At 35.3% G+C, this 576716-nt stretch overlaps 1 protein-coding gene, 1 non-coding gene and 2 pseudogenes across 2 annotated transcripts; all 4 read right to left on the bottom strand.

Moving 5' to 3' along the window:
• Window positions 1–91977: 91977 nt before the first annotated feature.
• LOC118840300 lies at window positions 91978–92373 on the bottom strand (annotated as a pseudogene).
• Window positions 92374–131613: 39240 nt separating this feature from the next.
• On the bottom strand, window positions 131614–565636 carry ZNF804A (zinc finger protein 804A). Its single transcript, XM_036745327.1, has 5 exons — window positions 565526–565636; window positions 208404–208547; window positions 136000–136130; window positions 132500–134905; window positions 131614–132457 (listed from the first exon to the last, which is right to left on the bottom strand). Exons 1-5 carry the CDS (start codon window positions 565634–565636, stop codon window positions 131614–131616), a joined length of 3636 nt encoding a protein of 1211 aa, XP_036601222.1.
• Window positions 396343–396802, bottom strand: LOC118840045 (annotated as a pseudogene).
• On the bottom strand, window positions 550069–550171 carry LOC118840529. The gene has a single exon (XR_005009714.1). It is a non-coding gene; the product is annotated as a U6 spliceosomal RNA (small nuclear RNA).
• Window positions 565637–576716: the final 11080 nt, after the last annotated feature.

The raw sequence follows: 576716 nt of genomic DNA, 5'->3' as shown, positions 1-576716 counted from the left end.
ATAAAAAGAGTGAAGAAGGATGGTGGGGAGGAAAATGATGGTTCACATCATAGAATATGAAATAGAATTCACATTGCTAAATGGACTTTTTATCCCATGCTCAGATCCTAGAGTTGTCATATCTTCCAATGTACACATTCATGAAGCAGAAGGGAAGGCAGAAATTTTCTTCCTGATCATAATATACTGACAATTCCATCAGGGGTGGCAGATAGCACAATAGGAATGCTGAGGATGCATGCCAGAAGTTCAAAACTTTATACAAACTCACAAGGAAAGCAAATAGCATATTATAAGAGTTAGAGCTATAACTAGGAAGAAGCAATCAGAATATTGCCCACAAATGATGAAACATAGATGTTGACAGCTAAAGGAAAATATGGAGTAGGAGGATCAGGCATCACACAAAATGTAGTCTTATCTGAATTGGATAAAGGGGCAAAGGAGGGGGGAGCAAACACAGTTTGGTGTAGAAATACATTAAATTTGACAGGGAAATCATCAGGGACAGTGAGAGAGGAAAAGTAAAGAGAGAATATGGAGTGTAGCAGTTTGTGGAGAATAGTTACAAATAAAACTTCAGTTTTGGAGTATGGATAATAAAGGAATGTTTAAAATGAGAGAAAGTATATGAACAAGTGACAATGAAATCTGGGACTGGTGAAGAGAAGAGTGTTAGAGGAGAATCACAATACTTCAAAGATGGATAGTTTTAATCACATTTCTTGTTTGTGGGGAGGGGTACTGGTATGTTTAACAATACCTTTTTGATGGGGAAAAAGTATGTGAAGCACGTATTTTTGAGTTTAATTGCCATTATTATCATTCTCTTTATCACTTTGTTAATCCAGGAATCAAGAAAAAAAAATAAAACAGGTGGGAGAGTTGGAATAACTTTGCTTCCTGTTACCTCTTCCAGGTTCTCCTCCTACTTCCATTACTCAAAAGGCCTTTCATCCTTCGAGGTTCAAGAGAAAGTGAGGCTGGTGACTTCACACAGCCCTCCCTTACGCAAATCAAATTCAATTGCAAGTCATGTCATCATCTCCCTGATATCAGGGTACTCTTCAAGAATGATGGACAAACCACACACGCACACACACACACACACACACACACACACACACAGTATTTATAACTACCTCCCAAATAAATTTCCTTCCTCAATAAATTCGGTAAATCGTTTATAATTTCTCTCTCCTCTCCAATTCCTGCCAACTTCAACATGCATACTAATTCTTCTTTATAAACCCTAATCCATTAGTTACTTAACCAATTCACTTCCTATGAGTTACTCCTCCACTCCATCTCAGCCACATATAAAAATGGCTATAACCTTGATCTTGCCTTCACCCACAAAAATGCACTTCCTCTGTATTGAAGAATTCCAAAATCCCCATATCAGACAATAATCAATTGATTTTTTTATAAAATTCTTCCTCTACTTTCCTTTAGAAAATCCTGCTCCATCCATACCATGACCTTGTGGACACGAGCTCTGTAATGCCTATACTTCCTGATTAAATATGCTAGCGCTTCCGTTTTTCACTGGGGAATGAGACGATGCAGTAGCCCAACAACTAGCCAATGAAGACGACATGCCAGTGATTCTTTGCAAGTAAATATTAGCTGAACACAGAGATACCTGCAACTAGTCTTTACCAGTTCAGGCAAGGCAACAGATACCTTGGTTTCTAGCTTATCTAAAAAGCAGCAGACATCTTGGTTTCTGACTAATCTAAAGAGCAGTAAATATCCTGCTTTCTGATTTGTTGTGTTCGCAGATGCTGTCTTCCTTTTCTGACTCTACTTTGAGCAGCTTAGAACATTATTTCCCTGCTACAGCTTGCAAGCTTCTTTTTCTTAGGCAACTAATGCAGTTATGATCTTTGTAAACCGTGTCAGACTCTGGCTCATTCCAGATGCCCACTCTTTGGACCTGGGGTTTCTTCCAGTTTAGCAGTTCAAAGGGATTTTTAACAACCTTCAATCCCTTGATGCCTCAGTTCTCTCCCAGGATATCTCCCTTGCACTAACCTCTCTGTTTCATCTTTTCCCCATCTTGATTTCTTGGGGAACCAATTCAACTCTACATTGTCTATATCAATAGGCATAGAATAAAACTTTTGAGAAAATACGGCACTGAATGTTTTTTAGTTAAAAGCAAAGGAATAAATAAGACTTTTCCTGACTATGGTAAAAGATATCTATCTAAAACTAAGAGCTAACCATATTTATAATGGAGAAGTGACAGAAAACATTCTCATAAGATCAGGGGTGTGGCTCAATCAATCAATCAATTAACAACATTAAATCTTTTCTATGTGCAAGATACTATGTTAAGTACTGGAATGCTGATTATCCACATGATTAATTGTTATTGTTTTAGCCAAACTAGCTATAGCAATAAACCAGAAAAAGATGAGGTAAAACTCATACACAAATGAGATACAAAACGATTGCTCTTTACAGCTGATTGATCTATTGGTTTACCTAGTAATCCTGAGTTAACTTTTATCATCAGTTTTGTCAATACTACTAACAGAATATAGTAGCAAGACATGGAAAAATTAATTTCATTCACAACAACTGCAGAATATATAAAATATTTGGGACCCTACCTAACCCAATAAACAGGAATTATATAAGTACAACTACAAAACAATTTTTACAGAAACAAGAAAAGAAATAACTCAAGCTATTATTAGCTGTTTATGGATCTGTTATATTAACATATCAAAAATGTCAATATTACCTACATTAAGAGATAAATAGATAAGCAGAAAGATTGAATAATTTAATGTCACATCAATCAAAGTACAAAAGGATAACTTTATATAATTAGATTTATCTGGTGGAACAAAAGGTCTATAATCTCAAGGGAAATGATGAAAAAAATTAGAAGGAAATAGGCCTAGAAGTACCAGATCTCAAACTACACTCCATAGTAGTAATCATAAACTATTTGATATGTGTTAAAATAGATATAGATAGATAGATAGATAGATAGATAGATAGATAGATAGATAGACAGACTGATAGTTGATTGGTGGACCAGATTAGATGAGAAAAAATAAAACATCAGAAAAAAAATAGGATATAATGCTCACTAAATTTGAGACTACAAACTACTCAGGTACAGATTCACTATTTGACCAAAATTTTCACAACTGGTGAGACAATTGAAAGTGGTCCAGAGGAAATTAGATTTAGACCAATATCTCATATTATAGACCACAAAAAGCTCCACATATACCTCAGTATAAAAGGTCACATTATAAATGAATCTTAAGAAAAGGTTATGGGATGCCTTTCACAACTGTGTCTAAGAGAGATTTTTTTCTAAAGAGACAGAGATGATAATAAATACCATAAAGTAGATTTGATTACATAAAATTAAAACATCTTTGCAGAAACAAATTCTGTATAGTTAGAAGGAAAACAGTTACTACAAGAAAATATTTGCAGCAAATTACTTTGATAAAGTTCTCCTGACTATGATAATATAGAGTACTGATTCAAATACATAAGAATATTCCTTCCACAATTGGTCAGTTGTTGATGGACAAAAAGGCAGTTTTTAAAAGAAGATATGCAAGCTATTGAAAATATTAAAACAATCCAAATCATTAATAATAAGAGAAAAGTAAATTCATGTGATGTAAGGTTCTACCTCAGACCCATCAGAGTATCATATATGCTAAACACACACACACACACACACATGCACACACGCATACACACACACACAACTCATCAGTGTTGGATGGGCTGTGGGTGGAAAGGGACACTAATTTACTATCTTTGTATAGCAATTTACAAATATGGTCATACTGTGAATTGATCCAACTATTCTGGAAGGCAATTTAACTCTAACCAAATTAATATTAATAGTGGTAGTATTTATTCAGTGTTTTAATATTTGTAAATTGCTATACAAATGTCATTTCATTTTATTCTAACAAACACCTTGGGGAGTAGGTACTGTTATTATCTTCATTCATACAGATGAGGAAACTGAGGAAGGCAGATATTAAGTAACTTTCCCAAGGTCCTGCAGCTAGTTAGTATCTAAGACTGGATTTAAAGTCAGATCTTTCTGACTCCAGTTTCTTTAGTCTGTCCTCTATGCAACCTAGCTTCCTATATATCATCTAACTGTATAAATCTTTGACTTAGTATTTTCTCTTTTTAATATGTTTTATTTATTTCACTAAATATTTTCCAATTAAGTGTAAAAAAATAACAATCCATTTCAAAAATTTTGAATTTCAAATTCATTCCCTCCCTCCTGCATCTACCCCTTCTTTGAAAAGGCAAACAATTTGACATCAAATACACGTGTGAAGTTATGCAAAATATATTTCCATATTGGACATATTATAAAAGAAAACATAGACAAAAAAGAAAAACAAAGTTTAAACAAAAGCAGGCTTCAGTTTACACTCAGAGTTCATGAGTTCTCTTTCTGGAGGAGGATTGCATTTTTCAACATACATCTTTCAGAAATGTCTTGCTCACAGTTGACCATCCTTAAAATATTGCTGCTTCCCTCCCATCCTATTTTCTTCTGTTTATCCTTCCATCTCCCATTTTATCCTCTCTCTCCTCTCAAGTGTGTTTTGTTTCTGACTGCTTTCTTTTATCAGCACTCCCTTTTCACTCCCCCTTCTCCTCCTACTTTCTTGTTGGGTAAAACAGATGTCTATTACTAATTGAGTGTGTGTGTGTGTGTATAATATATATATATATATATATATATATATATATATATATATATATATATATATATATATATATATATATATATAATATGTATAATATATATATATAATATGTATAATATATATATTATATATATATATATAGGAATATACATATATCTCCCTCCTGGAACCAATTTAGATCTGCGTGAGGTTCAGGTGTTGTCTACCTTCTCTCTATTCCATAATTAAGCCATCCATTGTAAAATCTCTTCCTTAGTCTCATCCTAAGGAGCCAAAGATAATTTCTTCCATTTTTCCTCTCCCTTCCCCCTTCTTCCAGGGCATCCCTCTTTCTTACCTACTCATTTTTTACATCATCCAAACATAATAGATTCACTCCTGAATTCTCTTCATATGTAGAATATTTCTAACTGCTCTAATAATAATCAAGTTCTTACAAGTTAAATGTATCACCTCATACAGAAAGCTTAACAGTTTACCCTTATTGAGTCTCTTATGATAGATCTTTCTTATTTACATTTTTATGTTTTTCTTCTACCTCATATTTGAAAGCCAAATTTGCTCTTTAGCTCTAGGAATACTTGAATGCTCGAAACACACTTATTTCATTAAATATCCATTTTTTTCTCCTTGAAGGATTATACTGTTTTGCTGGGTAAGTTATCCTTGGTTGTGATTCTATTTCTTTTGTGTTCCCAGTTAACATATTCCAAGCCCTCCAGTTTAACGTGGTAGCTGCTAAATCTTCTATGATCCTATGACTCCATGGTATTTGAATGAATTTTTTTTCTGACTGCTTGTAGTGTTTTCTCTTTGACCTGTGAGTTCTGGAACTTGGCTATAACATTCCTGGGGATTTTCATTTTGTGATCTCTTTCAGGTGGTAATCAGTGGATTCTTTCAACTTCTATTTTACCCTCTGATTCTAGGATATCAAAGCAACTTTCCTTGATAATTTCTTGAAATATAATATCTAGGCCCTTTCTTATATCTTGTCTTTTAGGCTGTCCAATAATTCTTAAATTATCTCTCCACAATCTGTTTTCCAAGTTAGTTGTTTTTCCAATATGGCATTTCATATAAAGTCATTTCACATGAAAGTCCCTTTTACTTAGTATTACCACTACTAGACATATACCCAAGAACTCAAACACAAATGGAAAGGCTCATATATACAAAAAGATATGTGGCAGCATTTTTGTTATAGCAGAAGAGTGGAAACTAAGTGGGTGCCCATCACCTGGGTAAGGGCTGAACAAATTGTGGCATATGAATTATATAGAATATTATTGTAATATAAGAAATGATGAAAGGGATGAATTCAGAGAAATCTGAGATGACTTATATGAATTGATACAAAGTGAAATGAACAGAATGGAAAACAATATATGCAAAACCTGTCACAAAGACAAGAAAGGGAGTGTTGGTATATCATAAAATTTAACATGTAATTAAAAAAAATAAATTATGCATAATAGAAGTCCTTGGTTGCATGTACAATCCTTCTATCCCCCATGTTCCTTATATAGGGAAATGTTCATAATTATTGAATTAATAAATACTCAAATGTTATAATACCCTGATAATGAGATATATTGACATTGAAGACTTATCCTCGACTAAATTCTAAAGTAGCGATTCTCTAAGGGTCTAGAGAGAGGAAGACAGACATAGTGACTACAGATTTTTAATGCATTTATTAAATGGCTGCTCCGTCTTGGGAGCTATGCTAAGTGTTTTAGATATATTTCATTTGATATACTACAAATGTAGAATAGTTGAAAAAATTACTTGATTTGGAATCAGGTAACTGGTTTACTTACCATATCTGTGAACTTGGGTGAGTTATTTAACCTTTCTAGGAATTTGATTCCTTCTCTTTAAATTTAAGCTAAGCTCAAACACTCTTAAAGTTTCCTTCTAGCCTTAAATCAAGGACCTTGTTTTTGTTTTGTTTTGTTACTTTTTTATCCCTTCCATAACTGTTTCAGCACTCTGTTCCTTTCCTCCTGACTCTCTCTTCTCCCATTCACAGCAACAGTTGCCCAAGATCACTCAGCCTGACATGTGACCCTGAGATTACTTCATACTATGCATGCACTGTTTCTTCCACCCCCTCAACCCTTCAAAATTAATTGTCCTGTGTTCTTCTCCTTGGAGACCTGATTTCTGCTAGCTAATCTGCTAAACTAATTAGCACTAAGGTTCAAATGGCCTAATTTGTTACTTTCTCAAGGTTATACATTTTAATTATAACCTGGACCTTCAGTGACTTCACCAAAAAAACTGACTAGTGCTTGGGTTATCATATAAAGCAGTTAGAGATAAACATTTGGTTAAGTATGCTTTATACATTGCCCAAACCGTGTCAAACACCCAGTCTACCTCTTATCAACTATGTGAACTTGGATAAGTTTCTCATCCTTTCTGATTTCTAGGGTCACTTCTTTATCTAAATCGTATATCCATCTAGGCAGTGACACACTTTACCTATATGCTAGGGACCAAGTTGAAAGTCCTTTAATGCCTAACGTTCTTCCACAGTCAGTAATTTAGGCTACTCGGGAATTTGTCTTCATTCACCAAAAAAATGATGAAGTAAAAGTTAAGGGGAAAAATATGACATTAGGCCTTGGGCTCCTCTATTTATCTTTATTTAGGTTAGGATATGGGATAAAATCAAGATAGGAAAAATCATTTAGCATTTAATAAGTACCTTCTTAGAAAGGAAAACTTCTGAACGTTTTGGGTTTTATCTGAAATCTCTGGAGCAATACATGCTGTTTGGCTAATAAAACTCACAATAACTATTACAAATTAAAAGGAACGTAATAAAATTTAGGTAGAAAACACAATATTATAAATGGTTCTTTCATAGGCTCACTAGGAGAGTGGAATAATCATTAAAAAGCATTTTGTTTTCTGGCCCCATTATTTTTTGAAGACTCCTCTAGCAACAGCCTCATAAAGTGGTAAAAGAAGATGATTAACCAAAATCCCCCAGGCTCTGATCTTAGCTAACCACTCAATCAGGAATCCACAAGATGACTGCTCCCCTCCTAATGGCCCTGGCCTGTTTTCCGTCTTCCAGGTGTCTGTCTCAGAATTTTATTGTGCTATAGTACACAAGCACACTCCAGACCACAAGTGTTTGGCTCTTGAAAGTTTAAGAGCACAATTACCGTGACAAATGAAGAAACGAAGATAAACAGTTATTTCATTAAAGTGGTAAGTACTACATAATTATCATCAATAGCATGAGTTTCTCAAACTGTATATAATTTATATAGATTCTTATATTAATTCTTCCTTAATTGTCATGGTTGCCTTGAAAAGACACTTACAGACATTTAAAAGGCATTTATAAGACAAAAACAAAACAAAACAAAAAACCCAAACAAAGATGAAATAGCCTCTGTACTCAGAGGAAGTACTTAATCAGAGTTCCTAATTAATTCAAGAAAAAAGAAACAAACAAAAAACCAGCCACTTCTATTGACAGTTCGTAGACTGCTGCCTTTGGTACCCTAATGCTACCTGGTGTCAGAAATCATGTAATATTAATTATCTGGCTTCCACATATTACATTTCTACCCTTCACCCGGGTTCTCCAGTATCTTTAAGGGGCTGTTGAGGTATCAGTCTCTGCCAATGACTGAAGCTTCCATCAGTTGTGTTCCCTCAATTTTCAAGGGTTCACTGAACTCTAGTTCCATTTTACCATTTAATAGGAAGAATAGTTTTTACAAAGAAACATTTACTTCAATAGCAAGAACAAGTATACAAATATTCCTTCTATCCTCAACACCTGATAGAGGACAGATAATCTCCCATTAAGCCAATGCATTCTTAGGAGTGAAAGAGGATTAGGTTAGCCTTTTTAATTTATTTTTCATAAAGCATTCCACCTGGGTGTCTTTCTCCGGGCTTCCCTACTGAGCTAACTATAATACCTGGCCTGGAATCCAAGGCTATCCAAGGAATTCCAAGCTATCCATGGCTTCATTTCCAGCGTGTGGGATTCCACCCCTCACACTTAGAACTGAACAGAGCAAAGGAAACAGACCAAAACCTGAGTCTCTGAGTCACAGGCCCTAAGGGCAGAGGGGGAAGGTTGTTGCCTCTCTCCTTCTCAGCTAGCTGAAGGCTTGGGGTGAACTGGGCCTGCACTCCCACAAGCAGCTGGAAAGAGAGATGGTGACTGCCCCAGTCTGGTAATTTTAAAAACAGCCTGTTCCAGCTCTATAGAGAATGGTAATAGGCTCCTCTCATTCATGTAGTAGAACCCAGAGTGTCTTCTCCCAGAAGCAGGTCCCTGCTGCCTCCCTTATGGGTACCTTTATCTTAGGTTAACTAGGCAGTATAGTGGATAGCAGATTGTGCCTGGAGTAAGGAAGACCCAACTTCATAATGTGGCCTCAGACATCTACTAGTGGTATGACTCTAAGCAAATCACTAAACTGCCTGCCTCAGTTTATTCATTTGTAAAATGAGTTTGATAACAGCACTTACCTCACAGGTGTATGAGGATGGATCAAATGAGATAATATCTGTAAAGCACAATGCCTATCACACAGTAAGTAAACAACAGATAAGTGTTTATGTTTTGATTGTTTCCATTCTCACTTCAGTGATCTGGGCTTGTGAAAAGCCCTATAAAACAGTTAGATTATCCCACTTAGGAAAATAATTTTGAGTGTTTTTGAAATTGTTATTCTTTCTCCCCAAAATAGCAAACATATTGGTATATGTGATCTAGAACATTAAAAGTAAAAAAGTAAAAAACTTATCCTGCAATTTCTACTTTGAGCCTCAGGATCATATATTTAACGTTGAAAGAGACCTCTAACTCCATCTGGTCCAATGTTCTTATTTTTGTTGCTATTGTTCAGTCATATCCAACTCTTCATGACCCTATTTAAAGTTTTCTTGGCAAAGATACCGTAGAGGTTTGCCACTTCCTTCTTCACCTCATTTTACATATGAGGAAACTGAGGGAAACACGATTAAGTGACTTGCCCAGGGTCACACAGCTAGTAAATGTGTGAGGTCAGATTTGAACTCAAGTTTTCCTGACTCCAGGCCTAGTGCTCTATTCATTAAGTCACCTAGCTGCCTCTTATTTTACAGTTGAATAAACTGAGGCCCAGAAAAGTCAAGTGACTTGGGCAAAATTACTTAATTAATAAGTGTCTGGGGAAGAATTTAAACTGAGGTCTTCCAGACTTTAGGTCCAATGCCTTATTTGTTGTATCATGTCACCTGTAATGAGCTTTAATTTTCAGGCAAACATTTAAAAAATATATTTTATTTTTAATTTAAGGAATAAAAGAAACGTTTCCATAACATAGTATAACTTTGAAAAAAAAAGATGATTACACATGAAACTGCAAACTTACCATGGATAACTTGCTATTGCTTATAAATATAAAACAGTTAACATGTAAATTTCTTTTTTCTTTATTTTCTTCCCTCTCCCCTCCCAAGATGGCCACTATAAGACACAAATAGGTACACACACACATACACACACATATATGTGTGTGTGTGTGTGTGTATGTGTGTGTGTGTATATACATATGTATATAAACATATATATATATATACACATAATTTTATACATCTATTTATCAATTCTTTTTTCTGGATACAGATAGCATTTCTCTTCATGTGGCCCTAACAATTGCTAAGTAGAGTATTTATAGTAATCAAAATAACTTGTTCAGTCAAGCTTTTAAGTTATATTAAGCCTATTTTTAAAGTATATGTTTCATTTAATCCTGTTTTAAACTATCTATCACAAATAAAATGTCAGTAACCAATTTTCAGTCATGGTAGATTTTAAAATATTTTTGTTCAAGTGGGACCTCATAGAACTTAAAAAAAAAGGTTTCTCTGTGTTTTATGTGGTACTGCCAGAATCAGATTATATTTCTGCTGATACAGGCAAAGTATTCTAGAATTTAAGTCTATGGCAGTCAATTTAATTCAATTTAGTAAGAATTTGTTTGGTGACTATTTTGTGCAAGGCCCCATATTAGGCCTTGGGACACAAATGCTTACAGAAAAACAGTCTCTGCCCTCAAGAGGTTTATATTCTGGTAGGAGTTGTACAGTGGAATCATTAGTTTTTCAAACATGAAAAACATTTAGACTCAGAATTTCAAAAGCAATGCCAAGCAGACACAACCTAATTGGGAGACTAGGCTGGCAATAGTAGATGGAGGTTGGCCCAAATGAAAGTTGTTGCTTTGGAGTAGATGGAAGACACCCAGCCCAAGTCACCTGCAATCTTCCTCTAGGGTACATGCTCTGCTCAGCAGGAGAAAGAAGATATAAAGTGTTTGCATGGTCTGAGGAGCTATGGCTCCTTTGTTTCCCTGAGCAAGAAGTAGTAGACTCTCTGTGCAAAAGGAAGTCCTTTTAGGCTGATAAGACACCTACTCTGGTTCCTTGCAACCTTAAATTTGGATACAAAATGTACCCATGCAATAGCAATTTAGATTTGAAAATCTTTCCCACCCATTAATAGGCCATGTGACCTGCTTACATCACAGGAAGCCTAAGTCACATGTGGTGGAGGAGCTTGCTGAGAGGAAAAGGAAAACGTGTCACAGGAAATGCTGAGAGAGCAGTTAGAACTGAGGGAAAGAGCAGACCTGATTGCTTGTTCTGTGATTGTGATTGTTGTGGCAAGGCCCCAGCAGGAGGGCAGAAGGTTTTGGGATGGCAAGGCTCCATGCTGTGATATTGTTCTTTAAGTTCCCTATTGTTATGATAAAGTAGGCTTACTGGTTGTGGGAGCTGGTTGCTTGGTTATGTGATTTGGTTCTCTAGTGTCTGAATATATGTTTTATTTCTTCTACCTTCTATATGGAGAGTTTCTCATATTTCGCGTTACAGAATTACGTAGACATATTCACAATTATCATTGATGTTGTTTCTATTGCCTTGCTAATACAACCCAAGAGGAGATAAAAGGCACAGGACATTGGGTGGTCTGAAGTTTTCTTGCTGGAGATACATCTCATGAGCAAATTTAAGAGTTTTAATGGCCTCAATTTTGTATTTATATGTTTAGCACTTATAATAATGCCTAGCACATAATGATTTTTTATTTTTATTTTTACATCTCTCTTATTTTATGGGACTTCACAACCTAGCCTCCTTTTACCTTTCTAGTCTTCTTATACCTTACACCCCTCCATGTACTCTTCCATCCAGTGACATTGGCCTGCAGGTTGTTCCAGGAAGAAAGTACTATATCTCTTGGCTCCAAACATTTTCTCTGGCTATCTCTCATGTCTGGATACAACAAAAATTTTCATTAACACCTTCCTTTAAGTTTATTGCCAAGTTCATATTCTTCATGCCCATAGTTTCTTCTATTTGGGTTATAATTGAGATTGGTGCAATATAGTTGAAGAAGGAACTCACATCAATGTTTTCATTGGTCTTTAACTGTATTTTTTAAAAGTAGTGGATTTACCAGATACAAATATTACATTTTACAAATTAAATTGAGACCACATTTCTCTTCTTTTAGAAAAATGTGATTCAAATTTACATTTGAATAGGCTAACACAACATTTATATGTAGCAATTTTTTTTGTTTGGGAAACATTATTTAACAGCTCTATAATTCACTGGTTATTTGATAAAACAAAGCATCTTCTGTAAGAAATATAACAATTAGTGCCAGATGAGCTTAAGCATGAAATTAGTTGGCTGGAAAAAATCCCCCAAATTCGTTTCTTGGATCTTATGAAAATAGTGTTGGTCTAATGATGTTATTACATTGTACTATCAAATTAATTTATGATCCATACACATTTGAACTTCAAAAAGAAATTGATGAATAACTGATTTACATGGCAGGTAAGCAGATGTCTTGTTTATATGCAAATTTTTTTCATAAACCAGATGGTTTTATTTTGGTTGACATGCCTTTAGGAATTTGAAATGTACCTGAACAACCCTGATAGTTCCCCAGAGTAAGAAGAGTTACTTTGAGAAACAGAAACTGTGAATGAAAGCATACAGAATTTAAGAAGATAATGGCTCTAATACCTGTAAGGAAAGCAGTTAACATCTTGTTAAATTTGACATTTAAAATTTCTGTTCAAAATATTCTTCTTTTAAGCAAAGGATATAGTCCTATAAACTTGGGCAGTTTGTAATTGAAGCTGTTACTAATAGCAACTGGCTTGTAGATAAGTATTAAAAGAGAAAAACTCCCCTCAAAATAAAATTTATGGGAGGGAGACAAGTGAGAAGAATGAATGGGGGGAAAATAGCACTTTCTTTTTCAGAAAAAAAAGACATCCCACATAGTTTTACTTGTCTTTAGACTCCTTCTCTGCTTTGCATGAGGGAAGAGACTAACAATCTGAGAGACACACTGTAAGCAGACCTTAAACTGTAAAATTTAACTAATTATGTACAGAAAATGTTATAGAATTAAACCAAGGGGAGGAAGGAATAGGAGATTCAGAAGCAGGGGTGAAAAGAAAGCAGAGTGTATCTATCAGTGAAAAGGGCAAAGTTTTCTTTGAAAAGAAACCTGAAAACATATGGAAAAAAAGGTTAGTATTAGGTCACATATCCACATGGTTTCCCTTCAAACTATGTTTGCTTTAGTGCTGGGGTGAAAGACATTTTGAGAATTGATAAATGCAGAGAGTCTTGGGGCTGTCATTTGGTATCATAACCCATTAAGGTACCATCGTACGCCCATGTAAACAAAATACTTACTGAGAGTTTTTTTTTTAAAAAAGGAGGAATAAAACCATACTTTGCTAGTGCCTTTGTAAAACTGCCACACTTCCAGTGTCCTAAAGTATACTTATTTGGTGAGATAATATATGGCAAACCTGAAGATAATATAGAAATGTTAGCTATTATTTTTTTAAATAGAGGAGGCATTTTAAATAAGATAGTGTCATTCCCCCAAAGTATTTTTTTTTCTTTTAAACTTCCAATTTGGTAGACCAGTTATTAATACATTAATTTAATTTAACCTCAACTTACACATGTTTTAACCAGTTTTAGTTTCATGTTTATATTACTTAGAGAATACTTTCTAATACAAAACATCATGTATTTCCTTTTCCTATTTTTCTAACTATTAAAAAAAGAATTTGGAGATAAACATGGCTGTAAATTTGACCTATTGCTACAAAATGCTGAAGAGTACTCATATGGTATTCTATAGAATATAATTCTTCTAAATGACAAAACAAACCTAGAGAGCTACATACAATGCAAATCTATTATCCAGTTGCAAAAGAAAGAATCTCATTTGGTTGAATCATAGTCTCTTATTTCAAGAGATCTAAATTAATTTATTTCCTTCTCAAAACAAGTCTCCAGAACCAGAGAGAGCTTTATGAAACTCACTTATTCCTTAAGTAGACTCTTCTGTGGTGAAATCCAAACCAATAGATTTGCAAATGATGACATTCTGGAAATATCGTGTGACTACCTATATTGGCTCTTGAATAGTATAAAGTTGTAGATTGTATCTGAAAAAAATTTCAAAGTTCTAAGTAATATGCTGGGTATTAAAAAATATATATCTCAAATTGACCACAGCCTTAATGATAAATACATTAGATTTCAATTATTTGTAAAGGAAGAGGCTATATTTATATAATGTTACTATGAAACCTTGGAGCAGCAAGGTAACACAGTGGATAAGGTGCCAGGCCTGTAGTCAGGAAGACTTATCTTCCTGAGTTCAAATGTGGCCTCAGACATTTACTAGCTATGTGACTTTGGACAAATCACTTAACCTTTTTTGCCTCAATTTCCTCATTTGTAAAATGAGCTGGAGAAGGAAATGACAAATCACTCCAGTATCTTTGCCAAGAAAACCCAAAATGGAGTCATGAAGTGTCAAACACAATTGAACAACAACTATGAAACATTATACAAAAGAAGGTAAGATTCTATCATATTGAATATTATAAAAATAGATTCTGATAAACATGTGGAAGTAGTTCCAAACTGAAAATTCTACTTTACTATTTAAAAATATTTTTGTTAATATTCTTCCTTCCTTCTAGAAAGGACCAATGGCATCATGGGTGATGGTTCGACTTGCGATTGAATTGGATTTAAATGAGGCAGAAGCAGCCTCGCTGTCTCTTCCTGAGGGATCAGTGACAGATGAGTGACTAGCAATGCCCCAGGATACTGTGGATAATCTTAAAGGATATTTGTAATTTAAAGAAAATTCCTCTTTCACTGCCACAGTGAGGGATCCATCCATGAAGGGGAAAAACATTCTTCTGTTGCAGAGGATGAAGAAAGAAAAAAAAAATTCCACAAAAATCTTGTCAAAATCTGCCAAATGGAGTTAACGTTGTTTTCTGTTTGTTTTGTTTTGTTTCATTTTGTTTTCTTTTACTCAGTAATTTTAAAGCAAAGGTAAGGACAATGTAATCTGATGAAAAATATCTTGTAAAGTATAGTTCAGGAATGAGAAAGTAAAGAAGCCAAAATGTGTGCACTTATGTAGCTCCATGCCTATGTAATCATAAATACTTCAAGAAGAGCCAAAAGGCAATGGATATGTTGAACACTGAACAACATTCCATTAAAAAAAATGAACTTGACTATATCTTTCTGGTGAGGAAACAATTGATAAATTAGGTGCAAGTCATTAGACAATCAGTTATCAATATACAGTCAGATAATTCAAACCAAGCAAATGCAACAAATATATGTTAATGCCTACATAGTGCAAGACTTTATACATGGTGTGCATACAGAAAATAAAACAAAATAAGACTAAGGAGGCAAAAGCTTAAAATATAACATTTAAACAGGTAAGAAAATATAAGGTAGTTTGAGGGAAGTAATTTCAGAGATCTTTGACAACTGAGAGATTATTGACTGTTTAGAACAAAGGTCAAAATCAATATCAAATTAGGAGAAAGGAGAGAGAAGACATTGCATGTAATTACACCAGCTTTAAACCAGTCTATTGAAACAAGCAGTCAACTCTTAAAAATAGGAAATATATAAAAGAGAAGGGTGACTCTAATAACCACCATATCTGGAAGATATTTAACTGATGTACAACAATCATCCAAAAAAAGGCTGAAAATTCCCAGAAACTACCTTAGTCAGCAAATACTTCATGCCCTTGCAAAGGTGAGAGAAAAATCAGTCTAAGGCACAACCGTTTTGCATATAAGCTCTTTTGCAAAACATTAAGGAAGAAGATGATGGAAGATCATGAGTATTACTTATTAACTTAGTAATAAAGAGCAGTGGAAAGGAAAACAAGCTTAGATAAAATTTTCTGTATGACTCAACTGAGCCAGATCATCTCAAGAACATTTATAAATGAAACTGGAAAGATATTAGAGAAGTGTCAGGTTTGTATAATAATCTATCATCACTGACAAGATTGGAACAACTACATCCCATAGGATCAAAGATATAGAACTAAAAGAGGCTTAGAAGTTATCTAGTCCAAACTTCTTGTTTTACAGATTAACCTCAGAGAGGTTAATTGACTTGTCCAAAGTCATACATGTGATAAATAGCACAGGCAGGCTTTGAACCCAAATTCTCTGACTCCAGAGCCATTGTTCTTTCCATTGGGCTACATAGTACTCATTTGAACTTAGTGTCACAGTGATTGGCATGGTATATAAGAAATGTAGAAGGACAATAATAAAAGTGCCAATGCCATCAAGGGACTTATGACCATTATAAATGTCATGGAGGGATCTCTTACTGGGACAGTGAAAGACAGATTTCCTTTAAATGACATTATCTTGATTGTTTGAATCCTAGAACATTGTAAGTCTTCCTTAATGGGATCCATGGTCACTTAAAAAGATTTGCCTAGGCATTCAAACTGGACAGACAGAGTGGATAAAGAATGCATCTTGCCTAGATTTTGGTATGTCGTTGGATGAGGAACCAATTGAGTTAATTCATTAGTATACATATGTCGAACAGCCACTACGTAGATGGGCAATAAGCTTATCCTAGAATTGAATAGGAGATAATAGAGAAAGCTGAATTTCATTCAAGAAATTATTTATCATATTCCAAGACCTCATTCTGCTCCTTCTGCCAAAGCCAAACTTTTAACATTGAAACCCTCTTGGTAACATTCTATAGATGTGAATGTTGGAACACTACAGTCTTTGAAGAATCAAAATTCCAAGTGACCCAAAAGATAATAGAAAGGCACATGAACATGGCAGCTGCAAGGAGGCTATAGAATATTACTAAAAGTCACTTTTATAGAAAAAATGCTGTCTTAAAATGGATTATCAGGGATATCCATGGCTGGAAAAGAAGGTGGGGATGATCATGTATTATGAGTGAAGGATAACAGACAGATAGCCTAAATCTTGCCCTGTCTATGAAATATTAAAAGACGTAGGAGAGTTCCAGCATATTGTATAGCTTTTCAGTGGCTCACCATCACAAATCTCCAAGGATGAGAAGGCATGGATGAATTCTGTCCATGTACTCCCTTAGAAGGAATACCTACAACTGTGAAATCCAAGATCTCTTGAAGCATCAAAGTCTAAGAATAAACTGACAAGTTTTCTAAAGAAGAATCAGATACATAATCTCATTTGATTCTTAAAACAACCCTATGAATGGATAGGAAAGGTAAAGTTAAGTTACATTTAGAAAAGTTGAGAAATAGAAAACTGAACCAGTCCAGTTTTGTAACAATCAGTTATTGCTATAGCCAGGAGCAAAACTCCAAGGCTCTGAATCCTAGGCAGGTATGTTTCTACCAAACCACGTAGTGTCCCATAAAAAATAGGTTCATACATGCATCTCTTATTATCATAGGTTTCCCAATTATCAAAAACAAACATGACCACCCAGGAAATTTCCCAAAAGTGTACTCCTATTCATGTGACCCGTTGAAAACATGAAAATATAGATTTTCCTAAAAATTGAACAGATGAAAATTGGTATTATACAACTGAGAAAGAACATGGCATACAATTTCCTCCCATGAGGAATTTTTAAAATCTTTATTAAAAATGTCTATAAGATAACTTCATGTCCTCTAAGATCTTTCCTCCCAAAACTAAGCTCTTCGTGTCTTGGCCATAAATAGCTCTTCACAGCTGCTTCCAATCGCATCACTTGAAGTTATATGAAACTATTGACCAAAATGCCAGGGAACAAGCATTTTAAGAAGATTGATGAATGCACTAATTTTAACCTAAGGGAAAGGAAAAAAAACACATCAGAACATCTGCGCTTGCAAAACAGCTATGAAATATTATCAAGTAAACATATGTACACAAAGACAGCCACACAGGCAGAAGGACACAGACTCCAAGTCAGGCTGAGAAGAACAGGGTGACCTTTATTATTATTATCATCTTGGCCTCATGAATTCTTAACAAGATATTTCAGGATGGAGGGAGGAACAGTGGTCAAGAACTGTAGTTTCATTGGTGCAATATCCAATAATAAAGTAGATCTGTGACTTATGTGTTATTTATAGTCTTTGATAAGACTTTGAGACTTTAAGTGACTTGTCCAGGGTCGTGGTGAATATAGGCCAGAAATAAGAATTGAATATGGAGGTCTTCCTGACTCCAAGACAGGCCCTCTGCTATACCATACAATCTTGCCTCACTGGTCAGGCTTAAAACAGACAAAATATAGGATTTTAGGGGATTTAGGAAGAAGGCAGAAAGTGTGCCCCAATCTCATGCTTGACAGAAAGCTTCTATTATGATAATGTGCTATCCATTCATGAAAATAAAAAATGCTCTTCACCTACTCTAAGTGATGAAAGTGCTTTCAATTCAATCTAGTAGTGGGCATGGATTTGTGCTGAATTCTCTACTCTCTAATTGTTTTTTGGTGTAATCAGAGAGAGTAATTTCTGAGAGAATTGACCAGAATTAAAAGCATGGCTTATATCCAGAAGGGGAAAAAAGGAAGCTAGCTGCTTATGTTGAAAGTATGATCTGGCTGTCACCGGTAGTGTATTCTTATCAATGACATCAAATAATCTCAAATAAAAATAGTATTTTATGTTAAATTTTTTTTTTTGGCTACTAGGAATTTATTTTCTCTCCCTTTTATTGCCCATTCCACAGTTGGGGGGAAAAAGAAAAACAAAATCCTCAAAACAAATATACATTAGTGAAGCAAAATATATTCATTCATTTGCAGTGTCCAAATGCATAAGGCATATACATGTATGTGTGTATGTATGTATGTATATACATATGGACACATGTATGAGAGAGCATGTGTATGCATATAAAATACAAATGTATATATGTAAACGTGTCATATTTTGCTCTCTGAGTCTACCATCTCTTTGTGAGGAGGCATATAGAGATCACTTACAGTTGTACATAGCTAGTCCCCTGATGCCAAATCTTTCTGGTGATTGTTGTTTAAAACACTTTAATGATCTCTGATTTCATTCATTGATAAGAATTGCCAGGCTCCTCCACCAATGCAGAATATAATCTTCTGTAACCTTGCAGAAGTTACAGAATAGTGCTTTCTCCTCAAAACAGTGATAAGCCTCAATAAGCTAGGCTAGCATGAAGCCTTATCAGTTTCGTAGGATCTATCATAATTTGTGCTCTCTTGGCTTTCCAAATAAATCTAGGTTATCGCCAAGTCATGAGGGAGTACCAGAGGAGTACTTCAATGGATGATTAATTGAAAAAGACTTGAAGAGTACATAACGAATAAATAATATAAAACCTGGGCAAAGTGTTACTCCTTTGATAAACTCTCTAAAAAACTTCTTCTAGAACACCTTGGATATAGTATCAGTGCTGGAGCTCTAGGCCACAAAGGGCTGTGATTACAGGGTGAGGACAACCAGAAAACCTCTGGCAAAGCTGTGAAGGGAGAAGAGGGGATAATCATGGAACAACTGAGACAGGGAATGCTACTACAGGTAGCTATAGAACTTTTCCTCCATTGGACTTCCAGATTATGATTAACATTCTTATTCTACTCCAGATAATCATAGTGAATAAAATCTGGGAAGACATCACACAATCATTGTTTTTGATTCAATGGCCTTACTTTCTTGTGCTTCTTGTATGGACCCACCAATCAATGACTCTGGCAAGTGATTCCATCCCACCTACATTGAACCCCTGCTACCTACCCATTTATTCTTGTCTGTGCTAAATTGCTGGAGACTGACACCAGGACGGTGTACTTGGACCTTACTGCCCTGACATAGGTCAAGCAGTGGCTGTCTAGGTCGATGGGGAGTTCAGTAGGTGAAGTAGTTGGGCAAATTAAAGTTGAGTAGTTATTGGAGAGGGTAATAGTAAGACTGTCAAAGACCCAGACAAGGAAAGATTGTTGGTGAGACTGATGGTAACAGATCTTAGAAAGACTAATAAATAAAGCAGGTTCTAGGCTGTAAATAGAGGTTGAGGCAAAAATCAGCACATCAGTCAGATTTTAGAATTGGTCAGTGTGAATTCCAAGACATAAAGTCAGGGGCCAGTTTTAATGTTTGTTGCTTTGGAGCAAATGCTATCATTTTATTTTAGACATCCCAAATCTCTTCCAGTCAGCCCAATTCTTGTCAAACTTCTTCCAAAACCTTAAAGGACTTGCCTTTTTTCTTAAAGGCAGTTACTAATTCTAAGACCTTGGCCATCTAAGAGCTGCGGTGTCCATGCAGTCCAACTGCATTAAATCCTGTGGACATATATCTGGCCTAGTTGGGAGAATTTCTGTACTCTCTGGTATTTATGAGGGCTAATTAATAGGAATTCCCAGGCTCTACAGCATTAGAGTAATTGTTTCTTTGTCACTGGACAGAGTTACAGGGTCAGAGCCAAATTTTCTTCACTAAGGCTGCAATACCTATTATCTATAAGGGGCAGCATGACATACTAGATAGAATACTGACCTGGGAATCAGGAAAATTTGGGTTAAAATCCTGCCTCTGAAATGTATTAACTCTGTAACTATGGGAATAAAATTTAATCTCTCTGACCTCACTTTCCTCATCTATGTGGTAGAGGATAAAAAACAAATCTGAAACATCTAGTAAACAGTTGTCATGAAGCTGAAATGAGATAATATATACAAATTAATATATAGTTGTTTATTATTATTATTGTTATGTTCCTTTGTTTCTTTCAATGATGAATTCCTAGATGTTGAAAGCTAGCCAGACTACATAGAATATATTACCTGCCTAGCTTAGCTATCTTGGATGAGATAGAAATTTCTCTGGATGTCATAGATAGTATTGTCAGTGGTACTTGAAGGACTAATGTCCTCTTCAGTCTCTCTAGCTCTGACAATTCATTTTGTGGCCACTTTTGCAAAATTCAGCTCAACTCCTACGTATTTCATGCGGCTTTCCCTCCTTCAGAGTGTGCTGGTATGCTCATTCTCTGACTTCCTGTGTCACTTTTTTATCCTTTTTCACTACTTTTAACCCATTCATACTACCTCCCAATGTTACTCCTACCATTTTACGTATGCATATCTCATCTTCCTAACAGAAGTCCAGTGAGCTCTAAAAAGCAGCAACTGTGTGGATTTTCCATTTCTTTCCTTTTCTACTTCCATTTCTTTTCCATTCCATTTCCATTCCTCCTCCTCCCTCTCCTCCCAATGCCCAGGCCCTAGCCTACTAGGAGATCCGATAATATTTGTTAATGAATGACTTCCTACCTTAGCATGATATTCTTAATCTTGAAAAATACCCTAAATGAATTTATTTCACCACTATTCCAGTACTGTAAGTATAAACACCAGAGCTGATTTAGTTAACTAGGGGGCACAATGGATAGAATACTTGTCCTGGAATCAGGAAGAACATATTTCAAGTTTGTCTGAAACTTACTAGCTGTGTGACTCTGGGCAAGTCACTTAACCTCCGTATGCCTCAGTTTCCTCATTCTTAAAATGATTGAGAATTATAGTACCTATCTAACAGGATTGTTTTGAGGATAAAATGATATCGTGTTTGTAAAGCACATTGTAAATTTAAAGCGCTATATAAATACTAGTTAGCAATTATTATTATTGGGAGATTGATATAACACATAGTTTAGGCATGAGCTAGCTGAAACTAGATTCTAAAAGAAGACAAGTTCAACAGATAAATATATTCTGTATCTAGCCTTACTCTTTCATAGATTTGAATCCATATTAACAGGGGTTAAGTAAGTTGATTACGTCTTTCTCAAGACTCTTTCCTGGTGGGAAACTAGAGTCCTCTAAAGTTAACTGAGGTCTGCATTTTCACAAGATCATAAGAATATTGTATTTAAAGCTGAAAATGACTTTAAAGGTCATTGAGTCTAACCCTGAATTTTGCAGATAAGGAAACTAAAGCTGGGAGAATTTAAATGACTTGTACAAGATCAAAAGATAGTAAATGAACAAGTTTTGAATTCAGATGTTCCTGACCCCCAGCTTCCACTGTGCCACTTACACCACCTCATACTTATTATTGTGGTAATGAAACCTAGAGAAACAATAGCACCATTTGATTGAAATACAGAAGGAAATAAAAAAAGAAGAAAAAAAACTTTAGTTGTAAACAGTCTCAGCAACAATTCCCATGTGCCCCAAAAGGGGATTCCCACTCTTCCCATTCCTATCATAATTTATAGAGGAGGCTCCTCCCAGTAGATTACTATCTGCAAGTTATAAAAAACAGTACAAAGTCTGGGCATCTGTGAAACCCACCACTTGTGGCTCTCATTTGCTACTCAGCCTCCTGGCTACAACTCAGTATGAACCATTAGAATTTCCCAGCAGACTCTGCAGCTTGGCTGCCACTACTGCTAGCCGACTGGCAGCCTGCCCAGAAGTCAATCTGTGCCTCTGCTCCAGTTCAGTTCCCTGCCCTCGGCAGCACAGGACTTCCCACATTGCATCTAGGCTTCTTCTCCACATGACTTTTCCTGAGCTCTCTCTTGCTTTTTCTTCTCACCAACATTTATGTTTCTGATTGATGACAGCATATTCCATATGCCCAGTTTCCTGTTAAAACTAGTCATACTGATTTGTGTCTGTTACACATCACATAGTAGTAACCTTGATATTAAACCCTTCCTCCCATTACACAATCATAAGAAAATGTCACTTCATTACCCCACCTGACTTCTGTAAAACAAAATAAATGATCATCTCCTTAAAGAATCAAAGATAAGATTTTTAAGCATCTACCTGTCCATTTGTGTATTCTATTTTGATATGTCTTAAGAAATGGCAAATATATGCTTACAAAAGGTAACAAATAATAAATATGATATTTTGTATATAATAAATAACTATATTAACCATGTATGGTATTTCCATCATTCTCTTTATCAGAGATTAATTTATCAGATAGCTAATTGTATCCTTAAAAGAGTCACCCACCAGACCTGTGTTCGAGGAAGAGGCAATAGACCATCAGTATGTCGCTTAGACTACCTATGTTAACATCACTTAGACTTATTTTTCTGTTACGCATATTTGTTTGCATTATATAGATGCATATGTACTTCTGAGGCATATAACACAACCTGCCTGAAATTCAGAAGTGCAGCCACTGTACTTTGAGAGCCTAAAAGAACCAAAAAGTCCTTGGTTCAAATCTTATTTCAGACCTTTACTAGCTGTATGACTCTGAGGAAGTCACTTAACTTGTCTTGGCTTCAATTTATTCATGTTGAATGAGGGTGAGAGACTTAATGACCTTAAAGTTATCTTCCAAGTCTAAATCTATGATGCGATGGTCAGTAATTTTCACTTTGAGGGAACATGGTAATTAAAAGTTGTGAAAAGTAGAGAACAGCATAAAAAGCATGGCATCCCTAAGGATAGTTTTATGGGCCTAAAGCATTTTTGGGAAAGTCTTTGAGGCAGGAAAGGGAACCAAGATGGGAATGGTCACAGGAAGAGTTAAATATCAACTGTCTACTTCACAATTTCGTCCAGGATAAATGGGGATACATAATAATACAGTCCATTTATGGAATTGTCTTTAAATCATTTATGCATAACATTAGGAAGATGACTTTGCTAGGAATGTTATGGTATAAACATTTAAAAGCTTACTTATCTATATCCCGCAATAAAATTTCAGAACAGATGAAGTACTTCTCTGTATCTTCATATATTTCACATTCAGGAGACTGATTGTAGGAGGTTAAGATAGACTATAAAATGAAGTAGATAATTTTATTAAATGGTATTTCAAAGTACACAGTGTGTTGAAATCTTTTACTTGAGTAGAAAATAAAGGTTTATTGAAGATTTCCCAAAATCAAATGAGATTGAGGTCCAGCCTGGACTCTTACTCTTTCCTGACAATTTATATCCCCTCATAGACTTCAAAAAAAGAAATACAAGTGGTATTTCATTCCACTCTACCTATTCCTCCAAGCCTCAGAGGTCAGGGACAGTACAAAGATATATCAACCTCTGAGGGGAACTGTCCATGGCCTGAAATGTCATTCCTGATATAGGTAATTCTAATGCTAAAATGAGGTGAATATTGTGTATATCTCTGTGTGGTGTGTATATGTGTGTATGTATATATGTATGTATGTATACCTAGCAAATTTACGTTATACCAGGTGTATCAAGGAAAGGGGCCACTGTAGTGACAAGCCTAAACATAATCTCATGCTAGGCCTCAGAAAAGTTTAAGTATGTCAACATAAAATCTAAAGAGATATAACTTTCTATTTAATGGTTATAAATAAAAATACCCTCAGGGATTGTATTCCGGTTGTTTTATATGATTTTTCAGTATATACTGGAAATAAAATGGAGTCTCGTAATATTTTAATGTTAAGGTTCTCTTGTTGTATGGAGCAGGCAAAGGCAAGCAAGTCTTCGATTTGACTGAGTTGTATTGTGGAACCTGCTCTGAGTCAAAATTGGCCCTAGAAAGCAATGCAGTATAATAAACGTAGAGAAGCCTCACGAGCTTATATAGCTGTGCCAACTTCATGATCAGATTCAGAACAGATGAAGGACTGTTCTGACTTCAGAATTCTATTTCTGTAAGAAGTCACCTTTCTTGCAATCTCACTTATATAAAACCTGCTTTTCCTCACTGTAACCTCCAGGGCCTCAATACCACTCCTATTCTAATCCCAGTTTATCTCCCCCATTCTTCGTGCTTTTTATTTGAATTCTATATAGAGATTCAGTAGTCAGCTACTTAGAAGTCTTCACCATCTTCTCTTTCCTAGGACCTTCTGCTTTTCTTAACCTGCTAATCCTCAACCTCCATACCCTCACCATCTACCACCCAGCACCTGTTTTTTATCTTTCATTCCTATTCTTGCGATTTACTTGTGTTGAACAAAACACTAAAAGAAACTCAAACAAAGCAAAAATAAACTTGGTGCATCTTAGAATTTCCTGGATAATGTCGTATCCCTCTCCATTAGCATGCTTTTTAACCAGCAAGGGAATAACATTTTAACAACAATGCTTTTGTTATATCAGTGGTCATAAAGGTATTAGTTCATTCAAATTCAGCAATTGTGATGGTCAGAGAATAATTTTTATTGTCTTCTTTTTGCTCTTCTGAATCTTCCAGAAAGAGCAGATCTGTCCCCAGTTTCTTCTGTTTTCCCTCTCTACTACTTCACTTGATGATCTAATCAGCTCCCTTCAATTAAATTATCATCTACATGTAATTGATTTTCAAATCTATTGAGCCCTTCATAACCTATCATTTGATTTCTTGAGTTTCTTTTTGGGACATTTCCTCCATTCTCAACCAAAAATAGGTCATCTTGGAACAAGCATAATTTGATTATTTGAAGGGGGGGTGTCAGGGAAGTGACCCAACTTAATTTGGATGATAAAGTGGCAGAAGGCCTGGCTTCTAGTAAAGTATGTTGTCATAATCATTGAGCAAAGGATTCCAGAACAACATGCATAGTGAGAGATACATTTAAAAATACAGGGTCAGCCTTAGCAGTGGCCCACAGGAATTTTAGGATTCATCTATACCGCCCTAGATAGAGTTGTAGAATTTCTTATCTTGTCAAATTGACATTATTCTATTTTGTAGATTAAGTTGTTCTTGAGTAGTAATGGCTTTTTTTTGTGGGGGGGGTGGGCAGTGTTAAATAAAGCTCCATCATTTAAGATAAAGCCTTAGTGGTTGTATTAATATATATATATATATATATATATATATATATATATATATATATATATATATATATATATATGTGGTTACATAGCACAGACTCAGAATTCAATAACTCTGTTTGACGTTCCAGAAAGTATCATCATGCTGGTGAATCCAATTCCATAGAATTGAATTAATATCAATATGTCTTCATTATATTCAGGCAATTGAACAAGTTCTTACAAATCGCTCTGTGCCAGTTACTTCCAAAGCATTGAGGATACAAAGACAAAAACAAAGCCACCCCCAAAACTCAGGTTCCTGCCCACAGGGGGCTTGCATTCTACCGGGGGTAACTGTCATGTATACCAATGACTATATACAAGAGACAAACAGCTAGAGAAATCAGGAAAGGCCTCCTTTAGAAGGAGGTAATTGAACTAGATCTTGAGGTAGCTAAGGATTCCAAGAGGTATCTTTAAGAAGAGAAGGCATTCTTGGCATGAGGAACAGCCTAGAGCCAGGAGCTAGAATATATCATCTGGAAAGTGGCCATTAGGATGGTTTGGATGACACATTGAGTATAGGAAGTGAGAAAATGTGAAGTCTGCCCAGAAAGAGGGATTGGACTGATTGTTAGGACATTAAATGCCAAACAGAAGAAGTTGTGTTTTATCTTGGTGGCATGTCTTCTCCTAGGTAGAAGCAATGGAGCAAAATGACCAGACATACATTTTAGGAATATCAAATTGGCAGTTCTGTGGAGGATACCACATAATTTATGTGTCACTAAAATGCACTCAGGTTCTAGGATGAAGGTTCTGTTGAGTTGATTCCTACTCATTTTTTATTAGTGGGTTTATAGCAGCTATGGCTGCCTTTCTTTAACAAAGAATTATCTAAAAAGTTTCAGTAAACAGGTGAGAGAAGGGCATTGCGGCTTCAACATAACTGACATTTGATGATACAACAATGCTGCTGGGCAAAACCCTATCCTAAAAATCATAGTAAATGCATCACCCCAAGGACTCAAAAAGAACAAACCAAAAAACCCAACAAACCCCAAAACATTAAAGAGTTGAGGGAGAAAACATATCTAACATTGCACCACAGTGCCCCCTGGTGTAAACTGGCACTGTTTTGTTTTGGGGGGATGTGAGAATGGGGATTACCAAATCATTGGGTTTCATCAATATCTGGGAACTCCTGTTAGGGAGATTTCCTTCATCAACGTAGATCAGCATTTCATAATTTTAGAGAATTGACTGGGGCTATGTGGGGTCAAGGGACTTGTTCGTAATCAGACAAGAAATTATGTGTTAGAGACAGAGTCTTTCTGATTCCAAGACCTATAGAATGTTCTGACTTTCAAAACACCCCCCACCCCCCACACACCCATACTGAAGATTATTTCTGCCTAAGAGCTTCAAACAGCTTTAAAAACTCTGACTGGTATGTATTCATTCCTCAGTTCTATTTATTCAGATTTGTGCTAGGCATAGGCATTATAAAATAATTTACTTTTATTACATTTTTTGAGGCTCCTATAAATCACTATTTTCATTTATAAAGCATTATTACAAGAGTGATTTAACTAGGGGGATTTTTCCTTGTGGCCTGCAGGAGTGAAAGGTTAATAGCCTAATGAATTCCTATAAAACAAACAGTAGACTTTTACCATCCTTCAGTCAGTAGGTGGTAAATTAGTAGGTAATAACATGTGCAGGTAGTCTGCATTCTCAGGCCAATAAATAATATTTGGACATTCATTTTACTTGAAAGAGTTGACAGTATATATTATTTGGATTGTAGTACTTCAGTGTATTAAAGAGAGGAGCAGAGTAAACACATCCGAGTTGATATTTCAGAAGCATGACTTTGAACACCAAAATATGTTAGATGAAGGGGCTGTATGGCTTAATTATCACAGTGCTGGGCTTGGAGCTGGGCACCAGGGTTCAAATCCCACTCTTCAACACTGACACATACTTACCATGAGTAAGTCATTTAATCCCTTTGTGCCTCAGGCAGCTCCCTAAACACTGGTTCTCTCTTAGTCATGTTTGACATACTATTAGGTAAAATGATCTGGAATATGATAGCAATATCCATAATTTCAAGTGGTGTTAGAATAATTTCTTCATGTGGAAAATTTATATTCTTACTGTATCCTGACTTTGTGGCATTTCTTCTGCTAACCTGTTAGCATTGTCTGATTTAGTGTTGGGTAATGGAGTGGTTGAAAAATGTTAATATGCAACAGTACTCCAAAAGGTTTGGAAAAATACTAAAATAATAGGCTGCTGCTTGCTGTGAAAGTTAAACATATCATCAAGATATTTTTACAAGCAGAGGTGTTAATTATCCATTGAATCTGTAAGAGCCACACAATTGCAAAATGTGTTGATTCTCTCCAGTGATATGAAATAATGCTGCATTTCAGTATAATTAAATCAAAATACGGTTAGAAAAAAAAACTTTTAATTATCATTCTCTTTATACATTGCTTGGGAAGAAAAACTATTCAAATTCCTAATATGAGTATTCATAGGATCATAGACTTTATAAACTTAGAATTCTCTGTAAATATGAACTATAATTATTTAGCCCAAACTTCCCATTCAGTCCCTTCTTTGATATCACTGATATGCGATCATGGAGTCTCTGCTCAGACACATCTAGTGACAAGGAGTTTCTTCCATTGTTGGGAATCTCTAATTGATTCATGATTTTTTTTTCTTTCATAAAGCAAAAATCATCCTTGTAATTGTCAACAGCAGGTCTTAGGCCTTTTCTTTGGGAGCTCTGCAGAATGTCTAATTTCTTCTAGATAATTCAAATCAAAATTGTAGTTCCAATCCACAGTACAAGCAAAGGGATGATCCTTGTTTTCTTGCATAGTAGAAGAACAGAGAAAGCCTTGGGGGAATTCCTGTCTGTTGCTTGCCTATCTGTTGACACAAACTGCTTTAAAGAAATTGTGCTAAGAACATGGTTAAGGATCAAAATAGTAAATGCTGCTGCTAGAAAAATGACTAGTATACAAATAATGCCAAATAAAGGCTGGAAGTAGCTGAGGAATACAAACTGAAAAGAATCATTGTAACTAAAGAAAACTCTGTTGTTCAGAGGGATTTTAGACATAAACAAAAACAACCACAACAAAAATCTTAACTCTACTGGGGAGAAGAGAAAGGGGTGGGAAGACAAGTTTACAGAAATGCAAACAAAAATTTCCAAGATGAAAATAAAACAAAAATAAACTACAAAGGAACTTAGGGGACTTTTTGCCTACACTATACACATGTATACCTACACTGATCAAAGGCAGTGGGCAATTGCTCAACTGCATTTTTCTTTTCTTTGTATGGGCAGAACCATAGATGAATTCCTAATACCAGTATTCAAAAATTATTAGAATGGGTATTCCTTTCTAAACTGCAAATCTTATATAAAAATGACTTCATGATCTAGTCCAGGGGTGGGGAACTGGCAGCCTTGAGGCCACATGTGGCCCTCTTAAGTCCTCAAGTGCAGCCCTTTGACCGAATCCAAACTTCACAGAACAACTCCCCTTAATAAAAAGAATTTGTTCTGTAAAACTTGGACTCAGTCAAAAGGCTACATGCAAGGACCTAGAAGGCCACATGTGGCCTTGAGGCCTCAGGTTCCTTACCCCTCTCTTTCTACCTAATCTACCTCTTCTAGAATATACCAGATAAAAGATCATCTGTCCTCTACCTGAATATTTCCAGTGACAGGGAGATATTTGGGGCAACCTATAATTTTCCATACTGTTTTCCTTATGTGTAGCTAAAATTCTTCCTCCCTGTAACAGACAACTGATGGTGTGAGTCCCTCTTTAAAGAGCTATGCAGACTGAATCTCATCCTTTTGGAATGATTCAAATCAAAATCTTCTATATGATTCTACTAAAAAGTATAAATAAAAGAAGAAATTAGCTTTCTTTTACCATAGAGGAGGAGAGAAGGCATTTTGTGAAATGCTACTGTTTGAGTTCAAAGATACTTTGGTTAGAGATTAGAAAGATAATGCATTTTATTCTCATCCATGGTTTAAAATACATGTAATAAACATAAAAGCTTCGGTTCCATTGATATAGTTTTACTTCTGCTGAATGGCTTGTGTATTTCTTGCAGTTGCATGGTCTGTTGTGGTGGAACCGTCTCAAAGAATTCAGAATCAGACTACCTCTAATCCAAGTACAGGCATTTACTGAGATTGATGCCTCTCATGAAGCAGGCTCAGTTCCAAGAGGAACCAACAACTTCAGAGAAAGCAAGAGGGATTTTTATAAAGTAAAGATGCAATTGCATGACAGAAATTATGACTATGAAAAAGGCAGGAGGAGTTTGTTAAGGGATTAGGTACTAGAGGAGAGGTCCCAACCACAGTGGAACTGTGCATGCCATTACCCACAATGCATACAGAAAAACCCACTTAAGGGCGTATGTATGTGTGATAATGATATTATAATAAACCTCTCTACATCATAAGTTCACTCCATTTTTTTTTCTTTTGGAGGGGGTATGGCAGGGCAATTGGGGGTAAGTGACTTGCCCAAGGTCACACAGCTAGTGTGTCAAGTATTTGAGGCCCCATTTGAACTCAGGTCCTCATGACTCCAGGCTGGTGCTCTACTCACTGTGCCACCTAGCTGCCCCATAAGTTCACTCTAGATCAGTTCTTTACTATTACCACTCAGGCGCCTACTCCCTTCTATTGTTTTGGGGTCCACACTCTGCTTTGGCATCCTGGTGGTGCTACTTTCTAATTGGCTGAGTAATGTGGTCCTGTCTGAGACTAGATGGATGTGATTGTGGTTGAATGTATGAACACACCTGCTGTTTCTGTGGGAAACATTAGAAATGGCTCTGGGGACAGTGGCTAGCTAGAGGCAGTGGTTGGGATCCTGTCACATGGATATGCCTGCTGTTCTGTGGGAAATATGAGTTCATGGACACACCTGTTGTTCTAGTGAGCAGTGAGGCATATATAAAGAGGTTAGGACATTGGGTATGTGTTGCAGGGGGCAGGCCTATAAGCAAGTTAGAGTATTGGAGCTGGGGCAGCTTTATTAGGATTCCATCATATCATTACTGTAATTCTGGAATATGCTACACAATCAGAAAACTACAGAACAGAAAAGAAGTTATCTTGGACCCCACTACCAACATTCTCATGGAGGAAACTTTCTGGGAGCTATTAAACCAAGAAAGCATCTTAACTGTGATAGATATTCTTCTAAGAAAGAAATGTTGGCATCCTAGGTTCTCTGTTCCATTTCATCCCAACCTTAGAATACACAAATGTTCATTAAGAACATTTCTAAATGTCAAACACTATGTTAAATGCTGGGAATATAAACATAAGCAAGTAATTGAATCCTCAGAGAGCTTACATTCTAATAGATGAAGGTCATACATATGGGGAAGTCAAGGAACAGTGGTTTGGTGGTGTCAATTTGAGTCTTGTTCTCAGAAGCAAAGAGATTAAGAACAGGTTGTATTTAACATAGCCAGTTTCAAAAGGGCAAAAGCCTCTGAGAAATAAAGCTGTTATCCTATTGGCACAAAATAAAATGATGTGTTCTCTGCTTTTTCCCCTTCCTAAGATTAAGTATATTAAAGAGCCCTTTTTAAATGCTCCTGCTATTTGCTAGATGTTGTATATGGATTGAAACTACTTGGAATAATGAACATACTTATTAGATTTCAGTAAATTTCTATTCCATCACTAACAGTCTTCTCTCCCTCTCTCTTTCTCTCCCTCTCTCTCGCGCTCTCTCTCGCTCTCTCTCTCTCTCTCTCTCTCTCTCTCTCTCTCTCTCTCTCTTTCTCTGTCTCTCTCTCTCTCTCTCTTGCCCTTGCTCTCACTCTTCCTCCTTTAGAAAGAAACAAAATGATAGTTGCTAAAGGAATTTTGAAAACCTATTTTAAAAGATAATTTTAGGCTAAACTTGCCAACAAAATTTTTCGTCCTTACTATTTTGATGGGGAATGGAGTCCTTCATTCATGAGAGTTTCCATGGTATCCACCTAATAATATGGGGTATCTATCTAGCTCCATATTAACATTATTGTGCCTTTCAAATGATATGCTGGAACTCAAGACAGAAAGCAATTTCAGCATTCCTGGCCTGAAATACTATCTAAGACAGACACACTTGATGCTCATACATGGTCTCTTGGATGCCTACACTCAACTGCCCATCTGTTAAACTGGTATAGTGCCAAATTAATGATCATGCCAAGCAAAATGAGTTTCGATGGGCAGTCTGTACAACATTGGGAATACCATTTTTGTTATAGACACTCTGTCCTTTGTGACAATTTGTAACACAGAAGCCAAATGTCTCTTTATACTTGATCACATCTGTCAATCCTTGTGTGCCAAGAAAGGAGGACTTGTCTATTGGGGAAAAAGAAAAACACATGATTCCTAGGAATTCCTCATTGCCAAATAGCAGGTTATACTCACACATAAACCCATTACTATTACATGAGATGTCAAACTATATAGTATATCACATAAAAGAATAACCCAGGTTACAGCCTTTGACTTGAAATACATAATAAAATAAAAAGAAACCAGGAGCAATCAGTTTAAATGAAAGCATATTTTAATGATTGAGTAGTCTTAACTTTGTAGGATGCTAGAAGTCTAGCATTATACTCTAGGACTAACTGTCTTCCATAAGTTTGATGAGGGCAGGGAACGTAATGTATCTCTCCCTCACCTGCCCTCCAGTTCCTGGCCTTCTGTGTACAAAAAACACTCCATGAATGTAGGCTGAGTGAATGAGGGTGGGCAGGCAGGTGGTTCAACTGCTAGAGTTCTGGGTTTCTAGTCAGGAGAGAACTGAGTTCAAATCTCCCCAAAGATGCTTAATAGCTGGACGACACTGGAAAAGTCACTGGATGAATGATTGCCTCAGTTTCCTTAACTATAAGATAAGGATAATAATAGCACCTATTTCCCAGGGTTTTTGTGAGGATCGAATGAGATAATATTCATAAAGCCTTGTAATGTATAAAAATTCATATTAAAATCACTTTCATAGTAATCTAGAATTTTTTCAAAAAATCTGATCTACAGAACATCACTCAAACTTTTTCCACCAAAGCAAGATCAGCAATCTGTCCAAAACTTGTAGTTCTAGAGAGCGGCCCAGGCCATTAAGAGGCTAAGTACCTTGTTCATGGTCATGTAGTTAGTTCATGTCAGAGGTAGGGCTTGAATATAGGTCTTTTGGACTCTATTTCAGGCAATCAATAATACCACACCACCATTCTAACAACATTGCTATCATCACATTAAGACTTACATAGAATTTTAAGGTTCATGCAGTACCTATCTCATACAATATTGTGAAGAATGGAAGGCCAGGATCATCATGTTCCTTTTTGAGGTAAGGAACTTGAGAGTTAGAAAGGTAAAGTCACTTGTTGATAGGCACAAAGCTAAAGTTTTCTAACACATTTGTCAGTGGTCATATGTGGTGAATCGATACTTGAGAGGGGTAGCCAGAAAATGTTGTGGGTCATTATGTGATGTTACTACACATACATGAAGTCAACATGCTGTTGCAATCAAGTACATAAAATAATGGTCCTGGTGAGATGATAGTTCCAAGGTTGGTAAGCAAAAAATATTAGTGTATTAGTCTGACACTTGTAATAGGTAGCAACCATATTGATATCTTGGTTTCTTGTACATGCAATTAAGTAAAGAGTTAACATTTCCTCTTGAGTTGACCACTATGGGTTATAAGTATTCAATTGCCTCTATTTGGGTGATCTCAGTTTTCCAGCTATGATTGTTCATGGTCAGGCTGCAATCATAAAATTTGTAATTACCCCTCTTTTTAAAATAACATTTCATATATCCCTTAAAAACTTTACCCCGGGGGTGGGGCAGAGACAAGATGACTGCTGGAAAGCAGGAACTTGTGTGAGCTCCCCCCCAGGTCCCTCCAAAAACCTATAAAATGTCTCTGAACAAATTCTAGAAATGCAGAACTTACAAAATAGCAGAGGGGGAAGCAGGACTCCAGCCCCGAACAGCTGGGATGGTTGCTCGGTAAGGTCTATCACACGGAACTGGTAATGGAGTGGAACAAAGCCCAGCATGAGTCGGGCCTGGACCAAACAGACTGGGAGCTGGGTGCAATAAGCCCTAGCGTCCTGAATCAGTGAGCTATGGCAGTTATCAGACTTCTCAACCCACAAACATCAAAGACAACAGAGAAGAACTGCAGAACCCACAAAACAGCAGAGGGAAGCAGGGCTCCAGCCCAGGATGGTCTGGATGGACACTGGGTAAGGTTTATCGTGCATGGAGCTGGGAGCACAGCAGAGCAGAGCCCAGTGGAGGCAGCAGCATGACCAACCAGACCAGGAGCCGGATGGAACAGGCCCTAGCACCCTGAATCAATGAGCTGTGGCAGTTAACAGACTTCTGAAATCACAAACACCAAAGACAACAGAGAAGGTTAGTGGGAAAAGATGTGGGGGACAGTGAAAGGAGTTTGCGGTTTGCCCACCATCCCAGGGGCAGTGGAGGTGGTGCAGCTCTGAGGACAGAACTACAGCTGCAGTTGCCTCTGGCACCAGGCCCACCTGGTGGGAGGAATTAAGTGCGGATCAGAGCGGGAGTGCAGAGCCTGCTGTAGATCTGAGTTCAGTCCGAGTTGGAGGTTCTTGGGGGAGGAGGAGCGCTGATGTGGCAGAGCTGGCTGTATAGAAACAGCTCTGAAAACAACAGTGCATCCCCTCAAGCTTGGAACAGAGTACTCTTTACTCTACAAGCATCATACCCCCACAAAAAACTCAAGGGTCAACTAAGTTGGATGGGAACATGGCCAGGCAGTAAAAATGGACTCAGATTCAGACTCAGACTTTGGAATCTTTCTTTGGTCACAAAGAAGACCAAAACATACAGCCAGAAGAAGTCAACAAAGTCAAAGAGCCAACATCAAAGCCCTCCAAGAAAAACATGAATTGGTCTCAGGCCATGGAAGAGCTCAAAAAGAATTGGGAAAGCAAGTTAGAGAAGTAGAGGAAAAATTGGGAAGAGAAGTGAGAATGATGCGAGAAAATGACTAAAAACAAGTCAATGACTTGCTAAAGGAGACCCAAAAAGATACTGAAGAACACAACACCTTGAAAAATAGACTAACTCAAATAGTAAAAGAGCTCCAAAAAGCCAATGAGGAGAAGAATGCCTTGAAAGGCAGAATTAGCCAAATGGAAAAGGAGGTTCAAAACACCACTGGAAAAAATAGTACCTTAAAAATTAGACTGGAGCAAGTGGAAGCTAGTGACTTTATGAGAAATCAAGATATTGTAAAACAGAACCAAAGAAATGAAAAAATGGAAGAAAATGTGAAATACCTCATTGGAAAAATCACTCACCTGGAAAATAGATCCAGAAGAGAGAATTTAAAAATGATTGGACTACCTGAAAGCCATGATCAAAAAAAAAGAGCCTAGATATCATATTTCAAGAAATTATTGAGGAAAATTGCCCTGATATTCTAGAGCCATAGGGTTAAACAGAAATGGAAGGAATCCACCAACAGCCTATAGAAAAAGATCCCAAAAAGAAAACTCCTAGGAATATTGTCACCAAATTCCAGAATTCCCAGGTCAAGGAGAAAATACTACAAGCAGCCAGAAAGAAACAATTTGAGTACTGTGGAAACACAATCAGGATAATACAAGATCTAGCAGCTTCTACATTAAGGGATCAAAGGGCTTTCAATATGATATTCCGGAGGTCAGTGCAGCTAGGATTAAAACCAAGAATCACCTACCCAGCAAAACTGAGTATCATGCTCCAAGGCAAAATACAGATTTTCAATAAAATACAGGACTTTCAAGCTTTCTCAGTGAAAAGACCAGAGCTGAATAGAAAATTTGACTTTCAAACACAAGAATCAAGAGAAGCATGAAAAGGTAAACAAGAAAGAGAAATCACAAGAGACTTACTAAAGTTGAACTCTTTCATTTATATTCCTACATGGGAAGATGATGCATATGATTCATGAGACCTCAGTACTAGGGTAGCTTAAGGGAATATACATATATATATATATATATATACACACACAGAGCGGGGGCACAGGGTGAGTTGATTATGAAGGGATATCTAAAAAAATAAAATCAAATTAAGGGATGAGAGAGGAATATATTGAGATAGGGAGAAAGGGAGAGATAGAATTGGGTACTCGCATTAAAGTGGAAAGAAAAAACAGTTCTGTAGGTAGGGAAGAGGGGGCAGGTGAGGGGGAATGAGTGAATCTTGCTCTCCTTGGATTTGACCTGAGGAGGGAATAACATACACACTCATTTGGGTATCTTACCTCACAGGAAAGAAGGAGGAAAAGATAAAAAAGGGGGGATGATAGAAGGGAGGGCAGATGGGGGAGGAGGTAATCAAAAACAAACACTTTCAAAAAGAGACAGGGTCAAGGGAGAAAATTGAATAAAGGGGGATAGATTAGGAAGGAGTAAAATAGTCTTTCACAACATGAGTATTGTGGAAGGGTTTTACATAATGATACACATGTGGCCTATGTTGAATTGCTTGCCTTCTTAGGGAGGGTGGTTGGGGAGGGAAGAGGCGAGAGAATTTGCAACTCAAAGTTTTAAAAATAGATGTTCAAAAAAAAGTTTTTGCACACAACTAGGAAATAAGATACACAGGTGATGGGGCATAGAAATTTATCTTGCCCTACAAGAAAGTAAGGGAGAAGGGGATGGGAGAGGAGTGGGGTGACAGAGGGAGGGCTGACTGGGGAACAGGGCAACCAGAATATATGCCATCTTGGAGTGGGCGGGAGGGTTGAAATTGGGAGAAAATTTGTAATTCAAACTCTTGTGAAAATCAAGGCTGAAAACTAAATATATTAAATAAATTAAATAAATATTTTTTTAAAAAAGAACAAAAAACAAACAAAAAAAAACTTTACCCCAGGCATTCTGTCGCCTGAGACCTGACCTCCTTGAATAATCTCCTAAGAGCCTGTAGGTGAAAAGGCTCATTCATTCATTAATTTATACTTAAAATGGACTGCATTAGCCTGCTGTTTAACATAGCTCACCAAGGATTTTAGTGGTAGCTTGGCAGTACAGTGTATAAAATGCTAAATTTGGAGTCAGGAAGCCTTGAGTTCAAATTCTTCATCAGACCCTTATGAGCTATGTGATGCTAGGCAAATCATAGAACATCTCTGTGTCTCAGTTTCTTCCTCTGTAAAATGGGGATAATGAAATCACTTACCTCAACTGCTCTTTTTGTGATGATGACTATGACGGTGATGATAATGATCGTGATGGTGATGATGATGATGATGGTGATGCCTTCAGTAAATATGCTAGGAGAGAATAATGCTCCAGGGTACATACGTCTATGACAGTTTTCAAATTTGGGGATCCATCCTATGCTAATGGGTTGGTGGGGGAGTTTTAAGTATAAAATTCCTCTTTCTGGACCATCTAAATTATCTCAACTTTAAGGATGTGGGGAGATTGATTCTATGACTACAAATGGTTATAATTCCAGTATTTTTTTTCTATTACTGCAGTATTTCTTAATTTTTTCTGAATTTACTCTTACCAGCATATTTCAGTCCTTATGAGAATTTATATACCTGCTTTTTCCATCCAAACAGAATTCTTTCTCACTCCTTTCATTCCTGGCAGGATTATGTAGATCACGATCACAAAGTTTAGAAAAATCAGAGGTTCCAACTTCTGCCCTACTCTCTTGTATGAGCTCTGGAAACCTTTCCACACACCCTGATTTTAAATAGGCCACTGAACAGATGCATCTGAGACAATTTGTTTCAGGTACATCCAGCAAATTGAGCGCTCCAGCATCACTCATCTGCCCTCATTTCCCATTCCACACATTCTATCATCAGGAAATGTGCCTTTGTTGTTGTTCTCCAAACTAGCCCAACTAGTTCATTTCACACCTGGCAACACAGAAAATGCTGAAGTAATAGAGGGGAACTTCTTTGGCAAGAAGTTCGACAACTGTAACTACACTGGTGATGGGTGTTCTTTTCCTCAGACAGAAGGAAGTGGTGCATAAATTTGTATGGGAGCTCCAAGCCAGTTGTTCCTTGCTTAAAATACTATTGTATGCTTGGTTGCCATCCAGTAATGTGATAACGACCTTCACAGGTGCATTGCAGGGTGCAGATTGGCCATAGGCTAAAGTGCTATGATTAATTGAAGACTATCACTGAGATTTCAATAAAGTGGATCCTGTCTTTCCAATTGTCATGTTAGTCAAAGGAAAACACGTGAGATAGATATATTCCTGGAAAATTAATGCAATATTGAATTCTATTTTTTTTCTTGTGCTAAAGAAAATCTCAGATCTCTCAGTATTATTCGAAAAAAAATCAATTTGCATCCATTCTAGTTCTGAGAGCAATAATATTGTCCCATACATATATTCACTGGCATTCAACCACCAAGCATCAGGATAGTGACAGAAAGGCCACACATGATTTCACTTGTTGCCTTCAGTGCCAAGATCAGGGCCCAGAAACAATGATGTCACTCTACATTCACGACCTGTATCAGTGCCACTGCTACTCATTATTAACACTGTCTCCTCAAGCTTTATCTAGGTAGCCTTATGTAGAGGGCTGCTAGTCTTTAGATATTCAGACTTTGGATAGAAAACCCACCACAGTTGTTTGCTTTATTATATACTACTATATGCTAAGTTCTAAGCTAATAATGTAGTAGTTGATTTCATGCCTACATAATGGGGTAGAAATTAGCAATGGTCTAAAATAATATTTTTTAGTTAATACCTTTCCTACCTATTGTCTGACACCTAAATGTCCTTTAACGGAGTAGTGTCTTATTTCATAGGGGTTAAAATGCAGTGAAATATTTTTTTAGAGTAATTAATTTAATTTATTTTAACAGCTTGCAAATTCGATATCAGACTCTTTCCTGCATAACATGTGAAATGCTATTTTTGTTGTTGTTGCAATAGGCCCACTGTCCCAACCCTAAAGTCAAATGAATGATTATTCTTAATGATCCAAGGAAAGAAGGGCACTGAAGTGAGGGAAGCAGAAGAAAGTACCATAGATTCAGGAAGAGGGCAAAGAATGGAGTCATCAAGCCTAGTTTTGAATCCTAGTTATGCTTTTTGACTTCCAATTAAACTCTCTGGAAGTCATCAATAAACTAAAGGAGTTATACTGGTCTCCTAGAGCTAAGGGCAGCTAGGTGGCACAGTGAATAGAGTGCTGGATAGTGTCAGGAAGACTCACCTTTGTCAGTTCAAAACTGGCCACAAACACTAACTACCTTTGTGACCCTTGGCAAGTCACTTAATCCTGATTGCCCCAATTTCCTCATCTGTAAAATGTACTGGAGAAGGAGATAGCAAACAACTCCAATACCTTCATTAAGAAAACATGGGGTTGTGAAGAGTTGGACATGATTGGAAAATGACTGAACAACAGCAAACCCAGAGCTAAATATATGAAATAGGAATTGAAAGGCACCAACAGGGGCAGCTGGGTGGCATAGTGAGTAGAGCACTGGCCCTGGAGTCAAGAGGACTTGAGTTCAAATTTGGGCTTGGGCAAGTCACTTAACCCCAATTGCCCTGCCTTCCCCCCTCCAAAAAAAGGGAAAAAAAAGAAAAAAACAATAAGGTACCACCAATAAGCTTAGGCTACTTGAGTCCAGCCTGGATTGCACTAATTACTATTTGTACCTCCTATAAAGCCTTATCAGGCCAGCCTGGGTTAGAGGTGGGTATGGTTTTGGTGCCAGGGTTTAGGGAAGGAAGAAGGAAATGCCTCAGGAAAAGAAACCACTTTCCTAATCTACACTCCGTAGTATTACTTTTTATTGTCTTCCTAAGGGAATATCTATGTCCAGCCATTAATTAATCATCTTTAATCCAATTTAGGTTTTTAAATGTTTATCACTTCCTTTCTATTCCTAGCTGTTCAAATTTCTCCACATCTACCAGTCTTGAACTATAGAGCTCCTTCAGGTTATCTGTGATAACTTGAGCACTCCCTGTTTTCATACAGTTTATCTGAAGGAAGTCTCTTCCTAATGTTGTAGTCATTCAGTTGTTTCAGTTTTGTTCCACTCATCATGTTCCCATTTGGGGTTTTCTTGCCAGAGATACTGGAGTGATTTACTATTTCCTTCTCCAGTTCATTTTACAGAAGAGGAAACTGAGGTTAAGTAGGTTAACACAGCTAATTAGTATCTGAGGCTAGATTTGAACTCAAGTCTTTCTTACTCCAGGCCAGACACTCAATCTACTTCACCACCTAGCTTCCCCATAGTCCGATCCTACTGAATTATCTGGAAGAAATCACAGCACAAAATCTCACTAGCAACACAAATTACACATGCTTTGATAAATGGAACATGTTTGTTTCTCCCCAAATTTTTCCTATGCAGACATTAATACTATGATTCTCTGAATACATGAGTGCCCCCAAAAGAACTGCCAAATTTCTCATCAGTGGTAATAGTGGTAATCCAAAATTCAAGGAAGACTCAATGGAGATTCACTTTTTGAGAGGATGTAAAACGATGAAAGGGAGGTTTTCATTTGTTGTTGTTATCGTGGTTGTTGTTGTTTTGCTCCTGGTATAATCTTATAGTAGTCTGCTTATGTAATCAAAATTAATACATCAATTTGTTCCTTGTTCAGTTGGAGGAATTCTTGGCATATGGAGTCAAAACCCCAAGGGAAAACGATTCTAGTCACCTGGAGAGCAATATGTGTGTTAATAGTGTAATCTGTTAATTAAAAAATTCTAAAATGTCCATTGAAGCTGCTTAGACATGAATTGCTAGCTTCTACATTTGAACAAAATTATGAATACAATGCAATTAGTAACTCCTCTTTCCTCTGTCTCCTTATTTCTTAGCACAATCAATTTGACAAGTATCCCTGGAGTCACCACAGCAGCAGATGGTCCATAGACTGTCCCAATCAGAAGTCCAGAGGCTGGCAGAAACGAAGATAAAACAATTTCATGCTCATTCTTGAGACAGTAAGATGCAGTGCTATATTGAATCATTTTCAAATTTAGATTATTATTTCTGGAAAGCAAGCAAACATTTAAAAAAATTGATGTTGAGAGATACAAAACTGTAATTTCTTCCTGGCAGAAAACTCCCTGGGATGCAGACAAGCAATATTTTCTATTATTTATTGTTATAGAGACTTGGTCAGGACAGTAAGAGGTTGAGTGACTTGCCCATGGTCATATACCTAATATGTGTCAGAGGCAGGACTCAAACCTAGGTTTCCCTAATTTCCAGGCCATCGTTGGATTCTGCTCTGATTTTCAGAGGACTGCTGCCAGGGTTCAAATTTTCAAGGATGTGGGAAGAATTTCCTAGACCTTTCAAGCCTAAAAATAGTTAAAATCAAACCAAACAAACAAAAACCCCCAAAACCCAACTTTGTGAAAATCTGTCATGGGTTTTAATTGTATCCTTTCTGTAACTTTGCCATTCACTTTACTTTGGGATTTAAAGACAAAAAATAAAAAGTTGTTGAATACATAGGATTGCACTAAATAATTCTTTTTCTTTCTGAAAGACAAACTATTAATCAATAACTTCTTAAGGGAAATGATGACAATGAATATATTTTTGTTTCAAGTACCCTAAAAAATCTTAAGCTAGCAGCACCAAAGGACCTCTTAAATCGTAGTCCCCAACTGTCAGATCTTTACCCCCTCCAAAGTAGTTCTGCCCCACCCACACCCTCACACCCCAGTTGTCACATGATAATCACACCTACAACCTGACATCAGGCTTCATCCAAAAAGAACCTACAAGCAGAGATGATGACTATGTATGAACAGTTTACACTAAATCCTTATCACTTTTTCTTAACTCCCTTCCTCTAACCCCTCCAAGTAGCTCCTTAGATGTCTCAACTCATTTAGACCTTGGAGTGGGGGAAGGGGGAACACTGAATCATCGTATGTTTTCTGCAATCCCATTCACAAACCATTCATCTGACTTCTGGAAGAAAAGAGGAGGGTCTTTTTTTCTTTTTACTACATAGATAGATAATAAAATCATTTTTTGACCAAAATATGTTAAGCTGTTCCACAGAGAAACATGAATTCACTTGCCTTTCAAAAGGAATGAATGTTATGTACAATTTTGGGTCTAGACTATTAACAATTAAGTGACAAACTGAAGCATTAAAGGAGGTACATTTCCTATTAGTTGTATAACAGTTGGTAATATACATTGACAGAGGGAATTCCTTTTCAGGGATTTCCCTACAGCAGTGATGTCAATATCCAGAGACACACATTTAAGTATGTATTTATGTGTATATATCTATGGATTCTATTTGGTATATGTATGTATATGTGTATTATTGGGTGTAGGTGTATATACTGTATACTGTAAGCAGGTATATATGATATGTGTGTATATACATATATATATATATGTATGTATGTGAAATTACCTATGAAGAGATAGTGACTGTACCAATGGTTTTATTGTTATAGAAAACACTTGAGGAAGTGAGGAAACTCTCCCTTCCAATGAAGGCTGACATCTTCTCTGAACTTAAAGTCTTAAAAAGTTGGCTAGAGCACAGAGAGTGACTTGCCCGCAGCCACATAGAAAGTGTATGTCAGTATCTAAATCTAGCCTTTGAAGCCAGCTCTATCCAATAGACCATATGCTTGTCTCATCTTATAGTAAGGCATAAACATATATACATACACATATTTACAGGCTTTCCCAAAAGTCTTGGTGCAGTTTAAGCTTTAATAACATGTATATGTATGTGTGTGTGGGTATCAATAAGATATCAGATTTGACTTTTGCATTTTCATGGATTTGCCTGATAAAGTGATATAAAAATCATACTAGTTAATATGTTAACAAAACCTGTAGTTCTCCTCAATCTTCTTTGACACTATCACTTGTCAAATTTAAATTGCTAAAATTTTTTCTAAGACTTTTCAAGTACCATACAGACATATGTATATCTATGCATGTATAGACATATACACACATGTGTGTATACAGGGTCAACATCCAACATCTCCAATTTCATTCCCTTACTGCAACCAAAGTAGCCCACTTAACAGATCCCTGATCTCTTCTGATTCCACTGGCATACCCAAGGCTGCTTTAGCAGAAAGAAGCTTAAGGTAAAAAATACCTCATTTTAAAATTCTGTTTCTTGCCAATGCCTTGCACCCATGTCTAACTCTTTACTTTGTTTCTGATCCACTGTCCTGTCTTTCCTTCTTGTGTATTCATATTATCTAGTTCCCTGCTTTTGAACTTTCCCTAGCTTTTTAGTGCCTGCATATTCTACTATTCTTCCAGTCTCCAATAGTTTCTCAATGTGCCTCAAAGATCCACTACCATTTAACAGTCCTGGTATGACAAAAGACTTGGAAGTCAGACTTCTTAATCCTTCCTAGTCATAGGACTTAAAAGTACTAGAAAAGGCTCTAGAGGTGTAATGTAATCCTGTCATTTTACAGAGAAGGAAACAGAGACTAACAGAGGTTAAGAGATTTACTCCAAATCATACCAGTAAATCGTTGATGAAGACTGTAGTGTTTTCATTTCAAATTCAATCTCTTATCACTCTGCCATGCCCAGTAGCTCTATTTAATTCACACTCATCCCATCATCATCCCTCTCTTAGTCACTATACTTATCATAAGATTTATTTACATTATTTTAGGTACCAAATAATACTATTTAAAGTCCTCAAAATATTCAAGTATCTGTAACAACTCCAAAAGGCTTTAAATGTAGGGGAGGAAGTGTATATTAATGATTTGGAGGACAAAAGCTTTCATTTGCTTTTAACTGAATCTATTTAACACATTACTAAGACTGGAGGATTTAGCCAGTATTGTTAAAGACAAGAAAATTTAGCCTACAGATAGCTTTGATTGACAGAAATGGGAATACAGATGCAAACACTTGGTGAAATCAATTAGGCAACTAATTTTGAGCACAATGAATATGTAAGGGATTCTATGAGCACAGTGTCTGGAGTCAGAAGATCTACCTTTGAATCTCAGCCCTTCTATTTCTGCCTCCATGTGTGACCTTGGCCAAGTCACTTTCTTTCTTCTGGTCTCAGTCCCTACAGTAAACTGACAGGGTTGGACTAGGTAGCTCCCAGAGTTATTTATCCAGCCCTAAACTCTTTCCTGAGCTCCAATCTGACACCATCAACTGCCTTTTGGATATGTAAAATTAAGGTCTCTCCTATGAACTATGATCTATTGTACAGTTATTGTATTTATGTATTAAATAATTCATCATGAGGTTGCATGAGACTCAGCTACAAATTATACACAAATTATATGCAATATTTATTCCGGCATGGCAGGTATTCAATATATTTATCTGAAAAATAATATAATTGATTTTCATTTTTATTGATTTGACTGAAACAGTCACACTATTTATGTGAATAGGCATTATAAATACAGCTCTAAGTTCTCCAAATATTCTTCCATGCTCTATAATTTGCTCCAAATTTAGAACAGGAAAATAGAATCAATTAACAATAATTATAGATGCAGAAAGTTTCACAAATACATTGATTAAATGTGAACATTATATGCTGCATAGAAGCCTGTGGAAATATGTTTTTGACCAAAACGTGATATAATGGCTGCCATTATATCTAGACACTATGCTCCTCCATATATTGTTTTCTTGTTCTAAAATATATCTTTAATCAGGGCTTCAGTAAGCCACATAGCATAGAACTGTTCATGCTGAGTAATATCAAAAAAGTACCAGGGGGAAGATGGTGGCAGGTAAGCAGGGACTAGCGTGAGCTCCGTACCGAGTCCCTCCAAAAACCTATAAAAAATGGCTCTGAACCAATTCTAGAATGGCAGAACCCACAAAACAGCAAAGGGAAGCAGGGCTCCAGCCCAGGAGAGCCTGGATGGTCTCTGGGTGAGGTCTATCCCACACGGAGCTGGGAGCTGGGAGGTGGGAGCTGGGAACGGAGTGGAGCAGAGCCCCGCCTGAGCGGCGTGGACCAAAGAGACCAGGAGCTGGGCGGAGGGGGCCCTAGCACCCTGAATCAGTGAGCTGAGGCAGTTACCAGGCTTCTCAACCCACAAACACCAAAGACTGCCGAGGTTAGTGGGAAAAGCTGCGGGAGTAGAAGGAGTTCGTGGTTTGGCTTCCAGCCACCGGGGCAGTGCAGGTGGGGCAGCTACGGCTGTTGTTGCTTCCGGCCCCAGGCCCACCTGGTGGGAGGGATTAAGTGGCTGATCAGAGCAGGAGTGCACAGCCTGCTAAAGATCTAATCCCAGTCTGGGTTGGGGGTTCTTGGAGAAGGAGCAGTACTGGTGTGGCAGAGCTGGCACCTCCCCCACAAACATGGAACATAGAACTCTCTAGTCTACAGGCAGTCATACCCCACTGAAAAACTCAAGGGTCAAGTTGGTTGACTGGGAATATGGCCAGGCAGCGAAAACACACCCAGATTCACTCTCAGACTTTGGATTCTTTCTTTGCTGACAAAGAAGACCAAAACATACAGCCTAAAGAGGACAACAAAGTCATAGAGCCTACAACAAAAGCCTCCAAGAAAAACATGAACTGGTCCCAGGCCATGGAAGAGCTCAAAAAGAATTTGGAAAAGAAAGTTAGAGAAGTAGAGGAAAAATTGGGAAGAGAAATGAGAAGGATGCAAGAAAACCATGAAAAACAAGTCAATTACTTGCTAAAGGAGACCCAGAAAAATACTGAAAAATACACTGAAGAAAACAACACCTTAAAAAACAGACTAACTCAAATGGCAAAAGAGCTCCAAAAAGCCAATGAGGAGAAGAATGCCTTGAAAGGCAGAATTAGCCAAATGGAAAAGGAGGTCCAAAAGACCACTGAAAAAAATACTACTTTAAAAATTAGATTGGAGCAAGTGGAAGCTAGTGACTTTAGGAGAAACCAAGATATTATAAAACAGACACCAAATGAATGAAAAAATGGAAGACAATGTGAAATATCTCATTGGAAAAACCACTGACCTGGAAAATAGATCCAGGAGAGATAATTTAAAAATTATTGGACTACCTGAAAGCCATGATCAAAAAAAGAGCCTAGATATCATCTTTCAAGAAATTATCAAGGAGAACTGCCCTGATATTCTAGAGCCACAGGGCAAAATAGAAATTGAAAGAATCCATGGATCACCTCCTCAAATAGAACCCAAAAAGAAATCTCCCAGGAATATTGTCGCCAAATTCCAGAGCTCCCAGATCAAGGAGAAAATACTGCAAGCAGCCATTTGAGTATTGTGGAAACCCAATCAGAATAACCCAAGATCTGGCAGCTTCCACATTAAGAGATCGAAGGGCTTGGAATACGATATTCTGGAGGTCAATGGAGCTAGGATTAAAACCTAGAATCACCTACCCAGCAAAACTGAGTATCATGCTGCAAGGCAAAATATGGATTTTCAATAAAATAGAGGACTTTCAAGCTTTCTCAGTGAAAAGACCAGAACTGAATAGAAAATTTGACTTTCAAACACAAGAATCAAGAGAAGCATGAAAAGGTAATCAAGAAAAAGAACAAGAAAATAAATTGCAAGGGACTTACTAAAGGTGAACTGTTTTGTTGACATTCCTACATTGAAAGATGATGTGTAAGATTCATGAGACCTCAGGATTAGGGTAGCTGAAGGGAATATGCATACATATATGTTTATGTATATATATGGGTGAATGTGTATGTATGTATATATCTATGTGTGTGTGTATATATATATATATATATATATATATATGTATATACATGGAGAGAGAGAGAGAGAGAGAGAGAGAGAGAGAGAGAGAGAGAGAGAGAGAGAGAGAGGGAAGGAGAGAGAGAGAGACACAGGGTGAGTTGAAGATGAAGGGAAGATATCTAAAAGAAATAAAATCAAATTAAGGGATGAGAGAGGAACATACTGAGAGAGGGAGATAAAGAGAGATAGAATAGGGTTGATTATCTCGCATAAAGGTGGCAAGAGGAAGCAGTTCTGTGGGAGGAGGGGAGAGGGCAGGTGAGGGGGGAATGAGTGAACCTTGCTCTTGTCAGATTTGGCCTAAGGAGGGAATACCATACATACCCAGTTGGGAGTCTTACCCCACAGGAAAGAAGAGGGAAGAAGATAAAAAAAAAGTGGGGGATGATGGAGGGGAGGGCTGATGGGGGTGGAGGTAGTCAAAAACAAATACTTTTGAAAGGGGACAGGGTGAAGGGAGAAAATTCAATAAAGGGAGATGGGTTGGGAAGGAGCAAAATATAGTTAGTCTTTCACAACAGTATTGTGGAAGAGTTATACATAATGGTACACATGTGGCCTATGTTGAATTGCTTGACTTCTTAGACAGGGTGGGTGGGAAGGGAAGAGGGGAGAGAATTTGGAACTCAAAGTTTTAAAAACAGATGCTCAAAAACAAAAAAAAAAGTTTTTGCATGCAACTAGAAAATAAGATACACAGGCAATTGGGTGTAGAAATTTATCTTGCCATATAAGAAAGGAAGGGAAAAGGGGATGGGAGGGGAGTGGGGTGACAGAGGTGAGGGCTGACTGGGGAACAGGGCAACCAGAATATATGCCATCTTGGAGTGGGGGGGAGGGTAGAAATGGGGAAAAAATTTGTAATTCAAACTCTGGTGAAAATCAATGCTGAAAACTAAATATGTTAAATAAATTAATTAATTTAAAAAAAGTACCAGGGGTTAGATATGGTCATGAATGCTTCCAATTCCTGCTTATAGTGAAGGTTCAGGATTTCTGAACTTCAGTATGACTAGATGTGTGTCCATACTATGTCTGACACCAATGTGGTAAGCCTAGAGGCTCCTGAAGGAGGGATGAACTAGCCCAGCTTGGAAATGGGGCAGAGTATCAGCAGTTGGATTAGGGCTTTGAGTGGCCACTGTGTTTCCAACCTAAGGTGAGGAGACAGTCTCAAAAACTAAGCCAAATCAAACCAAAACAAAACTACCAGAGAAAGGCAGTAAGTATAGCAAATTTAAATATATTTTTGAAATGTTCTAAAGTTACAAAACCTCTCTCTAAAACTCTTTATTATGGGGGGTGGAGCCAAGATGGCTGTATGAAAACAGGGACTCCTTGAGCTCTCCCCCAAATCCCTCCAGACACCTGTAAAAATGGCTTTAAACAAATTCTAGAGCTACAGAACCCAAAAAATGACAGAGTGAAACAAGTCTCCAGCTCAAGACAGCCTGGATGCTCACTGGGAAGGCTCTATTGCATGATTCTTTGAGCAGAGCACCGCCCAACCTGGGCTGTGCCAGGACAGACCAGGCCAGAGCAGACTGGGTGGAAAAGGCCTCAAGGCCCTGAATCACTGAGCTGTGGCAGTTTCCAGACTTCTCCACCCAGAAACAACAAAGACAAAGTAGCAAGTCAGTGGGAAAACTGTTGGACTTGGGTGAGAGAAGTCCAGCCCCAGCCCCGGGGCAACAGAGGTGGTGACAGAAGCAGCTGCCTCCAGAGCTCCAGGCCCATAGATGGTTGGGGGAATCAAGTGGCTGATCAGAGCAGGAGGGCAGGGAACTCTTGCTTTGCCCTGCTTGGATCTTGGTTGAAGTCCTGGTTGGCACTCCTTGGGAGAGGAGGAGCACTGTGTTGCAGAGATTGTGGTGGCTGTGGAGAGGGAGTCCTCCTGGCAGTTACATGGCAGAAAGGAGTGCTTGCACTCACAAACCAGAACACAGACCAGGAGAAGAGTATTATACCACTACAGAGTAGAAGTAGCTCTGAAAACAACAGCAAAAAATCCCTGAACCTTGGGACAGTGCATTGTCCATTCTGGAAGCAGTCATACCCTGAGAAAGACCTCAAAAGTCAAGTAATTGACAGGGAAAATGAGCAGATAGCATAAAAGGACTCAGACTGTAGAATCTTATTTTGGTGACAAGATCAAAACATGCAGCCAGAAGAAGTTGCAAAGTCAAAGATCCTATATCCAAAGCCTCTAATATATACATATATATATATACATATACATATACATATACATATATATATATATATATATATATATATATATATATATATATATGAATTGATTTCAGGTCATGGAAGAACTCAAAAAGAATTTGGAAAATCAAGTAAGAGAAGTAGAGGAAAAACTGGGAAGAGAAATGAAAGTGATGCAAGAAAATCACGAAAAAATAGTCAACGGCTTGCTGAAGGAGAACCAAAAATACACTGAAGAAAATAACATCTTAAAAATAGACTAACCTGGACAGGATTCTGGGAAGATGGCAGAGTAGGTCAGAAAATTCCAAGCTCTCAAGATTTTCCCCCACAAAAGAGTTAAAATAGCACCTTAGGGCAAACAAAGTGTGTGTGGAGACAAAGAAGAATAGGGGCACAACCAGGATCTTCCTGGGACAGTTTGAGAAGATCTGAAGAAAAATCCAAGGACCAGGTTTGGTAGAGGAATAAACATCTCCAGGCTAGGTTCCATTTTAACCACAAGCAGGCAAGCAATTTAAACAACTAGTGGCAAGCCCTGAGGTTAGTTGGTTTGACAGGCTGCCTCAGACCCAGCCACAGGAACTTTTCAGTTTAGGATAGTGAGGGGAGTCATGCATTTCAGCCCAGAAAGATTGAGGGAACCTCTGCTCATGAGGAGCACCAGACCCAGCTATGCTGTGAAGAGCTGTGGGGGCAAGGAGGAACAAATACATGGCTGATGAGTGCAGAAACAATGAGGCAGAAAGCCCCTGGCTGTGGGCACTTACAGGAGGTTGGAGGTTTGGCTTTGGTTCCAGGCCAGAGGGGAGAACTGAAGATCTGGGGCAAGAGGTACCATTTCGGAGTGATTACAAAAATCAAGTTATTACCACAAAAAATGCACAGGCAAAGCAGAAAGAATCTAACCATAGAAACCTATTACAGGAATAGAGATGACAGGAGTTCATCTTCACAGGAGGATATTGAAGTAAAGAAACTCCCAAAGAGTAACATCAAATGGTTACTTGCCCAAAAAGTATTTATAGAACATCTTTAAAAATATTTTTAAAATCAAATGACAGAGATGGAGGAAAAACTAAAAAAAAAAAATAGAAATAATCCAAAAAAACAAGAAGGTTATGAAAGGAAAGTCAACCAATTAGAAAAGGAGATCCAGAAAATCAAGGAGAAAGATGACACTTTGAAAATTCAAATTGGGCAAAGTGAAGCCAGTGAAATTATAAGAAATCAAGAAATAATTAACCAAAACATGAATAATGAAAAATAGATGAGAAAGTGAAACATCTTATAAGAAAAACAACAGATTTGAAGACTAGATCAAGAAGAGAAAATATAAAAATAATCAGAGTAACTGAAAGTTATGATCAAAAAAAGAATCTTGATACAATAATACAAGAAATAATTAAAGAAAATTGTCCTGAAGCATTAGAACAAGGCAGGGAAGTAGAAATAGAAAAAAAATCCATTGAGCACCACTTAAAAGAGATCTTATGAGGAAAATTCAAATGAATACAATAGTCAAATTCTGAAACCTCCAGCTCAAGGATAAAATGTTAAAAGCATCAAGATTAAAACAATTTAAATATGATGGTGCCACAATTAGAATTACACAAACCTAGCATCAGAGACATTAAAGTCCTGTGGGTCTTGGAACACAATATATCAAAGAACAAAAGACCTGGGGCTCCAGATGAAAATATCATAACCTTCAAATTTAAGCATTATCTTGAATTAAAAAACTGGACATTTGACAAACCCTCAGACTTTCAAGACTTTATTTTAAAAAATCCTCAACTCAATAGAAGATTTGGCATTACAAGAACCAAGAGAAGCATAAGGTACATACCAAAGATTGACTCTAAGGGATTTATAAGAACAGAAATGTTCGCCTTTTATGTAACATAAAATGTAAAATGTATGTCTAAGATTCTTGTTAATAATTGAGCACATAAGAAAGAGGGGGATAAACCTGACTATGACATGAATTTAAAAAGTAAAACCATTTAGAAACAGCTAAAAAGTAACTATTGTATACAAAAGAGGTGCAAGAGGAAGGAAGGATACAGAGGATTTAGATGGGGGAGGAGGGCTGGTAGTTCTGGTAAACTACTTTCTTTTTTTTTCTTTCTTTTATGGGAGAATTTTATTTTTGGGAATGGGTTTAAGAGAGAACTATATATATACACATACATACATTTAGAAGAGTATAAAAAGTCTTTTAAATTTCAAAGAAATGAAATGGTAGGGATAGAGGGGGGAGGAGGAAGAGGACAAGGAGGGATTTTTAGAGGGGAGGATGAGGGAATAGGTAAAAGTGGGGCATAGAAGAGTGTTTAGATTTATGGGAATGGGAAGACAGGGGAAGGATCCCTGGAGGTGGGGTAGGCAAGTAATAGGAGGGCAAGGCAGTCAGTGAAGTAAAATGGAGGAATCAGGAGGGATGGGAAACAAGAGATATGCACAAATATAAAAACAAAGATTAGGAGTAGAGTATATTTGGGAAAGTATGTGTCTATATATGCATATGTGTATGTATATATCTATAGCTATAGAGAAACATATCTAAACTTTATTGTAGCCTTGGGGGGGAGGTGCAGTGGGGGGAGGGGAAAAAAGAACAAAGTAAAAAAGTACACAGTGGAGAACAAAAGAAAACATGAGGAAGCAAAGAAAAGATGGACAATTCTCAAAACAACATGTATTATTTATTGTATAGGCTTTCTTGAAATGAAAATCTGTTGTTATATATTTTGAATTCTCTCTTATGTTCTGCCATGCACACATTTTTTTTTCTTTGTGTTTAAGTTTATGATATGTTTTGTTTCTTTTCTCTATTCTGTATTTGTGTTCTGGCCCTTGAGTCTAAAATAAAATAAAATTAAAAAAAAACAGACTAACCCAAATGGCAAAAGAGGCCCAAAAAGCCAATGAGGAGAAGAATGCCTTAAAAGGCAGAATTAGCCAAAAGGAAAAGGAGGTCCAAAAAATCGATGAAGAAAATAATACCTTAAAAATTAGAGGGGGCTCAGACACTTGACACACTTACTAGCTGTGGGACATTGGGCAAATCACCTAATACCAATTGCCATGCCTTCCTCCTTGCAAAAAAAAAAAAAATAGAATGAAGCAAGTGGAAGGCAGTGATTTTATGAGAAATCAAGAAATTATAAAACAAAACCAAAGGAATGAAAAAATGGAAGACAATGTGAAATATCTCAATGGAAAAACCACTGACCTGGAGAATAGATCCAGGAGAGATAATTTAAAAATTTTTGAACTACCTGAAAGCCATGATCAAAAAAAAGAGCCTAGACATCATCTTTCAAGAAATTATCAAGGAAAATTGCCCTGATATTCTAGGACCAGAGGGTAAAATAGAAAGTGTAAGAATCCACCAATTACCTTTTGAAAAAGATCCTAAAAAGAAAAGTCCTATGAATATTGTAGCCAAATTACCGAGTTCTTAGGTCAAGGAGAAAATATTGCAAGAAGCCAGAAAGAAGCAATTGAAGTATTGTGGAAACACTATCAGGATAACAAAAGATTTAGCAGCTTCTACATTAAAGGATCGAAGAGCTAGGAATATGATATTCTGGAGGTCAAAGGAGCTATGATTAAAACCCAGAATCAGCTACCCAGCAAAACTGAGTATAATACTTCTGGGCAAAAGAGGACTCTCAAGCATTCTTGATGAAAAGACCAGAGCTGAATAGAAAATTTGACTTTCAAATATGAGAATCAAGAGAAGCATGAAAAGGTAAACAGGAGAGAGAAATCATAAGGAACTAAAGTTGAACTGTTTACATTCCTACATGGAAAGATGATTTTGGTAACTGATGACACCTTTCTCAGTATTAGGGCAATTGAAAGGAATATGTGTATATGTATACACACACACACACACACACACACACACACACACACACACACATATATATATATATATATATATATATATATATATATATATATATATATATATATATATATGTAGATAGACAGATAGATAGATAGATATAGCTAGAGGGCACAGGGTGAGTTGAATATGAAGGGATGATATCTAAAAAATAAGATTAAGGGGTGAGAGGAATATATTGGGAGAAGGAGAAAAAGAAGAGACAAACTGGGGTAAATTATCTCACATAAAAGTGGCAAGGTAAAGCTGTTATAATGGAAGGGAAGAGGGCATAGGTGAAAGGGAATGAGTGAACTTTGCTTTCATCAGAATTGCCTTAAAGAGGGAATAACATACACACTCATTTGCGTATTTTACCCTACAGGAAAGTAGGGGGGAAGGGAATAAGAGGGGAGGATGATAGAAGACAGGGTAGATTGGGGGAGCAGGTAGGCAAAAGCAAACACTTTTGAAAAGGGACAGGGTCAAAGGAGAAAATTGAATAAAAGGGGACAGGATAGTATGGAGGGAAATATAGTTAGTCTTTTACAACATAACTATTATGGAAGTGTTTTGCGTAATGATACATGTATAACCTATATTGAATTGTTTGCCTTCCCAAGGAGGGTGGGTGAGGACAGAAGAAGGGAGAGAATTTGGAACAAATAATAAAAAAAAAAAACTTTTTTTTACATACAACTGGGAAATAAATATACAGGCAATGGGGCATAGAAATTTATCTTGCCCTACAAGAAAGTAAGTGGAAAAGGGATGGGGAGGGGGAATGGGGTGATAGAAGGGAGGGCAGACTAGGGAAAGGGACAATCAGAATACATGCCATAGGGTGGGGGGAGGGTAGAGATGGGGAGAAAATTTGTAACTCAAAATCTTGTGGAAATGAATGTTGAAAACTAAAAATAAATCAAAAATTTTAAAAAAATAAAACTATTATGTTGGTCTTATTTTTTTAACATTTGATCACTGATAGAATTTCCAATTCCCACCATTGATGTTTACTGAAAAAAAAAACAAAAAAAACCAAACAGAATATATATGAATAAGTATGGATTCATTTTAGGAATATGAACACAGAAATACTGTCTATGTTGTAGAACGTGTAACTATTATATGTTAGACATAGCAATGAGAACCTGAGTGGCTTACATGGAGTAGTGGATAAAGGGCTGGCTTGGGAGCCAGGGATATTTGGGTTCTAGTCCTGTTACTGAAATATGATTGTATGACTGCGGTCAATGACCTAGGCAACTCTAAGACTATAACTGACAGAGAAGTTGCCAATCTACACTGGTAGAGTGAGTTTCCTCACTTGGAAGTTCACTATACCAGTGATACCACAATCCTACTCTATATCCTCATGCTAATATGGTAGGAATATGGTAATAGAATATAAGAGCCATCAAAAAATACTAATTCACCGCTATCAGATGCCTCTCCCCCTACTATTTGTAAATACCATTTTGAATCTAAAAAAATACTATGTTGAAAAGTTGGTAGAGTAGATAGGAAGTCAGATACAGAAGTAAGAGGACCTTGGTGAAAGATATTTTCTGCTTGTGCAATCAACATAAATCAATGAATATCTATGAAACCCAGGCAACTATCTAGGACTACAAGCTGCAGAATAATTATTGATCTGCATTGGTAGAGGCAGTTTCCTTACTGGGAGTTCCTTGCACCAAAGAAGTATTAGGTCTGTCATTCCTACTCCTTTCTTTCCCTCTACCCCAACTTCCTAAGCCCCCAATAAACACATTGATCACGAACACAAACAAAAAAATTCAGACCTTTGAACTCTAATATATTCAGCAAGACAGATGGCTGTACATTTCTATGAAACTTGGTGGCAGTCAATAAATACTTTTAACTTCATACTCAGTGTCTATAAACAACTTCTGATTGAATTTTCAGTCTGAGCAGTTCTGCTGTTCTGTTGAAGAAATCCAGATCCTTCCTTACTTTTTAAAAACAACACTAGCTGGCATGTATATAGTGATTTAAGTTTTGCAAAATGCTTTACATAGAAATATCTAATTTGAGTCTCACAATGACACTGAGGAAAAGGCTTTATATATTATCATCCATATTTTATAGATAAACAACTGACATTGACAAAGGCTAAGAGCCTTGTCCTGAGACAAACAACATCAGATGTGGACTTTGTCTTGATTGGAAATCATGAATTGACCAGGTTGTATAATTGGAAATATAATAAACTTCTGAGTTTATAAATCTTCTCAAGTATTTTATTGATAGGCTCTAATCAAGTAGCCTCTCCCTTAGCCTCTCAAAGGACTTCATTAGTGTCCTGTCTCAGTACTCCTCAAGTCCCTGGGAAGTAAAATTTAGTGTTAGCCAGGGAGATACTGGAACCAAGCTCTAACGTTATTGGCATTCCTCAAATGCTTACAACATTTCCAAGAAGAAAAGTGACTAAATTGTTCATACTCTTTGACTCAGTGGCCACATTACTGGATATAACCTATGCCAGTCATAAAGTCAAAGACATAAACAAAAGTCCAATATGTACTAAAATAGCAGCTCTTTTTGTACTATCAAGGAACTAAAAATAAAGTGGATGACTATCATCTGGGGAATGACTGGGAAAAAATACTATGGCATAAGACTATAACAAGAAGAGGAAAAGAAAGGGAATAAGCTGTTATATAGCAGCACCTGTTACATGCCAAGCACTGTGGTAAACACTTCTTACATATATTATTTCTTTTAATCCTTACAGCATCCCTGCAAGACAAGCAATATTATCAACTCCTCTTTAGTGTTGAGGAAACTGAGGCAAAAAGAGGTAAAATAACTTCCCCAGCATCATAGAGCTAGAAAATATCTGAGGACCAGATTAGATCTCTGGTCTCCCTAATTCTAGGCCCAGTTCTTGATAAACTGTGCCACCAGCTTGTATTGGCAACCAAAAATGGGCTCCTTAGCACTTAGTCAACAAGTGCCCTTGACTAGTTTGGCTTTTTCCCCTGAACTGAATGCTGTTTGTATCTTGGACTGGAGTAAGCTTGTCGGCCCCTTCACCTTGCTTCCCTTGCTTAAGCTGATGGAAAAAACCTGTGCTTTTCTGGTCAACCCCTTCACCTTGCTTAAGCAGATTGAAAGAACCTGTGCTTTCCCCGGCGTACCTTACACCCCCGCAGAAGCTGGATGGTTAAAAGCAGCTCCCGTTGGAGCCAGAGGCTGCTACAGCTACAGTTACAGCTACAGTTACAGCTACAGTTACAGCTACAGTTACAGCTACAGTTACAATTACAGTTACAGCTACAGTTGCAGTCACAGCCACAGCCACAGACACAGCTGAAGCAGGAGCTGCCAGTAGCAGAGCTGACCTACGGGAGGAAGCTGAACAAAGACTTCAGGCCAGTGGGTAATCTTATTACCATAGAGGGGGAAGCATGATTTTGCTTTACGCAATCATGCTTCTCTGTAGCCTCCTGGTTACTCTTTCAAGGCGTACTTATTGGGCCTGGAAGCCTTTGATCAATATATCAAAATGGGGTTGCTGGTTCATGGGTTGGTTACTGTGGAGCCTAAATATATGTTTTGATTCTTTTGCCTTCTACTTTGAGAGTTTCTTATATCCGGCGGTTCCGAACGTTTCAGACATGTTTATGATCCTCTTTGAGATTATAAACTCTGCCCTCCTAATACACAGCTTCCTCAAAATAGTAGCATAAGAAAAATATCAATAATTCAGAGAAATATGGGAGGATTTAGCTAAATAAACAGAATCATAAGGGCAATATACACAGCAATGTAAATGAAAAGATCACTAACATAAAAAAGATCACTAACAAACTCAAACTAGATAACTAAAAATCCATCGAAAGACCACATAATGAAGTTTGTTTTCATCTGATGGCAGAGAAGTGACATATCAGGATTACAAAATGATCCATGCATTGTCATATGTATTCTTTATATCCAATGCTTTTGTTTTATCATTTTTTCTTTATCAGAAGAGAGGTCAGTAGAATAGGAGAGAGGTAGAGAATAAACATGATTGAGATGTAAAGATAAAAGGAATTCAAAAATTTCTTCTTACCTTTTTTTTTTATCCAAACAATCACTATCATGATTAATAGTGTTAGTTTTCTAGTAAACACACATATGTTAATCACTTACCATATGCCAGGAACTCTACTAAGTGCACGTATACAGAGAAAAGCAAAGCGAACAAAGTCTCTCTCTTCAAGAAGCTCACACACAAAATGGAGATGGCCTGCAAGTAACATGCGCATAAAGGAAATATATAGTGGAAATGGAAGGTAAACTGAGAGGGAGGGTGCTAGTGAGAAGGAAGGACCAGAAAAGGCTTGATTTGAACTGTCTTGAAGAATTCCTATCAGTTATGAAGTTTGAAATGTCCAAAAGGCAGTTAGTGATGAGAGAGAAGCTAAGTAGAAAAGTTAGGCCTGGATATATAGTTAAGGGAATCATCTGCATAGAAAACCCATTGAAGCTAATGTGATCACCAAGAGAGAAATAATGAGTATGGCCTTGATGAAGATCCATAAAAGCAGAAGCCACCTAACTGCCTGAATTATTAAGTGATGATGAATTAGCATCTTAAAGTACATTTAAAGGTTTTTTTTTTGTTTGTTTTAGTTGAGCACTATAGATCAGTTTGTTCCCTTTGTCTACAGAAGACCAACTAAAATGAAAATGCACTGAAGTTAAAGCAGGAAAAATGTAGGTTAAAAATAAAGAGGAATATCACTGTTGGGTAGCAGACTTAATTTGCATTGAAATCCTATATCTTGAATAGGTATTGATAGAAGTGAGTGCAAACCTCTTGACCTTAGATAGAAGAAGACGAACAAAACTGACAATTTGCCATTCAGAGGAAGGTTAAGGATCATGTGAGATCATGCCATACTGATTTCCTCAATAATGAATACTGTGGAATGAAGAGCATTATTAGATAGAAGTATCCATATCATCCTTGGTCTAGGAGACAGTACAGTCCTGTGCCTATTGCAATATAGCATCACCGCTCTTATGCCCAGATCAATGATGAACGCAGTCTCCAATCTCTGCTTTTCTTGTGAGTGCATAAACCTCTTTATTTAGTTCAGTAGACGGCATCAGTGATGGGAACTAAACTTTTTCCAAACAATTGGATGCTTCCAGAAGAATTGGCCAATTTCTTCAACTAATCTTGACCCCAAAGTGAAAAAAAAACCTTTAATTTTCAATTTTGTTCTCCCCAGGCCCAAGACCACTTAGCCAAGCCCATAGCCACCACCCAGGAATCAGTATACTGAGGTTTTTTCTATGTTATGCCATAAGGAGGACATCAGTTTGTAACCCAGGTCACAGGGAAGACTTGCCAGGACCCCATCCCTTAGGGTGTCCCCAGTAACTTAATGACTGTTGCATATATCTTTTGTATAGTGGACAAAACCATAAGTAAATCACATGAAACAACTTAGAAAAGTGTATTCCTCAGAGTTAGGAATCCTTTGGGCTACTTTAATAGAGGGAATAAAACATTGGGGCCAGGATTGGAGGTCTCAATCTTCACCAATGTCGTGATATTTTTTTATTTAGAACACTAGGACCCAAGGGTCCTAGGCAAGCATGTATTATTTCCATTCAACAATGGGGATCTCTTGTGCCCTACCCCACTTGTTAGAAAGGACTGATCTTAAATTATGTAGTTCTGGATAAATGTCATTCATGTGACTCTTCTTCCTCATTTCAATAACAACCAGGCCCAATAACATGAAAGCAATCATCTGCTTCAGGGAGTTTGTAGATAAGGAAGCCTGGTGGTTATTTAATGTGGTACCTTTTGGTGCCTATAAAGACTCACTGGGACTCACCCTTATGAATGGAGACTCAAACAACATAAACTCCACAGTATCAGAAGAGTTCAAGTGGAGAGACTACTGGATAGCCCCCTTTAAATCTTTTGTAGCATGCTCCAGTTTCTATCCAAAAGAGGCAGACTAATGAGTAATTCAATAAATAGGAGTCATTAAATCAGCTAGATGTTGAATCTCAATCAAGTTCCAAAGAGTCTGATAACTTTTCAAATATTTTCAGTAGTCTAAGGGGCAATATGACAATGAGGTGTCCAGTCTTTGCTTGAAGACCTCAAAGGAGAGAGAACCTATTAATTCTTGAGCAGCCCATTCCACATTGGGACAGTTCTAATTGTTAAAAAGTTTCTGGGGAAGGGCCAAGATGGCAGAGTAAAGGCAAGGACTGACCCCCCCAAGCCCCTCCAAATACCTTTTAATTTTAAAAGGGTCAATTTTGACTCTAAATAAATTCTAGAGCAGCAGAACCAACAAAAAGGCAGAGTGAAACTAATTTTCAGTCTAAGACAACTTGGAAGGTAAGCAAGAAAGGTCTCTCTCATCTGGGTGAGAGTGGAGCACAGTCCAGCGTGGGCTGCACCAGCACCAGCACAGACCCAGCCCTGGCAAACCAGGATCAGTCTTTGGGAGCCACTGAATCAGCAGTGGTAGTGGTAGCAGCAGCTGCTGCTTCTGGAGCTCTCAGCGAACAGATGGTAAGTGAGTCAAATAACTAGTCAGAAGGAGATTACAGGGGTCTCTTTGCCAGCACTGAGGCAGGACTCAGTTGTTTTGCCCATACTCAGATCACAGTCTCAGTCCTGGGTGACAGTCCTAGGGTGAGGAGGAGCAGTAGGACACCATAGCTTGGAGCCAAAGTAGACCAGGGTTCTTCCTCACAGTTCCAGGGCAGAAAAGAGTGCCTATGATCACTCACATACTAGATCGAGGCCAGGAGAGTAGTATACACCTCTCCTCAGATCATATTGCTTTTGGAAGAACAGAAAACTTTCAGGTCCCTAGAAGTATCTTAGAAAACAGCTGCACAAAATCCTTGAAGCTTGGGATAGTGCACCCTTCACCCTGGAAGCAGAGCACTACCTTAACAAAGAGTTAAAAAGACAAGTAATAGTCTGGGAAAATAAGCAAACAACAGAAAAAAAATCTCTGACTATAGAAAGTTACTATGGTGACAAGGAAGATCAAAACACACACTCAGAAAAAGACAACAAAATCAAAGCTCCAACATCCAAATCTTCTAAGAAAAATATGGATTGGAGTCAGGCCATGGAAGAACTCAAAAAGGATTTTGAAAATCAAGTAAGAGAAGTAGAGGAAAAATTGGAAAGAAAATTAGAGTGATTCAAAAAAATCATGAAAAATGAGTCAACAACTGGGTAAAGGAGACACACGCAAAAAAAAAAAAAATGAAAATAACATGTTAAAAAAACAGACTAGGCCAAGTGATAAAAGAGGTCCAAAAATCCAACAAGGAGGAGAATGCCTTAAAAAGTACGCTTGGCCAAATGGAAAAGAAGTTACAAAAGGTCACTGAAGAAAATAATTCCTTAAAAATTAAAATGGAGCAAATGGAAGTTAATGCCTTTATTAAAAATCAAGAAACAATAAAACAAAACCAAAAGAATGAAAAAATAGAGGACAATGTGAAATATCTCATTGGAAAAACAATTGCCCTGGAAAATAAATCCAAGAGAGATAAATTATTGGACTACCTGAAGCCATGATCAAAAAAAGAGCCTAGACATTATCTTTCAAGATAATGCCCTGATAGTCTAGAAGCAGGGGTAAAATAGAAATTGAAAGAATCCACCAATCACCTCCTGAAAGAGATCCCAAAAGGAAACTGCCAGGAATATTATAGCCAAATTCCAGAGTTCCCAGGTCAAGGAGAAAATACTGCAAACAGGCAGAAAGAAACAATTTACATATTGTGGAGCCACAGTTAGGCTAGCACAAAATTTAGCAGCTTCTACATTAAAAGATAAGAGGGCTTATAATATGGTATTTTGGAGGGCAGAGGAGCTAGGATTACGACTAAGAATTACCTACCCAGTAAAACTGAGTATAATCCTTGAGGAGAAAAATGAATATTCAATAAAATAGATGACTTTCAAGCATTCTTGAGAAAAGGTCAGAGCTGAATAAAAAATTTGACAGATAGAGAACTGAGTCAAATTTAGAAAAATAAGAGCCATTCTCCAATTGATAAGTGATCAAAAGACATGAACAGTTTTCAGATGAAGTAATCAAATCTATCTATAACCATGTGAAAAATGCTTTAACTTACTATTAATTAGAGAAATGCAAGTTAAAACAATCCTGAGGTATGTATCATACCTATTAGATTGGCTAATAGGAAAGAAAAGGAAAATGAGAAATGTTGGAGGGGATGTGGGAAAAATGAGACATTAATGCATTATTGATGGAGTTGTGAACTGATTTAGCCATTCTGCAGAGCAATTTAAAACTTGACTTGGCAATACTACTATTAGGTCTGTATCCCAAAGAGATTTAAAAAAAAGAAAAATACATATATTTACAAAAATATTGATAGAAGCTCTCTTCTGGGGTCAAGGAAATAGAAATTGAGGGAAAGTCCATCAATTGGGAAATGGCTGAACAAGCTGTGGTATATGATTATGATGGAATACTATTGTACTATAAGAAATGATAAGCAGGATGCTCTCAGAAAAACCTGCAATGGGCTGATGCAAAGTGAAATGTACTGCGTACAAAGTAACAGCAATATTGTAAGAGTCTTAGTTGTGAATGACTTAGCTATTCTCAGCAATACCATGATCCAAGATAACTGTGAAGGACATATGATGAAAAATGCTATGCATTTCCAGAAAAGTAGCTGATGTTATCTGAATACTGACTGAAGCATAGTTTATACATTATTTTAATTTATTTTATTTACTTTTTATTTACTTTATTTTTCCTGATTTTTTTTCTTTCACAATACGACTATTATGAAAATGTTTTGCATGGCTCAACATGTATAATCTGTATTGAATTGCTTACCTTCTCAATGGGTATGAGGGGAGTGGTGGAGAGGGAGGGAGAAAATTTGGAACTCAAAGTTTTAAAAATGAATGTTGAAATTGTTTTTACATATAACTGGGAAACATAAAATACTAAATATTTTTTTTTAAAAAAGAAATAGTTAAAAACAACAATAAAATTTTTCCCCTACATTCAGCCCAAATTTGACCTTTCATAAATTCTACTCATTGGTTCACAATGAGCTTCTTAACTAACTTATGTTATAAAAGCTGTACCTAAAGCTCATTTTGGGAAAGAGTATAATGACTCTCTGTCTACTGTACCTGATAATGAACATCATATTTATTCCTGTTATTTCCAGAAGGCTTATGCTCTCAGACAGCCATGTTTTTCTGAAGGGCTGCTAGGACTACCCCAGTCTCTCCTTTCAACTTCACCAATTGTTCCATGAAGGCTTATTTGGCAGTCTGACAATAAAGACCTGTAAGTGAGGTGAATTTTAGTGTAGGTAAGGTGGATTTTAGTGTGTGTAAAGTGGATTTTGTTATTATTTCATAGAGTTCAGTTTCCCGGGATCTGTGGCCATAACAATCTGTTTCCCAGGTATTAGATATGAGTTCCCAGGCTCATGGTTCAAAACATCTCCACCATGCTTGTGCAGCATTATATAAGGATAAATAATATAAACATGTGTGCTGAAATTGTAAACATCCACTGCGACTGCACAGTGAAATATAGGGGTGTGGTAATGTAAACTTGTGAGGCTATTGCTGGCAACATGACTTCGTTGTCTGATACCCTATAAAATAGGTGGTCAGTGGTCAGTGAGTTGGGAACCTTTACGGTTGAATGCACACAAGCTGGGATGCTGTGTGCCTTGATCGGCCCCCATCAGGGATCAGGAGGGGGGAATCTGTGTTTGCCTCAACCAGCCCCCATTGAGGCTTAAGGGGATTTAGGGGAACTCTTTAGGATTGAATGCACAAGTTGTACCTGTCTCAGTTGGCCCCATTGAGACATAGGGGTAGTTGCCACCCCCCTCCTCCCTGGCCCCTGCAAGAAGGGTGATTAGGGAATATTGTAGGAGATTGTAGTGCTTCTGTTATCATCTATACTCTTAGAGAAAACTAGACTATAATAAAGCTTATTATTAACCCCTTTGAAACTGTCTTTCCTGTCTGACCAAATCAAGAGTGAACCTGTTAGAGGCTGGAGTCCAAACTTCCAGTGCCTCCTGTGAATTACATGTCTAACAAGACCCATAGCTTGGGCTTAATACCATTTGAGGTATAAGTTTCACCCAAAAGTTATTATCTAATAAATAGTAGATGAAACAGGTTGATCATAAAAAATAGAGCAATATCCAATATATCCAATATAGTGTGTGTATGTATATGCATATATGTACACACATACACATATATACATATATGTGTATATAGACAAATGTATATATGTATGCATGTATGTATGCATATATATATATATATATAAATATGTAAATACATTACCCTCTGCCTTGCTAATCTCCATGGTAGAACTACCACTAGAAGGAATTCCTCTTATGTGGTTAAATGTAAAGGACTCTATACTTTATACACCTGAAAAGAAGTAAAGAAAAGATTATCCCCACCTGGGATCTTCAATTGATTCAGCTGATTTTGCAAGAGCAAAAAATCTATAATCACTTCCTGTCATTAGAATTCTAGACCTAACCTATACTCTAAAATTGACCTCATTAGACCATAACCTCATTGGCCATTATTCTAATGTTTCATCAATGTGTTGTTTAAATTTTTCTTGTAGCTGCCCAAGTTCTATTATTCTAAAAGATCGAACACCCTCTGACTCCCTTCAACTGGAAGACACTCCTTAGTATCCCTGGAGGTTGCAATAGGATAAGCTTGAGGCTCTTTTTGCAAAATGTTCTAATTTCTAATTATTATTACCCCTATTATCTTGTTTTATAGCCCTCAATTCCATAGGGTCTAAGGCATTCTCCAGTGAAACTTCCAGATATTCCACCAATAGCTAATTAGTTCTTGCCTCCAGTAACACTGACCTCTTTACTGGCGTAATCAACAAATCCATTAGGGGGCCCTCTAATTTAGATGTATATTTTTTTTTTTTTGGACAATTCAAAACTCATTTACCTCTGCCTCTAACTGCCTATTCTTTAAATATGACTTGTATTCTTTCCCCCCCACTTCGGCAATACAATCTTTCCTTAGATTAGCAAGAGCTAAATGGAGTGTCCTGCATTTCTGGCCCTACATCCTTCTACTATGTACCTTAGAATTTCCACTGCATCATTGGAATTTTCTCTTTATTATGAGACAGGGAGGGAGAGAGACAGACAGACAAAGAGACGAGTGACAGAGAAAGACAGAGATAGACACAGAGACAGACACAGAGAGAGAAACAGAGAGAGAGAGAGACAGAGACAGAGAGAGAGAGAGAGAGAGACAGAGAGAGAGAGAGAGACAGAGAGAGAGAGAGACAGAGAGAGAGAGAGAGAGAGAGAGAGAGAGAGACAGAGGGAGAGAGACAGAGAGAGAGAGAGAGCGAGAGAGAGAGAGAGAGAGAGAGAGAGAGAGAGAGAGGAGAGAGAACAATGTATTTCTAACCAGCCCATCACCCTACACTTTCTTTGCTCCACACCTTTCCCCATTTAAAAAATGAACATAAACAAGGCCGTTGAAAAATCAAAATGAATAGCAGAAGCAAGAAACATACTCTTCTCACAACAAACTTAGTGAACTAAGCCTAAAGTTGACTTAATCTAGCAGGTTCAAAGTTTGTTTGTTTGTCTAAAATTCAGTAGGCATTTGAGAACCATAAAAATCCAATAAAAGCTATTTTACTAATTAAAATTTAAAAACAATACAAGAATAAAATATATGTGTAGGATAGCTCCCCTTCTGCAGTCAGAAAATAAAGGAAACAACCAGCAGAAAGTACCCATGGCAATCTTGTACCTAATTGAATTCAGTTAAAATTTAAACCACTAGGCCTACAAGCACTGGATGGAGTGAAGGGGTGGGGTAGAAGTAGAGCTGAGGTTCCTATAACTGCAACGACTCCAGGAGCTAGAACAGTCTCTGAACTACTTGGTTGTTTTCTGATTTCAGATATTCTCTATAGTCTTTACATCTTCAGTAATATATGTGTGTGTATAGTCTTTACATCTTCAGTAATTGTATAGATTTTATACACACATATATTAAAAATGTGTATGCTTATATATGTATATATGTATATACATGTGTGTATATATATATATGTCTCCCTTCCCCTTTCCCCCTCCACCAGGGTATCATTTATATATAAATACCAATTTTCTAGAAATGGAAGTGGTTATAAAAGAAAAAAAATGCTTCTTCTTCCTATCAGCCTTCTATGACCTGCTCTTTTCCAACTTTCAGCCCCTATGAACTGGTTCCAGCTCTGTTCCATTCCTACAGTTTGTATATTTTAACCTAAAAAATATACTTTTCTCTAGTGAGCCCATTATTTTCTATAATGAATGCATTAATGACCCATTTGGAAAAAAAAAAGAGATAAAGAGATTTTGTCAGGGAGTGTTAACACACTTTCAATACCCACTACTAGGATTATTGAGGCTGATAGATCTCCTAAATTTAGAATTCTGAGCTTTCAATAAGGCTAAAGCTGATCAAGTATCCTCACTAAATTCAGCACCAAAATGATACTCCCTAAGAAGCAAGGCAGCTAGGTACCATGGTGGATAGAGACAAGAGCCTGAAGTCAGCAATACTTCAATTCAAACCTCGCCTTGGATATTTACTAGCTGTGTTAATTTTGGTAAGTCACTTAATCTTGTTAGCCTCAGTTTTCTCATCTGTAAAAAGAGCTGGAGAAGGAAATGGCAAACCATTCCAGTATCTTTGCCAAGAAAACAACAAATGAGATCACGAAGAATCCAACATGACTGAACAACAACAAGGAGCAGAGGACCATCAGGCTACTGAAGGAAAGGTGAACAGGCTAGGGTGAACATTCCCAGACATTACATAGAATAGGTCAAATCTTCTCTTCAAATCAAATGAGTCCATGGGTGGCCACTGTACTTCTAGCCAGAGCAAGATTAGGAGACCTACTAAAAAAAAAAAGAAGCAAAAAAGAGAGAAAAGATGAGACGCTTCTGTATGTTAATAATTTTCAAAACAATTGCTTTGCCAATACTTTCTCTAGTGACAGGATTGGAATGAAATATCTTTTGTGAACAAATGCAGATATAATAAGAAGAGAAATAATCAAATGGGAAAATATTTTAATTAAATATCACTGATAAAAATACAGGGAATTGACAAAAAATATGTCAAAGAACTCTTCCCCACTTTACAGAATCAGAAGTTATGAATGATATTTAAAAAAATAAGAACTGAAAGCTATAAATGACCACAAAAACATGTGTAAGATGCATGCATTTTGTTTTTCTAAATTATTAATAAAACATAAAATACATAATAGGTCCTAAGGTTTATTTTTACCATCCAATTTATATATAGCATATCTAATTTAGGATTTTATAGCATCATAGTTTTAGAGATAGAAAAGACCTTAAAGGTTATCTATTCTATCTAATTTTATAGGCAAAACCACCCAAAAAACAACCCTGAGGCTTAAAGAGTCAAAGCAATATGTCCAAGTTCATAAAGGTAATAAGTGGCAGAGCTGAGATTCTAATGCAAGTCCTCTGACTCCAAAGTCAGCACTCCTTCAAGTATAACTCACTGAGAATGGGGCATTGCTTTTATACTAGTTTGGCTTTAGACTCCCATCCTGCATATGTGTTCCTATTTGTAACTTTCTTGTTCATGCCACAAATCTTACTTCCCAGCTTTTCCTATTCCTGTTCATTCTAAATGAGGAAAACAGGAAGGAGTGACCACTGTAGGATTAGGTAAATATAGACTGGGACTTTTGAGCTGTATGATGAACATGAGAACAGACAAATGGAAGCTAGGAGTGGAGTGCTTGGTTTATCATTATCTCATCCATGTGTTCTCTGTATATCACCCTCTTCCCATTTCTATGCTTGCCTTCTTTATACTATTAATCTACTTTTTTTTTTTTACCAATTCTTGTTACTGAGTTCCCTAAGCGTGTAAGAATAATGAAATAGAAACAGATTGTCATCATTTTATTTTATAGTAGCCAAAAGCTACATGCAAGGTTAAATGGAAATAAATGATCTCACCATTCCTTTTTTTTTAAAAAAAATTAACCTTTCTTCATTTCTTATATGCTCTTTTTCCCATTTTCTCATCCCTCTATTCATCTTATATCTTAAACCCCTCCCCCTCATTTTTCTCATTCTCTGGCACATTATCTTGCTGCTTTCCATTTTTATTACTTTGTTTCGGTATCTCTATTTCCCTACTTTATCATTTCCTCATCCATTCTCTTCTTGTTTTACAGTTTTCTCATACCTTAGTTGCCCCTGTATTATTTTCTAGTGGTTCATTCAACACTTCCATTTTCCAATTTTCTCATTCTCCCATTCACTTTATGAATAAGGGAATGAGACAATTACTTTGGGAGGCATGAATGGATGTGGAGGACCAAAAAAAGGGGGGGGGGGGAGGAATGCCACTATGGAAATAAGTAAGTGGAAAACAGAGAGAGGGTTATTGGTCTCTTTCACTCAAAATTCTTTATCTTATGTAATCTTTCTTTCATTTTCTCATTCTCCTTTTAGCAACAACTTTAACCAAGGCTGGTTCTATTCAGTATCCTGGTTCCTCTGAAGAATCTGAGAGATAATATTAAATAAATCATATACTTAAGCTTAATTTATCTGGCAATTTAGTGAAAACCAAATGCTTTTCTATCTCTATAGCCTATTGACTGAAATTTAAGTTATGACATTAACATTTTCTATAGTATAATTTCAACAGTTGATTTGTCATTTCTTGAATTAGATATGAGGATAAGTTGGGGATGAGGATGTTCGTAGAAAAGTGTTATCATTTCACCATGAGTTGAGTCTCAAAAAGAGGACAATTTGCTATCCTCTGGAGAAGCTGCTAAAAAGGTTACTTTATGTGCCTCTCAGAGCTGTCATTCTGGTTTCAAAAAAAAGACAAATTCTTTTATTTTTCTTCTGCTTACATACAAATGTTTCCCCTTTGTACCACTGAATTGTGGAACAAAAGTTCTCAGCAAATTTCTTCCCACACATTTCCCTCCTAAGTTAAATGTCCTACTTTGGATTTAGGATCTGACAAGTTTAAAAAAAATAAAGAACAAACCTGTTTTCTGAACTTGTGAACAAAATCACTTCTGAAATATTATATAATATAACAAAGCCCCCTGAATAAATTGTTTCTGTGGAAAGGTAAGTTCTCAGAAGAACCTAAATCAAATGGACATGCATAAAAAGACTGCCAAGTAAAGAAATTCATAAAGCAAGATAAATTATAAGGATACTCTATATTAAATGAGACTTGGTTGATTAAATGATCCTCTTTATAGAGTTATTCCATCTATTAACAGATAAGTCTTCCATTAATGCAACCCCCACTGAGATTTTTTTAAAGTCTCATTCGTTTTTTCTTCTATTCTTTAAGTGACTTTACATATTCCTTTGTCCAAAGATTGACTTATTCATTATGATTTTCAGTTCTGCTCTTATAAACTAAAAGATAAAATTTGCATTGATGATATTGTTAAAGTTGGCACACACAGATGGCATAAATCATGCTGAATGAAGAAGTGGAGTAAGAACAAAACATATGATGGCATCCTAGCACAATTTAGTCCTACTTTGATAGATCTGTGATTTATTTAGTCAATGTGGGTATGAACTAATGAAGAGTATATTTTTTCTACATTTTCCCATCCTATATGATTTTTTTCTATTTCCCCACACCCCACGATATTTGGACTTCCTGTTATATGTTGAAAAAAACCAAAAACTTGTGATACCAGCATTTTATCTTCTTTCATATTGCAGCTTAAGTTTAAGTTCCCCCAGGAAGTATTTTTAAAAGCCCCTTATAACCTGTGGCCTAGAAAGCTAAGCTGTCTGGGTTTATATGGACCTAGTTCATAACTTATCTATTTGATATCTCTCCTCATTAGCCTCCTATACCAGTTATCATATATAACCTTAATAATGCCTTTTTATTCCACTCCTGACTTATAAATCATCTTTGGTGATGTGGCCTACTTGCCAGTAAATAGTCTTTCCATTGCCCACAGGGTTGCTTATACTTTTTATTATTCTGAGATCATGACAATATATTATTTGTAGATATATAACACCACTAGGAGCACAATTGTGTAAGAGGTGGGTATTTGTGGCATTAAGAATGTTGCAAATCCTTGAAAGAACTATACGGCAATATTGGAACACTGTAAAATTTCTTAAATGCACTCACCCTTTTCAAATCCTACATTAAAGTCTGTGTTTAGCTCATTATTTGCCCAAACAGACAAGATATAGGCATTGACACATTCACCAAATGGGCTGCCTATCCAGCTATATTTCATAGTCTGAGTAATATGTGCTTTTCCTCAACTTTGTCTTTACTCTTCAGATGGTGACATGGGCCTCTTTACGGCTGTGGTCTTCAGTGAAGAGACTGTAGTATTCCCAGGTTGCATGAGACTAATAAGATAATAGGAGACTGGAGAATATCACCAGTAAAGAAATCTGTGGTTTGTTTGGACTCTGCGCTGGTCATTTCATATAATACTTGCAAAATTGTTAGATAAGCAAATATGTTTCCTTCTTTTATACCTTGCTTAATACCAATACTCTATAGAATATATCAACTTCTTATATATCAACAGAAGTATCAACTTCTTAGTAACATCCATCAGAGTCATATACAAGTATAACATAAATCTGGGAGTTACTTTGAATATTTAAGGCCATTTTTTGTTCTGCCTTGTCAACTGTTTTAAAAAATCAACAAACAATAGACACAAGGGAACGTTTGAGTTCCTCAGTCAATTGTGTTATTATAAATATATGGTCTTCTGTAGAAAATCATCTCTGGTAAAACCTGCTCATTTCTTTCTCAATTTTCTTCAAGGATAATCCTTGATGCATATATCATTTCTATTAAGATTTTATAAAGAAAATAAAGTATGCATATGGTAGTAAAAGACACAGTACTAAAGTGTTAATAATACTAATAAGTAGGCAGTTAATAATCTCTTAGACATATAGATATAGACACTATTAGAACTGGAAAGAAACTTCATCTAATTCATTCATTTTATTTCTTGTAAATTCTACCACCCGAAAGACCTTTCACATTCATTCCTCTGTTGCACTTACATGGCTTTTACCCTATCTCAGGTCCTCATCACATCTAAGCAGGAATAGCCTAATAGCCTTCTAATTTGTCTCCCTGCTTCTAGTTTCTTACTCTATGAAGTCCATCTACTACATGGCTGCTAAAATAATCTCTGTAAGGTTTGGATCTTACCCTGGCAATCCTCTGATCAAAAATCTTCAATGATTCCCTATTTCTTAGAGTTTAAAATATGACACAAACTCCCACTTGGCTTCTAAAATTCACTATGAATTGATTCTAATCTTTCAGTGGATAAGATACTAGGCCTGGAGTCAGGAAGTTGTTATTCAGTCATTCAGTTGTATATAACTTTTCATGACCCCATATGGATTTTTCTTGCCAAAGATAATGGAGTGGTTTGTCATGTCCTTCTCCTGGAGATTAGATAAACAGAAGTTTAATTACTTGCTCAGGGTCACACAGCTAGTGAGTGTCTGAGGCTGGATTAGAACTCAGATTCTCCTGACTCCAAGCTCTGTTCTCTATTCACTCCAGCTGCCTTTAGGAGTCAGGAAGACCTCAGCTCAAATTTGACCTCAGATGCTAATTATCTGTGTGACTCTGGGCAAATCACTTAGCCTCTGCTTCAGTTTCCTCAGTTGTAAAATGAGGATAACAATAGCATCTACCCCCTAGGGTTGTTGCGAAAATCAAATGAAATATTTGTAAACCAGCACTTAGCACCATGGTTGGCACATGCAGGTGCTATGTAAATGGTTGCTCCCTTTCCTTCTCCTTCCCTTCCAGTCTTATTAATATTATATTAATTATATTAATATTAATAGAAGGCTTCAGATTCCATCCAAACAAATCTATTAGCTGTTCCTCAAGCTTGGAATTTAATCTGGAATGAACTCCCTCCTCACTTTATAGAATCTTTATCTCTTTCTGTAAGGCTCAGCTTAAGTACCACCTGGTCTAAGAAGCATTTCTCAGCACTTTTGTCACCTGTGTCCCAGATATCTAAGCTTTCTGGGTTTATGTGGACCAAGCTGCATCAGTAAGGCCATAATAACAATGTAGATGATAATTGTCAAAATGCCGATGTGGTTCTGTATCACAAAGTATATGAGACTCTCCACATAGAAGGTAGAAAAAGTATGCCATTTATTCAGACACCAGAGAACCATATCCCACAAGCCATTTATCCAGTCTATCAGAGCAGTAAAACATTCAACACACAATATCACAGCCTGGAGCCTCGCCATTCCAAAACCTCTCCAACCCTCTGCTGTGGTCTTCCCCAAAACAAACTCACAGTACAGCTAAGTCAGCCTGCTCAATTCTAACTATCACGACAGCGGCCATTAGTAGCCATTAGCAGCCGTAACTGCTCTCACTCTCTCTCTCTCTCTCTCTCTCTCTCTCTCTCTCTCTCTCTCTCTCTCTTTTCCTGTCAGGAAGCTCCTCCCACCACATGTAACTTAGGCTTCCTGTGACATTCATGTCACATGGCCTATTAATGGGTAGGAAAGATCTTTAAATCTAAATTGCTGTTACACAAGTACAGTCTCAATGCAATTCTAAAAGCATTACCTTTGGCTTCTATGCTACCTCAACAAGACCAAATTTCCCCTGGAAATATCAGATTATAATTCATATCTAAGTCTGTAGAGCTATGGTAAAAAGGTATGTCAGTTATCATGCAAGTATCCAGATAACAATATATTGCTGGTACAGAATTTCCTTTATTTTATGCCATTGAAAATACATAGCAAAGTAAAGGACTCACAGCTTCTGAAAAGATTCAAGATATTCCCTCAATCCCTTCCTGGCATGTCCCACTTTCCCCTCAGATGAAGCTATAAAATGCTCCATATATACAGAAGCAATACACAATTAGATTCTTCTGGAAGGGAAATTAATTGGGAATTAGTAGAGGTCAACCACTCATATTCTCTTCAGCTACCCTCCATCTTCCTTAGAGAATTAAGGGGCCTCTAAAGTACTGACCGAAGGGATTGAACTCCCCTAAAAGCATTTCGGTCACCCTTCTTATCTTTTTCATGGTCTGACTGTTGTTTACTCCAGGGGTAGGGAAACTGTGGCCTCAAGGCCTCATGTGGCCCTTTGGGTCCTCAGGTCCTCAAGTGGGCCCATTTGTTCTCTAAAACGTAAGACTCAGTCAAAAGGTAATCTCTTAGAAGGTCACATGTGCCCTCAATGCTGCAGGTTCCCCACACCTGCTTTAGTTGTTCAGTAATGTCCGATTTTTCACGACATCATTTCAGGTTTTCTAAGCAAAGATACTGAAGTGGTTTGTCATTTCCTTCTCCAGCTCATTTTGCATATGAAGAAACTGAGGCAAATACGTTTAAGAGACTTGCTCAGGGTTATACAGCAAGTAAGTGTCTAAGGCCAGATTTGAACTCAAGAAGGTGAGTCTTCCTGACTTCAGTTCTAGCCTTCCAGCCACTGAGCCATCTACCTGCCCCATGGTCTTACTAGCTCAAGGTAATAGAGGAAGGATATGTTTGTTCTTCAAATTGGAAATCAGTCCACTGCTGCTCCAGTGTCCACTTGCTTGTTCATCTTCTTTCTAGAATGGCTCAATTAGTCAATCAACAAGAACTTATTATCTGCTGTATAATAGGCAAATTGTTAAGCATTATGGATAAAAAGAAAAAAAAATAGCAAAACAGACCCAGACTGCAAAGAACATGCATGCTAATAGGGTATATGGCATACCCTGCCCCCACATACACACCAATGCACACACACACACACACACACACACACACACACACACACACATACAAAGTTAGCCTTGGAAAGGAAATCCAGGGGTGCAAGATAAAGTTAACAACAACAATAAGAGCAATAATCATAACCACCAACATTTACATAGTGCTTACTATGTGCCAGGTGTCGTGCTGAGCACTTTACAATAATTATCTCATTTGATAGAAAAGACAGGGCTCCTATATAAGGTAGCACTTGAGCTGAGTTATGGAGGAAACTAGGGAATCCAAATGGTGATGGGGGGGGTAGGGGGAGGAGAGAAAGAGAGAGAGAGAGAGAGGGGTGGTGGGAGCGGGAGGGAAGGAGGGGCAGAGGAAGAGAGAGAGAGAGAGAGAGAGAGAGAGAGAGAGAGAGAGCGCATTTCAGGCAGGAGGGACAACCTGTAAAAACACACAGATATAGGAGCTGGAGCATCATGTGAGGAAAAGCAGGTAAACTAGTATGACTGGACTAAATATTTCATGAAGGAGAATGCCATATAAGAAAACTGAAGAGCTTTAAATGCCAAACAGGAGAGTTTATATGTCATCCATAATAGGGAGCCACTGGTTTTTTGACTAGGGGGTGAACATGGCCAGACCTATGCTTTAGAAAAATCACTTTGGCAGCTGTGTGGAGGATGGACTGGTGTGGCGAGAGGCTTGAGGCAAGGAGGCCAATTAGAAGATTATTGCCATAGGTCAGAAGTGATGAGGGCCTGAAGTAGGGTGGTAGCTGTGTTAATGGAAAGAAGGAAAGAAATATTATGAAGGTAGAAATGACAATGTCTGGCAACTGAGCAAATAGATTGAGTAAGACAGAAGAGTAGGTGATTACACCTAGGTTTTCAATCTTGATGAATATAAGGATGGTCTTCCCCCAGGCAATAACAAGTAATTTCAGAAGAAGGATAGGTTTTGGAGAAAAGATGCTGATTTTAGTTTTTGACACATTGAGTTTGAGATGATTATGAGATATAAAGTTTCAGATGTCTGGTAGGGAGTTGGGTACTAATTCTTCTTTACATTATTTGATAGAATTTTCATGTGAATTCATCAGGACTGGGATTTATTTACTTGTTTTTTTTTTCTTTAGTAGTTTCTTTATAGGTGCACTTATTTCTTTTCTTGATATTGAATTAAATCTCTATCTGGTCTTCTAATAATTTGGGTATTTATATTTTTTAATGTATTATGTTCTCAGTTTTATTAGTGTATATAGGTGCCAAATATTCAGATTATTTTTCTTATTTCTTCTGATTTTGCTGTGATTTCCCCTCGCTCATTTCTTATTTTATTGAATCAATTTCCTATTCTTTTCTTTTTGATCAGGTTGAAGGTTTATAAATATTATTAGATTTTTCAAATAACCAGCTTTGAATTTTATATGTTATTTCTATCTTTTTGTTTCAAATTTATCTATTTCTCTTCTAATTTTTAATATCTCTTCTTTGATGCTTCTTTTAGTTTTTTTTTTTATTTATTGGCTTTCCTATTTTTAAAGGAACATATTTAGTTAATTGATCGTCCTTTTTTCTATTTTCTTAATTTATGTTTATAAGGAAATTATTCACACACCCCCCACCCCGAGAACTGCTTTAGCTATGTTCTAGAAATTCTAGTGCATTGTTTCATCATTGTCATTTTCTTTTCTGTAGTTGTTTCTATGATTTTTTTTTTCCTTCTTGGGATTTAATTGTCATTTCTATTTGGAACTTTATCGTTTGTTTGTGGTCCATGAACCAATTTTTATTTTTATTGTGTGTCTGTAAAGAATGTATTAACTATTTCTACCTTTTTTTTTACATGTGTTTGCAGTATCTCTCTGCTCTAGTACAGTTTTAGCTGTATCTAAGAAATTCTAGTATGTTGTTTCATCATTGTTATTTACTTTTGCGTAGCTGTTGTTTCTATGATATTTTTTCCTTCAACCAATTTATTATTTAGAATTTAATTGTTGTCTTTATCTTGTTTATTGTCCCTTAACAAATTTTTATTTTTATTGTGTGTCTGCCTCTTTATATTTGTTCTCAATACCTCTCAGCCCCACTACAAAGTCAATTCTTTTTAAAAATTCCATATGTTGGGGGGTGGAGCCAAGATGACTGAGTAAAATCAGGAACTTGGTTGAGCTGTTACCCAAAGCCCTCCAAACACCTGTAGAAATGACTCTAAAAATGACTGTAAACAGAACCCACAAAATGACAGAGTGAACCAAATTTCCAGCCCAAAACAACCGGGAAGGTTGACAGGAAGGATCTGTTGCAGCAGTCTAAGAGAGGAGTGTAATCCAGTGCAAAATGTGCCAGCACAGACAGGGGCCCCCAGTAAACCTGAAGCAGGCCTCAGGAGACTGAATCACTGGCAGCTATGACAGTTTCCAGAGTTCTCAACCCATATGGGAATGTGAGGAATGTACTGGGAGAAAGAGAAAGGCAGAGGTAGAATGGGGTAAATTATCTCACATGAAAGCAGCAAGAAAAGCTTTTACAGTGGAGAGGAAAGGGAAGGAGAGGTGAAAGGGAATGAGTGAATCTTACTCCTATTGGATTTGGCTTAAAGAGGGAATAATAAACACACTCAATTGGGTAGGAAAATCAATCTTATCCTAAAGGAAAGTAGGGGGGAAGGGTATAAAAGAAGGAGGGAATGATAGGAGGCAGAGCATATTGGGGGAGGAGGTAATCAGAAGCAAACACTTTTGAGAAGGGACCAGGTCAAATGAGAGAATAGAATAAATGGGGGGTGGGATAGGATAGAGGGAAATGTAGTTATTCTTTAACAACATGACTATTATAAAAGTGTTTTGCATGACTATACATGTATAACCTATGTTGAATTGCTTGTCTTCTCAATGAGTGTAGGGGGGGAGGGAAGAAGGGATATAATTTGGAGCTCAAAGTTTTAAGAATGTTAAGAATTGTTTTTACATGCAACTGGGAAACAAGATGTACAGGTAATGGGGTATAGAAATCTATCTTGCCCTACAGGAAAATAAAAAGGGAAGGGGATAAGATAAGGGGGGGAGTGCTTGATAGAAGAGAGGGTAGGTTGGGGAAGGGGTAATCAGAATACATGCTGTCTTGGAGTGGGGAGAGGGGAGAGATGGGGAGAAAATTTGGAACTCAAAATCTTGTGGAAGAGAATGTTGAAAACTAAAATTAATTAAAAAAAAACATTCCATATGTTGTATATTCTTTTGTGGTCTCAATTAGAAGACAACATAAATCTTTCATCCTAGTTTCCCCAGATATTTTTCTGTTACATATTTTCTCTTTTGTTTATCTTTACTTTAGACTTATCAAAAACTGAGAGAGATTGAAGTTTCCTGTTGCTCTATTCTTACTGCATTCACTGAGGCCATACTCTGGTAAAACAACAGTAGACAGGCTAAACCAAGTTGAGGGTAATTGGACCCCAAAACTGTTGGTAAGTTAGGGGCTGTCTTCCCCAAGCAGGTGAAGAATTCCCTTGGTGAAATGGATGGATGGGAACAATTTGTTCCAATGGCCATAAAGGTGGATGAAGCAGGCACTACGGAATGCTTAGAGCTTGATGACAGAGAAGATTCCAAGATCATCCACTGCATCCTGGGCAATTGCCAGTCATCTTGACTTTTGTCTTGCCACTGGAATTTGTTGAGTCTGGAAGAGAAAGTGAAGCTAATGACTTGTGCAACTCTGCCTCACTTAAATCCAATTCATACATGAGTCTAGACATCACCGATAATTACATTGATTCTCAAAAATGAAGTACAAACAGCAACAACAACAACAACTATCTATGTCTTCTTGTAGCTCAGATAATTTTTTATTTATGAATTTGTATTCTAAGGCATTTAAAGTATATAAGTATGTTATTGATATTGGTTTGGTATTTACAGTTCATTTCAGCACAATATAGTTTCCTTGTTTTTCTCTTTTTACTTTTGGAATATTTGTTTTTTCTTCATCAGACAACATGATTGTAATTCCTACATTTTTGGAATTTGATTTTCTTTCTAAAACCTGATTCATAGTACGTTTTTTCCATCTCTTCAGTTTAATTTCCTTTAGGTCTTGGTTTTTTAAATGTGTTTTATATAAGTAACAGAATGTAGTTGATATATTTTCTTATCCAGTCTTTCACTCTTTTTCATTATTTGCATGTTTAATCCATTCACATTTAAAGTTATGGGAGTCAAGTTTATATTTTCCTCCATATCTAATATATATTTTTTTTCATATTATGATTTTTCCCTCTTCTATTAAAAACAGTAATGAAGGTCATTCAGTGTGTTCTTTTAGTTATTTTACCTTAATCTTTTTACCATAATCTTTTTTAAGGTTACCCTGTTCTCACTGGCCCTCTTCCCCTCCTCCTACATCTCCTCCTCTCATTTGTTACCCCTTTCCCTTTGAGGTTTTGCTTATTAATTTCCTTTTCTCTCCTGCTTTTATATGATTACAAAATTCTCTCCTCTCCCATTTTCTTCCTCTCAGTCAAAATTTCATTTAATTTCATTTTTATGCTCCTCTCCAAAGCAAATTTTTGTTGCTATCTTCATTATCAAGCCTCTGTCTGTCTACTGTAGACCTTCATTCTCTGAGAGAATTTGCCCATAGATTCCCTTTTCCCATTGTGCCTCACTCCCAGAAGAAGGACCATTATTGCAGGTATGAGAGTGGACATGGTAGTCTCCCTCCTCTCCACATTTCTCATTATGCAGCATACTACTCATTTATATCCTCCCCACCTCCATTACTCTTTTCCCCAAGTTTGCCTCAAAACTTTCTTTCATCCCTCTTCTCCCATTTCTGTAGGTGCCAATTGCCCCCAGGAAACTCCCTACATCTTGTGGTAGCATAAGTAGATTTGTCAAGTACCATATCTGACAGGTCAAATCCAGTACAAGGTCCCCAGACCCTTTCAAAGACTATCTCTCTTCACTCATAGGAGTATTTGTCAGTGGAAACCCCCTTTCACCACCAAAACAATGTTTTCTTAATTTCCCCTTTCCTTCCTTCACCCTCTCCTCTTGACCCACTGCCCTGTGGGTTCTTCTCTTCTGAGAACACAGGAGTCAGCTTCCCCCCATTGCTAATCTTTGATTTGACCTTAGCACATCACATATTCCTCTCTTTCCTTCTGCTCTCCTCCCCTCTTTCATACATCCTCCCATATTTTAGTGTATTCTCAATCTCTCTCTCTCTCCCTCTCTCTCTCTCTCTCTCTCTCTCTCTCTCTCTCTCTCTCTCTCTCTCCCCCTCTCCGTGTCTCTCTCTGTCTCTCTGTCTCTCTCTCTCTCTCTCTCTCTCTCTCTCTCTCTCTCTCTCTCACACACACACACACACACACACACACACACACACACACACACACAAAACAACCCAGGACATTGATTTACCTATAAGAAGTGTGTCACCAGATTCAGTCTATAATGCCCCCAAGCCCTCCTTTCTACCAGACTTTCACGTTTGTCCTTGTTTTTGTGTACATTTAGGAAAAAAGTTTCTTGCTGGTCTCTTTGTTGTCACTTGGTTGCTATTGTCCTTGCCTGATGCATGTATTCACTCCTCCTACATTTCTGTTGTTTAGGTTATTCAAGAAACAAATAACCTTGTCCTTCTGATTTTCTTTCTAAATATATTTCAAATGCCTCTTTGTTATTGCCTCTTTTTTTTTTCATTTCTGATTAAAATCAGATTTGCAGGGTAAGTTACCCTGTGGTTTCTCTTGAGTTTCAGTGTTTTTTTGAACCACATTATTCCTTACTCTGTTACATTTTATGGTACATAGAGAATAGTCTTGTGTTATTCAAATTTCTTTACCTTTGTTTTTGAAGCTCATTCTCACTTGCAGAACTTACTGTTTCTGAATGGAATTGTTAAATTTATCCACAGTGTGTCTTTAAGTTTGCACCCTTCCCCTTCCCTTCCTGCCCTGTCCCAGTTCTTCACTGAAAGTGATATGTGAATTCTTTCAATGTGAATTGCATTTTTATGTTCAGAATTTCTGGACAGCTCTAGTCTATTATGTGCTTAATTAAGGTGTCTACATAGGTTATCATTATCTTTCTCACCTGAAAAGGAATGTGAATTTTGATCACTGAAATTGTAAGTTTACAGGCTAGATTATTTTTAAGGACCATGCCTTAAACCCAAATCACTCTGGCTCCCATTCATTGCCCAACAATAAGTCCTAGGCCTGGCCCCACTTGGTCATTGTCTGGGCCCTGATTGGCTCAGAGTGAATATAAATAGTAATTGTTTCTGTTTTGTCCAGAAACTCTGAGGGTGTTCCCCTTCTAGATCTATTTTTTTTAACTAGATAAAAGAAGCCTTTCTCTACTTCATATGTTACCTAGCCTTAATCATTGAAAGGGTGTTGCCTCAGTCAAACTGAGATCTGTTAAAGACCTTATCTTAAAGAAGCCAATGTCTCCAACTGTATCCAGGGCCATCTCAGATTGTCCTAATCTATATTTTGCCACTGGACCCAGATGATTCTGGAGGAAAAAGGTGAGGCTGGTGACTTTGTACAGCCCTCCCTCACTTAAATCCAATCCACTTGGATGTCATGGTTTCACCTCCCTGATGTGGTAGTCTTTGAGAATGAAGGACAAACAATATTAAGTTGTTAATGGTTTTTGTTCTGTTCTGTTCTTTTGGGAGACCTATGATCCTTAGGTTGTCTGTACACATCTGGTCAATATCAGTATGTTTTGCTTGCATAGTGAGTATAGTTTTTTCAATGTTATGTTTTTTTCTTCTCCTAGACTGTCCTTCACTTCTGTGTATTTGCATTCCTAATTTACTATTCTGTCTTTTGTTTCTTTGGTGAGACTTGCCCTTGCAGATTCCAGTTTTTCTGTTCTGCTCATTATTTTTGCTGTGCATGAATTTTGCTCTCATAATTCTCATTTCTCTTTTGAACCACTCAGGAACAGTGCATTGCAGTTCCATGTTCTTCTCACATTCCAGGAGTTGCTCTGTCTAATCAATGTTGGATTATTTTCCCTTGTTTTTGTATTTATTCACACATACCTGAATTTGACTAGATCTGGAGGCTATGTTTCCTTCTGTTTTACTGCTTTTCCTGTTGATTTATTGCTTTTGTTTAAGGTTTTTGATTTTCTTCTTCCTTAAGACCTTTGGTAATTTCAGTTTATTTTTTTTTTCTCCCATGATTTTTCTACATTCACTTTTTAATTCTGTTGCCTCAATGGTAGTTTCCCTGGGAGCTACATCTCAAAGCATCTCAGGCCTCCTCCTACACTGGGTAGTTCACAGTTCACCAGCCTAAGTCTCTATTCTAAGTAACATTTGGGTAAGCAAAACTGGCCCCTTCCTTCAGGTTTAGGGGAGTGCTGAGCAAACTGTCTCCATATACAAACATGGTCTCCAGTCCGTCCAGTTGTCCTGTCCCACTCCTGCTGTCCCTTAGTTCTTTGTTCCCGTATAGACAGTACTGCCATGCTAATGCTTCAGGATTGTCCACCCTGGCACTAGCAGCTCAAAGTTTTGCCATACTGGTGCTGTTACAGTGTGATAGCCCTGACAGGCTTTTGAACCTGAAGGGCTTTGGACATGCTGGTTGTCTGTCACAACTTGGTAAAATTTTTTGCAGCCAGGAGCTGGGGTCTCCATTGCACTGGAAAGAAGGAGGGGGGATCACAGTGTGGCAGTGGGTTTTGTTGTAAGCTTGTGTCTTTTGGGTCGCTGGGTCTGCCTGTACAACCTTGCTGCTGGTAATGTGGGAAGTGGAGAAGGAATACTAAGTGAATTTAGTGTCAGTTAGTGACAAGTCATTTTTTAAAACTTTCTTTTGGATTCTGGGTATCCTAGACTATGGAAACAGTTGAAGTTGTTTCATCTTTGATGCATCATTTCTATTTCTAGAGAGTTTTAAGAGGCCTTGGGGACCAGAAAAAATATCTAGCTAGCGATCTTTTTACTCTCACAACCCAAAAGTTCCCAATAAATGCTTATCTACTAATTGGATTGTTGATCGATTGGCTAATGAAAGAGAATAATGACTGACATTTATATAGTGCCTAATATATGCCAGGCACTGGGCTAAGACATTTTCAAATATTATCTCCTTTGATCCTGGCAACAACAATGGAAGGTAGGTACTATGATTAATCTGTATTTTACAGATGAGGAAACTGAGGCACACAGAGGTTATATGACTTGCTCAAGGCCACACATTTAGTAAGTATCTGAGGCTAGATTTGAACTTAGGACTTCTCAAATCGCTATACCACCTCACTAAATGACAACTGATTTTTTTTTCTGTAAAGTATGAAACAGGGTCTTTAGCAGAAAAGGAGGAGGGAGATTGCTATAGAGAGCTAGAGGAAAAAAGAGAGCATTTGAAACAACTGCTATGAAACATGGGACAGAAAATTGATTAGGGAGGAATGACTTCTAGCTCTCTTTATTATCATATAGGTAGCAATTAAAGAGGTAGATTGTGAGAATAATCCAAGGTTTAGATTTGGCAAAGTGTGAGCAACAATAGTGCTCGTCAAGGGCACTAAGAGAAGGATAACTAACCATCAAACACATGGAAGGCGATTAGAAGTTGGATAACCAGCATTTCCCACATTCCCAAAAGCTAGGACAAGAAAAAGAAGTTGAGAATTCGGAAATGAAATACTCATTCCTCATTCTTTAATCAATGAAGACTTCTCATCTTACCATTCCTGCTTGAAATTTAAACCAGCTTGACAGGGGTATGGGCAAGTAGTGGTGGCCTTATGCCTACTATCCTCAGAGATTCGCTGCCTCATGAATTTGGAAGTACCTTTCAAATATAGTGATTATGGAGTTGGGAGAGATAGATGTAACACTTGGAGACACCAAGGAAGAGATGTGCACTGTTGCATTAATGAATAAATAAGCTCTAAATATAGTCCTTTCAAATTTGCTGAAAATTAATTCTCTATTTTTTAAACCATGTCTCCATTATATAAAACTATCTATATGATGTTGACTTCCTGTAAAGTTTTCACCTCTCAATGTTTTGTTGTTGTGCTAGCTAGTTAATGAAGCAGTTTTAATAAAGCAGCTAGTAGACCTCTCAATACATCAAATAGCACAGGTATCTTGTGAAAGATGAATTTCTTGAAAATTACAACACCATACAAAATAATGGTGCAGCTCTGAAGTGTCAAATTAAAGGCCTGTGGGTCACAGGCAGCCCTCAGAACTCCCACATGACCTGAATCAGATTAAAAAAATAAAACAAAAATATAATACAATGTAGAGGAGGTTAATTGGTAGTTTTCTAAATCAATATATGCCACTCAGCATCTATTTCTATTTGATACCACTGGTATCTATTTTCCACACAATGGGGATTCAAATAAAAAAGTGAGATATGCTCTGCCCTCAAGGAATTTATTTTTCAGTGTTTTATTTTCTCCAATTACTTGTAAAGACAAATTTTAACATTGATTTTTAAAAATTTTGAATTCCAAATTTTCTCCCTCCCTACCCCACCTCTTCCCTCCCTAAGATGGTAAGCAATTTGATGTAGGTTATATATGAGCAATCATGTAAAACATTTTCATAAAACTCATGTTGTAAAAGAAGAAATAGACTAAAAGAAAAAAGAAATACACACACACACACACATACAAATAAAGAAGGTGGAAAGAGTATGCTTTGATGTTCATTCAGACTCCATCAGTTCTTTCTCTGCATGTGAATAGCATTTTTCATCCTGAGTCCTTTGGGATTGTCTTGGATCTTTGTATTGCTGAGAATAGCTAAGTCATTCACGGTTGATCATTCTACAATGTTGTTTCTGTGTACAATTTTCTCCTGGTTATATCCTCTTCACTTTGCATCACTTCATGTAAGTCTTTCCTGGTTTTTTTTCTGAAATCCATTAGTATTCCATTACATTTATATACCACAGCTTGTTCAACCATTCCCCATTTAATGGGCATCCCCTCAATCTCCAATGCTTTGCCATCACAAAAAGAATTGCTATAAATGTTTTTTGTACACATAGGTCCTCTTCCCCCCCCTCCCTTTTGATCTCTTTGCGATACAGACCCAATACAGCAATACGGTATTGCTGTACAAAGCACATGCACAGTTTGATTGGCCTTTGGGCATAGTTTCAAATTCCTCTCAATAATGGTTGGATCAGATCCTCAGGGAGTTTATGACTGAAACTGTGTGGGGTGAGACCATCTGCCAGCAATTAATTTAAAAAGTCAGAGGTCCCTCAGATTTAGAAACAGAAAAGTTCTTTATTATGATCTCTCGAGAAAGGGCAGTCTCTGAACCCTGATAGACAAGATAGACAATCGGTGGGGAGAGGGGGCCACCAGAGAGCAGAGCTTAGCTTTATACCTTAAGGCAAACAACCCCACCCCACCAGTGACCTTTTACTCTCATTGATGGAGTCCAGGTTCACAATCTAACCCAGGTACGAGTGACAAGGAAACGCTAATTGAGCCAATAACAATTCTTAAGAACACTTTTATCCTTATTTGGTGAGTACATAGTTCAGGTTATTTTAGTAACTTGAAACTTAGGCCTAGCTGTCAATCAGAAGCCCTGAGCCATGCCAAAAGGTCCCTACCCACATTCATCCCACTTAACTCACAGAAAGGCCGAGATCCAGATTCCATGAGAGTGCTTAACCACCCCACTCAGAATGTTGTCCAGTCACTTCAGTAGTGTCTGACTCTTTGTGACCCTATTTGGGGTTTTCTTTGCAAGATACAGGAGTGTTTTGCCATTTCCTTCTCCAGTTCATTTTACAAATGAGGAAACCGAGGCAAACAGGGTTAAGTGACTTGCCCAGGATCCCACAACTAGCAAGTGCCTAAAGCCAGATTTGAACTCAGGTATTTCTGACTCCTGGCCCAGAGCTCTATCCACTGTGCCACCTAGCTGCCCCCATAATTGAGTAGGGGGAGTTAAGACATAAAGGGAAGCAGTGGCCTGAGAAAGGAAAACTGTTATGGGTTCACCAAGCTGCACTCCTTCAGGCTTTTGAATATCTCCTCCAAGCTACCAGTAATCTCTTCATCCTTGAAGATCCTCAACCCTGGAATTCACATCTCAGAATTACCTATCCCCCCTAACATTTCTCCCTCTGACTCTATTACTCTTCCCACAACCACTAGGCTGTACACTTCCAGACTTTTCATCATGGCCCCAGGGACAGGATATCTTTCTGCACCACCTACACCATTTCAAAGTCCTTTTATGTGTGGTCTTACCCATTAGAATGTAAGCTCTTAAGGGAAGAAACCTTCTTTTTCATTGTATTTGCATCTTCAGTGTTAGCACAGAGCCTAGTGTAATTTGATAAATGCTTGTACACTGACTCAACTGGGATTTACAAAGATTATGAATGGATCTCTAAAATAGATGGAAACAGGTCACAAAGAGTAGCAGGGCAGATAAAAACACATCTAAGGTGGATGGATTAATGAAGATATTCTATTTCTACTTGGTATTACTTACTTGTGGTTATAAACCTGTTCAGTTATTAAGATAATCTAGGTCATCTTAATCTTAACAAAATCTTAATCTTAACTTTATGAGAGAGAGAATGAGAGAGAGAGAGAGATAAAGAGAGAGAGAGTGTGTGTAGAACATTTAAAGGAAAATTTTCCCTTCTTAACATAAGAAAACTTTCTAGAGAAAATTCTTTGATTCTTAACTAGTGACTGATCATTGAACCTATTAGCCTCTATACAACATTCACAAGGATTTCCCAACTGTCAAATGAATTTCAAAGTAGAAGTAAAATAGCTTCTAGAAAATAGGGTGCAGGTGAAAAAATATAAGACATATTTCTTATTGTCACTATAACTTCCAAAGGGTATTTTTTTTAATGTGAAAAGATTATTGGATGTATTTTGTTCAATTGCATTGTTTGAGGTTACATTGTTGATACAGTTCAATTTGTCAATTTAATTTAAAAAATCATTTTGTGAGCAACTGTTATATGGGCCACATTATGTTGGACTTTTTTAGGGATACAAAAACTGTTTCTGTTTTCAATCTTTTAGGAGCAAAATTAAACAAATCAATAGAACTATATATAACTATAAATAGAAATAATATTACTGAGTTAGATAAAACAAATAAAAATTAACCCTCTTCCTAACTTCCTTATTTATATTAAGAGCATTGCCATTAACACCCTCCAAGTCATTGGGGGTCACAAGCTCTGAGTCATTCTTTATTCCTTACTATCCTTCACCCTTATATTCAACTGTCAATTCTACATCCATAGTAGTTCATGTACAGAACCACCATTGTAGTCTAGTTACTCATCACCTCTTTTCTGGAGTATGATAAATTTCCCCTGATTTCCCTGCCTGCAACCTATCCCTTCTCCAGGCCACCTCACAAAAGACTGAAAAATTGGCTGTCAGAAGTCTAGTAATTTCACTTCCCTACTCCAGAAGTTTCAATGACTCCCTAATGTTGTATTTCGGCGCAATCAGACTCTTTGTGACCAGGTGGATCACACTGTCTAAGGGTTTTTTAAGCAAAGATAACTGAGTGATTTACCATTTTCTTTGCTAGTAGATTAAGGCAGATAGAGGTTAAGTGACTTGATTTCATTGATTGTCCAACAGGAGGTCCCAGGTCAAGCCCTGCTTGGTTATTGTTTGGGCCCTGATTGGCTCAAAATAACTTTAAATAAGGATTGGTTCTGTTTTGCCCAGAAACCCTGAGGGTCTTCCCCTCCTAGATCTATTTTTTCTTTAAAGAGACCATTCTCTACCTCATTTGTTATTAAGCTTTAGTCACTGAATGGTTATTGCAATGAAACGGAGACCTGTTAAAGACCTTACCTTGAAAAGGTCAAGGTCCCCCCCTTCATCCTGGACCATCTCCAGTCATCCTGATCTGTATTTGTCCACTGGACCCAGATGACTCCTGAAGAGAAAGTGAGGCTGATGACTTTGCACAGCCCTCTCTCACTTAAATCCCATTTACTCTCATGTCATGGCATTGGGTCCCTGATGTCATGGTCCTCTTCCAGAAGGAAGGACAAAAAGCAACAGCTAGTACATGTCTGAGACCAAATTTGAATTCGAGTCTTCCTGACCCCAGGTCCAATACTCTATCCACTGAGTTAGAGGATAGCTGCCTCAATTCCCTATTATCTCTCTAGGCATATATAGAGAGATTTATATATGCCTCTAAAATATAAACTCTGGCATGTAAAGCCTTTTATAACCTGGCTTATTTACTGGCTTATTACTTATTCCCCACCCCCACCAAGCCTAGAAGCACTGTATGTTCCAGCCAAATCATTCTATACTGCTTGCTGTTCTCTGTAATTCTCTCTGAGCTTTTGTTCAGTCTTATTTCTGTGCCCTGTACATACTTTTTATGTATATCCTTTTTGAACCCCAGCTGCTTTTGAGGATCAGCTCAAATGTTAGCTCCTCCAACTGATTCTCTGACTTGTTTGTTGAATTGCATCAGATGGCATGTGCTGTGAGCATTTAGAGGAGGAAGAGCTCATCTCTGGCTTATATGATCAGGGAAGGCTTTATAGAAAATAGGACTTTTAAATTGGAACTTAAAATATGCCTAGAATTCACACAGATGGATACTGAAGAGGCTAGTTGAGGGGGTGTTATATTAAAGACAGAAAGAATTTCAGGAGCAAAGACATAAAGGAATAAAATTACAGAATTTACTAAGGGAGTGATAAATAGATTACATTGACTAAAATGTAGGGTGTGTCTATAGGATTATTGGGGTGACTGGGAGAAAATGTAATATAGGACATTTATAGAATCTTTACTGTTAATTGAATTTAGGGAATGGGGAATCATAGGAAACCCCCCCCACATGCAGAGAGTTAATAGGCTGTCTCCCTGAAAAAGGTATAGAACATTATTATCTTTCCTGGACAATTAATTGTTAATGATGTTTGGCTTCTTATTAGTTAAAATTGAAAAAAATAGTGGACATGTATTATTTATGAAATATTAAATACTGAAAGAAAATTAGTATCTCAGAGCAGTCAATTTTATTTTGAATCTATGATTTAAAAAAAATCCACACTTCATTACTGAGGCATTTCATGACTACTTCATACCTTTCATCATATATGATTTTTAATCCTTTCATAGAATTTTCTCATCCATAAAGTATAGGTGAATATGCCAATACAAAAACAAATAACTAGGTTGAAAATAATGTAACCTCTGTTGATACAAATGAAACACCGAGACTGTCGATTTATTATTCCTCACTCTGGCTCTGTGTCTGGCCATTTTCTTTTAGGTTATGCATGCCTATAAATTTCTTTCATGCCACCTTTCACCTAGAGAATGATGTTGCCAATATTCTATAGCTTATATATACCTAACATGGAACTTTGCATCAGGTCACCTGAAATTTTTATTCTTAGAGATAGAAAAAAAAACAAACAGAGAATGAAAAATTCAGATACCAGATTGAATAAAGGCTATAAAAAGTAGTAGTGTTGCATACAATTCCTTTAGAAATTATATAAATGTCTTATTTGGTGAATGACTAAACAAATTGTGATATATAGATGTAATAGAATATTTTGAGCTATAAGAAATGATGAAATGAAAATTTCAGAAGAAACTGGGATGACCTTTATTAACTGAGCAAGAGTGAAGTGAGCAGAACTAGGAGATCAATTTATACAATAACATTTTAGGGAGAAAAAAACTTTGAAAGACATTGACCTCTAATCAACACAATGAGAAACCATGAGCCCCCTCAAAATTAACATGAAATATGCTACTCACCTCTTTATAGGGAGGTGATAAACTTAAAATGTAGAAAGGCATACATTTTCAGATGTAGCTAATATGGGAATTTGTTTTGTCTGATTGTGTCTTGAGGAATTTTTTTCTAGTTATTTTTTTAAAATATATTTTCCCAGTGGGGGATAGTAAGAGACATCCACTTTAAATACATGTAACTAAAAAGAAATTGTATAAATGTTCAAAGGTTAAAAAAGTATGAGATTGTTTCATTGCTGAATTGAACTGGTTATTAGTCTTATTGGGTAAACTGCTGATCTGTAAAAATGGAGTCAGGAGATGTCATGGTTTCATTTTGTTTTTTACCTTTCTTTGGTTAAAATGTTTTAGGTACTCTGAGTAACATTAGAATTCACAGATACACTTAAAAGGAACAGAAGATATGAGTATTTAGATTAAAATCAAATCTACCTTCAGTCTGAAAGATAAACTATGCATTTTTATGTGGCCACTTGTAGTGAGACTGTATGTCAAGGACAAACCAATCAATAAAATAATATAATGGGAATATTAGAACTACTTGAACCTCTAGCCATTGAACCAAGGTCTGCAGCTGCCCCACCACTAATTACTGATCTGTACTTCTTATTGTTTGGAAGCATAACAGAGCTTGGAAAATCTGTGACCCATTCTATTTAATAATGTAATTGGAGCTTAATTCTAAAATAGTAAAAATAACAATGTCCTTGATATCTACTAGTGGAAAACTTGCATTCAAAGAAGTAAATGAATATATGGCATATTTATGATTTTTTTTCGAAAACCTTGTAGAAACCATTAGAGATCGTAAAATGCCAGACCACCATGAATAAAATGTTGACAAAATCCATCAGTGCCATATGATTCAGTTCTATTTAACAAATATTTAGTAAGTGCCAATTGTTTGCAAAGCACTCTGCCAGATGTTGAGGACTACTAAGGCAAAAGGAAAACAGTCCCTGCCCTTAAGGAGTTTACATTCTACCTAAATTTCCTATACCATATGGGGTCTCGACCCACAGTTTAAGAAGCGCTGATGGGGTCAGAGCAGAAAAAAATTTAAGAAGCCCTGAAAAAGACATGAAATATACTGAAATAGGTGAATGCAAAGTAATTGCAAGGGAATGCAAGCTAGCTTCAAGAGGAAGGAGTGTTAATAACTGGAGGGGGTGTGGAATGGAGCAGAAAGTCTCTTAATCTGTGCTATAGATCCTAGAAAAAGGAGGCTAGTGGTTCTTTAAGGCCAAGTTGAGCAGGAAGGGCATTTCATACTTGGGGTCCAGAGAAGCTGCTAGAAGTTCATTGGATGAGAGTCCAATCCTTCTGTCTTATGAAGAGCTATTCAGCTCATTATTCTCCAATACCATCCAAAGTCTAAGAAAAAGAAAACCTGGAGGCGTGGGCATGGCTGGAGGGACTGCCTATCTTACCCTCTTTGGTTTAAAAGGGAGAAAAAAAGGACAGACAGGTTTTGCTTCTGAAGGACTGTGCCTTGTGAGAAAGGACTTGGAGTTGATTGAGCAAAGAATAATCCCTGCTATTTGCAGATCAGCAAAGCTTGGTTTAAGTGAAAATTTTGTCACTGAAAGAGTGTAACATTATTCTCTGTGCACAGATGAAGGTAATTATGAGCCAACGGAGCTTGTAACTTCTTAAGAGCAGAACAACTCTGCCCAACTGGAGAAGGTGAGAAGGAATAGCTAGTGAATAAGTAGCATTGTGTATTGTCAATGAATTCTAAGGGAGCAAATACCTCAAAGCCTGCTAAGTTGTGGGTTGCTCTGGACATATAGGTTTCCCTATGTGCCTCCTTCTTATATTTCAATATGTGAGTTTTCTTATCCTCCACAAACACTATATATGCATATACATACATACATGTATGCATATTTGTATGTATATTTATATATCAATGAACAAGAGTAACCCAAATGCATAGGATGGATTATGATATTTGATTATTCTTGCTTTTGCCTTCCCATCAGTAAATATTATGATTATGATTATTACTTTTTTTTTTTGCTTTTCCTTACTCATTAGGTAAACGTTTTATAGGTGATGGTAATATAGCCTAGACTTATAGCCACTCCTAACATGGAGATGGCCCTGAGAGGCTTCTGAACATACCCAGTTTGATTAGCATGGAAACCCCCTCCATCTGGTACCATGTGTGTGTAGTAGCCTCCTTAGATTGGCCGTCTGTGTCTGCCTCTTTTTAGATTGTCTGCTTTCTGAAGTAAATTTTCATTTGTAAAAAGTCCTTTATTATAGTAATAATAATAGCTAGCATTTCTGTAGCCCTTTTAGGTTTTCATAGCACTTAAATATCTCATTTTACCCTCATAGTCTAGGATATAGGCACTATTATTATCCTCCTCTTACATGTAAGTATATGTATAAATGTATATACGTACACACACATATACACACACTGTTATATGTACACTTATGTGTATTTGCACATGCGTAAAATACAAATATCATATCTGTAATATATGTGGGTATATATACAATACTGATAGGTATTGTAGTGTAGTGGATGGAGAGCTGGCCTCAGAGATGTGAAGTCCTGGTTTTAAATCCAGCCTTTGACTCATACTGGCTGTAGGACCTAGATGTGTCATTTAAGCTCCCAATTCTCTGGTCAAATGATTTGTTCTGTGAAGTTTGGATTCAGTCAAAGGGCTGCACTTGAGGACCTAGAGGATCACGTGTGGCCTCAAGGCTACAGGTTCTGCATCCCTGCATCTAGGTGATAGTATAAAACTATAATTTGCAGAGAAGAGGCTATCTTATATTGGGTGAGGGAATTTATTTACCTGAGAGTTCTGTATCCAAGGCTTCTTAAACTTTTTCCACTTAGGACCCCTTCCATGCTTTTTAAACACCTTATGGGGTTGCAACCCACAGTTTAAGAAGTACTGTAAAATCACAAGACTAGTCCCTTCTCCATTTATCTCTATCTCTACTTATTTATTCTACTTATGTATCTTTCTATGTATCCATCTGTGTATTTATCAATTTATCTAGCTATGTCTCCATAAATGTAGTCATATTTGTTCATATCTATTCTGGTATTTTGTACAGGCAAGAAATGTGGACTTAGGTCTCTTGGGAAAGTAACTAACATTCTTTGCAATGAATGAATTAATTTTATTAGTTGGTGCTGTCCGTTTGGATCTGACCAAAGTAAGACTAGGTTTCCTCAGCATAGAGCATATAGCACCAGAACTTAAGGTCTGGGAGCCTCTACAGTAAGCTCATAAGCCTGACCAGAAGGGCTAGTGGGCCTGGATCCACTGGCAGATTTTCACCTGATTCTGTATATATCTTTCAATAAAATCATCTCACCTTATAACTGTATTTATTGTGTAACTTTTTCCAGAATCTTCAAATTCATACGTGAGTACTGATCAGCTTGTCTGTCAGGCTAATTCATAATGATGTTAAAACCATCAAACATTATCATATAAGTTGTGCTGATAATTCTAAGACTACATGAAAAAGTCATGTTCACCAAGATTTTTGTTAGTGCTTACATATATGGTCAGCCCCAAGTAACCTTATTTTGACTTGCAGATTTATATTCACAGTATAATGATTGCCTTGTAAGGTTTAAAATCAATTTTGGTGAGTGATAGTATTTTAAATCAGAGATATCAAACTTGGATTGTAAAACTCTCACGGTGCTGTCCAAACCAAACTCAAGTATAATTGGGAAATGTTCAACAAAATAAGTAAGAATACAATAAAATAGAGATAATGTTAATTGATAGTTTTCTAAGTGAGTATGTGGGCCACAGAGATCCCTTTGTTCTTTTTTGAATCTGACACTGCTAATTTTCATGATCTTACATTCATTTTTTTCGGAGGAGGAAAGGCAAGGCAATTAAGTGACTTACCCAAGATCACACAGCTAGTAAGTATAAAGTGTTTGAGGTAATATTTGACTCAGGTCCTCCTGACTCCAGGGCCAGTAGTCTCTTTACTGTGCCACCTAGCTGCCCCTTTATGTTCATTTTATTACAAAGAACAAGTCTATAAGAATATGAAGTGAACAGTATGGTGTTAAATTAGTTTAGTCTATTTAGTCTGTAAATACTTACAAATAATAACAGCTCACAATTATCTAATAGTATAATACATGTGACTTCAGTTTAAATGACCCCCCTCACAGAGACTATGGATATTATCGATGTGTTTTTAAGTAAGATTGACTAGAGCCTTGGAAAATAACTGTTAATTGTTATCTTTAAGGAAGTCTTTGTGAGGTGCTGACAGATACTCAGATAACTATTTACCCCCCTAAGGACACAGAGTTAATTGTCATAGAAAAATAACTATAAAAGATTTAGTGAATTATCCATTATCTTTGAGGGGTCTGAAGAAACATTTTGAGAAAAATGAATTCTGAAAAGAATACATACTTAAGGGAATCCTTTTTTTTCAGACCAAAGCTTTTATTTATTCATTTCTTTCATTTAAAATGTTCTTCGTTCATATCTTTGGCCTGAGATTCCTTGCCATAGTCCTTAACAACAATGCAACTGCAGCCAATCACTTTACCGGGGGCTTTCCCTCTCTGTCGATTTTACAGAGGCCTACCCATTCTCCCAGCTTCTTATTGTCATCAATCCTTGATCAAGAAGATTTGATGCTCAGCAGAAAGTGCCTCAACCAACTTTACATACATAGTTTCATCACAGTTGGAAGCAAGAACACAAAGATGAACTTGGAGTTTGTCCAAGACTTTGGTGGCTTCATGAATTCTACGAGCTAGGCCGTAGTGGATGAGTGTGATCTTCAGCAGTTCTTGTAGAGCAGTGTCCATTATACCTCCAGCCTCAATGCCTTCCTCCGCCATAGGCAGTGAAGCTAAATCTTGAAAACACCTGGGAGCCTCCACCCCCTGCTCAACTCAGCAGTAACAGGAAGAGAGTATGCAAAAGAATTCTTGAGAATCTTTAGTAGCCATTCTGAGAGAGTTCTGGGCCACAAGAACTATAAGATAAAGGAGATGTTTTCTCCGACCTTCACAAGCTCTCAAACCTCTAAAAAATGAGAATTAAGCACAAGAGGTACTGCATCTCTTTCCATGATCTGATACCAAGAACTCTAACAGTGTTAACCACCTGATGATCTAGCAGATAAAGAAGCCAACCTCTAATTCCTTACTCTGTCATTCAGCATTTTTCCTTCCAGCCCCTATACTTGGGCGGGGCTGCATATTGTTACACATGGGCTCCTGCTCTGGGATTTACTCAACAATTTCCTTGTTGTTGCAGGCTACTTTAAAATTGCTTTCCAGACTGGTTGAACCAAGTTGTATCTCCATCAATAGTGCATTAAGGTACCCATCTTTCCACTCCAGTTTTCATCCCTCCAAAATTTATCATCCCTATCTTTCTTTCTAAATGATTATTTTTAATAGTCTTTTATTGGTATCTCTTAATGTTACATCAACTAGATTCCTTATATACCCTCCCCAAGTACCTTAACCCCCTCCCAGAGAGACATCCCTTATATCAAATATACATTTTTAAAGAAAAAAGGGAAAACTTATTAATATGTCAAAATATTTGTATGTTATGTTCTGTATATGTGGACCACCATCTCCTCAGCAGAAGACTGAAGAATGGATAGATTATTTGTTGAGAATAGTGCAAAATAGATTCTTATCTTATTGTGCTTTAGACTACATGTCTGCTAAGGTGCTTTCTAGTTCTCAGCATCTGTGATTCCCGTTACATATTATCTTCCAGTGGAATGTAAACTCTTAGAAGGTAGGATTTTTTTTGCCTTTATGCCCTCAACATCTTATAGCACTTTGTGCATAGTAGGTGCTTAGTAAATATTAGTTGATTGTTCTTTTCCTAGAAGCTCTCACCCCCTCAACTAAAGACCAGAAGGGGCTGAAGCTTTGAAGTAGGAAATTGACATTAGGTAAATCATTTTGTTTCTCTAGGATGTGTTTCCTAATGTCTAACCTGAAGGAGTCAGAGTAAGTAATGGGATGCTACTTCCAGCTGTAAATCAATAATCCAATAAAGCAGTGGAAGAAATGAGAGATGAAATTCAACATCTCTCTCTCCAAGGCATTAAGGTAATTCGACATGTGACAAAGTCCGTCCGCAGTGTCAGTGTAACAACAATGCTACTAGCCGCTATGGTGGAGGTGTAAGACCAACAACACCAGCACACATGAGGGCTGCTAGCACAGGTTCTTTGATCTGCTTTTGTAAGGAAAGCAACTTTAAGGGGTTTACAATCTCACTTTAATTAAACATACATATATCATTCACTTAGTTCAGAGGAAAAAGTCAGCATCCTGAACTTCAGAGGAAACACAAACAGAAATTGCAAACAGAAATTATATAAACAGAGCAAGTAACACAAATCAGCAGACAGGCTTCTAACTGTCTGTCCATAGCAATACATACATAGTTACCAGAGAGAGAGAAGCACCAAAATCTGGGTTTTCAAAGCCAGGGGGCTCCTTAACAGCTACCCAGAGTCTTGTCTGCTGAAATCACAAGAATGCTCTACCAATGAGTGAGCCCCCAAAGCAATATGCTAACCTCAGAGTATATAACATATACTTCTTCAGGGTCAGAGGGCATCACAACCATGTGACTGAAACTCTTGTGACTTAGCCTTTCTTGTGACTTAAGCAGGTCATCAAAGACTCTTGATTGAAACAAAGGCAAGACTCAATCAAAGGCACTTGATTGCCTTAGTGTTGAGAAGAACTAGAACTCCAAAAGAAAAAAGAGTAAAACAAAAAGTCCCACTTTGCTTGCCATTACAGTCAGGCAACAGTTAGTCTAGAAAATTATTTTAGTTTCTCTGGATAGATGAGGAATTGCTTTTTATAGGATTCCTCTGTTCTATCATCCAATTCTTAATCCTGTAAGTTCATTTGCTTTTACATTCTTTTGCTAGTAAATTGTCCTTTGAAAAACCTCAATATCTTTCCTTTTAAGTGAAGGAAAAAATGAAATGTCCTTATATTTGCTCATTGTTAACTGTTGTTGCAACATGAGGAAAATAATAATAATAACCTAGCCCTAAGCTGTGATTAGTGAAATTTTGCTATTTGAGGTAAAACCTTATAAGCCTGTAATTTTATATTGTTGAGCTTTGATTTCAGGTCTGATTGTCTGAATTATCAATAAGTCAATGATATACCATTCAAGGGTAATGATATGTAAGGAGTACATAGTGCAGTATGAGTGCAGTGTTACTATAGGTGAATGTTTGTGTCTGTAAAAGTTGAAGGATGACCTTGTGTAGACAGAGATAGAATCCTCTTGATTCAGTTTTTCCAGTATTTTTTTTTTCTTTCTGAACAGGAAATTTTCCCACCTTGTTAATTCTGAACCTGGCTTTTGACACCCTGTGAATAATGTGGAACTGTGCAACATTATTAGCTACCAAATATTACTCATGTCTGGAATAAAACAGCTAAGGAAGTTTTTTCCTCTTATGGTTTATGGCAGGTCAGTCTGTGCCTTGAAGGACAGTTTTGATATTGTTATCACTATAGCCCTCCTTTTTTTTCCTTCCACAGCAAATTTCTATGATCAAGACAGGTGAACAGTAGAAGTTTTGATGTTTCAGTACTCAATCTTTCACTTAATAGGTTAATACTGAAACATCTGAGTTACTACAGACACAATTAGAAAGAAATTACTATTTTAATCTAAAGTTGTGATTGTAGAAATGGAATGAATAATGAGTTTATCAATCAGCTTGATTTACTTGAGCAAATTATTATCCAGGAGAGGCTGTAATAACCTGGGAATCAAAATCAGTCAATCAGGTGGTGGAATGAATATTGCTTGATTTTGACATACCAGTGATCCTTTGCAATATCCTCTGGGTGAACCCAGAACACCTCTGCTGTGCCAGAAACCACAGGGCCAGATCAGACTGGCCCCAAATGAACAGAGCTTCCACAAATGTCTTGGTTCTGGGTACTCTGTATTCTTCCTGTTTTCCTGCCTGCCATTATTATAAAACCATAGAAGCTACTCTCTAAGCCCCTAATCTATAGAACATTAGACTAGGTTCTGCTGTTCTCCACATGGGCATGGGTTGTACGTATGTATGTATGTATGTATGTACATAAGCTTCTAAATGCTTCTAATGTGATAATCAGGCCTTGAGTATGTTTTAGCAATAAATCCTCAAAATTGGATTAAGGACTTTACATATAAAACTGCGTGAATAATAGTAAGAAAGTAAGATCATTTTCCTATATTGAAGTCTTAGTCTGGTAATATTAAGAGACAGAAGTGCTCATTTTCCAAGTCAGGCCTTCATGGATTTTTTAAAAAATGATTTTTTTTTTCCTTTAGCCTATTGGTGGCAGTGTACATATCAGGTAAAGGGTTTAGGTAAAGATAGACACATCAAGCGGTATGTACAAACTAAAATCCTCTGAAGTTTCAGGGAATTATGGGTTCCTAATTGATATTCTTCTTATAACTCTGTTGTTAATAGGATCATAACCATAAGATCTGAGCTGGTTTTTACCACATGAGCTAGTTACTGGAAAACAAAATTTAGAAGGTTGTACTAAATTATACTGAGTCTTGTTAGTAGCAGATTTTAGCAGAATTACCTAGGAGTCTGGGCAAGTGACTTGGAACCAGAGAAGCAGATCTACTAGGAGAAGCCCTTTTCAGATCTGCCCTGAAGACAAGGCTGATTATAGAATGTCTGAGGGAGGATGTTTCTAGGGACCACATGACTACATGGGAGATCTGGGACTCGAGATGAAATGTGCTGTTAAATGGACATTAAGAATAGGTTACTAAGTCACAAGGAAATGATGTTATTTAATATTGTCGAATCATTATTATATTACTTCAACTTTTGTTTCATGATATTTATATTTGCTGGGTTTTCTTTGTTACCTTGATGACATGTGATTTTCCCCTTTCAAATTAATCAATGGAGAAGTACTTTGATGTGTAATTGGACTTAGTTTACCTAAAGAGTCTATTTAACAAGGTTTATCTTTTTAGGGGATACGTGTGAATCTGCTCATACTCAGTGATTCTTCTATGTACATAACTTGTTGTTTATGCCTAGCAACCAGATGCTCCTTTCACACCACATTTTTGATGTCTTTCAAGGTAGAATATCATTCTGTCCAGAAATCCCTAGTATAGCAGAAAACCTCCTTAGTTTACAATCAGAAGATTTGGTTTTGAATTCCAGATCTGATACTGATTGGCAATATGACTTGGGAGCAAATCATGAATGTTCTTTGAACCTTAATTTCTTGATTTATAAAACCAATATAATTAAGTGTGTGCTGGAGCTAGCTTGTAACATCTTCTTTAAAGTATAAACACTTACACCTAGGAATCTGCAGACACTATAAATCAGGGTTGGTTTTGTTGATTTGTTTTGTTGATTATCTAGACAAAAGAAAGTGATGGAGAAAGTGTTAATAATGTAGATTAAACTTAAATGTATGGCAGTTTGTATGCCTGCAGATAATAATACTTGTATTATTTGACAGGGTTACTATGGGAAAAGTGCTAAACAGATGCCAAATATTATCATCATAATCAGAATATCTGAAGAGGAATATGATTCAAATATAACTTTAGAAGCAAAGTTTTAAAGCTCCAATAGATCTTAAAGAGCACACAGTCAAATTCATGCATTGTATAGATTAGGAAGTCAAAGTTCAAAAACATAAAATGATTTGTAATATTTACTCTTGTTTCATCTGCTCCTGATTTTGTGCCCTTGACTAGATTGTAAAGCTCTTGAGGATAGTTTCTTCTATTTTTACTCATGTGCAGCAGTATTCATGGGGCCTATTTATGGGCTCAATTTATGTTTATTTGTTGACTGAATGCATGATAGTGAGTCATACAACAATCAATTTAACATTGAATTGCTCATTCTTAAAAAGCCTTAATAGAAGTTGATGTAAATTAGAAAAAGTTTCTTTTTGCTTGTCTTCTATAGAAGAGAGAGCCATAGATAAATACATTGCCTACTTGTCCAGAAGCAAAAATTGAAAAGGGCTACTAAAGATTTTTATATTTTAGAAGTTTACATTTGAAAGTCAATCTTACTAAGTCTGGAAAAGAATATCAGACATATATCTTTAGCAAAGCTTTCCCTTAATTTTGTATAAAAAAATCAGTTTGGTAATAGAAATAACCCATGTCCTTTCCTTAGAGATACTAATAATTCTGGGAAAAGAGAAACTATAGCTATATCATTCCTTAAATCCTCCCTCCCCTTCTTCACACTGGTAACCCAAATGAGTATAATTATATTGTCCAAGTATTTAATTGGTATGGTGATAAGCACATTATAAATAGATCTTTGATTAAGAATTTCAAAATGATCCTGCTTGCTTATAATATGGTCTATATGTAGACTGAAATTAAAGTCATAACATCTGCAAGCATGATGGCTCTAGTGAGCCTCAAAATCATTACTATATCTGCACAGAAAAGAATTAATCATGCAATAAAATGGCTCTGTTTTCATTCCTTTGTAATAATTTTTTTTAAAACTTGAAAAATACAGACTATACAAAAATACAGCCTGGTATTTGACTGCCAAAAAAACTATATTTTTCTTAGGTTCTGGAAGAATTCACACACACACACACACACACACACACACACACACACACATTTGTAACTATTGTACTTTTGAGCATTTGCTAAATCCTTTATGATATTGTTTTCTTTTGTTTTTTTTTTCTTTCTTTTTCAATCAAATAATAAGTTATCATTTCATGCTGAATAGTAGCCCAGCAACTGCTAATTTCTGGGTTGGGGTAGGGAAGCTAAATACAAAAATAACCCTAGGTTCACTAGAAATCTTCCAAATATAGCCATTGCTAGAAGGGTTAATACTTTGACATTCATTAGACAAAGCCAGTTTTATGCAAGGTCACTAATTACCTCATCAGTAATCCCAAATCCCTATTTCTCCCCATACCCACCCACTTGACATACAGACCTTTTTATATCTATGTCAGTATAAGCTCATTGTTTGTTCACCTGATTCTATGTCCCACTGTATCAGTAAGGCAAGATTCATGATATTGATGGTGACCATGAATATGCCTGTATAGTTCAGAATTGCAAAGTATAAGAGATTCTCTGTATAGAAGACAGAAGTAAAACATTTATTCAGACACCAGAGGATTAAATCTTGGAAGCAAGAACCCCAATTTGACATAGCAGTAATTGTATTCCAAAACCAGTAAGTCCACCTCAATGTAACAGCAAGGAGATTACAACACAGTATCACAGCAAAGAGCCAAACTATCCTGTAATTTTCCCTTCTGCTAAGGCCTTGCCATAAACACTCACTCAGGAATCTTGTCTGCTTGTTTGTGTCCTCCCCTCTCCCAGTTCTGAAAGCCCTTGTGGTTCTTAGAGCCCTTCCAGTTCTCTCTCTGTCTCAGCATCTCTTCCAGTTCTCTATCTCACTCACACTCTCTTCTTCTAGCAGTTCTGTCTTCTTCTTGTAGCTCTCTAGTCTGAGCTTAATGGCTAAGTACAGGGTATTTATACCCTGGGTAGGCTTGGGGCTTAGTCTCTAGTAGCAAAAGGGTGTGGGCCTGCCTACAAGCAAGCTTCTTCTAATCAAGCTTTGCTTAACTAGTTCCATCTGAGGCCTACTGAATGGGTGGGGAAGATCTTTGATCGCATTAGCACCACACCCACTGAAGCAAAGGACCTGCTGTGGTCCTTTCCAATGAAACAAGAAGTCAAAATTTGGGAGACCTTTGAAATTTTTAGCCAAACAACTCAGGCAAGATCAGAATATATTCGCACAAAGTAGTCTGAAGGTCTATGCTATTTAATCCATGGGACACGGTAAAGATTCCATGTGACGTAGAGATTCCAATTCACTGTTGCTTTATGATTGCTCATCTTATTTGGACATGAATCCATAATAAATGAATATCATCACATGGGCTATCCAAATTTTGTGGAATTTCAGATTATCATCTCTTCATTTTTTTAAATGGTTTTCTCAATCATTAGCCCCATATCTCAACCTCCTGATTTCCATTTCCACTGAGCTATTAATAGGAAGTTCACTCCTTCACTGTTTTGCCCATCTCTTGATTCCCCTCTCCTACTTCAGAAATATTCTTATCTTTCATCTCCCTGCCACCCAAGGATTGCTATATTTTTCCTTCCTCTTGGATGACCTCTTCCATCTAATCAAAGCCTCTCATACATTTGCACCAACTTTAATCTTTTCTGCTGCTTGATAACTGCACCCTAGTTAAAGTGTGCATAAACCCTTCCTGCCATTAACATGCCAAACAAGCAGCTGCTTCTTTAACCCAAAGCCTCTTGTCTTTCTATATTGGATTTTCAATCTCTGTCTTCCATCTCCTCTAAATTCTGTTGGGTTTTAATGAAGCTGCCCCAGAGAAATCCACCCTTCTTATTAGCCAATCAGGTTCTCACATTAATTAGGCTAATGGACAGCAGATTTAACACATTTCTTAATTATGACTGCGAACATTTTGTTACAATAAACAAATTCCCTAACCCTTCCACAATGCTTAAATTGGAAAAATAAAAGTGCTTATAAGACATCTCCTCCCTGGACAATGTCTGCCTGAAGGCAAATATTACTCTCCTTTCCCAGCATGGCTCACCTAAAGTCCAATATTCTTGTTCCTTACTTGGAAACAAAAAGGCAAATAACTTTATCTTTTGTTATTAAAATAGATTATAATTTTTTAAATGCAACTAACTATGTTTCTAACTTTATTCTTTCTACATTGTACTTTTTTTCATTCCCCTCTCCTCTTTTTCTGAATAGAGTATTGCCCAAATGAAAATTATACTTAGAATCCCATGTTGTCAAATGTGAAAGCATATAGAATATGATATGTGCTACATATGCAACTTCATAAAGGAGCCATGATTTCATCAGTATAGCCAACTCATATCATGAGATCTCATAACAAAGCAGATCATATCCTTTCTATAACTTACTATGAAGTGTCTTGAGCCATATAGAGATTAAGTGCCAAGTGTCACACAGTGTCAGGAGGGATTTGAACCTAGGCCTCTGAGACTCCAAGTCCAGTTTCATTACTCTATCTTTTAGCCTACTGTTGCCACCATCAGAGACAGACTTTCAGGAACATCATTTTAGCAGCTATGTGGAAGAATTGGAGAGGGAAGTGATCTGAGAAATGTAGGTCATTTAGGTGGTTATTACAACAATCAGGTAATGAACACCTGAACAAGGGAGTAGGGAGAGAAAGGGAACAACGCGAAATATTTTATTGAGATGGGGCAACATACTGACTGGCTAAATGGGTTGAGGGAGAGTGAGGAATCATTAATGACACTGAAGTAATGACTTGGGGAGGAGGAATGGAAGGATGGTGGTGTTCTGAACAGTGATAGGAGAGTTTGGAAGAAGGGTAGGTCTGAGGGGACAGATAATGTAAAAAGATCTGCATTGCAGATCACAACCTACATTTGCCTGTACATCAAGTGTGACTCACATCACGAATGAACCAGGGTGGAGGTTGTGGGTGGGGCTTTTATTCACCATTCCTCCTCTGGTACTTATATATATTTTTTATAATGCCTTATATAAATAGAAGACAGCATGCTAGAGTGGGAGGAACACTTGCTCTGGCATCAGAAGACCTGGTTTCAAAGTCTGTCTCTGAAACTTACTCCTTGTTTGACCTTGGATGAGTCTTACCCTTTCTAGGCCATAGTTCTTTCATCTCGAATATGAGGGAGTTGGACTAGATGGCCACAGAAATCTCTTCCAACTCCAGAGCTATGATATTTTGAAGATGTTATTCCCATTTCACAAACGAGGCCTAAGAAATTGCCATAATCTTCTTGACCTGGCCAAGAGCAGAGACGTGAATAAGTGGACTCTCAACTACTCATCTGGATTATACATATAATATGAAAAACATAAGGCACATAACTTGGGAAGGGAAAGACAAAAGAAGGAAAGGAATAAACATTTATGTTACCCCTACTATGTGCCAGATACTCTAAGTACTTTTTTACAAATATTTTCTTATTTGATTCTTACAAAAACCCTGCAAAGAGTTGCTATTAAGGAAAGGAGGTTTAACTTCTAGGTCCCTTCCCATTCTAAGCTTCTAGAATTCTATGAATGAAACAGAAGTATTGCGTAATTAGAAAATCATTAGCCTGGGATAGTAGACATTCAGGATTCAATAGCAGCTTTGTCCCTAATTAGATATGTGACCTTAGGCAAGTCACCTTGTCTTTGAAGAAACTCTGCTTCTTCATTTATAAAATGGGGTGTGGAAGAGATTGTACAATGCTCTCTCTAAGCTTTCTTATGCCTAAAAAGTTCTGTGAATGTATAAATTTCCAGTCGAGGTAAGATTTATATACTCATCTGGATTATGCATATAATATGAAAAACATAAGGCATATAACCTAAGGTGGCACTACATGGATAGAGTGCTAAACCTGGGAGTCAGGAATATCTGAGTTCAAATCTTGCCTCAAACACTTAGCTCCATGACCTTGGGAAAGTCACTTAACCTCCATTTGCCTCAGTTTCTTCATTTGTAAAATTAAGATAATAATAACACCAACCTAATAGTTGTAATGAGCTTAATACAGTACCTGGCATACAGTAAGATCCATTAGCTTTTACCATTCTTGCTGTTATTATCTGTAAAATGAGGATAATAAAAACACCTGCTTCATAGGATTTTTGTGATGATCCAATAAGTTAACATGTGAAAAGCACTTTGCAAATTTTGAAGTGTGATATTAATGCTATTATTTTTGTTGTTCATCATCATCATCATCATCATTTATTACCTAATTAATCTGTGTAATCTTGCTCTAATATGGACCCCTGGAATGTGCTGGGGAAAAGCAAATTTGGGACCTTATTCATCTCTTTCATTTTTATAGTCGAGAAAACCTAAGACCTGAGAAATACAGTAATTCATTTGCACAAGATTTTATGACAAAGTCAAGTTTTGAACACATATCTTCGGACTCGATTTCCAGTGTTCCCTTCACTAAATCAAGCATCCTCTCCTTTAGTAGTTTCTTAGCCCCTACATTCTTCAGGCAAGTTTGCTTGTTCTTTTTAGAATATCTTAAGCACTACAAAGTCTCTTTCCCTAAGATTCATCCACCCTTGTTTTTAGATGAACCCTAAATGGGAAAGCACTAAGCTGGGGTGTGGGGAGGGAGAGCTTTCCCTAAACACCCTTCTTAAGACCTATTATCCATAAATTTATCTAAACCTCCTGAGAAATTTGAGGATTGTCAATTAATAAGTACTCATTTATTAAGTACTTAATATGTGCCAAGCATTGTGCTGAGCTTTGGGAATACTAATACAAGTAAAAAGAACAGCCCTTACTCTCAAGAACTCTACATTCCAATGGGGAAAATAAATAAAAGGAACCTATAATGTGTGTGTGTGGGTGGTGGTGGTGGTGGTGGAGTGGGGAGGTGAACAAAAGGTGTGCTCCAAAGTGAATTTGGGGACACAGATGGTGAAAAGGACCAATTATTCCTTTCCTTATCATAAAAAACTTCAAATAAATTCAACCTAATTTCTTTGTTAGTCCTTTAGATAGAAGACATCAGGCATTGATTATAGTAACTTCACAAAGACACACACACATACACCCACCCCACCCCACCCCACACACATACTACCACACTACTAATGGAATATTTCAAAACCTGTAATTATTTTAAAAAAATTCTGCTGAGGTTTCAGTTGTGTAGTTAACAACTGTATCCTCATACAGTTTTCATTTTGCGTAGGTCAGTCTTGAAGACAGAAGCAGGCTTTTTCAAGACATGCAGTTTTAAATGTGGAAAGCATTCTGAGGTGCGGACAGAATAATAGTATTGGCAAGTCATGTCTTTCTGTTTCTACAGAACCAACAGTTGTCCTGTGTGAGCAGACATATGAATGGGCATCTTGAGTACAATAAGCTTACTTCGCTTTTGCACTGATGAGTGCAATTAATAAGTAATCATTTTTCCAGGTTTTCAGAGCCCTCCAAATGTGCTTGAAGGCATCTGGGGGTTGGGGAAGGGAACAATGAAAAAAACCCACAACATATTATTGTTGGACAAATGTACCTGGAGAACTAAGCATGTGAATGCATAACTGAGATAATCATATGCCATCACCATTGTTAGGGAATTCCTCAACCTAGAAGTCCTAGAATCCTGCTTGAGGTAATTCCTCCCAGTAGGGTCCATTTGATAGGATGTCAATAAATCAAGATTCACAGGTAGAAAGTAAACTTTTAATTAGCACTAGCTAATAGGTAATTGTCATGTGACTCGCAACTCCTCGGAACAAAGAGAGATACATAACATGTGTATATGTGTGTATACATTATGACGGATGATTAACTAGACCCATGTGATAAATGATTAATTAGACCCCTATTTTATTGGACCTTGATTTTATTCCAGTCAGTATTCATCAATTTGATATGATTCCACAGAGGTAGTGATTATAAGTTCTGATATTAGGCCACAGAGCTGTGAACTGCAGGTTTTAAGTTCATTTTCTTAATCAGAGGAAGCTAGGTACAGGAACTCCAGCCTTGTTTTTCCTTGTTATGGTGACCAAGCACAACATGGCAGAGGTGACTCAATTACAAGGAAAGTCCTCCAGCTATTTTTGTTGCCCCTCTATTGCCCAACATGGGGAGATGACCATGAGCATTTGACCAACAAGTGACCCTGTTTGCCAGCCCATAGCCTTCCTGTCTACTACACATGTAGATGTCTTAAGACGTGTTTATCCACCCAGGCCATGGGTCTGCTCATCAGCTTGGTAGGACCTCCTGAAAGGTCAAGATAGGTCTGTCAAAGTCTGTTCATTAGCCTGTTTCTGGACCAATGGGATTCTGTATTTTGTGTATTTAAGCCACTTTCCTTATTTGGTAGGTTTAGTAATAAGGACTACATGTCCGGTGACTGTCTTAACCTTACTTAGTGTAGTAACTTGTTAACCTTGTCTCAGGAATCACCAAAGATCTGGTCTCTACTGGTGTTTCCCTATAATTACAATCATCAGATCATTTTGATAGGATTGGTGACCTCTTAGTTAACCCCATCAGAATATCCTGTGGTGTTGGAGGTCTTTTAGATATTGGAGGCACCCCTTCAAAATAGTGGGCTTATTCTGTTGAGTTTAACTGGAAACTCGAGTTTGTAAAGGAAAATAATGTGTTATAAGCCTGGAAAGGTAAATTGAAGCCAGATTAGGAATAGCTATAAATACCTAACAGAGAACTTTGTATTCTCTACAAAAGGGTATAGCAAGCTGCCAGACCTTTTTGACCAGGACAAAGATATATGCTTTAGGAAAAGCAATTTGAAAGCTGTGTGAGTCAGAGGGAGAAGAGGTAGATTACATCTATTTCTTCAGAGTTTTAGTATCTGGACAAAGATAAAGGAGGCTCTGAAAGAAATTACCATTGACACATTTTGTAAATTGTTTCTTATTCAAATACATTAAGGTGGCTTTCCCCCCATCTCTCAAAACAGCAGTGGTGAGAAAATATGTGTGATTTTCAAGTGTCTCCACTGATATAGATCCCTGTGATCTATCACCTCTATTCCACCAGCCTTGGTAGGCCCAGAATGTAACAGGAAAATGCAAAGGGATTTAAATTAGGGTCCTGGATATGGTCAGTCACAGTGTGGTAGAAGGATGAAGAGCCATTTAAATTTCAAATAACCAGACTCTAGACCACAAAAAACAAAACAATATACCAAAAAACAACAACAACAAACTTCTGCATGGTTTACAAGAGGCTTGCTCTCTGTGAAAAAAATGCTGTAGGTGTTTGCTACTTCTCTCCTTTCAGGTAATGAGTCCCTATGGTGCCTATGCATCCTGGGCCCCTGTTGCTATTGCTAATGCAGTGCTACAAGTGTTAGGAATTCCCATCCCCCTGCATCAAGGAGTTTACCCGGAATGTAACTCAGGATGAGAGGCAAAGGTACAGGGAGGTGCTGAATATGTTTAACTTAGTTATCTTTGCTCCCTCTCCTCTCCCTACCCGCAGGCCCTGTGTGCTAGAAAAGAACTGTAATAAGATCTCAGGGATTGTCAGTGGGGTTTTCTCTGAAGACACATAGTTCAGAAAGAGGGAACAAGGAAAGAAACGGAAGAAAAAAGGTTTACACAGGAAGCCCAGTTTCAGCCCAATGCTACATTGGAAAATGGCCTCAAATGTCCCATCATTTCATCTCTAATTTTCACATTTATGGCTGAAGATTCTTAATTAGAAAACAGCTCCTTTTAATATAAAGAAAATGATTTTGATTCAAGGAGACTATGGTTTAGAGTTTCTCTCTATATCTCAATGTGTTTTATTTTTTCCCACAACTATATTATCCTCAGCTATATTATACCCCATGGGTGGAGCCCCACAGCTTGAGGTATTGTGTTGTGAAGTAAATATCTTCTTCTTAATTTAAAGAAAATCCATTTGAAGAGGTGAATATTTTTTTTAATTACCAAACTTGTAATTTCAAATCTCTTTAAATTCATTTCATGTCTGCCCCTCTCTCATGTTATCTCAAATGAACCATAGAAAGAGGCTAAGAAAACATAATGAGTACCACTGGTTATTTTTTTTTTCTTAAAAGCTGAAAAATCCTTTCAATGAAGTTAAATGGAGGAGGAATATGCAACCATTTTTTTTTTAGAGAAGAGGTCACACATTTTTTAGAATGCCCTGAAAATATCAAGGAAGCAAAGCTTCTTCCGACAAAATAGATATCTATTATTGATGGGCTGGATAGGCTCTATAAAACCTGACTTTCTTACATTTAAGACCCAGAAAGAAGTCCTCATGCAAAAGAATGTAGATATGGTGGCAGAGCTTGAGGGTAAAAGAGAGAAACAGACAATGGTATCCCTCTGAGATGTGACAGAAAGTCAAGCCACAAGTAAGCTCTGTTTTGCTATGTGACCCTTTTTTTCTAGTTAGGACCAAGATATATACATATATACATATATATATATATATATATATATATGTATACACACACACACACACGCATATATATATATATATATATATATATATACCATATATATATATATCTTCCGAATTTCAATGAAAACAAAAACAGGGGTAGATATTCTTTACCATTAGATCTTGTGCCCTTTTTAAAATGTCCAACCATGAATATGTATGTGTGTGTGTCTGTGTGTGTGGTGTGTGTGTCTTTGTGTGTGGGTGGGTGTTGGTGTGTGTGTGTGTGTGTGTGTGTGTGTGAGAGAGAGAGAGAGAGAGAGAGAGAGAGAGAGGGAGAAGAGTGGGGAGGGAAGGGGAGAGAGAGAGAAACAGACAGAGAGAGACAGAGACAGAGAGACAGAAAGACAGAGAGACAGAGACAGAGACAGAATGACAGTTCTGAAGAAGGAAGATCCTCAGCCAAATTGAAAAAAAAACAAGCCAATTAATAAACAAACAAACAAATAGTGAAATCATTCTATCAGTCTTTGGTTTTTCCTAGGTTCATTTTGTTGTTTTATTTCCTTCCCTCCTCAGTATTATCCCTTTCCCACACACTCCTTACCCCGCTGCTCAGATGTCCAGTGTCCTAACTCTTCCTCACAATAACCAGCTCTTAGAAAAGAATATGATCTCATTAACATTAAGCTATAAATGACTTACAAGAGGACTTAGGTTTAGCACCGTGCTTTGCACAAATTAATTCCATTTGGGATGTTCTTGGTAAAGATACTGGAATGGTTTTCCATTTGCTTCTCCAGCTCATTTTACAGATGAGAAAACTAAGGCAAACAGAGTTAAGTGACTTGCCAAGGGTCACACTGCTAATAAATGTCTGAGGCCAGATTTGAATTCACGAAGAAGAGTCTCACTGAATCCAGGCCAGATGATCTATGCAGTGTACTACCTAGCTGCCTACTTTGAAGGAAACAGGGATGCTATAAGGCAGAGGTGAAGAAGGAGTCCATTCCAGGCATGAGGGAGGAACTCTGTAGAGGTAGGAGGCAGGAAGTGGAATATCATGTAAATGAATGAAAGGCTTTAATGAGCTATCTTCCCTGAGGTATTTGCATTTTAAAGTAGGAAAAGACCACTTAAAGCCAAAGGAGTGGCATTTTAATGGGGACAGTTCAGGCATCATTAAGCCAGTGGAGGAAGTTTTTAGACTGTACCATATAATCTAACACTTTAGACTCAAAGAATGGGAGAAGTGGTTGGGACACTTGAGAGATCATCTAGGCCAATACCCTCATTTTACAGATGAGGTACCTGAGGTCCAGAAAAGTGAACTGAATTACTTACTAAAAGTTACAAGCACCTAGGACATCATCAAGCAGATAGTAGTTAATTTAATGTCAACATGTTACAGTGACTTTATAAGGAAGTGTTGCATCTTTATCCTTATCCTCCTTTTCCCCCCTTTCCTCTCCCATCTCTTCAGAAAGGTATTTTTGGATTGAAAAATCTTAATGGATGACAATTAAGTAAGTCGAGTGAAAAAAAAAATTAAGGCAGCAATAGGATCAAGAAGATTGGTTTTAAATAAAAATCAAAAAAAGAAATCATTTTTAAATGGTACCCTTTAAAAACAGACAACTCTCTATAAGCAGACAAAGCCAGATGCCTTAAGTCTCTCCCCACTCCAATCTATCCTTCCTTCAGCTGCTAAAAGTGATTTTCCTAAAGTGCAGGGCTGATTGTTTCATGCCTCCACCCCAACTCCTACTCAATAAACTCTCTGTGGCCTCTAGAATCCAATACAAAAACCTCTGCTTGGAATTCAAAGCGCTTCATAATCTTTCCTCCTCCTACCTTTCCAGTCTTCTTACACTTTACAACACATACTCTTCGATTCGGTAACACTGGCTTTCTGGTTGTTTCGTGGACAAGATAATCCATATCTCTGCTGCAAGCATTCTCTCTGGCTATCTCCCATGTCTAGAACACTCTTCTTCCTTTGCTTTGACTACTGACCTCCATGACTTCCCTTAAGTCCTAAACTAAAATCTTTTACTGGAAGCCTTCCTCAACCCTTTTTAATTCTAGCATCTTCCCTCTGTTAATTATTTCCTATTTATTCTGAACATAGCTTGCTTTGTATTTACTTCTTTGTATGCTGTCTCCCCTATTAGATTTTAAACTTCTTGAGGGCTAGCTAGAACTGTCTTTTGCCTCTTTTTTTGTACCCTCAGTACTTAGCAGAATATCTGGCATTATATGTGCTTTATAAATGTTTATTAATTGCTTGATTGACAGATCAAGAATTATCATTATTAAGGAATCATTCCTTAAAATAGAGAGATCATAGTGATAAGTGGATAATTGAATCAGTTTTGACCAGAAGTGGGAAAAATTGATGAGTCCACCAACTGAGAGACCTACATAAACATTTGAAGTACAGATATAAAAAGAAAAAAATTCTATATATTTAAAGAAATCACCATTCTCTAAGGCTGTTGTGATTTTCTCTACACATCTTTATGTGACCTAATCTACATCTGCTTATTCTTTCTTCTATCTCTCACTCTCATTTCCCTAAACAATGACTTCATAGGCAATTCACATTTGACTCTCCTATGCAAAGTTACTAGCGCTTCTAATCCTAGTTTCCATGGCTCTACCTTTTTGCCTTCAAGGAAAGTACGGTGTTTTTGTTCACACTGAGCTGTCCTCGATTTTCTGTCCTATTACATGTTTTAGAATCACTGTTGGAGATCCCAGAGATTTACAGCAAGGACAAAATGTCATCAAATCTATTCTAGTCCTCTCAGAAACTGCTTTGTGAGCCTAAAGGTGAAATTACAACAGGCATTGCCTTTTCTGTGGCAACATTTCTTCTCCCCAAATGTCAGTGCTACATCCTGCTCTGTTGAGCCAGACCACATAATCAGTATTTATCTGAGATGATAGAGTCCAATGGTGGAAGTAGCTCCAAGATGGGCCAATGGCCAGGCAGTCTGGAAAGTTTGCATTTTCATTGATGAATAAATAGAAATGAAGTTCTGTCTAAACTGTATTTTTTTCCTCATGATTTTTAAAAAGGAGGTAGTGTGGTATAGTGGTTGCACAACTGGTTTTGGCATCTGGAGGACTTGGGTTCAAGTTATACTTCTGACCCATACTACTTATGCAACAATGGACAGGTTAATTAATTTCTCAGTGTATGAGAGAGGCAACTCTCTCATGCTATGAGGAGAAAAGTTGCCAATTTGCAACAGTGCAGGGAGTTTCCATGCCAGGAGTTCCCCATACTGGTTAAATTATAAATCCACATCAAAAAAAAATCAATAAAAATAAATATTTATTGTATTTCTATTATGCTCACATAATCTTTAAAATAATATAGACTCTCAACTAGTTGGAAGCAGGAGTTTGCCAGAAAGTATTATGTATGATGCACTAATTAGCATCCCAGGTACATGATTTAATTGAGAAGTTATCCTATTAATCTATTCTAAAAGTTCTGCAGTTTGACAATGAAATGTTTTATTTCACTACTTCAGGATATTTCAACCTTTTATTTTTACATGAGAGTTATTTTTAAACTTGTCATAATACTTTATTAAGTACCTCGGTGCTAAAGTGTACAGTAATAAATAGGTATATAGTTTGAGGTGAAGAAGGCTATTTCTTCCCTGAAATGATGATTCATAGACTCATAGAATGTTTGAGCTGAAAAGACCTTAGAGATTCCATAGTCCAACACCCTACTTTTATGGGTGATAAAACTGAGGCGTAGAGGGGTTAAATATTTTGCTTAGGGTCACATAGCTAGTAACAGCATCAGGATAGCAACTCACAACTCTGGACTCTGACCCCAGTGGTTCTTTTGCTATAGGATATAATTTCTAAAAGGCAAAAGAAAAAAAAATTAGATTTTTTTTGTCATTAATCACTGATGGTAGATTTCAAACTGCCAACACTGACTCATCAACTGGTAGTGAATTAGGGCTCTCAGACTCTTCCCTCTCTCTTTTGTCCTGTAAATATTCAACCAATGGGCAAGACCTATTGATTCTACCTATCTAACATTTCTCACATTCATTCTACTTTCTCCTCACACAATCTCCACTGTAGTTCCAGCTCTCATCACCTCTCATCTAGAATATTGCAATACTGTCCTAATTGCCACCCCCCAGCTCCCAGTCCCTCACTTTTCTAATTCATTATTCAAAAGCCTGTCAAAATCAGCTTTCTAAGCATAGGTCTGATCATGTTTCTTCCTAATCTTCAATGACTTTAGGAAAAATACATTCTGCAGTTTGTCATTTTCAGTCTGTCTGTAGGTCCCCACCTCTCCTCCTCACCAATTTGTCTCCATCCAACCATTCTAAACTTATTTCACATTACTCTCTTTCATGCACAGCCATAGCTAGCAAATATGATATCTAGGGTAAGCAACACAAAATGTACCCATGAAAAGCAGCAGAGAAGGAGGCTTCACATTGTCCTTGAAAGAGATATTCAGATGAGCATATATCTATGCCTGTGTGTGTGTGTGTGTGTATGTGTGTGTGTGTGTGTACATAGAGGTAGGGAGAACTCAGAGAGAGATCTAAGACCTCCATTTATAAGGATGTATTATGCAGGACAGAGACCTTGTCATATCATAAGCTCACTGCTAGAGAAACTACTGTGAGAAGGGGGTTTAGGTTAGGGCCAGGACAGGAAGGGACTCCTTTCTGGTGCCATGACACTGAATGCCACCTGTTAAAAGGAAATTAAAAGGAAGTTTTAACTAATAGGGCATGCTTATTATTTGCTAAACTTGGATTCTAATCTGCTCAAGAAGTACAAGATCTTGTTTCAACAATCGGGCTGGCAGCTGTTGTGAGGGTGAAAGACCAATGCAAGCCCAACAGCAAGAATGCTGTCAAAGCGCTTCAAAAGTCCAGGTTCTTTTGATCTGCTTTAGTAAGGAAAGCAATGTTAAGGGGTTGACAAGCTTACTTCAATTCAGCATACAAATACCATTCACTTAGTTTAGGGGAAAAATCCAGCACCCTGAACTTCGGGGCAAAATACAAACAAAGTACAAACATCGACAGAAAGACGTCGTCTCATTCAAATCCCAATACGTAGTTACCAGAGTTTAACAAAGTCCCAACATCCGGGTTACGAGCTGGAGGGCTCTTAGCTGCAGCTGCCCAGAGTCTCCGCATCAGCACACCACCACGAGTGAGAGCCCTGCGCAAATAGCTCTGTCTTCTCTTCTTATACCGTTTCAGATGTCATCAAACGTCATCTGAATGACCAGAACTTAGGCTCCTATGATTGGCTTTTGAGTTAGCACCTCCGCTTAGTACCCTGGGAGCTTCACACCCACATAGGTTTAGCACCTAATAGGGTTTTGGGCCTGGGGCTTAGCACCTAGTAAGACTCAATGAAATACACTGAATTAGTCAAAAGAAACAAAAGCCAAACTCTTCAAGGGCACTTGGTCAAACTGAGTGCTAAGAGCCCATTTTGCTTACCATCACAGATCTGTCTAGGAGGCAGCTAGGTGGCTCAGTGGATAGAGTGTTGGAGCTAGAGTCAGGAAGACATTAATTCAAACTGGACCTCAGACACTTAACAGCTGTGTGATACTGAGTAAGTCACTTCAGCATTGTCTTCCTTAGATATCTCATCTGTAAAGTGAGGATAACACTAGCCTCTACCTCCCAGGATTGTTGTAAGGACAAAATGAGACATTTGTAAAGCATTTTACAAACTTTAAAGAGCTATATAAATGCTAAATAATTATCATCATCATCAGTGCTCTGTAAATTCCAGCATCCTAGAGCAAAGCCCCAAACACCCTATCTTATTTGGAACTCTGCCTTCTACAATCCAGATAGACTGTAACACCGACCAAACTTCACATATTCACCAATTCCTAACATTCGTTCAATATGTCCCTCGCACTGGAATGTGCCTCTGTCTCTAAGAATTTTTACGACCTTCAAAGCTTATCATAGGTATGATGTTCTCTTGGAAATTTCTTGTTTCCCCTCATTCACTTTACAGATGACAAAATTGAGGGACAGAGGATTATGTAACATAAAGGTAATCAGTAACAAGGACAAGATGTATTCTAACTCCAAAACTAGATCTTTTTCCATTGCATCATGCTGCCTCTCAAATCTATCCATGAGGTGATTCATTCAAAGTCAGCAAAATAATTATAACATATTAATTTGGGGAGGAAGGAGCAAGGAAAGGCATAACACTTTTATTTTTATCTCGTTCCTGTTTTGCCAGAGCTCCTCAATCTAGATACAGACTCGACTTAGTGGGCGAGTCCTAGATTGATAACATAGCTTCTACAATCATTCCTGTTGTACCCCAAAGGTTGTCACTAAAACCACCATTTACCCTATTACTTCTGAGGCTAGAATAAGTCATGATAGATGACATAAGTATCAATGTGTCATGCTAAATGACAGAAGTAACAAAATGATACAAAGTGAGGGGTAGAGCAGAGATGGGGGAGCAGAGATGGTAGAGATAAGCCAGGTTCCCTTAGAAACATTGTTAAATCAAGCCTCTAAAAGAAGTCTGTAATGACAGAATCCACAAAAACAGAGGGTGAAACAATTTTCCAGCCCAAGAAAACTTAGAAGGACTTCAGGAAAGGTCTGTCTCACTTGGGCAAAAGAAGAGTAGAGCCCAGTGCAGGTGGTGTCTGGGCAAGCCAGCACAGCATAGATCAGCAACTGAGGCCCCTTGCTCCTGGCTCAGCAGGCCAGCCACGACTCCTCCAGGCCCAGCACAAGCAAATCACCAGCCTGGAATCCAGGCAACAGCAGGTGTGACTAGGTGCTGGCAATTTGCCTACCTCAGGCCCTAGAGGAGTAAACCAGTGACCCCTGGCCCCCAGCCCAAGAAGCTTAGGACAGTGTCCTCTGTGTCCCAGGAGTAGAGCTCAAATTTTAAAAATATTAAAAAAAAGTCAGGAAAGAGACAGGTAAGACCCAAATACAAACTCGGAAGAGGACAACAATCTCAAAATGACTACATGTGAAATGACAAAGGGGAATATGAATTGGTCTCAAGCCCAAAAAGCCTTGTTGGAAGAGCTCTAAAAGGATTTTAAAGATCAAATAACAGAGGTAGAAGAAAAATTGGGAAAAGAAACAGGAGATATACAGGAGAGTCAACAGCTTGGAAAAGGAAGGACAAAAGTTGACTGAAGAAAACAACTCCTTTAAAGGTATAATGGGTCAAATGGAAAAGCTAATTGAAGAAAATAATTCCTTAAAAAGTAGAATTGGGCAAGTGGAGGCTAATGACCCTATGAGACATAAACAATCAGTCAAACAAAATCAAAAGAATAAAAAAAAATAGAAGAAAATGGAAAAAAAAAAAAACAACTTACTTGGAAAATAAGCCCAGGAGAGATAATTTAAGAATTGTTGGACTACTTGAAAGCCATGATCAAAAAAAGATCCTGGACAACATCTTTCAAGAAATCATCAAGAAAAACTGCCCTCATATTCTAGAACAGAGGGTAAAATATAGAATGAACTGATCACCTCCTGAAAGGGATCCCAAAATGAAAACTCCTAGGAATATTGTCGCCAACTTCCAGAATTATCAGGTTAAGGAGAAAATACTGCAAGCAGTGAGAAGGAAACAATTCAAATAGCAAGGAGTCACAGTCAGGATTACACAGGACTTAGCAGCTTCTACATTAAAGGATCAGAGGGCTTAGAATATGATATTCTGGAAGGCAAAGGAGCTTGGATTACAATGAAGGATCAATTTTGCAGGAAAACTGAGCATAACCTTTCACAGAAATGATGGGAATTCAATAAAAGAGGGGACTTTCAGACTTTGCTAATGAGAAGACTAGAGCTGAATAGAAAATTCCATCTTCAAATACAAGACTCAATTGAAGCATGGCATGATCTGTAATGGGGAAAACCTAGAAGCTTTCCCAATAAGATCAGGGGTGAAACAAGGATGCCCATTATCACCACTATTATTCAATATTATACTAGCTGTAGCAAGAAGAGAAGAAAAATAAATTGAAGGAATTAGAATAGGCAATGAGGAAACAAAACTATCACTCTTTGCAGATGATATGATGGCATACTAAAAAAAAACTACTTGAAATAATTAACCACATACATCATCAGCATTTCTATATATTACCAACAAAGCCCAGCAGCTAGAGATAGAAAGAGAAATTCCATTTAAAATAACTGTAGACAATGTGAAATATTTGGGAGTCTCCTGCCAAGACAAACCCAAGAACTATATGAACACAATTACAGAAAGTTTTTCAACCAAATAAAATCTGATCTAAACAACTGAAAAAAATATCAATTGTTCATGGCTAGGCTGAGTTAATATAATAAAGTGAAAAATTTACCACAATTAATTTATTTATTCAGTGCCATAGCAATCAAACTACCAAAAATTATTTCACAGAACTAGAAAAAATAATAACAAAATTCATTTGGAAGAACAAAAGGTCAAGAATACTGAGGGAATTAATGAAAAAAAAGTGAGAGGAAGTTGGATTAGCCATAGCAGATCTCAAATTATAGTATATAATCAAAACTATTTGGTACTGACTAAGAAATAGAGTGATGGATCAGTGCAATAGGTTAGGTACACAAAACATAGTAGTAAATGACTATAGTAATCTACTGTTTGATAAATCAAAGAACTTAGCTCCTGGGATAAGACCTCACTATCTGATAAAAACTGGTGGCAAAACTGGAAAATAGTATGGCAGAAACTAGGCATAGACCAATATCTTATATCATATACCAAGATATGCTCAATATGGGTACATAATTTGACATAAAGGGCAATATCATAAGCAAATTAGGAAAGTAAGGACTAGTTTACCTGTCAGATCTAAGGAGAATGGAAGAATTCATCACCAAACAAGAGTTAGAGAATATTATGAAATGGAAAATGGATAATTTTGAATACTTAAATTAAAAAGGCTTTACACAAATAAAGCCAATGTAACCAAGATTAGAAGAAAAACAAAAAGCTGTGAAACAATTTTTATAGCCAGTGTTTCTGATAAAGGCCTCATTTCTCAAAATAGATAGAGAACTGAATCAAATTTATAAGAATACATGTCATTCCCCAATCAATCAATGGTCAAAGTATATGAACAGGCAGTTTTCAGGTGAAAATGCAGATGAAGCTACCTATAGTCATATAAAAAATGCTCTTAGTCACTGTTAATTAGAGAAATGCACATTAAAAAAACTCTGAGATACCACCTCATACCTATCACATTGGCTAATATGACAGAAAAGGAAAATTATAAATATTGGAGAAGATGTGGGGAAATTGGAACACTGATACATTGTTGGTGGAGTTGTGAACTGATCTAACCATTCTGGACAACAATTTGGAACTGTTCCCAAAGGACTATAAAACTGTGCATACCCTTTGATCCAGCAACACTACTACTAGATCTGTATCCCAGAGGAATCACAAAAAGGGAAAAGGATCCACATGTACAAAAATATAGCAACTCTTTTTGTGGTGGCAAAGAAGTAGAAATTGAGGGGATGCTCATTAATTGAGGATGGCTGAACAAGTTGTGGCACATGAATGTAATGGAATACAATTGTGCTATAAGAAATAATGAGCAAGCAGATTTCAGAAAAAAACCTAGAAAGATTTAAAAGAATTGATGGTGAGTGAAGTGAGCAGAACCAAGTGATCATTGTACATAGTAACAGTAACATTGTATGATGATCAACTATGATAGATTTAGCCTTTCAGCAATATGATGATCCAAGACAATTCCAAAAGACTCATGATGGAAAATGCTAGCCTCACCCAGAGAAAGAACCCCAGCGTCTGAATGGAGATTGAAGCATACTCTTTTAACTTTTTGTTTGATTTTTTTTTCTTTCTTGTGGTTTTTCCCATTTTTTCTGATTCTTCTTTCAAAACAGGATTAATGTGGAAATATGATTAATATGATTGCACATATATAACCCATATCAGTTTGCTGTCTTTGGAGATGGAGCAGAGAGAGGAAGGGAGAAAAAAATTGATACCCAAAATCTTGTAAAAGTGAATGCTGAAAACTATCTTTACATGTAATTGGGAAAAATATAGAATACTATTAAGTGGGAAAAAAAAAATGACCCAAAGCACAGGTTGGTTAATGTTGTTTCTTTACTCTGAAAGGAATCCAGGGTTTCCTTATGAACTTTAAGGGTCAGTCACTGGAAAGTAATGTCCATGTATCTAGCCAGTAAACTCCCACAGTTAAGGAGGAAGCCTTCAGCCATTGAAATGTACCTTCCTTTGGGCAGAGCACAAAGAGGGAGCGGGAGAAGGGGAGGGAGAGGGAGAGGGACAGGTAGGGGGAAGGGTACAAGGAGGGGGAGGAGGAGGGAAAGTCTGAGGCTACTCAGAGGTTCTATTTGTTCTTAGTTCTCGAAGAGGACCATGACATCAGGGAAACGATGACTTGACTTTCAGTCGACTTTGATTTGAGTGAGGGAGGACTGTGCAAGATCACCAGCCTCACAGAGCCATCTGGGTCCAGTGGCGTGACATTCACCAGGCTAACTGGAGATGGCCCAAGATGGATTGGGAGACCCTGGTCCTTTCAGGCTAAGGTTTTTGCAGGTTCTCACAGGGATTAACCAAATTCATTCTGGAGCTCTTAGATTGGTCCCTGCCCTCCCACAGAGTGAATGTAAATACTAAATAGTAACTTTCTCTTTTGGCCAGGAACCCTGAGGGTCTTCCCCTCCCAGCTGATTTTTTTTCTTGAGTTTTGATTAAAGGGGCCATCCCTTAATCAACTTCTTAAAGAGGCCTTTGCATTGAATGGGTTTTACCTCACTGAAAGTGAGAACCTGAAAAGACCTTAGCCTAAAAGGGCCAGGTCTCCCAATACATCCTGGGCTATCTCCAGTCATCTTAGTGAATATCAGGCCACTGGACCCAGATGGCTCTGGAGAAGAAAGTGAGGCTGGTGACCTTGCACAATCCTACCTCACTCAAATCAAAGTCAACTGCAAGCCAAGTCATCATTTGCTTGATGTTATGGCCCTCTTAGAGAAGGAAGGACAAACATACAACACAATGTCCATGGAAATACAGTTAATCTCTCAGTCATATGTGTGGCTATGGGGTTGTTGGTGCTGACAAACCTAGAGATCTTCTAAAGTCCTGAGTCCTCTGAAGTCAAAGACCATTATGGAGGGAGACAATTTTAAATTTCTTTGGGGAAAATTTTGGAAGCTTTGAAAGGCCACCTTTGCTAAGCAGATCATACTTCTAGTGTTTCCGAGTAATAACTCATATTTCTGAATATCTAAGATAAAATAAGAATATTCCATTAATTAATCTTTCAATCCAAGTTGGAACCTACGGGGATTTTGAGGCTTTCTAGTGTTATCTTAGCATCTGGACACATAAGCTGGAGTTTCTCACAATGTGTCTCTGATGTACTGCATTTATTAAGGGTAATAAATATTGGGCTGTTATGGTCACTCTGATAATGTCACCATTATGTAAAGTGATGGGCATTTGGGAGTACACTAGAGTCAAATGATTTCATTCCCTTTTGTGGCAAGAAAGGGGGGCATTCAGTTTAACAGGTATCATTATTTTTGAAACAACTAAATTAAATGGCTTTCAATAGTGTTTCCTAAATAAGAATATTCTTCATCAAAATGATGACAAAGGTTAGTAGAAGACTAAAAATTAAATCTTCTAATTTGACAGCTCACTTGTAAAATTTACATATTCCTAGAAACATTTATTTGGCAATAAAGAGTGATGCAAATCAGAATAGAACTCCACAAGGCATAAAACAAAGCTATCAAATTAAAGGTCATTTTTTATAGTGACAAATGATCCATAAACTGATGTTTCATAACCTGGATATTTTCTTCAAAATTGGGACTATATTAGAAAGAATACAAAACCTAACATTATGTTATCCTGTCAAAATGCATGGTGTCCTTGATATGCCATGGTGACACTAATGGAATAATCTCAGGAGGCCGTGGGATTTGAATATGTTCTGAGTGAGGATGAGTTTGCACTGATTCACAGAATTATGGAATCTGAATAGAAATATACCTCAGAGATTCCCTAGTCTTATTAAAAAGAATCCCTTTACAGTATTCACCACAACAGAACATACAGACTCCAGTGAAGAGAACCTCTGAAGATGAGAAACCAACTACTTAAAGCAGCCCATTCCACTTTCTGGATAGAAATTATTGTGACTATGGTTTTCTCCTTTTATGGGCCCAAATCTGTTTCTCTGAAAGTTTTTTTTTCCTATTCTTTTCTAATTATGTCCTAACCACAACAAGTTTAATAACCCCTCTTCTGCATTGCAGCCCTTCTTATAAGTGGAGATCCTATCCTCACTTAACTTTTTATTCTCTAGGTAAACATTCTCAATTTCTTTAATGGCATCCATGTATGTCATGGTTTCAAGTCTTCTCATCAGTCTGGTTCATCTGATTATAGATAATATATTAAGATTTGGAAGGGATCTTAACAGTCCCTATTTTACTGATTAGGAAACTGAGGCCAAGAGCAATTAAATGATTTGCCCAAGATCTCATACCTTTTAAGAAGTAGAGCCAGGATTTGAACCTAAGTCTTTTGAGTACAACTCCAGCATTCTTTCCTTTTTACCACTGTCCTCTGAATGAGATTCAGCTGTATTAATATGGTTTTTATTCTGGATATAGTCTGACAGCAGAAATGTGATCTCATTCACTCTGGACACTATGCTTCCACTAATTAGCATTCATTCAAGGACTGTCCATTGGAATTATGGTACACATTTATAGGACAATCATCCAATAGGGACCATGAAACAAAGGTTTTCTCTGAATAGTTGTGTTTTATGAAATTGTATACCACAATCCCTCATCTCCCTAGTACTATGAATTGACCAACTTAACTAGTTGGCTTTGATAAGAACTGTAATAATCTTTTTTTCTACAGTAAAATGTTGTGATAATCCCAAAATATGCACATTGATCCTTGTCACAGAAAAGCACAATTATTTGTATTCCAAGTATTTATTCTTCTACTCTACTTCCTTTTTAAAAAGTGTTTTTTTCAAATAAGTCCCTTTGTTATTATATCATGGTTATTTCTAGATATATTCTTTCTCTCTTTCCCTCATCCTTCTCCTTACCACTAACTCCCCCAAACCATGTGTTTTTCTTTGTAACAAATGACAAATTTTCAGCAAGACAGTGACTGCATTGGTAATGGATGAAAAATTTGATAGGCCACCTGTGCTTACCCCATCTCTGCAGTAGGTACATCTTCTTATCTCTTCTATGGGAAGTAGATTGGTCATGCCTATTATGGGATTTTGTTTCATTTACATTATCATAATTATTTTCTGTACATTTCCTGATTTTGCTTACATATATTGCATCATTTTCATATATCTTCAGTGGGGTAGGGAAGAAAAAGAACCTTCTGCAATAGTTAATCTGGTGGAGTAGACTAAAAGGCAGTAGATTGGTGTCTATTTCTGACTCTGCCCCTTTCTAGGAAGACTTTTAACTACCTTTTATTGCTTCAGTTTCCTAGTCTATCAAATAAAATACTTGTACCAGATGATTTCTAAGGAACCCCACCCACTTAAAAAGTCCAAAATTCTTTTGATAATGATTAAAATTTGTATTACTATAGAAATTTATTTTTCTATTTGATTAGTTCAGAAAAAAGTATGTGTATGTGTCAGATGTACATAAAAAGATATATAATGTAAACTATGGTAGGTTGTTGAGCAAGGCTTTTACTGATACTGAATAGCATACCACTGTCAAAACCCATTTCTTTAGTGATATTTCCTAGTCATGTGATATGGCTATGAATCATAGAACAACCAAATATCAGAAGAACTAAAAAACTATAAATAATGCAAGGACAATGGGAAGATCAATGGTGGGATTGATCGGATCAATCAAGAAATATTTATTGAGCACCTACTATGGCTTACACAATGTAATAGGTGCTGGGGATACAAGTGCAAAAGTAATGCAGTTCCTCCTCTCAAGGAGCTTATATACGAATATATATTAGAGAGAAACAACACACGGAGGGAAAGACATTTTGTTCTAGGAAATCAAAAGAGTTTTGAGTGGACTTATAGGGCAGTAGATTGCCAAGCCATCTATTGTACCAATGGTAATTTTAACCTGATTATTGTTCCCAAGAGGAAGAAGTGGAATTAAGAAGAGAGAGCATAGAATAAGATGTACAGGCTGAGTAGAGCTTGTGTTCCAGTGTTCTGCAGGATAACTAGAGGGGATAATGATCACGACTAAGGGCATGCTAGATATTGTGGGTTGAGTTTTCTTTCAGCAATCATTATGGATAACTCTTCACCAGAGATACATTCAAAGGTATATGAAGAGGGCATGGTTAATGACAGAGATAATTGTAAAATAAGACGTTGGCTAATTCTGTAGTGAGAGAGATAGACAACTCTAGAGGTATATGAGTTTTGGTGAGATATTAAAAGAACAAAGGAAGGAAGGCTCCTAGTATGTTAGAGCCTAAATTTAGTATTCATGAAGAAACATGGACGAGAGTTTCACAAGATAAAAAGATGTGCAAGAGTTGCATTTTCTTTTTTTAGTGCTACCACAATAGCAGTGGAAAGATGGAACCATCAAATATCAGTATAGCACCAGGGAGTAAACTCCACAAAATACATAAAAAGATTAGAGATGAAAGGAGCTTAGATATCATTTAACAATCTGTTCATTTTATAGAGGAGGAAACTGAGTTATAGATGGTTGAATCAAGGTTACAAAGCTCATTAATCAATTGAAAATAATCATAATGGTCTTTGAGATATCACAATTTCCAAGAATTATTTCACTGATGAAATCAAAATGCACAAAGCTAAAAGACTAACTTTAAATGGATAAAAATATCTAGCCTCTTTGATTAATCTATAACTCTTAACCAAAAGAGGTATTAGGATTGATCCAAAGTTAACCAGAAGTGACAAAATGAGATCAATGGGCATTAAGGACTCAAATCCACCTAGTGATGCAAATATTCTTCTCTCTGACCTCAGACACTAGCTATGTGACCCCACACAAGTCACTTATCCTCTGTCTGCCTCAGTTTCCTCATCTATAAAATGGGAATAATAATCACATCTACCTTCCAGGGTTATTGTGAGGATCAAATGACATAATGATAATTGTAAAGAGTTTAGCATAGTGCTTGGTACATAGTAAGCTCTATATAAATGTTAGCTATTATAAATATATTCACCCAACAATTTTGAGTCCTAAAAGCAGGCCATCAGCAAAGTTATACATGGAATACTTGTAGTTGATAATAAGAGGTAATATTGGCAGAAGGTACACAAAGGAATTATAATGGAACAGTACGGTATTGGATACAATGAGAGGACTAAAAAAGGGTCATGATTTGGATCTCAGGGATAAAGTGATGAATACATGTATATATATATGTATGTATGTATGTATGTATATACACACACATACATATATACACCTATATATTATGTCTATGTATACTTACATAGATATACACATGTGTGTACATACATATATACACACCTACATACATATCCTTACCTGTTTGCCCGTGTTAGTTAACCTTCATCAAATTAAAATTGTTAAGCCTACAATTGTACATGTAGACAGTCTATAATCCTGCAATTTTATAACCTACCTTAGCTCTAACTGGAGTATTTAGAATTCATAGTATTTAGTACTGAAAAGGTCTTGAATTGGCCATCATCTTCATTTCACAGATGAAGGAGCTGAGGCACAGAGACAGCCAAACTCTTGACCTAGGCCATATAGCTAGTACTAGCAATGTAGTGATTTTTAAGTTAAATCCTTTAATTTCAAATCCAGTGCTTTCACCACTGCAAGAAAAAAATATGTCAGTGAGTGAACATTGCCTAACCCATTAGTCCACAACATTTTTCCATATGGAATCCTTTCAGGCATACATAATCAATAGAATGTATGCAGTTATACAAAATCTACAAATGCGTTCTTCAGCTCAGAGAAACAAAGAAAGCCTCCGTTAACCCACCCCCAGTTCCCCCACCCCCACTTTAAGCAGTAGGCTTAATGTTTTAATAGTGTTATGCAACTGTATTCTGAGAGGTAAGTACAGAATTAGTCCAAAATGCCTAAGATAATGTGAGATGATTAGAATTCTTAATGTCTGCAATAGCCTATTTAGAACATTAGTTTATGGTTCATCTACCTGAGAAATAAATGCCTCTAAGAAGGTCATAGTCTGGACAGTTTACTGTTTTCCAAGGACAGAAAAAAACACATTCCTTGTCTTAGTGGAACATTTTAACTTTTCAATCATTTCCCTCTTATATAGCTTTTCTGGAAATGGGAAGTCATTTAACAAGAAATCTATAAGCTAATTTAGAATTATCATTGCAATCTAAAGACCAGTTCCAAAAACTCAGGTAAGTTAGATGAATAGTCACTTTTAATAGTTATTTAGGTAGAAAATAGTTCAATATGTTAGCCATATTGGTTATAACTGAAATCATTAATGTGAAGGTTGGGTGCCAGGTGAACATTAATAAATTTCATAAAATTGAGCAAGCTGTGATTCTTGGACTACTTAACCATTTACTCCACATTGGATGCCATCAAGTAAAAATTCTATAAGCTCATAAGAGAAAATGAAATAGAAAGAGGAAAAGGTATCTTAGCTAAACTACTATTTGTATTATGTTTGAGAATTAGCAGTAATGCTGTAGACTTTAAAAATAAACTGATTCTTAGTTTTTACTTCACTCATTTTAATTTTCTAGATACATAATGCTTTGAAAATTTAATTACATTGTAATTTTAATTAATTTATAATGGTTAACTGAAATAGAAATACTTGAATCAAAAAAAAATAAAAAAAGAGTATATTAGTGGCCCCAGTGCTCACCTTACAGATCTGCAGGGTGGAATAACATACTCTATCAAGGTGCAAAGGAAAGAAACATGTCCTCTTTCTCTTCAGATTTAATCTAAACTGCTTTCCAAAGTTAACACTTTCCACTGTGCTCTTGAATGTATCTCCCTGCTTCTCCTCCAAACCCCTCTTTGCTCTTATCCCCTCTCCTCCATCCTTCTCTCCTCCTCTCTTTTCCCTTTCAGTCTTCTTTCTTCTCTTCCCTGGCTTGAAATCCTACCTTAGACACTAACTGTATGATTCTGATCTCTCTGAGTTAGTTTCCTTACCTATAAAATGAGGAAGTTGGCATTGATGGTTTCTAAGGTCCTTTTCAGATCTAAATCTATGATCTTTCTATCTCTCAATTTCCTCCCTTTCTTTCTCTTTTTCTCACACACATTCTACTGTGTTTGTCTAAGCACATATTAAGGTTTAAGCTTTATCATTGAAGTAAAAAAAAAAAAACACCTTTGTTTATATCCTGTAATTGCCTTAATGAGTGTCCATATCTCTCTACCCTTTCTTTGCTAACCTTTTAGAAAGAAAAATCTACATTTGACACCACAGAATCTGAGTAGAAACAGGCATTAGAAGTCATTTAGTTCAATTCATACTTGAATAAAATTCTCTTCCTCAACATACGTAATGATATCCATTTTTCTGTTGCTTGAATACCACTAAAAGAAGGGCAGGAAGGTGGTAGAGTGGAGAGAACAGTGTGCCACCTGAAGTCAAGAAGACCCCAGTTCTAATATTGCCTTAGATACTTACTAGCTGTGTGAACCTGAGCAAGTCATTTAACCTGTTTGCCTCAATTTCCTCATCTGTAAAATGCATATGATAATAGAACTTACTTCCCAGGATCCTTGTGAAGATTAAATGAGATAATAATTGTTAACCTTCAGCACAGTTCTTTGCTCATAGTAAGAACTATATCACCTTTTATTGCTACTACCAAACACTCTAATTTTTAGGAAAGTTTACTCCTCCCCGTTTATGTTAAACCTAAAGGTGACTATTTGTAACTTCTATTATTGCTCTTGCTCTTACAATCTGAGGACAAACAGACCAAGCTTAGTTCCTCTTCTACATGACAGACTTTAAAATACTAAAAAAAAGTGTGTGCTGGAGCCACCTGGAACCTACGAGCAGGTTGTTAAATTTCCAGTGTGAACGTTTATGCCTTGGAAATTGGGAACTCTATAAATTAGAGCTTGATTTATTGTTTTGTTGATTACTTAAACATAAGGGAGTGATGGAGGAAAATGTTAATAATGCAAGTTAAATTAAAACATTTTAATTGTACATTCCCTCCTGAAGCTGTTAGCAGAATAGCATTGCTCTGTCTTTGTTTCTCCAGGCTTAATACTCTCTATTTGTGCAATCAATCCTCATACAGTAAGATCTCAAAAATCTTCACAAGAATCTACCCCTCTCTGGATTATCAATGTCCTTCCCAAGCTGCTTTTTTTTTCCCAGAACTGAATACTACACTTCAGATGTCATCTGACACAGGATGCATACAGAAATACCATCCTCCCATACATCCTAGACGTTGTGCCTTTCTTTTCATATACTCTAAGATTACATTAGCCTTCCTTGATATCATCAAAATCAATCAAACATTTTTGGGCAGGGTACTGTGCTAAGCTCTGGAGATACAAAGAATATTGAATTTCTTCCCCCATCCCCAATCCCCAGACCTTTTTCATATAAATTATTATCTGGTCATGTCTCTTCCATCTTGGATTAACCAATCAATTAACCATCAACAAACATGTAAAAGGTACTTGCTATATGATAGTAACTGTGCTTGTGAAGCTGATTTTTGGAACCCCAATAGAAGATTTCGTACCAATTTATTTATTTTTTTATATTCCATTCAGTATACTAGCATGTCAAGATCTTTTTTAGGATCCTGATTCAATTTTCTTAGTTATCCCTCTGAGCTTTGTGTCATAGGCAAATTTAATCAAAATATCATATATGCCTTTATCCAAGTCATGGGTAAAAATTTTAAATAGCAAAAAGCCAAACACAGACCCCTGAAGCATTCCATTGGATTCCTCCTTATAAATTGACAACAAGCCATTAATAATTGGTGTCCAGACATTCAAGGAGTTCAAAATTGGACTAACAGTACTAGGCTCATAGTTCAATTTTTTTTTTCCATCTTGTCCTTAAAAAAAGAGAGAAAATCTCTCAAATACTTTGATAAAATCTAGGCCAAAGACATCTATAGAATTCCCCTGGTTGTTATAACTAGTAATCCTATTCAGAAGGAAAAGGATAGTCTGGCCTGACTTGAGCCTGACCTATTTGATGACTTTTTTTTGTTCCTCAGTTTCCTTGATCTTTCTGTAGCATTTCATACTATTAATACCTCTTATTCTCCAAAACTTTTGGGCATTTTCTCTTTTCTTGGGTTTACTGAGATTACTCTTGCTTGATTCTTATCTTACCTGACTAGCCTTCACTTTGTCTCCATAGCATCTACCCTCTGCCAGGCTTTGAGTATCGGTGTTCCCAAAGGCTCTGTCCTTTTCTCTACATATACTTCCTGTCTTGGTAATCATATTTCCAACTTTGGCTTCAATTTTCACCTATTTGCTGATGATTTCTGAATCTATATATTTACTGTATTATAGTATATATTATATTATATCATATAATATATATATAGTATAACATTTGTATAATTTATATATTTATATTTAAATATATAATTTATATATTTATAATTATAATATATTATATATTACTTATATTTATTTATATATAAATAATATATTTATATTTATAAGTTATAGTATAACATAGTATAACAACAAGTTGTAGTACAACATTTCCAATGCTTATTGGATATCTTCATATCTATGTGATTATAATTTCTCAAAGTTAACCTGTTTCAAAGGAAAGCCAACCAAATCTGTCCTTCTTCTCAACTTGTCCATTTATGTTAACTGTAATTTTTTTGAGGGGTGGGGGTAGGGCATGGTCTTTCTTTGCATCTCTAGTGCATAGCAAAGTACCGAGAACATAATAATTACTTGATAAATGTTTTTCAACTTGACTTGTTGAATCTCTAATCACTCAGGCCCTCAGATTTGACATCTGGACTGTTACAATAGCATTCTATCTGCCCTTCCTACTTCCAGTCTTTTCCCCTTTCCAATTCAGCCTTCATATAGGTGCCAAGTTAATCTTCCTACTGCCTTGACTGGTCATGTCTCTTCTTTGCTCAGAAAAGATCAATGGCTGCATAGGATCAAATACAAATTTATCTGTTACTTAGATCCTTCCACAAACTGGCTTTAAACTACCTTTCTAATCTTATTCTATGATGCTTCCTTTTATACATTCTCTGTGCCAGCCAAATTTGATGACTACCAGTTCCTTAGTCTTCTCCTATCCTTATTTATGTTCCTGCTCTGTGGAGATTGTGAGGAAATATCTTTTTCCTAGAAGGCACTCCCACATGGGTTGTCTGTTTAAATCTTCCTCTTTGACACCTTACTCAGGCCTAATTTCCTTTACATGAGGAGTTTTCTTTTATCCCCACTACCATCTGAAACTCCTCAAATTTTTTTCCAAGTATGTTTATATTTGTCCTCATTTGCCAGATCCACATTTTGTCCAGAGTCATATTTTTTTTTTGCTCATACATTATTCCACCTCCTGTTAAGCCTCCTGAGGCCTTTTACATTTTTTTTTGTTGTTGTTTTCCATTTTTGATATCTTCAGTGCCTTATACAGGGTCATGGGCTCTATAAATGTCTAATGAATACTTTTCAAATTAAGTGGAAGAGGAAAAGGAAACATAGGAATTAGAAGCTGGATTTAGCTGAGAAAGCAATGGAGAAAAGAGAAAAGGGCAAGAAAACAGAAGGAAGGGGAAGAATTGGGAAAAGTAAGAAAAGGATGAAGAAAATGAGGAAGGATAAAGAATTTTATGAGAATGAGGAAAAAGAGGACAAAAGAAAGGAGAGTGATAAACATGAACAGCAGGAAGAAGTAGATAGTGATATGTTTATTTTGAGTAAATTACTGAATTTTATCATCAGAAGCAATAATATTGCTTTGTAGCTTAAAAATTGTCATCATTACCCAACAGAAATCCTCACTTCTTCCTGGAGGATATTCTCCAGTGTTTGGCCTTGGGGAAAAAATACTATGTCCCAGTTTGGGGGCCCATGATAAATATAGAATATCACCAACATTCAAAATAGCATTACTTAACTTTGTGGTTTTATCTCTCTATTTGACATATTTGTAAGGATATATTCAGCATTTCTCAACCATTCCACTAAACTCACAATTAAATCACTAACTGTTGTGATAAGGAATCAGACACAATTGCAATTCAGTTATTTTTTCTCTTCCATATTTAAAATAGAAACAAATAACATTTTTCTCCCTTATTTTTTTTTTTGTAATCCTCTTTCAGTGATGATTGATATTGACCTCAGTTCCTATTGGAGCTATAAGAAGCAAGCACATGTCAAAATAGTCACTGAAAGACCTTCTCATTTAGAATATGATAATGTATTAGGTACATTAACTATAATCAGTGGAGGCCAGAAAATCACAATTTTCTCTCCTTTTAATAGCAAGCATGTATATAGCACTTTACAGTTAGCAAAGTGCTTTACAAATCTTATCTCATTTTATCCTAACAACAAACCTATCACTCCCTATTTCACAGATGAGGATATTGAGGCAGGCAGAAGTTAAATGACTTACCCAGCCAGGGTCACACATCTAGTAAGTGCCTGAAGCTGGATTTGAAATCAGGAATTCCTGCCTCCAAGTCCCATGATTTAGCCAGTGCATCACCTAGCAGCACTGAGGTAGATTATATTAAAATGGCTACTCAAATGTTGAGTGGGGGAGTACATATGCATCCTGGAAAATTATACTCAGAGTAGTTTTTCCTCTGTCCTCAATTCTATTCTATGTAAATACTGGCTCCAGGTAGGACTGGGCTTACCAAAAACCAATGTTTTGATTTGATCCGATGACAGATCACACTCTCCAGAAAAGTTCTATTAATTACTTATCCAAAGTACCTGGAATTTGTCCTTTAGGTATTCATTACAAAACAACCAAACAAACAAAGCTTAAGGCATTATTTTAATAGCTTTCAAATTCAATAGAGAGATTGACTCATACTATGTGAGTATAAATGGGCTTTTAGAGGTCATTTGGTCCAATTACAACTCATCCAATGAAGGAATTATTTTCTTACCAAATATGACAAGTTGTTTTTACTTGTTGATTACTTTACTCAATAGTCCCTTGTATCAATAGACACTTTTAATGGTTTGAAAATTCTTACTATGGAGTATAAATCTGCATTTCATATCCACTCATTGGTCTCAGTTCTTTCCTGTAGAGCTACATTGCACAATACCCTAATTTGAATACCAATCCAGAATAGAGCCCTTAACAAAAGTGAAGATAAATAAAATGTCTTTACTCATTTGTCAATTTTCCAAGGTAAATATTTCTTTAACCGCTTTCTTAAATGACATGATTTCTATACACTTCATGGTTCTGGCCATTCTTCTTTGGACATTAGAGTTTTTAATACACCCTTAAAATGTGGCCAGAATTGAACCTGTTATGTCAGGTTGACCTATTATGTATAGTTAACCAGTTTGGAACACAGTGGGAGCTGTTTCCAATAGACCTGGACAGAAAAAAAATTGCTCTGATTTTTCCTGCATTTATCCTTTGTGGGCTTCTTTTCCTCATTCAAACTTTTAATGATAAATATTACTTAATGTGGTGTGTTATCTCTCTTCTCTCTTTATATTAAGGCTCCTTGGTTGATATCATCATCTTTATTACAATGATATAGATAAATCATATGTATATATTATATATGTATATTGTAATACAAGGAAAATTAGGAACCCCTGAGAAACCCCTAGCTACTGACAAGCACCCCCAGAAAGAATGGACTCAGATATCTTTGGCATTTAGCAAACCCCCTGGGACTCCATGACTCCACCAAGGAATGTCAGTAGATAGGACCATCCCACTGAGAGATAACTTGACAGACCCTTCCTGGGAGATATCCCTGGGACTCCTTGACTCCACCAAGGAATGTAAATGAGATTATCCCAGTAGTACGATAACCTGACTGAATCTTTTGATCAGCCAAGACCTTTGTTCCTTTTCCCCCCAACTCTGTACCCCCATATCCTATATAAGCCAAGCCATCACCCCAACACATTTGCCATTGATTTGTGGTGCTGTACCCCGATGGCCACCAGCTAATAAATTCTCCACTTAAAACTTATACTCTGTGGTGTTTCTCGCTCACTTCTGGTACAACAATATGTATACATATGTGTACAGATATGTATACAATTCATACATGTATACACACATATGCTTAAATCTGTCCTTTCTTTCTCCTGATTTCCAATTTACTGTGAGACATCTCCGTTAAATTTCCCTATAGGAAATTTAATTCCAACATTTCCAAAAGGGTACCTATTTATTCCTCACTCACCATACTTCAAATACCATATACTCTTCTTCCTGACTTCTGGGGGTTGCAAGGGGCTGACACTATCATATTATAGCTCCTACTTCTCCCTTTACCCCCCTTCCATCCACCAGTATCTGAATCTTCTGACTTCACTTTCTATAGTATCTTTTGAATTTAAGGTTTTATCAGATATCACCGTAGGCAGTTGCAGCACCAAAAAGCTCCACTGGTTATGATTTTTCTAATATTCCTATTTGTTAGTGTTCTCTCCCTCCCCAGATTAGTTTTTATTTACTTACTCATTCACAAATTACCAGAAGGTAAGCTTCATGAGGGCTGGGAAAATTGTTTTTAAAAACCTTAACTCATCGCAAATGCTTAATAAATATTTGTTGCATTAAATTGCAGAACAGTGAACCTGACAATTGTCACATACAGTATTAAATTGATATAATCTCACCTTCTACAGAAAAGCTTTCCCAATTCCTTTTAATTCTAGCAACTTCCCACTTCAATTATCTCTGATTTATCCTGTTAGTACTTGTTTGTATATGATTATTTTCATGTTATATTCCCCATTAAACTGTGAGCTCCTAGGGAGAAGAGATTGTCTTTTGCCTTTCTCTGTATCCACAGCACACAGCTTGGCACATAGTAACTGTTTAACAAATACTTATTAACTGACTAACTGATTAAAATAAGTATAGGGTGAGCTATGAATTTTTTGTTTACTACTATTTTTATTACCTGTAGTACTATTTTATGAACCCAGTAACAGTATACCCTTAATAATCTCGTTCTAATTTTCCCAAACAGTTAATAATATATTTTAACTTAATTTGGGGGCATTTCACCTACAAAATGCAGTCCAAACATTAAGAAATTTGAATTAATCTTAAAAGTAGGTACTACCAGACCTAATGAAACTGATGCAAACAAATATATTATCTTCCATTCCTCATTCCAAAAGTGAGTTTCCCATTTGGGGCATTCAAAGAAATGTAAAAGAATTTCTTTTACAGTTTCTGAGATCTAATAATGCCAAGAAAAGATGAAAACCTAATTTTCCAAACATGAAAGGCAAGTGAAGCAGGTGTAATTCAAATGGTGAAAACCAACTTACAACAAATGATTCCTGATGTAATTAAATAGTTAACAAAAATTTATTGCAAGAGATATTTCATCACTGGATTTACAGTTTCAAGGAACATAGTACAAAACATAGTGCATCCGCTTTCTAAACATTAAATAGGTGCAAGTACACAAAGATTAAAAAACAAAAGGGAGTACTTTACAACATAAATTACAGTACTATAAATATATTTTATGTACATTATACATCATCTAAGACAGTTTAATATACAGTATATAGTTCATATTAGTTTGCGACTATTCAGTGCTTTAATTATATCATGGGTAAGAATGTTAAGGATACATTTGCATCATTACACTTAGAGTAAATGATTTCTAATTAATGAGGCCTTATTTAGGCCTGTTGATTTCCACCATTTACAGAGCCGGTTTTCATATGAAATGAACACTTACAGACATAGGAGTAGCTTTCACTCGGATATTCCCTTTCCCCCCTCTGGTGACTAAAAGAGAGGTTGGAGAGGAATGACAGTGGGGTGGGGTGAAAGCAGAGAAGGGAAAAGTGCATGGGGTAGAGGGGGGAAAGCCAGGTGGCTGGGATGAAGAACTGATGATGGAATGATAGGCAACTGAGGAGGTGTAACAAAAGTCGTGTGACCCGCGGGGCAAAGTCTGGGTCCTACTGAAATCTGAGGTAAAGGTGTTCTGGTGAGAGTGGGAACTTGGGAGAGGAACTGTTGGTGGGGCTGGAGCACTTTGAAGGTTCCTGCAGCGGCAGCGGCGGCAGCTGCAGCTGCAGCAGCAGCAGCATGTTGCTGCAGAACTGTGTGGTGGATCGTGGTTACCGAGGTAGAACATAGGGGCTGCTGCAAAGGCAGAGGCTGCAGAGGAGGGCTGGCTGGCTGCAGGGTGGGTGGAGCAAAGGTCAACTTGACCTTGGTAGGCAACAGGCTTGGGGGCATGATGTGCTGGTAGGCCTCACATGGCAGATCTTTGAATTTTTCATGGTTTTCTAGAGGGAACAGTAATGTTTGATCTGGCAAAGCTAATGGGGCAAGGATCTGCTCTGTAGTTAAAAAGGTGTGACCATTTATATGTGCTTCTTTGAATGGTAATGGTGGTTGGCTGTTAAGGATTCCTGAATTATATCTAAGCCATTCACTTGCTGCTTCATTCATCTTCTCTTGGGGTAGGGCCTCAGCAAGTTCATAATGGCAAAGAAAGGATTTGGGCGGAGGTGGACCAAAACTCCTTTCAATGTTAGGCAGCTTCAAAGGAGGAAGCTTTTCATTTTCATGTTTTTCTTTTTGCTCCATCATGTTCTCAGTTGGTACCTTTGACAGGGCTCTAGGTTCAAACACAGAGTTTGGAGAATGTTTGAGTTCAAACATAGAGTCAGGAGAATGTTTGAAAGCTTCCGGAAGTTTACCTGGAATATTCTCCATTTGCATATACTCGATATCTCTGTTAGTTTCTGGGTGAATGAGACCAGAGGAATTGAAAGTTAACTTGTTCTCCTCTGCCTCTGTTTGCTCTGTACTTCTTGCAAAATCAATGATGGGCTGTGGTTTTGCTTCTTTTGTTTCATCCTGAGTCATTAACTCACCCAGGTTGCTTGACAGAGATTTTTCTTTCAAACAGCTATAACTTAATTTCCTTCTTAGCTCCTGGTCTCTAAATCCAGAATGAAGTCTAGTTCTTTTTCTCCTTCGTTTTTTCTTAGGTTTATAGGATTTAGCCAAAGTCCTTGTTGGTCTCAAATGCTGTTCAGCTAAACAATTCTGTCTGTATAAGCTTTCATCTGATGAGCAAGAGTTTGTGTACTGTCTCTTTTTTCGATAGGATCTTTCAGGTTCTTTAATAAGTGAATTGTATCCTCTCTTGATGGATGGGTTCTGACCCAGGCATTTCACCTCATTTTGGTGTACTAAACAAGTATGGTCTGGGCTACAGCTAGATGTTCTGACTTTCCAACTAGAAAATGTTCTGGAGTATGTTAAATTATGTTTTCCAGAATTGAATAACATTTGTTTTGTTGGACCATGTAAAATAGTTTTGCTCTTTCTATGGAAATTTTTAGAACTGACAGCTTCACCATTGTTCTGCTTTGTATTCCAGATCTTACAGGTTCCTTTTTTCTTGTGTAGATAGATGGACATTGATTTAGGCCTTTTATCTTGTAATTCATGTGGTTCTTGTAAGTGCTCTTTAGTTAGCCAGGTATTCTTACATTCATCACTACCTTGTTCTGAAGTTGCTTCCAACTCATGGTTCTTTGCTTCATCAACATGATTAGTCTCTGGCTCCATTCTGAAAGAAGCATCTGACTCTTCTTTGGTTACTTCCCCATAATGATGGTGACATAACTTTCTTCTTCTTTTCTTTTTTCTATTTCTGTGAAACCAGTTTTCATGAGTTTCCTTTAACCATGTTTTGTTGTGTTTCTCATCCATAGTATCTTGCCGTACTTGTTTTCTGGTGAAGATGAATTTATCTGGTTTTCCAATCCTATATGTATCATCTTCAAGCTTTGTATCTATATCCTCCTTGCTCTTTCCAAAATCACAGCCTTTGGTAAAATTATCATCAGTTATATGTGACATGGCATGGTTATACTCATTTTTGCTACTTTCAATTTCATAATCATTGGCCTCTGCAATGGAATCATCCTTGCGGTCTATATCTGGACTCCTGCAAAAATCAGTCATATGCTGAGAATGAAGAACATTTAAATTAAGCTTATTTTTCTCAAGACTGTTTCTTGATCGAGTAGACTTAAAGTCAAAGCATAGAGGATTACAACTATAAGAAATTGATGGTTCAGTACTTGTATAAACCAACATTTCAGATGGCCATTGAAGAACTGTTGATCCATACTTGCTAAGCACAGGCACAAAAGGCTCCTCTGGTCTTCTACATATGTTCTCTCTATTTTGCAAAGTTTTACTGTCCCCTTCAATTTCTGGCGGGACTAAAATTTCAGGCTCCAGTGTTTTACCTTCAGGTTCATTAAGGGATGAATCATTACAAAGATTTTTAGGACTTTCTTCTTGGATAGTGGGTGAAGACAAACAATCGTTACCAATGGAAATAGATGCTGATTTATTTCCTAATATTTCAGATCCATTAGATTCTATAGATATGTCTTGATTAATAACGACATCTTTGGGTTTTATCTGATCTGGTAATACAGTTGGATTTACATAGCCCCCAGAATCAGCTGACACTGGTAGTTTTGGCTGGCAAAAAGGGAGCACTAATAAAGCATCATCTTTATTCACAGGTTCTTTTGTCTCTGTAGTTTGAGGAGTTTCTTCTTTTTCAGAGTACATCTCCCCAAGTGGATGAAATGAATTTGGCTTTTCTTCAGGATTCAAAACTACTTCTGTTGGTAAAGACAATAGATGGTGGGAAACTCCAGGGACAAATCTACTTTTTCTGTTAAAACCATTTTCTGCAGAAGCATCATCATTGAATTCAGAGAAAGCTGCTGCTGAAGATTCCAGCTTCACTGATGCTTTCTTTGGAAAGGCAAAAGAAAAGCCAACCTTCTGCCCATGTACTCCTGGTGCTTGGTCTCCAAGATTGTTGGGTTTTGCCTTATGATTATTTGAACTTTCTGGAGCTGAAGCAACAACCTCAGAATCTTTAGCATTCTGATAACTGTGAATCAAGGTATCCTTGAATTCTTCCTCTTTATTTACTGAATCTACCATATCTCTTTGTGAAATTTCATTAAAATTCTCTCTTACTGTAACAGTTGTTGACTTGAACATAGGACCACTTCCAGGAGCACTGGAAAACAAAACAAAACAAAATGTATTATATATAAGAATGATGATTAAGAAAACAAACATTTAAGCTTATTATATGTTAATATATTATCAAATTATTCTACTCAGGGAAAGATATTCTTTTAGATATGAATCAGTATTAAATAAAGTGGACATTTCCCTAGTGTATGAATAACAATTAATTTGGCACAAAGTAACAGTAGGTACATCTATTCTAACTTCATAATCACATTTGCAAATGAGTTCTAATATTTACTTTCATGCTGTATACTTTTGAAAATGATTATTAAAGGCACTGATATACATATTCAAATGGTTTTGTATCTCATGTTTTAGGTGCCTCTAGTTTTGGCATCAGCAAAGCATTGCTGGAATCTGCCATCCAATTCACTATAAAACAGAACAGGGAATAAGGTGTTTCTATTCATAATTCTTCTATAAAATGGTTAAGTTGCTAATGTCTAAAATGATCTCATTTGATATGGTTTCATGGTATGAACCTGAAGGATAGCAATGCTTGCATCTTCTATGTGGCTTTCTACCAAGACCAGATCAAAAAAGGACCAGTTATGATGAATGCTTTAAATATAGCTCAACTTTATTTATTGTAGAAAGTGATTTCAGTCTCATTGGTTAAACAAGGATACTTTTTTTGTGTGAAGATATTCTCAAATACATTTGCAATTTTTTTTCATTCTGAAAATACATTCTTGGAACAAATCACTAGTGAGCAATTTAAAAGCAAAGGTCAAGGGATGATGAAGTAATATCTTCAATCAAGTATCTTCAAGTTTCCACTAAGAGATCCAGTCAACCAATGCTTTCAAACACTATAGTTTAAATAGAAATAGAACATACAGGTTTTTTTTAATAAACTAAAAATATGTGTCATTTTAGCCTCTTCTGAAATGTGCATTTAAACAGGTTTCTGCATAAAATTCCAATTCAAATTACTGCTTACAGCCCACAGAAAGCCATGAAAATGTATGTGCCTTATTCTGGGAGTGGATATAAATAGAAATATGCCCTTCATTTCCACCTCCAATTTTCTTTTGTAATATTAAAAAAAAGTTTAACATTTTATTCCATTCTCACCACGTGGCTTTTTTCCGTAGCTCTGCCAGCTTGTGTAGTCGTTGAAGAGCCTTTTCCTGTTTTCTTTCATCTTTCCTGGATTTAGATGCTACATTTCTTGCAAATTCTCTTTGTTTTAAATCTTTGAGCCTCTGTTAGGAAAAGAAATGCGGAAAGGAAAAAGGAATTAATAGTTTGTGGCACCATGGAAATCGTGATTAATTTTTTAAATTACATTTTCCAAACTTTTAACATTTATATTTTGATGTCTAATAATGCTATAAAACCATGATAAGGCATTCCTGACAATTTGTGCTCCACAAATGTGTATATGGTCTCGGCTGATTTAAATGGGCTCCAGAGTTCAATTCCCCTCCCTCATGGTCCAGAAAGGAGGCTGGATGGTGATCTGGTATTGTGGTAGGGTAACTTTTAAGAGTTTGAATAGATGAGAGGTCAGTTGTATTGTGTGATTCCACAAGAATAAACATTGTAGAGTTCAAGAGAATGTAGGCATAGAGAATGATTGAGTGAAGTGTCTAAGGTGAGTGATGGGAGGCAACAGAGGTGTGAGTCATAATCTGGCTAGGGAATGCATCCAAATTGGTGAAATAGGGGGACGTGGCTTAGAAGCAGAAAGTAGTGCTGATATATTTCTTATCCAATCCATGGTGAACTACCAAGAGTTAGTCCATACAAAACCTAAAGGAGAAAAGATTGAAGCAAGAGCATCAACTAATTAAGGTGGAATAGTGAGGAACTAGGAAATATGTCGGAAATCAAAGGAACCAGACTAGATTCCATGTAATGGACAAGTAGTAGAAAGCTCTCTCTTTGCTTAAGGACTCCCATTAGTCCTTTGCATTTTGAAAATAATTAACCTACGCAGAACTGAAGAATAACAGGTGATATTAAGACTATCTCTCCTTGAAGGACTCCCTGGGTCTTGGTGACCAGGATTGGGTTGTGTTATTGTTCAGTAATTTTCAGGGGTCAATTTTTCATGGCCCCATCCTTTTCCAGCTCATTTTACAGATGAGGAAACTGAGACAAACAGGGTTAAATAACTTTCCCAAGGTCACACAGCTAGTACCTGAGGCCAGATTTAAACTCAGGAAGATAAATCTTCCTGATTCCAGACCCAGCACTCCCCCTTAGCTACCCAGGTTTGGGTAGGTAGAACCAACTCTAGAGATTAGATGTTCTAAACAAAATCTTTTGTGCATTTTTCATACAGATATCCTTCCCAATATACCAGAAACTAATGGTATCAATAATCTAGTAGATTTTAGTCCAAAAATTCTATCTAGTCAGAAGGAGTATTCCCTACATTCTAGGTTCCTAATATCAGCTTGAGTACTCAGTTCCAGAAACAGACTTCGAAGAGTTCAGGAAATATCAAGTCTAGGAGAGAGAGCAAATAGATATAATTCTTAAAACTGAGGAAGGCTGAGGCTGGTGAACCTATTGATTTTTGGGATTCTGAGTTACAGAACAGCTAAAGGCAATTATCAGGCATGCACAATAATTCTAGTGCCAGTATGGTAAGCCTCCATATGGAGTAGAGGGCCACCAGGCTTCCCAAAGAGGGGTGAACCAGACCAGCTCAGAAAAACAGAACAAGTTAAAGATATAGACTGAACAGCACTGGGATCAGGCCAGTGAGTGGCCACTGTACTTCCAGCCTAGGTAAGATAGAGAAACCCAATCTAAATAAAATTTTAAAGATATCTAAGTTATATAAGTGGTACAAGACTAAATCTACTGAACACACTTTTCATCATCCATGTTGATATATATAACCACATGGTGGGGATACTAGAATTATCTGGCTGTCTCTGTCTGCCTCTCTGTCTCAGTCAATGTGTTTGTCTGCCTGTCTCCCTCTGTCCCATACTACTATTGAATCTTTTCAACTCATGCGCTATCTACATAATCTTTCCCAGATGAATATTGACTTATTTAACATATCACTTAGCATAAATGCTTCCTCAAGTACCTAGTCTCTACCTTGCTATAACACTAGATGTCTATCTATGATCCTTTCTTCACTATACTAATACAATTTTTTTAAAGATGAAGATGTCTAAAAGCAATGAGTCTTATTTCTTATACCTTTAAATCATCCCATGCCACCAGGGACTGTACTATACTTGTCTTAGATACATAGGTGACATTGTCTATTTCTGAAAGCCATCTATTAACACTGGGGATACTCTGGCCTAGTTGGATACACCTTGTGGTCCCCATGGACTTTCTGAGAGTTTTGTTTCAAGAAGGTGTTTTGTTTAGAATTCTCTGAGGTTAATTAGCTGAACTTTTGAGAGGGTTCTCATAATTCTCCCTATCTACTAATTTCTGAAAAGGAAGTCTAGATTAGACATTATATATTCACAATCCAAACTTAATCTTCCTTTTGGCAAGATCACTAAATGCCTGATGTTCAACCTGCAGTCTGGCATACTATATGTTCCACCAACAAGACACCCCATCTCTTAGCTCCAGGCATTCAGGCATTTTTTCTGGCTGTCCCTCATGCTGGAACATTCTTCTTCCTCAATTCTAGCTATTGTCTTCCCTGACTTCTTTTAAGTTCCAACTAATATTCCACCATCTACAGGAAGCCTTAATTTCAGTGTCTTCCCTCTTTTAATTATTTCCCATCTTTTCTTGTATATAGCTCACTTTGCATGTATTTATTTGCATGTTGACTTCCCCAATAGATTGCGAGTTCCTTGAAGGCAGGGACTATCTTTTATCTCTTTTTGTATTCCTAACTCTTAGCATAGTGCCTAGCACATAATAGATACTTAGTAAATGCTTATTGACTGGTCAATTGCTTTTAGGCTGCCCGGATGGATTTCCACCGGGAAAAAAAAAGTTATTTATAAATGCATGAGTGAATAGTTTTTCCAAGTATAAGTTTGCTATGGACAGTGAAAGATGTGATTGGTAATTGGTAATTACCAATGAATTATTGGTAATTGAATAAATTAAATCTAACCCTCTACATCTTGCTAAACCAAGACCCCAGACCGTGCTTTATTTTCATATCACATCCAGTCATCTACCCAGGCTATCTTGTCAACTGATCTGCCTTCCATCTGCACATTATCATTGCCTTCTCCTTTCCATTTCTTACTCTAGTCACAGTAATCAATCAATAATATCATTGCTCACTTTTTTATGGTGACAAAAATGGAAATTGGGGGGATGTCTCAATTAGGGAATGGCTAAACAAGCTGTAGTATATGAATGTAATTGAATATTACTTTGCATAAGAAATGATGAGTTGAATGATGTGGATTTTAGCAAAACCTGGAAAGATTTTTATATGAACTGATGCAAAGTGAAATGAGCAGAATCAGAACATTCTATATAGTAACAGCAACACCGTGTGATTATCAACTATGAGTGACTTAGCTCTCCTTAGCAATATAATGATTCAAGACGATTACAAAGTACTCATGATAGAAAATACTATCCACATTTCCCCCATATGTACCATGCTTTCCCACTAAAGTGTAAGCTCCCTGAAGGCAGTAACTTTTTCTTCTTTCTATTTATATTATTATCACTTTGCACTAGCACACAGTAAGCAATTAATAAGTGCTTTGTCTATATATCTTTCATATAGCATAAAATAAATCAGTTCTTTTCCAAAGAAAATTAGGCATGAAGCCTAAAATACACTGTATTTTAATATTTGCTGAGGCATTTTTCTGAGTTGATCCCCTTAACCTCATGGAGTAGTTGCTATTATTATTTCCATTTTAACAGATGAGGAAACTGAGGCTGGGGGGGTTTGGCTGCTTGCCTAGGATTCAAACTAAAGTATTCCTGATTTCATGTTTAGCACTCTCTACACTATACTGTACCTAGCTGCCTCAAAGAAGAAAAAAAGGTACGGAAGTTACAATTTCAATATATGTTCTACACAAAATCAGGGCTTGGGGTTGATTCAGGCTGAATGTTGAGCAATCACACAGATTACTAATGAGCAAACACCATTAACTTTCAGTAATAGACCAATCACTGAATATTCAACTATTTAAACAGCTGAACGATATTGCATTAAGCAAAGAATCATTTGGATCATCAGATAAAACAACATTCTAGTACTTTATTTCTGCATAGTTCAGATTTATTTTTTGGCCATATTTAGAAATATCATGTTTTTCTTTTAGTAATCTGATATGTGTAACACTCAAAACTTCAAATTGATTCTGAAATTGATTATTATGGGGAAGTATTTCATGAAAATTAATTTGTAAACACACATATTACTCTAATAAGTTTTTCTCCTTGTACTGTGAATGTCTGCCACTGCTCATAGGAATTAGTAGGAAGCAAATTATCTCTACCAATTAAAAAGATAAAGCTATTTATAAGTAAGAGCAAAAATCTTTGGAGATTAGCATTCTCATTAGTATTGGACAAATGTGGTTTGGGCTTCATTAAAGAGTCTTGACCTTTGGATTTTTTTTTAAAATTTTTTGTATATGAAGATATAGTTGTTTCTTGTCTGCCAACTCTCACTTCTTTCAAAGCTATCCAGGTCACACCACTGGTTCCTTTCCTCTCTTGCAAATAAATAAAAGCAAATCATTACTATAAGGATGCTCTTGGTCTCTCCTGGGTCCCCCTATTACATGGATTGTTCCTATAGCCTTTTTTCATTGTGGGATGTAAGGTTTTTTTGAGGGATGTAAGAGAAATAGTTTGATATCATCGAAAGAAATTTTCCACAAGGTCAAGAAACTTAGATTCCATCACTAAGTTTACAAGGATCCCTGAGAGAAAACTTGTGGGGAAAAAATGAACAATTGTTTTTGAACCATGAGCTTTCTTCTGATATTTTTACCATGAAAAAAATATTTTCTGAAATGCCTTTTGTCTTTACATAATAGTCATTTCTCATCTTGTCTCCCTTGACTGAATCTTTGTGACCAAGGGAAAAAATTAAGTAAAGACATCATATGATGACTTTGTCTAATAATATGTGCAACATTCAGTCCCTACTATTTCTCCTAACTCTGACATGAGAATGGAGATATGGCTTATTATTCCTCTTGACCTCTCTGTAGCATTTGATGGTGCTTATCCCTCTGGATACTCTTTTCTATGAGTTTCTGAGACACTGTTTTCTCTAATTTTGAAAAACTATCCCAGTGATATATTGATTGACAAAGCATGAAGTCTATATATCACACTAGGTATTATTATCACTTTTAGTACATTGGCTTGGTCAATGTTCATTGGAATGAACAGTAAATATTTCAAATTATTTTTCCCTTTATTCCAGGAAAATGTTTATAGATATATTTATGTAAACCTTTTGTTCATTGGTATATTCATTCCCAGAAATTTAATGAATTTTCTAGTTATTTTATGGACTTTCCCTTATTTCTTATTTTTGTTATTTTTAATACTTAACACCTCTTGCATAAAAATGATTACAACTTTTGTAGATTTATTTTGCATCATATAACATCATTAAAGATCAAAAAGCCTCAATTGGTTCCTTTCATGATTCCAGATGTTTTCTAAGTATACCATCTTACTATCTATAAATGGAGATAATTTTATCTCCTCTTTGCCAATATGTATACATTTGATTTTCTTCTCATCTTATTGCCTATAACTACATAATAGCATGCAGAGGGGAAATTAACTTCTCCTTTGTTTGAGTATTATAATTCTATTTGCATTATAAAAATGAATTCCTTAAAACCATCTTTCTCTATTTATGAGACTTTTTTTGTTTTCAAAGGTAGTAATCCTTTTTAAATATTTAATAAAATTTACCAGTAAATCCATCAGCTCCATTAATGACTCAATCAATTTCACTTTCTGGGACTGAATTATTTATAACCCCATAGGATCATCACAGAAAAATGCTGAGGGGTTACTTGACCAATTTCACACAGTTAATTAAAAGTGGATCAAGGATTTCTCTTATTACAGTGGGTATTTTGGATTCTGGAAGAAATTAATCAATATCCTTTAAATTCTCACTTTTCTGTCATAAAGTTATATATAGGAGTTTCTGACAAATTGCTTGCTGTCTTCTTTGTTATAGATTCATCCTGTTCATTTTTTATTTTGACAATATGATTTTCTTAATGGCTTGTCAATTTTGTCTGTCTATAAAGACTTTCCAATTTTTAGTTTATTTCTATCTCAATCTTTATGTTTTAATGTGCCGTTGTGTTTCTTTTATGATTACTAATTTGTTTATTTTCTAGTCTTTTTAGTACCATTCAGTTAATTTGATTCCTTGTTTCTTTATTTTCAATAATTTCTACTCAGCACTACTTCAGTTGTATTACAAAGTTTGCCATATTTTTTTCATAGTGATAATTATCTTTAAATTAGATATTCATAGTTTCTATGATTTCCCTTTTTATCTGTTCATTATTCTATATGCCATTACTTACATTTCATTTAGATCTATGCCCTTGGCTGATATTTCCTCTATTAATGAATGTATTATGTTATGATCTATAGGAGATGGATTATTATATCTACCTTTGTATCTTTGTTTAGAATTCCTTTGGGAAATAACATATTATCAATTTTTATAAAAAGAGCCCATGTCTTAAATCCAAGTACTCATTTTTAAATTGTCACAGTCCAGTCAAATCTAGTTCATGCAACAATTTGTCCATCTCTGTATTTTCCTACTTGTTTCTCTCTATGTTGGGACATTAAAGTTTCCTGCTATTATCATGTTTCTTCTTTTCCTTCTCAAACTCCTCTCCCATTTCCTTCCTTCTCCTATCTGTTCTTTTCTTTCTCCTTCTCTTTTTTCTTCCTCCTTTGGTCTGGATCTTTAATTTCAGTGCTATAGGGATGGTGAAGAAATTCTCTTTACCAACATAGACAATGACCTATTCTTCAAGTCATAGTCTTTGAGAGTGCCTTGAGAAATCAATCATACTGCCAGAATTTATCAGAGATAGGACTGGTAGGTCCTTCTCCAAGGACAATTCTGTACATACACACACACACACACACACACACACACACACACACCCTTTTTAGACTAATTAGACATTCAAGACTCATAGTTCTAAAAATATAAATACAAATGTTTAGGGGAAAAAAATTTCATATTGTCATATACGAGGAAAACACAAAATTCACAACTATAACCCTACATATGAATGGATTATATTCTCTAATACAAAGAAAAATAAATAGAAGAAATAGACTAGCTAAGAAATAAAACCCAATTTTCCCCTTTACACATAAAGAATATTTAAAGCATGGACATTTATGCAATGAAAATGAAATGAATATTGCCTATAGAACAAAATCTAGCATGTATAGTCTTTTTATAGAAATAAATATAATGTGTATCAAGAGAATATTAAAAAAATAAATTATAAACAGAATATCAGATAAGGTAATAACAAAAATTGAGATAGCCAATGAAGAAAAGAAGGAAATTACATTATACCTGAGGCCATTATAGAAAAGGAGAAAAATAATAGCATTAAATGTTAATGCAGCAAATGATATAATGGTTATTTCTTGACAGAAAAAGCTAGTGAATGGGAAAAGAGTAACAGAGTAATAGCAGGAGACTTTAATATTCCTCTCTCAGAGGTAATAAACAGAAAATATAAAAAATAAGGAGAAAATAAATAAGTGATTTTATACTACACACATGTAAGAAGTGAGGAAGACAGTGAAATTCTGTCATAAGATCATGGATTTAGAATTAGAAAGGATGAAGGAGATAATCTAATCTAATCCCCTAAGGAAACTGAGGCCAAGAATGTTTAATTAACTTTATGTTACTACCAGGTAGTAACTACAGAAGCTAAATCTGAAGCCAGGGTTTATGACTCCAAATCTAGCAATCTTTTCTCCTTGATTCACATCCCATTTAGTCCTTGCCTCCAGGCAATCATTTCATGTGCCCTACTGCTGAACTTGTTTTCCCCATCAATGGGACACCCTGTAGCAGACCCTCAGACACCATGCCCGCAGCTCATGGTGGGGGGGGTTAATTCATTCTGCTTTGGAGCTCCTCAATCATTTCGGTCATGTCCAATTCTTCATGATCCTATTTTGGAGTTTTCTTGGCAAAGATACTGGAGCGGTTTACCATTTCTTTCTCTAGTTCATTTTACAGATGAGGAAATTGAGACCAACAGGATTAAGTGACAGGGTCACACCATTAGTAAGTGACTGGGGTCAGATTCAAACTCATGAAAATGAGTCTTCCTGACTCCATGCCCAGTGCTCTATCTACTGAGCTATCTACCCTAATGCTAGTCTGTCTTGAATGGTGAATACAAACTCATTTCACACAAAATTTCTGGCAAGACTGTGAACCAAATGTTTCACATGCCATCCATTTATCCATTCATTTAACTTTCCATTTGTCCAGCTGATATGTGTTTCCTTACCCCCTTTCTATCACTTGTTCTGGGCAGGGGATTAAATTCTACCATTCCTTCTTGAAAAGGTATGTCAATAATCTGCCCTGTGGATTAATTTGCATCCTGATGCCCCCACCCCCATCCCATACTAAATCTCTATTCTCTCAACATCACTACTCAATAGGTGTTCCTTTACCTTATTCAAATTGGGAGACTCTCATTTTTTTCATAATTAATTGTCAACTTATTTTCAAATTGCTACTTCTCCACTGCCTTTAAGCATGCACAGGTCTTTTCTATCCTAAAACAACAACAGAAACTTTTAGTAGGCCTCACTTTGCCCTGTTCTTTTTCCCCCAAACTCCTTAAAAAGGCAGGGTATACTTGCTCCCTCTACTTCCTCCTTTTGATTCATTCAGTGTTTGGCAGTCTTGTTTTTGACCTCATCACTCAAACTGTTTTTCTCAAAGATACCAAAGATCTCTTAGCTGGCAGATTTGATGGTCCTTCCATCTCAATCCTTCTTATCCTTTCTGTTGAGTATGACAATTGACTACTCTCTCATCTTTGATATTGTTACCTCTGAGTTTCTGTGATACTACTTTCAACTATTAGTCTCTTTTGCTGGGCTCATTATCCATAAGATACCCTCTAAATGTTGGTATTCCTCAAGGCTCTGTCCTGGTCTCCTTTTCTCTCTAGTCTGTGCCCTCTTTGTTGGCAATCTTTATCAGTGCCCATAAGTTTAACTAGGATCTCTGATAAAATGACTTCCAGATCTACATACCCAGTCCTAATCTCTCACCTGAACTTAGTCCCTCATCACCAAATGCCAAATGAATATTTCAAGGTAAATGTCCCAGGGAGATCTTAAAACTCAGCATATCTAAAACAAAACCAATCCTTCCCCTTCCCCAAACTTCTTTATTTCTATTTAAGGAAACCCTTGCCATCCTTTCAGTGTCTCAAGTTCAAAATCTTTACATTACTTTCAACTCCTTACCAACCCTTATTCACGTATCCAGTCAGGTGCCAAATCTTTATATTTCTACCTTTACAACATTGCTTTGCCTCTGAGTCCTCTCCATTCACACAGCTATAACATTAGTTCAGACTCCCATAATCTCTCACCTAGATTACTATAACAGTCTCCTAACTGGTCTCTCTACCTCAAATTTCTCCCCATTCAAGACTACTTTATATAGCACTGACAAAGTACTTTTTTTAAAGCTGATTTGATCTCGTGGCTTATCTGTGAAACAAAAATAAGTTGGAAAATTCCTCTGTTTATTTTTTAAATGTCTGTTCAACCTTTCATGTACCTCCCTTCCAACATTCATTTTATCGTACTTCCCTTCTATCCAAATTGGCCTTCTCAGGGGCAGAGCCAAGATGGCGGCTGGAAAGCAGGGACTTGCTCAAGCTCCCCCCCCCCCCAGGTCCCTCCAAACACCTATAGAAAATGGCTCTGAACAAATTGTAGAGTTGCAGAACCCAGGAAATAGCAAAGGGAAGCAGGGCTCCAGCCCAGAACAGCCTGGATGTTCACTAAAAAGGGTATATCGCATGGAGCAGGGTGTGGAGCAGAGCAGAGCCCAGTGTGGGCTGTGCCAGGATCAACCAGACTGAGTCCTCGGGCAGAACAGGTGAAGTGCCCTGAATCAGTGAGCTGTGGAAGTTACCAGACGTCTCAACCCACAAACAAAGACAACAGAGAAGGTTAGTGGGAAAAACTTCAGGGACAGAGTGAAAGGAGATCATGGTCAGTCACTGCCCCAGGGGCAGCATAAAAGGTGAAGCTACAGAACTACAGCTTCAGTTGCTTCCAACCCCAGGCCCACCTGGTGGGAGGAATTAAGTGGTGGATCTGAGCAGGAGTGCAGAGCCTGCTTAGATCTGAGTCCTGGTCCAGGTTGGTGGTTCTTGTGGGAGGAGAAGCACTGGTGTGGCAGAGTTTGCTGTGCAGAAATAGCTCCAAAAGCACAGCCCCTCAAGCTTGGAACAAAGTACTCTCTCTCTCTACGCTACAAGCAGTTATACCCCAACGAAATACTCAAGGATCAAGTAGCTGGCTGGGAACATGGCCAGGCAATGAAAATGGACTCAGATTCAGACTCAGACTTTGGAATCTTTCTTTGGTGACAAAGAAGACCAAAACATACAGCCAGAAGAAATCAACAAAGTCAAAGAGCCTACATCAAAAGCCTCCAAGAAAAACACGAAGTGGTCTCAGGCCATGGAAGAGCTCAAAAAGGATATGGAAAAGCAAGTTAGAGAAGTAGAGGAAAAATTGAGAAGAGAAATGGGAATGATGCAACAAAACCATGAAAAACAAGTCAATGACTTGCTAAAGGAGACTCAAAAAATACTGAAGAAATTAACACCTTAAAAATAGACTAACTCAAATAGCAAAAGAGCTCCAAAAACCCAATGAGGAGAAGAATGCCTTGAAAGGCAGAATTAGCCAAATGGAAAAGGAGGTCCAAAAGACCACTGAAGAAAATACTACCTTAGAAATTAGATTGGAGCAAGTGGAAGCTAGTGACTTCATGAGAAATCAAGGTATTATAAAACAGAACCAAAGGAATGAAAAAATGGAAGACAATGTGAACTATCTCATTGGAAAAACCACTAACCTGGAGAATAGATCCAGGAGAGATAATTTAAAAACAACTCTGTAGGAAGGGAGGAGGGGGCAGGTGAGGGGGAATGAGTGAATCTTGCTCTCATCGGATTTGACTTGTGGAGGGAATAACATACACATTCAGTTGGGTATCCCATCCCACAGGAAAGAAGGAGGAAGGGGATAAAAAAAGGTGGATGATAGAAGGGAGGTAAGATAGGGGGAGGAGGTAATCAAAAGCAAACACTTTCGAAAAGGGACAGGGTCAAGGAAGAAAACTGAACAAATGGGGACAGAATAGGAGGGAGCAAAATATAGTTAGTCTTTTACAACATGAGTATTGCGGAAGGGTTTTACATAATGATACACATGTGACCTATGTTCAATTGCTTGCCTTCTTAGGGAGGGTGGATGGGGAGGGAAGAGGAGAGAGAACTTGGAACTCAAAGTTTTAAAAGCAGATGTTCAAAAAAAAAGTTGTTTTTGCACACAACTGGGAAATAAGATATACAGGCCATGGGCATAGAAATCTATCTTTCCCTACAAGAAAGTAAAGGAAAAGGGGATGGAGGGAGAGTGGAGTGACAGAAGGGAGGGCTGATGGGGGAATGGGGCAATCTGAATATATGTCATCTTGGAGTGTGTGGGGAGGGTAGAAATGGGAAGAAAATTTTTAATTCAAACTCTTGTGGAAATCAATGCTGAAAACTGAAGTATTAAATAAATAATAAAAACCCCCAAAAACCCAAAACAAACCAAATGGCCCTTCTCTTTGTTCCTCACTCCCACCATTCCATCTCCTGTCTTCATTGTTTTGCACTGACTACAACACATGCCTGCAATAACTCTTTCCTTACCTGTGCCTCAGAGGCCCTTTCTTCCTTTAAGATATTCATGAGGTATCATCTTTTGCATAAAGGCTTTCTTTATTGCTTTGCACTGCTAGTGCCCTTCCTCCCAGGCCACCTTATATAGAACTATTTTTGTGATATATATATATATATATATATATATATATATATATATATATATACACACACACATACACATATATATGTGTGTGTGTGTATATACGTATGTATGTATATATGAATATATACACACATATATATGTATGTATATATGTGTATATATATATATTTGTGTATGTGTATGTGAATGAAATTTATATATGTACATATTCACATGTTTAGGCACAGACTTTGTATTTAAACTACATACATTTTTAGATGTACTTTTGTCTTCCCCACTAAAACATAAGCTCCTTAAAAGTAGGAACCATTTCATATATTTCATATTTTGTACTTGGATCTCAGGGCCTAGCACTGAGTAGGTACTCAATAAATACTTAATGATTCATAGCATATAGTGTCTGGGAATTAGGAAGCACTTAATAGGTCATTTTTCATTCATTCATTCATTCAAACTGCCATCCCCTAACTTGACAACAATTAAGGAATATTTTTTTTTTGAGAGTAGAGTTGTGTTTTTTTTTCAGGTGCCAGGATCATCATTTATGCTTCTAAATTAGTGTGGCCTAATGTCCACATAGTCCTTAGAATTTCATTCACCTAGCGTAGTAGGCAATTATCATACTATCACAAGTGAAAGGAAGAATCAGTCTTTGAATGTGAATTAATAATTATAAAAAGCTTCTACCCATAACTAGTTATCACATATATGTATATATATGTGTATATATATATATGTGTGTGTGTGTGCGTATATATATATATGTATATATATATATATATATATATATATATAAACTTACATAGTTGTTAATATTTTGATTACAAAAAAAGTCACTTAAAATAATTTTCACTCGTTTCCTTACTTAGGAATTTTTTAGTAGGATATGTATACTGAAAACTATTTTTATATTACCCTCTGGTGATTTTTCTCTCCAAGTAATGTCATCTTTAATATAGAGGTAGTTCATTTTAGGACAACGATATACTTAGAAAGATAACAAGAAATGTCTCTGAACATGTTTTTTTGCTACCAGGAAATCTGTTACTACCTCAAAATGATCCAACATTTCTGATCCTAGTTTCCTGTCTTTCTGCAAGTTAAAAATTCATCCTACTATGAAGTTTCCCAGTTTATTTGAATCTTAAATAGTGATTTATATTTTGGAATCTTTAAAAGGCCCACTAGAAAGAAAAGTATACTTTTATCTGATTCTGAGGTCGTATTCTCAAAGAATTACATCTCAATCACCATCTTTATTTCCTGAATCAATTGTGGTACTTTGGAGCAAGAGCATATATGTCTCAAACTCAATCATTGAAGCACTTTTCAAACATTAAAACACTATATAAATGCTAGCTGTTGTTGTTATTGATGATTATGTTAACAACAACAACAACAATCATTGGTGCTAGGTTTTTTATTTTTATTTCTTTGAGAACTAGTCAACATATTTCTTTAAAATAGGGTTTAAGATATGCCAGTGAATGGTATTAACTTTCAGTATGTAATTTCCTCTTATACATTTTGTAATGAATGACATACTGAAGGGATTTTAATTCTCTTTTCACTACCAATCACATACACACACATATATAATTTGAACCCCAATTTGACAGTTTTAGAAACATTGAATCCTATAAATGAAATTTCTAATCATAAGAATATCTTTTATCAAGCTTGTTCATTCTCTAAATTCAATGAAGTCAATTCCTTTCTTTCAATACTGCCAAGATCTGTTGTTTTGTCAGGGAAATGCCTCTCTCCATTGACACAGATCACACAGAGCAAGGCTCAGTGGAAAGAATGATGGATTTGGAGCAAGAAAGCCTGGCTTTAAATCTCATCTCTGCTATTTTCAATGTCTCAGATCCTCAACAAGTCACTTAACCTTTCTAGTCCTCAGGTTCTTCATTAGAAAAATGAGAGTAGTGAAGCAGCTGACATCTTGAAGTGTCTTTCAGTTCTAAATTTCTTTGTTCATGACCTTTGAGACACAGAATGTCCTCATGAGTTGTTATGGTTAAAAAAAAGCACTACAGCTGCTTTGCAATTAGCTAGGCTAGTTCTCAGGTAATAGAAATATAGTCCCTTGCTTGCCCTATATTCAAAGCATTTTCAGTTTTGTAGGCCCCAACCAAGTTTATTTTCCACACTCATAGCCTTCCATAACATAACCACCTCCATTTCATGATGAAACAGTATTGTTATTGTTATTATTATCATTGTTATTATCATAATCATCAATCACAATAATCGCTAGCATTTATATAGTGTCTTAAGGTTTGCAAAGGGCTTTACACATATTATCTTATTTTATCCTCAGGACAACACTGGGAGGTGGATGTTATTATCATTCCCATTTTACAGATGTGGAAACTGAAACAGACAAAGATTAAGTGACTTGCCCAGGATCAGAGCTAGTAATTGCCTGAAGCAGGATTTCAATTCAGGCCTTCCTGTCTCTAAGTTCAGTGCTCTCTCAATTCCACTGTGTAATTGTCATAGAATATAATTCTCACTTTGAAAAATATTAATGGTTGTACTGTCAAACAAGCAAAAAAAACCCTCTTTCTAATCTTTATGCACTGCATCTAGACCTTCTATGAAAAATACTTCTAAGTTCATTTTCAGTTTGCTGTGGCACTTCAGAAAATGGAATCATAAAATTAGATGGAATTTAGTGGTCATCTAGTGAGGTCATCTTTCCATGGAATTCAGGAATCTCCTTAAGCTATATCTAATAGTTGATTTATGACTTGAACACTTATAGCAATGAGAAATTCACTACCTTATAGGTTAGCTTATTTAAAAATACTTCCTTAGAGTGAACAGAAATTTACATTTCTAAACTTGGAGATAGAACTAGAAATTCTGGTGGCCGATGTATAAGAAGCACAAAATATTCCAGGGGTAAGCAGCATGAAAAGGTGCCTTTGAGTCAATTTTTAAATATAAATTTAGCTGTGAAGCCTCAGATATTATGATCAAAAGTCTGTATCATGAATTCCTGTGGGAAAAGATGTTAAGACACCTCCAGGTAGCTGTTAGAATAGTTTGCTACTAGCAGAAAAAAGGAGGAGCAACAGGACAGGCTTCGGTTAGGAGGAGTTCTCCTGTAGTGCAACAATGGGAGTAGGAATAAACTCAAATATGGCATTTTTCTCTTTTATCTAATTATTTTTCCTAGCTAAAGGCTAAGCTCAGTTATTTCTCTGTACTAAAGAAGCTCAGTCACTGTCAGTGTACACTAAGTCCCAGTGTCCTGTTATAAGGACTCAGTTTCCTTGCCTTAGTTATGCCTTTGAGGTAATATCTTAGATTCTCCTTTCTACATTCTCACAGAAAGTCTAATCTTTCTCCCATCCAAATCACTAGAGCCAGAGAGATCATATAAAACATTTTTTGTCTAAACTCTAGCTGAAGAAAGGATCCTTTCTGCAACTGTATTTGAGAAATAAAGATAAAACAATATAATGATCCAACTTGCACATAGGATATATGATATTAAACATGTCTTAGGAGGAAATGCTCATTCAGCCAAACCCTATAAGTACAGTGATCAAATAAGAGGTCAAGTCCCACCCTTTCTGTTACATTTATTTATAGCTGAGAAGTTTGACCTCAAACAACAGTAATTTCTTGAGGCAAATAACGAAATGTTTATGAAGTTTGAACTTCTTTGTTTTCATAGAAAAATTTTCTTTAGAAAAAATAAGGAAGCCACATTTACTGTTGGTGGTAGTAGTGGTGGTGATGGTGGTGGTGGTGATAATGGTAGTAGTAGCAGCAGTGGTAGTAGTAGTAATAGTAGTAGTAGAAGTAGTAGCAACAGCAATATAGCGTTCATCATAATTTTCATAATCCTTCTTTGGACAGGTGGGAGACTAAAAGTGTTTTTGGTACATATACTGTCAGCTGCAAAAAATATGTAGGTTGGTTTTACTTAGCTCCCCCCTCCCTCCAACTTTTTTTAAAAGACAGGTTCATTGGAGAAGAAGTGGGGACATATTTTGAAGTCACTCTAATTTATAAACAAAAAAGCATCAAGAAGGATTTTCTTTAAAAGAAGTCAGGCATAGTGTGTGGTGTAACAATTGTTAGTGTGAGCCTACAGTAGTAGTCTTGCATTTTAAAAAATCCTCTACTAGAATCTTACTGTAATATCTCATCATGGTTTGGAAGTGATCTTGAGTTCATGAAGGCTGTATCATAGGAGAACAATTTCTAGAAGATTCTATCATGATGGCAAGATTTCAAACATGAGTCCAAACAGGGACTATCTGCTGTGAAAAGTCTATCTGGATCACCTTGAGAGGCTTATCCCTAGGATGCCTTGGGGTGGGGTGCTGGGGTATTGGTGGTGAAATTATGTTTTTTTTCAGCTTCAGGGACCCTAGAAGACCACCTAAGTCATGGAGGGGTTTGCTATTTGTAGCTAAAGAAAGATTACTCACACCAACAAAATAACTCTTTGAAGTACTGAAATAAATATATTATTAAAATGCATATGTAACATTACATCAGGTCTCATTTGAAAATAATATTTCCTTACCTACCACAGAGATGAAAGTATGTTTTTCTATTTGTGCTTTACAAATACATTTCTACACTTGGCAGAAACATGAGATTTCACACTGTGCACTACATGTTTTGGATGATCAGCAAAACATTTAATTTGTGTTAATTAGACAAAGATGAGAGGGGTCAAATGAATTTGACACATTAATTTGGTATTTTGCAAAATTTTCTGACTTCATAAATTGAAGGAAATTAGTACACTCAAAATTTGCTTAATCCTCAATAACTAATAATTGCTTATATCTTTTACAAACCAAGCTTTAGGAATGCCATCTGATCATGATTTGTGCAAAACATGATACTTCCCAGCTGGAATTAATTTAATAAGTACTTAAGTGAGTATGTGCAAATAAAATCATTTGATTGATTTTTTCTGTACCCTATATTAATTTCCATGAAATGGCAACTGTGGTAAAATCATTATAAATAATTGCTTTATTTCTATCCATAATTTAATGTTATATATAGTTGAAGGGATGTAGGTCCTAAAGAAAATGCTTCTGAGTTCTCTCACAAAGACCATTTTGATCTAAGCAAAACTATATGTTATAATTACTATTAAGAAAGACACTGCACCTTAATTTTAGAATTTACATATTTTATCCAAGAAAAGCTAAAAAAAAACAAGGAGGAAAAATGCTTGTTTCACTTCTTCTCCCTACTTCCCTTTCCCCACCCCACCCCACCCCACAAAAAACTAGCCAGAAAATTGTGATAAGGAAATATTGGTATTTTTTTTAATCTTAATCCTTTACAAATTTCTGTTCTGACATTTTATCATTGCAAGAGAGGCAATCCTGAATTCTCAGAATATGCCAACAGAATGCAAGTTTTGAAAGATTCTATCATGCCTGGCAAGCTTGAACTCTGATTCTAGGTATAGATTTGATCAATCTTCTGACATCCAGACTTGTTAGATACAGTGACTCATCACCAGAATTCTCACTACTTAGAGATGTGTGTTTTGGCCAAGGCAATTCCTGGAACAAAGAAAAAGATAATATCCTTAGTCCTTGAAAACATCTTTCTAAGGTAGAGCCAAGATGGTGGAGTAAAGGCAGGAGCTCGTCTGAGCTTTCCCCCAAACCCTTCCAAATACATTTAAATAATGACTCTAAACAAATTCTAGAGCAGCTGAATCCACAAAAAGATGGAGTGAAACAATTTTCCAGCCCTAGACAACTTATATGGTCAGCAGGAAACATCTGTTGCACCAGGGTGAGAGAGGAGCACAGTGCAGCACAGGCAGTGCCAGTGCAGACCAGGCCTCAGCAAAGCAGGAACAGACTTTGGGACAACTGAATCAGCAGCAGCAGTGGTGGTTTCCAGACCTTTCAGCCCATGGATGAGTTAAGGGGATCAGACAACAGGTCAGAGGGAAATTTACAGGGGTCCCTTTGCTGGCACCAGCAATAGGATTCTGTCAGATTGCCTATACATGGATCTGGGTCAAAGTACAGGGTCTTAGTCCCAGTATGAGAAGGAGAGCTAGCACAGCAAAGCTTGTGGAAGCAGAGGAGCAGGGACCCTGGTCACAGTGTGTGTTTTCTTTCACAGTATAACTTACATGGAATTGTTTTTTGCATGAGTACACCTGTGTAACCTATTCCAAATTGCTCGCCTTCTCAATAAGGGGAGAGGCGGAGAGGGAGGGAGAGAATGTGAAACTCAAAATAAAAAAAAAGAATGTTAAAATTGTTTTTACATGTAATTGGTTAAAAATAAAATATTAAAGAAGATTAAAAAAGAAAACATCTTTGTACTGCTTCAGTAATGGTTGCAATATATTGGGGTTGGAGAGGGGAGCCAAGAATGCTAAGAATCACATAGTTTTTATAAATGCACAAAAGTCACACAGGATGAAGAAAGAAAGGATAGATACTACTCCGGTGTTGGAGTCCTGATACTGCCATTTATAAGCTGTTTGACCTCGATCAAGTCATTCCATTCTTTTGCCTCAATTTCTTCATTTGTTAGACCCTACATGATCTTCAAGGTTTCTGTCATGTCTGACATTATACATAATTCTTTGTGATGCTGTTTCTGAGTAATGCCACCAATCTATATTGTCTCCTTGATCTTCTGTCACATGGCAAAGGAAGAAAAAAAACAGAAGAAAAGGTCAAAGAAAGTGAAATGATGAATATTAGTCCTTTCTCTGATTGGTTGGGAGCATATTCTCTTTAGAGGGGAAAGTCATCAATATATGAAAAACAGTACTGGCAAGGAATTAATAAACCAAGGTACTTTCATACTTCTAAGTCCTAGAATTGGGAACATAATCTAGACAATTCTCCAAGTCTTAGTCCACCAATGGCTGACCTGGAATCCACTAGGTATGAGCTGGTAACAAATTGGTTTGACTTTTAGAGGCTTTAAAGTCCCTATGCCTTCTATTCATCAGGTTTCTATCAGCTAAAAGGCTATTGTGTTCTAACATATACTTCATCAAAGAGAATTGAAAACAATTATTAAAACTGCTCTCTTTTTTTAATCATATAAAAAATTTCCATATTAGTCATTTAGTACAAAAAGACTCAAATAAAAGAAGAAGAATGAATGAAAGAACATAAAAAAATATCATTCTTCAGTCTATTCAAAAAATAGCATTTCTTTCTCTGGCTGCAGACAGTATGCTTCATCATTAGTCCTTTGGGATATTCTAGAATTACTGTATGGCTGAGAATAACTAAGTCATTCACAGTTCTTCATCATAAAATATTGCTGTTACTGCATACAATGTTCTCCTGGTTCTTAAGTTTTTTTTTTTTTTTTTTTTTTTTCTGAAATCAGCCTGCTTGTCATTTCTTATAGCACAATCATATTCCATAACAATCACATATCACAGCCTATTTAACCATTCCTCAATTGATGGGCATCCTTTTTATTTCAAAATTTTAGACACTATAAAAACAGCTGCTGTAAATATTTTTGTACAAAAAGGTCCTTTTCCCTTTTTATTAGATGTCTTTGAAATATAAGCTTAAGCTAACTCTTCAGGAGTTGTCTTCAATTTATCTTACAAAAAGATTCAAATCTCATTAGTATTTGACCTAGACTCCCCACCGCCAACTTGTTGCTTTGTCTAGCTTTAAGGTGGTAACTTCTCATATTGTTGCCTTGTTCAAACCCAGAACTAATTTCACAAAATAGAATATCTTATTAATATAGACCTAACAAATCTGTTTTGCATGTGGGAAATATGGATCATCTTTTAAAATTTATATATACTGGAAAAGGTAACATATCAAGTCCTACACTATTTAGAATGAATCTAAAGCTTTTCCTGGGCTGGTACGAGAGTACTGAATATCTGCTAAAAAGTATGGAAAAGAAAGGATGTAGCTCTCAGATAATAAAAGTTTCAGGAAAGGGAGGCAGAAGATGTCAAGGAGAATCATTGCTTGTTACATACCTTGGTCTGACCTTTCAGATTACAGAACAAATACTTTGAGTTCCTATCTCTATATCTATTCATGCCCTTTGAAAACCAGCATAAAATACACATTCTTTTATATGTAATACTAGTATACATGATATCGTGAGGCATTTGTCCAATTTCTGATTTTCATTGAAATATGATATTGATTCATTGATAAATTAATCTTTTCCTGGATCTACCAGAGTAGTGAAAAGAGCTCAAAGTGAATTTAGTTTAAATACATATATTTATATGGAGTATTAAAAAGAATGTAAAATAATTCTAACATGAAAAATAAAAAAAAAACTACTACTGTTATCCCTATTCAGTGTCTAGAATGTAGTCCAGCACATAACACAATGTCTGGCACACACTAGGCATTTAATAAATTGTTATTATTGATAGTCAAGTATTTTACATGAACAGAGTTTTAATAAGTTAGAGGTATCAGGTGTCACTGATACGACTGAAAACTCAGTGACCCTATTTAAAAACATTGGTACTGATGGATGAGACAGCTAGGTGGTGAAGTGTAGAGTGCTGGACCTGGAGTCTGGAAGACTCCTCTTCCTGATGTTAAATCTGGCCTTAAACAATTACTAGTTATATGACCCTGGGAAAGTCACTTAACCCTCTGTAAAATGAGCTGGAGAAGGAAATGGCAAACCCTAAATGGGATCATGAAGAGTTCTAAGTGACTGAACAACAACACTGATGAATAAAGTACTGTGGTACTCACTCTAATATTTATAGAGAAATTACATAAAATTATCTATAAACAACCCCTTCTCCTCCATCCTCACACAACAAAAATATTGTTTTGTCCCTGCGCCCATGGCATAATGCCAAGAATTCAGTTGGAGTGCATTAAACTCTTGCCATCCTTTTGTTCAATAGGCATCCAGTACAGTGAAGTACATGTGTAGCTTTTCAAAGGCTGACAAAGCCTGGACTCATTCACGTTAAAAAAATTAGTAAAATGCTTTATCAACATAGAAGCCTATATGCATACATATGTAGATGTATCCATATCCATATCTATATCTGTATCTGTCTAACTGGCAGCTAGGTAATACACTTGTTTTGGAGTCAGAAAGATCTGAGTTCAAATCAAGCCTCAGACACTTACAAGTTGTATTGGCCCTGAGCAACTCAACCCCTTTCTGCCTCATTTTCTTTGTCTATAAATTAAAAATAATAATAGCTCTTGCCTTCCAGGTCTGTTGTGAGGAAAAAGCAAGTTAATACTTTTAAAGCATTTACAAACCTCATAGCTATTACTGTTATCGTTACTGCTACTATTTATTTTTATTACCTAAACAAATATATAATCTCATTGATGTCTGTACATTTCAACAATGCAGATTCAAATTAAATTTATCATGCGTTTTGAAGCACATATTATGTTCAAGGAACATTGCTGAATGATGGGAATAAAAAGACAAATTTGAACAGTTTCCAACCTCAACCAACCAATCAACCAGCAAATATTAATTTAGCACCTAGGAAGTGCCAGGCTTGGTGCCAAGTGCTATGGATACAAATAGTCAGAATGAACTAACCAAAGAGTTTACATCAAGAGAGGAAGCAAGAGGTACATACATAAGTATGATTGGAACAAACATCAAGAGAAAAACTGGAAATAAACACTAAGAACATAAATAAAAGGTAGGGAGGAAGGGAACTAGGAAGTGGGGACAGAGAGGACTGGGGAAGGCTTTAAGGCTATGTTTAAGGTACATCTTGAAGGCAGCCAGCAATGAGGAAGAAGAGTATTCCAGGAATTGAAAGCTGCTGATACCAAGGAATAGAGATGGATTATTTGTGAAAGAAACACAGAAGAGGCCAAGATTGTAGAGTGCAGGAATGGTGTTCATGTTTAACAAAACTGAAAGAATATGCTGTGACCTCATTGTGAAGAGGTTTTATAAACTAAACAGAGGTGTTATATTTTATTCTAGAGGAAATGGGGGTGGTAGTGACATAGACAGACTCTATTGGATAAGATGGAAAGGGTGGACCTTGGCAAGGAGAGGGCCTGTCACCTAAAACTGGAGGAAAAAAGAACAGAGTTGGGAGATGTCAAAGGATTTTAAAATAAAGAAAAGACAAAAATCACAATAAGTTCATGATAAATGACTTCAAATTCTCCTATTCAGGTAAGAAGAAAGGTTTTTAACTGCCTGAGGAAAACAATGTGTACATTAAAAAAATAAATTTAAATATATACAAAATAATTTTAGAGTGGAAAAGCACTTTCAGCTGGAGACATCAGTCAAGTTTCTACGTAGGAGCTGGTATTCAGTTAAGATATAAATGGAGCTAGGGATCCTGAGAAATAAGCAGTAGGGGAGACAACTTCTACACATGGTGTATTATCTTTGCAAAGGCACTGAGAGAGGAGGTGGAATGGCATATGAAAGTAGGCTAATTTGGCTGGAATATTAAATGTGCCTAGTAAAGTAGGGTGGAGTCAAATTGTTAAGAGCTCTAAAAGCCAAATAAAGTATATTTTATCCTAGAGGCAAGAGTTAGCTACTGGAGATTCTTGAATACAGAAATCACATGACTTAGAGAAAAGAGAGACTGGAGGCCAGGAGGACAAACTAGGAGGCCATTGCCTTGATGTAAGAAGTGATGAGGGTCTGTATAAGGGTGGTGGTTTTATGAGTGGAGAAAAAGTGACAGACGTGAGATATATTGTCAAGGTAAAATTGACAAGACATTGCAACTGGTTTAAAATTGACGTGCAAGTAAGAGAAAAAAGTTGAGTGTAATGCCTGATGCTGAAGGGATAGGGGGTGTCAACACTTACTTTAGGGTCTCATATTTTTCATACAATTGCTCACTTTTTGGGTTGGCTTGTTTTATTCAACTATTCTCACACTGGCAAATCTAAGTTCCATAGAAGAAGACCATAACACAGTTATATTCAAATTCTTTCAGGGAACTTGGAGTAATCCAATTGAAGGGGAATATACATAACCTAATCATGACTTTTACCTCTTGAATCCTTGTCAATATGTTTCCATTTACACAATCCAGTTACTCATAATGAGGACATTTTTAGACCATAAACATAGCTATTTACTTAGCAATAAAGCAAAGGAATAATGTCAAATGAACTCATTTAGTAAAGCAAATGATTTAATAATAAAATACAAGTCACACATAAACTTGGGTCATACTCTTCCAATAATGTATTCAATAGCTACATAGGAGAAAATGTATTTGCACCTAGAGGAACCTGGAAGTGAATCACATGAGAGACACAAACCCATGAGCTCAGAGTGACTCAAAATTCTGGACTATAGACTTTGATGTCATTTGCGTATTCAAGAAGATCTGTACCACATGAAGCCCCCCTTTTTTTTGCTAATTGCTTATCTTCTGGTCTACACCACCCACCAACTGGGTACCTCTCCTCTTTTATTTCCAAACTGAATTAGCATTTGCAAGTTCTTTAAACTTTTAAATATCCTTGAAAAGGCTTGAGATGTAGTATGTATTAATTAGGACAAGAGTTGTCTTTATGTCAGACAACTGTACAGCTCATCAAGATGATTATGTCTGAACAACGCAGAACAAACCCAGCCATCTATTCCCTCACCAGAATGTTGTGTTATTCAGTCAAACTATGGCTAGCCAAGTTCACAACAAAATAGCTCAACTAGACTCCTGGAGTAAGAAACTTAGTCTGCTCTTTACTTGTCAGTATATGATAGCATCCCACTTAACCGTAGCATCCTTTCCTATAGAATAGTTGGAAAACCTGCCTTTCTTATTTCTGCTTTGGACTCTCAGATCAGAAGGGGTGGAGGAAAACAAAAGGCAACAGGTAATTCTGAGAGGCATCACCTCCCTTTAAATTCCTGAGAGTAATAGCTGAAGATATGGTCTGAGATTAAAGCTTTTGTCCAACGAAGTTGACCTTTTCTGATGCTGTAGCTGAAGCTTTTCGTCAGTTGTCTTCTTTAGCTCCTGCATCTTCACACAGAACTAGACCAGAGCTGGTTCTTCAATTTGCACTTGCTGAGTTCTTCATCCTTCATTTTCAGCCTCAGCTTTCTATGTCCTATACCTTTCAATGGTTTAAATCAAAGCATTCTGGCATTCAATGACACATTTCATTTAAAAGGAAACATTTTGTCAAATTTCCCCATAAAGTGGGCCTTTTAAAATAATATCTTTGTCTCCAAATAGCTATAGGAATTATCTTTTTCTTTTAGATTTACCCTCTTAAATCTAAAAATGGTTATATGCAAATGATCTGAGATCACACTGCCTTGCAGCTCTGTCATCAATGTGGTCCAACAATTCCGTTTCCTTATACTCATGGTCTTCTAATTTTTAATAAACTGAAATTCTTTCTCTGCTTCTTTAAGCCATGATAAAACATATATTATCTTTACAGTTTTTTGTTTGTTTATTTTTCAGATAATACACAGTTTGCTTTCTAGTACAGCCCCTGTTTGCATTAGGGATCAAATACACCATTATGGGGAAAAGATGAAAACAAAGCTTGCAGACAGAAAAGAAGGAAATTAGATTAAAAATCAGTATCATCATACAGTATTAAGAAAATGCCAGAATTTTTTTACAAATGCATACATAAATAAACCTCATACCTAACTTTAAGAATAACTAATTGGGGCCTGATCCATGTGACCTAGTATGTTTACAATGAACTCTAAGATTCCCTCTGATACAAATTTGAAAAATCCTGTCCCAGATTTTCTCTGGAGAGGAAGAAATTTGCTTTTTTCATTTACAGGAAAGACCATAATGTCAAGCATGGACAGTGACAGAGCTGCCAACTTTGGATAATGCCTAATGATAGTGATAGTAATGAAAATGATGTTGATAGCATTTATATAGTGCTTTGTATGTGCCAGGGATTGTGCTAAGTGCTTTACAATTATTATCCCATTTGATCCTCACAAAAAAACAAAAACAAAAACAAAAATGAACAAACCCAAGAGGTAGGTCTTTATTTTCACCATTTTACAATTCAGGAAAAATAGTTCACTGAACTACACTCAAAATGGAATTCCCTAATGATTTCCTTAGGAGTTCTATGCATTTTGAGACCTGGCAAGATATTTCCTTGGGCCAGGAAGGAAAGGGAGGGAAAAAAAAAAAGTTTAATCATGTTTTCATTTATTTTTTTGCTCAAATACAGTTGTGAATGTATAAAATACAAATGAACATATTTCTGCTTACTTTGTAAAAATTCATTTTAGGTTATCCCATAAGTAGTACCATGTTGTACTACACTTGAAATGTTATTAACTAAAATATGAGCAGATTTAATGGGAAGAATACTAAAGATTATTTATTACTCTTATAATGCTTAATTTGAATTTTTCTCATATTTTAAACTTTATTCTAAAAATCAAGGAATAATCAAATGATAAAAGCATGCTACATTTATAAACACTGAATGGTATCAATTGCATGATGAAATTTGAAATAGAAAGATAATGTTGTAAGGCTGAGAAGATTTAGGTCTTGACTTTGAGAAATTGTTTGAACAACTCTCTCAAGATGTATATATTTGGTATTTTTTGTTGTTTTTACCAATAACACTTTCTTTTTAATATTTATTATTGTATATTATATAGTATAAGGGGATTAAGGAAGCTGTTTATGTTTTGTTGCTTTTTGTAACACATTGTCTTCTATTAAATACAGTTCAAACTCTTTTCATTGTTTGTTTTTAGTCTAGTCTAGTCATTTTCTTCTTTTCATCATTCTCTAGAATTAGTGTGTTTACAAATACCTCTCCACACCATTAATAAGGACATGATTTTAGAAAACAAGTGATATAAATTCATTCCCATACTGACTACCTATAGATTCTGCATGTATTCTTTTATCAAAGATTTTTCCTGGAGGAATCATAAATATGCTTTTATGTTTCTTGACAAGGCAAGACCCCCCCACCCCCCAACCAAGTTCATTTAAAGGTCTTTGTGTAAATACCACCATGTCTACAATTGCCAAAGCAATTTGATTTCCTTTAGAAGTATAGCAGTTTTATCAGAAATAACCGACTCTCCCCAATGACTTCACTTTTCTTACATAGCTCTTTTTTTATATGTGGTGTGCATGTGTGTGTGCATGTGTGTGTGTGTGTGTGTGTGTGTGTGTGTGTGTGTATGTGTAGCGGTAGAGAGGGGGCTGATTATGCAAGTGTCCAAGCACTATTGCCAAAGTATCTTGAGTTAAAGAATGCAAAATTATTAGCAGAATTTGAACATGGGCTTAAACACCAACTTAGGTAAATTGCCTTAAACTATTCCCAGTGTAATTAGCTATTGTCATGTTTATACCTCAGTTGCTGTTTATTACCCTTTATTTGAAATATGTTTTTCTTGGCTTCCCTCTTTTACCTTCTTATTCAAGTATTCTCCATTCTTCAGGTCACAGGGTAAATAGATAGTGTCTTTTCTCATACTGCTGCAATGCCTCAATCTCAGCAGAACTACCCTCTCTCTATCATTGTGTTGGTAACCAAAAATGGGCTCCTTAGCACTTAGTCAACAAGTGCTCTTGAATAGTTTGGCTTTTTCCCCTGAACTAACTGAATGCTGTTTGTATGTTGGATTGGAGTAAGCTTGTCGGCCCCTTCACCTTGCTTCCCTTGCTTAAGCTGATCGAAAGAACCTGTGCTTTCCCAGTCAACCCCTTCATCTTGCTTAAGCAGATCAAAAGAACCTGTGCTTTCCCCAGCGTACCTTACACCCCCGCAGAAGCCGGATGGTTAAAAACAGCTTCTGTTGGAGCCAGAGGCTGCGATAGCTATAGCCACAGCCAAAGCTGAAGCAGGAGCTGCCGGTTGCAGAGCTGACCTACGGGAGGAAGCTGAACAAGGAGTTGAGGCCAGTGGGTAATATTTTTACCATAGAGGGGAAGCATGTATATGATTTTGCTGTACACCATCATGCTTCGCTGTGGCCTCCTGGTTACTCTTGTGAGGTGTACTTATTGGGCCTGGAAGCTTTTGATCAATATATCAAAATGGGGATGCTGGTTCATGGGTTGGTTACTGTGGAACCTAAATATATGCTTTGATTCTTCTGCCTCCTACTTTGAGAGTTTCTTATATCTGGCAGTTCCGAACCTTTCAGACATATATATGATCCTCTTTGAAATTATAAACTCTGCCCTCCTAATACAATCATAGACCTACACAACTTGGCAGTAGGTAGAGGCCAAAATTAAAATAGGCTAAACTTTTCTGGGCTGCAGATAGGTTAGACTAAAGACAGACTGACTATGGCTGTTTGCCTCAGGTAAAAATCCTTTGGTGGGCTGGCCATATGTTTGCAGCCTGCCCTATGAGCTTTTTTTTTTCTTTCTAGATACACTTATCAAGAGATGTCACTAAGATGTGTAGAAGAATTACATGTTCTTGCATAACCTAGCAGGAAAGGGATTATTCACTGCTTTTGCATAAACTATTATTAAGGTATAGAGTTGAACTTAATGATAATATTGGTAACATATCAATAAAATAAGAGTTATAAATGGAACTCAATATAATAATTACTCCTTGTGAACAAGCATGCTCATCTAAAAATATTGCATAATCTAGACCATAAACATTCCTTATACACTTGGTTTTTCATTTGTGAGTAAGGTCTAATTCATTTGTGTGAGTGGAGATCTCATCCAGGAAGCTCTGCAGAGTTCCAGGGCATGATACAACTAGTATGATGTCACATACAAATTAGAAAATCCAGAAGATCTTACCAACCAAAAAAAGTCCATATTTCTTTGGATCATGCTGAATCTACTCCATGACACTGGTTAATTTCTTCAGTTGCATATGTTACCCTATTTCATGCCTTGCCTGATAGTTGTGATCAAGGAATCGTTAAATATGATTATTGCTGTTAGTTTTTCAAGGAATCTTGCATAATTTCATGTATGGATGGGAGATACATTGTCAGAACAATGACTTTAAAGTGTCAATTTGCACTACTAAAATGACTGTTTTTGCAAATTATATGGATCCTCAGAATATAACACATATGTCTTCAGATGTCATTAAAATATTGAAAGTCAAAATATATGATTTCTGAATTATCTAGTCTTTTGGATTATTCATACCATATTAATGTTGATTGGCATTGTTAACCAAATGTTAAATATAATTTTAATGAACTTACAATAAAAGACTAAAAAAATTTGCTAGTTAAAAAGCACCTAAGTAACTATTGGCTATAGTGATAATACAATGCCAACATTAATGGGCTTATGTCAATTTGCAAAGATGTATCTAGGAGACAGCTACAAGGACCTGTCTTTGGCCCTAAGCTGTTCAACATTTTTGTCAGAGACTTAGATTAGGGCATAGCTATCATACTTAATATATTTGCAGATGGCTCGTAGCTGGGAATTACTAGGTAACACACTGGATTTAAAAAGCTTGACAGGCTACCATATTGAGCCAAATTGAATGAGATGAAGTGATTGACTCATTGTATATTGTCCTAGACCACATCTGAAGTACTACGTTCAATTCTGAGTTCTATATTAGAGAAAAGAATTTGCTAAGCTAGAGAATATCAAGAAGAGTTTTATAAAGATGGGAAAGGCCCCAGAGGTCATGACATAGTAAAAGACATATGTTGTCCATTTAAGATATGTCTGTCCAGATGGGTTGTCTCACTGTGGCTCAAAGGGAAGCATTAATAGAGATCTCTATAATTTTGTTCACTTCTTTTCCAGGGAGACTTTGATTCTTTCTTTAAAAGGAAGAGGAGGACAGTTCCCAAGAATAGATTTCCTGTTTTCTGAGAAAGAAAACTACAACAGAATTGTACCTATCTGCCTTCCTAAATATTGCTGGTTTAGAAGTGTAATTTTTATATTTAAGTTACTTTCCACAGCTCCTGAATGCAGGAAAGATAGCCTTTTTAAGACCTTAGGGTCTTTGTCAGATCTCAGTTTGTGTAAGGCAGTGCCCACCACTATATTTTAAAGGTGAAAGGCAGCTCAAGCTTACACACATAGGATGAGCTTCTTCCCACCAAACACTAGTTACATAAAAGACCATCATAAAACAGGCATAGTAAATAAACCCATTTATTTTTGCAGAAAGCAAATAGAAATCAGAATTATATAGATTTGAATAAATCAGAATATACACGAAAGTGAATGAACTCTTTAGATGAAAAGAAACTGAATTCTCATGCAACAGAGAGAGTGGTGCCAATTTTACCTAAGAGGTAATGTTCTAAATTCCCTAGACAGGCAAACTGGAAGTCAAATACAGGTTGAAGAGGTAATTTCCTTTCATGTATGCCTTCTAAAATCTGTTTCTCTTTACAAATATGAAATTGGTATCCCAAAGAGTCTGGAATCATACATGTTGTCTATTATAGAAGGAACGAAGGATTTTTCTCTTCTAAAAGGCTTTTGTTCTAACCCTGCCCCTCATATAGGAATGAAACATGGTATTAAGATTCTATCTACCATTTGGAAACATTTTATGAAAACTTTCAAGTCTTAAAACCTAGGTTACATTCAAATTCATTGAAAGACTATGGAGTGATTAGCCTAGAGAGGGAAAGACAGGAGAATGATAGCTAACTTTAAGAATATGGATTCTTTTTGGTCACAGAAGGTAAGAATTGGAAACCTGAGTGAAAGTAACAAAGAGACAAAATTAGGCTTGATTTAAGGAAAAATTTATTGAAAATTAGAACCTTGCAAAAGTGGAATAGGTTATGTGAGGAAGTAATGGGTAACCCCTTACTTGAAAACTTTAAGAAAAACAAAATGAAACAATGATCATTTCTCACATGAGTAGTAGAAGATGATTTATTCAGATATTTTCATTCACATTTGTTTTTTGTAACAATCATGTGTTTATTTAAATTTTATGCTACTATCTTATATGATCATTTGTGTATTGTTTCTTTTTTTGGATATATAGGTAAGAATTCCTACATTTTGAACTCCCAAATGGGGAGTATGTATTATATTTTGTTGCATGCCTCACAGTGGAGGCCATTGACTTTATTTGATTAAATAAAAATATCATATGCATTATAAAGCTCAGTTTAGAATCATTAACTTACTTTCCCTCTGATGGTACTAAAACAAAAATTGTGTTAGAGTAAACTGCCTCCAGAGAAATGAAAACCAAAGAAATATCTACTACAAAATTATCTTTAAAATTAAGGCAGAAATCATATCCCCTTTTTATGTAAAGTAGAGTTGATTAAATAATTTAAGTTTCCTACCTTCCTCCTTTTTTCTGTCTTCTACCAATGATAAATAAGCATTTATTGAGACTCTATTACATTCTAAGCACTGTGTAAAATACCAAGGTATATTCAAACATGAAAATCACATATTCCCTGGTCAGAAGGATTTTGTTGAAGAGCTTTCCTCTAGGACTTGTTTTGGTTGGCATGCATTTTAGAAGGTATTATTCAGAACAAAAATATGGAGAGAAACTCCTTATATATTCAACACAATATTATTAGTCTGATTGCCTTCCACATGCTTTTGAAATTTTATAATTTTTTCATAAGTTACATGCTTCTTTGTCTTTTCATAATCCTATTGGATTATAGACTCTTTAAGGATTATTTTAAGCACCTCCTATATACCTTATTTTCTCTGAAGAAATCCGTTATTTTTTGTCAGCTAGCTGAAAGAAGAAATTTAAGGAGACAGGAGATGTGATTTTTGCCAGAACAGAGTGAAATGGGCAATCCAAGAAACATATTCTCCTTATAAGATTACTTCTTTTATTCCATCCCCTTTACCTTTCCACCTAATATCCTAAGCAGGAAGATTTTATTTGCTTTAAATAAGGACAGGGCACTCAAGTGGATTCTTAAAAATCAGAAAAAGAAGAGTAAAAGTGATGGGCTACTGAGACAATTTCTTTTGATTTAATAGTGAAGGTTTCTTATTTCTGAGATTATAGGTTTCTTCTAGCTTGCTCCCCCACCCCACCCCAAGGTTCTATAAAACTCAAAGGGATATTGAGAAAATTTTGAAAGAAACATTGGGATATAATGACTAAAAGCACTCATATGGGGGGAGGGGAAGGATAGGCATTAAAATGACTTTATATAATAGCTGAATGTTCAGTTAGGCAAGCATCTGCATCTGATCCTAACTTAAAAAGTATAGCATTGTTGAAAGTATTTTAACTCACCTTGTGTTACCTAAATTGCCTTGAATACATTCATGAGACAGGGTTAATGGAGCTGCGATTGTGATCTCATTTAAAAAAAGAAGTAAAGCAAAGAATGACAATTTCTTCTTAAGAATAAATTTAAAATGAAGTCCTTAAAAAGAAAGCAAAATAAAAGATATACATACTGTTGATGCCTTTCATTGTGTGTAGTAGAGTCACTTGGTTTTGAAAAGATGCATTTTAAAAATTGTACAATCAGCAGATGAAGCTACAAATCTCAAGGTAAATGATGATGATCATTACATATATGCTCATATGTATATATTAATTTTTGCCTGTATGTCAGGCAAAAATTCTTTTTTAGCAAGGAATAACTATAAAAAGGACTGTTTTCTGCCTTACTTTGATGAATTGAGAGTAAACATAATCCCTTGAGAATAACTACATCTTATCTGTTTATTTCTGTCCTTATTGAAATGAGTGCTTAGATGTAGGCTTAGGGATTTTATATTTCTCGTTTTATTTTTTGTGGTTTTTTTTTTTAAATGAAACCTTACTTTTCATCAGTGCTTTGCTATTCCTTTGAAAACTGTTATTATTTCAGAACTAGAGAGGGTTTTTTTTTTTTCCCTTGGCAATCTCTTCTGGCTTCAATTATCTACTCCATGCAGATGATTTCTAAATCCATATTTCCAGCCCCAATATTTTCCCTGGGCTCCAGTCCCACATATTGAATTACCTGGTAGACATCATCAGGGTATCCCACTGGATGGCAATATTTCCCAAACTGAAAAAATCATCTTCCTTCCCTTCTTTCCTTTCCCTGCTTCAAAGTTCTCTATTTATGTAATCAACTTTCCAATGATCTACTTTCAAAATTGGATTTAATTTTTGATTCCCCTCCCCTGCTGTACTCCCAAACAGTTCACTAGCAAGTCCTATGAGTTTATTTTAAATTATTGCTATATTTCTTTTACATCAACTACATTTCCTCATTTTCCTCTCTACTTTCCCCTCCCAGAAAGCTATCTTTTATAATAAGGAGTAAAAAGTGAAAAGAAAAATTAGAAAAAGTAATCAACCAAGATTACTCAATTTATGGGAAATTTTCTCTGCTTTATTTTACATTTCTTAGATACCATTGTAGCACTCCAGCTGCCCTAGTTTCTTTTGCGTGATCAGTCTACCTCCTTTTCCAGTTATACAAGGCCTTAATATCTTTTAGGGTGGTTCTTTCAAACAAATCATTGTTAATCATATACTACAGCCTATCCATTCCCTCTGTGTGTCTTGTGTTGATTATTGCCCTTTGAATTGAGTGCAATTTTGATGTTTTCAAGATGGTGGCATTCTCTGACTTGCAGTCACATGGAAACCCTGGGAAAATGTTTGTCCAGTTGAATTTGTTGGGGAAGAAGAATGAATTCATTGAAAGTGATTCCTATTCCTATTTTTTTCCCTAAATGCTCTCCACATTCTTTATTCAGTTCTATATACAGTTTGTATTACTTTTAGCTTTATAGAATAGCTATTTGTATAAATATTTTTATCTTTTGTATTAAAATATACTAAAGTAAACCCCAAACACAACTCTTCCTTCATTAATATTTGTATCCTCCACAGCACCTAGCACAGAGGTTTGCAAATAATAGCTGATAATGAAGTCATCATAGATGAATGAATGAATGTTATTTTTTTCCTGTGGTTTTAAAGGGCTAAGGTTAAGGAGTGGATCTGATTTCATTAGCAAAAGAAACTCTAGGATGAGGAAATTCTCTCTTCCCAGTACAGGTCAGCACCTTCTCTGAAAATTGTAGTCTTAGAATTGTCTAGACAAAACAAGATTATTTTTAAAATTCAGATTTATTATTTTCAAATAAGTAGTTGTTAATGAATTAATATCAAATACCTCCATTAGGTCACCTTGTGATGATAACAATGATGATTAAGTTATACTTTGCACATTACCAGTTACAGAGTGATTCAAATACATTTCATAATTCTTTATAACAATCCACTGAGGGAGATATCATAAGGATTACTTCTCCAATATTTCTGATAAAGAAACTAAGACTAAAGAGGTCAAATATTGTATTTGGGATTCATGATTTGGGAAGTACTTGAACTACATAATCTTTCAGTTCCAGCTCTAAAATTCTCTTATTTGTTAAAGATCAAATAGCTAGGAAGTGGAAAAACTGGGAAATGAACAAGGACCTTTTGAATTTCAGTTCAAGGGTCTTTCTGCTAAGCCATGATGCCTCTTAACTTTTATCATAAGTACATATTTTAGATTAAACAAATGGTACTAATTATATAAAAAAAAAACTACTTGAACTCTCCAGCTTATCTGTATATTCGTATACTATTAATTTATTCATTAATTTATTTGCCATTAATGGTGAGTACATGATTTCTCACTGGCCAGGTAGCAGCAGTTGGAGGGAACTGGTGACCAAGAAAAAGAGAGAGACTATAGAGGAAAACATTTCTTTTGTTATTTGGGCTCTGTTCAGTGAAGGTGAGGGAATTAACTAGCAGCCTTCCAAAAACTGTTTATGTCCCACAGAGATTTGGATATTAGCCTCCCTACTAACTGTGTTAGGAGCAATAAATCAGTAATTCTGCAATACATTTTATAATTCCTTTAGGATTAGCAATGCCTTTTCTGTATGGGAATAGACTTGTTCATATCTGATTCAGTTTTGCATATTTGGTACTTTTTAAAATTCCCCACTTTCCCCCCCAAAGTAGCCAAAAATACTAAACTAGAACCAAATATAAAACCATTCTTGGAGTACCCAGGGTAGAGATAAAGAGAAATTAATGAGAATTGTGGATCCTACATTCTTGTCAACAAGTTTCCCTTTACATAAATGAACCTGATAATACGATTTCCTGACTGAGAACAAGGCAGGAAGAGAAAGGTACTTTGATCCCATCTGAGTCCCCATAGTGGCTGCCCTTAATGTTTATGATAGACATACAAAAATCCTGTTGTTGTTTTTTTTTTTTGATAATGCAACATTCAACTTGAACAAATTCTTAGCAACCATTTTAATAGAGAAAATGCCAAATTAACATTTAAATATACATTAATGTTGACTTCTCTCCAAGTAATAAAACACCTGTGTTTTAAGTAAAATGAATCTAAATTAAAAATACCTTGTAGTTGTAAAAGAAATAGATACATTAAATACTTACCTCTAAAAAGTTATGATTATATTGTACTGATTATGTTTCCAATAAAACATAGATAACATTGCATTTTAAATTAAGTCTATATGTCACCTGCAAAAATTTTAATGTACTGGACTGGGTCACCTCTGAGGTCCTAACTACTTCCAGATCCATTATCCTTTGATGATACTCAATAGTCAATAAACATTTATGAAGCACCTGCTATGTTCCAGACACTGTGCTAAGCACTGGGGATAGTCAGTATGAATTCTCTGCCACAATTATGCCATCCCAGCATTTCCCACATTCACTCTCCACTACATGTCTTTCTTTATTTGTGCTTCTCCCCTTCCATGGATGCTGTAGTCCTTCCTCTCCTACCTATCATTTGAGGTCCAGTCTCAATTGCTTTTATGAAGCAATTTTTATCTGACTGCTGTTGCATTGCTCAGGACACAGGAGGTAATAAATAAGCAAATAGGCGTCATGCTTTAAAGATGCAAAGGATTTTGCACATTTCCTCATTTGATCCTCACAATAACTCTGCAGAGTAAGTACTTTTATTACTCCTATTTTACATACAGAAGAGCCAACTGAGGACTACAACGATTAAGTGGCTTTCCTGAATCATAAAGCTAGTAGGTGGGTGAGATAGCATTTAAGCTCAGGTCTTTTTAACCACAAATCTATCTATCCATTAGCCTTGCTATCTGTCTCTATGCTTAGCATAAGCAAAAGATAAGAAGGAAAGAGCACATCACACTGACCAAATCCCCATATACCTAATTATTTATAAGCACTATTTTCACATCTATGTAAGTGCCATGAAATTAGGATTTTTTTATATGTGCAACATCTGGTATTGGAAGGCAAAGACCAAACTTATGGTGGAATGGAGTTTTCCTAATATTCACCTTTCTACTGACAGCCCTTTTATGGGTAACATTTCTATGAGTAATATATTTTATTGAAAATAAATTTTAATAATACAAAAATGTCTCTTCCCAGCATAAATCCCTTTCCTAACTACTCATGTGCAATGTGCTAGATTAAATGTGAGGTAGATGTCATTCCACATCAGGCTATACTGATGTTTAAAAATTCCTAGGTATATAAATTCATTTCCCTTGCAGGTCACGTTATCCAAAGTTGACTAAATGGCCCTACTTTTCAGGGGTTTTTAAGGCTATAAAATTGCTGAGTTCAGCAAACTGGGAATTTCACCATGATCACAAGCATGAAGCCATCTGTACAAAAGCAATCTGGCCAGCCTGCAAACTTTAACATATTTTTGTGGGTTTCAGCAAAAGTCTACAGAGTACTTCATAAATAATGAATTCAGTTAAACAGGAAAAAAGAACATAATTAGCACCCTGTTTATACTATTAATTTTACTTGCTGTAGGGAGAATGTACAAAGAGGTAGTAAGTTTTCCCTTCTTTAGAGCAAGGATGGGGGTTGGGAATGAGTATATATTCAAGAGTTAAACTGCTGGAATAGAAGAGGTACCTTGTGGGTGGGGACAGAATAGACAGGCTGTGAATTAGTGCTAAGTAGAGTGGAAGGCCACCAGGGACTAAGAAGAACCAGTCTTCGAGAGATGCCACAAGTACTACAGAGAGTTCAAGGTCATATTCTTGCTATCCAGGCTAAAGGAGCCAGCACTAAAGAGGCATATATCTTGGAGAGGCAGACAGCACCCAATGAGGCTCTTTAACTGGCTGCAGAGAGCTCTGCAGTGGCATAGTTAAGAGAAAGACTGAGGTAGGAGAGAATCAGGGACTGGAGCAAGGGTAAGTAATAAGGCCTGGAACAAGGAAACACAGAAGCAAACTCAGATTTTTGCCTTTGCAGGTGCTATGAATTATGTGGATTGATTAAGAGGGGAGGAGAAGTATGAAGATAGGTCAACTTCATACAACTGTCTACTAGTCCCCCAAACTATAGAGGGAAGTATTATGAATTGAGAGTTCCTTGTAGGAAGTTTTTCTAGGATATATAATTTAATTTGAATTATGATTGGATTATGCATCCTACAACATTGTGAGGGAGAGCAAGCCCCAGTGTCCGGGGAAGCTCAATGAGGTAAGCTGAGTCATTCAAAGAAAACAAAGTCCATTCTGGTTACAGAAGTAGGAGTATATTTTTCTTTGGGATAGACTGTGGGAGAAGGAAAAGATAAGTATGATGGGGAGAAAACCTGGGTTCCACTAAGAATGGTGGTGCCTTCAATGGAAGTGTGGAGATGTTTTGAGATGAGGGACTGGGATCTGGAGGGGCAGGATAGTAGTTGTTTCGGGTATATGAAGTTTGAGATGGTCTACTTTTTGCAGGCAGTTGTGTATGCAAGGTAGTTCAGGCAACAGAATAAAGTTGGCTATTTACATTTGGGGGTCACAAATTAATTTTTTAAAAATCTTGTTAGCCTGAAGGCCCTTTTCGGAGGAATATAACAAGTCATCTGGCTTGTTATTCAAGTGACTTGTGTTTCTCTCAGTTTGGGGCACAAACTAGAAAGATTGTCTGAGGCATCCTCAAAGTTGTACTCAAATACTCTTAGGAAGTTTTCAAGTCAAGTGAACTTACATTTAAGTCCTTACTATGTGCCAGGTACTGTGGTAGTCACTGGGGATTTAATAGCAAAGAAAAAAAAAAAGAAGCTTGTGGTTTCAAAGAGTTTACAGCCAAACAGGAGAGACAAAATGCAAACAGCTATGTACATTTACAGGATAAATTGGAGATGTCAGAGAAAAAGCACTAATATTCAGGAGGACTGAGAAGGTTTCTTGAAGAACATAGGCTTTCATGGGAATGTGAAACTAGTCAGGAAAGCCATGAGATAGACATAAGAGAGGAGGAAAATTCCCTCATGGGATACCCTTATTGCATGTGGGATAGCCAGTGCAAATGCTCAGAATGTTGTGTTTAAAGAACAGCATGGATGCCAATACATAATAGTACAAAAGTACATACTAGGGAAATGAATAAAAATTTACTACTCACCTACTATGTTCCAAGGTTGTAAATGTGCCAGTCAATAGGATAAGTACTTTAAACATATTATTTCATTTGATTCTCACAGCAACCCTATGTGCTATCATTATTCTCATCTTACAGAAGAGGAAACTGAGGCAGACAGAGCATTGAACTAATATCTTTCTTATGCCAGGACCAGTGCTTTGTTCATTGTGCTACTTCTGGCACAAGTAGGCATATAATAAAATTAATTAAATTCTGCATTGAAATGTAAGTTTAGTTAATAGTGAGATGCTAGATTCACTAAGTACAGCATACTTTAAAGTATATTTACATATTTTATCTATAAACATTATTTAATTATATGTTATTACATTATATACATTATTTTATATATATTTATTTATATACATTTATTTTTATCCTCGCAATAACCTAAAGAGGCAGAATAGGGTTGTTGGGGTTTTTTAGCCCTATTTTAAAGATGAGTAAACTGAGTTTCAGAGAGGTTAATTGATTTACTTTTCGTACCACAGGCCTCTTGCCACTATAACACTGTAATTATAGATCATAGATTTAGAGTTAGAGGAACACTTATTCGTCATCTCTAGACCACGCCTCTAATTTTTCAGGAAAGGAAATGCAGACCTGGAAAGGGGAAGTGACTTTCACAAAGTCATATAATACTAAGCTGAAGAGCCAATATTTTAACCCAGATCTTCTGACATCGAATCAAGTGGTTTTAATACATTACCAACACTGCCTCAATAAAGCCTGGGTTATACAAAGAAAGGCAAAAGGCAGTCCCTGTCCTCGAGGAGCTCACAATCTACTGAGAGAGACAACATTCAAAAAAAATCTGTATAAACAAGCTGTATCCAGGATAAATAGGAAATAATCAATAGGAGAAGATACTAGAATGAAAAGGAGTTAAGTAAGTCTTTTTGTAGAAAGTCAGATTTTAGCTTTTATTTGACAGAAACAAGGTAAGTCCAGAGGTGGAAATGAGGACATTGTCACTGTATCAAAAACAAGGAGGTGAGGGGACTATAAAGTGTAAGAAGGCTGGAGAGGCATGGAAGGTTGGTTATAAAGGGCTTTGAGGCTTTGAATGCCAAAAAGAGTATTTTGTTTTTCATTCTGGAGGTAGGGAGCCACTGTTGTTTATTAAATAGGGGAGTGATATGGTAGGATTTGTGCTTAAAGAAAATCACTTTGGCAGCTGAAAGGAGGATGGATGAGAGTAGAGAGAGAGACTTGTGGCAGCAAGACCAATTAATAGGTTATTATAATAGTTCAAGACTGGGGAGACAAGGAAGATATTGCACCAATGGGGTGGCAATAACAGAGGAGAGAAGGGGGTATGTCCCAGAAATGTTGCAAAGGTGAAATCAACATACCTAGCAAATAGATTGGATATGGAGGGGTGAGAGATAATGAAGGAATTAAGGATGACTTGTAGATTTAGAGCCCGAGAGACTGGGGGGATGATTGTTCTCTCTACAGTAACAGAGATATTTGGAAGGGGGTGAACTTTAGGGAGAAAGATAGTGGTTTCAGTTTTGGACATGTTTAGTTTAAGATGTCTACTGCATCCAGTATGAGATGCATGAAAAGCAATTAGAAATGTGAGACTGGATGTCAGCAGAGAGGATAGGGTTGGGGAAGTAGATTTGAAAATCATCAGCACAGAGATGATAATTAAATCCCATCAGTAGCCGTATTTTTTAAATGCTCAAAATCACCAACAATTAGATAAATGTAAATTAAGCATATCTGAGGTTCCACTTTAAACCCATTGGATTGGCAAGTTGACAAAAATGGAAAATGAGAAACAGTACATTGGATGTGGGAAAACAGGTATCATATGTACTTTTGGCAGAGATGTGAACTTGTCTAGTCCTTCTGGGAAGCAATTTGGAACTATACCCCAAAAGTAATTAAACTGTGCATACCCAGTCATACCACTAACAAGTAAATACCCAAAAGAAATAGAAGAAAATTGTGCTATAAGAAATGATGAGCAGGATGCTCTCAGAAAAACCTGGAAAGACCTACATGAGCTGATGCAAGGTAAAATGCACTGTGTAGAAAGTAACAGCAATATTGTAAGATAACCAGCTGTGAATTACTTGGCTATTCTCAGCAATACAATGATCCAAGACAACTCTGAAGGACTTAGGATGAAAAATGCTATCTATCCCCAGACAAAGAACTGATGGTGTCTGAATATAGATTGAAGCAGATGTTTTTTCTTTAGTTTTTCTTGAGGGGTTTTTTGGGTCTGTTTTCTGTCCCTACATGGCTATTATGGAAATGCTTTTTGGATGACTACGCATGAATAACCTATACTGAATTGCTTGCCTTCTCAATGGGGAGGAGTTGGGGAGGGAGTAAGGAAGACAATTTGGAATTCAATTTTTTTAAAGCTAATGTTAAAAATTGTTTTTATGTGTAACTGGGGAAAATAAAATGCTAAATAAAAAACCAGAAAAAAACAAAAGATTCACAAGTATCAAAATATTATTAGCAGGGTTTGGGGGAGTTTTTTTTTGTTTTCCTACAGAGAACTGGAAACCAAGGGTGAAGGTACCTATCAATTGAGAAGTGGCTAACCTTATTACCGTATATAAATGTACTTGAAGACTGTCATGATATAAAAAATGAAAGGAATAGTTTCAGAGAAATTTAGGAAGATTTATATGAGCTGGTGCATAATGAAGTGAGCAAAACCAAGAGAACATTTTATATAACAACAAAATTATAAAGATAACTTAATAATTATGATGATGATGATGATGATATCTACTGTTTATGTAGTGCTTACTATGTGCTAGGCACTGTGCTAAGTGCTTTACTCTTACTATCTCATTTGATCCTCACAAAACCCTAGGAGGAAAGTGCTGTTAGTATCCTCATTTTATAGATAAGAAAACCAAGGCAAAAGTTAAATGACTTTCCTAGGGTAACAAGGCTAGAAAGTGTCTATCCATTATTTTCTGTAGCACCTACATGTCCTTAAAGACTCAAGAATTCTGATAAAAACAAGGACTAATCATGATTCCAGGGAACTCCTGATGAAACATACCACCCATCTCCTGACAGAAGATAGATTCGAGGCATGGGTTTTATTTATTTTTTAATATGAGGAAGAGGATTGCTAGGGAAAGAAGGTAGACTTTTTTAAAGAATTAATAAAAGAAAGAATGAATTAAAAATGTTTATTTAGCACTTGCTATGTACTAAGTAGTATGTTAAGTGTTGAAGATCAATATACAAAAGCAAAGACAATCTCTGCCCCCAAGGAACTTATAATCTATTGGGGAAACAACACACTTATGGGCAGTGGAGTCCCAGAAGGGCACTTTGGTTAGAAAGATACAATTATAGTGAATGGGGCTATAGGGAATTAGACAGATACTCCAAATCCAGCAACTATGATGGAGTTGATTTAATCATGGTTCATAGTTCTAGAAATGGAATCTGGGCAAAGGGAAATTGAGAGTTAAGAACACAGTGGGAAGGTGTTGATGTAATTGTTGCGCAGCAGGTGGCCAAAGAGGAGTAAGTGCTTCCTAAAATAGTGTTCTGGGAGGGAAAGTCATCAATCAAGAGGGCTAGGCACCAGACTGGAAGATCCTTTAGACTATGGTTATTGGTTGGGGTAGAGAAAAATTCGTAGGGATTGAACCAGATCTAGTCTGCTGACACTGAGTAAATGACCCTGGGGAAAGTCATTTAATTTCTCAATGCTAATTTCACAGCAAGTGTTAACCTGCTTTAGAGGAGGGAATTTCTTCATCTGCTAATTCCCTATTAAAGTGAAATCACCTTTCAGGTCTCTGTTACTGTTTGCCTTATATCTTTGAAAATTAAATATCTCAATGTATAAATTAAGTGAGTAATATAAAATATACAATGAAGCTGTGTCTACAAGGAATTGCATATTTTGGTTCAAATCATTTAAATACACATTTGTATATATATGCATATATATGATATATATGTATTTTATTTATCTGCATTGTACACATAGAGATTCAAACTCTTAGCAAGGGTGAACGAATGATTTTTGTCTGTGACTTTTTTATCTGGGTATAAGCAACTATCTGAGAGAGTGAGAAAAATACCTTGTACAAATTATTTTTTTTATATTTATAGAACTTTCTCTTGGCAACAATTTCATTCATTGATTTTGTCCAAAATGAATTTAGTTTCTCATCTCCTCCCTTTCACCCCACCCTTTATGTCTGTATGGGATGAAAATGGTGGTATCAGTAATATAAATAGAGAAATTGAGAGGCAAGATGAGAAGCTCAATTTTGGATATATTGAGTTTGACATACAAATGATCTACAAGGGAATGCCCAGTGGAGAGGGGATCTGGGGCAAGATCTTTGGCAACAGATCAGACTTCTACATGAAGTATTTATTTTGTAATTTCCACAGGAATTAATGGCCTTTCTCTCTAAAATACCTTGTTCAGTATGTATTTTGTATTTATTCTGTAAATAAATGTATGGATGTGATGTCCTTTGAAATATAAACTCCTCAAGTAAAGGGACTATTTTTTTTATCCTAGTGCCTAGAACATAGCAGGTGTTTAATAAATGTTGCTGATTGAGGGATCTCCCATTGTTATCCATCATTTTAAGATTCTCCAAACAAATCATCATGAACCAACACTCCCTCCACTTTAGCCTTGTCTGGTAGCCTTTTCAAGTTGAGGAATTTACCATCTGTGCTGTAGGGGACCTTGATGCCATATTAGTCCTCATCAAAGGCATTTAACAACATGGCTGAAAACATCATGCTAAAAAGCATGGAAGCTAGCAGACAGCCTTATTTCACTCCATTGGTTACTGGGAAAACACAAGAGTATTGTCCAGAACCTGGGCAAGCATGTCATTGTGAAATTGACACACGATACTGATGAATTTTTCTGGGCAACAAAATTTTGATGTAATTTTCCATAACCCCTCATGACTGACAGTATCAAAGGCCTTGGTCAGATTTACAAACACTGTGTATAGACCTCTGTTCTGTTCCTGGCATTTCTCCTAGAGTTGTTGGACAGCAAACACCACACTGAATGTTCCTCAGCCTTTTCTGAAACCGTGCTAGCTCTTACATAGATGATCATCCTCCAGGTGAAGGATCGGTCTATTAAGGAGGACTCTGGCAAGAATCTTTCCAGCAATAATTAAGGGAGAAAAACCCCTGTGAATTTTGCAGGACAACATATTTCCTTTACATTTATATACTACTCTACTAGAAATTACCCAAATTACTACTTCCAACTGAGAGGCTTCATTTGCAGAAAGAGCTGAACAAGGCTTTAGTGAGCATCTCACTGAGTTTCAGCCTCCTATAATATGAGGTCAAACTAGATGATATCTGAGTTTCCTTCTAGTTCAAAATCAATATCAAGATCTAGTTCAACCCTCTCATTCTAGACTTAGGAAAAGATGTCACAGAAAGAAGAAGAGACAAGCCCCTTGTGTAAATATAGCAAGTGATTATTTTACCATGTCTATCCCTCAGGTTCTTCGTAATCAATTTAGAGTGTTTTCAGTTGTATGGGATGTCCTTCGGGTTTTTTTTTACTCAAATACAATTTAAGATCTCTGCATTTTTATGAAATGAATACTGAGGAAATTTAAAGAACTCTGTTTTCAAAAAAAAGTATTGTTTCTCAGAAAAAAGAGCTAAACTGAAACTCTCAGGAATGATGGAGTATTCTTTTTAAAAGTCGTTGCTTTTAACAACCACTTGGGATCTGATCTTAGGCTGAGGTAAAAGGAAGTCAGGAGGTCAACACATATGTTTTTCATCACCCTGAGTATCAGAGCACCATCGATTTGATGGATGCATTCATTAATTTCTTATTTCGGCTCAGGGACTGACCAGGCAACTTTCAAAACAGCTCTTCCTTAGGCTAACCCCAGAGGGGGAGAAAATGATGCAGAGATTTGATTAAGGGCTCTAAAAATGCAGAGTGAGCAGTTACGTGTGTACACACAAACACACACAGAGGTAGCATTTTAAAATTAAATGCTTATATTTTTATTCTATGTATGGAGAAAACATTCATGTTCTTTGTCTTTTGGTATGCCACTCTATTAGAAAACCAGGAAAAACTGGAAAACCCATTCATTTTTGAATTAAAAAGAAATTTATTATGTGAATTTGCTTAACCAGTTTAGATGAAAGAAATCAAGCCTTTAAATTTAACACAAAAAAGTGGAAAGGTCAAATATTAAAGATATTCAGAAATAATGATTATTTGATGCCAGGGACGTATGAAGAAAAAATAAATTACATAAATCTTTTAATTTCTTATAATAATAGAACTATGAAGAATAAAAGGGAATAAAGTGAGCAAAAATTATAACATTCCCTTGAATACAAATAAAAATTTTGGGCATCAAAATTTGTTTAAGTAGTCAAATGATATTCTTATTGTTTTCCTTTGTCTCTACATACATAAAAAGCATTTCCTGTTTTAAAGGAGTTATTCCTCTGGCTTATTTTCTAGATCAGTTAATTTTTTTTTTCTAATTGATGATTCAAGGTGCAGAAGCAAGAAGAGTTTGGAGGTCTACTTAGTTGGTGAGGCATATGTATTTTTTATCTTCCCTCCCCCAATATTTGAAGAAAAATATAAGCATTTTCTTGTGAAATTATACAATTTTTTTCTCTACTGACGATGGCTTAAAAACAATAACATTTAAATTATTGTTATTACCCCTTATCTTCTATTATATTTATAATCTGAAATGTTATAGAACATTCTATCTTTTTTAGTTAAACAATAAACATTTTTATTTGTAGTGAGATTTTCCATATTATTTTTAGACATTCCATGACAATGCGTGGAATAATTGAGGATAGTATAATTAATAAATGTAAAGCCATATTCTTGCCTTAAGTTTTCATGAATGACTTCATAATGATTGTTCTTCAGATTTAATATTGACATAATTACATTGAATTCAGAAAAAAATGTAATAGTTATAAAGGTTAATCATTTATACTATTATGTTTTATTTTTTTTCAGATTAAGACATATTTCCAATCAAATAAAACCCTTTCATACAAAAATTTATATATGATGAATTAGATTATATTAAGTGTAACAAGGAAATTACATTCTGGAAATATGGACTAAGAATTAAAATATGAACAGTTTTGAAAATTATTTAGTCATATCTCTTCATTTTTTTTCATGTGATAAAACTGAAGCCTAGAGAGTTGACAAGAATTTCCCAAGGTCAGTCAGCTACTGAAGTTAGTGCCTGAGCTTAGACTAAAACTTGACTTTCCAGATTGCCAGTAGAATGTTTCCATGGAGAGATTAAATGATTGAATGAGCCAAGACTTGTGGAAAATAAGGACAATACTGTTTTTAAAACCCTCAGTGAAAAGAACATGAAAGAAGTTGTTCTGCTGTTTTGGGATGGATAAAGACAATATTAATAGATAGCAAAGAAAAAGTTGCATTTATTAAACACCTTTTGAGTGTAAGGCACTCGGCTCTATTACTTTCATCTGCTTTGACAAGAATATTTTCAGACAGGAAAGATAAGAACTAACATGATTAGTAGAGATTTGAACCTCAAAACAGGTAAGAAGATAGTAAGAAAGAACCTAACAAATCTAAGTGAGCTCAGACTTCTTAGACTAGACAAATTACACTTCAGGGAATCAAAAGAAAGTAGAGATGTAATTGCTGACTCTCTGTCAGTGACCTCTGATGAACTGTGGAGAACAGCAGACATGTCATAAGATTTGATGTGGATAAATGCCCTATTTTTCCCAAAGAAGATGGTTCCTCAAAGTATATACTAGTGAATTTTATTTCAGTTCCTGGCAAAATTCTGAAACAGATTATTCCCAAAATCTTAGTAGTCATTCTTTATTTCTAGGAGACAACATGAGCTAATTAATAAGAAATGATGCCAAATTAAACCCATCTCTTTGACCGTCAGTCATTAGATGGGGCCTGGAGCTCTGAAATAAGAGGGGATTCAGATGGACTATTTTGGGGAAAAATATGTGAAGCTGTGAGTGATCCCAAATGCCCAGCTAGAAACAAAAATATTTTCTTTTAAAAAAAATGAGCTGAAAAGCGTGATGGGATAATGAATAGAATTCTGGACTTGGAATTAAGATGATCTAGATTCAAAACTCTCCTTTAACACTTAACTAGCTGTATTATCAAGGACAACTCAATGGCTTTAATTTCCTATCTGAAAAGTGGGGCAATACAATATATAGTTACTTTTGCAGGTTTAAGAAATAACATTAGATCAGTTGAATACATTTTGTAGATGGGTGAAAGGCCTTGTCCTTTGGTCCTGTCATATTTGATATTTTACCGGTAACTTATTTTGATGACTTAGAAAGCATGCTAATTAATCTTGAAGTAACAAAAAATAGGGAGGTATCGATAACATGAGGGATGATAGAAATACAAAATAGAAAAAATTCTAGAATCATAGGACAGATTTAATTAGGCAATATAATATGGATGAATGTAAAGTCCTTGTATTTGGGCTCAAAAATCAACTGTACAAGTTCAGGATCAGATAGAAATGATGAGTTAGCAGCTCATGTGTGAAAGATTTGAAGTTTTGGAGTCTAAGAGTGATGTGAGTCAGTAACATGTGGTCATTTAATTGTCAAAAATACAATTGGGTTATTGAATTATTGCCTAGATGGCTTAGTTTTATTCTAGAAGGTACAAAGGATAACTGAGCAGAAGTTTCAAATATGTAGATTTTTAGTTTGACAGAAGGACTAACTTCCTAGAAATTGGCTTTACATTGTAACAAGGGGCTCTGTAAATGCTCAAGCAAAGTCAAGTGAGTCCTTGTTCCATTATGTAGGGTAGATATGGGAATCAGACAGGGAATTTCACTCAATGGCCTCACAGCTCTCTACTGAATTTTAAAATTAAAGTATTCTTTTCCCTACATTGTGAATCTTCCTTGAGCAGGATATGCCTTTATCTACATGGTGAATTAAGAACCTAAAAAATAGTCCCCATATTTTTTAACATATTATCTGAGATCAAATTTATAACTTGAATGCTATTCTTCACTAGCATTATTATGCAGGTCTACTATAGTTAAAGCTAAAATTTCCATATCTGTATTTCTATAGAGATATAGCCTCTATACCCATATCTATATCATCTATCTGTAGCTACATCTATATTCACATCTACTGATATATCATTTATCCACCTATATCTACATCTACCAATATAGTGAATATCTTACATGTATCTCTATGTCTATCACCTTTTTCACTCTCTCAATACATACATAGGTCTCCCTCTGTCTCTGTCTCTTTCTCTTTCTGTGCATGTACAGGTATGTGTGTGTGTGCATGTGTGTGTGTATGAAATTATGTGTATATTTGTATACATATATATTCTATAGAAGCTTAGAACCGCACTAAGAATTTTTTCAGACAGTGTGTATGTGTAACTGTTATACAGATATAAATAGAGATCTATATCTGTTTCTAGAAATATCTAGGTGTAGATGCAGGTGATATAGATATAGGTACAGATATCTCAGCTTTAAGTACATTAGAGCCATAATAATGCTAGTAAAGAGTAGACCTCATGTTATAAACTTGATGTTATATGTTTATTTTTTAAATTTTGAACTATAGCATATACAGCATAGGTTCACACATCACCATATGTGTAAGGGCATTTCTTGTTCTAGGAAGTCATTATAAAGTCACACACATATATCTCTTTCCTACATATATAAACTTACATATATAAATATAAATCATTAATTTTTTAAAGATAGTATTTGAAAATAAGGGCAGCTCGACGGTACCATGGATGGAGTACCAGGCCTGGAATCAGGAAGACTTGAGTTCAACTCTGAACTCAGACACTAACTGTCTGTATGACTTTAGATAAGTCATTTAACCCTGTTTTCATCTGTTTATTCATCTGTAAAATGAGCAAGAGAAAGAAATGGCAAACCACTCTGGTATCTTTACTACAAAAACCCAAAATGGGGTCAAGAAGAGTCAGACATGATTAAAATGACTTAACAATAACAACTGAAAATAAAATAAAGTGATTATGTTTTTTAGTTATGTGTTACATTTTTTATTATAGTTCTTTAAATTGAATTATATTATCAATGGTAATATTTTTAAAAAGGTTATGGGTAACCTGTTAGGATAGAAAACGAAGGTGGAGGGGGGCAGAGCCAAGATGGCGGCTGGAAAGCAGGGATGAGCACGAGCTCCCTGCCAAGTACCTCCAAAAACTTATAAAATGGCTCTGATCCAGTTCTAGAACTGCAGGACCCACAGAACAGCAGAGGGAAGCAGGCCTTCAGCCCAGGACCGCCCAGATGGTTGCTGGGTGAGGTCTTTACCCACGGAGCTGGGAGCGGAGCAAAGCCCAGTGTGGGCCACATGGACCAACCAGACCAGGAACCAGTCAGAGCAGACCCTAGCACCCTGAATCAGTGAGCTGTGGCAGTTACCAGACTGCTCAATCCACAAACACCAAAGACAACAGAGAAGAACTGCAGAACCCACAAAATAGTGGAGGGAATCAGGGCTGTAGCCCAGGACAGCCTGGATGGTCTCTGGGTAAGGTCTATCCTGCATGGAGCTGGGAGTGGAGCGGAGCAGAGCCCAGCATGGGTGGGGCAAACCAACCAGACCAGGAGCCTGGCAGAGCGTGCCCTAGCACCCTGAATCAGTGAGCTGCAGCAGTTACCAAACTTCTCAACTCACAAACACCAAAGACAACAGAGAAGATTAGTGGGAAAAGCTGCTGGGGACAGAGTGAAAGAAGGAGTTCCCAGTTCAGCCACCACCCTGGGGGGTAGCAGAGGTGGGGCAACCACAGAACTACAGCTACAGTTGCTTCTAGCTCCAGGCCCACCTGGTGGGAGGAATTAAGTGGCAGATCAGAGCAGGAGTGAAGAGCCTGCTGAAGATCTAAGTCCAGTTCAGGTTGGGGGTTCTTGGGGAAGGAGGAGTGCTGTTGTGGCAGAGCTGGCACATCCCCCCAAACTTGGAACATAGTACTCTTTACTCTACAAGCAGTCATACCCTGCTGAAAAACTCAAGGGTCAAGTAGGTTGGCTGGGAACATGGAGAGGCAATGAAAATGCACCCATATTCAGTCTCAGACTTTGGAATCTTTCTTTGGTGACAAAGAAGACCAAAACATACAGCCAGAAGAAGTCAACAAAGTCAAAGAGCCTACATCAAAAGCCTCCAAGAAAAACATGAACTGGTCTCAGGCTATGGAAGAGCTCAAAAAGGATTTGGAAAAACAAGTTAGAGAAATAGAGGAAAAATTAGGAAGTGAAATGAGTAGGATGTGAGAAAACCATGAAAAACAAGTCAATGACTTGCTAAAGGAGACCCAGAAAAATACTGAAAAATATACTGAAGAAAACAACTCCTTAAAAAAAAAGATTAACTCAAATGGCAAAAGAGCTCCAAAAAGCCAATGAGGAGAAAAATGCCTTGAAAAGCAGAATTAGCCAAATGGAAAAGGAGGTCCAAAAGACCACTGAAGAAAATGCTACCTTAAAAATTAGAATGGAGCAAGGGGAAGCCAGTGACTTTATGAAAAATCAACAACAGAACCAAACAGAACCAAAGCAATGAAAAAAATGGAAGACAATGTAAATTATCTCATTCAAAAAACCACTGACCAGGAAAATAGAACCAGGAGAGATAATTTAAAAATTATTGGACTACCTGAAAGCCATGATCAAAAAAAGAGCCTAGATATCATCTTTCAAGTAATTATGAAGGAGAACTGCCCTGATATTCTAGAGCAAGAGGGTAAAATAGAAATTGAAAGAATTCACTGATTGCCTCCATTTGATGACATGTTCTTCCAAAAGATCACAGATATGTTAAACAAGCAGAGATGTTTATTTCAGGCACAGAATTTCCCTTTCTTTGGCAGATTTTATAAATCAGGCCTAGTTGTGTGGAAACATCAGGTTTTTGATCAGAACTTTCTCTTATGTTTCTTGTGGGAATATAATTACATATATGTATACATGTATATATATATATATATATATATATATATATATATATATATGTATGTATGTGTGTGTGTGTATACACACACTTACACACCCACACATAGATACACATGCACATACACAAATCCCCCTCTGCAAAACATATGGTGATCTTGACTATATCAATTGCTGTACTGTACTAAATATATTCTCAGTTTTACTTAAGTTACTAAAGTTCTCCAGGGTAAACAATTTTCTAAATCCTCTCTCTTTAATTATGAAAAATCATCCCAGGGTATTTAAAAAAATGAACATGAAATATTTAAAATTTCAGATCTCAAATTCCTATGGCTATGATTTCACTTAATGTCATGTTAAATTAATATATATCTTCTTGGTAAGAACATAAACTACTTTTTGGTAGGGATGGCTTCATTTTAAAATGTCTCCTCAGGGCCCAGCATGTAGTATGTGATTAATAATGACTTGTTGATTGATAGATTAACACATCTTTAACATGTGGGCACTACCAAGGGAAGCATAAGGAAAATTTGTAAATGAAAGTCAATTTTCAAATACTATTTGCTTTATATTTATTACATTTTACACCAACTCATAATATATAGAAAAAATAAATTCCTGTTTGTAATAAAAAAAATTGTGAAAGAGAATTTCGATAGGTGCCTATTTTCAGAGTGCCATTTTTGTGAAGTTTAAGTAATACCTGTTATACTCATTTTCATCTTTTATTCACACTTTAAGTTAATAATATATTCACATTTTAATATCTCTAGGACCAAAATACAGGAATGAGACCAAGTAAATATAAAAGCACAAGAGCATACCTTTAGAAGCCACAAAAAAGACAATGGCAGTAATGGACATAACCTTTGGCTATTTCTGATGATATAATTAATAAAAAATGGCCCGTTAGAGTTAAGAACTGACTTAATTTGCCCTCTTCTCCCATTTTCATTCTCTAGGTTTCATATCTTACCCCTTCCCTTTTCTTATTCTGTTGCCAAATCTAGGAAGTAAGCAGTCATTCAGTTCCTCTATTGGATGTTGAAGTTAGATCCCAGATAGCTTTTTGTAAGTATCTGTGGCTGCTGTGAAGAGACTTCTTGACTTAAGAATTCTGGCATTATTGTGTTTAAATTTTGAAGATTTGCTGCTCAGCTTTACCTTCAGTTCTTCAAAATTTAAAGACCTCCGTTCTGGAGCATCATAGTTCAGAATGGAAATCTTTTCAAAGTTACCTCTCAATAGTGTTTCCTTCTCAATTTCTGTGCTTAAAATACCTGTGTCTGGATGCCTTTCCTGGCTTGAATATGGTAACAACCAAGAATATTTGAGTACTGGTTTAAAGAAATTCTCATGACAGGTTGATTTCTTTTTTTTTTAATTTATTTTTTTTATTAATTTTTTTATTTTTAGTTTACAACACACGGTTCTACATAATTTTGAGATCCAGATTTTCTCCCCTCCCTCCCCACTCCCTCCCCAAGACGGCATGGAATCTCATATAACTACCATGTATAATTTCACATTGAATTAATTTATACACTAGTCAAGTTGTGGAGAAGAATTATGACCACTGGAATGAATCATGAGAAAGAAGAGACAGAACCAAAAAAAAAACCCAAAAACAAAAAGAAAAGAGAAGAAAAAAGGCGAGCATGAAGTGTACCTCAATCTGCATTCAAACTTCACAGTTCTTTCTCTGGATGAAGATAGCATTCTCCATCGTGAGTCCCCTGGAGTTGTCCTTGCACCTTAGGTTGCTGAGAAGAGCGAAGTATGTCAGGGTTGGTCCTCACAGAATCCATATATATGTGGTTGTATACAATGTTCTCCTGGCTCTACTCCGCTCACTCAGCATTATGTCGTGTAGGTTTTTCCAGATTGTTACAAAGTCCGTATCATCCCATTTCTTATGGCACAATAGTATTCCATTACTTTCATATACCACAGCTTGTTCAGCCATTCCCCAATTGATGGGCATCCCTTTGATTTCCATTTCTTGGCTACCACAAAAAGAGCTGCTATAAATATCCTTGTACATATGGGTCCTTTTCCCACTTGTGTGATTTCTTTGGGATACGACCCTAGAAGTTGTATTGCTGGGTCAAAGGGTATGAACATTTTTATAGCCCTTTGGGCATAGTTCCAAATTGCTCTCCAAAATGGCTGGATCAGCTCACAACTCCACCAGCAATGTAGCAATGTTCCAATTTTCCCACATCCTCTCCAGCATTTGTCATCCTCTTCTTTTGGTATTTTAGCCAATCTGACAGGAGAGATGTGGTATCTAAGAGTTGTTTTGATTTGCATTTCTCTAATCAGTAGTGATCCAGAGCATTTTTTCATATGACTATAGATAGCTTTAATTTCTTCCTCTGAAAACTGCCTCTTCATATCCTTTGACCATTTCTCAATTGGGGGATGGCTTGTATTCCTATATATTTGGCTCAGTTCCCTGTATATTTTAGAAATGAGGCCTTTATCAGAGAAACTAGTTGCAAAGATTTTCTCCCAATTTTCTGCTTCCCTCCTAATTCTTGTTGCTTTGGCTTTTTTTTGTACAAAAACCTTTCAATTTAACATAATCAAAATTATCCATTTTGCATTTTGTAATGCTCTCTATCTCTTGTTGGGTCATGAATTCTTTACTTTTCCATAAATCTGATAAGTAAACTATTCCTTGCTTTCCCAAATTACTTATAGTATCAGATTTTACTCCTAAATCATGAACCCATTTTGACTTTATTTTGGTGTATGGTGTGAGATATTGGTCTATGCCCAGTTTCTGCCCTACCATTTTCCAATTTTCCCAACAGTTTTTGTGAAATAGTGAATTATTAGCCCAGAAGCTGGCCTCTTTGGGTTTATCAAAGAGTAGATTGCTAAACTTGTTGATTTCTCCTACTTGTGTGCCTATCCTATTCCACTGATCCACACCCCTATTTCTTAACTAGTACCAGGCAGTTTTGATGACTGCTGCTCTGTAGTACAGTTTAATATCTGGTATGGCAAGGCCACCTTGTCTAGCATTTCTTTTCATTAATACTCTAGATATTCTAGACCTCTTGTTTTTCCAGATGAATTTTGTTATTATTTTGTCCAGCTCAGTAAAATAATTTTTTGGTAGTTCGATTGGTATGGCACTGAATAGATAGATTAATTTAGGTAAAATTGTCATTTTTATTATATTAGCTCGGCCTAACCATGAGCAACTGATATTTTTCCATTTATTTAGATCTGATTTTACTTGTGTGAAAAGTGTGTCATAGTTATGCTCATATAGGCCCTGGGTTTGTCTTGGCAAATAGACTCCCAAATATTTTATAGTGTCTATAGTAATTTTGAATGGAATTTCTCTTTCTATCTCTTGCTGTTGGGATTTGTCAGTAATGTATATGAATGCTGAGGATTTATGTGGGTTCATTTTATATCCTGCAACTTTGCTAAAGTTGTTTATTATTTCAAGTAGTTTTTTACTTGATTCTCTAGGATTCCCTAAATAAATCATCATATCATCTGCAAAAAGTGATAATTTAGTTTCTTCTTTTCCTATTCTAATTCCTTCAATTTCCTTTTCTCCTCTTATTGCTACAGCTAAAGTTTCTAGTACCAAATTGAATAATAGGGGTGATAATGGACATCCTTGTTTCACCCCTGATCTTATTGGGAATGCATCTAGCTTATCCCTGTTACAGATAATGCTTGTCGATGGTTTTAGGTAGATGCTATTTATAATTTTAAGAAAGGTTCCACTTATTTCTATGCTTTCTAGTGTTTTTAATAGGAATGGGTGTTGTACTTTGTCAAAGGCTTTTTCTGCATCTATTGAGATGATCATATGGTTTCTGCTAGTTTTGTTGTTGATATGGTCAATTATGCTAATAGTTTTCCTAATAATGAACCAGCCTTGCATTCCTGGAATAAATCCTACCTGGTCATAGTGTATTATTCTCGTGATGAGTTGCTGCAATCTTTTTGCTAATATTTTATTTAAAATTTTTGCATCAATATTCATTAGAGAAATTGGTCTATAATTTTCTTTCTCTGTTTTGACTCTACCTGGTTTGGGTATTAGTACCATATTTGTGTCATAAAAAGAATTTGGTAGGACTCCTTCTTCACCTATTTTCCCAAATAGTCTACAAAGTATAGGAATTAGTTGTTCTTTAAATGTTTGATAGAATTCACATGTAAAACCATCTGGCCCTGGAGATTTTTTTCCTACGGAGTTCATAGATGGCATGCTCAATTTCTTTTTCTGAGATGGGGTTATTAAGAAATTTTACTTCCTTTTCTCTTAACCTGGTCAGTTTATCTTTTTGTAGATATTCATCCATATCTCTAAGGTTGTCAAATTTATGGGCATACAGTTGGGCAAAATAATTCCTAATTGTTGTTTTGATTTCCTCTTCATTAGAGGTGACCTCACCCTTTTCATTTTTGATACTAGTAATTTGATTTTCTTCTATCTTTTTTTTAATCAAATTGGCCAAATGTTTATCAATTTTATTGATTTTTTCATAAAACCAGCTCTTTGTTTTATTAATTAATTCAATAGTTTTCTTGGTTTCAATTTTATTAATCTCTCCTTTGATTTTCAGTATTTCTAATTTGGTATTTAATTGGAGGTTTTCAATTTGCTCTTTTTCTAGCTTTTTCAGCTGTATGCCAAGATCATTGATCTCTTTTTTTCCCTATTTTATTCATGTAGGCATTTAGGGATATAAAACTTCCCCTAAGAGGGACAGGGTCAAGGGAGAAAATTCAATAAAGCAGGATGGGTTGGGAAGGAGCAAAATGTAGTTAGCCTTTCACAACATGAGTATTGTGGAAGGGTTATACATAATGATACATATGTGGCCTAGGTTGAATTGCTCGACTTCTAAGGGAGGGTGGGTGGGAAGGGAAGAGGGGAGAGAATTTGGAACTCAAAGTTTGAAAATCAGATGTTCAAAAACAAAAAAAAAATTGGATGCAACTAAAAAATAAGACACACAGGTAATGGGGCGTAGAAATTTATCTTGCCCTACAAGAAAGGAAGGGAAAAGGGGATGAGAGGGGAGGGGGGTGATAGAGGGGAGGGCTGACTAGGGAACAGGGCAACCAGAATATCAGCCATCTTGGAGTGGGGGGGAGGGTAGAAATGGGGAGAAAATTTGTAATTCAAACTGTTGTGAAAATCAATGGGGAAAATCAAATATGTTAAATAAATGAATTTAATTAAAAAAATATACAAAGGTAAAAAAAAAAAAACAAACTTCCCCTAAGAACTGCTTTTGCTGCATCCCATAAGTTTTGGTATGTTGTTTCATTATTGTCATTCTCTTGAATGAAGTTATTAATTGTTTCTCTGATTTGTTCTTTGGCCCACTCATTCTTTAGAATTAAATTATTTACTTACCAATTAGTTTTTAGCTTATTTTTCCATGGTACTTTATTAAAAATGATTCTGATTGCATCATACCTGAAAAGGATGCTTCGACTACTTCTGCTTTTCTGCACTGGATTATGAGGTTTTTATGCCCTAATACATGGTCAATTTTTGAGTATGTGCCATGTACTTTTGAGAAGAAAGTATATTCCTTTTTATCCCCATTCAGTTTTCTCCAGAGGTCTATCATATGTGCCTTTTCTAAAATTCTGTTTACCTCCTTAACATTTTTCTTATTTATTTTGAGGTTAGATTTATCAAGTTCAGAAAGGGGGAGGTTGAGGTCTCCCAATATTATAGTTTTGCTGTCTATTTGTTCCTGCAACTCCCTTAACCTCTCCTCTAAGAATTTGTATGCCTTACCACTTGGTGCATATATGTTAAGCAATGATATTGCTTCATTATTTATGGTGCCTCTTAGGAGGATGTAATGTCCTTCCTTATCTCTTTTAATTAAATCTATCTTTACTTTTGCTTTGTCTGAGATTAGGATTGCTACACCTGCTTTTTTTACTTTGGCTGAGGCACAATATATTTTACTCCAGCCTTTTACCTTTACCCTATGTGTATCCCCCCATTTCAAATGCGTTTCTTGTAAACAGCATAATGTAGGATTATGGTTTTTAATCCATTCTGCTATCTGCTTCTGTTTAATGAGAGTGTTCATCCCCTGCATGTTCAGAGTTATGATTCCTACCTGTGTCTTTTTCTCCATCCTATTTCCCCCTGGTTATGCTTTTATTTTTCCCTTTCCCCTTCTCCTCCTCAACAAAGTTTTGCCTTTGACCGCCGCCTTCCTCAGTTTACCCTCCCTCTTTATTCCCCTCCCTTATCTTACCATTTCCCACTTGCTACTTCTCCTCTCCCTTCTGACCACCCCCCTCCCTTTTTCCCCCCTTCCCCTCCTACTTCCCATAGGAGAGTTAGATTTCTAAACTTATCAGGGTATGTTATTCCCTTCTTGAACTAGATCAGATGACAGTAAAACACAAATACTGCTCTTCTCCCTCCCTTCTTTCCCTCTACTATAATATGTTTTTGTGCCACTTCATTTGGTGTAATTTACCCTTTTCTACTACCACCTTACTGCTCCTCTCATAGCCCTCCCTTTATATCTCTTACTTATATTTTATATCTTTACATCTGTTAATTTATACAGGCATTCACAACCTATGTATATCCCTTTCAATTGTCAAAATAGCTGTACCATTCTCAAGACTGACTTATATATGTGTGTGTGTGTGTATATATATATATATATATATATATATATATATATATATATATATATATATATATATATGAAAACATACATAAGATGATATAATCCCACATAAAGACGTAAACAACCTGCCTTATTGGTTAATAAGGTTTGTGGGGATTTTCCCCAAGGTTACCTTTTTATGTCTCTCTTGAGTTTTGTATTTGGAGATCAAATTTTCCATTGAGTTCTGGCCTTTTCATCAGGAAGATCTGGAATTCCCTTATTTCATTGAATATCCATCGCCTTGCCTGAAAAATTATGCTCAGTTTTGCTGGGTAGTTGATCCTTGGTTGTAGTCCCAGCTCCTTTGCCCTTCAGAATATCATATTCCAATTTCTCCTCTCTTTTAATGTAGAAGCTGAGGGATCCTGCATGATCCTGACTGTAGTTCCACGATATTTGAATTTCTTCTTTTTGGCTGCTTGCAGTATTTTCTCCTTTAGTTTATAGTTCTGAAATTTGGCTATAATATTTCTTGGTGTTTTCAGTTTGGGATCTCTTTCAGGGGGTGATCGGTGAATTCTTTCAATGACTATTTTGCCCTCTGATTCTAGGACCTCTGGGCACTTGTCTTTTATAATTTCTTCGAAGATACTGTCAAGGCTCCTTTTTTTATCGTGGATTTCCGGTAGACCAATAACTCTTAAATTGTCTCTCCTGGATCTATTTTCCAGGTCAGTTGTTTTGCCAATCAGATATTTCACATTATTTTCTATTTTTTCATTCTTTACATTTTGTTTTACTACTTCCTGGTGCCACATAGATTCATTAGCTTCCACTTGCTTAACTCTAATTTTTAATGAGTTAGTGTTTTCATTTTTTTTTGAGTCTCCTTTTCCATTTGGTTGATTTTATCCCTCCGGGTGTCATTTTCTCTCTTTAGATTCTGTATCTCCGTAGCCATTTCACCAATCTTATTCTTTAGGGACTTGATTTCATCTTCTTTTAGCTCCCTAATTTGCTTTTTAAAATCCTCCTTTAGCTCTTCCAGCCATGCTTTTTGGGCTGGAGACCAGTTCATATTACTTTTTGAGGTATCAGATACATCTATAGTGTCATTGCCATCCACTTCCATATTGATATTTTGATCCTGCCTGTCTCCATAAAAAGAATCTATTGTCCTCAGTTTTTTTGTATTCTTCTTCATGTTTGTTGTTTTCCCTTTTCCTGGTGTTACAACGAATTTCTATCTTTGGGCTCTCTGTCCCAGCTTTCTTATTCTGGGGGTTGTGAGTCTAGAATTATAACCTTCAGTTTCCTGAGGTGTGGGGGAGGGGTCTGGCTCCCTGGTGTCTCACTCCCTATGGGTGCTCTCCAGCATTTGCTTTTTAGCAATGGTCTCAGCTGTTTGTTGTTTGATCTGATAACTGGCGCTTCCCCGGGGGGAGCAAGATTACGTCTGGGCTCCCAGTGTTGACCCCTGCTGATTCTGCCCCTCTGGGACTAATGAGCTTCTAGTATTTGTCCTGTGAGGCCCCACTACTCTCTCCTCTGTTTCAGTTCTCTTTTTTTTTCCAAAGGAATTCTCTGGGTGAGGGGGGGAGGGATTAGAGCCTTTTACCTGGCCATTGAGTCTTCCGGAAGTTCAAGAAGCCGAGTTCCTGGGTTTTCAAGCGTCAGGAGCGGGTGTTTTCACGGCCGGTGGAGTTGCGCTGCCTCTCGTCGCTCCCACAGACTGCTGTCCTGTGTTGGGAGTCCTGGGGATCTCCGCTGGTTTCGGGTGCCCAGGTTTCTCCCAGCCTGTCTCTCACGTGGATTTCCCGGCCAGCCGCTTCTGCTTTGGTCTGGAGCAGCTCCACAGCCGAGCACTCTCCAAGCCTACAGGATCGTGTCTTCAGCCTTTCAGACTCTCCCGGCTCAGAAATTGGCCCCAAGCAGACTGCTCGCGGTTTCTGACTCTCTCAAATCTGCTCAAATTCACTTTTTTATAGGAATCTGAAAGACCTTGTGAGAGAGCTCTGGTAAGACGCTGCCTTCATGCGGCCATCTTGGCTCCCCCTCCAACAGGTTGATTTCTTAATTGTGGACTACTCCTAGATTGGGATCTTATTGGATGATGGATAGGTGAAAAGGACTGGAAGCCATAATTAGTTTTCCCATCACATACATGGTAGCAGAAGGAAGAGTATCAGGAGAGGAGGTTTGTAGGAAAAATGATTTCTTGTCTCATATAGTAGTATAAAACTTGAATATGTGGATGTGTATATGCAAGCCATCATTCTGAAAAAATGTATATTACTTGAACATTACATATTTATAAAGTCTGCAGTATAGCCTATTTCTTATGGTTTTCAAAATTTGGAAAGGGCAACCATGAACCTTAGTGAAGAATAATCCTATCCCATCTCCATTTTAGCTTTTTAAATTATTTAGGCTAATACCATTTGTAAGGCCAATCAGTAAGTGAAAGATTTTTCCAACCCATTGAATAGGACTCAGGTGGGCCAACAAAGGAAGGCCTGATTAGAGGCAGGCTCACACCCTTTCACAAACTAAATGTAACCAAAGAATGTACCTACGTAACCAAAGATATAAAAATGCTGCTAGCTGAAATAATAAACAGAGTCACTCACCACTTTCGGCTCCTGCCCCATTCATCGTCCACGAGATCAGGCCATTAGCTAGGCAAAGGCCTGGGTGTGGGGGGCTAACGGACCCACAGGATTTGGTTGTTGAGGCAGAGGACCTCGAAACACAAACCCTTTTGCTAGTTAAGTGCATGTGGGTGTGAAGCCCTCAGGGCCCAAAGGTGAGTTGCTAAGACCAGAGCCACTGGTATGTGCATTGAGTTCTAGTCAATCAGATGATGGCTAGGACTGCATAAAAGAGGGCCCAGAACTGAGAGCAGCAGAACTAAGAGCAATACAGCAGTGTAACTGAGAGCAGCAGGATTCAGAAGCAGATATCAAGTGGACATTGAAATACCAAAGTCTACAGGAATCAGAACTCAGCCCAAGGAGAAGGAACAGGAACTCAGAATCTACAGAATTGCAGAAGAGAGGGCTGAGCAGAGTGTTAGGATTCATGAGTGATTGTTTACAGGGAGGTCCTAGCAGGGGTATAAGGTTACAGGATGACTTGGCTCCTTGCTATAATACTGTGTTATAATTTCCTTGTTACTACATTGAGGTGGGTTTACTGGCTTTGAATATTATTGCTACTAATTGTAATTGAAATTTCTGGTTCTAGGTTTGAATTCTCTTGTGTCTAAATAAATGTTATACTTTCTCTGCCTTCTACCTAGAGAATTACTTATACTTCACAATCCTGAACAATTCAGGCATGTCCATGGTCATCCTCAAGGTCATGAATCTTGCCTTACTGATATACCATTATACTTATTGAATTAAATTAAAATATTCACCATTAAATAAATCTTTTTTAAAGAATTTAACATCAATTTGGGCTAAATGACTTAGTTCCATATATTTAAATAAAAACATGATTTCAGTGACAGGCTCATGTGCATATATACATGGCAATTGAGCATAGTAGAAAGGAGACCAGTTAGAAAAAGTCCAAAGATTGGGGTTTTGGGCTGAAATAAATTCCTTGTTTTCCTTGGGTAAATAAGCTATGAAACCTCTCTTCAGGAAGCTAGGTGTCACAGTGGATAGAGTGGTCTGGAACCAGGAAGACTCATCTTTCTGAGTTCAAATCTGGCTTCAGACATCTGTGATGACACTGGGCAAGTCACTTTACTATGTTTGCCTCAGTTTTCTTATCTGTAAAAAGAGTTGGAGAAGGAAATGGAAAAAAAAAAACACTCCAATATCTTTGCCAAGAAAACCCCAAAAGGGGTCACAGAGTTGGACATGAGTGAAAAATGATTGAACAAGAATGTCTCTTTCCTCTTTTTTGTTTTTTTTTTTTTCTAACGGGTAGAATATTAGCATTCCTTACCTTATGTTGTTGTTATGAAGTTCAAATGAGACAATTATATGTAAAGCACTTGGAAAATAAACTGCCATACAAATCTGAAATATTATTAGTTAGTGGTATTATATTAGTACTAAATCTTTCTATATGAATAATTCTAAGGTTCAAAGTAGGGGGCAAAAGAAAATTTGGCTCTTTTCTCCTGGAGTCAATACCACCAATTTCTCAAAGCATTCCTATTTATGAAATGATAATGCTTATTCAATTCTTCATTAAAAAAATCAATTGGTCAGTAAGTTATAAATTTTTTTTGACCATAGGAAATCCATGAAGACTACCTACTATAACTATAAATTGAGGAAAAAATATTCTAATCAAATTGGATATTTTAGAAATTATGAATTAAATATTAATAACTATAATCTTTGATTTGAGAATTTTCTCTGTGGTTGTTCCATAAAATACCAGGCAGAAAATAAACCCAGTTGAAAAATCTGCTCATCAGAGACTCAGAACCCAGTGGGGGTAGCATGATATGTGAAATGAAGAAAAAGGACACTGAACTCTTCAGTTCCTAACGTGTGAGTCATCTTGATCACCAATGGGTCATTGAGGATATGAACAATTTCTATTTTTTCTATGATTTACTTCTTTCAATTTTGGTATTCACTAAGCTGCTTGAAAAGAGCACTCTTCCCCTAAAGATGATTTTCTGCTCTTTGTGATTAAATACCAGCTTTTACAATACTTTCTCTTCATTATATATACTAACATGACTTTACCTTGTTTACTTATTATACTCAGCATTGTTCAGGTTCTTTCTTCTAGTGTCACTTAAAAATGTATTAATTATTGTTTTCTAAAATCAGAATAGGGTTTCTCAACAACTGGATAAACCTTCCTCTGGGAGTTATGCATCTCTTCAATAATATCAAGAATAACAGTACACATTAACAGTGGTTACCAAAACTTAATCAGTGAAAATATTTGGATGAAATGCTAAATCAACAACAATTGTAATTTTGTAATTATCAAAATTAGCCAAGGACACTTTCTGGAAGAAGTACCACTTTAATTGTTGATTAAGAAAATAAAATGTGCCTTTAAATTAGATAAAAGTTTTCCACAAATATTGTATATTCTGCCTTAAGGTTTAGATGTGGGAATAATACTCTCAAAGCTGGTAAGTCGGAGGATGAGTAAATAAATGTGTCTACATCTTTAAAATACATATACAGATTCAATGAACATTTTTGATGTTAAAATTGCTTTGTAAGAAATTATTTTGATGGGTGTTCTGTCTTTTTGGGTCATATAATATTGGGGTGAGTAAATTAGAGGGCAATAAGACTTACACATAAAGGAAAGAAATGTTGTCTCTCTAGACCCAGGGAAGTGTCACAAAGCTCAATGATAATATAAGCTAACTTGCCCATTCAGATAATGAATGATCACCCTGTGGTCCTAATCCCTTGATTAGAAAAGGTGTGAAATTGTGAGTGACTTATTCACATCTTAAAAAGGAAGTCTAAGACATTTTTTATACTTTGTTCTTTTAGGACATGTGAACAAATCCTGCATCAAACATGATGGAATTTTAGCTAGACATTGGCTAGCTAAGGATTGGTCCTGCCCCAGGTGACCTTTTCTAGGTAATCCTTCAATGGGTCAAAAAAGGAGGTACTATCCTTGACCATCTGGAGTTTATCAATGCAGATTGGCATATTCTCTTCAACTAACAGACTTAGAGAGTTGTCTAGAGTACATAGATGTTAGGTCACTTGCTCAAGGTCATTTGACTAGTATTTGTCCAAACCAAGACTTGAGGTCAACTCTTTATCACTATGCTACACTGCCTTTTCTGATGGTAGATAGAATATGTATTATTGTCCTAATTTTGTACATAAGGAAGCTGAGGCTTTGAAAGGTGAAGTGATTATCCATCCAAAGGTCACAGAGCTAGTAAACATCAGAACTGGATTTGAACCTGATATTCCCCTGACTCCAAAGCTGCAACTATATACTCTATGATGCTACTTCATAGTGGGCCCTGTTTAATAGAGGAGCATCCTGGTTTTGGATTGTATTTTGCAGATATTTTACCATGGCACTAACTTTATTCTTAACAAGAAAAGGAATGAAAGTCAACCAGCGTCTCTCTTCAGCTAGGGAGTTTGTCCATAGCACTAAAGTAATTCTTCTCCCTAATCTCTTTTGATCTTCTCCTGTTTTTAATTCCATACTGTTTAAAATATTACTGTCATAGTGTAAAATTTTGGTCTTATCAGGATTCAAGTTCACATTTGTTCAACTAAACAATATGAAGTTAAGCAGATTAGTTGTCAATACCCAGCATAATGTAATAAACAAAAGCCATCATGGGGGTCTAATAGAATTCAGTTTTTAAAACTTCTTTAGAGGTTAGAATTCTTTAGAGATTACAATATTTTGTATTGGTTTAAATTAGTGAAAATTATAGCTATTAGGATATTAGTCATTCCTACATTCAAATGTAAAAAAAATCATATTCTCTTTAAGGTTCACATAAGATTTCTTTCTGTGTCCTTTTCTTAGTCTGAAAGTTAAATCATCATCTGGGATTTATTCATGCCAACAACTGTAGTAGGATATCTCTGGGCACATACAAAGAGTATTGGCTTTATAGTTTAAAAGTTTAGATCCTAGGCTTGACATTTATTAACTCTGACCAAATCACTTCTCATCTTTTGGTATTTGGCTCTCAGTTTCCACATCTGTGGGAATTGGTGTCTTACCTCTATGGCTTAATGATAGCTCTTTTGCCCCAGAGGGGTAGAGAAGACAATAAAACAAATACTTTGACATTTTTATAAACAACATGATTCCATTTTAAATAGACAAGTGACAGTGATTAGAATGCAGGAAACTATTGAGGTTCAGGTAATTTGACTATTTCAGAGTTGGAAGAAGCACTTGAACCAGACAGCAATTCTTTACCCTAACAACTGTGTTGCTACTGTCATTGACGCCTTCAATTAGTCAGAGTGGCAGAACTGAAAAATATCAAATAGTGTGTCAGCATCTGGCTCAGAAAGGCTACGTAATATATAGAAAAACAGTGATAATTGGAGCTCTAGGAAGTTGAGATCTAGCTAATAATTTTGTATTATTTAAACAGAAAGGATTCAAGTAAGTGATGTCTTGCTTAGCTATAACAATCTGTAACCCCAGTTCTTCAAAGATACATGATTCTAGCAATTATAGAATCATGCTGTGCTCTAGATTCATCATGGAAAGAAAACCCAGCGCTTAAAATTTAAGTTAAAAGTCAGTACAAAGGTTTTAATTTGTTTAAGGCTACACATCATGGCACAGATGAGCTCAGTTGTCCCCTAAAGAAGAGAAATCTCTGAGGAAAGACAGCTTCAGAATGCAAGTAGTACCTCATAGAAATTTATGGTACATAGAAAACACATGGCCATGGTAGGTTCACAACCAGTTAGTTACTAATGTTAGCTAGGGATGTGTGTGTGTGTGTGTGTGTGTGTATTCTAGGAGAAGAGGACCAAGATTTACTAATTTGCTATTCTTTCCTTGACTTAAAGAGTCAGCAAAAGAAATGACACTGTTTGTCTTTTGGTTGGCATTGCCCAGTATCTGAGGTAAAAGAAGGCAAAAACATAAACATAAGTGAATGTCTACTTCAACCAGAATGGAAGTCTACTAAAAATGACATTATTTAAGCCAAGAAAGGGAAAATATGATTACCTTTGTCAATACTCAAACCTCTATTCACCTCAGATAACAAAATTTTCGTTGTGGAAACCTTGCTATTTCAGCTTATTATCTCTATTTTTCACTCTGAATGGCTTTCTCCAGACAAACATAAGTACCAACAATCTTCTGTATGCAGTTTTATCCATTTGTTTTTAAATCATCTTTGCCTGCATGGTCTAGAATGAGATTCCTGAGGCAACTTTTTTTTTCTTTTTTAAGGGGATATCTAGAATGGTAGATCCTTGTTTTCTTCCCAATTCAGAATTCACCAAAACTCCAAAGAAAAAGGACATAGTGAATCATAATACTGACTCGTGATTGACAAAATCAAAGACTTTTGGCACTTCTTGGTAACATGTGAAGTATATTGCAGATAATAGCAAAAATGAGCATTAAACTAGGCAACCTTCATAAATAATTTCTTCATTTTTTTTCTCTTTCTTCTTAATAGTCTAAACTTACTAGAGTAGAATATTTTATAGCTCATTTGTCCAGTTTTTAGTTGCTACCTTTATGTTTTAATCCTTTCTGAGGGAAGGGAAAGAAGCCAGTAGATATTAAAGGTCATGTCTATTAGTCTTTTGAACTCGTGGTATTTCTCCACTTTCTCCTCCTCCATTGCTAATCCAAAAACAATAGAAAAAGCCAATGTGACTTCTCACAAAAATTTTATGAGGGCCAAAATTTAAAAATATTTGCTTTTAAAAGCTTTGTCATAGTAGTGAATGCATACAAAAAAGCAATTTTCAAAAGAGGAAATCTATATTGTCAATAAATCCTACAAATTATTAATAAAAAGAGGAATATAAATTAGAGAAACTGAAGTTTTACCTCAGAACTGTAAGATTGACAAAAATGGCCAAAAAAATGGAAAATTTCAAGGCTGGAGGAGCTGTAGAAAAACAGGTACATTAATGACCTGTGACCTGGTCAAGCCATTCTGAACTGAAAGAATTTAGAACTGTTATCAGTGCAATGACCAACCATAATTCCAGAGGATTGTTGATTAAAATTTGATACCACCCAACCAGAAAGAAAGCTAAAAAAGTAAGATAGTTCTGAAAACTACAAATAGATCTCATTAAAGGAAAAACAAAGTAGTCATAAAACACCTGTAGTTTCATAAATAAGCCCCTCCTTTCTAGCATGTACATGCATATGACAATTCTATTTGCTGTTTAACATCAGAATTAAAATAAAAATTAATATAATATAAAAAAAAATATACAATCTTCATCTCACACTGGTGTTTGATCTATGATAATACTAAGAAAGATCACATGATTTCCTAAGGGCTCATAACGAATTCATGTCTATAAAGCCACAATAATTATTAGAAAACACTTGCTGTTATGCCAACTATTGCATGAAAGGCTTCCCTTATGCCAGGTGTACAGAAATCATTATAAAGTGAAGAACTGATAATTATGGTGAATTTGGAATATAAAAATCCATTTGGCCTCAGTTATCTGAATTGACCATCTGCACAACCCCAATTTATTTAACAATTGCTTAATTCTGACTAGATAGGACTATACATAGATCCTACAATTATGTTGTGAATTTCAGACCACCAAATTGGGAGTTGATCTAAATTATAAAAGAAAGATTACTTGTTCTAAAAATGCTGAGAGAGAGAGAAAGAGAGAGAGAGACAGAGAGAGAGAGACAGAGACAGAGAGAGAGACAGAGACAGAAGGAAAAAGAGAGACAGATAAAGAGATAGAGAAAAATGGAGAGAGATGGGGAGAGAGAGACAGACAGAGAGAGCTGGAGGTGGTAAGGAGGCTGTGTGGAGAGTAGGCAGAGGAAAGACTCAGTGCTAGTTATCACCTGGGAGCTAGTGTTTGGAATTGCTCCAACACTGCTCCAGATTTCACAGACATAATAAGAATTGGCCTTTGGGTGAAGAACAAAATTTAATCCTTTCAAAATCAACGGTTTTATGCAAATAAAATGTAAGCTGTAAAATGCCAGAGATAATTTAGTTCCCTGCAGTTCTCTGAAGAGGTATAAATTGTTCTTTAAAGCCCTAAACAGAGATGAGAAGAGTCTACTAGATTATAAAGTCTCCTGGAAATTTTAAATTTTATATCTGAGTTACATAAAACATGACTACAACTGCTTTGAAGTTCTTGTCCATCTGGATATTTCTTGATATGACAGTTCTACTCCACCAAACAATGTCCCTAGCTCTAATATAAGTTAAATTCACTTTGAAATACTACTTCCTTTTTTGCAATGACTGAAACATATGTGTTTCTGAGCAATGGTATTCTGGGAGGACAAAAATTTATGCCAGAATTCTTTTACATTTTTTTCCCTAGACTTCTTCAAATTCTGTAAAAGAAACATTTATTAACATTTTAGACTTGGATTTTTTTTTATTTTGGTCCAGACTGATGATTTCATTGGTTGATGAAGCTCCTGAAAACTGTTTTGTACCAGGTAAGCTGTACTGTACCTTACAATCATATTCTGTACCTTAAAGTCATGAGTTGCCTGGGACATGGAGAGGTTAAGTGGCTTTTCCAGAGTCACATGCCCTGTATGTTTAAGAAGCATGATTTAAAAACAAGTCTTCCTAACTTTAAAGCTGGTTCTCCTTAAATTATCCCACAATACCTCCCAAAATAGATTCAGAAACATAAAGATATGGTGAGGAAAAATATGATAAGGGACATGTCATATTCTTATTTATATCCTCCATAGCACTTAACAAAATGCAATTAAATAAGCATCTCTTAAGGGCCTATTTCATGTCAGACACTGTACTAATTACAGAGAATTAAAAGAAAAAAACACATTTCAGTCACATCAAAGCTTTTTGAAGAGTAAAAGTCAACAGTAAGTACTCAAATATTTGTGGAATGAATTAATGATTAAATTATATTTCTGATTGCCAAGCCAAAGAATAAACATTTTTCATTGGTGTTATAAGATAGCTGCTTATAATGTTTTGATAATCATATAGATATATAACATCAATTATAATAATAAATGGCATTTGTATATATGCTAAGTCTAATAAAGCACTTTATATTATTTTATTTAAAATTTTCATTCACCCTATGAGATGTTACCTAGTTTATCCTTATTTTCCATATAAAAAACAAACAAATCAAAAACCAGAAAACTGAGGTTGAGGGAGGCAGAGACTTGCCCAGGGTCATGCATGTGATATGGGATTCAACCCAAATCTTTCTGATTCAAGGTCCAGAAATTCATTCATTGTACCACACTGCCTCTCAAATATTCTTTCATTTAAGTAATCCTATAGTCAGGTGGCATGATCTTTAAAGGAAAATAGATTTTTGAAATATGATGATAATTAAGTCTGGAAGGGGAAGTTGACCAATTTGCTTGTCTTATTTAGACAAAAAATGAGCCTAATTAAAATAGAGGGAAATTAAGTTGGAGATCTGCACCCTGGGATAATATCTAGTTTAATAACTGTTACTTTCTTTCATTTTCATCCTGATTTAAACAGAAAAGTCTTTTCCCAACCTCCATTTCCCTCCATTCCATTTAAATAATTAAATAGTGTTTCTATGTTGAAGACACTGTGCTAGATTCTGGGAAGTAAAAGATTGATATGACAGACAGAATTTTCTAGGCATTTGCCTGGCATATAGGAGATGCTTAATAAATGTTTGTTGAATTGAACAATTGAATTGAAAATAGGGGAGGAAATGTGCACACATAACTGACGTAGTATGTTAGAAAAACCCTGGCTCTAGAGTCACAAGCTCTGGGATTAAATTCTACCTCAGATGCTTACTGCCTATTTGACTTTGGGCAAATTTCTTAAAATTCGTGGGCCTCATTTTCATCAATTTTAAAATGAGGGGTTTGGATTGGATGTCTGCAGCATTTCTTTTTATGTATGAGTTGTAAGTATAGAAGAATTTGCTCAGGTAAAATGCAATAAGTAATTTGTGGAAGGAAAAAGCCCTCTCTTTGGACTTACAAGGAAATATGGAAAGGATTTGTTCCTACATAAAACATGAGGTGGAAAGTACTTTAGCAGGAAGAAGTTAGGTACTGTTTCCAATTCCGCTGGCTTTTTTAATAGAGTTTTTGAGAGTGCCTCATTTTATTTTGAAGTGTTATCAAAATCTGAACTATTAGATTCATTTATATGTCATTTTAAATTCTAGAAAACAAAATGTACATCATGCACCATTTATTGGTTGATTTGGCTATTCTATTTTTTTCCTTTGTCAATAAAGATAATAAAGTAGTATTTTCTGTCTTTGAATTCATTGATCTTTTTGAATAGTTGTTCAGAAGGATTTGAGGACTTGTTATGGATGTTAAAAGAACATTCACAAGATAATAAAATCTATATCCTCATCCTCCTGACTTGTTTCTTTATGTGTAAAATGGAAAAAAAATCTTTATACTATCTATTTAACAAGATTATTCAGAAGATTCTAAGGAACTTACTTTAAAAAAGGAAAGCTTTATGCAAATGTCAACTCCTTCTTCCTTCCATAAGATCCTCAGGCTATTACCCTTTAGTGATTTCTTTTCCCCTGGGAAGCTTAGATACCTTTAATATTCATCATAATCTAATTTCACCCATATGAAACTGTGTTTGTTATGTGAAAGATATCACAGTGTTTTCCCTCCCTTTTAAATAAAAGCACTTTCAGTGTTATTATATCTTAGAATCTCACAACAACTTTTTGTGGGAGGTGCTATATGTGTCATCTTCATTGACAGAGTAGAGTTTAATTCATGTCCTCCTGACTACAACTCCATGCATAAATACAGGTAGAACATATAGACACGCATACACACGCACACACACCCATACGCACACACACACACACACACAATGTATCTATATCTACATATGTGTATATAGAGTTTATACATATTTACACACATGCATACAAATATATACATACACGCAGAGGAGAGAGAGAGAGAGTAAGAGAGAGAGAGAGAGAGAGAGCATACACTTAGGGATGTCCCTGAAAGCTCTATCTCTAAATTTACTTTATATTGAATGGTAGTGACAAACAAAATTGAACAAATGTTTTCACTAAGGAAGTTATAAATCAATGGATTCCCAAGTTCTCAAATACCCTTTGTATTCTACTTGAATCAGTGACTTATTTAGTTAATTAAAAAAAAAAACATGGCATTGGCCATATTACACCCCCAACCAAGTTCTAAAAACATCATTAAAAATAACTAAGTCACTGGTTTATGAGAAATGTATCAACTCATTCACCAAACAATTTACAAAGAATTAAGAACTAATATCCAGTGAAAAATATCTCATTGCCATTGCCTAGAAGAATATGTATAGCTAGAAATAACAACATATCATAAAAAGAGCCCTTGTCTTGTAGAAACCTGCTTTTATTTTTTTTATACGATTCTCTTATTTTAATATTTGGATGAAAATTTCTGGGGAAAATAGAAACCTAAATGTCAAAATCTGATCAATTTATTTAGATTACTAAACACTTTTCTGTAAAATCACTCCATTTCTGTACGTAAGTCCCCAAAGATATGCTGAAGAACTCTGAAGGAAAAAAAAGACTGGATCTTGACTTTCTCCTTGGTAGAACAAAACAGGGCAATGCACTGAATCTTGAACTTCTGGACAAAGGTCACTTAATGCCCTGTGGGAGGCATTTCAGTCACATCAAAGCTTTTTGAAGAGAAAAAGTCAAGAATTTTGTCAAGCAGCTGCAGTAAGGCAATCTTTCCCTTTTCCATTTTCTCACATGTCCAAATATTGCAAGATACCATCAGTGTGGCAAATTTCTTGCAGTGAAAATAACTTTGAATTGCCTATAAGTTGCCAGGTGAATGGATTCATTGATGCTTTACTTCAGAGGAAAGTGAATCAGTTTGAAAGTAGTTGAAGGTAAACTTTTTTTTTTCCTTGTGAAGTACTCACTACCTGTTTGCAAGGGGTAGTATTTTATGATAGACTTAGGGCTGAATTTCAATGATATATCCATGTCAGAGAAACACTTAAGTAATTTATAATCATTTGAATTTTGAATTTCCCTATTCAATACTGTTGATAAGATAAAATATGGTGAATTAGTAATGAAACATAATGGCTTAGCAGCAATGTGTAATATGTATGATTTCTCTGAAAAGAAGAAGATGTATTATTGAAAAATTGTTAAATCTATCATCTATACGATATTCAAAACAGACGCTGTTTACTATTCTTTAAGAATATTGAAAGATAATGAAGTACAATGAAAATGTAGTTTTACTTTAAATTCATCTTTCCCCTTCCTAATAAATATACCTCATTTACAACTCTTTCTTGTACATTATTTCCTAAAGGCATTTTTATCACAAATTAAGTACTAGGGTACGTGCAGTTTAAAAAATAGTCTGCAAAGAAAGTGTAATTTATTTGTCTCTAATAGGATGTTTTTGTGAATAAGATGCTATCTCTCTGTAGGCCTTTAAATAAACTATAATTATAATCCATTTAAGGGTTGATAGAATAATTTGTGCACTTTATGCTCATTAAAAACATGCTATTATTTGGAGTAAATAGACCTAGACATGGAGATGGGACACAAAGTGAGTGAGGAGTGTGCAATATCATAGACTTTTAAAAATAACAATTAATAACAAACTGAATTTTTTAAAAGAAGATTCTAGTGATGCTCCTGAAACATAAGGAAATGATGTAATTTTTTTTGTAATCAAGAAAGAAAAATCTTAACAAAGTGTACTTTTCTCTGTTGGAGCTCAGGAAGTTCTCACAGGAGTATCTCAAATGGCATACAAACTCCATAAATGTTTATTGTCCAAAAGAAGGAATAAGGAGATATCTGGTGAGCCTACAAGAGGTCTCATCCTCCCTCGGTCTTTAATTTTCTATATAACCTTAAGTCAGAAGAAACCACAGCAATGCTAGAATAATAGTTCCCAAATCATCTGGGGTATAATTTTTGACTAACTAATCATTCCCATTTGTTTTGGAATAACTATTCTTACTGTATTACCAGGTATAAGTATCCTGGTTAGTTGGCTCAAATATATATTATATTTAGAATGTTTAAACTATAATTAAACAGCTATACATGTAAAAGCATAAATGAAGAAAAATCCTTCATGCTATAAACAAAGGATTTTGTTGACCTAGAAACCATGGACCTAGCTGATTGTAATATAGCTTTAAAGGAGACATGTTCCTTAGAGGAAATATTCTTCTCCTTGATGACTGTTAGCTTTTGGTGACATGATTATTTTGGAGTTGACTAAGTCAGTTAGGAGGAGCAGTGCATAGAGCACTGGGCTGGAAATTAGGAAGACATCTTCATGAGTTCAAATCTGATCGCAAACACCACCTATAAGACTCTGGGAAAATCACCTAACCCTGTTTGCCTCAGTTTCCTCATATGTAAAATGAGCTGGAGAACAAACTGGCAAACCATTCCAATATCTTTGCCAAGAAAATCTCAAATGGGGTCACAAAGAGTTGGAAATGACTGAAAAATGACTGAGCAACAAAAAATAAAGCTAGAGCCAGGTTGTGAAGCACTTTAAATGAAAAAAGTTTTCAGACAATGCTAGAGATGAGAAGAAGGCACTGAAGTTTATTGAGTAGAAAAAAGACATGGTCTGGATCTATGCTTTAGAATTATTACTTTTTACAGTTCTAGGGAGGGCTAGATTGGAGCTGAGCAAGATTGAAGGCAAGGAGACTTATTATGAGGCTAGTGTAATAGTCCAGGTAATGAGCGCTTGAGGTAATATGGTGGCCAGGTATATGGAGAGAAGGTGATGGATTTTTGAAAGATTTTGGAGTTGTAATCTATAGGACTTGACAACTGATTGAATACTTTTGGGAAGTAAGAATAAGGAGTCACACATAAGCAAGGAGAACCATAATTTCAAAGCATATAAGCATAAAATGAATTTGTGTTGGATTCAACTAAGTGACTGCAGGTGTAATAATACATCCGTTATTCAGTTTTCACCAATCACAAAAACACGATTTAGGATTAGCATTGGAACTAAACTCAATATGTTGGTTTACAAATGATAGGGAAGATGAAATTGATATTAAAATGTCCTGAATGTTTTTTTATAGTTAGATATCATAAACCTAAAGAATTTTGGATGATATTTAGAATTCTAAGGTATTTTTTCTTTTATTTTACAATAGTAATGCTAGTATGTCATTTTCAATAAAAGCCATAATCAAAAACTGTTTTCATTTGATAAATATAATTGATTCAATATTTCTAAAAATTATTAGATTTATGGAAATGTACCATCTTCACCTCTCATGATAAATTATGTTCAGAATACCTTTGCTCATGAGATGTATCTGCATTCCAGAAACATGGTATTCTTTTTTTCCTTGGTTATCCTTTTAGCCATTCCCTTCCATTTCTTCTTAAATGACTATTGCTAAAAATCATCAAAACATCATCCTAGATTGAAATTTTCTTTGTTTCAAAACATTTCTCAAGATTTACTATCAACTATATATATATACATATATATATATATATATATGTGTGTGTGTGTGTGTGTGTGTGTGTGTGTGTGCGTGTGTGTGTGTATGTATATGAGTAGGTATATGTGTGTTTATACATACAACAACCTAGAAGTTCAGCCAAAAAGAACAAGTTATTACTAAAGTTTTGAAATGTGAAACATTTTTAGAATATTTATTTTAGTCTCTTACATCTATTACTTACCTGCTTGTGAGCATGGTCATATGAATTAATATGATTGTCAAACTCCTGATGTTTGTAATACTGTTTGTCACAGAGTTCACAGTAGAAATTGGCCTTTAGGTCTTCTAGAGCCTTTGCTATTGTGTTCTCCTTCTCAGCATAATCCTGGAGAAAAAGATCCCACAAAGGAGAAAATACTTTAGATCTCCTTCTGATTTTAGTTGGATTCAAATGGACATCGAGTATAGTATTTTAATCACATATAATGGAAAAAAAAATAAAAGTAAAGCACTAAAATGAGGCCATACCTAATTTCCTCTTTTCATAATAAGTGCTAATAAATGCTTGTTGCTTTTCTGGATAAAGAAGGCTTAAGGTCAACATGAAAACAATAGAAGAATAGAAAGATGAAAATAATATTGAAAGATGGAAAGGAATAGAAATACTGAATTGAGACAACTGTCCTTTAAAGAAGCAGAGAGGGCAATGTAAGGACTGCTGAGCCCATTCAGCTGTGAACATTTTTGTCTTCACTAGTCAAAAGTTTCCACTTTCAAATCCTAACAACTTAAATGTTCCCTAGAGTTCTTTGAATAGATCTATATTGGTATAATAAAGAATAGAATTTTCTTGTAGCCTAAGTATTTTAAATCCTGAATCATTCAAGAAAGATCTCAATTGTGCTTCACTTGGGCAAAGGCATTCATTTAAACTCAAATCTATTTATGATGCCTTTAAAAAAATCAATTGTTCTAGAATCTGCTGAAAAATGAGCATATAGTCTATTTTGTCACCTCTCTCAACTGAAAAGTAAAAAAAAAAAACAAGCAAAAAAACCCCACCAAAATGAGAGGTAACTAATACCGTGTTAGAATCTTGCTGTGCCAAATACTTGCAATAATGAGCAATCTATTTGCTTATATACAGCTTTGTTTTACCTGATGCTAAATGACTAATAACAGAATAATGATGAAGAAAAAAAAGCTAAACTTGTTCTTTTGGCTTTGTGAAGAGACAGTTGGAAATAAAAAAGAAAACATAGAGGAAGCTACATAGGTTGAAAAGTAATTAGGCCAATTCTTTCACTCTAGAATAAACTCTAGGTACCCTATATTGAACTCATCTAGGAAGAAAATATAGTTTTCCTTAGATATTTTTGTCCTATAAATTTCTTCTACTTTACCTTCTCCAGAAATGGTGTAGTAGCCCTAGATACCATTCAGACACGTCATTTATCCTTCTTAATATATTTTACATCTTCCTTCAAGACCACATTTTAATACTCTCCCCCTCCATGCCCAATTCCCCACAAATAATTGCATAGTCACTGATGAGAGGTGATATTCTGAAAAGTGCAGTAACTTTTAAAAAGTTAGAATAGCATCTCATAATAGTGGTTGACCCTTTATGTCACTTAATGAGTGACTGAGACTTTTAACCAGCTTCAATAAACTTATTAATTATTCACACATATTCAAACTCTAATTAACTCTATGCTAATTGGGTGCCCCAAAAGTCATTTAATCTATGGAAATGTTATTCATTATGGTTCACTTCTTTTTGAATCTATGATTTCTATAATATATCTTTCTGCTACTTTTACAAGCTATTTGGTAGAAACTAGTAAATAACAAAAAAAAAAAAAATATTCCAAATGAGATTCTGTAGCTATTATGCATTAAATCAATATACTTAATCAGATTAATGTTCATTTCCTTATTGTTCTTCATCCTTTAAAAAATGTCCAAAGCAAATTTGTTGAAAGGATAAAAATGATAGATAATGCCATGTGATCAATAATTACTAAAATTGCTTTAAATGAACGTATTCTAGAAAACTTTTAATGGGAAAATGCAGTGCCATGATTTCATGCCTCAAGTGTGTGTAGTAATGATAAAACCCCATTCAATTTTTAAGGCATGAGTACTAAATGGTTTCATGTTCAGAGGCTAAACCTGCTGTTCAACCAATTCTCTGCCAATATTACTCCCTCTCTCCCCAATCCAGTTTATTTTCTCCAATAATCAATCACCTCCTCCTCTCCTCAAATATCTAGATGCTTAAATTTATTGCAGATTTGTTTTTGTTTGGTAAGGCTGGATCTTTCTCAAAGAAAATATTGTTTGGTTCTTCCTGGCAGAAATACCCACAAGCTTTGCTTAGACTATGCCTGTATAGCATTATGGTAGCTCAAAACAAACAAACAAAAAGTTGGGGAGGGGAGAATCAAAAGCAATCTAGTTAATTTCTAGGTCTTATAGTATCAAGAAACCCAATATTTAATTCTTAATTGGATTATTATTTAGAAATATTGAACTCAATTCAATAATTTTTTCAGGGTTGCGGGTAAGGCACTGAACGTATTTGCTTGTCTTTGAGTGGACAAAAGATGAGTGATTGAATTTTTCCCTTTTCTGGATATTAATTTTGTTGTCCATGGTCTGGGTTGAATCTCTCCAGACTGAGAAAGAGGGGAGGAATGGATCTTTTGAGCAGAATTTATAAGCAAAACTAGGCAATTCATGTGGTAACATTGTTTTCTCTTGGAATATTTTATCCCTTATCTGTCCTTATAGATGTAGAGTATTCTACTACATCAGGTTTTCATCTCTCAACTAAGATAACTAAATAGAATATGTTCCTCTTTAACTCATTTCTCTGAAAGAGTATCAGGGTTTTAAGCCTTCATTGTTTACAACTACTACTCCTTAATCTTGGAGGTTTGTGATGGTAGAATGGAGAAGAAAGACTTTTATTGGACTGATTCCAAGGCTACAGGAATGATTTAGAGGGTAAGAGAGAAATCTTCAATTAGAAGTAAAATGTGCAGTGACTTTTCACAGCATTTTATTTTTATAAGATAAAATAAATCATTTGGATTAAATTCTAGAATAATGGTATGTTTTCATTTAAATATGACTCAAAGGTCTGAGATGTTGAGTAACTGTCATGAGTAATTACTAAATAACAGATATGGATATTTCTCCTATGCCTGCTGCAATAATTTGAAGATGGTTATTAGATTGGAAAATAAAGAATAGAATTATTTGTCAAATTAAAACAGAATGAAATTCCTTCTAAAGAAAGATGATGAAGGGGAGATAACTACATGCATTGCATAGATATACTGATGCAAAATTAGAAAAAAAATAGTACAATTCCCTCCTTTTCCAGATAAGAAGACTGAGGCATATAGAATTGACTTTGCCAAGGTAGAAGAGTTAGTGCTATTAGTGACAGACTTAGGAGTGTATCTCAAATGTCTGTATTTCTATGTCATTAGTCTTTAAACTATATCCAACTTTCCAAGACTCTTCACTCATCATTGTGAAATGAAGATTCACGCTCTTTTGACTCCTAAGCCCATCCTCCCTCATCTTGATTTGTTAACACCAAATAAAATTCTCTAAATTATAGTGCAGTGGCTGACTTTATCCTTGCTCCTTAAGTTGTATTCTTTTTGAATTTGTACTGAGCCCAGGAGCCCTACAAAAAGAATAATATGACTCTTTAATTCTTATACAAGCCTACTGTACTGTTTTCAGTAGGAAATTGTTTTTCAGATAAAAGACTTCCTTCACTCTGTGATGTTTGGTGGCCCATCCTTACATTTCTTTGGTTGAACTAGTATTACTCACTCTACCTAGGGCCAATCAATATTAGACACCTCCTGTTACTCTCAGATACTTAGTTCGTTCATATCACTACTATCTGCATTCTTCATTTATCTCATGTTAATCTTTCTTTTGAAATGAGCAGTTCACTAAATGTTTAAACCACTGCATACAAGAGGAGCCAAAGACACATTAAATGATCTACAAAGAACACAAAGAATAGAAAACTATACCACACATAAGGGGAATATTTCAAAGACTCCAAATGATGGGGTATAGGCCTCAGCTGAGACCTTTTTTCCCTTACCCCAAAAGAATTTGGGTTCTATTTGTCAACAGGACCTGGAAAAACTCCACCTTGAACTCTCCTTAAATTTTCCCACTTGATGAAGTCTCTGGCATTCACTTGAGGCCGTAATCTTCTCAACTGGCCTTTCATTATCTTCTATGCCCAATTCTCTGTTGCCCTTAACCTAGTCCAGCCCTTCATTGTCTGTTACTCTGGATCTAGGGGGAGCCCCACCCCCCACCATTTCCCACCCCCCACCATTTCCCACCCTTGATACTATCTAGACGCCAGACTTTCTTTGTACAGGTGGCAGACCTCCAGTCACTCCAGCCTACTGGCCACTCCCATCAAAATCCTTCCTAGATCCCTCCTCTGGTCACCCCAGATTACTTGGCCACTCCTAGATCCTTCCCACAGTCTTTCTCTAGACAAGATCCATCTTGTTTCCATTAAAGTGCTCAGATTGAATCTAGCCCACTTGCATTAGAGATATAAATTCTCAGATTCCCTAAGATTCTGGTGAATCCTTAATAAATCTTGTTTTTCTTAGGCTAAAAGAAGGCTGGGGTCAAATTCATTTAGGCAGGACACACATGTCACTATTTTGGGGTCCCAGCACCCCTAAACCTCAATGTAATAAGAGGATTTTCAAGTGCTTTTACTTCTTTGTCATAAATGTTCTCCAAATTTTAGTCCAGTTTCATCTATTTTCTATATGGGAGTGTGTCATCGATCTTAAGGGTTAGGGCTCTTTAATGCCAACTATTCTTACTCTCCTATCTCATATTTCTTTCTACTATACATATTTATTTAAAAAAATTGAGTTGACTGACTAATTGGTATCACTGACTGCAATTAGGTAGAAGCATAACAGTTGAGGCCTGAACTACAGTATTAGAAACACAACCCTTAAACCCTTTAAGGTTAACTATAGAACCCTGAGGGGATACACCAGCATTTCTCTGAGCATTTTATCTTCTAGTATATGTGGGGATTTGAAGAATTAATCCAGAAATGGTGTGGGCTACTCTATTCTAGTTTCATTTACCATCTTTCAATTTGTAACTTTAAATATATATGCTCAACTGGTTTCCTTTTGAGTGGAATGGTGAAGCCCTCTCATGGAATCTGGATCTTGGCCTTTCTGTGAGTTAAGTGGGATGAATGGGAGTGGGGAACTTTTGGCATGGCTGAGGGCTTCTATTTGACAGCTAGGCCTAAGTTTCAACTTATTAAAATCACCTGAACTGTGTTCTTGCCAAATAAGGATAAAAGTGTTCTTAAGAATTTTTATTGGCTCAATTAGCCTTTCCTTGTGCCTTGTACCTGGATTAGATTTCTCTGAAATTGTGAGCCTGGACTCCACCAATGAGAGTAAAAGGCCAGTGGTGGTGGGGTGGGTGTTGTTTATGATAGAGTATAAAGCTAAGTTCTGCCCTCTGGGCCCTGCCTCTCCCCACCAATTGTCTGTAGCTTCAGAGTTGCCCTTTCTTTTATTTGGGGGGGGAGGCAGAGAGAAGATGGCAGCTGGAAAGCAGGGACTAGTGTGAGCTCCCTGCCAAGTCCCCCCAAAAACCTATAAAAATGGCTCTGAACCAATTCTAGAACTGCAGAACCCACAAAACAGCACAGGGAAGCAGGGCTCCAGCCCAGGACAGCCTGGATGGTCTCTGGGTGAGGTCTTTCCCAAACGGAGCTGGGAGCTGGGAGCTGGGAGCAGAGCAGAGCAGAGGCCAGCATGAGCGGCTTGGACCAACCAGACCAGGAGCCAGTCGGAGCAGGCCCTAGCACCCTGATTCAGTGAGCTTCGGCAGTTACCATACTTCTCAACCCACAAACACCAAAGACAACAGAGACGGTTAGTGGGAAAAGCTGCTGGAGTGGAAGGAGTTTGAGGTTCGGCCACCACACCCGGGGCAGTGGAGGAGGGGCAGCTACAGCTGCTGTTGCTTCCAGCCCCAGGCCCCCCACCTGGTGGGAGTAATTAAGTGGTAGGTCAGAGCAGGAGTGCACAGCCTGCTGAAGATCTAAGCCCAGTCCGGGTTGGGGATTCTTGGGGAAGGAGGAGTGCTGGTGTGGCAGAGCTGGCACATCCCCCCCAAACGTGGAACATAGAACTCTTTAGTCTACAAGCAGTCATACCTCACTGAAAAACTCAAGGGTCAAGTTAGTTGGTTGGGAATATGGCCAGGCAGCAAAAACACACCCAGATTCAGTCTCAGACTTTGGATTCTTTCTTTGGTGACAAAGAAGACCAAAACATACAGCCTAAAGAAGTCAACAAAGTGCAAGAGCCTACACCAAAAGCCTCCAAGAAAAACATGAACTGGTCCCAGGCCATGGAAGAGCTCAAAAAGGATTTCGAAAAGCAAGTTAGAGAAGTAGAAGAAAAATCGGGAAGAGAAATGAGAAGGATGTGAGAAAACCATGAAAAACAAGTCAATGACTTGCTAAAGGAGACCCAAAAAAATACTGAAAAATATACTGAAGAAAACAACACCTTAAAAAGTAGATTAACTCAAATGGCAAAAGAGCTCCAAAAAGCCAATGAAAAGAAGAATGCCTTGAAAGGCAGAATTAGCCAAATGGAAAAGGAGGTCCAAAAGACAACTGAAGAAAATACTACTTTAAAAATTAGATTGGAGCAAGTGGAAGCTAGTGACTTTATGAGAAATCAAGATATTTTAAAACAAAACCAAAGGACTGAAAAAATGGAAGACAATGTGAAATATCTCACTGGAAAAACTACTGACCTGGAAAATAGATCCATGAGAGATAATTTAAAAATTATTGGACTACCTGAAAGCCATGATCAAAACAAGAGCCTAGATGTCATCTTTCAACAAATTATCAAGGAGAACTGCCCTGATATTCTAGAGCCACAGGGCAAAATAAAAATTGAAAGAATCCATCGATCACCTCCTCAAATAGATCCCAAAAAGAAATCTCCTAGGAATATTGTTGCCAAATTCCAGAGCTCCCAGATCAAGGAGAAAATACTGTAAGAAGCCAGAAAGAAACAATTTGAGTATTGTGGAAACCCAATCAGAGTAACGCAAGATCTGGAGGTTCCACATTAAGAGATCGAAGGGCTTGGAATACAATATTCTGGAGGTCAATGTAGCTTGGATTAAAACCTAGAATCACCTACCCAGCAAAATGGAATATCATGCTCCAAGGCAAAATATGGATTTTCAATAAAACAGAAGACTTTCAAGTTTTCTCAGTGAAAAGACCAGAGCTGAATAGAAAATTTGACTTTCAAACACAAGAATCAAGAAAAGCATGAAAATGTAAACAAGAAAGAAATCATAAGGGACTTACTAAAGGTGAACTGTTTTGTTTACATTCCTACATAGAAAGATGATGTGTATGATTCATGAGACCTCAATATCATAATAACTGAAAGGAATATGCATAGATATATATGTATATTATGTATATATATATACGTGAATGTGCATGTATATATATGTGTATATATACGTATATATATGTATATATATACATATATATACATATGTGTATATATATATATACATATATATATATATATATATGGAGAGAGAGAGAGAGGACACAGGGTGAGTTGAAGATGAAGGGAATATATCTAAAAGAAATAAAATCAAATTAAGGGATGAGAGAGGAATATATTGAGAGAGGGAGATAGGTAGAGATAGAATGGGGTGGATTATCTCGCATAAAGGTGGCAAGAGGAAGCAGTTCTGTGGGAGGAGAGGAGAGGGCAGGTGAGGGGGGGAATGAGGAAAATTTGGCCTGAGGAGGGAATACCATACATACTCAGTTGGGTATCTTACCCCACAGGAAAGAAGAGGGAAGAAGATAAAAAAAGGGGAGGATGATGGAGGGGAGGGCAGATGGGGGTGGAGGTAATCAAAAACAAACACTTGGGACAGGGGACATGGTCAAGGGAGAAAATTCAATAAAGGGGGATGGGTTGGGAAGGAGCAAAATATAGTTAGTCTTCCACAACATGAGTATTGTGAAGGGTTATACACAATGATACACATGTGGCCTATGTTGAATTGCTTGACTTCTTAGGGAGGGTGGGTGGGAAGGGAAGAGGGGAGAGAATTTGGAACTCAAAGTTTTAAAAACAGATGTTCAAAAACAAAAAAAAAAAGTTTTTGCATGCAACTAGAAAACAAGATACACAGGCAATGGGGCATAGAAATTTATCTTGCCCTAAAAGAAAGGAAGGGAAAAGGGTATGTGAGGGAAGTGGGGTGACAGAAGGGAGGGCTGAATGGGAAACAGGGCAATCAGAATATATATCATCTTGGAGTGGGGGGGAGGGTAGAAATGGGGAGAAAATTTGTAATTCAAACTCTCGTGAAAATGAATGCTGAAAACTAAATATGTTAAAATAAATAAATTAAAAATAATAATAATAATAAAAAAGAGATTGCCCTTTCTCAAGGGATGTAATAAGAAATTTTTCTGTTTCTAAATTTGAGAGACCTCTGACTTTTTTTTTAATTAATTGCTGCCAGGTGGTCTCACCCCACACACCTTCAAGGATAAAGCAAACAGTTAAAAAAAGAGGAAATTTGTTTTTTAATGATAATTGCTTTCCCCATTGGGAAGTTAGTGTTGCTAACTTATACCAGTTTTGGTATTGCCAGGATAGTGTGATGAATAGAGAACCAGACCTTACATCAGGATGACTTGGTGTAACTCTATGATACACGATGTCCGAGGAAAAACAAAAACATCATTTATTTCATCTCCTTAATTTTACTCTGAAATTAGGCCCAGAGAGTAAAGTACCTTGTGTACATATTATTGGCTAGTGTTACATTCAAATCTCATTCTTTTCTTTTTAAGCCTGGAGTTGTTTCCGCTATATTAGGCAGCCTCCTAACTTTCTTTGCTGAAAAATGAGGAATAATGTGCTCCATACAGTGGTATGATGAGTAAACAAAGAAAACTCTTAGAAAATACAAAGCCTTAGATAAACACTATTTTAAAACAATTAATCCCTCCCATGTATTTGTTTTGTCTTATTTGTTTAGTCTTGTCTAGTCTTTTGGGTAAGCACCTTGAGGGCTGGTACTGTGTAATTTTGTAGTACTAAATGCACTGCACACATTATCAATACTAATGCCACATTCAGCTGTTTCTGATATAAATAATCCAGTAAAGGATATGGAGCTCAATAAACAGATGGGACTCTAAATAATCTAATTGTTCCAAATGACCCCCAAAATATTTTTAGACTTAAAAAATTCCTTATCTTAAACCTTTCTTCCAGAACAGTCATTTATTATTGTTTCTCTGTCATTGCAAGAATTAAAAAGCCCTGGAAATATACAGCAGGCAAAGATTTGTACCCTTACTTGAAATTTAGATAATCATTTTGCCTTAAACTCAATTCCAAGTTAAAAAAAAAACATAATTGAGAAAAAAATCCAGGACTCTCTCCCCCATAAACATAAACAGTACTTTCAAAACTCTGTTGACTTTTGTAATGAGACCTTAAAACTGAAACTTAAATCTCATTTCCTCAAAAAAGACATAAGATCTTCTTAAAGCAAAATTTATAGAAAGTAGGGATCAGAAGCATAGCATGTAAGGAGGTAGGGAGTTTCAGAGCTGATTTTTAACTTGTAGAAAATAAGATGTACAATCACTGTTTATTTCCATTTATCACATCACAACCTAGATATCTATAGTAATTCTCAATTCAAATGTGAGCTGCAGCAAGTCCCTCCCCAGCACACAGTTAGCTGACTTCATCTTTCAGTATACACTGGGTCATTCTATGTACTCTGACTAGATAAATGGTTACTAACCACTTCATACAAACATCATTGTTTTGATGCCATCTCTCTATTCGAAGTTCTTTTCTCTATCTTCAAATGCTACTAAATAAGTCAACATTTATTGGGTATTTGCTGTATGCAAGGAACTGTACAAGTGATGATCTTTGTAAAGATTTCCTAGAAAAATACCATTTGAATTTGGCTTGGTCTGAACAAATGCAGATTTTCAGATCCATTCTAGAACAGGGTTATCTAATAATTACTGAAATTTATATAGCACCAATTATGTCTGTTCAATGACTTGCCCAGTATCACTTAATTAAACATCAGAAGTTGAATCTGAACTCAGGCTTTCATGTCTCCAGGTGCAGTGCTCCATCCATTGAACTACCTACCTGCTATCTCACAATTAAATGAGTTCCTCTTCATTATCTGGTCACCTCCTATCCCTAGCATTTGGAATCTTGTTGCTGGAAACTTCTAGCTTCCTAGCTTTAAATTATAGAGTAGCCTGTCAACCAGCAAATGAAGGAACCTGGGGGAAACTCCCCAAACCTAAGCAATAATGGTCCCAAACCCCCTTTCCCCAGGAATGCAAAGTTTGAATATCAACTAGCCTCCAATTCCTCAGGAGTTTTCTCTCTCCTCATTAGACTAAATCAGCAGTATTCCCAGGTATAGCCAACTTCCTCCTTTTCCCCAATGCCTAGTCCTGTTAGAACTAGATAAGAGCCCTATTAAAAACTCACTAGACTTTCCTAGTTTGGAGAGAGGATGTCTCCCATTTCCTCCAGGGGCCACAGTGAGGAACTGTTTCCATCATTTTCCATGATTCTCTTGTGTACTGTCATTACTACTCCACAATAAAGCTGCTTTTGCTTTACTGCCGCATGGTCTTGATGTGAGCTCTTTGTTTCTTTATTCTGGGCCCTGGTGCCTGAAACTTAAGTCTAATAAAGACATCAACTAATGGTTGCCTACCTGTTAATGACTTTAAACATGGGAAATCAAGCATTTCCATGTAATTAAATTCCTGTACCCCCTATAAAATACCCAGTTCTTTTTTCAAGGACATATCTACTTGTATGGGACTGACTCTAGCACCCTAATGGGGAAAAAATAATGAAAACCTTAATGAGTTTGAGTACCAAGTGGGGGATTTCACTTACAAGATTCACAATCCTGTTCTTATTCCAACACTGATTTAAAAGTCTTCTCACTTAAGGCCTGGATTACCCACTTGAAAGTATCCTGTCTCTCTAGAGATTCAGGTGTGTCCTTTTCTCTCTCAGTGACTGAAATTCATAAATATCCTTCCCCCTTTCCCTTCCTTCTTCAGGTTCTGGGAGGTGGTGGTTTAGCATTAAGCAACTTTAATTGTGAGAGATAACATACACCCACAATAAAAAAGATGCAGCATTTTTAGTATCACTAACTTGTTTTTGTCTTCTGTGAAAGCTCAGAATTTTTAAAAAAAATAAACTTTCAATGGGCTGGGGCATTTGATCATAATAATCATTTCAGGAAACTTATACTATTTATTAGGTGGCATAGTAAATAACGTGCTGGGTCTGGAGTCAGGAAGAATAATCATTCTTAGTTCAAATCTGGCCTCAGACACTTAATAGCTATGTATCTTGGGCAAGTCATTTAACCTTATTTTTCTCAGTTTCCTCATCTTTAAAATGAGCTACAGAAGGAAATGGCAAACCCTAAATGGGGTCACGAAGAGGCAGACAGGACCGAAAACAATGTCAGTAGAATTCAATAGTAAATTCAATTAAATTCAGAACACCTGTATGGTTTATAATATGTCAGGTTTACTGTGCGAGCCAGGAGAAAGATATAATGTCTGTGTTGTGTTATATGTTCAAATGTACTTTTCCTATATTGGCCTTGATCAATATATTTCTCCAATGCTTCATTTGTGGTATGGAGTAGATCATAAGTTTTTCAAGACCATTCCCTAGAGTATGAACCTATAGAACTTATGATACTGGAAATAATTCTAACATGTTCTAAAGACTGTGCATCTCATCTACAGAAACCAGCTTTACTAAGTTCAGAGAGGCTGATCTAAATGCTGATGACAAACTGTTAATTTTACAGCCACAGTAGTTTTGAAAGGCCATTCACTAAATTGTAAAAGTACTGTCATTTATATTTGTGGATGGGGATGAACTGAACCCATCAATCTTGGAAGTGTTAGAGTTTGTCTTATTTTCCCCCAGAAATCTGTGAATTGCTTGAGGACAAGAACATTGTCTATAGTTGCTATCTTATCATTTCAAAATTGTGATGCTTGAATGAATTTGACTGATATTACTGTTGTATATCACTATAACCAACTGTGTAAAATTTTAAAATTAAGACAATATAATACTATTTGTTGCATTCAATGCCTCATTTCTGCAGGCCTGTTTTTGAGTCTTTTTTTATCTTAGTGGCCTTTTTTCTGGTGTGTAAATGATACTTCCTTTGAAATAACACAAGTACTACATCTCAAGATTACAAAGTCTGATTTCTAAGCAAGTTCAATGTATTTTGCAATCATTTTTCTCAGAGAGATTTTTGCAAGTACAAGGCAAAAAGGCACCACCATCAGCTAGATAGCCTGTTTTGATTTACAGATCAGAGAAATTTGATATCTACACATTAGTTTGCTCTGGTAACACAGAGAAGGCCAGCTTGATAACACCCTGATGTTGTAATCACATTGATGATTTATTTTTTTTTCTTTTTGAATTCCAACACATCTTCACTTCTCTATGTTGAGTGACCTAAGGTCTTCTTCACTATTTTATTCCTTACAGATCCTAGATAATCAGAGTGAATGGTCTCTTGTTTTTCTTTCCCTCAGTCTTCTTGTAAAATTCGAGTCACTTTTATTGTATTTAAATATGCTATATTGATTATATATTTTACTTATACTTAGATACATATGCATACACACACATTTCATTTAGTGTTTTATATCAGCTTTTCATTTTTATAAGTTTTATAACTACAAAGGTGGGGTTAAAACCACCTTACCCCATATCAGCTCAAATATCTTAACTAGCTGGGAGCATGTCTCTCAATGAATCTATCAAAAGACCTTAGCCTAAGTGTGAAAAGTCTTTGAAAGCCATTATATTAACTGAAATGAGGCCAAAAGTGGCATCTCTTCCAACAGTCTTTGAAATTTAGTCATACCTGCCTGAATATTCTATATATTATAAAGCAAGTTGACAAGAGAGAGGCATTTTAATAGAAGTTGTAGCATGTATCTTTGTACTAAGGAGGAGAAACCTCAGCTTTGCCCAAATCTCTTTCCCCTCATATTTCACCAGAAAAGGATTTTGCCAGCTCCAAAGGATGCTAAGCCTCCTCATCTTTATATCACTGTCCTGGTATTGTACCCCTAGGAGAACAATTATGGTTTCTATCTTCCCAATGGGTGTTCTAAATAGTGTCCCTGAAACAGTGTTTACAGTAATGGAAGCCAAGTATATATGGGACTCATGGCTCTACAAGAAGCTCATTAAGATACTACACTATGACAAATGAGAACTTCATGAGCACTCCACATACAAGAGAAAAGAATTTCTAGCATCCAGGGCCTGTGAGCTTTTTCTTTGCCACTGCTACTCTCTGAACTTGAGCCCACTTTTTTATCTGGACAAAATAGGTACTTGTGGAAACAAATGTCACAGATGCTTGGGAGTGAGTGATGATGTATGCCAATTGTTGTTATAAATACTACCTTATTAAATATGCATTGCTAAAGGCTACTTAATAACTGCTAACTAAATTGATTCTCAACTGGTAATCTTGGAGAGAATATAGCGGTGGGGGTTTGAGCCAAAGGCACTAATGATTCATTCTTGACCCTACAGGAATTCTTCTAGAGCACTGAGGGGAAGAGGTTATTATTCAAATTCTGGGGACTCAGATTATTGGTGCTAGTGGGAGCTGGGAGGAAGATGCCCCAGAACATTATAGGCTGCATGGACCACTTAAAACTTGCTTTGAAATGACTAAATGTTCAAATACAAGAATCTAATCAAATTTCAGGAAAGAATAAGGGCAATATCCCTACTTATAAAGTAACTTGATACATAGTAATACAAAAGTATGCAAATTCATTTTACTCTTCTGACTATTCAGATTTTATTTCTTGCTGGCAAGATGTCCAAATTCCATAGAATCAGGACTGAAACACACCCTGAATACATTTCAAAATGCCTTCAATTTGATCCTACCTCATAACACATAAGAAATCTTTGGTATAGGAAGGATTTGTTTTCTGAAGGATGGTTGAGATAGGGTAGAGTATCAATATCTAGAAATGACTCTAATGTAAAAATTTTAAAAATCAATAACACACTTAAAGAACTCTTTAGTGTCAATTTGTGATGTTATAAACATTTTTAAAGCAAAGAAATCCCTTTATTTAAGTTGATAGAAAAACAGAAATCAGAGAAAGTATACATATGAGACTATATATCATGCAATAAAAATTAAAGGAACTTTCCCATCAGCAGTGAGTTAGCTCAATTTAAAGATAGTTTAAGATCTCAATCAAGGAGAAATTCCTCAAAGTCTCTAATGTAGTAACCTGGGAATAGAGACATGATCATAGTTCTACATGTCAGCTTCTTCCCAGAATTTTATAAGCTCTTTCAATTTGGAAGAGCTCCTCATATTGTATTTGAATCACATTTTAAAGATCATATTTGAAGATTTCCATGTTAGTTAAATCTCAAAACTATGGACTAGGGATATAAGGGATATTTGACAAAACACCTTGGTATTCATGGTGTCTATGGCTACATCCACCACACTTTATATTACAATGAAATTAAACCATGAAGTATCTCTTCCATGATGTCATTTTTCCCTTTCTCATATTGACACAATTGTTTTGCCTGTCTCAAATTCCAGAAATCAATGCCCTCTACTTTTCTGTCTGTTGAAATCCATTTTTTCCTTTCATGAACCACTTTAAATTTAAATTTCTATGAATCCTACATTCATTTTCCAGGTAAAATTAATTTCTCCCAATCTAACATCACATTCAGTAGTGTTTGACCTATTTATCTCAACTCAACAAATAGCTATATGATTACTATGTATATAACATTGTGCTAGAAAATAATAATAGGTAACATGATAGGTGCTATTATTATCCTCATTTTACAGTTTAGAAAACTGAGGTACCCAGAGGTTGAGTGACTTATTCAAGGACACACAGCTAGTAAGCTGTCTGAGGCTGGATTTGAACTCCAGTTTCTAACACCAGAATAACTCCTCTATTCACTAAGCCATAGTTGGCAGATGGCATGCAGAGCTAAAAGCCAGTGATCCATAAAGAGCTTAAATTTTACTTATATTTTAGTTCACAGTACAACTTGAATAATATTTATATGCGTACATGACGTACTCCCACCTCTCTCCTTTGGACTGTATAAGCTTTGAGGGCAAGTGCTATTCTACTTTTCTCTTTCATACACCGAGCACCAAACACAATGCACTATACATAGTAGTCACTTTATACATGGTCATTGAATTTTTGAAGCATATTATTGATTACAGCTTTTGTGAATTATAATTTTGTAGAGTAAAAATTGAGTAGATAGATTTCACAAATTATAGTCGCCCTACTTTCTGAGTTTATGAATTTCCCATTTTTGATATGAAATGAAACTGTCTTGCTGAGAGCAAAATAAGGTAAAGTAATAGACTTCAAACTTTTTAGCTTTTGCACTTCTTTTTAAAAAAGCATTTTCTCAAAAAAGCAAGCAAAGCTCTGTAGGTACCATGTTGTGTAGCTTCACCTTGTGTCTAGTTAAAAAGATCATGATGCATCCATAGCTTCTATCCTATAAAATGTAATTCCTGGTGATTTGCAGTAATTGCCATTAGTTGCAGCAGAATATACCCCCTGCGGTTTATTCTGCTCCTTCTTGAACTCTGATGCAAGATGTACTCGGTGTACTTGATACATTGCTAACACAGCAGGGAAGACAAATTTCTAACTAGCCCTACATTTCAATTCCCTGGAAGAATATAGGTATTCTCTAAAGAGAAGAACTTTAATGTAGGGAAGCTACAACTTCAATTTTGATGGGGATGAATATTTGGAACTATAATTTATTAGCAGCCTTTTCTAATCACCTGAAAGAATTAATATGGTAATAACTTGGAAATGAGCATCAGAAACAGTTCCTGAAAGAAATTAGAACTGATGCAAAAGAAATTATGGTTTGGGAAAAGGTAAATGTAACTCACAATTGCTCAGGAACAAATTCTATCTTAGACATTGACTTTCTGTGTGACCCTGGCAAAATCATTTAACTTCTTTGTGCTACAGATTCCATATCTGTAAAATGAAGAGCTTGGACATGGTGGCCTTTAAGGTCCTTTGCAGTTCTAAATCTATGATCCTATGACCTCCACTGTATTTCCACCGGTCAATGTTTACTTATAATGATTTTATCTGATAATAAGTTTTAAAACAGAAATATTTTAATGTGCCTATGATGCCCATTTATACAAGTTCCTTACACTCAAGGAGAAGACAGATCATTCATACAGTCTGATCTTGTCATTGTTTGATAGTGTTTGACATTGGTCAGAGAATATTGTAAAAGGATGAATTATTCCTTTTCATTTGGGCTAGATTACCTTGAAATCTTTTCTAAATTCCTATACCAAATATTTGAACTTTTGAAAATTCATTGGCAAACACAAACTTTCTTAGCTTATACTGGTATTATTGTTAGGATGGAAATACTGTATGAATTTTATTATGTATTCAAAATCAATACAATGCGATGCTAAGCAAAAACTTTCAGGCTATGGGTATGTTTCCAACCTAGAGTGGATGAAGAAAATTGTACCTAGAAATTCATTAAAAACTGTAATTTTATTGGAATCATTTAGTGTGTGTGAAAACTATTAGTAAGAGGTAAGCAAAACTACCAGTATCATAGTTGAAGGCTGCAATCACTGACAAAACTATGTTCTGGGTTTACCAGGGTGATGAGTGCGGGGCTGTTACCTCTCTGGCACCTTCAGACTCTGACAGTCAACTACAGAATTTTAGTATATGCTCAAATTCAAACTCCCTTGTTAGCTCATGAGTTGTTTGTTTGAAAGAGACTCCAAATGGAACTATGTATTATGTTATTGAATTCAGTTGAGATAAGTATCATTATTTATTGTGTTTAATATTTTTAATGGTACTAGATCTTACCAGGCCCTCTTAATGAGGCCAAAGGTTCATAACTCAGGAAATGAAAATGGCCCTAGCAGTTATTAAATCCCACCCCTTCCTTCTACAAATGACAAATCAGAGACAAAAAATGACAAGTGACTTTTCCAGGGTCATATGTCTGAAATAGGAACAGAACTCCAGTCATTCTGACTCCAAATTCACCAAACCTTACTGATTATGTATGTAAAGTGATTTGTAAACCATATGGCACTACATAATTTTTTGATTGTTTTCGTCCTTCTCTGTGATTTCATCATTTTAGAGAATGCTTTAGCAAGCCTTCTTCCACTGATGAAAGTTGTTGCTTTGTCTGTACTTCATATTCATAGATTATCACCTAGGTGTGGAGAGATTAAGTGACTTATCCAGAGTCATACAGCCAGTACATGCTGAAAGAAGGAATTAAAACTAGATTTTTCTTAATTCAAAACCGTACTTCTACATGCTGTGCCATGCTTCCTCTCAAATGTCAGCTGTTGTCAGTGTTATTACATTGTTATTATTATATAATTTAACTTTGAATATATTATATCTTGTCATCCACTCTAAAATTTATAGATACCATGATTGTGTCTTCCAAAAATTAGGGCATTCTAATATCCTTTGAGCCATGTGGGGATAGATGTAACTATTTTACTTGCCACAAGATGGGAGTTTCTTTTAAAAAATTATCACAAAGATTTAAGTGTATAAATGGTATTTCGGATTCATGGGCATATTATTTAATTCAAAAGTAAATTGTCTTGGTAAAATAGTTCATGAAAATTTAGTTTCATTTTTAGTTAAAAAAGCCCCTAAAAATATTCTGCAAGAAAAACCTGGGAAGACCTATATGAACTCATGAAAAGTGAAGTGAGCAGAATCTGGAGGACACTGTACACAGTAACAACAATATTGTAAAGATGATCAACTGTGAAAGATTTAGCTACTCTGATCAAAAAAGTGATGCAATACAATTCCAGTATCCACCTCCAGAGAGAGAACTGATGAGTTCTGAATGCTGATTGAATCATGCTTTTTACTTTCTTTATTGGTTTTGTGTGTGTGTTTTCTTCTGCAACATGGAAAATATGGAAACATGATTCACATGACTTCACATGTGTATAACTGTTATCAAATTGCTTGTCTTCTCAAGGGTAGAGAGGCAGAAGCAGGGAGAGAGAGAATTTGGAAATCAAAATTTAAAAAAAATAAAATATTTTACACGGAATTGAGAAATATTTAATGAAATAAATGAAAATCTATTAAATATTATGTGATACAGTAAAAAAGCAGGATGTTAATTATTTATATACTAGATAATATATAGAATAAGGCTAGGAAGTGGCCATACCACCAAAGAATTGTCAATCATATACTTGAAAAAAAGTTTGATTTAGATTTTTTTTTCTGCTAAATACTTGAAGGCAATGTCTTATGAATATACACTTTCTAGGAATCCTAGTGAATCCATTATCAGAAAGAAATGATGAATTATGTAATTTGCATAGTTGTTCAATGCAAAAAGTTATTCCATACAGGATGCTGTTTATAAGAATATTAATAAATATTTAAATATAGTATAAGATTATAGACAAAGTATGTACCCAACAGATTAAAATCCTTAGTTGCATTTAAAATACTTAAATATTTTAGATACGTAAAAGTAATGAAATTTTTCATACTATGGATTATATAACTATTGCACCTACTCCTATGAAATTATAATTATGATGCTTATGGACTATTAGGGTTATACAAAATAAACTTCAACTAAGTAAGCCATCTCATTAGTAGTCCCTGAGAATGAAGGAGTACAGAGTATACTCCTTAAAATAATTAGTTTGTTTTGGAACCATAATGAACGTCAATGACCTTTTTTATTTTTCATATAAATTCTGTAGTTATTTGGCCTTCTGGGTAGAGACCTTCAGTAGAATCAATCCACAGATTTCTAAGGCAGTTCTCTAGGGTAAAAGGTTACAAATATTATCCCCCAAAACAATAAATTTAATGATGCCTGCATCAGTCTTCTTAATATTTACAGTACATTGTTCTTATCTTTGTAACCCTCCAATTTCAGGAATATGATAACTATAGGTGTAATTTTAATAACAAAACAATAACTATTGGCCAATAACAAAAAAATATTTGTACATTAGCCTCTTGGCATATCTATAAACACACAGATTTCTATTTTCCATGCTTTATTTTTGTTAGTAGGAATTTTTAAAAGCTAAGTCATTTCACTTCAGACTATTTTTCTTTAAAATAAATAATTCTGTGGCCCTGGTGCTTCAATTCCACAAGAAAATGTGAAAATCATGGAGTGCAAAATTCTTAGAAATATGCTATTTTTAATATTGGCAGAAATATCCACTGAGGGTTAGCAGTCAACCTATTTCTTGTAAGAGAATAAAATTGTTCTTAAATAAAGTTACATGTGTGCAAGTAAATATAAGATGAAGTCCCATAGAAGACTTAGTAATTTTTCTTAGACCCCCTTTTCCCCATCATTTACTTTATGGCTTCCTGGATCTTTTTCAGGGAGATTTATTAACTATTTGCTTTATCCTTTATACCTTGAGGGACTGATCTATGCCAGGTTTATTTTTATTATCATGACATTAAAAGCTATACATGTTTTCCTTTCAGGTGATAGCATCATAAATATATTTAAAAATCAAGAAAGTATCAAAATTATATTGATATATATATATATATATATATATGATGCCCACTCAATTGTAAAAATATCTACACACATAAAAATGCATGTAGAAACACATATAATCCATTTATACACTTACATATTGCTGTACTTATGTGTATTACACAAAAGCACAGTATATTGAGCAGGCATAACAACAATTTAAATGCTATATACTGCATATACATTCACATATATGTACATATATATATATATACATACATATTCATGTTTGTGTGCACACATAGAAACATGTGCATATTATAAACTCACATGCATACCACATTCACTGTTATGTATTTGCATTTTTGCATATATATGTGTTTTCAAATGTGCATGTATAAATATATATGTACACATATATACATGCACACATGCTATTGTTATTACTGCTTAATTGTAAAGTATCTTTATAATACTGTCACATGAAAGAAAAACCTGTAACTCAAAATTTTTTGATAAAAACAAATAAATCTAGTACTAATCTTTCTCTCAAGGTATAAAGCAGTGAGTAAACTGTTAATAAATCTCACAAAAAACTTTAATGATCCAGAAATTCGTACAACAAATGATAGGAAAAAAAGGTCTAAGAAGAATTTCCAAGTCATCCATGGACTTTCACCTAGTATTTACTGGCAAACACACAACTTTCTTTCAAAGAAATTTTATTTCCTCATGAGAAATAGGTTAACTATGAACACTCAGTGAATATTTCCCCAATATGTAAAATAAAATATTTCTAAGAATTCTGCAGTATTCCACATTCTTGATTATGTACCTTTCTCAAGGTTCTATGCAGAATAAGCATAGGATCTGAAATTTGAACATAGATTTAACTCCCTACCCAGTGCTTTTACTATGGCATCATGCTACCTTCTAGTACTCAATCAACTCTTTTAAAATACGTCAACTAGAATCTGGGGACAAATCAGGTGTTAGTTAATGGGAAGATAGAGAGATAGATTAGATTTGAAATAGTTACAATAGTGGGTGGAGATGACTGTCCAGATAGATTGTGAAATGTCAATTATTAAATAATTTTATATTTCATTATTTTATGCAAAATGATATTCTAATGCACCATATATGGAGTAGATATGAGTTCCTGAAAGCTATGCCACTGAAGTATATGCTCTGGCATTTTCTACCCTGTGGAACAAAATTTGAGAATGTTCTTGCCAATATAGAATGACTGATCTCTGATGGCCAACCTAGCTAAATATAAAGAGGCTTACCACTGAAAGATTGGCCTTTTGATGATTGATTCTTTAGTTGTGGCAACCCTATAAAATAAGATGAAATATGAAATGGCTCTAACTCTTATGTGTCACCTCTTTTGCTATCAAGGTGGCAAAATAATGGGAAGGAGAATAGAAGATATTAAGAATCAACAAACCATTTGTTTTTTAGTCATTTTCAGCCATGTCTGTCTTTTTGTGGCCTACTTGGAGTTTTCTTGGCAAAGACACTGGAGTGGTTTGTCATTTCCTTCTCCATCTCATTTTATAAATGTGGAAACTGAGGCAAGCAGGGTTAAGTGACTTGCCCATGGTCACACAGTTAGTAAATTTCTGATTTTGTATTTGAACTCAGGAAGACAATTCTTCCTGACTCTGAGCCTGGCACTCCATCCATTGTGCCACCTAACTGCCCCAATACACTATTTAACTAATGGTAACCTATGCATGAGATCCTTGAACAGCAACTAAGTGTAATGCCATTAGAGGATATGATATATAAATCTTGATATTTTTGCTATAAATCAAACCAAAAGACAAATAGAAAAGTATAATTACATGAAAAGGTAACTTGTGTTTTCAGAAAGAATTGGTTTTATCTTGCATCCAAGAATATGAAGAAATATATTTTTATGGAAATACTTATCACTTCACCTCATAGAGCTCATGATGGCATTGATAGAACACCACCATAAAAATAAATTGCAAATTCTGTGGGAACATCTTTTGCAGTGGATAAAGTAGATAAACTCTATGAAAACAAAAGTAAAAGATGAAATTCCTCAAATTAAATCCACGTATCCTTTAATTCTCAGATGACTTCAATGCAAATGTTGGCATAAGAGATGGCAATAAAAAAAGTTCGTTGTAAAATGTGATTAAGGAGTATGGCATGACACACACCAAATAATTGCATAACATAGAGAAACAAAGCAATGTTTATGCTACTGAGGTTATTCTAAAGAAATTAAGAAAAAAAACACTGCTGAACTCCTTTTATGAGACAGGATAAAGCAAACAAAAAGAACTATACTTGAATATGGGTATTGATTCAAGAATTTTAAACAAAATTCTAGCAAAAAATAAAATAACACCAAGATATTTTTAAAAAAATATTCACTATGATTAATTGGGAAGACTTGCTGCCTTACAATTAATATTGCCATGGTTGTGGACAAACTCCTTCAAAAGAGAAATATGCAAAAAGGACTGTTGCTCTAATCCACAGCCAGATTAAGTCTTTGTGATTTGGATAATTAAAAAAGGAATGTGGATCACAGTGAGATATATATAAAAGTACTACTTTTGATTCTGATTCCTTATATGCTTAAGGAGATAAGGAATTTAAAAATGTAAATTATTTTATAATATATTTGTTTATAATTTGGAGTATATTATAAAACAACTCTTTGTGTTAAAACTGTACTATCTAATTCGCAAAAGATTTTATGCTTGAAAATTGTTTCTGGAATATCTGGAATTCTTAACAAGGAGCCACGGCTAATTGGGTAGAGGAGAGATTTGCCCTCTATTTTACATATTTGCATATAGTGGTCAATTCTTCTTGTTATTTTAAATAGAATTCCAAATTCTGCCAATTACATATCTGTACTTCTAAAATGCTAATATTTTTGTTAACATACTATATATATATATATATATATATATATATATATATATATATATGTATTATAATACTATATGTGTGTAACATATAAACATATGGGACCTAACATATCTTTGTATTTACACATAAACATCTCTATCTATCTATCTATCTGTCTATCAGGCCTATGATTTCATCTTTGGGCTGTCCATTGAGGAGTTCTCTCTAAAAATGTAGATCAGTGTCTGTTAATGTAATTTATAGCTTAAAGAATTTCTTGGGGCCCTGAATGATCAAATGACTTGCTAATTTGCTCAATGTCACACAACCATACTTGAACACAGACCTTCCAAACTTGTAGAACAGATTCCCATTCACTATTCTATATTATTTCTCATGCATATGCATTCCTACAGATTAGTGTATGTTTTGCACATTTACATATATATGACTACATATGCATGTAATGCTGCAATTATCACTGATTTACTTAGTTTTATGCTTGCTTTTTGTATATGATATCTTAAACCAAATATATATTTTACAACATTTTTTATGATCAAAGTGCCTCTCAAACTTGTGAAATATATTGGTGTTTTGTGTCAGTATTTTCTTGGTGATTATAAAATATGCTCTGCCTGTACAGCTTTATTACTGCAGAATAACTGTGTTTTGCTCCTTTATCCCTCTAGCTTACTTCTACAAATTGATCCCACAGTTAAATAGAATTTATATTTTACTGTGGTTGTGGAGTCTATTCAGGGTATCCAGTAAAAATTATAGGCATTTGTCCACCCAACCTGGCTTCCATCATCTAGTAAAATGCTTTATTCTGATGGAAATCTTTCCTCAGCTGTAGACAGCCAATTTACTTTTAAAGGAGAGGATAGAAGGTGACTCACCAGAAAATATTGATATTAAAGTTCTGTTGACTAGTTGCTTTGGGATGGTCCCAAAAGAGTACTTAGAGTTTCTCTATTTAATCTACTACATTGCTTATGTACTTCCAAAGGTTTTAGAGCTTAGGGCCCTATTACTTCACTAGGAGCTCTATATTAGTGTTTCTAGGATCATGCTGCACACTAGCTTCTTATTTTAATTACAACTACTGACTGAAAGAACCCTCCCAAATGACATCATTTTGAGGTAAACATCAATTTCATTACTTCTATCCTTAATCCTAGGAACTATTTAAAACTTTGAACAGACACCACTGCAGAGGAAAAATCCCAGGACTTACTTGATGAAGGAAAGCTCTGACTACTTTATTAAACCAGTGAGATACAAACTAACCAATCAGATCACATGTTTGCACTTTAAGTCAGCAATTGTTTTATAGCCTTTTTAATTTCTTTCAGGGTAAATGCTCTTTTAGACATAACTAGAATTCAAAGGTCAGCCAGAAGAAGAGCAGCAAATCAAGGCTGGCATCTTTTGTCACAGAAAAAATTTTTTTATTATCTTTCCTCAGTTGCCAATTTTCTCCTCCACTGTTTACAATCATGTTTTATACAATACCAGGATTTATAAAGAGAATCTCCAAAGATACTCTGCATAGACTATGCTTAGTTGCTTAGACTGAATTATGGCTACAAAGGAATAAAAATAATTATTGGCTTCTTGAAAATTTAAGGAGGACCAATTTGTCAATAGTCTTTCTAATCACTCTTTGGAGGAAATAAATGATTTGTTGCTTAGATTTAAAATACAAATAGTTCACAGATCACAGATCAGGTTTTTGAGGAACATATGATACTGGACCTTGAGCCAGGAGACTAATTTTCAGTCTAGAACCTAACACTAAGTCACTGTGTAACCTTGGACAAATCTATAAGATGAGGGAATTGAATTACATGATCTCTAAGACTCTTTAAAAGTCTAAGATTTTAAAATGACAGAAAAACCTGGAATGTAAATTTTGATAAAACTACCAAGCTTGTTGACAAAATGCTCCTTGGTACCATTGTTAGTGACCAAAAACTGAACTAAAGGGATGCTTTAAACATACTCTTTTGATGCTGGATGAGTCATTTAATATGTCTGGGCCTCAGTTTCCTCAACTGTAAAATAAATTATTTGGATTCTATAACCTCTAAAATCCTTTCTCTCTTTAAATACATGATCCTATGATCCAATGCATCATTCATCTGTCACAAAATGATATTTGTCATGTCCCTGTCTTTGTAAGGTACAATGAATAAGTCAGATACAGGTCTCAAAATGTTTGTAAGGTTACTACCCTAGAATTACATTAAGATTTCTTATTTCTTGAGTCTGTAAGTTCAGAATATTTTTTAAACCATTCAAATACTGTTTTCAAAAATTTGATCTTTTTCCCCATAGTAGTTATGTTCTTAAAGTATAAGGCATATTTATACATAATAGTATGAGTCTAGAATTAATCAGTCAGATTTTCATCCTCTGTGTTCCAAACTCAGACCTTCCTTTGCCAAGGACATTCACAAGATATAGATATAGTGATAACTATATTCACAATTTGAAGCCCTTGATAACTAGGATTTAAATTATTTTTAAGTTACCAGGCAGACATTTCAAAAGAAAGGATTTTAATAAAATAGTTACTATGAGAATTGGAGTATTATTTGGATATTATTCTGCAATGTCATATGCTCTGAGAGTGATTTTCCCACCAATAATGTATTTGTAACTTGAAGTTATACAAGTCACTAGGAAGGAAAGAAAGGTGTTTCATGTAGTTCTAGATAGAGTAGGATATTTAACCAGGGGTTCTTAACAGTTTCCTATGCAAAACATCATAAACTCTTAAATGATTTTGTGAGATGACTTGTGAATTAAAACAAGTTTGAAAAAAAGGAAATAATGCCACCATTAGTATACCATGTTCAAAATTTGTGTCTCCAAAATTATCATCACCTTGCATGAGGTAAATCATCAAATGTCACACACATACACACACACACACATATGTGGGCATATATCTGTACACACACACATATTCAGATATATGCCCGTATGCGCGTGTATGTGAAAATAATTAGGCCCTAAGTCTATATCTGAAAACTTTTCAGGTTGGTAAGACTTTCTAGAGTGGATGCTCTGCTAGAATAATCTTTTTAGACCACAGATTCACCTCTATATCAAAATAAAGTTACTGGAGTAGAATATAGTTGCAAAAAGATCTTGAGAGTAAAGCATTGCATAATCTAAGATGAAATTTAACAGTTACAAATATTATTTTTCTCACTGTCCCACAATGTCCCCTCATGAAGGAAGCATAACCAGGTAGAGGTTTAACTGAAAAAAAAGCAGAGGGTTTTATTGGGCTGCAATTTCACTGTGTCGACAATATGATATGGTAGTTAGCTATCAATATACAGTCAGACCACAGATTTCACAAGAGAAAGATCAGAATGAATAAAAAGCAGGAAGGGAGAATAATGATGAGGCAAATAATAGCTGAATTGATTGATAATTGAAACAACTGATTTCTGACCTTTTAAATAATTAACAATAAAATGGGAGAAATTTCATTAACACTGTCCATAGTATTATTAAGAAATTTGTTCTATATAAATGTAGTACCACAAGACAAAATAATCATATACCATACTTGCCAAGTGGAGAGAAATGAAGTCAAGGAAGAAAATGAAAAGAGGGCTAGAAAAGGAAGACAAATGGAAAAGATCCTTGAAGATTTTTATGGGAAGCAGCTTTCATCAACCACAAGAGTGGAACTACCACATTTGGACCTTTGTATTACAGTTGAAGACACGTTTATGTAGGAAGTAGAAATGGTCCTAAAGATCTGTAACCACTCTAACAATTTGACCTGACTATCAATGTAGAAAAGATCAAGTGGATGAAGAATGTCTATTGCCCAGATTATAAAAGATATTAATATGACTATAATCCCAGAGAACCTATCAATATCTATACTTATGACAGACGGTACAGATGTTTTGTAAGCAGGGTTTCAAATTGAATAGGGGGAGGAGAGCAGTGTGGATTGCTTTTGAGAATTGCAAAATTCATTTAATTTTTCCATGGAAACAAGGGTCTGATTTTTTAATACCAACAGTATATTGGTGTCACAATATGGTAGTAAAATTGAATAAAATAGTATCAAAAGATGTTATCAGAGAAATATATATGATTGGGAATGAGGATGATCTAGTTACTTGTTCAAAATGAAGGAAACAGGTATAAAGCTGTGTGCTCCATTGGAAACTTACAGATGGCAGAAGAATTTAAGGAAAAAGCCTAGCAAGTTGAAATAACCTGTGGCAAAGTTATGGGAGAACATTAATCAAAGTCCCGCAGGATAGTCAGGCGTGAATGGGCTGTGATCTATATAGTTGGAGGAAACCACCTAAATTGACAGATAAGATTACAGATTCATTTGAATAATTCACGTTTATATAACACTTAGCTCAGAATAACCAAATGAAGAATGTAATCAAGTATTATTATACCCATTTACAAATAAGAATTCTGATGCTCAAATAGAAAAATTGACTTTGCCTGAGGTACAAGAAAATGAATGTAAGCACCTAGATTTGAGTTCAGGTATTCTGGCTCCCAGCTCTTGGACTATTGCCTTCTCATGGAAGGACTTACATAACTCAATTAAACTATGACCATTACAGTGCTGGGTTACCCAAGATGGACAGCTTATAGTGGAAAGCAAACAAAAGGTCTACCAGAAAAGGAAATGGCAAAATACTCCAGAATCTTTCCCCAGAAAACCCCATGCACAGTATTAAAATGATAGCAAACAGTCCTTTTCAGTGACCCAAAATGCAACTCTCTACACATGGACATCACTAGAGAGTCAATGTTGAAATCAGTTTAATTATATAATTTGCAGCCAAAGAAGAAGCTCTATAGAGTCGTTTAAAACAAGAACTGGAGCTGAACTGCGGCTCAGATGATGAGCTTTTTATTGTAAATTTTAGACTTGAAGAAAGGGAAAACCACCAGACTGTATAGGTATGACTTAAATAATTTCCCTTTTGAATATGAAGTGGACGTGCTTAATAGATTGAAGGCATTAAACTCAGTAGCTAGATTGCCTGAAGCATAGGTATAAAATATTGTACAGGAAGCAACAATAACCTTCCAAATAAAAAGAAGAGCAAGAAAGCAAAATGACTGTCTGATGAGCCTTTGCAAATAGCTAAGGAAAGAAGGAAAGTGAAAGGTAAAGGAAAAAACAAAAGCTATACTCAATTGAGTGCAGAATTCCAGAAAATGACAAGGAGAGGTCAGAACATTTTCTTAGTTGAGCAATGCAAAGAAATAGATAACAATAGAACAGTAAAGTCAAGCAATATCTTCAAGAAAATTAAGATATCAAGGAGAAGTTTCATGGAAAAATAGGCATGATAAAATAGAAACATGGTAGGGACTTTACAGAAGTACAAGAGATGAAGAGGGAACCAAGAAAGACCTTAACATCACTTATAACCACAATGGTGTGGTTACTGACCAAATGAAGTCAAGTGGGCCTTAGAAAGCATTGCTAACAATAAGACTCATGAAGATGAGAAAATTCCAGCTGAGCTATTTAAAATCCTACAAATTATACTGTTGAAGTGTTGAACTCAATATGCTAGAAAATGGGGAAAACACAACAGTGGCCAATGGATTGGATTAGAAAAAATCAGTTTACCTACCAATTCTAAAGAAAAAAAAAACAATGTCAAAGAATGTTCAAATTACTAAAAAATCACATTCAGTTTACATGCCAGCAAGATTATGCTTAAGATTACACACACACACACACACAAAAAAGATTATACAGGCGACGTTTCAATATGTGAACCAAGAATTACCAAAAGTACAGGCTGTTTCTCAAAGAGGCAAAGGAATTAAAAACCAAATTGCCAACATTTGCTGGAATATGGAGAAGGCAAGAGTGTTTCAGAAAAAAAATCTACTTCTTTATTAACTACACTAAAGCCTTTAACTATGTAGATCACAGCAAAACGTGGTAAGTCCTCAAAGAGGTAGGAGTATGAAATCATCTTATTTGTCTCTGAGGAACCTGTATGTGTGTCAATAACCAACAATTAGAACCAAACATGAAACAACTGATAAGCTTAATATTGGGAAAGTAATATGATGAGAATGTATATTGTCACCTTATTTAATTTATATACAGAGCACATGATATGAAATGCCAGGCTGGATGAATCAATAGCTGGAATTAAGGTTGCCAGGAGAAATATCAACAATCTTAGATGTGCAGAAGATGCCACTTGATAGCAGAAAATGAAGAGGAATTAAGAAGTTTCTTACTGAGGGTGACAGAGGAAAGTGTAACAGCTGGCTTGAAGCTAAAAACAACAACAAAACTAAGATCTTGCAACTGGTCCCATCATTTCCTGTCAAATAGAGGTAAAAAAAAATGGAAGCAGTGTCAGATTTTATATTCTTGGGCTCAAAGATCACTGCAGATGGCTACTCCAGCCATGAAATTAACAAAACTAAACTATACTAAACAAACAAAAAAAATAATTGCTCTTTGGCAAATATGGAGAACTTATTAAAAAGCAGAGACATCAGTGTGCTGACAAAGCTCTGTAGTGTCAAAGCTATTGTTTTTCCAGTAGTAATGTATGGCTGTGAGAGTTGGACTATTAAGGATAGCTGAGCACAGCAGAATTGACACTTTTGAATTGTAGTGCTGGAGAAGACTTGAGATTCCCTTGTATAGCAAGGAGATCAAATCAGTCAATACTAAAAGAAATTAGTTCACACTATTCATTGGAAGGACAAATTCTGAAGTTGAAACTTAAAATACTTTAGACACATAATGAGAAGATAGGACTCACTGAAAAAGACCATAATGTTGGGAAAGATTGAAGGCAAAGGAAGAATGGGATGGCAGAGGATGAGATGGATAGACAGTGTCATGGAAGGAATGAACATGAGCTTGGGCAGTCTTTGGGAAATAGTGAAGGACAGAAGGGCCTGTTGTGCTATGGTCCATGAGTTCATGCAGTCAGACACAAATGAATGATTGAACAACAGTTATGACTTCGAGTCTGTTTTTTGGTCTAATACTGCAATTTGACTTTTGCATAAATAAGTGAAAACCATATAAATTAAAATATTTTCCCCAACATCCTATAGAAAAGACTATCTTGTTTCTTTGGCTGTGTCATTTATCATATTTCAACAGATTCAGTATTACTACTGTTTGCATGAAGAAATGTGGATTCAGTGTGAGAAAAGACAAGAGTAAACAAGCACAGCTGGGCTTTTATAATGTAGTTTTTCCTACATTTTCTTCTGAACCTCTAGCTCACAAGATAAGCTCCAAACAGTCAGTCAGGGTTCCAAGGTTCTGCTATAAATGCCAAGATGAAAACTGCTACTCTGTGGGATGTGATTTAATGAAAAGCCTTTGCACCCTTGTCAGTATATAGCAGTGGTGTGATGAAAAAACAACAAACAAAAAAACACAAAATGATACCATATGCCATGCTCATTCAATAACTGAATCAGTTTAAAATATTGCCTAAAGAAAAGCAATGAAATTAATATTTAGGATAATATTGAGTTTAGGAAATTTGCTAAATACCTGTAGAATAAGTATAATTTAGGAGTGACCTCGTATCACATTTCTTCCAAACACTATTTCTCATTAAAAGATTAACAGGCATATTAATATCATATTGTTTAATATCATTTTTGAAATATATACATAATCTCAAGTTTTTAGAAATGTTTTCAAGTAATTTTTTATTACTTGAGTTCCTTAATGAGTATGCCTTTTGTCTCTTGTTCTTTCATTTTCCTCAGGTAGGATAATGAAATAACACATACAGGTAGTGATTGAAGGGAGCATTGAGGGAAACAAGGAATTTTTAAGAGGTGGAGATGAGTAGGGAGTATATTCCAGGCATGGGAGAAAATCATTCAGAAAAGGTTCAGAAATGGTAGGTGAATGTCATGGGTAAGAAACAATGAATATGCCAGTTATATAACAGGGTATAAGAAAAAAAAATCATATGTAACAATTCAGGAAAAGTAAATTGGAACTATATTTTGAAAATCTTTAAATACACAACATTGAAGTTGATATTTTAATCTAGAGGACACTCAGTGCCACTGGGGCTTTTTTGAACTGGGGATAATGACATCACCAGACCTACACTTTTGTTCTAAGGAAAGTGGTATGGCCAAATAATTCACTATGGTATGGTCAACCTTGTATAACATTATACATTGTGCATCCCTGGGGCCACATGTGAAGCCATTCCATCTTAGCAAGAGTGATTAGAGCTTATGTTCTATTTGCACAGAATTTGAGAATATAAGTTCACCTCTATATAATGATGCAGCAACAGAGAAGTATTTGAATGAAGAGATAAAAGGCTGGCAGAGTGATACTTAACAAAGCATTGTCACATTTCTAGTTTTAAATTACCTAGAATGATTCTTCACATTATTCAAATGTTCACCATATTCTGGTTGCACAAGTAGCCTGTTGATATAATTGTTATTAAGATATGCATCATATTTGGTCACAACTTTCTTTGTCTTCTATAATTTTCCAACTTTCTTCTTGTTTGGTTGTTTTTCATGATTGTGAGGAAAGAGTTGCTTTGAGGCTTGTATTTTTCCATGCCAAAACATTTGTAAATTATCAGATGCAAAAGTGTGGGTTGCTATATATGATTCCATGAGACCAAGGATTGTACCCCTGGCTTCTACTACTACAAGATAAATATTCAATGCAAGGCTTTTTTTTTTTTTTGCTTTGTCTTTTATAGACATTAAGAGAGAGAATTTAAAGCATGGTAACTATTAAGGTGTAACTAAGACTTAAATCTGATTATAAAATATCCTTTAAACACATATGAAAATATTTGGAAGGATATTTTTATGGTTGAGCTACACTGAAATAATATAAATGATGATGCTACCTAAATTAATTTTCAAATTTATTTCTTCTCTAATCAAACTACTTATGGGGCACATGATAGAGCAATATAAAATAATAAGGAAAATAATTTGGGAAAACATATGGTGAAAGTCTCAAGAGAAATGGTAAAAGTAATAATTAATGGAAATAAAACTTAACAGACCTCAAATTATATCACAAAGCCGTAAGTATCAAGTAAATCATGTGACAGACTAGATAAATAAAAGTTAATAAACAAACTTAATAATCCAGTTTTCAGAATGGTGAAGAACATAAATTACTTGTAGTAAGAAATTATTGAATGATGAAAAGTGCTCAAAAACTGGAAAGCCTTTGACAGAAATCAGATAGACCAACCTTGTCTCATACACTGCAATAAACTCAAAATAACACTATTTTAAAAATAGAAGAAAATAAGATCAGATAACTTTAATAAATTTGGCTGGGGAAAAAGCTCTTAACAATAAAAGCATAGAGTTAATCACAAAAGATAAAATAGATGATTTCAAGTCCATGAAATAAAAAAGCTTTTGAAACAAAATCAATGCAGCTAGGTTATGAAGGGAAATAGTAAATTGAGTAAAATCCTTGCACCAAGTATTTCTAATAAGAAAATGATATTAATGATTAAGACAAACAAAAGGCCAACAAGCATATCCCAAAGTCTAGTCAAAGAATATGAACAAAGAATGTGACTATATCAAAAAGAATAAAAAATTAACAACAATACAAAAGAGCTAGCACATTTGCAAAAATTCCAAAAGGTAAAAATAGGCAATGATGAAGTATCTATGGAAAGACTGCTACACCAACATGTTGTTGGAACTGTAAATTTTCATAACTATTCTTGAGGTCAGTTCTGAATTTTGGTAAAATTTAACTAAAACTTACATATTCTCTGACCAAGAAATCTCACTTTCAAGAAACTACTCCAAAGGGATCAAATATAGAAGGAAAAGTGCCAAATAATCCAAAATCTTCATTGTAACATTTTATGTGGATAACAAAGAACTCCCAACAAAACAGATACCCATTGCATATGGAATGACAAAATAAATTGTGTTACATTATTTTAATATGATTTTACTGTACCTAAAAAAAGTTAATAAAAATGATTCCAAAAAGCCAGGGAAAACTTAGATGAATTGATATAAAGTAAACAAGATTTGTAAAACATGACGAAAACAATGTAAATAGAAAGAACCATACCCACACTTCCTCTCCCTGCCCCCATGAAAAAATGAACACTATATAATTATAATGACCCAGTTTGTGTCTGAAAAAGAATTTGGAAAACATATCTCTGTTTTTGTTGTTTTTTTGTTTGTTTTTGGTCTGCTTTATCTTATATTAGAGATAAAGGTCTGTGGGTATTTAACATTGAATGTAATCTTAGGGTGGTTTAGCAGCACTTAAGCTCTCTGGGCTTCAATTTCCTAATCTATAAAATGAAGAGTTTGTTCTTTATGATTACTAAGGCTGTCACTAGTTTTAAATCATATAAAGTCAATTAACCTCTTCAAGGCTCAATTTCTTCAGCTGTAAATGGACATAATAATTACATTATCTGCTTTTTGCTATAAAGAAAATGCTTCATAAATCATCAAAGTATTTCATGAATGATTTGTTATCTTAATGTAGCATTACTTTTTTAAAAATCTATATACAAGTCTTCCCTTAAAAGGTCTTGCTGTTGTTCTGTCCTTTTTCAGTCATGTCCAACTCTTCATAATACCATTTGGGGTTTTCCTTGCAGAGATATTGAAGTGGTTTGCCATTTCTTTCTCCAGCTCATTTTACAGATGAGGAAACTGAGACAAACAGGGTTAAGTGACTTGTCCAGTGTGGCATAGTGTAGTAGCAATTAGATTTGAAGATCTTTCCCACCCGTTAATAGGCCATGTGACCTGCTTACATCACAGGAAGCCTAAGTTACATGTGGTGGGAGGACCTTCCTGACAGGAAAAGGAAGTTATGTCTCAGAAAATGCTGACAGAGAGAGAGAGAGAAAGAGAGAGAGAGAGAGAGAGAGAGAGAGAGAGAGAGAGAGAGAGAGAGAGAGAGAGAGAGAGAGAGAGATGTTATGGCTTCTGGTGGCTGCTAATGGCCACCTTCATGATTGTTAGAACTGAACAGGCTGACTTAGCTGTACTGTGAGTTTGTTTTGGGGAAGACCCCAGCAGGGGATCAGAGAGGTTTTGTGGTGGAAAGTCTCCACTCTGTTATATGGTGTTTTAAGTTCCTTGCTGTTATGATAAAGTGGTCTGTCTGGTTGTGGGAGCTGAACATTTGGTTATGGGATATGGTTTTCTGCTGTCTGAATAAATGTTATACTTATTTTACCTTCTTTATGGAGCATCTCTCATACCTTGCAATACAGAACTACATAGGCATATTCATGATTATCATTGTTGTTTTGTTTATTGCCCTACTCTTTCACACAGCTAGTGTCTGAGGCTGGATTTGAACTTGGGAGGAGGAGACTTCTTGATGTTAGGCCTGGCACTCTACCCAGTGTGCCATCTAGCTGCTTCATAAAAGTCCATATTTTGCTGATATTGTGATTTAGAGTTCTTTTTTTTCTAATGAATAAGCTATTATTCCATAAAATCTTCAAATGGTTTTGTAAATAAAAATGTAAGTATCCACAAAGCAATACCAGTGTTTACGAAGAAGAATGGCTTTTATGATGCTATTTGCTACATTTAGTTGATCAAATGTCACTTTTATTAGAATCTATTTGTATTGTCACTCTGCATCAAACCAGCCTTTTTTTTTACCTATATCTGCTATTTTGAGATGTAGACTGATGCAAAGAAAAAAAAAGATTGCAATCATAAAGCGGAGGAGGTTCTTAGAATGTTCATGCTGGGAAAACATGCCCAGTGTGTCTGTCACTCTTTGTGAAACTTTAAAGCAAATCCATTCCATATTGTGGCAGTGGGTGTTGAGGATGGGAGTAGGGTTGGATGTGTAAGTAGTATTCTATTAAGGAGAACATATCTGCTACTACTTTATGATTATACTTTTGGCCTTATACATGTATAAAGTGATTTGACAGGTCTTTGGTATTTTTAATATCTTTTTTCAAGGATATTATGTTAATAATTCTAAAACCCTTTGCAGTACTGCAAATAATAAAACTGAGCAGCAAGAACGAACGTGTGATGCAGCTCAAAATTAATATATTAGAGTTGGTTTGCATATGAAATTAATATCAGATGTAATGTTTTTGTAGCCAAATAAATCATCCTAAATTTTGATTTTTTTGTTAGGTGAAATGAACCAAGAGATGATACATAAAGGCCAGCTTTGAATTCAGGAAGATCTGGATTTAATTCCTGATATGTAACATTGGTCATGTTTCAACCTCTGGGTCTATTTACTCTTCTGTAAAATAAGGAGGTGGCTCTGTCATCCCTTTTACATTTATTTAATTCTATGATCTCACGCTCATATCTTTAAGTTCCTTATGAATTGGCAATCTACATTGTTGAAAAGACCATCCACACCTGAAAGTTCACCATGTTGAAAAATTCACAATTCTCAACATCATCTTAAATAGCTCTAACTTGTACAATTATATGCTTAGGTGTAAGTATATGCTATGGGTTTCATTCTTACTAAGCTTTCTTAGTTCCTGGATTTCTAATTATAAATGCTAGAAATTCATAAAAATAATCAAATCTAACCAAGAAAAGAAATTCCTTGAGTCTTACTTTTAAAAGGTTTTATCTTATGAGAGACATCCACAACAGAAGTTACTTCTTCCACTTCTAATACACCACCAACAGTGAGTACAGAAATAGATACATTCCTGAGTACCAAGAAAATAAAACACCAGAAGGCCAACTCAGCATGTTTTTTTTTTTTCACTTTCTAAACCTGTTTAACCAATATATTTTAAGGATAACACATTTGATAAACTGAACACAAATATAAAAGTTATGTAAACCAAGCACACGATAATGTGTGACATGAATATAATTTTGATTACTACCAGCTACTAAGAATTTACAGTAAATTGCCTTATCTAGGAGTTCCCTATACCAGTGAAATTAGAGGTCTATGCCCTATCCCAGTACCTATTGGTCTTCTCATAATAAACTATAGACTATCCAATTCACATTCTTTCAGGAGATCAAGAAGCTAAATCAATTGATAGTATTATGTACTTCCCATAGTTTTCATAATATTTTCTTGTGTTTGGCTTTTTAGTGATTTGTTGCAGACAATCTAGGGTCCTGGTTTTGGCGTTTACAATTTTAGAGACTATTCAGCCCTGCCTTCTTGATATTCAAAGGATACTTGTTGAATTCAGATACTGTTCTTTCCAGTGCCATTCTCTAGGAATTCTTGGTTTAGTGTTATACTCACTGGGCAGGGCCTAGCATTGCTGCCCTAAATACCAGATAAGACATTGCCAAACAGCAATTTTATCCCAGGGATTAAATCCCATGGAATATACACTTAGTTGCTCTGCCCACTTTTGGGAAACATTGTTTGTGAAAGACTTGTCACTTTGGGAAGATGAAGCAAATCTTAGATGATAACTTGTTGTCTTATCTTGGGACTATTAAAGGGAAAGAGTATGCATCAAAGCTTTGTCAGATAGGAGTGGCTATTCAATCAGAAGATTGAAATTGACTTATATTTCCTTTTTTTATTATTTCCTTTGGCAAGCAGTTCTCTCTCATCAGACCTCTTGTAAGAAGGTAAGAGATGGATAGTGATCTTTCTACCTCCTAAGGAGCATGGTGGAGATTAAATCAAGAGGCTTTGCTAGGCAAGCAGAGTCTGTGTCTTGGGCTTCTATCTCCCTTTGGTATTTTTTAGCCTGATCATTTGTTGTTGTTGTTGTTCAGTTGTTTCAGTCATGTTTGATTCTTTATGACTGGATTTGGGGTTTTCTTGGCAGAGTTGGTGGAATGGTTTGCTATTTCCTTCTCTAGTGCATTTTTACAGATAAGGAAACTGAAACCAAATAGAGTTAAATGACTAGCCCAGGATTGAACAGTGAACTATTATCTAGAGATGAAAATCTCCAGCCTTGCTAACACATTTGTGAGTTTAAGATATGTGGTAATCCTGGTTTGTATCTGTACACAAAAAGGGCATTCTTTTCAACAACTATGAAGCCCCTTTGAGGAGGAGAGGACAATCCCAGTTTAGCTTATCAAAAGACATGAATCTGGAGGGAACTGTTTGGACAGTGAAGAGCCACAGTAAAACGTTCAATGAATATTCAGCAGTCTAACAAGCTGTTTTAAGTTTTAAGTCTCAATTTCCTGGTATAATTTCAGTTTGCGAGATCCAACGTAATTTTCCTCATTTGTTAAATGAGGGTTGTAACATACATATGCAGTGGGACAGTCAATACATTTTTGCAAACATTAAGGTGTTATGTGAATGTCAACTACTTTTATAATAATAATGATTATTGTAATTATTATTATTTTCCATATTTTACTACCGTGTTCTTAAAAAGCATTTCAAAATATTTTAAAAAATCAATGTTATATCAATTGAAACCTTGGCTATATTGTTTCCCTTACCCCCCAGAAGGAAAAGCTATTGCTAAATCATGATGATTTTGCACAGTGAATGTTGAAATTCTGGAAAGACTATAGATATTTATACTCAAAAATATAACAGTTATGGTTAGAGTAAAAAAAAGTTCTCTTATGTAGTAGTTTCTACTCTAGCTACCAGATAGCACAAAAAATTATAACTGGCTTAGTTGATAGTATGAATAATATAGTCCCTTTATTGAGAATTCAATAATAGAAACAATATAGCAAATGATTTTCACTAAGACATAAGCATCCACATATATTGTGACTAAAAAAATTAATTAAGAAATTATCTCTACCATGAAACAAAGTTTTAAATAAACTATATAAGGTAGTAATTGACATTTTCATTATTGTTTTTCATTGTTAACTTGCATATGAAATTCTAAATACTCATATTATATGTTTCATTTATAGTACATTAAATAGTTCTGAATCAATAATAAAGATTTGAGACTTTCCATTGACTTTAGCTTCCAGTGAACTGAATGAATCCCACTTTAATCTTCTGGCTTTACAAAGGTTATTTTTTTAAATGTCTATTCTCTGGGATTAAACTTAGTAGTAACACCATTAAAACAAAATCAGTTGCTAAAATTCTTTGCTATCAGAGAAAGTAAAATTTAATTTCAATTCAATTTAAGTAATCAGAGATCCTGAAAATTTTTGATTGATCTCATTAAGTCAAGTTGGTAACTTTTCCCACTTAGTCTTCTACAATTTTATTTTAACATGAGAAAAATCACAGCTATCACAAAATCATAAATTTTCCACCTTGATCATTTTCAACATGGTAAAGAAAACATAGTAATCTTTACTGTGGAAATAAACATAATTTTAATTTTTAATTTATATTTCAAAATAGTTTCATTTTTAATAAGAGGAGACTATAGCAAAATCTATTAAAAGGATAAAGTAAGTGCTATTTAAATAAAATGATATTAACAAAATTCTGAGTTTGCAATAAAAGAAATAACAAGTGTTCCTTTCACTGTACCTAAATGGTATCTTATCTATTTTTTTATGGCTGCCTATTTGTAGGTCTGAAATACAAATATTGTTACATCATTGAATTACATATTTGTTTACCAAATTGTTTATGAATTAGCCTAACCAAAACCAAACTCTTTTTGGTACAGTTATTGATAGAGGCCAATAGTGGCAGATCTGGAATCAAGAAGTATAAAATTAAAATCCTACCTTTAAAAGTTATTGGTTGTGTGACCATGAGAAAGTCATTTAATATCTATGTCTCAGTTTCCTCATCTACAAGAAAATGATAATAATATATGAAGTATCTAGTTGAATTGATGCAAGGTTCAAATGGGATAATAGAGGTAAAACACTTTTGCCAATATTAGCATGACATGTAAATTTTATTTATTATTTATACTACCATATAGTCTGCATTTGTATGTCTTCAACTAGCTTGTTTTTGGAAAATAAAGAAGAAAACAATGGAAAAATCATCTACCAAAAACTAAATGGCTCCTCACTAAATATATTAATGATGAGGGCACAGTCTCTGGGAACCCCCTTGAATCTGGAATACAGTCTCTGGGAGCCCCCTTGAATTGTCCTTGAATCTTCCAACTAGATCTGGTCTTCCCCTAAGGCCACAAGCCTCACATTATCATTAGGCCCAAATCTCTCCCTCTATTGTTACTTTAGATATGCATGCCTTCAGTTACTTCCCAACCTTTGATATTCCTTCAGGAACTTCCTGCCCTTAACCCCATTCTCTTGGTTCCTGGACTCTGACCTCACCTGGTCCTCCTTAGACTTCCCTTCAAGACCCTCCCTAAACCCCTCCTCTAGTCACCCCAGACCACCTCTCAATCCTCCTACAATCTTTGTGTATATAATCTCCATCTTGCCTCCATGAAGGTGCTCAGATTCAATCTAACTCAGTAGTTGAATCTGGCCCGCTTGTGGAAACAGACATCAAAAAGGGGGAGATTTCTTAAGACAGCCCATTATGGTGAATTCCTAATAAACTTTGTCTTTTCCCTTGGCTGAGAAGGCTTGAGTCGAATTCTTTCAGCAGGACCCAGCATGTAGGTATTTTGGGGCCTCGGCGGTCACCCCTAGAAACATATGGTTCCCCTACAGCCATCATCATTTACAAAAACCTCTTCATTTTGAGGTATATTTATTTTCAGCAGATACCTCTCCTTCCTCATACATTCAAGAAAACATTATCTAGATCTTTCTTTAGTCGAAAACACATTGAAATTGTTATTATATTTATGTATGAATATTTTATTTATATTTTTTCCTTGGCACCTAGCAAAGTTCATTGTAAGTATTAAATGTTCAATAAATACTCAGAGAAGCAAATCAAAGATTTGACAAGTAGATCACTAGATGTCATTGATGGAGAAATTTCTTTCCTTCACCTGTTCTATGTTTAATTCCTTTTTATATATAACACTTAATATTAGTCCATGGATCAGCAGGCCTAGAGTTAAGTATAGGCTGAGTATAAGTAAGTTCAGGACAAAGCTTGCTGTGTCAACCAACCAATTAATCAAATAAGTGTTGAATTAAATGTTGATTCTCTGTCCAGCTGAGATTCTGACTCTGGACTTTGTCATCATGACTCAGCTGCTTTCTCACTCTGAAACACTTACCTCAATACCTAGACCCTCCTTACCCTGGAATATCCGTCCTCTATACCCACCATGGCAGCTCCCTTCACCAATAAAATAATTTCTTTTGGGTCTCTATTTTGGGGATGAGCCCAGGCCAGCCATGCTATATTTGCCCCTATACCGAACCTCTGAGTTTCTGGACTTCGCTGCTAGAACCCACTGGGGATACTTTTTATGTTTTGTCTTTTCCCTTTCAGATGTTAGAAGTGGAAGATTTTTTTGCTTTTGTTTGCATTTCAAGTATTTAGCATAATTTAGCATAGGGTAAACACTTGATAAATACTTTTTGCATACCTGATATTCAAAAAACTTATTAGACATGTGGGGTAAACGACAGTGAAGAATCCTAGTTAATGCCAAGGTACCAAATCCACCTGAGAGACTGAAAGAATGGTTGTAGCAATAGATTGAATATAATATTTACAGCTGAGGAGAACAGAGTTTTAATCCCACCTCAGATACTTAGTACTTGTATGCCTCTGGGCAACTCATTTCACTTTACTGAGACTTAGTTTGCTCATCCATAAAAGGAGGCTATTGAATCTAGTGACCTCTGAGGTTCTTCTGTCTCTAAATATACGATCTCATTACCTTCATACTTGTTTATATGTAAAGTAGAAGCCAAGAAACCAGAGGCAATAACTATTAGGATTTCTTCTTTGATCTTGAAAAGAATATGAGGGAAAAAGATAATACAAGATGGAGTATGTTTGCCTATCCTCAGAGGATTCAGTGCCAAATGCAGGCCCTAGGCAGGTAATAGAGACTGACAAACTTACTTTTTCTTTTCTTTTTGAAAGGCAATGTGTTGCTAAAAGAGCCATCAGAGTAAGCACTGGGTGAATTGAGGTACTGTTTTTGCCTTGTGACCCAGGGAATCGCCGCAAGGACCCATCTGGGGATAATTGCTATGTGCTTTGTTTAAGCTAATAAAGTTGTGGTCTAATGGTTCCTTCCATCAGGAATTCTCCTGAGTCTTTTACTGCCTGAGGTGACAATAGCAGCTATGAGGAAAATGGGACTGTGAAAGATGCTATGGTGCTGGTTCTATGTTCACAATGCTTTTTTCAAATGGCAGTTTATGAACAGTACCTGAGAATGTTAAAATGATCATTGTGAAATTTAAGGTGCTTTGTGTTTTTATGTAGCAAAACAGGGGTAAAAAGAATGACAAAGTCCTGTGAACCAGGAGACCTAGAGAGGAGAAATGACTTGTCATAGGTAGTAAGCACCAGGTCCAAGATTTGAATTAAGGTACTGTGACTACAAATTCAATCAATCAACAATCATTTAGTAAATATTTACTGTTATATGCCATGTACTATAATAAGCACCATAGGAAAAAAGAAAGACCAAAACATGATTGCTGACATCAATGAGCTCAAGTTGTTATCTCAGAGACAATATTAAAATATATGTATGTATGCACATACACAAAATGTATACAGTAGGAGTGTGTCTCTATGCACACACACATATACATATATACATATACACACAGTGGAAATGGAAAATAATCACAGATGAAAGTGGGGGCAGGTGGGGGTAACAGACATCAGGAAAGGTCTCTTGTAGAAAGTGGGATTTAATGCTGAGTCTTCAAAGAAGTCAGACAGTGGAGGCAAGATGGGACACATTCTAGCAGTAGCAGAAAGCCATTGAAAAGCCATGGATTTGAGAGGGGTATGATTTCATTGGCCACAAAGGTGTTCTTTTGGAATGAATTTGATAGACATGGATACTAGGATACTAAATGCCTATAGTGATTAGGATACCAATATCACTGATTACCATATCATACTTGATACTGATCCCATTGGATTTTGTAAATTTTTTGAGATGTATTTATGATTCCTGGGAATGATGATCTGTGAAGTGGAGGACTATATTTGATCATATGACAGAACTTTCTCCCACTGCGGCTGCACAGCCCTCTTTGTGCCAACCCAGCTTGTACCACCCTACTGTGTTAATTTTGTTATTAAGACCCTATAGATTCTATTTTAATATAATTAAGTTGATTTAATATTTTTGTGTATGTTGAATGTCTCTGTGATTTCATGACAAAGGCAATTATATCAATTATCAGTAGATACACTATACACATACGTCTCTCTTACAGATAGTAACAATTAAATAAATGCTTGTTTTAATTTGCTGAATTACATTTTATATCATTTTCAGGTCTAGAACTAGGAAAGAACAACCAGAGTTTTGCCCAAGGGTGCCAAAATTTGGAAGACACTTGTAATCTAGCAGCATTGAAAAAAAAAAAAAACAGATCTTAACATCTAAATAGAAAATATTATTAGTCTAAATAAGAAACTAGTAGATAACTTTATTAATGCCAGTCACAGCAAGGAGGCCACAGGATTGGAATGCTCTAAGTGGTGGTGGTAGTGATAGTTTCTCCTGATGAATATGGTTAAGTAAATCAATAAGGATTGCTCCTATCAATCAATCTCTCCTCAGAGAATTGTATTTTGGGAAGGGATTAAGTTTAGAGATTATCTACTTCAATTCCCTCATTTGAAAGATGAAGAAACTTGGTCTAGGGACATTGCATAACTTATTCAAGGTCACAAAAAATTTTCTGGTGAAGTCACAGCTTATAGTGTTGTAACAATGCCACTGAGGCCAAGGGATACTTCAAAATATTAAGATATATTGCAAGCTCATGCATCAACCTAACTAAAAGATTCTGGCACAGCTGCAACTACAATGCAGATGTCCTAATTCCTAGACCATAATTGTTTTCTGCCTTACCACACTAGTTTTATGCATTGCCAATGGAAAAACAGGCATGTAAATACTTGTTTATTTAAAAAGAAATGTACCCCAGAAACTGTTTGATATGTTTTGCAGTCTGCATTAGACTGAGAAAGGTTCATTTCTTTTTCCTTCCTATTTTACTCCCTAAGCTTTTAAATTTGTGTCAAGGTAAATGAGATATACTACTATCAGTCCCAGACCCATACTTGAAGACTTTCCTTGACTCTTGAGCCCCATTAGGTGATATATATTGGGGACATTAAGCACTCCAGTGACATAAAGAGAAACAAAAAATCTTCTACTTGGAAGTAATAGTAGAAATGGCAAAAGGGAGGAATGGGAGGTAAACTAGTTGGTATTTCACTTTTACTCTCTCTATTCTTCTTTAAAACTTTCCTATTCTCCTTTCATCACTCCTAATAATAGAATTGATCTAATACTGTCCCAAATTAGGATACATACATATACACATATATATGTATGTATATAAATATGTGTATGTGCATACACACACTTATCTACATCTATATTGTTTCTAAAAAATTGCATATAAGATTTGTATTAGACCTGTTTTGAAAATGTTCTACAATCACAAAACAGAAGATAATAAGAAATAAATGCACTTCTTTATGCAGAGCTTCTAAGATATAGGAAACAACACTGATGTCCAGTGTTTTCTTCAGAGATTTGATTCATTTGCAGGTCTTCTTGGGAAATGAAGTGATGTAGTGCAGTTGAGAGAGTGTTGAAATTGAGGTTAAAATGACATGAGTTTAAATCTTGTGTCAGACGTTTACTAGCCATGATTCTGCGCAAGGGCAAGCCTTTCTCAGCCTCAGTTTCTTTACTTATAAAATGAGAATACTAAGACAACCTACCATTCAAGATTTAGGAGGATAAAGTGAGATAGCATACATAAAGCATTTTGCATACCTTAAATCACTATTTAAATACTAGCTATATGTGACACAAAATAAAATTGAAAATCCATTTGATTTCTTCTAAAGACTTCATTAAATCTATCAAATAAGTTAACTCTAGCATTGAGTATATTTCAAGTAGCTTCAAACTCTAAGATAGTTACAAGTAGATTATTTTCACTGAATTTTTAACCTCTAAAAATCACTTTAATCCTGGAATATTTCCATAGGTTTTCTTATTAGTAAATACAGAAACTTTTCCTCTCTGCCTCCCAAAGTGATTGCACACAATGAGATTAATTGTCTTCCTTGAAGGAGAACAAAGGACTGGAAACGATTAATTCATTTTATGACCCTTGGGCCTAGTGACATTTGGCACCACCTATCTACTTTTGTTTGAGATGAAGGATGGAAATGAATTCAGGAATGCTAAAGGGATTACAGAAAATAGTTTGATGTGTAATAGTCAATAAAGTCAACTTGGAAAAATCAGGTTATGAATGAAGACTAGTTTGACAGGCAGAAATTGGTCAAGAGGTGGCAGGATATGGTGCATCAGAGAGGATGAAATAAAGGCAAAGAAATAGAAAAGTTGGGCTATCACCCTACTTTGTGCCGTTATCATCTTCACTATTGCTGTATCTTATTAGTTGATCTTTATTTTAGTTTCTTTCTTTCCCACCCTCATACTACTACCACATTTATTTTCTTAAAATATTACTTTCATCATGTCACTATTCTCAAAAATGTCCAATTCTTTAATATTTCCCTTAGGAAAAGCTGGAATCCCTTAGACTGGTCTCACCTGGTTATTCTTTTTATGGAAACCCTTGACTGTAGCCAAACTGTTTTCCTAAAATATGGCTTCTATGGTGACTTTCATGACTACCTTCTCCCTTCTGTAACCCATTTAGCATTTATTGCTCAATACATTATACCTACAGGCTCCCTAAATGCATATCATTTCTAACATAGTCCTCAGATGAAAGGGTCCCTGAATAGATTTTAGATCAGTCTTCTTATACAATTGTGACAGTATTTGTAGGAAGGCCAAGTGACAACTAACTTTACTTACAGTAAGTAATTAGCAATGTGTTCTCCACTAATGATAGTTTGTAGGAGTAAGGATGCTTGGCCTCCCTGACCCCAAGAAAGGCTGAAAATTAAAGGTCTTTTGTAAAGAGAGAATTAGACTGATGCTATGAATAAGCAAAAAAATAGAACATTGAACAATACTATGGATACCTGGTATCCAAACTAATTACAACTCTCGAGGTGTGGGTGTATGTCTTGGGGGTAGTATACAAAATATAAAATATGTACATTTTCATTTTCTCTGGGACAATGTGAAATTACTTTGCAAATCTAGAATTTTGCTGTGTGTTAAATATTTAGATTTTGGGATGGGCGGTTGGAGAGGGAGGATGAAATTGTTAGAATAGAATACCAAGAATTTTATAAAATTACAATGTATCAAATAAGATAGAAGTCTAAATGGTATAGATTGTATCATATTGAATTACGATACTCAGCATTCTAAACAATATTATTACTCTGCTATGTTCAGAGGGTGGGGGGGGGGAGTCAGCAATGAAGAAGTAGTAGGAACATGATTTCAGTCTTCTGGTGTTGCCTCATGAGACATATTTGAATTGGATTATAGAAAGTGTGATTTTTCCTTTTCTGTTAGGTATTGTGGTTAATAAATGGACCTAGACAGCTGATTTTATCAAGGAACAACACAGAAAAATAAATTATCACTGAGCTATGCCTTTATAAAGCAATAATGATAATATCATTGGGAGCTCCCACAGTTGGTAGTTACCTCCTATTTGCTTATCAACAATCAAAGTTCAATAGACTGATTGATATTATATCCAGGCATATCAACATGAACATTATTTACCACTTTCATAGTTCAACGATGTGACATGATAATGCATAAGCAGATTCATAACTATAAATATGTAATATCTCAATGCCTATGAACAAGAAATTAACCCATAGGTTAAGTATTTCACAAGTCTTTGATAATTTTTTTTTTCTGAAAGAATGCAGGTAGATACCAACCTTTCAAAAAATTTTAATATATTTTTTCAAATTATATATAAAATAATTTTTAAAATTTTTTTTAAAAAAATGAGTTATAAATTCTCTTCCTCCTTTTAAACCACCCTCTCTATCTGAGACAGCAAGCAAATAGATATAGATTTTACATGTGTAGTCATTCAAATTATATTTCCATATTAGCCATGTTCAAGAGAAAACACAGCCTCCCCCCCAACATAAAAAAGAACATAAAAAGAGTGTGTCAGTCTATATTCAGACTCCCTCAGTTGTTTCTCTGGATGTAGATAGCATTTTCCATGATGAGTCTTTTGGAATTGGCTGGGATCATTATATTGCTGATAAGAGCTAAGTGATTCAAAGTTAATCATTATACAATAAATATTGTTCTTACTATGTAAAATATTCTCCTGATTCTGCTCTCTTCACTATGCATGAGTGCATGTAAGTCTTTCCAGGCTTTTATGAAAGCATCTTGCTTGTCATTCTAATAGCAAAATAGTATTCCATCACAATCATATACCACAATGTATTCAATCATTCCCTAATTGATGGGCATCCTCTTAATTTCCAATTCTTTGATACCACAAGAAGAACTGCCATAAATATTTTTGAACAAATTGGTCCTTTTCTTTTCTCTGATCTCTTTAGGGTACAGATGTAGTAGTGGTATTGCTAGGTCAAAGGGTATGCACAGTTTTATAGCCCTTTGGTCATAGCTCCAAACTGCCCTCCAGAAGAGCTGGAGTAGATGGCAACAACATCAAAAGTGCATTAGTGTCCCAATTTTTCCACATTCCCTCCAAAATTTATCATTTTCCTTTTCTGTCATATTAGCCAAGCTAACAGATATAAGATGTTACCATGGAATTGTTTTAATTCACATTTCTCTAATCAATAATGATTTGAAGGTTGTTTTTTAAAATAAATATGTATATATATATACACATATATATTTATATATACATATATATGACTATAGAAAGTTTTGATTTATTCTTCTGTAAACTTTCTGTTCTTGTCCTTTGGCATTTACCATTTAGGGAATGACTCATATTCTTATAACTCAATTCTTTATGTATTTCAGAAGTGAGGCCTTTATCAGAGAAACTTGCAAAAATTTTTTCCAGTTTTCTAAGTTTCTTCTAATCTTGGTTTCATTGGTTTTGTTTGTGCAAAATCTTTTTTTTTTAACTTAATGTAATCAAAATCATCATTTTTACATCTCTTAATGTTCTCTATCTTCGAAGAAATTATCGGATAACTTCTCAGAGGTCCTAGAAGAGGGTGGATATTAGTCATCAAAAGAATCCACTGATCACCCCTCTGGAAGAGAGCCCAAATTGAAAACTCCAAGAATGTTATGGCTAAATTTCAGAATTATCAAGTCAAAGAGAAAATACAGCAAGCAGCCAAAAAGAAACAGTTCAAATATCATTGGACTACAGTCAAGAGCATGCAGGATCTTTCAGTTTCTACATTAAATGACAGAAGAAATTAGAATATGATATTTCAAAGGGCAAAGGAGCTTGGACTATAAACAAGGATCAACTACCCAGCAAAACTAAGCATAATTTTTCAGGCAAGGAGATGGACATTCAATGAAAGAAGGGAATTCCAGACCTTCCTGATGAAAAGGCCAGAACTCAATTGAAAATTTGATCTCCAAATACAAAACTCAAGAGACACTTAAAAAGGTAAACAAGGAGGAAAAACCCCACAAACCTTGTTAATCATATGGGCAAATTATATTAAATTAATTATACAGGATTATATTGTTTTATATGTTATTTATATATATATATATATATATATATGTCAATCTTGAGAATAGTACAGTTATTATGACAATTGAAAGTGATAAACACAGACTGTGTGTGTCAGTGTAAAATAACTGATATAATAAAAAAAAATAAGAAATGTAAAGGGAGGATTCTGGGAGAAAATAAGGAGGTAATAGAAAAGGGTAAATTACATCATATGAAGAAGCACAGAAATATTATAGTGGAGGGAAAGAAGGTGGGGAGAAGAGTAGTATATGAGCTTTACTCTCATTGGATTTGGTTCAAGAAGAGAATAGCATACTCTGATAAGTACAGAAATCAAACTTATTCTATAAGCAGTAGGAGGGGAAAGGGAAAAGGAAAGGGGGGGGTGGTCAGAAGGGATGGAAGAAGTAGCAAGCGGGAAAGGGTAAGATAAGGGAGAGAAATCAAGAGGGAGGATAAACTGAGGAAGGCGGTGGTCAAAAGCAAAACTGTTTTGAGGAGTGGAAGGGAGGAGGGAGAAATGAAAGCATAAAAAAGGGGGAGGGAAAGAGGATGGAGAAAAAGACACAGCTTGTAATCATAACTGTGAATGTGAATGGGATGAACTCTCCCACGAAGCAGAGGCAGATAGCAGAATGGATTAAAAACCATAATCCTAAAATATGTTGATTACAAGAAACACATTTGAAATAGGGGAATACGCACAGGGTAAAGGTAAAAGAATGGAGTGAATATATTGTGCTTCAGCTAAAGTGAAAGAAGCAGAAGTAGCAATTCTAATCTCAGACAAAGCAAAAGCAAAGTTAGATCTAGTTTAAAGAGATAAGGAAGGACACTATATCCTGCTAAGAGGCACCATAGACAATGATGCAATATCATTATTTAACATATATGCACCAAGTTGTATAGCATGCAGATTCTTAGAGGAGAAGTTAAGGGAGTTACAGGAAGAAATAGACAGAAAAAACATACTAGTGGGGGACCTCAACCTTCCCCTCTCTGAACTTGATAAATCTAACCTCAAAATAAACAAGAAAGAAGTTAAGGAGGTGAATAGAATTTTAGAAAAGGCAGACATGACAGACCTCTGGAGAAAACTGAATGGAGAGAAAAAGGATTTTACTTTTTTCTCAGTGGTACATGGGACATACTCAAAAATTGGCCATGTACTAAGGCATGAAAACCTCACAATCCAGTGCAGAAAGGCAGAAATAGTCAATGCATCCTTCTCAGATCATGATGCAACAAAAATTATTTGTAATAAATGACCATGGAAAGATAAACTATAAATTCATTGGAAACTAAATAATCTAATCCTAAAGAATGATTGGGTCAAAGAATAAATCATACAAACAATTAATAACTTCATTCAAGAGAATGACGATAATGAGACAACATACCAGAACTTATGGGATGCAGCAAAAGCAGTTCTTAGGGTATATCTCTAAATGCTTACATGAATAAAATGGATAAAAAGAAGATCAATGAATTGGGCATGCAACTGAAAAAGCTAGAAAAAGAACAAATTGAAAATCTCCAATTAGATACCAAATTAGAAATACTCAAAATCAAGGGAGACATTAATAAAATTGAAATCAAGGAAACTATTCAATTAATAAATAAAACTAAGAGCTGGTTTTATGCAAAAACCAAGAAAATTGATAACCCGTTGGTCAATTTGATTAAAAAAAAGAAAGAACAAAACCAAATTACCAGTATCAAAAATGAAAGGGGTGAATTCACCTCCAATGAAGAAGAAATTAAAACAATGATTAGGAATTATTTTGCCCAATTACGTGCCCATAAAATTGATAACCTTAGGGAAATGGATGAATATTTACAAAAATACAAATTACCCAGATTAACAGAAGAGGAAGTAAATTACCTAAGTAAGCCCATCTCAGAAAGAGAAATTGAGCAAGACATCAATGAACTCCCTAGGAAAAAATCTCCAGGGCCAGATGGTTTTACAGGTGAATTCTATAAAACATTTGAAGAACAATTAATTCCCATACTTTATAGACTATTTGGGAAAATAGGTGAAGAAGGAGTCCTACCAAATTCTTTTTATAACACAAATATGGTACTAATACCTAAATCAGGAAGAGTCAAAACAGAAAAAGAAAATTATAGACCAATTTCCCTAATGAATACTGATGCAAACATTTTAAATAAAATATTAGCAAAAAGAATGCAAAAACTTATCAGGAGAATAATACATTATGACCAGGTAGCATTTATTCCAGAAATGCAAGGCTGGTTCAATATTAGGAAAACTATCAGCATAATTGAACATATCAACAACAAAACTAGCAGAAATCATATGATCATCTTGATAGAGGCAGAAAAAGCTTTTGAAAAAATACAACACCCATTCCTATTAAAAACACTAGAAAGCATAGGAATAAATGGAGTTTTCCTTAAAATTATGAATAGCATCTACCTAAAACCATCAGCAAGCATTATGTAATGGGGATAAGTTAGATGCAATCCCAATAAGAACTGGGGTGAAACAAGAACGTCCATTATCACCCTATTATTCAATTTGGTGCTAGAAATGTTAGCTTTAGCATTAAGAGAAGAAAAAGAAATTGAAGGAATTAGAATAGGCAAAGAAGAAACTAAATTATCACTTTCTGCAGATGATATGATGATTTACTTAGAGAATCCTAGAGATTCAAGTAAAAAACTACTTGAAATAATAAACAACTTTAGCAAAGTTGCAGGATATAAAATAAAACCACATATATCCTCGGCATTCTTATACATTACTAACAAAGCCCAACAGCAAGAGATAAAAAGAGAAATTCCATTCAAAGTTACTGTAGACACTGTAAAATATTTGGGAGTCTATCTGCCAAGACAAACCCAGGGCCTATATGAACACAATTACAAAACACTTCTCACTCAAATAAAGTCAGATCTAAATAAATGGAAAAAAAATCAGTTGCTCATGGTTGGGCTGAATTAATATAATAAAAATTACAATTTTACCTAAATTAATTGACTTATTCAGTGCCATACCAATAAACTACCAAAAATTATTTTACTGAGCTGGATAAAATAATAACAAAATTCATCTGGAAGAACAAAAGGTCCAGAATATCAAGAGAATTAATGAAAAGTAATGCTAGGGAAGGTGGCCTAGCTATACCAGATATCAAACTGTACTATAAAGCAGCAGTCATCAAAACTACCTGGTAATGGCTAAGAAACAGAGTGGTTGATCAGTGGAATAGGTTAGGTACGCAAGATGCAGAAGTCAATGACTACAGCAATCCACTATTTGGTAAACCCAAAGAATCTAGCTTCTGGGCTAAGAATTCACTATTCTACAAAAACTGTTAGGAAAATTGGAATATTGTATGACAGAAACTGGACATAGACCAATATCTTATACCATATACTAAAATAAAGTGAAAATGGGTTCATGATTTAGGAATAAAGGCTGATACCATAAACAATTTGGGAGAGCAGGGAATAGTTTACCTATGAGATCTATGGGAAAAGGAAGAATCCATGACCCAATAAGAAATAGGGAGCATTACAAAATGCAAAATGGATAATTTTGATTATTTCGAACTGAAAAGTTTTTGTATAAACAAAGCCAATGCAACAGAGATTAGGAGGGAAGCAGAAAATTTGGAGAAAATCTTTACAACCAATGTCTCTGATAAAGGCCTCATCTCTAAAATATATAGGGAACTGAGACAAATTTATAGGAATACAAGCCATTCCTCATATGAGATATGAAGGATATGAACAGGCAGTTTTCAGAGTAAGAAATTAAAGATACCTATATGCATATGAAAAAATGCTCTAAATCACTATTGATTCAAGAAATGCAAGACAAAACAACTCTCAGGTACCACATGTTTCCTGTCAGATTGGCTAACATGGCAAAACAAGAAAATGATAATTACTGGAGAAGATGTGGGAAAATTTGAACTTTAATACATTGTTGGTGGAGTTGTGAACAGATCCAGCTATTTTGGAGAGCAATTTGGAATTATGCCCAAAGGGCTACAAAAATGTCCATACCCTTTGACCCAGCAATACCACTTCTAGGGCTATATCCCAAAGAGATCACACAAGTAGGAAAGGGACCTGTATGTACAAAAATATTTATAGCAGCTTTTTGTGGTAGCAAAGAATTGGAAATCAAGGGGATGCCCATCAATTGGGGAATGGCTGAACAAGTTGTAGTATATGAATGTAACGGCGTACTATTGTGCTATAAGAAATGGGGAAGATACAGACTTCTTAATACCCTGGAAAGCCCTACATGATATGACACTGAGTGAGAGGAGCAGAACCAGAAGAACACTGTACACAACCACAGACATACTGATTCTGTGATGACTAACTTTGATAGACTTGGCTCTCCTCAGCAATACAAGGCTCAAACACAGCTCTAAAGGTCTCATGATAGAGGGTGCTGGCTACATCCAGAGAAGGAACTGTGGAGTCTGAATGCAGACTCAGGCAAACAATTTGCTCTCTCTTTTTTTCTCTCTTCTTTTTTGTTTTTGTTTCTTCTCTCTCATGGCTCTTTCCACTGGTCATAATTCTTCTTTGCAAGTTGACTATGGGGTAAGTAAGTTTAATGTAAAGGTTTATGTAGAATCTATAGTGGACTGCATGCTGTTTTGGAGGGAAGGGAGGAAGGAGGGAAGGGAAAAAATTGAAACTCAATAACATGTAGAACTAAGTGTTGTAAACTAAAATAAAAAAATCTAATTAAAAAAAGAAAAAATGTTCTCTAACTCTTGTTTGGTCACAAATTTTTCCATTATCCACAACTCTGGCAGGTAATATATCACGTGGTACTCTAATTTGCTTATGATAACACACCTTATGTCTAAATCATGCACACAAAAGAAACTCATCTTGGTGTACATTTTGAGATGTTGATCTATACCTACTTTCTGCCAAACTGCTTTCCAGATTTTTTTTTTTAACTTTGTGGGTTTTTATTTTTTACTTTACAACACTCAGTTCCACAAGTTTTTAAGTTCCAAATTTTCTCCCCCCCTCTCCTCTCCCCTGCTCCCCAAGACAGCATGTGGTCTGATATAGGTTCTACATATACCTTCGCCTTAAACTTATTTTCCCAAAAATCAAGTTGTAACGAAGAATTATAACCAATGAAATGAACCATGAGAAAGATGAAAATAAAACAAAAAATCATATCAAATTAAATTAAATTTATAAAAGAGAGAACAAATAGTTTGCTTCAGTCTGCATTCAGACTCCACAATTCTTTCTTTGGATGTGGATAGCCTTTTCCATCATGCCTCTTTTGGAGCTGTCTTAGAATGCTGCATTGCTGAGAAGAGCCAACTCCATCAAAGTTAGTAATCACAGAAGCAGTGTGTCTGTGGTTGTATACAATGTTCTCCTGGTTCTGCTCCCTTCACTCATCATCAGATCATATATGTTTCTTCAGGTTTTTATGAAGTCTGTCTGCTTCTCATTTCTTATAGCAGAATATTATTCCATTATATTTATATACCACAATTTGTTTAGACATTCCCCAATTGATGCGTATCCCCTTGATTTCCAATTCTTTGCCACCACAAAAAGAGCTGCCATAAATATTTTTGTACATATGGGTCCTTTTCCCCCTTGTATGATCTCTTTGGGATGCAGACCTAGAAGTGGTATTGGTGGGTCAAAGGGTATGCACATTTTTATACCCCAGAATTTTTTTTGTCAGATAGTGACCTCTTGTCCTAAAAGCTTGGATCTTCATGGTTATCAAATATTAGATTACTACCATGATTTCCAACTGCACAATGTGTATCTAACCTATTCTACTGTTCCACCACCATATTTCTTAGCCAGTGCTAGAGTTTTTTTAAATGATTACCACTTTATAATATAGTTTGAAATGTGGCACTGCTAGGCCATCTTCTTTCACATGATTCCCTTGATAGTCTTGATCTTTTGTTCTTCCAGTTAATTTTTATTGTTATTTTTTAGCTCTATAAAATAATTTTTGTTAGTATGATTGTTATGGCACTATGAATAAGTAAATTAATTTGTGTAGAATTGCCATTTTTATTATATTGTCTTGGCCTACCCTTGAATAATTAGTATGTTTCCAATTGTTTAGATCTGATTTTATTTATGTGAAAAGTGTTTTGTAATTTGTTGGATGTTAGACTCCTAAGTATTTTATATTATCTGCAGTTATTTTAAATAAAAGTTCTCTTTCTTTTGGTACTGGATTTTGTTAGCAATATGTAAAATGCTGAAGATTTATGTGGGTTTATTTTCTATCCTTCAACTTGCTGAAGTTGTTAATTATTTCAGCTAGGGTTTTTTTGTTCGTTTTTGATTCTCTAGGATTCTCTAATTATATCATATGCAAAAATTTATAATTTGTATCCTCATGGCCTTATTCTAATTTCTTCATTTTCTTATTCTTCTTTTATTGCTATACCCAGCATTTCTAGTACAATATTGAATAATATAGGTAATAATTGGGATCCTATTTTCACCCTTGATTTTGTCGGGAAGGTTTCTAGTTTCTAGATAATGCTTGCAAATGGTTTTAGACAGATATTAGTTAACATTTCAAAAAAAAAGCTTCATATGTTCCTGTGTTTTCTAGTGTTTTTTATCGGGAATGAATGTATTTTGTCAAAACTTTTTTCTGAATTTATTCAAATGGTCATATGAATTTTGTTGGTTTTGTTTTTGATATAGTCAAATATTGAACCAGACCTGCTTTCCTGGTATAAATCTCACTTGGTCATAGTGTAAGATCTTTGTGATACAGTGCTGTATACTTCTCAATAGTATCTTATTCCAAGTTTTCATATTGATATTCATTCTCTGTTTTTGCTCTTCCAGTTTTAGCTATCAGCACCATATTTGTGTCATAAAAGGAATTTGGAAGGACTCCCACTTCATCTATTTTCCCAAATACTCTATATAGTATTAGAATTAATTGTTCTTTAAATGTTTGGTAGAATTCACTTATGAATCCTTTAGAGGATCCTTTAGATTTTTTCTTAAGGAGCTCATTGATGGCTTGTTCAATTTATATTTTTCTAAGATTTGGCTATTTTAGTATCCTATTTCCTCTTCTTTTTATCTGGGTAATTTATATTTTTCTAAATATTTGTCCATTTGACTCAGATTGTTAGGTTTATTTTGCACATAATGGGGCAAAATTGCTCCAAATAATTGCTTTAATTTCATCTTCATTGCTGATGAATTTGTCCTTTTAATTTTTGATGCAAGTAACTTGTTTTTCTTCCTTCTTTTTAATTAATCAAATTAACCAATGGTTTTTCTATTTTATTTGTGTGTGTGTTTTCCATAATACCAGCTCCTAGTTTTATTCATTGGTTATATGGGTTTCTTACTTTTCATTTCGTTAATCTCACCTTTGATTTTCAGAATTTCCAATTTGATATTTAATTCAGGATTTTTAATTTGTCCTTTTAAAGTTTATTTTAGTTGCATACACAATTCATTGATCTGTTATTTCTCTATTTTACTGATGTAAGTGTTTATAGATATAATTTCTCCCTAAATACTTTGACTGTATCCTATAAATTTTGATATACTGTGTAATTGTTGTCACTCTTTTTAATGAAATTATTTATTGTTTCTATGATTTGTTCTTTGATCCACTTATTTTTTCAGGATTAGAATACTTTGTTTCCAAATAAATTTTTGTCTTTTGTTTTTATTTTATTATTTATTTAATATTTTTCATTTTCAACATTGAGATTTTGAGTTACAAATTTTCCTCCCATTTCTACCTTCCCCCCACTCCAAGATGGCATATATTCTGATTGCCCCATTTCCCAGTCTGCCCTCCCTTTTGTCACCCCACTCCTCCTCCCCCTTATGCAATTTCCCCTTACTTTCTTGTAGGACAAGATAGATATCCATACCCCATTGCCTGTATATCTTATTTCCCACTTGCATGTAAAAACATCTTCCTTTGAGGAATTGTTTTTAGAACTCTGAGTAAAGCAGATCAAAAGGACCTGGGCATTTGCAGTGTTCTGTGTGCTGCTTGTTGTTGGTTTTACAAGCCCAGAGAAGCTGCAAGACAAATTGTTGAAACAGTCAGTAGCATCCATTTGCTCCAATCTAATTTTTAAGGTGCTATTTTCTTCAATGGTTTTTGGACCTCTTTTTCCATTTGGCTAATTCTGCCTTTTAAGGCATTCTTCTCCTCATTGGCTTTTTGGAGCTCTTTTCCCATTTGCATTAGTCTATTTCTTAAGATATTATTTTCTTCAGTATTTTTGAGGGAGTCTCTTTTAGCAAGCTGTTGAATTGTTTTTCATGATTTTCTTGCATCACTCTTATTTGTCTTCCCAATTTTTCTTCTTCTTCTCTTACTTGATTTTCCAAATCATTTTTGAGCTCTTCCATGGCCTGAGACCAATTCATATTTTTCTTGGAGGCTTTTGATGTAGGCTCTTTGACTTTGTTGACTTCTGGCTGTATGTTTTCATCTTCTTTGTCACCAAAAAACAAAAAAGATTCTATAGTCTGAGTCTGAGTCCCTTTTCACTGTCTGGTCATTTTCCCAGGCAACTACTTGACCCTTGAGCTTTTTGTCAGGGTATGACTGCTTGTAGAGTAGAGAGTACTCTATCCCAAGCTTTAGGGGCCTCTGCTGTTTTCAGAGCTCCTTCTACACGGCAAGCTCTGCTACACCAGCTCACCTCCTCCCCCAAGAATCACAAATCAGGACTGCAACCCAGATCCAAGCAGGGCAAAGCAAGAGAACTCTGCCTCTGTACCAGCAAAGCAATCCCTGCACTCCTGCTCTGATCTGCCACTTGATACCTCCTGCCATGTTGGCTTCTGTTGTAGTGCCACCTCCACTGCCCCCAGGGCTGGGCCTGGACCGCTCACTTCTCTCACCCTAGTCCTTCAGTTTTCCCACTAACCTGCTCCTTTGTCTTTACTTTTTGTGGGTTGAGAAGTCTGGTAACTGCCATAGCTCAGTGATTCAGGGCCCTAGGGCCTGCTCTGCCCAATGTATTCCTGGCCTGGTCATTCTTGATGCAACCCCATGCTGGGCTGCGCTCCACTCCCAGTTCAGTGTGATAGACCCTTCCCAGTGACCATACAGGCCATCTTGGCTTGGAGATTTTTTTCCCTCTGTTATTTTGTGGGTTCTGTAGCTCTGGAATTTGTTCAGAGCCATTTTTACAGGTGTTTGGAGGTATTTGTGAGACAGCTTAAGTGAGTCCCTGTTTTCCAGCCACCATCTTGACTGGAAATTAATTTTTAATCTATCTTTCCATGGCCCTTTGTTGAATGTAATTTTTATTACATCATGATCTGAAAAAGATGCATTTAACATTTCTGCTTTTCAACATTAGAATGTGATGTAATACTTCTCTCTCTCTTTTTTCACCCTGTCTCTCCTCAAAACTGTTTTTTTCTTCTGTTTACCACCTCCCACATTGACCTTCCCTTCTATCACTTCCCCTTCTGCTGTCTCACTCCTCTCCTTCTTCTTTGCAGGGCAAGATAGATTCCCATATCCAGGTGAATGTGGATGTTATTCTTTCTTTGTGCTAATTACAATGAAAATAAAGTTCAACCATTGTCTGCCATCCTTTCCCATCTTCTTTTCTTCTGTAAAATCCCTTCCTTTTGCACTTCATTTATGTGAGATAATTTAACTCATTCTATCTCTCCCTTCTCCAAGTGGATCCCTCTTTCTCAACATTTGTTTTTTTTTAAATCATCCTGTTACAGCCAACTCATCTGTGCCCCTAGTATGTATATATTCCTTCTAACTGTCCTAATAATTATAATCATCTTAGGAGTTAAAATTAATGTTTTCCCATGTAGGAATGTAAACAATTTATCATTTTTGAATCTGTCGTGACTTTTCTTTCATGTTTGCCTTTTTTTGTTTTTTGTTTTTTTTTTTTAATTTAAATTTATTTATTTAACATATTTGGTTTTCAGCATTGATTTTCACAACAGTTTGAATTACAAATTTTCTCCCCATTTCTACCCACCCCCCCACTCCAAAATGGCATATATTCTGGTTGCCCTGTTCCCCAGTCAGCCCTCCCCTCTATCACCCCCCTCCCCTCTCATCCCCTTTTCCCTTCCTTTTTTGTAAGGCAAGATAAATTTCTATGCCCCATTGCCTGTGTGTCTTGTTTTTTAGTTGCATGCAAAAACTTTTTTTTTTGTTTTTGAACATCTGTTTTTAAAACTTTGAGTTTCAAAGTCTCTCCCTTCTTCCCTTCCCACCCACCCTCCCTAAGAAGTTGAGCACTTCATCCTAGGCCACGCATGTATCATTATGTATAACTCTTCCACAATACTCATGTTGTGAAAGGCTAACTACATTTTGCTCCTTCCCAACCCATCCCGCTTTATTGAATTTTCTCCCTTGACCCTGTTCCCTTTCCAAAGTGTTTGTTTTGATTACCTCCACCCCCATCTGCCCTCCCCTCCATCATCCCCCCCTTTTATTTTTTTTTATCTTCCTCGCTCTTCTTTCCTGTGGGGTAAGATACCCAACTGAGTATGTATGGTATTCCCTCCTCAGGCCAAATCTGATGAGAGCAAGGTTCACTCATTCCCCACTCACCTGCCCTCTCCCCTCCTCCCACAGAACTGCTTCCTCTTGCCACCTTTATGCCAGATAATCCACCCCATTCTATCTCTCCCTATCTCCCTCTCTCAGTATGTTGCTCTCTAGTCCCTTAATTTCATTTTATTTCTTTTAGATATCTTCCCTTCATCTTCAACTCACCCTGTATCTGCTCTCTCTCTTTTACATATATATATATATATATATATATGTATATATATATATGTATATATATATAAAAACACACACACACACACATATATATATACATACATACACATGCATACATATACACATAGATACATACATACATACACATTCACTTATATATATACATATACATATACATGTATATATATATATATATATATATATGCATATTCCCTTCAACTAAACTAATACTGAGGTCTCATGAATCATACGCATCATCTTTCCATGTAGGAATGTAAACAAAACAGTTCAACTTTAGGAAGTCCCTTGCAATTTCCGTTTCTTGATTACCTTTTCATGCTTCTCTTGATTCTTGTGTTTGAAAGTCAAATTTTCTATTCAGTTCTGGTCTTTTCACTGAGAAAGCTTGAAAGTCCTCTACTTTATTGAAAATCCATATTTTGCCTTGGAACATGATACTCAGTTTTGCTGGGTAGGTGATTCTAGGTTTTAATCCTAGCTCCATTGACCTCCGGAATATTGCATTCCAAGCCCTTCGATCTCTTAATGTAGAAGCTGCCAGATCTTGGGTTGTTCTGATTGGGTTTCCACAATACTCAAATTGTTTCTTTCTGGCTGCTTGCAGTATTTTCTCCTTGATCTGGGAGCTCTGGAATTTGGTGACAATATTCCTAGGAGATTTCTTTTTGGGATCTATTTGAGGAGGTGATCGATGGATTCTTTCAATTTCTATTTTGCCCTGTGGCTCTAGAATATCAGGGCAGTTCTCCTTGATAATTTCTTGAAAGATGGTATCTAGGCTCTTTTTTTGATCATGGCTTTCAGCTAGTCCAATAATTTTTAAATTATCTCTCCTGGATCTATTTTCCAGGTCAGTGGTTTTTCCAATGAGATATTTCACATTGTCTTCCATTTTTTCATTCCTTTGGTTCTGTTTTATAATATCCTGATTTCTCATAAAGTCACTAGCTTCCACTTGCTCCAATCTAATTTTTAAAGTAGTATTTTCTTCAGTTGTCTTTTGGACCTCCTTTTCCATTTGGCTAATTCTGCCTTTCAAGGCATTCTTCTCATTGGCTTTTTGGAGCTCTTTTGCCATTTGAGTTAGTCTGTTTTTTAAGGTGTTGTTTTTTTCAGTGTATTTTTCAGTATTTTTTTGGGTCTCCTTTAACAAGTCATTGACTTGTTTTTCATGGTTTTCTCGCATCCTTCTCATTTCCCTTCCCAATTTTTCCTCTACTTCTCTAACTTGCTTTTCCAACTCCTTTTTGAGCTCTTCCATGGCCTGGGACCAGTTCCTGTTTTTCTTGGAGGTTTCTGTTGTAGGCTCTTTGATTTTAGTAATTTCTTCTGTCTGTATGTTTTTGTCTTCTTTGTCAGCAAAGAAAGAATGCAAAGTCTGATACTGAATCTGGGTGCGTTTTCGCTGCCTAGCCATATTCCCAGCTAACTAGCTTGACCCTTGAGTTTTTCAATGGGGTATGACTGCTTGTAGATTACAGAGTTCTATGTTCCACGTTTGGGGGGGAGGTGCCTGCTCTGCTGCACCAGCACTGCTCCTTCACCAAGGACCCCCAACTCGAACTGGGCTTAGATCTTCGGCAGGCTGTGCACCCCTGCTCTGATCCGCCACTTAATTCCTCCCACCAGGTGGACCTGGAGCCGGAAGTTACAACAGCTGCAGCTGCCCCACCTCCGCTGCCCCCAGGGCTGGAAGCCGAACCGGGAACTCCTTCCACTCCGGCAGCTTTTCCCACTAACCTTCTCCACAGTCTTTGGTGTTTGTGGGTTGAGAAGTCTCGTAACTGCCACAGCTCACTGAATCAGGGCGCTAGGGCCCCCTGCGCCCGGCTTCTGGTCTGGATGGTCCACGCCATTCAGGCTGGGCTCTGCTCCACTCCGTTTCCAGCTCCCAGCTCCCAGCTCCGAGCTCCGTGTGGGATAGACCTCACCCAGAGACTATCCAGGCTGTCCTGGGCTGGAGCCCTGCTTCCCTCTGCTGTTTTGTGGGTTCTGCCATTCTAGAATTGGTTCAGAGCCATTTTTTATAAGTTTTTGGAGGGTCTCAGTAGGGAGCTCAGACTATTCCCTGCTTACCAGCCGCCATCTTGGCTCCACCCCCCCATGTTTGCCTTTTTATATTTCTCTTGAGTCTTGTATTGTAAAGTCAAGTTTGTCTATGCTGTTTTCTTTAGGAATGCTTGAAAGTCCTCTGTTTCTTTAAATACCAATTTTCCCCTGAAGGATCATTACTGAGTTTTGCTACTTTGGTTATTCTTGGTTGTAATGTGAGATTGTTTGCCTTCTGTAATTACATTTCAAACATTCTGATTCTTTAATGTAGGAACTGCTGAATCTTGAATTATTCTGATTGTGATTCCATGATATTTGCTTTTTTTCTTGCTGCTTGCAATATTTTCTTCTTTACATGGGAGCTCTGGAATTTGGCTATAATATTCCTGGGAGTTTTCATTTTGGGGTCTCTTTCAGTAGCTGATTGGTAGATTCTTTAATTTCTATTTTGCCTCTGATTCTAGGATATCAGGACAGTTTTCTCTGACAATTTCTTAAAATATAACATCTCTTTTTTTTCTTTTTTTATTGTGGCTTTCAGGTAGTTCAAAAGTTCTTATATTATCTCTCCTGTATCTATTTTTCTAAGCCAGTCATTTTTCCAATGAGATATTTCATATTTTCTTCTATTTTTCACCCTTTTGATTTTGTTTTATTGTGTTTCTTGATGTCTCACAGAGTCATTAGTTTCCATTTTCCCAGTTCTGACATTTAAGGAATTATTTTCTTTAGTAAATTTTTGTACCTCCTTTTATATTTAGCCAATTGTACTTTTTAAGGAATTATTTTCTTCAGTGAATTTTTGTACCTCTTTTTCTATTAGCCCAATTCTATTTTAATGTGATATTTTATTTATAAGTTTATTTATATTTTATTTAGCTGTAAGTGGTAGTGATCTAGTACTCCTCCTTACACTGAGACTGGACCAGAACAATGTGTAGGCAATGCAACAGAGTCCTGCACCCAGTGCCAGAAAAGGGTCCCCTACAATTTCCTTCTTACCAGTTGCCTGACCCCCTTATCATCTGTGGGATGAGATCTCCTGATGCACACACCCTCATCCCCACCAAGGTCTGCTACCTATACTGCACTGTACTCTACTTTCACCACAGTGAGACAGACCTTTCCTGCTAACCTTCTAAGTTGTCTTGGACTCAAAAATTATTTCACCTCCAAATTTTATTGGTTCTGCCACTTCAGAAATTGTTTTGATGGGGCAGCTAGGTGGCACAGTGAGTAGAGCACTGGTCTTGGAGTCAGAAGGATCTGAGTTCAAATCCAGCCTCAGACACTTGACACACTTAGTAGCTGTGTGACCTTGAGCAAGTCACTTAACCCAAATTGCCTTGCCTTCCCCCCTCAAAAAACAAACAAACAAACAAAAAGAAATTGTTTTGATGCCTTACTTTAAAGATGTTAGGGAGGGGAATTTGGGATAGTTCAAGCAAGTCCCTTGTTTTGCTTTGCTCTCTTGACTGTGTCCATTATATTTCAAAATTTATGGTACCTCAGAGGCCTTCTAGTACAACCTGTACATTTAAATGGATCCCCTCTATGTAACTGATAAGTAGTCATTAGTCTTTGCTTAAAAAACTCAACTGAATCATTGAGTTACTGCTTGTTAAGGCATTCCATTTCACATTTTGATAGCTCTACTCAATAGAATAAATTGTTCTTACACCAAAAAATTTTATTTACTTCTAACTTATACCTGTTTCCCCTTGTTCTGCTTTCTAGTTGTAGGATTAAACAGAAGAGATATAATCCTTCTACATGACAGTCTTTCAAATACTTAAGAGAGCTCTCCATATCCAAAAACTGTTTCTTTTACAGACTAAACATCCTCGGTCCTTTAAACCAATCTTCATGTAATCCTTCTTCCCTATTTTGAACCTTTTTTCAATCTGGCAAAACTTATAAACCCTGTCTCAGAACAATGTTTTTAAATGCATAAGTTAATATAAATAAGGTTACAAAGGAAATCAAAGGTTAGTCTGAAAAAAATATATTTTTTTTCTGATTCAAGTTTACAAATCACTTGAAATCTATATACAGTTTATAGTTCCTAGAATAAGAATGCTTGCTCTAGATTTTATCCAAGTTTTCAACGTTTCCTAAATTCAGCTGCTGAGAATTGAACCCAGTATCCCAGACATAATCTGATGAGGGCAGCAGATATTTGAATTTCACCTCCTATTCAGACTAAATAGGAAATAGTATTATCTTTTATTAATAAATGAAAGTTTTCTTTAAATATTACACTATCTCTATAAGGTCTTTTAAATCAAATAATTTTCTTATTCAGGTGCAAACTCTCAAAGTATCACACTGTGTGCTAGAACATTGGTTTTGTATTTACACTAACATAACTTATATTATGGCAGGAAGAACAGCAGTAAGTATTCATCTAGAACAGTAATAGCAAATACCTACCTAGTACTTTAAGGCATTTGAAATGTTTTGCATGAATTATCTCTTTGCTTCTCACAAGAAAACTATAAAATAAGTGTCATAAGTATATTGTCCTCATTTTACATTTGAGACTCAGAGAGGTAATGTGACTGAATATTGATAATTCCAATAGTTCATTTCTGAAATAGGATTGAAAATTATGTTGCTGCTAAATCTAAGTCCAGCCTTCTTACCACTACACCAAGCTATCCCAAAGTAAGGAGAAGGAATATGAAGAGTAAAAAGAAGATGCTGTACTACTTCAGGGCTTGATAAAACCAGCATAGTGTTATCCACAAAAAGGGTACAGCTTGAGGACCTCATTATCTATAAGTGACATTCATCCTCAGCTAGGAGTCTAGACCGGATACCCTGAAATGCTAATTGCCTTTGGCAACACCAAAATTTCAGTTTTTCCCTGGTATCCAACATCTGAAGGCTATGATCTGACCATCATCAAGTAAGGCTACTCTATAAGATATATGCAGACTGAATTGCCTTCGGAAATTGGCAGAGCTCTTTTAATTATGTCAATCATTGCCCAAGAACAAAGTTGTTGTATGTCTATGCTTCACAGAACACAACAGACTCCAAAGAATTCAAAACAAGAATCACACAGAGAGCATTAGAAAGGTGAATGATAGGTATGAATGTATTGCCATGTATATGAGTTCAAAGAATAATTGGACTAAATGTTACCAGGGAAATGTATAATCAGAAGAGAAAATAGGCTGGACACATGGCAAAACTCAGAGATGACAAGGCACAGCTCAAAATTACACTGGTATATTCACAGCTTCAGCAGAAATCAAAGAAGGCTACCAACCCATTGGTTGGAGCACCTGCAAGAAATTGGTTAGGAGGACATGAATAATTGCTACACAGGACAGAAATGTATAGTTGTGTTGCAATCCATGCACATCACTAAAGGGAACAACCAAACTGATGAGAAAATACTTGAGTATATGAAATATAATATGTATTTTCAAGTTATCTAAAAGAAAGAATTTTTAAAACACTTGGAAAATTATTTGGATTCTGTTATCATCCCCAAAAAAGTGACATAGAATCTAAATTAAAGCTCATATGCCTATTGCCCCATCTCTACAAAATTTTTTACAAGAATAAACTACAGAGAGCCAAGAAGGAGGCTGGAAAGCAGGGACTTGTCCAGGGCTCTCCTCCAGGACCCTCTAAACACCACTAAAAATGGCTCTGAACAAATTCTAGAGTTGCAGAACCCACAAAATAGCAGAGGGAAGCAGGGCTCCAGCCCACAATAGCTTGGATGGTCACTGGGTAGGGTCTATCACATGGAGCTGGGAGCAGAGGGGAGCAGATCCCAGCATGGGCTGTGCCTGGACGAACCAGACCAGGAGCTGGCCATAACAGGCCCTAGAGCCCTGAATCAGTGAGCTGTGGCAGTTACCAGACTTCTCAACCCACAAACACCAAAGACAACAGAGAAGGTTAGTGGGAAAACCTGCAGGGGACAGAGTGAAAGGAGTTCGAGGTTTGGCCACTGCCCCAGGGGCAGTAGAGGAGGTGCAGCTACAGAACTACAGCTTCAGTTTCTACCAACCCCAGGCCCACCTGGTGGGAGGAATAAAGTGGTAGATCTGAACAAGAGTGCAGAGCCTGCTTAGATCTGAGTCCTGGTCTGGGTTGGTGGTTCTTGTGGGAGGAGGAGCACTGGTGTGGCAGCAATAGCTCTGAAAACAACAGCACAGACCCTCAAGCTTGGAACAAAGTACTCTCTACTCTACAAGCAGTTATAACCCGACGAAATACTCAAGGGTCAAGTAATTGGCTGGGAAAATGGCCAGGCAGCAAAAATGGACTCAGATTCAGACTCAGACTTTGGAATCTTTCTTTGGTGACAAAGAAGACCAAAACATAAAGCCAGAAGAAGTCAACAAAGTCAAAGAGCCTACATCAAAAACCTCCAAGAAAAACATGAACTGGTCTCAGGCCATGGAAGAGCTCAAAAAGGATTTGGAAAAGCAATTTAGAGAAGTAGAGGAAAAATCGGGAAGAGAAATGAGAATGATGCAAGAAAACCATGAAAAACAAGTCAATGACTTGCTAAAGGAGACCCAAAAAAATACTGAAGAAATTAACACTTTAAAAAATAGACTAACTCAAATGGGAAAAGAGCTCCAAAAAGCCAATGAGGAGAAGAATGCCTTGAAAGGCAGAATTAGCCAAATAGAAAAGAAGGTCAAAAAGACCACTGAAGAAAATACTACCTTAAAAGTTAGATTGGAGGAAGTGGAAGGTAGTGGCTTTGTGAGAAATCAAGATATTATGAAACAGAACAAAAGGAATGAAAAAATGAAAGATAATGTGAAATATCTCATTGGAAAACCCACTAACCTGGAGAATAGATCCAAGAGAGATAATTTAAAAATTATTGGACTAGCTGAAAGCCATGATCAAAAAAAGAGCCTAGATACCATCTTTCAAGAAATTATCAAGGAGAACTGCCCTGATATTCTAGAGCCAGAGGGTAAAACAGAAATTGAAAGAATCCACTGATTGCCTCATGAAAAAGATCTCAGAAAGAAAACTCCTAGGAATATTGTTGCCAAATTACAGATTCCCCAGGTCAAGGAGAAAATACAGTAACAGCCAGAAAGAAACAATTACGTATTGTGGAAACACAATAAGAATAATACAAGATCTAGCAGCTTCTACATTAAGGGATCGAAGGCTATGGAATATGATATTCTGTAGGTCAAAGGAGTTAGGATTTAAACAAAGAATCACCTACCCAGCAAAACTGAGTATCATTCTCCAAGGCAAAATATGGATTTTCAAGAAAATAGAGGACTTTCAAGCTTTCTCAGTGAAAAGACCAAGGCTGAATAAAAAATATGACTTTCAAACACAAGAATCAAGAGAAGCATGAAAAGGTAAACAAGAAAGAGAAATCATAAGGGACTTACTAAAGTTGTACTGTTTTGTTTACATTCCTACTTGGAAATATGATGTGCATAATTCATGAAACCTCAGTATTAGGGTAGCTGCCGGGAATGTACATGTATACAGACAGAGGGAACAGGGTGCGTTGAATATGAAGGGATGATATGTAAAAAAAATAAAATCAAATTAAGGGATGAGAGAGGAATATATTTAGAGAGGGAGAAAGAGAGAGATAGAATGGGTTAAATTGCCTCACATAAAAGTGGCAAGAAAAAGCAGTTCTGTGGAAATGGAATAGGGGGCAGGTGAGGGGGAATGACTGAATCTTGCTCTCATCAGATTTGACCTGAGGAGGGAATAACATACACACTCAATTGGGTATCTTACCCCACAGGAAAGAAGGAGGAAGGAGATAAAAAAGGAGGGGTGATAGAAGGGAGGTCAGATAGGGGGAGGAGGTAATCAAAAGCAAACACTTTTGAAAAGGGACAGAGTCAATGGAGAAAATTGAATAAAGGGGGAAAGGATAGGAGGGAGCAAAATATAGTTAGGCTTTCACAACATGAGTGTTGTGGAAGGGTTTTGCAGAATGATACACATGTGAGCTGTGTTGAATTGCTTGCCTTCTTAGGGAGGGTGGGTGGGGAGGGAAGAGGGGAGAGAATTTGGAACTCAAAGTTTTAAAAGCAGATGTTCAAAAAAAAAGTTTTTGTTTGCAAGTGGGAAATCAGATATACAGGCAATGAGGCATAGAAATCTATCTTGCCATGCTGGAAAGTAAGGGAAAAGGGGATGAGGGGCAGTGGGGTGACAGAAGAGAAGGCTGACTGGGGAGTGGGGCAATCAGAATATATGCCATCTTGGAGTGGGGGGATGGTAGAAATAGGGAGAAAATTTCTAATTTAAACACTTGTGAAAATCAATGCTGAAAACTAAAAATTAAATAAATAAATAATATCAAAATAAAAGAAAAAGAAATAGAAAAAAAAAGAATAAACCAGAAAATGTCAAGTGTATCCTTGGTAAGAGTATAAGAAAAGTATGGGTATGCTTTCAAAAATATAGTCTGTGCTCTATTGCATAACAGCTCTCTGTAATCACACAACTCAAAGGAAAAATGAAGCTTTAAAGGTGCCCCTCCTCCCAAAATAGAGTCTCCTTTTTATTTTCTGTTTAAACCTGGGATTTCATAAATGTAGGGATTTTCTATTGATAAAGAAAATCCCTATAATAATGTAGATTTGCTACTTTTCTGTAATTCATAATCTCCACAAAGTGTCTAGGGGCAGTGTGAGGTCACATAGCCTGTATCTTTCAGAGTCATGATTTAATATGTCTTTCTGATGCTGAGGCCTGCTCTCCAAAAAAAATGATCATACTTCCTACTGTATTTATATGTCAAAATATTTAAAATTCCTTAAAGAAGTCACAACAGAGATAACTTATTCACTGCCATCGTGGGTGTCTAGCGCAGAATCTCAATCAAGGAGGATTCCTTATAAATGATAAATTCCTGCCAATATTCTCCTTAGAGGGGAAATTGTGGTAATTTTATAAATGACCAGAAAACTGCAGGGTGATTACAAGATTCATAATCATTCAATAAAATTTAGCCTAGTTATTTTTTTAATTGGATGAAAAATGCCTATCCAAAACACTGCACATACTTAGATAGCCAATGGAGTTGGACTATTTGTACATATTCTTGGAGGCACTATTTTGGGAGGAGGGGCAACTTTAAAGCTTCATTTTTTCTTTGAGTTGTGTGATTACAGAGAGGTGTTATGCAGTAGAGTATAGACTATATTTTGTAAAAGTCAAAAAATATCAGGGAGATGAATACTTTCTGAAGGTGTTCTTCACTGTCATGAGGGATGTCTTTCACAATGTCCAAAATGTAAGAAGGAATTCAGAACTATGAAGAAGTCCTCCAAATTTACCCTTTTGTGGATGTTATTATGTTCCAACACTAAGATTTAGAATGTCATATGGTTTCCTCGCTAAGATTGATGATATTTCAAAATAAACCACATTTACAGTTAACATATAATTAACTAAAATGTTGACAAATGCCTATTGTCCAGACTATGATATGGTATTTTATAGCCACCCTATTGAGATGGTAAATCATATACATATCTAAGATGAGTGCCCTCACCGAACAATGAACTGGGTGCATAATTAAAAATGAAGGAAAGAGCAGGGTAGATTGTATTTAGGGAAATATGCAATGCTTAGAAAAATAGCAACAGGATTTTATTACCAACTATTTAGAACTAAAAAGAACCTTTAGAACCTTAAGGAAGCTGGGGCTGAGAAATGTTAAGTGACTTGTGCACTTAGTTTGAACATAGGTCTTATTGACTTTAAGTATAGTGTTTATTCCTCTATACCAAGCTGTGTCCCTAAATACTTTCTAATGTGCTCCTTGGCACACACTCACATATGCATCCACCTATAGTTATTTAACACACACGCACAGACACACGCACACACACTCCTTTTTATAAAGTAAATATTTCCATAGAGATGCTGTGTTTGAGAATATCAGAACAATACGATATGTGAAGAATTGCACTTAATATCTCTTTATATATGAACTCATTCAATGCTTTTATATATATATATACATATATATATATACATATATATGTATATATATATATATATATATATATATATATAGTCTGCCCTATCCTTTAAAAGCTTTCACTTTACCTTGTCATCCCAATGAGCTAACATCTAATATACTTCCTCTCCGTGGTTAAACTCCCTAATGAAGTTGTCTACACTCTCTCTCTGCTTCCACTTTATCTCATTTCACCCTTTTCTAAACGCTCCACAATTTTTCTTCAAACCTTATCATTCAACCGACATGGCTCTCTCCAAAGTTACTAATGATTTGTTAATCACCAAATCTAATTGTGATAATTGTAATCGTTCTTGATCACTTCAAAGCATTTGAAATTACAGAGATCATTTTCTCTTGTTGAGTAGTCTGTCCTCTCTTAGATTTCTGTGACACTGCTCTTTACTGTTTCTCTCATCTGTCTGACCACTTCTTCCTAGCCACCTTTGCTCATTCTTTATTCATATCATACCCACTCCTCTCTATGCTATCTCACCTTGTGATTTCATCAACTCCTATGGATTCAATTATGATCTCTATACCTATGATTCCCAGATCTACTTATATAGCTCTAGTATGTGAACTAAAGTTATATCTCCCACTACTACTTGGGTATTTTGAGCTGGATGTCTGTAGACATGTCAAACTTAACATGTCCAAAATACAGCTCATTTCACCCCTTAAACCTTTCTCTCTAAAAAAAATAAAAAAAAACCTTTCCCTCCTTCTGAACACCCTTATTCTTGCTCAGGGTATAACTATATGCCTGGTCACCGAGGCTTGCAACTTTGTTATTATCTTTGATTTTTCACTCTCATTCTCTCCACATATCCAAAGTACTGCCAAATCCTATCATTTCTACCTTTATAACATCTTTCTTATATGTCCACTTCTCACCATTCACTTAGTTAAGCCATCATTCCCTCTTTATAAGACAACTGAAATCACAAACTTTCTCTCTTGTTCTAACCTATCTTCCCCTCAACTGCAAAGGTGATATTCCTAACATGCAGATGTGACTACCTCAGCCTCCAGCTCAGTGACCTCTAGTGACTCCCTATTATCTTCAGGACCAAATATAAACTCCTTTGTTTGGCATTTAAAGTTCTTTATAACCTGACTTTCACACTCTACAGAAGGCTTGCACCACATACAGCCTGCAGGCCGCAAGAGGCCCAAGAGCTATGTGTGGAGCAGGCCTGCTCTACAGTCTAGCACTACTCTGATCCACTTGCTGCACTTGGAACATTACACTGTCTCCAGGCCTTTGCAGTGTCGATATCTCATGCTTGGACTTCTCCATTTATTTCTGACTTTCAGTTTTCCTGGCTTCTTTCAAGACTCAGCTAACAGCCTACATTTTGTGGGAGGCTGTTACCAGCCCCTCCCAACCTTATTTGCCTCTTCTTTCAAATTACTTTCCATCCTCTCTTGTATGTAATGTATTATATATGATCCTCCCCCCACATACACTAAAAATAACAACCAAATTTTTTTTTGCTTTCTTTTTGTCCCTGGGACTTGGCACAGTGCCTAGCACAGTGCAAGTACTTGGTATACTTTGTAAATGATTATTTTTTTTAAAAAGGCAAAGAAAAAGAAATTTGGAGGTGACCCAATGGGTGAAAAGACACTTACTATTGTGAAAAATGTTTTTTTTTTCTATTTCAATCTTATTTTCCCATTCCCATTTTATTTCAATATCCCGTATCACCTGCTAGAGCTGTATAAGCAGTCATTTATCTGGAGTGTGATATGATTTATGCCAGAAAAAGTAGTGAAAGATAATGATTTTGTCTGTGTAGAAAGATTTTTTAAAATATTTGTATATAATCAAATATGGTCCTATCTTGTGCCTTTAACAATCTGCCATTGTTCATCCAATACACTCTCTCACCCCTATCAAATCCCTTCCCTAATGTGATTTCCCCAGAACATTGTCTGCAGACCTTTTATTCACAGATGTCTTATTTGATTCTATGATTTTGATCTACAAAGCCCACTTAGATTAGTGCTCTTACTACCTGGAGACTGCCTCTTAGCTTATAAAACAAACAAAAAAAAAACAGCTAAGGCAATTGTGTTTAACAACCTAGAAAATCAAACTCTGGGAGACCATAGCAAACTTTCAGTAAAAGACAAATTTCTGATATTGCCTACTATGAAGAACTGAAAATACAGGCTTTGCAAAAATCCAAGGAACGTTATGATGAGAACTTCCTAGATTTATTTAAATGCAGAGTTCACAATTGCTACCCTGATATTAACATTCTGATCACTGTACATATATATACCTACTATACATTACCAAAATATTCAAAATTGTAAACATTATGTAAATTTATTTTAAGTGGTATGTTTCATTATCTCATTAGCTATTTGATTTTTATATTATAAGATATGTTTTACTTTTCTGTGTGCCTATGAATCCAGTGTGAAGATTATTTAGATCTTCAAATTTTAGTGGTTTAAGGACAGTTCTGTTAAAGATATGGAACAGTACACAAATTAATCCAAACTCCTTACAAATAAAAAATTTACAGAGAAAATAAACCCAGTTCAGCAATGAAGGTACAATTAAACTTTCCTATCTTTAATGGAAGGAGAATTTAATTATATCCATTCTAGGTTTATAAGACTAGAATATTTGTAGTACTGAAATGAATGAAGGAAATAAAAGATATTTTCAAATTAAGGTATCATGCAACCAACAAATGCACAAAATGACCATAAGGGAACTTTTCTGGAATCTGGATATGTATATGTTTTCCTCCATTAGCCTATGAGCTTTTAAAAAGCAAGGCAATTTTTTGTTTATTTTCCTAGTATCCCCAGCTCTTAGCACAGTGTTTTGCACATAGTACACACTTAGTAAATGCTTGTTTACTTGATGAATTATATTTTACAATAAATAAATGCTAATTATCAATAAATAAAAAACAGAAAAATAAACATATATTTCAGAAATCTAGATACCCAATTTTATGCCTATATTATTCTAAATATAAACATACATATTGGATTCAGAATATTTTCTTGACTTTACTCATTAAACCACATTGATCTTTGGACAAATATATAAGTCCCAATATTTAACTGGGAAACTGACAGATTTTAAAAGGGTGTTCTCTTGACTATCTTGCTTATTATTTGCAAGTTAATTACAAATACTGTATTTCAACCTCAGTAATGAAAATACAATTGAATATTAGAAGGATTCAATGAGACATTCTGTTTAATTTCTGAGAGTAAAACTATTCATACAAAAATTGCAATGTCATGTCTATTGTACTTTTTAATAGGGCGTTGTCTGATAATCTATATTTTTTGAAGTTCTATAGACAAGCATTATTTTTACTTATTTTTCAGACACATCTAAATTGAACAAGTATGTCTTAATATTCTGCAGTCAAGCTGAGAATTATTTTTAATTGTCTTTTGATGGGAAAAAGGTCTTTGAGTGTGTCTCGCTAACATGCAGTTTCATATACTCCTTTCTCCCTTCTTTCTCTTTCACTCACTGTAAAGCAATGAGCAATTAAACCAGGTTGCTATATTTGGTGTATCTAAACTTCACAAGTTGATAGAATAATGATTTTAATAACTACTTTAAAAGTAACATGGTGACAAGTTGACACTTAAGGTTTGTGTCCTGCAATTTTATTATTTTTTTAGAATTCTATTGTTACACTAGACTAGAGGAAAAGTAATATGATTATACATTAATTTTAATGTGCTTTCTTCTCCCCTGTTTTACCTGATATATTTTAATATAAGGTTTACAGATATTCATCACACAAATTTTCCTATTTGGGAGTAGGGAGCAAGATGGGAGTTGAGAAAAAAATGTTTTCCACTACAAATTGTATTATATTTTATAGTGGTTGAGTTCTGTCCTTCATTCTCAAAGAGGATCAAATTGACATCACTATGTTAGAGTCAAGTTACAGTGTGTCCCAATGTTGTTGATCAGACCAATATGAACTTGGAGTGCTATACCACAGGTTGGGCACAAATAGTCCATGCAAACATTTGGGGTAAATTCTCTAAATTTGGGCATCTCATGTTTCTTTTTAGCTACTTCAATTTTGCCTTGCTTATAGAGTACAGCACCTTCTCTGATGAGGGCACACTATGTTGGGTGGTCCTGTGCCAATGTCTTCTATGTCACAATGAATTGCTAAGTTCTTAAGAGAGACCATGACAGTGTCCTTGTATCATTTTTTCTGAACACCACATGAGGGCTTTCCCTGTGTGAGTTCTCTATGAAATAGTCTTTTTGGCAAGCATATGTTTGGCATTCAAACAATGTCTCCAGCCCATAATTTAAATACTTGGCAGTTTAGTTTGAGAAATGATCTCAGAGTCTCATATCTTATCTTGCCAGGTGATCTTCAGAATCTCATTAAGACAATTCACATGGAAGCAATTCAGTTTCCCGGCATGGCACTGATAGACTCTCCAGGTTTCACAGGCATACAACAATGAGGTTAGGACAATGGCTCTGTAGACCTTCAGTTTGGTAGTCAGTCTAATACCTCTTCTCTTCCACACTTTCCTTCAGAGCCTCTCATGAACTGAGCTAGCTCTGGCAATCTGTGTATCAACCTTGTCAGTGTGTACATCTCTGGCATGTATGCTGCCAAGGTAAGTGAACTTAGAAGGATCCTATGCTTAGAAATCTGGAAAACCAGGTTCTAAGCCATAAACAATACAGCCTTCACAACATTGCCTGATTTATTTTCCTAGCTAATACTTGTGACATCACTTCTCCAACCCAATAGCTTTCCTTGGCTTCTCATTGCTTATCAAATAAAATGTAAACTTCTGATTATGATATTATTGGTTCTGCACCAACTGTCTCCAACCTTCCTTTCCAACTTTTTCCATTACAAATTGTTTTGATGTATTCTATTTTCAGAGAAACCGAACTTCTCTCTATTCTTTTCCTGCTCTCTATTACCACTGGTATCTTTCATAGTTATCTGTATATCTTTTCTTGACATCATTTATGTTTCCCTCTATATCCCCTCATATGAAAACCATCCTTTATAACAAAGAAGAGGAAAAAAAAGTTCAGCAAAACCAACCATTGCCACAATCTGTCCAATATCATATACAGTGCTTCATATACATAGTTCCCCTGATTTGTAAAAAGGGAGGAGAGTATATTTTCTTGTCTTTTATTTGGTGTGAAGCTTGGTCATTGCAACTAGACAACATTGTTTCATTTTTTCATTGTGTTGTTGTTGCTTCATTTTGGTTGTAGTCATTACGTATGTCATTTTTTAGTTATGCTTACTTCATTCTGTCTCTACTAATCCATGTCTTTGTCTGCCTTGCTGAATTCTTTACATTCATTTCTTCTCATAGATCAGTACTATTCTATTACATTCATTTTGGTCATTCCCTAGTTAATGGATACCTACTTTGTTTCCAGTTCTTTGCTCCTACAAAAAAGAGCTGCTTTAAATATTTTGGAATATCCACAACATATATATGACCTTCGTTGGACTATATGCCTAATTTTAATTTTTTTCCATAGCACTTTACCTGGGCATCTCATGTGTTTGTCTCTCTCATCTATAATAGTTTCTTATGTGCCTGTCTTTCCCCCTCTTAGATTTGTTTACTCCTTAAAAACAGGAACTGCATCACACTTATATTTGTATCCCTGATATTGAATGTCAATAAATCAATAAACATTTCTTAAGTGCCTACTATTTGGCAGGCACTATGCTAAGCTCTGGAGATACTAAAAGAGGCAAAAGACAGTCCCTGCCCTTGGGAGCCTACAATCTAACAAAGAAGTATGCAAAGAAATATATGCAGAGCAAGTTATATATAGGATAAGAAGGTACTAATTAATAAAGAGAAGGCACTAGAAAGAATTAAGAGGGATTTTGGAAGATTTTCTGTAGAAAATAAGGTTTTAGTGGGGAATTTTATCTTTCATATGAAAGGTAAATAAGAATTGATTACTAAACATTATTGAAAAGCTTTGGAAATTATCAAATATTCCAGCAGCTTATAGTATTTCTATTAAAATACCATGTCATTTTCTATAACCAGAATTTCTACTAATAGTACAGGCAGGAGCAATTTTATTTTTGTCTTTTTTTTAACAAATATTTGTTGAACTAAATTACTAGAGTAATGCTATGCTCTCTTTTTTGTTATAACATTAGCTATCTGAAAATATGATTACACTTCACTAGCTGTGCATCAGCAGAACATCTGATTATAGCAGGATGAGAGTCTATCTATATATGGTCTAGTAAAATGACAGTTTAATGAAGTAAGGAGCAAGCGACATCACTTCATTTCCCCAAGGTCCAGTCCAAACTAAACAAAACAAAACAAAAACATGTAATTCTATGCCAACCATAATGTTCTTACTAAGTCCAGCCAGAAATCCATAGGTTGTATTGTGTAGCTACTGTGGACTTTAGTTTTTCATTTAAAATGGAAAATATATGTCTAAAAGGAAAAAAAAAATCCATTTCTACATTAAAAACTGTGACAAAGTATTTATCATAATGACTTCTGTAATAGTCCCTTGAGAATCTAGAGGGTGACTAAAAATATGGTTCTTAATAGATGAAAAGTTATAAGTGCTCAAGGCACAAATTAAAGTATCCAAAAACAATGTGGCTAAAATTCAAAGCAATTAGTTAAATTAATTCTACTTAAAAGCACTTAAATTAATTGCCAAGTGCTCAGAATTACATGAATTGATTTCTATAATAAATGCCACTTAAAATTTAGACAAGAATGTTGCTCCAATTATATCTAGAAATGGAGAGAGAGGAAGGGAGACAGAAAGGGAGGGAGAGGAGTGAGAGCATGCACATCAGCAGAATGAAAAGGGAATCATGATATTTTACAGGCTACTGAGAAGCAAGTCTCCATTAATTTTTAAGTATACCACAATTGCTTTCTAACCTAGAAAGTAACCACAGATCAGTGTTTTCTAGAAAATTTTAAAAAAACCTACTTCTACAGAACAGAGAGCAACTACTCTAGTGAAACTTGCCATTTTGTTACGGCAAGAAGAATAAATGCAGAGATATTCAGGGGTATGTTGGAGCCAGGTCAAACCAGCTCACAAGAACTGGTAATTAATTTTTTGCAAGTATTTACACTTCAGAAATCAGCGAACACTAGAAATCAGGGCTTGATTTAATATTTTGTTGATTTTCTAAACTTAAGAAAGCATTTATAATGAAAATTAAACTTACAAGTGTGCCATGATTTTTTTTGATAGTTAAATATTTACCAGCACATCTGTGGATATACTTTTAGTTTGGAAGTTACCTTGGATGTTACTGCACTGGTATATGAAGAAGTAGACCTCTTCACCCTCCTGACCTTACAAATTAACAAATGTCACAGCATGGAATAGCCAATAAGAATTTGTAAAGGTCCAAACCAATCTCATGTTTTGCTGACCCATCATCACTGAACCAATGTTTTGTGATAAGCCAAAAGTTTAATCAAAGAGGGAGAGACTTAACTATGCATCTAGGATAGAAAAGAAATGAGAAAGCCCAGAAGAATCTAAGGTTTGGAATAATTGAATGGGATGGAAAGATGAAAAAAAAATTAGCTGTAAAATACAGTGGGACTGGAGTTAAGCCTAGGATCATGTTATGATGGAGAAAAGAGGAAGTTTGGACTAGATAGAATGTCAAGGCATGTATACTCACATATTTTAAAAAAATACCTTTGCTTAAATTTATGAGTCGAAGGAGAAATGCCTCAGTTGGTGTGGTTAATTAAATAGAGAAGGTACCCTTTATGTGAAAGATGAATTGAGAAGGGTTTGCATTAGTAAGCATACTTTAATGAATTGGTTAGTTATTTTTCAATGCTGAAAAAATTGCAAGGGTAAGTATTTTGCCTGAAGCAGAATCATTATATTGTACCTAATCAGATATTGATTTTAGTGACATGATTGTTGATATTAACTATTTTTATCCAGAAATAAGATATGTATTTATTATATTCATAATATTATTTGAGCATATACCCCCCTTGGAGTTAATTGTTTTCCTCCATAGGAAGGTAATACATACTTGATGAAAAGTACCATACTATGTACCCAGGGGGTGCTAGTATGGTAACAAAAAGCAAGAACTTCATCAGGAAAGACAAACTCTTGGGTCATTTTTCTTGGGCTCTAACATGGACTTCTGAATCATGTCACAATACAGTGTGGTCTGGTGCATTTTTAAAACAAAGTAAGAATGTGATTTGGGCCTTACACATGATTGAAAGTAGACTTCATAGGGTAATATTCTGGACTTGGGTAAGTGAGGACTATGAAAGAGTCAGGGATGGTCTTATATTTTGGAGTTTGGAGGAAGCCCCAAAGTCCTTACCCTTGACCTGCTACCCCTAAATAATCATCATTCAGTTATTATAGTTTAGGGCATTGATTCCTAGTAAAATGTCAATAGTCCTTAGAGAGGTGAGACTAAATTATTGTATATTATTTATGTTGCTGTTCAATTGTTTTTTATTCACATTTACTCTTTGTGACAACATTTGGGGTTTCTTGGCAAAGATGCAGAAGTGGTTTGCCTTTTCCAGCTCACCTTATACAGGAGGAAACAGGTAAACAAGATTAAATGACTTGCCCAGGTTCACACAGCTAAAAAACATCTGAGTCCATTATGGAACTGAGTACTATGAGTCTTGCTGACACCAGGCCTTGTGCTCTATCCACTGCACCACCTAGCTGCTCTATATTATTTAGCTTCATGTAAATTCTTAACCTCTTTTTAGCTTCTTAACCCCTTTGTGTGTAATGGCAGTCTGGTGAAGTCTGTAGATCCCTTCTTGGAATGTTTTTAAATGCAAAAAATAAGAAACATAGGATTATAAAGAAAATCAATCATATTAAAAAAGTATTATTAAGATATTTTAAACACTCACTAATTGATAGAAATAAAAATGAATAAAGATGGGTAGAAAAATATTGTACATTTTTTCTGTTCTATTGGATATGATTTAAAAAATCTTTTTTTTGCGGGGGGAGGATGACAGGAATTTAGCATATCTTTGGAGCTACAAGGCCGTTAGATAAATACATGTAACTAGAAAATCACAGTGTGTAAAATAGGTAGCCAAGCCTAGCTCCATGCTTGAAGGGGCAGATTAGAGAACTGGGAGGGAAGAGTGATCAGAGTGATTTTTTCTCTTAAAGAGCTATGATTAGGAGAAGACAGAAGTGAATTTATGGCTCCCAGGGCATATCTCTCATTGGGGAGAGGACAGTATAGGATGGATTATGGAAAAGCAGAGCTAGAGAAATACTACACAGAGATAGAATCTTGCTGACTTAAAGGGAATATCAAAGAAGCAGTTGTCTTGACCACCGCATGTCCATCTAAATGAAGGTTGAAATCTGGGCCATAGAAATTTTTCACCCATTTGTTTTTTTTTTTTTATTTGTGGAGGGATAGGCCAAACTCCATTGAATGATTCTAAGTCTTTCCCAAAAGACTTTCCTGGGATGTGCTGCAATCCACACAATGTCATTTAGGAGCATATGGAGGACCTCACCATCTACAGATAATTCCTCTTTAACCTAGACTCTGAGTTAGATCACTTCTATCACAATGACAAATGTATTGGTGAGTATGCATCCCCTTGTCTTATGTCTTGCTTATTATCAGAGGATTATTAAGTTGACTTTGTCTTTTGTTACATCTTGCAAGTATCTTGATATATGTATGAGAGACCCTTTGCAGTAACGGAGCTTATAAGGCACTATCTTTGTCTTGAATCAAACTACATTTTTCTCCATCTATGAACAATAAATACAATGGGATTTTGTATTTTCCATATCTTTCTCTTAATTCTAAGATGGTAAAATGTGGTTCATTGTTGATATAGCTTTTGAAGTTCTGCTTGTTCTCTACTAATGCCTTCTTTGAAGATGGCTTCAATTTCTATATAGCTTTTTTATGGTTGGCAGTGTAGGCACATAAGTTAGCAGTTATTAATATCTTCTCAGTCACTATGTTTTGGTATTAATAATGCCTGAAACATTATTTTCTTTCTTTCAGTATCTTCCCCATGATAACAGAGTAAATACATGTAATTTAGTCTTTGTTTAAAGACCCCCAGTGAAGGAAGAACACTTAGAAACAAGAACCTTCCCTATATACCTAACAATATATGAAAAAATAGTCTTTTAGGTAAATGTACATTTGGCATTTGGACTACATGCCAACTCATCTGAGTAGGATTCTTTAGGGAAGAGTTTGAATGTCTTGCAGTTTAGTTTGAAAGAGGAACTCAGTGTCTGGTACCTTATCTTGCCAGGTGATCTTCAGAATCTTCCTAAAACAACTGAAATGGAAGCAGTTCAATTTTCTGGCATGGCATTGATAGATTATACAGGTTTCACAGGTCTACGACAATGAAGTCAACTCAACAACTTATAGAATTTCAGTTTGGTAGCCAGGCTAATACCTCTTCTTTCTCAGACTTTTGTTCAGAGCATTGCAAATGCTGAGCTAGCTCTGGTAGACATATACTTACCTGAAAGAATATTTTATGGCAAACCAGCACAAGCCAAGCACTCACATGGAGGTCAGAAGAAGTGGCATACTGTGGTACAAATGGTAGAAGAAGGACATTGTTAGGGTCTCCCTGAAGAGCTTTAGCATTGATTTTGACACATTGGCGATGCTATCACAGGATGTCCAGCATGGTCTGCCCCCATGCAAGGAGGCACTATGCAAAGCAGAATCATAGTAGCACAAAGGATACTTAAGATGTGCAGATTTAGCAACATCTCCAACTTAAAAGCTCAGATGGACTATTTGTGCCCAACCTAGGGTACAGTTTCAGTGCTAGTGTTGGACTGATCAGCCACAATCAGCCATATTGTACCTTGACTCCAATATCATGATGTCATTGTATGAAGTATGAAGGACCAACAATGATGGCAACAACATTATCAACAGCAGCAATATACGAATAGAAAAGCCACAGCATAGAGCCATTCAGGATCTATATTATAAAATTCTGCCTCCCCCCCACTTTTGTTTTCTTTTTGCAACAATACTTTATCAATCCCCAATTACATGTGAAAACAATTTTTAACATTTTTTGGGTTTTTTTTGGTAAGTTTTGAGTTCTAAATTCTACCCATTCCTCTGTTCCCTCCCCCATCTCTGAAATAGTAAGCAATCTGATATAGGTTATACATGTGCAATCATGTTAAATATTACCATATTAGTCATTTTGTACTCAAAAATAAGAAGAAAAAAAGAAAGAAAAAAGGAAGGAAGAATGAAAGACAGGGAAAAACAATATACTTCAATCTGTGTTCAGATGGCAGCAGTTCTTTCTCTGTATTTTTCAACATGAATCCTATGGAATTTTCTTGGATCATTGGATTGCTGAGGACAGCAAGTCATTCACAGCTGTTCATCATACAATATTTTTGTTACAATGTACAATGTTTTCCTGGTTCTGCTCACTTCACTTTGTATCAATTCATGTAAGTCCAGGTTCTTCTGAAATCATACTGCTTGTCATTTCTAATATCTGCTTTATCTTTTGAATGCTATAATTGAAATGGACCTCAAATATATGCTCTAGAACAATGGTGTCAAACTTGCAGACCTTGGCATGCTCTCAAGTGCTACCTGAAAGATTAAAATGTAACTGGGAAATATTTAACAAAAAAAATAAAATTAAACAAAGGAAATATTACATTTTAAAACTACATCAATATGCAGGCCACAGAGATCCTTACATATGGATTAGTAGACCCCCTTTCTATTGAATTTGACACCACAGATGTAGAGCTTGTAAATAAAAATACAGCCCCTTTAGGAAGGAGGCTTAAAAGGAGCTGGGCACCCTCTGAGGTAGTTAATAGACAATCTTAAGCAATTCAATATAAATTAAATTTAATGCTTGCTCTAGCCCTCAAAGGCTAAGGAGGTAATAAGAGTTATCAAATAAGGAAAGAATTTTTCTCCAGATTGGAAAATGACAGTAGCCTGGACAATAACAGTGTCACTGAAGTCCTAATTAAATGTATTAATATATTCCTATAATCTATCTTATTCCTATTTTGATTATTAAAAGCAAAAGATGTGCTTCTTATGCTACTATAACATTAAAAAAGTAAATGATACAAAGTCCCAAAGCCTTTCTTGATGTTAACTGAATATAGTCATAGAGTGAGTGGGTAACAATAGAAAGAATTCTGGATTTAGAGCGAGGAAAACTGTGTTTAATTGTTTCACTTTTCTGAACCTCAGTTTCATTATCTATAAAATGGGAGTAAAAATAGTACTTACATTATCTTTTGTTCTACAGGTTTGCTGTAAAGAAAACATTTGGTGAACCTTCATCATGCTATAGAGAAGTGAGTTATTATTATTATGTTTTTTTTTTTTGCTAGGGCAATGTGAACCAGCAACAGAGAAAAACTTCAAAGAAGATTTTAACTTCAAGTAACTGAGGAGCTGTGAATAAGCCGTAGGCTTTCAGATACCCAAAGAGAAAAAAGAAGTTAAAAGTTTCTCTTTAAAGCAGAATAAGGAAGATCAAGGTTAGATTAAGTAGACTGGGAAGGGGATGATCCAAGCTTCCTTCATTGGAAGATCAAAACCTAACAGGTTCAATCTAGTTAAAGTCTAAAAAAGCCAACAGTCAGGGTTGAGATTGTATGGGAAAGACCTGAGCTGCCCAAGATAAAAAGGTAGCAGTCACTCCATGTTCACTTAGGAGCAAAAAGCTCTTTTTGGAAATTATCTCCATGCCTTGCACAAAGTCCTTAGTCTGGAAAACCATTTATTTCCTATACCAGCTATGAGTTTCACTGAATAAAGAATCTTCAGACCTGCCATATGTACTGACCCCTACTTTCCTCTCTTATCCAGCCATCTGCTGATCCTATCTTTGTCTCACCTCGAACAAAGCCTACATTTTTCAAAGCAACATAGCACAATGAAAACCATTTTGAACTCAATGTCATAAGAATCAGGTTCTACATACCTCTTTAATTTAAAGCCTGTGACTATGGATAAGTCTCATATACTCTCCGAACTCTAGTTTGCTCATGAATTAATCAGTGAGCATTTTCCAAGTCATAATTATGCTTCAGGTAGGCTTGTTGTTTTTAGTCATTTTCAGTCATGTCTAACCCTTCGCGACCCCATTTGGGATTTTCTTGACAAAAACACAGGAGTGTCCTGTAATTTCCTTCTCCAGCTCATTTTATAGAGGAGAAAACTGTGGCAAATAGGTTTTAGTAACTTGTCCAGGATCACACAGTTAGTAAGTGTGTAAGGGTGGATTTGAACTCAGGTCTTCCTGACTCCAGGTCTGGTGCTACATCCACTATGCCACCTAGCTGAACCAGGTATAGTGCTAGGCACTATAGAATAAGATAGACACAGACACAGATACAGACACACACACACACACACACACACACACACACACACACACACACACAAACATTCCCTGCCCTCAGAGCTTATATTTTATAAAGAAAGATATTTACATTAAAATACATACAAGCGTATGCATATGTATATGTAGGTACAAATAGATAGATATAGATACAAATACAAAATGTTTTTTTTTAAGAGAGGAAAGCACTAGCAGGTAGGATGATCAGAATAGGTCTCATAGAGAAGACTTCAGCTGAGCATTGTAGGAAACTAGGAATTCTAACAGGTGGCAATGGGGAAGTAGTGCCTGCTACGCCTGTGCAAAGGTGCAGGAATTGGAAATGGAGTCTCATGTGTGACGGTCAGCGAGGACATTCCATTTGGCTTACCTACAGAGTATGTGAAGGGCAGTAATATACATACAAAGGTTGGAAAGACAGGTTGAATCCAAGAAGTGAAGGGCTTTAAATGCAAAACTGAGTAAATCATATCTGATTTTAAAATTGGGAAAGTGTTGGTAGAGCTTTTTGAACAAGAGACAAAGACAAGCCTCCATTATCTTGTATAGAGTTTAATACCTAGAAATATCAGACCCCAATATGTAACCGTTATGAAAATGTTGTATAGCTAAAATAAAGAATTAGTTATTACTACTAGATTATAATATTATTTTAAATATTACTGTCATTTCAAGTTGGCCCATTTTAGGAAAATTAGGAGGCCCTGCTGGGGAATTTTTTTTAATATGGCCTCAAATCATAGCTTCCCAAAATTGGTAAGCAGCCTATTTTTAAAAGTTATTCTCAAATTGCTCTATTTTCAAAAGATCATGTGCATTCCCAATAATCTCTAAGTACATTTTTTTAAAATTCTAAATACATATTTACAGCTCGTAAGAGCTGCAAAAGAGCTGTTAGGGACTGTTGAGTAAATTACAGCCATCAAAATGCCTCTAATTATATATTTATACAATTCTTTGTAGCAGATAGGAAAGAACCATTAGAGAATGCTGATTTAAATAGCAATGAAAATTTTATCATCACACATTTTTAAAAGTAACTTGAAAATGAATACCTAGTATTTTAAATACATGTGCACATATATGTATATATTTAATCAAACTCATATACTAGTAAATTAAATTTGCCATAAAATAAATAGATAAGAAATTCATCTCCTGTTAAAATTTGTATTTTTTTTAAACATATATGTCATGGCTAAGGCCCTCTTGTTTGGCATGCTGAAATCTCAAAGATAAGCCTTATTGCTTCATCTTCACTGTTTTCTTATCTTATCTAATCATCCCCATACCAATTCACATGTTTCTCTCTTTTTTCATCCTCAGATTTAGCAAATCACTAAATGATAAATTTACAGAATTCTGAATACCTTGAATATTTAGTAGTCCCCTTGAGTGGGTTTTTATAAAAAAACCAGTATTTGTGTTTTTTAGTTTATAAAATAGAACTTTCTTAAGTGATTACTAACACTAACAACTAAAGGGATATTGTTGGTATAGATGTTAGTGTTAAGGCTAAGGATTGGTAACAAGGGAGAACCAGAAATTCCCAGAGCTAATAGAACTTAAAATGAATAGAAACTTTTTTTTTTCCTTCATAAATCCACCCAAACCAAATCTGGGAACATCCTCATTCACAGCTCTCCCCATTTACACTTATTACCTTTTAGACTTCCACATGTAACCTCATTATTAATCTCCACTAAGTAGAAAAATGAATTTTAAAAGGATTAGAAGCTGACAACTTTCAGTTAGTAACAGTTGAAATTCATAGATAAGAATCAATTAAAAAATTAAGCTTTCCAACAAAATAAGATCCAATTCAACAATACCTTTTTGTTACCTTTTTTGAGTTTTCATATGCAGATATAAAGAAATGCCCTATGGGATATTTGAGTCAGCTTAAAAAACTTTGAATTTAGGCTATATTACATTTTAGTCAGTAAGCTTACAATCATGAAAAATTAATTATGTAAAGACATTATGGTTCTATAATTTCACTGGCATGGGGCTTTCCCCAAAAGTTTTGTATTCCTGAATATTGGTAATAAACCCCTCCTTTTAGCTAAGCTATTCCTCAGAAAATAGACATACATTCCATAACTAGATCTAGAAATTAAACTTCACTAACTTGGTGGACACTGCCATTATTTGGACTTTGACGTAATAACTCGTAAGAATATGGAATTATTGATGCATCTATTCCAGAGGGCACTTCGGAACTATGTCAAAAGGACAATCAAAGTGTGCATACCTTTTGATCCTGCAATGCCACTACTAGGTCTGCATCCCAAAGAGATGACAAAAAAGGGAAAAGGAACTACACATACAAAAATATTTGTAGCAGATCTTTTTGTGGTGGCAAAGAACTAGAAATTGAGGGCACACCCATCAATTGGGGAATGGCTGAGAAAGTTGTGGTATATGAATGTAATGCAGCACTATTGTGTTATAAGATATGACAAGAAGGCAGATTTCAGGAAAACCTGGAAAGACTTACATGAACTGATGCAAAGTGAAGTGAGCAGAACCAGGAAAACATTATACACAGTAACATTATGTGATAACCAACTATGAGTGACTTAGCTCTTCTCAGCAATACAATGATCTGTGACAGTTCCAAAAAACTCATGATGGAAAATACTATCCACATCCAGTGAAAGAATTGATGGAGTCTGAATGCATCTCAGTTCATACTATTTCATGTTTTTTTTTTCTTTTTGTTCTGTTTCTTCTTTCATGACATGACTAATATGGAAATACATTTTATGTGCTTGCATACATGCAACCTATATGAAATTACTATTAGGGGTGTGGGGAGAAAAGGAGGGAGAAAATTTGGAACCCAAAGCTTTAGAGAAAATGACTAACAAAAATTATTTTTACATGTAATTGGAAAAATAAAATACTATCAAAAATAACACGGAGTGATTAGGATGCTTTAGACATTAATATATGGCTTTAGTGGAGTCCTAAAAAAGTCATTGCATTAAAAATTTGATCAGCAGAAAACTGGTTGGCTAATAGGATTGCTATTCTCCTGATATCTGCAAGCTTTTGAAGGTTTGATTTGCAGTACATTCAGTACTATGACTTCCAAGTACAAACCAATCCTGTCCCCTTTAGAAAAGGGGCTTGTGATTAAAAAGAACTGGGATGTCAAGAAAGAGAGAGGGCCTTAAGAGGAGATCACAATCATTGGTCTTACTTACTTGGCTTCTCAGGTGTCCCACTTATAAGGCCCTTTAACAAAGTGGTGTTTTAGTATGTGTATGTGTGAGGGGGGTGTGCTTAGGAACATGCTAGATTAACCCAGTCTAGTCCAGTAGATCAAATTCTTCTCTATATCTTTGTGGACATGGCTAAATTGGAGCTAACACATTTTTTAAATCAATATTTGTGAATTTTCCAAGGCACTTTTGGAATCCTACAGAGAAGTAGACTGTTCTTTTGATGCACAATTACAGGAAGACATGTATTTATATGGACTATCTGCTTCTCTAACCTTGCTTCTTTCCATTTCACTAGATTGGCCCATAGAGCCTCCCCTCTACCTACAACTCCTACACCTATTTATGTGTATACATGGCCTATACGGTTAGCTGACTCAGCTTTCTAGTGTTCCAACTTTTAATTGAACCACTGTGTCTCATCCCCAGAATTCAATCACCATGTTTCCAAACTAACCTGCCTGTTAATATTGAAAATATTACTGATTTTTCTTCATGGAAAAAAGTTGTATTACTGAGTGGTTAAATCATGGTTGTTTGTTTTGGTCATAAAAGGCAGGTTTGAAAAAGTTCTAACAGATTTTGGTTTCTTATTAAATGTAACAACTGAGAACAAGGAAAGTCATTCTAGGATCTTAGTTAAATTGTAGGAGCCAAGAGGTTATGATATTTTAAGATAAATTACTCTTTTGCACCTATATTCTTAGGCTTTAAAAAGGAAAGTAGAAGGCCTGAATAGGAGTCAAATCACTGAGAGAACTTTGGGATACCTTATATTTGTCATGTGTGCCCCATTTTCCTGATTAACCAAAAAAAGAAATAATGACATAAGTGATTAGGCACAGGAGAGTTGTTCCCTTCTTAAATTCAGTTAGAGTAAGTCTTATGGAAGATTAAAATCAACATGCCTAGAAATCCCAATGTGTAAGTAGCCACAAACCTAATTCTAAAGGTAACTTTGATTAGAAAGAAAAGGTTTAACTTGAGACTTAGCTTTCAAGTATCAGAAAGACAAAAATTAGGAACTATGCCCAGGCTCAGAGATCACTGGACTGAAAGCTCCCTGGATTCTTAGGAAGAAGCGATGCAGCAGTAGTGCAAACCACAGGCATAACTGAATGAAATCAAAGTATGTATTTGTGGAGTGTGTTAGAAACTGAAGTTCTCCAGTTTTTAAGTAAAGGCTTTCAGGTTTGTTGAACAAACATGCTTTGTGAGACAATTCCATTTCTGTTAGTTATTAAGACCTGCTTCTATTATGTCTTGCCAACAAAGAGTTAATTTGCTTAAGATAGCAGTTGAATTCCATTCATCAGAAGAGAAGTAAGCAGACTCTAAATGGCCAGGAACATGAAACTACTACCTAGCAGTTACTTGAGTCCTTTAAGCACACACACACACACACAAACACATACACACACACACAGAGATCACAAAGTATCCTGCAGAAATATGGGATAAATAGTGGCAAGAATTGTTATACTTCCATGTTTAAATGATTTATGAAATGACCACTCAACTGTGATTTGCCCAGATACAGTTGTTTCAATATGGCAGTCTCCAGATTCTTTCTCTGATAGTTTCTTATCTTTAGAATTTCTTCTAAGAGAGAATAATTATTCCACAGGGTCAATGACATGCATCTACCAGATGTATATTAGAGATTTGTCTGGTGGGTCTGTTTATAACTTGCATTTCCACCCCTCCCCCCACCTTCCACCTCATGCCACATTTGGTGACATGTAAGCTGTAGTGCTCTAACTGCTAAGGAAAACATTCTGATCTTGAATTCCTTCCTGACCACCTTTTGGAGGCAATCTGTCCCTGCTTTATTTGCTTTCCAACTTTCAACTATTACGTCGTAAAAATGGAGTGAAAGAAAGAAGTTCTACACGACTTTAGCAAATATTAAATTACCTCAGGGTAGTTCATAATTAAACATCCTTTCACCATACAAGGTAAACTGACAAAGTAAGCATATATAAGTAAATGTTTATTTAAGCATTTCTATGTGACAACATATACAAAAGAAACCCTATTTCTTTTTAATGGGGAACTAACATCTGGGCTGGAGCAGAAGGGGAAAGTTTTTATATAAGGGTTGTGTTTGAACCATGCTTTGAAGAAAACTAGAGATTCTAAGAGGCAGAAATGAGATGGGAATGCATTCTTGGAATGGGGCATGGCTTTTTTTTTGATGGCCTCCAGATCACAAATACCAAATGAATTGCTAGTAATAGTTCAATTTGGTTGTAAAATAGACTACATAAATAGGAGTTATTCTTCAATTGTTTCTGATTCTCCCTGACCCCATTTGAGGTTTTCTTGTCAGAGATACTGGAGTTGTTTGCCATTTCATTCTCTAGTATATTTTACATAAAAGGAACTGGGGTAAACAGTGTAAAGTGATTTGCCCAGGGTCTCATAGCTAGTAAGTATCTGAGACAGATTTGAACTCAGAAAGATTGGTCTTCCTGAGTCAAGGCCCGGCACTCTATCCATTGTGCCACCTAACTGCCCCATACAAATAGACATAGATTGAAATAAAACTGAAAATGTATGTTAAAATCAGATTTTGGAGTGTTTTAAAAGCCAGATGTTGGAATTTGTCTTTTATCCAATAGATAGTAGGGAGTCGCTAAGAAACCAGAGCAGTGACAGTCTACTAGGAATATATGTCATATCTTTTGAGTCTTTAAAAAACAAAGATGATAACCATTTTATGGTAATGTAATTATTAATAAAAAGGGAAAAAAAGAATGAAAGAAGAAATGGAAAAAGAAAACATTTCAACACAAACAACTGAGTCTGATAATATACATGTTTCACACCCACAGTCATCTATCTCTGCAGAGAAGAGAAAGAGTTGCACTTTCTCATTTCTTCTGGTCTTTCAATGCTTTCAATACTGTGAGGGTGATAATTACTGCTTTTTAATGGATGAGGCTCAATGAAATTAAACATCACACATCTAATATAATGCAAAGCCTGGGTTAGAAAACAAGTCTTCCAACTTCTAGTCCATTGCCTGCTAGAAGGCACTACACTGGCAACATTTGATTTTACTGTCATTGCTGGATTGAGAATAACTCACATTTCTAAACTATTTTAAGGTTTACTATTAGCTTTCCCCATACCAGATTTGTAAGGTAGGGAATGCATTTGCCATTATTCTCATTTATTGGTTGAGGAATCTGTGTCTCCTAGACTTGGGACAGAGCAAGGACTCACACTCAGCTCCACAGACTACAGATCTAGTATTCTTTTCTCAATACCGCCATAGTGCCTTATTAATCTTTGCATTTTAATTTTTAAAATTCTAATACAAAAAGCAAAGGCACATTATTGAAAATTATTATGGAAGAAGTGGTGTTACATGTTCTAATTCCTTCTTTCTTTCCTCCTTTCCTTCCCCTGTAGAGGCAGCTAGATGGTAAATAGAGCATTAGATTTGAGTCAGCAAAATCTGACTTCAAATCTGCCTTCAAATTGTAGCTATACGAGTCTGAGCAAGTCTGTTTTCTCATCTATGTAACAGTGATAACAGCACCTACCTTTCAGGTTGTGAGGATAAATTAAGTAATATTTGTAAAGCACTTTGGAAACTTTAAAGTGTCATATAAACACTAGCTAAAATTACTTTATTAGGAAGCTAACACCACATAAAATGAGTATAACAATATATATATATATATGTATATATATATATATGTATATGTATATGTATATATATAGTAGAATAGAAAGTCTTGTGCATGAATCTAACACCTCTAGTTTGCTTTTCTTGTTAAATATATAGTAAATTCAACAGCTACTTCTTCTTCTATCTCATTTTTACCATATTTAAATGAAAATAACTTTTTAATGTCACTTTTAAAGCACAGAAACAACTTTGACCCAAACTTGACTATTTTATTTCTCTCTGTGAACCAATGCCATTAGTTTCTCAAATAGTGAATTCAATGTAAACTATTCAGTGAGCTTGACACATCTCTGAGAGATTGCTTTGAGCAATGTCCCATTTCTATTCTCTACTGCCTCCATATTATTAATATCTTTAAAAAATATTTTGATTATGAAAAAGTGAGGTTTCACTAGCCTCTGGGCTTATTTTTGTCTTAGATAGAGTTAGCAGAATTGTCCTTAAGACATTCTAATTCTACATCCTAATTCTCATCTTAAGTAAGGCCTAGTATTTACTCTAGTGTATTTCAGGTCTTTTGAGTTGGATGCAATCAGAATACATATTATATTAAACACTCCTATATCATATCTAGATAGAAATGCATGTTTCCAGACTCATATTCTTGAGACCTGTCTTTAAACATTCATTTGTGTTAACATCCATTGTCTAATAAGTTAAAATTCAATTCCAACTTTTTTCACTTATGTCTTAAAATTTGAGTACTAGTTAAATCCTCTCTCAAATGCAATAAACATACAACATGTGAGGTTGTTGCTCCTGTTTTCATGAATTTTTAGGACTGCTCTCTTCATGAAGTCTTTGCCCTACAAGCTACAATGGCAAAATTTCTCTACTGTGTAGATCTACTGATAATGAGTGAGATGAGATTTCTGATCACACCTTTTGTTCAAACCCACAAGATGCTTAATTTTTGTACATAAATATGCATAACTAATGATTGAGTCAGCTGAAAAACAGCCAACATCATGAGTTTATTATTCAACTGAGTATTTTCTAAAGTAACTTCAGTGTTTATGTTGAAATTCTTATAATCCTAAACATTCTTAGAGGAAAACTAAGTACTGCATTAACATACTGCTAAAGAATTAGCAGGATTCCATGGCAGGAAGAGGAAACAATGAGTATAATTCATTTCCATTTACTCAGCCAAAAAAGTAATTCATATAACATTGAAAAGGAATGGAACTATGGTATCAGTTAATAATAGTTTTCTATTTCTTCTCAAGTTCTTCTTACATTTATATCTGATCTTTATCCTTTGTTCTTTTGAATGTGTGTATGTGTGCAAGAGCTGAGATTATAGACACAATTGGCTTTATCATGCAAGATTCTAATTATAGGATTTGTATTGCCACTATCTTCAGAGCCCTATTTCTACAGTCTTTGTTAAGAAACCTATGTTTAAATTTCTCATCATGCACACATTCTTAAGATTAAATAATGAAATACTAGAAGCTCTTTTTTTTCACCTTATAACATCTTCAACTTCAAAAGAGCTATCTTGGGTCACACAGTTTTCTTCTTTTACCAGCCATTCATTATATGAGAATCAGAGGAAGTTAAATATAGCTAATGCCAAGAAGAGGAGATCCTTCAGCTGAATGTAATTTAATTTCCATAGCACTTGAGTCAAGAAGACTCTGTCACCTCAATAGGCATTATAACTACCAAGCATGTTTTCATGACAAGTTAATTAGTTTCCAAGTACTTGAATAAATGCTAAGTGCACACTTTAAGTGTGTCATCAACAGTGAAGATGGGTTTCACCTCTTTCAGGACATCCCATAAAATCTGCATCCATCTAAATAAAATATCATGGCATTAAAAAATCAGAGAGGAATCTTTCATCTCCATTTCTTGTTAGCTCTGTGATTAGTCACAGAGTCACAGAGGTATCATTCCTATGGATGGCAGAGTAGTTATTTTTTAAAAAAAGAATACATTGGAGTATTTCATTCATAACCTAACAGGGTTCAGAATATTCAAAATATTATGTTTCACTTTTCTAGAGGATGAATTGATGTTAAAAATATTGAATAAATTGCTATTCTTCTCAAGTATTATCAATGTATCATAGAGGCAGTCTGACATGGTGGAAAGAAAGTTGGAATTGGAACAAGGAAACCTGTGCTTGAATCTCACCTCAGACCCATTGACTGTGTTGAACATGAGTAAGTCACTTAACTTCTTAGGGCTTCAGTTTTCTCATCTGAAATGAAGGGACATGGAGAGGTTTCCTGTCATAGTAAATACTAGGCTTGGAATAAGAAAGATCTTTATTAAAATATTATCTTTAACATAAGCTGCAGTAAATATTTGTAATTGGGATGCATATTAATTAGCAATGTAATTCCATCCCATTGGGATGAACATATACATGTCTATATATTTTAAGAATTATTAATAAGAATAGTGGTATCAATTTATACAAATTATTTTTGATGAATTTGTGGGATGCTGAGAAAGCAATTTAACCTTTAATGCCTTAGAAATACTCTAGGAGTTATCTGTGAAGCTATGCTATAGATGGATCATCAAATTCCTTAACTGTGGATGTTCCCCACAGATGAAACCGCAGGTCCTGTGTCTATTTCACTAATGTAAGTTTAACAATATTTGCACTACTAACCTCTCAGGGTTGATGTAATCAAAGAAAATGGCAAATATAAAAATCCCATATAAATTATTATAATTAAATAGTGTTGATATATTCACTGATATGGGTTTCCAGATAAAACCTATATGGCAACAGGCATATCAGCATTGCCAATGTTTACTGGGGGTGGGGATGAAAGGCTGGCTTTAATTTTTAAAAAAGTAAATTAAATTTTGAAGTAAAATGAAGCATGATTTCCTGCTTAATTCAAAGACATGTCGATATTTATTTCTGCTACACAGATTTTCGTTATTTCAGTCAAGTGACCTAGGTAAGATAGGGAAGGGGATTTTTCAAGCCATGTTGAACAGAAATGTGCCTTAGATATGCAAAATTGCTTGAAATTAGTGAGTTCACAAAGATATCTAGTTCCTTTTTACTGTGGGAAAATATGTTTGGAGTTTCCTTAATGATCCAAAAAGGAGACAGGACTTAGGAAATTGACTTTTGTTTCAGTTTCATCCCTTAATGATTGCTGTACTTCTCACTCAGCAACAGCCTCCAATTTCTGCATCCATGTGTGTGAGACCAAAGCACCTACTGACATTCCCGTGACATAACAGAGGCCATTAGCTTGTTCACAATTTTTTCATGATTCTACGCATAATACACAGAGAAATAAATTATACAATGGATATATATTTTAAGAAAACAATCACTTTAAAATATAACACCCCCTACCCTACCCTACACACACACACACACACACACACACACACACACACACACACAAGGTTAGTCCCACTTATAAACCGGTACTTGAAAATTCTCTTCCAAATGTTATTTGTATACATATTTTATTTAAAGTCAGGAAAGTCCTGATCAGCAGGTAAACAAGAAGCTTTAGTAAATAATTTACTCTTCTAATTGTTTTTTTTTATTTGAATCAGATGAATTTAAAAAGGGGTAAAGATCCTCAAAAGTTCTTGGTGATAGAAACATTGGATAAAAACAGAATATATATATATATATATATATATATATATATGTATATATATATATATATATATATATATAAATTTCTTATTCCTATCTCTATCCCAAATGATGGGTTAAATCTGCCATAATGTTGACCATCATCCAAAAACACAGAACAATTGCAAGCTGATGATTTGGCAGAATGGAGGGTGGTTTGGTTGGAATTCTCTCTGGAGGCCTTGAAAATACTGCTAAGAGAGGTAACACACCTGTGACTGTCAATGGAAATTGTACTTTGGCATAGCTGTGTCTATAGAGTTTTAGCTGTGGCTGCTGATCTTGTCTAAAAGTTATGTTTTTTCACCCTTATAAATAAAGCAGCTAGATTAATCCACTTATTAAACAGATAATTATTGGGCACCTATTCTGTGCTATACACTGTGCTAGGTGATTTGGATGATAAAGACACTGAAGACAAGTTTCCTGCCCAGCTATTTGTTTAATCTTCTACATGATGGTTGTTGTACTTTTTTATTGTTGCCTTTATTTTTCTGGAGTATATATAATAATTAGAAATGCTATATATATATATAAAAACTACATGATATTTTGGTATAGTTATACCCCTTTGTAGCAAAATAACTGTGGCTGTGCACTTGGCAACTCTGGAAGCTCTACATCAATGCAAGTAGTGATTGTTGCTCTTGTTTTATAGCTGCCCAGGTACCATACTATGGACTGTGGACTGGGCTGCTTCAATATTTGGGATGCTAAAACTGAAGAAGAAAATGACCAAACAATGTTATGATTATTAATACTTTCCAAGTACCGGGCCTTTCCCACTCTCTACTGAGGCCTTTCTGAGGTGCATATTGCCTGAGGGATTGACTCTCTAAGGCTGAGAAGCAGTGGCAGAGAGGAATGGATATAGTGGTTGAAGACCTCTGGCTCAAATTTTAAATTTAGACATTAAAAATGGAGATTGTATTAAGAGATTGAACTTCTTAAAATACAACTTCTTATGAAAGAGTGATAAGAGACATGAAATCTGCCAACTTCAAACAATATTTTTCAGTACTCACTTGTATTTAAATTTAAATAAAATTATATCCAGTTTGAAAAACAAAACAACAACCTAGAATCATAAATTTTTTAAGGTGAAAAACAAAAAAAAATCTTATGCCACCTGTTTACCTAGTTCAAGTGACCACCAGGTGGCACTGCTAGTCACTAAGTTGATCCTATTCTGTAGCAAGACTAGGTCAGTCTCACAACTAACCCTAAATCTTTTTCATTCCACCCAACTAAGAGAGTGCTGGGGGAAGTGCCAGTCATTGTAGGATTCCCAGAGAGAGGATTACCATCTATCTCAGGTCTGCCTCTATCTAGGTGACCATGATGATTTAACTAAGTTTGAGGAGGGTATGATTAGTATGGATTTACCCATTCAGAAACATCACCAAAGCCTTTTCCTACAGCAAGCTCTTCCTTCTCTATGGATTTATTGTATTTCACTGAGCTTCAGTCATGTGACTTTAGTTTAATGAACTACTCCCACAGGAGAACTGGTATAATGGGCTTAATTAAATACATTGTTTAACTTGATACAGCATCAATAAAGTTGATGAAAAGATACAAATAAAACATATAGGGCTCAAATGTATGGGCAGCTGAGTGGTGTAGTGAATAGAGTACTAGGCCTGAAATTGGGAAGACTCATCTTCCTGAGTTCAAATCTGGCCTCAGATACTTACTAGCTGTGTGACCCTGGGTTAAATTGCACTATCCCATTTCCCTCAGCTTCTTTATATGTAAATGAGCTGAAGAAAGAAATGGCAAAGATATGGAGTGGAGAAAACCCCAAAAAGGGGTCACAAAGTTTCAGACATGACTGAAAACAACCTAACAATGACTACTCAGCTATGCCCTTGCAACCTCTTCCAGACTTTATTCAATTTCTAGATAGTATATGAGGAACGGAACAAGCATTTATTCTTCATCTAGTATGCTATGAGCTGGATTTAAACTTAGGTCCTGACTCCAGGCCCTAATCTTTAGCGACTGTGTCATTTAACTGTCTCTACACAAATTACTAGAAAAATACACTTTTTTTTGCTCAAATCCCTAAGGCTGCCTCTACTATTACTACATCAAGGAGTATAAATAATATAAAATAGTCTGTTAATAAATGTTTAATTCAAGTATCCTACACTTGTGTGGTTTTCTGTTCTACATTAAAATGGTGCATTGACTCTGGGTCTAATATATGCCTCTTTGTTTTTTATTCTGCCACTAGCAGGGATCTCTATTTGTCCTCATGACTATATCTCCTCCCCATGGATTAAAGTGAGTTGACTCAATGGCAAATGATGGCAAGTCCTGGCAAGGGGGACCTGGCCACTTGGTGTGATATCTTTTTGTTATCTCTCTGCCTTTGTAGTATCTCTCTTCTCCTGAGAAATTCAATTCCTATTACCCTTGGTCAGATTGTATATTCTGTCACTTCTGCCTGAGTAAAATCCCACTTGTTCTTCTATCTCAGCACTTCCACTCTCTCACTTTCAAACAGGAGCCAAAGACCAATAAAGTAGGGTAAGAAAGGGGAGAATGGCACTACATATGAATCCTATGTACTAATCCCAGGCACAAAGTAGTATCTTTAGTAGTAAGGACTAAAGGTCACTGCCTCATCAGGAAGCCATTTCCATTATTGGACAGATCTTGATTTTAAGAATGATCTTACACTGAATCAAAATGTAACTTCCATGTAACTTGATGAGACCTCTATATGTTGATGTCAATTCTTTGTCCTGGAAGATAACCATTTGATTTTTCAATAGACATGACTTCAAATATTTGAAACTAGTAGATGTTTCCCATTAGCCTTAATCTTCCCAGGACAAATATACCTAGTAAATTCAATGGGAAAATCAACATGCTTAGTGTCTTCAAGACAAAATATAGATAGTACCTTCAGTGGAGATACTATGGTATAGGGGACAGAGAACATAATTCAGTGCAAAGAGACCTGGGTTTGAATTCTGCATCTGTGACTAATCATATGACCCTTGGTAATTTACTTAACATCTCTGAGCCTCCTTTTCCTCATTTGTAAAATGAAGATAATAATACATTAAATATCTCATCTTGCTCCTAGGTGGATCAGATGAGATATGGGGAAGAATTTTGTAGATTCAAAGTTACTTAAAGTTACTTAAAGGTCAACTCTGATGATTCAACCATTCTTTTCAAGATAAGACTCCCAATGTTGTCACCATCCCTCCTTGAGGCATTTAACAATTTGTGAGTGTCTCTTTTAAAGTGCATCATCCATATTAAGATGATCTCAGAATGTTTCAAATGATTCATTTTCATTCACTTTCAGTTACTATCTTACCAAAGATGAGTGAAATTTTTAGTTCACAAATCCTTGAAATGTGTCTTTCACACAATGCAAGACTAACACCAATATTATGCAGAAGCCCATACGAAAAATATCAGTAATGGGTACACTGCATGATTAAGAAATTGGTGTGAAGAGGAAGCATTTATGAACTATTTCCACATCAAATAAATTAATATATGGTGTAATTTGTGAAGCCTAATTGTCCCTCTTATTCTGGCACTTTTCAGCAGGGTCAGACCCAGGCAAAAGTGTCTATTAGGAAAAGTTTGCCTTTGATGACACTATCTCATCTTTCAGCAATTTTTTTTCCTGCCCCTATATCACCACAACAAGATAGTGTCATATTAACACTACCCTCTAGGTCCATGCTGCAGACCTCCCCATCCCCCCCTCTCCCCATTCATTTTTCCCTTAACAATGAATCATGAAATTCTTATTGTAAGAAGTTTAAGTCAAAATGGGCTAAGGCATTCCCCTTCCTAGGTAGCGCATCATTTTAAAACTGGATAACTTCAAACAATACAGTAATATTTTTGGTCTGGAGTCCATTCGGTGCCATTTGAATCAGACCACACATGCATATCTGCATATTCACCTAGAAATAGGAGTGAGTTTTTCTTTTTATGTATTTCAGTCTTCAATTCAAAGACCTCAGAAGTTTCCCTCTCCCCTCCCCATATAAAGTCTTTTAAAAGCAACTTTTTATCCAGATTATTTTTCAGATTGGTAGTGAATTTATTTCCTTGTTCATTCTTGTAAATTCACTAGAATACTTCCTTTTCTTTTGCTCCATCTATCAGGGATAACATATGCAAATGCCTTGAAAAAGAAATCGGTTTTCAAATGTGCAAGCTCATAATTTGAGCCCAGTCTGACTGAATACAATTTGGTTTACAAATGTAGGCTAACATTCGAAGAAAGAAATGGCAAAACTGGGAGAAATGCATTTCTATTTTTACAAAACCACAATACTTCTTATTACTGCAACTTCTGCTAATGTGCATAATGTCCTTTATGCTGTCCTCATATTGGGTAAAGTAATAAAGCAGGTTTTAACCATAGACTTTCACACTCTCAAAACCTGATATACAATCAATTCTTCTAAGAAGAAGCAGTCTAAAGCCATTTCTTAGCTAAAGCCTTTCCAGTGAAAACTAAAAAAAGTAGTAAAGAAGATACATTAAACAGTTGAATTTTAATACATTTGTCTAAGAAAGTTTGTCTTACTGGGATGAAATAAAAACAGAACTAAAGGACAAAATAAAGATGAGAAAGATAGAAAAAAATTAAGGCACAAAATAAAAATTAAGGTTAAAATAGAAAAAAACTTTTGAGATTATCTAGTCCAACCCCCTAATTTTACAGATGAACTTATTTGTTTCAATCATTAAGCTGTCATATTTTATCTCAAAGATGGTCTCACTGATGAATAAAACACATCTAAGTTGGACTCATGGAATCTAGTGCATTATTTTTTGTGAGAAAGGTAGAAAAATGCACACTTAAGTACTAAATGGGAATAAGAATCTAGTACTTTTAGAAAACATTTTTAAATGGTACCAGGATGAGGAACCTGTGGCCTCCAGGCTGCCCTGGAATTGTACAGTACACCTGGTTAACAAGGATTTATTAATTGTTTTCTAAGTGCCTTGCATTGTCGTAGGAGCTAGGGATACAAATACAAAAGTGAGACAGTCACTACCCTCAAAAAGGTTTTATACTCTACAATACCTAGAATAATGATTTGTCACACCTTTGTTGAATTAAAAAATGTTGAAAGATCACAGACTTATCTGGAAGTGATCTTAGGTATCATGAAATACAACCTCCTCATTTACAAAGGAGGAGAATTAGGCTTAGTGACATTAAATGACTTGTTCATTTCACATGAGTAGTGAACAGTAGAGCTGCTATTTGATCCAAGATCTTCTTTGATCCCAAATCTCCCATGTGGAGCCACTTTTAGAAATTATTTTTTTTTAACAAAATGAAAATTATATCTTTTTGAAACTATTAATAAATTACAAACAAGCACCTTGATTGACTGAAGAAAAAACCCAACAGCTGCATGGCATGTTTGATTTGCTAAAATTAAAATAATTTCAACTTTTTCTTTTGATATGACTTTCAAAGCAATTCATTTTAGAATCTTGGGATCAATGTTTCTCTCCAATCCTTATTTCATGATGTTACTAGATAAATTTCCCTAAAGCAAGTCATGATTCTCCTTCTCCCCTGATAAAAAACTAGGCTTCACAATGCCTATTGAATGTAATCTAAACTCCTTAACTTGGCATTCCAGGCCATTCATAATTTGGCCCCAAACTGCCTTCTAGTCTTCAAACCAATAAATACTATATAAATGTGAGTTATTATTACCAATATTTTTATAACTTCATTTATTTCTACCCCTTGCTATTCCTGAACTTTTTTTCTTCTTTCTGTTTTTTGCCATACTATTACATCTTCTCTTATTCCTTTGCAAACTTTACTTCTAGAAATGCAACCAATATTTTAAGCCTACATTATCACTTCCTTCATGCCTTCTTGGACCATTCCCCTTAAAAATGATCACTCCCTTTCCTGAAGTGCTTTAGCATATTAAGGTGATCTTCATAATGTAATATTTTGTATTATACATACACACCTCATTTAAACCATTAAATTGCAAACTGCAAGTATTGCAGTACTTTGTATCAGGCAAATAACACTGTTTTGGACACAATAAACACTTAACAAGTATTGGTTGAATGAATACAGAATCACAGAAATGAAGGGAAACAAATAGAAAAGCTAGATATGGTACTAAGTCATCTCAGAAAGGAAGTCATATGAGATCACACTGTAACTCCTGGGTCACATCCTGTGAGCAAAATACCATTCCCAACAAATATTGTCAAAAGTAGCTGTAGGAAGTCATCAACTAATCTCAGAATATACTTTTAAAAATATTTATTTTTTAGCATTCTTTTCTTTTTAAATTTTGAATTCTAGATTTTTCTACTTCCTTGCCAACTCTCCCCCATTCATCAATATAATATCAGTAATATGAGTTCATATACAACATATTTCCATATTAGACATATCACAAAAAACAAAATAAAGAGAGAGAAAATTATACTTCAATTTGCACTCAGAGTTCATCAGTTCTCTGTATGGGAGTGGATAGAATTTTTTTTTTATCCTGAGTCTTTGGTAATTGTCTTGGGTCACTATTGATCATATTAGCTGTGTCTTTCTTATTTGATCATCAAATTTTTGTTGCTGTTTACAATGATCTCATGTTTCTTTTCAGTTCTCTTTGCACCAGTTCTTATAGGTCTTGCAAGGTTTTTCTGAAACCATCCCTCTCATCATTTTTTTATAACACAATAGTACTACATTGCAATCATATGTCATAACTTGTTGAGCTGTTCCCCAACTGAAGACTATCCCTTCAATTTCCAATTCTTTGCCACTAAAAATAGAGCTGCTACAAAGTGATTTGTACATATAATTCTTTTTGTTTTTTCTTTGACCTCTGTGGAGTATAAACCTAGTAGTTGTATTGCTGGGTAAAAAGGTTGTGTACAGCTTTTTTAGCCCTTTGGACCTAGTTACAGATTGTTCTCTAGAATAATTTGACCATTTCAATACTCCACCAACACTTTATTAATATCTATTTTCCTTCATTCCTTCCAGCCTTTATTATTCTGATAAAAGTGATGACATAATTCTGAGTTTTTTTTTAATTTACCTTTCTCTAATCCATGATGATTTACAACATTTTTCCTTAGATCAGAGATAGTTCTGATTTGTTCTGCCTGTTCATATCCTCTGACCATTTATCAGTTGGGAAATGGCTCCTATTTTAATAAATTTGATTCAGTTCAAATTTTTCATATTTGAGAAATGAAACCTTCATCAGACAAACTCTAAATTTCTTGATATTTTTTCATTGTCTATGATAACTTTTAGCAACATGTAGTTTCCTGATTATCTGTTTTAATTAGATCTATTTCTGTTTTTACTTTGTTTGAGATCATGATTACCATCCTTGCATTCTTCACTTCAGCTGAAACATATTAGACTCTGCTCCAGCCCTTCATTTCAACTTTGCATATCTCTAAGCGTTTACAACACATTGTTGCATTCTGGTTTCCAATCTATTATGCTAGCTGATTCCATTCTATGGTTTGACTCATCCCCTTTATATTCACAATTATAATCACTACCTGTGAATTTTCCTCTGTCCTATTTTCCTCTGTTTATTCTTCTCCCATTCTTTTTATCCTGTCTCTCTTCAAAAGGTTGTTTTACTTCTGACCATTGCTTTTCCCAATTTATTCTCCCCCTCACAATCTTCCATTATCTCTTACTCCCTCCCTCTCCTATTTCTGTATTCAGGGAAGATAGATTTCTATACCCAACTGACTGACTCTGTGTCTGTATCTGTCTGTCACTATCTCTGTCTCTGTCTGTATGTCTGTCTGTCTCTCTCTCTCTACATATATAAATGTATGTGCGTGTACATATACATATATGTGTATACACATATATTTCCTTTTTGAATGAATTCTGATGAGAGTGAAGTTTAAGATTTTCCTGTGACCCTACCATTTACCCATCCATTATAACAGCTCTTACTTGCACACCTCCTTTATGTGGGAAAATTTGCCCCATTCTACCTTTCCTAACACCTTTTTTCATTGCATCCCTCTTTCTCACCGCTACATTCTTTCTTTGGAGATCATCTCAACATAATTGACTCAATCTGTCCCCTCTGTCTATGCAGACTCCTTCTGACTGCCCTAATAATAATAAAGTTCTTAGGAGTTATAGGTATCATCTTCTCATATAGGAATGTAAACAGTCTAACTCATTGAATCCTTTATGATTATGCTTTCATATTCAATTTTTATGCTTCTCTTGAGTCTTCCCTTTGTTAGATTTTTCTATTCATCTTTGGTCTTTTCATCAGGAATGCTTGGAAGTTCTCTACTTCATTAGATATCCATTTTTTGTCTCCTTGAAGTATGTTTTGCTTGGTAAATTATTCATGTTTATTATCCTAAATACTTTTTCTTTTGCAATATCATATTCCAAGCCCTTCACTCCATTAATGTAGAAGCTGCTAAATCTTTTGTGATTCTGAATGCGGCTCAATGATATTTGAATTGTTTCTTCCTAGTATTTGCAATATTTTCTCCTTTGCCTGGTAGCTCTGGAATGTGGTTCTCGTATTCCTGGGAGTTTTCATTTGGAGATCTTTTTTGGGAGCAATTAGTGGATTCTTACAATTTCTATTTTGAACTCTGGATCTAAGAGATTGAAGCAGTTTTCCTTGATAGTTTCTTGAAATATGATGTCAGTTCTTTTTTTTTAGTCCAAGCTTTCAGGTAGTCCAATAATTTTAAAATTATTTCTCCTAGATCTATTTTCCAGGTTAGGTATTTTTTTTTTACAATAAGCTATTTCATATTTTCTTCTATTATGTTATTTTTTTGACTTTATTTTATGGTTTCTTGAATTTTCATGGAGCCATTAATTTCCACTTCCCCAATTCTAACTTTTAGGGAATTCCTTTCTTCAGCGAATTTTTGTGCTTCTTTTACCATTAGGCCAATTCTTTTAATTTAACATTTTCTTCAGTATTTTTATTTCTCTTTTACCAAGTTGTTAATTCTCCTTTCTTAATTTTCTTGCACCATTCGCATTTTTTCTCCAAATTTTTCTTCTCCATACTTATCTCTTTAACTATTCCAAGTATTTTTTCTGGTCTTAGGTCTAATTAGCATTTTTCTTTGAGACTTTACTTATAGCTCTTTTCACACTAAATTTGCACATTGTTCTTCCCTGCCACCATAGTATCTTTTACTAGTCACTTTTTTGGTTATTTTGTTGTTTGCTCATATTTCCATCCCATTTCTTCGCTTTGAACTTTATGTTTAAGTTTGCTTCTGGTTGGTTGGTCATTGTCCTTCATTCTTAAAGAGGATCAAAATGGCATCACTATGCTTGAGTCAAGATTCAGTGTGTCTGACTGTGGCTGATCAGGCCAATACAAACTGAGAATGCCCTACCACAGGACAGGCACAAATAGTCCATGGGAACATTTGGGGTGGATACTTTAAACTTTTGTATCCTGCATTTCCTTTGAGCTTTTTCAATTTTACTTTACTTTTAGAGCACAGCACCTTCTCTGGTGTGGGAATACCATGCTGAGTGGTACTGTGCCAAGGTCTTCCATGTCACATAGTCAATTCCAAAGTTCTTGAGAGAGACATTGAGATTATCCTTGTATCTCTTTTTCTGACCACCATGTGAATGCTTGCCCTGTGTGAGTTCTCCATAAAATGGTCTTTTTGGCAAGGGTACATATTGCATTCAAACAACGTGGCCAGCCCATTGGAGTTGTGTTCCATGAAGCAGAGTTTTAATGCTTGGCAGTTTAGTTTGAGTAAGGACCTCAGTGTCTGGTACCTTATCCTGTCAGGTGATCTTCAGAATCTTCCTAAGGCAATTCATCTGGGAGTGGAGAAGCACTGTGCAAAGCTTTAGGTTTTTTGGTGATGCTGTTTTCAGAGCTAGTTCTAGGATTCTGCAAGTTATTGGTGCTTCTATGGGGTATTATCCCAGGCAAGTTGTGGTCACTGTTCCCCTGGTGTGTCTCTGGACTTTACCCAGCCAGAGCCCCTGTTCCCCTGCAGTCGCAAGTGCTAGTGCTCCTCTTGGCCTTAGTACTGTGGTCAGGGCTCCCAATCCTTTGCCACTAATCATAAATGTCCCTCTCTATCCTGAAAATGTGACCTAGAACTGCTCATGGACTCTAATTTCTGTTGCATAAATTTATTAATCAATAAAAGAAGAGGAAGCAACACAGTAGGGGGAAATATCAAAAAGTTTTCAAGTTCCTCTAACCTTCTCAGGAGAATTAGGATAACTTCAACACAGAGGAAAGTTGGGACATGCATTTTCTGCTTTTACTTAAGAGACAACAATGAGAAATACATTCTGCTTGGATTTGGACTTTTTTTCTTATTCCTTCCCTCTTCCCTTTCCCCACCAAAAAAAAAATCTAACAATGCTCAGTGCATATCCATGTATAAAGTGATAAAGAGGAAATTCTTTGGAGAGTATATAGAGTACACTGACATTTTTCAATAAAGATTCAAGTTAATTTCACAGCAGGGTTAATTTTTAAGCTTAATGCTCTGCCCTGTAAATAAAGGAAAGCTTCCTAGTGGGATAATAACTTTTAGCAATCAATTGATTGCAGGTAGTTGCAGGATTTTCCCCAGGTACATGCTCTTTTGGAGAGACCGAAAGAGGGAAAATAATGAACCTCAAATGTACAGATTATCTGAGTGTTCAAGAAAATACTCATGTTAAAATTGCTGGCTGCCTTGTTTATTTCTTAACAGTTGGACAAGTCAGTCAAATTGAGATCTTTTTTTATTTTTATTTTTTTAAATGAGTTTGTCTATGCTGCTGAAACAATCAGTAAATTCAAGACAAGACCCTCAAATGAGTGGTTAGTAGCAAACAGCAGAAACCACCAAATGCTTGATTGAAGTTTCCACTATTTAAAAAAAAAATGATGTTTCACCCCAGTTACATTCAATAGATTTTCATTAACCCATTTCACCATAATTATGAATATAGTATATTTCACACTTTCATTAGTATTTAAAGCCCTTCACATTCTGGCTCTAGCCTTTCTTTCCAGACTCATTCTACATGTGACTTGCTAACATATTCTACATTCCAGTTAAACTGGCTCAAAGTCTCAGAGGCTCAAAGCATGTGACTCAAAGTCACATTCAATCTCCTGTCCCTAACCTTTATATAAATTGTCCTCCATTCTTGACATATTCTCCTTCCTCACCAATACTTCTTAAAACTTACTAGCTTACTTCAAGTTCAGTGGGAGTTATACACACTGTCACAGGCTTTTGCTGTTAGTTGTTAGTGATCCATTCACACCCCTACCTAAATTATCTGTTTTCGATCTCACATACACACACACACACACACACACACACACACACACTCACATATCTGGATGTTCCTAGAAACTCTTCATGGTAATAAGATCACATTACTAGAACTAAAATGTAATGGTCTAGCTGTACAACTTCACCTTTTGATTGATGTTTTCTCATTTACCTATTGAGATTGGACTAAGTGATCTGATCATGAAATTCTGACCTAATTAACCATTTTAAGTTATTATATTCTATAAAACTGCCTTTGTCTCTTTCTCTGGGAAGATCTGGAAAAGGGGTGGCACACAAATATATGTATGTATATACATACATACATACATACATACATACCTATATGAGTGTATGCATTTATAATATATAATTATTACTGGCTAACATTCCTAGTACTGTATGGCATTCTTTTCTTTACTAAAGTACTAATAAAATTTCAGTTATAAATAAAATTTCAAAATTCATGATGCTGAAAAGTCTGATATGGAAATTAAATTCGCTAGAAATTACATTTGTATGCCCCTTTTTTCTGTGTATTGCCTTGGAAATGATGAGTCGTGGGATTAGTTTATAATAAAAATATCCCCTTATGATGAGCATGGCCTTTATACTTTTCAAAGAACTTTTGCAAATCTCATTTGATAATTACTGCAACCCCATACCAAAGAGTCTGGTGCCATTATTCCTGTTTTACACATGAAAATACTTAAATACAATGAGATGAAGAGGCTTGCCCATAGTCATAGGTATTCATCGATAGAGTTAGTTCTGAGTTCCCTTCATTCTAAGTTCAAATCACTTTCTACAACACACTTCTACTGTCATTATGAGTTTTTCAACAGAAATTATATTAATTTAGTTGGAGCAATCTGGAGTTTGAAATTAATAAAAAAAATCAAAAGGCACAATTACATTTTATAAATATAAGCAATATTGAATTCCATGTCTACTATTCCTCAGTTTCAACCTCTCCTATTTCCAATAATCATCACTCTAGTGAAGCCTCTCCTTACCATCTATCTGAACAATTCTAATAGCCTCCTTCCCCACTCTAGTTCATCTTTTATACCACTTCCAAAATAATGTACCTGATTTTGTACATAGAAGCAGGTATGTCATTAATCTACTGTGATCTTCTGTGCCAACTGAATTAAAGTTAAAGAGCTCCTGATATTCAATTTATACCCTCCACAATTAGCTGCTACCTTCACTTTCCAGCCTTATCAAATTTGCAGCATTTTCATTAGCAGGTAACTCTTTACACATATTATGCTCTATCACCAAAATGGACTCTTCTCTGTCCCTTAAACATAGCAAGGATTTTCCCCCTGTCACACCTTTGGTCAGGCCAATCTTTGTGCTTTTCCTTCTCCCACTAAGTTCCTACCAATCTTTTAAAACTCATTTCATATGATTTCTCTTCAATGAAAATATCCTTCCTCAGTGCTCGGGTAGCATAGTACTTTGTATTTTGCTAAAGGATTTGTGCTGTATTATTTTTGTTAGATTATATAGTATTACAGGATAATCAAATTAGACTTAGAAAGAAGCTATACTGTCCAACCTGTTTTAAAAAATTAGAATATTCTTTGAAATAATAAATGACTTATGCAAGGTCATATAGGTAATAAGAGATAGAGGCAGAATGTGTAGTCTCACAGTGTTATTTCAAGTGTTATTTCATCTTTATAATGGTACCTCACATTACGTTAGGCTATAAGTTCTAGAAGGAATTTCTCAATTAATTATCTTTTCCAACCCTATGCCTAACAGCAGTACGCTTCACAAGTAGGCCTTTAGTAAACATTTATTAAATTAAATTGAATAAAATCATACTTATCCTAAATTGTTTCTATAATAGAAAAAATAGTGCATCTAGAGGCAGAAGATCTAAAGCAGAGTAGTGGTTCCACCAATGACCAGATGTATGGCCTTGGATAAGTCATTTAAGGTCTTTAAATCTCAATTTCCTGCCCTGTAAATTGGGTGAAATAATACTTCTATCTGATTAATAAGACAGTAGTAGTAGTTCAGTTCAAATTTGTGGTGATTAAATGATAATATCATAGATTTGGAATTTGCAGGTACTTTAAAGTTCATATAGTGTGAACCTGTCATGTTACTGATGATGGTCAGAGAATTGAAGTTACTTATCCTAGGTTAAATGTTTAATATGTAGAAAAACTATAATCAAAGAATGGAGATTTCAGCCCAGGGTATCTGACTAGAGCCAGCGGTCTATCATTGGACCAAGTGTTCTATCATTGCACCAAAATTCCTCTTGAAAAACACAAAATAATTGTCACTTAAGTGGAATAACAATTGTGTTCCCTTCAGTATATTCTTCAACATGGAGACATAGTTTTCTAGACCTTTGGGTTTAGGAAATATGTACCAGTGTATGAATCTGTTCTATCATTAATAGAAGCAAAAGTATGTGTCTTAAATGCATTTGAAGTAAACTGATGAATAATATTGTTTCTTTTTTTAAATGGTATCCATAGGAAGGAAACAACATGCCATGGATGATGCTAATGGCTTTTAAAGCATTTTCTTATTTGATCCTCATAAAAATCCTGCAAGGTATATTATCACCATTTGCCAGCTGAGCAAACTGAAGCAGACATAGGTTAAAGCTCTATCTACTGAACCATTAAGCTGCCAAAGTGCTGTCTGTATTAACCTTCATTAGTATAGATGCTTAATCTAGAAAACATGAATGTTCATATAATTCTATTCTGGAACTCAGCAGATATTTTTTCCCCTTTGACTTTATGCCATATTATATTAAGATGCATATTTTAAGTATTTCTATAATACTACAAATTTCTACAGATAATAGAAAACAAACTTTTTATTTAAGTAAAGGAGAATAAAATTATTTTAAGATGTCCATAAAATCTACTTTTTCCCAACAAAAATATTATTAAAAGAAGTACTTCTGTATATACTAGTCTTAAAAGATGATGAATGGTTCTCAAGAGAGCCACATTCAATAATACATAAAATATGTACATATTAAATGTTTGTGTATATACAATGAAATATTCATAATGTGATATATGTTATATTGTCCTTTTATTTTCTGAAAAAAGCTTCCAAAAGGTCTAGAACAAATGATTCCTGAAAATTATAGCTTTTTGATATGCTTAAACCTTTGAAATTCAATGTATAGAATGTTTTGTACTTAAAGTGCAAAAGCCAAGGGCTTTATCCCTACATACACACACATACACACTCAGAGTTATTCTTAATTGGACACATCAATACAGTAAATTAGAAAAAAATCTCAAAAAACAAGCAAACTTGTCTTTGAGGACCTAGATCTGAAAGTGAAAGCTAATGATATTCTTTTTTTAATTACATTCTACATACTCATTTCATTAAAATTGTAGTAACTCTAACAAATCTTTCATCACATAATAAATATGCTGCCTTACTAGGATCGTTTAAAATTGGACTTAAAAACACCTTTAGTTTTCTGTGTCTGTGGCCAAAGGTTCAACATCTAAAGTACTTCCCAGAATCTACACTCAAATTATGTTTAAAAATTATGAATATTCTCATCTAAATGTAACCTCCAAAAGAACTAATATTGTCTGAATACAAATTGAAGCATACTATTTTTCTTTTTCTATTTCTTTCTCTTTTTTCTCCCTCCTTCCCTCCTCCCCTCCCTCCTTCCCTTCCTTCCTTTTTAAATCTTTCTTCCTTTCCAAGTCTTCTTGCACAAAATGATTTATGTAGAGGTGTTTTATATGATTGCACCTGTATAACCTATATCAGATTGCTTAATGTATCAATTAGGGGGGAGGAATCAAATTAGGAACTTAAAACTTTAAAAAAATCCCAAATATTAGAAATTGTTTTTACATGTAATTGGGGAAAAGTAAAATATCATTAAAATAAATTTACTCAAATGAAAACATTTAAGGACAGCAATAAATTTTGTTGCTGGGTCAAGCAAATAATAGTAAATATTTTATAAACCACGTTTTTGTATAAGACAATTTAAACTTATTACATATTAGTTGTAAATCTATATTTTTTGAGTAAAGCAAAACTTCCAAATTTAGTATTTTAGTTAGTTCTGTAAAAAATTAAATAATCAAATTCACATTTGAAGGGACAAAAAAAATCTTCATGTCCCATTTTTCTGGATATATAAGAAAAAATGTTCATTTTATATAAATTTTTCCCATTCATGTATATAAGCTTATGACAATACCTGAAAATTGAAGTTTTGCTATAAAATGTGCATTTTGTAAGCATTTCTCACAAATGTATTGAAATTTACCAATGTGTCTAACCTTGGTGCTCTAAAAATCCTCACTGAATCTCTAATTATCATCTAATAAGTAAAAATATTAAACTGCTTTCTATTAATAATAATTATTAAATTATTTGATTTAAGAAGAAAGAAAATCTCTCATGCTTGTATACCACCTTTTGTAAGTCTCATCAAGAGGATGAAGTGATATTGTTATTAATGAAGATCAATATAGATGACATGCACTCTAGTTAGAAACTTCCTTATTGCAGGTAGATATTCATATAGGAGGCATTGGTTTATATTCTACAATATCAAAAAAGAAGCAAACCACAGAATAAAGATGTAATTAGTGGTGAGTGAAATGTTAAACGTGCTGAAAATTTAAATACACTAGGTATCTATACTCTCTGGGGATACAGGGAGATGTTTAAAATAGGACAGGAGAAGACTCTAAAGGCAGAGGGTCTGTCCATATCTGTTGAAGACCAAGGTGAACCAATGTCCTAGAAGACATGATCTCTTTTGCCCACAGCAGCTTTGAAAACAGCCCCAAGCTTATCTTTCTTGGCAGAATAGATTGCCATCTTGGAGTGAGGTGTGAAGAAATATCCCCTTTCGCTTAGTTTTCAGTGAGAAGCACAATGTCAGGGCACACGGTACTATATACGTATTGGGCACTTCATTAACAATTGTTAAATGAACACATGGGAGAAAAATTCCTGTCCACAAGGAGTTTATAGTTTAATAAGGGTGATGTATATAAATGTATATGTATATAATCTACAATATAATATATAGCGACCAATATTTGCAACTCTACTAATAACTATATATATAAATATATATATATAATATATAATGTGCATAATATATAAAAATATAATATAATAATATGCATTTTGTATATAAATAGCCATAATAAAAATAGAAGTGACACTGTTATACTTTAAAGTTTGGTTATAAATTCAATAAAAGGGAAGAAGATTAAGTTACTAGTACACTTCCTTTCCCCCCAAAATTACCTTTTCTTTTGTATAGATTTATATCTGTGCATATTGTTTACTTACATAGAATGTTAACCCCTTGAGGACAGAAAGGGAATTTTAAAAAAATGTGCTTTGTCTCCTCAGGATCTAAGTAACTGGCACAATAATAAAGTGCTTGATGAGTACTTGTTGATTAATTAATCTATTGGTAGAAAATAGCATATGCTAAGGTGCATGTGGAAGAAAGTACTATGCATGTTCAGGGGTTAACAGTTATTTTAGTTTAACTCTAACTCAATTTGGGAATAGGAGATGCATATTATTCCTCCAATTAGATTGAAATGAACAAACATTCTAAATTATTTAATCAAAACTAATGTTAAAAAATTCCATCTCTTTAGTCCCTGGCATAGTGCTCTACAAATACCAGATGCTTTATCAATACCTCCTAACTTGATGCAAAATATTATACTCAATTCTATAGATTGTCCATAAATCATATTCTGATGCACCAGTTCACTTCCCCTCCCAAACCTCAAAAACTTTCACAGTCTCACAGAATGAAAGACACAGTTTATAGTGAATAGAAATACATTTGTGATTATTGTTGCCATTATAAAACTTTGCAAATTGATCTGGAAATGACTTAGAAGTATCACTCTCCTTAAATTATCAACTTTCAGAAATATTTTTAAAAGAGCCACTTAAGAATATGGAAAATGTGTCTTAGCTCAATACTAAATATGCAAGATTCTGATACAAGTGATATTTTGAAAGTGTTCTCTAACATCAGTGGACACTATAAACTGGCAGAAATGTCATGCTCCCATAAATAAAAGAATGCATTTCTTTTCTCACAAAAGGTGGCTTGCTTATTCCAAAGGTTATTAATGAATCATTAAAACTTTGACCTATGTCTGGCTTCCACACCACTGAACCACACAGATAAATACCAAAAAGCTCTCAATAACAGGGAAGAAATTTCCTTATAGGGTAACTACCAAATAATCCAATGTAGCAAATTATCTTGACCTAGAAAACATTATCTATAGGAGTTACAAAGAAATTAAAACATGAGGTTTTGGTTCTAGAGACCTTGAATGGAGGTAATAAATAGATTATGTTTTTATATATTGAACCATGGGGTTTTGTACAAACATCATTAGGATCATTGGTTCATGGATTTAAAACTGGAGCTGACCTTAGAACTCACCTCATCAAGCCCATTCATTTTATAGTTGAGATGTAATTAAAATAAGAAATTATTATATTCAATTTCATTTCCTCTATATTATAAAACTATGATATTAAATATTAAACTAAGATTCATATTGTATAATAATTATATATGCATATATATATGAATGGGGAATTAATTTTATTTCACTTTTTTCTATTTTCACAATTCATTTTCAGTACTCTTCCATTTCAAAAGCCTTTGGAGAATGTGTCTGTGTGTCTGTGTGTGTCTGTGTGTGTATACATATATATATATATATATATATATATATATATATATATATATATATATATATACTTTATTAAAGTTTTCTCAGACTCGTTAAGACAGTAGAGAAAATTTTTTAAAATGTATGTCACAAAAGACCAACTAATTTTATTAACTCTCTATTCAATTCCACATTCTTTTTTTCAATGTCTATTACATACCACATACTGTTCTAGATGATGGATATAGAAAGACAAAAAAACATTAGTCTGTGCTTACAAGGCACATATGGTAGAGTGAATAGAATGCTGAGTGTGAAGTCAGGAAATTCTGAGCTCAAATTCTACCTCTGACACTTGCTAATTGTGTGAACCTAAGTCACTTAACCTCTGTCTCCCTCAATTTCCTCAACTGTAAAATGGGATAATAATAGTACCTCTCAACCAGAGTTATTATAAAGTTCGGTGTCTAGCACATAGTAGGCATTTAACAAATTTCTTTCCTCAAGGAGCTAGTATTTTACTGCGATAATATAACATACATGAATAATTAAGTACAAGGAAAATTGAGGAAGAAGAGGAAATTAACAACTGTGAAGATTAAAAAAAAGACTTTGAGGCAGCATCTGGGTAGAGGCTGAAGGAAGGATGAAGTTCTCAAGGATCAAAATGTGGGGCAACACAGTTCATTCCAAGGTGTTCTCTTTTGGGGTGGGGGGCTGGGGGACAAACGAAGGAGTTTGGAGTGGCTGCAAATGCCCAAAGGTAGGAGATAATTCACTGTCTCTGGGTTAAATTAAAAAGATGAACTAGTGAACTAAAAAACAACAAAAGCATACAACTATCAAAACACACAGAAAGCCTAAGAAAGTTTAAAAAAATATTCCCGTGTGATTACCAGATAGAGTTTTGGATTTATTTGGATAAGCTTTGAGTAAGAAAGTAATCCTTTGTTAGCTCCTCTGAAATTAACTTGAGAATTTTTTTGTGCTGATATGAAAAATATATCCTTTTTTGATGTATTATCTTCACTGAAAGTATTGAACCACAGAAGCACAAGAGCTAAACTTTTACTTAATAATGCCATTGTTTTTACTCTTTGTGTTGGTGAAAGGAACTAACAAATCTATTGAGAATGCTTTATATATCTCTGAAAAATTGTATAGCACACAGATGGATTTACTTTTATTGTCATAGCTCCTTAATACTATGCTTGCCATAATCCATCAAAACCTCCCATCACTCTATTACTCATCCCAAAACTAAATAAATGGAAAACCCAGGAGTTTTAATCTGTATTGTATACATGTTGTGTAAAGATGGAATGGTTAGCCACTGTTCACAGTAGGAAATAATTAGAAAACTCATGGATCTGTATTCAGTTCATAGTTTCATTATCATTTGATGGTTTAAGTTAGATGGAGGGCTTGATTGCAATTGTCTACATATGTGTTTAAATTGAAACTCACTGATGTGAAATACAGGATGGTGATATTTAAATATGCTTATATTATTAACAAAGTACACCCCCTTACTTAAAGCAATGTATTAAATTGGACAAAAAAGCATAAAAAGTACCTTGATTAATATTTACAGCTAAGGATCATAGTGTCTGTCACAAAATTAACAACTATTAGAGTTGGAAAGGAGAGGTCATTTTATTTAATATATTCCCAATAAAGAAATCTTTTTTTTTTACAACATCCTTGACCAATGGTCATTAACCTCTATTGTGGTACAGATTTGCTTAAGAAAAATCTTCCTTTTATTCAGTTAAAAGTGTCTCAGAAAAACCTCCAGTTTTTGTTCCTGGTTTTATCTTCTAGACCAAAGCAGAAAATATTTCTTTTTACATATCAACAATTAAAATATCTGGAGAAAGCTATATCAACTTGAGATTTTTTTATTTCCTCCAGATAAAGTATCATTCCTTATTCCTTGCACTGTTCTTCATTTGACACTGTTTTCAGACCCTTCATCATCCCAGTGATCCTGGAGACCTGTCAATTAAATTGTTCCTAACAATGTACAGGCCAGAATTTGATCTAATACTCCAAATGTGCAACTAATATTAGTGCTTTTTTGTTACTAGAAATATAATTGTAGTTGATGTAGGCAGCTCACAGTAAGGAAATTTCTCTACCAATGCCAATGAAAAACCTCTCTGAAAATGACCTAGTTAGATGAGGTACACAGAGTTTAAGTGATTGCCCAGGTCACAGAGACAATATAATTCAGACCTGAACCCAGGTATTCTAGAATTTGAGGTAATATCATAACTCTTATGACTCTATTAGTTATCTCTATTAGAATGTTATTAGTTATATTGAAATATTTAAATGATACAAGAAGTTCCTGGGATGTCATGACAATCCCATGTCTGGGATGGCATATCTTCAAATATACTAAGTATTCCAGGTTCATAGGCATTCCTCTCTATGGATAAACAAAACACAACACAAAAAGATGAAGAGTGAGGAGATGACCTAGACTGGTTATCTGATAAAACATCTACAGTTAAGAAAGCTGAAACTTGAATGTGCTCAAGGAAGGCATTTAAAAAAATCATTCTTGGCAGGAAAATTATCTGTATCTATCTATCTATCTGTCTATCTATCTATAATGTTTGTATACATACAAACATACATCTTAAAAATAAATGGCTTAACTATAGTAGTAAAAATAAACAAAATTCTTTCCATTGCACCACACTGAATTAATATTGTTGAATGCTTCTACCTGATCAGATGCCTAACCCAAGAGGCACTGTTTGCCAAAGCAACAGAAAATTAATTCAAGAAGCTCTCAATTTCCTTTGAGAATTTGGCAGATTAAGTATAAAATATAGAGGGCTTACCCTAATGCTCTACAAGTGGTATTAAACTTAAATAGAAATGGATTCCTGCAGCCTCATATTGAATTAAAGAATTAAAAATTAACATTACCTATGTTGTAATGTATTTTTATTTATTTTGTTAAACATTTTCCAATTACCTTTTGATATGATACCATGGAGTTTTGAGCATTTGGTAACCATCAGGATCAATTGAAGTGTCACTCAAGGACACATGGCACTACCAAAGATCTCTTAAACTCATTCATAAATAAAAAATAAGGTCTCTATAACATGACAATGATGTGATAAAACAAAACCAGTATGTTTGTACTGATGTAATGTTCATTATAACTCCATAGAGAAGGGAAGGATGGATAGCTGAATAGCTATATCATCAGGATACTATAGATGTAGAGTCACAAATAGAGAACTTGCAAGACTTCATAGGCCATCTAGTTCAACCAATCTCATTTTACAGATGAAGAAACCAAGTCTGAAAGAAGGTTAGGTGACCTATCCAAGATACATAGATAGTGCTAGAGGTAAGTTTTGAAGTTAGATCTTCTGACTCTAGAGACAGCATTCTATCCAGTATACTATACTGCATATGGAGTAACTGTAGGAAGAAAGATGAGGAGAGAATACACATACACACAGTATGAAAATATATATATTTACATATGCATTTATACATGTATATGTATACATACATACATATATGTTTCTACATATACATGTATATACATGCTTATATACATGCCTGTATATGTGTGCATATGTGCCTGTATTTATGTGTATGTGAATGTGTGTGTTTTCACATGTATTCCCAAGCACATATCTACAGATATATACATACATACATATACATTTGTGTGTGTATATGCACACACAAACACACAGAGCTTTTTCTGGCCTTCCTTCCTGTACTTGTTCCATGTTAGTAGGCAGAATGCTAAACTAAAAGAAGTATTGACTCCAGAATCAGAAGACCTAGCTTCAAAACCAACCTCTAATACTATCGCTATAATCTTAGGTAAGCAATTTAACCTCCTTGGGTTAGTGAATGCTAAAAATGTGTCAATAAGAGGAAAGAAATTACTTATAGGGTAACTACTGAATAAGCCAAAGTAGCAAAATTACCTTGACATAGAAAAAATGTCATCTGTAATAATTTAAAAGAAATTAAAATAAGAGAAATTTAATTGGGTTCTAGAGACATGAAAAAGATAATAAATACATGAAATACATTTATATGAAATATGTTTCTTCATATATATAAAGGCAAACATACATTAATATCATTCCTCAAGATTCTGAGGCATTACAATATTGAACCTTAAGGAAGCCATATGGGTTAAGATAGGGATTAGTGGAACAGACACTAAAGATGGTATAACTTACTGTTAGGCATATGGAAACAGCCTCAGGCTTTCCAACCTGGTATTGTAAAGGATAATCTTTATGTATGCATTGTGGTAAAGACTGAAAATCTATGCCACATTGTTTGAAAAGGCTACTGAAGTAAATTCTGTTATCCACAGTGACATGAGACTGGCAATTACAGCAAAAATGACTCATGTCCTTTCCTGTCCTGTCCAGTGCTCTCCTCCACACTACCCCCTTCTCTTTGTCTCTCTCTGTCTCTCCATCTCTCTCATGCTCTATCTCTTACAACACACACACAGTGACACATGCAAATCCAAAGAATACTTAAAAGACAAATATTAAGACCTAAGAACTGGTACAGACAGAATTTTAAGCTACTGCCTCCTGGTCCAAGTCCAAGAGTCTATCTATAGCTATCTAAACACATATATTTATGTATATTTGCATATTTATATATATATATATTTACATATTTATATGTAAATCTATGTGCATATGCATATATACATACACATGAAGTTATTTGTATTCATATAGAATAGAAAACTATAGACATCTATAGACATTGACTTCTCATCTACATGTGTCTATTTACATATACACACATACATGTATATTTTAAAATTCTATCTTCATAAGATCTTTAATTAAGTTCTACAGAAAGAGCAGAAATATATCATTATACCATAATCTTAGCATGTGATAGGTTTTCACCAAATTTGTTCTAGCTTTTTTAAGCATTCCTCTATTTTTTTTTTTTGCTTTTCATATACCTACCTAATACATTCAAAGGCAGCTGTCAAGTATGTTAGACTGAATGCTAAATTAAATTGCACACAAGAAGGAGATTGTATTACTTTTGAGTTTTTGAAGCCATAAAAGAATTCAGAATTATGGTAATTGAAACACTTGCACTGGTTTAACAATGCAGAATAAGAAATAGAACAGCTTTTATCTCTTTAAGCTTATTATCATAACAATTGAAATAAATGTGCACAAATAATTTAGTCTGTGGAGTTACACACCATATTTTAAGAATAAATGATTAAAAAAGAAAAGTTATTTCAAAATCATACGTAAATTATTACTTTGCATTTTTACCATTAGTGCTACTTAAAACTATACTCACACATATGCACACACATGCACACATACACATAACACAACACACATATACACATATAGCTTTATTTTTGAAAACTATTTAAAATAAGCAATAAGAATGTTCAGTATTTTATTAAAAGCATTGAAAAGTTCATTTATAAGAATTACCAATTAACAAATAACATGCTTTTATTGTTCTGAAGAAAATTATTATAACAAAAATGTTTAAAAGTTAAAAAATAATTTAAATTCTATTCTGTACTCAACAAGTAGGAGAGATAGAAGCATTAAATCTGAGAGCTAGATATGCAGCCATTGTCAAGTCACTTAAACTTTCTGAGCTTCTAATTCTTTATCTGCTAAATGAGTCAATATTCATTCCTATCTTATAGGATTATTGTGATTATTTAGCAACATAATAATTGGAAAATCTTTTTTTAAAGGGTTAAACCTTAAGATGCTTGCTGTGACTATTTCTCTTCTTTCAAAAGATCATAAACACATAAAGTTTACACCAAATTATTTATTAACCATTTAAAGTTCTTCTAAAGAATGAAGAATTGCAATTATTACTTATTGTTCTGAGTAGATGCTGCTCAAATAGCAAATCCTGAATAAACAATGAATGAATGAATGAATGAAAGAATGAATGAATCTTAGTACCAAGTATTTAATTTTCTTCAAGGAAATGAGATATTGATCCAAGCAATTGGAAACAATATCACCTACTCTGCTCTAATATGCTCATTGTATTCTTGAAGAGGTTTGTCATCCAAACACTAAGTATCAGCACTTCAATAGTAATGGCTCTGATAGACAGATCTGAAAATGAAAAAAAAGGAATGTGTAGCCTCCAAAAAAGCAAAGACCATGATCAATGACTAATGATAATCAGCAATAATGAAATTCAAGGATACTTGCAGCTGGAATTTTCTAACCTAAATTCATTAATTTCACTTCACTCTGCAAATCCACAAGATTCTTGTGGAAGGACCAAGTAAACATAAAGATGTTGCCTCAGGAACCAGCACTGTAAAAATCCATTTCTAACAATCAAATTTTCACTGATTTTTTTTTTCAGGCAGATAATAAATCTGATCCATATACAGCTCAGGAGAGGGTCCCCTTCCTGCTTTTCTGATAAAGGAATGAATGTCTGACCCAACTCTTTACAGAGTTTCTGCAAGTGATATAATCTTCCTCCAAGGAGATATTCCTGGGTTACTTTATTATACCACAGGGAGGCATAGGAATTGTGTATTTTTTTTGATTGTTGTTCTTGTTCACAGCTGGGGTTGCCAGGGGGTGGGGAGGTGAATTTTTTTAAAGATTTTTAATCCAGCTTCCACTCATCTAAGCTATATACTCCAGGTTTGAGAAATAAAATAATGGCTAACTAAGATAATCCATTTATTGAGTCCAGTTCTTCAGAGCTATTAGACAGTCAGGGAGCAGTCTTTGGAAAGCATGTTGTAAACATATTATATAAGTGCCATCAAGACCAGGGCACTAGCACTTAATAACTTTGCTCCACAACTCCCTTGTCTCCCTTGTTTGTGGAGACCTCATGTATCAACTGAGCAATTCTAAGAAACCCTTACCTGGAGTTCATGATACTTGGTATCACTAAGAAAATGCACGAGAGTGCTATTCCAGAAGAAGGCAGTCAAGGGAGCCTTACAAATATATAATAAACATAAAATCTTCACTTATAGTTTTCTGAGGCTTACTAATCACAGCACTAATGAAGGGTAGTTTAAGACTATGGGTCCCCTGAAAACTGGTCAATGAACTATTCTTGAATGAATGCCAGTGTTCATTTCCCATGCCATGAACACAATTATTACAGATCATTGGCTAAAATAAAGAAGAAAATTAAATGGTGAATCAGGTCTGACAAGTGTTTTGCTTTTCATTTACTATTTCATTTGTTTTAGCAGCTGAGATGAAAGTCTTTTTTTTTAACAAGAATCTTTCTTTTCAGTCTGACTCCATATTTCTCTTAGGTTCTCAAACTCTCCAACTTTGTTGACAGTAGAGGGAATTTTTTCAGGTGGAGGAAGAAACAGCAAGTGTAGGAGGCAGTATCCATGTCAGATAGGTAAGTGAAAAAGCAAAATACCTGCCTCTGCTTTAATGGCCAGGATATTTTTTCAGGTGTAGGTGCTAATGCCAGGAGTTGGAATGAAAGTGAAAGGAGTGAAGATATATTCTGAAAACCATGGAACAAACTAGATGGGAGGAGACAGGCACAGTGTGGCTGATTGAGTACTGGATCAGGAGTTAGCTGACCCAAGCACTAATTCTACCTCTGTGACCTACTCGCCTGGATATGTGACCTTGCTATAGGGCTCTGAGTGAATACTTTCAGTTCTCTTGGTCCTAGTTTCCTCAGGGGGTTGTATTAGACTATCTCTATAGTCCCTTTAAGCTCCAAATCCTATAGATCTGTTGCACAGGAGGCTTCCCTTGCAGAACAGTTCTTGTTGAAACAGTGTGGTTGGAGTAAAGCATGACATATACACCCCATCTCTAATAATCTCAGTGTGTGAAGATCAAATTGGTTCACCACCCTCATATGATTGATGTGGACCTTGTAGTTTGGAAGAATAGGGAGTTTACATCTGGGTCAGCAGGGGTATGCGGCCATCTCCAGTCTTTCTGATCTATATCTCACCACTGAACTCAGACAGATATGGAGGAGAAAGTGAGGTTGGTGACTTTACACAGTCTTCCCTCTTCTAAATCCAACTTAGTTGCAAGCCATGCATGGCATTGGCTTCCTGATGCCATGCTCTTCTTTAAGAATGAAGGGCAAATAAAAATGACATCAAAAAGTAAATGTATGGAGATATGGGTGGGTAGAGGAGGAAAAATGTTCCTGTCCATGTAGCTGTCTACGTAGTTAACTGGAGAATTTTAGCAAACATTGAAACCTAGAGAATACAGTGAAGCGATTTCATTTGGACAGTAATGATTAGTGGTCCCTGAATTTTCTTGACTCTTTCTGTTGCTTGTGTCCTGAGATGTCTGGCCACTCCTCAGTCTCCTTGGCTGGATGTTACTCTGTGCTACACTCACTAAATGTGAGTATCCTCTATGGCTCTGTCCTGGCCCACTTCTCTTTTCTCTCAACATTCTTATTTTTTTTTTTATCTCAACAACTCCAATGGGTTTAATTTTCATCTCTACACAAATGATTTCCACTACAATATATCTAGCTGCCTTCTCTCTCCTCGATTTCCTTCCTGAATCACCAATATCTACTAGATATTTTTGAACAGGGAGATTTATATAAATATCAAAGTCACCAGTGTCAAAAACAGAACACATTCAAACACATCCTACTTCTGAATTTCATATTATCATGGAGAACATATTCCAACTTCCACATTCACAAAATTGGTGTCATGCTAAACTTTTCATTCTGACTCACAACGTATATCAAATTTGTTGCCAAATTTTGTCATTTCTATCTTTACAGCATGGATTATATTCATTTCTTTTCTCCATTCACAGAGACCACTGTAATCAAGGCCCTTAGTATTTCATGCTTATACTGCTGCAATACATTTTACTCCCCTGCATCAAGCCTCTCTCCACTCCAATCCATCCTCCACACAGTTGCCGAAATGATTTTCCTAAAGAATAGATCTAACCAAGTCACTCACATACTCAATAAATTCCTAAGCTCCCTATTACCTCCAGGATTAAAAAAAAAAGACCTCTCTTTGGCATTTGTAATTCTTCCATTCAAAATGTTATGATAGCATATCGGTTTTCTTACACTTTGCTCAACCCCATGCATTCTGTGATACAGTCATATTTGCTCCTTCATAAACATGATGAGCCATTTGAAGTCTATAAATGCCTTCAGTAGAATTAAAGACTAAAACCTATACATATATATATGTGTGTGTGTGTGTGCATATATGCATGTACACATAAGTAATATGTACATGTGTGTATTCAATTACTCTGGGTACAGTTAAATGCCCTGGGCTATGAATTAATACATAAAAGAGAAATAAATCTATTTCACTTTAGCTTCTTTTAAGACTAATTACATATTGACAAAGGTCTTATTATGCCTTTTTGTATTGCGGGGAAGAGTTGACTGAATATGAGTTCTTATATTTTATATACTATTAAAATTAAAGCAGATAAAATTTCAAAAACATAATGCAATTCCTGGAATATAGTAGGTGCTTGATATTTATTTCTTTGATTAATGAATCAAGAAGGCCCTTCGCTAAACAATAAAAATCACCTTTACCACAATAGAATAAGTTCTTTGCTTTGACACTATCCTCTTTGCTATTCCTCACAAAACATACCCCATCTTCAGAGTAGATTTTCACAGGCTCTAGCCAAAGCATGTATTTCTCTCTTTCCTCCTCTTTCTCAGGTCATATTTTACCTTTCATGTCCCTCTTAATGTTAGTGCCTTCTCTCTGATATGATTTCCAATTTGTCCCATATGTATCTTGTTTACACATAATGTCTGTACGCTGTCCCTCCTGTCAGACCTGGGAGTTCCTTGAGGGCTTGGGCAATTTGTTTTTCTTTGCATTCCCATTGCTTAATATTAGCACCATTACTGGAATATAATAGACACTAAAGAAATGCTTATTGTTATAACTTGCTTTTCTTCACTGTGAACCTTAACCTAGTTATATCATGTATGTATACATTTATGTATGTACATATATATGTATATATACATACATTTATGCATAAATGTATGTATATATATACATACACACATCTCTGTCTATCTTATCTATGTGTAAATCATCTATCTATCTATTTATGGAGAGACAGGGAGAGACTAAGACAACAGAGGAGAGATACAAAGAGAAAGACGAGCAGAGAAACAGAGATAGAGAGACAGAAAATAGCTTCTGTCTGCAGGAGTAGCATTGTTAGAAATTGAACACCAGAAATAAAATGTAAATAAATAAGTATGGCCTCCTTAAGAGTTTTTCATGGTAAAATAACCAATGCATATCTATTGCTTTTCAACACAAGGGTTACTCGTGCATCATTTATACCTTTGGAAAGGCTGAAAAGATTTGATAGGAATTTTCTCTTTTCTCTCTATTGCCTTTTGTCCTTTTCTCATACTGGCCAAAGTCATATGAATAATTAAATCATCAATGAGGAAAAAAAAGTCATTAGCCAGTTAATTCTAAAAGATTATCATGCTCATAGGGAGGGGAAACTCTAAAACAAGTCAGCATCTAATTATATAATCCTGATAAGGATGAAGAGAAAAAGAAAGCCATGAAGTTATTTCATAATTCCTCTGATGAACTCAAATTAAAGAGGAAAAAGAAAGCTTGTACAAGAATGAAACAGACATAACCAATAATGAAAAACAAAGACTGACAAGAGGCTAGTAAAATAGTGTCAAGAGGACTAAAACAAAGAGTAGGTTAAAGGTTGATCCATGCCCTCTTCCATTCCCTGCTCCCTCAGAAAAAGATAAACACAACAAAATACATTTTAAAAACTTTCATTCTTTCATCTTTATGTTTCTTATAGCAAGGAGAGCAAAACACTGGAAAAACTTAAAGAAACACAAATTTATCATCAAGAACTTTTAAATAAGGTTGAATTTTTAGTCCTGAGCTAGTGAAATTTTATGACACTAAAATTACTTCCTCATGATCATGGGAATACTCTAAGTAATTTCTGAGAAAGCATAAACAACAGGTGAGATTATAGGACACTGGAGATAGGTAATTTATTTATTTTCAAGTATGTGTATATGTGTGAACATGTATTTGTCTGAGAGATGAGAGAGCTAGAAAAAGAGAGAGTTGTGTCATTTTACCACAGTTTTTTAGATGAAGGATCTTGAAACAGGATTGTTGAGCCATAATATAGGATGATTGGATGGTAATGATCAAAGTGGGTCTTGGACCAAAGAAACCAATAGGGTGGTTGATGGTGGTTATGTGGGTGGTAAAAAAGTGAAGGGCTGACAATACAACAGTTACCAAAAGTCAGAATAAGCTAAGAATGGAGAAAGCAGACCATTCAGAGGATGAGAATTTCCTATTCTCCTTAGTGAGAATGACTTCAGTGGTCTAGAAACCAGGAAGGCTATAGATTTGGAAAGGAGCAAGAATGTTTCAGAGGAGAAAGGAAGCAATTGTCCAGAAAGCAACAAAAGACAGAATCATCAACAGTCAGAACACAGAAATGATAAAATTATGGCACAACTTTTTTTTTCCTTTTCTCCCAGAAGGTTCTTTAATACTAAGAAGCATCATGCTGTAATACAATATCTGAGAACTGCTTTTGGAGCCAAGAAGTCCTATCTTTGACATGTATTAGATGAGTGAACCTAAACAAGCCATTCAAATTCTCAGTCCTCTAGATAGCTTTCCAATATGACAAATTTCAGAGAAGGTACCTATATAAACAAAGGGAGTTCCTCACTGGTGATTCTTACCAACAAAATTATAGATCCAGTTTCTGTTATTAGTAGTAACTAGAAAAAAGCTCCAGGCTCTCAGGCTGACAGAGTATAATGATAATAGTGAGTTAGAAAATAACAGAACTTGGAGTGTGTCCTAATCTAAATTAGGACTGAGGTCATAAATAAAGATTATTGCAATGCCCTCAAGTAGCATGGATTTCTGCATTAAGTATATTGGTCCACCATCTGTAATCAAATATTCTTATTAGTTACACATGAATTTAATAAGATAATCTAATTAAAGCATAGTTAGAAATGGAATATAGTTTAACTGGATATTTTACATTGTATAAAATGTCAAATAAATTCTATAGTCTATAAATCTTTCTTATCTACTTATTCAACTCTGCAAATATTTTTGGTTATTCTCTATGAGCAAGACACTACACTAGGCATTGAGAAAAGATATAAATGTAAATAAAATACCCTTACTTCGAGCAGTTTATGATCTATTGGGAAAATAAAGCATTCACACAAATAACTAATATAAAGTGTAGTTTTTTTGTGTGTGTGTCAGAGGTAACTATAGCTAATGGACAAAGAGCTGGCCCATGGAAAACTGGGGTCAAACTCCAGATTAAAACAGTACGCTTAAATAGTTTGCACCCAAAGCCACTCATTAAAACTCTCAGATACAGAGAAGGTGCTACTTTGTACCCATGGAGGAAGTTAGCACACTGAGATTTTGCTGTTGTTACCGCTCTTCAGTTATTTCTGTCTCTTTATGACCCCCTGAACCATAGCACACCAAGCCCTTCTATCTTCCTCTAACTCCCAAAGGCAATCCCAGGTCATATTCATTTCCATGACACTATCTACCCAACTTATCCTCTGCTGTCCTCTTTTCCTTTTGCCTTCAATCTTTTCCAACATCTGGTCTTTTCCAATGAGTCCTGTCTTCTCATTAGGTGGCTAAAGTATTTAAGCTACAGCTTCAGTATTTGATCTTCCAGTGAAAAGCCTGAACTGATTTAAATTTTGACTGAGTTTATCTCCTTGTTACCTAAGGGACTCTCAAAAGTCTTCTCTATCACCACAATGGAAAAGGGTCAATTATGCCTCAACTTTCCTTATAGTCAAACTTATAGCCATAAATTACTACTAGAAAATCCATAGCTTGTACTATCTGGATCTTCACTGGCAAGGTAATGTCTCTGGTTTTTCTTTTATCCAGATTTGCCATAGCTTTCCTTCCAAGGAGAAAGTGTCTTTTAATTTCATGTTTGCAGTTGCTGTCTTCAATGATCTTGGAGCTGAAGAACATAAAATCTGACTGTGCTTCCATTTCTTCTCCCTCTATTTGCCAAGAAGTGAGAATACTTACACGAATAAAATTACAGAATGAAAAAAAATGCACATAAGATTTTATTACTGGGTAATATAAGAATAATATGAAATATAATTATTTGTGAATAATTAAAATTAGTCCACTTCATTGCAGAGTCTATGCAAGCTGGTTCTCATGGGAAATGATGGAGAGGTGAACATTTAGGAAAGAAATAGAAAGGTGTCAAAATCCTCCAAGAAAAACATGAATTGGTCTCAGGCCATGGAAGAGCTCAAAAAGGATTTGAAAAAGCAAGTAAGAGAAGTAGAGGAAAAATTGGGAAGAGAAATGAGAGGAGTGTGAGAAAAGCATGAAAAACAAGTCAATGACTTGCTAAAGGAGACCCCAAAAAATACTGAACAAAATAACATCTTAAAAAATAGACTAACTCAAATGGCAAAAGAGCTCCAAAAAGCCAATGAGGAGAAGAATGCTTTGAAAGGCAGAATTAGCCAAATGAAAAAGGAGGTCCAAAAGACTTGTGAGGAAAATACTACCTTAAAAATTAGATTGGAGCAAGTAGAAGCCAGTGAATTTATGAGAAATCAAGACATTGTAAAACAGAAACAAAGGAATGAAAAAAATGGAAGACAATGTGAAATATCTCATTGGAAAAACCACTGACCTGGAGAATATTCCCAGGACAGATAATTTAAAAATGATTGGACTACCTTAAAGCCATGATCAAAAAAGAGCCTAGATATCATCTTTCAAGAAATTATCAAGGAAAACTGCCCTGATATTCCAGAACCAGAGGGTAAAATAGAAATTGAAAGAATACACAGATCGCCTCTTGAAAAAGATCCCCAAAATGAAGACTCCTAGGAATATTGTCACCGAATTCCAGAGCTCCCAGATCAAGGAGAATATGGCAACAGCCAGAAAGAAACAATTTGAGTATTGTGGAAACACAATCAGGATAACACAAGATCTAGCAGCTTCTACATTAAGGGATTGAAGGGCTTGGAATTTGATATTCTGGAGGTCAACGGAGCTATGAGTAAAACCAAGAATCACCTACCAGCAAAACTGAGTATAATGCTCCAAGGTAAAATATGGATTTTCAATATAATAGAGGACTTTCAAGCTTTCTCAGTGAAAAGACCAGAACTGAATAGAAAATTTGACTTTCAAACACAAGAATCAAGAGAAGCATGAAAAGGTAAACAAGAAAGAGAAATCATAAGGGACTTACTAAAGATGAAGTATTTTGTTTACATTCCTACATGGAAAATGATGTGTGCAATTCATGAGACCTCAGTATTAGGGTAGATGAAGGGAATATACATATATATTTTATATAGACAGAGGGCACAGGGTGAATTGAATATGAAGGGATTATATCCAAAAAAATAGAATCAAATTAAGGGATGAGAGAGGAATATATTGAGAGAGGGAAAAAGGGAGAGATAGAATGGACACAAACGCGGAAAGAAAAAGCAGTTTGTTGGAAGGGAAGAAAGGGCAGGTGAGGGGGAATGAGTGAATCTTGCTGTCAGATTTGACCTGAGGAGGGAATAACATACACACTCAATTGGATATCTTACCCCACAGGAAAAAAGGAGGAAGGGGATAAAAAAAAAGGGGATGATAGAAGGGAGGGCAGATGGGGGAGGAGATAATCAAAAGCAAACACTTTCGAAAAAGAACAAGTTCAAGGGTAAAAATTGAATAAAGGGGGACAGGATAGGAGGAGGGAGCAAAATATAATTAGTCTTTTACAACATAAGTATTGTGGAAGGCTTTTGCATAATGATACACATGTGGCCTTTGTTGAATTGCTTGCCTTCTTAGGGAGGGTGGGTGGGGAGGGAAGAGGGGAGAGAATTTGGAACTCAAAGTTTTAAAAGCAGATGTTCAAAAAAAAATTGTTTCTGCATGCCACTGGGAAATAAGATATGCAGGCAATGGGGCATAGAAATCTATCTTGCCCTACAAGAAAGTAAGGGAAAAGGGACATGGGGGAAGTTGGGTGACAGACGGTAGGGCTGACTTGGGAATGGGGCAATCAGAATATATGCCATCTTGGAGTGGGGCCGGGTAGAAATGAGGAGAAAATTTGTAATTAAATATCTTGTGTAAATCAATGCTGAAAACTAAAAATATTAAATAAATAATAAAATTAATTTATATTAATCAAATATCTACAAATATATTAACGTTCTTTTGTTTTTTATGAACATCTCAGTGAATGAATAAATGAACAAAGCTTTCATTGCCACCTTTCATCTTCTGTGAATGGTAGGAAAATCCATACAGTCCTGTTTTTGTGGAATTATACTGTTTTGAATAGTTCATGCTTAAAAATCATGTTTTCATACCTTATTATGATAGCAACTTGACCCCGAATTCTCAAAGTCTATCCCAGGAGAGCCAAAACTCTGGTATGTTCTTTCAAACTGGAAAACCTTTGACTAATTAAAACTGCTGTTTAGGAATAGCCAGAATAAGCAAGGGAAAGCTAATAATGAGTAAATAGAGCAGGAGATGTTAACTTTTTGCAAGTTGTCTCCTCATTAGAATACAAACCCTTTGTTTGAACCATATTTTTGCCTTCCTTTGCATACCCAATGCTCAGCATAACCATTTGAAACGTAGGAAGCATTTGATATATACTTGTTGACTGACTGGTTTTTTGTGGCCATTTATGAAACAAAAAACACACAACGTAGATCAGTCCTAAATACCTTATGCTTTTGCACTGATAATCAGATTGGCAAAAAGCAGTGCAGTGGATGTCAAAAATCTTAGTCTGTATACAAACTCTAATTTAGCTCATGAGTCTCTAAATATGCAATCCTTTTTTAGTGTATACACCAAGTAGATGTACTTCTGGATGAATTGCTTAGCATAAACATTGTCGTAAGTATAAATGAAACCAAATGATATAAGGGAATTGTGGCTAAGTGGAAGGATGACTCAAAGGTTCTCCATGAAGAAGCAAATAAAACAAAGAGGTGACAGAATTAGTGTATGAGCTGAAGATAATTGCAGCTATTGAAGAGAATGAAAGGGGTAGATATCTTCCATGAAAAAATTAACATCATCCTCCAACCTGAGTCAATACATACCATAATACTCAGTTGGCTCTGTGAAGAATGCTGAAAAACATATTGGGAGAAAATGATTCAAAATCAATAAATCAAAGAAGTCAAAGGGGAAGGGAATAATTATACTGTGCCTACCTTATGTCAGGCACTGTGCTATGAAGCACTTTATGCATTTATTTCATTAACTTTACATATTTATGTCGTTAACAAGAAGTCCATGAGATATGTGTTGCTACTATCCCATTTAACATTGAAGAAACTGAGGTAAATAGATATTAAGTGACTTGGCCAGGGTCACACAGCCAGTAAGTATCTTGAGGCTTCATTTGAACTCAGGTCTTCCTGACTCCAGACCCAGAAAGATATCTAGCTACCAGAAACCTCATACCAGGTATCATAATGCTTTTTTTTTTTTGAAACTAAAAGACTTCAACATATAAAGCACCAAGCAATATTGTTATAATGAAATTTTTTTAATATCTTAGAAGACACTGATTATTTATCAGTGTCAGACTCATTTATAAATCAACTACCTGTATGTCACTCACTTATTGGCTCAAAGCTCATAATCAAGAATAAATTAGAAAAAAAGAATAAATTTTAAACAATTATAATAGTTTCAATTTCAAATATCTTTATAAAAGCTATTGGTAGAAGAAATGAGAATAGATAAAATAGAGAATATAGGTAAATAGATAAATATAAATATTTATAATATTAATCAATAAATAAATTAATAAAATTGATGAATGCAATATTAATAAAATAATAAATTAATTAATATAGAAGAAAAGATAAAATAGATAAAAGAACAGCATAGACTTTTCCATGAATTTTCCATGAACATTTAAACATGTAGAGTAATTGGCATTAGGTGTAAATCAAATAAACCCTAGTCTCCACTTCAGCCAATACACTTTTGACCTTCTTGGCCAGCAGAGAGAAGTAGGGGCCAATAGAATCATATCTTCAGAATAGGAAGTAATTCATAAAACTTTGCAGAGGAAGATGGTGGAATTTTTGTAAGTCTTGTTGTCTCATAAAACAGCAAAGCACAGTGAAGGGGGAAAAACAAGCCTTTTGAAAGTTTGCTTTGACACCTATCAAATCAAATAATCAGAATTATAGAATTGGTACAGACCTCAGTATTTATGTAGTCTAAGCCATACCTGATAAAAAAAAAAGAAAAAAAATCACTTACAACATACTCAAAAAGAGTACCAGTCCTTTGGACTTTACTTGAAGCCAAAAAGTCAGCATAGATGGAAGAGTCTCTGGTTGAAGATTCAAAGTGAATGGGGAACTCATTTGTATAAAGGCAACATTCTACTGTTGAAAAGCTCTAGTTATGTTTCCTCACACACACACACTCCAAATGCTAAAATGTCTTTCTGATCTCAGGCATATGGCTATACCCTCCATCAATACCAGGGCATCCAGAATCAGACTAGTCTTCCAGAAGTTCACCAAAGGATATAGTCCCAATATGCTTGTGGGTTTTCATCAATTTCATCTATTACTCTAATGCTACTAATTAAATTCCTAATTTCTCATTAGTTTTCCAGTATAAAACTTTTAAAACACTGAGATAGGAAAAAAAACGAGTCATTTCAAAGAAAGCTTGGTGAGAAATCAGTAAGTAAAGCACAGCCTTGGACTCATTCTTCAATTGTTAATTCCTTCCTGGAGACTGGGCTAGTGGTCTTCCACCTTAAGCTATTTGGTACTTCAGATTTACTGTTAGAAGGAGGGAGGTATCCTTGTTAACATCTACTTTAAACCTTTGGGTGATGAATTTAAGGAAAATGTGTTCTCCCCAGATAAATAAATCAGAGATAAGTGGGGTCGAGTGGTTGATTGATTGATGCACTCAATTGCCCTCTATCCTTACATAATGATAGTAAACAAGAGCAGGTTAGAAAGAAACTAGGAAAGTAATAAAGAGACAATGAATGTAAAAATGTGCAAACCTTTTTGTAGCAAATATTTTCCACCATCATGTTGGAGTGAGAATATTCACAAACAAAACAAAATCCAATTTTGGAGGGTTGAACAAAATGGGTGTTTAAAAAGAAAGTAAGAAATTTAAGAACCAGGTAATTGTTTTTAGATTTGACAATGAGAGATAGGACAGAGGAGGAATAGATGGCATCAATTAGAGATGACTGGTGTTTACCAGATTCTTTTTCTATCTCCCCACCTCTGTAAAGAGGAGGTTGGGATGCAAAGAAGAAAAAAATGTAAGAGAATTTCATAGAGGAAAATACAAAATATAAAATCATAAAAATGAAAGTAATGCAATGCACTCAACTATAAAAAGGAGGTTTGGCAGAATAGATAAGAAAATAGAATCTAACAATATACTGTTTACAAGAAAAACATTTGAAACATAGTCACACAGAATTAAAAGATTAGACAGAGCAGAATTTATTATGCTTCAGAAATATCCCAAAACAAATGATGCTTTTGGCCTAGTTATGGGAATTTTGCTGTTTATTTAGTGCAACTCTTTTCCTTTCCTGAGGTGTTTCCTCTTTGCCTGAACTTGTGCCCACTTCCTTGGTGAGGACAATCTATTCTCCTTTCCTGGCTTTTGGTTGTCTTTTTGTGCAGTTGTGGACTAGAAGGTGAAACTTTTGCTCTTTTTCATATTTCATTATAATTTACCTCCCTAAATTCCCTTTCTGATAGTTGCTTTAGTTTACATGTAAGTGCTGGACTTCTCTATGACTTTCATGCTTCTGTCTTATCAGGAATTCTATTGCTATTAAATTTCATGCTTTTTGGTTTTATATCCTATTTAGTCAAAAATCTCCTTATATCTTGACTCCATTATCCAACATATTGTCTATCTCTTCCAGTTTAAGGATTTACTATGTTCCAGGAACTGTCTTAAGTGCTAAGGATACAAAGAAAAGTACAAACCAACTCTAAAGTAAGCATCCTTCTCCTGATGTTACTGTTTCCAAATGATATTATGGAGATTGAACCAATCCCTGGAATATTATAGACAATGCTAGGCATCTAGTGAAAAGATTTTGATTTAAAATTCATGAAAAAATAAAAATAGAGAAAGAATACCATTGTTTGACTACCTACAATGTTATAGACATTGTGCTAGTTACATCAGAAAATGTTTTTGTCTATATTTTCTTGACCAGGTTTTTCTATTTTTTTCTACCAATCACCACACTAATTTAAAGAATAATACCAAAACAAAAACTGTGAGTTGTAATTGGAATTTGAAAACTAATTTTGTAGGTCTTAGTTTTCTACTTTCTATTGTGATTGATGATTAATTGGGCTCCTATTTTATTGGATATCTATTTTATTCCAATTGGTATTAATCATTTAGATATGATTCCATAAAGGTGGTGATCATAAGTTCTGGTAGTCGGCCTCAGAGGTGTGTACTACAGATTATAAGTTCATTTGTATAATCATAGGAAGCTAACTAGAGGACCTCCACCCTTATTTAATCTTGGTATGGTAAACAAGCTCAGCATGGCAGAGGTGACTCAATCATATGGAAAACCCCCCAGCTATTTTTGTTACCCCTCTGTCCTTTGTCATCCCTTTATTGCCCAACATGCTGAGATAACCATGAACACTTGGCCAATGAGTGATCTTGGATGCCCTCCCTAATGGCCCATAGGCCCATGTAGATATTTTGACCTCTGTTTATCAGCCCAGCCCATGGGTATGCTCATTGGCTTGTTAGGACCTCCTGAAAGTTCAACATAGGTCTGTCAAGTTCTGCTTATCAACCCATTGGCCAACCAATGGGTTTCTGTATTTTGTGTAGACCTTAATGGAGGGTCAAGGGAAAGGTCTATGAACCAATGAGATTCTGTATATTTAGTTTGCTTCATCTGTATTATCTGGGGTCAAGCACTATAAAACTAAGGAAGAAAAGGAAGGGGTCATCTCAGATCAGGAGGAAGATCTGAGGTCTACTTCATTAGAGGGAGCCATAGACCCTTTAATAAAGTGATATTGGCTCACAGCTCTGCCTCAGTGGTTTTTCTTTTAGATTGGACAATTTTGGAATCCCCACACTATTCCCCATACATTTACATTTAATATCTGTGTAATTTTATAGAGTCTATTTCCTACTCTTGAAATGCTCATCCTCCTCATTGTCACCTAGCTTATTATACCTAGCTCCCTTCAAAGTACTGCTCAAGTGCTATCTCCTACATCAGACTTTTCCTCAGTTGTTAGTACTCCCATCCAAATTGTTTTGTATCTACTTTGAATATATTCCCTATTTACCTCTCTGTGCCCATGCTGAATATATGGTACTTGAGTGAATGGGCTTTATTGTTTTGGTCTTTATGACTCTAGTGCCTAACACAATGATGTCGCTTATTGAACTAAACTGATTTGAATTAGTTTCCCTCTAGAATTTCTTTAAAATAATTCAGAAATACAACCTACATCTTTTCCAGGCTCTCCACTCCCCTCATCCATCCCCCCCAAAATTATGTGACACTGGTTAGTGCTATTGTTACTCTGAAAACAGTTCCTTTCACAGTATATTACACACAAGCAATAATTTGAAACATTTAAAATTATCTGGCATTTGTGATATTTTTCAGTGATGTAAATGCTACTTTCATTATCATAGTCATTATGTAAAGTGGGATTATAAAATTTGTTACACAACTTATGAGTTTGAATGATGCTAACAACACAGACTTTGAAGAAGGCCGATTTAGTATTCAAAGTATATCATTCACAAGTACTTGGACCAGATTCACTTCCATAAGTTAGTACACAACCATGATGAGGCACAATAAAAGTTCAATCAAGTGCTTTAAGTTGTAATCTATTTCATTCCTGAAGGAAAAGTCTAAGGATGTTTAATGACTGTGATATGTCTAGCAATATATTAACACCTTTGACTTTAATTGCCTTGATTAAATTTTACTGCTCAGACGATTCTTTCATATTGCATCCACTATTTACTTAATGAATAATACATTCTCTTGCAAAAAATATATCTTCTGTGTCATCTCTAGGTCTGTTAGAAAGGTTAATGCAGCATTTTATGAAACTCAAATGATGTGAGGATGTGAAAATGCTATTCAGACACACACAAATGTCAGGGCATCTTTAACAGGACCCTAAATAGAATGTTACCAAATACTCAGGATTTAGGGGAAAAAAAAGTTTTGTTAAGTTAATGGGAAGGTAAGTTCTGTATTCATGACATAGTCATACAGTAATGGGTGACATTTTATGAAATGAAAATTTTTATGTTGTCTTTATGGATAGATTAAAAAACTAAATAAGTAGATAGCTAGATAGATATTCCCCATAGTTGCAATTATATGTACATGTGTATATTCATGATGATTTTCATTCAGAGGCATACTAAAACAATTATAGGGGAAACAACAACTTATGATATACTGCTTGAAAATCACTCTTTAAAAATACTATCAAGAAGGTAAAATAATGTAGTCATGTATCCATTAATATTTTCTCCTGGAAAGAAGTAATTGCATATGTGGAATGGGAGTATTGTCTTAGACTTAGACTCTCAGTACTCAGAACCTCACTTTCTTCATCTTCAGAATGAGGAGATGGACTAGGGGATCTCTAAGGCATCTACCACATCCGTAACAATCTACGGTTCTGCAAATTTAATCTTTTATTTTAATGTTGGTATCAAAAGGCACAGAGAACACTCGTATTATGTTAGTCATTATATTCCAGGATTTTTCCCTAAGTTATTATATTTCAGTGAATATGCTATATTTGAATCTAAATAATAAGGAGCCACACTGTACCAGATTAAAAAAAGGACCTGCTATTATAATGAATACGTTGTCTAATACAGACACTGGTAGCTAACATCAAAAAATGATTCAATCACTAGGAAAATGTCAACCTAACATTCAGTTAACATTGTGGTTTTCTTTGAGAAAACTGGAAAGCCCTCTGAGTAAAAAATATTATGACAATCCCATGGGAACTGAAAATAGGAGAGCAAAAGATATGAAATTTTTTTGGTTCCCTGCAGTTAGGACCATATCTCTTTAGCTAAATTGCTACAGAAACTCAAAGTTGGACACTGAACAATTTGATGATGATGAAGATAGCACAATATAGAAATTTTCCACATGAAATGGCATATCTTCAAACTCAGAAGTCATTAATTTCCCATTTAAAGATATACCTAAAGTAATGGTACCAATTCTGGGTTAATAGAAGCTGAAGAAAAGAAATCTATGGTATTTCATTTTTATCTAACCTTAAATGAATAACTGAAATATTAAAGAAATTCAATAAAGGTAAGATAATTGATTTCAAACCAAAAAAGTCTTCTAGGATATTTATTCTAATCTCTTCATTATAGATTAGGAAATGGACCCAGAGAGTTTCAGTAATGTGCTAAATGTCATAAGATCATCAAAACAGGCCTGGGATGTGCCTCAGCCATCATTTAACCTTTCAGTTTTAGAGTCATACAGCTAGGATATGACAGAGGCAGGTCTAGAATATAAGGTCATTTTTCTATTCATTACACCATGTTTCTTTTTATATTAAATAAAATTTATATACATATGTCTTCCCAAAAGTGTCATTTTAAGCTAATGAGAGAGAGAGAGAGAGAGAGAGAGAGAGAGAGAGAGAGAGAGAGAGGGAGGGAGAGAAAGAGAGAGAGAGAGAAATAGATAGATTCTAAACACTTTACAACTATTATTTCATTTGATTCTTAAAACAACCCTGGGAGGTAAATGTTATTGTTGTCCCCATTTAATAAATGAGCTAAACATGTCTTTAAGTGAATTGCCGGGGTCACACACCTAAGTAAGCATCTGAGGCCAGATTTTGAACTCAGGTTTTTCTAACTTGAGGGCACAGGACTTTATCCACCTCACCACCAAGCTGCTCCTAGAAATTGATGTGTCTAGCAAGAAATATCTATTGATACATACATACATATATACATATATATATATATATGTATATATATGCATATATATATATATATACATATGTAGCAAAATACCTGTATGTATAGGTATACGTATGGATATTTTTATCAATATCTATATATCAATAAACACATGTAAGCACATAAAGACCTCTATAAACACTTCCTAAACACTAAATATATACAGAAGATAATGAAATTACCAAGAAAATCATCCTATTCTCACCAGAAGCAGCAAGTGAAATGATCAATTCACATTTTTACATTAAAAAATTAATATACTAAATTATGTTTTACATTGACTATTCATTTAGCAGAGTAGACCAAGAATAAAGCATTCGTTGTTAATTCTCTGTAGTGCTTATGAGATCGGAAGGGAGAAACAGAAATGGCACTTCCCTGTCACTCTCTGAATTTGTCATAAAATATAATTAGTACTGGTTTAATTTGCTCAATACAGTTTTAATGCCATTTAACATTTAATGTGCCCATTGGTGATGCTATTTTAGGGAAACAGCTCACCACTATTTGAGGGCAAAAGATTTAACCTGCATGTGCCCAGAAAATTATTACAGTAGATACTTCAAGCCACACTAAAGGAGTTGTTTCTTAATTATAGCAGTAAATTTTATTCCTGGTAACAAACATCACATAGACAAAACAAAGAAATAAATGGCTACTGTCAAAGTTCCCTTGTATAACACGAAATTGTACTGATACTGTAGGTACTACCAATTGAGGTAAAACATGAAAAATGTCTGTATAAATGGTTACTCAACTTGGGAGTCAGTAGACCAGTATCCTTTGCTTACATATCAAGTAAAGTCAACCAGCATTTTTAAGCACCTACTGTATGTCAGCACTATGTTACTTGCTGCATTTTCCATTTATTGGCTGGGGCACAGAGGACAAATCTATTTCTTCTTCTTTAAATGGAGGAGAGGGGGTATGAAATAATGATCTATTATACCATCTTTTACAATTTTTAAATTTCATTATTTTATGGGGATTTATGGGAATAGAAATTCAATTCAAATTCATCGTTTTAATATCCACTTATGAAGCACTGATTTAAACTAAAAACCTAATGACAGTATTATGGCATACATAAAATAAAAAAGGTAAGGAAATACTTGAACAACAAAACTGGCATTGACAATCTGTATTTTTTGGCTTATTTCTTGCAGAACAAAAAAAAATAGTAAAAAAAAATGTTCACTATTTCTTGGCTAAAACAGAATGTGACCAAAGGAAATAAATTTAGCAGAAGATGAGAAAAATGATCTCTCTACTTTATTTCTGAAAATACAGTAACATAAAATGACTTCTTAAAAGAATATATTAGGGATGTCTGGGGCTAGATCCAAAATGGTAACATAGAGAAAGCATTCAGCTGAGTGCTCCCAACATTCCCCTCCAAATAGCCTTAACATAACATGTCAAATTTTATTTTGGAGTGGCAGAACCAACAAAAGGTCAGAAAGTGAGATATTCTTACATTCCAAGACAACATAGAAGGTCAAGAGGAGACATCAATAACATGAGGGAAGGGGACTTGCCCAGAGCCCACCTGGATAAAAAACAATGTTAGAACTAGGTGGTGGAGACAGAGCATCAGCAGCTTTAGGAGCACTCAAGCCACGGAGGGTAAAGGGCCAGGCTACTGGTCAGAAAGAGATTATAGGGTACCCCAAGGCTAGCACTGGATGCAGCACTAGATATTGTTTGACAACTCCATTTCCTAAACTCACTTCATAGTCATAGTTCAAGTGTGAAGAGGAGTATTTTTAGTTAAGAAGGAGTAGGAGTCCTGGGGGGCAGTATCATTTCTGGCCCCAAGGGTTCAGGGACCCTGATGGACAGTATCATTTTGGGTCTCAAGGAAGCAGATCCCCTGAGGAAAAGTATCTATTGCAATACTTCTTTTTACTATCTTTATATATTTTTTTTTGTTTTATTAGGTTTGTATTTTTCTTTTGCAGCATGGGTAACATGGAAATATATTTTATATGATCTGACTTTAGATATTTTGACATTAGATAAATGAAAATCATAGAAACCCAAACTTTGCAAATTAAGGTAAATGACTTCTCAATAAGGAGATGATATCCTACATTACTGATTTCACAATGTATTTCACATGACATGAGAAAATACTTTCATTTTCTGTATTTATACTTCCAATTTCCTTAAATGTTTTTCACGCAGCAAGTACATTTCCATTTTTTTTTAAAATCCATGAGATTGAGATTGGCACTGGACACTTGTTGTAAAGATACTTATAGTTCCTGCTCATATAATTCCATAGTATTCATTTGCTGGACAAAGTTATTGATTGTCAGTCTATTACAAAAGGAGGTAAAGAAGGCAAATATTTCATGTTAAATTATTTTCTTTATAGTATTTTTGGTTAATTTAACTATATTATGTATATATGACTTAGATGTGCAAATAGAAGTCTTCTTATACTTGTTTAATGACATGTCCCAAATAACTGAACATAGATCACAGAATATATAAATAATTGAACAGATAAAACTGAATTTTTATATATTTGTATGTAATACAGTATGTATTTTATGGTATATAATGTATATTAGAGGCTTTTGAAGAAAATCTTACCATATATATGTGAATATATATATATATATATATATATATATATATATATATATATATTCACATGTATATAATTCACTAAACTGAATGCTTAAAGAGTACTAAGACATATTTTTCTCTGAATACAGTTAAATCTTGAAATAGTATTAAGTTTTACCAGGGCACTCAATGGCTCAACCTATTATACCTCTTTTCAATTAGTGTACCTTGTTTTCTATGGCAGTGAGGTGATCCAGTGGGTAGAGTGCCAGGCCTGGAGTCAGGAAGACCTGAGTTCAAATCCAGACTCAAACACTTAATAGCTGTGTGACACTGGGCAAGTAACATAACCCTGTTATCCCAGTTTCCTCATCTGTAAAATGATCTGGAGAGTAAAATGACAAACCACTCTAGTATCTTTGCCAAAAAACCTCAAGTGGGGTCACAAACAGTTAGACATGACTGAAACACTGAACAACAATAAAATTTGTTTTCTAAATGTATTTCTGTTCTTTATCCTATGATTAGACTGTCAGTTGTCATTTCTTATTGCTATCAATACACCTACCTTCATAAGAAATTATCCCACCGGAAATTCTTCTTAACCTGCCCTTACTACTCAATTATAGTATTGAGACCGAAGATATCCAAACTTATTAGAATTATGTGCAAACTAAAAGTTGTTCTTGTTAGTCATTTCAGATCCTTCAATATGCCACTTGGGGTTTTCTTGGCAAACACTGGACTGGTTTGCCATTTCCTTCTCTAGCTCATTTTACAGATGAGAAAACTGAGTCAAACAGCATTAAGTGACTTGGCCACAGTCACAAAGTTAGAAAGTATCTTAATTGAGATTTGAATGGAAATCTTTTTGACTCACTGTGCTACCTAGCTGCCTTCTGTTAATAGGCTCTATAAATGAGAATCTAAGAATGAGATAGCATTGTTCTCAGAGGGAAAACTGGTGGCTTTAAAGTTAGAAGTTCTTCATCCAAATGCCAGGTCATATACTATCTTTGTGATCTTGAGCAAATTTCCTTTTCAGGAACTAAATTCCATTATAGTTACAAATCTATGCTCTTATGATCTCTTCTTTTTGGTTTATTTTTCTTTTTGAATATTATTTATTTTAAAATACAAATGAACCAGATAACAATCAATTTTTCTAGTTATTTACATGTCAAAGTGCCCTGAAATTCCATCTATTCATTAAAATTGATCCTTACAGATAATTTATAACACATATGGAATCTTTTATTGTTTACAGAGAACATCATAAATAGGATAATAATAAATAATAATAATGAAAACAAGTCATATTTAGAGAATGTTTAGGTCTTTCTAAGACAATATAAATATAATAAATATACTGAAATAAATTAGCTAATATCAAATTCAAGCCAGACATGTCATTAATACAAGAAATATTGATGCGTCTGTTATCAAATATGATAAAAAATCATTTCTTCCCATACTGATGAAAAGTTCATATTTTCATGTATAATTTCCATGTTCTGCTTTTCTGGTCTTTGAGATGAAGGCAAACACTCCAAGGTCTGGAGAAGGCTGTCCTCACCAGTGGGAGAGAAGGGTGATCTCTCTGGAGCCCGAGAACTGTCTTTTTCTTTTTTTTTCTATTTCTTTTTTTTTCATTTTTTATTATTTTATTCTTTTTTTGAATTCCATACTTTATTATTTAATATTTTTTTTTAGTTTTCATCATTGATTTACACAACATATTGAATTACAGATTTTCTCCCCATTTCTACCATCCCCTGCTCCAAGATGGCATATATTCTGTTTGCCCTGTTCCCAAGTCAGCCATCCCTTCTGTCACCCCGCTCCCCACCCCTATCCCTTTTTCCCTTTCTTATTTGTAGGGCAAGATAGATTTCTCTGCCACATTGCCTGTATATCTAATTTCCTAGTTGCATGCAAAAACAACTTTTTTTTTTAGCATCTGCTTTGAAAACTTTGAGTTCCAAATTCTCTCCCCTCTTCTCTTCCCACCCACTCTCCCTAAGGCAAGCAATTCAACATTGGCCACATATATATCATTATGCAAAACATCCCCATAAATAGTCAGGTTGTGAAAGACTAACTATATTTCCCTCCATCCTATCCTGTCCCCCTTTATTCAGTTTTCTCCCTTGACCCTGTCCCTTTTCAAAAGTGTGTGCCTTTGATTACTTCTTCCCCCTAACTGCCCTCCCTTCTATCAGACTCTGTGTTTTTCCCTTTCCCTCTACTTTCATGTGGGGTAAGATACCCAATTGAATATGTATGTTATTCCCTCCTCAAGTCAAATCCATTGAGGGCAAGATTCACTCATTCCCCCTCACCTGCCCCCTCTTCCCTTCCAATGAACTGCCTTTTCTTGCTACTTTTATGTGAGATAATTTACCCTATTCTATCTCTCCCTTTCTCCCTCTCTCAATATATTCCTCTCTTATTCCTTAATTTGGTTTAATTTTTAGATACCTTCCCTTCATATAAAACTCACCCTGTACCCTCTGTCTATATATATGTATATTCAGGCTTCTCTTGATTCTTGTGTTTGAAAGTCAAATTTTCCATTCAGCTCCGGTCTTTTCAAGGAGAAAGCTTGAAAGTCCTCTCTTTTATTGAAAAATCCATATTTTGCATTGGAGCATTATACACAATTTTGCTGGGTAGGTGATTCTTTGTTGAAATCCGAGCTCCTTTGACCTCTGGAATATCATATTCCAAGCCCTTCAATCCCTTAATGTAGAAGCTGCTAGATCTTGTGTTATCCTGATTGTGTTTCCACAACACTCAAATTGTTTCTTTCTCGCTGCTTGCAATATTTTCTCCTTGACCTGGGAACTCTAGAATTTGGCAACAATATTCCTAGGAGGTTTCTTTTTTGGGATCTTGTTGAGAGGCGATTGGTAGATTCTTTCCATTTCTATTTTACCCTCTGGCTCTAGAATATCAGGGCAGTTCTTGATAATTTCTTGAAAGATAACATCTAGGCTCTTTTTTTGATCATGACTTTCAGGTAGTCCAATCATTTTTAAATTATCTCTCATGGATCTATTTTGTAGGTTAGTGGTTTTTCCAATGAGATATTTCACATTGTCTTCCATTTTTTTATTCCTTTGATTCTGTCTTATAATATCTTGATTTCTCAAAAAGTCACTAGCTTCCACTTGCTCCAATCTAATTTTTAAGGTAGTATTTTCTCCAGTGGTCTTTTGGACCTCCTTTTCCATTTGGGTAATTCTGCCTTTCAAGGCATTCTTCTTTTCATTGGCTTTTTGGGGCTCTTTTGCCATTTGAGTTAGTCTATTATTTAAGGTGTTATATTCTTCAGTATTTTGGGGGGGGTCTCTTTTAGCAAGTCATTGACTTATTTCTCATGGTTTTCTCACATCACTCTCATTTTTTTTCCCCAATTTTTCCTCTACTTCCCTTACTTGCTTTTCTAAATCCTTTTTGAGCTCTTCCATGGCCTGAGACCAATTCATATTTTTCTTGGAGGCTTTTGATGTAGGCTTTTTGACTTTGTTGACTTCTTCTGGCTGTATGTTTTGATCTTCTTTGTCACCAAAAAAGGATTCTAAAGTCTGAGTCCAATTCCATTTTTGCTGTTCATGTTCCTAGCCAACTACTTGACCCTTGAGCTTTTTGTCAGGGTATGTCTACTTCTAGAGTAGAGAGTACTTTGTTCCAAGCTTTAGGGCCCTTGTGCTGCTGTTTTCAGAGCTACTTCTACACAGCAATATCTGCCAGCCAGTTCTCCTCCTCCCCCAATAACCACCAACCTTGACCTTGACACAGATCCAAGCAGGCTCTGCATTCCTGCTCTGATCGTACGCTTAATTTCTCCCACCAAGTGGGCCTGGGGCCAGAAGCAACCACAGCTGGAGCTCTGGAAGCAGAGCTGCACCACTTCTCTGCCCCCATGCTGGGGCCAACCACTTACTCCTTTCACTTTGATCCAGCAGTTTTTCCACTAACCTGCTCTGTTTTCTTTGGTGTTTGTAGGTTGAGAAGTCTGGTAACTATCACAGCTCAATGATTCAGGGCCCTACCACCTGTTCCCCCTGGCTCCTGGTCTGGTCAGTCCTCACATGGCCCACACTGGGCTGTGCCCTGCTCCACTCCCAGCTCTGTGCAATAGACCCTTCCCAGTGATCATCTAGGCTTTTCTGGGCTGCAATCCTGCTTCCCTTTGCTATTTTATTGGTTCTACAGCTCTAGAATTTATTCAGAGCCATTTTTTACAAGTTTTTGGAGGGACCTGGGGGAGAGCTTAAGCAAGTCCCTGCTTTCTAGCTGCCATCTTCCCTATGGTCTCTTATACGAGTAAAGTGGGTAAGCTTTTAAGATTTTTTTTTTTTACATTTCATTGGACTAATCAGTTTGTTTTCTCATTCCTTCCTGTTGCTTTCTTTCTTTCCTTTTTTGTTTTTGCTACATTCCATATAATTTCTGGATAAATGTGATACTGTTTTTGTTGTTGTTGTTGTTGTTGAAAGTTATGATGAAGCAATAACACTTCTCTCCGTCTAGAAAATTAAGTAAGCCTTTCCTACCTGATTAAAATCAAGTACATGAGGGTACAAATTTAAAACTATACTTATGCCTAGTTGACAATATATATTGGGCTTCCTGATGCTGATAGCTAGTATTCCTAATGTTATCCTCAAACCTGTCTTTTGTTTGAGGAAATATGCTTTAAGAATGGTCCATTTGAGATTCAAATACATTACCTTGGAGGCTAACTAATGAATGCATTAGCATTAATATACTTTGGTATTTGGTAGTGATTGACAAAAATAAGATGGATGGCCATTAATGGATCCAGGATTCATATCCAATTAATTGACTGTTTCTTCACCTTTTCCCTTTTCATAGAAATCTTGGAATTTAGTGCATAGAAAACCAAATTTTCTTATCATAAGAATATAAAATAACAAAGATGTCAGTGTGGAACAGTGTGAAGGAATCCTGGATTTAAAGTCTGAAGACCTGGCTTCAAATCCCTGCTCTACTATTGCTACCTCAGTGAATACAGTCAAATTACTTCACTTATCATGCAAATGAGGGCCTTGGATTAGATAGTATTTAAGATCCCTTCTAGTTAGTAATCTATGATCTCTTATCCTAAAGAGGTTTGCAGAAAAATCTCCATTTATATAGTAGGAGTGGTATAATTATTGAAATTGATTTCCTTACTTCCTTACTTAAAGAAATAAAGTGACTTTGATTTGAGTGAGTGAGGGCTGTGCAAGGTCACCAGCCTTACTTTCTCCTTCAGAGCCGTCTGATTCCAGTGGCCTGATATTCACCAGGACTACTGAAGATGGCCTAGGATGCATTTGGAGACCCTGGCTTTTCAGACCCTAAATAGACAGAGACAGAGAAGCAGATCATACACTTTTTTTTCACATCGATGGATAGAGGATGAATTCTTAAGCCAATAAGGGACAATTATGAGTAATAAAATAGAGAATTTTCATTACATGAATTTAGAAGGTTTTGTATAAAGAAATCTAATGCATTTAGGATAAGTGGTAAAATTCAGGGAAAACTGTATCAAATATATCTCTGAAAACAGTTTGAATTAAAAAAAAAACTATCAAAGATCAAAAGCCATTCTTCAGTAGATGAGTCATCAAAAGAAATGGATAAATACTTCTCAAATGAAGAATGTCAAATTGTTGACAACTCTAAATAACTAATAATAAAATAAATGAAAATTAAAAAAAAACTCCATTAAATATCATGTTGATTGACAGGGTGGACAAAATATAGAAAGAAATAATGGTGGAGGGCTTGTTAGTTGGTGAGTTGTTTGGTTGTTGTCCTTCAATCCCAAAGAGGACCAAAATGACATTTTGCTCAAGATTCTATGTGTCTGGCTGTGGCTGATCAGGCCAATATGAGCTCAGAATGCTCTACCAGAGGTCAGGCACAAATAGTCCCTGTGAACATTTGGGGTGGATACTCCAAACTTTTGTATCCTGCCTTTCCTTTGAGCTGTTTCAATTCTACTTTGCTCATAGAGCACAGCACCTTCTCTGATGTGGGAATGCCGTGCTGAGCAGTCCTGTGCCAATGTCTTCCACATCAGACAATCAATTCCAAAGTCCTTGAGAGAGACCATGAGAGTGTCCTTGGATCACTTCTTTTGACCACCATGTGAACACTTGCCCTGTGTGAGCTCTCCATATATAATAGTCTTTTTGGCAAGTAGACATTTTGCATTCAAACAACACGGCCAGCACATCCGAGTTGTGCTCTCTGAAGCAGAGTTGGAGAGAGTAAGGAACTGACTCATTGTTAGGGAAACTGTGAATTAATGTAATCATTCTATTCTAGGAAGTACATTGGAATTGCACAAAAAAGACTAAAATTGACATAACCTTTGACCCAGAGATTCAAAAAATAGAAATGTAATTCAAGGAGTTTATTGACAAAAAGAAAATTTCCATGCATCCTGAATTTGTTATATCTGCACTTTTTTGTGGTATCAAAGAAATTTGAACAAAGTAGATCCCATCAATTGGAGAATGACTAAGTAAAATGTAGTGCACTAATGTCATGAAATAGCATGATGTCCTAAGAAATGATGAACATGATGAATACAGAGAAACATAGAAAGACAGATGAAATAACTGATGCAATGTGATGTAAGCAGAGCCTGGAAAGCAAGTACATCTTGATTGTAATGAAGCAATTGAAATATCAACAATTATAATCAAAACTGAAAATTGAAAAATTATAATGACCAAGCCTGGACCCAAAGAAGAAAAGAAGATTCCTAACTTATTAATGTTTTTCTTTGTTTTGTTTCATTTTGCGCTCCCCCAAAGTTCAAGGTACACAGACATTGAACACTGCATATGAAATCAGATTTTTTTTCAGCATATTGATTGTTTTAACTGATTTCTTTTCTTCCATTTAAATTTGTTGTTATATGGGACAGGTATTTGGGAGTAAAAGGGACATTGTGGAAAATCTAGGTGATAAAAAACAAAAGATAAAAAATAAAAATCTATTTTTAAAAAGTTCCATTGGTACCTCTCACCAAAGCCTGTGATCTATGTCCTTTTACCAAGTTATTACTTCTGGTTCCTCTTAGAAATTATTTTTTAAAACTATATATTTTATATTTATTAATATGTATATATCTCCCCCCTCCAAAGTATTATGTACCTGTTTTGTTATTAAGAAATCTTTCATTTTAATTTTGTTTCTCCAGGGCTTAGGACAGTATAACAGTTTGACCTGAATTAACATTCTAGATGACCATATAATGCTAATGTTCCCCGTTTCTGAAGATCTCCAGAATAGCATGATGTAGGGATGATTCTGTTTTGAATCGGTGACAAATAGCCTAAACTTGAGTTCTTTCATAGCCCTTGTGCTCCTTTGCTTCCAGGAAAATTTAGTTATTCATTAAATCATACCTGCCTAGTCATTTCTATATTGTTCAGAAGCTTATTCACTTCATATTTTATTAGTTACTCATTTTAAGCTACAAAAGGGAGGACCTTTTCTGTTTCATTTACTCTGTGTGGCTCTTAGTATCAAGTTACAAAGAAGTAGGTTTTTAGTACTTTAGGGAATGAAGATGATGATGTTGATGGTATGATGATCTTTGTAACATAAGTAATAAATGCCATCTTTCATAGGAATGTGATTCATTGCACAGTGTAAAATAAAAATTAATAATAAATGACATTTGTGTAAGTCCTTAAAGTTTACTAAGCAGCATATGTGTGCTATTTCATTTAATTCTCACAACTCCCCAGTAAGGCATTATTATCCCCATTTTACAAGTGATGTACCTGAGGGTTAGAGAGATTAAGGAACTAATCTAGTACCATGAAATTAATAAATGGAAGATCTATTTTTGCTTTTATTCTGAATACAGTGCTCTTTCTATTATAGTGCAGTGGTCTTTCATGGGTAAAAATAAAGCCATTCCCAAGTTCAAGTGCAAAAGAAAGCAACTGTAATGTTAGTGAATTGTCCATTGAAAGTTTAAAAGTAAAAAAGAAATAATATATGAAGGTCAGAGTAAATGAAAAGAAAAATTTCTTAAAATATAAATACAGACTCCCACCTTTTAAGTCTAATGCATGACAGCTCTATGACCAAAACATCAATGGGAACACTAATTATGGATTTTAATCACTAGAGTATTGCTATACATTCTACAATATTGCCACTTAACAGTCTGGGAAGCAGTTGTTGTTTTCATAGTGATTAAAACGTGCTTTTCAGAGAGCAGTGTGGGCTGAAAGCAATAAGTAGGGTATATTTGAAATAAACAGCTTATTTAAAGAACTGCTCTACTTGGACTTGTTCAGAGTTCTCACCACTGCAACAAAAAATACTGAGGGAAAATTGCTGATATCTGAATCATGAGTATAAAATAGTGAGACTCATTTCCATAAGTCTTTTAAGGAAGATCCCTTCCATAACTTAAAATATACCACCTACAAACAGAGAATCTCTTTAATCAATGTGAAACAAGCCAAGATTTGTATCCAGAATGCGTCCTTTGATTTTTCCTCTACAAATTATTTCCAAAATGTATTTCTAAAACCCCCTGCACATCATTTTTTTTTGGTATAAGAGAGCACTTCTAATTTTTAAATCCATCCATCCTTTCCTTAATATTGAGAAACACAATCTTGTATTCTCTCTCAAAATACAATATCTTTACCTCCTACTACAATGTGGTTTTTATATTGGCAAAAGTATTAGCAGTGATAAAATCATGCCAAAATTCATTGTTTTGTTTTAATGTGACATCTGACATAAAGTTTCAATATGTGAAGAATCATACAATACTCCACCTCTGGCCCTAATTTGCATACTGACTCTGTCATACAGTGCTTTTTACTAAATCATCAGCATAACTTTATGCTCTGTTAAAACCTATAGTAAAACTAATCCTGCCCTCTAGATTTTGCATTATGCCAGATGGTTTCTTCACAGTGATATGTTCTTAAATTAGATGATTACTCTAATAGCCTAGGCAAGTAGCACAGTTTTGAATGGTTGCACACTATAAATGAAGCCTAAACTGCCTGTAGGGGAAATACCATTAATACTAGATTTTAAAGTGGCCTAAGATCCCTAGTAATTCTAGAGGTGCAAAACTCATATATTGAAATAAAACAAAACAAAACAAAAAACTTGTGCTGTTAGTTTTGCTGGGAAATTTTATTGCACTGAAAAATGGATAATCATGGTATATCAAGATATATTTAAAATAGGGGCATGAAAACACCCTTTCATATTACATGAGTAAATTTAAAGTAACAAACTAGTTTCTAACATCCAAAAGCTAAAATATAGTAGAGTGATCCACCTAGAAATTTATAGGCACAGAGTTACTAGTGATAATTTTCCATGACACATGCATCTCAGTAAAACAATTAGGCTTTTATAAATTTCTATGAAACATTTTACTGTGAGCATGCAGGAGAGATCCCTGATTTCAAAGTCACACTCCTCCCTCCAGCCACCCAAAGTCCTGTTGGAATCCCTGCCTGTAGCCAACTCACTGAGGCAGCTGGAATGTAGACCAGGATTTGTGCTCAATACTGCTCTACAAGAAGTCTAGGACACAGGCAGTGAAGTTGATTCTTGGATTTGCCTTTGGATTGCTTATTAGCATGGGAATAAGATTTCTTAAGTGTCTAAATGAATCAATTGTTCAAACAATCACTTCTTGAGTACATATCGAAGCTCTGCTTCATATCTCTAGGTGATACCTAAGAGCAATGCTAAGGAAGGGAAAACAAATAGTTATTTATTCAATACACTATGAATTAAGCCCTAGAAGAAACTCAGTGCTGTAGTTCTTGGAATGCTGGACTTGGAAAGTCAGGAAGATAGGAGTTCAAATTTTCCCTCAGATATTTCCTAGCTTTGTGTCCTTGGTTAGGTCACTTAATGCCTCTCAGCTTCTTTTCCCAACTCTGTAAAATGGGCAGAATAGTAGCACCTACCTCGAAGGGTTTTTTTTTTTTGAAGGGCAAAAGAGGTAAATTGTAAGGTGGTTTGCAAATCTTAAAGTACTATGCAAATCATTTTATCATCATTAACGTATCACTAAATAATATAAAATGTTTTTATTAATATGTTAAGAATTCAGGCCAAAGGAAAAAAAAAGAATAAGGGCAAAAGTAAGGAGGAAAATCTACATGATGTAGGTGATATTTGAATTGGGTCTTCAAGGATTGGATATAGCAGGAAGCCTATCCAGGGAAGGAAGGAAAATGAATAAACCTAGAAGAATGTATGAGCACAGAATATTAGAAAATTGGAAACAGCATCTTAACTAGAATAGAAGGTGTATTTGGGGCGGCAGTGAAAAATACAATTAACTAGGCAGGGTGAGGTAAGTTTTGAAAGTCCTTGATAAGTAAATAACTAGCTTAATTAAGTTAGCACCACATTCCTAGGATTCACTGAAGCTACAGGAAAACAAAGAAATAAAAACCTGCCTACTGCCTAACTGCTTAGGAGAGCTGGCCCTGTTTTCCATTGCCTTTGTTAGGACTGGAGGAATGGGCTGAGTATGACACTTTTATGCCTAATTCTTAGAGATATAGAGTCATATATCTCCTGATTACCCCACTTTAAATCACGAATGTAAAATCTCAGGTGGAACTGTGTGTTGAATTAAAAAACAAAAACAAAACAGGAACATATAATTTTATTTTAAAAGTTTGTCCTTGGACTAAAGAAAGGATTGTGAATATAGAGAACAACTAGTTAGTAAATAATCATTAGTAAGACACTTCACTGAAAAGCAATTTTTTTCATAATACAGTTGTTAAAATGGAATGACTTCCCTCTCTTCTCAATTAATTTATATCTTATATTAACAGTGGGGGTCAGATAGATGGCACAAGAGATAGAGCATTGGGCTTGGAGTCAGAAAGACCAGAGTTCAAATTTGACCTGGAGAAGGAAATGGCAAACCACTTAAGTATCTTTGCCAAGAAAACCACATGGTCATTTGGTCCACTGGATCATGAAAAGTGGGACAGCAATGAATGACTGAGCAACAACAACAAGTTAACAATACCTGAAAAAGGCAAGTGAATAAGGAGTTTCTGGGTAAGGGATAGATGTTTAGAGTTGGAATAGGCCTATAAAGAGAACCAAATGTTGCCTGCACATACTTTACACAAAAATAATGCAATTAGAAGATATGTGTATAACAAATAAAATAACAAAATTATACACATACACAAACAGAGGACAAGCACAACATGGTTTGACTTTTTCTTGATGATTTAGGCTCCACAATATGAACATTAGTCCTTGTAGAGTCCTGAAGATGTAACTGTGTGTCCAATTGAAAAGAGTATGAGAAAGAATTATGAAAATGTACCATCCCTAGCATTGACCCTGGCTTTCTTGAAAAAACACTTGACTTTTAAGGATCAGCTAGGTGGTGCAGTGGAGAGATTCCCTGGCCTGCAATCATGAAGACTCAAGGTTCTGAGTTCAAATCTGGCTTCAGGTACTTACTAGCTATGTAATCCTGAGCAAGTCATTGAACTGTGCCTCAGTTTCCTCATCTGCAAAGTGAGTTAGAGAAAAAAAAATGGAGAAAAATAGAGAAAAAAGGGTATTTTTACCAAGAAAACCCCAATGGGGGGGCATTGCAATTTGCATTGACACTTGTCTTGTCACTGGACACTGACAACTCTGGAGGTGAAAATGAGGCTAGTGATTTTGCATAGTTCTGTTTCACTTAAACCCAATTCACTGGCAAGTCAAGACATCACACTCATGATGTCAGTCTTCTTCAAAAATTAAAGATGAATGACTTCTGGGAGCCAAGATGATGGAGTAAGCAGTAAATCACCATAACTCTCCCATATTCACCTCCAAACAACCATAAAACAGGGCCCTGAAACAAATCTTTGAACGGCAGAACCCACAGAAAAATGAGTTGAAAAAATCTTTTAGCTCAAGAAACTTGGAAGATCACTAAGAAATGTCTGTCTCACTTGGGCAAAAGGGGAAAGCACTTCAGGACAGAAAGCATTCCAGTAAGTCAGCATCAAGCTCTGCCTCAGCAAATCATTGGAAGATCCTGAGCCCCAGTGTGGTGGAGCAGGCAAGCCCCAACACTAGGACTCCCCCACGTGCCTCAGTACAGCCATGGGAATGGGTAGATTCCAGTTGCAACTACTGCAGCATGCTTAAGCATAGCCCTGGGCAAACAGGTAACCTCCAGTGACCAGGCAGCCATGTGCTTCAGTGTTGCCCTGTGGAAATGCAGAAACACCCCTCTGGCCTAAGTATATGCCAGTCACCAATACTTGGTCCAAGGCTCAGCACCAGGTAAGCTGCAAGACCCCTACAGCCTCCAGCAGCACTAGTCATTTTCTACCCCATCCCCTCTGTGCACTGCAGCACTAGACATGAGACCTCAGGGCAACATCAGTAGAGCACCAGGTAAACAGGCTGCAGGCTCTAGCACAAGAAGCCTGAGACAATGCCCCTTCTGGCCCAAGAGCAGAGCTCAAATTTAAAAGAAAGGAAAAGGGCTAAAAAAGATGAGCCAAAAAACAACAAAAAAGAATCTGACCATAGAATGTTATTAGGGTGACAGGGAAGATCAAGATACAAACTCACAAGAGGATAACAATGTCAAAACACCCATGGGCAGACATCTCCCTTCCCCCCAAGAAAAACAGGAAGTGGTCTGAAGCTCAGAAAGAAGTCATGGAACAGCTTTAAAAGGAACTTAAACATCATATCAAAGAAGTAGAAGAAAAATTGGGAAAAGAAGTGAGAGTGATACAAAAGAATTATGAAAAAAGAGTCAACAGCTTGGATAAAGAAAACAACAGCTTAAAAAGTAGAATTGGCAAAATAGAAAAGGAAGCACCAAGCTAATTGAGGAAAACAAGTCCTTAAAATTTAGAATTGGGCAAGTGGAAGGTAATGACTATAAGAGACATCAAGAATCAGTCAAACAAATTCAAAAGAAAGAAAACAAAAGAAAATGTAAAATACCTCATTGGAAAAGCAACTAACTTGCAAAATAGATCCAAGAGAGACATCCTCAGAATCACTGAACTACATGAAAGCCATAATCAAATGAAGAACCTGGACAGTATCTTTCAAGTAATTCTCAAGGAGAACTGCCCTGATATCCTAGAACCAGAGAGCAAAACAGGCACTGAAAGAATCCATAAATCAACTTAGCAAAGAGATCCCCAAATAAGAACTCCAAGAAATATTATAGCCAAATTATAGAACTTTCAAGTGAAGGAGAAATACTTTAAATGGCCAGAAAGAAACAATTAATATATTGGGGGCCTCAAAGCCACATGTGGCCCTTTAGGTCCTCAAGTAAGGCCCTTCGACTGAATCCAAGCTGTGCAGAACAAATCCTGTTAATAAAATGATAATTCTGTAAAACTGGAAACTCAGTCAGAAGGCTGCACCCAAAGGTCTAGAAGGCTACATGTGGCCTCGAGGCCACAGGTTCCCCACCCCTGATGTAGGACATATATTGACATAGAGAACTACACATTATTATTACCTGTATTTCATTGGATCCTTTATTTCCATTAAATATTTCCCAATTACATCTTAATATGGCTCAGGCTGCATTTGTGAGCATTGTGACCCACATGTGCTCCATGCCTGAATGTTTGAAACTTTTGCTCTATGCTATAGTACCACTCATATAACTTTCTTCTAGAACATATCTGTGTATGTTGGTCTAGCTCTCATCAAGCTGAACTTTTTGATGGATTTACATAAGGCCCAGACTTTTTCACACTTTTGTCTCTCACCAGGAAAGTCAAAAAACTGGCTACTATTAGAATCCATAGTGGGGAAAAAGTGAATAAACATTTACTATGTGTCCCATTATGTGTTACACAATGTGCTAAATGCTTTATATTATTTCATTTGAGAGTAGGTGCTTGGTACCATGTAAATGCTTATTCCTGTCCTTCTCACTTCTCTCTTCCCATAGTCCTCTTCCCCAAAGCATTCTTAGAATGGAAGTAGCTTTGACATTGTTTGCTCATCCCACTTTCCAAATGCCAGAGCCTCAAATCTCACTTAACAACCAAGATCTAATTAGAATGCTAGAACTTTTTGAAAATAAAGAATCTGTAATACACACTGATGATGCTTGATTTTCTCATTCCATGGAGGATCTTCTTGAGTAACAGGAGCCAGATGAAGATGACTTCTTGATTCTTCTCACACTTCCCCACGAATCACTCTGGTTGTCTCCTAAGGTTCTCTGCTACCCCATTTCTTCATGGCCTACTTAAGAAATTCCCACTGCAAACAATGGCATTGCTATGCTTAATTTCAGTCCAGAAGGTAGTTTAATGGATAATTTAGCAATTATAAAATTGTCTAGTTTCCAAATCGAAAAAGCAAATGTATACATCTTCTGACCCTAAGGATCTTGAACATACTTTCCTAAGTATTGCCATTTACAGAGAGATGGGATGAGAAAAGAAACAAAGACTCTGATCTTCACACTTCTCTTACAAGATTTTAAAATCTTCTGCTTATGGCTTTCTCATGGAATTTTTTTTCAATAATGTTTCTTATTCCAAATAAAACACTTATTCAAGGACTGAATTGGTGAGTAACAAAATTACAGTCAGAGAGATGATGAAAACATTTTTTTGTCCTTTTTATATCAGTCTAGTTCTGTTTATAAAAAAATTATACCACCTTATAACATTTTCAGAGACTAACTCTATTCCTTTAAAACCGCCTAGCAAGAAAAAAATTAGCCTATGGCTGTTGTGGTTAACTTGGTATGTCTTGTTTTGATAGCCATATAGGCTATAAGTAATTTAAATAAACCCTGGATCCTTACCAATGCTGTCCCTCACCAAATCCCAACTATCCCACTGCTGTCATATAACATAGCAATCATATATTTTTTTCTCCTTATTACAGTTCATGTATTTATCCCATCTTGACTATTAGGATTTCTTCACTTCTGTCTTGTTTTTCTGTTGCTTTTGTAAAGCCCTACTAACGACCCACCTCTGCTCTTGCTGATCTGTACTGCTCTCTTTCTTCCCGTTTTTCTCTGCATGTGTTCATGTGTGTGCATATGCATGTATGTGCATGTGTATGTGTGTGTGCGTTCAGTTTTCTCATGAATAGACTGATTGGGAGATAACGTTTTCATAAGGCCAAAGAATATCTTCTCCTCTGCATGGAAAAATGACTAGTGATAGTCTGCTATATAAAACCTTTCTTCTTTCACTTGTGTTAATGTCTTGCTTGGGTCTTAGGCACTACTTACTTTTATTTTCATCTTCATTCCTTTCCAGATTATACTACTGACTCTTATGGAATTTCTCCATAATGCCCCCCCCCAATTTCTTCATCATAGAAGAGCACTCCACTCCTGAATTTCACACACAGGAAGTACCATCAACACTTGTGGCTTCTCCCTCTAATTGGATGATTCTCCCAAGAACCCCCATTTTAAGGAGGCCAGTCAGGTTAGCCATGTCTTCATTACATTCCAGACTCCTGACAGCCTTGAACTTTCTCTATTATACACATGCTCAGAGGAACCTCATCTTCCAGGCAACCCTTTCAATTGTTTTTTTTCTAATCTTAACTTCCTTTATTAGAATATAAAGTACTTGAGGGCAGGGGCTTTTATTCTATATACTTGTATTTATATCACAAAAACTTAGTACAGTGAGGAATATAGTAGGTGCTTAAGAAATGCTTTAACCTATTCAAAAAGTAAGTTTTATTTTGCCCATTGCTTTGTTTTCACTTAGTTTGGGTTCTTTTATGTCTGAAAATCTTTTTAAAGGTAGACATTCTGGAGTGCTATTCTTCCTATAATAGAGGTAATCCTATAAATTTAATATATAGTCAGTATTCTAATTTTTACATTTATAGTCTTAATATAAGTCCTAGCCTGAAGGTGACTTGGCCTGCCTTTTGCAATATGACCAGTTCAACCAGTCAGGACATGGATAGCTTAGTTCATTGATCAACCAATTAAAAATTTTTTAAATGCAAACAATTTCCAGGCCCTGTTTGAAGGAAGACAAAAGATAGTCCCTGCTTCTAGGATGTTTCAGTCTCATGAAGGAGAAAACATGCAGGCAACTATACATAAACAAGGTATTTACAGAATAAATTAGAGATAATGAATATAGAGAAGGCACTGCTAGCCCTGAAGAAAATTAGCAAATTCTTCTTAGAAGGTGAACTTTTAGCTAGAACTTAAAGGAAACATGAGAAGTAAAGTGATAGAGATGAAGTGGGATAGAATTCTGTGCATGGGCAGGCACAGGGGAATGTAGGGTGACTTCCAGTGAAAATGTACATAGGAGATGGAGTGTCTTGTGTGGGGAACAAGAAGGAGGAATCCAGTGTTACCTGGATCACAGGTACATGAGGATGAATTAGGCTTGAGAAGACTGGAGAGGCAAGTGGGGAGGGCAGGTTTAGGTAGACCAGATCATACAATAAATTCTAATTGCTTTTCATGTCATGATTGTTATAAATAGCATTTCTCTAAACCTCCCTTTTTAAAAGTACAATTCATCAGAATTTTCATTTCTGTGTTTACATTCCAGAACACTAATGTTAATCTGGAAAACAAATGTTGAATTTGTTGCAATAAACAGGCTGGATCAAGTTAAAGGGCATGATTCATATTTGGGCAGAGCTGTATAGTTCAAGTATGCTTTTTCAGCATCAAAACACATATGCTATTTTAAATGTTTTTGAATTCAGAACTTTTTTTTTTTATTTTCCACTTTACTTCAAGACAAAAGAAATAAGTTCATTTATGATTCTTTTGGGAATTGTGAAATATTATAAAAGGAACACTTTCAAGTCAGGTGCTCTTTCTTATACTCAATTATTGTATTCCCTGGTTGCAACATCAAAAATGCATTTTTCACATATTTTGTAAATCTTGATTTCTCCCTCTTTTTGTAAAATTGGTAAAAAATAAAAAAAAAAGAAGACATTATCTCTTAGAGACATTCTGTCCATACTTGATTCCACTGGACCATCATATCCACTCCCTCTCTACAAGAAAATTGGATTCACCCTAACTAGCTGCTATGTTAATGTGATTAGAGATCTTCCCCACTCATTTAATAGGCCTCAGGTGGAGCTAGTTAAGGAAAGCTTGATTAGGGGAGGCTTGTTTGTAGGCAAGCCCAAACCCTTTTGCTGATTAGGTGTGAAGCCCTCAGGCCCTAAACAGGGTATATATACCCTAGGGGTAAGCCATTAAATTCAAAAGAGGGAATTGCAAGGGTAAGAGAGAACTGCAAGGGCTCAGAGAACTGCAAGCTCTCAGAACTACAGGAATAGAGAACCCAGGGAAGCACACAGCTAGGATTTGTGAGTGAGTGTTTCCGGGAAGGCCCCAGCAGAGAGGAAGGCCATAGGATGGCTTGGCTCCCTGCTGTGATGTTATGTTGTAATTTCATTGCTATTATGATAAAGCAGACTTACTGGTTTTGGTATACAATTGCTGCTATGTAGAATTAGAGTTGTTGGCTTTGGAATTTGATCCTCTGGTGCCTGAATAAATGTTTTACTTCTTCTGCCTTCTATATAGTCTCTTATATTATGTGATACCAAACTATAAAGGCATATTCAGGGTCACTATGGATATTGTGAATATTGCCTTACTGATACACTAGCCTAGCTGGAATTAGTAGCTATATGGAACAGCAGATACAATACTTGGACCTGGAGTCAGGAAGACATGAATTCACAACTAGCCTCAGAAACTCAGAAGGCTACATGACCCTGGGAAAGTCATTTACATTCTACTTGCCTCAATTTCCTCACCTCTAAAATTAGAATAATAATAATAGTACCTTCCTCTGAAGGTTGTTGTGATGATTAAATGAGATGATATTTGTAAAATATTTCACATATTTGCTAAAGCTCTATATAAATGCTAGCTATAACTCTAGACCTCCACAGATCTTTATGGACATCTCTAGCCAAATGCATTCATTCTTTTGGCTTCCCCTTATATGTCAACTTCCCTTACAAGATTGTAAGCTCCTGAGAACAGGTACTATCCTTTGCTTGGATTCCTAACAATTAGGACATGCCTGGCATATAACAGGTGCTAATAAATGGTTATTCCCTGACTATCTTCTTTCATTTGTTTATATCTCCAGGGCTTAGCACAGTGTCTAACACATTACTAGAGTTTAATAAAGGCCTATACTATATATACTGTAGATGCTACCTACCTGAAAATAAGTGTATTGTCTCTTCATTAGAAAGACAAAATTAGGTTATATGTAAGGGAGAAAACAAAATAAAATAAAAACTCTTTCTAACAATGAGAGGAAACGAAAAGTGGAATGAGCTGCCTTGGGAGACAGCATATCCCTCTTCCCTGGAGGTCTTTAAGCAAAAGCTACATGACCATTTGTCAGACATATTCTAGAGGGGATTCTTGTAAGGATATGAGTTGATTCTGATTGCCTTTGAGGTCTCTTCCAGTGCCAAGATTCTGGGAAATGCTATTTGATTGAATCAGAAACATCAGTGTTCTCAAAAGGAAGAGTGTTTATAGCTTTGGGAATACTGTTCATTAGATAGCTAGTGCCACATATCAAGAACAGAAGTCATCATATTGTTATTAGAACAATATATAATACCAAAATGTAAGCTTAAACAAGTGTTCTGATAGAGCGATAGATATGCTCATATACATTTTCTCCTTTTCACTGAGTCATGGAAAAAATCCCCAATTTATAGTCTTATTTTCACAGTAGAACACATATTCATGTTTTATATGCCACTTCAAATTAGGAAATTTATATTCTACACAGCTTTTCCTAATTGATTTCCTATGGTTAATCCTTTATTCACGTTTATAGATCAAAAGGCAAGACAGTTATAAATAACTGGCTAGATGCTATTAAAGAGATTTCCTTAGCATACTATTCTTCAATGATGTCTAGATAGATTTTCTCAGCTTTCAGTGTGAAGAAAGAAAATAGAAAAATGAATGGATGCATATATGTGTATAGATATATAAAACTCTACTCAAATATTCAAGTCAATCTTGGATATCATCAATTTGGGAGTTTCCTGTTATGATGTAGAGCACAGCCTATCCATGTTTCCCATCTTGTGCAATGTTTGTTCCTCCAAGAAGTTCACTACAGAGAGTTCACTCACTCTTCTGGAGCTCTTATTTTCTTCTAATATTTTGAGACTAAAAACAGGTGATTTTGGCTACCTGGCATCTGCCCCTCTTAATACATGAATAGCTCTTCTCTTCCTGTCATGAGTATCACTGATTCCAAGAACAAGAAGAATATATTAACATTGAAATTGAACATTAACAATGAAAAGACATATTCTTTTCTTTTCAATGATAAAATGTGATCAGCAAATCCTTTGTCACATCACACAATAAATAAAGTCATAACCAAAATAATCTTGATGTTCTTTTTCCCTATATCATCAAAAAAGTTTGTTTGTTTTTGTGAGGGAGATTATTTTCCTTGCATGAAAATGCACCCTTATTCACATAGGTCAGACAAGATAAACTAGCCAACACTAACATCTACTTGAGCTAGAGTCACAGAATCTCAGAGTTGAAAAGGACCATAGTTGACAAATATTTCAACTTACACATGTATAACCAAACAATCAATCAATTTGAATTTCCTTATCTATATAGCACAAATGGATGGCCACTTCTGTCTGAAAAGATCTCATGAGGGTAAAATCCGCCACAGCCTGTGGAAGACAATTCCACTTTTAGTTAGCTGTTACTTTTGTGCCAATCCTAAACGTTCCCCTTTGAAACTTCTACTCGTTGGTTTTACTTCTGCCTTGTAAGACAAAGTAAAACAAATCTATTCCCTCTTAAGTATAATACATCCCTTTAAATACTCTTAAGTATAATACATCCCTTGAAATCATTAATCCTTTTCAATTTTCTCTTATCCAGGCTAATTGTCCCCATTTTTGGACACATCTTCAAATACTGTGAATTAAGACAGTCATCATCTTGACTGTCCTCTCCACTTTATTTATATCTTTCCTAAAAATATAGAATTGGACCAGAATATAATGCTCCAAATATGGTCTGACCTGGCAAAATATAGCAACATTATTGCTTCCCTAATCTTAGAAACTATGTCTATCGCAATGAGCTTGAAGTTATATTTATTTTGGTTGTTACATCATACTCTTGATTCATGTTGAATACAGCTAACTAAGATCATAGATCTTTTTGAGACAATCTTCTTTCAGACACACTTCCTTCATCAGCTACTTGTGATATTGATATATTTCATGTTAAATACAAAAGCTTTGAAATTCTCCAAATTTAATTTCTTCTATTAGATTTCGTCTTCTGAAGATCTTTGTGAACCTTGAGTTTTTCATTTTGACTTTCTAGTTATTCATTAAAAGTCTGTCAACTGAAACTTCATAAGCATTCCATTCATGGCTTCATCAATGCCATTGATCAAAAGATGAAATAGCACAGGGCTTAGCACAAATCCTTGAGACATTCCATTGGAGACCTCTTTTCAAGCTGACTTTGAACCACTAAGTTCTACTCTTTGGGCATAGCTATTTAAACTGTTTCACATGCCCCTCACTGTATCTAGTAAGTCATTCAACTAAACACTTTGTAAGTATTTATATAAGTGCTTTGAGATAAAAAAAAAAGAAAGAAAAAAAAACCTGCTCCCAAGGAGCTGCCACTCTAACATGGGGAGAAAACCTGCAAACAGAGATGTGAAAACAAGATGCATACAGGGTTAATAATGGGTACTCTCAAAAGGACTAATATTGATAAGGAGTGAGAGAGGCTTTTTGGAAGAACTAGGAGTTTATCTGAGACTTGAAGGAAGCCAGGGAAATCAGGAGGCAGAGATGAACAGGGATAACTTGAAATGACTACCTGCAAAAATGCTAAGTCAGAAGACAAAATGCTGTGAATGAAGAAGCATACATTTTTCCCATGTTTTCTACTAGAAACACATTAAAGACTTTTTAAAATCCTTTGCTAAAATCAAGGCAAAGCACTTCTTTCTTGCCATAGTAGCTTAATAAATAATACTTAAAGTTAGATACTTTGATATTTAAAAGTAGTTTCCTATCAAAGATAACTTAGGAGAGTAATAGAATAACTACTTTTATCTCAGAAATTTTTGTGACCTCTACATTATAGGATTTAGGATTCTTCATTGAGTCATGTCTTCAAGGTGAGGAGCATAGGAAATGGCCCATATTAAGTGCATCCACAGTATTTGTATACAAATGAAGTATAGTTGAAATGAATAGCATTTTGAAAGAAAGGTTACAAAACTGCAACAAGCACCCTGAGAAAAAGGAGTCTATGTGGGACAAGCACCAACAATCAAGAATCATGTTTTATACTCAATTGCCAGGAACTGTGGATAATCGATTAAGAATTAGAAAGAACCTTAGAAGTCATCTAATCTAATCCTTTTATATTACAGATTAAAACAAAATAATAGGACTCCAAATAGTTTAAGTGACTTGTCCAAGGTCACAAAGGAAGTAAGTGGCAAAGTCTAGGGTACTGACTTCAGTAGGCAAAGAGGTTTTATGCTAATTCTCTATGAAGGTCAACTGAGGAAAACCCCAATTTTCTGTGCAATAGAGATTACTCTTGCATATGCAGAGGTTTTACAACATTTTTTTACTTCTTTTAATTAAAAAAATAGAAATTATTTGATAGATTCACAAATTAACAGGAATTGTTTAAATAAGTCATAATACATTTAAAAAGTAAATATAAATTTTTTTTTCCTTAGGTGAAATATTAAAGAAGGAAAGAGGAAGAAATCCTATAGTTATATCACCTACTACATGTCTTTCAATTAAATGGATAATTGGAAAAGTGTACATCAGAATATTTTCTATGGTGCAATGATAATTCCTAATTAAATTTAACTCTGCCCAGAATGGCTTCACAAAGCTAAGAGAATAGAATAGAAGAAATGCTTCTTTTAATAAGTAAAAACAAAACAAAACAAAACAAAAAGCCAAAACAAAACCAAAAACCAGCAAGTATATCTGAAACAACATTAAAGCATTTTTCTTTCTTTATATTTTTGGCTCCTAATGACATCTTTCATGGAAGGACATAGGTAGAACAACAAAGCAATAAAACCTGATTATCTGGTCATATTTTCATTATATTTTATAATTTAGTAAATCTATTGTGAATTTTTATAGCTATGATGATCTCCAACAAAACAAACAATCCCAGATGAGAGTTGTCACACTTGTTTGAGCTGTTTAATAAGAGATGTATGTTTCAAAATGCATTTAATTTATGTCTTTTCAGCCAAGTCCACTTAACTATCAGCTCTCCATGATAAGTCCCATCAGACACAAGAAATAAAAAACAACCCATCTGAATATTTGATTAACTATATCATGTTTAGCAGAAATATTTACTTCTAAAGATTAAATAAGGATATAGAAGACATTTACATAATGAAACATTTAGGCAACTTAAATATTTTTCATATCATTCAAATAGATCCCTAAAACATGCACTCGTGTGAATACACATACACACACAGATACTGTACACTTTTCTCTTATGATAGTGAAAAATAAAGCAAGTACTTACTAAAAGTATAGAATTTGATCCATATCAATAAGTGTATTCATCAAAAATATAAATACTCTTTAAAAAATTTACAGATATCATAATATTATTTTTAAATATTGTCTGTGTATTCTATATTTTAAAATTATTTTAAATTGCCATCACAGTCACTGATCAAAATAATTTCATTCAATATCTAGTGATGAAAAAGGACTTTAGCAATTCTATTATGAATCCATAGTATATAGTGCAAATATTCTTAATCAGAAGAAATCTTTGGACAGAAAAAATATGAGGCAATTATTTTAGCTAAAATGTTTCAGTAACCATGAAACAATTCTCAGTATAATGTAAGCCATAATGACCAACTGAATAAGCAAAACTGTGCATGAAAATAAATTAGGAACCTATGAAATATTTTAACATAATATTTTTAAGGTATTTTTTAGCTGTTTTCAACTCTTTGTGATCCCATTTGGGGTTTTCTTGCCAGAGATACTGGAGTGGTTTTCCATTTCCTTCTCCATATCATTTTACAAATGAGGGAACTGAGGCAGACAAGGTTAAGTGACTTGCCCAGGGTCACACAACTAGTAAGTATCTTAGGCCAGATTTGCACTCAGGAAGATGTCTTCCTGACTCTGGGTTCAGAACTCTATCCACTGAGCCACCTAGCTGGCTCATTTGAGGCATTACTAGGTATATTTACTCCTTCTTTGTCCTTTGCCCTTATCCTCCTCAAATTAATTGCATCCCCCCAAACACAGCCATAGAATCTAAAGAATGCTAGAACTTTAAGGGACCTCAGGTACATACTGTACTTTAGGTAGGGCATATTCACAGATAGAAATAGGATATGCAGTCAGAGACAGGTAATGATTGATGAATATCCATGAATTAAGTCTCTAATTCAAAATAATTCTGCAACCCCTATTTCTTAGGCTTAGCTAAACTATCTATGATTAAAGTACTAAAAGGCTCATGGAGTTTGCTCACCATCGTTAATTGGAACATATGGTTCTCTTTTTCTACCTCATTTTAAAACTTCTATGAATCATCTAAAAACAGACAATTGCTTAAGCTGACCCACTCGACAAGGATTTAATTACCTACTAGAGTTTGTTCATTTGGATGAATTAGGCCAAACCTAGAAATTTCAGTACTAAATGCTTATAGGTGCTGTCCATTTTTATATTATTTAATTAACTCAGTAGTTAGATCAAATTAGGGTCAAGTCTGTTCCTCGATATTCAGAAACAAACAGTATAAGCTAAATATATATTTGATCCTTACAACATTCATGTGTGAGGCAAAACAATTCCCTTATTTTATTGATGAGGAAATTGAAGACCAGAAAGTTCAAAAGGATTGCCTAAAGTCATATAGGTAGTAAACATGAGAAGTAGACTTTGAACACAGGTCCTCTGACTCTGGGGCCAGTGCTCTTTCCAATGGACTACGCTGAGTCCTGAAATGACTTAATTCATTAGCTCATAAGAGTTTCTGATCTATAAAGCTATGTGACTATATGATACATAATTCCAAGGATCCGTAGTTTCTGTGTCTGTAAGAGGATAGCACTATATTTTCAACACATTTCTAGTAATCTTATTGTAGTAGTACAAATATGTATATATGTACATATATACATACATGCGTGTATATGTGTGTATATATGTGTATGTGTGTGTGTGTGCATAATTATATCAGTAAGGCAAGATTCACGATATTTATGATGACCACAAATATGTCTTTATAGTTTGGTATTACAAAATATAAGACACTCTCTATATAGAAGGCAGAAGAAGTAAAACAATTATTCAGACACCAGAGGATCAAATGCCAAAACTAATAATTCCAATTTGACATAGCAGCTATTGTATCCCAAAACCAGTAAGTCCATTTCACTATAACAGTAAGGAAATTAAAACACAGTATCACAGCAGGGAACTAAGCCATCCTACAACCTTTCCCTCTGCTGGAGCCTTCCCATAAACACTCACTCACAAATCCTAGCCATTTGACTGCCTATATTCTCTCTTCCCACAGTTCTAAGATCTTGCAGTTCCGAGAGCCCTTACAGTTTTCTCTTCTCTCCCAGTTCTCTCTTCTCTCCCTGTTCTCTCCTCTCAGCTAAATGGCTATCCTCAGGGTATTTATAGCCTGTTTAGGGTGTGAAGGCTTCATACCTAATCAGCAAAAACATTTGGGCCTACCAACAAACAAGCATCCCCTAATCAAGCTTCCCTTAACTAGCTCTTCCTGAGCCCTACTAAATGGGTGGGGAAGATCATTAATCACTTTAACACCACAATTATATAATATGTATATATTTATATATATAACACATACATATTCATATACACACATACATACCTATACATATACACATATAATACACATACACATACACACACACACACACACACACACACACATATATATATATACATATATATATACACACATATACGTACATATACACATACATATATTAACCCCATTGTAAAAGAGTTCCAGTTTGGGGCAGCTAGGCGACACAGTGGATAAAGTCCCAGGCCTAGAGTCAGGAGGACTCATCTTCCTGAGTTCAAATCTGGCCTTAGACACTTACTAGCTATGTGACCTTGGGCAAGTTGGTTAACTGTTTGCCTCAGTTTTCTCATCTGTAAAATGAGCTGAAAAAGGAAATGGCAATCCATTCCAGTATCTTTGCCAATAAAACCTCAAATTTGGTCATGAAGAGTCAGACATTACTGAAAAATAACTGAACAACAGAGTTCCTGCAGTTTCCGTATACCCTCATAATTGACACATATATATGTGTGTTTTATGTATATATACGCACATATACACACATACATATATATATATATATGTATATATATATGTGTGTATATATATGTATGTATATGTATATATATATATAATTACATTTTTTATCTGATACAGGTGGATTTTATCACCAAAGTTGTTTTCTGAACTATAGGACCAATTATGTCACCTCTCCTACTCAATAAACTTCAGTAGCTTCCTATTATCTCAAGGATCATATACAATATTCTCTGTTTGGCATTCAAAGCCCTTTATAACCCAGGCCCCTTCATAACTTTCTAATCTCCTTATACCTTGTTCCTCTGCATATATCCTGTGATCCAATGACACTAGTTTCCTTGCAGTTCCATCACCAAGGCACTCTCTCATGTCTAGTAATTTTCTTTGTCCATCCCTTATTCTAGAATATTCTCCTTCTCCTTCTCTGGTATTGGCTTCCCAGACTTCCTTTAAGTCTCGACTGAAATCCTGTCTCCTCTTGTAATTAATTAATTGATTAATTTTTAGTTTGCAATATTCACATTTATAAGATTTTGAGCTCTAAATTTTTGCTCCACCCTCCACACCCCCTCCCTAAAACAATATGCAATCTGATATAGGCTATGCATGTATGATCATATTAAACATTAAAATCCTGTCTTCTACAGGAAGCCTTTCTTAATGACTCTTAATTCGAGTACCTTCCCTTGCTTCATTATTTCCCATTTGTTTTGTATATAGTTTGCTTGTACATAGTTCTTTGCTTATTGACTTTTGCCATTAAATTGTAAGCTCCCAGTTGGCAGGGGCTATTCTTTTGAATCTTTTTTGTATCCCTAGTATGTATCAAAGTGGCTGGTTCATAACAGACATCTGATAAATATTTATTGTATGACTTATCTTAATGATATTTGAATTATTTTTCTTTATTAATAGGAGAGAATTATAAAATTTGGAGATTTAAAGTTTACAAAAGAAGACCTGAATGACTTTGGTCACACAGATATTAAGTTACATTCAAGTCTATGTCTTCTGACTCCAAATTAAATGTGCTTTCCACTAGTAAGACTTTCTGACTCCATGTTGTTTTTATGATGATCAACTGATACAGTCTATGCACAACTGACATAACTCTTAAGGGGGAAAAAATAAATGTCAGTCACTCTTACTTCTACTTGTTTGGGAAAGACTAGGGAGAATTACATTGCTTGTGGCATCTCCCTTTAAGGGCCCAACATTCAGGTTTTCTTTCTTCCAAGTCAGAACATACAGAGGAAGAAAAGACATTTAATTCTATGATCTACACAAAATGGTCTAACCATATGACATTTTTCTTCAAACGAATTACTTGAGTAATTGAGACTGTTGGATTGTTGGAAAACAGGAATTATTCATTCATTTTTTTCTACCTAGTTGCTTGATTGTCCTTTCTTCACTACTTCCCAGTCACCACACCTTCTTGGGAATAGACATGGATATCATTTACTTAGATATGTTTACTAAAGGTGGAACTCTAAGTTGTTTTTTTTGGCATTTTATAGACTGCTATAATCTTCTCTTAACAGTCTTTCCCTCTATTTTCTGAATATCTTTTAATATTTTAAGTCATTTAACACCATAAAATTAAAATTATAGCTTCACCCTATGTATTAATAATGGTTTTTGCCTTACCATTTTTTTAAATTAGTCACTCAAATAGTTTTAGAAGCTTAAGTATATAGGGAAATGCATACACAGAAATTCTGAGTGACTCTCTCTATGCGATTGTGGATTTGCCCCATGTACGTACCAAAGATAAAGATTCACAAGATGATATATGGGAAACAGATTTCAAGTTTTCTAGAGGACCTTTAATATAAAGTTTGTTACTCAGAACAGCCAAATCATGTGTTGAAATTATTCAACAATTAAACATCCTAAAGTATACAAGAAATTCTAATCGATCCAAATTGTTCAATAAAGATTATTAAATTATATACCACCATGTGATTTACTGTAGATGTTTAAAGTATCACTAATTTCCATTTTACCCCAATGTTTCAAAACTAAAGCTTATTGCTCAGACCTGTTCCACAGTAAAACATCTGCACATCACTAAACATTGTCTCAAAATGGCCTTATTTAATTTCCCTGGTGTATTAACATGAATATGGAATAACCCCGATAGGAATTAAATTGCTATAACCGAAGATATATTGTTTCTTTCTTTGCTTTAAGGTTAGTTTCTTCCTGATAGGTCCAAGTATGTATGGAAATATTCAATGGCAACTTTATTACAAGCTCTGTTTACTACAAAAAGTGAACCATGTATATACTTCACAAAGGGATATTGCCAAAATGAATGTCTTAAAATGAAATTTATCTTTATAATTCATTTGTCTACAAGATGATCTTTAAGTCTCCCAGAAGCCTCATGTAATCTGCTATACATATTTTTTATTATAGGGATTTACAGCAAATGGACTATTCAGAATTATCCAAGGAAAATAAAAATATATTTAGTTTTTTTAATTGTAATCATGATTTAAAAATTGTCAGTCAATAAGCATTTGATAAGTTCAATATAGAAGCATTGTGATGGCTTATTTCTATAATCAAGTATAATGCACTTTTCATATTCCCATAATCAATTTCTTCAAATTCAATTAATATATGCACTGTTCAGTACTGCCTGACTACTCTTGGAGATGACTGTAATGCAAATAATTCCCTAGAGCATTTAGCACAGTACATGGACCATAGTAGAATTTTAATAAATTTTTGTTTAGTAATTGATTAATAGACAGTCAGTGAACAGTTTCATGAGACTACTAAAAACATTCTTTAGAAAGTAAAGTGAAGTAGATTATGACTTAGACCAGGTTGGATGATCAATAAGATTTCTTGGAAGACATTACATTTGAGCCTTGGAGGAAAACTCAAACAAAAAAAGATTTACTTAGTACCCATTACTGGCCAAGCATGTTGTTCAGTGTTGGGGATATAAATCTAAGGATGAAATGGAGCTTACATTTTACCACAGGAGATAAGTACATGCACACCACACACACACAATCAATCAATCAATATATAGGAAAGATTGAATTTCAGTGATTAAATGTGGGGAGGCGGGGAGGGAAATTGTAAAGTGGAGAATTCCAGGTAGCTGAAATAACATAAACAAAGACAAGGAGATGGGAAAAAAGTAAAGTATAATTGGAGAAGAGCAGGTACAACAATTTAACTGGAGTATGGCATAGGTTTGAAAATATTTGGAGATAATTCTGAAAACTTTGGTTGGTGCTAGATTATGGAAAGTTGTGAGTGACAGAATGGAGATCTTGACCCTTTTTCATTTATAGAGAGAATAATTTCTTAATGTGAATATTTTAGAAGGAAGAGAAATACAATAAGCAATTTTGGGGAAATTATTTTAAATATTAATTGAGCGACTATGCTTGTGATTTATTAAAAGTTTCTACAAGAATATTTAAGATCAAAGTTTGACAAAGTTGGGGAGTGGGGTGACAGAGGGGAGGGCTGACTGGGGAACAGGGCAACCAGAATATACACCATCTTGGAGTGGGGGGGAGGGTAGAAATGGGGAGAAAATTTGTAATTCAAACTCTTGTGAAAATCAATGCTGAAAACTAAATATGTTAAATAAACAAATTTTAAAAAAAAACTTTGACAAAGTTGAAATATGAAACTTGGTTCTGTAGCTAGTACTGCAATGGATGGAGTCTTGGAGTTGGAATGAGAAATATCTGAGTTTGAATGCTGCCTCAGTCACTTATTAGTTATATTTCCCTGGATAAGTCATTTAACCCTTTTCATCTGTAGTTGACTCATCTTTTAAAAATGGGGATATAATAGCACTCACCTTATAGGTTTGTTGTGAGGGAAAGGTAAAACAACCTGAAAAGTGCTTTTCAGACCTTGAAATGCTATGTAAATGATTACTATTCTTATTTTAATACAACAATTAATACATTTAATACAATAATAAGGCCATCTTTAGGGCTGTACCCCAAAGAGATCATACAAATGGGAGAAAGACTCACATGTACAAAGATAGCAGCTTTTGGGGTCATGGCAAAGAATTAGAAATTGAGGTTATGCCCATCAATTAGGGAATGGCTGAACAAGTTGTGGTATATGAATGTGCTGGAACACTACTGTGCTATAAGAAATGATGAGTAGGTAGACTTCAGAAAAACCTGGAAAGACTTATATGAACTGATGCTGAGTGAAGGGAGCAGAACCAGGAGAACATTGTACACTGCCACATTGTGCAATGACTGATTTTGATAGATTTGGTTCTTCTCAGCAATGCATGGTTCTAAGACAACTCCAAAAGGCTCATGATGGAAAATGCTTTTCATATCCAGAGAAACAATTATAGAGTCTGAATACAGATTGAGGTATACTATTTGCTATCTCTCATTTTTTTTTTTCTTTTGTGTCTTCTTTCTTGTGGTTCATTCCATTGTTTATAATTCTTCTTTACAACATGACTGATGTGAAAATATGTTTCATATAGATTTATATGTAGAGCCTATGTCAGATTGCATGCTGTCTTGGGGAGCAGGGAGGGGAGGGAGTGGGAGAAAATTTAAAACTAAAAAGCTTGTGAAACTGAATGTTGTAAACTAAAAGTAAATCAATTAATTAAAAAAATAAAGCTAACATAGTTACAAAACAAAACTAGAATCACATCTTTTTCTAACAAGCACAAAACAAGAAGTCATCATTGTGTAATTTAAAAATAATAATAATGATGATGATCTACTAATTTTCACTCAACATTGAAGAAATGTAAATAAAACCAAACTTAAAATTTTACATTTGTTGTTATTTATTAGGCTAGGCTCATCTCAAAAATATGTATTCTGAAATATGTATTCAGCCAAAAGTATATAATACATTAAAATGGATATAATACTTTAAAAAGGATACATATGTATATATTTGTATACAGATTTATGAATATGAATTTCTCCTCTGTTATGAAAAGAAAATATCATGAATTATAAGTTATTTTTCTTTTGTCTCACTCTTAGCTGTATATCTGATTTTTGAAAAATAATTTGTAAAAATTAATATTATATCAACTGAAATTATTATTTAAATAAAGTAGTTGTCTTTTATTCAGTTGGTCATAAAGCTGATTTTGAAAAGGATCTTAAATACATATAAGGAATACACAAATGATTTTGAGACTTTATAAATTGTTTTAATGAAAAATGAATAGAAATGTGTTTATACACATTCCCTGAGGATGTGATTAAATAATAGAATTTCGAGCTGGCTGGGAAGTTAAAGATAATCTATTCAAATTGTATCATTTAATTGATGAGTCACCAGAACAAAGTGATGAAGAGACTTCTATCTAAAAGTCCCATTAATAGTGAGGAGCAAAGCTGTAGATCATACACAGACCTGGTTTCAAACTCATAGCTCCATTCCCCATACCAGTTCTATGTTCCATTCTAGACAGCAAAATTCTAAAATTTAATCAAGACACAAACTTATGTGCATAAGTTATAAATGACTTCCACAAAATATTGAGTGTGCTATGGAAATTTCCATTCAGTTACAGAGCCAAGTGTGACAAATAGACCATACTAATGCAGTCCTTCCTGTCCACCAACTATTGCTAACCAAAGAATACACATTATCTAAAATAAGACTATAGCATATACACTTAACATAGCTTCTCACTATTTACTAGTCAATCGTCAGTCAACAGTACATGTTTAAAACCAAAATGTCCTTCCACTCAGTTCACTGCTAGAACTCAGGGACCCTCAGCACAGAATGGCATATGACCCAGAAGACAAGATAAGAAGAATCTGATGGATTCATGGTAAAACACATATGATTTTAAAGCCAATCCATTCATACTTTTTGAATACCTAAACATACATATCTCAGATCTTGCCAATCCTCCCACTTGAAAAACAGCTGTTCCTCATAATTTTCCTATTTCTTTTAAAGGTACCAGTTGCCCAAGTGTGGCATTGGGCCAAATGTGGAATCATCTTTAGACTTCTTTTTCTCTACATCCAGTGGGTTTTGTCACTTTGTTTTTATATTATGTGTTGTCTATTCTATACAAGCACAAAGAAAACAATCAACTTTCAGGTATGTCTTGTTAACAGATCCCATAGACAAAAGAGAAAACATAGTGAATGTCAAGTAGAGAATAATCAATCCAACAGAAACTGTGAACATATAGTTCTTAAGCTGAAAAGCATGGCTTGATATGCCTGTGGGAAGTGTCTAAAAATATTACAGTCAAAAGTATAATTCCAGGCAAACCATGGATGGATCAAATAACCAGGTAGGAGAGGCAAGTCAGAGAAGGCTTCATGGAATAGATGGTACCTGAACTAAATATTAATAGAAGGAAAATATTTGTTCTCTCAAGTAATGAAGGAATGAATGTATCATAGCCACAGAAGATGATATGTGCTAAAGCACAAGGGTCAGAAATGTAACGACAAGTTAAATTACAAAAACAACCAAATCAAACAAACAAAATGGTCAGTTGTCATCTGGATAACATATACACTGTACAATAAGGTGTTGCAGGAATAATTTAAAAATGTTGGTTAAAGTCAGATTATGAAGTTCCCTAAATTCCAGGCAGCAGAGTTTATATCTATTCCTGGAGATGACAATGATGCCTTGAATTTTTTTGAGGAGTCTATTTACCTAATGATACATATACATACATACATGTGAAAATTATAAATACAGTTGCAAAATATTCTTTATTGAAGTAAAAACAAATAAGTTAATATATGTTATTTACTAACAATTGGATCTTGCCAAAATAATAAAAAATTGATACTAATTTAATTTACAATTAAATCCTATGCCCTTGAAACTACTAAGCAATTGCTTTTTATAATGATTGGAAAATGATATGAAAATTCATCTTGAGGATGTTTCTCCTTTTATTTATCTAACTACACCTCATTGTCCTTTGATGGCTCTTTGTTTAGGACATGCCCCCTAACTGTGGGTATCCCATAGGGTTCTGATCTGAGACCTCTTCTCTATAATATTTCACTTGGTGGCCTCATCAGCTTCTTTGGATTCAATGATAATCTTTATACTGGTGATTTAAAACCTTATCCAACCCTAATCTCTCTGCTGATCTTAAGTTTCACATTTACAAATGCCTATTGGACATCCTGAACTGGATTTCCTATAGATATTTTAACTCAACATGTCCAAAACTGAACCTATTATCTTTCAGCCCTCCATGTCCAATCTGTTGCCTTCCTAAAATCTTTTACATATACCCCCTTTCTTTCCTCTACCATTGTTCGGGGCGGAGCCAAGATGGCGGCTGGTAAGCAGGAACTAGTAGGAGCTCCGTACCGAGTCCCTCCAAAAACTTGTAAAAAATGGCTCTGAACCAATTCTAGAATGGCAGAACTCACAAAACAGCAGAGGGAAGCAGGGCTCCAGCCCAGGACAGCCTGGATGGTCTATCCCACAGGAGCTGGGAGCTGGGAGCTGGGAGCTGGGAGCTGGGAACGGAGTGGAGCAGAGCCCGGCCTGAGCGGCATGGACCAACAAGACCAGCAACTGGGCAGAGCGTGCCCTAGCGCACGGAATCAGTGAGCTGCGGCAGTTATGAGACTTCTCAACCCACAAACCCCAAAGACTGCTGAGAAGGTTAGTGGGAAAAGCTGCGGGAGTGGAAGGAGTTCCCTGGCGGTTCAGCTTCCAGCCCCGGGGGCAGCAGAGGTGGGGCAGCTACGGCTGTTGCTGCTTCCAGGTCCAGGCCCACCTGGTGGGAGGAATTAAATGGTGGATCAGAGCAGGGGTGCACAGCCTGCTGAAGATCTAAGCCCAGTTCGGGTTGGGGGCTCTTGGGGAAGGAGCAGTGCTGGTGTGGCAGAGCTGGCACCTCCCCCCCAAACGTGGAACATAGAACTTGTTAGTCTACAAGCAGTCATACCCCACTGAAAATCAAGTTAGTTGGCTGGGAATATGGCCAGGCAGCGAAAACGCACTCAGATTCAGTCTCAGACTTTGCATTCTTTCTTTGCTGACAAAGAAGAGCAAAACATACAGACAGAAGAAATTAATAAAGTCAAAGAGCCTACAACAGAAACCTCCAAGAAAAACATGAACTGGTCCCAGGCCATGGAAGAGCTCAAAAAGGATTTGGAAAAGCAAGTTAGAGAAGTAGAGGAAAAATTGGGAAGAGAAATGAGAAGGATGCGAGAAAACCATGAAAAACAAGTCAATGACTTGCTAAAGGAGACCCAAAAAAATACTGAAAAATACACTGAAGAAAACAACACCTTAAAAAACAGACTAACTCAAATGGCAAAAGAGCTCCAAAAAGCCAATGAGGAGAAGAATGCCTTGAAAGGCAGAATTAGCCAAATGGAAAAGGAGGTCCAAAAAACCACTGAAGAAAATACTACTTTAAAAACTAGATTGGAGCAAGTGGAAGCTAGTGACTTTATGAGAAATCAAGATATTATAAAACAGAACCAAAGGAATGAAAAAATGGAAGACAATGTCAAATATCTCATTGGAAAAACCACTGGCCTGGAAAGTAGATCCAGGAGAGATAATTTAAAAATTATTGGACTACCTGAAAGCCATGATCAAAAAAAGAGCCTAGATATCATCTTTTAAGAAATTATCAAGGAGAATTGCCCTGATATTCTAGAGCCACAGGGCAAAATAGAAATCGAAAGAATCCTATACCATTGTCAGCAGCTGACGTAGACCCTCATCACCTCATGTCTGGACTATTGCAATAACCTGCTGGTTGATTTCCCTACAACATGTCTCTCCCTGGTCCAGTCCATCATGTACTAATCTGTCAAAGTGATCTTAAACTGCAGATCTGAATATGCCACCACCGCTTCTCTTTAAACTATGCCCTGCCCCCAACACACTCAAGAAACTTCAAGGGCTTCCTATCATCTCCTGCATTAAATATAAAATCATTTATTTGATGTTCAAATTTTACATAAGCCCTCACTCATTTCTAGTCTTCTTACACATTTACCCCCTCCCCTCTGTACTTTGTGATCCTGTGACACTGGATTCCTTGCTATTCTTCAGAGAAGATACTCCATCTCCCAACTCTGGGCATTTTCACTGTTTTTTTCCTATTCCAGGAATGCTCTCCCTCCGCATTTCCATCACATTCTTTTTTTCAAGTCCTAGCTTAAATACAAAGCTTCTCTCACCATCCTTAATTATATGGCCTTCTCTCTGTTGATCATTTCCAATACATAATGTATATAGCTTGTTTGTACATAGTTGATTGTACATTTGTCCCCCTTGTCCCCACCTCCATTTGACTGTGAAATGCTTGATAATAGGGACTATCTTTTGCCTTTGTTTCTATCCAGTGCTTAACACAGTACTTGGCATATAACAGGAACTTAGTAAATACTATTGACTTGATTTGACTTCTTGACCTATCCAACATATTTGATGCTATTGATCAAATGACTTAAGATATGTAAAAGTGTTTGCCAAACTTAAAGTGCTACATAGGTACAATTTTTATTTTTTTATCAGTAGAAGTTTTGCTTTACTGAATCTACTCAAAGTATCCCAATTGAATATTCCTTAGGATATACTTCTGCTATTGGAAAAAAATATCCCAACCCTCCTTTTGTCATCTCTTGAATGACTTAAGAATGAATGTCTTATTTTGTTCCAATGATAACTATAAACCATTAGGCAACTGGTCCAAGGTAGATATAATGCAGAACAAATGTTTAATTGACATAGTACTATTCTGTTGGAGGAACTCAAGAAAATCAACTACTATAAGTAAAGATTTCCTATTGGACAAAAATTGTATAGGAAACTAGGAAGTCTGGCAGGAAATAAGTTTAGACCAGCATCATACACAGCATAATATAATAATTTCCAAATAGATACATGTTCATTAGGTCATGTCAAAAATGATATGATGAAATGAAAATGTATCATCTTTTTTAAGGGAGAAAGGTAGGAGTTACTAGTAATACCATGATATAAAATGAATATTTTTTACTAAACAAGGAGATCACAACAGGTGATCTTAGAAAAGGAGTCAACAAATTTCAATTTCATAAAACTGGGAAGCTTTTGTGTATGGAAAATCAATGCAGGTAAATTTAGAAGTGAAACAATTCATTAGGAAAATCGTATATCAGCCACAAACATCACCGATAAAATTTCAGTAGCCAGTATGTGTATTTATGTCACAATTGGTTAAAAGAGAGACAGTTTTCAAAAGAAGAAATGTAAACCAATAATAGCCACTTAAACGTATGTTCAAAGTCAATAAGAATAAGAAAAATGCAGGTTAAAACAACTCGGAGGTTCCCTTCTTTGTCATCTGATTAGTGAAGATGATAAAAGATGGAAATTCAAATCCCAGAGAGACAATAGGAAGAGAGGCACATTTATTCCTGCTAGTTGAAGCTATGAACTAGACCAACTGTTCTGAAGAAAAAAAAAAACAACTTATGAATTATAACAAAAAATCACTAAAAATATGTCACACTCTTTGACCCAGAAACACCACTGGCCAGATATCACAAAGACATAAAAGATAGTGACTGTAAAAGTCCAAAAATTCCAAAAAAATATTTATAGTTTTATTTTTATTGTAGCAAAGAATCCACAGCAGTTGGGAGCCCATCATTTGAGGACCTGCTGAACAAATTGTGGCATAAGAATATTATTGAACATGATTTCCTTATCACAAATGATAATACTGAAGAATTTTAAATCTTTACAAGATTTGCATGAGTTAATTCAGAGTATAGAAGAGTAACTTACATAATGATTATAATAATGTCAAAGAAAACATTTGAAATAACTTTGAAAATATTGAGAATTCTGGTAATGTGGTGCCCAAACATGGCTCAATAAAACTGAGAATGTAAATTCATCTCTTGGCATGGACTAAAGGTGCATTAGGGGCATATTGGCATGCCCAATGTATCTATTTTTGCTTCCCTGTACCTGTTACAAAAGGACGGTCCTGTGGGAGTGGCAGACGTACACAATATATCCCCATAAATTGCTAAATCATAACCTTTCTGACAGCAGAGATTTTTTTGGTAATTATTTTATAATTTACTCAGGCAAACTGTACTCTTGTGTTTCCCAATTTCTTCATAACTCATAAATATGTTTTTATTTCATAAAGAGCCTATGATGTGACAGTCCTCTACACTTTAAAGAAAGCAAGTGGATATCAAAGTACTCTATCAGATTAATGATTACCAAGTACCTGCCTTCACCATGTACTGATATGGGGGAGATCCTTCTGGGATTAGACAGTCTTCAAAGGTTACCATTGTACTTGAATTCTGCTCAGGTAACAATAATTGCAGTAATTTATTCCTATTGCTTTTATGCTATACTAATAGCACTTTAACAGGGAAAATGTTCAGGTAACGAACATTGACCAAGTGTATAACATTTCTTCCTCCTTTAAATTTTTATGATATTGAATTAGAGAGATAAAGAACATGATTTCTAAGGAAATCAAGCTATTAATAACCACTTCATTATACTAGTAATTCACTGGCACTTTAGATCTTTTTTTTATATAAAATACATCTTGGCCATAATCAAATGGCTAAAAGGACTGGTAATTAAGTATGTTTCAATTAAAGTACATAATATTTGATTCATTCTCAATACTTTGAGGCAATGAAATATAATAAGTTCAAAAATTTTATCGGAATTAAAGGCACAGGTTTAACTTGCTTTTGGTAATATTTTGGAATATAGAAGCTAAAAAGGGTCAGAAAAAAATTTTTAATAATGAATGAGAAGACTCATTGCCATTTCCTGTCAATGAATATTCAGTTATTGCTCTGAAAATTTACTCCAGAAAAGATATACTTAACTCCATTCTCTTCTGAAATAGCTCTTGGGTAGAAAATTGTTCTTGATTTTTCATAAATCTGAGAGCTTAAGGTTGATTATTTAGTTTTCATAAGTCATATTATTTTTATAAAAGTGTGCAAATCACCCTACTGATATTCTCATTGTCATTAGTGTAAGTATTCCAACTAATCCCTCTGCTTATAGAACTTTAGCTTGGTCATTAGAAGCTGAATTCAATGAAAACCTTTAGCTCTATACTATTAATCATAATACATTTTACAATCATCAGCTCTGAAAAAGGTATTAAAGGTTGGTTAAAGAACAAGGTAGAGATAAAAATCTTGTGATTTTGTATCACCTTGGAATTTAAATAACTTGGGTTTTTTGGTCTAATTAGAACAACAAATTAGTTGTTAGAGATAATTCCAATAGTACCATTAGGAATACCCATATGCATGCTGTAAGGTAAACACACATTTGAGAGCTACAGGGCTGGGATGGTAACATTGTTTCTGTAGGAAGAATTAATTGCAAGTTCAAAAAAATGCACATGCAAAATATTTTTTTAATCCAGATCTGATTAATAACTATATTCTAAGGGGAAGAGTTGACCCCTATTTTCAAATTTAACTTCTTTATATTTCTGTATTCCCTTACAAAAAGGCAGAATGATAAGGATAAAAATACATTGAATTTGTGGATTCTTACTGTGCTAATGGTAAATTGTGGGGTTCAGGAAAGTCACTTCCCTTCTATGAGTCAGCTCATTCATGTGCAAAAGAAAGACCTTCGGTTTATGACCTCTAAATTGCCTGCCTTCCCTAGATCAGTGATCTCACTACCTCTACCTGTTCTTACCCTATCAACTAACTCTTCTTTGTCCTTTTCAGTATCTCTCCTGGTTCCTTTTGCTTAGCCTAAAAACATAGTGGGTCATAGGAACACACAGTCATAGATATAGAGCTAGCAAGAAACAAACAAATATTTGAATCCAATCTTTTGATTCTACAAACAAAGGTCAAAAGATGTTAGGTGATTTTTTCAAAGCTCACAATAAGCAGGTATATGAACTCAGATCTTTTGAGTTTGAATCCAGTAATTTTTCCACTTTTCTATTCTCTAAACAAAAACAAACAAAAAACACCAAAGCAAGCCAGCAGCAGGCCTTAGGCATGATTGATTCAGCAATAGTGACAATTTCTAGAGTGCTCAGTGCACAGATGGTAAGGGGATCAGAGAAATGGTCAGAAGGAGAACATAAGGAACCCTTTGATAGCAGGACTCTGTTGCTACCCATATGGGAATACAAGATGCAGCCCTGGATCATAGCCCCAGGGCAAAGAGGAACACGAGTGCACTAAAGCTCATAAGTAAAGGGGAAAAGGATCCCTGGTCACAGTTTCAGGGATGGAAAAAGTGCAGAGGCCAGGAGAGCAGTAACCATACTTTTCATTAAAACATACTGATTTACTGACCTAAAAAAAACCGGAAAAAATAGATCTCCACAACTAGCTCTGAAAGCAGCAGCACAAAAACCCTGACAGTACCTCCTCCAACCCAGGATGATAGCCCAACTTTAACATGAAGTTGGAGGCTAAGAAATAGACTGGAAAATGACCAAGAAATGTAAACAGAACATGACCATAGAAAGATATTGTGGTAACAGAGAAGATCAAAATAAAACTCAGAAGAGGACAACGATGTCAAAACAGCTACATGTAAACTGTCAAAGAAAAATTCTAATTGGTCTTAAGTTCAAAAAGAATTACCAGAAGCACTCCAAAAGGATTTTAAAAATCACATCAGAATGATATAGGAAAAATTAGGGCAAAAATGAGTGATGCAAAGAATCATGACAGAAGGAGTCAAAAGCTTGTAAAAGAAGCATAAGAATGGAAAATGACATTTAAAAACATTCTGATGAAAGCCAGTTAAAAAGTAAAATTACCAAATGAAAAAAAAAATCACAGGAGAAATTTTTTTTAATTAAAATTGGGCATGTGAAGGCCAATGACTCCATGAGACATCAAAAATAAATCAAAAGAATGAAAAAAAATAGAAATGTCAAATATCTCTTTGGAAAAACAAGTGATCTAGAAAATAGATTAAGGAGAAGAAATTTTAGAATTACTAGACTATCTGAAAGCCATGATCAAAAAGAGAGCCTAACATCCTATTAAAAATTGTTAAGGAAAACTGCCCTGATTAAGTGTTTGGTTGTTGTCCTTCATTCTCGAGGAAGACCAAAATGGCATCACTATATTAACATCCAATTACAGTGTCTCCAACTGTGTCTGATCAGACCAATACAAACTTAGAATACTCTACCATAGGCCAGGCACAAATAGTCCATGTGAATACTTGAAGTGGATTCTCTAAATTTGTGTATTTTATGTTTCTTTTGAGCTACTTCATTTCTGCTTCGATTATAGAGCACAGCACATTCTCTGATGAGGACATGAGTGTCTCCCATGTCACACTGTATTCCAAAGGTCTTAAAAGGGACCTTGAGTGTCCCTGTATTGTTCTTTTTTCTGACAATCATGTAAGCACTTATCCTGTATGAGTCCTTCCTAAAATAATCTTTTTGGCAAGCATACAGTTGACATTCAAACAATGTGGCCAGCCCGTCAGAGTTGTGCTCTCTGCAGTAGCAATATATTAGATATACTAGAAGCAGTGGCTAAAATAGAAGTTGAAAGAATTTACCAATCACCTTCTGAAAGAGATCCCAAAATCAAAACTCCCAGGGATATCACAGCCAAATTCCAGAGCTCCCTGGTCAGCCAGAAAATACACCTATCAACTAGAAAGATATAATTCAAGTACAGAGGAGCCACAGTCAAGATAACACAGGATTTACCAGCTTCTATCTTAAAGGCTTATAGGGCTTATAATATGTTATTCAAGAATGCAAAGGAGGTAGGATTACAATCAAGAATCACCTATCCCATGAAATTGAATATAAGGCTTCAGGGGAACAAGTGGATATTTAATGAAATAGAGGACTTTCAAACATTCCTGATGGAAAAAATCACCAAGCCAAAAATTTGGTTTTGAAATATAAAACTCAAGAGAAAACTAAAAAGATAAATAAGAAAGAGAAATCATAAATGATTCAATTAAGTTAAACTGTTATATTGCTATATGGGGATATTATACTTGTTACTCCCAAGAATTTTATTATTATTGGGGTGGTATTATTATATAGGGTGCCATACGTATAGATAGAGGGCATGGGTATAAGTTGACTTTGATGGGATGATAACCAGGGAACCTACTTCTTGCTAAGAACAACCATAGACAATGAAGTAGTATCAGTACTAAACACATATGCATCAAATGGTATAATATCCAAATTCTGAAGGAAAAGATAAATGAGTTATAGGAAGAAATAGTAAAGCTATTCTTCTTGAGGGTCTTAATTTTTTTTCTCTCAGTACTAGATAAATTTAACTACAAACAAATAAGAAAGAAGTAAAGGGGATGAATAGAATTTTAGAAAAATCAGATATGATAGACATGGAGAAAACTTCAACAGGAATATAAAAAATATAACTTTTTTCTCAGCTCCAAATGGTGTCTTCACAAAATTTGACCATGTATAAAGGCAAAAAAGCCTCACAGTCAAGTGAAGAAGAGTAAAAATATTAAATACATATTTTGAGATCAAATTGCAAAAAAAATGTTCAATATAAAGTAATAGAAAGATAGATTAAAATTAATTGGTGACTAAATAATCTAATTCTTAGGAATGAGTGGGTCAAGGAACAAATCATAAAAAAAATCACTAATTTAAGAGAATGACAACAATAAGACATCATAACAAAATTTTTTGGAATATAATCAAAGCAGTACTTAGGGGAAACCCTATGTCTAAATGCTTTTATTAATACAATAGAGAAAGAGTGGATTAATGAATTGGGCATGCAACCCAAAAAAATAGAAAAAGAATAAATTAAAAATCACCACCAAATTGGAAATACTGAAAATTAAAGGAGACATTAGTCAAATTAAAAGTAAGAAAATCATTGAATTATTAAATAAAGCAAGATAAATTATTGGTTAATATGATTACAAAAAACAAAACCAAATTATCAGTATGAAAAATGTAAAGAGTGAATTTACCAGAAAATGAAGATGAAATTAAAGCTGTTATTGTAATTATTTGGCTGAATTATATGCCAATAAATTTGACAATGTAAGTGAAATTGATGAATATTTGCCAAAATATGAATTGCCCAGATTAACAAAAGAGAAAATAGAATACTTAATCTCATCCTAGAAAAGGAAGTTGCATAAGCCATAAATGAATTCCCAAAGAAAATATCCATAAACAGATGGATTCCCAAGTAAATATGATCAAACATTTACAGATCAATTTATTCTAATACAACAGAAATTATTTGGGAAAAGAAGCAAAGAGGGAACCCAACCAAATTCCTTCTACAACACAAATATGGTGCTGGTACCTAAACTAGGAAATGCAAAAACAGAGAAAGAAATCTATAAACCTAATGAATATTGCTGTAAAAATTTTAAATAAAATACTAGCCAGGAGATAATAGCAATGTAAAAGAAAGATCACACACTATGAACAGGTGAGATTTATACCAGAAATGCAGGTCTGGTTCAATATTAGGAAAACTATCTCCATAATTGATATTTCAATAATAAAACAACAAAAACCAATAGAATTATCTCAATGCATGAAGAAAAAGCTTTTGACAAAATTCAACACATTCTGTTAACAAACATTAGAAAACAGAAATAAATGGAGCTTTCCACAAAATGATAAATAGTATCTATCTAAACCATCAGCAAGCATTTTGTATAATGAAGATAAGCTAAAAGCCTTTCCAATGAGATCAGGGGTAAATAAGGATGCCCATTATCACCACTATTATTCAATATTGTAGTACAAATGTCAGCTATGTTAATAAGAGAAGAAAAGACATTAAAGGAATTAGAATAGGCAATGAGGAAACAAAACTATCACTCTTTGCAGGTGAAGGGATGTTATACTTAAGAGAATCAACCAAAAATGATTTGAAATTACCAACTTTAGCAAAGTTGAAAGATATAAAATAAACCTCCATAAAACATCAGTATTTTCATATACTACCAGCAAAGCCCAGCAGCAAGAGAAAGAAAGTGAAATTTCAATTAAAATAACTGTAGGTAACATGAAATACTTAGCAGTCTACCTGCCAAGACAAACCCAGGGACTGTAGGAACACAATTTCAAAATGCTTTTCACACAAATAAATTCAGATCTAAGCAACTGGAAAAATATCAATTGCTCATGGGTAAGCAAAAGCAATATAATGAAAATGACAATTCTACCTAAATTAGCTTATACAATGCCATACCAATCAAACTCCCAAAAATTATTTCATAGAGCTAGAAAAAATAATAAAATTCATCTAGAAGAAAAAAAGGTCAAGATTATGAAGGTCAAGAATCAATAGAAAAAAACTTTGAAAGAATATGACTTTGTAGTAACAGACCTCAAACTGTATTACAAAGTGGTGATCATCAAAATAATCTGATACTGCTTAAGAGACAGAGAGGTGGGTCAGTAGATGAGATTATGCACATAATACATGGTAGGTAATGACCATAGTAATCTCGTATTTGATAACGGCAAAGATCCAAGATTTGGGGACAAGAACTCACTATTTCACAAATATTACTGAGAAAACTAGAAAGCAGTTTGGCAGAAACTAGGTTTAGATCAACATTCCACATTGTATACCAAGATAAGACCAAAATGGATATGTTATTTAGTCACAAAGTATGACTAATTTGAAGCATGAAATAGTTTACCTGTTAGATCTATAGATAAGGAAGAATTGTGACCAGAGATAGCATTACAAAATGATTTTGATTACATTAAATTAGAAAAATAAGATTTTGCACGAATAAAACCAGTGCAGCCAAGATTAAGTAAAAAAAGAAAACCCTGGAAAATTTTTTACAGCAAATTTCTCTAATAAGGACCTCCTTTATCAAATATATAAAAAATTCAAATTTGTAAAGAAATGAGTAATTCCCTAATTGATAACTGGTCAAAGGATATGAATGGGCAATTTCCAGAAGAAGGATTCAAAGCTAACTATAATCATACAAAACATGCTCTAAATCACTATTGATTAGAGAAATGTAAATCAGGACAATTCTGTGGCGCCACTTCACATATATCAGATTGGCTAATATGACAGAAAATCAAAATGACAAGATTCAGATGTGGAAAAATTGGGATACTAATGTACTTTTGGTGAAGATGTAAGCTGATCCAGTCATTCCCCAACAATCCCACTACCACATCTATATCCCAAAGAGATCAAATAAAAAGGAAAAGGCTCTATATGTACAAAAATTTTTCTAGCAGTTCTTTTTGTGGTGGTAAAGAATTGGAAAATGAGGGCATGCCCATCAATTGGGGAATGGCTGAACAGGTTGTGCTGTAGGATAATGATAGAATACTATTATGTTATTAGGAATAAAGGGCAGGGTGCTTTCAGAAAAACCTGCAAAGACTCGCATGCAGAGATTCTAGATAATTCTAAAGGACCCAGGATGAAAAATGCTATTCCTTTCCATAGAAAGAATGAAGGGAGTCTGCAGATCAAAACATACTACTTTTTACTTTCATTCTTTTTGTTTGTTTTTCTCAACTATTATTTCCATATTAGTTTTGCATGACTGCACATGCATAACCTATATCAAATTACCTGCCTTCTCAGTGGGGGTGGGGGAGCAGAGAGAAGGGAGGGAGATAATTTGGAACTCAATTTTTAAAAAGAATATTAAAAATTATTTTACATGTAATTGGAAAATATAAAATATTTAACTTAAAAAACAAACCAAAAGCAAGTAATCCCTACTTTATCACATGCAGCAAATGGTCATCTGGTTTATGTGTGATGACCTGTGGTGAGGAGGGGACCCAGCCTGTCTCAATAACTAACAACAATAACGGCAACAACAGAAATAACAATAATAAGTCATATTTATGTAGCACTATGTTTCAGACATTATATGCTAGTTGCTTATGCTGTCATTTGACCCTCATAACAACCTGATTATTGAGCTACCTGTCTCAAGACAGGTAGTTCCACTTTTAGATAGCCCTCATTTTTAGGAAGCTCCCCCACTCCTGACATTTAGTATATTATTTTTATTTTCTCATCACCTATCACTTCTAATTCTTCCCTTTGGAGACAGACATTAAGTCTAATCTCTTGCCCACCAGTCCTGCAAATATTCAATAATAATACTAATAGCTAATATTTATAACGTGATTTAAGGTTTGCAAAATGTTTACAAAATCTTGTTTTACCCTCACACGAACCATGGTGGGTAGGTACTACTACTATCTCCATTTTACAAGTGAGGAAACTGAAGTAGATAAAGGTTAAATGACTTGCCCAGAGTCACACAGATGGTGTGTGTCTGAGGCCTATTTTGAAACTCAGGTTTTCCTAAATCAAGATCCAATACTTTAACCACTAGGCCACCTAGTTGCCTAGCATATAACTATATGAACTCAGCTATCTTGTGCTGAGTCTTCTTTCCTTCTGGATGACATATTTTCATATGGCCTAGACTTTAAAGACCTTCATCATGCTCCCTCTTCTCCTTTTCTTCTTTTCTACCTTATGAATGTCCTCCATAAATTATGTAGTCCAGAATTGAACTTATTATTCTATATGTGTTCTCACCAGGATTAGGTACAATTCCTCATGCCCTAGACCCTTCTCTCCATCAGCAACCTCTATCTGGTGAAATATGTTCCTTCCTTCAAAAGTCAGGTCAGGAGCCAGTATCTCTTATGCTTTCCCTGACAGTCACACTACCTTCATCCCTCTGCTGAGGAAAAGTAATTTTTACCTCTACAAATGTTTAATAGCAATTTCTATTCATCACTATTTTAATATCTCTCATTCCCACTTGTTTCATGGTCAGATGTATGCATATTCTCTCTCCCTCCCCCATTAAGTTGTAAGTTCCTTAAGAGAAGAATTTGGGTTATACCTATACATACATACATATTATACATACATACACACATATGTGTATATACATATGTATATGTGTGTATGTGTATATATATATATGTATAGGTATATGCACATACATACATATCCATATCTCTCTATACATATCTACATGTGTTTATATATATATATATACTTTTTTCAGACAATACCAAATCCAGTGCAGTAGATATCAAATAGATTTTCATTGCATTGTTTTGAATAAATTTGAAGATGAATTTCTTATTTTTTTAAAGAGTAGGAAATGTTTTATTTTGAAAAAAAAATCTGTTTGGATCTTGTTCATAAAACTTCAGTTATATGTAACATTTGCTTTGGACACTACAAAGTTTTATACGATATTAATCTGATATAAAATTAATGGAATAAAATTAATTCAAAAGTGACTACCATACCACCTTTCACTTATGTAGTTTTTTTTTTTATTTTCAAGACATTTTCATCTTTATCATGGTAGATTCTTACAGCAATGTCATGAATTACTTACTAGTCTCATTTTAGAGATAAAGTAAATGTAGAGGAGGTGATTAATTTGTCTAAGCATTCATGATTGCTTAGTAATTCTTATCTTTTTCAAGTCCTTATTCAATATGGCAGCACCCTACATTTTCACTTTTACCACACACTCACTCCATGCCTCCCTCCATCTGTCCCACTGTTGCAGAGCAAAGTATAATGGAAAAGGCACTGAATTTGAAGTTGAGGCATAAATTCAAATTTTCACTGTGCCATTTACTACCCATAAAATTTTGGGAACAAATTTTCACTGAGTTTTAGTTTCCTTATCAAATCAAATATTAGATCACCTCAAATGGACTTTACAATTCTAAATCAATGACTCTATGAAGTATACTCTCTAGACAAAGTGAACTGCTCACCATATCCTGTAATTTCCTCATTCTTGTGATCATGTAATCCTCTCTATGTATATTGTCGCAGCCCCATTTGTAGGTATTCAAATTTTACTGAGGCTTGAAGAGATAGATGCAATGCTACCTCCTCCAAGAAACTTTCCTTTATTACCACCTCAAAGTATCCTTCCTTCCTCGAGGGTCAAAAAATATTGTGTTTTTAACCTCTTAGCCCATATGCTGATTTATTAAGATGATTCTTATTCAGAAATGTGTTGCTTTACATGACTTCTGAGATTCCTTCTAATTTTAAGGTTCTGTGCTTCTGATTCTATGATAGGCACTTGTGTGCTATTTTGTATTCTACTTATTTGTGTATGCATCATTTCACTTCTGAAATTTAAGAACAATGAGGACAGAAATCATGTTAGAGTCCAGGATTATGCTTTTTAGATACCAAGTGCTTAATATATTTTTTAGGTTTCCTTGGCTTAATTGGGTTCTTTTGAATATTGAATCGATCCTGAATTAGCTCATGCTATACCTCAGATCCTTGTTACTCAATAGTTTGTATGGATAAGTTGAAACCATGTAAATTTTATTCATTCATTATTTGATATTAAGATTTAATATTCAGAATGTCTTCTCAAATTGTGAATAGGTAATTGTCTGAACTTTTATAACAACAATGTTACTAGCAGCTTCTGTAGGGGTGTAAGACCAATAACACCAGCACACAAGAGGGCAGCTAACACAGGTTCTTTCATCTGCTTTTCTAAGGAAGGAAACTTTAAGGGGTTTACAATCTCACTTTAATTAAGCATACATATATCATTCACTTAGTTCAGGGGACAAATCAGCACCCTGAACTTCAGAGAAAACATAAACAGAAATTACAAACAGAAATTATATAAACAGATCAAATAACACAAATCAGCAAATTGGACTTCTGTGTGTCCATAGCTTTACATATATAGTTACCAGAGAGAGAAGCACCAACATCTGGGTTTTCAAAGTCAGGGGTGCTCCTTAACAGCTAGCTACCCAGAGTATCATCTGTACAAATCCCAAGAACACTCTTTCAATGAGTGAGCCCCAAAGCAAAATGCTAACCTCTGTTTCCAATCAGTGACTCTTGATTCCATCAAAGACTCAATTCAAACAAAGGCAAGACTCAAAGACACTTGATTGCCTTAGTTCTGAGAAGCACTCCAAAAGAAAAAAAAACAGCAAAAAGTCCCACTCGCCTTCAAAGTTCAGAGGCTCCTTCAGCGAGTCTCTGTCATCAAAGTTCTTCTCTGTACTTTTGGAGGTTTCCTCTATGCTCTAGAGGTCTCCTCCCAGCTCTTTTAGGTTTCCTCTCAGCTCATTGATCACAGCTCCTTCTTCTTCATCTCTTGTCTTCATTCTTCTCTTCTCAACACTGGCACCTCTCTTGATGCTGGCTCTCTCTCAGTCTTCTTCTCAATGCTTGCAGCTCTCTCTGTGTCTTCTCTTCAATGGCCCCTTGATGTCTGCTTCTCTCATACTCTGGGCTCTCTTTATACACAGTTTTAGCTGGCATCTGATTGGCTCTGATTGGCTAAATGCATGCATATCTGATTGGCTAGAACTCAACGCACATAAAAGTCTCTGGCTAAAACTCAATGCACATTCAATCCAGCAAAATTCCCACTTTGCTTGCCATTACACCTTTAGAAAATTCAAGGCCATGTATATACCACAGATAATGTCCAAACACTAAGATCCATAATAGCCATTTGAGGTAGAAATTATCTATGAGTGAACACAAAGAACAATCAGATGATCCCATATATGGAAATGTCTATATATACACATAAGTAATAAAACAAATAGATGATTACCAGAAGAGATAAAATGAGCTTGAAGAAAACATTAGATATGTCATAATTAGAGTGTAGTTAAGGGTTTTATATATTGGGGTAGACAAAAGGAGGCCAGAAATATCTGTTTCCCTTCAGGCTTCTCCTTATCTTATTGTTTTATGAGTGATTTAAAATAAAGATAAGAACATATCTAAAACAATAAACTCTGAACTTTGATAAGCAAGACTTTCACATCAGAAATAAGGTAAACTGGTGGTTGGATCTATATTAGTTTACTATGTCATTTATTTCTTTAATTTTATCTTAGAAAACTTTTTTTTTAGAGAAGGAAGTCTCATACATGGATATTTACACACCTTTATAAAATAATAGCCTTTCAGAGAGAGCTGTAGAAAGAATGCCAGGTTTGGAGTCTGTGGACCTCAGTTCAACTCCTTACTGCCATTTACAAAGTAGATAACCTCTGGCAAGACATTTCCTCTCTCTGTGGTCTTTATTTCTTCATTTGTTAAATGAGAACAATGAAATAGGTCATTTCTAAAGGCCATTCCAGTTCCAAGTCTCAGACACTTATGATTCCTATGACATAAAATTTGTAATTTATTGATGAATTAATTCATCATCTATTTTCATTTGCTTTAAAAATGAATAGAACCAACATAGAAGCATCTGTCAATTCATTAGATCTAAAATGAGGCCTATGGGCACTTTTTTTAAAAGACCTTTTTATTAGAGGACTGGGAAATAAAATAATAATAAGATATTAACATATCACCTCAAAGCTAAAGATAGAACTTTCCCCGCATCCCCATGAGATCAATGCTGTAAGTATCATTATCCATGTTTTATAAATGTGGGAATTAAGGATCAGAGAGATTAAGGGACTTTCCCTTGTCATGTAGCTAAGTGTAAAGAATGAAGGTGAGTTGGGCCCAGATGCATCTAACTGGAAGTCTAATACACTTATCATCATTACTGCCTCACCACTGCAGCTTGGAGAATATATTGCCAAGACATGATCCTTGCCTAACTGCATGTGAACTGCTTCAATGAAAGAGAATACAAATCAACATGCAAAACCTGAAGAAAATGTCAACACATTTAGAAAAGATTTCTAACAGTATGTGAAAATGCATGAATAAATAATACTAAAGAATGGGGGGAAAGCCCTAATGTAATAGCTGAAAGATAGTTACAGAAGCGTAATTTATTTTCCAATGACTTGAGTAATTAGAAACAAAGCATTTTTTTCTTATTCAAACTTTTAACTGTAGAATGAAAAAGAGCTTAAATATATTTGATCTTCACATAAATTTTTTAACCTAGAACCTTAGTCCTGACTATTTACCAGCTAAACACCATAAAATATCCTATATTAGTAGATGGCATTAGTTAATCTTTAATGTGGTCTTAATTGGTTAAAAATAAGTGGGATTGTTAAGTGAATCTTCTTCACTGAATAATTAAATACACTTATGGGAAATTCAATAAAATTGGCATATCCTTGGTGCCAGCATCTCTTGCAAAACTTTGAAGTTATAAATACTGGGGTCATATTATATTGCAAGATGCTGAAAAGTGCTGGGATATTGTGGATAAATCCTGAGGGTTGTCATAGAAACAGAGTCAAGTGTCAGGAACCATAAACCTCCAGTGTCAGTGAAAAGAGGTAATGACTACTGCTTTTGAGGCAGTGTTATGAATGATTTCTTCCTGACCTGTGTAAGCACAAAAGAGACCAAATAGATTTTTGTGGGTATGTGTAGTGAATTAATACACATGGTACTAGTCAGTATAACAGATGACAGTATCAGTATTACAGAAAACAAAGAACTCTTCCTAGTAAAAATCAAATGCTGAATCAGAAAAAAAAATGCTAATGATAATACCCATGGCCTAGGGTTAGAGGCAGCTAGGTGGTACTTTGCATAAGAGTGTTGGACTTGATTAATGTCAGGAAGACCTGCATTCAAATCTCACTTTAAATGCTTACTAGGATAATAGTCACCTGACCCCTCTCAGGCTCAATTTCCTTGTCTGTGAAATAGGGCTAATAGTAGCACCTACAAGTTATTATGAAGATCTAATTAGATAGCATCCAGTTAGCACTTTGCAAACTTAAAAGTGTTATACAAATGCTAGCTATTACTATTTCAAAGGTAAAAAAGTAACTTTTGCGAAAGTACATATTGTAGAACATTTGTTTTCATGTTAGTGTCTATATATTCCAAAGTACATTCTCATGCCTAGATTTACATAATGCAAAAACACACCGAAACTAAATTATCACCAAATTTCAGAATTTAAAGGGATCTTAGAGGCCATCTGGTCCAACCCATAACTAAGAAAGAATTGTCTCTACAAAATACTTGAAAATTGGTCATTCAGTCTTTGTGTAAAGGCATTTAGTGAGGTGTTGACTACTAAGAACTAGTTCATTGTTCATTTGATCAGCCTTTATTCCTAGAATTTTTTCCTACTTACATTGAGACTAAATTTTCTACTTTGGTAAACTAGTTATGAGTTTCAATTCAATTTATCCACCTTATGGAGAAACGGGAGGGAAATTAAACTCAAAAAAAGTATAATGTTGTAGCATATTTTGTAAAAGCCATGTCCAAGTATCACCCAACTGGAATATTGTCTTCGACACTATCTTTTAGAACCCATCTAAAACCTAACTGAAGGTGCCAGCTCTATCAAGAGGTATGTCTGAAATTATTAGTGTTCCCACCTCTAACCTGAAACTCATTTTGTATATACCTTGCACTTATGTAACTACGAACATGTGGTTATCCCTGAAGCATAGTGTAAGCTCATTGAGGACAGGGACTATCTTGATTTCAGATCTGTATTCCCAATGGCTGTTACAGGATCTAGGCAGAAAACATTGTTTCCAACTAGAAAGAATCATGGAGGAAGTGACAATTGAATATTTGAACAGGGTATGCACTGATATGTGCAGGCATTATTGTATGTTTATATTTACACTTTTATTTATTTATAGCTATACATATGCATCTCTTCTGACTGTGCCAAACCTTGATGCCTTTTATGGCACTTATGGAGCAGAGTTAATCATTGTTGATATTATGTTGATATGATATTATACCCACAATCTCTACAGACTGCTATGTAATCCACAGATTTGATTCATTAGATATTGAGGTTTACAAATGAGTAAGTATATACATAGGAAAAAAAGGAAGAAGGCAATAAGCGTTTGTTAAGTACCTACTACGTCTTAGGTTCTTTGCTTAGTGCCTTAGAAATATCTCATTTGTTCTGTCCAACTCTGGAAGTTAGGTGATATTATTATTCTCACATTACAATGGAGAAAATGGAGGCAGATAGTAGCTAAATGACTTTCCCTGAGTTACATAGTGTCTGAGGCCAGAGTTGATCTCAGGTCTTCCTGACCCCAAGCCCAAGATAGAGAGAGCACTATCTACTACACCAGTCCTCAGACTGTCAAAGGGCTGTGTAAATCGCCCCTCCCCAAAATTTATGAATCTGAGCATTCTTATGTTACTAATGAGAAAACTGAGGTTCCATGAGGTGAATTGGCTTGTCCAAGATGACATAGGAGTCAAAAAGATAATTTCCATTCAAGTCCACTAGCTCCAAATCATGGAACATTTGAAATTTGTGAGATGGTGAGACATGGTTGAACTGGTCCTTATGTTGGACCTTTTGTTGGAAAGGGTTAACTTTCCAACTTCCCTAATTCTTCATTCCGACTAAATTACTCTTCATTCCAATTTCCTTATTAGATAATTCAGAAAATGACTTTCTTTTTTTGTTGTTTTCCTATAGATAACAGAGAAGTCTCTCATTGTTATCGTACAGGCTTTTTTTCTCAATAAATTATAAGATTGAGCCCCAAAGATCTCCTTAGCCTAGATCATATACTCTCTCCTGCCCAGTATGAGTACAAGCACCACACACTGAGACTGCCCATGCCAGCAGCACTTTTACTCCGTCTCTCGTATGTAGCAACAAAGTTTGTTAATGCTATCTCTATGTGGGATGACACTTTTCATCTTAACTCCTCTGTATCACAATATTGCTCAGAAGATGAAATGAGTATCCCAGCCAGACACGATGATCCCAGCCATGAGATCCTCTCGGTAACGATAACACATCTCCTTGAAGAGGTTAGCAGCTGTGTGGACCAGGGGAGGTTCGTTCAGTTCAATGCTGTGGAAGCTGAGCTGGTAGGTGACCCCGTCCGCCACGGCCTGGGTGTCCGCCGCTGAGCCGGACCGGCAGCAGAAGATCCGGTCGTGGATAGGGGTCAGCTTGTCCGTGACTCGATTGGCGATGTACGACCCGGTGGTAGTTCTGGAGTCCGCTCCCAGGACCACGCCCCCATCAAACTGCACGGCCATGATGGTGGTCCCGGTGGAGACGCCTCGATTCCCCCAGTCCGGGGCGAGGCCCATAGGCCCATAGGCTGGTCCGGGGCACGCTCCTCAAGCCGCTACTAGAGCCGAAGCCATTATTCCGCGGTTCTGGCGGCGTAGGCCCGGCGTGGTCGGTCCCACTTCTTTTTTTTTTTTTTTTCAAGTTTTTTTTTTTATTTTTTTTTTAATGCAATTTATTTATTTAACATATTTGGTTTTCAGCATTGATTTTCACAACAGTTTGAATTACGAATTTTCTCCCCATTTCTGCCCTCCCCCCCCACTCCAAGATGGCGTATATTCTGGTTGCCCTGTTCCCCAGTCAGCCCTCCCCTCTATCACCCCCCTCCCCTCTCATCCCCTTTTCCCTTTCTTTCTTGTAGGGCAAGATAAATTTCTACGCCCCATTGCCTGTGTATCTTATTTTTTAGTTGCATACAAAAAGTTTTTTTGTTTTTGAACATCTGATTTTAAAACTTTGAGTTCCAAATTCACTTCCCTCTTCCCTTCCCACCCACCCTCCCTAAGAAGTTGAGCAATTCAACCTAGGCCACACATGTATTATTATGTATAACCCTTCCACAATATTCATGTTGTGAAAGGCTAACTACATTTTGCTCCTTCCCAACCCATCCCGCTTTATTGAATTTTCTTCCTTGATCCTGTCCCCTTTCCAAAGTGTTTGTTTTGATTACCTCCACCCCCATCTGCCCTCCACTCCATCATCCCCCTGCCTTTTATTTTTTTTTTTCTTCCTCCCTCTTCTTTCCTGTGAGGTAAGATACCCAACTGAGTATGTATGGTATTCCCCCTCAGGCCAAATCTGATGAGAGCAAGGTTCACTCATTCCCCCCTCACCTGCCCACTCCCCTCCTCTCCTAGAACTGCTTCCTCTTGCCACCTTTATGGGAGATAATCCACCCCATTCTATCTCTCCCTATCTCCCTCTCTCAGTAAGTTACTCTCTCATCCCTTAATTTGATTTTATTTCTTTTAGATATCTTCCCTTCATCCTCAACTCACCCTGTGTCTGCTCTCTTTCTTTTACATATATATATATATATATACACATACATACACATACATACATATACACATAGATACATGCATACATACACATTCACTTATATATATACATAAACATATATATATGCATATATATATATGCATATTCCCTTCAACTACCCTAATACTGAGGTCTCATGAATCATACTCATCATCTTTCCATGCAGGAATGTAAACAAAACAGTTCAACTTTAGTAAGTCCCTTGCAATTTCCGTTTCTTGATTACCTTTTCATGCTTCTCTTGATTCTTGTGTTTGAAAGTCAAATTTTCTATTCAGTTCTGGTCTTTTCACTGAGAAAGCTTGAAAGTACTCCATTTTATTGAAAGTCCATATTTTGCCTTGGAACATGATACTCAGTTTTGCTGGGTAGGTGATTCTAGGTTTTAATCCTAGCTCCATTGACCTCCGGAATATCGCATTCCAAGCCCTTCGATCTCTTAATGTAGAAGCTGCCAGGTCTTGGGTTATTCTGATTGGGTTTCCACAATATTCAAATTGTTTCTTTCTGGCTGCTTGCAGTATTTTCTCCTTGATCTGGGAGCTCTGGAATTTGGCAACAATATTCCTAGGAGATTTCTTTTTGGGATCTATTTGCGGAGGCGATCGATGGATTCTTTCAATTTCTATTTTGCCCTGTGGCTCTAGAATATCAGGGCAGTTCTCCTTGATAATTTCCTGAAAGATGGTATCTAGGCTCTTTTTTTGATCATGGCTTTCAGGTAGTCCAATAATTTTTAAATTATCTCTCCTGGATCTATTTTCCAGGTCAGTGGTTTTTCCAAGGAGATATTTCACATTGTCTTCCATTTTTTCAGTCCTCTGGTTCTGTTTTATAATATCCTGATTTCTCATAAAGTCACTAGCTTCCACTTGCTCCAATCTAATTTTTAAAGTAGTATTTTCTTCAGTGGTCTTTTGGACCTCCTTTTCCATTTGGCTAATTCTGCCTTTCAAGGAATTCTTTTCCTCATTGGCTTTTTGGAGCTCTTTTGCCATTTGAGTTAGTCTATTTTTTAAGGTGTTGTTTTCTTCAGTGTATTTTTCAGTATTTTTTTGGGTCTCCTTTAGCAAGTCATTGACTTGTTTTTCATGGTTTTCTCGCATCCTTCTTATTTCTCTTCCCAATTTTTCCTCTACTTCTCTAACTTGCTTTTCCAAATCCTTTTTGAGTTCTTCTATGGTCTGGGGCCAGTTCATGTTTTTCTTGGAGGCTTTTGTTGTGGGCTCTATGACTTTGCTGTCTTCTTTAGGCTGTATGTTTTGGTCTTCTTTGTCACCAAAGAAAGAATCCAAAGTCTGAGACTGAATCTGGGCGCGTTTTCGCGTCCTGGCCATATTCCCAACCAACTAACTTGACCCTTGAGTTTTTCAGTGGGGTATGACTGCTTGTAGATTACAGAGTTCTATGTTCTACGTTTGGGGGGGAGGTGCCAGCTCTGTCAGAGCCGCACTCCTCCTTCCCCAAGGACCCCCAGTCCAGACTGGGCTCAGATCTTCAGCAGGCTGTGCACCCCTGCTGTGATCTGCCACTTAATTCCCCCCACCAGGTGGGCCTGGAGCCGGAAGTAACAACAGCTGTAGCTGCCCCACCTCCGCTGCCCCCGGGGCTGGAAGCCGAACCGCGAACTCCTTCCACTCCCGCAGCTTTTCCCACTAACCTTCTCCACAGTCTTTGGTGTTTGTGGGTCGAGGGGTCTGGTAACTGCTCACGTATTCAGGGCGCTAGGGCCCCCTCCGCCCGGCTTCTGCTCTGGATCATCCACGCCGCTCAGGCTGGGCTCTGCTCCACTCCGTTCCCAGCTCCCAGCTCCCAGCTCCCAGCTCCGTGTGGAATAGAGCTCACCCAGAGACCATCCAGGCTGTCCTGGGCTGGAGCCCTGCTTCCCTCTGCTGTTCTGTGGGTTCTGCTGTTCTAGAATTGGTTCAGAGCCATTTTTATAGGTTTTTGGAGGGACTCGGGTACGGAGCTCACTCTAGTCCGTGCTTACCAGCCGCCATCTTGGCTCCGCCCCGGTCCCAGTTCTTTTTTAACCTGACTCCAGATTATATTCGAGAATATTAGGACAGCATTCAGTGCACTGAAGGTCTGTCTGTTTGTAACCTCAGTACTATGCCATGCTGCCTGTCATTAAAAGAGAGAGAGGGGAAGAGAGAGGGGGAGAGGGGGGGAGAGAGAGGGGGAGAGAGAGAGAGGAGGAGGAAAAAGGAAAGAAAAGAACAGAGACATATCCTAACTGCAGCAGTATTTTTGGTGCTATGAATATATTTTTAATGTAATCACACTCCCAATTCAAGGGTCTTAATGGTATCAAGTAATATATCTGAAGAAAATTATCATTTAAACATGAGTTGGCATACTGTAAGCATGGACAGATCTGTGTTTAACATTACAATCTTTATAATATAAACATTTTATTAATGTTTCAGTCCAAGTGCTGCATCAATTAGCAAAGAAAAAGATACCATGGATCCTGAGGAATATTAACTTAACCCTGTTAACAATAGCACATCAGTGTCATTACATACAATCTGTCGTGCTATCAGAAACTCTGGGTAATTGAAGGAGCCTGAAAGCACACTGCTAAACCACAGAGTTTCATGCTGGGCAAACAGAAAGTACAGAATGAGTGTTACTTCTGTCTTTTTTGGCACAAATTTGCTTATACTATCACAGGCAGTGAATATTGATGTGTTAAAAATAATATGCAATTTGGTGCTAAAGGGTGAGTATTTGAAGAAGATTCTCCTCATTAGTGAGAGAATAATTACTCAACATTCTATGCCTGTGTGAGAGGTGAAGCACAGAGCAATCATTCTCTATGTAAAAAGGAGTCTTCCTAGACCTGAGTCCAAGGTTACATATATACAAAATAATAATATAATTGAAACTTGCTGTGTCTATATGAACACAAGTATGACTGTAACTTTTCAAGCTATGAAAATAGTGAAATGGTAAAATGAGACATAGCCTTAGGAAAATAATAGCCTTAACTTAAGCAAACTATTACATCTTGCTTTGTTTCTATGTGGGATTGTGCACCTCTCTTAAAGAAGGAAAATGAAGAATCTTAAATTCTTGAAATCTTTAGTGTTTAAAAAAATCAATGAAACTTCCCCCTCCCCCTGGGATTTTTCACAACTAAAGCTTGGAAGAGGAGGCCCAGGATTAGCCTATTTTTTTTAACTAAACAGAAAATAATGGAATCAATAGAAAATATGCTAAGAATTGAAATATACCTCCAGTGTAGCTTTTCAAGTTTATGAATAAGTCTTGTCAGTATTTTAAAATTCTCAATTATTGATATTAACACATTTGAAAATTAAATATATGAGATATGGTGTTTATACTGCCATTTTAAAAGATGATTGATGGTATTAATAGGGCAATGGTAAAAAAAATACCAAGAAAACCTCTCTCTAGTCTTGAAATGAACTGGGTGTTATATCATAAAGCACTTATCCACCATCTACTTGGATTATGAAAATGATACATTAACATAAGAAATGACAGAATTAATGTAAGATAAACTCTTCAACAACTAATGGAAGATTAATGTCATTTAAATCCAATTTACAAAGAATTCCAGAGAAGGGAGATACCTTGGTCATATTTCTTGACCAACTTATAGTGCCTTTATCCCCAAAATAACCTTTAATTTATTTTTATATAGTTTCTACAGAAAGACAGTCTTGCAAAGTGGATAGAGAGCAGGTTCCATATTATCGGTGATACAACTGGGCAAGTTGTTCAACCTCTCAGTGTAGGATGCTGACACAACACTCTAAGATTAAGTTTCACAAAAGTTGACCTGTGTTGATAGAGTGTGTTTTCTCATCTGGGAGATCCCTCTACCAATGAAACCACAGGTCTAGTTCCTATTGCTGTAATCTATCTAGATTTTGCCCAGCAGAATATAAACTTTTTGAGAGAAGGAGTTGTTTCACTTTTCTTTTTGTATTCCCAGAGCCCTGTGCATATCATCCACTGAATACATACTTGTAATCATCTTTAATTTTTGGTTGTCAAACTTAAATCCAACTTATAATCAACTAAAATCTCCAATTTTTTATTATAGATGACTATAAGGCCAGAAACATCTTCCACATATTTATGGTTTTAACCAATTTTTAAGCAGAATTCTAAGATTTTAAATTTATTCCTCATAAGGTAGAATGATTTTGGGGAACAGGAAAAAATGAGTTTTGATCCTGCTCTTGAAACACACTGGCTATGTGAACCTTGGAAATAATAATAATAATAGCTCATATTCATATAGTGGTTATTATATGTATTGAGGTCTTTAAAATTATTATCTGTGTTGTATAATCCAAAGGCCTTGATCCAGGAAGTCATAAGTGTATTTTTCATTTCTCATTGGATCTTGTAGATCAGAGAGTTGCAAGCCTACCTAATGGTACTATCCACATACCCTCCTTTTTACCATGAGAAAAACATGTATATTACCCTTTGATCCAGCAATACTATTACTAGGTTTATATTCCAAAGAAATTATAAAAAAGGACCCATACATACAAAAGATTTTTAGAGCAGCTCTTTTTGTGGTGGCCAAGAATAAGAAATTGAGGGGATGCCCATCAATTGGGAAATGATTGAACAAGTGGTGGTATATGAATATAATGGAATGTTATTGTGTTGTAAGAAATGATGAGCAGGTAGATTTCAGAAAAACCTGAAAAGACTTACATGACCTGATGCTGAGTGAAATGAGCAGAACCAGGGGAACATTGTTCACAGCAATAGCAACATCGTGTGATGATTGACTTTGATAAACTTTGCTCTTTTCAGCAGTACAATGATATAAGAAAATTCCAAAAGATTCATGATGGAAAATGCTATCCACATCCAGAGAAAGAACTGTGGCATCTGAATGCAAATTGAAACATACTATTTTCAGTGGGGTATTTTTCTTTCTCATGTTTTTTTTCCTATTTTTCTGCTCCTTTTGTTCCTTCTTCTACAACATAACTAATGTGGAATTATGTTTAACATGATTCTACATGTATAACCTATATCAGATTGCTTGCCATCTTGGGAAAGGGGAAGGGAAGAGAGGAAGGAAGAAAAATTTGGAATTCAAAATCTTACAAAAATGAATGTTGAAAACTATCTTTACATCTAATTGGAAAAAATAAAATATATTAAGTTAAAAAAAGAAGGAAAGGGGGAAGGAGAATAGCATGTATAACTCTTCTTTTTTGCTATAATTCCTTTCTTCTATTCCAAGGAATTCTTTTTTAAAAATAATTAATATATTTCTTTTTAGTTTTCAACATTCATTTCCATAAGATTTTGAGTTTCAATTTTCTCCCTCTCACTCTCCTGCTCCTTCCCCAAGATGGCATATCATATGATATAGGTTCTAATTATATAGGCATATTAAACATATTTTCACATTAGTCATATTCCATGGCATTCTGAACTACCACTCCAATAACTCTTGTAGTCCGAAAGTCAAGATTTTCATATCTACTTCAAATGGTTTGTGAACTTTATGTCTTTTAAAATTTTCATTTATGTATTGTCAGTGAAATATTCACACCTGGTATTAATCTTATTGGCATTGCTTCACATATAAATAAATATAGTGAGTTCCCAATTTGTGTCAATAATAAAACTTCTGAAATTACAATTATATAAAATATAGTAACAAGGTCTAGACCAATAGAAATGTACAGTACAAATTTGTATAATGCAACCACTACCTGGGATTAATTATGTGCATTAATTGGGATTTAACTATATTAGTAAATGTGGCCAAATTCATTTTATATGTTTTCTTGTTATCTCGAAGGAGTTTCCTTTCAGCAAGTCCTTATCATCCTAGTAGTAATAGTGGTGGTAGTAGTACTAGTAGTAGTAGTAGCAATAGTAGTAGTAGCAGTAGAAATGAGTAGTAGTAGTGGTGAAAAGTGGGGTAGTGGTAGTAGTAGTAGTTAACATTCATTAAAATGCCTTAACTTTACCAGTATTTTCCAAAGTGTTTATCTTATTTTATCCTCATTAAAAGAATTGATAGCCTCTCTGTTAAGAGTAAATAGATAAAATAGTCAAAGGAACTTAGTTAAAAAGATAATGTTAAAACACTAAAAATAAATATAATTATTTTGAGTTTTTATAAAATCATCATATACTATGATGACTTTTTTATACTTTCCTGTAACTTTTTCATTATTTTTTTTTCATAATTAACAGCAAATTTAACAAATTACTGCTCTAGTGTAGTCCCCGTTTGGGAAGGTAAGTTCTTCTCTTTTACTCGTTTACTTTCCATTACTTCTCATCATAAAGAACTTCATTTGCACTGAACAGATATATTTTTCTTTATTTAAGAATACTATGAGGAATTTTTTTTGAAAGTACTTATACCCCAGATCATTGAAAAGAGAATTTTAAAATAATGCTCCTTTATATAACATTTTCCTTTACAATATCTTTTACTCACACAACACCCTGTGAAATAAATCAGGTGGGTGTTATCTCTACTTTAAAGATAAGGAAACAATCACAGATAGTTTTGATTTAATATGCAAATGTTGCATTACATTTTTCAAAATCATTAGAACATAAAATGTTGTAGATTGACAATAAAATTGTGAATTGACATCCAACAATTTAATTCAAATTAATAACCTGTATTTATTATGCAGCAACAGTTATCCTTAGTTACATCTCAGAAGTCAATATTCATGTCAGGTAGTAGTAAAATGCAATCATACTAAATTGCCAAAAATTTTAATTTTTAATAAATTAGACACATATGTTAGAATACTCATAAACCCAACTCAGAGTTAAAATGCCAAAGTCAATCTCTGAAAATGTCATCAGTGCATAAAAGATAAAGAAAAAAAGAAAATGAAGGCATCAAATGTTAACCCACATAAATCACAATCAGTTGAGTTGGAAAATTAAAACTCAACAGTTATTAAAACATCAGCTCCCAACTTGATGCCAATACTGGTCAATTTTTCTTCACAGAAGAAAACAAAAAATAACAGTTGTGAATATTTCATTCTTAAACCTATTAAAAATGATCCCAGGAAGGAAGTAAAGAGTTAAAAGAAATTCTTCACTTAAATTTTTAGAAATAATTATCAGATAGTTACATGAAGGCTTTTCAAATAAAAATACATTGTCTCACATATTGAACATAGATTTTGAAACAAAATTACCCTTTTCAATATGCTATACAAGGTGTTTTATAAGATAAATGCCTCTGACAAAATAGTTTCCTCCTTTATTCTAGTGGTATGTATTGACTCACAATATAGTTATCCATATAGAGATATATATTCAGTGAATTTGTTTAATAAACAATCTGTCATTAGGTTATATCATGAATAATAATCTTCCTATAGTTTACTATTGAATCACAAACTATTATGAATGGAAGATGGAGCTAGATGCTAAACAAAATAAGGATATAGTTTGGGGACCGATTCCAGATACCATGTAATTAGTTGTTTGCATACATTTACTTCTTTGATTCATCAGTTTTATTGGTATCTATTGCACATATTTTGTGCACTTTGGGAGACAAAAAATCAGACACAACCCCTTGTGTCAATGAGCCTTCAGCCAAGTAACAGGGATAGAACATAAGCCATTCTCATAAAGATGTTACAGAAATTGGAAAGTAGGAGGAATAGTGGCTAATGTAACTTTGCGGTTACCTTATTTAATAACAGCAACCTTTGAGGGTTTTTTTTGAGTAAGCTTATCCTATTTAAAATATCTTGAAATATCAATACCTAAGTGCCATTAAAAATTGTATTGCCATAGAACTTATTTCATAAGGTTTAGAGATTGAAGAAAATTTAGGAATTACAACCTAATTTTGTTACTTTACAGATGATGAAACAGATCAAAGTAGTGAAGTGTAATATCTTTAACAATTTTCTCTAAATGCCTTTAAACTTCTTTTGCCCTCTATATTGCATACATGCATGCATGCATGCACACACACACACACACACACACACACACACTTTTTTTCTTTCTATGTTTGAAGCACCAGCACATTTTCCCTGACACTTTGTGCTGAGGTTCCATTGCTATGTAATATAATTGGTATTGTTATAGTATATTCCAACTCTAGTAGTTTCCCTGTCATAACTGATGAAAATAGATTATTATAAAAATGAGCAGAAGGTGTCAGTTATATGTTAGAAATCAGAAGGTCAATAGATATGAAACTGAACACATTTCTGAACTCACAACTCTCTGTGTCTATTGACTAAAAACATCAGAATACAACATTTGTGTAGGAAAATGGTTTTAGTTCTGGCTCTGCCACTAATAAATTATCTGGCTGGATGACTAGCTATCTCTACATGTTCTATCTCTAGATTTCTCTAGCAATCTGTAGATAGATATATAGATGCAAATAGAGATAGATCAATAGATATGTAGATTTATATAGCTATATAATCTAGATAGATATAGAATGATAGATATCTTCATAGTTACAGTCAGACATAAACATAGATGTAGTTGTTCTTTGTCCTTTGTTTTTGAAGAGGAGCAATGATATCACAGATGATGTCTTGACTTGCAGGTGAATTGGACTTAAGTTAGTCAGAGTTACTTAAAGTCATCAGCCACACTCTTTGTCCTAGAGTCACTGAAGTCCAGTGGCAAGACAAAAGTCAAGATAATTGGTGATGGCTTCAGTTGCAGTGGATGATTTACGGACTTCAATGTCTGACTAAGCTATAAGGATTCCACAACATTTTGTAGATGATATTAATTGTATAGTTATAGATAGCATTATGGATATATTCTTGTGCCTTCTTATCATAAGCTTTGAGAACACCTGGACAACCCATCCAAAAATAAAACATTGGAGTAACACTTTATGATGGAATGAAGATAATGATGTGCACCTCCTCTCCCTCCCTGTATGTCACTATTAATTTTTAAGCATATAAAGAAAGGTTAATGGCTAAGAATACTTCCCTTTGCAGTACAGATTATTCAAATAAAGGCATTAGGAACAGAGCCAATGTTTGATATAGGTTGTGGCAGGAATAAAAAAAAAAGATTTTCAAAAGTCACTTTGGATTCATAACAATGATTTATAAACAAGAAAAATGAAACAACCCATTATAAGAAGGAGGTAAGAATTTGAAAACCCACAATGCAACTCTTGCTGGGTCTAGTGCTATATTCTGAATTTATAATTATATATTTTTTCTTGATTTTGTCCAAAAGTGCAGAAATATTTTGGAAGTGATTTAAAAATAAACATTTAAACTTGATATCATTGTGGGAACAACATAACTGCTTCACAAGATATCAGAAACAACTTATGCCAAATGGTTGACTTTTTCTGAACTTTCATAGAAAAGTAAGATAATTAGGCCATTTCAGGAGGATATATTTTATAGAGTTGGGTGTCATTAAAGAAATCTTATTTAAAGATTGTTTATGAGGGGAAAGGACTTTAAAATAATATACATAAGAATACAGCTATATTGTTATTTAACTATTTTAGTGAATTTCTTTAGACCACCACAGAACCATTCACATTATTTTTGAAAAAAAACATTAAGCATGGGGATATGACAAAAGATATAAAATGTAAATTTTTTTATCTTACATAATCACATTTAATATTACAGCATACATATTAATAATTTAGGTTGTATTCTACCTTAAAGGCATATGGGTAGAACGTGGTTAGAATAGATTCTCTTTAAGTTACCTCAATATGGCATTTATAAAATGCCCTTTAGTATCAGTGTTAAGTAACTTCATGATCTATTCCAAGTTAGAAAGAAACCTAAGGAATTTAAATAACTTGTCAAGAATAACAAAAATAGTTTCTGGTTTCCTGAACCTTCGTTCGATGTATGGGGGCATTGTCCAATGAGGGCTCAGTCCTTTGAGTGTGCACAATTCAACCTAGTGGGTTACATCCCATGTCTATTTTTAGGGAGCCTGCTTCTTGAAGTGTGTAATTATAGAGGTGCCATGTTCTCCTTCAGAGCATACAAAGGTATCATATGACTGTTTCCTGTTGGCTTACTGCATTATAAAGAAAATCTTTTTTTTTAAAGCATCCTATCTTTTTATATTGGCCATCAACATCTGAAGTAAAATACAGCCCTTCTTTTCCATGTCATCCCACATATGCAGAAGCAGGTTTCTCAGGAATAACCCATGTAGGTTGGAATAAGCTGGAATAAGTTGCGCATACTCACAGTCCTGAAAGACTAGGGTGTTTAGGCCCTCCTTGGGCTGGAAAAAGAGAGAGAGAGAGAGACAGAGAGACAGAGAGAGACACAGACACAGAGAGATACAGACACAGAGAGACAGAGAGATGAAAGGAAAGAATGAGAAAGGGAATGAAAGGAAAGGAGAAGAGAAGAAAGGAACAGAAAAGAAAACCATTGTTATCTGAATATGCCTTTTTGGTTAGATTATGTCATCCCACTCCCCATTTTCCTTCAGGCTGAATACAGGGTGTTCCTAAAGTCTGGACACACAGGCAAAAATGCATATTTTTCAAGAAATGAAATGAATGAAATTTTCAACAACATTTTATTTAATTGCAAGAGTAACAAATAACATCTGCAATATGATTTCCATCATTTGTGTTGCAAAGGTTGATGCGCTTTGCAAGATTCACATGAACTCAATGCCGTAACTCCATATTGCCATTAATTTTAGCACATTAAGTCTTTATGCACTCAATCAGGTGTGTTGCATCTGTGATTTTCATTGAGTGAACCTTATCTTTTAGCATACTCCAGAAAAAGAAGTCAAGGGGGCTAAGGTCTGTTAATATTCCAAATATTTCAAAATATGCATTTTTTCCTATGTGTCCAGACTTTAGGGACACCCAGTACATTTAGCCAAATTAAACTGCCCCTAGTCTTCTAGAGACTGAACAAAGCAATCTGACTCAATCACCTTTATCCTGATTAGGCTACATACACACACTCCTACTCCACAGGACTCTACAAAGTTGTACCTAGCAATAAATGGGGACTTTCCAAACCAACTTTCCCATAGGGGCTGAGTGCATCTCACTGGCCTATTCAAAAGCCACAGAATGATAGTCCCTGTACCCTAGGCAATCCTAAAAAATCTTCATAGGTCAAATAAATCTGTAGCCTAAGAAGCTAAAGATGCTACAAGCTCCAACAGTCTTCCTTAATAAATTTATTTTCTTGTCAATTGGCTCTTCATTTATTTGATCTGCAGTCATGCAGACCTATTGACAAACAAGATTCTCTCTGGTATCTAAAGGGACCCAGGCTGAGAACTTTATCAGTAGAAGATAGATATGGATATATAACTTATATATGGATCTCTATATCAAAATATGCATGTACATAAACATACATATTCACACACACGCACACACACATTATCTTCATTCACATTGATCCACAAACTCAGGAGAGCAATAGCATAGACAGCTGACCCAAGACTGAAAGAATTAACTTTAAATTGTAACTCTGACACCTACTAAATGTGAGCCTGAGTTATTCACTATCAATGCCCTGCAGACAGTTATTTAGACTAAGGTGCATTGGTTAAAGGAGCCTCCAACATTGGGATTTACCTATACCCCCCCCAAAAAAAAAGAAAAGGAAAAGAAAAAGCACAGGTAAGGTTAAAAAAAAGAACAAAATTTTACAGACATATTTATATATGCCTTTGTGTACTCTCACAATCAATGTAAATAAAATTTCTAGAGGTATTTTAAATTAATTGACTTGGAAAGTTTTATGTGATTTAGATATCAATCCATTTTATAAAACAAGTGTGGGAATGGGGTGCTGTAATTTAGCCAAACAGTACATTCAGAAAACAAGTTTTTCTCTTTCTTTCTTTCTTCCTTTCTTTCTTTCTTCCTTTCTTTCTTTCTTTCTTTCTTTCTTTCTTTCTTTCTTTCTTTCTTTCTTTCTTTCTTTCTTTCTTTCTTCCTGTTCTTTTTCTTTCTCTCATTCTTACTCTTTCCCTCTTTCTTTCCTTCTCTTCTTTTCTTTGTTTCTTTCATGTGTTTGTGTATATACACACACATCCATTTTATACTATGATAGTTTGGCCAGCCCTAAAAAATCCATATCATCCACAATAGTTGTTACAACGATGTCCAAACAAGTATATGTTTTAAGAGACAAAAAGATAACTTCAAAGAAATGAAAGAAGATGTCTTTTTGGAAACTTAATTGTGATCACAGAAGATTTATTCTACAATGTTTTCAATCACAAAATATCTTTCATAATTTCTATAAACTTCCCACACTTTGACATGTAATAAATGTACAGAAATTAGAGTTGCTTTTTTTGTAAAGATAATTCAATTCAACTTAGCATTTACTTATTATAAAATCTAACCACAATGAATAGCACGAAGCTCATTTACAAATTAGTTAGCAAGCTTTTGCTGGGCTTAAGTAGAAAATAATGCTCTGTGGAGCCTCATCTGCAGCAGGAATCTCCTTCAATGTTACAATTATGTCACATTGATGCCATATATCTACATTTAATTACATCTTGCCATTTTTGAGGTCTAAAGGAATATAAGGTAATAAGCAAGAGCAGAAACAAATTGTAAGCATTTCTGTAGTTAATAAGAGGTTAGAAGGGTAGAAAACCTTCATAATCAATACATAGAAATATAAAGATTATGGGATAGAGTTGTCAGCAGAGTCCAGATAGGTAAATCCAAATGTAAATTTTGTTTAATGAAATTATACACAAATAATGTTCTTTTAAAACTCCACTAAAATGCTTATATACTTTACAAAATGGAATATCTTAACAATCTCCATCAATATATTTACATTTAGAACATTCTTGACAATCTCACTAGTATTCACAATGAGCAAAGCTTTGTTTTAAAATGTATGGATTACGTGAACTTTACATTTATTTCTTCTCTTCCCAGTCAGTGGGTCCTTAAGTGATTTATGAGTCTGCAAGCATTTTCCTTAATTGGTGGACAGGTGATAGGGGAAAGATATGAAATTCTTTTCAGGTACTCTTATTTGTAGTTAACAACGCTAGTAAAAGTACTGGTGAAATTATAGGGGAAGCTAGATCTACTTGACATCACGTACGATCTGGCACCTAAAAGTCAGTTAAACATTTAGCTTTCAGATTAACACAGCAAATTAGCTGGGGGCAAGTTATTTGATTTTTTGTTAAGTTTTGCCTGTAAAGTTAATAGTAGGTAGGAACAGAAAGTTCCAGTTTTGGGTACGATGTCTAGATTTCATTTTTTCCCTTACTATCCATGTTTCTTCAGTTACAAACCTAAAATGCTACATTATTATTACATATAATAACTATCAAATTATATTAATAGGATTGTCATCAAAAACAACTCTAATATCCATTTTAAACATTCCCAGTTACTTCATTTCTGTCTTTATATGACCTTTCCCCAACTGCACCCACCTCATTTTATACCATCCACACTACTTTCTCTTGATGTAGCTCTGGTTTGCTTAATGGGCTTTTGCAATACAGCTCTCATAAGATGAATAATAATAATACATATGTGCTCTGAACAATGTAGAAACCATTCCTCCTTTGAGTGAAAGTTTTAAGGCAGCCTAAGTTTTCATCAGCCTTTTGAAGCAATTTTTAAATATGTCACTAGAAGTTCTCACTAAATTTGTGGTTTTTTTAAATATATATTTAATTTATTTAATATATTTAGTTTTCAGCATTGATTTCACAAGAGTTTGAATTACAAATTTTCTCCCCATTTTTACCCTCCTGCCCACTCCAAGATGGCAGATATTCTGGTTGCACCGTTCCCCAGTCAGCCCTCCCTTGTCACTCCACTCCCCTCCCATCCCCCTTTCCCTTCTTCTCTTGTAGGGCAAGATAAATTTCTATACCCCATTGCCTGTGTATCTTATTTCCTAGTTGCATGCAAGAAGGTTTTTTTGCTGTTTTTGAACATCTGTTTTTAAAACTTTGAGTTCCAAATTCTCTCCCCTCTTCCCTCCCCACCCACCCTCCCTAAGAAGACAAGTAATTCAACATAGGCTACATGCATATCATCATGTAAAAACCTTCCACAATACTCATGTTGTGAAAGATTAACTATGTTTTGCTCCTTCCTAACCTATCCCCCTTTATTGAATTTTCTCCCTTGACCCTGTCCCTTTACAAAAGTGTTTCTTTTTGATTACCTCCTTCCCCTGTCTGCCCTCCCTTCTATCGTCCCCCCTTTTTTATCTTCATCCTCCTTCTTTCCTGTGGGGTAAGATATCCAATTGAGTGTGTATGGTATTCCCTCCTGAAGTCAAATCTGATGAGAGCAAGATTTACTCATTCCTACTCACCTGCCACCTTTTCCCTTCCTAGAGAACCACTTTTTCTTGCCACTTTTATGCAAGATAATTTACCTGTTCCATCTCTCCCTTTCTCCCTCTCTCAATATATTCCTCTCTTATACCTTAATTTTATTTTTTTAGATATCATCCCTTCATATTCAACTCACCCTGTGCCCTCTGTCTATATATATATATATATATATATATATATATATATATATATATATATATATATATATATATATATATATATATATATATATATATACACATATATATGTACATATATAAATACATAGACACACACATACATATATATGCATATATATATATATATATATATATATATATATATATTTATATGCATATTCCTTTCAGCTACCATGATACTGAGGTCTCATGAATCATACAAATCATCTTTCCATGTAGGAATGTAAACAAAATAGTTCAACTTTAGTAAGTCCCTTAGGATTTCTCTTTCTTGTTTAGCTTTTCATGCTTCTCTTGATTCTTGTGTTTGAAAGTCAAATTTTCTATTCAGCTCTGGTCTTTTCACTGAGAAAGCTTGAAAGTCTTCTATTTTATTGAAAATCCATATTTTGCCTTGGAGCATGATACTCAGTTTTGCTGGGTAGGTGATTCTTGGTTTTAATCCTAGCTCCATTGACCTCTGGAATATCATATTCCAAGCCCTTTGGTCCCTTAATGTGGAAGCTACTAGATCTTGTGTTATCCTGATTGTTTTTGCACAATATTCAAATTGTTTCTTTCTGGCTGCTTCCAGTATTTTCTCCTTGACCTGAGAACTCTGGAATTTGATGACAATATTCCCAGAAGTTTTCTTTTTGGGATCTTTTTCAGGAGGTGATCTGTGGATTCTTTCAATTTCTATTTTACCCTCTGACTCTAGAATATAAGGGCAATTTTCCTTGATAATTTCTTGAAAGATGATATCTAGGCTCTTTTTTTGATCATGGCTTTCAGGTAGTCCAATAATTTTTAAATTATCTCTCCTGGATCTATTTTCCAGGTCAGTGATTTTTCCAATGCGATATTTCACATTGTCTTCCACTTTTTCATTCCTTTGGTTCTGTTTGAAAATATCTTGATTTCTCTTTCAGGGAGTGATCGGTGAATTCTTTCAATGACTATTTTGCCCTCTGGTTCTAGGACCTCTGGGCAGTTGTCTTTGATAATTTCTTCGAAGATACTGTCAAGGCTCCTTTTTTCATTGTGGATTTCCGGTAAACCAATAACTCTCAAATTGTCTCTCCTGGATCTATTTTCCAGGTCAGTCGTTTTGCCAATCAGATATTTCACATTTTTTTCTATTTTTTCATTCTTTACATTTTGTTTTATTACTTCTTGATGCCTCATAGATTCATTAGCTTCCACTTGCTCAAGTCTAATTTTAAATGAGTTAGTGTTTACATTTTGCTTTTGAGCCTCCATTTTCAATTGGTTGATTTCACCTCTCAGGGTGTCCTTTTCTCTCTCTAGATTCTGAATCTCCATAGCCATTTCGCCAATCTTATTCTTTAGGGACTTGATTTCATCAGTGGATTTTTTCTCCCTTTTTTCCATATTTTCTTTTAGCTCCCTAATTTGGTTTTTAAAATCCTCCTTTAGCTATTCCAGCAGTGCTTTTTGGGCTGGGGACCAGTTCATATTAGCTTTTGAGGTATCTGATGTATCTACCATGTCATTGCCGTCCTCCATATCGATATTTTGATCCTGCCTGTCTCCATAAAAAGAATCTATTGTCCTCGGTTTTTTTGTATTCTTCTTCATGTTTGTTATTTTCCCTTTTCCTGGCGTTACAACGAATTTCTATCTTTGGGCTCTCTGTCCCAGCTTTCTTATTCTGGGGATTGTGAGTCTAGAATTATAACCTTCAGTTTCCTGAGGTGTGGGGGAGGGGTCTGGCTCCCTGGCGTCTCACTCCCTGTGGGTGCTCTCCAGCACTTGCTTTTCAGCAATGGTCTCAGCTGTTTGTTGTTTGAGCTGATGTCTGTCACTTCCCCTGGGGGAGCAAGGTTACATCTGGGCTCCCGGTGTTGACCCCTGCCAACTCTGCCACTCTGGGACTAATGAGCTTCTAGTATTTGTCCTGTGAGGCCCCACTACTCTCTCCTCTGTTTCAGTTCTCTTTCTTTTTTTCCCCGAGGAATTCTCTGGGTGAGGGGGTTGGGATTAGAGGCTTTTACCTGGCCATTGAGTCTTCCGGAAGTTCAAGAAGCCAAGTTCCTGGGTTTTGCAAGCGTCAGGACTGGGTGTTTTCACGGCTGGTGGTGTTGCGCTGCCTCTCGTCGCTTCCCCAGACTGCCGTCCTGTGTTGGGAGTCCTGGGGATCTCAGCCGGTTTCGGGCGCCCAGCTTTCTCCCAGCCAGTCTCCCACGTGGATTTCCCAGCCAGCCGCTTCCTCCTTGGTCTGGAGCAGCTCCGCACCGAGCACTCTCCGAGCCTGCAGGTTCGTTCCTCCGGCCTTTCAGACTCTCCCGGCTCGGAAATTTGCCCCACGCAGACTGCTCGCGGTTTCTGACTCTCTCAAATCTGCTCAAATTCACTTTTTTATGGGAATCTGACAGACCTTGTGAGAGAGCTCTGGTAAGACGCTGCCTTCATGCGGCCATCTTGGCTCCACCCCATATCTTGATTTCTCATAAAGTCACTAGCTTCCACTTGCTCCAATCTAATTTTTAAGGTAGTTGTCTTTTGGATCTCCTTTTCCATTTAGCTATTTCTGCCTTTCAAGACATTCTTCTCCTCATTTGCTTTTTGGAACTCTTTTGCCATTTGAGTTAGTCTATTTTTTAAAGTGGTGTTTTCTTCAATATTTTTTTCAGTATTTTTTTGGGTCTCCTTTAGCAAGTCATTGACTTGTTTTTCACGGTTTTCTTGCATCATTCCCATTTCTTGTCCCAATTTTTCCTCTACTTCTCTAACTTGCTTTTCCAAATCCTTTTTGAGCTCTTCCATGTCCTGAGACCAGTTCATATTTTTCTTGACTTCTTCTGGCTGTATGTTTTGGTCTTCTTTGTCACCAAAGAAAGATTCCAAAGTCTGAGACTGAATCTGAGTGTGTTTTCGCTGCCTGGCCATGTACCCAGCCAACTTGCTTGACCCTTGAGATTTTCCAGCAGGGTATGACTGCTTGTAGAGCAAAGAGTACTTTGTTCCAAGCTTGAGGGATACGCTGTTGATTTCAGAGCTATTTTTATACAGCCAACTCTGCCACACCAGCACTCCTCCTCCCCCAAGATTCATCAACTGGGACGTCATGCAAAATTTAAGCAGGCTCTGCACTCCTGCTCTTATCCACCACTTAATTCCTCCCACCAGGTGGGCCTGTGGCTGGAAGCAACTGCAGCTGTATTTCTGTAGCTGTACAACTTCCACTGCCCTTGGGGTGGTGGCCGAACTGCGAACTCTTTTCACACTGGCCCCCACAGCTTTTCCCACTAACTTCCTCTGTTGTCTTTGGTGTTTGTGGGTTGAGAAGTCTGGTAACTGCCACAGCTCACTGATTCAGGGTGCTAGGGTCTGTTCCACCTGGCTCCTGGTATGGTTGGTCCTGCCTCCGCACACCCTGAGCTCCTCTCCCTTCTGCTCTGTGCATGACACACCTCATCCAGTGACCACCCAGGCTGTCCTGGGCTGGATCCCTGCTTCCCTCTGCTATTTTGTCAATTCTGCAGTTCTAGAATTTGTTCAGAGCCATTTTTATAGGTTTTTGGAGGGACCTGGAGGGGAGCTCATGCAAGTCCCTGCTTTCCAGCTGCCATCTTCTAAATTTGTGTTTTTTAAAGCTTCTCCTTGTCTATAAAAATCTCAACTCAAAGAACTACCACATATTCCCATTGTTTTCTTTATCTCTTTCTACTCCTCTTCAGTTTTTTTTACTATTCAATATTTTAAGTTTGAAATATATTTTTTTGGAGCCTGCCATCACTCTCAAGCCATATTTCCAGAAACTCTGGACATGAGATCATAGGTCCCCCTGGGCCTCTATCTCCCTCCCTCTATCTATACCTCCTTCCTCTGTCTAACTTCTTCTCTCTCATTTTTATCTCTCTCTCTATGTACAATCTTTCCCTCACTCCCCTCATTTTCCCTTTCCCCTTCTTCCCTCTTCCTTCCCCTCTTTCCTCTATTTAAATTTATCTACAAGCTCCTTCTCTTTCCAGACATTTATGTAATTTTACCATGGGATCCCTTAAAGCTATGGAGATATATTTTGCCTCTCATTCATAATCAGACTCCTACACTTATCTAAACTCATTTCTCCAATTCTTCATCTCTTACTCATTTCTCATCTCTTTACAAATTGACTTCTCAAGTCTTCACTTAATTGAAACTGCTCTCCTCAAGATTATCATCTGTCTTTACTACTAAATTTAATGTCTTTTTCTCTTTCTTCTTCTCAGACCTTATCCTACTTGCCCTCTTTGTAACTTTAGAAACTGAAACCCAATCCATCTGTATGCCATCTCTTCCCTAGGCCTTGTGACATTGTTCTCTCCCAGTACTTTTCATATCTATCTGCTTCTTTTTCTGTATTCTTTGCTGGATCATCAACTGTCTTTTAATCACTAAACATTACTGTCCTCTTAGATTCTCTCTGTGGTCTTTGTGTCTTCTTTTTCTAGATTATCTTGTTTGGTTTTTCTTCCATTCCCTTGAGTAAAGGTTATGGGGTTGACTTGAAATCAATTTTAGGGGGTTCAATTCCTCCATTGCATATATTTGCATGTATGTGTATGTATACACACAAATCTATTTGTGTGTTTGGCAGCATGACGTAGTAGAAAGGGGCTATACTTGGTGTCAGGCTTGAAAATATTACATAACATTTATGATGTTTTAAAGTTTTTAAACTACATTGCATTATCTAATTTTATGCTCTCAACTTCCCCATTTACTGATAAGGAAACTAAGGCTGTGGAAGGTTAAGTGACTTTCACAGGGTCATATGATTAGTATATTAAGCTGTTACGGCAAGCAAAGTGGGACTTCTTGCTGTTTTTTTTCTTTTGGAGTGCTTCTTAGCACTAAGGCAACCTAATCCCTTTGATGGAACCTTGACTTTTTTTGTAGGAAGGCCCACAACCTTTTGCTGATTAGGTGACAAGAGGTGTGAAGCCCTGGAGAGGTGTGAAGCCCTCAGGTATATATACTTTGAGGTTAGCATTTTGCTGGGGGCTCACTCATTGGAACAGTGCTGGTGTGGAGATGCTGGATAGCCTTTACGGAATCTCCACCTACCCCCCACCCTGCAGCTTTGAAAACCCAGATGCTGGTGATTCTCTCTCTCATAGCTATGTATGTATAGCTTTGGTCAGACACTGGAAGCCTGCCTGTTGATTTGCATTACTTGCTGTGTTTATATTTTCTCTGGATGTAATTTCTGTTTGTATTTGCTCTGAAGTTCAGGGTGCTGACTTTTTCCCATGAACTAAGTGAATGGTATATGTCTGTTTGATCAAAGTGAGAATGTAAACCCCTTTAAGTTGCTTTCCTTAGAAAAACAGATCAAAGATTCTGTGCTAGCAGTCCTTCTGTTTGTTGGTGTTATTGGCCCACAGTAGCAGCAAGTAGCATTGTTGTTACATAGGCAGCGTTTTAATTCAGTTCTTCTTCAATCCAGGTCTAGTGCTCTGTTCATTATGCCAACTTGTACCTCAGGACGATGTGGCTTCATTTCATTCCACTTCTCAAATGCAACTATCGAGTGACCATGGGAAACTCACTTAACCTCTCAATATCTCAGGCAATTATCTAAGACTATACATTACAGTCAAGTCTTACTCTTCATTGCTGGAAGGAGTTCCTACACCAGGGGTTCACTTCAAAATGAAATTTCAGGGTCAGTGATTAGATTAGCAGGAGCACACACACACACAGCCTTCTTACAGACTTTTCTCAAACAAGAATTTAATCATGTCATTCCCCTTCTCCCCACCCCATTCAATAAACTATAGTGTCTCCCTTTCACTTCCAGGATCAAAAATTAAATATTCTATTTGGGATTCAGAGTATTTCCCAGTTTTTCCAGTTTATTTTACCTTACTCTCCCAAACCACAACATATTCCATGATCCAGTGACACTGGCCTTCTTCCTCTATCACAAACAAAATATTCCATCTGCTGACTCCAAATGTTTTTACTGACTGTCCCCCATGCCTGGAATGTTCTCCTTCCTCATATCTGCCTCTTTGACTTTCCTGGCTTAAGTCCCACTTAAAATTCTGCTTTCTACAAGAAGCCACTTAATGCTCATCTCTTCTCTCAGTTGATTATCTGCAATTTACCCTTTACATATCTCATCTGTACCTAGTCATTTTCACATTGTCTCACCCAATAGATAGTGTACTCCTCAAGAACAGTGACTGTCCTTTTTCTTCTTCATATCTGACACATTAGTATTGCCTGACATGATACCTCCCATGCGTATATTAAAATTGTACATTTTTCCTTAAGCAATGTACCAGCTGAGACAACTTTGAAAAACTTCTGATTATTAATATAAAGCAAGAATAAAACAAGGAGATCTATGCTGGTCAAAGGAATTTATCATTGTCATAAGGGATATTGAGCAAAAAGTCCAAATCAAAGAGTGATTCTCTGTAGATGTTTCAATTTTTAGAAAATATCATATTGCTTACACAATGTTTAAGAGTACTATTGAATTCCCTAAATCACCTAAAAGTGTTTGACATAATTATTACTTCAGGAAAAACAAGTGATTGAAGATGCCTATTTTTCAACATATAGTATGTAATTGGATGAACAGTTCATAGACTTAATCTATTGGTACACTTATCTCAGAAAGACAAATGGAAATTGAGCAATATTTAAAAAGTTGCCTTTATTAAAAACCTCATGTTATAAATGTTGTTGTTGTTGAGGAATTTCGGTGGTGTCCAAGTTTTTGTGAATCCATTTGGGATTTTCTGGGCAAAGATACTGGAGTGGTTTGTCATTTTCCAGCACATTTTACAGATGATAAAACTGAGGCAAACAGGGTTAAGTGACTGGCCCAAGTTCACAGAGATAGTTAGTGACTGAGTTCAGATTTGAATTCGGGAAGGTAAGTCTTTCTGATTCCAGGTCCAGCACCATACACACTGCACCCCCTACCTACCCCAACTCATGGTTAATATTCTTCAAAAAATGTTATGCGAATATGTTATTGAATTCCACAATCTACAAATAATTTTTTAGGTCATTTAAAAATTAACATATAATATTTGGTGGGTTAGAGTTGGCTGAAGCACATTACCAATGGAAAATTGCATGGGTGAAGAAATGACAATATCAGAGAGATTTATTATAACAAAAAAGGAGTGCTCCAACCATTTAGCAAAAGTGAAGGATAATTGAGAGGAGGCATACATGTTCCATGGGTTTCCATGCAATATCAAAGGATTAGTCAAAAGGCCATAACATGTTGGGTGGATGCCCTGTGAAGGATTTTTTTTAAAATAATGTTTTGGAGAACATGTATAGAGATTCCTTAGAATGACATGTTTACACTTTAGTCAACACCATCATAAAATGAAATTTTATCAGATAAGATAGAGATAGGTTAATTCAAAGCTTATTAGGTGATGAAACCCCCCAAAATCATAGTAAATTAATTGATTGCCATATGAATGGAAATCTCTAGATGTAGACAACTTGATTCTCTTCTGTTCAATAATTTAAACCAATATCTTAGATGCTGAAATAGACAGCATGCTTACCACAGTTGGAGTTGGCACAAAACTGGGACTGATATTATATATAGGATGACAAAATTGTGATACTATGAGTTCTTGACAAGGTAAACTAATGGTCTAAACAAATAAGGCATAATTTAGCAAGAAGTGAATATTAAAACAGTAAAGATCAGTTCAAAAATCAACTTCAAATATACGGAATGAGGGTGATATTTATGAATGACATTTCATGTGAAGATGATCCAGGGCTATAATGACCTATAAATTATGAGTGAATAATATGTAAAATAGCTAGTTAAGTAAGATTCATGGTGGTGATGATGATGATGATGATGATGATGCTAGACTATATTAGTGTGTAATGTCCAGAGCAAGGGAGATCAATGTCTCACTCAACTTTGCCCTATTAAAAGAATATCTGGAATATTATGTCCATCTGTGGGTAACAAATTTTAAGAATCATATTGACAAGATGAGTTTCTCTGAAGAAGAGAGAGAATAATGAAGAGACTAGAAATCACTTTAATTGAGAATCTGGCAAAGAAATTGAAGAGGTTTAACCTAAAGAAGATGAAGATTCTTCAGAAATTTAAGAACTAATCGAGGGATTAGACTTAGTTTTCTCAGATTCAAAAAAGAGAACTGGTATGAATGCATAGATATTACAGAGAGCAAAATTTTGTCTTGAGGGAAAAAAATCATGATACTTATTAAGGCATTCCTCAAGTAGAAAGAGCAGTTCTGAATAGTAATCAGAACCCTTTTCCTGGAAATCCTCAAACTAAGGTTTGATGGCCTCTTTGGGAGGATATTGAGGACGGGACTGGTGCTTTTGGTATGGATTGGGTTTTTTATATTCCCTATTTTTACTATTTATAATTTGCATGCATTATTATGACATAGCCATTACAACTCTTAACAAGTTCATATGAGTTTCTTTTTTAATCACAGATATAAAAAAAATAATTCATAGAAAATGTCACCCTGTTTTAAAAACACTGTACATGAACATATGTCAATGGCACTAATGCCTCTGCTCAAAACTATCTAAATACAGTTTAGTAGGACAGAGTGCAACACAAGTTTGATTAACAGATAGTTATTCCACAGCACCACTGTTCACTTTTGATGGATTAATCTCCTTTATTATAATTCATTTTTCTTGAAATGAAAATATATATGTCAATAAATATACAACTTAAATTTCCATTGAATTTGTTATAAAATGCCCATATTTTACCCTCTTTAACTCATCAATATACATACAGTTAAGGCTAAAGTCATTTTTAAGTCACAATTTAACTGATGTTTTGTTCTTTAAAATAAATATTTGAAAAAGTTTAGATTCTGAATATGGCAAACATCTTAAAACATCTTTTAGAGAAAACATTAAATTATGCTATTTTACTTTTTAAAATGTCTATTAAGATCTGTTCTTCCAGAATTAAGCTGCTAGTCAATGAATTAAGTCATAATTATGGCTAAACAACATTAGCAGTTAAATAATCATTGTCTTATACAGTGAATGGTGAAATGTATATTATAACCAAATTATATAAATTGACATACTTGTACAAAAACCTTTATTTTTAAATATCCTTTAATGATATGAAGGTATGTGACTAAATTCGTATAATGATCTACTGAATGATTCAAATGAAATACAGAATATATTTGTAGTGGCTTGTGTTGATATAAAATGCTTAATTTTGTAAATACATTTCAAAAATGTATACATATCTATAAAGTTTTCTGAATAAATCAGCATTACATATTTTTTCACTGTTCCTATGACAGTCACTATTGTTATAAAAGTGGGGAAGAATAATGAACTTCACTTTATGTTTTTATATGTTTTAAAGCATGACAGTTGTAAATTAAAAATATCTTGAAGTTGCATGAATTTTGAAGAGCTTGTTAAACCTGAGCAGTGTATAAGTCTAATGCTAATCAGCCTAGGCTGTGCTTTCTATTTTACCATTAACGTATACCTGTTGAGATTTCTTTTTTCATTTTATGTGGAAATAATTTCTTTCGAAGTAAACCGTAATGCCAATTGTCTTAGTTGTGATATCAATAACAATAGATGCTTCACAAATTTAACTACCTAACATGTGATTTTATCTTTGGATCATAAAATAATCGAATATAAAACCCACACTATAAAATGTGAGTACCAGTTCTGGGAGGCTTTCAGAGTTTAAAACACTTTTCCTTTTCATGCTTTTGTCTTGGGAAATATGATTTTGCTTTTTACAAAGCAAAATCTTTTTTACAAAAATAACAAGTGACAGTATATGTATTCAGGCTAATGGAATCAACAAGAAAGATTAACTCAATAAATGTATTCATTAGAGTTTAGTTTATATTTCTGTTTCCAATTCTGTCTCTGGGGAATTATTTTATTTTTATTTTAAACTTTTAAAATTAATATAGAGAGAAAGGGAACATTTTCACATACAAAATAGACTAGAGAAAGAGATTTGTAAAATTTCAAATCTCTATCATAAACAACTTGCTTTAAAATACATTTACCATGTTACTCTTAAAGCTTTCTTGATTTTTTTAATTCTAAACTTTCTTCTGATATCTTTTGTGGATTTAAAATGAAATGTTTCAATGGCTCTCTTTCATCTTTTTCTTTTTTTTCTGACAATATTATGACTAGTTTCCTTTTAGGCTCCAAAAAGGGAAAAACGCACAAAAACATGTGACAAAACAAGCATAGTCAAGCAAAACAGTCTACATATTTACTGTGAATACAAATGTGTCTCATTCTTCACCTTACGTCCATCACTTTTCTTTCAGTAGTTAGCTAATTTGCTACATCATTAGTCCTCTGGAGTTGTAGACTATCATTGTAGTGATCAGATTTTTTAATGATTTAAAAGTTATTTTTATTTAAAATGTTGTTACTATACAAATATTAATTTTAATCCTGCTTTTTATGCATCATTAGTTTATACAAGCCCTCCTGGGTTTTATGGAAACTATCCCTTTCATCATTTCTTACACAGCAATAATATTCCATTGCCTTGATATAATATAATTTGTTCAACTGTTCCCCAGGTTAAGGGTTCCCCCTATTGTTTCTACTTCTTTGCTACAAAAGAATTTAGCATAAAATATTCGCATACACACATATATCCTTTTTCTTTCATATGTTTGGGGTATATGTGTAGTAGTGGTGTCAGTAAGTTGAAAAGTATTCACAGTTTAGTAATTTTGAGGTCATAGTTGCAAATGGCTTTCCAGAAGAGCTAGACAAATTTACAGCTCTACATACAATGTATAGTAGAGCCTTTTTCCCTCAGTCCATATAACAATTGTTATTTGGCTTTTGGTAGTTTGGATTTCTTCCTTTGAGAATTGATGTCTTCTCTTTTGACCATTTATCTATTGGGGAATGACTTTCATTATTAGTACATTCGAATCATTTCCTCATACAATTTTTGATATTGGAACTTTAATGGACAAACTTATTGCAATGTTTATTTTTTTTCTTCCAGCTAACCACTTCCCTTCTAAATTTGTCATTAATTTTGTTTATGTAAAGACTTTTCAGTTTTATGTAAACAAAAAGTTACAATTTTATATCTTCTTTATATATATATGGTTATGAACACATCATATCTATAGTTCCAAAAAATGTATTTTCTTCATTTTTCTTCTAACTTGTTTAAGATGTAATGTTTTATATGAAAGTTATATATCGTTCAAGGCATACCATGGAGTGTGATGTGAAATCTAAGTTTCAAACTAATTTCAACCAGGCTGAAAACTGTGTCGATGAATAGAGGAATGAGTGAAAAGTCAAATAACCCCTTCTATGTAATAACCTCCAAATCATACTTCACATTTCATCCAGCCATTCATCAGAGAAACAAGGCCTACCCAGTTCCAGGATTTTATCATCTGTTCTGGTGCTTTTCTTCTTCAGACTAGAAATAGTCAACCTCTTGACTAGATCTTAAGAGACAAAAGCTTCCATTCTACCCTAAGGGAGTTAAAAACAATTAGCTTTGACATGCTATTCTAAGAGTCAGCTAATTTGACTGGTGTGTTAATGAGTCAAAACTTACCTAACCCATTTTATCCAGCTTGCCTTGGACAAGCCTTCAGGTGTCATACAGCTATCCAATAGGAAACCAAGACCTATTCAGCATAGGAATTTGACCATCTGTTCTATTGCCATATGATTTTTCACAGCTTGCTCTTGCTCTGGAAACAGTTGTTTATCTCTAGTTATGGTTTATATTACTCTCAAGACGAAAACTATCTATTAAATTGTGAGTCTAGCTCAATGTTCACTTCTGTGTGTATGATACATAATTCACTGGATAGTCAAGGGACAGTCTATCCAACAAAATATCATAGCCTAGATTATATTTCTATTTCATTCATTTATTTTTCTTATATGAATAATTACATTGTACATTAATCTCTTGAAGTGATTTTGTATGTGTCTTCATGGGATTATCATAATGCCATCTACAAATGGAAGATTTTGGAGAACATCTGGAAGGAGATCTTTCTTCCACTTGGATTCAGCACAGGGGATCCACCAAGACATGATAATGCCAATCACCTGTATGTAGCAAGCAAAAATCTTTTTTTAATGCCTTACTTTATACTGATAATCTGGGATTGATGAAAAAAGCATGCTCTGTTGTAATTTATCCTTCTTCAAGAAACCTTATGTAATCTTAAAATGTACATCAGTGATACTTTTTTGGGCAAGAAAGCATTTAAAATTCTGTTTTGCTTTACTGAATTATTTTGCTGCTTAATTAATAAGTAAAAAACCCAGAAGAAGGTTATATTTACTAACCATATCCTAAAATTGTATGGCTGAAGAAGAGGTCTAAAGTAGAAATCATTTGCGAAAAGCTCCCTTTATCTTTCTAATTCTATACATCATGATGCCTATGGCATATATGAAGAGTTTATAGAGATAAGAAAATAGGTATTAGTGTTTCTAATAATCAACACTTTTACATTATTTTATTAGGCAGGAGATATACTTAGGTCATACTGCCACAGCTAATTTTTTTTCTAGTTATATAACATGCAGTCCTTGCATGACACAGCAATTGGTAATCCAAGCTTGAGCTATCAGCCAAGACCCTTTTCACACATGTACCGATTTCCCATTAAGATTACTATCTCCTTCTCAAATTGCTATGACCCAAAGGAATATGTACTCACATTACAGATTAGAGCATATTTCTTGAGGGGAACTGAAATTTAAATGTACAACATTAAAAACTCCCAGAGGGGCTCTCAGTTCCTCTGCTTAAGATGTAGACACTTCTTTTTCTTTATGACTCCCGTTAAGCCAAAGTTACTTGTGGCATTAGCCTATGGATTTTGTTTTATGGAATTAATGCTATAAAAGCAATTCAAATATTGTTTAAATTACTACTTTTGTGTTAGAATCTATTCACATAGAATTTTAAGGTTACAAAGACTAATTCACAATTTGATTTAGACAAGATCTTCTTGAAAAGAATGGGATGGATTGATATGAAAGGGATCTTTTTTTTTTCTTTTTTCCTCTTTGGGACTGATGAAGCTTTATCCATTTAAACTAGCTTTTGATACTAATGGCTAGCAATTGCTATGTTTCAATATCCCTTAATATAGGTTGATTAATGGATAAGGGCTATATCTGTGATTTTTTATTGGTATAGGTCATATCTTGGTGAATAAATTCATTAGAATATGCAGTTGGTGGGCTTTTCTCTGCAAATTATAATCTTATATAATAAGGTTATACATGCTGGGTGGTGCAGTGGATAGAACATCAGGCCCAGAGTCAGAAAGACCTGGGTTCATTCTGGCCTCAGACCCTAATGGTGGGACCCTGGGCAAGTCATTTAACCCTATTTGCCTCAGTTTCCTCATCTATAAAATGAGCTTGAGAAAGAAATAGCAAACTCTTTTTTTTGCCAATGAAACCCTAAATGTGCTCATGCAGAGTTGAACATAACTGAAAACAACTGAATAACTGTATCTACAACACTATAGGTGATGATCATAGGTGGATTTGACAAATAAAATATATTAACTTTTGAAGGAGTTAAAAATTAGAAGATGATAAATACTTCAGAGTATAAATGTGAAAAAACAAATTGCTCAGTATGAGACTATTGAGAAGACAAACTCTTATACAGAATCTTAGAATCTGAGAAAGAAGAAATCTTAGTGAATTGTCCATGTTCACACAGGAAGTAACAGAAAAAGGACTTCAACCCAAAATCTCTGACTTAAAGTGTGGAACTCTGTTCTAATCCATAAAGTCTCACATTACTAATTTTGCATTGATAACCTTACATCTAAAATAGTTTATCTAAATAGTGCAAATAGTTTTAGATTTAAAATGACTGAAATTTTTGCATTATTGTCATGCAATTTGCTGAATGGGAGACTCAGAACAATAATAGAAATGAAATAAAGTAATGGAATTTTTTTCTTTATTAGAAAGTGTGAAAGCAGCTATCATTACCTGCAAAAAGATTGCCTCAATATTTAAAAAAAAAACCACAAAGATTTCTCTGGTAATATCCTTCACAAGGTTACAAAAACATTTACCTAATTTTATCTGATGTTTCAGGTTGGAATCTATTTGATCACATAAAACATGAAGTAGATACTATCATTTTTGAAAATTTTCTTTACTAATCTGATCTCAATTTATTTAAATGTCTTTACCTGAAAAACATAAAAGGAAGACATTTGACATCACAATATTCTCTAACTTTCAATGTTAAACTGGATTTCTTCTATTTAACTTCTATAATCTTAAAGTAGCAACTCTTTCACTTTAAACGGTTTACTTATGTTTCCAGTATAAAAATTAAATGATCAAATGATCTATTTGTTACAGAACAAGAGAAACCTGAAATCTTTATGTCTTATGACAGTGTTAAGCTTATAAAACTAATGCAAATTGACAGGTCTGATATCTTCTTCTAAATAATGAATGCCGCCAAATTCATAATAGTTTCTCCTTAAATATCTAGTTCTTGTTTAATTAAAGTATAATTAGAGCAGAATACTATTTAATCCCCAGGAAATTCATAGAAAAGACAGATTTGCAATTTCCGGATTTCAACATATAGGTGAACCTCATTAAGCTAGTATAATGATTCATTTATCTTATGTATAAAGAAAATGAGCTGAGTCCAGAATTGTACAAAAGAGTGGACTATACTGCACTTGGAAAATTTCAAAGCTGTTTCAATGGCTTCAAGTTTTCCCATTCCAGGAATCTATCTTTTGAATACCAATATTATCTTAGCAGTGCTATGTGTCTACGAATCATTTAATGTCATGCTTCCTGAAGAAGTTTAGTCATTGGTTATATAGCAAGAAATGGAAAGTAGCACATTGTATGTAGATTGCCACACATTACCAGTGGTCACCCTTAAGGGAGAATTGGTGCAGCAGACATGATTAAGGTTACAGACACACACACACACACACACACACACACACACACACACACACACACATATATATATATAATGTCTTCCAGTTAAATATTGAAGTCCAGGCACGAAAAAAAAGAAGGATGCAAGTATTTCACTGATCTCTACCAAAGATTTTATATAAAGAAGAGGAAGTCTTCCTTTACATTGGATAAATACTGTATTAAGGTTTGATAGAACAACATGAGCAAGAATTACATGGCCTAAGAAAGTATGGGCATGATAGAGAAAGTTCCCACAGCCATAGATAAGAGAGTCACTTAATACTGAAACATTGAACTATGTCTTAATGAAATTTCCAGCTCATTTACATCACAATATTAATGTGTTGCTTCAAGTTCAATATCTAAGTGCTACAACAAAATCCTGATGTGACATAAGTATTAAATATTGATAGCCAATGTTTGTTTCTTATTGCAAATATATAAGGATATAAGTATGCATGTATATGTATATCCAGCATCAGAGTTCATATTACCTTCACAAATTATAAAGATCATTACTTTTAGAATGAAAATAAATATTCCATTGAATATTTACTTTGGGTTCTGGAAAATAATGGTTGAACACTTCAAAGTTTCTATGAAGTGAAAGGCATTGTAAAAGCCCTATTAATGACACAAATGTATATATTTGAATGCTGTTAAAGTTTTTTTAAATGCTGTTTTCTTATATTAGTTCTTAATATTAGACCATCAAACAGAACAGAATTCTATTTTTACATTTCTTTAAATATTTACAGTAATATTTCAACATCTACTTTGTATAATTTTTTTTATTACAATAATTTAGTGATCTGTAATTTTGTATACTCTCTTCAACAGTGAGGTGAATACATCCCTTATTTAATATGTGTTCTTCAAGAGCTGTTCTAACTAAACAATTCCTTATTCTGTGGTGAACTTCTCTAGTAAAAAGTCTTTCCAATCTTAAATTGACCTTTGGTTAACAGAAAATATATCATTTGTCCAAATTCATTGTCTTTCTAAATTAATGAAGCTGATTTACACAGAATTTATGACCCAGTGTTCCTACATTTAAAAATGAAGGAGTAGTGCAAACATTCTGAGGATTTTAGCATTTTGGGAGTCCAAACCATCAAACAAATTCTCTGTGTGCCAAAGCCAAACACTCAAGCTCAAATTATCACAGGAAAAGTAAAATCATTTGAATAATCTGTAGACAAATGATCTGTAACACTTCTTGGAACCATTCTTGGATACATTAAGTATTATTGCCATTTTGTTACAATTTGTATCACTTCCTCCAAAATTTTATTTCATACAGCATATGCAGAAGTCAAATACCATGTTTATTTTTTTATTTTTGTAGTTTTTTTTTCTTTCTTTCATAAGGTGGATGTTTTTAATTTTCAGGCAATTATTGGAAATATATTTTCATGACCTCATAAAGCTGCTTTACCTAGAAATTTATGTGCATTCTTGCTAGTAATGATTAACATTGTAACGCAAGGGTCATAAAATAATGTCACAACTAACTTCAAAGCATCCTAAAATTATTCCATGATCACTTTTAATAGGAAAAATAATTCCAAATTCCTATATAGAAAAACAGATTCACTAAATGAAACACATACATTTCAATCCGCAAATCAGGATTTCATTTGTAAATTAGCTTCATATGTTTTATTTTATTCCAAAGGAAAATGATTTAAAGAAACAAAATCAAATGGAAAGATGTTATTTAACACCACAAGATTTCTCTCTGTGTTCCCCTTCTATCTATTCACAGAGCTTACTCACCACCTAGTTTAGGTCCTTATCTAGTTTCACTTGGACTATTATAATAGACTCCTAATTGTCTTCCCTGGATCATATGCCTCTGCTATCTTCAATATATTTTTTCATACAGTTATCAAAGTGCACATGTCTGATTATATCACTCCCTGTTTCAGTAGGCTTCATTTTTATTGATTATTACATTATAATAAATCTCATGCCTTGCATGCAAAGATCTTGATAAGCCATTACATAACTCTTCCTCAAAATTAATATAACATAGCATTACAACATAACAAACATAACATAACATAACATAACATAACATTAGTTCAAAGTGACTTGAGGATTTGTGAACACATTATTACTTACTAACCCTTTCCAACAGGTTAATCAATACAGAATACCTCCTTTAAAATATTTATTCCAGAAAAGAAACAAAAATGCTAACAAATAAATTTGTCAGCTAATCTCAGCTATATCTAACTTCACAATTATTTAATTATTAGATTTTTGTCACTCATAGTTGTTTTTCTCTTTATGATAATTTAGAGGTTGGGGATCTTTAAACCATTTACTTCAGCTAGGTAAATTAAACTGAGAGTTCTAAAGCAAGTTTAATTGAGCATGTTGAAAACTTCAGAAAAGGGATTTGGTGTCAAAGAAAGTGTCACAAAACACAGCAGCTGGCCTGCCATATTCTAAAATGCCAGAATTGTCACTATCTTCACTGCAGGACTTTCTGTTGCACTCTGCAGTTGCCAAAATGTTTCCTAGTTTCCAGTAACAATTTAATTCTCCCATATCAACTTTATGAACCAACAAAACTATTTAGAATCAGTCATTCTAAAGGAGCAAGTATAAGGCAGTAGACATCCAAGCAAAATGCAGATCAAGCAATAGAAACAGAAATAAGCCAGGGCAGAGGTCCATTTATGATGTATTATGTATCAGTAGCATTGTAGAATATAACAGAGGTATCTAATATTTAAATACATGTTCATAAAATTCCACTTTTATAAAAAAAAAACAATTAGTCTCAACCTCTTTTATTAATTGCTGTACTTTGCTATCTGTGCTTTGACTTGCTATTGATTTGGAGTGGAGGAAGAAGTATCAGATTTCCCTTTTCATCATGTTCTCTGTCAGAACTTTTAAACACAAATCTTAAGAACAGAGGAATTAGAAAATATCAGGATATTCTAATGCAAATAACCTTAGTTATCTAAAACTTGGAGTCAAATTCATTTTGGATTCCTATTAGCTGTGGAAGCTGTGATAAGTCACTTTATTTTTCAGACCTCACTTTCTCCATCTATAAATATAAGATTTTTATCTAGATGACCTCTAAGGTCAAACACTATAACTATATGATCCAAAGTGGAGAATTTATCACATTACTGCCATAATCATCTTGTGCCCCAGCACTGGTCATTTTTAGGGATAGGGAGAAGTATCAGACTTGTCCCTATTACTTACGTAGAAGGCTCCCAGTGAGACAGTTCTATTCTAGTGCAGGTTGGCATTTCCCTTGCAACTTACAGTCTCAGAATTGTGTAGAGCATTGATAGGTTAGGTGTCCAGGGTCACACTACTGGTATGTGTCAGTGACTTGAAGCTATGTGTTTCTAATTCCAAGGCCAGATATCTGTCTATTGTGTAATATCACAGGATATAATATTATAGGTGAAGTTTATTTACCACATAAAATGTAGTAATAGAAAAGTAAAATATAACTAGAAAGTTGCAAAAGTAGATATTTCAAATATAAAATGATATGAACAATTTTCTTAATTTTGTGTGTGTGTATAGATTTAGAATTTACTGGTTGCTCAGAGGTCATCTAGTCTACTATGCAAATGGGGAAACTGAGACCTAGTGAGATTGAGTGATTTATACATGGTCACACATGTAATGTGACAGAGGCAGTATTTGAACCCAGGTCCTTTGACTCTGAAGTCAGTGCATTTCTTGAGGTAATTTTCATATTTGATAAAAACTTAAAGTTTCTAGTAATTATTTTCTGATTTAATTTGGAATTTATTTGGAAATGTGTGCATTTGTAATACTTCAAAATAAAATGTCATTTTCACTCATTGTGTTGTATCTTTTCCTTAGGAGAATAATGAATAGTATGTATTTACAATACATGCAACAGATTTCATAATTACTTTCAAGGTTTTTACATTATAAATAGAGACTTTCATATCTTAAGTTAGTAATAAAACATTGAAAGGGTTTTTCTTCTTTTCCTTTCTGTTTTAAAAAGAGTCATTAGCTCTCATCTTCCACAATACTACTGGATTCGATGTTCTCTAATGTCCCTTCAAGTTTTAATCTATAACCTGAATATTGCACTATTCTCGTTTTTCATTTTTGTTTGGAGGGGACCTGTTTTCACTGTACTTGAGATATGCTTATCACCAAGTGGTTAAGCTTCCAGATGCTGGCAATTTTTTTTTTCTTTTTGGGAGGGAGGGACACCATGAATCATATAGGACTAATTAAAGGGTCTAGATTAAAGAAGTGATTTTTGTATTCTCCAGTGACCAGCATTGTTACTTAAACATTTAAAGCATTCAAATATGAATTGAATTGATAATTGTCAAGTATTCAAAGTATTGTCACATGAAAGAGACCTAAAATATGTATTCTATTGGTTCTATAGGACACAAGTAAAATTCATGAGTAGAAGTAGATTTTTGTTTTAAAAAATCTCCCCATACAGCAGTATAAATATTGTTTTCATGAGTAGAATATAAGGTTCTTGCATCCTGGGACCTTTTAATTTTAGTCTTTATACATACGGCACTTTTCACAGTGCCTGGTACAAAGAAGGTATAAGACAAATTTTTCTTAAACTGAATTGAATTATGGCCTCCAAAAGTGCAATTGAATGCTTTCTAGATCTCATTGAAAGTATTCATATAGATCCTGGATAACAACTTATTGGAGATATTGTACAGGAGATTCCTGTTCTACAATAGATTATATCTATTCCATCATATTTAACTATAAAATTCTAGATTTTTGATATCTACTAAATTAATTGGATTATTATTTACATCTATAAAGAGAGACATCACCGAATATCACTGAAGTCATGAATCTTTTGAAATATTGAAGTGTGATTGATTCTAACCACATATAGAAAAATGTTATGTGAATAATAATTCTGCAGGATTTTCAAGGTGCCAAGATAAACCATATGTAAGACTTAAGTTAGTCAGTTAGTGTTCCTACCAACACAAATAGTCACAAAATAAAGAGAAAAAAACAAAACAGGAAGGTTGGCAATAAAAGAATGTTCCTGAGAGAGGTTGTATACTACAACCAAGTTCAGGAACAAACTGACTAATCATAGAATAAAAGTATTACAGAAATACAGAATTTAAGAGTTGGAAGGGACCTCAGCAAACATTTAGTTGAATTTGTAGAAGGAAACAATCTCCACCATATATCTGACAAGTAAAGTATTCATCCTCTGTCCAAATATAACCAAGGAATGGTAAACTCACCACTTCTCAAGACAAGCCATTCCATTTTGGACATTTCTAATTTTAGGAAGTTTTATTCTTAACATTATGCTTAAATTAGCTTCTTTTCCTTTTCTACCTATTACACCTGGATCTATCCTGCTTGATGAAATGGAATGATTGCAATACATTTTTTCATATGACAGGCCTTTAAATCCTTGAATATACCTAGTATACCCCATTCTTTGACCAAGCGACTAGAATTCATCAAGGGTAGCTACTCATTATTTTATTACCCCTTTGCTTATCTTGGATATGAACTCACTCATTATAAAACAGAAACCACTTAATAATCAGTCATCTCTGTCATCTCTTTTATTTCTTCCTCCTTTACCGTTTATCAACCCCACCCCCCATAAAAAGCAAAATAAAAACAAAACATTCTCCATCATATCCTTTCTCCTCTAGTTCTTGGATTTCTACATCTACCATCTTAATATACATCATTACTCCCTTTCCCCGCTTCTTTTCTTTCTATAGCATATAGGATATCTATTTAGAGTCATGGTCCACAGCTGAGTTTGATTGACTGAATCTCAATGATAATTATTAGGCCAAATTTGCCCCTTTGAATTAGGACATCAAGTTGCGTATTTTTTTTTGTTTGTTTTGGTTCTATACATATTCAGTGTCTCTTATGAAATTCTGAGGGGTTTTTGCTGCTATTCTTCCTCCTTTAATGCTACTCCCTATACTTTCCAACTTTGTGGAGATGCACACATATGTATTTATGCATGCATGTATAGAGAGATATAGATACAGATAGATATAGATATTTATATGTATATGTATCTCACTATATATGTATATATGTGTGTATATATATATATATATATACACATATATATATACGTATATGAAGTTTTCTCCCTTTCACATCGCTCATAGTTTAAAATCATTTTGATTTTATTTGTAAGACACCTAGAAAATCCGATTTTACCAGTCTTTGCTACATATATTCCATCTCTGTTCAGGAATCTGTTAACCCTATATTATAAATTGATCCAGAAAACCAAATTCCATTCTCAGGCAACAACTTCTTCCCTATTTATTTTTTTTTTGTATTCTGCATTCCTTGCACTTGATGCATGTCAGTGAGGAAAACATAAGCTGTTTAGGTCTAGAGGTTTTAGGTTTATTTTCCAAGTTATTATCCACAGTTGTTTGTAATACTTATTAATTTCCTTCTGGAGGCATAATTTGTGTTCACATGAATCCCACAAAGTGTTTTTTAAAAAGATATTTCACAAGTTTTAGGAGGTTTCTCATTATATCTTGCATATATACACAAGACAAAACCACCACCACAACAACCACACCAAACCTTATTGTTGCTATCAAGTTTACCAATATCTTCCTTGGTACCCTTCCTTGGTACCAGTTTTCTCTCTTTCCTGTTCCCCTTATTGGTAGATCTCACTTACTGAGTGTAAATAGCAACTGTTTCTGTTCTGGCCAGAAATTCTGAGGGTCTTCTACTCCCAGATTGATTATCTTGTGAAGTGAAACTAGTCCATTTTTTTTTGCCTCAATTGATACTTAGCCTTTAATTACTGAATGTGTATTGTCCTATACCAAGTGAGACTTGGGAAACAGGTTGGCTTAAAAAGGCCAAGGTCTCCTAATGCGTCCAGGGCCATCAACAGTGGTTCTAACCTATGTTTTTCCACTGAAGCCTGGTGACTGTGGATGAGAGACTGAGGCTATTGATTTTGCACAGATCCGCCTCATTGAAACCAAATTCACTTGCAATTCACCCTGCTGATGTTATTGATCCTTTTCAAAAATGAAGGGTGAACAACAACAACTGATGGATCTCTTTCCTAATAGTTTCTTTGGCTCTATTATAATATTCTTTTTGATGTATTTACACATTGGTCATGTTGTGAAAGAATAGAACAAAAGAGAAAAATCACACAACTCTCCCCCCCAAAAAAAAAATCAAAATAGCACACTTAAATCTGCTTTCACACTCCATAGTTCTTTCTCTGGATGTGGTAAAATTTTCCTGTCATGCATCTTTTGGAATTATTTTGGATCATTGTACCGATGAGAGGAACTAAGTCAATCATAGATGATCATCACACAATGTTGCTGTTACTGCGTACAATGTTCTCCTGGTTCTGCTCACTTCACTTGACATCAGTTCATGTAAGACTTTCCAGGTTTTTATGAAATATGCCTTCTCGTCATTTCTTATAGCGCAATGGTATTCCATTATATTCATATACCACAACTTGTTCAACTAGTCCCCAATTAATGAACATTCCCTCAATTTCTAATACTTTGCCACCACAAAAAGAGATGCTATAAATATTTTTGCAATGTAGGTCTTACTGTTGTAATATTCTTTTTTTAACCATTGTAGAAATTTTTTTAAAAAAGAAAGAAGAAAACAAAATTACCAGTATCAAAAATGAAAAGGCTGAACATACCATCAATGAAGATAAAACTAACATCCTCAAAAGAAAACTCCTAGGAATAAATTGTAGCCAAATTCCAGAGTTCCCAGGTCAAGGAGAAAATATTGCAAGTAGCCAGAAAGAAACAATTTGAGTATTGTGGAAACACAATCAGGATAACACAAGATCTAGCACCAAGAAATCAAGTAATTCAATACAGATTACACATATGCGGTCATGCAAAACACCTCCATAGTAATCATGTTGTGAAAGACTAACTATATTTCCATCCATCCTATCCTGCTCCCCCATTTATTCTATTTTTTCCTTTGACTCTGTCTCTCCTCAAAAGTGTTGGCTCCTGATTACCCCTCCCCCAATCTTACCTCACTTCTTTTATCCACCCTCTCTTATCCCCTTCTTTCCCCCTACTTTCCTGTAGGGTAAGATAGATTTCCATACCCAATTGAGTGTGCATTTTATTCCCTCCTTAAACCAAATCTATTGAGAGTAAGGCTCATTCTTTTCCTCTCAGCTTCTCTCTCTTCCCCTCCACTCTTGCCTCTTTTATGTGAGCTAATTTACACCATTCTACCTCACCCTTTCTCCTTTTCCCAGTTACATTCCTCTCTCACCCCTTAATTTTATTTTTTACATATCATCCCTTCATATTTAACTCACCCTGTGCCCTCTATCTATATTGAGAAAGGTCTCATGAGTTACAAATATCATCTTCCTATGTAGGAATGTAAACAGATCAAATTTAATAATTTCTCTTTCCTGTTTACTTTTTCATGCTTCTTTTAAGTCTTGTATTTGAAAGTCAAATCTTCTATTCAGCTCTGGTCTTTTCATCAAAAATGCTTGAAAGTCCTCTACTTTATTCAATATCCATTTTTTCCTGTGAAGGATTATACTCAGTTTTGCTGAGTAGGTGATTCTGGGTTCTAATCATAGCTCCTTTAACCTCTGGAATATCATATTCCAAGCCCTTTGATACCTTAATGTAGAAGCTCCTAAATCTTGTGTTATCCTGATTGTGTTTTCCACAACTTGAACTGTTTCTTTCTGGCTGCTTGCAATATTCACTCCTTGACCTGGGAACTCTGGAATTTTGCTATAATATTTCTAGGAGTTTTCCTTTAGAGATCTGTTTCAGGAAGTGATCTATTTCTATTCTACCCTCTGGCTCTAAAATTTCAGGGCAGTTTTCCTTGATAATTTATTGAAATATGATGTCTAGACACTTTTTTGATCATGACTTTCAGGTAGCCCACTAATCTTTAAATTATCTTCCCTAGAGCCATTTTCCAGGTCAGCTGTTTTTCCAATGCAATATTTCACATTTTCTTCTATTTTTTTCATTCTTTTGGTTTTGTCTTATAATTTCTTGATTTCTCATAGAGTCATTAGCTTCTATTTGCTCCATACTAATTTTCAAGGAATTATTTTCTTCAGGATGATGAAACATGAATTTCCTTTTCCATTTGGCCTATTCTGCTTTTTAAGACAGTCTTCTCATTGGCTTTTTGGACCTCTTTTGTCATTTGGGTTAGTCTAATTTGTAAGGTGATATTTTCTTCAGTATTTTTTGGGCCTCCTTCAGCAAACTGTTGACTCATTTTTCATGATTTTCTTGCAGCACTCTCATTTCTCTTTTCAATTTTTCCTCTACTTCTCTTACTTGATTTGCAAAATCCTTTTTGAGCTCTTCAATGGCTTCAGACCAATTCATGTTTTTCGTGATGACTTTGTTATCTTCTTCTGGTTGTATATTTTGATTTTCTTTGTTACCAAAGTAAGATTCTATAGTCTGAGGTTTTCTGATGTTTGTACATTTTCTCAGCAAACTACTTGAATTTTTAACTCCTTGTTAAGGTAGGGCTCTGCTTCCAGTGTGGAGGATGCATTGTCCCATGCTTCAGGGGTCTTGTACAGCTGTTTTCAGAGATACTTCTAGAAACCTGTAAATTTTCAGTTCTTCCAAGGTGGTATGGTCAAAGGAGGGGTGTTCACTCCTCTCCTGGCCTGTGTTCTGTTCTGTGCATGACTACAAGCACTGTTTTCTGCCTTGGAACAGTGAGGAGGACTCTCTCTCCACTGCTGCCAAAAGCTCTACCACACCAGAGCCCTTCCTTTCCCCAGGAGCACAACCCAGGACTATGACCCAGATGTAAGCAGAAGCAAAGCAACAAACTCCTACCTCAGTGCCAGCAAAGTGATCCCTGCAATTCCCCTCGATCAGCTGCCCCCATTGTCTGTGGGCTGATAGCTCTGGACGCAGATGCTGCCGTAGCCGCTGCCACTGCTCTGGTGTATGTGCTCCTCTCTTACCCAGGTCCAACAGACCCTTCCTACTGACCTTCTAAGTTGTCTTTGCCATTTGTTGTCTGAAAAGTCTGGAAACCACTACAACTGCCAGTGATTGAGTCCCCTGAGTCTTGCTCTGGGTTTGCTGGGACCTGGTCTGTGTCAGCACATTTTGCCCTGGACTACACTCCTCTCCCAGACTGCTGCAACAGATCCTTCCTATTGACCATCCAGGTTGTCATAGGCTGGAAATATGCTTCATTGTGTCATTTTGTGGGTGTGGCTACTTTAGAATTTGTTTAGAGTCATTTTACAGGTATTTGTAGGAGTTTGGAGGAGACCTCAAGCAAGTCCCTGCCTTTACGCTTCCACCTTGGCTCTGCCCCATATTATAATATTCTTAATGGGGCAAGAAGCTTCCTAACCCTCAAAATATCTTAAAAAAAAATTCTACCATGCTTTATCATCCTGAAAAAGGTTATCTCCCTTTCTCTGCCACAGATTCCCCTCTGAACTACCTTTCCAATTGAAGCTTTATATCTCTTTTTCTTTGGTTTGCTTGATTTTTGAAGTCACTAATTCTTCCTAATGGCATAGAGTGTAGGGAGACATCCTTTTATTTTTGTTATCTTATCTTCCAGAAGGGATATCAGCCCGTATTTGGAACATAGATGATATACAGATAACCTAGTCCCATATACATGTGTGTGTGTGCACATATACTTCTCTATTTGATGGAAAATTTTTAATGGGACAAAAAGATGTTAACTTTGACATTAAAATGCACTATTTATATCTTATCCATTTTGCTATTACTCTGACATAATAAAGAAATATGTAATACTTAAAGAAAGAACACTCAAACTCTTTGATGAGATATAAAATCATGAAGATCATGGAAGGTAAGGAAAAGTAAACAAGAGTAAAGGGAGACAGGGTTAAACTTGAAAGGTGTCTACACATATGTTAAAAGTCTGATTTGACAATGAGAAATAAATAAAATGGCAACAATGTCAATAGAAATCAGGAATTTTGAAGACTTTGGTGATGAGTGTCAAAGCAAAAGCACCACAGTCTAAGAAGAATTAGAATCATTAGCTTATCTGTCTCCTAAGATTTTGAAATAGCATCTCTGCGACATCAAAAAGAATGCTATCTTAGAGTTAACTCTGTAGTAATCTTTGCCCCCAATGTTGTAACTGACTTGGTACCAAATTGTTGTAGTATTATTAGAGTTTTCCCTCTTACCTATTTCTTCTTGACAATATGCTTTAAAGGCAGTAAAGCAGAAAGCAGTAAAAGAAGAAATAATGAAGGAAGAGACACACAAAGTGATCCTTAATGGATTGTCAGCTCATGAGGCCAATTCACAAGCTGTGGCAAAATGAGTTCTATGCACAAAAGAAATCAATACTCATTGTAGTATCCTTCCTGCTACGCTGCAATTTATCAGCTAAACAGAATGCTGTCACATCTCGTAGGTCTTTAAAAAACTAGTTGCTTTCAGTAGCAATATTTTTTCTATGTAGGTTATACTAAAACTGAATATGATTTGATCACAGAATAGCAAGGCCTCCTGGTGATTTGAGAATCAAGATATGTTGAACATATTACTTTGATCTATGGTAAAGATATCTCAAGTAAAGCCAAAAAGGCTGTTAAGGAACTTTTGGCGTCCCAACTGTTGGCAAAACAGCAGCGTAAAATATGTTACAAAAAGCTCGAGTATCTGAGCAGGAATTCATGAATGCATTATAAAGCAATATTAAAACAATGAAAATACAGTTGAATTTTTAAATAAAGAATCATGATACTATGTGAAAAATTAGGTTTTCCTTTCTACCCCTGGCAAGCTGTCAATGTTACCTTTTATAAATGAAACCACAGAGGCACTGTGATGTCTTGAAAGAATGAGCAAGTAGGATATACTTAGTTAAATCTTTCTCACATTCACCATTTGTATGACCTTGTACAAATCATCTAAACTCAACCTAGTTACCAATCACACAAACCTAAGTGTGCTTCATGAAGATTGATAATAGATATTTGAGAAACAAATAGAAATGATGAAAAGTTCCTGGAGATGCAGATCCACTTCAAGGATGTCTTGTAACATCAAAAAAGCCTCTTGACTAATTGATAAGTATTAAAACAATTTAATCTAAAATGAGTGTTCTCTGAACATTATATTGGCTAAATTATCTAACATTTCAGAAGGATATTTTAGTGAAATGGTGAGGTTGGGATGGGGCAAGGAAGAGAGCAAAGGAACAGATTAATTCTAAAGCAAAGTGATCTATATAATTACTAAATGAGGTAGAGAATGAAATAGCAAACTATTCCAGTATCTTTGCCAAGAAAACCTGAATGAGTTCATGAAAAAGGGCAGTTGGTAGAAAAGTGCATAGAACACTGGGCCTGAAGTCACAGAACCTCCTTTTCCTGAGTTCAAATCTCACCTCAGATGTGTACTAGCTATGTGACTCTGGGCAAATCACTTAATCCTGTTTGTCTCAGTTTCTCCATCTCTAAAATGAGCTGGAGAAGGAAATGACAAACCATCTCAGTATTTTTGACAAGAAAATACCAATGGGGTCACAAAGAGTTGGAAACATTTGAAAAAAGACTGAACAATAAAATCTCATCATTAACATGAGAAGAACTTTGAGTGGAATAGATGTGATAAGTATTGAATATAAGTTCATAGATTTGGAAGTAGATGGGACCTTGGAGGTCATCTTGGCAACCTCATTTTATAGATGAGGAAAATAGAAAGTTGGAGGTTAAGTGATTTGCCCAGGGTCACCAAAAATTGGATTACTAAGGGAAGATTCAAATTTATTTTTTTGCTAACTCCAGGTCTAACACTGTCCACTACACCATTCTTTGGAGAATATTCCTTCCCTTCTAAGAGAAGGACTGAAGAAAAAAAGTGCAGATTAGCTACCTATTCTAGTATAATGCAAAAGAAGTACAGGATGGATTAAGAGCAAAATCTAATAATACATTTTTATAAGATACACATTTAATTCATAAAGACCAGTTGAGACTGAAAATTAAAGAATTGTTTAAATTTTAGCATGCTACTACTAAATCAAGAAAAGTGGGGATGATATTATCAATATCACACAAAGTTGACTTCAAATAAGAAAAATTACAGAGCCAAATAAGAGCATGGTAATATGCTGAGAGAAGATTATTCCACTCTTAAAGGTATGTGCACTCAGAAATTCTGCAGCAAAATCTCTAAAACAAAACACATACCCTTCCAAGAAGTCATTTTTTAAAAAAAAGCATTAGTAGATGATTTAAATACAACATTTTCCACATTTGGAAAATTGTACAATGCTATCAACCATTCCACCCTACTCCTTCAAGTGAAAATACAGATTTTATAACAATATTCTTAAAGTAGTCTATGAACTATGGAACATGACCATTTCTGAAAAATAAAAATTTTTGTTTATCAAAAAGACAATGAAAAGAATAGTAGACATATGTGGGGTACAGCATATTTCTAATAAAGATTTGTACATGAAAAGTGGTATAAAATATTACTATCATTGTCATTATCATCAACATCATTGTCTACATCATCACCAAAGCAAAAAAAAAAAAAATCCCTTACATTTATATAGTGTTTAACATTTAAATACTACTTTCTTTCACAAAATGTACAATGGGGAAAGAAAGTTCTTATAGCAAAAACAAGGGATAATAGATGGACTGCCTGAGTTTCACTGATACTCATTGAATGTTAAAAGAGGTCTATAAATTCTCTAGCACATTGAGTAGATTTTATATGAAAAATTCTTGGGAAGCCACGTAAAAAAACACCTCAGGAGGAAAAAGGGAGGCTGGCATTTGATCTGCACATAAATGGACGTTATAGATCCATTGAAGTATATGGTATATTGTATAACTGGATGTTTAAAAATAAATAAACTTTGCAGAGACATAGATATGTGATGTGTTTAAAAAGTACTGTAAGTAGAAGATCATTACAGTGGGGGAGACTTCAGAGGTTTTCATCCAAATGGAAGTCTGTACATTACCACTGAATTCCAACATGGCTCACTTAGCATGCTTAGGAAATGATTGTGACTGAAATTCTTGTTTGAGTTTAAGTAGAGTGAGCAATTGTTGCTGAACTTAACAATCCATATAATTCATGATTAGACTCTCGAATATCAGTAGTGCTTGACAACTCATATATGTAGATAAAAACAAAACTTATATTTCTCTCCAAAGCTCATACTTTTTCAAATCTTTTTCAATTTTTTTCCCACCAAGGGACTATACTCTCATAAGTGTTAATATCTTGGTAACAGTTTGTAGTTCATCCCTAAATTGAAGATTTTTCTCTAACTAAAAGAGAAAAGTACGGTCTTTGCAGATTTCCCTATTTCTAGGAAGCTTTTAATATTATTCCGTGAAAATAGGGAGTATCTTTCATCTTTCTCCTATAATTCTATCCTTCTCTGGATTCATAGGTAATGATTAAATAATACTTCTCACTAGCTAACCTTTAGTGATATGAATATACAAGTCCTGGTCCCTCAAAGCAAGGAAAGGTTGGGGGTTAGTTATTTACAAACTATGTAGGAAAGATAAGATATAAAGGGAAGGAAGAGAAGGGATGAGATCCCACTACACTGAAGATTCTTTTCCATTTCCATTTCCTTTGACATGGGTCATTTCTGTAAGAAGTTTTTGGGAGAAGGTGTGAGGGAAAGAGAAGGGCTTGACCCAAATTAGGAGTACAACATCATGTAGCTGAGTTGAAGGGGTTTGGATTAATGAAGTAAGTCAAAGATTTTTTTTGGGGGGAGGGTAGAAATTTTGACAAATCTGGGGAGAAATTATTATTGTTGTTATACTTGATTAACAATTACTGTGAATTTTAATATTAATGATGATAGCTACAATTTATAAAGCTCTTTAAGCTTTGCAAAGTATTTTACATATTTTGGTTTATTTGGTCCTTATAATAAGCCTTTTGAAACTGAAGAAAATTTGAAAAAATCTCCAGACCCAGAGACTGGTCTAGATTTTACTTATTAGTTGCAAGAAAAGCTAGATCAAAGAAAATTAAGAAAGAAATAAAATAACTAAGGAGAATTAAGAAGTGGAACATGAAGATATAGTTTCCAGAAGGATAAGTAGACAGCAGTTGGCAAGACAAAGCAACATAAGTGAGAAAAGGTAAGAGGAGCAAATAGAATGTTGAGTAAAGTGATAGAGTAAATTGGTTGTAACATGTCTTAAAGTATTTGAAAATTAATGATATGTTGTAAAAGTTTTTAGCCAGGTATTTAGGGTGGAGGTGATGATACCCATAAGTAGTTTCAAGAAATAAGGATGAAAATCTCAAACATTATGGATTGTAGAGGCAATTGTGCAGTGACTTGCAGCAAATATTATGTTTGTTTCTGGCACAGTTGAGAAGCTAATATTTGTCTGGGAAGAGAAGGGTAAGATACCAAAATAGGATCTCTTCAAGGACTAGGTTTTTAGAGAGGGTAGAGACAGTCCTGAAAGGAAATAGAAGCAAGATTTCCAGAGGGGAAGAATAGATCTGAGGCAGAAGAGGGGAGACAACTCTCAGGGTGATGGAACATGGAAAAGTGTTATAAATAGAAGACAGGAAAGGAAAAAGGAACTTGTAAAATTGGAGCATGAAAAAAAGATTTGAAACTATTCTTTAAAAAGAATGAGCTGAATACTCTTAAAAGGAAGAACTTGCTTGTCCTCTCAAAAATAATTTGTTAGAAGCATAGACCATTCTTAGATAAGACATCAAACAACAAGGTACAGAGGAAAAAGAAACCATGGCAGTAAATACTGATCCCTTCCCCAGGGTTACAGATCAACTCAATAATGACAGTAGGGAACTATATTATCTTCTTGGACATGTACCCAAATTATTAGAGCACCTCCCAAGACTTTTCAAAATAGATGACAACAACCTACTCCTGGTGATTCCTACTGGGACAAAAGACACTTCCAGAAGGAACTCAAAAAGGATCATTAATAATTATGGAGTGTTAGACAAAAAAATAGAAGATGATAAGAATTCAAGTTGTAGTGTCTTCCTTTTGCTCATGAAATCAAGGATTTCAAAAGAGAAAAAAAAATAACTTGGGAAGTGAACAGTTAGCTAAAATGCTATATGTTCTCAAACAAGAATTGACTTTCTGAACCATAACTTGCAATATAGAGTGGACAGATTAATAACCATGTTGGAGTGAAGATGGAGGCTGGAAAGCAGAGACTTGCATGAGCTCCCCACCACGTCCCTCCAAAAACCTATAAAAAATGGCTCTGAACAAATTCTAGAACTGCAGAACCCATAAAATGGCAGAGGGAAGCAGGGATCCAGCCCAGGACAGCCTGGATGGTGGCTGGATGAGGTCTGTCATGCACAGAGTGGAGGGGAGCAGAGCTCAGCATGGGAGGCAGCAGGACCAGCCAGACCAGGAGACAGGCAGAACAGGCCCTAGCACCCTGAATCAGTGAGCTGTGGCAGTTACCAGACTTCTCAACGCACAAAAACCAAAGACAACAGAGAAAGTTAGTGGGAAAAGCTGCCGGGGACAAAGTTCATGGTTCAGCCACTGCCCCAGGGGCAGCGGGGGAGGTGCAGCTATAGAACTGCAGCTGCAGTTACTTCTGGCTCCAGGCCCATGTGGTGGGAGTAATTAAGTGGTGGATCAAAGCAGGAGTGAAGAGCCTGCTGAAGATTTGCCAGGTCTGGGTTAGTGGTTCTTGAGGAAGGAGGAGTGCTGGGGTGGCAGAGCTGGCTATACAGAAATAGCTCTGAAATCAACAGCACATACCCTCAAGCTTGGAACAAAGTACTCTTTACTCTACAAGCAGTCATACCCTGACGAAAAACTCAAGGGTCAAGTAAGTTGGCTGGGAACATGGCCAGGCAGTGAAAACACACCCAGATTCAGTCTCAGACCTTGGAATCTTTCTTTGGTGACAAAGAAGACCAAAACATATGGCCTGCAGAAGTCAACAAAGTGCAAGAGCCTACATCAAAAGCCTCTGAGAAAAACATGAACTGGTCTCAGGCCATGGAAGAGCTCAAAAAGGAGTTGAAAAAGCAAGTTAGAGAAGTAGAGGAAAAATTGGGAAGAGAAATGAGAAGGATGCAAGAAAACCATGAAAAACAAGTCAATGACTTGCTAAAGAAGACCCAAAAAATACTGAAAAACAATATTGAAGAAAACAACACTTTAAAAAATAGACTAACTCAAATGGTAAAAGAGCTCCAAAAAGCCAAGGAGGAGAAGAATGCCTTGAAAGGCAGAATTAGCCAAATGGAAAAGGAGGTCCAAGAGACCACTGAAGAAAATATTACCTTAATAATGAGATTGGAGCAAGTGAAAGCTAGTGACTTGATGAGAAATCAAGATATTATAAAATAGAACCAAAGAAATTTAAAAAATGGAAGACAATGACAAACATCTCATTGGAAAAATCACTGACCTAGAAAATAGATCCAGGAGAGATAATTTAAAAATTATTGGACTACCTGAAAGCCATGATCAAAAAAGAGCCTAGATATCATCTTTCAAGAAATTATCAAGAAAGCCATGATCAAAAAAGAGCCTAGATATCATCTTTCAAGAAATTATCAGGAAGAATTGCCCTGATATTCTAGAGCCAGAGGGTAAAATAGAAATTGAAAGAATCCACAGATCGCCTCCTCAAATAGATCCCAAAAAGAAAACTCCTAGGAACATTGTCACCAAATTCCAGACCTCCCAGGTCAAGGAGAAAATACTGCAAGCAGCCAAAAAGAAACAATTTGAATATTGTGGAAAAAATAATCAGGATAACACAGGACCTGACAGCTTCCACATTAAGGGACTGAAGGGCTTGGAACATGATATTCTGGAGGTCAATGGAGGGAGTTAGGATTAAAACCAAGAATCACCTACCCAGCAAAACTGAGTATCATGCTCCAAGGCAAAGTATGGATTTTCAATAAAATAGAAGACTTTCAAGCTTTCTCAGTGAAAATACCAGACCTGAATAGAAAATTTGACTTTAAGGCACAAGAATCAAGAGAAGCATGAAAAGGTAAACAAGAAAGAGAAATCCTAAGGGACTTACTAAAGTTGAACTGTTTTGTTTATATTCCTACATAGAAAGATGATGTGTATGATTCATGAAACATCAATATCATAGTAGCTGAAAGGAATATGCATATATATATATATATATATATATACATATATATGTGTGTGTGTGTGTGTTTATCCATATGCATATGTATGTGTGTGTCTATGTATGTATATATGTAGGCATATATATATATATATGTATGTATACACATATACATATATACACACACACAAAGGGCACAGGGTGAGTTGAATCTGAAGGGATAATATCTAAAAAAAATCAATTTAAGGGATGAGAGAGGAATATATTGAGAGAGGGAGAAAGGGAGAGATAGAATGGGCTAAATTATCTTGCATAAAAGTGGCAAGAAAAAGTGGTTCTGTAGGAAGGGAAGAGGGGGCAGGTGAGGGGGAATGAGTAAATCTTGCTTTCATTGGATTTGACCTGAGGAGGGAATACCATACACACTCAATTGGGTATCTTACACCACAGGAAAGAAGGAAGAAGAAGATAAAAAGGGGGCATGATAGAAGGGAGGTCAGATGGGGAGAGGAAGTAATCAAAAACAAACACTTTTGAAAAGGGACAGGGTCAAGGGAGAAAATTCAATAAAGGGGGATAGGTTAGGAAGGAGCAAAACATAGTTAATCTTTTCACAACATGAGTATTGTGGAAGGGTTTTACATAATGATACACATGTGGCCTATGTTGAATTGCTTGCCTTCTTAAGGAGGGTGGGTGGGGAGGGAAGAGGGGAGAGAATTTAGAACTCAAAGTTTTAAAAACAGATGTTCAAAAACAACAACAACAACAACAACAACAAAGATTTTGCATGCAACTGGGAAATAAGATACACAGGCAATGGGACATAGACATTTATCTTGCCCTAAAAGAGAAGAAGGTTAAGGGGGATGGGAGGGGAGTGGGGTGACAGATGGGACGGCTGACTGGGGAATGGGGCAACCAGAATATATGCCATCTTGGAGTGGGGGGAGGGTAGAAATGGGGAAAAATTTGTAATTCAAACTTTTGTGAAATTCACTGCCGAAAACTAAATATATTAAATAAATTTAAAAAAAATAACCATATTGGAGTACACCTAATAAAGACTAGATAGAATGGATATCCCGTATCTTTCTAATCTAATCAGAAAAGATCTTTAATGTGATAAAATTACTTTATTGTATCTTTCCCCCCCTGTTGATGACTATTATTTTGGGGGGGTGCAGGGGGGTCAGGGTTGACAGTAGTAGGAAAGGCAGTCCTACACTGATTGTGAAATCCTATGTACGGGCTGAAACTAACACTGCAGGGTAGGACATCATGGAGCAAGTCTGTAATTTTTTAGGTGAAGGTTAGGCGAAGTAGAGAATTCCTTTAGCTCTGTGGAAGGTTGAATATTCCCCTCAGGGTGAAAGGGAATACCTTAAGCAGGAGTAAGAAGTGAAAGAGTTAGATTAGAGAGTTGGGGTAATGTAAAGAAGTGCAGCATCCCTGGACTTTTTATTTGTGGGGTGGGGAGGTGGAGGTAGGTTATTACTACTACTTTTGATGAAGTACCCTCAGAGAATATCCTAGGCTTTGTCCTGTCTCAGGATTGGAGGCAAGAAGCTAACCTAGTATGGGGCAGGGGAGCCAAAAGGAATTTTCTCTACCCAGCTATTATATGTGGTAGGAACATGGACCTAGGAGGATTTTAATCAACCTCTTCATGTGCGTTGAAGTGGTACTCCCTGGTACCTATTTGGCAGAGGAAATGGAGAATAAGGTATCTCCTCTTCTCAGGTAGCTAAGTTAATAGTACATAAGCATTCCTATTAGTTGTCTGGTAATTTCACAGTGGAACTTAAAGTAGTACTGGGCTTTTCCCACATAGACAAGGCCATAAGGTTGTGGCACACTTTTGTAGCACATATCCTTGAAACTAATGGTTGGGGAGATGAGAGAGAGATGGTAGAACTACAAAGGATGATAGCTGCCATGGTTAGAATTGGTAGAGTATGAGCACACTAGAGAATTTTAGGGCAAGAAGGCAATAGAGCTTGAAAGACAGTGGTTGCAGTTATAGTGTCTCCAACTCATACAATTTTTCAATATTTCTTTTGTTTTCTTTATTTTTATTTTTATTTTTTTGCTTTTCTTCTCTTTAATTTTTCATGAAGTGAGAAGGTGAATAAATGACAATTGACAATTTTAATTCATTAAGAAATTTAGACATGTGGATATCTTCATTATTTTGACTCTATCATAACATTAATTATAACACAATATTTAGAATTATCCAAAAGTAGAGCTGGATAATTTGAGAGGTAGTGGCTTCCCTGCCACTGCGGGGTTTGGGTGGGGTTCTTCAATCAAAATCTTGAGGACAAGTTTTATGTCATGTAAGAGAGGGAATCTGTGTTTAGCAATAAGTTTGGTTAGGTGGATTTCTAATTATGAGACCCTACATCATAAAGGGGATATTTAAGGAACCCCAACCTTAGGCACTCATTATGTCAGTTTCAGTTAACATCCCTGTGTTCTAATTGTTAGTTCTTTTAACTTACCTATCCAGGATTCTTGATTTCTTCTGATATCTGAAATGTACATACTCTTTCAAAACTAGTTTTAGAATGATTTTATCCATTCAGTCTTCCACTCACTTAAAATGTGTTTGCTGAGTACCCACAGTGTAAAAGGCCTTATTCAGGTTTTATCTCTCCCATTAACTCTAAGCTTCTTGAGAATAGTGATCAGGATTGATCCATCTCTGACTCCTCTAAAGTGTTAACCTAGGCCTATATGGTTAGGATCTTAAGGTTCAAGGAGTGAAGTAGATGCAGTTGTTTGAAGTGTGAGAGAATTGTGATTTAACACAAAGTTTGATATTTATTGAGGAAAAGGTGAAAGAGCTGTTTGTGGTTGCAGATATCTGGGTGTAGATTTCCCAAGTTAAGGGACTGAACTTAGTCATAGAACATCAGAAATACAGTGCTAGACCATATGCATCATTTCTCAGATGCTCTCTTTGATGTGACACATATCTATAGTCCAGAGCAGCACAGAACCAGATGATTACACAACTCAAATTAAACAATCATGTGATTATAGAATCACATTAGACAAATGGAAAAAATAGATAAGATTATGGACCAGAATTAGACCAAAAGGAACTCAAGTGCTGGGGGTTTAGGAGGAGGGAGAGGAAGGAGTTTGGACTGAGGAATTGATCTTGGTTTTTACCCTGAGGGTATGTCAAAATTATTTATTTTAATATCTCCATTTATGGCAACAGGGACAAGGTAGCATGAGATAGGGTTAAAACTTAAACGATTTGATGGGGGAGGTGATAGTGCTTGTTTTAAATGAAAAATTATTTATCCTTTTCAAAAAAAGTAATTGGAAATTAATCAACAAGCATTTTATCAAGCCTTTACTATATGTTAGGAAATATGAACATTAATGCAAAAGATTCAAATCACTTATAGGTATTTTCACAATAGTAACTCAATGTTTATTACATGCTATTCCTTATGATCCAGTTGGGGTAATTCCAACAAGGATAACATGTTTTCTTTCCCAGGGTCCCAGCCCCAGTCCTAGCCCAGATAGACAAATCCTTTACAGACAGTTCTCACTTTATGTAAATGGACAGTTTCTGGAGACTTCTATGTAAAGCAATTTTTGCTTATTACAAATTTACCTGACATGGGGCCAGCATACTGTTCAAGGTCATGAGGGGCCGGGGCAGAGAAGCAAGAGCAGGAGAAGGAAAACCTGCTGTTGGGCTGGCTATATATAGGGGTCTCACTGGAACTGAGAGAAAGAATATGTAAGGGGGAACAGAAAAGGAGGGGCTAGCCATGGACACATACAGCAGAGAATGGGCCACATGTGGGGATGGGGACAAACAGACAATACCCAAGACCAGACCAATGGAAGACAGCTTGGTGGAGAGGGGAGCACAGAGGAAGGTGGGCTAGTGGGTCAGAGCCCTCTTCTCACCACACCAGAGATCTGGAGCCAAGCTCCCAATCTCTGAAGGGGGTGGTGGTGTCTATAAAACTGTTCTGCTTCCAGTTTAAAGGATTTTTTGGTGCATGAGGAGTAGGAGATCACATAGCATCAAGAAGAGGGGTAGGAGTAGGGAAAGAAAGCACAGTACTTCTCAGTAAAGCTAATATAGGTGGTTGTTTTGAAATGTAGATTTCTTTCAGAATTTTTTTGTGTAAAATCAAATTTGCATAATGTGAATTTACTTAGAGCAAGAACTGTCTGTATTTTGCATGTTGTATATCAATGTATACTTTGGCTTTCATGGGTAATTGAGAATGGAATGTTGTGACAGCAAATCTTAAATTATTGGTTTAGTGACCAGATAGACAAGCCCTGGAGACTTTTTCCATACTGTAGTTTTATGTGAAAAAAGTTTGTTTTATAGTATATTAGAAACAAAATAATTCTGACTATGATGGGCAAATTGGTTAGTGAAAGTGTAAAGTTGTTTGAGGTAGACTAGGATGTTTAGGGAGTCAGTGTAGTAAAATCGAAAAAGTCCTGGATTTGGAATAAAAGCACTTGGTTTAAATCCTGGCCATCTCATGTACTTCCTGTGATGATGGGGAAACCATTTGACTTCTCTGAGCCTCATCTGCTTCCTCATCTGTAAAATGAGGCAGGGCTTAAAGTAACTACCCTCTAAAGTCCCTTCACTTCATCTGTGATCCTATGATCAAGTAAGTAAACTTGATTTGAACTTCCTAGGGAGGTTTGGATTTGTTGTCATAGGTTACTTAATGAATTTGTCTGACTATAAATGTGTACAGTAAAATCACTTGTAAATTTTGATCAGAAATATATTTTTTCTTTCCTAAATGTGACTCACTAAACAAACTTAGAAATCCCATAATTTTGCTGTAGAATATGAGACATGTCTGGGATAAATGTACTATAGTGACAGGACATTAGTTCACATTTTAATTACCACCATCAACATATGCATATCACAAGTTTTTCAAATTTAAGCTCTTGAATTAAAAAAAAAGTCTGCTCAATTTTCCTTTTAGGAAAATTATAAATTTAGAAAATCACCTCACACATCTTTGAACTAGTAGAGCAGACTATCATGAAGGAAGAAATGCCTTTAAAATGTTAAAATATGATAATCCAAATGATGTACAAATTTTAATAGCATTATTACTTTTGAAGGATATTCTTATTCTATAACATGGCAAAGCAAGCAAAATACAAAACTTAATTTACTAATTAAAGGTGATGTTACTATTTTTATTTTAATGGATGAAATTATGCATTGCTAATATTCATATAACCATGGCATTATATTGTACATAGAACCATTGTCTAGACTGAATCACAAAGCATTGTATTTTAATTTGTTAAATTAAAATTTGTTAATTGAAGACATTGTCCCAGAATTTCTGATGTCTATCTCCTTCTCTTCATTTTCAGTGCTTCCAGTCTAATTAAGGCCTTTGTTCCCTCTGGGCTGAAATGACCTTGTTGGCCTCTGTATTGCCAAACCCTCTCCACTAATTTAATTTTCTTAAAACATAGGACTAAGCACATCTCCCCCTTGCTCACACATTATTCATAGAACCACATTGCATGCAGAATAAAGTTCAAAATCCTTAGTCTCTCAGTCAAGCCTTGCACTATTCACAATGTAACTCAATCTTCTTGCCAGTTTTATGCCTAATTTTTAAAATCACTGCCCTAAAGTAGCCACACTGTGTTAAGCACACTGAAATTCCTCAGTAAACTATGATTGATTCATTAATTGACTTGTGGACCCAAAATATTATGATAACCCCCTATAAGACTATAAATCAGGAAAATGAATCCCAATAGTTTTCCATAGCAAACAACAGAATCTAAAATCATAGAACTTGAGAGTGGAAAAGAGCCTTAGAGGCAATCTAGGCTAAGCCTTTGTTTTTGCAGATGAAGAAATTGAGGCAATGAAGTGATCTGAACATGAGCATATAGCCAGGTAGGTGCTATGTCAGTTACACCTTATATTGACATTTACTGTATAAGTGAATGATTGTGTTGAATAGGTGATTAAAAAGACATGAGAGACAATGTAAAATGTTTTGCAATATATTCTGGAAGCCTAGGCAAACATCAAATAATATGATTTGGGAAGCCTGTGGCACAGGAAGAGAGGACTAAAGAGACAGCATGAATTTAAGAATATATGTCATTTTGGAGGAAAGACACTCAGACACTACACCATGGGTATATTTGAGGAAGAAACCACAGAGAATACCACAAAAGTACATTACTAGGGAGTCCAATATTTGAATACTGAAAGAGTAGGGTTGTGACAGAGGTCAACCACTTTGGGAGTATATCCACAGGGCATGGGAAAGAGGGGGGTGACTTATGAAAACTGTCACTTGCCATTTGGATTCATTATTCTAGTTTTGTGAAAATTCCAGTTTCCACCTTCTGAGTCTCTCAGTATTCTATAGAAAATCTACAATACTACACCCTGGTATGTTTCTGCTCCTTGGTATCAATCTAGTGCTTTCTCCATTACACTGTTATCTTTCATAATCCATTGTCCAGATTAATGGAATCCCTACATTTTCAATTCAAGTTTACTAAGTAGAAGGTTTTGAACTTGACAGGATCTAAGTGATTAGAAAATAAACACAAGACAGAATGTAGAGGAAGTATAAGCTCATTTTTAAACTACTAGAGAACTATGTAGGTGGACATATCTGGGAGACAAGTGGAAAAGCCAGACTGGAACTCATAGCACAATTTGAAGATGGCTCTAGATAGATTAGAACTTATCTGCAGAGAGACAAAAATTGAAGCTGTGGGGAATTTTATAAGAATTAAGCCCAGATCCATATATTTACTTTATCAGTTTACATATTTTATTTAACCTCTTTAAAAATGGACATTTTAATGCTAAAATAAGAATTCAGAGGAAGAAAAAAATATCACACTAATAAATTATTCCCTCTAACTTCTTGGTGCTGACAAGATGAAGTTGGGGAACAAAGGACAATGCAGTTAGGATAATAATTTCCTCTTTAAAAGCTTGGTCACAGCAATTTACTAAATCATCAGTGGTTAATATCTCTTTAAGATCTTTTTTACTTATACTTTCCACAAATATGATATTTTATGTTTCTTCAAATCTCTAAAGAAGTCAGGATTTTCCAGCTGCTTCTGACAACAAAAGAAAGTAAAATGCCAAGGTTTAACCATGAAGGAAAAAATTCTATTTTTCCCAGTGTATTTCAATATGTGCAAATAAAAGATTACACTCTTTATTTTCTGGGCAATACAATAACTCAAATATCCCAAAATAGCATATAATCAAATAATTAATTAGGTTTATCAATGCAAATTCATTCCCTCTGGAAAAAAAATGCTTTCCTGAAGTACATCTTACCTTACAGAAAGGTAAGTAGCCAGAATATTGAATGACAGAGGGAAGTCACTTTAAACTACATTAAAATAAAAATGCTGTCATGAGTAATCCTCATGTTAATAAATTAGATATATGCTGATTTAGTTGTGAGAAACAACCATGTAATATTTTTAGACTGTTATTTAACCAGAAAAAATAAAATTTTTGGTAGTTTATTTTACACATAATTCCTCACACTCTTGCTCTAGAGATCAATTTTTTTTTTAATTTGATACCTATTAACTTTAAATCAGTAAGATATTTTTTGAAGGATGAAATCCATTGAACTTTTTCAACATGATCAGACAAGTAACTTTAACATGGTTGTTAGCAGTAAGGCCAGGTAAACAAAGTCATAAATATAAGGATCCTGGCACATTATACCTAGAAGTTGCAGTAGAGATGGTCTAGTCTAACCATTTCATCTTCCAGGTGAAGAAACTGAGAACCATGGAGCTGTACTTTGACTTCTTTTAGTAGAATTTATCTAATTTTGCCATCATAAATTATGTTTTCTTGAGATAAAGTGATACTGGCATAGGTAGTTACCTAAGCTAAGCTTGTCACTTACGAATAATAGGGTCCCTGTAATAATTTCAGCTCACAAAAATATAATCTCTCTCTGTCTCTGTCTTTCTGTTTCTCTCTCTTTCTATATCTCTCTTCTCTCTCTCTAACACACACACACACACACACACACACACACAAACACACACACACACACACACAATGATATCAGTAGTAGGGCCCTCAATAAGATAGTCCAGAAGAAAACCTAGAATGAATTGGCACAGCTGATTCTAGTCCCAGTGCCTCTGAGTTTCTGGGTCAGCTCAAAGGCAAGCCTGGACAGTTACTGTTAAGATGTGGGGCTGAAATTCATATGATTAGACCAGGAACTCTTTTGGTTCTTCTGTCAGACTAGTTTTTCAAATTTCCACATCCCCCCACAAGAATAAATAAATAAATTATATTTCATACATGCATACATACTCACCTACCTACATAACAAATGTAAAAAAAATGAAAGGTGTGTATTTTTTAGAGATAGTCTTGAAATCCTCATACATTTGGACAAATTCTACAGGCCACATAGTTTAAGTCATGGTGAAATAAAACTGGAAAGTAGATTTAAGAGGCAGAAGGTATTAAATTTGACTTGTTTAATGGCAGGGCAAAGGGAGTTTACTTTGGGCAAAACAGGTGTCTTAACATTTTTTTATATATAATAAGGTCAGGAGAGAAGAGAGGAGAGAATAGAAGAACATAGAATTGCTTCCTATTCCACTCACTGTTGTCTAATCCATAACTGAAACAGGAGCTTTCACCATAGCATAAGTTTTTTTTTTTTTTCCCCCGGACCCTTTCACGCAATGCAATAGGTGCCTACTCAGTCTCCCAGCAAGGGAGGTCAAAAAAGACATATTGTAATGCATAGCCCCCTAGACTGGCCAACAGTTCTTGAATATAATTTAGGATAAATATGGCCAGACATAAAGTCAAAGGTGTAACAAGGCAACGAGTCAAATGTTGGCCCAATATCTCATAATGTCACAACATAGTGTTCAAGAAGCAGTTTTAGGAATTTTCTACTTGAATGCAAATTGCTTAGGTCAAGTTTTTTTTTCACATGTTGCACTTACAGTAATATAGCAATTCAAAACACAACCTAGTTGGGTTATGGTGAGGAAACAAAAAAGTAGAGAGAAGCAGGGGAAGTAGGAATGAAGGATCTAAAACATTATTATCTTATCTCTGCAGTTTTATGAATAATATGTATATATATATATATGTATATATATATATAATATGTATATATATATACATATTATCTGGCATATCTGATATATATATATATATATATATATATCATATATATATATATATGCCAGAACTCAAGGAAATAAGGTCAGAGTCTCTACTCTTGATCACATATCAAGAATCTTATAATGTATGAAACATTAGCCCAATATATTAATAATTAAAGACAGCCTTGATGTGGTCTACAATAAAGAAACAAACAGAAAGAAGCCCTACAGGACAACTTTCAGAGTATTATGTGATTATTAGAACAAAGGACTATGATTCAAAAAAAAAGTAAAAAAAAACCAAGTATTATGCAAATTCCTCACCTTATTTATACTATTGGGGATTTATAGGCTAAATTGTTGGTGAGGTTGAAAGCACAGCAAATTAAGAGTCTGAAGACGTGGGTTCAAATCTCAGCTTTGTTATTTGCTTTTTTTCTTGACTTTGGGTAATCTCTGACCCTAATTTTTCTTAGCTTTATGATAAGACCAATGGATTAGATTTGGGGCAAGGGGCAGTCTTAGCCTCAGGTCCACAGATCTGTGCATAGATTGCAGAAAATCCATAAACTTGGATGGGACAAATATATATATGTTTATTGTTACTATTCTCTTTCTGAAATTTAGCACTTTTCTCATTTGAGAAGAACTCTCAAGGCTGAAATATACTGCAAAAAAGAGTAAATGAATTAAAAAAGGGTATGTATGTAAGAATCTGTGGATAAAATGATACTTCAGGTGATTCCAGCTTTAAAACACATGCCATAACATTTTATAAATAACTTTTAACTATCTGCTATTTTTCTATTTGGATTATCTGCATATCAAAATCTTCTATTGGTATGGTTAATATGATAAAAGAATATTTATTCACTTTCCAGTAAAAATAACTATATATATAAAGTTAATAATATTCATTGAAAATATTCTGTGAAATAATATTTTTTGTTAGCCTACCTGTTCCAATTTTAGTGGCAAAAGCATTTTGTAAACAGATAGTTTGTTCCAAATTAGAGACTAAAAGAATTCAGATGTTGCTACTAAAAAGAATCACTAATATATTCCCCTTACACGTGCACATTATGATAATACTGTAAATACAAAATTAACACTTCAAGCTAATTTACCTCTCTCACCACTGCCTAATTAGCAGAAATTAAATTTTATGCTAATTTTCCAGAGAAGATAGCATACAATATGGAAATTTATATTTCTGCTTGTCATGAGAAAAGTGTGTGCACAGTATTAGTGCAAAATAAGATTACTAGACAAAAATAAAACTATGAAAAACAGTTCACTACAATGTTTCATAGTATGAATCAAACACGTGACTGAAAATAAAATTGAATGAAGATAATTTTTCATCCCAGGTATCAAGTTTCCAAATAACCTTATTAATTCATCTGCAATGCAATTAGTCATTTATTAAGATAGGGAATTAAATTATTGAGAAGTCCAGTGCTGGCCTTTCATGGTTTTATTCTGTTTTTATTCATACTTTGCCATAGATCTCCTCTGGCTGTTCCAGAGTTATTAATGTATTGAACATATATCCAGTTTGAAACTATGAAAAATGGTATTTTTATAGAAAAATTTCAAGGTATAAAATGAAAATTTAAATAGAACCAATGTATTTAATGTGTTGTTAGAGTTTTTGTTCAAAGAAATACTTTAAATTACTTAATGTGCTAATCTTCATTTTTGTAAAAGTAGAATTCAACTCTGAATTTCTGTAGTTAGAATGGACTATCATTAAAGATTTCTTTCCACTCATGAAATCATTTTGGGTACAAGGGTTCTTAATCCTATATGGGTCCATGGATAGATCCTAGAGGTCTATTTGATTAAATAGCTATACTTTAATATACATGATTTCCTCTGTAATCCTATGTATTTATTTTATGCATGAGAAAACATCATTCTGAAGAGGGATCCCTATATTTCACTACACTCCTAAAGGGATTCATAAAACAAAAAAGATTAAGAATTCCTGCTCTTAGTCATCAACTTCTGCTAGAAATGGTAGCAGGCAGCTGGTTAAATAATGTCTTTCAGGATACCAATGTGCACCTATGGAGAGCAGAAACATCATAAAGAATATCCCTTAAGAGATTGCTCATTGGAAATTTCCATAACTGATTTACAGCACCTAAGAGTCACTCTTCCCATAATATATCACTGCATGAATCTAGAGTCTACCAAACCAATTTATAAACATCTAGATTTACTATTATTTTAAGAGCTTCCAAGTACACTTTTTTTAAAAAAGCATCTGAAAATACTGTTTTATAGATTTGTGCTTTTTATTGTCTTTCTGTGCAGTAGAGGTTACTTGTTCCTCCCTAATATTTATGAAAGTCTCTTAAATATAGTTAGAAGTCTTTCAAATAAATTAATTTTGTAATTATCCAGTATGAACTTTGTTGTTCTTGTCTCCTTCATTCTAGAAGAGGGCCAGTGGTATCTCTCCCCCTCTTTCAACTGGATTAGCATTTGTTATTCCTGCATCTCCAGTTTGGACTATTTCAAACCAAATATTTATTAATCCTCTAAATGAATTCTGATAGTCCTCTTTAATTTATTATTATTATGGATAATTTAATTCCTCTTTCATTTATATAGTCAAAACCTTGGGTCATGTTCAAATCTTTTTACACCTAAACTAGACTTCTAGTTATCTAGAGAATTCTACATTTAGTTCAATTAACTAGAGCCATAACAAAATTACTTCACCTGGGATTTTGCCCAGGGTACCAAGATTTGAGATATTTCCTTCTTTTCTGTAAGGTGCAAAAATCTACTGACCCTGTGGCTTGTAACTTATATTACCATGACACCTACCTATCATTCCAATGCCTGTCTTCTAGGCTGTGCCTTTTCCATATCTATCCATCCATCTTCTATGCTTGGTCAATTGGATATCTGACTTATAGATTCAAAGCTATTGATTTTTAAGGTTCTTAAATACCATCCTGTTTTGATTATAGACTAAATAAATAGAATTATATTGCTATGGAAGTTGTTAATTGACACATATGTACATCATATGTATATGTTTATGTATGTATGTGTATAGGTATGTATATACATAAAACATATGTATGTACATATATACATGTCTACCAATCAATCTTTCTATCCATTTTCATTGTTACTCAATCATTTCAATTGTGGCTGACTCTTTATGACCCCATTTTGGGAGTTTCTTGGCAAGTACACTGGAGTGATTTGCTATTTCATTCTATAGCTCATTTTATAGATGAGGAACTGAGGCAAAAAGGGTTAAGGGCACAGAGCGATGTACCTAGTAAGTGTCTGAGGCCAGATTTGAACTCAGGAAGATGAGTCTTCTTGACTCCAGGCCCACCTCTCTGTCCATTGCACCTCTATATATGCAGCTCTATATATACCTGCACACATACAATATATACATGCATGCATACATTTGTGTGTTTGTATGTATATGTATGCACTTATATATATACAAATATATACTATTTAGAGAAACAACATAATATATTTACCATTTTTTCTCAAATTATTGTTGAAACAACTGAATTTAAAGATTGCTAAATATTACTACAATAAGAAATGTAGTTTGTTAGGTGAAACCATCAACAAATATTGATACCATCTACTAAGGCCTATAATATGTTGGACACACTCCTCAGATCTAAAGATTCAAAAAGGTATATCTTTTCTAGATCTGTTAAAATACAACTGGAGTTATAGGATATGTATATAAGATTAAAAAGCAGTGAAATATAGTACCTACCAATGTTAATGGTTGGTACAAAAAATAAATGTTTAGCGAAACTGTCCCTCTTTTCAGATGTCATCATGGTATACTTAAAGAATTTTAGAGAATCAAATAAAAAGTACTTGAAACAATTAACAACTTTAGCAAAGTTGCAGGAATAAAATAAACCCACATAAATCAGCAGCATTTCTACATACTACTGGCAAAGCCCAACAGCAAGAGATAAAAAGAAAAAATCCATTTAAAATAACTAAACAATACAAAGTATTTGGGATTCTACCTGCCAAGACAAATCCAGCAACTATATGAACACCACTACAGAACACTTTTCACACAAATAAAATCATATCTAAATATTTGAAGAAATATCAATTGCTCATGGGTAGGCTGAGCTAATATAATAAAAATGAGAATTCTACCTAAATTAATTTACTTATTCAGTGCCATACTAAACTACCAAAAATATTTTATAGAGCTAGAAAAAATAATAACAAAGTTAATCTGGAAGAACAAAAGGTCAAGTATATCAAGGGAATTAATGAAAAAAAATGTGAAGAAAGGTGGTCTAGCCATACCAGATCTAAAACTGTATTATAAAGTAGTAATCCTTTGGTATTGGCTAAGAAATAGAGGGGTGTGTTAGTGAAATTGGTTAGGTATACAAGACACCATATTAAATGACTATTTAGTAGTCTACTGCGTGATAAACCCAAAGATTCCAGATTATGGGATAAGAACTCACTATCGGAGAAAAACTGCCAGAAAAACTGAAAAATAGTATAGCAGAAACTAGGCATTGACTAACATCTCACACCCATACAAAGATAAGGTTGAAATGGGTACATGATTTAGACATGAAGGGTTATAACAAATCAGGACAACAAGGAATAGTTTACCTGTCAGATCTATGGAGAAGGGAAGAATTTTTGACCAAACAAGAGACAGAAAATTACGAATTTCGAAATGGATAAATCATTCATTCATATACTCTTTTAATTATACATCAAACCTTTTAAAATTCATGTTTGTCTTCATCTCTGCCTTTTGAAGTCCAAACTTTCTGCAAGGCCCAAATCTTGTTCAGCCTCTTCCTTAAGCCATCACCAGTATTTCCTCCCTTTACTCTCAATTGAAACAATTTCTATCTTTGAAAATTTCCTCTTAGATATTTTGCTAGAGTTCTCCCTTTTGCTTAGGTCATTTTGTCTTAAAGCATAGCAATTTCTGTGCATGTCTTTCCCCTCCCTTCAAAAGACTGTAGTTTATATTTGATGTATCTTCATTTCTACTACTCATTGATCAATGTTTTTAGTACACTGTCCACTCTATTCAAAAGATTTAAAATTTCATTTTTTTATATTCGCTCCATCAATGCTGATCACAACTTCTCCACACCTTATTGGATAGTTGCTAGGACCATATTACTCTCTCTTCTCCTCCTTCACATGACAAGGTGGACAACCTTCTTGGATACTATGGTTGCCACCACAGAATAATTCGTTGAACTTTCCCATAGGGTGCTCATATTTGGGGTGTGTAAAAAGCTTCCTTTTTAAGGGATTTATTTCTTCATTGGCAACATGGTGTATGCTCTTCCCATTTGGGATACTCTGCTGTCCCATGTTGCGGTGTCACCACTAATGAAGTTGTATTGTACTGTCCTATCATCAGGGTTTACAAGCAACTCTAATTCCTGAGAAAGTGAAGGTTGGACTCTTCTTACCTCTACTTTAGAGAGTTCTTTTCTTCTTTAAAATATAATTCAAGTACCTTGTTCTACTTGAGGATTTTCCTAATGCATGCATTTACTACTGTTCTCCCTCTCAAAGTACCATGAATTTAATTATTTTGTGTGTGTGTGTGTTTAAACACACAGACATATATATGCATATGTGTGTGTATATATATATATATGTATATATATATATATACAATTTATTTACTTATATTTTTGCCATATGAAAGAAGGGATTGTTTCACATTTTGTCCATGTATCTCTACTGCTTAGCATTGTGAATGCTTGTTTGTTGATTGATTGATTGGTAAGGTTCAGGAGAAAAAAGTTTCAATTTAATAATTATCATGTGAAAAAGTAAAATTAAAAACTGGAAAATTACATACAAATACTGGTACAGCAGCCATGAATGTATAGAGAGGTGAGAAAATTAGTATGTTCAGTCTTGACTTTTAGCTCAATGTCACCTTCATGCAGAATGGTCTAAGAAGCCACCCTATAGTCCTCTGAGAGGAGTAAAATGATCATAATTTCCAACACAGGAAGGATTTTAGATACAGGATGAAATTGATCATAGAGTTGGAAGGAATAGAAGAGAAAGGCTATTTTTTTATACTTGATTCCCTGTTTACTTTTATCAAGTCACTTCAATTGGACAAAGTATAATGTTTTGCACTCCAAGTAATATATCTGAAAGAAATCTTGAGGTTTAATAAGGTAATATATATAAGACATTGAGATTTTCAGAAGATGCTCCTTTCAGCAAAAAGTGTTGCTAGGTATTTGATTTAAACATGCCCTAGGGTTTAATTTTATTGGCATATCCTGATAGGAGGGTCCCTTCAAAAAACAATAGGACCTAAGCATGTTATAAGGATACTGCAATAAAGCAGTTATTAGTTATTGCATTTTTCCCAAGGCCAGCTTCAGGCTAAACTTTCAAGTATATGAACAAGGTTTATCTTTAGCAACCCTTTTCTGGTCTCCCTTCAATGCTGGCTGGTACTCCTTTCTTTACACACCTGGCACTCTTGGCTGACCTTGGCTTTTCAGTAGTATAAGTATTTCTCTTGTTATGCCTAATTCCAATTAGAATTGGTCTTTCTTGTCCCTCTTTCTGTGTTCTTTACTTTGAGGATAGCTAATTGGCTCAGTTAATCTTTGAAATGAAGTAATATATAATTGTGCAACTATTCTGAGGCACCTTGCAGGTATTTACCTTAATGGAGGCCTCCTGGAAACATCACTACTTTAAATGAAGTTGGTAGAAATTCTAAGAAGTATGATTGGCTAATATGGGAAATATTTAAAGGTGGGCAAACAGGTTTCTCTGTGCTCACCAAATGACATCATACAGGCACCCAATCAGACTGTCTAAACAGCCTCTCACTTTTTAATTAAACACCAATGTTAGAATCAACAGATTTAGAATGATGATAATCTTATACTGGAAAGGTGGGGCTTCTGGGATTGATGAAACTGAAAGTGAAATTTTCTACTAATGTAGTCTCTATTTTGGAAATCTTAAGGACAATTCATAAGGAACACATGTCCATGAATTAAGAGTTTAAGATTTGACAATATGACAGCTTAAGTAATCAGTAGGGCAAAGTATAACACATTTATCACACTGGTTAACATATTAAAATGAGGCTTTTATTACTTTGGGAACCAGTTCTATTTAGAGAAATCAAATTAAATAGAGATTAGTCTTGCTTATCATAATGGTCTCATATGAAAGCACAGTACCCTGGGTAGAACACACAAAGATAAGTTAAAATAAGCCAATTTTAATGGCCTAAGTTTTAACCCCCACCTTGACAGGAAAATATGAATCCCAGTCCCCAAAAAGTTTAGAATAAAGAATGTTTGTTTTGGGTGGTAAATTAAGTCTGGTATAACATTGGAGGGATCTAGGGGTACAGATAGATAATCTAGATTAAATTAACATGGCCATAGATGTTATCAAATACTATAGATCATGCTACAAGTATCTCATCCTACTAAATGCATTTCCATAGAGAGTAAGACTGCTAGGTGGAACAATGCATAGAACATTATGCCTGGAGTCAAGAAGACCTGAGTTCAAATCAGGCCTCAGGCATTTACTAAGGATGTAACCCTGGGCAAATCACTTAATCTTGTTTACCTCAGTTTCCTCATTTATAAAATGAACTCATGAAGGAAATAGAAAACTAGTATCTTTGCCAAGAAAACCCAAAATGGGGTTACAAAGCAACAGACTAAACTGAAATGACTGAATAACAAGAAGATAAAATTCAATTATTTCTAGTTTCACTTATTAAATCATATGGATACATTAGGAACTGTTAGTCCTACCAATATGAAGCACTAGTATTGTCAGCTACTTCAGTTCATTAAAGCCAGAATGATTTTCCTTAATTTTTCATTAAGAAAATAAGTTAAAATTTCATGAGAGACATATATATAATATTAATATATTATATTAATATATTATATATTAATATATTATATATATATATGTACATATGTGTCTGTGTCTGTGTCTGTGTGTGTGTATGTGTGTCTGTACCCATCTTGCAACATACATATTTTAAGAATTAGGAACTGGTCAGAGTATGATCAAAATACATTCCATTCCAAAATATATTCCATAGGTAATCCTCCTCATGGAGTTTCTTTAACCCTTCTATCTATGTCTATAAATAGGTTCATATCTAAAATACATCTTAAAAATTATCTCAAAGATTTTGTTAAATATACCTAATATGTCATTTCCTAGTTAAAAATGTGACCACTTAATTGTTCTGTTTTTTTTTTCTTTTTAGTCATGCCTCATGGTAATTTCCATATCAAGGCATTTTATAGTGTATAATCCCTTTTTGCAATGTTATTCCCTGTGTCTGTTAGGTATATTCTATGCCTTATTTACTAACTACCACTTGTACTCTGTATAACTATTTTTGGTGTTATATATAAACTTCAGTAGTTCTTAAAACAGATGTGAATGGTAGTTCTGTTGCAGTCAGAGATGCTCAGTATGTTTAAAAATACAGAGAATTAAAATACTATTTAAAATACTAATTGTAATAAACTAACCCCCACGCACAACATGAAATTTTTTAACAGCATGGTACAACTTCTCCTGAGGGTTTTGTTAAACAATATAATAACAAATGGAAAAATACATCATATTTTAATAAATAAGCAAATAAAATCTTACTGATTCAGATGTAATTATTGGTATATGAGAATTGCAAAGACGATCATATCAGTTTTATTAAAATGCTAATGTTTCTTATTTTTCTGGATTTTCTCTTGCTTCATTTCTTCATTGGTTTCTATTCAGTTTTACTCTAAATTTATTCCTAACTTGCTTCTCTTTGTTTCTATTCATGGCAAGTCCAGACACTCCAAGGTTATTCTCCGGTACACTACACTCACTACAAGTTGACACAAATTTAATACAATTTATGTTAGATTTCTAAATTTCAAGCATATCTGTATGTCAGGGTGGAGGAGATGGAAACACTGATCATTAAAAGACAACAGCAATTTTCTTGATCAAAGTACAAGGAATCCATATTCCTTTTTCATTATAGCAAAAATTCAGATTGGGATGAGATGGTGTTTCAACAATCCGGCTAGCAGCTGCTGTGGGGAGTGTAAAATTAACAACTAGCTCACAGAATGCTGCAAAAGCCCAAGTTCTTTTGATCTGCTTTACTAAGGAAAACAACATTAAGGGGTTGACAATCTCACTTTAATCCAGCTTACAAATATCATTCACTTAGTTCGGGGGAAAAAGCCAGCACCCTGAACTTCAGAGCAAATACAAACAAATTACAAATATCAACAGACAGACCAAATACAATTCATAGTTACCAACATCTAAGTTCAGCCTGGGAGCTCATAACAAGGACTGGCCCAGAGTTATGCACACCATCACTGCTTGTGGGTTAGAGCTCCGAAAAAGAGAAACCCAACCCCTGGTTTTATATCTTTATCAGGGTCAAGAGTGAGTCACAAATGCAACTCACCCACGTGACCTAAAATTGTCACAAAGAGGACACTTAAACCCACATGATCTAAAAGCCACTGATGTCCCAAACATGCCACTCAAATCCATGTAAACTAAGCCTTCTACTGAGGTAAGGAGGTCACCAAGGACTGCCAATCTAATCAAGGAAACAAAAGCCAAATTCTTCAAGGGCACTTGGTTGAACTGAGTGCTAAGAACCCATTTTGATTGCCAACACAGATGGAGAGAGAAAAGTTGGAAGGTAAACCATAAGAAAATAGCAAAAAAAAATGACATCCAGAAAATCTGCAAAATAGGAAATACAACTCCATTAAAAACTGTCATTAAGTGTGGTTGATTTATTTTGCCATTTTAAACCCCTCTGCTCTATACTCCTCAAAAGAAAAAAAAAATTAAGCTCATCATAAGATTATTTTAAATTAGTTCGATAAAACTTTTCAACCTCTGACATCCTTATTTCAATATCCTTCTGATCTACTGGGAAGTATTTTATCCAAACTCAAGCCATTCTTTAATCCATACTAATGCAAAGCCTGAAATATCTTTTGGCTTATACTTTTAAGAGAAGTATGATATACAGCTTATCTGAGATTTGATTTACAGAGATGAAGTCTCTAAAGAAAGTGGCTATTTGATAAGATTCCATTCTTATTGTGATTAAATCCTTCTTAGGGAACTAAAAGTACCAGCTCCATTTTCCCCAACCCCTCCTCTCCAAGGAAGGATACTAGACCATACACATTTTACCACTAAATGTGATGTACTCTTAACTCATTTATTTATATCATTATATAAAATTAAAGGAGTGAGACACATGTGAAAACTCAATACTCTGAATGATAATGTTATTTCAGTGTTGGGATCAAATAACAAGCTTGGAGAATTTGGGGGGAAATGTTGAAACAATGAAATATTGAATTTAGAAAGTATTCAAGTTAAGATGGTGGCTGGAAAGCGGGACCAGCTTGAGCTCCCTGCCGAGCCCCTCCAAAAACCTATAAAAAATGGCTCTGAACCAAGTCTAGAATGGCAGAACCCACAGAACAGCAGAGGGAAGCAGGGCTCCAGCCCAGGACAGCCTGGATGGTCTCTGGGTGAGGTCTATCCCGCACAGAGCTGGGAGCTGGGAGCTGGGAATGGAGTGGAGCAGAGCCCAGCCTGAGTGGCGTGGACCATCCAGACCAGAAGCCGGGCAGAGGGGGCCCTAGCACCCTGAATATGTGAGCTGCGGCAGTTACAAGACTTCTCAACCCACAAACACCAAAGACTGCGGAGAAGGTTAGTGGGAAAAGCTGCCGGAGTGGAAGGAGTTCGCAGTTCGGCTTCCAGCCCCGGGGGCAGCTGAGGTGGGGCAGCTACAGCTATTGTTCCTTCAGGCCCACCTGGTGGGAGGAATCAAGTGGCGGATCAAAGCAGGGGTGCACAGCCTGCCGAAGATCTAAGCCCAGTTCAGCTTGGGGGTTCTTGGGGAAGGAGGAGTGCAGGTCTGACAGAGCTGGCACTTCCCCCCCAAACGTGGAACATAGAACTCGTTAGTGCACAAGCAGTCATACCCCACTGAAAAGCTCAAGGGTCAAGTTAGTTGGTTGGGAATATGGCCAGGCAGAGAAAACACGCCCAGATTCAGTCTCAGACTTTGGATTCTTTCTTTGGTGACAAAGAAGACCAAAACATACAGCCTAAAGAAGACAACAAAGTCATAGAGCCTACAACAAAAGCCTCCAAGAAAAATATGAACTGGCCCCAGGCCATAGAAGAACTCAAAAAGGATTTGGAAAAGCAAGTTAGAGAAGTAGAGGAAAAATTGGGAAGAGAAATGAGAAGGATGCGAGAAAACCATGAAAAACAAGTCAATGACTTGCTAAAAGAGACCCAAAAAAATACTGAAAAATACAATGAAGAAAAGAACACCTTAAAGAACAGACTAACTCAAATGGCAAAAGAGCTCCATAAAGCCAATGAGGAGAAGAATGCCTTGAAAGGCAGAATTAACCAAATGGAAAAGGAGGTCCAAAAGACCACTGAAGAAAATACTACTTTAAAAATTAGATTGGAGCAAGTGGAAGCTAGTGACTTTATGAGAAATCAAAATATTATAAAACAGAACCAAAGGAATGAAAAAATGGAAGACAATGTGAAATATCTCCTTGGAAAAACCACTGACCTGGAAAATAGATCCAGGAGAGATAATTTAAAAATTATTGGACTACCTGAAAGCCATGATCAAAAAAAGAGCCTAGATACCATCTTTCAAGAAATTATCAAGGAGAACTGCCCTGATATTCTAGAGCCACAGGGCAAAATAGAAATTGAAAGAATCCATCGATCGCCCCCTCAAATAGATCCCCAAAAGAAATCTCCTAGGAATATTGTCGCCAAATTCCAGAGCTCCCAGATCAAGGAGAAAATACTGTAAGCAGCCAGAAAGAAACAATTTGAGTATTGTGGAAACCCAATCAGAATAACCCAGGATCTGGCAGCTTCTACATTAAGAAATCGAAGGGCTTGGAATGTGATATTCCGAAGGTCAATGGAGCTAGGATTAAAACCTAGAATCACCTACCCAGCAAAACTGAGTATCATGCTCCAAGGCAAAATATGGATTTTCAATAAAATAGAGGACTTTCAAGCTTTCTCAGTGAAAAGACCAGAACTGAATAGAAACTTTGACTTTCAAACATAAGAATCAAGAGAAGCATGAAAAGGTAATCAAGAAACAGAAATTGCAAGGGACTTACTAAAGTTGAACTGTTTTGTTTACATTCCTACATGGAAAGAGGACATGTATGATTCATGAGACCTCAGAATTAGGGTAGCTGAAGGGAATATGCATATATATATATATATATATATATATATGTTTATGTATATATATAAGTGAATGTGTATGTATGTATATATCTATGTGTATATATATATATGTGTGTGACACAGGGTGAGTTGAAGATGAAGGGAAGATATCTAAAAGAAATAAAATTAAATTAAAGGATGAGAGAGCAACATACTGAGAGAGGGAGATAGGGAGAGATAGAATGGGGTGGATTATCTCGCATAAAGGTGTCAAGAGGAAGCAGTTCTGTGGGAGGAGGGGAGAGGGCAGGTGAGGGGGGAATGAGTGAACCTTGCTCTCATCAGATTTGGCCTGAGGAGGGAATACCATACATACTCAGTTGGGTATCTTACCCCACAGGAAAGAAGAGGGAGAAAGATAAAAAAAATAAAATAAAGGGGGGGGATGATGGAGGGGAGGGCAGATGGGGGCAGATCAAAAACAAACACTTTGGAAAGGGGACAGGGTCAAGGGAGAAAATTCAATAAAGCGGGATGGGTTGGGAAGGAGCAAAATGTAGTTAGTCTTTCACAACATGAGTATTGTGGAAGGGTTATACATAATGATACACATGTGGCCTAGGTTGAATTGTTTGACTTCTTAGGGAGGGTGGGTGGGAAGGGAAGAGGGGAGAGAATTTGGAACTCAAAGGTTTAAAATCAGATGTTCAAAAACAAAAGAAAAAGTTTTTGCATGCAACTAAAAAATAACATACACAGGCAATGGGGCGTAGAAATTTATCTTGCCCTACAAGAAAGGAAGGGAAAAGGGGATGAGAGGGGAGGGGCGTGATGGAGGGGAGGGCTGACTGGGGATCAGGGCAACCGGAATATATGCCATCTTGGAGTGGGGGGGAGGGTAGAAATGGGGAGAAAATTTGTAATTCAAACTATTGTGAAAATCAATGCTGAAAACTAAATATGTTAAATAAATAAATTTAAATTAATAAAAAATAAAATAAAATAAAAAAATATTAAAAAAAAAGAAAGTATTCAAGTTGTTAGGTGAGGATGCCTTGGGCAGTACATGTCATAGGAAAAAAAAATCCCTGATTATAAATCCTAGCTTTGTTTTCTACCCTAGAGGAATTTCCTGCTGACTCATCCTATATATAAAAAGTACCAAATGTCCTGTCTTAATGTACTAAGGATTAATGTACTTAATGTACTAAGGATTAATATACTTAATGTACACAGTACCAAAAAGCCATAACTGACTGTTAACCTAGGTACTGGACCCATTGTGGTCAATCAGTCCTGTCCAACTCTTCATGACCTCATGAATCATACTGCCTATGGGGTTTTCTTGGCAAAGATATAGGAGTGGTTTGCCATTTCCTTCTCTAATGGATTAAGGCAAACAGAAGTTGAATGACTTGCCCAGAGTCATATAGCTAGTGAGTATCTGAGGCCAGATTTCAAACCAGGTCTTCCTGACTCCAGACACAACACCTTATCCCCTGAGGCACCTAGCTGGACCTACAGCCTGCTTTAAATCAGGAGGCTAGCTCGGTAGATGTATGAGTTATATGAGAAATTCAGACCATGAGCAAAATTCATACTTCCTTTATTTGTTTTGCCACGAAACCTCTTATGAGCTAATGTTCACCCATTGAAAGAAACAAACCCCTGGGTGCTGGAAACATCTATCCTATCCTTGCCAAGGCCATGAGAGCATGCTCCTTTCTGCATGACTACAAATCCAATAAATTTACAAAGTCAGCCATGAGGTTGAAGCAGACATCATCATTAATATATTTTCTTCCTCCTTGTAACCCCTTAAGGATCTTAAAGCTTATTTAGCAAAATGGCTGATGAAGCACATATGGACAAAGACAGCAGGGACTGATGACCTTTTCCTTTACTTGCCACTTTTTGATCAAGTGCTGCTCAGGGAACAAGAACTCTCAACAGGGAAGTAGGCTGTCCATTTTCACAGTTATTGGCTCATACCTCCTTATTCCAGTTACTCAGGGAAAAATAATATATTTGCCTCTTGTCTAAGGATTCTGTCCAGCCAGAGGGAGAGTTTATTTTTAATGTATACAAAGTTCAAATATGAATCATGTATGGAACACATAGTTCCATTCTTATATACTCAAAAAGGGAAAGGCAAGCAATAACGAATCAGAATTATTGGGTCAGAAACCAGTAGCTTATCACTACTTTCAAATGATATAATAATTATAAACTACTTAGAATAGTGCCTAGCATATAATATGTGCTATATAAATGTTAGTTATTACTATTACTACTACTACCACCACTATTACTACAATTGGTCAAGAGGCTAATATTCAAGTCCCACTAGGACATTTAAAAATAGTTACTGCTAAGTAGTTATTTTATAGGATACCTCCACTGAGCAATCAGATCAATATTAAGTAGTGCCCCCCCTTCTCTCCTTTTCTCTCTCTTCTTTGTCTGCCTGTCTCCCTCTGTCTCTGTCTCTCTCTGCTTCTGTCTCTGTTTGTGTCTCTGGTCATTATCTCTCTTTCTCTCTCCTCTCTTTCCCTCCCTTCCCCTCCATCTATCTGATTCTCCTGCTGTTACTAACTCAACCAGTAAGATAGCTACTATGCTAACCAGGAAAGAGATGATGCCATATGTCTTTTGAGATCTCACAGTGTCATGTGCCAAAACAAAAAAGAAACAAGTGGGAAACAACACTATGTCATACACAGGGTTGCCTACAAGTCCATGAATTCACATCTTAGAGCTAGTGGGAGGAAGTTAGTTGCTGGACCCACTAGGTATTCTAAACCAGTACTTCTTAAATTGTGGGTCATGACCCAAATTTGGCAACAATGAAAGGTTTCTGAACATGCAGTGACCAAAAATTAATTAAAATCAAACACATAATGAATCTGAGGTGTTTCTGGCAGTGCTTGCCCATTTCACATTACACAACTTCACTGCAGCCTTGGTTCAAACACAGTGTGTGTTTGAACAGTACACTTTGCACTGTGAATGCCCTCCAGCCACACAACACCACTGTGCCAAAACTGAAAAAGGGGTCCCCAGTAGAAAAAGTTTAAGAAGTCTTGCTCTAGACACCTCCATGTATTGCCCTTACACGTGGAAGCAAGTAGAAGGAGGAAACCTGGGAGGGGGGAAGGGATGGGGATCACCTCTTTAGCACATTCATGTAATTACAACTCAGTAGCTATTTAAAACTGTTTTTATTACAATATATTATGGACTCCTGAGTATTCTTGGCTGATAGGAATCAGTTAAGATATCTGCTCATACTCTGAAGGGGGTAGGGTGAGTGGAAGCAGAGCCATGCTAACCTTCCAAGTCTGGAATGTAGGTTGAGCACATCCAGAGGAGTGGTCCAATAGAATATTGCACATTGATCTTAGAATAGAGTTTAATGGATTACAAATTGTTTCTCTATTCTGCTGGGAACTGAGAAACTGAGGTAAAATCCTTAACACAAGTCAGAGGTGGAGATCATTGCATACAAAAGGTAAAGTCAGATAGCCATTTCTGTGCTATTTCTTTGATCTGACACTATAAGTGGTTGACTAGAAGCTAGAGGAGGCCCCCTTTAAGAGGAAGGGGTGAAGATTTACCACATCCCTAAGACCTTGATTGGCTGTAAAGAATATCCTTCAGTAAATCTAATTTGCATACATGAATTTTGTGCATGAATTCTTTTTTCTTTTTCTTTTTAATGTCAATACAGACTTATCACAAAATTACCAGTTAGGAAAGTTATTTTCCTCAAAATGAAGGAAAGAAAATAGACAGGAAAAATGGTCAATTCTCCTCATTTTAAGAAAAAATTCTCCAGACATAGAACATAGCTAATTGGACTTGAGAACACCAACCCCAAGGGGACCTTGGCCTTAATTTAGAGATCAATGGTATCAGGAACTTGTGGTGAAATATTTCTCCCAGAGCAAATCAGCAACTGTTGTGTAATTGTAGTGAAAAGTACCTTGAGACCCTAAGAGATTAAAGAATTCCCTAGAGTCACATAGGCTGTATATGGCATAGATGTAACTTGAACCTCAGTCTTTCTTACCCCAAAGATGGTACTCTCTCCACTAGACCATGAAGTCTTTCAGCTAAATCATATACTAGGGAGATCTATCTATCTATCTATCTATCTATCTATCTATCTATCTATCTATCTATTAACCAACTATTTTGCTTACATGTTTGCATTATAGTAGAGGCAGTAGTAGTAGTAGTAGTAGTAGTAGTAGTAGTAGTAACTAACATATGTATGTGTGTTTGTGTGTATATACACATTAAAACTTGTGCCTAGAAACAAGGTTTTAAAAGTCTATACAAGAAATTACATACTCTCCCTCCTTCCCTTCCACCACATACTTAGATGCTCTTATTTTTAACCAGTACCCTTTTCCCTTGTGAGAACAATTGAGCAATAGAAACTTAGAAATAGGTTTCACATGAAGTAGGTACTTTTCCCTTTCTAATAAGAGATCACAATGTAGATGCTGATACTGAAAGAAGAATTTAAAATGTATTTTAATAATAGGAATAATGCCTTGCATTGAAATAGCTTATTTCAATCCTTTAACTAGGTTGGTATGGCCCTGGATTTGTCCCAGGACTCTGAAATATAGAGTAAGAGGACAACATTTATTTCTTGCTCAGGTAGAAACAACAAAACTAAGCATCTAAGTTGTTAGCAAGAATTAGTTAAAATAAAAAGATACCATATGTCACACTTCTTCCAGAACCTACTGCCCAGAATTGATACCTCCTTGGTCTGACCTTGCCTTGTTCCCTCACTTAAGAACAGATGATCTTCTCCCCCCCCTGCCACGCCCAGAAGTATCTTTGTGCTATCCTTGGATCTCTGTCAATAGGAACCAGTGTCCAAGGGAACCATGGGCTGATTATAAGGGGTATATGGTCAAACAATAAGAATGGGAAGATTGGTCTAATTCTACCCCAATGACAGCCAATCACAGGGCTTGTCTCCAACAAAACCATTCCTGCCCAGACAACTTCCATAGGTCACAAAGTCTGCCATTTTTCCACTGTACAAGTTTCTACCCTCCACACTGCTACACTGAGATGCCCCTAACAGTTTCCTAAGCATCCATAGCAATAGCAAAGCAGATGTCACACAGGTCCACAACCATTACATCTTTGACTCTTCATTATGCCTCATTTACATATCCAAAACCTGTGCCATTTTGCTGCTCTTTTTCCTCTACAATATAGTAGAAATGCTACATTTGTCCCACTTCTACTCACACAACCTCCATACTGGTTCCGTCCCCCATCACTTCTCCTCTGCCCTTTCAAGTCTCTTCCCTTTTCCAAAATATCTTCTACAGAGTTGCCAAAGTGATTCTCCTAAAGCACAGTTATGACCACACCATTACCATATTCATTTAATTTCATTGGCTCCCTCTTGACTCTAGAATCAAGAATTATTTCATCTTATCCCATTCTTTTGGAGATTTTATTTTGCATTGGGTTTATAATGTAATAGCTGCATAAGGTTCATAACTATGAATTCACTACAATGATATATAAATATTGAGTATGTTAAATTTTTTTACAGAAATGGTATGTGATCAAAATAATTTAGAGCCAACTACAACTACCTTTTGCAAATGAATAGATCCTGACTACCCTTTACTCTCTACCTCTGAAAATAACATGCAGCTACAATTTTCAATGATTTTAAATAAATGCAGATTATAGAATTTTGAGCAAAGAGGCAACTGAAGTTTAATCTAGTCTACCCCACTCATTTTATGAATGAGGAAACTAAGTCTCAGAGAGGTTAAATTACTTGCTCAAAGTCATATAGTAGTTGATATAGCCAGGATTTGAACCCAAATGTTCTTATTGTAAATTTTGTTTTCTTTCTACTGTATCATTATACTTCAATGTGGATATAAATGTCCCCCATCTTGCAACATACTCACTTTTTTTCAAACATAAATAAAAGAGAATCTAATTGACAAGGAAGAAAAGAATTTATTTTTTATATTCCATATAAACAACTCAGCCAGCATAGTGCATTGTATAAAGTAGGTGTTTTGTAAAATAGCCAATATACATTCTTTAAGTAGCTACTATGTGTTAGGCACTGTGTTAAGCTCTAGGGATACACAGAAAGGCAAAAACAATCACTGTTTTCAAGGATCTCTTTGTCTAATGGAGGAAAAACTTGAGAACAACTGTTATAATAAGATGTAGACAGGATCAGTTAGGAATAATCATAGAGGTAAGGGAGTAGCATTAAGAAGGGATCAAGAAATGCTTCCTGGAGAAGGTGGGATTTTATCTAGAACTTGGAAGGAAACCAGAGAAGTCAAGGACAGTTGAGGAGAGACAGAGAGAATTTTAGGCGTGTGAGACAGCAAATAAAAATACATGGAGTTGGGAGATGAAGTGTCATGTGTGAGGAACAGCCAGGTAGTTATATCACATTGGTTATGGGTAAATACTAGTTGGGTTTTTGTGTTTACACGAAGGAATGAAATGATGAGCAGTTTGGCTGAGCATTAAGCATATGTTCATTAAGAAGGAAGTAGCATTTTTATTTTAAATTAACAACTAGGCAAATTCTCACTAGGTTTGGGCCACTAAGAAATGTTTTCATTGATGACAAGCTTACTATCTCTCTAATCTGTATTATCTGATTTCTTTAATGAACATGAATAGTTATAAGGTTGGGCATACAATTTTATATTAAGAATCTACATTCCTGGCAAGGGGCAACCAGATGGTACAGTGGATAAAGTGATAGCTCTGGAGACAGGAAAACTCAGATTCCTGAGTTCAAATCTGGCACCAGACACTGACTAGCTGTTTGAACCTGGGCAAGTCACTTAACCCTGTTTGCCTCAGTTTCCTTGTTTGTAAAATGAGCTAGAGAAAGAAATGACAAATCACTCCAATGTCTTCGCTGGGAAAACCCCAAATGGAGTCACAAAAAGTCAGACATAACTGAGAGTGACTGAGCAACAACAATAAAGGGAAAAACAATAGTGACTTTGTAACTGAATAGAATATTCAGAAAGGGAGGAAAAAAAGCTGAGAAATTTAGAAAACAGATCACAATCCAAGCATAGAAACATGATATAGAAGTGATGAGGAAGGATAGGGTGGGGTGGGATGGGAGGGCTGAATAATCCACATATCTGCTGGACTTCTCTCCTTGCCTAAAGAAGAGCAGCTGGGGAAAAAAAAAGAGTAGCTTACTTCCTGACTTACCCTAGGGATAATTTTATCCTTTAAATTTGGAAAAACCAAAAAGAGATAAATTCTATTCTAGATTTTATTCTCATTTACAGGGAGGAATTGGTTACTGGGACAGAAATGATGGGAACCATGGTGGGAAATGACCACTCAATCCTAGAGCTTATGATAGATAGAGAATGAGAAGAAATCAGGTCATAGCTCAACATGTACCCTCAATTTTAGGAGAACAAATTTCAAAAGGTTCAGACTTGTCCTTGTTTTTAGGAACTTCTTTTGTCATTTCAACTGCTTGCCTGAATAGGGACTCTGAATCAACTTAGCCTTGATCTCACCTTGAAATATATATGTATATATACATATATATACATAAATATATATGCACATACATATATATATATATATATATATATATACACACGTACATACACACACACACACACATTTAAACACACACACATATCCCCAGGCACTATTTGCTTTTCAGTTTCTAACTTTGTCTTATTAGGGACCTATTTGATACTTTGTGCCTCTTTGCACATTGCTTTTCTTATATTAACCAATTCCACAGCCCCTTTTGATATAGGGCAAATTCTAAACAATTTGAATCCTTGGAAAGCTTAAAAATGAAAGAAAGATGCAGAATAAATATGAAAGGGAAACAAAATCTAGATGCTTAACATTGCCATACATATATAAAATTCAGTCTTTAGAGTGATACAAAAGCACCAAAAGTTAGCTGGAATAGCTATAGCCAGAAAGTTTGTGACGAATTCAAGGACAATGCAGAGAGTTCACATCAATTTTTAATTTAAGAACCTATTGCTAGAATTAAGCAAAATCCAGTGTTTTCCATTGTTATGTCTTTGAAACTTTACTCAAATTCTTTTTCTCCTGGACTGGTTACATTTATTCATTGAAAGAAGTAATATAAGCATTACTTTAACCTACAAGCCAATGCCATTTAAATGAAAGGGAGAGGCCATCATATAAACTGTACTTAATATTGCAATGGCTTTCTTTTTTTCTGATGGTGATCTGCTCCTCGGTGAAGACCCAATAAAATTTTGCTTTCCTACTTTCCTATGCATTTTTACCTTGCTCCTATTCCCTTCCTTCTTTTTATTTAATTTTCTATCATTCTTATCCCCCAATCCTGATCCTGATCTCTCTGTGTTTCTGTTTCTAGAAAGGTAACTGGAACCTTTCCTGAAATTTCTGTATTATTCTTCAACATTTAGTAGTATTAACATGAGACTGTTACCTAATTCCCACTGAAATTAAGTAGTGCCTTATGAGGAAGGCTTTTCAGGAAGGTCTGTCTGCACCCATTTCTCCTAACATCAGCAGCAAAACTGCCATTAATTTTGTTTCCTAGTCACATAATTTCAAGCTGACAGTCTAATTACCATTTGGGGAGACTTCTCCCAGACAATAAAGAGTGTATATACAGCCATCTCCTGTTGTACTCACTTTATGCCAAAGAATGGGAAATGCTGGCACTGAATTCACTGAGTGGTATTCACATGTGCAGAGACAAAAGAATTTCTGCACATTGAAGACCATGTAGTTCTCCAGTGTTAAATGCCAAACCACATGATATTTTTGATTAAGAGCTATGCCAACACTTTCTACCACTACACTCTACTATAAGATAAGCCTTGGATATTCTGACCATGAAATTATTAATATCATCACCAATATGTGGACCAATGGGCTGACCAAAAACTACAAATACCATCTCTCTAAGAGGAAAATAGCCTATTCAGATGAATTTTGGCTGGCAGGGGCACTAAGCAACATTAAAAGGAACATGCCATTAAGATGAAGTGAAGCTCGGCGAAATAATATCACATTGTAATGAAACCCTTCTAAGAACTAAAAAAGAAGCTCTAGAATGATTGAACACACAGGTTCACTATTCTGTGAAGCTGCAGCACTACAATTCATTCTTATTATTGGCAGCCATATGATCATTGTTTATGACATTTTTTAAGCATAAAAAAAGATTCTGAGTCCTCTTAGCTCTTGGCCAAAACAATGAGTCCTCGGCCCTGATCATGGAGGAAAGGAAAGAAGTGACATCTGAGGTCACCCCTGTCATTTTGTTTTACAGATGAAGAATTGAAAAACAGATATGTGTTGTAATTCATTCAATTGTCATAGAGATAGTAAGTAGCATAGCTATTTACTACAAATCCAATGCTTTTTTTATAGCACCACATCACCACTTAATGAAAAATGATTTTTTGTCCTTGACAATCCATTTTGTGTAAGGTAACAATTGAACACTATTTAGAACTTTTTTGGGGGGTGGGGCAGGGCAGAGGGGTAAAGTGGGGCAGAGAACTAATGACAGAGACTTTTGTAAGAGCCAATAAGTACACTAGCCTGATAGGCACTACAATCCTCCACTTTCAGTTCCTTTTGATAGACCAGAACATTTGCAGCTTTGAATGTAACCCAAAATATTAACATTGAAATGCAAGGAAAGTGCCATCCTAGAGGATTTTTCTTTAAAAGATGAGACTGAAGTGATAGAAAAAGAGAAAGTTTCAAGATTGTACTACTACTAACAACAACAATAATATATCTTTGACATTTATAGAGTACTTTAAGGTTTGTGAAGCATTTTACGTCTTAGTTGATTATTTGGTAGTGAAAAATTCAAAAAGAAAAAATGAGAGGAAGGAGACAATATATTAATATACACACTTAATATAATTTATGTACTTCAAATCTCAAATTTAAATTATAATTGATTAGAGTCCCAAATCTCCCATTTACAACACCTCATAATAGTAAATTAGAAAGATAGAATTATTAAATAAGAAATTGTTCCTACCCTCCCTTAGCAGAAAGATACAAGATATACTCAAATAATCATAATGTAAAATGTTAAAAGATGTGTGCATAAAAGTATTACAAAGCAGTACTGTGTGAGATCTAAAAGCAGGGAGAGGGAGGAAGGATTAGGAATTTTACTGAATGGAAAGGGGCTTACAACCAGAGCAGCCCATAAGAATTCTATCAAAAGCCAGAGAAAACCTGCCTTGGGAATATAAAATTATCATTACCATCACTACTATTATTGTTGTTACTTTAAATACAAAATTATTGCCAATGGTTAAAAAAGACCCAGGTGAAATTACTCAGAAATGAATACATAGTTAGCCAATAAATATTTAAGTTCATACTGTACGTGTTAGGTGTTCTGCTAAGTGCTGGGGATGAAAAGCAAAGCAAAATACAACCCCTGATTTCAAGGAACTCATGCTCTAATGGGGAAGACAATATGCAAACAACAACATACAAACTAGATCTATACAAGATCAATTGGACATAGTCATCAAAGAGAGTGCAGTAGAATTAAGCAGGCTAGGGAAAGCCTTCTTGTAGAAGATGGTGTTTTAGTTGGGACTAAAAGGAAGCCAGGCAAGACAGGAGGTAAAGATGGAAATGAAGAGAATTTGAGGTACATGCAGTATCAATTGAAAATAAATGCACTTGGAAAGAAGTGTCTTAATGGAGAGCAACCAGAAAGCTATTTCAATAGTCCAAACATGAAGTAGAGAAAAGGGAGCATATACAAGAGATGTTATGAAAATAATATTGACAAAACTTGGCAATAGATTATATGGAGGATTAAGAGAGTGAGGAATAGAGAATGGCATTTAGGTTGTTAGCCTAGGTGATTGGAAGAATGTTGGTAAACTTGATGAACGGGGAAATTTGGATGGGAAGAGGATATTAGAGGACAGAATGAGTTCAGTTTTTGACATGTTGAGTTTAGTGTGTCAATCCAGTTTGAGATGTTCAATAAGCAGTTAATGTGAGACTGAAGAGATTAATGCTGGAAAAACAGAGTTTTGGAAACAGCATAGAGGTAATTAAATCCAAGGTAATTGATGAGAGCACCAACTGAAATAGAATAGAGGAAGAAAAGGTCCCAGGACAGAGTATTGGCAGTCACAAATAGTGAGCACAACCTGAATGAACAACCAGCAAATGAGACTCCCTAATTAAAGGACACTTTCCCAATCTGGGAGAGCAGATAATAATATCAACAACAAAGCAACACTAATAAATAGCTAAAATTTGGATAACACTATGTGCTGGGCAATGAGCAAAGCAGATTATAGTTATTATCTCATTTGATCATCACAACAAACCTGGTAGGTAAGTGCTATTATTATCTGAGGCAAACAGAGGTTATGTGACTTGCCCAGGGTCCAGATTTGACCAGATTTGAATTCAGGTCTTCCTAACTCCAGGCTTAGCAGGTTATGTTCTGTGTCACTTTGTTTCCCCTGTTTACGTTGAACAATGAGATCGGAAGCCACACATCAGATTTAAGAAGAAAGTCAGAAGACAGGTAGTAGAGCTTTTTTATGATGTTAAACTCACTTTGTTGATTTTATTTTACTATCTGATATCCATAAAACCATAAAATAGGCAAACACCAAAATAATTTAAAATGTTATTATATTGATCCATTAGAGAGTAGCAATTAAAAGTCTAATGAAAATGTGAAGATGATTAAAGGGAGAGGTACATGTTAATGGTGAAAAGATAGTGAACACATTGGACCAAATGAAAATGAATTTTTTTAAGATAAAGATTATGAGAGATCTATTCAAATGTGAAGAAAAAAATCAATTTCTCTGCTTAATTCACTCAGCTGCACTTTCTGCATTCAACAAAACACTAAGTTAAATAATCACATTCTAAGAGAACATTTGTAGCAAAAAATTAAAAGGTTTTCTGACAACATTTCTGTGTAATGATATTAAGTGCTTTAGTGTCAGGGCCTATAACATTTCCTAGATACCATTCTTCATTATATACCCTCTCCAACAAGGTCAATATTTATTTGGGACCTATAAATGTATTATTTCGCACTTATTTCTTCCATCAGAGTTCATAAACAAACATATAATTGACTTCATCTAAGAAATGTGCATTTTAAGATCAATTATTCTCAATGGACTAGAAAAGTCTTGTTTTTTTTTTAAATGCACTGCCCTTTTTCTATCCCCACCAATGTCTGTGATGAACAAGGGCTTGAATAAACAACCTCAGAAGCCCAGTTGAGAACTATATTCAATGTTGTAGAATCTATGATTTGCCAAAACTACTGACCCTCTCTTCAATTTCTGCATATAAAGATCAGGGTACATTTTTAGTATAAAGTTAATTTATATTTGTGATGTTAATGTTAAAGGAAATGTACTGCTGGAACTATTTTTTCCCTCATTTTGGAGTTTGGTGTTTTTTATACTTAATAAACTAAATCTTTACAACAGGAACAATTTTTATAGGGTTTTGTTTATTTGAGAGGTAGAAACTTTTTATTTATTTTCTTATACTTACCCAAGGATTATAATGGGAGAGAGGGGTCTTTTTAACTAACCTAAAGGAAATTCACAACAACAAAGATAGGCTTTTTCATTCTTTGCCAACAAACTCAACAGTCTCTATACAAAATGAGAAAACGTTCAAATATGTTATAAATTAGAATATGGAGGCATTGTTCTGAATTTCATTAATCAATGTAAAATATCTCTTTCCTCTAAATGCCTATGGTTGTAATTAGAAAGAAAAGAGGCTAAGATTTTCTGACCCCCTAAATTTTGTGCCTTCCATCTTGTGCTGGGTGCAGCATGTTCCCTGAGGGAATAAAGTTAGGAGCCTGTGTGTCTTCAATATGCCTCAAAGTACTTTGCCCCACCCCAAGGCAATGAATCTCCTCAGTGCCAGGGCAAGCCAAATTCCATCTCCTGAAGTGAGTTCAATCCAGTTTCCCAACTGGAATGTGCTATGATTCCAGGGCAAAGAGCAGCAATGCACCCTTCTATTCCAGGCCATCCATTTCCTACTGCACCTATCCTTTGAAGGAATAGGAAGATGACAGTTGGTGGGGAATGGGACATCTTTCTCCCACTGCACCCGTTTGACTTCCATCTCCTACCTCACCCTATTATCCGTATTTAAGTGGGAAGAGGAGCAGTGAAGGGATGGGGTGCTTTCTTCTTAACTTTTGACTGTATCCCTCTCATCTCATGTTGCACTTTTCTCCAACCCAGTCTCCAACCTCCATTGGGAAGGGTAGCACCCTCTACTCAATGATAAACAATCTCACACCCGGAAATAATTTTCATATCTCATTGATTCTGAACTCTTAGACATCATATCCCAAACCCAATTCCCTATCCTACCCCCATCACTAGATTCCTTATTCCCATTCCTCTGAACTCTCTCACCCCAAAGTTTCAATCAGACACCAAACAGCCCTACAACTCTACCCTCTGGAATTCCTGGGCCACTGACAACAAACTTCCCTTCATCCTTAATCTTTTCATCTCCCCCTCCCTATACTAGTTATAAACTGATATTTGGCACCCATCAGATGACACAGCCTTTCTGGGCATTCTTTCTGGTACTGGCTATGCTCTCTTTCTGTTCATCTCATTAGTTGAGAAAAGGGAGTTGTAATACTCATCCTCATTGCCACCTTCAGGTTCACCCCTACCTCCATCAATAAGTAACCTCTCTTTCTTTGAGTGTCTTGAAATTCACATTGTGAACATAGCTCTGTAATGCTTGTATTAACCAATCAAATACAGCAGAAATTCTCTTTTTCACAGGGGAACCAGACAATAGAGTAACACAACCACTAGCCAATCAGGAGGATTTCTGATGCCCAGGGCTGCTTGACATACCAGTGACACTTTGGGAAGTAAAATAGCTGAAATCAGAGATGCCTGCAACTGCTGAAACCAGCCTTGACCAACCCAGAGAGAAAAGTTAACCCCTTGGTTTTTGACTTATCTAAGGAGAAGCAGACATATTAGTTCCTGACTTATCTAAAGAGCAGCAAACACCCTGCTTTCTGATATATTGTATTTACAGATATCTTCTCCCTAGAGGCCCACTTCCCATGTGACTTCCCAACTTTGTGTTTCCATGTATTAACCTCCTCCTTTACAACTTCTTTTTGAGCAGATGTGAACCTTGTCTCACTGCTTCAGTCTGCAAGCTTCTTTTCAGGCAATTCATACATTTATAATCTTTGTAAACTGTGATCAGACTGGTTCATTCCAGATCCCCTTTTTTGGACTTGCGGTTTCTTCTGTTTTAACAGTCTGCAGGGTTGTTTTAGTTTAATAATATCTACCACCCAGTCAAAATCCTGATAGCTATCATCTACAGGTCTCCAGGTCCCTCCCCCCACCTTCCTCAATAAATTTAGTACATGCTTCACAATTTTTCTCTCCCCCCAAATTCTATCATACTGACATTAACATACATATTGACTCTATCTTAAATTCCCTAACTATGCAGTTCCTTAACCTTCTCACTTCCCATGAGTAGTTCCTCTATCTTACCTCAGCATCATACCCTTGATCTTTCCATAATCCAGAAAATTACTACTTCATGTTAAAGAATTTTGAGATCCCTTTATCTACCCATAACCTATTGGTTTTTCACCTCTCCCTTTGCCTTCCCTTACAAAATCCTACTCTTGATCTGGACCATGCACCATAACCTCTAATCTCATGACCCCTCAATTCTCTCAGGGCATCTCCTCTCAATAGCTACTCTCTCCTGTTTTCACCATCGACCCTTTGGTGAACTAGTTCTACTCTACACTGTCCTCTCTTGAATCCCTGGACGCTTGGTTATATCACCAATTATGCTCAAGTCTCTTTTGCTCTTGTTGATCAGTCATTTCAATCATGTGTTACTCTTTGTCATCCAATTTTGAGTTTTATTGGCAAATATACTATAGTGATTTGCCATTTCTTTCTCCAGATCATTTTATAGATGAGCAACTGGGGTTAAATGACTTGCCCATGGTCACATAATGAATAAATATCTGAGGCCAGATTTGAACTCATGAAAATTAATCTTCCTGATTCCAAGCCTGGTGCTCTATCCATTTCTCTATTTAGTTGCCCCCTTATGTCCCTATTCTCTCCAATTTATTCTCTATTCAGCCACAAAAGTGATTTTCCTAAGTCTCAGGTCCAACCACGTCACTGTCCTACTCAATAAACTCTAGTGGCTCCTTATTACCTCCAGAATCAAATAAAAATGTTCTACTTGGTATTCAAAGCTTTTATAATATATTTTCCTTCTACTTTTCTAGTCATCTTACACCTTATTCTCTGCCACATTCTCTTCAATCCAGTAACACTGGCCTCTTGCTATTTCAAGAACAAAATAATCCATCTCTCTGCTCTGGACACTAAAACTGTCTTTTTTCTGTTTTTATATACCCAGGTTTTTAGCTCAATATCCAGTACTTAATAGGTGGTTAATTCATGTTGACTGATTGATTGAATTACATGTGCACGTAACATTTTAAAAATTAATCTCAGTGCAGAGAATGCCTTTGTAGAATGCCATTTGTAATTCAGAATGTATACAGAATATTATCAAAGCATAACACAACAAAATCATTACTTTAAAAGTCAGAAATGTTATAAAAATATATCTAATCCCACCATTATGGCCCTGCAAAAATCCAAATAAAGGCATTTGTGACAGACAGACCAGCCCAGTTTACATAATCTTGCTGACTGCTGCCCCAGTGTGGCACAATATTACAAATCAGAAGTACTTTACATTTTTTTTTAAAAAAAAGGAAAACAAAAAGCTTGCCAAAAATTTTTTTTCCAATTATTAGCCATAATAATATTTTAGAAATTATGAGAAACCTTAACATATATGCAAATGTCTAAAGTACATCATGGATAAATTTAAATAGATAAGAATCATTTTTTTTTCTATTCTTTAATGACTGCCAGTTTAGGTACACTATTGATTCTCATATCACATGAATCTAACTTTATAAATTAGCTGGAAAAATTCAACCATGAATTAACATTGCTATATAAATGCTAGCTTTCTCTATCCACTGGTTATATTATAAGACTGGTAATTGGGAAAAAAAACAACATTCTGGTTATTGCAGACCAAGTGAAGAAAATGATACTAATCTACCTGCATAATTGAAAACTATCTGTTTAGTAGAACATGTCATAGCAATGCTTTCTGACATTTAACAGTAACACTGCCCATTTAAATATAGTCTACTATGTATATGTCATTCACTATACTTCTGGGATATTTTGCTATTTCTTCAAGGAGAACATAAGCTCCCTACCACCTGGCATCGTGCTTAGCATATAGTAGGAATTTAATGGAGTTTTGGTGAATGAATGAATAAATGAATTCTTAGTGAAAGGAAGTTGATAATAGGGTCAGCCTAAGAGAAGCATTCCTAACAAGGTGAACCTGGAGCAAATACATTATTTGCTATAAAATAATGATAGTAATAAAAATAATGACAATAATAATTTTGGTCACCCATGGTAAATATTCTGCTCAAATCTTGTGTGATACAATATATCCCTTAATATGTACTTAAATATGCAAGTTTCTTCTCCATTTTAAGCTATGCTGATTAGTTTTGAAATGTCATGATCCTAAACAGTGCTCCATCTTTGGATCTTCTTTTCTCTGTCTGCCCAAAATTGATACAAGGCAGGATTCCTGATTCTAGTCTCTATGTTTCCTGTGAAACACTTGTGGATTGAAAATTGATACTAGACAAATTGTGCTTAAACATTCTTTATTGAACAGTTGCACTGAAAGTCCAAAGAACCACTCTAGTTCCAGTTCTCTTAAAACTTAATTTTATGAACAAAGAAATGTCACTTTACCTTAGGATATATGTTTTCTCTTCTGTAAAATGAAGTGTTTGGACTAATTGATCTCTGATCTCCCACTTCTTTTCACCCTAAAACACTGTGAATGCACATTGATTTGAGAAATGTGCTGACAATTCTGAGTTTTGATCACACAAATTGGTCATTTGGATTTTGTTCAATTTTTTAAATGAAAGCACTTCTATTTTTGTTTGCTTATTTTTTACCCAAAACAACTACCTTACCTATTTCTTTCTGCAAGTATAGGAGTGAGATGCATTTTTTATTTCCTTCAAAGTAAGTTTACAAGTCAAACTATAGTACTACTCTCAACTACTTTCTTGAAAAAATATTTTTTTGGAGAGAGAAGTGCCAAAGTTTATTGCTAGTATGATAACAATAGAAGCTTCTTCTTCCTAAGAGAAAGACAATTATCTCTTTAGGTAATATTAAAACATCAATAATGGAAATGTTTCTTTGTGATGTCAGTTTAAGAGGCAACAAAACAGTTGAGTTCACCAGATAAACCATTTTTCTCTGTAACAAATATATGCTAGAATATATTATTAAAATAAAAATCAGGAGTCATTCCATCTACACAAAAGAATATTTGAATAAAATAATGAAGACTGTATGGTGATAAAGTTTTACATGTACATACAGCTTCACAGGTTTTCAAAAGCTTTCTATGATATAGAGTTTCACATCTGATCCTATTATATAACCTATTATAATTTAGAAGGGAGGTGTTACTTCCATATTATGTGTCTGAGATTCAGGGATGTTGTGTGCTTTCAAGAGTAACAGATATAGGAACTAGAAGACCTAAGATTAGCAACTGAAGCCCTTGACTCTTGGTCTAATGCAAATTCCATTATTCCAATGATGACAAGCATCTTCTCTTACCCAGGAGCAGAGTTGTTGCACAAAGAAGGGAAGAGAAATAATGGGAATTCAATGGAAAGTCATTTGTACTTAAAATAAGTCATATAGAATTCAGTGGCCCATAAAATCAGTCAACCATTCTCATTTCCAAGAATAATCTGGAGAGATTTCTTCTAATGTATATTTCTAATTTGTATAATTTCTCAGGCCAATTTGAAAAATAAAACAAAATATGAATATGAGAATTTCTAAAATTACCAATAAGAGTTAATTTAGTTTTCACAGCAAGAAGAACAGATAAAACATTAGAAATGGGAAAGGAACCATGAAACTTTGGAAGTGAGAAATCACATTTTATATTTACTTTGTAATTGGTTTAAAGGGGAAAACTTTATATTTTAAGTGAAAATTTCTTCCAGAATATGTCAAAGTTCCAGAACAAATACTAAGAATTAAGAGATAGTGCATAATCTATAAAATGTATCTTTTGGCAGTGTGGTATAATGCTGAAACATGGTAATATGGTGGATAAATGGAAGATTTAAAGTCAGAAAATATCTATTTTCCCCCTACTACTCTAGTATTTATTACCCGGGTCACCTTGGGCAAGTCATTATGCCTCTCTGATCCTCAGTTTTTTCATCTGTAACAGGAAGGAATCAAAATAGACAATTTGTAATGTGTATTCTACTTCCAAATCTTTTTACCTAACTGCATTTAAACCTAGAATCAAAAATCAAATTCACTCATTGGGAAAGAATAAAGTTAAAGGGTAAATAGTAATTCATAAAACTTAGTATTGTTGACATGATACTACTATATTCAGAAAATAAATATTAATTTTCTAGTTGCAAGACTACATGAAATTGAGTGAAGAGAATGCCTTTGTTATTGTGTAGATTTCAATACAATTATAAAATGATACATACATACATATATGCACATATGTATATATACATGTGTGTGTACTTATGGTATAAAAAAAGAGGAGAATTTGTAATATGTAAGATAAAGTTTATGTTCTGTTTTTTTTAATCTCTACAACTAGCACATCACTACTTTGTACCTAATAGGAGCTTTATAGATGTTTATTAAATTGAATTGAATTCATTTTTATTGAAAGACAGAAAATACATCTTTTTTTCCAAATATTTCATCTACTTGTCTACTAAAATTCTCAATGCTAGAGAATCTGAGTTTTTGGAAAGAATCATTTGGTAAATACACAACATCAAAGTATGAATATTTATTAAGTATTGAGTATTATGTATTTATTAAATATTGAGTATTACCAACTTTTTTTCTTTTCTTAACACAAAAAGGGAAGGGTTGTAAAGGCAAAGTGATTAGGATGATTGGAAAAACAAATTATATTCACTGAGGAAAATGCATATGTCTCAGAAATTGTTAAAGTAGATATTAGGAATGTCCATTTGAAAATAATGTTAGAGTAGTATAATGGACAAAAAGAACTAGAGAGGAAAGCAGATGGCAAATGTCACTTGATTGTCATAATAAGGTTCAGATTAGGTATTTTCATTCCTGTTATAATGTAGGAATAATCACAAATCTCTCCCTAAGATTATTTACCAAATATACCTTTTTACCTCCCCCCCCCAAGAAAACAATTGAACCTCCTTGATAAGTGTATTAGGAACAATATTGAAAATATTATCATACACTTACATGTAGTACATTATGGAAGTACATTGGAATATCATGTATGGGCCTGGCCACTATAGGAAGAATATGATGAGCCTAGATGATGACTTTGAGAAAAAATAATGCAAATTATTGATGCGACATGTTTACTCTGAAATATGAAGTTTAAAGGAAATAATTTATAATAATACATATTCCTTGCATAGTAGTTAATTTAAGATGAACTCAGCCCTGTTTCCTAAACTCCAAAACTGGCCTGAGGAGACTCCATGTCAAATTTAAGTGAGATAAGCTGAAGACAAATAAACTATTTCATACAGAAACAGAATTCACTCTACTATGAGATAGTAATGGTAAGAAGTAAAACTGTATTTAAAGAGGGTTGGGGGAAAAGGAAAGGCAGACCCACAAATAGCTCCTAGAAGAAACTATGATTTAGCTTACCTGTAAGATTGAGATCACAGATTGACCCCATAATTCAAGGAATGGCCTTCAGGTTCCTTATTGGCAACAGACTCTTGGTCTCAATAGACCATAGATCTAACCCCATATAACAGGGCTTGTAGTTTTGCATATTATTTGAATCTAAGTCTTATGGTAAAGAGGGGCATAATTTGAGCACATCTATTTGTGCATGTCATTATTAATATACTCTATTGTTTATAATGTGTTCACAGGTGCACATGCATATACAGAACTAGGATGGTCCAGGATATAGGGTAATATAAGAGATAAGGAACCAACATTGACAAGAAAGAGTATCCCCAGAAGCAGAAAAGGCACTGAAGTCTTCTAAACACCTTGGTATTTCTTAACACAATTAATTGGGAAACATTATCACAGTTGAGAAATGGAAGAGACTAAGAATCATGAAATCATAGATTCTGAGTACTAGCAATTGGATAGACAGGGAAAGGGAAAATGGATATGCTAAGAGGTAGAAGTAAAGAGGGAGTGTATTCCAAGCATGAAAGAAAGTTAGCACAAAGGCAAGAATACAAAAGGTAGTATGTCATATGGGAAGAGTAAGATCAGCCGAGTTAAAACATGTGTGTGCCTGTGTGTTTTCTCAAGGACTTAAATTGCTACACAGAGGACTTGATATTTGATATTACAGGTAATAGAAAGCCAAATGAGTTTATTTAGTGTGTGAGGAGAGGAGAGGGAATTATATGATTCCTGCACTTAGGAAAATCACTTTTGTGGAGAAATTTGATGTGGAGGGACAAATTAGGAGACTATTATAATAGTCCAGAAGAAAGTGTTAACACTTAGCATTTACATGATGTTTTAAAGTTTAGAAAGTGCTTTACATAGATTATCTTTTGGGTCCTTACTGGAACTCTGTGAGGTAGGTAATATTACCCCCATTTTATAGATAAGGAAGAGAATAAATGACTTGCCTAGTTTTGTTCACAAAGCTAGTAAGTATCTGAGGCAGGGTTTTAGTAAGAATGGTAACTGCCTGTGTAGAGAGAAAGGTAGCAATGTAAGAGGGATATTGTATAGAAATAAGATTTGGCAAATTATTGAATATGTAAAATGAGACAAAATGGAGAGTCAAAGAGGAAACCAATGTTACAAATCTGAGTAACTAGAAGGATTGTAGGAACTCATAAGTAATAGGGAAGATTAGAAAAGACATGATTTTGATGGAAGTTGAGTGAATTGTTTTGATTATATAGAATTTCTTGTGTCTACAGGTTATCCTTTTGAAAATTTTCAATAGGTAGTAGAATATGAGTTTAGGAGAGACTCTAGCTTCTAGGTAGATCTGGGAGTCACATACATAGATGTGATCACTGAACCCATGGAAGATGACGAGAGTATAGAGAAAAAAGGAGACTCAGAACAGAATTGGGTGACAATGAGTACCAAGCCAAAAACAAAACAAAACTGAGAAGACATGGTAAGACAAGTTAGAGAAGAGTCATTTAAGCCCAGAAAGGAAAGATTTTTCGAAGAAGAAAATATGAATTAGTAAGAGATCAAGGAGGATGATGATTGAGAAAAGGCCATTAGATTTGGTCATTAAGAAATCATTAGTAACTTTGGAGAAAGCAGATTCAGTTAAATGATGAGAGTAAAAGGTAGATTATTGTAGGTTTAGGAGAAAATGAGAGGAAAGGAAGTGGAGGAACTGATTGTACATGGATTTCTTTCAATTTATCTCACAAGGGGAGGAAAAATTAGAATGATAGTAAACCATGGTCATATAATTCCAAAGTTAATTCCAAAAGGTAAACTCTTTCCTCTGACACTCTAGATAATAACAGAACACTAAGAGATATAATTTCTTCTAGCAATACCAGTGACTTGCTTTATGAGCTATTAAAAAGTATCACAAATCTCTCTCTGTGTCTCTCTGTCTGTCTGTCTCTCTGTCTCTCACTCTCTCTCTCTCTCTCTCTCTCTCCCTCTCTCTCTCTATTTTTGAATCATAAGTGCCTAGTCCAATGTCCAGCACACTTAGATGCTTGTTGAAATAAATCACCTCTACTCAAACCTCTCCTATAAAAAGTAACAAGTAATAATTAAGTAAGAAAAAATACCATTCTAACATAGATATGAATTATGTAGAATTGAGTTAGCTTCAATTCATAAACTCTCTATAATTCTGTCATAACTAGTGGTTAGATTTTATTGTTCCTATACCTTAATGGTTCTTATGAAACAAAACTGAAGCAGAGAATAGGTATGTATAAAATATTGACTGATATATTAATGTATAGGCTGGCTCTCTCTGTTCTCTCCACAATTATTTGGTTTAATTCATATTTAACAGTGACTGTGTTTAATCTTTGTTAAAGGCACTGTGGGAGATATAAGAGAAATATAAAACTGTGAAACTACCTTCATGAAATTTACCATTTCATTCAGAAGCTAAGGCACAAAATAGGTAATGGCATGACACTGTTAACTGCAGACAATAAAGGTATAAGTATTCTTTGGAAATAATATGGCTTAGGGTGGTCAGGTCAATATCATGGAGGAACTGGGACTTGAATAGTCTTTGAGGGATGGGAAGAGAATAGATAAGGAACATTTCAGATGAGAAAAATAGATGGGAAGGTCATAATAACCAGAGTCTCAAAGGGTTGAAATTGATCATGATGGATTTTAGGGACAGCAAAGAGACCAGAATGAATGGAGAGTTCACATCTGGGAATAATTAAAGATAATTGCAATTGGGTAGATGTAATAATACCTTGCATTTTTATAGTGATTTATGGTGACGTTGCAAAGCACTGTACATGTGCTTTTTCATTTGATACCCACAACAGCTCGGTAAAGAAGTTGTTATCATCAAAGAAATTGATATCAAGAGGTTAAGTGGCTTGACTAGGGTCACAAAGCTACTAAGGAACTGAGTGATGATTTGAACTCAGTTTTTGGATTGTAAATTCAGTGTTCTATTCATTAACCACCTCTCTCACCTGACACGATGGAAGAAGAAATCCCAAGGGACAAAAGGTCAGGCAAAGATGCTGCAGTAATAACACATAGTACTTTGTTTTGCAACTCTCGGTTTCACTTATATAATACTGCACAGTTTTATGAATCCCTGACTTGTCATTTCCCTACTAATCTGTATATTCTGTGAGGGCAGGGACCATGTCTTATTTGAACTTTGTATCTTTCTCATAACATATATTTAATAAATGATGACTGTTTTGGATTGCTCTACCTTTAAGGTATTTCTCCTTTTATTTCCATAGGGATGATTAGAGGTTGTAGGATCCAGTATGTTTAATAAGGGAATTTTATGCAAATATATGTATGTGTAATATGTAAGAGATTCATTTAAGAGCTGGTATTCATCAAATTTGATAGTCTTCATAATGACCAAGCCACTAATATGAATAAAGTAACAATTAACAGTTCTGTGAAAATTATTGTTGAAAGAATATTTGCAGTTAAAATACTAAAGATACTTCTTTGAATGAACCTTGAAACCTTTCCCAAACTATAAAATCTTCCAAAAATATTAAAATATTCTAGAAAAATAGCCCCAACTTTACACATAATTTGTTTTATCTCACAGGATTTCAGTAGAAAGTTGAGTTTCAATGAAAATGATATCATCCTAAAACCAAGTGTTAATAACGCATTTAGTTAGCCTTTTGTTTCTTAAAATAGCATAAAAAAGCATAATAACTAGAGCATAGGTACATTTTAACAAGGTATTAATATTTAATAGAAATTTTTACAAATTAAAGGTATTTTAAGTAACTCTGCTTGTTACTTGTTCAAAGAAGATTTATCCTAAATTCTGAAGCTCACTCTTTCACCTTTTAGAGGATAGTTCAATTTTAGACTCAGAGAGACAGATGTGTGTGTGTTTGCATGTGTGTCTGTGTCTGTGTGTGACACACACATACACACACACACACAGAGACAGAGAGAGAGAGAGATAGCACATTTATTTAATGCTTACCATGCAAAGAAGAGCCATCAAGACAAGCCATTTTCTTAAGGAACATCTATTCTAATGGGTGAAGATACAATATAAAAAGATTCTGAGGGAGAAGTAAAAGGTAAAGAACAGCATGGAATCAGAATGGTCTGGAAATAGCCAGGAAATAAGGTGAAGGCCTTGATCAGGGAAGATAATATGAAAGCTTACTTGTCAGATCCCAGGGTGGTTCCAGTGCTGTTATTCATGCTTTGGTGAGGAGAACTTGAAGGTGAAGTCTAGAATGTAGGAAATATGATATAGGCATGGCTAGGAAGTAGATAAAATTGTATTATTTGAATAATAAGATTTTGAATATCAGAGGCAATGTGTTATTGTGGATAGAAATCTATCCTCAAAGCTAAAAGTCCTGTTTATGACATGCTGTGGCCCTGGGCAAGTCACTTTAATTCTCAACGATCTAGGAAACCATTTTTAAGACTGAAGAAAAAAGATGATATACATTGATAGAGGGACAGCTCCTTACCCTTTATATAGGAATATGGGAGTCCCCTATACCAATGACATCACGAATCTGTATCTCTAGTTTGGATATAATAAGATAATTGTATTAACTAGTTGCATACCCATGTATGTAATCACATACAAACATACACATATACACATAGATACACAAGTACACACACAAACACACACACACATACACACACACATCCTTCCAATAATATCAGGAATGGATTTGAATAAAACTATTCTAAGCTTGTAGGAATTTTCTTCTTATTCTACTTCCCAAGGGGGATTATCCTGAGATCAGTTTAAAAAATATACTCTTGAGGGTACAGAACTAAGTCTCCTGACTAAATTGCCACCCCAGGAAAGAAAAAAACTCCATAAAATAATTTGCAACCTCTCTATTCTTTGTGTAACATATAATTATTTCAAGTTCTAAAAGAACCACCTACAGCAGGTGAAAATTAGCCTCTTAAATGAAAAAAAATGCCCCTACTTCTAAAAGTAGATCTTATTTTTAACCTCACAATGTTCTGCAATTAAAACATGATGAGACAATTGAATGACTGGCAAGTTAAGGAATTGATAACATTTCAGACAACACTGAAATTGCTTAGTCAAATCATAGTCAAGCATTTTAAAAATAATTTACACATCATTTAAAGAAACTAGGAAATGGATTTGAAGAGAATTTTAAATGGAACTTGTAGAGTAATGCCAGTCTGAAGGATCCTCATGACATTCCAGTCTATAAGAATTCTATCCAACTGAAAATGCATCACTTTTTCATAGGGCACATTTCTTAGGTACCCCAAGATTCTTAACATTTCAGGTATAGAGGTGGATTAAAAGTTGGCTATTGCTTGTCCAGTAAGTAAAATTTCCTCATGAACATGAAAGTGATCTGAAGTGAGCAGAGAAATAAGTTGATAGGAACAGATGCTAGAATGGATTCAGCTGCCAACAGCATCCTCTTCCCATATGGACTTTTTTGAGAAAAGGGGGGCAAATGAATTTAAAAGAGAGGACAGTGAAAATGTTGATAATTTGATCTTCTCTACTCATATAGTTCAAGCTTTCATTATCCTTTGACTGAATTGTTTAAATAGCTTACCAAGTGGCCTCCCTACCTCATTCTTGCTCTCTGTAATCCATTCCTCACACAGATGCCAAGGCAGTTTTCCTAAAGCACAGGTATAGTCATGCCACCCCTTTTTTCAAAAACCCTTCGGTGTTTGCCTATAGTAGAAAATACAAATACCTGAGCCTGGCATATAAAACCACCCAAGTGACCTGTGTAGCTTTACTTCAAAATACTATTTCTCAAATATTCTACATTCCAGATAAATTTGCCTCAAATCTCATTCACAATTCAGTTGCAGTACATATACAGAAGCTGTCACCCATACTTGAAGTCCATTTCTTTATTTTACTTTTTAACTCTTATAAATTAATAAACACTTTTTATCTTCCATTCTACCCCCTCCAATGGAATAAAAGAAATAAAAACAAATCCTTTTTAATAAATGTGCCTAAACAAGCAGATCAATTTCATGCTTTGTCTGTTTCTGACACATAGATTTCATTTTTTATCTTGAGTACCTGTGTGTCAGGTAAAAAATAGCTCACATTATCCAGTCCTTCACAATCATAGCTGGCCATTGCATTCATTGTTCAGAGGTACAAAATCTTTCAAAGTATTTGTCTTTACAATGTAATGTTTATTGTTCACATTGTTCTGATTAGATCACTTAGAAGCAGTCCACATGAACCTGTGATTTCTCCTTTGCCCTCTTCATATTCTACCTTGCACTGTACTTACTTGTATGCATGTTATCACTCCTCCTGAGGGGTAGCAGGGCCATTATAGAGAGGAAAATAACTTCCAGATCAGGAACATTTGATTTCAAGTGTTAAATCTGAAAAAAATTGTCTGTGTGAATGTAGCCATCTCTGCGCTACTGTCCTCCCTCTGAAATTATCTCCCATTTACATTGTATGTATATAGTTGTTTGTATGTTGGCTCCCACTAGAATGTGAGTTCCTTAAGGACAGAGATAGTATGCTTACCTTTCTTCATCACTTAGCATAGCTCCTGACACATAGTGGATACACATACATACATACATACATACATACTTACATGCATACATACAAATATATGTATGCGTATATATATGTATTACATGCTTCTTAATTGATAAGAGCTCAGTGTCCCAGATAACAATAAAATGATGAATTAGAGAATGGTTTTTCAATCTGTATTTGTAGAGGGAACATCCTGTCTGAGAATTCTCTACACCAATGAAGTATCATGCCAAAAGAACAACAGTAAAATCTTCCTTTGTGATCACAAACAATGTGAGGGCATAAACTATATCCACATATTTTCTCTCACCTTTGTGCTGCTCATTTCTAGCAATTGACTTGAAAGAAATCATCATGATTATGTGTCAAATTTAGAAATGATACACATATGAGAGAAATAGTTATATCTAATGACTATGTGAGAAACCAAAAAAGACCCCCAAATGCTAAGAATGTTAGGTTGATTTTAATAAAGATTAAAACATAATGATGACAAATGTTAAATTGTACTTCCCAAGTTGGCAGCTTGACAAAAGTTTTCATGAAAAAAAAAATCTGGTGTGTTTTAGTGGATTAAATATTCAACATGAACCAATGCACTAACAAAGTGGACTTCCAAAAACCAAAACTAATGACAATTTATACCATATTACTAAGTACAGTATTCTGAAAGAGGGAGGTGATGGGCCTCTGCCTTGGTCAGATAAAGATGATATTTAGAATATTGGTCTGCTTCTGGTCTGATATCACACTTTAGCAAGCACATTGACAAACACAGGGGTGATTTAGTAGACTGCAACCATAATGATAAGGTGAAAAGAGATTATACCATATAATGAACATTTGAAGAAATGAGAATTTCACTTGTAAAAGAGAAGAAACAGTAGGGATATAACTGTCTCCAAGTATATTGAGTTGTCATGTGTAGGGAAAAAAATGATTTAAAAGCAGTTTTCTTCTTGGCCTCATGGGGCAGAAAAAGGAACAACATACGGAAGTTCTAAAGAAGCATATGTTAACTAGATATGTGGGAAAGGCTTCCTAAAATTCAACGTTAGCTATCCGAAAGTTTTATCAGGAAATAGTAAGTTTCACATCACTAAAAACAAAGGTAGTAATAACAATGTTTCATTTAGAATCACATACTTCAGATGCCCTCAAATGCCAAAATCAAACAGTACATTTCCATTGCCCATTTCAAAACATGAATTTGAAAAAATAATGTTTATTCCTAATGTAAATGTAAACATAATCACGTAGTAAAACAGAAGAAAAGAAAAAAATTAAGTATGATGTAATGGACTTTTCTTGGAGCCTTTTGATGTAGATTCTTTGACTTTGTTGACTTCTTCTGACCGTATGTTTTGATCGTCTTTGTCAGCCAAAAACAAAAGATTCTATAATCTGAGTCTGAATCCTTTTTCACTGTCTGCTCATGTTTCCAGCCAACTATTTGACCCTTGAACTTTTTGTCAGGGTGTGAGTGCCTTCAGAGTGGAAAGTACTTTATCCCAAGCTGTTTTCAGAGCAACTTCTACTTCAGTCACTGCAAGCTCTGCCACACCAGCACTCCTCTGTCCCCAGGAACTGCCAACCAGGACTGTGGCCTAGATTCAAACAGGGTAAAGCAAGAGAACCCTGCCACAGCACCAGCAAAACAATCCCTGCACTCCCACTCCGATCTGCTGTTTGATTCATCCCACTGAGTGGTCCTGGTGCCAGAAGCAGCTGCCACTTGAGCTCAGGAAACAGCTTCAGGAGCTTCCTGCTGCTCCTGCTGCTGCTGCTGCTGCACCTCCACCACCCCTGGGGCTGGAGCCAGACCGCAGCCTTCTATTACCCAGATCCAGAAGTTTTCCTAATTACCTGCTCTGTTGTCTTTGGCACTTGTGGGTGGAGAAGTCTGGTAACTGCCATATCTCAGTAATTCAGGGCCCTAAGGCCTCCTCTGCCTGACTCCTGCTCTGGTCTATCCTGGCATGGCCCATGCTGGGCTGCGCTCTGCTCCCAACATGGTGTGATAGACCCTTCCCAGTGATCATCCAGGCCATCATGGGCTGGAGACTTGTTTCCCTCTGTTATTTTGTGGGTTCTATAGCTCTAGAATTTGTACAGAGCCATTTTTACAAGTGTTTGGAGGGATTTGGGGGAGAGCTTAAGTGAATCCCTCTTTTCCAGCCACCATCTTGGCTTCAACCCTGTAATGAATTTTTAAATACCAAAGTCATTCAAATGAGATTCTTCATTTCAAAAGACCTCTAGCACAGTCATTTTAATGGCCTAATATGTGAGAGTTAGAGTTGGATGAGAGATGGAGGATCACTAAGTTGTATTATAGATCTTCTTATCTAAGATGAAAGTTTATTCTGATTGTTTAGCTGGATAACTTTTACACACCCTCCATTTCCCATACCCTCCATTCCCCAGCTTGACCCTACATTCATGATAGATAACAGCCATTGTCCTTCTGTCTCCAGCTGCTGGTCAACATTGGAGACTCTGATCCAGTCTCCCAAGACCTCATTTATTTCCCTACAGGGCTGGGGACTCTCTATGAAGTGTTGCCCCTAGTTCCTCTTCTTAACTATTTATGTTTCTATTAAATTAACCAGTGAAAATCTTCTACTTATGGGTACATAAGCATCCTTTACAACCTCCTTACAATTCCCACTTCTCTTAGTTCTCTTTTTGAACAAAAAAAAGGAACAACTATACCTGAATTTATAAAGGTAATGTTAATGATGCACTTGAACCAAAGAAAATTGAACTTAAATTTTGAAGTGAAATTATGTCTAACAAACCCACAGTGTTAGCTAATAAAGTCCTTAAAGATCCACAGAAAACAGAATGAGAAAAACACAACAAAGGAAATTATATACACACTGACTATATTTAAATGAAGAAAACAGTAAGAATTTATTAAGCATTTTGTGCAAAACATTGCATAAAGTGCTGGGAATACAAAAAAAAAACAAAAGAGAAAACGTTTGTACTCCCAAGAAACTTATACTCTACTTAATAAAAATAAAAGAACTTGAGTTAAATACCATAGGTATTATACTACTTACTAAAAACTAAATAGCAAGCATTCTTTTTTTATGAAATGGTAACTAAAGAAATTTAGAGTTTCATTTATTATCTTTGGTAAAAATTCATGTAATTGGTTTACCTGCACATATACTGTATGGCTTGTGTGTGTGTAGATACTTAAGTGTAGTTTCCCAAAACAAGATTTATTAATATTTTTTTAAAATACAGCCACAAATTTTCTATAGAATCTCTATGTCTATCTAAAACCTCCTTACCAATTTCCACTAATTCAACCTGCCTTTTTTTACAAACCTCCATTAAAGACAAAAGTAATTAATTATTTTATTATTTTAAATTATTAACACCCTAACATTTTTCATTAAAAAAAGCAAAGTTATAAATAGCACCTACCTAAATCCATCAACAAGCATTATTTGTAATGGGGATAAGCTAGATGCATTACCAATAAGATCAGGGATGAAACAAGGATGTCCATTATCACCCCTATTATTCAATTTAGTACTAGAAATGTTAGCTGTAGAAATAAGAGAAGAAAAAGAAATTGAAGGAATTAGAATAGGAAAAGAAGAAACAAAATTATCACTTTTTACAGATGATATGATGATTTATCTAGAGAATCCTAGAGAATCAAGTAAAAAACTACTTGAAATAATAAACAACTTTAGCAAAGTTGCAGGATATAAAATAAACCCACATAAATCCTCAGCATTCCTATACATTACTGACAAGGCCCAACAGCAAGAGATAGAAAGAGAAATTCCATTCAAAGTTACTGTAGACACTATAAAATATTTGGGAGTCTATTTGCCAAGACAAACCCAGGGCCTATATGAACATAACTACGACACACTTTTCACGCGAATAAAATCAGATTTAAATAAATGGAAAAATATCAGTTGCTCATGGTTAGGCTGAGCTAATATAATAAAAATGACAATTTTACCTAAATTAATCTATCTATTCAGTGCCATACCAATCGAACTACCAAAAAATTATTTCACTGAGCTGGACAAAATAATAACAAAATTCATCTGGAAAAACAAGAGGTCTAGAATATCTAGAGTATTAATGAAAAGAAATGCTAGAGAAGGTGGCCTAGCGATACCAGATATTGAACTGTACTACAGAGCAGCAGTCATCAAAACTGCCTGGTACTGGTTAAGAAACAGGGATGTGGATCAGTGGAATAGGATAGGTACACAAGTAGGAGAAATCAACAAGTTTAGCAATCTACTCTTTGATAAACCCAAAGAGGCCTGCCTCTGGGCTAATAATTCATTATTTCACAAAAACTGTTGGGAAAATTGGAAAATGGTCGGGCAGAAACTGGACATAGACCAATATCTTACACCATATACCAAAATAACGTCAAAATGGATTCATGATTTAGGAGTAAAGGCTGATACTATACATAATTTGGGAGAGCAAGGTATAGTCTATTTATCAGATTTATGGAAAAGAAAAGAATTCATGACCCAACAAGAGATAGAGAGCATTACAAAATGCAAAATGGATAATTTTGATTATGTCAAATTGAAATGTTTTTGTACAAAAAAAGCCAATGCAACAAGAATTAGGAGGGAAGCAGAAAATTGGGAGAAAATCTTTGCAACTAGTATCTCTGATAAAGCCCTCATTTCTAAAATATACAGGGAATTGAGCCAAATATATAGGAACACAAGCCATTCCCCAATTGAGAAATGGTCAAAGGATATGAATAGGCAGTTTTCAGAGGAAGAAATTAAAGCTATCTATAGGCATATGAAAAAATGCTCTGGATCACTACTGATTAGAGAAATGCAAATCAAAACAACTCTTAGATACCACATCTCTCCTGTCAGATTGGCTAAAATAACAAAACAGGAAAATGATAAATGCTGGAAAGGATGTGGGGAGATTGGAACATTGTTACATTTCTGGTGGAGTTGTGAGCTGATCCAGCCATTTTGGTGAGCAATTTGGAACTATGCCCAAAGGGCTATAAAAATGTTCATACCCTTTGACCCAGCATTACCAATTCTAGGGTTGTATCCCAGAGAAATCACACAAGCGGGAAAAGGACCCATATGTACAAGGACATTTATAGCGGCTCTTTTTGTGGTAGCCAAGAATTGGAAATCAAAGGGATGCCCATCAATTGGGGAATGGCTGAACAAGCTGTGGTATATGAAGGTAATGGAATACTATTGTGCCATAAGAAATGGGGATGATACGGACTTCGTAACAACCTGGAAAAACCTACATGACATAATGCTGAGTGAGCAGAGCAGAGCCAGGAGAACATTATACACAACCACAGATATATGGATTATGTGAGGACCAACCCTGACATACTTCGCTCTTCTCAGCAACGTAAGGTGCAAGGACAACTCCAGGGGACTCATGATGGAGAATGCTATCTTCATCCAGAGAAAGAACTGTGAAGTTTGAATACAGATTGAGGCACACTACATGCTTGCCTTTTTTGCTTCCCTTTTGTTTTTGTTTTTGGTTTTTTTTTGTTTGTTTGTTTGGTTTTTTTGGTTATGTCTCTTCTTTCTCATGATTTATTCCATTGGTCATAATTCTTCTCCACAACTTGACTAGTGTATAAATTAATTCAATGCGAAATTATACATGGTAGTTACATGAGATTCCAGGCCAGCTTGGGGTGGGAGGGGGGAGGGAGGGGAGAAAATCTGGAACTCAAAATTATGTAGAACCGTGTGTGGTAAACTAAAAATAAATAAATAAATTTGGAAAAAAAAATAAAAAGAGAGATATACTTTCTAAAAAAAAAAAGCAAAGTGACCAGGCCTCTGACCCCCAGCACTAGAAGGTTAGGACAATGACCCTATGCCCCAGAAACAGAGCTCAAAAGCCATGAAATAGGACAAAAAATGGTCAAGAAGCAAAAAAGAACTTTGACCACAGAAAGCTACTATGATGACAAGGAAGATCAAAACACAAATTCAGAAGTGGACAACATTGTTAATATACCTATATCCAAAACCTCAAAGAGGAATAGGAATTGGTCTCAAGCCCAAAAGGCCTAATCTTAAAAGAGGTCAGAAAAGATTTTCAAAGTCAAATAAGAGAGGTACAAGAAAAACTGGGGGAAAAAATGAAAGGGATTTAACAGAGAGTACACAGCTTATAAAAGGATGGAAAAAATTGAAGAAAACCAAACCTTAAAAAATAGAATAAAATAAAAAGTATGTATGACAAAGGGCCATGGAAAGTTAGATCAAAATTAATTGGAATTTAGGTAATCTAATCTTAAAGAATGAGTGGGTCACACAACAAATAATGGAATAAAATAATAGAAACAATCAATAATTTCATCAAAGAGAAAAATAATGCAAAAACATACCAAAATATATAGGATGCTGCCAAAGCAGTTCATAGAGGAAATTTTATATCTCTAAAAGCTTACAAGAATAAAATATAGAAAGAGATCAATGAATTCAGCATGCAACTAAAAAAGCTAGAAAAGAACAAATTCAAATTCCCCAATTAAATGCCAAATTAGACATTCTGAAAATCAAAGGAGAGATTAATAAAATTGAAGAACAGAACAAACTATAAAACTAAGAAATAAAACTAAAAGCTGGTTTTATGAAAAAATACCCAATGATAGATAAAATTTTGGCTAATTTGATTTTTAAAAAAGAATACCAAATAACCAATATCAAAAATGAAAAGGGTGAATTCACCACCAAAGAATAGGAAATTAAAACATTATTTAGGAGACATTTTGCCCAATTGTATGCCAATAAATCTGACAATCTTAGTGAAATGGATGAATATTTACAAAAATATAAGTTGTCGAGATTAACAGAAGAGTAAATAAAATACTTAACCCAATTTCAGAAAGAGAAATTGAACAAGCCATCAATGGACTCACTAAGAAAAAATCGCTAGGGCCAGATAGATTTACAAATGAATTCTACCCAACATTTAAAGAATAATTAATTCTAATACTGTATAAACTATTTGAAAAAAAATAGGTGGAGTCCTATCATATTATTTTTACGATATAAATACGTTGTTGATACCTGCGCCTGGCACATATGTTGTTACCTACAACCGAGAAAGGAAATTGTAGACCAATTTCCCCAATGATGCAAAAATTTTGAATGAACTACTAAGAAATAGACTACAGTAATTTATCACCAGGATAATACACTAGAACAAGGTAGGATTTATGCCAAGAATGTAGCGCTGGTTAAACACTAGGAAAACTATCAGCATAATTGACCATATCAACAACAAGCCTAATACAAATCATCTGACTGTCTCAATAGATGCAGAAAGAGCTTTTGACAAAAGATAGAACCCATCCCTATTAAAAACACTAGACAGCATAGGAATAAATGGAGTTTTCCATAAATTAAAAGTGGAATCTATTTAAAGCTATCAACGAGCATTTTATGTAATGTGGGTAAACTAGAAACATTCTCAAGAAGATCACATCTGAAACACGGATGTCCATTATCACCATTATTATTCAATATTTCACTTGAAATGTTAGTTTTAACAATAAGAGAAGAAAAAGAAATTGAAAGAATTAGAATAGGTAATGAGGAAACAAAGGTCTCACTCTTTTCAGATGATGTGATAGTATTCCCACAGAATCCTACAGAATCAAGTAAAAAACTAATTGAAACAATTAACAACTTTAGCAAAGTTGCAGTATATAAAATTAACTAATATAAATCAATGGCATTTCTATATATTACTAACAAATCCCAGCAGCAAGAGACAGAAAGATAGTAGGGCAGAAACTAGGCATAGACCAACATCTTACATCATAGACCAAGATAAGGTCAAAATGAGTACGTAATTTAGACATAAAGGGTGACATCATAAGCAAATTAGGAGAGCAAGAAATAGTTTGCCTGACAGATGTGTGGATAAAAGGAGAATTCATGATCAAACAAAAGATAGAGAACATTTTGAAATGAAAAATGGATAATTTTGTTTACATTATATTAAAAAGCATTTGCACAATGCCAATGCAACCAAGATTAGAAGCTAAGCAGAAAACTGGGAAACTATCTTTACTGCCAGTCTTTCTGATAAAGGCCTAATTTCTCAAATATATAAAGAATTGAATCAAATTTATAAGAATACAAGTCATTCCCCAATTGATTAATGTTCAAAGGATATGCAAAGGCAAATTTCAGATGAAGAAATTAAAGCTGTCAATACTTATATGAAATAATGCTCTAAATCACTATTGATTAGAGAAATGCAAATTAAAACACCTCTGAGGTACCACCTAATACCTATCAGATTGGCCAATATGACAGAAAAAGAAAATGATAAATGTTGGAGAAAATGTGGGAAAATTGGAATACTAATGAATGGTTTGTGGAGCTGTGAACTGATTTAACCATTCTGGAGAGGAATTTGAGAATATATCCAAAGGACTTAAAAACTGTGCATACCTTTTGATGCAGCATTACCACTACTAAGTCTGCATCCCAAAGATATCATTAAAATGGGAAAAGAACTCACATGTACAAAAATATTTATAGCAGTTCTTTTTGCGGTGGCAAAGAATTGGAAATTGAGGGGATGCTCATCAATTGGTGAATGGCTGAACAAGTTGTAGTATATGATGTAATGGAATATTATTGTGCTATAAGAAATGAAGAGCGTATTGACTTCAGAAAAAAAAAGCTAGAAAGACCTATATGAACTGATGCTTAGTGAAGTGAGCAGAACCACGAGAACCTTGTACACAGTAATAGCAACATTGTGCCATGATCAACTTCAATAGACTTAGCTCTTCTAAGAAATGGAATGATCTTAGAGAATTCCAAAAGAATCATGACGGAAAAAGCTATTCACATCCAGAGAAAGAAATATAAATTCTAAATGCAAATCAAAGCATACTATTTTCACTTTTTTGTTTTTTTCTTTCTCACTGTTTTTCCCTTTTGTTCTGATTCTTCTTTCACAACATGACTAATATGGAAATATGTTTAATATGATTATACATGTATAACCTATAACAAATTGCTTGCCATTCTGATGAAGTGGGAAGGGAGGAAGGGAGGAAAAATGAAAAAAAATTGTAACTCAAAATTTTATTAAAGTGAATATTAAAAACTATTTTATACATATTTTGAAAAATTGCTATTAAATGGAGGAAAAGCATAATATTTTTGTACCCATATATAAAACAGTTTTCTAGGATATTTTTATAATTTTTTTTTACTTGGGGAGTCTGAACATTTTGGTTGTTATTCAGTCATATCCAGTTCTTTGTAACCCCACTTGTGGCTTTCTTGGCAAAGATACTGGAGTAGCTTGCTATTTCCTTCTCCAGCTCATTCTATACATGAAGAAAGTGAAGTAAACAGGGTTATGTGATTAACCCAGGGTCACATAACTAGTAAGTATCTGAGGCTGGATTTGAACTTAAGTCTTCCTGACTCTAGATCCAATGCTCTATTTATAACAACACTCAGCTTTCTTGAACATTTGTGACATTGTTATTATGGGATAATATATTCCCATTCCTAATCAACTTGTAATAACATTTTCTTTAGTATAATAGATTACAAATTAGTATTTGCCTTAATAACCTTATGTACTTACATGGTCTTTTTTATTATCATCATCATAGTTGACCTTTACTCAGTACTTTTAGTCTTCATAAGCATTTCGCAAAAACTATCTCTTTTGATCCTGACAAGATCTTTTGAGGGGATTAATAGATGCAGTAGTATACTTATTTCACATTTTAGGAAACTGAGGCACAGAGATTAAATGATTTGTCCATGTTTGTCCAACTAGTAAACCTCAGGAAAGATATCAGTACCTGGGTTTCTTTTTACTTCAAAGACAAAAATAAGTAATGTCTCTTTATGCCACTGAAGCAATCCTAGTATGTTGAAACCTATGCCAGTAGTAGATGTTACCCAAATCTATCGAATGGTGACTTTTTTGCTACTGGAAAACATGTGTGTGTGTGTGTGTGTGCCCTCAGTAAAAGGTTATATGTTTATTGATTAAGGACAAACTAAGCTAAATTTTAAAAGACTCATCACCAGGTTAGTTGCAGTGTAATGAATACTTTGGCCACTTTGACTCTTAAATCCCATCTAAGCATAGAGGGAGTCCATTCCAACAAAGATTATTAAAATAAAGTACAGTAATTTTTTCCCACTTATACCTATGATTTCTTCAGTGTAGAGATTTCCCAGTGAATATACTTCTTCTGCCAAATGCATAGTTGCAATTTTTCTTCAGGTCTTTTGGTAGAGATTTAAAAAGATATTTCAGTTACCATGGTAGAAAGTTGTCTGATGCACTCAGAAGTTAAAGTACTAGCCCAGGATCAGGCAGCTAATATGTGTCAGAGCCGAGACCGGAATACAAGGCTTCTTGACTATGAAATCAAATCTGAATCCACAAGAACATCTACTGATAAGGTTGTCAATTCCATTAATATTAGCACATCCTATTAATCAACATTCCCCTATAACAGGGAAGGGGAAAGGATGGTAACAAACATTAATTTCCTACTGTATACCAGGCCTGTATCGCAGTCACTGTGATATGTGTATTACAACTATGATCTCATTTGACCCTCACAACAACCCTGGAAGGTAAATGCAATTATCCCCATTTTTCAGTCAAAGAAACTGAAGCAGACAGGTTAGGTGGTATGACCAGGGTCCTAAAAACAAAGCTGCTTATACTCATTGCTACTATTTCTTCACCTCTCATGAAGTTATAAGCCATGTATAATCTTATTTCTGTTCCCACTACTGGAAAGGTTAAAAATGATCTTTTAATGGATATTAACCTTTTCTATGTCTCTGTAGCTTTTGGTTACATCCTTGATGTAGCTCATCCTGCTCATCCTTGATGTTTCTTATGCCTTAGTTCCTATGAGGGTACTCTCATTTGATTTCCCCTTTACCTCTAGGGTTGTTCCCTTTGAGTCTCTTTTGCTGCTTCATCATCTACATTCCGTTTCTCTGTTGATGTTCTTTAAACCTCCTGAGTTATCCTCTCTTCTCTTTTGTGTTATATCTTTAGTGATTCCATTGATTCCAATTAACACAATTACCATCTCTATGTAGATGACGCTAAACTTTATATCCAATACTCATCTTTCTCGTGAAGTGAACAACAGTTCATCAGACACATCTCCTTGGAAGTTCCATAGACATATTATACTTTTTACTTATATCCCACATCCAAGCATTTGCAAAGTTTTGCTTATTCTAAAACCATATATCTCTGGCAACTATCTTATCCATTTAAGCATACATGACTCTACTTTAGACTCTCATCTCCTCTCACTACTGAAATAGTCTCCTAATTAATTTTATTACCTCCATTTTTTTCCCTTTTCAGACTAACTTGGTTACCAGAATGCTATTCTCAAAGTACCAGTATAAACATGTGTATCAAGATAGGACATTTAGGGAACATTTTACTTGGAAAGACAGAGTGAACATAAATATCCTCATGCTCTTTCTTCCCACCCCCCCCCCCATCCTATTCCTAATAGTAGTTGCCATCTGAACCAGGTGAACCTGATGAATTCCGAGAGTCTCTCTATGAGCCATTTGCATAAAATGACCATTCTAATTAAGCAAGTCAAAGCCTCTACTTGGATTAATTCAATGATACAGGATTCTCCTATATGCTGTGCTTTTGCAGGGTTTCTACTAGAGTTTTCTCCCATTTCTGAAGATTTATTTTTGCTACCATGTTCTAGTTCTCATCACTCCAATACTTCTATGATTTCTACCCAAATCATCCTCAGGCAATACCATGTCTTTCCCCTACTTTAGAATGTTCAATAATAAACTTTATTTAAGATTAAATAAAACTCCATCAAATGACATTAAAAACTCCTCATGATCTGGTTAAAACCAACATTTTCAGATGCATTTTACATTCATTCATTTCCACATTCATTCATTTCACATGCTTTACATTCTAGACAAACTGAACTATTACTGCTTCCTGAATTCAACATTTCATCCCCAGCCTCCATGCCTTTACACAGATTGTCTTCAAATTAAGGAATGCACTCCCTCGTTTCCTTTCTGTCTTGGATTTCTTCAAAGCTCAACTCAATTACTCAATCAAGAAATATTCATTAAGCAAGTCCTATGTTCCAAACATTGTTCTGGGAGCTGGGGAAAAATGTCAAAATGAAACCAACCCTACTTTCAAGAAGTTCAGTCATTGTATCCTATAAGAATTTTTCTTTGCATCCTTAGTTATTAGTAGTATTTTCTCTCTCCAAACTACCTAAAGCTTAATTACTTTCTACATGTTGTAAAACCTAGTAGAATGTAAGCTCCTTCAGGGAAGAGGTGCATTTTTTTTTCCTTTGCAACTTCAGCAACTAGCAAAGTCCTATATGTTACCCAGTTCAGACTACTGTTTCTAGAATTGAATTTACCTTATCAAGACAGAACAGGTGTCAGTGGAGGAAGTACATATGGCAAGACTCATCAGAAAATAGATCAGCTATAGATCTGTAACTTATAGTCTTAGAGGGTTACCTTGGGACCAAGAAGTTAAGTGACTTTCCTATGGCCATACAATATTCCAGAGATAGGAGTTGAATCTTGAGGCCCTTTAATGCCAAGGCTGGCCCTCTATCTTGTTATCGAGTATGATGCCACTGCCTGTTGACAGCAATCCTTTTTAACATCACAAATCAATACTATGCTATCTTATATTATATACTATATTGCTAATATAAATGTACACTAACATCACAAATTAATATTATGCTATATTATATTATGTACTATATTACTAATATAAATGTACACATTGCTATCACTCACTAAATAAAAATTTTAAATGATCATGAAGTTGCTTGGTAGGCACTACATTATTATCAAGGAGACAATTTCTGTTCAGAATTGTAGCCATATTTTTTTAATTTGATAGTAACACTGAAATAGATTATTCTTCTCACTGGATAGCAGGTTTAGAAGCATGATAAGAGGCCAAATCAGCAACCCATATTTAAGTGGAGGGCCAGCTCTATTCAATCATTACTTCTCCAGTCAAATAGAGAGCTATATTTATATCTCATGCAGTTGGTGGATAAATGAAAGGACGATGCTAGCCAGACTGAGGACACTGAGTTGTAAACCTCTTCTGTAATATAGAACAAAAATAATAGCATCATAAAACAAGTATATCTATTTTGTCTTTTTAAAGAACATAACCATTATTTTTATTACTTTTTTCATAGCTCTATATACACAATAACATCAAAAATGCTGAAGGTATCCTGGTTTTCTATGGATAACACAAGTAAAGTTCTGTCTGATAAAACAGTTTAAAATTTTCACTTTTATTTTAGCATAACAAACGATGAAATTACTGTAAATGTTTAAAAGAAGGAAGAGCAAATGTATTTCTAAGTATAGTTGAATCATGTTATGTTTCTAAATGCAAATCTCACCTGATTATTTACATTTTTCCTCATTCTTGATCTTTAAATTAGTGGCAGTTCAGCTTTATAAAAATCTCCATGATTCAACATTGAAAGCAAAATCAAAATATAAAACAAAAAGTGCAGGGATTATTCTACTCTCAAGTTTGAGCCATGTGGTCAGACCTCTTCCTTTCTGATTCTGAAATCATAGCAACAGGTGAAAAATAAGCATGGCTTAATTTCGAAAGTTAGATGATAACTTATGAGGAAAGATGAAGGCATCAACATCCCAGCTCCTTCCTTCACTATTTCAATCAGTTACTAGGTTCTTAAGCAAGGATATCGCTTTGCCAAAATAACAAACTTTGGCTCCATGGCAGGACCCAAACAAACCTGAAGGACAGAAAAAGATAGACTTATGAGTAATGGGAAAATGCCCTTGTACCATTTTATTGCATATGTCTTCATATTAGGACTGGGAAATATAGCAAAATTTTGTATACAGTGAGACACATCGTTGTGGAAGAGTTCACGAATAAAAATATCAGTTGTCTCGTTAGACCATACTACCATTGAAATAATAATTACTAAATAACAAGAGAGGAAAATGCAGGACATTAATTTTATTTTTTTTATTTAGTCATGATTTTTGCCATCTGAAAATGTGATTAATTCTTATTTTGTTATTTGTCCTGCTTGACTTTATACAAGGTAATTACAGTACCTTGAACAAAGGTAATTAGGTGCTTCACTATAGCATTCAATGACACTTAAATAAAAGCAATCAGACAGGTTCATGATGTTAGTGCCAATTCATGAAGTGGAGCATCTGGCTTTACTTAATTGCTGAACTTCCATACGAAATCCTTTGGGGTGTCAATCAAACGTAGATTTAGTTAAAAAAAGTGTTTGCCTTGTCAAATAAGAGAGAGAAAGAAAATGACAGAGACAGAAAAGATGAGAGAGACAGAGAGAGAGACAGAGACAGAGACACAGAGAGAGGCAGAGGGAGACACAGAAACAGAGACAGAGAGACAGAGAGAGATAGAAAAACAGAGAGAGAGAGGAGAGAAATACTACTATAGCATATAATCTTGTTGCATACATATAAACTGTTTCCCTGATAGAAAACACTCCTCAAAAGTAAGATTAAAATATTTGACAACTTTAGCTCTATATAACACTTCTTTTAACCACAATAAATTTTCCTTAATGGGAAGAATCCTCTATTGGATCATGTAGAAATGAGTATGAAATGCATAATCTGCAAAAGGGCAACCAAAGTTATAGCAATAAGGGCTAGACTATGTCATGCTGGCTCATTTGGTATTGGGTCCTCTTAAGAGGTAGAACGGTCAGGAAAAGGATGAAGAGATAAAGGGAAAAGAGTATTTCTAATGGGCTTAGGGCAAGGGCATCTGTTTCCATATTTTTCTCAGTGCTATAATTTTCTTCCAGTTTGACCCTGACCAAGCATGTTAAAAAACAGACATTTGGACAATTAATGGACTATAAATAACTGAAAAACTGGGACACTCTGAGAAACAATTTATGTAGCACTATTCAATCAGAAAGATCCTAAAGGATTTCACTAGACTAATGCAGAAAAACACTGAACAAATTAAAATCCTCATATGTTTCATTGTTTAAGATAACAAAATTTAACTATTTGCTGCACAAATAGAAAAATCTTTAATCTATGTGAAATGAAGTATAGATTATGAAAAAATGAAGTGTTTATACTTGTAAATAGCCATGAGCTTAGGTTTTATATACACACTTGTACATATATGTCTATGTATGTGCATGTATATGTGTGTATATATTACGTTATGTTACATTACATTATATTATATTACCTTTGTCCCCAAGATATTTGTTATCTAAACTGCAAGTTGTTGAAACAGAACCCTAAACCTTTCTTATTCTTTTATGCATCTAAGGCAACTGACATCACCACAAAGGCCTGATGTATTGACATCACCACAAATGCAAGGAATTGCTAACATGAAGAAATAGAAAATGTGTTCAAACTAAAAAGAATTCTATCTCTATGCAGACCAATGGAAAGCACCTGCTGAACTTTCAGAACTTGTTCCAGCAGTCAGGAAATACATATTAAATGCCTACTACATATCAGGCACTGTGCAAGGCACTGGGGATACACAAAGAGGCAAAAGATAGGCTCCACCCTGAGGTGCTCACAATCTAATGGGGAGACAACAGGTAACAAATATGTACAAACAAGCTATAGGCACTAGAATTAACAGGGGTTGGGAAAGACTTCCTATAGAAGATGAGATTTTAGTTGGGACTTGAAGGGGAGTACAGAGGAGGAGGTGAAGAGAAGTCGGACATTCTAGGAAAGTGGAAAGTCAGAGAAAATGCCTGAGACAGAAAGATGGAGCTTGTTTGTAGAACAAAATGGAAGCTAGTGTCATTAGATCAAAGAGTATGTTCTAAACACAACTCAGTCACTTCGATCTATTATCCCTATATTCTTATATTGCCTGACCACTCATCCCTCTCCCAACATTTTATTGTTCTCTGATTCATTTTATTTTCCACTAAGAACCTTCATGTTTTAGGATTCGGGTTACTTGAGAGGAATGAAACGAGAGGAGTGGGTGGCTCCAATACCCGGCCGACCATGTTTCACAGGCTTGCAGGTGATAGAGAATTTGCCCAGGTAGTGTTCGATCATCTCGGTCTTAATTTCTACCTGATTGAAGGTCTTGCAGCTATAGACGCCCACCATACTTTCCCACCATCTCGGACAGGATGATCACGTCTCGAAGGTGTGACTTCATTACCTCTGGCTTTTCCATGGTGGGGGGCGGGGAAGGGGCTCCTCCTTCTTGGCCTTCCTCAGATGCGTCAGGAAGGAATACTGTTTGCGCCGCAGACCCCTGTTGAGTCGTCGACGCTGGCGAGCGCTGCACAACTGCGTGAGTTGTTCATAGGACATGTCCAGCAGCTGATCCAAGTCCACGCCGTGGTAGGTGAACTTCCGGAAGGTCCCCTTCTTCCGCTCCATTTCCTCCATCTTGTCTGCTGTCAGAAAAAGACAGCTCCCCCGGATTCATTTTTCATTTTTATACTACCCCCAAATTACTGCCTCCTGAATCCAGTTGTAAGGCATAAATTGGTTATTCTTACTTCATTTGTGAGGAGAACACGAATGCGAAGCATAGTTTCCCAACCCTGGTTCAATTCTCCCTTTGTGAACAGAAGTAATAAAAATATCTTGTCGAATAAAGGAAATATAGGGAACTGAACTCTTCAACAAAATATACTTACTCTGTGTGTGTGTGTGTGTGTGTGTGTGTGTGTGTGTGTGTTATAAGAGAAACAATAAAACTGGCAGTGCTGAAAAGGCCATTCCCACACCAATGACTTCCATATTCAGAAAACATGTTCTAAGGCAAGTAGCTCATTTGGCTTTATGTACATAGTGTTTTTAAGGATTCATTGTAAAAATGAGTAGTCAATTTAGTTTTAATCACACTAATAAGTGATTTACTACAAGCAATGATACTAGAAATACAGACTGTTTATAAGTAAAGCAAATATTAATTGAGACAAAGTCTGCTTCTGGAGTGCATTTTCCCAGTTTTTTCTGTTACTCTGGCTAAAAAAATCCTAACATTTTGAACAGATTCTTCAGTCCATTGTTGTTTTGTTTTGTTTTTGCCTGACTCTGAGAAATCTGTATTTACATTCTTTCGGAACAAGATCAACAACCCCAACAGCTGTTCTTTAGCTAAAACAAACAACTAAAAACAAATACAAAAACTTTAAAACTATTTTAAAATTGTCTTCTACTTATTCCATCTAACAACTGGCAGCTCACCTGATTGTTGCTCTTCATTTGTTTGTTCCTAAAGCCAGACCTCAAAAGAGGTGGAGAGATAATCACCTACCTGCCACAAGTTTGTTTTTTTTTAACATAAAACACATAAGCATTACAATGTACCAGATAGACCTTTGAACAAATTCAAGAGGGATAGCTCATCGCAGCAGTTGATAATCCAAAAATCATGTGTATTCCTCTGGTCTTGGAAATATTTTATAAGTGTTTCATGCAATCTTTCTACTTATGTTTTGCTTAGGTGAACATGAAAATTGGTTTTTGAGTCCCCAAGGACTTACCAATTGAGTTGGGGAGACCCATGTAGAAGTGTACAGAGGATTAAAGGCAAGTTTGAGATTTTAAAATTGGCACATAAAATACAAAATGTACAAAACATGCATTGATGCTTAATAATCCTTGAAAGCATGCAAAAAACCAGGTGTTTTTAATTATTTGGGACTAATTATTAAAACTATTTTCATAGCCAAGAAGGTATCATTTCATTTAGTACTGGATTCACAAAGTCTAGTCTTCTAAGAATTTCATAAAATGTATCATTTCAAAATTTAAGACAGTCTAATGATTAAATAGCAAAAATGTTGTTTCTATAAGTCCCAGACACAGTGGATGGAGTGCCCTGCCTAAGGTCAGGAAGAACTGAGTTCACATCCAACCTCTGACACTTATTAGCTGTATGATTTTAGGCGAATCACTTAACTAATTTCTTTTTGCTTAGTTTCCTCAACTGCAAAATGGGCATAATAGCATCTTTCTACCTGAATTGTTGTGAGGACCAAATGAGATAATATTAAAGTGTTTAGCTCAGGGTCTGGCACATGATAGCTGCTATATAAATGTTATTGTCAAGATTATTATTGTTATTAACAAGTGATCTTATAACTTCCATTTGAAGACTTACAGTAATAGGGAAACCATATTCCTCATGAGGCAGCCTCTTCACTTCTAAATAGCTCTAATAGTTAGAAAACTATTTCTGACAGGGAGCCTGTTTGCCTTCTTTGTCTTCTACCCAGAGCTCCCAGTTCCATCTTCTTTCAAGCAAAGCACATGCAGTGTCTCTCCCATATGACAGCCCTTCCAATACTAAAAGACAAGACAGTTATGTTCTTATTGTTTCCCTGGTTTTCTTGATGGATAACTAGGTGGCTCAGTGGATAGACAGCCATGCTTAAAATCAAGGAGACTCACATTCCTTAGTTCAAATCTGGCTTCAGACACTTACTAGCTATGTGACCTTGGCAAGTCACTTAAACCTGTTTGTCTCATTTTTCTCATTTGTAAAATGAGCTGAAGAAGGAAATGGTAAACCACTCCAGTTTCTTTGACAAGGAAACCCCAAAATGGGGTCACAAAGAGTTGGACAAGACTGAACAACAACAACTAGTCTTAAAATCCCCTTTTTTTTAATTGATTGTCAAACAGCATGATTTACATACTCTCAACATTCTTGCTACCTTCTTCTTGAAAAGATCCAGCTTTTCATTGTATTTCTAAAAATATTTCAACTGTGATCTAATGAGAGCAAACTGCAGCAAGATGGTCTCCCTTATCCTGATTGCTACTTCTCTGCTAATGAAATCTAATAACACATTAGTTCTTTTGTTTATTTTTCTATTGTACCATCAAACTATTGAACTCAAAGTTCAATATTACTCCTAGATACATATATATATGTATATATATGTATGTATATACACATACATATATATGTGTGTGTATGTATATATATATACATACATGTATATGTATGTATATACATATATGTGTGTATATATATATATATAAAATTTGGTCTTAAACACCAAAAATGTGCATTTTCATATGTACCACAGAACACACAAAGAAAGGATTTTAGTTAAAATTCTGAATTTTCGCTTCGTACTAATTTTTATATGGGTTATGATAAATTCATGTTACTTTCAAAAGTGCCCTGCTTATCTTGCTTCCTTCTAAATATCTTCCTCTTCTTCTCTGTACATTAAAAATAAAGCAAAATTGTCAATGGTCTTTTTTTGAATCCCTATTTCTAACTCTGTCTTTCCTGACCCCTTTCCACAGTAACAAAAAGGAAGAAGATGGGAGAGAAGAACCTTGCAAGTATAATACAATAAAACAAATCCACATCAGAGCCATATCCAAAAATGTTTGTCTCTGTTCCTTATGTCTACCACTTCTCTGTCAGAATGTGGGTAACATGGTTCATCATAAGTCCTATGGCAATATGGTTGGTCTTTGCACTGGTCAGAATTCTTAATTCTTTCACAAAGTTCATTTTAATATTGTTGTGTTTTTATAAATTGTTTTCCTGTTTCTATCTCAGTTCATGTTACCCAGGACTTTCTGAAATTATTTTCTTCATCATTTCTCACTGTACAATAATAAACCATCATATTCACATACCAGAGGTAAAGCTCTTTCATAATTGTCTAAGAGGAAATCTAAGGCATTGCTTTAGATTATAGTCTTTTATTTTTTCTCTTCCCCAATTCTATTTAATTTCTACTTCAGCATCAGTCAGTAAATGTTTTCAGTTGTTCTTCAGTCATTTTGTAGGCGTGTCAGACTCTTTCTTACCCCATTTGGGGTTTTTTTTTGGCAAAGATAGAGGAGTGGTTTGCCATTTCATTCTCCAGCTCATTTCACAAATGAGGAAACTGAGGTAAACACAGTTAAGTGACTTGCCCAGTATGACACAGCTAGTAAGTGTCTGAGGCCAAATCTGAACTCAGAAAGATGAACCTTCTTGACTTCAGGCTCAGCAATCTATCCAGTGGCCACCTAGTTGTCTCTTGTACCACCTAGATACCCAGTAAATGTTCAGTAAGCACCTATTATGTGGTAAGGACTATGTTAAACACTGAGGCTAATAAGAAAAGCAAAAGACAATATCTGTTCTTGAGGAGATCACAGTCTAATAGGGGAGACAGCATGCAAATAAGTATACACAAAGAAACTATTACAGGATAAATTGGAAAACACCAGTAAAGGGAAGGCACTAGTATTAAGAGGGACAGGAAAAGCCTTCCTGAAGAAGGTAGGATTTTAGCTGGGACCTCAAGGTAGTCAAGGAAGACAGGATACAGAGATGTGAAGGGAGAACATTCTATAACTGGAGGATAACCAGTACAAGTTTGCTTTGTCTATGACTATTCCCTCTCTTTTATTATCCTGTCTATTACCTTTCCCCTCCCCTATATGTTTCCCTGGTGAGTTTGAAGTATTTCTACCTCAAATTGTGTCTGTTGAGCTCTCCTTTGTCCATTTCAAAGTCTGCAGCTCACCTCCATTCCTTCTTCTATATTCATATACTATTCTCAGCTTCTCCATTTTGAGGAAAAACAAATTCCCTACCTCTTTCCTTTTTTCTATAGAAAATAGTATACTATTGGATTCTTCCTTTTCCTGTCCCTTATTTCTCAATTATTCAAGCTATAAAAATAGAACTAATCAACACATAAGGCCACCCTACCCCCTTGCCTTAATTCTCTCTATCATCTTTGAAGATATTCACATTCTGAAAGGACATTTCTTTATTCTCTCCCTTTTTGAATGTTATTATTATCATACAGCATCATACAGGTCCTTCCACCTATTTCACTGAAAAACAACTGTTTGACTATTTCTCTGGACTATTGTTTGTATTTTAAATTCAATGTTCAGCCATGGTCTTTTCATCAGTGATACATGAAAGTCCCCAATTTCATTAAAGGTTCATTTTTCCCCTGTAGGGATACACTCAGCTTTACCAGGGAAAGTTTATTGTATATCTTTTCTTTTATTTTAACATACCATATTCCAAGAACTACTCTCACTTTCATAGACGCTTATGTGGACTTACATGACCCTTCAATGGTACCTGAATTGTCTCTTGGTAGATGCCTGTAGTATTTTTTCCCCTCTCAAATGGAAACTTTGAATTTTGGTTATGTCATTCCTGGAATTTTCCTTTTGGAGTTTTGTTCATGAAGTGAGTTGTAAATTCTTTCAACCTTTACTTTGTTCTCTGTTTCTAACAGATCTGGATGGCTATCACTTTGTTATTAAAGTATAGAACCAGGGTTTTAAAAATGGTTTTAAGGGAATCCAATGCATGTTAAATTTTCTCTCCTGGACTTGTTTTTAGATCACTTGTATTTGATATCACATCTCATGTTTTCAGCTATTTTTTCACTCTTAAGATTTTATTCTATTATTTCTTACTGCCTCATGCAGTCATTGACTTCTGTTTGATCTGCCCCTGTTTTGAGTTAATTCATTTTACCATGGAGGTTAAATACTTCCTCTTCTAAAGTACTTATTTTCTTCTAATTCTTTCCTCAGTGGTTTTTATTTAATTTTTATTGTTTGCTTCAATTCTTCTGGGTATTCACATAGTACTTGTGGAAAATCCATTTTTAACCTCTGAGTTCTTGAATTGAACGTCTGTGCCAGGGCCATGCTCTGTTCGACTCTGGTCATCTGGGCTCTTGCTATGATTCTTTCATCAGCTGCCCTCCAAGTTTTTGGAGGTTCAGTGACATTGATCTTCAGGGGCTCCCTGTGGCATCTCAAAACAGAATCTTTGGGATTTTGGAGTCCTTAGTTAGGCCTAGACTCTGCGTCTCCAAGAAATGCAGCATAGTGCTGTGTTGCATTCTACATGCTGATCCCTGCTGGCTTTCATTCTCAGGGGCTTCCTGGAGCTTTCTCAGGGAAGTTCTCCATTCTTGCTTCCTGAGGATTCAGCATCTTGCAGGGGTCTTAGGTCCCATCTCTGGTGATACTGGCAGTATTTTTGCTGGGGGAGGGAGAAGCATTCCTATTGTCTGTGGTCCTCTATCTGATTATATGTAGTTCTGAGATGGACAAAGTCACTGTATTTTCCCATTGCATGCCTTGAACATAATTCAGTATGGTGCAAATCGGAATTTTTCTACAGGTGATTTTGGGGAAGTGGGCAGGACATCTTGGCAAAATGTCCACAGGTTTTTTTTTTTAATATGGACTATTATCTAGCCATTCAAGACCCATTTTGTTCTTTACCAGTTTATTTTTTAATTCATGACATTATAACAATATTTGTGAAAATTAGTCATATTAGATTTTTCCACCTGCTCTAACCTGATTTTTCTTCCTAGTACTCTCTGTGATTACTGGCTTATAAAATACATAATTATAATAACAATGATCTTGATGATGATGATGATGATGATTGTTGTGGTTTTTTAGTCATTTTGTCATGTCCAAGTCTTCATGACCCCTTGGACCATACTATTCATGGGGTTTTCTTGGAAAAGAAGTTGATATGGTTTGCCATTTCCTTCTCCAGTGGATTAAGGCAAACATAAGTTAAGTGACTTTCCAAGGGTGGAACAGCTAGTAAATATCTGTGTTTTGATCTTTCTGACTCCAGGCCTGGTTCTCTAGCCTTTGAAGCATCAAGATGCCCTAAAATGATGATGATAACTCATATTAAATAATTCTTTAAGGTTTGCAAAACACTTTGTATATGCCATGTCATCTGATGCTCACAAAATACTGTGAAGTAAATGCTATTTTTATCCCCATTTAAAATGCAGAATCTCAGTCTGAGAGAGGTTATGTCATGTCCAAGATGATGCACAGCTGGTAACTCAGTCAGCATTTGAACTTAAGGCTTCCTGATTCCAAGTCCAGTGTTCTATATAGATTTGGATAATTTCTTCCTCCTTCCACATCCATTTTTAAGTCCTTGATGAAATACACAGATCTCCATGGAAATTGATTTTTGTTTATAAGTCTTAGTTAAATACATTCTATCCCTAGCCAAGAATTCATAATTTCAACACCTTAAGTTATTATTGAAATAGCAAAATCTTATTCTCAGAAAGCCTTTTCCTGATCAACAATCATGTTTCCTATGATATTATAGGGAGGGATGTAGTTGAAAACACAATTATAGTTCTGTCAATGTGATCAACGTATGCACTGTGCTTGGGAGAAATGTTGTCATTGGTCTAGAAAGCCCTCTTGCTTTCTGATGTCTCAAATAACATAAGCAGAAATCTGTCTTTTGACCTCTTAGCCCCCTATGATGTGGAATATCTGATAATACTGGAAAGAATAACTCAACAATCATTATCCGTCAATTATATCATCATGCAATGGAGTTTATTCAATCCTGTGCTTAGAGCAGATTCTGAGAGAAGAGCAGAGGGAACATGAGTTTACCAGATAATTGAGGTTATGAAAGAAGGAGTACCCCAGAAGAGTGGAAAGTCATCCAAACATAGAATTTAGAGATGCTGGGAAACTGATTTTTATGACTTCACATTTTTTTCCCGGGGCCAGCCAAGTAAAATAGATTTTTATGCTTGTTTTGGTTTTGAATGACAAAGTCCAGTTACTTTTGAAAGGGCTTATCAGTTAAAAATACAAACCAAAACATATAACTATATTTACTGAGATATGTGTGTGTTTGTGTGTGTACACCTCAGATTTGGCCCAAGGTTTCTGTTCTTACTGGGATGACCATCAACAGTCTTTCCCTTTTCATCTTTCAGTTGTAAATTTTAATGTTCAGTTAATTTACACTGTACTTCACTGTGCTTTTGAAATGTTTGTTGAAGCCATTTCCTATCATTCTGTCATTTTATACCTCTTCTTATACATCATGTTATGGTAGAAAGATTACTACACGAAGAGTCAGTTTCTTGTAACAATTCTGCCACTGATTAGCTTTGTGATATTAAACAGTTCACTTTACCTTCAAAATAAAGGTGTTGGACTAAATGATGGCTAAGAAACTGTGACTTTCACTGTTTTTATCTTATACATGATTTAGAAGAAAACAGCCAAGTGTAGCTTTAACTAAAAAAAGACTGTTCTTCAAAATTCTTTTGTGTATTTGCCATACTCATTTGACATGAATTTTGAAATTTAGATGCTTTTGACTTAACTGAGTATGACATTGATATTTAACCAATTCAATAGGGTAAACCATATGTATTTCAGACCTACATGTATTATATACCAAATATGTCAGTCAATAGATGTTAACATTCCTGGATGACTCAGGAATGTTTATATAAAATGCTAATACTTGTTTTACTTTTCTCTCATCAATTAGATATGTCTGATATCTTAAGTCAGCCACTACTTTTTGTACTTTTTTTAGGTTAAGTTTTAAGAATAGCATTGGTTAAGTATTCATCCAAAAAATAAGAAATGGGAGCTTACAGAGAACACTTTGAGGTACATTTTTTTTATTTACTGTATAACTGATATTGTTTGTTGTTTTGCTATTTATTTTTATTCTTTGAAATTTAGTTACTAGTATTTTTGGGCAGTGATATTGGTTGTTAGATAGAGTACTACGTATTGTGTGTAGCATCAGTAACTTGTGTTTTTAAATTTGGTAAAAATCTAGTTGCCATGGTAAGCAGTACTATTTAAGTTACGATATTATAAGAAGAAAATATGCAGCTAAATTTTCAAAGGTCAGTGATTAAATTGCTCCTTTAAATTCATATCTTCTCATGAGTGGTATTGGTAGGGGAATAGTCACCTAAAACCATGCTTAACTTTTAGGAAGAAGGGACACATTTACATACACAAAATAGTGGAATACAAATTCTATTTTGTACATGGAAATGATCACTTTACATGTGAAAAAGCACATTTGTGGGTTTTGTCTATATGCAAATTGTGCAGGTGCAACTCAGATGAAATGGTGAAATTCTGACACGCAGGCTTCAAGCCAGAGATATTTAATCTGGAGATCTTCTTGTATGGCCCTGTTTCAGCATAGAAAATAAAACATTTTTCTTTCCTTGCTTGGACAAGAATGAGAAAAAAGTAAGATATTGCTTGTTTCTGATGCCTAATTTCCCTTTTGGGTCAAGTTACTGTAGCTTCATTAAATGGACACCCATTACAAAAATAGGGTAAGTTAATTAGGGGAGGCAAAAAATTTTTAAAAATCTGAACTAATTTATTTTTAGATTAGTTCAGCTGGTTAGAGTATTGTGTTAATGAGTGACGATGATTGGTAGTTCAGTCCTTAAAGGGAAGAATGAAATTTTCTTTCTCCATGATCAAAAATGGCAATATAATCCTCATGACCATCCTCAAGAGTGAATACTAATATAAAACTGGTACAAATATGAATTGGTCTGACCATTCTAAAAAAAAAGAAATGTTAGAAAAGTCATGGCTATTACTTGCTCATTTTGTTGGTTAGGTTTATTTAAGTATTTTTACTTGCAATAAGGAAGGATTCAAGCAGGAAGGAACACAGCAGGAAATATATATTATGTGTAATAAGCAGAATCTATAAAGGAATTGTGACAAAATCAGTGTGACTGTATCAACATTAATGGAAAAAATACACAAAATGAGCACCATACATTGGCTCATTTACATATAGAAAGGGCTGCCAGTTTATACTTAATAATATATGTCCTGAAGTCAGGGTCAGGTTGGTCATTTTTTGTTATTAATTTGAGAGGCATGTGTATATATATATATATATATATATATATATATATATATATATATATATATATATAGTAAATTGTCTACCATTGTTTCTTTTCTTCTTCTCTTCTCCTCTTTCCACCTCTCCTTTTTGTCTCATTACCTCCTCTTTTTTCTAGTTTTTATTTTTGCCTTATCTTGACCAGGCTTGAAGTTCAGTGACAATTTGTAAGCTGATCCCTTTGCTGATTAACACAGAAATTTTTGCCTCCCCCATTTTCAACTTGGATTCATTCATTTCAACTTTGATTACCTCAGACTCTTATGTAGTTCACCATAATTGTATCTAATAATACACATGATCAGCTTTACCTATTGTCTGTTAGAACTCCTGAACTCAAGGGATCTACTAATCCACCACCCTCAGCTTCCCTGACAGCAGGGATTATAGGTATGTACCATATCTGGGTATTTGCCATTATTTCAAAGAGATTTCCTGTTCCTCTCATTAAACTAAACCTATAGTGGCCTTCATTTTGTATGTATTTAGAAACCAACTAGATCAATACTCCCAATCTTTTTGTACATAATGAATGATTTTTGATATATGAAAATTTCAACACATGATAATAATAGTTGTTTGCATCCTTCAAGCCTGATGTGATGACAAGAAGCTAGTATGAATTCAGTTACACTTTAAATACATTTTTTTATTGATCAGAACATTTACAGTTTTGATCATAATATTTGATGCACCTCCATGCCAATGTAAAGGCACAAGCTGCAAATAACATTACCATAATTCGAGGGAAATGTTAATATCTTTTGTAAAATGTGGTACCTGTGGATGAAGTAATGATTTGGGGACATAGATACATCTTTACTAGATCCTCTTTATTACATAATGTTACTTAAGCATTAGAAGGAAGATTACTAAATATGTAGATCATGCTAGCAATTTTACCCTTTCCATTATCTTAATTATTAATACTTCTTTTGGGGACTACAACAAATAGCTTACTTTCATGCCTATCTCATGATGCCTCTAGGATTAGACCCTCCCAAAAGTCATTCATTCTTGCCACTGGTATAGAAAATGATTGTAGTGCCAATTAGTACCTTCTACATCCCTGATCAATTTTATGGAACATAATAACAAAAAAGTACTATTTGCAATAAAACATCTTGAATATTAGAGACAAATCAATAGACATATATATATATATATATATATATATATATGCTTTTCTCTCCAACAAATCAATAAATGATTATGGCTACAAGTAATACATAGGCTAAATTATCTCTGACTAGTTAAGACTATTGGATATCAGATGCCTGGAACAAACTTAGGCTGTAGGACCTAAAGGGAACAAAGTTTGAGTGAGCTGATTCATGCCAAAGACCATAACTATATTGTTTTCTATAAAATATAAAATCAGTTATGGCACATAGTTTGTTTGTTTTAGCAGCCAAAGAAGAATTAAAATATTTTGCCTCGAAACCTGAGGGGCAGAGCCAAGATGGCGGCTGGTAAGCAGAGACTAGAGTGAGCTCCGTACCAGAGTCCCTCCAAAAACCTATAAAAAAATGGCTCTGAACCAATTCTAGAAAGGCAGAAGCCACAGAACAGCAGAGGGAAGCAGGGTTCCAGCCCAGGACAGCCTGGATGGTCTCTGGGTGAGGTCTATTCCACATGGAGCTGGGAGCTGGGAGCTGGGAACGGAGTGGAGCAGAGCCCAGACTGAGTGGCGTGGACCATGCAGACCAGAAGCCGGGCAGAGGGGGCCCTAGCGCCCTGAATATGTGAGCTGCTGCAGTTACGAGACTTCTCAACCCACAAACACCAAAGACTGTGGAGAAGGTTAGTGGGAAAAGCTGCGGGAGTGGAAGGAGTTCGAGGTTCGGCTTCCAGCCCCGGGGGCAGCGGAGGTGGGGCAGCTACAGCTGTTGTTACTTCCGGCTCCAGGCCCACCTGGTGGGAGGAATTAAGTGGCGGATCAGAGCAGGGGTGCACAGCCTGCCGAAGATCTAAGCCCAGTCTGAACTGGGGGTTCTTGGGGAAGGAGGAGTGCGGGTCTGACAGAGCTGGCACCTCCCCCCCAAATGTGGAACATAGAACTCGTTAGTCTACAAGCAGTCATACCCCACTGAAAAACTCAAGGGTCAAGTTAGTGGGCTGGGAATATGGCCAGGCAGCGAAAACATGCCCAGATTCAGTTTCAGACTTTGGATTCTTTCTTTGGTGACAAAGAAGACCAAAACATACAGCCTGAAGAAGACAACAAAGTCATAGAGCCTACAACCAAAGCCTCCAAGAAAAACATGAACTGGCCCCAGGCCATAGAAGAACTCAAAAAGGATTTGGAAAAGCAAGTTAGAGAAGTAGAGGAAAAATTGGGAAGAGAAATGAGAAGGATGGAAGAAAACCATGAAAAACAAGTCAATGACTTGCTAAAGGAGACCCAAAAAATTACTGAAAAATACACTGAAGAAAACAACATCTTAAAAAACAGACTAACTCAAATGGCAAAAGAGCTCCAAAAAGCCAATGAGGAGAAGAATGCCTTGAAAGGCAGAATTAGCCAAATGGAAAAAGGAGGTCCAAAAGACCACTGAAGAAAATACTACTTTAAAAATTAGATTGGAGCAAGTGGAAGCTAGTGACTTGACGAGAAATCAAGATATTATAAAACAGAACCAAAGGAATGAAAAAATGGAAGACAATGTGAAATATCTCCTTGGAAAAACCACTGACCTGTAAAATAGATCCAGGAGAGATAATTTAAAAATTATTGGACTACCTGAAAGCCATGATCAAAAAAAGAGCCTAGATACCATCTTTCAAGAAATTATCAAGGAGAACTGCCCTGATATTCTAGAGCCACAGGGCAAAATAGAAATTGAAAGAATCCATCGATCACCTCCTCAAATAGATCCCAAAAAGAAATCTCCTAGGAATATTGTCGCCAAATTCCAGAGCTCCCAGATCAAGGAGAAAATACTGCAAGTAGCCAGAAAGAAACAATTTGAGTATTGTGGAAACCCAATCAGAATACCCAAGATCTGGCAGCTTCTACATTAAGAGATCGAGGGGCTTGGAATGTGATATTCCGGAGGTCAATGGAGCTAGGATTAAAACCTAGAATCACCTACCCGGCCAAACTGAGTATCATGCTCCAAGGCAAAATATGGATTTTCAATAAAATAGAGGATTTTCAAGCTTTCTCAGTGAAAAGACCAGAACTGAATAGAAAATTTGACTTTCAAACACAAGAATCAAGAGAAGCATGAAAAGGTAATCAAGAAATGGAAATTGCAAGGGACTTACTAAAGTTGAACTGTTTTGTTTACATTCCTACATGGAAAGATGATGTGTATGATTAATGAGACCTCAGTATTAGGGTAGTTGAAGGGAATATGCATATATATATATATATATATATATATATATATATATATATATATATATATATATATATATATATATATATATATATATATATATATATATATATATTATATTTATATATATATGTTTATGTATAGATATATAAGTGAATGTGTATGTATGTATATATCTATGTGTATATGTATGTATGTGTATGTATGTGTATATATATATGTGTGTTTATATATATATATATATATATATATAGTATATATGTAAAAGAGAGGGAGCAGACACAGGGTGAGTTGAAGATGAAGGGAAGATATCTAAAAGAAATAAAATCAAATTAAGGGATGAGAGAGCAACATACTGAGACAGGGAGATAGGGAGAGATAGAATGGGGTGGATTATCTCGCATAAAGGTGGCAAGAGGAAGCAGTTCTGTGAGAGGAGGGGAGAGGGCAGGTGAGGGGGGAATGAGTGAACCTTGCTCTCATCAGATTTGGCCTGAGGGGGAATACCATACATACTCAGTTGGGTATCTTACCTCACAGGAAAGAAGAGGGAGGAAGATAAAAAAAATAAAAGGGGGGGGATGATGGAGGGGAGGGCAGATGGGGGTGGAGGTAATCAAAACAAACACTTTGGAAAGGGGACAGGGTCAAGGGAGAAAATTCAATAAAGCGGGATGAGTTGGAAAGGAGCAAAATGTAGCTAGCCTTTCACAACATGAGTATTGTGGAAGGGTTATACATAATGATACATGTGTGGCCTAGGTTGAATTGCTGGACTTCTTAGGGAGGGTGGGTGGGAAGGGAAGAGGGGAGAGAATTTGGAACTCAAAGTTTTAAAATCATATGTTCAAAAACAAAAAAGTTTTTGCATGCAACTAAAAAATAAGATACACAGGCAATAGGGCGTAGAAATTTATCTTGCCCTATAAGAAAGGAAGGGAAAAGGGGATGAGAGGGGAGGGGGGTGATAGAGGTGAGAGCTGACTGGGGAACAGGGCAACCAGAATATAAGCCATCTTGGAGTGGGGGGGAGGGTAGAAATGGGGAGAAAATTTGTAATTCAAACTCTTGTGAAAATCAATGCTGAAAACCAAATATGTTAAATAAATAAATTTAAATTAAAAAAAATATTTTGCCTCAGCTGTGATGCTATGTTTTGATATTCACTACAAACCAGCAGATGACAAAGGAAAATATTTTAGTTGGGAAAAAAAAGTTTCTTTAGTACATTCTGTAAAGTGTTACTTTGCTTTAAAACATTGGGAAGCAAGTACTTCCCAGAACAAAGGAACATGATGATTCAGAATTTCTTCAAGTTTGTGAAGCTTGGGAAAAAAATGCAAGGGAAGGTGGTCTTGCCATACCAGATCTTAAAATTGTATTATAAAGCAGCAATCATCAAAACTACTTGGTACTGGCTAAGAAATAGAGTAGTGGGTCAGTGGAATAGGTTAGGTAAACATGACACTATTAAATGACTACAGTAATCTACTGTTTGATAAACACAAAGACTTCAGCTTCTGGGATAAGAACTCACTATTTGACAAAAACTTTTGGTAAAACTGGAAAATAATATGGCAGAAACTAAGCATAGAGTAATATTTTACATCACATGCCAATATAAAGTCAAAATGGGTACATGATTTAGATATGAAGGCTGATACTATAAGCAAACAGGGAGAGCAAGGAATACTTTACCTGTCAGATTTATGGAGAATTTAAGAATTTATGACCAAGCAAGAGATAGAGGACATTATGAAATGCAAAATGGACAATTTTGATTACATAAAATTGAAAATGTTTTATACAAACAAAGCCAATGCAACCAAGATTAGGAGAGAAGCAAAAAATTGGGAAAGAATTTTTACAACTGGTATCTCTGATAAAGGCCAAATTTCTAAACTATATAGAGAACTGAGTCAAATTTATAAAAATACAAGTCATTCCCCAATTGATAAATGGTTCAAAGGATATGAACAGGCAGTTTTCAGATGAAGAAATTAAAGCAATCTATAGTCATATGAAATAAATGATCTAAATTACTATTGAATAGAGAAATTCAAATCAAAACTCTGAGGTGTCATATCACATATCAGATTGTCTAACATGACAAAACAGGAAAATCATAAATGTTGGAGAAGTTGTGGGAAAATTGGAACACTAATGCATCTTTGGTAGAGTTGTGAACTGATCAAACCATTCTGGAAAGCAGTCTGGAATTATGTCCAAAAGGCTACAAAACTGTGCATACCCTTTGACCCAGCAATACCCCTTCTAGGTCAGTATGTCAAAGAGATTATAAAAATGGGAAAAAGAGCCACATGTACAAAAATATTTATAGCAGCTCTATGCTAAGGAATGAAAGAACAGCATGATGCAACACAAATACAAAGAATATATATGGGTCATATTCCATCTGGAGCTTGCAAACTAGTTAGAAAGACAGGGAATACATTGAACAGTTCACAAATCAAGGTAGATAAGATTAAGTGGAAGAGATTATGACTAAACATCCAAGAGCTGTCCATAAAAGGAATATATGTATATGTATATGTATATATATATATATATGTATATATATTTTAAATCATGAATTTCTTTTGTGAAGGATAATGATTTATTTATTACCTTAAGTTATAAACTCATCCTTGATTATAGATATTAGGATGTGAAGATATTGACTGACCCTCATTCATAGAGAGAAGTTTGAAAAATGTGACATTCTTATATGCTTTCAAGATTCAAATAAATTGTTCAATGACTTAATTATAAACAAAGACCTAATTTAAAAGTTTATAATATTTAAACTTATAATTTGTAGGAGACCTTAAAGTTTATAAAGTACTTTATGAATAGTCTCATTTTATACTCGAAACTATATGAGATTTTTCCCATTTTACATATGATGAATCTGAGGGACATGGTACTTAATTGACTTTCCTAGGGTCATACATAGGTCAGGTTAGAATTCAGACATTCTTTCTCCAAGTCCAACACTCTATAAGCTGAACTACAATGATCTTTTCTACTACATTCATTTGAAGAATAGTGGGGAAATATTTACTGTTTTAATAATTCTTTTGTTTTCAAAATTTATATTTGTTTCTCCTTTATAAATAAATGTCAGGTTATGTATTTGCAATTATTTTTATTTTAAAAGTTTGGGAAATGAGATGCCATTTTAGTTAAAATGGCATCAAATAACATATTTTAATCAAAGGGTTAAATTTTCTTTTCTTTTCTGTATCCATGACCCATGGATTTCTAAAGCTCATTTTTTTTATTTATATAAATGTGATTGCAAAAGGAAGACAGATTCTCCTCTCTATCAGTATTATAAACATACTGAGATGATTAATTCATATACATAATAATCCCTAAAAGAGGCATTCCATTAAAAATGCTTTACAAGCTCATCATTCACTTAACTATATAATCAGGATTAATTCATTTAAAATATGATTTGCTAATAATTATTCTCAGGGATTGAAGTTATACTATGTTCTCTTTGAAAGGAACTTTTTGACACATAGCCATTACAAAACAAACTACAATAAAAATAAATCCACCATAAATGGATAGCAGAAATTGTTGAAAGGTGTTCATAAGTAAATTATTACTTCCTAGCTAAAATATTATATAGAAAAGTATATCACTGGAACAGAATAAACTAGAAGGAATGGAAATAAACACTCCCTAATATCTGACAAATCCAGAAGTACAAATACTAGTGGAATTTCTCTGTATTCAACAGGCATTGCTAGGAAAAAATACAGTTTAAGATTAAATAGATTTAGCCTGGCCACTCACTCTAAGTGTCACAATAATCTCTAAACAGGTAAGTATAAAAATGACTTATCACTTGAAGGTGAGAGGCAGGAAGGGAAAGAAAGAAAGAGAGAGGTAGAGAAAGGCAAAGAGATACAGACACACAAACAGAGACAAAGACATATCTCCTATCTTTGTACAATCTGCCCCTCGTGCCTAAAAATATACATCATACACATCATAAAATCCTTAATTTTTTTCAAGGCACAATTTATAAATGGACTACTATAGTAATCTTTCTTAATAGTCCTGTGAGTTTTCTCTCCCTCCTCAAAATCTTGTGTTAATTCATCTCTTTATAAATTTTCCACCAATATAATTTAAGGTGTTTGAGGGCTGGGGACATTTTTGCTTTTCTCTTAATATATATCTCCAGCATCAAGCACATAGTGGCCTTTAATATATATTTGTTAAATTGAATTAAATTACATCTTTTTCCTTCTGCATCTTTACCCCAATTTGGGGGACCTAGACCTCATGAGAGAATTATTATAGTTCAACTGTATTTTCTGTAGCATTTGTGAACTAGATTAGGCACATAGTAATGATATTTAATATTGTTCCTATTAAAATTTTGCATTTCAAACAACTGAATTACAAATCATTTTTTGAGTAACCAGGATCCTAGGTTGTTGTCTGTGTGTATTGGCATATATTGTTTCATTAATAAAAAGCATACTAAACTAGAGAAGCACAGATCTTCAGAATGCAATCATCATTATAACCATTGTGAGATCTTCAAAATGTTGATAAGAAGTTAGGTGAATAGCACATAGTAATGGAGCTTTTGCACATTTCCCAGATGAACTAAGATAGAGTCACCCATGTGGGAGAAGCCTGAGACCTGATGCTAGAAGAAAAGATCTTGCAGTGGCTTTTCACCTAAATAGAAACAGGTTTTTTACCCCCATTGGTTACCTAGACAGAAGTGCCTGAATCTTTAAAACAACCAGAATGGGACAGTTTTTCTTACTACTAGTTTTCAGGAGTGAAGTTATCATTCACTCAGAATATTACCACCAAAACATTCACCTGAGTGTTGGAAAGGTCACTTTGCCTTTTCTTTTAGGTCTTGTGGTCCAGAGCCACCGACTTGGGCTTTTGTTATTTCCTCTTCACTTCTAGATATAAGAAATGGAGTTCTAAACCTTCAAACAAGAGTCATGGTTTCTTTGGATCCAGGAATTCAGGCTAGATGTTTCTGTCAGACTATGAAGGAAACCCTGAGGAGACATTATTCAGGGGGAGTTTTGGATTTGGAGCTCAGTAAGACAAAATGTTATTTAGGAATTGAATTAAGCTGTGAACTTAATACTCTTCCTCTTCCAAACCCTAGAGAATGAGGTAGTATAGGGGGGATTATATATTCCAGGTGTTGAGGGAGAGGGGCAGAAATATTTATATGTGCTGATGTTATACTTTTGAAATATTTTTTTGTAAAAACTTTTCTATTAAATGGAACTGAGATATTAGGAACCCCTAAAATTGAGGGAATATAATTGTTGGTGGTTCCACATAAAGGTAGAATTAAGGGACTTCCTTTCTCTCCCCCACACACCTGCTAAGGGTACCAGAGAACCCTGGAGGCACAATGAAATGTAATGTACTTGGCCTTCAGGTAGGAAAGGGGTGAGGTGGGAGGGGCAGAAAACTTTATTAAAATAACAATCAAACTTTACAATAATATATAGAACCATAACATTTTATGCATGTAATTAAAATTTTTAAGTTATGATAGTAAAAAAGAATATTCCCTCACCTGTGTGACAGTACATATTTATTATCTTTTGGATAATTCCTGTCCTCTTTAACTCATGATTTATCATGAGAGTTCAAACACTGGCTGAATTGCTGATAACTTTATGTAAAGCAAACTTCCTGTTAACTTTTTTTTTAAAGCTGCAATATTGCAGCAGTCAGACTCATAATTCAAGTGATGAATCAATCTTATAAACAGACAAAACAATCTAAAACCTAGTATAACACAACTTCATTTCTTCAGCCTATAAACATAGAGATTCCCAGCTTATATAAACTATTTTGCTGTAGAAATCAACTTAGAAATGAGAAGCTTCTGACCCATTCATCAGATTGCATCAGAATACTTATCACTTTATATTATATGCATCCTAGAAAAGTCCTGTTGTGTGGTGTGTCATTTAACATGAATAAATGTTTCCACATTTTACTTATTTTCTCCAGATTCTCTCCCATGCAGAGAAAGTGTCCTGAGGCATTCCTCTTCCTTATCTGTATCTTGCATAAGGAAATCATGTCTGGTGTTGAAAATCAGGATAAATAGGTTTCTGTCATATAAAACGTTTCCAGTAGTCCTTACTACCATAATACAATTATGCTAAATATGTGACCTGATGTTTCTTGAAAAATAGATTCTGGATCAGAGTGAGCAATTACACACACACACACACACACACACACACACACACACACACACACAGCTCTAATTTTAAATAAATATGTTCTAGAAAGAATTCATAATTGCTTTAACAAATTGGTTTTTTCCCATATTATTCCCCTCTAATGCCCACAATTATTTCGGACTACAGTGAATACATTCACATTCATATTTTCTGCTAACTAACAATTTTATTTACAATGCTACCCCAAGCAATATAGGTGAGAAGAGATGGAATTTTCTGAAGACTTCTATAAATAATATAAACATTTTATCTCTTGAGTTCATATATGTATGTGTGTGAGTATACATATCTTTTTAATTTTTTTCATATCCTTAATATCAAGGGTATCCTACTTGGGTAATAGACTGTTCATGTAAATTAAAACAGGACATCAGCCAAATATCAAATTAAATTCTAAAATGAATCAAGGCTAATGCAGCCTTAAAATTAAAAAATAAAATAAATTGGATTGTAAGTGTAAGCAATTGTATCATGTGAAATGGAAATGAATGGAACTGAAAGCATCTGTTGTAAAAAGCAATAAAGCCAACACCACCGATACTTCTTTCTTCAACAAGAGGACCCTAGCATTTTCTGGAGGTGGAATCAATATTGTTGGTGGAGAGAGAGAGAGAGAGAGAGAGAGAGAGAGAGAGAGAGAGAGAGAGAGAGAGAGAGAGATAATGTGTATAATTGAACTTGATGTGTTGCTAAATTCTTAGAAATCACTTCTTTAGTGGAAAAGTCAGATTAGAAATTAAAATTCAAGTTGTACTATGGCACAGCCAACTGACCAGTTCTTAAATTGCAGAATAGATTTTTGTCTCTGAATAGTTGTATGTATCTTTCTTATTGAGAAAGGACCATAAAAGTAAAAAAAAATATGATAAAGAGGAAGGAAGAAGGAAGGAAGGAAGGAAGGAAGGAAGGAAGGAAGGAAGGAAGGAAGGAAGGAAGGAAGAAAGGAAAGAAGGAAGGAAGGAAGGAAGGAAGACTTAACCAAATAAATGCCCCTAAACCTAGTAAAAGAACCTTCTTTTAATTGTCTTACTTTTCATAGTTCTATTGTTTAAAAGAGATATTTTTCAGCATGAAAAAATGACTCTAATACCTCTATTGTATTAGAGAACAAAAGGAAATGCACGTGGGAAGTTATGAGGAAAGTGGTAAAAGGAGACCATACAATGTTTGCAAATTTCAGCTCTATTGGTATGGAAATAAATGAATGATGTGTCTTTAGTTTAAAAGTACTTCAAATAAAATCCCCAAGGTAAACAGTTCAGTATAAACTAAATCATTTATCAGACATGGGAGCATGGTCAACTTATGAAGTCATTCAGATTCAATGTTCTTATCATAAAATATGCATAATATCCATCCTGCCTATTTGACAGGATTTTTGTGGTCATCAAATGAAATACTGAATCATAAAGTATTTTGGAAATTATAAAATATTCCATTAATGTAAAATATTAACCTGGTCATCCTCATCACTGAAAGCTAAAAGTTAACCATTAATATCATGATTCTCATTTTTGTTTTGGAATCAACACTACCTAGGAGCATCTAAAGTTTTTTGGCTTCTAGTCCCAAAAAAATTTGAGGACTTCACTGGAAATAATACTGGAAGTTATGGGTAGAACTCATAAAAGTATTTTGAATTGTCAATACCTATGCTATCTACTAGTAGAGAATCAGACTATCATTGTCATGCTCCAGGTATTCACAAACTTTCAAAGAGTGGTAAAGTCCAAACTGTTCATCACAGCCATAAAAGAAATATCTACTGCAAATAACAATGATATGTTGAGGCTGTCAAATTCTGAATATATTGCTTGTATTTTTTAAACTAACCTAGTTTACATTTATTTTTATACACTAAAGTCATATTTTATCATTTAGCAATAATATTTCAAGAGTGTACAAAATAGTCTAGTTAGTACATGGTAGAGGACTAAGAATCTTATTTTTATACTTTTACCTATTTTTATATAGTTTATACATTTTAAAAAAAATTTGGGCTGTATGTCTTAATCCTTAGGTATATGTGACTGAAAACAACAGTACATGACTAAGTATTTTTCCAAATAGTACTATTATTAATTAAAAAAATATTGAAGAACTCTTTTCATCCTAAAGTGTGACCAACAGGAACAAACAAACTAAAAGATTGTTTCAGAAAGCATAAACGTATGGGATGCTAGTAGAAAAAAAAGATATTGCTGAAATTTCAAGTATTCCCAACATAGACTTGTATGGAATACTTTCTAGTTCAACATCTACATTTTAAGCTAATATTAATTTAAGGAAGATTTTAAATTTTTTACATGAAGCGTTCATGATCAATCTTTTTTGCTAACTAAATGTTTGAGCTATTTATTATGACTAAATGATGGTAAAGATCTTGAATAAAATTGCTCTGCTTATACCAGTGCCTGAAACTTATAAATGAACTGATATGCATGTTAAATCTAGACATTTCTATGTCACTGAAATGTAAGCAATATAAATAGCACAACTTTTTTCTCATTTTACTTTGAAACTCTCATAACCTCATTCTCTGAGGTAGATTAATTTTAAAATAATAATGGGATTTTAGTTGATTGAATTGTTTTTTATGGTAAGTGCAATTATTTGTAGATATGGCCAGATACTTTCAGTTTTTAAGATAAAAATGCAATTGAAAAACTTACAGAACACAGAAATATCAATCATATATTATTGTCAATGAAGTTGAATGATACAGGCCCAGTTGAAACTTTCTTCCCAAAGTATGTTCTTATAAAGTATCTACATATAAATTATAATTCAATGTTCTTGAACATTATGTCAAGAGCTTTGCTTATTTACATGTCAATACCATGCACAAACACATTGAAAAAATTGGGTGTATTACACATGATAAAACAAAATAAGTAATCCTAAAACAAGGAAAAATTCATTTGATGGTTAACAATGATAAATATGAAGGTGAAACTTATATAAGGTTGGTAATAGATTAAAGTGAGAACTGAAATATGTGTTATTTTTTTTTTAAAAAGTTTGTATGATTTTCTAACACAGTCTTATTCTGATTCTTCATCAGTGGAGATGAGCTGTATTTCTCAAAGACCTTATACTCTCAGATCACAGAACACAAGGTTTAACAGGTTCTACTGAGTCAGGAAAACTTCTAGTACAGTCCTGTCAACAGGATATATTTGCATTCTAAAACTATGCTTAGCTGCTTATGGAGAGCCTTGTTCCTGTTACATAGTCTGGCCACTAGGTAGTGAAGATTTTGGTCATGGTGACTAAGGAAATAAACAGACAAAAATACAACATGACCCTTATCGTGGTGTGATATTTTATTCCTCCACTGTTAGTGGTAGAGTGGTAATAAATAGTTTAGGGCACCAAGAATCACATTGTCGAGGGATTATTTCTAAGTATATATTCAATTGGTGGGCTAGTGGAGATGCAACCAAGGCAAAGTGGATGAAGAGTAAACAGAGTGAGGAAGAACTAGGTTCCAGCTCTCCCATTCATATGTATTGGATGTGTGAACTTGAATAAATAACCACATTTCTTATGTAGTATCCTGGCAACTATCTAACATATTAACTGTGTTTTGAAATTGAAAGGTTCCTCAGCAGAAGTTCATTGCACCAATGTAATCATAGTTCTCACCCAAAACAATAAAAATAACCACAATAAAAAGTCTGAAAGGGGCAGCTAAGTGACACAGTGGATAGAACATTGGCCCTGGAGTCAGGAAGATCTGAGTTCAAATTCAGCCCCAACTTGCCCCAAATTGCTAGTTGTGTGACCCTCGGCAAGTCACTTAACTCCAATAGCCTCTGATAAGTAAATAATGAAAGCCTGAAACTATACATATTAAATCCTTAGCCAATAATAAGCATGACATTAGAGAAATATCACTGAGAAATATTTAGGACAAATTAAATCTGAAGGTATAAAGAAGTTTGTAGTTAAATGGAAAAGTAGTTCATAGATTTTCCTTGAGGAGGAAAATAAAGGAATTGGAGAAGTCAATTTACCATGCATAAAATAAATAAGAATCATTACTTCTTGAAACACTTATTTGTCTCATACCTCAGTGTTTAAGATGAATATTTGTTTTAAAAAATCGCCATGAATATGATTGTAACTTATATACCAACATGTGTTACAGAGTATGAGTTTGTCTGAGTTCTGCACAGTAGTTGATGAGATCTTCCAAATGAAATCAACATGTATTTTCATAGTCAGTGAATTAAATACATAGGTCCATATATGGAAGATAAAAGACATATGAGAAAATATATCATAGCATCAAGAAAAAAACATCTAGTGTCCTATACAGAAGCATTACATGGGTTAGAATTACACGGTAGGAGAAGGTATAGCCAGCACATGCCACGAAATCTTGGAGGAAGTAGCCAAATAATTAGGAACTCAAAACTACTGAAGAATTCATTAAGTGCTCTACAAAGTAGTCCAAGATTTTTCTGTAATCTTCCCCTCACTTATCTTTGTTAATAGTATCACCTATCTGTCCATCCGCCAGTCATTTTTGTTTCCTCCTCCTTCATTCCCCAATCATCTGGGAAAATAATGTTAAGTCTTACAGCTTCTAAATCTATGTCATCTACACTTATTCCCTCCTTTTCATTCTCTACTTAAAATACTATAATGTTTTAAGTGAAAGTAGAACTCTAGTTCAGATCCTCCATAAATTATTCCAACAGTCTTCAAACTGTTCTTTCTGTCTCTAGTCACAAGACCCTAGGGTTGTAAGACATAGACATGGAAAGTGAAGTTCTCTAGTTCAGCCCCTTCATTTGACAAATGAGGACACTGAGGTCCAAAGAATTAAAGAGACCTTCCTGAGGTCTCAAGCAATGAATAAGGCAGAATTCAAACTGAGGTCTTCTAACAAAATTTCCTATGTTCTTTTCACCATGAATAACCATCTTTTCAATTCATCGTAAGGAGCAGCTAAAAACATGATCTTCTTTTGTTCAAAACATTCAAAGGATAACTTCCCTTAGCCTACAAAACACAAGACAATCTCATTCTTCTGGTATTTTAAAAATCCTTCAAAAATTAGCTTCAACCTTCATTCTCAATCTCATCCTACCTAATTATGTGTTCATCACTCAGCCATTGTGTATTAGTTACTGTTCGCTGAATGGGTTCTGCTTGTTTAATTATACTATTATCAATATATTATTACTATTATTATTTATATTATTATTTGTATAATTTTGCTTTTGGAATTCTCTACCCCATAACCCTAGGTAAATCTTAACTTGTTGGAATCCTATACATTCTTCAGGATTCACCTTAAATGTCACTTCCTTCCAGAATTCATTGTCTCCCTTCAGCTGGAAGTGATCTCTTTTTCCTTAGAACTCATAGTATTTTGTCCATATCTGTACCAAGCATTTACTAAATTCTAATTATTATGTGTATACATATATACATATATATATATATATATTATATGTCATATTTTCCCCCACTTTACTGTAAATTCTTTGAATCTCATTCATCTTCGTATCCTCTGAAGTACTTAGCCCAGTTTTTTCTACCTACTGAATAATACAGTATAGAATATTTGTTGAATTAATAAATGGATAGTTTGAAACTATATTTTCAATAATAATAACTGGCATTCCATAATACCTAAATATTTGCAAAATGGCTTATATTCATTATCCCATTTAAGACTCATGGGACTCTGGGAAGTAGTTATTTCGGGTATTAATATATCAATTTTATAGATAAGGAAACTAAATCCCAAAGGGGTTAAGTAACTTGTCCATCGTCATAGCTAGTAAGCTTCAAATATAGGGAAAAAAAAACTCAGATTTTCTTGATTCGTAGTCCAATATCTTATCTACTATAGAAACCTCTTAGTGCATGAATGCTAGTATATGGAAATTTGCATAGGTATGATAAACATATAGCCTTTTTAATGAGATGAAGTTTCACTGACAACTAAAATTTCATTCCAGCATGAAGCCCCATTTTTTTACAGTTTTTGAGAATTACTACATAAAAGTTTTCAATAACTTAGCCATGATTCTTCTTAAGTTCACTGGTGATACATTATGAATTTAATAGGATACCATTACTTTGACATGATTAACTATTCAATCATGGAATGACATGACATTTTTGTGAATTTCTAGGGATAGTCAGACTTACGAAGAATTATCAGGTCCATTTGACTGTAGTAAGTAATGCACCTCCATCAGTATTTTCTTTATCTGTGTTCCTTTAAGACCATATTTTTATTGTATCTTGAGGTCTAATGACATACCATATTAATAAATAAAACTTAATAATACCTTGCTATGTACTTCATATATATTTATGCTTTATAAAATGTTTTAAATTGCATTGTCACAATATCCTTATCATTGGTTTTATCCCTATTTTGGAGGACTGGATGTTATAGACCTTTTCTTTATAGGTAGAGACAACTACCTGCACTATCGAAAGTCCCTCCCTCATTGATGATTTTGCTTTTTTTATAATTTATATTTATAGGGTTATTATGGATACTGAAACATTTTGTAGGCATATGTACCCACATATGGAATGAACATGATTAGAAATAATATTTTTGAAAAATCAAGATTCTACAATTAATTTAGAACAATAAGAAGCAAAGTGATTTAGTTCATAGGATGGGATTTAGCTTCCAAGTCAGGAAGACCTAGGTTTAAGCTTTGCCCCTGACACATGCCTTGTGGGCCAGCCTGGGCAATTTTCTAAATTTTTCTGTGACTCCCAGGCAGTGCACTAAGATGTTAATTTGCCAAGCAAATACTGATCTACATTGGTAACAAGAGCTCCTCTCTGAGACCTCATTACACTGATGAAATCACAAATCTTCCAAAAATAAATAAAAAAAGATTAAGAAATGCCACAATAGCTATTGCCATTTCTCCACATGAGTTTTATAATGAAACCATCTCTGAAATATGGTGGCATTTGCTTAGAGGTTTATAATGTGTGTACATCTCATCATTTATTACTTTGCAAATTCAATAGTTTACAATAAGCACATGATCAGAGCTAGACTTTGCTTGATAAATATTCAAATTAGCTCCTACCACTATTTCCTTGCTCTAAGAATCAGATTGCGCAAGTTTCACAACCTTCCCTTCACATTATTTTCTAGCATTCTTGAAGCTTAATGTTTAGCTATTAACTTAGGTAGGATACATTTCTATAATATCTGGGCTCTGGTGATGCTAATGAAAAATAGAAGTATGCTATAGGGTGATTAGTCTAACAGGAAAGGCTACACATATCCATGTTATAATAGAAACTCTTTAATTTCTTCTGAAAAAAGTTATTTAATTTTTCTTAATTCACTTATTTACCTATGCATTTATTTAATAATTCATGTATTTTTATTTCTTCATTAATTAACCAATTTATTAATTGTTTCCTTTTTTTTTGAAACAGTCTCCATATTTTGTTGAGGCTGGGAGTGTAATGACCATTCACAGGTGCTTTCCAGTTTCTGATCAACATAGGAATTTTGCCCTCCTCCTTTTCTGACATGGGCTAGTTCACCCAACCACAGTGCTTAGCACATTTCCTGGCACAAAGGAAATGCTTAATAAATGTTTATTGAGTTGATTTTTTAAAATTGAAGTAGCTTTGTGTCCCCCCTCTTCCAGGTGTTTTTAAACTGGTATTGATTTTTGTGTACCCATCTGATTGATTTAGTCCACTGAAGTTCAGAATTCCCAGTCTTCTGTGTGCACCAGCCTAAGGCTTCTCAGTAGCAGGGATCACCAGAGTGTTTCAAAATGCTGTAGAATAATTATATTATATATGAAATGTCACTATTTAAAATATAGCTATATTCAACATGTGTTTGCGCTCGATAGGTGGAAAATGGCATTAGTAATCATAATAACTGATCTTCTAAAATTGTTTATCAGTGTTTACAACACACTTCATATACATCATTTCAGGTTAGATGACAAAAGAAGGCATATGGTAGAGAGGAAAGAGTGCTTCCTTCTGAGTCAGATGACCTGGGTTCCAATTCCATCTCTGACGCCTACTTCTTATGTGATCATGGGTAATTTTTTTTAACTAACCTATACCTCACTTCTCCCATCTGGTAAATCAAGGAAAGGGTTGGCTAGATTGTTCTCTAACATATCTTCTAGTTCTAGATTCATAGTCCTAAAGTGAGGACTAAAGAATTTAAGAGAATTTCCCAGATCTCCCACTGAGTGTTTGAGGTGAGATTAGGCCCTCATCAGTGCCTCTCACTATATAGGCAATGCTTAAGAATTTCTCTGCCAGGTAGGATGAAGAATGCCATAGAATTAGATAATAATTAGTGTGTCTCCATTATCCAGTGTATTGCTGAATTGAATTCTGCTGATGCTTTAATAAATGAGCAGTCAGTTACCTCTGGGTGACTACTCACACATGGGTTTTACTTTAAGACATTCTGTGACTTAACAGTAGTGCTGAATGGACCTGATAACTAGCTCTAAAATGTGTTATCAGATAAATATCTAGGGCAAGTAAATCAAGGTGGGCATCCTTTTCAACTTATCCTTTAGTCAGTACATTCTTCCAGTGTATTCCTTCTAATTGATTTCAACTACAACAGCTGAATGAGGGGCTCATATACCCAAAGAAATCACAAGTGGTATTTTTTTTTGTTTGTTTTTTTCTTCCAAACTGGCTGCTCAGAACTGAAATTTTCTTTCATTTATTTCTACTTTTTTTTTGCTCTAGACAATAAGAGATATACTCCCATAGTGAACTATTTTCTTTCAAACCATATAACCTTGTTCTCTCTTGTAAGATGTTTGTAACCTTTGTCAATGTCAGAGTCCCATGAAATGTCATACAAACAAGTGTTCATTTGTTTTCTTAATTTGTATATCTAATCTACACAGATCTCGGAAACAGAAATACCCTTAGGGCACCTGTATTGGAAATCAAGATGTGCTCTTAGCACTTATTCAACCAAGTGCCCTTGAAGAGTTTGCTCTTTGTTTCCTTGATTAAATTGGGAGATTTTGGCAACCTCCTTGCCTCAAGGGAAAGCCTAGTTTACATGGGTTTGAGTGACATGTTTGTGACATCACAGGCTTTTAGACCACATGGGTTTGTCTCATTTTTGTGACAATTTTAGGTCATGTGGGTGAGTCACATGTGTGATTCACCTTTAACCCTGAACAAAATATATAAAACCAGGGGTCGGCATTCCTTTTTCAGAGCTCTGAGCTGCAGCAGTAGTGATATGTGACTCTGAGCCAGCCATTGTCAAGCTCCTGGCTGAACTCAGATGTTGGTAACTATGAATCGTATTTGGTCTTTTTATAAATGCATGTTTGTAATTTGTTTGTCTTTGCTCTGAAGTTCAGGATGCTAGCTTTTTCCCCTGAACTAAGTGAATGAAATTTGTTTTCCGGATTAAAGTAAGATTGTTAACCCCTTAAAGTTGCTTTCCTTGGAGGAGCAGATCAAAAGAATCAGGGCTTTCAGCATTCTGTGAGCTGGTTGTTGTTGGTTTTATACACCCCACAGCAGCTGCTAGGCAAATTGTTGAAACAACACCAAAGATTCCTCTTTTAGCATTCGAATTTAAAGGCAGGAGCATAATTCACTTTTTAAAAAATATCCAAATTCCATGAAAAATGATGTCAACAAAATTATAAGTATTAAAATGACAAAATTTGACTTTCATTGTTTTCCAAAATGATGGAATAAAGCCTTTTTTAAACAGTATAATAGAAATTAATCCTCTATGACTCCCCCAAACTACAATCATCGGGATGGTCAACATTTTCTCAGCCTGAAACTGATGGGTTTACAGAGGATCAGACATATTTAATTCAATTTAACAAACATGTAAAATGGCCAACTATGTTTGAGTCTCTGTATTAGCGACTGAAGATACAAAGGGACAAAAAAGGAAGCAGTGCTTACTCTCAAGGAACTTACATTCTACTGGGAAGAAAGGAGACAGGACCAGAAGAATACTTCAGAGAAGTAATTGTATACAATATTCTGTGTAATGCGCAGATAAAGAAACGTTCTTCCTAATTCCCAATGCTTTTCCATTGTAGCACAATTGAAGACATTCAAAGGACATTTGTCTGTTTTACACAGCCAATTTTTTTAAACTGAAAACAAAGAATAGGGTCAACATCTCTATCAACATTTCTGCAGTGTTGACCTGTAAGCTCTACACTTAAAGAAGAAATGGCATATTTATTTTATATCAGTATAAGAGTCCTTATAAAACTTTTCTAAGAATTGACTTTTAAGCAACATTTGGAATGATGATTGTTCCTTTCTTAAAATCAGAGGCTAATAAAAGCTTATCTTAGAAAATGAAATGATGGATATTTAATGGATTAAAAAAAGTAGCACGGGGGGGGGGGGGCAGAGCCAAGATGGCAGCTGGAAAGCAGGGACTAGCGTGAGCTCCCTGCCGAGTCCCTCCAAAAACCTATAAAAAATGGCTCTGAACCAATTCTAGAACAGCAGAAACCACAAAACAGCAGAGGGAAGCAGTGCTCCAGCCCAGGACAGCCTGGATGGTCTCTGGGTCAGGTCTATCCCACACGGAGCTGGGAGCTGGGAGCTGGGATCTGGGAGCGGAGCAGAGCCCAGCATGAGCAGCGCAGACCAACTAGACCAGGAGCTGGGTGGAAAGTGCCCTACCACCCTGAATCAGTGAGCTGCGGCAGTTACTAGACTTTTCAACCCACAAACACCAAAGACAGCAGAGAAGGTTAGTGGGAAAAGCTGCAGGAGTGAAAGGAGTTCACGGTTCAGCTACCAGCCCTGGGGGCAGCGGAGGGGGGGGCAGCTACAGCTGCAGTTGCTTCCGGCCACAGGCCCACCTGGTAGGAGGAATTAAGTGGCGGATCAGAGCAGGAGTGCACAGCCTGCTGAAGATTTAAGCCCAGTCCGGGTTGGGGGTTCTTGGGGAAGGAGGAGTGCTGGTGTGGCAGAGCTGGTGCATCCCCCCCAAACGTGGAACATAGAACTCTTTAGTCTACAAGCAGTCATACCCCACTAAAAAACTCAAGCGTCAAGTTAGTTGGTTGGGAATATGGCCAGGCAGCAAAAACGCACGCAGATTCAGTCTCAGACTTTGGATTCTTTCTTTGGTGACAAAGAAGACTAAAACATGCAGACAGAAGAAGTTAACAAAGTCAATGAGCCTACAACAGAAACCTCCAAGAAAAACATGAACTGGTCTCAGGCCATGGAAGAGCTCAAAAAGGATTTGGAAAAGCAAGTTAGAGAAGTAGAGGAAAAATTGGGAAGAGAAATGATAAGGATGGAAGAAAACCATGAAAACCAAGTCAATGACTTGCTAAAAGAGACCCAAATAATTACTGAAAAATACACTGAAGAAAACAACACCTTAAAAAATAGACTAACTCAAATGACAAAAGAGCTCCAAAAAGCCAATGAGGAGAAAAATGCCTTGAAAGGCAGAATTAGCCAAATGGAAAAAGGAGGTCCAAAAGACCACTGAAGAAAATACTACTTTAAAAATTAGATTGGAGCAAGTGGAAGCTAGTGACTCTATGAGAAATCAAGATATTATAAAACAGAACCAAAGGAATGAAAAAATGGAAGACAATGTGAAATATCTCGCTGGAAAAACCACTGACCTGGAAAATAGATCCAGGAGAGATAATTTAAAAATTATTGGACTACCTGAAAGCCATGATCAAAAAAACAGCCTAGATACCATCTTTCAAGAAATTATCAAGGAGAACTGCCCTGATATTCTAGAGCCACAGGGCAAAATAGAAATTGAAAAAATCCATCGATTGCCTCCTCAAATAGATCCCAAAAAGAAATCTCCTAGGAATATTGTCGCCAAATTCCAGAGCTCCGAGATCAAGGAGAAAATACTGCAAGTAGCCATAAAGAAACAATTTGAGTATTGTGGAAACACAATGAGAATAACCCAAGATCTGACAGCTTCTACATTAAGAGATCGAAGGGCTTGGAATGCGATATTCCGGAGGTCAATGGAGCTAGGATTAAAACCAAGAATCACCTACCCAACAAAACTGAGTATCATGCTCCAAGGCAAAATATGGATTTTCAATAAAATAGAGGACTTTCAAGCTTTCTCAGTGAAAAGACCAGAACTGAATGGAAAATTTGACTTTCAAACACAAGAATCAAGAGAAGCATGAAAAGGTAATCAAGAAATGAAAATTGCAAGGGACTTACTAAAGTTGAATTGTTTTGTTTACATTCCTACATGGAAAGATGATGTGTATGATTCATGAGACCTCAGTATTAGGGTAGTTGAAGGGAATATGCATATATATATATATATTTATATATATATATATATATATATATATATATATATATATATATATATATATATATATGTTTATGTATATATATATAAGTGAATGTGTATGTATGTATTTATCTATGTGGAGAGAGAGAGAGAGCGAGAGAGAGAGAGAGAGAGAGAGAGAGAGAGAGAGAGAGAGAGAGAGAGAAAGCGAGAGAGAGAGAGAGAGAGAGAGCAGACACAGGGTGAGCTGAAGATGAAGGGAAGATATCTAAAATAAATAAAATTAAATTAAAGGATGAGAGAGGAACATACTGAGAGAGGGAGATAGGGAGAGATAGAATGGGGTGGATTATCTCACATAAAGGTGGCAAGAAGAAGCAGTTCTGTGGGAGGAGGGGAGAGGGCAGCTAAGGGGCGAATGAGTGAACCTTGCTCTCATCAGATTTGGCCTGAGGAGGGAATACCATACATACCCAATTGAGTATCTTACCCCACAGGAAAGAAGAGGGACAAAAATAAAAAAGGGGGGATGATGGAGAGGAGGGCAGATGGGGGTGGAGGTAATCAAAAACAAACACTTTCAAAATGGGACAGGGTCAAGAGAGAATTCAAAAAAGGGGGATGAGTTGGGAAGGAGCAAAATATAGTTAGTCTTTCACAACATGATTACTGTGGAAGGGTTATACATAATGATACACATGTGGCCTATGCTGAATTGCTTGACTTCTTAGGGAGGGTGGGTGGGAAGGGAAGAGGGGAGAGAATTTGGAACTCAAAGTTTTAAAAACAGATGTTCAAGAACAACAAAAAAAAGTTTTTGCATGCAACTAGAAAATAAGATACACAGGCAATGGGGCGTAGAAATTTATCTTGCCCTACAAGAAAGGAAGTGAAAAGGGGATGGGAGGGGAGTGGGGTGACAGAGGGGAGGGCTGACTGGGGAACAGGGCAACCAGAATATACGCCATCTTGGAGTGGGGGGGAGGGTAGAAATGGGGAGAAAATTTGTAATTCAAACTCTTGTGAAAATCAATGCTGAAAACTAAATATGTTAAATAAATAAATTTAAATTAAAAACCAAAAAAAAAAAAAGAAAAAGTAGCATGACACAATGGAAAGCATGCTGGATTTGTATTCAGAAGTCCTCAGTTTGAATTCCACCTGTTACCTGTATGATCTTGGGCCAATCATATACCTTCTCTGGGCCTCATTTTCCTAATATGTATCTGGAAAGTTTTGAAACAGATCAGTGCTTCTTAAACTATGGGTCATGACCCTATATGGGATCACATAACTGAATGTAGTGGTTGCAAAAAATTTGGCAACAGTAAAAGGTTTGTGAACCTGCAAAGAATTAAAAGTAAATCAAAATCAAACATGTAATGTATCTGAGGTGTTTCTGGTAGCACTTGCCTGTGTTGTATCTCCCAATTTCACTGCAGCCTTCATCCTGAACACATAACATGCTCACTTAGCACTGTGAGTGCTATTATGAACACTACCAGAAACACTTCGACTCAGATTCTAAATTATTGTATGTTCTGAATTGCAGTGTTTTTTACTGTACATACAAATCGTTAAATCAGTTTTGGCTTAGGATTAGGACAGAATTTCCAACAATTCCCGAAATGGCTCTAAACATACCTCTGCCATTTTGTACTGTGAACTTATATGTGAAGCAACATTCCCAGCATTGATGGTTGTAAAATCAAAATATTGATCAACTCTGAAAAACATTGAAGATGTTCTATGCCCTACAGTGTCAAATATTCTGCCAAGATTTAATTCTTTATTTAAAAATAAACAAGCACATCTATTGCATTAGTATGAAAATTTGCTTTCCTCTTTAATAAATGGTAAACTTGTATGCATAACAAAGAATTGCTTTAAAGTAAATGTCTTTATGATTTGTTATCTGTAAAGTTTGGTTTGTATACCAATTTTATATACCTATATACCTGGGTCATGTAAAAATTTCTTGGACAGAAAGGAGTCACGAAGGGGAAAAGTTTAAGAAGCTCTGAATCAGATGACCTTCAAGGTATTTTCTAGCTCTGTAATTGTTATCACATTGAAGGTAAATCTACTTCATTGTAACAAAATTGGTTATAATCTAACATAACTAGTGATTTGCTACTTCCCATTAGAGATGTGACAATAAATTTCAATAATTAACAGGGATATTCCTTAAAATCCAATCAAAAAACATTTATTATGTTTTCCCTATGCCAGGCACTGTATTAAAGGTTGACATACACAGGAAAATGTAAAACAATCCCAACAAGTTTATCATAAAGAAAAAGGCTTCCTACTTCTTATGCCTCATATTTTGTTTTAAAGGTACTTTTTATCTTTAGGGCAAAGTTGGTCAACTCTGTTTTACAGAAGTAAATAGCCTCACGATTTCACCCACATTTTAAAATTATGCTCATCTTTTAACCCCAGCTTTTTTATTTTTTTTACAAGACAGACTTTTAAGTAACCTTCCAATTTTGGATTCTTTTTCTGAAATAGTTCTGTTAATTAAACTATTATTTTTACTTTGAGGGAAAGTATGCCTTATGGAATTGAAAATTTCACTGATTCCATCATGCCAGGGGAGATGGCTTGGCAAAAGTATAAAAACACATAAAATATATGGATAAATAGCCCATAACTAGGCAACTCTTATAAATGTCATTTTGAATGCCTTTAGATTACAGGAGTTGGAGCAGAGAAAAAACTTTATAATCCAACGTTCTACATTTATAGGGGAGGTTACCTGGTTCCAGAGAGGGTGAATGACTTTGTTATACATATAGTCCAGTAGAGGAGCCACATCTTCTGATTGCAAAGACTATCATTTGGAGTGATTATAACAGATTAGTTGATATGTTTACTATACAAAACATCTCTAAAAATCATTTTACACTGTATTTGACTAGTAATACCAGTAACAATGGGCAATTATGCGTCCATAGAAAATGTAATTTCCCTGTAAATAGATATATATGACATGTGTATGTGTATGAAAATAAAATACTCTCCTCAATAAAAACATAGTTTGTTTTTAGTCCCACTTCTTGATTTCCTAAGATCAGTAGGTCATTGATCTTGAACTAGAAGTGACCTCAGAAGCCATGAAGTCCAATCTCTCATTTCATATTTAGTAAATTCCAGAGAATTTAAGTGACTTGCCAAAGATTACACAGGTAGTAACCATCAGAAATCCAATATAGAACTCCATTGATTCCAAAGCCAGTGTTCTTTCCATTGTATCATGCAGATGCTTGAAAGGATGTGGAGTTATCTACTTCTATATAACAAGTATTTTATGTCAGAATTACATATCTAGTCCATTGGACTTTTGAATTCATTTAATCAAAACCCCTTAATTTATAAATGAGGAAACTTAGCCCTGCCAAGTTAAGTGACTTGCCTAGTCATACAAACAAGCTGATGACATGGCAAGGCAAATAATGCAGACATCTCCTGACTCCCGGTCCAGTGTTCTTTATCATAGATGATAATTTGCTATGACATTATTTCTTTCCAAATTAAATTTATTTTTCCATATCTCCTTGATTAATCTTATAAGGTCCTGCTTCTTGAATATAAAGAAGTGACACAGACTTGCTGTCTATAAGGCAAAAACTTTAGATTACTTTTGAGCATCATTGATTTATTTGCTCTGAAAGATTTTTTTTTTGTTCTCCTCATTAACCTCATGACCAATACCGTATATGTACCATAAGGGGCTGGTAGGTAGCACAGTGGATAGAGTGATGGGCCTAAACTAATCGTCCTGCATTCAAATTTGACCTCAAAAACTTACTAGCATTTGACCCTAGACAAGTCATTTAATCCTGTTTGCCTCAGTTTCCTCATCTTTAAAACAAACAGGAGAAGGAAATGATCAACCTCTGCAGTATCTTTGCCAAGAAAACCCGAAATGGAGTCACGAAGAACTGGACATGACTGAAATGACTGCAGTATTGACATCACTAAAGGATTAAAAGGAAAGGAAGAAATAATGTAATTTTTGTCTACATGAGATATGCTCACATGATTTAATGTTTCCAATTTAACAAATTGTCAATTTGTCAGCAAAATAATGGTCCCATTTTCCTAGGTTGCTCTTCTTTCTGGCCAAACCTGGTCCCAATAACTGTTTTGCTTCTGGCAAAACAACATGTAGAACTTGTAGGCTTTAGTATTGAATTGGACATTATATTCTACTAATTTTGTAGCAGTTTCCACCATTCAAATAGCAACTTTTAATTTGTGTAAAAGTAGGATCATAAGTTATAGTATGACAGTTGGCACAGAAAAAAGATTTGAAAAAGTTACCACATGGAACCTTTCCTCTGTTCTCTAGATCAGTGTCATTTATTACTAATTATTCAATTACTTCCAAACTAGACTCTCGTTATTGTATTTTGAATTTAGTGCAACAATATTTATTGTTGGTGCTTTGGGCAGCCCACTATTACCAGATGATATCAAACTGATGGCAAAGGCAAAAATCTATAAAAGACACTGCACTGGGGATGTTTTCAAGATCCAATTGTTAGTAGATATATTTGGAATCTCTTCTATCCATTCTACTTACTATTTTCTTAGATTTGAACACAAATCACTTATTCAAAGACAATAAATAGGTTTTGCAGCAATTAAATGAGATGAAGAAACTCCATTATAGTCATTTAGTTTAGAACATTAGATTCAGAAGGTATAATTTCATTAGAAATTGAGTTTCAATCTCACCCCAAAGTGCTTTACAATATCACCAACTTCCACTTGAATAGCTTTGGGGATGTGTAATGTACAACCTCACAGGGCAGTCAATCCCATGTTAGAACTTTTATCTTGTATGGTATAAGCAAAATCTCTTCACCTATATGTTCTATCCAGTGATCCTGTTTCTACCCTCTACTGCTGTAGATAATAAATTTTAAAGCCTTTACAAAATATTCATCTTTAAAACACTTGAAAATAGGTTAAATGTTACCAATTTCCTTGACTGATACTCAAAAGAAAGTCCTGAGATGTCTCATAATACTGATTTTTGCCCCTTCTTCACAAATTTTAGTCTATCACCATTAATACCTCTTAAAATATAATATGAACAAATTACCTTTGTATAACCTATATCTTATTGCTTTCCATTTCAGGGAGGGGAGAGGGGAGGGATAGATTTTAGAATTCAAAACTTTAAATAAAAATGTTAAAAATTTGGAAAAAATGATGAAATAAAATAAACATTTCTATAACATAGTAGAATAAAAAAGTGATTGCACATGAAACTGAAAATGCATTATGTACAACTTGCTGTTCATTTTATTGTTATATAAATGAGCATAATATGGCTTATTCCCAACTGAGAATATTATCCTTGTATTAACTTATCCTGCAATTTTGTTGCTGTTTTGGCAACAATTTCAGACTCAATTCATATCCATTTAACCCCTTAAAAATGTTCTGCTAGCACAAACATTAATTCTTTTCCACATAAAGAGCTAAGGCCACCTATACCTTGGTATTGTGCAGTTGATTCTTTTTAATCCAAATGCATGAAGTTTCATTCATCCTTCTTTGGTTGCATTTATTAATTCCATCTTTTGAACTTCAGTTTTGTTTTCCTTTTATTTAAAAAATGAGCTATCTCTTTTTAAGTTCTTGTAGACATAGTAGATATAGTTCTAGACTTTGATTTAGAAAGGACCTGAGTTCAAATCCTGCCTTAGACACTCTGAGGCCCCAGACTAGTCACTGTACTTCAATGCCCCAGTTTCCTCATATGCTAAATTAGGGGGCTTGGCTTGGTGAACCTGTAAGGTTCCTTTGAGTTCTGCATTTATGATCCCATAATTACCATAAAAACAAATGAAGTGGCTTAAAAGAATTGTGAACACAGTGTCCCTGATTAATTTGAATCAAAGTACCATACTAGATTTTGAACTTCAGCTCATCTTATAAAGTTTTTAACTTATCTCTTTAAAAACTTTAAAAACAAACTTTAACAATCTGGCTACCTTATTTTATTCCCCATACAAAAAGTTTCATACTTCTGCTGTCAATACAAAAAATGCACCCTTAGCATTCAACACACACCATCAAGGTTATGATCTCCAGTTGTACATCAGAACATTTTAGTAAAATTAACTGCATCCTCAGGATCAAAGGACTGGTATGCCTACTGGTATGCAAGGTATATTTAGTCAAAGCTGTTACATTCATTTGCAGGCTACTTTCCTACCATAATTGGAAGATGACAGTAATGATAGTTTACTCTTGGATGTTTTGTGATGAGTGGGACAGAGGAGAGACAAAGAATTCTCTTTACAACTTATTCCTAAAGTATAGTCCTCAAACTTCTTTCTGATTACTCCCTCTTTGCACATCACAAGGTACACTTCATTTTCACTTTTCACTCTTCTATTGCACAGTCAGCAATTAGTGGGGAATAAATTTAGAAGGAGCAAAAGCTTACCAGATAAGATATTAAAAGGCTTCAGATCATTTCATTTTTCTACCCCTGAAATGCAATCTAATGAGAAAGCAAGCATAGGCTACATGTTATGAACTAGCTGATGCTTAAAAGCCAAGATTCTTAAAAAAAAGCAAAACTACAAAATCCAATGATTAGAAAAGGAACAACCTTTAGTATTTTTTCCTGTACATGAAAAATCCAATATCAACTACCAGACAATGATTTAAAAATCTTTACACAGTTCTCTTGAAAAAAAATATTTCCAATTATCTTTTCAGCATAAGAACAGTTATCAACTCTAACAGTCACAATCAGAAAGTTGAAAACATTGGAAAGTAACAATTTTTACGTATAATTTGAATTGCTGTCACTGGGAATATTAATTCCCCTAATTTCACCAAAATGTTCCTTATAACTCACACCAAGATGTAGTCAGCTTATACTAATAAGCATTTCTTTTTTTAAAAAAACTCAAGCTTTATGCATTAGTGCAAAACAAAGATACTGGTAGAAACCCAATATGAAATATCTGACAATTTACACAGTCTAATTAAACTAGCTACAGCTCTATTACTTATGTCAAAGAGACAGACCAAATTTATCTCAATAACTCCTTTGTTGAAACCATTATTGATTGGCCACTGAAGTGGTAATAAGACTTCATGAAAGCAATTTCCCAGGCTTTGGTACCAAAAATAGGAAAAGGTTTTAAGAAGGAATAGTTTTGAATCACTTTTTGAAGATGAAAATGTCTGAACTTGGACAGATACTGAATATGGACTACTTGTTTCTTGCTTCTTAAATCTAAACTAAAACACTGTCAATTGAGCATTGTCCTAATTGATGTCCCTGCCTCTCCTCTTTCCTTCCTCCAAATAGGCTTTCATACATCACCAAAATAATATTCCTAAGGCATAGGTCTGACTATGTCATTCTCTTGCTCAAAAAGTTCTAGTGGTTCCTCGTTGTATTTACACACCATTTTAAAATTTGCAAAGTGCTTCATAAATATTATCTCATACGATCCTCCCAATAATACTGATAACTGCTATTATTATACCCATTTTACAGTTGACTTACAGAAGCCAGTAAAGATTAAAATACAAATTCCTCCTTTTGCCATTTAGTTTCTCACACTTAGGCTCCTGTCTGTCTCTCTAGGTTTATTACACATAGCCCCCAATCACACACTGTACATTTGAGCCAAATTGGCCTACTCCCTGTATCTTACATAAGATATTCTATCTCCCATCTCTATTCCTTTACTGTGTCTGTCTTTTCTTCCTGAAGTATACTCCTCCTTCACCTCTATTTTTAGAATTCCTGAAGAATCCCCTCAAAGATCAGTTCAATGTGAATTACTACAATCATTCTGGAAAGCAATTGGATATCATGCAAATAAAGTGTCTAAAATGTCCTCATCATCTGATGAAAAATTATACTTCTAAGCATACACAAGGGGATCATTGATAAAAAGAAAGTTTCCATATTGGACAAAATATCATAATATTTTTATGGTAACTGGAAACAAAATAGACTCCCATCAACTGGGCAATGGGTAAACAAACCTTGATATATTAATGTAATGGAAAATTGGTGTGCTATTAGAAATGACAAACATTAATTGCTTTCAGAAAAGCATGGAAACATTCCATGAACCAATGCAAAACAAAGTCAGTATATTCAGGAAAATAATATGTACAATAACTACAACAATGTAAATGGAAAAAAAAAAACAACCACAGAACAGTTGAAGGGGAATTTTTTAAAATTATGAGGAAAAAATTTTTCAGCCAAAGAAGAGATATGAAAAGATACCTCTCCCAACTTTTTTTGCAGACTTGTGGGGAAACCAGGGGTTAGGGAACATTGCATATGATATCACATATTTTTCAATGTGCTAATCAGCTTTTGCTTTTTCTTCTCATTTCTTTTCCTTTCTTCTTTAAAAAATTATTTGTTGATGCATAGCTTTCTGGGAGGGAAAAGGTGGAAAGATATGAGGAAAATATAGATAATGTAAAAAAAGTAAAAATTACTTTAAAAAGTTCAGTTCAAGTGTCACCTCCTACATGAGGCCTTTTCTGATTACCCCAACTGCTAATACCTATCCCCATTAACTTTAATTGATTTTGTGTATCATTTACATTTATTTCTCTGTTTTAGAATATAAGGTCTCTGATGGCAAGAATGTTTTATTTTTCTACTAGTATAATGACTACCACTCTCTTGCCCTTTGTTGATTCAACTCAAGAATATTTTATTAATCACATACTCTTTGCCAAACATTGTGGTAGATTTTGGATATACGACAACAAAAATTAAAGCACTCCTGCTTTTTAGGAACTTATATGCTATTGAAATGCTTCAGAAATTTGTGTGTCTTCCTCATGCAGAGGCCTGCTAGTCTTCTCTAGAATGTTCCAATTTTTGTATATGTGCATATGGATCCATGAAGCTCTAGTATACTCAGTGGTCACACCCTGGTAAAACTATATCTGCAGATGTAATAAACTAGGTTGAGGGTAACTGACAAGCCTCAAAGCCCTCAGTGAGTTTGAGGATGTTTACCCCAAGAAGGTGAAGACATCTCCCTGCAAAATGGGCAAATGAAAAGTATTTGTTCCAGTCACCATGAAGGTGTCTAAAGCAGGAGGCGGAGAGCACTTAGATCCCAGTCACACATCAAAGACACCAAGGACAACCACTGTATCATGGACCATTGCCAGTCATCTTGACTTCTGTGCTGCCATTGAACTTTGATGACTGGAAGAGAGAGTGAGGCTGACACCTTCGTATAACTCTGCCTCACTTCAATTCATGTTCCAGTCAAGACATCAAACCTTGATGTCACTGGCCTTCTTTGAGAAAATGAAGGATGAACAACATGCTATTGGAAAAGAAAAAACATGTACAATGAGGGGGGGAAAGCAGTTTGTGGGGGTTGGAGATACCACTTAGCATAAGCTTTTTTTCAACATTTTTATTGATTGATATTCAAATTCTTGTTGAGTTGTTCATTGATTGATGCTAAAATACTCTAAAATTGAAAATTTTACAATTCATGAAATCTTGCTTATAAATCATATAAAATTATATTCTTGAGCTGAATTCCTCTCTCAGTTTTATTCACACTGCATTCTAAAGTCCTGAATTCATATGTCTCATGCTCCATTTTTTAACTGTGATCATTTTATAATGGGAACAAATGCTAGTACGCATTTGCCCCGGTGCCTATTCTCATTTCCATTATTTACTCCACTTCTGAGAACAGAGTATTAGAGCAGATCTGAATTAATTAAAAGTCCTTCTCTGTATCTACTAAGCAAAATTATTTGTGGTGTAAAAAACTGGATAACTAAAAACTTAATTTGTGTGAAAAGCAAATTTGTTTGATTTTGTCTTTTTAGACCTATTGCATTAACAGTGTAGTTCTATATTCTTTTTATTCCACAAATAAAAAAAAATTCAGAATGTTTTGACAGTTTTATTATGTGGTCTTAATTTTTTCTGTTCAATTATATAAAAAAATAACTTTAATTGCCAGCTCTATACAAGGCATGAATTTAGGTAATAGGGATACAAGTATAAAAAATGGTTCAATCGCTGGTCTCAAAAAGCTTACAATATTTTAGAATGGTGTGCAGCTTGTATAGAGCTAAATATATGTCTAACAGGATAAAGGAGAGATCTACAGGGCCCTAAAAAAATTTGAGGAAGAAGATAAAATTTTCAACATTGGAGATTTGTGGAGGAGTTAGAATTTGAACTAACTTAGCCTTAAAGGAAGTGTAAGAATTTGACAGGCAGGTGCTCTTAAAAAATATTACTGTTGCTGTATGCCATGGTTTTTCGTTCTGACCATTTCACTCTTCATTATTTCATTATTAAAATATAGTCATTGAGAGTCGGTAATTGACAGTACAAAACTTATGTTTCAAACAGTTTTTCAAAACCATTTATATTGGATCATGTGTAATTCTTACAATTTAAAATCGTAGTTTATTTTAAAAAAAAGCTTAGTTGATCAAGATATTCAATATTAATCAAACATCTATTATATACCAAGCATTCTGTTTGGTTCTATAGAGAATTCAAAGAAGAATAAGACATAGTTCATTCTCTCAAGAAATTTCAAGTCAAATAGAAAAGTATTAAAATTATACTTCTCTACTGCAGTAATGCCCAGAAATTTAGACAACTTGGGACTCACTCATGTTAGGATGAAGAAGTGAATGGGATGTTGGAGTGATTGGTCTCCTCATAGTTTTTCTTCCTTTCATTTCATCACACAAGCTGTTGGCAAGTGAGTTTCCTTAAGCGCAGATCTGACTGTGTCACACTCCTAGTAAATCAATTATAGTGGGTCTCTAATGCCTCTAGGATAAAATGTAAACTCTTCTGTTTAGTTTCTAAAGTTCTTCAGAACCTGGCCCCATTTTATCTTTTTAGCTTCATATGGTGCTCCTCCTCCTTCATTTGACAACCTAGCCAAATAGGCTTTCTCTTTATTCCATACAGATAACCCTCTCACTTCCGTATTTTTGCACTGGATAGACCTCATACATGGAAAGCATTTCCTTTTCATTTTCTTCCATGAGAGAGCTTTTTCTTCCTACGAGACAAACCCCCAAGCAACTTCTTCTCAATAAAGTCTTTCCTATTCTCCCCATTCCTACTGCCCTTCCCTCCCAAACCATCATGTATTTAGCTACTTTGTGTTTATTTATATTAATTCTCATATAATTTTCCTGTTGTATATACTTTCATATGTACTTATCTCCTTCATTAGAATATAAGTTCCTTTCAATTTGGGAGGGGAAGGCAGTAAGAATTTATAATAGGACCTACCTACTATATTCCAGGCACTTTGCAAATCTTTTTTTTTTTTAACAACTATCTTATTTGCTTCTCACAACAAGCATGGAAAGTGTATACTATTATTATCCCCATTGCAAAGTTGAAGAAACTGAAGCAAAAGAGGTTAAGTTATTTATCCAGGGTCACACAGCTAGTATGGTTCTGAGACTGAATTTGAACTCAGCTCTTCCTTAATCCATGCCAAGGACTCTATATATTGTGCCACCAAGCTGCCTAGGGATTATTGCCTTCTTCATGAGAGTATCCCCAGTGTCTATCATAGTTCTTAGCACACAGAAGGTGTTAAGCAAATATTCATTGATCAATTTCTTACTTGATTGTTATCTATCAGGCTGGGAGAGCTGAATAAATTTATAGACTGCTGGACAGTGGTCAAGAGTATCTGAGTTCCTTCTATCCCAATTCTTACATTTAGTTGATGTATCTAGTATGAACAGATCAGTTAACCTCTGCTTCTCAATTTCCTTAAATATATCAATAATAATATTTGTAATAATAACACCCTAAATGATATTAAAAGAGTGTTATGAAGCTTCCTTGATACATAAGTAATTTTTCATCATTAAAGCACCATGTAGATTTTAAGTTTTTTTTTAATTTGATGCTTAATCTAAGCTTGTTCTCTCTTCTCTTACTCTTCTAGAGAAATGATTCAGTTATTTTAATTCTGTACTGAGCCACTTGAGAGAAAATTTTGGGGTTGATTTGTTTGGAACCACTAGCACTCCTATGGGGCATTTTGGAAATTCTCACAGGGAGTAGATGAGTGGGTGGTGATTTTTATAATCCCAGTAGTTTCTTTAATATTTCAGGCAGACCCACATTTGAAATAAACTTCTCTTAGGAGCTCTTGTACTTCCTAGGCATATAAAAAATAATGTCATCCTCCCCAACCAATCTTCACATGAATATGGTTAGCAGCCAATGTGAAAATGTATGTGAAACAGTTTTGCTTTTAAGTTCATGGATACATGTGCTGTTTGATATAATTGTTAAAATGAATCATCATATAATTTTTGCTTGTGAAAGTTTCCAATGGATGATGTGATGGTATCGTCTCTACATGATTGTGTTTATAAAATTGGAATGTTTGGTGTTGGCAATGCAAATATTTAATTAGAACCCAGGGCATTTCAATAAAATAATTTAGAAAGTACTCCAAATTAAAACATCAACAACAATACTAATGTTATAATCAAAATGCATCATCAATATCTAGAAAATGCAGAGCAAGCATTTAATTTTTTGAAGCAGGGCTAGACACAGTATAGGAATATTCAAGAAGGATATTTTTTTAAAAAACCTCATGATTAATGCCTTTCATTACTATGGCAAAATTTCACAATAATTGTTAAATTGAAGCAATATGACATAGTATTAATAAAATCCCACTGACAATGTAGCTTCATGCTCTTTTAGGTAGCAGTAAATGGACTAATCACAGAATCAACTACTCTAAGTGCTGAAGCATAAAAAATAAACCTTTCATGCTACACAGTTAATTTCACAGTGATTAGGAATACTTTTTTATATACAATATGGACATCTTTTCCTATGAAAGACAGTTTCAAATGTTTAGGTCACTGATTTGTGATCTAAGAACACATATATTCTTCAAGATAGTGCATTGCTGGTGTCATTATAAGATTAAAAATAGATATGGATTTGCATGTTGAACACTAATAATTTTATTTCATGTTTATCTCTTACTGAGTGAACAACAAAATGATGGTAGTTGTAACCCATTTCATATAGTTCAATAGTTCATTTTAGAAAATTCCAAAATGTTGACCATGTCTCACATTAGCATTAAAGCAAGTAGGATATTCACAGAGGTAAAACCAGCAGACTAAAAGAAGTCTTTGGTAAACCCCAAAGAACTCAAATGTGAACTTCAACTGTGAGGATTTTGTAACCAAGGCTGGCAATCTACAAAGTTCATAGTCACAAATCATCTCTGTTCTGGAAGTAGCATTGAATTAGCATGTAAACTGCTACTGATGATGGAAAGCTGCCAAGAATATTTAGTTAGTGGAACATATACATGATTTTTATTTTGAAACACCAACTACAGTGAATCTATACTCTGTTTTCTATAGTGGCTACTTACTCAATGAAATTCAAATGTCACTACAGATAAATCAACAATTATGAATATATATATATATATATATATATATATATATATATATATATATATATATATATATATATATTGAGAAGGGTAATAGGTGGCAGGACAATTCTGTGATTTCACAACTGTCTGCAGCTCTCAGTGAGGAAACTCAATGCAGATCAGCAACTACTCTGCAATTCGTAGTCTCACGGATTTGCCCATTGAGAGGTTAAGTAACTTGCTCAGGTTAATACAAACAGTATGTTATCAGAGGCAGTATGTTATCCCAGGTCTTTCTGACTCTATATCAGTCCTCTATTCACTATGACAGCCTTATTTTTTATGATATAAGTATATACAGGTTATGTAAGTACTCACTAAAACTTCGTCTTTATGAGAGTTTGGAGGCCTCTATCCTATAGTGAGTATAACAGTTTCCTCACAGTATAGCAAGACTACTCCCAATATTACTTTGAAAGGAAATGCTATTAATCGAAGTTTTTATCCAATTTAATTAATTGGAGACAATTAGAGGAAATACTAGGGTAGCAGCTCCAGAGAAGCAGATGTCTCTGAGTCAAGAGTAATGTTCCAAAGCTTTAATATGGCAAAGGAAAGATTGTTATGAGAGATCTCTGGAGGATAGCTATTGCAATGAGTGTTGTCAAAGATGAAAAAATGTGACTATTCTGTCTCATATTGGCTACAGATTCTGCAAGCTGGGACAAGCATTTAAGAAGTGAATCTCAACAAATTGCAGTAGCCAACAGTGTAAACGAACAGTGACCAATAATTCTTAGGTACAGAATATGCATCTATAAGTGTTTTCAGATAAGAGAATTGTATACGGTGATATCAAAATGAACCATGTTATATTAAATAAGGTTCAAGGAGAAGATATTTTAACATGAATTGAAAGCCAAGTGCTCTGATCCTCAATAGCAAGCTGGACTAGTATATTCTACAGTAATCAGCAGTGACATTGCTTTCCAATTCAGTCTACGTAGGAGGTATATTTCCATGGTTTACTTTGATCCACCCCCTAAAAGGGTTACATTTTTACAAGTCCTGAATTCAGAAAGAACACATAGGGTACCATAGGTATAAAAGTGCTCAATTTGTTTTTGTAACCTCTCCACATTCTGTACATAGTGTTCTCTTGCTTGTCCCAATCTTCTAAGGCTTTCCTTATTCTGTTCTCAGCCCCATGAGACATACTTTCTGTCAGAACACCATGTTCCTGATTTTTATTTCAGATTCCCTTCTATTTCAACAAGATTTCTTGTCATCTGTCCCATCTCTTTAGAGGTTTGCTCTCTACTAGGGACATAATTAATCAGTATAGACTTATGTGTTGATAGCTCCATGCACTCTATGGTTAAGACACCCTGACCTATTAGTTGTTATCCAAACAAGACTAAATTCTAACATATCCTCTCTATGTGCCCTTGCTCTGGGTATCTCCATTCTCCTTCCTCATCCTCTCCTTTTATAATCCTGGATTTGTTCAAGAGATTTAGCTCAAATGCCAACATTTGCAAGAGGCTTTTTTTTTATTCCTCCCAGGCACTCCAGCCTCCTCCTTTTAGGTGACCTTCCATCTATTTTGTGTGTACTGTATGTTGTATAAACCTAATTATTTATTTATATGCTGTCTTCTCCTGTGGTGTCAAATTCAAATAGAAATTGGGGCCATTAAACTAAAGGAAAGATCTCTGTATATTGACTTACCACAGAGTAACATTATCTATGTTTTATTGCATTTTATTTATTCTGTTAATTTTTGGTTAATTCTTATTTTAAAAAAATTAAATACACTTAATAGTAATTTTAATTTTGTTAATTTTTTTCTAATTACCATTTAATTTAACTCAGGCTGGTCTAAACCACTAGAATGTGAACTCCATGAAAGAAGGGACTGTTTTCGCCTTACTTTAAATCCCCAGTACTCAGCTCTGTAGCAGGCAACAAATGAGCACTTAACGAATGCCTGCTGAGTGATTATCTCACCATTCTCTTAAAGACTGCAATGATAAATGTCACTTCCATTTTATTCCAAGAGTATCCTATTGATTAAAAACACAATTTGAACCATCTGTAAAAAAGGAAGTACCTATTTATACTGTTTCTAAATCTTTGATTTTTATTTTTGCAAAGGTGAATAATAATGTACTTGAAATAAAAGCTTCTAGGTGGTATAGCAAAAAATGATTCATCTTCAGGAACAAACCCTATGAACTAACTCAAATATCCCATTTTCTGAAAGGTTTAAATTAAACATGTAAATTTCAAGTTTGAAAACCCAAGGGAGGAGTATGTTTATTGGATTTTGATTTATAATTTCATGACATAACTGAGCATTATTCATCATACAGGGATTCTTCCATTTACTTCCTCATTTATCTTAGTTGATTTGAAATGTAAAAGACCATATTAAATTATTTGACAAGGATATTAATAGATTCACTTTAAAATAAATATTTCAGCACCACTTTTGTAATATTTACAGGACACTATACATTTTGTTCTTCACGTACAATCAAAGAAATAATACTTTTAAGCTAAAGAAGCTTAGAAGTAAAAAGTTTTAAGATTTCAAGAAATATAAGAAGCTTCCACATTTTGGAAAGATTGTTATGGAGGAGATTATAGTTCAACTTTTGCTCATGATCAAAAAAAAATACCCATACACATAAATGTACATACATATGTATATGAGAATTACATACATGCATATGCATGTATGTATATCAGCCCACTATGCATCTAAATGTTTCCTTCTTTTCTGTAGATAAACCACATTTAGAAAGTGTTTATTTTAAAAAAAAAATAACTTCAGAACATGACTATAGTGCATGTTAGATGCATTCTTTTAAAAAATTACAATTGGCATTTTGAAATAAACTACAAAAATAGCTTTAGATTATAACTATTATTTTCATTTTAAATTATTCTTTCTCTTAAGAGACTGCCTATTTTTCTATGGCTATAATAAATGCCTCTGCAATTAAGCATTAGGGCTGAACTGAGGAGGATAATTATATTTTACTTCATTTTAACAGTTTTATTTAACAGTTTATTGAGTTATCAAAACCACATTGAATATTATTCAGGAAAGGATTGAAAGTATTTTCCAACCTATATTAGGAAAACATATTATAGAAAAAACAAAATATCTATCAGGTTGATTTTCAGGGAAAATCAAGTTTAAATGATCGACATAAACTTTTGCAATTAGAGTCAAATGTTACTCTATTTTTTCTTGGTAAAAAGCTAGTTAGCTCATTGTAAAGCAAATAATATAACCTGTCTATGGATAATTGATTCCATTTCACAGAACTATTCTATAATAAAAAAGTTTTCCCTGCAAGTTTTAAATGAAATGATACGTACAAACAGTAGATGGAAAGTAATTACATTTGGAGAAGCACACAAATTTCCACTAATGATGACAGGACCATTATGAAGAAGAGGCAAAGGCACTACATCACGGAATGCACTTTGTTCATTTATTTTGACAATTATAGTTAGGTTTTAAATATTTATGGCATTGCTTTGTAGTATAGCATATTAACAAGTGCACTGTAGCATTTTAAAAAATAAAATTAATGAAGCCTTAATAGTTGAAAAACTCATGATAATATAGTCTCTATGGAAAAGGAATATAAAAATGCCAGAATTTGGGAAGAGGGAAAGGAAGATTTTAAATGACAAGAAACAGAGACTCCCTGTTTATAGGTTAAAAAGGGGAAATTGGCACAGATCTGAAGGGCATATGAACTTCTGTTTTTCTTTATTAGCAAAGCCTAATACCATCAGCATTTCCACTAGTATATATATATAGAGAGAGAGCACATGAGTAAGATAGTCACAGGAAATATTTTATTATCACTTTTTTTAAGATTTCCAATCAGAGTTAATAAATTACCTGGTTAAAATAGTAAGGCCTCCATGAAATCAGCAGATTATTGAGGAAATTAAAAGAATTATCATGGTTCTATATGAATGTTAATATTTTCTTTGCTTAAACTATTTAAAATATTATACTTCTCCAAATATGCTTTCATTTGAACTATAACATATTTACCTAAAATAATCTTGAGTGAAAATACCCTGAATAATAAAGAAAAAGACCAAAGAAAACAAACAGCCTGAGTGACAGATGGCATTTTCATAATGCAGTAGTATTTCATTCTCAAATTCACAGTATTGTCTTTCTAAGAGAATATAACAAGTTAATAAGACTGGAGGCTATCTTAGGGAGTTGAACAATACAGTAAATAGATACTGTAGGTAGAATTCAATGTCTGTGAAGCCAAGTGAAAACAAAATCATTCTGGCTTGTAGCCTACAAGAAAATACAGTAAAGCGTGTATGAGACATCATGTTTAAAGTCTTGAAAAAGGAGCCAGAAGACCTATATTCTAACTCCTGGCTTAGCCCCTAACACTGAGATTTTAGGAAAGTCATTTTTTTTTTCTGTCCCCATTGATAGAATGAGAGGATTGGACTAAATGATCTTTATGGAAAATTTCAGCTCTATGATGTTAATAAACAGATAAAAATGATCATCAGTAATATTTTTTAAAAAGCACCTATAAGCGTCCCAGAATCATTTGAACTCCATTGATAAAGATCACAACCCCTGCCTACCTTACCACCTGTGGTGATTCTTTTCTAGGTTTCATCTCTGATCCCAAATAAAGCCTCCTTAGAGCATCTACTGCATGTACTAGAAACCTCTCCATTGTTAGAGGCATTAAAATATCAATGAAACTGATACAGTACTGCAAAGTCCCTCCTTGTATATTTAAAGTATCACATTTAAAGGTAGATTATTTTGAGGGAATGGGGAAAATTATAAGTATTAATGAATTGTTTCTCTTAAAATAGCATTTGCAACCTTGATGGACATGTCTTGGAGGATTCAACATATCAACCTGTCAGTGACTTCCCTTAGCCTATTAGTTGTCTAGATAGGTTATACATCCTGTCAATTTCTTCCAAATTAAAAAAAAAGAATTGTATAATACATAGGTCTCTGAGTAATGAACAATGATCTGCTAAACAGCAACAACAGACTTTAGAGTAAATTTTTCAATATTATGAATTTGGCCAGATAGAGTGAATTTATTACATGCATTTACCAAATGCATTTCCCACTTTGGAAAAAATGCAAACAAAAATCTTCAGAAAATTCCGTTCCCAGAGCTTCTCACATTGTTTTGGCCATTATGATTTCTCACAAGACTGTGTTAATCGAATGTGCAACCTCTGTCACGTCCCGCTAAACTGGAAAAGGTACAAGTACAGCTTCTGTAATAGATTGTATTTCTTTTCTTTTCCAGATGATACTTCTGATAGCACATAGGGAGACTCATTACTAAATGGTTATTCACTTAGAGATGAATTTTTTTCAACTATAGGAAACTATTGAGATTATCTACTGTTTACTAAGTGGTTTAGGTAGTACCAATATCGATGAAACCACAGAACCCTGAAACTTTTAAAAAGTTATCAATAAAAACTCTTCTCCTTTAGGACACCTTATCTATTAAGGAAAGGTATTTATTTGCCTTTATCAGCCAATGTCTTTTTCTATTTTTTCTAAAAATGGCTTAAAAGGAACACATATCACTTGCTTGGAAGGCAAAAGCAATCTACTGAAAGTCTGAAAACATACTAGGGAAATAATAGTAAATGAATAACAATAGATTATATAAAATTCTGAAATCACTAAAAACAGAAGTCCATATATAAACTTAATTTTAAATACAGGTTGTTTTAGACCTAAGAAAACAATCACAACTAAGAGTAACCATAACAACTAAGAAGGGGAAAGCAGGACATAGTTTTAACCTCACAACTATGGATTTTAATGGACAGATTTTCCAAGTAAACAATATCTATGCTTATGCTTTAGTATAACTTAAGTATGAATATGGGCAGACCTAGAAATGTGCATTATATATAGCAGTGTCTGAGTGAATCAATAAGTAGATGAATACACTCAAATACATATTTTCTTCCTAATTCTGGTACATATCTACATTGCTGGAAGTGGAAATTGGCAGACATAAACTGATTTAATGGTATGTGGAGTCGTTTCAAATTGTTTTAGTGCGTTTGTTTTATTCCACCTTAGGAAAGCAAAGCTACCAGAATACTACAGTCAAGAAGAGGAGGAAAATTTCTGTATCCAAAACAATTTGCGAGTGGGCATCTTTTCTCAAAATGGAATGTATCATACCTACACCTTTTTGTTTCTCTAATTCTATAGGAGATGCTAGAGGAAATGTTTTTGGAGTTAGGCCATTTGGATTATGCCACTGACTGATTTGTATGACTTCTAAGCATTTCTCTGACTTTGTGCTTTACTAGTCTGTAGAATACATTTAATGTTATCAAGTATATGAAGATTTAGAATTACTAACAAAAGAATTGCGGATGAATTCAACATGATTTGTCAAAGACAATTTATCTGAATGCTCCCCTAAAAATGATTTTATTTTTAAGTAGATAAATATTTTTTTCTTGTGAGGAAAAAGGAAGTGTTGATGGCAAATAAGATTTGTTAATAAGCAATTACACAAACGTGGGAAGACAATGGACCTGTCCCACTAAGAAAGCAGTATTTTAATCTGACATAGTATATACATTGCAGTGAATTTCACATCTCTTAATTATTATGCATAAGGGAAAAGGCAAAGGAGAGAGAAAAAAGACAACCATATTTATTTTCACTAATATCCATCATTTTTTTTTTGGAGAAATGCATTTTAATTCACTAAACCAAATTAGAGGCCATATTTTATTCATACAACTTGTCACAAAGTCTATCAAATTAAAAGCTATTGACATTTTATTGGCTTTATGGACATATATTTTGCTTCCATTAAGTTCAGAAAAAGGATGACTTTGCTTTCTTAATTAAACTTTCACAATTGAGTGACTCACTGTCACTTGTTCAAAATGATTTAATCTATGACCTACATTTTACATTTTAATCAAATTATATATAATTTATTATTTATTTTAACATTCTTTTCTCTTAAAATTTTGAGGTCCAAATTCTCTCCTTCCCTCCCACAACCTCCCAAAAGTACTGAGAAGGCAAGCTATACATATCATTATACATGTGAAATCATGTAAAATATATTTCCATATTAGCCATATTTTTAAAAGGCAAGAAAAATAAAGTGAAAAAATCATATTTTGCTTTGCGCTCAGTGTTTATCAGTTCTTTCTCTGTGGGTGGCTATATCCTACATTTTAGGGATATATTGAGTCATAAGTAAAACTCAAATTCTAGATATAGTTACAGAATAAATGGTAGAATGTAACGAAATGAATATTTCTGTTTATATTCTAAGTTTTTTTAAACAATTGTAAAAAATAATATGTCGTATATAGAGATAAAATTCAAATCTATCTTTCCCTAAGAGGCTCTAAAGACTGTTAAATCAATCACTTAAAATTGCTGAAGACTGCTAAAATGTATATACATTTTCTGTTAAAAAAGGATTAGATAAGGCTTAGGAAACACAATTATATTTTTGGCAAATGCTTTCAGGGATACTCTCTTGAAATAATTTCCACCTTAAACCATGTAATCATACTTTAAACACCACAAACACCATAGATGGCAGTATTTTCTGAAGGGACAAAATATGCATTATATTTTACTAGAGAAATAACCATAAAAAGTACTATTTGCAAGGCTTAGTAGTCCATTATATTGGCCAAAAAAGTGTATTAAACTACATCTTGGTGTATTTTAGTTTGCATGCAAAACTTTTGAATATTTATATTTCAAAGAAGGGAATCATTAGACTGTACATTAATGGACCCAAATTCCTAGAAGTTTAAAAATACATTTATTAAATCATTAAAATTTAGTTTTCGTGATATTCCAGGTATTTCTAATAAAGTTTAAAAAAAGCAATCACTTTCTTATGCAGTGGATGATTTACACATACTATTAACTCTATGATGTCTTTGAAGAAATTCAAATACATGTATACTACCTCAGTTCTCTGTAAATATAGTATCTAAGTTAAAATACGTTTCTATACATAGTGGTTAACTTTGGAGAGGGGGGAGGATATCAAATTTTCTCAGATCACTTACTATAGTCTTCATAATTTCAATTCTTTTAAACCTCTTGTGGTAGAATATAAAACTGAGACTATTCCAGGAAGTCTGACTTGGGAAATACAAGTTCTATCAAGAGTAGGTCTGTGATTCTCATAATGATATTTATTATACTTAAGAGAAATTTTACATTTATTACTGCTTACAGATACATGACAGCAGTTATTTCTAAACCCTTTATACATATTTTGCTAGTCTCATGATACCAGTTCCATACATTTGGGCTAAGTTGTTAAATCCAGTATATCATAGTGTAGTTATTTCTTTATTACCCCATTTTAAAAATGAGGATGAAATTTCAACTCTTTTTATTATATATCCTATAAGTGAACGGGGGAAGGGAATATACATTTATATGGTGCCTACTATGTGTCAGGAACTGATGAGTGTTTTATAAATATCTCATTCCATCAACTATAGTTTTAAAATCTTCATTAATATATAATCAAAAAAGTCAGCATAAGCCAGTCAACTCTTATTAGAAAGTGAAGGATGACTTGAAGAATCTGTAAGTTAAATCAGAAGCTATAAGTAAATTGCAAAATTATAGGCCAATAATATTTTATATAAATATCTCATTTTTATATGCTCCTAACTAACAGCACTCTAGGAATTAATGAGATGGAACTTTGAAGTCAGCAAATTTAGCAAATTTCAACAACAACATGTCTTTGTTTAAAAGGCAAATCACTGATGATTGTAAGAAATAAGATGATTATGTTTTTTAAGGAATAAACATGCAAAGTGTATGATTTCCCAAAAAGAGTCAGTAGAACTAAAACCCTGAAAAGAGTCTTATCTCAGCAGTTAGTATATGTCTTCATTTCCTGGTTGAAAAGGGGGGATGAGCAGAGTTTACTTTTCCCTTTTCAATAAACCAGGCTATTGTTTTTGACTTATGTAGGTATTATTTAAAGTAGGAAAGGGAGAATATTAGGGTCAAATAATATATAATCTGAATAGAAAATAAACTCAAATCCCTAAAATTTACCCAAATTCACTTGTGTCCCCAAAAGAGAGTATGGTTTTTCTTTGAAATTCTTACATATTCAGATAAAATAGAGCTTAAGTTCCTTTCATTGGCAAATATAGATTAACTTCCAGAAATGAGTAGAGAAATATTATAGGGACATTTTACTGCATTTGGAGGCAGAATGATGTTGGGAGTGGACAAACTGGAACCAAAGACATGCGCTGGTTTAGTATCCCTAGACAAGTCATTTAACTTCTCAGTGCTCCAGGCGCACTCTCAAGGACTTCAAATTGAAGACTTTAAATTGAAAAACAGTTTGTCTTTCTTTGTTAGAGAGTTTCCTCATCAAGAACTCCTTATACAGAAGGTAACAGTATTTAGTAATTACTATCTATCCCCATGTGTTTGTATGTATATGTGTATATATGTGCATATGTGTGTACATAAACATATAAGCATATATGGTACAACATGCCACCATGGTTTTTCACTGCCTACCCCAAGCATATGTGTGAATAGAACCAGAGAGAAATTGGATTGCTGGTGAGCACAGAAATTTACAGTATTTATTTTCTGATGCCCAACCTCAGCTTTCCTTTCTTGATACGCTACCTCCTCCTTTTTGGCTGGCTTCCCTCTTTCTGCTTATGTACCTGTATGGGCTCCCTCCCATCCATTCTTCCCTCCACCCCCCCATCCCCCAAAAAAGGTGAAACTTCAATGTATCTCCAGTAATTTCTGCTGGAAGTTTTCAGTTGCCAAGACATGTTCTGATCACCAGTCAGAAGCTTTGCTTTCCCTCACCCCCACTTCCCAGCACTAAGGTTAACACATCATCCCACCCAATCCTGAGTGCTGTTTCTACCAGGACTCTGATAGGTGGGAGTAAGGCGAGGAAAACCTACCAGTGATTGCCCAGGTTCTTTGCTTGTCTAACATGTTTTCTATTAGCTTCGGATCTGATATAGATAATGCTGTGCCTTCACACTTACTTCCAACCCCATTAGGATGGTTAACTGAGAGTTGACTGACTATACTTGGCTCTGACTTTACTTCAAACAGGGACAGGGTCGGGGTGGGTGGGAAGGCGAAGAGGTTGTACATTATCCCACTCAGAGAACTTTGGGTGACATTGCTGTAACAATCCTGCATAAAAGGACTTCAGAGACTCAGCATCCCGTCTCCTCAGCCACACTGGCCAAACAGCTCACCAGCCTCATCGCTGGCACCCACACCCTTATTCACCTTCAACTCTCAATACTGAATGACATTCTGAGAGCTTCCTTCCTCCTAGCACCACCAACCCACCACCACGTCTCTTTTTTTATTTCTCCCCCTTTCCACATATGGTCCGGACTAAACAATTTACTTCGATTCATCAGAGAAATTTTGAATAATCCCCAGGGCCAGAGAGTGATGGAGAGGGACTCGAACGCTTTAAGTGGAAAAAGTCTCACCATCAAAGGCGCGGACGGTAGAGTACAACCCCCCCCCCCCCATTCTTGAGCGTGTCTCTTCCGAGCTCTACGCTTCACCACCACCCCCATAAAACAAAACACACAGAAGCAGACCTTCTCAGCAGAACCTCGTAATCTCAAAACCTCCTCAATATGTCTCCCCCCAACCCCTTCAGAGTGCCCTAGGCAGAGGATTACTGAGGTGAGCAGAAAAAAGAGGCAATTACCAGAGTTTTGTTCCCGTTCTTGCTGAGGGGACCTCGGAAAACTCCCTTGATGTTGCGAAAGTGCCCATTGCTGAGATGCGTGGAGCTGATGACAATGTAGTAACACTCCATGGGGCAGCCGCCGCCTCCTCCACCACCGCAGCCGCTGCTTCCATGCACCTCCGCGCCCGCAGCAGCAGCTCACACACGCGGAACTGGATGAAGGTGGCAGTGGGCACCAAGTGCAGCCAAACGACACCGAACACACACAGGCACACACACACACACACACACACACACACACACACACACACACACACAATCTCTGCTCCTGGGAAGGAAGTGCTGACCCTCTGACACTCAACTCCTCTTTTCCCAGCTTTGCTGAGCGAGGTTAGCTGCCCCCTCCCCCTCCTCCTTTTTCTTTCTTTCTTTTTTCTTTTCTTTTTTTTTTTTTTTTTTTTGGCCTTTTTGGTTCCTCTTTGAGGATTGACTGGGAGAGGAGGAGGGAGGGAATCCCAGATTGGGAGGAGAGGCTTGGGGTGAGGGGCGCACAAGGGTTTCTGAGGAAGGCAGACGGGTGGACCAGCCTCAGCTTGTGTCTCAGTGCAGCACAGGCGGAAGAGAGAGGAGCAGCCTGAGCTGTGGCAGCGAGAGCAGCAGCATCAGCAGCAGCATCTCCTCGGCTTTGCGGAAGAAATCTGAGTTGCTGCCTCTCGCAGGCATTAGTGTTATTATAGTGTGCGGCGTTGCCGGTCCATTGCACTGAGCCAATGGCAGGAAGCCACTGGGCTGATACCGAGAGCTGTCAGAGGAGTACATCTGTCACACGCTGCCTTCACCACCACCCCCAGCTCTCTCGCTCTCCTCCCTCCTCCCCCTCAGTACACACTGCTGGCTCAGCCCTGCCAGCCTGCCTGCCTGCCACACTCAAGTGAAGACTGGGGGGAGCAGCGTCCACAAGCCGTGGCAGCGACCGCCCCACAGCAACCGCTGCAGCCTGTTTGGGATATACTACAAGAGCAGCCCCCGCTCCCCCCAACCAGAACAGGACAGCGGACAGGGTGAATGTGCAGGCTGGCAAGCTGGAGTTTAAGGGTCGAAAGAAGGAGAAAACGCCGAACCGGGAAGAAGTGAGAAATGCGGAGAAGGAGGATGGTGAAAAGAAGGGATGGAGCATTTCTTTTATCTTTTCCAGCCTTATTTATAAGATAAAGGAAATAAAACCTCAACTCCCTCCCCCTAAAGCCCAAAGGTTTGCGACTTCAGCATTCCCTTCCTTCCCCCCCCTCCCCAACCCAGCAATCATCGAAACCTAACATGTGACAGCAGCTGCTTTTCTCACAAAACTGTAGCTGCCCATTGGTCTTGCTTAATAGTTATTTATTCATTTATTCACTGGATGGGGGAGGGAGGAGACAGAAAAAGCGACTTTAGCTCCAGAAGTAGAGAAAAAGTAAGAAAGTGATGCCTTTACTGTTTCCTTCCTATAACAAGAGTTTAGCTATCTTGTATGTTATTTAAGGGAGCGAGGCTTGGCATTGGGGGGAAGTGCTCTGTAGGAACCAAAGGTGTGTAGCACCTGGCTTACGGTTTCTTTATTCCACCATTCCCTTAGTCCAAATCCCAAAATACCTTACTCCGTTTTCCAGTTCTCCGCAATAGCAGTAAGCCTGTGTAATAGTAGCAGCTGCTACTGAGTCCCTTTCCATTTCTCTTTCGTTGCTAACCTGCTGCAGTAAGTAGCGATGAACAATGACATTCACCCTAGATTGGTCTAGGATACAAAATCTTTGGAAATATATTGAGGGGCTGGGCAGGAAAGGACAAGGCTTTGCTGTGTTCCCTGAAGGCAATCAGACATTTCTTGAGAAGCAAAAATTGCCGCCCTTAGCTTGTGCCTTCCCTTCCGTTCTCTCAACCTCAGTTTATTCCCTTTGTGTAAGTTTAGCTCTTCTGAAGTGGTTTAGTAAGAGCATCCCATCAGGTATATACATGGCTCATTAGTAGGCACTTAAAGAGATCGATAACACGCAGTAGAAAGCCTGAAGATGGTGAGTTCAATGGATTTACTGAAGGCTTTATTTTCTTCTTGCTCAGGATGGCTTAATTGGTTAAAACAGAATTCAGACTGCCCGGGCAAATGCAACTAACTCAGAGCAAAATGCATTCTGAAACAGACTCTATTATTTCCCCCCTCTGATTTTGCTAAATTCCATCACATTTGTACAGTAGTTTACTATTCCTCCCTTAAAAATGTAAGGCATTATGGATTTGCCCCTACAGCCCTGAGCAGGCCCTCTATATAAATCCCCCAATCTGATTTCACTACTAGCTTTAGGAAAAAAGAGGATGGTTAGATGAATTTGAGAAATGAGTTCTCTGATACTGTGGAAGTAAAGCTCTCCTAGGATGCGTCTTTGTAGAAAGCATAGGTAACACAAAAGAAATGCATCAAAATAGAAATTATCAATTGTTCGTGTTTGTATACAGACAAACAAAAAGTTGATATCTATTGATCAAAGTTCATTATTATTCATCATTAACTTTAAAGGCACTTTTCTTGTAGTACCCAGCTAACCACTTGGGGGAGTCTGTAAGTCTTTGAAGAAATCTTGTGTTTACAAAACTTCTGTATGCTATGGAATAGACATTTTGGTAAAATTAAGTTTTAATGATTTAATATTAAAAATAGGATTCACTTCTGCTCAGTTAAACATAAACATTTAAATCCAACTTAATATTTTGCCATCAACTGTTTTAATTTTTAATCCAGACACAAATATCCTTGGATGCCATTGCTTTGTGTAGAAGTAGTCTCTCTTCAGTATAATGTGGCTCCTTTTCCATATTGTGAGTGCTTTGGAGACTAGCTCTTAAATGAAAACGAACTGTCTTTGTGAGACCCTGCACCTCAGAAATGTGGAAACTAAAGAAGGGAACTAAATATGAGAGTACAAAATACTTAGTCTGCACAACTCCCATTATACCCTGTGGCTTGCAGCCTCATTTGTAATGCTTCTTTCAATTTTCTCATAGATAGTTTTGTTCTCTGAGTTGGAATGTGCAGCTTAAGGTCCATTGCTGGAAACAGGAAGTGCCAAAGTTAAATGAATTAGCTCAGAGAACCAAATATCATCTATCATGTAATGCCTCACTGTCAGAAATTGCTTCTAGTGGCAAAGCCTGTCCATCCAAACTATTTTTTATGCTTCCATCATAAAGCACTATAGCAAAACCCCCTTTAGCAATTTGTGACAGGTGTCATTTTCTTATCATAATTTTTTATCTTGGCCATTAATATCCTTTTTTTACAGTAGAGAACCTGTGTGTGTTCATATGCCTAGGTATATGTGATATGTGATTTTTGGATGTCAGAATATTGCTGTCTTTTCTGTATTCAATTCTTATTCTAAATGGTAGCAAATTCATTCAATTTCATAGAGTTATAGAAATGATAAAATGAGTAGAAACAAAAAAATGGAAAAGACCTGTCACTTTTATTACATAAGTTATGCAGAATGACATATCCAGTGGTAGAAGGATAAATACATTCTCAGGTTACTTCCAGTGCAGAAAACCTTCCTGGAAATCATTAAATCCAGAGTCTGGCTATATACACGTTTTTATATATGTAGAACCTGGATGTTCACTCATTCATGACAATATTGAGGATTATCAGTTTAGAATTAGGAATAGGAATGAGTCTAGAGAAGATATTTTGCTTAGTTTTTTTCCCCTTAATGGACTATAATCTAAGTCCTAGATATCAGTTTCTTATATACCTGTTACTATCAGTGATGGGCTGTGCTGTCTTACCACTTATCAAAATTTTTATAGTAAAAGGAGACCTATGCATCAGGAGAATAAGATAAACTATGGAGTAAGAAGGGGTATTAGGAATCTGCTTCTGCCCTGGCTACTGGCAATGACTCACTACCATGGGATTAAAATGTGGCATATACATGAAAATCACATTTTTGAATTTCAGGGATGTGTTTGAGGAAGAAAAAGCTAAAACAAGGGGAAAAAACATACCTTTATCCACCCAGAGGAAAGTTTGTCCCTTTATAACAAAAAGTTAAGATAGGATTTCTTTCCTACTTGTCCCTTTCTTCTTTTTTTGGCTTTTCATGCTGCTATTGCATGAGATAAGGAAAGACATCTATCATGGTTAATTATGCAAATGTGTAAGTGCATTAAGTTATCCATAAATAGTATAATACCATGGAATATCTGTCAAGTATGTAAACATCATTGACTCAATTTAGAGTTTTCCTAGATTCCGAAAATGCTGCCCTTAAAGGAAAATTCCCTTTCAGTGATTTCGGGATTATAGAAAAGTACAGAAATAGAATTGAACTTTGATGTACTATTGAGGATTACAGTAGGACATTTCATTTTTTTTTATTTACTAGATAATTATAGAACACATATGTTCTATTGCCAACTGTCCAGCTAGAATAATTTTCTCAATTATATTTTTAAAAAGAGAAAATGTGCTAATTGCATGGCATTAATCACAGTATGATGTTGTAATTAATTTGTGCCAGCACTATGCTTTAGATTTTCCCTGGCCTATCATTTAAAAATTATTCTTCCCCTTTTATGAGCATATTCAAATTGAACTTTTTCAGTACTTTATATCTTGGAAGAAATATACTTGTTATCCCCTGAGTATTAAATTAAATTCAACAAGCCTTTATTCCTAATCCTAGGGATACAGAAATTAAAAACAAGGGAAGTTCTATGGGTGGTAAAGCAGTTGCATAAATATCTGTAATACTAGGTAGACAGTATAAAGGGTAAAGAAAGGGTAAATTTCTAGACAGAGTTTAATAAGGAATATAAAGGAAGGAGTTAACTTTAGTTGGTATAGAAGAAACACAATGCAGGACTTTTGAGGGTAAAAAGAGTATATTCTCAACCTCCAGAGCTCTTGGAGTGGAGAAACTGTTGAGCATAGGTGATGGTCTGTGTAAGTGATCAAATTTGATAAACCTTGAAATTGGAAATATTGTTTGGAACCAGATTGAGAAGGAGGGCCTTGAATGACAGATTTATGTCACTGGTAGCATGAAGAGACATTTCATTAAGATTATTTTGATAGTGTATGGAAGATGGACCATTGAGAAAATAGCTTAGCGGCAATTGATTCACTTGGAAAGTTAGTACAATAGTTAAATCAGTTGATGGATTTTTTTTAAATCAGAAATTGATGCTGTTCTGAATAAATGCTGGAGATAGAAAAAATGAAACAATCCCTGCTCTTAAGGAGCTTATATTCTCAAAGGAGAAAATATCTACACAATAAACATATAAAATATGTATAAAAATACAAAGTGATTTCATTTGAAAACACATATTCTACCAACCATCCTTGGGAGCCAAGAATTTATGCCATGGTAATGCAATTGAAGTAACAAAACAAAATTAAATTTCACAGTTTATACTAATTATATCAGTATATTAGGAAATGAAGAACCAACTTTTTAAAAGTAAAAAAAAACAATAAAAACATTATTTTAAGTGGGAAACAGGAATAAAAATGGTTATATTTCATGACATTATTTTTATAATAGATTCAGCACTTAATGTAGGACTTAATACCAATTGTTTCAAGTTTCTATGTATCTCAAGTTACATATAATTCAGTAAGTCTTTCAAAAAGCATTCAACAAGTGCCTACTATGTGCCAGGTAAAGTACTACATGTTGGGCTGTTGTTGTTCTTTAGTCTTCTCTGACACTTTCTGACCATATTTGGGGTTTTCGTGGCAAAGATAGTAGAATAGTTTGCCATTTACTTGCCTGGCTTATTTTGAAGATGAGTAAACTGAGGCAAAAATGGTTAAGTGACTTATCTAGGATCACAGAGTTAATACATGTCTGATGCCAAATTTGAACTTGGCTTCTCACTGACTCCAGGTCTGGCTCTCCATCCACAGTGCCAAATAGCTGCTCATGTGCTAGAGATGCTAAGATACTTATGAATAATTCCCTCCCCTCAAGGACCTTATATTCTATTGAGGGAGAAAATATGTACACAGAAAGGTAATGTAAAATACATAAAAAGTGACGGCAGGGAAGGAGAATGCTTAGCACGTAAAAGGTGGCATTTAAGATGAAGCTTAAAGCAATCCAGAGATGCGAAAATGGGGAGGTGAGGAGGGAATGCAATTTATTTAAAGTGGATATCCTATGAGAAAGTATAGAAGTAGGAATCAGAATGTTGTGCACATGCATATAGGGAAAACTCCAAGTACTAATGGGGTTGGCACAGGGGTTACTATAGGAACAACAAGTAGAAGAGTTTGACCAGAAGGCAGAGTGTGTAGAGGAAAATATAGAGCAATAAACTTGTAGAGATAGCCTGAAGCCAGATGGTGAATGACTTTAACTGTCAAATAGAGGGTTTTGACTTGGTTCTAGAGAAAAAAGAAAGCAGAGGAGCTTCTTGACCATGGGAATAACTTGTTCAGACCTGCGCTTTATGACTATCAATTTGGAAACATTTGCTACTCTGCCAGGTTTCTACTGCATGGAATAAGATGCCCTCCCAAAGCGTACTCAGTGGTGTTCTCCTCTTTCCAGCCTTCTTTTTTGTATTGTCTTTTACTTTTAGATTATAAACTCCTTGAGGGCAGGGACTGTCTTTTTCTTATTTGTATCCACAATACATAGCACAGTGCCTGATACATAATGGGCATTTCATAAATGTTTATTGAATTGAATTGAAGGATAGAGAAGGATAGAGAGGGGGTGCATTGGTAACTAAGGTGGGGCTTTCTTACTGTTATAGAATGATAAATTAAGTCTCTTTGATTGAGTCTTACTAGGTGCTAAACCCCAGGCCCACACCATTTTACTACCAGTTACAAAGCCCCATGCTGGTTATCAACTACTTCTCTAGTTTGAGAGAGGCAGGAAGCCCCCAGGGCCCTAAGGGGAGTTTCTAAGACCAGAGCCAATAGCAGGAGCTTAAGTTCTGATCCCTCAGATGAGTTCTGATGATGACTAAAGAGTGTGTATAAAGAGAAAACAGAGTTATTTTCTTGAGGCTCCCACTCCTGGCATGGGACTCTGGGCAGCCACTCCAAGAGTCTCCTGGCTTGGCAACCCAGAGGTTGGTTTCTTGGTAACTATGAATTGTATTTGGTCTGTTTATAATGCATGTTTGTAAATGTTTGTGTTTTCCCTGAAGTTCAGGATGCTGGCTTTTTCCCCTGAACTAAGTGAATGATAGTTGTATGTTGGAATGAAATAAGATTATTAACCCCCTAATGCTACTTTCCTTAGTAGAGCAGATCAAAAGAACCTCCGCTGGCAGCATTCTTGTTGTTGGGCTTATGTTGGTCTTTTACCCCCACAGCAACTGCTAGCTGAATTGTTGAGACTGGGGGAAACTAGAGACAGGAAGAAATACTGGGAGACTACTTCAATAGGCCAGGTGCACTGCATTGACCTGTGTGGGTCCAACTTAAGTGGCCCAGAAAGAAATGTTGGTAAGGTATAAGAAAGACTTGGCAACTGACTATGTATTGGAATGAGAGTTGAGAGTGAAGAGGCAAAGATTACTTTAAAGTTACATACCTGTCTGTTAGTAGGGTGGTGTCCTTAATAAGAAAAAAGAATAAGAATTTTGGAAATATGTGAATGTATATGGGAAAGGTGACTTTTTTGGATGTGTAATGTTTGAGATGGCTACCTACTAGAAATATTTAATGATGAGTGACTGAGTTAGAGCTGGAGTTTAGGAGTGAAACTAGGCTAGATATATTGATTTAGTAGTAGTCTGCATAGAGATGTTAGTTGAACATGTGGGAGATAAAATTCAGTCTTAAAGTTGCCTAGGGGTACTGAGGGATGAAACAGTCTGCCAAAAGTGACATGGCCAGCATGTATCAGAGAAAGAACTAGAACCAAGGTCTTGCAAACTCCCAGGTACTACTTATTTGGAATTTAAATGAAAGATGATATAAAAGTTCAAATGATACATAATTGTTACTTTTAATTTACATATTTTAATTTTTGAAAAAGGACAACAAAAATAATAGCATTTATATGTAGCTTTAAGGTTTGAAAAACCCTTTGTAACTATAATTTCATTTTGTCCTCATGAACATCAATGCAGAGAAATGCTGTTTTTAATATCATTTTAAAGATAAGATATCTGAGGTAAATGGATAATAACGAACTTGCCCAGGGCCACATAAGCAGTAAGTATATGAATCTAAATTTTTGAACTCAGGTATTCTTTACTCCAGATCTAGTGCTTTATCCTTGCTGATGAGGACAGAAATATGAGTAGGATTGGAGTGGTAATTACTGCTTGTCAGTTTAACACTTACAGATAAAGGAAAAATGCACATCAAATAGCCATTTATAGTATTACAATGAACTGAACAAACTGATTTTGTGAAAGAATTTCTTCCAAAAATATTAAATATTGAATACATCTACTTCAGTCATAGAAATTGATATAGGAACTGAATGTGATCATTAATGTTTGTGTCAGTACCTATTTTAAAAGGAAATTACTTTAATTGGATTGAATTTCCTACTTTAACATCAATGCCATTCCAAAAAATAAAAAAAAGATTTTAATCAAAAAATTAGAAAGACTAATTCCAAATAATGGGGAGAAGGGCTAAGTGACAAAGGTAGAATATTTAAGAAGAGTTTCAATGTAATTTGTTTAATTAATTTTATGCAGAATAATGGGTAAAAAGTATGAAATTAAATAAAATTATCTAAGTTCTACTTCACTAAACAATGATTACAAAATAAAACACCATAAGTTAGAAGTCATCTAAATAGTAACTATTCTCTACATGCTGAATCATATGAAGAACAAATCCTAAATAAGAGGAAATCTAATTTCAGTCTATATTTCTCTTTTGAAAATGTTCAATTAATAAAAATGTTTCAAAATTCTTCGTTGTGTTTCTGATTAATTATAAATGTAAAAAAATAGGATTAGAAATAGCGAAGATTTTATAGAAACCTGTATATTAACACATTTATGATATGCTTGCATTAAGTACATTTTATTTCACTACTAAAAATTATCAAATAATTCCTTAAAACCCCTCCAATAAAGTAAATAATACCATAAATTAGATCAGAGATTCCTTGTGTAATTTGGAGCTGAAGGCAGGGAACCGTGACTTGGTGTTTAAAATCCTTGATTGCTGGCTGCACATCACAAGATTACATTATACAGGGTGTTCCAAATGACTTAGTGAAATTTTAACCTTTAATATTTTCAGAAACTACAAAAAGGGAACAAACTCCATCATTTATAAGTTTAATTGTTTTCATTTTTCAGCTATTTAGCTTTACAAATTTTGGACAATATATTTTTAAAAATTTTACAAAATGGGGCAGCTAGGTGGCGCAGTGAGTAGAGCACCGGCCCTGGAGTCAGGAGGACCTGAGTTCAAATCCGGCCTCAGACACTTGACACATGTGCTAGCTGTGTGACCTTGGGCAAGTCACTTAACCCCGATTGCCCTGCCAAAAAGCAAAAAAAAAAAAAAAAAATTTTACAAAATGAGTCACTCTGCCTTTGTGACAGTTTCTGAATGACATCTTTTCAGCAAATGGAAAAATGAATCTTTTAAAGGAGAGCCTCTTATTTCACTACCTCAATCACCTTTTCTATATCCATTAGATATTTTAGGGGGCTGGGATTATGTCAAAACTGATATGCATCCATCAACCTCATTATTTGAATTTTCTTAAGGCTATGATTACAGACGCAATACATTTAGTCATTGAGCGAAAGGTGAGGGAAAGTTTTTACAAAGTTCAAAAATTAGCTAATTTGATGTTTGTAGCACAAGATAGTGGTTTTGTTGAATTTTAATAAGAAACATATCAATATTTTTAATATGGAAATAATGAATCTTTCAAATTTGGGGGTAAGTTTGTAGCATTTAAATTTATGAAGTTATTCAACTTTAAGACTGCATTAAGACTTCTGGGACATTCTGTTTAAAGTAACCAGGAAAACTTTCTTTTGGCTATTTGAGTTTGAGCCTAGAGAAAGTAAACATGGAAACCAGAATAAGCTACATTAAGAGGCAGACACATACAATAATTATTAATTAAAAGCAACAAAAATAAAGAATTTAACTGTACAAGCAATTTAGGACAATGTAAGCTATATCATACTACCAGAAAACCACACTGCTAGAGCACTAGAATAAATAAAACACAAATTGAAATTTGGAGACAATGTAGTATGACCTTATACTAGTAATTGTAGTATTTATATTACATATTATAATATATATTACATTACACACAAAGTACATATATAAGTACATATATAAGTATGGAAATGCTTATGTCCATAATAATATACAAAAAGTTACACTATCACAAGGACCATTCTATAGAGTAATGCCTGAGTTTAAAATGAGAATCAACAATTTAAAAATGTAACATATAAGGAGCAAAATACATAATCCTGACATTTGAAGAGGCCAGAGACAGAGATAGATAGCTAGACAGAGAGAGAGAGAGAGAGAGAGAGAGAGAGAGAGAGAGAGAGAGAGAGGTATGCAAGCATGCAATATGTGTATGTCTATGTGTGCATAGATATTTATACACACACACATATATATATACATACATACATACATGCAGACACATGTGTATAAACTTGTATACACACAAGCAGGAGTGTGCACCCTGTATGCATTAATCATGTGTCTGTATATCATACAGAGATGCATGTGTGTGGACACTTGTATGAGTATACACATGTATGTGCATACAAGCACATGTGAATAGAAATGTACATATATATTGTATACTAGCTATTAAAATATCACACAAGTTGTCTATACAAGAGCTAAAATTTATAAAAAGTGCTTTGTACAATGCCTAGCACGTAGTAGACACTATGCAAATGCTTATTTACTTTCCATCTCTTTTTTATTATTTTGCTGAAGTGAAATGGCATCATGGGAAATGTCATTGTCTTTATATAACTACAAAGCTTTACAATTCTAGAAGAGACTGAAAGTGACATGACAAATGATAGAAAAAAGCTCATTTGGGAACTTACTTGAAGATAAACCTATTTGGAAGAGCATACCATGCAAAGGTAATTGTCTTGGAAAAATGCTAGTGTGGAAGCCAAGTAGTCCAATTCTGTCATCAGGCTATATTTCAGACTCCAGCTAATCAAAAATGGAAAA

Source organism: Trichosurus vulpecula, chromosome 2, assembly GCF_011100635.1.
Source record: "Trichosurus vulpecula isolate mTriVul1 chromosome 2, mTriVul1.pri, whole genome shotgun sequence".
Lineage (NCBI taxonomy): Eukaryota > Metazoa > Chordata > Mammalia > Diprotodontia > Phalangeridae > Trichosurus > Trichosurus vulpecula.
This window is presented reverse-complemented; position numbering and strand designations above follow the sequence as displayed.

Excerpts from the sequence above, each read along its gene's own strand:
- ZNF804A (XM_036745327.1), bottom strand. The coding sequence starts at position 565,636 with ATGGAGTGTTACTACATTGTCATCAGCTCCACGCATCTCAGCAATGGG. Across the intron at positions 136,131-208,403 it reads ATGACCATGCTCACAAGCAG|AGGCTCAAAGATTTAAAACA; the intron begins GTAAGTAATAGA and ends TTTTCCTAACAG. Across the intron at positions 132,458-132,499 it reads AAACATTCTCCTGACTCTAT|AGCCCTGTCAAAGGTACCAA; the intron begins GTTTGAACTCAA and ends GTTTGAACCTAG.